Genomic DNA, 470,184 nt, shown 5'->3' with positions numbered 1-470,184 from the left:
GGCTCTCTCCATTTGCCAAACTGTTTCCCGCCAGCTACGAATGCGTGCGCCATCCGATCGGTCGAGATCGCCAACGTCTTCCGCATGTGGTCGTAGGCGATGGCTCTGATGGTGCGAGCGATCACGTCCTCCAGCGTTGACAGGCCCACTGGTGCACGTTTGATGTATAATAGCCAACGCACACCGATACAGCGTATGACCGCATGGCTGCGCACGAAAACTCGACATTTCCGTCTGAGGTCTCGACAAGAATCCAACATGGTCGCACTTCTTGAGCCCGGCATCGTTGGCGTCGACGATCTCGCAGGGAAAGCGTTCATTAACCTCCCCACCACATTTGAGCGAGCTGTCTTCACCGCTCTCCAAACCTGCTCCGAGTTTCTCCCTGGGGAAGTGCATCCATTTATTTTCTTAAGCATTTGGGTCTCATCCACCACGACATAGATAGTGTGTGTATCCCCCCCAAGCCCATCTTACGGCCTCCGCGTACGTAAGACTACAGTCCTCGGGCCGTAGCCGTCTCCGGCACCCCACGTAGCTAGAAATTCACCACCACGTTCATTGCTTCTCGCCTGCTCCCGCTTCCTGTTCACCACTGCGCGACACCCAGCGCTGCCAACGTGGTTTTCCCTGTCTGACGTGGACTCTTCATGAGCACGACGCACTTTCACCCAGTAGATCGATCACTTTGGCCGCCAACGCATCGCGAGCCAGCGCACTCGTACTCGTGCGTAAATTGACGCCTTCAGTCGTGGCGTCGCGTCTCGAACGGTGGGAGCTCCACCAAGACGGGCAGCAGTTCTTCGTACTCCTCACCACTAGACCCGCGCCGTAAGAAGCCCACAAGGTTCTCGTCAGCCTTGAGCCATCCTTCGCCACCAAACCCAGCGTCAGGTGGGTTACCAAATACTCGAAAAACAGAGCTCCCGTACTCGAAAACCAGCCTCTCAAAACTTCAGTTTGCTCTTATGCTCGTAAGCGTGATTATCGGTTTGAAGAGTTTTCGACGCTGATTTTCGTGTGCGCCACATGACTGCCCCATTTGCGTGTGTCGTCACCGAACTCAGCGCGTCCAGCGACCCCCTGCGCTCGCCGCGTGCTCGTGCCGTCCCCCCCCGCGCCCCCCACGCCCTCCGCAGCAGCCATGGCCAAGTCGTCGTCCACCGAGAAGCGCCTGGAGGAGCGACTCATCCAGGAGCTGCGCGACTTCCAACGCAGCAACCCCGCCAACAAGCGCTGCTTCGACTGCAACGAAATGGTGCGCAACGGCTGCAACAGCAGCTCCATAACCGTCGGCAGCTCTGCTTGGCTGGACTAGGACGCTGCATAGTGCTGCGTGTGGGTACTGACGCTGTGGGTCTCTTGTTTTGGCGCCGACAGATGCCCCAGTACGTCTGCCTGGACTTCAACACCTTCGTCTGCACCGCCTGCAGCGGCATCCAGTGAGTGGCCGCGCTGCAATTCAATGCGCAGTCTGGTGGGTGTCTAATGAGTGTGTTGGTGCTGTGGTTGCGGTGTTGCAGCCGAGAGTTCGCGCACCGTGTCAAGTCCATCTCCATGTCCAAGTTCACGGAGAGCGAGGTCAAGAACATGGTCAGCCACGGCGGCAACGAGGTCGGTTGGGTCGGTTTCGGCCATGATGTTGCTGGGAGGTGCATTGTGGGCTGACGGTGTGTATGTTGACGTTGTTTTTGTTGTTTGTTTGGGGGCAGGCGGCGCAGAAGTACTGGCGAGCCAAGCACGACCCCACCTTCCGTCCGAACGGAGGTAATGACGGTGAACGCACGCGGAACTTTATTCGTTTGACGTACATTGATCGAAAGTATGGTGACGCTGTGGGGGATTTTAACTATCACGTGTGATAACTCACTGGGAAAACTGGGTGCTCTGTGCTGTGCGCAGGTGGGTTTATGAATCGCCGCGTCATGCCAAGGATGGAGAATCGGAACGAACGGTTAGTCGTTGAAGCCTTGGTTCTTGGTATTGAATAGCTGGTCTTAACTTGTTTTATTTCGTACTCGGACGCTCTATCCAGAAAAGCAGCAAAAAGAAGGAAAAGAAGGCCGACAGCGATGACGACTTCTTCACTTCCAGCACGAAATCAACAAAGGCTACCAGCAGTGCCGACAGTGGGTTCGCAGACTTCTCCAACTTCGAAGGAAGTTCCAGGACGGCTGCTGCTGTTCAATCATTTGGAGATTTTAGCACCTTTGACACCCCAGCTCCTTCGAAGAAGACTGACGATGGCTTCGCTGATTTTGGCAACTTCGAAGGTTCCAGCAGTACTGCTAGTGTAGCATCGAAGCCAGCCCCTAAAGCAACCCCACCGTCTCCGCCTGTGCCGAAGTTCGGGTCGTTCAAGATTGCGCCGCCACCAGGGTCTCACTTTTCTTCGTCCAGTGTTAATACGCCGCCAGCCACGAATGATCTCATGGGGTTGAGTCCGCCGAAAAAGACCGACGACCTTTTCGGCTTTGATGCACCCGCCCCTGCCCCAGCCCCAGAAGCGAGTCACCCGGCTCCTGCAGCGTCTTCTCCTTTTGACGCGTTTGATGCCCCCACGCCTACAAGTCGCGCAGGTAGCCGTGCCAACTCTGCTGCATCTCTCGACCCGTTCAGCAACGTGTCTACAGCAGCTCCGGTCGCGCCAGCAGCAGCGGTCAAGCAGAATGCTTCACCGTTTGATGCATTTGGTTCTCCGGCAGCATCATCATCATCAACGTTTGATGCTTTTGCTGCCCCATCGCCAGCTTCCACGGCAGGTAGCAACGTGTTTGATGCCTTTGGCGGGGGTGGGGACGCTTTTGGAGACTTTAAGGGATCGAATAGCTCGTCACGAACGAACTCGGCCAACGCCACTATGGACCCTTTCGCCAGTAAGCCTGCACCTCCTGCTGCTGCGGCTGATCCATTTGCAGCTTTTGATGGTGTGCAGTCGGGTGCTCCTGCTGCGCCCGCGTCAGGTAGCAATCAGGCTTCTACACCCGATTTCGGGGCTTCAAGTAATCAAGCTGCGATGAACGATCCGTTCGGTTTTGCGAGCGGGGCGAGCAATGGCAATGAATTTCCGGGGGCCCACCCACAGCAACAGCAGCAGCCGCACCCTGTTGGTACCCCGAACCAGGCGTTTGGCGGTTTTCCTGGTAGCTTTCCACAGCAGCAGCAGCAGTCTCAAAATGCGTTTGGTGGTCACATGCAGCAGCAACAGCCAATGCAGCCATTCCAGCAAGGACAACCTCTCCACGCTCAGCAGCAACAATGGTACGGCCAGCAACAAGGATTCCCTGGACAGCAACAGCCGATACACCCGACAGGACAACAATACCCTGGTCAGTTTCCTCCACGTCCGGCTGGTGGCGCTGCTCCTCCTGCCCCGATTCCAGTAAAGGTAAGCGTGGGTATCGTAACTATCCACAGTGCAGATAGTTGGCTAACGCATGCTGCTTTTTGCTGTTGCGTGTATGAACAGACCCCATCAGTGGCTTCGATCAACGATCCTTTCGCCTCACTCAACCTAGGCAACCTGGGCTTCGGTGGTTCCAGCAACAGCAACACTACTGCAGCACGCACGGGCTCGGGTGGAGCGGTCAGCTCGACACCTGCCAGTCGATCGGGCGCAAGTAATTCTTTCGGCAGCGTTCCAAACGCTCCGGTGTCTGCTGGATCATTCTCCTACGGCCAGTAAGTGTACCCTCATCCTGGTTTCACCTGCAGTCCGACGAAAGTACTGACAATCCGCCGCCGTTCTCGCAGGCCGCAAGCTCGAGCGTCGAATTCGTTTTCGCATCTTCCACAGAATGCCGCTCCGTTTGCCGACCCGAACGCGTACGTTGTGCTGCAATTGCCTTGTTGGTTGACCCTGTTACCACTTGTACACCGTTGACTGTCTACTCATCTTCCTGTTGTCTCGCAGGTTTGGAGACTTTGCAAGTGCGCCAGCTCCGATGCAACCGTCGGCTTCGTCAGCGAACCCTTTTGACTTGTTTTGAGCGATCAATGTGCCACCTCGCGAATGCAGCTTGAAGTGGCACTGTAGTGATGGCAAATACTACTACTACCTCCGTTCGGAAATAGATGACCATTTTTTTTTTTTGCGCAGCGCTCCGCCTCGTTCATTTTCCTGATTATAAAATTGTGGGAGTGCTGGAGAACACCAAGCGAGGCACAGTCCAGAGAGGCGCAGGCGTTTAAAATGTGGGAGGGCTGGAGATCTAGAGTTGACACTAAGCAAGACAGTCCAGAGAGGCGCAGGCGTTCTTGTTCCGCCGCACTACATACACAAAAATGGATCTAAGATCTCACTTCATCCTTGAGGGGCACATGATTTGGCTTCGGGTGCTACGAGGATCCCACTTGTTGGGAGATGTTGCATCGCATGGCAATGACGTTGGAAGACTGTCCGTTCGCATCAGTTTGTACTTAGCAAATGATCGAGCCGGTAATCATTTCCACCATTAGAGTTCATGATATGCTCCATGGGCGCTGGCAGCGGGAAGCGCGAGCCCTCCGTCCAAGCGTCGCTCTCAGCCTTCGCCTCACGCTCATCGTCAGCAACCGAGCCCTCCATCGTCGTCAGATCCCGCATGGCTTCCAGCACACGACGCGCACCAAGTCAAGCGCGGGGCACGTAGCGCATGTACATGCGAGACACGGGGGGAATCGGTCCGGGCACGAAAGGTCGAATCCAGCGTTCCAGGCCTCGGCGCAGCAGTGTCAGCGCGTGGCGTCGGCGAGGGAGGGGGGGGGGGCGAGAGTCCTCCGGGCGGTTGGCAGGGGCAGCGGGGCGGCGGTCCATCTTGCACTCATTCTTGACTTGACCACAGCTGCTACTCGATCTCCCATCGAGTTGATTCCACGCTTCCAATGCGCTCGACAACTTGGCGGCTCACGTGGAAGTACATTGCAACCCGGACGATCTCCCCACGTGTAAGCACGCCTCCTACGCTGCGAAGCAGTAGGGTTTCCAGACGGCCTGGCGTTCACTATCCGTAATCTCCCCCATCCGCCAACTTTCGAAATGAATCCAGAAGCCAGTGTGCGGGGGCCAGCAGTGTGTGGTGGCCAGTGAGCGGGGAAAGCGCGGGAGATTCAGAATTCAAACTCGATTGGTTTAGAAGGGGAATTATGTTGGAGAGGCTGAAATATGATTGGAAATGGTCATCTATTTCCGAACGGAGGTAGTAGGATGAAAAACAATTGAAGTCGTTTCACCTCAATAGGATCTTACGATACGCTACGTGTGGTGCTGTCAATCCACAGCAGGTGCCATATCCTCGTGCTCTCTCCACTTCTTCTCTATCTCTTTGCGCTTCCACTCCATGCACTCGCAAAACACCTTCTTGTTCTGTACGTAGACGGATGTTCGCATCTCCAAGCCATCATCCGACACAACAAAGCCTTCTTTCAAACGCAGCGAGAGAAGTCTTGCGAATCTAGCATTCCACGCGCGCACAACCAAATTGACCTATGGCATCGTAAATAATGTTAGAACAAGTAGTATTCAGCACGTACTCAAAAGACTCGTACCTTGTATCTGTTGCCGATTACAAATCCTTCAGATGTGGACTCGACGGAAATTTTCATCGTCGGCACCGTAAACGACCGAGCATCAAACCACTCGTGCAATTCTGCAGAAAGAGCAAGACGATTGCTTGGGTCGTTGTCATACTTCTTGTAGCTTGGATATTTCAGGCAATGCTCTCTGGACATCACATGGTAGCTCTGTGCCTTCCCCACCGACCCGAACCACTCTTCACTCTCGATACGCTGGTACTTGAATTCGTCAGTCGCCACGTCAACGATCGAGGTGGTAGTTGATAGAGACAACATCGAGGCCTGGGGGGATTCGGTGTCATTTGGATCATAATCCCGACCGTAGATGCGCCGAAGTTGGCTCAACTCCAGAGAAGTACTAGTAGAGGCAACATTTGCTGAAACGGTGTGGCCGTTGAGTGCGGATGCTGGCGTGATACTTTCGTCCTGTAATGCATTGTCAAACAGCAGAGCATTCTCTCCTGTCAAAAAGAGTTAGTCCAACCAAGTAATACAAGCTACATCAACAGGATGAGTGAACTTACTGGTCTCGAACAGACTGTGGATGCGCAACGTTTTGCCTTCATACCAGAGTGCGTTATCCTTATCCTCGGCACGGCGCGCAGGATCGTAGTATCCAAGGTATGACCCCGCCAGTCGGTACAGCCTGCAGCGAATCCCTTTCGTGTTCAGCGCGTTATCAACGGATCCAGTGACAAGCCACAATCCTGTTTGTGCGTGTTCTTGTTCCGGAACCACCACCAGCACGTGAATTTGTTTCGACTGCGGGGTGGGCAGGTGGTTTGCGTCCAGCACGTCCTTAATTGTCCAATTCGCCGTCATCTTGTCCCCGTCAATCAGCGTCTGCACGTAGGGATGAATGATCCCTTCCTCCAACTCGAGCACACCAGGGTCGCCATTTTGCAGCCACGCGCCGCCGTCCGTCTTCGCCAGGAAGAGCTGCTGCTTGTCAGCCTCGCCCGTGATCGTGTCTGGCTTCTCGCCCTTGATCGCCTTCTTCAACTCGCTCACCTTCGCACCATCGTCGATCTTCACATCGAACGAGCTTCCAGCCTGACCCACAATCGCGCACTCTAATGATAGCAACACCATCTTTCCTCAGCTTGAAGAAGGGAGGTAGAATTTCTGGCGTACTTAAGCGGACACGAAGGCGTGTCACATAGACTAAAATAAAAATATCAAAAACATATTTTTATTTTCATTTTTATGAACAAATGGTCATCTATTTCCGAACGGAGGTACTACGTACTACGTAGTACAGTTTTTTGCCTGAATAAAGAACAGGTAGAAGCTGATAACCTTCTGTTTCTGATGTTACTGAAGTTGTAGCCACTTGCACTGCTACAAGAAGGGTTGAACTTGGGATTCCGCCAATTAGATGGTATCTACAACGATTTCGCCAATCACAGACCGCAAACCGAGGACATCGACACCGGTCTGCTTAGTAAGGCTGATATCAGCTTCATTCTCAATTAACATAATTTAGTTTTTTGCTGTTTTCGAGGCTGAAGCATTTTGCCTGTATAGTCTGATCACCTTGGACTATGAATATACATCTGGTGTTCTTTATTCAGGAAAAAGACTGTACTACGTAGTAGTAGAGTTGAGGATACCCATAAACGTAGCAGCCTTGCATAACGAAGCAGGACGCTTTCAAACTTCGACCATGATGATCACGCTAGTTTGATGCACACGACAACTTCGCATTTCAACGTGATTGAATCTCACTGCAAGAAGCGTACAAAACCCCTATCAAATCGGGCTTTGGATACTACTACCTCCGTTCGGAAATAGATGACCATTTCCAATCATATTTCAGCCTCTCCAACATAATTCCCCTTCCAAACAAATCGAGTTTGAATTCTGAATCTCCCGCGCTTTCCCCGCTCACTGGCCACCACACACTGCTGGCCCCCGCACACTGGCTTCTGGATTCATTTCGAAAGTTGGCGGATGGGGGAGATTACGAATAGTGAACGCCAGGCCGTCTGGGAAACCTTACTGCTTCGCAGCGTAGGAGGCGTGCTTACACGTGGGGAGATCGTCCGGGTTGCAATGTACTTCCACGTGAGCCGCCAAGTTGTCGAGCGCATTGGAAGCGTGGAATCAACTCGATGGGAGATCGAGTAGCAGCTGTGGTCAAGTCAAGAAAGAGTGCAAGATGGACCGCCGCCCCGCTGCCCCTGCCAACCGCCCGGACGACTCTCGCCCCCCCCCAACCTCGCCGACGCCACGCGCTGACGCTGCTGCGCCGAGGCCTGGAACGCTGGATTCGACCTTTCGTGCCCGGACCGATTCCCCCCGTGTCTCGCATGTACATGCGCTACGTGCCCCGCGCTTGACTTGGTGCGCGTCGTGTGCTGGAAGCCATGCGGGATCTGACGACGATGGAGGGCTCGGTTGCTGACGATGAGCGTGAGGCGAAGGCTGAGAGCGACGCTTGGACGGAGGGCTCGCGCTTCCCGCTGCCAGCGCCCATGGAGCATATCATGAACTCTAATGGTGGAAATGATTACCGGCTCGATCATTTGCTAAGTACAAACTGATGCGAACGGACAGTCTTCCAACGTCATTGCCATGCGATGCAACATCTCTCAACAAGTGGGATCCTCGTAGCACCCGAAGCCAAATCATGTGCCCCTCAAGGATGAAGTGAGATCTTAGATCCATTTTTGTGTATGTAGTGCGGCGGAACAAGAACGCCTGCGCCTCTCTGGACTGTCTTGCTTAGTGTCAACTCTAGATCTCCAGCCCTCCCACATTTTAAACGCCTGCGCCTCTCTGGACTGTGCCTCGCTTGGTGTTCTCCAGCACTCCCACAATTTTATAATCAGGAAAATGAACGAGGCGGAGCGCTGCGCAAAAAAAAAACAAATGGTCATCTATTTCCGAACGGAGGTAGTAACAACTACAGCACGCAGCAAAAAGACAAGGACAAGAATCGGAGGATTTCGTGCAAGCCGCGAGCCAAAGGAGCAAGCGAGTCGATCGCCGCGCGCTGGAACCTCCCAACGCCACGACGAACAACCCACTGCACTACACCTTCACGCACACTGCGCAACACAAAATCCGCCCGGACAGAAGAACGCAGCAAACTCGCTGCGATCAACCCAGTGACGGCAATGGAGCACGGTCGGTTCTATTCAGATCCGGTTACGAACTCTCCTAGCAGCGGTTTAACCCCATGACAAGAGTCCTTGCAGGTCGAGCAAGCGGACGCTTAGTCCTCCTCGATCTCGATGTTGGTCTTCTCGGACACGTAGATACCGTCGAGGAACTTACGGATATCCTTGCGGCGCACCAGGCAGGCCTGCGTGATGTTGGCGGCGTCCTGCGACACCTTCTGGAGGTCAATGCCGCTGAGCTCGATCTGGTCCTTGACGTCGCCCGTGCGCACGTACGTGACGCCCTCGGACAGAGCCACGCGACGCACGCGCTTCTCGCCCAGGAAGTTGCGGATCTCCACCGTGTTGTTCTCGAACGTCACGTTGATGGGGAAGTGGGCGTACACGAAGCGCATCTTGTACAGGTAGCCCACACGCACGCCCGTGATCATGTTCTCGATCAGCGAGCACACGGTGCGCACGCAGGCGAGCTGCTTGCGGTTGCCGAACCACAGGTCCACGCGGATCTGCTCCTTGTTCACGCGGCGCATGTCGAGCGTCAGGTGGCGGAAGTCGCGCGTGAGCTCGCCGCGCTTGCCGGACACGGTGACCTTGCGGCCGTCCAGGACGACCTTCACGTCCTCGGGGATCTGCACGTAGCGGGTGGCCAAAAGCTGACGGGGCATCTTGCTGGAGTCTGGGAAGGGATGCTAGTTCGCAAGTGACTGGGGCTAGTGGTGCGGCTGCGCGACGATGGAGCGATTGACTGGCCGCGAGGGGTGTGTCATGCTAAGTGCGATGAGGACAAGTGTGATTGGAGGAAACAACGAAGGCTTTTTCGGCCAATGACGAGATGCACCACACAAGTCGCACACCAGATTACAGCTCGCTGCCTGACCGACGAGAGGCTGGGAACCTGAGCAGCATGTTCGAGCGCAGCCCGGAGATGGAGGAGACGCTGGGTGAGTGGGTGGATGCGTGGGTGGACTGTGTGGGTGGAGAGGAAGGCTGACGGTTCTTTTGTTTTGGCGCGTTGGTGCCGTGCAGACAAGGCTAAGGCCGCCGTCAAGCACATGCTGGTGGGCGCCAGCATGGCCGGCGCCACGGGGGCCACCATGGGCGCCGTGCTGGCGGCGCTGCGCAACGAGAGCATCAAGTTTTACGCGGCGTCCATGGGCTCCAACTTCTTCCTGCTGTCGTCGACGTACATCGGTGAGGGCGGCTGGAAGATCGCTGCGTGTTCTGATTGTAGTGCTCTGCTGACCTGCTGGGTGGCGATCTTCTTCTACTACTTGTGTGATTCACTGCAGCATTTGAGGAGGTGATCGCAGACAAGAGAGGAGACAAGAAGGACTGGATCACGGGCGCTGCTGCCGGCACCATCACGGGCGGATTCTACGCCGGACTGGTCGGTGAGTCCTGGATGCAGTTAGTGAGACGACTGTACTCCGAAGTTATGCTTTCATTCTCGGTCGTTTGCAGTTGCAGCGACTGACACGCGGATGCCTGGTTGTGTGATTTTAAATGTATTAGGCGGTCGGTTCCGCGGTCTTCAGGGAGCAGCGGCTGGCGCAGCGGTGGGCGCTGCGGTGGTGTTCGGGCGCGAGGAGTTCCACAAGTGGCGGCTGTCCAAGGGCGTGCAGCGCTACGAGGAGAAATACGGCGAGGCGCCCGCCGTGTACCACCCGACGACTGCTGCGCTCGTGGAGAGCCAGGGTCCTCCGCGCGAGCTGGTGTTCCCTTCTCTGCTGCCGAAAAGCGTCAAGATCTCGGAGGAGGAAATCGAGCGGCGCATCGTCGCCCGCATGGACGAGCTGCGCAAGGAAATGCAGGAGGAGGAGGAGGAAGCACAAGCTGCCGCCAACAACAAGAAAGACGTCACCAAGCAGCAGACAAAGTGAAGTTGCCTTGTTTTTTCAGAATAGAAGTGCTGTTTCATTGGTCCAAAGCAGTTCTACCCAATCCCGAGCCACCACTACCTCGGCCGTCACACGTCGCAGACAGACACAACCATTAGACTGGTGGAGAGCTATTATGACGAAGGCCTGGAAGCCCCGCAAGGTGTCCGAGAAGCGTTCGTACGCGCCGCACAATGACGCGCCCGAGCCCAACGCCGCGGACCTGGCGGCTGGCATCGTGAGCCCGCTGGACGTGCCCGTGGACGGGCGCATCCCGTACCTGCGCTTCAAGAACGTGCGCGGCCGGCGCCACATGCTGGAGGCGATGCGCGCCACGAGGCGCCGCAACAACCGCCTCATCATGGAGCTGGGCGGCTTCCAGTACGAGGTGCACCGCACGGCGGCGCGGCTGGGCAAGAACAAGCGCCGCAAGTCTCACACGGGGCTGCCCGTGAACGACAAGGCGCCGCTGGAGGACGCGCCCAAGCTGCAGGACATGGACGAGGAGCTGCTCGTCAGGCGCAACAAGTCCGTGGTCTGCAAGCTCACATGCTGCGAGTATCTGCGCCGCTACGGCTCCAGCACCTCCGGCCTGCAGCCCTACGGCTGCATCAACCACGAGTGCAAGATGAAGTTCGAGTGCGTCACGGAGCTCTTCGAGCACCAGCTGCAGGTGCACGGCATGCTGATCCCCGCCGCCAGCCGCATCGTGGCCGACGTGTTTCACCAGCAGCGCGGCAAGCTGGCGCACCCGCCGCCGACCGTGTACCTGGGGCAGCAGTACATGCAGCCGGGTCGCCCGCCCACGCCCTGGAAGTCGCTGGACGAGGTGCACGAAGAGGCCAGGGACATGAAACGCAGGCTGAAGACCTACAAGAAAAACCGTGGCGACCACGGATTCATCTGGGGGCTGTTCGATCAGGGCTACCAGAAGGTCAAGCGCCTCGGACAGCCCGAGCTGGAGCGTCAGTATGTTCTGGCGATGGAGCACTTCCATTCGGCCTACAAGTTCCCGACCTTGAGTCGTGGATTCCACGACGGCTGTCCGTCGGTAGGGCACGGCAGGAACTGGCTGGTACGTGGGCTGCAGGTTGGAGGGGTTGGAAAAAGTATCCGAGTGGATTATTTACCTCTCTGTGTGTGCTCTTCTTGCTAATGCAGACATCTACTGAGCGTGAAGACGCCCGGTACCTGCACCCGTTCAGTCTCAATGATAAGGTGGTCCCGGAGCCGGAGTTTGTGCTGATTGACACCCAGCGCGATGAAGAAATGAATGAAGAGTTGAGCGATGGGTCGGATGCTGAGGAGGAGGAGGACGCGTCTGTTAGCGAAGTGAAAGTTTTCAAGCTGGATGACGACGATGACGACGAAGAGATGACATCTGGCGACTTCAAGGAGCGCAAGGTCTTCGAGGTTGACAGCGACGACGACAGCGACGGCGATGCCACTGTGAAATCCGAATCCGTCCAAAGCGACGCCGAATCTAAGCCATCGGTCGCTAATGTCAGCGCCAGCGAAGAGGAAGAGGAGCAGAAGCTAGAGGAGGACAGCGCCTCCAAACGTCCTACAACTCGCGGCGATCGCAAGGACGTTCAGCGCGACAGTGATGGGAGCCGCGACGCTGAAGACGACACGGAGCGAAACTCCTCTGTCAGCGACAGCGACGGCGACGATGAAGCCGACAGCGACGATGACGACGAGATATTTAACCAACTTGAATAGTGCAACGCAGAACGCGGCGCACCATAATACGAACGCAGCTATGTAAACCCTCAATGTCCTCCAGTGTCCTCGTGGACACCCTCTCAAATCTGATTGTTACCAACCTGCCAAAGTCCATGTCAAAACGGGCACAAGAACCATGACCACCGATCAGGAAGTGGACGCCTCCTCGGCCGCCGCGCTGCTGCCGACCGACGCCGACTCGCGCGAGCGCATCCCGGGCAGCCCGTTGGTGCCCGGCGGCGTGGCGTGGTCCGAGGACGGGCGTCTGGCCGTGGTGTCGGACTCGAGCGTCCTGGTAGCCACGTTCCGCAGCCGCGAGCTCGAAATGTTCCAGCCCGAGGGCCCCGCCGTGTCCAAGGACTTCGTGTTCCTGCCGGAGCGCACGCCCAACGAGCACCTGCCGGTGGCCGTGCCGCCCAACTTGGAGGCGCTGGACGCGGGGCTGCCGCGCGCCAGCACCACGTTCTTCCTGCTCAATGAGGCCGACCGCCACCAGCACAACCCCAAGGAGCTGTCCCTGTCCAAGAACACGGGCGCCGCCTTCGTCGCTGCAGTGTGGGGCCCCCGGGGCTCTGCGCCGAGCAACTCCTGCGCCCTACTAGCGCTCACGGCCTCGTCCCGAGTCAGCCTGCACTTCCCTCCGAGCTTCCACATGAACTGGAAGGAGGTCGCGGTGTTCTCCGAGGACCTGTTCAAGTTCTTCGAGCGGAAGGCCTTCCGACTGGGGCCGACGCACGACGAGAGGTGCAACCAGCTGCCGCCGAGTGTGGCGATGGCTGCTCCGAGGAGGGACAAGTCGGGCAAGAACAAGAAGAGGAAGCTGGACCCGGCCCAGAGTCACATGGCCTTGAACTCCGTGGCGGAGTACACGCACAGATGCGCCATGATGTCGACGCTGGCCATGGCCTGGTCGCCGTTTATGATGACGGCGGATAAGCAGAACACCACGTCGCTCATTGCGCTGGCCGGACGCAAAGTGAGCACCATTTGGGCCTACGCGTATCCGTCCTTTGTGGCGGGACAGCAGGTGCTGCCTTTGCTGTCGGCGGCTCCGATTGCGTGGATCGACACGGACAAGTATGGCTGGGTGTTGACCTGCACGTGGCAGCAGATGCACCGACATGGGACAGCGTACATTCCGCAGGAGAACCTTGGGTTGGCGCTGGGGACGTCGGAAGGAAACGTGTTGGTTGCAAGTGTCCCGGTCAGAACGCGTGTGGTTGATGATACGCCGCTGGAGCTGGCAGTGGATCGCGTCATTGTAGCACCGAGCTCTCAGCCAATTTTTGGGCTCTGCATGGGCAGTCGCTGGACGTACTCGAACAGCCCAACGAACGATTTGGTTGTTGCCTCGGGCTCGACGATCTCGGTGTGGAACCTGAAGAAGAAAAAGCAGGCCCAGCCGAACGCCAAGTGGAAGGCTCATGATGGTAATGTAACGGGAATCGACATGAATTACTTCGGAGACATGGTCTTTTCGGCTGCTGTGGATGGGACGATTAAAGCGTGGGAGAAGTCCACCGGTAAAGAGCTGTATTCTAGCGAAGCCGCTCCTAGTAGCGCAGCAGACGGCGACTCTGAAGGCTCAACTGCTGCCTCGTCCAGTGCCAGTAAGTATCCAGTATTTGGGCTCGCAATGTCACCAAGCTCTGCACAGTTGGCATGTGTGTTCATCATCCCTCCTGCGTCTCGACCCAACCGCAAGTCACAAGCCGATGTATCGTACAGTCGAGTGTCGAGCTCACTCGAGTACATTCCATCGCCATGGGTGAGAAGCTCGGATGAGTTCGTGGATGTCGTGTGCCGTATTCTGAACGACAGCCAGTCGGTGAGCAGCTTTATGGATGTGGTGTGGTTTTGCTATAACGACAATGCCGCGGTGATGTCGCTGAATGGCTCCAATGAGTTGGCGATTCCCGACTTGTTGATCAAGATCAAGAACGCTAACGGTGAGGCAAACGACAGCGAAGTGCTCGCGCGCCAGCCGATGTATCTTCATCTCTGTGAGGAACTCGAGAAGCGCTACTACGAAGCTTCCTCCACCGCCAGCGCTGCAGAAAGTGATGCCAGGCTTCTCGTTCCGCTTTTCCTGCAAGCATCATTGTTGTTGCGCAGTGCAATCACGCCCGCACATCACCTGGTAGCAGCCCAGAATGCAGCCCTGGCGAAAAATCGTCGTACGTTGGGTGTCTACTGGGCGGAGCGCTGTTTGACGACGCTGGTAGCGGCATCAAAGAAGTCGGACAAAGCACTTCGCGACTTCCTCGACGGCTCCTCGTCTGAGAAGACCAGTGCGCTAGTGATGGCCGACTTCCTCAGTGTTCAGGAATCTCTGACAGCGCGTAGCGAAGCTCTCGTTACGCATATCTACGACCAGCTGGGCTCACCCGAATGCGTAGCTGCTTGGGTCGCGTACGTAAAAGCAAAATCAGACGCGAGCAGTGAAAACGAGACTGCGGAAGAACCCGCATCCTCTGTAGCGCGTGTCCCGCCACCTCGCGAGACGTGCTTCATTTGCGAGAAGAGTGTTCCGTTTGGAGAACTGGAGATCGTGTGCGAGTCCGGCCACACCCTAGAGAGGTGTTTTCTGTCGTTCCGCTGTATTTCTGCCATGGAAGTGTGGAAGTGCTTGGGTTGCGGGGCGTCAGCTTCCGAAATTGACTTGTCCAGCGGTGCGTCGCCATTTTATTTATTGGACTCGGAGGGACAAGATGAGGATGAGGACACGAGCAGCTCGGCTGCTTCGGGCATGAAGATTATTTGTCGGCTATGCGGCAGCTTCTGCAGCTTCTCCAAGTATTGAGGTGGATATGAATGCAGGTATATATGCAAATACAGCCGAGCTGATTCATTCTGAAACATTGCTGTACGTATCATTCTGATAGTTATTTGTACGGGCTGTTTGTTGCTGCGGCGCGAACACCTTTTACCCGTTATCCTCATCCTGCTCACTTATGAGCACTGCTCGACCTTGCTGGCTCCGAAGTTCTGCGTCCAGTAGTGCTGGTAGGTGGCGTCTTCGTTGTACGCGTATCCGCAGCCGAACATGGTGAACTTTGGGCGCAGGATGTTGTCGCGGTGGTGCTTCGAAGCCATCCACGCCGCCATCACTTGGTCCACCGAGGTTTGGCCGGCCGCGACGTTCTCGCCGCATGCAGTGCGTTTGTACCCCGCAGCCTTGATGCGCTGCGACATCGTCGAGCCATCCGAGCCCGTGTGGCTCATGTAGTTGTTGGCGGCCATATCGTTCGAGTGGCCTTGGGCGGCGTTCTCCAGCTTCTTGTTCATGCACAGCGCGGACAGTCCCCTGGACGTGCGCTCCTTATTGACAGCGTTGAGCATTTCAGCCTGGAAGCCCGTGGGCGTGTACGCTGCCTGCAGGTGCCGAGTAATGTTGGGGATGGTGACGTTGGTGAGGTCCTCGAATAGGGCGTCACCGATGATCGGAGCCGGCGTCGTGATATCCTCAAAGATGGCATCTCCGATAATCGGCGTCGGAATGATGACAACCCCCTTCAGTCCGACCTCGATCGCTACAGTTGAGTATCCGAGTAGCGTCACAAGCAGGACGGCCAGGAGACCCCGAGTGCGACCCGCAAAAGTTGACATGTCAGTGACGACTTGGAACGGAAGGGAGGATCTAGCTTGTCGACTTTGCACGCTGGTGGTCAAAGGGCGAATGGAGGTCTTTCGGAATCGAGACGGACTGGTGGTGGGTTAGAAGTCCCCTGCTTGGGACAGGACCAGCGTCATGCAGCTCCCCAGGCTGGGGAGCCCCAGCGAGCTGGCCAAGGGAGAGCTGTGCAACTGAGCAAAGCTTGGTGAGCGTTATAGGGGAATGACCATTGGAACGGCGACCAGATCCGAATGGAATCGTCAATCGTGCACTTCTGAAGCGAGTTGGGAACACGGCATCAACAACCGCGGCGGATGCAGCGCACCGAAAATTCACGGGCCACGAGTCGTGGCCCACGACTTGCAGTGTCCTAAACTTTACCATGTTGGGACAACATTGCCTGCGTTAGTCGCCTCTACATGCGCAGATTGGTCAAATGGATACGTGAACCTAACAGAGTATGTTGTGCTCCCCCCGAGGCCAGCCTGGTCGCCAGGACCACCTCGAACAGAAAAATCGCTCGTGTGTGACATCGTCCCGATCAAAGCTCCCGCATGGAGTTGACCAGACTCTTGGCCAATAGATTGCAGTGACTGAGGAGATTCTCCTCAGGAGAACGGAGATGGGATCGCCTTCAAACCCGGAACGACACGCCCGCTTACATGTGAGAGCAACACACGACATGCAGTCTCCAAATTTCTTCAGCACCGGAGACCCGCTGGCTGGTAAGAGGCCGTAGGTCTGCTGGCCGTTTTGGGTTTCACGATTGTCGGGCAGCTCTCATAACGCGAGCTGCGAACGGAAGTGAACATACAGAGATGTTTCTTCCAACTTCAGCGCTCACGTTATCCAAACTTGTCCGCGCTCCAGGTGGTGCTGGCATCTGCATGTAAATCGAATCTAACCCACAATTCAGTGTCCCGTCCGCAGTCTCACATGGCGTCCACCTTATTCTCCCGCACATGTTTGTTCAATGACCCCTCTGCCATGCGCCCAACTGCTTGGGGAACTGTTGAAGGCGAGGAAACTTGTCCAGCCTGCGGCCACTTCAGCAATGGCGCTGCTATCGACGGACATGCATCTAATACTCTCGCCCGACCCGTACGACAGCACGCGGAGCTACGGCGAATATCAAGGCACTACATGTGGTATCGATAGCCCCAAGTCCGTTATTGGTTTGTCGATACCCGTCCGAACTGTTCTGAAGCGCCTTGGGAACGATGAAAAACACGTTGCCGACATGAAGGACATCATCGTCGCCATGATGTCGTTCAGCATATTCGTGGCCGCCATGTTCCTGCATATCCCGACCACCAACATGTACTACCAGAGCCACGCAATGTCGACGACATCGGGGAGAGCTTCCATCACGGACGAAAACCCAGTCCAGTTCACCAACATTGAAACCATCTCGGACATCTTCGACTGGCTGAATGACACGTTCGTCCCGCAAGTCTTCGTCACGGAGGATTATAACGGGAAGACTCTACCAGAAGAGGAGTGGGGAGGCGTAGGCTCGTTCAACAAGGTTCTCGGCGCGGTGAGCTTCCAGGTCTCACGAATGAAGCAAGATGTGTGCCATACGCCGGATTTCCTAGTAAAGCTGTACCCGACCTGCTATGATGAGTCCAGCACGACAACCGAAGATCTTCTCATTACTTTCGACACGAATGCAACGAGAGCGAGAAGCATACTAGCGAAGAAGAAAGCGAGTGGAGACTGGCTCAACTTGTCTACGCAGCATTTGTTGATCACAGTCATTACACTCAATGGCCAGCTACCGGGCTACGCCGTCACGACATTGTTGCTGGAACTTAACCCTGGGGGCTTCGTCGAACCGAGTTACTCAACAACTTCTACACTGCCGGACCAGTTTCCAAGTTCAACCACTGTTGCGCTTGATATTCTCGTTATGCTCTGGTTCTTCCCGTGGATGCTTGTGGCCGCGTTGATCTCGGTGGCGATGCGCTACAAGAATATGAGTCGAGAGTCGTCTAGTCGTCATCTCAACGAGCTCTTGAGGCAAGCTGCAATGGCAATACGCTTCTGGGCTTTCCCGGACGGATGGTTCGCCATCGATGCGCTGTGGGGGCCTATTGTATATGCGTTCTACATTACAGTAGTCATCACGCACGCAGCGATGACCAACACTTCTTTTCGTGGTAAGCTCTCAATACTTCGAGATCCCAACCAGAGTCAGAGTGATGTCGAGGCAACGCTGTCGTCGGTCACCGAGTCTTTCGAGCACATAGCGAATCTCACGGTGCTGCTCCGTCTTCTTGCCACAGCGGCAGTATTCATTCTAGGACTACGCGTCCTTAACACTTTTCGGGATCACTTTGGACTAAGCATCCTCACGCGCACCATGGCAAGTGCAGTGCGCTCGTTCCGGACCTTCTCGGTGATTTTTGCTGTGATTTTCACTGCGTTCGCTTCAACTGGGACAGTTTTGTTTGGCAGCAGCGTCGACGAGTTCTCCTCAATGCTCAGATCCACCAAGACGTGCGTCAACATGCTGTTCAACAATTTCGAGATCAGCACCATCGACGAAATCAACTACTCGGTTGCTTTCTACTGGAGCTATATGACGTTCATGACTTTTGTGCTGCTGAATATCGTGTTGGCCATCGTCGTCGACGCGTACAAGGAAGAAAAGGTCAAGAAGGACAAGAGCAAGTGCTGGGTGTTCCGCCGCGTGCTTAATCATGTGGTCCGACACGGGCTGGCACCGATACATCACGTGCTGGTGTTCTTCCTCTGCCGGAATCAACTTCGGCGATCGTCTGTTGTCTTTTGGGGGAGGATTCGGTCGCACGTACTGCAAAATGCTCTCACAGATAGACTAGCCGCAATGCCACTGGAGTGGTCACCACAGACGATGCTCACACCGGCACTACTCCAAACCATTTTCCCCGACGCTACGATTAAGGAATGCGAGGCCACGATCAAACACCTCGCTACCAAGAGTACCAACAAGGACTGCTGCCCAGCCTCGGAAGAAACTGACATTGCCAGTCATCGGAGCGCAGTGCTAGCGGGGATCACACAGAAATCACCAGTTCATGATCTCCGCGACTGGTTTGCTGATAGCAACACGACGTGTCCAGACCTGAAAAAAGTGACTGCTCACCTGGACTTACTGGAGAAGAAGTTGGACTTCATGATCGATAAACTAGCGCACGACAAGGCGTCGTAAAGTTGATGCTACCCGTTTGATTTATGCAAGATCTGCTATCGACGTCCTGGACCGAGCCGTGCTTACTCCTGGCAGAAATTCAAACTTACCCTCACGCTTTGGCGTCTTCGTCAACAAGGAGAAGTTTGTAATCCCGACAAAAAATACTTTGCTCGTGTAGTGCTTCGAGGAAGTCGACAAATCACCATATTGGCAGGCGCTGCTAACGCATACTTCGCGCAGTAAGTAGATCAAACATTGTGGTCGTGAATGTCATGGAGTTGAATTGCCAAGGGTGATCAAGCAACGCCTACAGTGCACTTGTTGGTTTCACATCAAGATGACCGAGCTCATGTCCAGCCTTGCCAACTGGACAAAAGACAGCAATGGCCGATGTAGATCAGACCAAAGCGTGCAGATGCATGCCGTTCCCAACAGAATAACTCCAATTTATGGTAGCTTTAGCTAACTAGCTTATGGCTATCCTATTTGTCTCCTGAAAAAACGTACCTACAGATCTTGCACTTTGGTCTGGTCTTCATGACCGGATCGTGCCACTTGGATGGCGGATCACGGAGCACCACCTCCACTTCCGATCTTTACGTATTTCTCAATCAGATCGAGTTCCTCCAGCACCTCGCGTTGCCTCCTTTTCTGGCTTCTCGACAGTTTACCAAAGGAGTTAAGGGTGTCTAACTACTTTTGTAAGGCTGATTCCTTCTTCTCGAGAAAGAGTTTGAAGGACTTGAAGTCCACATTTCTTTTGAGTTTTGCTCCGGACATCAGCACCATCCTCGGGTAAGTGGACTCCATCATCCCTAAAGTCAATTTAGCGTACTTGGCGGGCCTTCTTGCTCCGACCATGATCAGCGTTCGAGCTGCCATCTCCGTTTCCGTGCCCCCCCCCTACTGAGCATCAGTTTTGGCGGGCCATACCCTGCTTCCATCGTCCTCAGTACATTGGTGTCGAAGTGGTTCACATATCTCTCATAGACCCTGAATTTCTCGGTATTCCAGATCGTGTCCAGCTGGCTCGCATGGGTGACATGTCCGAGACCCTGCTCCTCCCAGATTTGGAACGTGGTGAATTTCTTCCTGTACCACTTGTTCACTCGGTATCGTTCCGCTTTCTTGGCAAAGTTCATGTAAGTATTGTAGTTCTTGTTATTCGTGAGGGCCGCTCCCTCTGGTCCGTCCAGTTTCAGCGCCTTCTTGACTTGTTGGTTAGACTTTTCCCACCCGAGCCACCACCTCACTTTGATGACAACAAGCCTCTGTCTTCATCTCTTTCGACCTCTTGGGCAGTCGATTTGCCAGCCCGAAGGGAGCGCCTCTCAGCACTATCGGTCTCCACAGCTAGAGCCACAATGCAGGTGAAGGAAACGACAATCATGGCGAGAAGCTGCAAACGCATGGCAGGCCGGGGGAGGGAGTCACAGGTTCCTTACTCTCCAACGCGAATCGTGAAGTGACTGTCTGCGAGCATGTTCACCACCATTAACAGCGTGAAGCACGCGTAGATAGCAGGTGCTGCCAAGGAAACAGCAAACGACGGGGTCTCCTCCAGGTTTAATAACACGTTTTCCTATGCAGCGTACCGCTTTCCCAATCGCAGGATTAAAAACACCAGGTTCTTCGTGACACATGAGTGTTTCGCCCTTCATCGATCTTGTAACAGTACACAGCTAGCTATTGCATTGTGAATGCGGCCGTCTCACCTGGTGGTCAACTTCCATGGTATCAACTAAGCTGGTGGGGCCCTAAGAGAGCATGGTCACATTTACGGTTCTAGCTACCGTAACTAAAGGAATTAATGCCAAGTACTCATAACGAACGTATTTTAGAACTAGCTAGCAGCATGCGAAGTGCCCCCCCCCCCATCACGGACTTCCATGAACTTGGTTTATTTAAGTTGTCTGACAAAGGGGCAGTAAAATGCTCGCTGGTTGAATCCTGACCGGCCCGACCATTTCCAAAACTGAATGTATACTCACTACTGTATACTCACAACTCACAACCAGGGTTGGTAGACCCCAGATTAGTAGCGTTAGTAGTAATATATCACTGCTAATTTGTAGTGCTATGCTGTAGTACTGATGGTTTGGTCGATTAGTAGTGCTAATTGAATAGTAGAGAGAAAAAATGCCATTAGTAGTACTAGTTAGCACTACTATAGTTCCCCAAACTTCAACGCATGTGAGATCTTCGAAGGGCGCGAAAATTGGTGACTTCACGGCCTCCCCCTCTCGCTCCGTCGCTCATTTCTCGGTTTACGGTTCAAGCAACACACCCATGAAGTGCACTAAGATTGACTGTCATTGGAGCGACACAGCGGAGACATCTCCCTGCTGTGTTTGCTGCGATCAGGTACAGACAACGACGGATAAATCCGGACTCACTGAATGATATCCTTCATACTATAGGGCAATCTCCGCTCCCGACACAAAAATCCGGAGAGTAAAAATTCTGCGATTGGATTGGTTGATAAACTAACCTATGGTACAGAAAACGAAGTTGAAACCGTATGGAAAAGCAAGAAAAATCCGTCTTTTTAGACAGTTACTTTAGGGTACCTAGGAATTGTTTTTTTGATGCTGCGAATTATCGCCTTTGTCGGTATGGCGTTCCATACAGCAATAGTGGCATGAATAGCACGAAGGTGTTTTTCTTTTGCCGTGCCTCCAGTAGCTTTAGCACTATTTCTTAGCTTCGCTTTTTAGTGGCCCCATGACGCCAGCGCTAAGCGGTTGGCACAACGGTGAGCTGTTCGGTGGCCCGGATATGCGTCGTGCTGACCTCCCACACCTCGGCGCTGCTCGCTCTCGCTCTCCCCCCTTCCGCATGCTCCAGATGCCCCCACCACGTCCCCAAGTCGGCGGCGCTTCAGCTGGTCCGTGCTCTAGTCCTACACGTGAACTGGGTGGCTCATGAGTATGACCTTCCTGGACCCGAGGCGGACCTGCAGAGTGGCGCCTGCACGCGCTACCAGCTGCTCTGCGTAGTTCTAGTCAGCACGTCCTTGGGAGGGCTCTACCAGGTGCTGGCCGCCCGCCTGGGGGCTACCACCGGCCGCCACTTGGCCCAGTTGTGCCGCTCCGTACCCTGTAGCCGTCACGTGCTCGACGCGCTTCATTGCGCAACTGACCTCAAATTACTGTGTCGGCAAAGGAGTTTAGCTTCACACCACTCATTATCTTTAACTTTCTGATCGGCTCTAAAATAATATTTAAGCATTTCATTGGATAAAAACGGGGTTAGATTTTGTATGGGGATCGAATGAGGATCTGTCTCACCCGGATTTTAGTGTCGCCCGGATTTATCCGTCGTTGTCTGTACATCATTTGTGCAGCAATGAGTTCTGCATGAAGCCAGATGTCGACCTCTCAAAACGGCAACAATGCTGTGGTAATATCTTCGCGTACGATCTGTTTCCCTTAACACTATCTGAATGCAGGTTCTGCAGTCGCTTGTGTGTGAGAAAATTCTTCAATAATGACAACGCTTCCCAGGAGCTCAACCAAATCACATCATGCACAAGCCGCTGAAGAAAGGAACTGACTCGTTTTGGAATGTGATACACCGCTTAGAGAACCTACCACCTATGAAGACAAAACGTTCGCACATATTTGCCTGCTGTTTGCGAGGACGAATACATGGCAAGAGTCGTTATGCCATGCTAGCAACGTGTCTAATGCCAAGCCTCACTTGGTATCCAAATACAAACAGCACGAGTTGGCAATCCAAGTTCAGCAGCATCGCCTGAGTCTCACCGATCGCTTCATGGTACAAGTGTCTCGCAAAGCAGAAGCGAAGCGCCAAGCCCCTCCCAAATTAAGTGAACCAGCGGTGCAACCTACCAAGCGGCAAAAAATGTGGTGGAAAGCTCCGGTGGTTCAAGAACAAATTTCGGGTCATATTGCGCGATGGCTGATCCGCGGCGGTGCGTATGCGAATAATTGATAAGCTAAGCAATTGTGGATCTCACCAATATGCTTTGTCTATCAAGGGATGGCGCACAACTTGGCAGCCACTCCGGCCTTTCATGACTTCCTAGTGGGTGTCACGGGAGACTCGAACGTCACCATCCCGTCCAGCAAAAACCTACAACGGGATCCTTCGTTATGAACCCGCTAAGGACAGGGACTGCCAACGAGTAAGTGCAACGGCAGCTAATATTGCGCTGCAATCGTCAGGAACTGAGGTACATGGAGGAAAACAAGCGAAAGCTATTATAGACGTCAATATGGGTACACAGCACTAATTAGTAGTGCTAATTAGTAGTGATACTACTAATGCCAAGCCCGTTCAAATATAGTAGTAGTAGTAATATTGTCTGAGTGTCGGTTAGTAGTAGTAGTATTACTACTAACCCAAAGTTCTCCTGAATCTCACAACTTGATCATATTGACCATACTCTTGTTGAAGTGTAAAATAACTGAAAAGCGAATTGACGACGAATTTTAGCACAACAATTATAATATACTTGTTTATATTATACAACTCAATATCAGTCATTGAGTTTGACTTGATTAAAGTATTACAACAGTAATTTAAAATTTTTATATGTAAATACAATTGTAAAACTTACACTAATTTATTATTGTACTATAACGCATTACTTAGTAAAACAACTATTACAGCATTAGTCCTAGCTGGTGTTTGTTCCTTGGCGACAGGGAGATCTAGCCAGCAAGATTGCCCGGTTTTTACAATCTGATATACTGTATGTTTAACCTGACGTTCAAACCGCGTTCCGATTTAGCGCCGCGAGAAAACATGGGTTGAGCATGCATCACTGGACAGGCCAAACGCTTAAAGTGTATAAGCGAGTCGCAGTCGCGTACAGCAACAAAAACGACCGGTTTGAAAACCTCGACAACGGATTCTCGATGAAAGAGTGCGTCGTGCACTTCTTCGCAGTGCTACCCCGGAAAGAACACCTCACCAAGGAGAAGTTGGTTAATAAATGGAAGAAAGCAGCAAAGACGATTCAAACGGCTCGTGAATCTGCTCGGGCAGGCAATCACAACGGGCGGAGACTTGGGGATGGCACTGCCCTGAGCAAGAAAGCTGAGGGCAAAATCGTCCCGCGGATCAACGGATTGAGACTAGAAGGTATACCAGTTCTACGTTCATGTTGGAGGCAGAAGCTAATCTACCGAATCCCTTGATGAGCTGCCCCCCCCCAAATCTCCTCGAAAAGCTTTCGGGTTTGCCATATATAGTGATGGGTAAGATTTGAAGGGTCTTCCCCGAAAAGCTGTCCCCCCTCTACTGTATTTTCAGCCAATAAGCTCTCATTTCATTTTCTGCAGAAGGCGCTCATGGTCCGTCCTGCTGTCTCGCTCACCACTTCCTCTCCTGTGGCTCTAACTCCTATTTCAAAACACGACGACAGACCAGCACCGTTGATTCGTGGTGTAGATGTTGTCGGCTGTGATGAGGGGGGGGGGTCTGGCCGTAGCTGCACGGTGCATGAAGCCTGTTGCAAGCGAAAAAATCTACGACATCATCGTTTTCAGAGGGGAGGAGGTTGTCGCTGAAGTCGGATGACTCGAGTACGTAGTCAAGGCGTACGTTATCCGCTTGGGGTCGCAAACGTGCTTATAATCATTCTATTTTATCCAATGAGGGGCTAGTAGGATCTGGAGAATTTCCTCGATGAGCTGTCCCCCTTTGGCAATCTATCACAGGGGGACAGCTCATCGACGAATTCGGTAGTTGTAGCCGAGCATAATATCCCTGCCGACAAATTCCCGGGCCGTGTTCGCTGATAACGCGTATCACCACAATTATATGTTATCCCCGATAATATGGTTTCAACATAATATGCATTGAACAGATGTGTGTTTGTTAATAAAATCATTCTGAGATCGAAAGGTCACATTCTTCGCGCCGCCATCGAGGGGAACGACGAAAATGAAGTTGCTGCTGTACCTACGAATTCTCTATAAAATGTTGGTCAGGATGCGGCGAAGTTCATCAGTACTCGCTAGTGATAGAGGTTGTGTCCGAGTCTCTCGTCTCTCAGCGGTGCTCGCTGAGACTGACCACCGATTTGGCGACGCGTTCTCGACTTCGACTACAGCCTCCATTCGATTGATACGTTTCTTAGAGGACTCCTCACTCGCCTTGCACGCTGCAACAAAGCGTTTGTAGCGCGATCAGTGGCAAGCGAATCAGCTGTGGCTATCGCTCTCTCATCTCTTAACAGTTTGATTATGTTGAAACATTGCTGATGGCTTGGAAGTGGTTTCGCATCGTCGTCATCGTTGCTGCTGTCGCCGCTTGGGTGGTTTCGAGTAGGTAAAGCAGGTATCAACGGTGCCTTTTGATTCGCAGTAGTTGCAGCGAAGTCTGCGATTGAACCCCCGTCTTCTCCCGTAGCTGAGTCCTCAGCTCGAGCAAGCGCTTCTCCATATCCAGGGTCCACACAAATTTCATGATGAGTGGCTACTCCTTGGGACCTTTGTCCTGATTCGCTTTTTTTAATGCCGCGACCTTTCGCCACATAATCATAATACGGGTTCTTCAGACCACCAAAAAGCTTTTCTGAGAAAAGGCACATTATGTGCAGCAACTATATCGGGATCGATTCTAACACCGTGGACACCCAAAACGTCGCCCAGACGAGGATTTTCACGACTACAGATTGTGGATTTCGCAAGCTTGAGATACATGTTCCGATCCTGACAACGTTGAACCATGTGACGAAGTTCCCGTCAATTCTAGGCTGGAATCCGTCAGTCAGATCCCCTAACCCTACCTCGTACCATCCACATGGATCTGAACTGTTCGAGATTGACCCTCCAGCGCAAACGCCTTATTTTACGTTATGCTGACGGAGCTCAGGTGTAGCCGCTGCTAATTTGTTTTCGTTTTGTGGTGCTTTTACTCAAGTTACAAGTTGCAACTTCAGTCTATCTATCCCCAGGGAGCGTAATAAACCCTTGAACGACTTGTTCCAGGCTATGTCAGATGGCTGACATACATAACTACATCTCAGGGAGACCTTCGGGAGCACGGTGTTTAGCGAAGCTGCGTAACTTATTACTTATGTTGTCCAATGAGCTCTAAAATCATCCCACAGTAAAAGAACTTTATTACCCCTATATTCATGCTCCGGAAATGATGCTGCAAGAACTTCGAGTTCAGTATTCCACCAGGCCCTTTGTTGTCATAAATTTGGCTTTAATATCGCTTCTGGAGCTTGCTTACTTCACGTACAAGTCGGTTCACCAAAATGATGAACCGCATTGTTTTCCGGTCGATTCACCTCAGTTATGACCGGTGAAGTTTTAAAGATACCGAAGGGACCGCACTTGGTACCACATGAGTCGCCAATGCGTTTTGCGGTTGTATGTTGCTTTTCTTTGTTAGCGCATTTGACCCAAACAGTGCTACCCCTCTTGCATCTACTATTTTTAGGTCCATATTAACAAATACAGCTTTAAATAAAGTTAGCGACGATATCTTTTTGAAAAGAAAAAAAATACATCAGGTCAGAAACTTGTATACTTACCAGTTTGAACAGCATTAAAGATCTGGGAGGAATATGTACATTGACTTTAATTCCTACAGGAAAATTCCTAAAAGGATACTAAAAATACTCCTGGCTGAGCTTCCTATCAGATAATGTTTCCGATCATGGAAATCTTTGGGGAAAGAAGCAGACTAGTTGTTGAGCACGCACGCGCGCTAACCGTCTGTCTGTGGTTTTGTCGTTTAAAGCTTGGGTGGATTCGGACGCTGGGAAGTGTCGGAAGAAGTTTGGGCTTGAGCGGTGAGATCACAGAGAGCCGGCCTCAAAAGTGTATGATCACCTCAAGCATATCCACTCGTGGTGAGGCTACTTTTAGGTAGACGGATTTCCCTGTCCGTGTCGGTAACCGTGAGGAGCCAAGTAGCCGGTGCCGAAAGGCTCTATGAGCGATGAGAAACCAGCAAACCTGCAGGTATCAGTGTGCGCCAGCGTACTCATCGGTGCTTGTGGGGGAGTTGGGGATGAGTCGCGGATTTGCATGAGGAATGGGTTGGCACCAGTTTCGAATGTACGTCTTTCTTGGGATAGTTGATGACCATCATTGAGCGGGCCCTTGAGTTTGTAGACCGGGGTGAAGGGCTTTCTTGAAATTTGAAATGTTGTAGACCGTCTTTTTCGAAGGGGCCCCTCGACAGAGTTTCCTTATTGAGCATGCGGCTTGCCGCTGCTCTACCCCCCCCCCCCAACTTCCACATAGGAATCAATCAGCCGCTCACGAGAGGCTGTAAATCTAAACCGCCTTGGTTTCGCAGGAGTCACGGAGTTTGTCAAGATAGATCCGACATCTCCATGGCGTCCAGTAAGCGGTCCAGAGATGAGGCCCGGAATCGCAGTAGATGTAGCCGAATGTACGCTCGAGCTTGATGCTGAACGAAGCTAGGCGATGTCGAAACTTCAGGGTTGTAATGGCGCTTGTTTCGACGGAGCCAAATGGATCGTAAAACGCAGCACCGGACGATGTTGAAGGTCGCTTGAATTGCATAATCTCCATATCTTTTCACCGTAGTCGTACTTAGCCGAATAGCACTTGCAGGTAACACCAGCTGTAACGGGGTTACACGTACAAGTGGCTACAAGCCACTTGTGAATTTAACAGATAGGATATCTGTTAAAAGTTTTAGATACTTCCTCACCTTGGTGTAAGTCACACCAATGGATACATTGAAGTGGGCCACCACAATGAGTGGTCCACACCTACCCAAAGATCCTATTGGTACAAAGCAGCATCTTTCTACCAATTAGAGACGTGCATATTAGCGGGGCTCTGTCAGCCAGCCGCTGTCAATCCCTTTCATAGATGATAAACAGTTTTAGCAGATTTAGGAGGAAGTTCAATTCACAAACAATACAGTTCTCATTTTACCTAATCTAAGTCACTTGGAGTCTTATCTGATTTAAATTATATTTGTGTATTCAAATATAATTAACTCAAGTAATTACTAAGTACTTACGCTTCCTCATACACGTAGCGCAACGTGTAAGCAAAAATAGTGAGTCAAGTTAGACCCCCTACACCTGGTAGCACATTGTAGTCCGTCCAACGACCGACTGCTTGACGTTCGTACGAGGTGTACGAACGCGGAGCCGAGAACCCCATGAGCACGGAGGTGCCCATGGAGAGCTCCAACACGCCTGCAACGCATGTTGCACGCGCGGACTGCCCCCACCTGTCTGACCCAGAGTGGGAGGCCCTCCAACGACTGTCAACAGTCATTGGAGAAGCGGCGATAGCTACGATGCTGCGTACGCTATCGCCGACGGAGCAACATGGTGTTGCTCTGGGATTCATCATGAAGGAGCAGCGTGATGCTGCTTCCTCAGTGACGGCGTCGTCAGGGACGACATCGCGTGCTCAATCATTAAAATCGAGCGCGAGCAATTACGTGGGAAGGGAGGGCGAGCCTCTCCTCCGATGGCTTGTCGAGCTCGACACAGTCATAGCGGCTCGACGCATCGTCGACCCGCTGTCGAAGGTCGCGTTCGCCATGTCCTGCCTTGGTGGACGCGCAATGAGTTGGGCGTATGGACGCCGACTCTCCGATCCTACGTGCTTTAGCACGTACGAAGTGTTCAAAGAGGCGCTCAGACAAGCGTTTGAGCCCCCGCAAAACGAGTTCCGGTCGAGGGTGGAGTTCCTCGACCTTCAGCAGGGTAAGCATGACGTCCATGCTTACGCGCAGCGCGCACGATATTTGGTCTCAAATATCGTGACCAATCCAACTGACGAGGTGACCAAGGTCGTCACGTTCATGAAAGGACTTAGAGATGGGCCCGTGAAGACCTATCTCTTCCGAGAGTACCCGAGTACTCTCGAAGCTGCGATTACTCTCGCAATGCAAGAAGAGTTTAGCCTGCGGCAGGCTAAACTGCATGCGAATGTGCCGAGGTCGCAACCGTGGCCGGTAGTGAGCACGGGAGGTCCGGAGCCAATGGACCTCTCGAATGCAACGGCTGCTGGTCACCAGCAGCACGGAAGTAATGTGCGATGCTTCCGTTGCGGAAGGGTCGGTCACTTTGCCAGAGAGTGCACGGCTCCCGTGCACTACAATGGTGGCCGTCGTGGCGATGCCGGGCATCGCCGCGAACAAACAAAAAACGTGAACATCCAGTAGGCGCGGGGCGCCCTACTGGTAATGCAGTCACGCGTGCCGACATTGGGCACGCGACACTGAGGACTGCAGTCCCCAGTGAGACCAGATCTCGCTGCAAGAAGCAAGATGACAGGCCGAACCTGGTCATCTTGAAGGTAACGTCGAAGAGAGCGAGCGACTCTCTTCGCGCTCTGGTAGATTCGGGCGCGTCGAACAACTTTGTTCGACTGCGGAGCTTACCGAGACTTGACTTCGAGGAGGTAAATGTACCTCGAAGTCTTCTGGAGGTACGACTGGCAACAGGTGCCATCGTTGAGACTGAGAAACGCGTCGTAAACGTGCGCTTCTCGTACAAACAAAGGGTGTTTGCCGAACACTTTATCGTCCTGGACCTGGACGATAAGTTCGACGTGGTAATGGGCATGCCGTGGCTTGCACGGCATGATCCGGTAATTGACTGGAAGAAGCGCACGCTCGTGCGCTTCGGACGCGACAGCGAAACAGAGAGCGCTGGCCCTGTTACCGCAGCGCACACACCAGCAGGTGCGCGCGGCTCACCAGTCGAGACAGTGCTTTATGCCGCTGTCCCGGAGTGCCCAAGGAGTGCGCGAGGGCGCGCACAAGTGAAACCCGCGTCGGCAAGGCTGCCGACGTCGGAAGAAAAAGATGTGTTGGTTCCCGGAACCAACACCCACGTTCAAGCGTGTAAGGGACAGTCCCTGACCCGAAGAGGTCAGGTCGACAACGGCGCGTCGGCTCCGGGAGCCGACGCACCCTCGGTGATGAGGGGCTCCGCCAATGAATGGCGTCGAGGTGGCGAAGGCGTGTCAACTCCGGGAGTTGACGCTGCAAACAGTGCGGACGGTTGCAAACGCACCGCACTGACGCAAATTGCATGCTGTCGTGCAGCCGGGCTGCACGACGAAGCGCCATGCGATCAAGCCGGGCTTGATACCGCGCGCCCGCGGACAGGGTCCGCCGGCGAACAACTGTCCACGGCCGGGCCTGGACCAGAAGAACAACTGTGCGGAGTCGGGCTCCGCACAACAAGAAGACGGCGCAAGCGGAGAACGCTGCGCAAGTCTCGGTCCGGGACCGAGACGCAACAAGAGCAGTCTGCTGGGCAGACTGAGGCGGTGACGCCGGACGTCGAGACGCTAAGCGTCTTGACGCGCACCGATACTGGATTCCAGTATCGTGAGATGGAATTCGCTAATCCTCCGACGACGGCGTCGGAGTTGACTTCGCTTCCAGCCATGAGTTGGAAGCGCTTCACGCGCGACTTGCACGATAAACGCATCGAGCAAGTCTATGTTTTTTCGGACAGCGAAAGAACGGAGAGCGAGAGCGAAGAGCTGAGGCAGCTCTTCATGGGAAGTACCACTGAGAGTGAAGACGCTCTCAGTGCGAAGACGAAGCGAGAGCGCTTCGAGGAACAAGGTTGGGACTCGCTGAAGTCGAGTCCCTATTATGAATTGTTGAGGGAGTACAAAGACGTACTCCCGGAAGAGATTCCTGCGGAGCTTCCGCAGGATAAGGGTATTCAGCACGAGATTGATCTCGTGCCGGGCACGAAGTACTGTGTCACGCGGCAGTGGCCACTGCCGCGAGAACAAGTAAAATCTATCGACGACTTCTTTGAAAGTCGTCGTAAAGCAAGACAAGTGCGGGAATCAAAGTCCCCGCACAGTGCTCCGACGTTCTGTGTCAAAAAGCCAAAGGGCGGATGGCGCATCGTTCATGCGTATAACAAGCTGAACGATGCGACGGTACCGGCGCAGACGCCGATACCACGAAAAGATGTTATCATCGATTCGATGGCCGGGAGCACCGTTTACAGTGCTCTCGACTTGCGAGATGGATTTTATCAGATCCTAATGCGTGAGAGCGATATCCCTCTCACGGCAGTGAGCACGCCAAGCGGCATGCTCTGGGAATGGCTAGTAATGCCACAAGGGCTTAAGAACGCCCCTGCGACTTTCAACAGGTGCGTGACGCACTTGTTGCGCTCGGTGCGCGACTTCGCACATAGCTACTTCGATGATGTGTTCATCCACAGCCGGCCTGTGGACGGGAAGACCGACATTGAGATGCACCGGGTGCATCTCCGAAGGCTACTTGAGCTAATGCGAAAGCATAAGCTCTACGTGAACCTGAAGAAATGTATCTTCGGGGCGAGCGAGATACCCGTCCTCGGGTGTCTCGTAGGGAAAAATGGTGTTCGCCCTGTCCCGGAAAAGGTCAGAGTGATTAATGAATGGCCAACGCCTTCAAGCGTCAAGGAACTGAGGCAGTTCCTTGGCTTGACCACGTACTTGTGCAAGTACGTGGAGGATTATGCGGGCAAGATCCGCCAGCTGTCACAGCTTCTTAAGAAAGAAGCTGTGTGGAATTGGACACCCGATTGCCAGAAGGCATTCGATGCAGTCAAGCGGGGCTTGCCTGAGGCGCCGATCTTGGCAGTGGCTGACCAAGATCGCCCATTTCACGTAGTGTGTGACGCATCCGATTTCTCGATCGGATGCGCGTTGATGCAGCACGATCACGAGGGCCGTGGTCGTGTCGTCTACTACCAATCGCGTCAGCTGAAGCCAGCTGAGCGCAACTATCCGTTGCATGACAAGGAACTCCTTGCCACGAAATACGCACTCGCAAAGTTCCGAGTGTATTTGCTTGGAAGTAGACCATTTGTGGTCTACACCGACCATGCATCACTGCGCACCGCAGTGAAGTCGCCACACATATCACAAAGAATGGCGAGATGGCTCTCATTCTTTGCGGAGTATAACTTCCGGGTCAAATACAAACCCGGAAGATTGAATGTAGTGGCCGACGCGTTATCACGTCGGCCGGACTACGCAGAAACTGCTGACGTCAATGCCATTGACGTCATGCGATCAAGCAAACCCACATCGTCTCTGTTGGATGATGTGAAGGCCGCGTATGCGCGCGACGCGGACGCGAAACTCTTGCTGGCCTATAGCACAGCGCCTTCTGACAAGTCCCGTCAGAAGCTGCCCAAGCACGTTCGAGCGCGTGCACACCGCTTTCGGGTGCACGACGGACTAGTGCTTCATAATGCAGTCGACGACAACGCGGTCCGCGTTGTCGTGCCGAATGACCATGACCTGCGACTCAGGATCATGTACGAGTATCACGATGCCCCGTCGGCGGGACATCTCGGACGTGAGAAGTCATACGTCCTTCTCACGCGTGATTTCTACTGGCACCACCAGTACAAGTGAGTGCGCAAGTACATCCGTGCTTGCGAGGTATGCCAACGCCTTAAGCCTGCGCCATTCGCACAGGCTCCACTGCAATCACTACCGACTCCGTCGGAGTGTTGGAAGTCCATGTCTTTGGACTTCATCTTTGGTCTTCCCCCGGATAGCGGAGGGAACACCGGTGTTGTGGTCTTCGTCGACCGGTTCAGCAAGATGATACATCTTGCTGCGGTGCCAGCAGAGGTGACCGCGAAGCAGACGGCCCGTCTGCTCGTCGACATGGTGTTCAAACACCATGGCATGCCGTCCGACATCGTGTCGGACAGAGACCCGCGCTTCACAGGGCACCTGTGGCAAGAAGTGTTTACACTTCTTGGGAGCCAGCTTTCCATGTCGACTGCGGATCATCCGCAGACGGACGGTCAAACCGAGCGCGTGAATCGCGTGCTCGTCGATATGTTGAAGAGCTACGCTCACTCGTTCCAATACTGGAGCGAGTGCTTATCGATGGCAGAATTTGCCATCAACAACTCAGTGCATGCCTCGACCGGGCATACACCGTTCTACGTGAATGCCATGCGACATCCACGTCTACCAAGTTTTCCCGGAGTGATGGCTCCCACTTTAAGTGGGGAGGATCTACGACTGCAATACAGCCGCCACAGAAAAGCGCTGACACTTGCACAGTATCAGCCGCGACAACAAGGAACAAGACGCATGAGTCTGTGCAAAGCGCAGACTCCTCCAACAACAAGGACAAAGACCACGGGTCTGCCTAGGGCGCAGACACCGCGAAGAACCACGCAGACACCGGGCCTCTAGCGGAGAGCGAGCTGAATGACTTCAGCTCGGATGCAATCAACTTCATTACCAAAAGACAAGCCGTGATTCGGTTTGTCCAAGATGCAATAGCAGCTTCTGTTGATCAACAGAAGCTGAACGCAGACAATGTGGGCAGAGGCAACACAAATGAATTCAAAGTTAGTTCATTGGTTTTGTTAGCTACTCAAAACCTGCCTAAACATGCAGTTTGCAGCATTCAATCAGATTAGGGGTCAATGTGGTTCATTTGGTTAAGGTCAAAGGCTTGCCTTGCTTGAGAGGCAAGGTTCCGAGTGGCAACCCCTATCAGGGATGGTGGGTAGGTTGAATTCCTACAACTACGCCGATATGGCAGACGTGGTGCTGGACGCAACGCTGGTGAAACGCCCACAGCACTTGTACGGCGGCGCGGTCGTGAGGGCTTGATTCCCGCGTCGACGTAACTCCAAATGAACCACGACAGGAAGGGGGGCCAAGATTCCTGGTCCAGGATCGGCATTGGCCAGCCCACCTACCCATTTTCTGCACAACTAGATGTTGGGTCTTCAATTTGAGGACTTGGTCGTAATGTCTTCATTCTGCTTCAAAACATCGTTTCCCCAGCTTCGTCCGCTTGCTCATTCCGCCTTTCTTCAACACTGCACTCACTTCGCGTGGAAAACTACCTTTCGGATTTCGGAGCAAGCTTGCTCCGCGCTTCATCGGGCCGTTCACTGTGTTGGCACGGCACGGCAACGCCTACACGCTAGACATACCGTCTAGCATGCGCCTTCATCCGACCTTTTACGTCGGACGGCTGAAGCCATACCTGCAGCACGAGCCATCTACCTCGGCTGACCCGAAGCCTCGGCAGGAGCGGAAGCCTTGGCCTCGGCGACGAGCAGCCTCTCCTCCAGCGCGTCCGCGCGCTGGAGTAACCCCTTCATCTGGGTCCCCAACTCGACCTGGATATTCGAGGCGGTCTGCAAGACCGCCGCGACTTGGGCCTTCTGGTTCGCCAGCTCCTGCTTCCGGGCGGCGAACTCAGCGCCCTGCAAACGCTCCACGGTGGTCACCCGGTCGTGGAGAGGCGCATACTGATCAGCCCTTGGCTGATCATACCCGGGGCGTGTTCCCACCCCCGCCACCACCGATCCGTGACGCCCGCGGCTCAACCCGCTGGATTGTTGAGCGGATTGTTGACCATAGTATCCCGAACACGAACCCTCAAGGGGCTCGTTTTCGTATTCGTTGGAGAGGATTTCCTCCCCATCAAGATACATGGGAGCCGCGGAACGTCTTGCTGGAGGACGTTCCGGAAATGGTGAGGGCGTGCGAAGAGCAGTACGCGCTGGCGCAGCGGAAGTAGTGCGAGCGTTGAGGTTATCGCTAGCGCCCGAACCCTCACGTGCTAAGAATTTAGCACGGAGCTCTTTGAGACTCTCGGGCACACGGAACGACGTGTACCCGTTCAGGTCGCGGTCGCTCAAGCGGACCGCGCCTGGGAAGCACTTCGTTCACTGAAAGCCCTCGGGCACAGCGCACGGCACATTAGCCTCCTCCGCAGCAACGTGGAGTTGCTCCAACTTTCCACGCTTCGAGTACGTCTCGAAGCGATCACGCGCTTGCTTAATCCGATCACGGTAAGCACTCGGCTTCTTGTTGAAGTTCTCAACAAAAGCGTTCCAACTTTGACAAAGTGCCTGCCATTCGGGCACTTTGCTGCGAAAGATGTCTTCTTGCTTTGAAACCATCGGAGCTCATGAAAGAGTCCGATGTAGTAATCGCGCCTTTGATGCGTCTCCGCATCAAAGTGCGGCTCGGCAGCCACAGCGTCATCTTTGATGTCTTGATTTTAGCGCGCGCCTTCAGTATCAGTTGGACGAAGTCCTTGTTCATCATGTCAGTCACCAGTTTGCCTTCAAAGCTTCAACCATGGAAGGACGCTTCCAGTCTCGCCGGTCGAGCCGGTCCATATACCGGTCTTGTTGAAGGCGTAATCAAGTTGAAGCGGGCGATGGTATCTTTGACCAGTCGAGTTCGTGACGCGGGTCGTGCAAACGACCCCACGGGCAACAATGCCTGTAGTAGGGCCTTGGTAACGTAGTCACCTTGATGATCCAAGATGTCTTGAAGCGGGTAAAACCGAGTGCTTTGAGCGATCCCATCGTCGTTGTGCTCACGTCGCTGAGGGGTAGCTTCGTCTTTCCAAACGTAATGTGGGTGTTAAACCACAGTGGCATGTCTACGACATTGTCCAGCCAATCCACTGAGCCATGCGAAAGGTGGAGGTCCGCCCATAGCCTTAGTGTACTTCTCCAGTACTTGGGTAGTGGAGACCACTGCTAGCCGCGTAGATTAGCGTAGAGAATGTCGAATCCGGAGCCAAGAGAGCCCAGCGCAGTCGAACAGAGCTCTAACGCAGGTGCAAACCAGCGGGGGCTGTGGTCGCGTAGGTAGCAGCAACAGCGTCGCCTAGACACCTCATGTGCATAGCTTGTGTGAACTCCTTGATAGGCTTAAGGCCCAGTCCACCCTTGGTACTGTCGATGAAGATCCATTCTTTGTCGAACTTGCCTGGTGCAGCTTCTTTGTTGTTTGTGTCCTTCGAATGAACAAAGTTTCGGATGATGATATCCACCGTTTTAAGGTCTGACGGATGGACGCAGGTAACGCTGGCTGTGTACCAGAGTAAGGGTAAGATAATGCTGTGCAGCAAAATCACCTTTCCTCGAAGGGTACGTGCTCGATACTTCCAAATGGCACACCGTGCACGCATCTTGGTAATCACCGCGCTGAGCCTTTGTTGGGCTGTGATGGACGCGCCTTGTAGAACACCAAGCAGCTTCACAGTGTCAGTGATGCCGAGTGCATTGAGTGCGGTTGAAGCGCGTAGTCGATCCAGTTTAGCCTGAGACACCCGATGGGTAAACGGAATAATGCACGTTTTCTTCACGTTGAGTCGGAGGCCAGCTGGATCTGCATATTCTTGAACCAACTCCAGGAATCGTGTAGCGTCTTGTACGTCCTTCAATAACCTAGTGCAGTCATCGGCAATGGTGAGGCAGAGTGATGTCAATTTTTGCTAAACCGCTGGAGGATAACCGAGACCATAGAAAGTTCAACAGTGGTTCCACAAACACCACGAAGATTCCAGGCGACAGTGGGTCCCCTTGCCAAACGCCATCACCCAATAGAAACTGGTCGCCGGGCGAGTTGTTCAGTAAGATGCTCACCGAAGACTGGCAATAGAAGGTCGTCACCCACGCACGGAAGGTTGTCCCAAACCCGAAGTGTCGAAGTTCCATGTCCAGGGCTGGCCACAGCACACTGTCGAAGGCCTTGGCAAAATCCAGGAGAACCACGCACGCGTCTGGATAGCGATCCTTGCGCAGCTCTTGTAAGTCTTGAAATTGTAGTAGATGTCGTATTGATCTGGCAGGTACAAACCCCTTCTGATCCTCGTTTATGATCCCAGGTTGCACCTCCCCAAGCCTCCAAGCCAGCACCTTCGACCCAAGCTTTGCATCATGGTTCAGGAGCGTGAGTGGCCGGTAGTTCCCAGGTAAGGAGCGATCACCTGCTTTGTACAACAGCGATAGGTGTGCCCGTCGCTGAAGCTTTGTTATCTTGCCCTAGCTTAACTGGAAATCATGTATGACTTCGTAGATCCGCGCCCACAAGTCCGGTGCCAACTTGTAGTATTCGATCGGTAGTCCGTCTGGATCGGGTGCCTTATCGTTTGACGAGTTCATGATCGCCATGTAGAAGTCATGCGCCGCGATCGAAGCATCCAGCATTGCTTGTTGCTGAGGCGTGAGCTTGGCAACAGTGTCGCGGAGCAGTCGGGCGAGCTTCAGCGGTCGGTACGTAGCCGTGTGAGTTGACCTGAGATCAGGGGAGATCGACTGGAAAAGCCTCCCCCAGTATTGTCGATGTCCAGCTGCAATCTTCTCTGGATCTTCCGTGACTGATCCGTCGTCTTGTTGCAGTTCGGTGATCGGAGATCGAAGCAGGTCTTGTTTGGGCGCGCGAAAGAAATATTTCGTAGCGCGCTCACTTTGATGTAAGTCTGCCGCGAATTTCTTGGCTTCGTTGCGTTCCTTGATCGCAGCTCGATGTGCCTTTAATGATTCTTGTGCTTGGGCTAACGCTTGTTTATTCTTGTCCGTCGGTATGATGTTGGCGAGATCGACTGCGTTGTTGACTGCTTCCACCTTAGCGGCCATAACACGCGCATCGGCATTCCGGAGTTCCATCCAGCGTAAATACAGTCTGCCCTCTTATGTTCATCCAACAGGCATCCTGGATTTGCGCCTGGGAAAATCTTGATGCGATCTGCAAGGGCCGTTGCAGATGCGATAAGATGTTCCTGCGCCTGGGAGTCGCGGAGGAGCCATGTCGGGCAGCGCCAGGGGGCACGCTTCATCTTCGGTAAGAACTTGGCTTGAAGTCAAACTCCACCGGGAGATGGTCTTCATTATGCCCCTTTGAGGTGAGGCTGGTGAACACCTTTATCGTCCACGTGTACAGTGCGTGGCCCACAGAAGCGGAAAACGGCTTGACCTTTCGGAACGCCCTGTGGGGTCAGTCTCCACAAGCAACACTAGATGTTCCAAGCGGAGTTGGCGTGTGACCTTGTGTAATCCCATTAGGTGTCGTTTACCTTCGGTAAGACGGGGATTCCACCGGGTGAGTTGTCTACACACAATCAATCAAAAATACAAGGTGAGATCGCCCACGTTACTTCAAACACAGTCAATCTGCAGACTATGAGTAAAGTCGCCTCACAAATAACCAATAATACAAACAGAGAGTTATACACAATATGCAGCTGCCCTTATTCTTTCGGACCCTTGAGCAGTGGGTCACTCCTCCGGTTCCACTAGTTTCGCTTGGAAGATCGGTCACTTCCAAACACACTTACACTCTTCAATTACCAAACGCGGACCACTTCCGGATAGACCACTACAGATACAATCCAGAAGACAAATATATCGTTCCAAAGCAAAACACAATCCTATCACACAGTAGTCGATCAAATAGATTCCAGAGGTGACCACTAACAACCTCCCAAAACCACAAGTTAATATGAAATAGAGTTATCGTATGAAACAACACCTCTAACTGGAATATGAAATGAACGGATCACTCCCTGGCGCGCGTCGCCGTGGTCCCCATCCAACTTGGTCTTGATCTAGGGAGAATCCAACGGCGGTCCCTCGCGCTCCCGCTGCGTCGTTTGCGTAAGCTTCCGTCTCCGGGCCCCGGACTTCCGCGGGGCTTGCCGGCCAACTCGTCACTTACAAGGCAAACTGAACTCTCTGTTGAATAAGGTTAGCGCTAGGCGCTCTCAACTATGTGGTGTAGCGGGATCTGCCAAAATCTGGTTAAGGCAAGATCGGGCTTCCCACCAATGTCCAGACACCGACTAACGGAGGGGGTCCCCCAACGATCCGTAATCGGCTGAACTTAGTCTCGCCTTGTGTACCCGTCGGTGGGCTGGATCTGCTCTCTCGGGGCTACGAAGATGCAGCACTTGGTGAAGATCGACTGTCTTGGCGTGACGCGGGGAGATGGGGTGGAGCAGCGCGGTAATCTTCGCTCTGCGTCCGGTTGTGTGTCTCGATCGAGTATCTCCGGCTCCGATCGAGTGGCCCGGAGTTGATCCGGGACCTGTTGCTGCCTTTCCGTAGGCGCTCCTTTCCTTCTTCCTTTCCTTGAGTTGCTTGCCGCCTCCAATAGCGGGATCGAGTTCGGTTGAGAAGTGAAACGATCGCCGGCCGAGCAAATAACTCCGGTCGATCGAGGGCTTGCACACAAACAGTAGATCACTAGCGTAGGGAAAGCTGGTCAATGTATTACTCCAGACATAGCCAGCACTGCTAGATCAACTACCTTCTCCTTGTAAGTTGGTCGGGGCCAATGTGATTCCCCGAGATGTGAAGACTTGTGCCCTTGGATGCAAATTCAGCTCTGATGTATGTTTAACGTGTGTCGCCCTACAGCCTACCATCCCTACTCTGATCCTACAATTAGACGCTAACCGGATCCTTGCCCTGGCTGTGCCTTCTGATGCTTCCCATCCTTCGGCGATCGGCGATCGGCCCCAATCTGTATGCCGATCGCGAAACTTCCCAAACCTGTATGTCGATCAGTGATCTTCCCCGAACCCGAATGGCGATCGACGATCGGCCTCGATCCGTATGCTCGATCGGTAATCCGTCCCGATTGGCCGTCGATCCTGCCCTGTCACGGTCCTACTCCGCCGATCCTGCCGTTTCCCGCGCGTGCGTCCCTCCAGCTCTACACCCACCGGCTGGGTCTGGCTCCAAATCTGGTGGCTTCTACTTGTTCTGATCGATAGTGACCACATCCGATCAGATTCCTTCATCCGCCTGACGCCCGGGCATCACTGAGCCGGATCGTGTGTCCTTACTCGTCTTCCTCCCTCGTCATCTTTCCTAGAACTGGATCCGTCCTGGTCCGGGCCGGTGATTGATGTGCATGGTCCCCTTCGGGAACCTTTCTTGATTGACGCTTTACCACAACCGTCCCCCGTCCGCAAGTCGTGTCGCACAGCGGCTCACTGTGGACGTCCCCGCTTTTATTGCTCACTCTTGGATCTTCTACCTCCGACTCAGACTGGTCTTCGATGAGCTTCCATCAGCCCGGCGGATCGCTTGCTCGACCCTCCACCCCACCCGGGGACGAGGGATCACCTCCAGCTTCGGCTCGATCGGCACACTCCGTCGCCACTCGTCACTCCGCTCGAAGTTCCCGCAATGGACCACGCCGGATCGCCCTCCTGGAGCAAGATCTGTAGGCTGCATGTGCCTCGCGTGCCAATCCGCATATCCACGATCTTTTCCACCTCATACTCATGCTCGTTTCTATCTGGAGCCCAACTATCCTCCGGCAGTAGGGCCTCATCGAAGTCAAATCCATCGGTTTCGTTCAGGGTGAGCTCGATCTGAGGTCGATCGGGGAAGCTACGTACCGGTTTCAGCTTCGACACATGCACGATCGGGAACAAGTGGTAATCTGTCCCGTTGATTTGGAGCTTCATCGTATACTCGTTGACCTTTACCACCACCCGGAAGGGACCGTGCCACAAGTGAGCCAACTTTCGAGCGTAATCTTCCTTCACTCGGTCCAACTAGAGCCACACCTGAGATCCGGTATCGATCGTGTGAGGTCGTGCTTCACCATTGTGTCGATCGGCTCGATCCGCTATCTCTCCTCCCTCAATCGGGCGTTCACCTGGCTCCTGGCCTCATTGTAGTGCTTCTGAATTTAATATCGCCATATCCGCGGATCTCGATCGTGGGTCCGGGTACTTCCCATCGGTATGGTCGCTTCGAGGGGCGATCGTGGATCTCATCCGTGTACCAAATAAAATGGGGTATCCCCGCGAACCCGATCTTGTGCCATGTTGATCGCGAAAGTAAATCGCTCCGCGTATTCGTCCCAATCTCGTTGATCGCGATCTGCCACAAAAATCTTCAAAGATCTGGTGGCGGTCTGTACCATCCGCTTGGCGGTTCCATTAGCCTGATGCCGATAAGCCATCGTCGCCCGCTGACGTTGTCCCTGGATCTTGTTAAACGCGCGGAAGAAGTGTGCCATGATGCCGGGTTCGCGATCGTGCCTAATCGTCTCGCTAGCCCCGAATCTCCGCAAAATGCATTCCTCATAGGATTCGACGATCGTCTGTGTCGTCCGGGAAAAGCTGTCCTTCGCGATCACATATCCCGTGAACAGATCGACCCAAATCAGCAACTCGGTGTTGCCCTTATACGATTTGGGTAGCGAGGGTATGTGATCCCTAGCTATCATCTGGAATGGTTAGGTCGCCTGGATATTCCTGGGCAATTCGCCTCTGATCGTAGGCCTTCCTTTGGCAGTCTCACAATCCACACATTCACCCACGTACTTCTGGACACTCCTGAGCAGGCCTCTTCAGTGGAAATGACCGCGGATCCGTTGAGAAGTGCGTCCGATTCCTTGATGCCCTCCTTCCAAGGTGGCGTGATAATGATGTAGTACATCGTGATACAGCGTTTCCGACACCACTAACCTCATCAGCCCATCCCGGTCCACCTCTGATCACCTTGGAGGTGCGCAGTAGAAGAGCAGATCGTTACCGTCCAACTCATAGTCGGCCGCTATATTGCCGTAGAATCGAGCCTCATCTTGCGTCAGGTCTGCCACCGTACCCCTCAGATACTTCTTCATGCCGGCGATTCACACCTCCTCATCCTGCGCCTGGCGGATCCGATCGACTCGCAACTCTCGGACGACTTCCTCCTGCATCGCGGTGGGCCTCGATCGCGACCTAGTCCTGGATCGGGTGGTCACCAGCGAGACTCGTGCCACTGAATCATCGGACCTGACTACTAAAATATCGTCCAGTCGATTTAACGTGCACAGATCCTGCCCATCGGCCTCTTCCTCGATCACGACGCCCTCTTGACGTTGGAGCGCGGCGCTAGCTAAACTGTCGGCGCTCCCATCCCAATATCGCTTCACATGTAACAGTTCATGATCTGGCCAAGTCCGTAAGCGATCCAGCACCTTCTGCCTCAGCAGTGTCAGCTTGGGTGCTATGCAGTCAATCTCACCGCGGACTTGTCGAACTACCAAGTTGGAATCGCCACATATAACTAACTGGCCCACTTCCATGTCTTCTAAGAGATCGAATCCCAGCAGCAGCCGTGATATCCGCTTCGTTGACAGTGAGTCCATCCGCATAGCCGGATCGGGCCTTCACTACACTCCACTCAGGCAATTTCCTCAAGATCGCGCTATACGCACCCCCACCTCTCTTGACACGGGCCCATCCGTCGAAGCTTATCACCAACAGTTCCACATCGGGGCGCACCGTCGGGATCGGGGTTTCAATTTGGCGTCGCGGTTCCTTTCTCGGGGCGATCGCGATCAACGCATTATCTACCTCAGATCGGGGTGTGATGCTGGCGGCGATCGCCCCCGGTATCTCATCTTCACCCTTGGTGCACTTCACGATCTCGAGCGTCCAGGGCGACAGTAGAGCAGCCCATTGGCCCAGTCGATCTTGCAGACCTGGAGATCCAAACAACCACGCAAGTGTCGAGTGGCGCGTCAAAACTCGGATCGGGCGTCCCACCAGCACGTTATAATTCAGATCCAGTATATGTAATAGCACGAGCACTTCCTTCTCCACCACGTTGTAGTTTAATTCATTCGCCTTCAACGTCCGACTAGCGAACGTGACTGGGTAGTGGATCTGGTCATGTTCCTGAATCAGGGCAGCCGGGATCGCCCAGTCGCTCGCATACACAACCACCACTGGCACCCGATCGCGATCGAAGTGACGTAAGATGGGTGTCTTGGGGATCTTCGTTTTCAGAGCCGAGAACGCGTGATGTGCACGAACCCATCGTTCATTTACCGCCTCGACTTTGAGGCTGGACGCCTCTCGATTTGGGCGATCCGCGCGTGGATCCGCTAAGTCCGCCGCTGGGCGATCCAAGATCGTGCGTAAATCGGGGCACTTCTGCAGCTCCGCGAAGTCCACCTCACATAGCTCATACAAGATCGCCGCGTAGATCGCATAGTCTTCCAGGAAACGGCTATAATAATTCAAGCTTCCCAGGAATGACTGCATAGATCGGAGCGACGTCGGGAACGGCAGATCAGTCAGAGCAGCTAGATCTTTAGGTTTGGCTTTTAATCCATCATATGACACACGATGCCCGAGATAATCCACTTTACGCATCCCCCATGAGCTTTTCTCCACACGGATCGACAGATTCCACTTATCGCACGCCTCCAGCAGCTTATCCACCCGATCGCACAAATTATCACGCGATCCGGCCGTCACCAGGATGTCATCGATGTACATTCTGCGACCCAGCACTGACGGTTGACGTGGATCCTCAGGTTCCCCTGATCCGATCAGATCGGTAGGGCACCCAGAGCCCTCTGCTCGCGAGATTCTGGTGAACCCATACAACGCGTTGTCCAGTAATCGTTGATAGATTTGTGGCGCATTCTTCAGTCCGAATGGCATGCGGTTCCACTCGAACAGGCCCATCGGGGTGATGAAAGCCGAGATCGCACGAGCTCGATCGGTCATTGTCACCACCCAGAATCCACTAATCATATCAAGAGAACAATACCAAAGCACCTTGTCTAGATCTTCCAGCAGATCGTTAATCAAAGGCATCGGGTACACCATTAGCCTGGTTAGACTATTCACCACTCGATAATCGATGCATAACCGGATATCAACACTACTCTTCTTGACAATAACGACGATCGGGGAAGCCCACGGGGACGTCGACGGTTGTATGATCTTAGCCGATAATAGCCCCTTGATCAGATCCGATACCTTCTCCCGAAACTGGGGGGGGGCGATCTTCCTCACGCGCTGTGTGATCGGCTTCGCGTCGCCACATCGATATCACACGTGACTCCTCTCGCCGCTTGGGGAAGCGCGTTGCCCTTGCCTATCAGGAGGTGCTTCTTCTCTCAGATCTTCCTTCGGAGTTTGTCGATTTCAATCGGGGTGTTCAGCTGTTCGTCCCCCACCTTGATATCCTCAATCGTCACTTCTTCCGTAGTTGAGATCGAGATCTCGGGAAGTACGGCCAGCTCCTGCTCCACGCCTTCGGCCAACAGCTCTCCACCCTCATGCTGATAAACTCGATCACTATCTGCGGGCGATCAATTCGGATCCGCCTCCGATGAGTCCTACTCAGCCGGTTCCGAGACTGTCTCCCCACTCGAGTCGCCTTCCCGGTCCACCTCCTGGGTCGGCGTTGGGAGATCTGGCGGAGAATTCGAATGCCGGGGCGAGACTCCAGGCGATCGCTCTAGACCCGATGACTCACCTCCTCGATCGTTGCCCGACGTAGCGCAGCTTCCTTCCAGCACAGCTTGGGCTTCTCCTTGAAGTGTTCCGTCCACCTGGTTGTCCCGATCCGAGGCCATCTGCCCCCACAATTCCCCTGAGACGTGCTGGCTAGTTGATCGCGGTATGATCGAGTCAACCGGACTCCTTCGGAGTATCGACCGAGGCACAACATACTTTAGCCGCTCTACTGCAGGTCCCAGCAAGGCTTCTAAATCTTCATGTCTTCCGGCCCCTCGTCGGTGGTAACCTGAAATGTTAGATTCTGCCACTCCATATATCGTCGGGACCCGATCGATACATACCCGGGCAGTCGGGGTACCTAATCGCCTGCAAGCCATATTCCGATCCGCTCATTTCGCTGTAGGGTAAGCTTCTGGCCGCCGCTGATATTGGTGATCCTGAGGTACTCGTGCGGCCAGGCCTATCCGCTACCTTGGGTACCCATCGATCTCCGCGGGTGAGCCATAACTTCTCTCGATCGGACATCCTCAGACGCGTCGGGAGCTCAGCTGATTCACCGGGATCGATCTGCAGATGTCCTCCCACTTCTAGGTGCCTGGCGTTCCCGGAGTAGAGCTGGCGTCGACCACTTAGCTGGATCTTGATTTCGTCCGGCAGACAGATGGATCCGTCGGCTAGATCGAGGCGGATACCGGCCGGGACCATAAAGCCCATACCTAGAATCCCGTCCTGTCCTGCCAGGTCTCCAACCCAGATGTCGAAAACGTATACCAGCGATCCCGCCAACGTGATCTTGATCTTGGTCCTTCCTTCAGTTGTATACATGTTTGCGCCTATCCCCACGCAGTCTTGGCTCTGACTCGTATCGATATAGCACCCGACCTTACGAGCAAAGGTAGTATCCACTATGGACACCTCGGCACCAGTATCTAAGAGTAAAATCGCCTTATCATTGTCGATCTTGCCGGCGATCTTGGCTTGGCGAAGCCATTTTCCAGGGGAGTGGTATCTCCAGTATCCTCTGGATTCCCCAGGGAGGAGATCAGCTTCCACCATACCTGATCTATAAATCTCCCCGATGCGGGGCAATCTTCGATCAAGCGTTGGCGGGTCGGTCGTAATCTCGCCTTCAGCGGGCTTGAACCACTCTTCAGGCTGAGATCTTTCCCAATATCCTCTGAACTCCCCGGATCCGAGATCCAGAGGTGCGTCGACGTCAGATCGGCAATATTCGTCGATTTGGCAGAGACTCGTAATCTTAGCGGCAGGTTTCACATGCAGACCACATGTATTACCGCATAGATCAGGTCGTTCACCTAGTTGATCTACCGTATTCTTGGGCACACACGCGTAGATGCAGTATCTAGAACGCTCGGCTCGTACCGGATTCCAACCCGGCGAGCGTCCTAGTTCAACATCTTCTCCTCGAACGCGGGCAGCATACCTGCGTGTTTCAATGGGTTGTACCACTGGCGGATCTGGTTTTAGAACTCTTCCATAGTGCATTTGCCCGCATCATGCAGCTTGCCGCACCCGCGACCCACGAATAGGCAGTGATCCACCGGGTGTCCTCTATTACCGCGTGACACGTCTCCAACAGTCGAGATATGTGTGTCGGCGAGATCCGCAGTGCGAACAACGTTCACGATCCGGTCCGTCATATCGGTTCCGAGATCGAGAATCCGATCTGGGCTGATCGGTCTTGTTCCCTTTCTGGCGCGGTGACTCCGCCTCCATCGGCATTCCTCCATCTGCAGTGCTCGATCTTCTGCAGACGCTAGGTAGATTCGACGTAGATCGCCTTCCGAGTCCGATCCGTGTGCTCTAGTGTCCGATCCGGAGCCCGGATTGGCGATCTGGGCTGCATGTACGGCTCGCTTAGCCGGGGCTGCCGGTGCTGCGGTCGGGGCCTTCTGGCGATATTTCGATCCGAAAGCTGATCTCTTCTGTCTGCTCTTGGTTCTCTCACGTGCGCGTAACACCTCTTCTAGGTCATCGGAATCTGCAAGTCTTAATAGCGTGAGCTGATCTGCCAGATCCGGATCGCCTAACGTCTCGATGAAGTGTTCCACGAGCTCGCGACGTTCTTTCGGGTCACCATCCTTGATCTTCACCTTTGCACGGAGCGCGGTCACATTCAGCCGATAGAGATAATCGAGCGGCGATTCATCGGATCGCTTGCGGGAATGATAACATTACCACGCGACCGATATTCCAAGTCCGCAATACTGAGTCTGGAAACTGCGCAGTAGATCGCTCCATTTATTTCGGGTGGATCGGGCAAGCTGTCGGTACCAGTTCTTGGCTGGTCCCGTCAGCAGATCGGCAAAGGTGAGGCACTTCTCTTCGTCCGTTGCCTGATCTCGAAGGAACGCGGACTTGACTTTGCTGACCCATGCCCTGGCCCGCTCTTCATCTTGGTCCTTCCCGCTGAATTCTTTCAGATCGGAGACCACCGAGATCCGAACTATCGGGATGAGGGATGTTCCAGGCGCCCCAGTCGCCGTCGTCGAGATCGCAGCCCGGTTGGGCTAGGGCGCGTCAGCATCGTCGGGATCGTATTACCCGTAAGATCGATCGGGATCGCGCGAACTGGTGGGTTCCATCTCCACATCCTGTGTACCGGGGTTCTCAGCCATCTTCCTCACCGGTCTAGCCGTGTCCACTTGCTGTTCTCTCAGAAACCGACTCATAGCAGCTTGGAAGTACGACTCCAATCGTCCCGTCGATTCGTCTGATCGGGATTGATCCGGTTGGGTCGTCGGCTTCGCGATTGAAGCTCGGTGGCCGACAAGTATGGCGAAGAGGCCCGACATCCAGGCGATCCGCTCTGAGGTAATATGCCTGGATCTTGGGTCACTGCGTCTGGCATGTTCGGGATCGCCGTCATCAGGGGCCCCAGCCTGTCGATCGCTGACCTAATGGAGGATCGGATGACTTCCAGATCCAATTCGAAGACTTCGTTCACATTGAACGCTCCCACCTCGAAGCCGGCCTCCTTCAGTAGGTGCACCAAGCTTTTCACGGCCGATAACTTGTCGATCAGCATCGGAGGGGTAGGGATCGACTCTGCCAGCTCTCCGATCAGCTTCGGTCGGATGACCAGCATCACCGGGTCTTGGCAAAGGAAATCATGAAGCTCCTTCCGGTAGTAGCGTCGTTCCAGATCAGCCTCCGTCCAGCCGGGTGTAGATATCCGAAGGTCTCCGTCGTCTGACTCAGGGGCTTTCATTTGCCTCTGCGCGGGCTTGGCTTCCGTCGAGATCGCGGTACGTCGGGAGGCATGAGGGATGCATGGGTCTGGATCAGGCTTGATCAGCGAATCTGCGAATGCATATCGGTTTGATCCGACCTTGGTATGTTTTGTTAGTGGACCTCGACTTGCGTCGAGATCCACAGGGGTCCCCGAAGGGACCTGGGGAGGATATTGAGGTTTAACTTCTAGACCTGTATCCAGATCGCCCTCGATTCCGCCAACAGAGGTCCTCCCAGCCCTCTGTCGATCCGCGGATCTGGTTTCGTTCAGCAGCGTCTTCGTCGATCCGACTTCCGATGACACCTCTTCCCCTGGTTCTTTCTTCACTTGCACATCTTCGGTGGACTCACTGTGAAATCTCTGGTTCGAATCCGGGCACGCGCACCATTGTGGTGTAGCGGGATCTGCCAAAATCTGGTTAAGGCAAGATCGGGCTTCCCACCAATGTCCAGACACCGACTAACGGAGGGGGTCCCCCAACGATCCGTAATCGGCTGAACTTAGTCTCGCCTTGTGTACCCGTCGGTGGGCTGGATCTGCTCTCTCGGGGCTACGAAGATGCAGCACTTGGTGAAGATCGACTGTCTTGGCGTGACGCGGGGAGATGGGGTGGAGCAGCGCGGTAATCTTCGCTCTGCGTCCGGTTGTGTGTCTCGATCGAGTATCTCCGGCTCCGATCGAGTGGCCCGGAGTTGATCCGGGACCTGTTGCTGCCTTTCCGTAGGCGCTCCTTTCCTTCTTCCTTTCCTTGAGTTGCTTGCCGCCTCCAATAGCGGGATCGAGTTCGGTTGAGAAGTGAAACGATCGCCGGCCGAGCAAATAACTCCGGTCGATCGAGGGCTTGCACACAAACAGTAGATCACTAGCGTAGGGAAAGCTGGTCAATGTATTACTCCAGACATAGCCAGCACTGCTAGATCAACTACCTTCTCCTTGTAAGTTGGTCGGGGCCAATGTGATTCCCCGAGATGTGAAGACTTGTGCCCTTGGATGCAAATTCAGCTCTGATGTATGTTTAACGTGTGTCGCCCTACAGCCTACCATCCCTACTCTGATCCTACAATTAGACGCTAACCGGATCCTTGCCCTGGCTGTGCCTTCTGATGCTTCCCATCCTTCGGCGATCGGCGATCGGCCCCAATCTGTATGCCGATCGCGAAACTTCCCAAACCTGTATGTCGATCAGTGATCTTCCCCGAACCCGAATGGCGATCGACGATCGGCCTCGATCCGTATGCTCGATCGGTAATCCGTCCCGATTGGCCGTCGATCCTGCCCTGTCACGGTCCTACTCCGCCGATCCTGCCGTTTCCCGCGCGTGCGTCCCTCCAGCTCTACACCCGCCGGCTGGGTCTGGCTCCAAATCTGGTGGCTTCTACTTGGTCTGATCGATAGTGACCACATCCGATCAGATTCCTTCATCCGCCTGACGCCCGGGCGTCACTGAGCCGGATCGTGTGTCCTTACTCGTCTTCCTCCCTCGTCATCTTTCCTAGAACTGGATCCGTCCTGATCCGGGCCGGTGATTGATGTGCATCGTCCCCTTCGTGAATCCTTTCTTGATTGACGCTTTATCACAACTACTTGGTCTTCTACGTGCACATCTCTTTGTACTTGGTTTCACTATAAGTGCCTGGCGTAACCAGCTTGCGCATCCGTTGATCGCGTGCCTGGATTCAACCGGCTCTTGGTGCATAACCGATCCGGTCGGTAATCTTGGTCGGTCGTTATTGTATGGGCTGAAGTATACTGGAAATCTGGAAGGGTACATGTCAGGCCTGATTCTGGGTACATCTTGCAACGGGTCGGCGGTCTTCACAGCAATGTCCCCTTGTTTCCTTTTTGAGGTCCCGTTCAGTCTTTTTGGGAGTTCTCATGCCAGCGACGTCAGTAATAATCACAGTGACTCCGAATGTCATTCTGTCACATTGGCTTCTGGGTGTCCCTTGCCTTGGATACATTCTCGTACCACTCCAGTCGCGTTTCCTCGCATTCCATCGTCACAAAATCACTGCTATCCATCGTCTGCTTGGTCTTTTGAACGTCCATCACTCGAACACCAATTCGCCGGGTCCCAGAGAATGGTCTCTTGGGCTGTTCTCCTTCCATGTATCCCAGAGCTAGGCCATAATACCATCCAATCAATAGTCAGATAGACGGCCAACGGTCGGGATGTGGCGGCGATAGGAATTTTCGTAAAGCCGCCTCGCGTCAACTTGCGATCTCTAACATGTGCGATTGTAGCCAGATGATCTTGTAGCAGGTCGACTGTCAGGAAGCAGTAATCCAGCCGGTTTTTACGTGACGGACTGGTGAAATCGCGATCTTCTGGATTCATGAATCGCCATGCGTCCACGAGCCCGAGAGCGTCGAGCCAGTCGCATAGCTCTTCACGGCCTGTGCCCGGGTGGTGCTGGGACGGTGAAGCTTGATCCAGGTAAGTGTCGAGGGTGGTGTTGAAGTCGCCCAACACAATGTGCATTGCGTCGCCATCTTCGTCATCTTCACTAACAGCGTCGTCGTCCAGTTGTGTAGGCAGTGCCCGAAAGAACTCGCCACGATGCATAGGCTCATCCGGTGCGTACACCACATGGATGAACACCCGCTTGTTCCCGAGGGTTGTCTTGAGTAGTAAATAACGATTTTGGAGCTGTTCCTTGTAGGCGCGTGCCGTGATGTCGTCAACTTCACCAAACGGAGAAGCTGACGACAACACGAGGCCGACGCCATGACGCTTGTTGAACACGGGAGTCGTGGTGTCGGACCAGAAGCAGCGCGCCCCAGAATCAGCGGTGTGGATAAAGTGTTCGTTGGTCTGCAGGGAGTCTTCCTTGTTGAACTTCGTCTCTTGAAACGCGACCAGCTGATACGCAGAGAGAAGTCGCTCATACATGCCGAGATTGGGTACGTTCATCCCATTCATGTTGAGCGAAACTCCATTTAACATCCAGTTATCCTTAGAGCTGAGGAGGCACCAAGCGGGATGGGCCAGCAACAGCTGCTGAAGGAATATCTTCGGAGGCGAGATGGGTCAAGGCCTCGAGTACCGGCGACGGTGTACGTCTGTCCATGGTGAACGGGGTGCAGACCGCACTGCGCGCTACACACATCAATGTGAGGTCGCTCCAGAGCAGGAACGGTGTGTGGCGGACGCGTTTCGGTGGGAGGCTTGGAGGTAGCACGACTTGGATCTTGACCGGGTCGACGTACACTCCGGGCGCGAAGATCATCAGGAACAAGTCACAGATGGCACTGTGGAGAGCTGCGTCTTGTCGTGGCTTCTCAGGGAACATCTGCGGGAAGAAAATAGCCGCATCTCCTGACTCGATGTCGTAACGGCTGCGCAGCCGGTCCAGGAAGTCGATTGATTCGTCCTCTTGGATCGGTTCGGCGCAGATCGTACGGTAGACTGCGTGCGCGCGGAACAGCTGCTGCTGGGTATCAGCAGGGAGCTTGAAGATCCGTCGAAAGTACGCTGGTTGAACTTGGATTGCTGCCAACACATCGTCGTGGGACGTGTACTTCAGCACATCGTGTTCCAAGAATTCATCAATCGCTCGTTGAAGATCGTCGACGGAGACTTGGTTCACTTTGAGCTCCAGTTTGCGGACATTCTTGAGTTGACGCATTTCCTCGGCCACGGGAAGGTGAGGAGAGTCGGCAGTAAAGCCAGACACTGGTGTCGACATGCCGTCTTCATCAACAGATGCCGCGGCTAAGTCGACGTCGGCTGGCAATGAGGCATCAAAGCCTTCATCCTGAAGGAGTTCGAAGGAGTTCGGAGAGATCGGGATCGCATAGACCAAAGCATGAGGGTCATCTGCGTCCGGTGCCAGTTCACATGGAACGGCTCCCTCTGGCTCGATGTATTTTCCACCTTCGCGGTTCAAGATACCGTACTGCGAGTGTTGAACCAGCTTCCAGTCTGGCTCTTGCACACTAACGGATCCCAGGATCAAGCGCGGGACATGCGACTCGATGGCTCTCGACCGTGGGCGAGTCGCTGGGATATGCGAAGAATCCTGCGGTGGAGAGACACGCGAAGAATCAAGCGACGCTGGGACACGCGAAGAATCAAGCGACGCTGGGACACGCGAGGAATCAAGCGACGAAGAACCAAGCGATGGTGAGACACCTGGCGAGTCTGGTCGGGATGGAGATGGAGATGGAGCAGCTGCGATCTCCGTGCTACGCATGCTGGCATCCGAGGCTTCCGAAGCTTTGCGAGGCTGCTGACGAAGCGACGGTGGCTTGATGCGGTTGTGGCGATGCAAGCGGTGCTGAACAAAGCATGGCTTGTCGTCGTCCGTGAAGAAAATCTCCCGAAGAGGTTCTCCGTTGGGCTCAAACAGCTCAGCGGGGCACTGTACTTCGTTGAAGTAGACGGTGCGCGCTCTTGAGACAAGTTGACCGACGCCCTGAGTTGGCGTGATCAGGATAGGACGGGCACCACGATTGACGAACCAATCGTAAATCGTGCGATCCGCGGTGTCAGCTGGGAGACGTTTCAGATCGACGTAGTACAGCTTGTCGTAGCTGGAGTAACGCCGGATCGTAACCTTGGTCCCGCAGATCGTGAGCTCGACGCCACCAAGGCGTTGAAGCGCCTGGTCCGAGGTGCACACGAAGGAAATACCGCGTGGAGTTGCGTAGAAGTCACGGAGATGAGGCTTGGCGTCGCGCCAAACCTGGGGTTGGCTGTCGGAATCCAGTGACGCGAGGACTTCGTCCAGGCTGTGGTCAGCGACCACACGTCCAGCTGGGATCCACATTTGCGTGCATTGTTTCGCCTCTACCGGTGTAGGGAGAGGCGCAAGCGCAGCAAAGCGGCGGTCGATGTCGGTCGCCTGATCATCGTCGAGCCGTTGTAAACTGGCTCGAAACAACGAGTCGTCGGGCATGAGGCGTGGCGGCGGCGGCTTCCTGCGGGTAGCGGGATGCGGCGGGGCCTGCCTGGGGGGCGCATGGTCTCGGGGTGTCGGGGCCATGGTGGTCGATGCGGATGTAGCTAACGAGCTGCGATGCAATAGCCTTGTTGGCGGAGGCCTAACCGTGGTGTATGTCCGATCTACTCCACGCAGATCAAGACTTTGCAGTGACTCGCGCCTAGTACGGCCTAGCGTCCCGGTTGGCGAATCACACTACACAGTAGGAGAGGTAACTCCAGTCAATACCTTTCGGTAACGACTTAGCGCGCTAGCTCTTGTCTTCCAGCAGGGATGAGCCCACAGAGAACTGTAGGCGCCTAACTGTCTGGGGACGCGAGCGTAGAGGCAAGGCTGAGGCAACAGCAGCAGGTCGCGGTACTGGCAACGGCGAGGACGGCGAAGGTTGGGCGGCAGCAGCAGTTCCCCGCGAGGAGAGACTGAAGCAGCGGCGGCGGGGTGCTTGGGCGGCGGCAACAGCACTCCGTGAAGAGAGCTGGGCGGCGGCGGTAGCGAGGTCTGCGCGTGCGAAGACGGGGGGTCGAGGTCGATTACAGGGGAAATTCCGGAATGCATTAAAGATCTGGGGGAGCTATTCTGCTCAGCAACTGTCTGAAGAACCAGTTCGCGAAACTTTTCTTGTTGCTTGGGCTGCATCATTGGGAGTCGTTTGACCTTGGTGAGTTAATGTGCGCTGTGAAAGCTTGTGTTGTTTCATCGAAAGCTTTATCCATGTCGGAGAAGCAGAGGCCGTGTTTGTTGTAGAGATAATGCGCATTATTTCCCTCATAATGCACATTATGTCGAAAAAACACGCCCGTCAGTAATAAGCATTATCCTTGATCAAGACTGACCACTACCCAAAATGGTGAAAGCCATCTTTCTTAGTGACGACAGTCTATGTGCCGCGGTTTTGCAACAACTATACAGAAATCAACGCACCACTGTTCAATTTGGTAAATTCAAAGGCCAAGCTCTCATTGAGGACTCCAGGTGCCCAAATCGCATTTGAAGCACTCAAATCAGCAGGAAACAGCACACCCGTCTTAGCCTTACCCGAGTTTTTTCCCGTTCCACCTTCCGGCTAATGTTCACAATTCGCCATTGGTGGCGTGTTGTATAAGACAAAATCTGCTTTCCAGGAGATCGAGCAGCAAGATTCCGGGGGAAATGTAAGTGAAGGCACCGAAAATGTAATTGTGTTCACTATCACTACGAAACCTCATATCGGTGGAATGTAATTATCCTACTCACGAGCAAGAAATGCTTGTCATCATCTACTGTCTTACACATTCGGCGGGTTTAGCTTAGCGATGGAGGGTGCACGGTCGAAACTGATCATCGGTCATGGAAGATACTTACCCCAAAAACGCATCACTAGGAGGTTTGGCGGTGGTGCGACCAGCTTGTAGACTACAATTTGCGGTTTAACTGCATCCTTGGCGAAGTGATCGTCGAGTACTGCGAGACTGCCACCATGCTGGTCGACATCATGACCAAGGGACTTGCCGGACCTTGAAAACCAACGGTGACAGATGCACTAAGCAGGCGCAGCGACGTTTTAGCGTATAAGCCAATCAAGAGTGCTCGGCGAAGCGCGTGCAGTCCGTATCCCTGATAGAACTGTTTCGGAGAGCTCAACAATCACAGGACATGATAGTTCAAAGCTTTACGAAACATATGAAGCCGGAAATAGCACATGTGGATCGCTATCATTACTTGAAGCGCGATGATCTGGTCTACTACAAATTAAGTGGTGCCACGCGCATTTGGATTCCTCATGGCAACGAAGCAGTTCAGAATGCGGTGATGCTACATGACAGCGCACTGCGTGGATACGCGGTGATAACCCTGTTGTGCAGTGCAAGAGAAGTACTACTGGCGTAACATGAGTGGTCAAATCACAAATCACATCAAAACCGGCCAGAGTTGTGAACGGAGTGAGGGTACAATTGGCAAGACATCTGGGTTTTTGCGTCCCTTGGAGATACTGACTTCCCAATGGACATCCATTCGTATGTATTTTATCACTGGTCTCCATTTGAACGACAACAACAATGACGCAATTTTGGTAACTGCCGATCGATTGACTGTCTTGCCCTCAGTGGTTGATTTGCCTTGAGCCTTGCCTATCTGTGTGCTAGGAGGCAAATTGAAAACTGAATTGAATGAAATATGCAAACTACGTGCTCTACTCTCTGCTGTGTAGCACTCTAATGAAACAACTAACGCAGCAACGGACGCACCCATTCGTGCCCATGCGATCGAGGACGGGCGCGCCTTGCTCGATCCTCCAGAATGCAATCTCGTTACATTTCCTCTCTTAGAAGTGACATTGATCGTGTAGCTGGAAGCTTGTCAATGTATTGTCGAAGAAGCTCAATGACATGCGTCAAATTCCCATGACGAACCGAGTGAAGTGTCGAATCACTCCACCTTGAATGGGCAACACCTTTTCGCCGACGATAGCCTGTAATCGATTACACGGGTAATCGATTGGACGAGGTGGTCCTCAGTACTGTCCGTCGTCAGCACAGGTTGAAGACGAGAGATCCGCGTAGGATGATCTCCGCGTTGATATGAACAAAGCCATCACACGCGATACTCGGGATGGAAATGTAGCCCAAGTGGAAGCGCCAAGACTGTACTTGTCAGGTCCAGTTATGTTGGTGGCGAGGTAGGGAGCGCTCAATCTTGGCGCGAACTTGAACATGCCGTACGTGCCGATGTGTGCCAAGTTGAGGTTCTTGGCGCAACAGCACCTCGTCGTCCTCTGCAAATGCCAGATGCGATCGATTCCGATTTTATGTCGCATGTCAACGTTCTTGGGCCGCAGCCATAAAGTCCTGCGCTGCCGCCAAAATTGCCCTCTGGGGCGTGACGAACTTTGATGTGGAGGGCGGGTGGGATGTCGATACCACGCAATCCAACACGGAGCGCGGTTGGTGACTTAAATCGATCGTGAACTGAGACACGCCCGTCGTGCTGTGAACGCGCAAGTTGTATGAAAACTCGCATAGCGGTGGGAGCGTATCCCAGTTATTGTGATGCAGAGCGACAAAGTGGCGAATATACTCGTTCACGAATTTAATTGCGCTGGTAGAAGTTCCTTTTCACATGTAGGTTAGATTAGCTCCGCTTGCGAAAGCTTCCTACTTCCATGTGCGATAATGGGTTCTGCTCCACTATCATTATACTGGAACAAATATCCACCAACCGCTAAATCAGAAACGTCCACGCTCATGCGGAACGGTTTGTCGAAATCTGCAAGGGCGAGAATCGGAGTCGAAGGCAGCTTCTCCTTAAGCGTATAAAACACCGCCGTTAGCACGGGGGAAACGTAATCTAATTCTTCAGGCATTTCGTTTTAACAAGCTCAGTCAGCACGACTACACTCTCATCAAAACCATCACAAGGTCGGCTGCCGTACACACAAGTCCCGATGAAGGACTACAACTCGCGCTGGAAAAAAGGTCAGTCCCGGGTGACTGCAGCTTTCGTGGGATCCATCTGCACGCCGTCCATGCCACCCACACGTGGAATTTCGCGCGCGCAAAAAACACATTTCTCGATTTTCACGTACAACCGCTGCTCCGCATAGCGCGTGGGTACCCTCCTGAAAGTAGCTAAGTCCTCCTCAACAGAGTCGAACGACGTGAAGACGAACAAGTAGCCAAAATGCGTCAGACAAAAGAATCAAAGATCGCGCGGAGTATCTCGTCCTTGTACGGTATTGGGTTCGCCGGTACGCGGACCTTAGCGCTGAGTTCACGAAAATCGTGTACGATCCGCCAATCGCCACTAGTTTTCAGCACACAGAAGGTCCGAGCGCCATATGGCGAACAGGACGGCCGGATCAAATTGGCCTTGAACATCTCACTCAGCCATTGTAGGATTGTTTCGCGCTGCTCCCTTGAAAACCGAAACTGCTTCCGGTGGATGGGCGCCGCGTCTGAGACGACAATGCTCGCATCCATGTTGTCTTGGCTAGCCGGAGGAACCGATGGTAATTCGGATCTGAAAACAACATCACGAAACCCACCAAGACTGGGTACACTTCAGCACCATTGAGAACCTTCCATGATGATGCTGCCATCGGGATCAAAACGTGGCCTCGTTCGCGTAATCAACCAGGAGGCAAATTTCGTTGTCAGCAGTTTAGAATCTTGTGCAGACCACAAGCCGGACCAAACAGGTGCAGCCCACCTCGGACTGGCAGTCATGAGCATAGTAACCACGCAGACGTGCCTCAGCACGCTGCCTCAGGGAAAGTCGCGGCTAACTGCATCGTCACACACCCACGCCAATTTCTCACTAGACGTCCGGCCTTGGCCACGCCGTCCTGGCTGTCCAGTCAATGATCGGGTTCATCTCTTCGATCCACGGTATAGCCAGCATGACGTAGCACTACTCCGAGATCTCCATCACGAACGCTTCAGTTGCGTAAAAAGAAAAATCGGGTAAAGAATAGAGAGAGATGTCACTCGCCGGGAAATGGCAATTCGTTTCCAGCCACCAAGGTGGAATGTCAGCGGCCGGGCATGCTCGCAGACGTTCAGTCCAACACGCGCGGCGAACTACGGGTATACTGCTTGAAGGATGCACCGCTGTCAATAAAGGCAGACACAGGCTGGTCCTTGACGAAACCTAGCTGCTGAAGATGACCATGAGGAGAAGATTTCTGGCGCATCAGCACCACGTCACGTTCGGCTGGGGATAAAATATGTACCGGTTGCCCGATCCAAGAAAACCGCCTATTTGAATGGCATACTAATCCTGCAGGGTCCGAACATCCGCGCGCACCTTGGAGTACTTGCACTTCTCCATCGTGGTTTTATCCTTTCACCGGAAAACATCATTTCCCTACTACGCTAGGAAATACACCCTAACGGGCGTGCGCTGGAAGTGGTTTCGAAATACGCCTCTTTCTCACTCTAATAAAACACATCTACAGAGCATCGTTGACCTTCGTTCCTCACTTTGCTCCTGCATCCGACTAGCTTCTCAACGCAGAAATCGCGGTCCCTGCTATACATGGAATCCGCTTCAGGCGTGAGTAGCCCCATATTGCAACAACATGATATAATATATCATTATATAATATTATTATGTCAAAAGACGGGACATGACAGATTCGGACACTACTAGTATTCCCAGGCCTCTCAAAATTAGGTAGTGTGCGAAGGGAAAGTGCAAAATGCCTAATCCTATTTTTTCAAAATACCTAATTGCGGACATGCCTGAAACCACCCTAGCTCGCAGTCTATTCGCGTCGCTGCCTGTGCATTCCACCTTTCGGCGCTCTCCACCTCCTAGCACGAATGGGGAAGACAAAAGGATCAAGGCGAGGGTCTAAGAAGCGTGCTCGTGGAGACCAACAGACCGCACCACAGCCTAAAGTCACTGGTGGAAACCGCTGTCAACACTGCCCTTGTGCAAACTAAAGTCACCCCTCTGCAGCAGCGACAAAAATGGATCCCCAAATACGAGGCTGAGCTTGGCCTTCAGCCTTTGAGTGCAGTGTTGTTGATGGTGAAATTACCGAGGCATGGTGCAAATTCTGTCAAGCGTTTGGCCGCGAAATTGCACCTGCTGAAGAGCGCACTGCATTTACGAGGCTGACTGAGAAAAAAACGCGCCCCAAGACCACAAATATCAAGTCGTTCTCATCTTTCAGGCGTGACAACATTCTCACACACATATTGCAGATGTGGACTGCGAGGGCAATTACACGTTACTGTTCGCATTCGTCGCTGGAGTGGCGGCGATATCGCCCGGCACTCACTTAGTTGAGAGTGAGTTCAGCGCCTTGAAGCGAGTCAAGAACCCGCAGAGAACAGCTCTAACCAACTATGCAACGGAAGGCCAACTCCAGTCGCTGTAGTACTTCTTTTTGGTCGATCTGGCTGCACGCTTCGCTTGGAGTCCACGTAGCTAATTCACTTGAATAAAGTATACCACCTGCATGCCTAATTTGGATTTTGAGCCATTTGTATCGAACTACTTAAGAACTACCTATTCAGACTTTTCCCAAAATGCCTAATCGAGGTCAAATTAGGTAGGTAAGTATTTCTGCCTAATTTTGAGAGGCCTGAGTATTCCATAAAAGTTCCAAATTGTGCTCCAAATGGGCACTCCAACAAATTTATGGCACTCAGAGAAGTAATAGTTCAGGCACGGTACTACGCGCCACACCACACCCGGCAGTCACCGCGGCTGACGACAGAGTCGTCGTGGTGACCGTTGCCTTGAAGGTGCCCGCTGTCTTGGAGGAGACTGGCATCGTGAAGTATATATATACCGACATCGTTGAGGTGTACGTGGTGGATCATGCCGTTGAGGTCGTCATGCAGAAGTACGCCTTTGAGGAGACGGCGATGGGAGAGACCGCCTAGAGCATGGTGCCGTGGAGCAGGAAGCCGTGATGAACATCTGCAGCAAAAGGTATCGAGTGTTGTGTGCAGCGTGGAGAAGCTGTCCTAGGTGAAGGTCGTAGATAAGATGCCGAAAGATATCGAGGAGAAGCAGCCCGTTGTGTAGGGCACCTTCCTATTCATCACATCCACGTTTGTTATGACCAAGTTTTCCGCAGCGTCCTCATTTGTGTGCTTTCTTCGGACCCTTGCAGGAATCCGTTTCTCCCTCGGTCGCCCTCCTCCTCCGCGATCACCTCCTCCACCATGTTTCTCCTCCATGCCGGATTCTACGACGACTCTATCATCCAGTGCGGTGACTCCGGCTTCACCAACACGCACACCTACATGACGAGCCCCTGGTGCTCCTGGTGCAGCAGGCGCGTGGTCCTCTTTTGCGGCGGCCATGGCAGCGGGTTATGTTGTGGTGTTTCGCGCAGTACCGTGGCTGGTCTATTACTTCTCTGAGTGTGGCCTAAATTTGTTGGAGTGTCCGATTTTGTCATTTGGCGAGCGATTTGATTTTTTTTTTCGGAATAGCACGCGAATCTGTCATTTCCTCTGTCAAAAAGGAAGTATTTCTTGGTGTTTACACAAGAGAACTAGAGGACCCGATCACCTGGGAGCAACTCCGATAACTTCTTCGGAAATATACAGCCCATGTTTTCGGTCGGAGGGGGTGAAACGACACTCAAATCTAGCAGGAGCGCTCAAGCTAAATCGACCCCGTGACATTTGAGAACCATGAACAGCCGCCGAGTCAGCCCCATGGTCCTGGTTGGTGCTACGAATCCCTGCTCGACGCTGGGTCGGTCTTATGCGGGGTTTAACGACCGAGAGATGCACGTTTCGCAGCAGTAGGTCACCTTGGTCCATAGTAGTTGTAGCGGATTTGCAGACGATGACACCCGTCCCACAAGCCAAACATGTTTGGCCATATTTCCCTATGTTTGGGATTTCTTACTTGTTTTCAGTATGCACAGTTACCTAACCCCTTTTGAAAACATGGGCTGTATAAACGGCCTAGGTAAATTCATCACAACGATTAGCTTCACCAAAACTTGCGTGAACGTGCAGGAAACCACGAAGCGATAAACATGTCGCTTTTATTTGCACGTTTAACGCTCCCCGTAACGGTATTTACTCTTGGCGGAACACGACACCAATCTCCAGCTCAAATTTACCCTCCGATTTCGTCGCCTCGATTAGCAAAGGCGAAGCTTTGTAGTCCCAAACGAAGAAGCGCTTGTGCTCCTTATCCGTGTAGTACTTCAGAGGAGCTGACAAGGCGCCATATTCCAAGACCAACTCTCCTTGCTCCTCACGCACTTCAAGCGAACCGAAGTATCCGTTGGATGATTGAGCCACGTATTTCCCGACCATCGCCGACCTCGCCACGAAACTTAGAGAGCGGTACGGCGGGTTTTTCCAGAAGCGCAGGCCGCAAGCTGGGATACCTTCAAAAATCGGTACCAATTTATCGTTCTTGCGCCACTCATGATACGCGAAGTCCAAAATGTCCTGGGGTACATCGAGAAACACCCCCATAACGTACGAGCGGATGTGATCAAGCGGGTATGATAGATGTCCACCCGGCGTCTGCGTGTTGCTCATAAACACCACACCAAGCTGCGCATCGGGGGCGATGCCTGTCCGCGTTACATGTACAGTGGTGTCACCGCTTTTATCAACGTACACGTGGCCCCACTGGCCATGGCCAACGTAATCGAAGCCGTAGCCAGATGCGAGTGTATTGCCGTCGGGATTGTACTGGTGACCTTCGATCAAGAATTCGTCCATGAACTCCTTGTTAACGGTGTATTTTCCCGTGATCATGCTTGTCACCGCGGCTGGATCTTTCAAAATTGTGACTCCATCCACCGTTCCTTTGTTTAGGATCAGTCGAAGCAGCGTCGCTAGGTCATCCGAGCTCGAAAGCGTGGATCCAGAAGCAATTTTGTGGCCCTGCCCGTGTCCAGCAAGCTGCGCTTCTGGAGCCTCGACGAGATCGTAAGGTCCGAGGAGATCCTCTCCGCACTGGAAGTGTCCGTAGCTTGTGTCATTCTCACCCAACGCATCAAAAGCTGAGGCAAACGTACGCGTCATGCCAAGCGGGTCCCAAATACGCTCCTTCAGATAGACATCCCAGGGTTGTCCACTGACGCTCTTGATAACCTGTCCAAGAATGGCGAAGTTCGAATTGGCGTAGTCGTGGCCACCACGAAGGGTGTGGGCAGGCTCAATATTTGCCAGACCTGCCACCAGATCCTCATCGGTCGGATAAACCCCGAAAAATCGCCCCACATCCGGTAGATCATTCAGTCCTGAGTTCATAGCGCACAGGTCGCCAATGGTGACGTACTCCTCGGCGTACTTGTCGAAGAGTTTGAACGACGGGAGGCGCTTCTTGACCGGATCGCCCCAGGACAACTTTCCTTCCTCAACCTGTTACGTGGTTAGATAGATGCCTATTTCATTAAGCATATCGTAGACAATCAATCTCCTACCATGATGGCGATGCCGAAGCTGATGAAAGTCTTGGACACCGACCCGATCTGGAACAGCGTTCTGCTTGTGACCTGGCTGCTGGGATCGTCCGACTGCAATACAACAAAAGTTAGCTGTGACATATGTATCACAGCAAGTATCAGCCTATCCGCCTCACCTCGCTAAGGCCGTATCCCTTGCTCAGCAGCACCTTGTCTTGGTACACGATGGCGCCGCTCACGCCGACGCCTCGCTGCTCCTCGATCGCCAGCTCTCGATCCAGAAACGCGTTGGCTTCGCTGATCTTCTCCTCCAGCGTGCGCCCAGCCTTCGGGAACGCTCCTTCCCATGTATAGCGGGCGATCTGGTCCTCCAGCGACTCCTGTTGGCGCACGACGTCCCTGACGTGGTACCCTGCTCGCCATTCATCGAAGATGTTCGGCGACAAGGGAACCAGTCGGGCGTCCACCAGTGTGGCGACCAAGAACAAGCTTGCGATCCCCCAACGCAGCATTCCTACAGTATCAGATAGCACCCTGCAGGACGGTCGATCTTTCGGAATGAGATTGACAAGCATCGGACTCATCAAAAACGTGCGGTGGACAGCTGCTGTGCATTATCAGATGCTTTTCTGCATCGTTGCTGCATGTTGACTGTAGACCTACGATAGTCAGAGCTTCTTGCAGAACTTGTTCGGTCGAGCGAAGGGCGCCTGCTGGTCAATGAGCTCACCCAGACGCTTGGTGGTAGCCTCGTGGAACTGCACGTCAAAAAGTGTCAGGCTTTGGAGTGAGGGCGAGTTGAGGACGCAGCGCACCTCTGTGAACGTGACGAAGTGGGCGCCTTCGTCGAGCAACTTGCCGAAATGGATCTCCATCTCGCGCTCCATGGCCTCACCGTACTTGAGGTATCTGTGTCAGGCAGGTAGCAGCAGATTAATGCGTTGTGTTCGCCATCGAGGAGGTGGCGACGGCCGCTGCTTACAGTATTCCCATCGCGTCGTCCAAGGAGATCTGACACGATACCGGACAAGCAGCGATGCTTCAGTGATGCATGAATTGCGTGAATATCCTATCGGTCGATGTGAAGATGGTCTTACCCTGCCGCACCCCTCCTTGTCAAACATGAGGAAGCACGTGAGGAAGAAGACCTCGGACGGCTCGAGCCCTGACCGATCATTGCGCGACCTCACGTAGCTGTTCTCGAACTCTTCGAAGCTGATGGCCCCATCCAGATTGTCGTTCACCTGCCAGATCACCTCTTCTAGACGGCTCTTCTCCTGACCGGATAGCGGGTAGCCGAGCTGCTCATAGATCGTCATCAACGCCTTCGTGTCGATCTGGTACTTTGAGCTCACGAGTTCACGGCCCAAGTTCACTTCATCCTGCAGAGTAGCAAGGTATTTGAGCTTCTCCTTCATATAGCGGTCACGCTTTGTGTCGTGCTCCGACAGTGTGTATCGTCTTCGCGAAGACTGGCGCTAACAACGTACGGCATCAATCCAGTTAACCTGAGCAACTCACTAGTATGGGTCCTGTTGTCAGCTTTACTCTACCTCCGGAGACTTAACGCCCTGCACCTTCTCCGATAGTTTCTGCGCGAATCACAGTCAGCACAGTAGCGCAAAATCCTCTATGCCGTATCGCCATACCTCTAGCTTGTGATCTAGACGCTGCAGTGGAGTGTCGAACGCTAGCAATCGAAATACTCGTCGGAGCTGGACTTGCTCTTCTACGCTCGTGTCACTATCGCTGCCCTTGGCGTGCATCTTTGCCGGCCAAAAATGCGTCGTTTATAATTAGTGGCAAAGTCCAAAGGGTTTGCAATTGCATGTCATTCCTAACAAAAGATCTCCAAATGCTGGGGCCCTACTTCAGCTAATCAACTTACGGCTCTTCTGCTTGTCTCCTGAAATATAGCTTGAATCGGGAGTTGAATTGACGTCCATACCCAACCCACGGGACCTCCAACTTCGAAAAACCTCCTCATTGTACGGGCTTTGGCGGTACATATTGCTCAACCAGAGCGAGTTCCTCCGCCACCTCGCTTTTCCTACGTTCCTGATCGCTCGACAGTTTACCAGCGGAGTTAAGCGTGTCTCGCTCCTTTAGTAGGGCCGGTTTCTTCTTCTCGAGAAAGAGTTTGAAGAACTTGGAGTCCGCATTTGACTCGAGTTTTGCTCCGGACATCAGCACCAACCTCGGGTAAGTGGACACCGTCATCCCTAAAGCCAATTTAGCGTACTTGGCGGGCCTTCCTGCTCTGACCATGATCAGCGTTCGAGCTGCCATCTCCGCTTCCGTGGCCCCCCTACTGAGCATCAGTTTTGGCGGGCCATACCCTGCTTTCATCGTCCTGAGTACATTGGTGTCGAAGTAGTTCACGTATCTCTCGTAGACCTTGAACTTCTCGGTATTCCAGATCGTGCCCAGCTGGCTTGCATGGGTGACATGTCCGAGACCCTGCTCCTCCCAGACTTGGAACGTGGTGTATTTCTTCCTGTACCACTTGTTCACTCGGTACCCTACCGCCTTTTTGGCAAACTTCATGTAAGTATTGTAGTTCTTGTGACTCGTGAGGGCCGCTCCCTCTAGTCCGTCCAGCTTCAGCGCCTTCTTGACTTGGTCGTCAGACTTTTCCAACTCGAGCCACCACCTCACTTTTATACTTGACCACAAGCCTCTGTCTTCAGCGCTTTCGTCCCCCGTATCAGTCACTTTACCAACCCGCAGCGAGCGCCCGTTAGTAGCATCGAAGAATGTGGAGGTCGATCGACCCGACGCTGGGAACTCCAACGTTGAGGTTTCGGTCTCCTTAGCCGCCGAAAGTGGGATAGTGCTGACGGAGACAGCGGCAATCACCACGAGTAGAGCTTGCTGTAGACGCATGGCAGACCTAGGAGGGGATTCACAGGTCACTACTTCCAACGTGAATCGTGAAGTGAGCGCCACTCACTGCAAGCAGTCGTCTCTGTCTCTCTCTCGGTTAGAGGCTCTCACGAACTGGTTCATCATCAAAGGATCACCCAGTGGGTGACCAACAGAGCAGGTGCTGCCAAGGAAACGGCAGCGATGAAATTTCCTCCGTACATAATGGCTACGATATACATTTGTCCTATGCAGCGTACCATCACTTCCCGTCTTCCCCGATCGTAGGATTTTACACATGTACTACGGTAAGTATCTACACATTTGAAGATGAATGTAATCATCGGTCATGTATTTTGTACATCTATGTCCAAATAAGTATTTTAAAAAAATCTTACTACTCAGGTAATATGTATATTTATCGATCAGTCAGGCCGCCCCCTGGGATAATGCATTTTATAGGACTCCCAAGCAGAATGCACCTGAAGACTCACGAATTGGAAGCGTTCTCCAGCGGAGAATCCCACCTAAGCAACATACAGTATATTTCCATAAAAGTTATGTTGGTTACAGACCACGACGATGGAATACGCCTGCATCTGAAACGTTTATCCTATTCTGTCGGCGCATACTCCCTGTCGGCGCATACAGCTTCATTTAACCGATCAAAGAGCTATAGTTTGCCTTCGGGAAATTTCGTGTGTGTTTGCCCTCTATACTTGAACTCGTTTTTACCAAAATATTGCGCCAACGCCATAAGCTGGGACACAAAAACCAAGGACTTTAAAACAAACGAGACAATACTCAAATACGATTCAAGAACGACACGAGCCCGCCCTTGAGACCCTCCGATGGAGATGCTCTAAGCGCATACGTACGTACAGTGGACACCATCCGCCGTTATTATACAGGCCCTGGTTTCTCCAAAAGTACGGGTTTTCAAAGACGAAAACTCTAAACTACTGTAATCAAGTGGGATCGGACTGTGCTCGCTGTTATCATAGGAGACTTACCCAAGAACCTTGTAGTTAATACATGTTGCTCCACGCAGAAGTACGTCGCATGCGTGTGTATTTCACTCATAGTTATTAGTACGGGCTAGTGTTGTTCAGGAAGCTACCGCTCCACTTCCACGGAACAGCAAAGTCATTCTACTCTACTAGGTTTCGCCCACCTACGAGCAGCTCTCCGTGCTTCCGTACGCGAAATCCTGTGTCCAGTAGTGCAGATAGGTGGTGCCAGACTTGTAGGCGTATCCGCAGCCGAACATGGTGTACTTGGTGCTAAGGATGTTAGCTCTGTGGCCGCTGGAGGCCATCCACGCTGTCATCACGGCGTCGACCGTTGTCTGGCCGGCCGCGACGTTCTCGGCACAGGCACTCCACTTGTACCCCGCGGCCGTGATGCGCTGCGACATCGTCGAGCCGTCCGAGCCTGTGTGGCTCATGTAGTTTTTGGCGGCCATGTCGGCTGAGTGGCCCTGCGCCGCCGTCTGCAGCTTCTTGTTCATGCACAGCTTGGACAGTCCGTTGGCCGTGCGTTGCTTGTTCACGGCGTTGAGCATCAACGTCTGGAACCCGGTCGACGAGTACGTTTGGAGGTGTCGAGTGGCTGTGGTGTTGGCGAGCTCCTCGGCGACAGCGGAGCCGATGGCTGCCTTCCGCAATGCGGAGGCATGGTTGGCGACCTCCTCGGCGACAGCAGAACCGATAGCAGTTTTTTGGACTGTAGTTGTTGCCGAAAACGAGCACCCAAGTAGCGTGACGACAAGTAGCAGCAGGAGAACGGTCGAGCGGCGGACAAAGGATTCCATCGTGACGACGAGCAGCTGGAGGAGACTGTCGACTTGGACGTTCGTGGTCAAATGCAGAATGAAAAGGCTCGAGGATCGAGAGAAGTCGGGCATCAAGGCCCTGGATGACGTATGAGATCTCCAGACCTTGAGAGAGATAGAGCGCGATGCAGTGCACTGAGCATCTCGGTGACGTCGGGGAACGGCCATTTGGCGAATGGCGGGCAGAGGTACATTCACGTGTTCGAATTCGTCAATCGTGCTCGGCACATCTGAAGCGTATGAGTGCATGGTGTCAGTAAGGTCGCTGCATGACCAGGGAGTGGATCACCGAAAGATCACGGGCACCACTAGAGGATCTGATAATATCATTTGGTCGGGCGCAAGACGACGATGTCCTGAGAGTTTACCAGCTGGAACACAGAGGTCTGTGCGTGTACGTACATGTATAGGAGACCATCGCAACTTCGATCGATCGAGCTACACCAGCTCAGCTCGACCAGATGAACCGCGTCGTCGTCGTGAAGTTGCAGCTGTCGATCACAAGCAATCGACTAAGCTCAAGCGATGTGGAGGGAACTAGCGTCTTGCTTTGGCGAAGAGTAAAGTCTATTTGTCTATGTAAGCTTTATATTCCGAGTCGGGGGAACGTAGAACGCATGATTTAATACACCAGAGCGGCCTAGCTGCACACCTCGCCGCTGCCCGCCGCGAAGTCCTGCGTCCAGTAGTGGTCGTACTTGCTGCTGGCGCGGTACGAGTAGCCGCAGCCAAACATCTTGTACTGGCGGCTAAGGATGTTGGCTCGGTGGTGCTTGGAGCTCATCCAGGACGACATGACGGAGCTCACCGATGCTTGGCCGGCGGCGACGTTCTCCGCCACGTCCGTCCAGTAGTAGCCCTCGTCGTCGATTCGGCTCTCCACGGTGGAGCCGTCCGAGCCTGTGTGACCCAGGTAGTTCCTCTGTGCCATGTCATCCGAGTGCCCCTGAGCTGCCCACTGCAGCTTTTTGCTCCTGCAGAGCTTGGGTAAGCCACGTGAAGCACGCTCCGCATTGACGGCGTTGAGCATTGCCGTGTGATAGTCGGACGCCCCCGCTTCCATCAGATGCCTCGAGGTGCTGTTGCCATCGTCAGCGGCGCTGCTGTCGGTTGAGTTGTCATCGCCTGCGACTTCACGACTGACAGCGATGCTTGAACCGGTCAGGGCAGCCATCGTCGCGACGAGTAGGGAGATGATTTTTAGCGATTGCAAGAGAGACATCGAGAGCGTGGGGGCAGCCGAAGTCGGAAGGTGTTCGGGGAGGGTGGAAGCAAAGAGGTCGGAGTCGAACTGGCAAAATGCGGAGTGAAGAGAGGAATGCTAACGTGAATCCAACACGGAGTGGTTGCAACCGCCTTGGTCACCAGTGGGTGGCATCGAGAACTTTGCCCGGTGGTTTAGCACAAAACGCCCGGGGGTCTAATAGTTGCAGTCATATTTGAGCCTGTCGCCGACGCCAGGAACGGACAGGTCACGGTAACGGAGCTTGAAGTGGCATGCCCCTACGACTTCGCGATTCTCACCTCAATTGGCTGTAGCCATCCGCGAACAGCTAAACTACTGTAGTGCAACGCAGCTCTACCTCTCCCTTGCGGCGGGGATGAAACAAAGTTGCACGGGTGCACTTTGCATCAGCGTGAAAACTCCATGTGCTTTCGTCGTCTTACAGGATCGCCGTATCTTAATCAGATATATGGCCGAAAAAACCGTGGTTTTGGCCTGCAGTCGACAGATGTGCGACGAAGTGAACAGCGAGTAATGCTAATATGGCCGGATCCGACTCGAAGAGGCTCAAATCAAGAAGTTCGTGTTTGCTTGAAGCCAAAGCAGTGCAACTACTCATCCATGTCCTGGCTTTTCGGTTCCTAAATAATGGATCAATAGCAGTTGCAAGAATTGTGTGAGCGCAACCGACTACTAGATCGAGAAACAACCACACCGGATCTTCAGGGGGGAAAGCTGTACCTGAGGCTCCAAGTCGTCGCCATAGTTAATGGCGTGATCCACGTGCATGAGTACGGTCTCGATGCTCTCTTCGCGATTGATGTTCATCGGGACGAAGGCTACCATGCTGAAATCGTTGATCTGAGCACAAAGTATCCCACAAAGACAGGCACACACGACTGAGTCGACCGTCCTTCGTGATAAATTAGCTCGCTGCACAGTATTCGCCACTTACAACGTTGCAGATTGCCGAGCTAAGAGGACGCCACTTCGGGTCAGTAGAGTTCGCCAGGTTTTCGAGAAGGTAGCCCTCCGACGGGTCCAAATACCTACAACGCACAACGAAGTACTGTTAATATCTGAAAGCTTCGGTGCGTTCCCACGATATGGCCAGTCGGCAAGTAAGCGATGCAAACGTACTTGGACATCTCCTTCTCGTCTACCAGGTCGCACTTCGTTAGCACATTGATGTGAGGAAGCTCCATCTGAACCATGGCCGACAGCGAGCAGAGCACTCCGGAGATAAACTTGGTCGGGTCAACGATAAATAATGAGTCGATCTACGCACGTAATTTGCTCAAAGTACGATAAGTCAGATCCACACATCGGGTCAAGCAAGCATTCGCTGCAAAAACTCAGAACCCACCAAGTAAACGCAGCAAATGTTGAATCCCCAGTCCTTCAGCGAGTCACACAGCTGCTTCATCACTGGCAAGTGAGAGTAAAGCTCGATTTGGCCTACAAAACACACGAAACACCTCAACATCAGCATCAACATCACGAACAACCGATCATTCAGTATCCCCACCTGGGCAGTCGAAGATGAAGTAGTCTTCGTCGCTGTACTCGCCCAGCAAGTCCTGCAGCCAGTCGAGGTTCTGGACCAGGTACCTGTCAAGAGCCGCGTGAGGAGTCATCTCTGCCAGAACGTTAACGCCAATGAACTCACTCCATGCAGTAGATGAGGCCGCCATTGGGGCCGTAGCCCAGCTCCTCCATCACGTCCTCAACGCTGATCAGGTCGCGGATGTCTGCGCACCGCACCAAGACATCGTTATCTCCGCAACCACTGCGCCGAATTCAACGGGAAAAGCGGCGTACCGAAGGCCACGGGGTAGTCGAAGTTATCGGCGGCCGGGTCCAAGTTCACGACGTACGTCATGCGCCCAGACGCCGCGCAGAACTCGTGCATGTTGTTGCAGTACGTGGACTGCGCATTACAACCGGAAACCATCAATTAAACCAGCACCCGTGGGTCAAAACTCGCTCAAATTACTGCCACAGGAGCGCAAGACGACGTAGAAACACATTGGGCTATCGCCGCACCTTGCCAGTGCCCGCAGGGCCCATGACCATCTGACAACAGCGCATGATGAACCAGGCTGCGAGTGCTCCGCCGCTTCGGCAATGACGGCCAGCCAGCTCCGTATTCACTAAGTGCGATTTCATTCGCACCAGTCTAGAGACACAAAACCCTACACATAGTGATACAGACATGCATGACCAAGGTGAGTCAGCTACAACTGCATGCATGATTGAAAGCCATCACTGCGAATGCAACGCCAAGGTGACACGACATGTTACTGATACAATTTGCACACTTCCGTCCGAACGACGGCTGCCCTCTGCTAATTTGCCTGACCGCCCGTGACCTCCTCTGCAGGGTCTCTCTCCACTACCACCGATGGAGAGAGAGCTCGGCTTTACGAGTTCAAGCAGTCCTGTTTGCCCTGGTGCCGAGGATGTGTCCCTACGCTGCGAGGGAGCCGCGTTGCGAGCCGAGATTGTTGCTGCTGTCCTTGCGTTCGATCTCGTCCCAGGCGCAGCCGACCACTCGGTCCATGAAGGCGTCCGACCACTTGCGGTTTCCGTCGCCCTGCTTCGCCTCCTTGGCACGCTCGTCGAACACGCTGCTGCACGTCTTGCACACACGCTTGAGGTTCGAGCGTTCGTCCGACGGGTTGCGGTCGATGTGGCCGATGAAGGTGCTCGGGAACGCCTCGCTCTCCACGGACACGTGCGAACAGCGGCCACAGATGAGCCGACCACAGTGGCGGCAGTGGTGGCGGCGCACGCCGACACCCAGGCGGCTGAAGGTTCGCTGGCAGATCATGCAGTCCTTGCGCTCCGTGTTGGGGACCCACACGGGCGGGTACGAGATCTTGGAGCAGAGCTGGCGGAGCACCTTTCGGTCTGCCTTCTCGAACACCATGCGGCCTTGGGCGTCCTTCACGTCGAGACGGGCTCCGTGACGAACGAGGCGGTTGGCGATCTCGAAAAACTTGAGGTCCACCGCCTTGTGCAGCAGCGTGCTGTTGCCCAGCGGGCCGTTCGGGTCCGTCTTGTGCTGCAGCAGCATCTCCGCGATCAGCGGGTCGTCGCGCTTGGACGTGATAATGTGCACGGCCAGCGGCGTCTGGTTGCGGTTGTTCACGCGCGAGGCGTCGGCGCCGTGCTCCAGCAGGTACTTGGTGATGCGGCGCGACTTGGCCGCTGCCAAGTGCAGCGGCGTGTTTTGTCGGTTGTCCACGGCGTCGATGAGCAGACCCCGCGTTTTTTTGCCGCACAACAATTGCACAGCGTGCAGCTGGCCGAAGCGCACTGCAATGTGCATCGCCGACTGGCCGTGTACCGGGTCGCGCTCCGTGAAGTCCGTGTTCCGGTCCTGCAGGCATGCGCGCAGCAGCTGTAGGTTGCCCGTCTTCACGGCGCGGAGGTAGTCCGAGAGGCCCTCCTCCGTCACGCGCGGGCCGAAGTGCATGACCGAGCCGCGTCCACTCATGAGGTCGGTGCTTCGGCCGCTCGCCAGCGGGTCGATGCTGCGACTGCTGTCGAAGGCGGTGCTGCCGCGCGCGCTGCCGTATTGGTCCAAGGAGCGGCTGCTCTCGAGGCCCATGTTGCTGCTGCGGCTGCTCGCGTACAGGTCGATGCTGCGGGTGCTCTCGAAATTCTCGGGCGCCAAACTGTCACGCGCCATCATGGCTGTCGTGAGGTCCTGCGGCTTGAGATCACTGGGACGGTAGCGCATCATGCTGTCGCGGTAGCCGTTGTTGCTGCCACCCACAGCGGTCGTAGCGGGCGTCGTCGGTCGGCTGTTATACTGCGCCGAGGGGCGAGTGGAGTCCACGGGTGACGAAGGGTTGCTCTCGTCCAAGTCCGATTCCGCGGGCTTCTTCTCCACCGACAGGCGGCCGATCTCCGAGTTGCCGCGCGAGTTGCGTGGTACGCCCAAGTTCACCATCAAGTTGGCGTCGGACGGGTTGCCCGGCGCCTGGTTTTTGGTCATGCTCTTGGACTTGCGGAGCTTCACGTCCGCGCTCAGCTTGTCGTCCGACTGGCTGCGCCGAGCGCTGCTGGGCTGCGGGGAGTTCTTGCGCCGCTGCTGCGGCGGGGGCGACTGCATCTTGGGCACGGGGGGAAAGTAGTCGTCGTCCTCGTCGTCGTCGTCCTTCTTGCGCTGCTGCTTGTCCTGCTCGTCCTCCTCCCCGCCGCTCGAGTTGGGCTCCGTGCTGGGCGACACGGGGCTGGAGGCCTGCGTGTCCGTGACCGAGATGCTGGACGCCTTCTTCATGAGGTTGGCGGGCAGCGCCGGCTGCAGGCTGCCACGCGGCGCGTTCATCCAGGCCGGGTCGTCCGACACGTCGTCGTCATCGTCGCTGTCTCCGTAGTACGAGGTCGTAGGCATGGACTGCGAGTGCTGCGGGGGCGGCACGCGCACGGACAGACTGCCGCGCACGGGCGGCGCGTTGTGGTTCATGAGCCCTTCGTGGTACGGCATGTAGGCCAGGTCCAGCTCGTTGCTGCTGCGCGAGTCCAGCATCTTCTGTCTGGCTGCGTAGGTGGAGGGCGAGTGTACTGTACTGGATACTAGACGGACTGCGGTCTAGTTGCTGCACCAAGCGAGCGAGCAGGCGCGGCGAGTGCTCCGAGCTCTGCTCTGCTGCCGAGGAATCCGCGAGTGAGAACGCGGCGGTGACCAGGAACTGGATGCCTGCAGTCGTGCTGTTGCTGTTGCAGCTGGCCGGGCGCGCAGAGAAGGGGCGCGTGATAGTCCCACTCTGGGAGTGCCGTGTAACGCCCTCTGATTGCCCTTGGTCAAGTTGTATCCGACCTGACCTGGCGAGCCCTGAGCCCTGAGCCCTGGCGCCGACGGCTGGCAGGAAGCTATTGACGAGTTCGTGGGCGTTGCGGAAAAGGCTTGGTGGAGGCTTCCTCTGCCGGGCAGCGCCATCGCGCGGTTGCGGTTGTTAGCGCGTGGAGTTGTGCAGTACTTAAAAAAAATTCGCGTGCAGCGTTTGATGCTGTTCACGCGGCAGCTCAAGGAACCGGGCGGCTAGGAGGCCGCCAGCTGGGCGACGCCCTTCCACGGTCTCTCCGTGTTTGCTTGCGGCGCTGCGCCTCGCGTCGAGTAATGCCCGCGCTCATGACCGGAACTCCCACGTACGCGTCCGCCGCACAAGGACCGGGCATGCTGGCCCCGTATACGAGCGCGCTTGTGGCTCCTAGCGCTGTCCGGCGTTCCGCTCGGACGTCTGTGAGCTCGGCTCCGATCGGAGCCGATGGGGTTTTGCGCGGCGGTGACGGCGCGGTTACTTCGCGCGCCACGCTGACGAAGGCGCCATGGCTGCTTGGCCGCTTGCGGCGCTTGTCTCTGCGTGCCAAAATTCGCGGTGACTGCTTCGCACGCGAGCGGCTCCGCTGTCCCTTTCCGGGCTGGCAAAGCAGGAATCGCGCTGCTTGAAACGTAACGACCTGCATGGCGTCGAAGGGCACTGCTATTACATGTATACCTACAGCGTTGCTAACATGGCCAACACGCGCCAGCGCCGCCGCCGACAAAGGCTCGGTCGCATCTGCTGGGCGCTGGGTTGCATGATATCCTATTGAGTGCAGCGTCGATCTGGGATAAGATACTAGACCTCGAGGTCAGAAGCTGCCTACCCTGCACGGTAGGGCCTAGTTGCCCAAGCACAACCTTTGTTCCCTTTTCCGCCTGCTACTGATCGAGAGCACCATGACGATGACACGAGCTCAGCTACTCCTTTTATTCCACTACGGCTAGCACAATACGAAAGATTCCGAGTTGGACGATCGGATTCTGATTAAATGGGCAGATCGTGATTTTCGTGCAGTGAAAGTGACGGTAAAACTTGGTACGCGGTACCCAAGCGCCTGGAAGTTGTCCAAAATGGCGTGGTCCACGTCTTCATCTTCGTCACTATCAGGCAATAATGGACCGAAGTGATGACGGGAGGCTTCCTCGGGGCGCTCGAAGTAGGGCCAGAGCGGGCTGAAGAAAGCGAGGATCGGGTGCTGGGAGTGGAGCGAGCCATGATGATCGGTTGCGAGATGGGATTTTGAAGAATGACATGCAGCGACTGAGTGAAAAGCAGAGAGAATTCGCGCGATTCGTGCACGCACGAAGGAGCCGACCAAGTGAACGACTGATCATATCTTCTCAGCTCTTTCAATATCAATCCCTTGGTCAGCTCTCGGCCGAGAGATGAATACCCTAACATGTCGCACCTTCGTTTTCCCTGATTGCACAGCTCACCGCGTAGTTGTCAAATTCTGATTTGGAGGTCTACTGTGCCTCGCAAGAGATGAGAGAGTTCAGGAGTTCAGCCCGAACTTCAGCCCGCGGTCTCCGTCCGGAGTACATGTAACGGCGCTGCAGCTCCGACTCCTCCCTGCAGAGGAGGCGTCGCGTGCAGTCGATCTGCATCGATCCGGTTGTCGTTGCAGCGCCGACAACACACTCGATCCCTTGGGACACCTGCTGGCGGGCACTTCAAGCTCGGCACCACGCCTCGTCGACCGCACGAGACCTGATCAGGATGCTCTCCATGCCCGCTCACACCGAGTGCCTCTGCTCCTCGGCAGACGCGGATGCCGATCAGCGCCGACGGCCACTTTGCCTAGTCGCCTGCGTGGCAGACGACGGCGATGACCGAGCACCTGTCTTGCACAACCCGACGGCTCAACGACCACGCAGTCCGCACGCTGGCACAGGCAGGCCAGCCTGGAGCTCACGTCCGGCCACCAGAGTTTTCCTCCCTCTCGCATGAAAACACACCCAGCCTGTGGACACAGGGACCGCTTCTCTCTCTATCGTCAACGCGCGGTGTTGTATTTACATATCAAGGCTTAGTACTGGCCGAACTGGACCTCGTCCTGCTGCTGGATCTGCGGCTTCTTGCCTTCCAAGTGCGCCAGCACCTGCGCCAACTGGAACTTGACCTCCTCGTTCATCTGGAGCACAAGAGCGACATCATCAGCCTACCGGTACTGCACAGAGCTGCAAGCCTCTTGCACGCAATCGCAACACGCACCATGAGGTCCGCGTTCTCCTCCTCCTCCTTGCTGTCGACGAACTTCTTGAGCAGCTTGGCCGCCTTCTTCTCGCTGATCACGGTCGTCTTGAGCACCTCCATGTTGGCCAGCAGTCGTAAGTCTATTGTGGCCAGCCAGCGTGAATGACCACGAATGTACCATTACAGTGGTACATACAATAGAAAGTAGCGATATGAAGTAGTTTAACTGAAGTACCCAGTATCTGATTCCGACGATCTGAGTACTGAGTACAACAGTGCGTCCATCGCGGGGTCGATGTTGTCGCCGTCGTGGCTCTCGGGCGCTTTCCAGTGGCCCGTGTGGGCGTCTGCGAGCTGCATCGCGCTGCTTCTGTGTCTGCTGCTCCTCCACGCCGTGGGGAAGTTCCTTGTTGTGCAAAAAAGCAGCCAGAATGCGGCCAAAGAGAAGAGCAGAGCCTCCGAGAACAAGTCCTTTGCGCGCTTCCAGCACCAGTATCTGGTTGTCTTCGGCCTCGTAATGTTCGCCGACTGGCTGCAGGGCACGCACATGTACAGTTTGTACCAGGTTCGTGGATGCAGTGGAGGGCGCTCTGTGATCCGACTGAACTGCGCTGATTGCGATTCTGTTGCTGCTGGGTAGAGCTACGGCGTGAACGTGGGTGCGCTGTTCCTTACGGGCTTCCTGTCTTCCGTAGTGTTTGGCAATTTCGTCGGTCCGCTGGTGGACAAATACGGAAGACGCAGGGCGTGCTTGGTGTACTGCACGTTGGAGGTCGGATTGCTACTGGGTGTTGATGGGGGTAGCTGGCTAACGAAAACGTCGAATGCTTGTTGGTGGTGCGCGGCATTTTGTTAGATAGATCGCCATCAATGTATTAGAGGACATCCCTATTGTGGAAGTTCTCCTGCTTGGAAGAGTGCTTGGCGGTATGTCGACGTCGTTGCTTTTCTCAGCGTTTGAGAGCTGGATGGTTACCGAACATCGAGCACGAGGTGAGAACGACGGGGTCTTACCTATATTTTGGTTTTAGGCGATTTCCACTGACGTGTCACCGTTACATGCATCGTAGGCTTTTCGGAAGATTTGTTGGCGAAGACATTTGCCCTTGGGTCAGAGATCAATGGGGTCGTCGCAGTGATCGCCGGACTTATTGCACAAATTACTGCCGATGTATTCGGAGATATCGGTCCATTTCGCGCTGCCGTTGTGGTGACCGCTATTGCAGCTGTATTCGTGTTATCGTGGGGTGAGAACTATGGGTTGCCGTCCGACCACAATGGTAAAAATTCTGCGAGTTCAGAAAACAGCAAAGTCAAGAGTAACACTAGTCTGCATGCCGATGCATACGCCTTGGGGCTTTGCTACTCGCTTTTCGAAGGAGCGATGTATGTCTTCGGTACATGCCACATGCTGCTTAGATTTTGGTTGGTTGCCACCGATGTGTGCTTACTTTTTTATATTGCAACAGTGTTTTTGTGGTATCCGACACTTGAAAGCATTGTTCCTGATGGCGTACTACCAAGCGGTCTGGTGTTTTCAAGCTTCATGCTCTGCATCGCAATCGGTGGCAAGTTATTCGATCTAATCGAAAGCTCATGGCTTCGTGAAGAGCTCTTGCTAGTGCTTACCACGGTTACTTCAGCTGTCTCGCTACTAACTCCAACGGTTCGGTTTGGTGGGGTCACTGTCCCTGTTAACTGTGCGTGCAGTCAGCTGACAAGCAATGCTCTTTATGGTATTATGTAAAGGTTACAGACGATTACCAGTACATTTTAGCAGGCTTTCTGGTATTCGAGGTGAGACGACAGCATCATCGTGTTGGTGCTGTGTACCTTGTTCTGATCTTTTGCGTTTTATTTTTATTTTCAAGGTGTGCGTCGGCGTGATCTCACCTTGCTGCGCAACTCTCCGTAGTAGATACTTCCCGAAAGATCAACTGAGCACCACGCTATCCCTTTTCCGGCTCCCGACCAACGTGCTGGTGGTTCTAGGAACTGGGGGTGCGAGCTACTTGACCGGCGAACAGTTATACTATGGATGCAGCGCTATCCTTGTCATAGCCACGGGGTGCGCAGAAAAATTGGTTCGGGCTTCGTCTACCCAGCCAACTTCACGAAGAATACTCAAGACGCAATAAGCGTGGCAATGCTTTCTGTCGTTACCTGGTCGGGCTGCGAGCAATGCCGCACCAATAATAGATCTTCACGTTCATTACATCTCTTCCTGGCATTTGCTTCGCCTGCACCATGACCGTCGTCTACCGTTTCTCCTAACTATTTATCTCCGCTCCTAGACACCTTGCTTTTGAAAAACAAGAATATGAGGAGGAGGAAAATCTACACAGAACGCACAAGTGAGTACAATAATAATCATCACAATCTCCACTCCAAACGCTAGCGCTCGTACCACAACTATTGCTCCAATCGCAATGTTCATCTTCACGTTTTCCCACCACAAGCGTCTGCGGAGATTTTTGCTAGACTGTGCAAATGCAGCAGACTGAGAACTGTCAACAACAAACGTTGATTCGTTAGCAACCAAGCACATACACTCCACTACCATCAGCACCAACGTACTTCAGCTGATCCGTCTTGTCCACCAGTAGCTCGATTTTATCTCCGCGTTCCAGGACTTTGCCTGTTCGTCAACAACAAAACCAAATTCCTTCAAGTCAGCACAAAACTCGCGCGGGATAGACAACAACCACCAACCAAGAACGCACCGATGTTCTCCTGGACGTTGTTCTTCACATTGTCTAGGTCCTTCTTCAGAGCCTGCAGCTTCTCCGCCCCTTTATCCGACGAAAAGGTTTCCTACCGGCACAAACAGCACGCACCATCGTCAGCCTCCATCTGAACCCCCTCCTCCTATTCCAACCCTCACCATTTGCTTCTTGAGCGTGGGGGCAAAGTCCCTGTTCATGTCGAGCTTGAGCTTCGTGGCCTTGCCGCGGATGCCGAACTGGCTGTCGAAGAGCTGGTTGATGTGCTTGAGGAACAGCGCCGCCGAGCTGGCAACGCATACACACACAACTCAGTGGTCAAGACATCTAATCCAGCCTCTTCGACGCACGCATGACGCACCTCTTGCCGAACGCCGCGTTGGTGACGCAGACGTAGGCCACCTCGTTGTCCACGCGGTAGCTGTACGTCTTGCCCTCGAAGTCCATGGCCTCGACGGCGTCCTCGGCCAGGTTGAGCTTCTTCAGCAGCTTCTGCGCGAACTCGTTCATGCCCTTGTCGCCGCCGTTGCTGTACTCGGCCAGCGGGCAGTGCGCGTTGGCCACCACGCAGTAGAAGATCGACATGCTGCAGTCGCAGAGGGCGGTCAAGTAGAATGAATTAGGTAAGTGCCTTCTCTATTCGGTGCGGCCTATGAACCGTTTCTTCGCGTTGTCGAACTTTGGGTGAGCCACATGAGTGTACGTGCACCACTTCAACTTTCGCGACCTTTGACGCGGGTGTATCCATTTGCTTGAAGCAGAGAAGCAGAGATGGAGCAAGACCTGTCGTACTCGTACTCGTCCAAGCCGCGGCCCGTGCAGACTAGCCGAGGCAAGCAGCGCGATGGAGGCGCCAAGCAGATCCCGCCCAACATCATGCACGACCCCAGGATCCCGCGCGGTAGCGTCTTCGCCCCGGTAGATCGAGGCTTTTCAAGGTGAATTGTTGACCAGAACAGCATTGCTGACTGTTGGCGTGTGTGGTTGCTTGCAGGTGAATACTGCGCGGTCGGGAGACGGCCGAGAGAAAGCGAAGAAGCGGAGAGGACTCACGACCAAGAAGAGGAGCAACAACAACAACAGCAATAACAGCAATAAGAGCAGCCCCAGCATCTTCGAGACACAAGCGGTGCCGTCGTACGGCTGTACGTAGCAATTTAGTAATGCTGCTGGATGTGTCGCTGGAGCTTGATGCGGTTTGTCGTTACTGCAGTCACTTCGATATCGCTGGACGCGAATCTGATAGAGCAGACGCAGCTGACTCCAGAGCGTGAGTCCTTTAGCCAGACCGACGAGTTCTTGCCCCGCACCATCAACGCACGCAATGCTACGACGAACGATATGTTCATGCGGCCAAAGATTGGGATAGATACATCGACACAGGCACGTTGATTGTTATACGCATAGTTGCCTAATTGCTCACCTGTTGCTAACGTACTCATCAACTTCTGACAGATCGAGGAATCCGATGGGCTGTTCAACTTCGATGTCGAGGTGAAGCCGTTGCTGAACGTTCTCGTCAATAAAACATTATCACAAGCGTTGGTGGAAGTAAAGGAAGAGCAGGAGATACAGATGCTTCACTGTCAGCATGAGATGATGAAAGCCGAAAAGCGTGACGCGAGGCAGGCAGAGCGTGATTTGGAGGAGAAGGCGAAGGAGGCAAACCGCAGGAAAGAGCTCATCAAAAAGAAGAAAGTGGAAAAGCAGATACGCGACCAGATCATGCGCAAAAAGCTGTTCGCTTGGCAATTTGCACGTCCGCTGGTATCTCAAGCCATCGACCAGGCAACCACAACCTTGCAGAAGAAGGGCGTGTTTTACGACCCGATGCTCCGTAACCTCGCTATTTGGCTCGCGGGCGACGTGTACGAAGCTGCCGACGACAGTATTCGATTGCGAGCGCTCTCTACGGAGCTGCTAGATGGTACGTCTGTGTTAGCGCGCTGCAGGATTTATTTTATACTAATGGCAACCGTGGTTATTGCTGCTGCTACAGACCTTATTCTCCATGGACTTCGCCGGCAAGCTCTGTTCGCACAGTTGCTTCCAAACGAGAGCGAGGCTATGGTTCGGCTACTTCTTCGAGACCCACTCGTGCTTCCTCTTCCGGAGGATGTCCCAGAAGGCACGGAACCCATTTCAGTCAGCGTCATAGGCCCTATCGCTCTCTCTCGCTCGGATAGCTTGGAAGCCATAGAGAACAGAATTGAGGTAAGGTAGCCGTGATCTTCCCGCAAAAAGGTTACGGAGCTGATGGTCTTTTGCCGTTTTTCTTCGCACAGGCATGGCTAGTAGAACATGTAGGAACTCCTGTTGACATCCCGAGAGGAGGCTTTCTCTCCCTACTGCAGTTAGCAAAGACAATGTAGCCAGAATGACATCCGCACAATTGTTCCAAGAACCCTGTCGCCTGCTTAAAATCGGTGGTGGTATGGTACACGATGGTCTGCCCTCTCGCGCGCCGTTCACGCTGGAGTGCAAAGGGGACTAGTCTAGCTACTCATGCTCTGTCTCCTTGTACATCATCCACTCCTTGTCCTCCAGTCGCCCTGACATGAGCTTGAGCATCCGGTCGGCTGTGACCTTATCCTCCTCCTCGTCTACCTCAGCGAAGTGCACCTTGTACGTGCCGTCCTCGTTCTTCGAGACCACCTCGGCTTCGTAGTACAGGCGCGAGCCCTGCTCCTTCACCTTAACCCGGTCGCCCACCTCGATTTCGTCCCACTTGGCGATCCGCTTGACGTCGCTGCGCGGGATGCCTTCCAGCACCTCGACGTTGGACACCTGTATGCTGCACGAGTCCTCCTGTACGTCCGTCACGATCTGCAAAAGGTAAAGCGGGTGAAAATTCTAGCGCCACTTATTCTACATTAAGTAATGCATGAGCTCTTACCCCGACGACGCGCTTCGGGTGGTCTTCGACTTGGAACGTCACCACATCCCCCACAACGATCTACTCAACAATGATACACACAGACAACAGCAGAACAGCGACGGTCTCAGCCACGAGGTTCAAGTACTGTAGGAATGGATGGCAATGGCGTGTCAGCCACCTCTCCAGTGTTATCGGTCGAAGCGCCGGCGCCCATGCTTGGTCGGATCTCCGCGGGCTTCTTGGACGCAGCTACGGCCGGCAATAGGTAAGATAAAGTGTCGGGCCGATGGTCGTTATTTATGCTTAGTTTGCTTTACGCCTCTTCAAAAAAAATGAAGCTAAAAACATGATGCTATCTTTAGATTCTGTTCTGACCGACCATTGGTTAAAATAGGAAGCCAATGGGTGACGAACTTCGTTTAAGTGCGATGCGGTAAATCGTAGTGACAAAATGGGCACCTTGGCTGACGAAGCCATCTTAGGGGTGAGCAACACGCGGTGGAATGGGGGAAGATCGCATTGCGCGTCGAGCTGCGCCGTGTGCTACGGCGCTAGAGCCCTACTACCGATGATAACCCAGACTAAACCCGCTCAATAGAGCCACCACTTTGCACTTTAGAGGCGCCGTCTCACTTACACGCGCTGGAATGTACTGGTCCACTCTCCCCATACAAACGCACAGTGCGATTCCCCCTCCCCCTCCCTATATCCTCCGGTTCTGTCCATTTCGCCGCTCTTAACACCCATGTCGCGGCGCTTGTGAGTGGAGTGCGGCACACCGCTCGGCCTTGGCGCAACCTTCGCGCGACCTCGCGCCGCCTGTTTGCCCCTCTCACTCATATCACCAGCAGCTCAGCAGAACGGAGGAGAGACCGAGGCCCGACGCATGAACCGCGTGCTGCAGCTGCCGCTGGGCGCCAGCGCCCCGCCCGTCGTGGAGAGCTACACGCTGGGCGACGTGCTCATCTGCAAGGCCAACCGCGGCAAGCTGCTGGAGGTCGAGCACCTCGTGCAGACGCTGCACGCGGACGTCAACTACCGCAACCAGGCAAGGCTCAAGAAGCACGCGGCCCTGTCAGTTGTACAGCGAGGCTAACGGTACTATCTATATGTGTGTGCCCCCTGTGAGCAGCACGGGTGCTCGGCGCTGCACGGCGCGGCGGCGTCCGGCCAACTGGACGTGGTGCAGTGGATGGGCGCGCACTGCGGCGTGGACTGGAGCGCCACGGACCACGACGACCAGACGGCGCTGCACTACGCGGCGTTCTACGGCCACCTGGAGGTGGTGCAGTTCCTGGTGGAGAACGGCGTGCCGCTGGACGCGCCCGACAAGTTCGGCCGCCTGGCGCACTGCTCGGCGGCGATCAACGGCCACCTGGACGTGGTCGCCTACCTGCTGGAGGAGTGTCCGAGCCCCATCGACATCAACGCCGTGGACGAGGTGCGTGGGCGCAGAGAGAGAGAGCAGGCGGAGGGAGAAGACGGTGCTGACACTGACGCTGGATTGGTCTGTGGTGGTGTGTGCAGTATGGAGGAACGTGTCTGCACTGGGCGGCGTCCAAGGGGCGGAAGGAGGTCATCCAGTATCTCTGCATGAAGGGCATCGACATCCACATCACGAGCTATGTGCGTAGTTGTATTGGCTGAGCTCTGGTGGATGGAAATTGGTAGGCACGTGTTTCTCACTCACGTGGTGGTGCAGGACAACAAGACGGCGTATCAGATCGCCAAGGACAAGCACAAACAGAAGTGCGTGCAGTTCCTGAAGAGCTGGTACGAGACGTCGCAGGTATGATTCACGAGGAGCTGGTGTGCAGAAGCTTGAGTGTTTATGGGGTTTTGACGCGCTGTGCTCGTTGTATTCTTTGTTATTTTTTCGGGCAGAAATTCGTCCATGCGGCTGAAGAAGGTGACGACGAAGAAATCGCAAGGATCATCGCTGAAATTAACGGCGCGTATCCCTTGCGATTTATGCGTGACAAGGTAACGCGTGGAATTGGTCAAGATGTGCGTCGCCTGTCGAGGATTTTTAATCATGCTATTTTTCTTACATGAGCAGAATGGCAAAAACGCGATGCATTGGGCTGCGGAGTTCGGTCATTTGTCAACGTTGAGACTTTTGAGCGAACACTTCGAGGTGTGGACGGATGTTGACAAGGTAATGGAAGCTCGCGTCATATCAAAATAGTGTCAAATGGGACACTAACATTGTGCTCTCTATCGATGCTGTTGTAGTTCGGTCGCAATGCCTTGCACAGCGCTGCTCTAGGCGGCAACAAGGAGTGCGCGTTCTGGCTCATTCGAAAGGCCCGCGATGCATCGGATTTCCTGTCTTTGACGCTGGTACGTGGCTCACATCTTGTCGTGAGATCTGTTGTGCCGCTGCGTTGAAGTGTTCATATGTCTGACTCTTCTGACGTGCTGACTCACGTACATGTAGACGAACAAGAGCCCATCGCGCTGTGCATTTGAGGCGGGTCACAGCTCGCTCGCTAACTATCTCCAAGCGTGGGAGGAGGGTAATGATGATTACTCAACGAATGACGAGACGTCGACATCGCTGTTAGAGTTCGATGGCGGCCGACCCGCGGGAGATGAAGAGGAGAACGTTGCTCCACGCAGAAGTATGTCGAATGCGTGTGCATTGTGGAGGCTTTTTGCTGACTCTCATCTCCGATTGGTCTTGTGTTTTGCTCAGATATTGAAACGGTGTACAACTGGCTCAAGTTCTTCAAAATGGAAGAATACGCGCAGAATTTTGAAAAGGATGGATTTGATACGCTTCGGGGCGTAGCTACGATCGATGAAGAGGACCTTATCGACATGGACGTGAAGAAGGGTCACCGACGGGTGGTGCTTTCTCATATCGAGGAGCTGCGCAATCAGCTTTCAATGCTCGACGAAAATGCGCAAGTTGCTGGAATGGAACCACTTTCATCCCCGACGTTAAGCATGCTCCCGCCAATCACGAAACAGTCGTCATTGTCCAGTCTTGTTAGTGCCGCTAGTGCGCCAGCCGCTCCTGTAGCAGGCGCTGAGGCGATTCCTCATCGAACAGAGCGACGAGGGTCAATTACAGCACCTCCCCTGGCAGCGGATGTGTAGGTAGACAGCTCTCCGGTTGCCGTCTTCGTCTCTTCTCTCCGAAGAAGGTTCCAGTGCCAGAAGACGGGAAGAGCAAGCGCAATGGGGCTGAGGAATTGGAATCTTGTCGACGAGGGAGATGTCGCGGAGGAAGGAGGGCTTTCATATGTCTTCAGTAGTTTTGGGCGTAGCCTTTCTTATCTATCGGCTATAACATCTTCTTCTTCTGTTCTGTGCTCTTCTTCTCTCAGCGAGTCGACTTGTCTGCGAACGGACTGCAGCCTGCCATCGTGCAGTAGGTGTCGGCGAATTTGGTGACATCGCAGCTGTAAGCAGGACAGGGATAATACGAAAGGTAAGCGCTTCATCTTCGTGTTATGATGGTTTGGTTCAAGCTGTGCGTACCTGCCACGGCCCTTGAACATTCGGTTGTGCATGTCCGCTCGCATTCCTTTACTTGCCATGTCGTGCAGCCATCCAACACGCTGGGCTTCGGTCATGGGTAAAGCGTGTTTCTCCATGGGACGCTTGGATACTTCGCGGAGTTTGGCCGCAAGTTCTCGCGTGTCGTGGTCATCTTGCGTCTTGCCAAAGTCTGCTGGATGAGTCTGCGTTGGTTTTAACGTGATGGAGCTCACTGACCAAACAACAGGCGCAATGGATGTGAAAACCAGCATCGTGACATCGATGTGGGATGAATTACAGGCAGATCGTACGTGTTTTCGGGTTGAGCTGGAACGGCGTCAGCGCGCTCTCCATTTCGTACTCGGTCTTGAGCTGTTCGCGCCATATCTGGTTGCGAGCAACCTCGTCGATCTTAGATGCAAGCGATTCACGCTTCTTGTCGGACATGGCCTGAGTCAGTTGTGGAAATTGCACGAGTGGTGATCGAGGACAGAGATCGAAGGCTATGAACACGCGCAACGTCGCATGTGAATGAAGTGTATATTTTGAGAAGCCTATTTGAAGGCCTCGTCTCGAGAATCTGTGTTGGCGAGGCTAGAAGCATTACTGCGATCCTATCCGCGGGAATCCATCGCGACAGCTCACATCTTGTCCATGGTGGACTTCACCGCCTTGATGAAATCGTCACGCTGCTGAACCTCATACGAATTGCGCCGTTCAACAATCTGTCCGTCGTTGGCTTTCCACTTGTAGTAGATACTCACCATGAGAGCGTTCTTCTTGAGGCATGTCATCCTCGTGATGTGTGAAAGCGGGTGGCACGACTTCACGATGAACAAGTCGTCCTCGTTGCGCGTTGCCGACTTGAGCACGACAAGGTGGTTCTCCATCACGACAACTCGGCGTGGGTGCATGCTGGGGTGTGAAGCACCACCACCGTTTCCGGCCGGCACCTTCTTCTTGTAGCATGCGAAGAACGGGCTGCTCACACACGGTAACATTTGTGTGCGGCTCACGCTCATACCTTTCTTCAGGTCACCAACGTGGTCCTTGACCACTTCGTGAATAGGACCGACTCCACCGCCGGCGACAGGGGAGTCTCTCACGAAACTCGATGTGGAGGAAGACGTACGGCTGTTGCTTGCTTCGTCCTGGACGAAATGCCCCTCGTCATCGTCGTCGTCGTCATCAATCGTGAACATCTCTTCAGTCGACTGGTGGAAGAACTTGCAGTGAGCGGGGTCGGACGAAAGAGAAGCCCGTGGTGCTGGTGGCGTGGAAGCACCAGTGATACTGGCGGGTGGTGATTTCGCCGTCGTAGGTGCTGCGGCAGCTCCTGCATCCTTCAACGCGGGCGAAATGGTTGAAGGGAACGGGACCCGGACCTTCGCCGTCGTAGTCGTAGTTGCCACTGCAGCTTGTTCGACTGCGTGCTCCATCGCAGATTCAACCTTCTTGAGTATGTCAAGGCTCTCAGAGCCGATGGCGACGAGCGAGTTTCGAAGCTTGTTGAGGTTTGGCATGGCTGGCTTCGCGTTCATATCCTTTGCAGGAGATATCGGGGTCTTTCCGACGGCTGCAGCGCCTTGCATGCTCCCCGTTCGGTTCTTGTTGCCCATATTACCCATGCTGGCCGCAGCGTTTGCGAATTCTGCGGTGGTCGCTGCGGACTTCTTGAGAAGCCACTTGGTCCCATCCATCGTTGGGCTCAAAAGCGTTTTGCTACCGGTCTTGAAGGCGCCTGCAAAGCTCGAGTAATACGAGCCTCCAGGTGGGCTTTTGGTGTTGGCAGCGGCCGGAGACAAATTAATATCTGTAAAACCGGAATCATCCGTAGCAATGCTCGATTGGTGAGATGAAGCTTCACTGGTCCTCGAGCTTGCAGTCCTCGCATTAGCAGAATACCCAGGGTCACCTTCATGCATAGATTCTTTCTTGTCTTCGGCATTCGGTGCATTGAATACATCGCCACTAGCGGCAGGGTGAACAGCCTCCATGCTTCGATCGTGTTGGCAAAGTTTGCAACTGGGCGTATCATGGTCAGCCAAGTCATCGACTGTGAGACTGTGAGAGCGAAAGAGGTGGCCGTGAGCAGCAGAGTATCCGCCTTCTAGTACACTCACTCGGGGGAACTCATGCTTGAGCAAGAAATCAATGGTGGATTGAACGCGGGATTGATCGTTCGCGTACGTCTCCAGGAACCCTTCACTTAGAGAGAATGGAGAAGCTGATGCCATACCTTGCTTCTGCTGGAATTGACGCAGTTCCTCAGCAATGTGTGCGTAGCCGTGTCCCATGACACAAATGTGCACACCAGCAGTCTTGAGGGGACCAAGTGTCGCGAGAACTTGATCGAGTACAGCGGAGTCCGACACAGCGTCTGGATCGAAGTGGAAAGCAGTGGGCACCTGACCGCCACGCATTTCCTCCATGCCACGACAGTCGATGACGAAGTATCGAAGGGATCCTGTTTCGTGCCCAGTGATTCCTCCAAACACCGACGGGATGACCTCTCTGCATTCTAGCGTAGCTGAGACGGCCGCAACCTCCATGGCCTGCACGTGCAAGTAGAAAAGCTGCTGCGTTTCAGGGGAATCCGTAAGCGAGTTGGAAGTCGGTGATGACAGGGCTGCCATGGGGTTCAAAGGCACCATTGTCAGCAATTTCACAGGCATGTCGATCATCAATTTCACCGGCATATCGATCATCAGGTTTGACACATCCTTCAAGCCCTGCGTGGACGCCGCGAGCAATGTGTTCATGCCAAAACCGTTGTTCGAGGCTGCAGTTGTCTCCGAGGCCGTGGAATCGGTAGACTTTGCAGCATCAGTTTCGGCTGCCGGTGGCGGCGGTACGCCTGCACGTCGGAGTTTTGCGGTAAAACATGGAGGTGTTGCCTCCATCAATTGGCGAATGCCCTTGACGAACACTTGGTTCTTCGTCGCCTCTCCACGCAGTAAAGTTTCTGCAAGTGTCATCACCATGCAATGGCGTAGCTGCTCGCCTTCCATGCGCATCAATGCCTTCTCAGAATTGATGATGGCGTAGAGTGTGATGAAGCAGGATGTAGTGAGCGGTGCGTCGTCATTCGAAGAAAAGGCTTCCAACAGCATGCTGCAGTCCCAAACCCTCAGCAAGAAGTCGAAGTTGGTGGCCTCTTGCACAATCCCTTCACTCTCAAAGAAGGATGCCAACCACGAGTCTGGAATAGCGCCGCTTCCTTTAGTTCCCTCATATTCGCCTGGAATCGCATGATTCCATGTTGGGAAATGGTCGTGCAGGTGGGAGGCAAGTCGCGGCGCGTGGTAGAGTAGCATGCGCTTCAGTAGCGGGCGACGCCCGGTGGATGAGGAGTTGAGTGGCATTTTCTTGCCAATATGAGGCAAAAATCGACGGCACGTAGCGGCCAAAGTCTCCACAGTTTCCGGGTGCAGTGGTTCGCTGCCGCTCGCAATAAGCAGTGGCGCAAAAGTGAACGCCATTCCCGACATGTAGTCGATGTCAAGTTGGGTACAGAGGTGCGTAAGCAGTGTTTCGGCGCTGTCAATGAAGAGTAGGTGCGTACCACGCATGCTGTCCCCCACCTCGCTTAAAACCCGCGCGTGCGCTGCGCTCGAGAAAATGCGCGAACACAACGTCTCCACATCCTTACGCAGCAGGGCCTGGCTTGGTAGAGACCGCGAAGTCGTCTGTACTGCATACATCGATGCCGAGTCTGCTGCTCCAGGCTGCAAAGGGAAAAACAACAGTAGCAAGATGTGTAAGAAGGCTGAGTGCTATGCTGAGTATTCCCCGTCAAAGCCGTACCTGCACAGTGCGTTGCCATACTGCAAGCCGAGAGCCTGCCGGCAGTTCTCCTGTCTCGAGGAATGCCTGACGCACCGCTGCCACATCTGGAAGAACACCAATACTGGCAATGATCAAGACACTGTTTCGAACCCGCTGCGAGCAAGGCTAACGTTTTCGTACCGATCTGCTGCGCTTTGTGCTGAGCCTGGACCTGACTCTTGATCTGCAATGACGAACTACTGTTCTCACGCGAACCGCTCGCATTGGCTTGCTTGTTGGCTTTCTGCACAATTCGCTCGAGGTCATCATCGTCGTCGTCATCCAGAGAAATGTTGCCTACTGCCGACGGCGCCGGAACAAATATACTCGCACCGGAGTGCTTGCCAGCGTTCTGGACAATCTTCTCGAGATCGTCATCGTCGTCAAGCGAGATACTGCCAACCGTATCATCAGCTGGAGGAGGAACGTCAAAGTTTGCTTGAGCATCCGCACCTGCAAGCATCCGGTCGAGATCATCACTTTCATCCTGCGATGTGGCCTGCATGCCAACATTAGCCGGTGGAGCTGACACTTCGGAGGTTGCTTGGGCACTCGAAGCATTTAACATGCGATCAAGGTCATCGTCGTCATTGAGAGCGTTCGCGCTAACCGTAGTGGCCTCCGGCTGAGTATTTCCAGTCTCCAGCATCCGATCGAAGTCGTCATTATCGTCGAGTGAAACATTGTGAAACGTGCTCGTGCTCGTGGGGGCAACCGGAGCTGGCGCCACAGGAGCTGGCGGAGGAGCGATGTCCATCGGTGATGTCGGTTTCTCCGGAATTGAAGCCTCAGTCGCTGGGACTGACTTGGAACCTCCATCGTCCAGCCACGAAAGAAAGTCGTCCTGCTCCCGACTACCGATGTGCTCCCAGTTCGCTCCCTCTCCTTGCTGCTCAGTGGCAGGCTTCGTCACCTTACTGGAGGTGGCATCCCCCCCGAACAGCTCGTCGTCGTCCAGGTTAACGTTCGTCAAGGTGGGCGCTGCGGTCGCATCCATCTTCACATCGTCGCCGAAGATGTCGTCGAAATCCGCCGCCGACATCTTCACTCGCTTCCAACAGGTCACTACTAGCTCAAGCTCTCGCGGGGCCTTGAGCGATTGAGTGCTCAGGAGAAAATGCCTTCGGGCGGTTGCAGTGCTCCCCTGTTCACTGTATTTTGGGAGGGTCGTTCACGCGATGGCACAGCTGAGCTTGACCGCCTGCAATAGGACAAAGCACGAATTCACAGCACGTTAGAACGCCAACCCAACAACCTTGGCAGGATTCATCACACTCCGAGATATAGCTCGCAGCTTCTTCTCCATTGAACCGCGTCCGGGACACACTTTCAAAATATATATTCTCGTTCACTTGGGGTCCACAAACCGAGCCTGAACTATCTGCTTTTCCTCCTTACACCACTTCAGGCAGGTGTACAGGAGGCGCGGCATTCATCGCGGCCGCCGCGAAAGACTGGTTGTAAATGGACACCTCGCGCTGGTGCAGGTACGAGTGGCGGATGGCAATGAGCCACATGACCACGAGCATGATCGTCTGGAAGATGTTCGCCGACACAATGTCGTCCTTCGTGGGGCCCTGTCCGCCGTACGGGTACTGCACGCGCTCCGTGGGGAAGTCCGTCTCGGAGATCTGCACGGTCGTATAAATCTGCTCTGCTACTGTAAGGATGGCGAGCCACACGACACCTCGGCAGTAGAAGCGAATGGGGCGGATGTCCGTGTCGTGCGCCGCCTTGAACCCCACACAGCCCACGTACACGCCGAAGCAGTGCACCAGGAGCTCAATGCCGCCGATCAGCGGGTCGGGCGTGTAGTACTGCGGGTACTCGTCGTATCTGTCCACGGTTCGGTCCGTCTCGCTGGCCCCGGTGCCTTCTCGCTCCTGCTGCGCTGCGCGTTGCTGCTGGTCGTTGGCCAGCAGCGCGAACTGGCCCATGACCTTCATGGTGTAGATGATGAGCAGGAAGGAGCTCCAGAGCTTCACGCGCCGCGCGCAGTTGCCCAGCGGCGAGTCGAGCATGAGCGGGTCGACGCGTCGCGCCGAGTCCGACGGGAACACGGCGGACGACACGATGTCGCTGTTAATGTGCACGACGGTGATGCCGTCGTCGCGCGCGCCGCTCGTGCTGCCGTTGGCGTTGAGCTCGGCGTTGAGGATCTCCGGGTCGGGCGTCGGCGCCGCGCGCACGAACAGGTGGATGGTGTGGCCGTCCTCCACCTTGTAGCTGGCCAGCGACGCCTCGTCCTCCAGCACGCGGCCGCGGTAGATGAGCCGCTGCGAGGCCACGGCCACGTCGGTGCTCTCCAGCACCTTCTGCTTCATCCGGGCCACGCTCCAGTCCAGCCGGCAGGCCACGTCGAAGAACTTGCCGTTCAGGTCCAGGATGCGCACGTGGATGGCGTCCGGGTCGGCGCTGTCCGCGTCCTCGTTGGCCTGCGGCTCCGCGTCCTTCTTCTCTTCCTCTGCGTTGGTCTCGGGGGTGGATTCCTCCTCCTTCTCCTTCTCCTGCTCTGCGGCGGCCACGCCGTCCTGCTGCTGCTCCAGCTCCTGGTGCTGGCGCTGCAGCGTCGGGTGCTGCGCCTCCTCCGCCTGCGCGGCGGCGTCCGCCTCCGTCTCGCTGTCGCTGCGCATGAGCGCCGACCTGCTCGAGGCGCTGGACGGCGCCTCATTCTCCCCCGCCGCCGCCGGCTGCTGCGCCTCCTCGTCGTCGTTGTCCGCGGGCAGCGCTGCGTATCGTCGCGCGCGGTCGCCGCTGGCCGTGGGCGACGCCCCCAAGAACCGCCCCATACTCGCCGCTTGTCCGCAGTGAAGAAACTGAACCCCGATACTTCCACCGATATACAAGTTAGTGCGTAGTGAGGCAAGTTTCCGAGTATAAGTTCCAGTCGGTGGCAGGAGCACGAGACCCGGGTCGGGTTTGGGATGTAGCGTATTGTCCATGCACAAACCGCATTTCGGCTCGGATTTTAAACAGGGGCGACGAGACGGAGGGGTAGGTTTGGACGTTGATCGTGTCACACGATTCGAGTGTAGGCCCGAACGCCTGGTGTCACCGAATGACACACTCTCACCACGGTTTCCGCTATTGACCAGCGCTTTGTATCGGAGTCGACCATGGCGAAGGCGAAGGCGCCCGTGGCCATGCAGTTCAAGCGGCCGGGCGGCGGCCAAACCGCCAAGGCCAAGCAGAAGCGCAAGGCGCGCAGAACGGTGGAGATTGTGCGGCCGTGGACAGCCCCGCAGTTCGAGGAGCTGGCCAAGGAGGACCGCGACATCGTGCTGGACCGGCTGCAGAAGGAGGTGGCGGCCGTGCCGCCCACGCGCAGCCACGCGGTGCTGGGCGTGAACCAAGTGGCGCGTGCCGTGGCGCGGGGCGAGCTGCGCGTGGTGGTGTTCGCCAACAACCCCGAGTCGCTGGCGTTCGGCCACCTGCCGCTGCTCTGCCGACTGCACCAGGTGCCCGTGTGCGTGCTGCACCTGTCGTCGAGGACGTTCGGCAGGCTGTTCCAGCTCAAGAGCGTGGTGGCCGTCGGCATCAGAGCGCCGGCGACGGGCGAGACTGCTGCTGACGGGACCACGGGAGCTGCGGACGACGGCTCTGCGGCAGAAACTTCTGCTGTTGATGGTGCTGCTGTTTCTACGAAGGCCCAGCCAGCAAAGCAGCTCACACAAGCGGAGCAGAAGAAGCTCGAGAGCATCACCGAGTTCCTCATCTCCAAGGCGAGCAAGCGGACGTCGTAGTCGCGGATCATGCGCGTCAGTTTAGAAAATATACTTTAGGATTTAGAAACCATTTTAGATTATGAACTAAACTCTCCCAGATATATTACCGTGGCAAAAATACTTTACGCAAGCCACTCATTAGCAGTATGGCGGTGCTGCGCAAGGTGCTAGTGGTGATCGGCACGACGGGCGCGGGCAAGACGAAGCTGTCGGTGGACCTGGCCAAGGCCGTGGGCGGCGAGATCGTCAACTCGGACGCCATGCAGATGTACCGCGGGCTGGACGTGGCCACGGCCAAGATCACGGAGCAGGAGAAGCAGGGCGTGCCGCACCACCTCTTCGACGTGGTGGAGCCCAGCGCCCGCTGCGACGTGCTGGAGTTCAAGCGCCTGGCGCTGCAGACCATCGACGACATCCTGGCCAGGGGCAAAGTGCCCATCGTCGTGGGCGGCACCATGTACTACACGCAGAGCATCCTCTGGAAGTCGCAGCTGCTGGACGACGTGCCCGTAAAGCCGCAGCCGCCGGAGCAGGAGCAAGAGCAGGAGCAGGAGCAGGTGAAGCAGGAGCAGGTGAAGCAGACGCCCGAGGCGCTCTACGCGCGGCTGCAGGCCGTGGACCCGGCGATGGCTGCCCGGCTGCACGTGAACAACGTGCGCAAGATGCAGCGCAGCCTGCAGGTGTTCGAGCAGACGGGTGTGCCCCACAGCGAGCTGCTGGCCCAGCAGGAGCGCGAGCAGCGGAACGTCGAGAGGTATTTCGACGCCTGTGCCTTCTGGGTGCACGCTAGCAAACCGGTGCTGAGTGACCGTCTGGCTAAAAGGGTGGACACCATGCTGAGCTCCGGCCTGGTGGAGGAGATCCGCGGCCTGCGCGCTCACGTGAAGGAGAACCCGCCGAGGCTGAACCCCGAAAGTGACGACGAGGAAGAGGCGCAGAACTCGGTCGGTATTCTGCAAGCGATCGGATACAAGGAGTTCCAGCCTTACTTCGACGCGTTGGAGGCGACGGACGGCACGGCCGATGACCCCAAGCCACTGGAGACCATCTTGGAGGCGTGCATTGAGCAGCTGAACGTGGCCACACGCCAGTACGCGCGTCGCCAGCTCTCGTGGATCCGCAACAAGTTTGTGACCAAGAACATCCCAGTCTACCAAGTGGACAGCAGTGATGTGGCGAAATGGGACGCGCTCGTGGCCCAGCCTGCCATTGAGATTGCACAGAAGTTCCTCAAGGGCGAAGAGATCACCTCGCACCAGACTGTCCAGCAGCAGAAACCGGAGGCAGCTCAAGCCGCGTCACTAGAGGACAAGTTCCAGAAGAACACGTGCACAGCCTGCAATGGGCGCGAGTTCACGGGTAAGAAGCAGTGGGCAGAGCACTTACGGTCAAAGGGCCACAAATACCATCTCAAACGCATTCAGATCGAGAAGGAGCGAGCTGAGCGAGGAGAGCCTCCTATCCCTCACAAAAAGCGTCGCCAAGAAGCCAAGCAAAGCGTTGACCCACAGCCACAGACACATACAGAACCTCCATCGTCAGGATAGAATGCAAGCGAGAACATTTTGTACGCAACTCCAGGTTTCGTTCTTTTCTCTATCTATTTAATTTTTTAGCAGGTTGATCATTGCTTGCGAGCCTTCCTGCTCCCCAAATTCCGTTCAAGCTGACCGTTCAACACCGAGAACGCTCGCTTCTTGTCAGCACTGGTGACCTCCTCGTCTAAATCCTCAGCCTCAGCTTCATCGTCATTCTTCTCACTCTCGTCCTTAGTTTTGCGGAGGATGGATGTGGCCTGAAGCTTGCCAGCCTTTTCTGCTTCAAGAGTGTCCTTGAGATGCTGAAGAGCCTCAGTGTACCGCGGCACCAGTGTTTTCATGTGTTCCTGTTGCAGCGGGTACGGCTTCAGCTTGTTGTTGTCAGCCTTCTTGAGCATGCGCATCATGCCCTTCATCTGACCCATCTTCACGAGCGTCACACAGCGACCGTGGCGGCCTGCACGAGCCGTACGTCCCACACGGTGAATATACGTCTTGATGAACGACGGCACATCGTAGTTGACGACGTTCGCGACATCCTCGATATCCATACCACGCGCCATAGCGTCAGAACACACCACAGTCTCCACGCGTCCAGCCTTGCAGTCCGCGACCAAGGCCGATCTCTGCTTCTGCGAAAGACTACTGGAGAACTCGCGAATGCGCTCCGGGTGAGTAGAGTACAATTGGAGCAATCTCGCAAGGCGATGCGTGGAGTTCACACTCGCAGTGAAGACAATTGACAGCGCGCCCGCAAACTCGCTCAGCAGCTCCAACAGCACCAGTGGCTTGGAGCCCGTGTCGCACTCGATCCAGTACTCGTCCAGGTTCGTCGGAGTCGAGTACATCTTGGCCGACCCGGAGGCCTCCTCTCCGTCTTCTTCGTCGTCGTTGTCCGAGTCGCCGGCATTGCCCTGCTTGGCATTATCAGCCAGCGGGTCATCGATGCGTCCGATCTTCGTCAACTCTGCATTGCTCATGCCAATGGCCGCCAGCTTGCGCGGGTTGCGCGTGAGCGTAGCAGACAGCAGCACTCTCGTCAGCGGCGTGCGGATGCGGCGCCTGTTGATGGAGTCCTGGCGCCGACAGGTAACGCCGACCCCCAGGGCCAGGCCTTCCTCGTCCACCTCCTGGCCGTTGAAGACACTGGCGTAGACCTTGGGGATCCAGTCCTGGTACGACTGGTTCAGCAGTCTGTCGGCCTCGTCGACGATCATGATCTGCAGGTGCTGCAGCGTGAAGCCCGGCGTCTGCTCCAGGTGGTCCACGAGACGGCCCGGCGTGGCCACCAGGATGTCCACCAAGCTGCGTCCTCCACCTGTGGTCGAGGCCTGTTTGTCACCTGAAATGTCCCCCACCAGAGCGACCTGCTCCGCCGCGAAGTTGCTCTGGCCGATGGCCAGCCCGCACTTGAGCGGCGTGTCCTTGACGAACTGCTGCACGATCTGGTGCACCTGCACGGCCAGGTCGCGACTGGGCAGCACGACGAGCGCGCGCACGCGGCACACGACGCGCGGCAGCAGCCGCTGCACGATGGGCACCACGTAGGTCAGCGTCTTGCCGCTGCCCGTGGGGGCCGAGATGCAGATGTCCGTCACGCGGTCGCTGTCGCTGGCCAGGATCTTGGGGATGGCCACGGCCTGCACGGGGAAGAAGGAGCGGATGTTCAGCGCGGCCAGCGAGCGGCCCACCTCGGGCGCCAGGCCCCACTGCTCGGCCAGCTTGGCCACGCCGTACTTGGCCAGGAAGCGCGCCGTCGCGTCGTCCTCGCCCGCCACCATGATCGCCAATGGTTTTGTGCTGGCACTTGCGTCGCCTGGCCCAATGTTATCATATATCATTAAATTATATTTTACTGAACCTAATTACGGACTTGATGTACTGAAATAGGGCGGTTCGTTTTGCTGGTCAGCAGCGCTCGGCCGCCGGCCATGGCGGCCATAGTGCATCCTGCCCCGCCACCATGACGTCGCACCACCACCGCTCCGGGCCGCTCAAGCAGAAGAACAAGAAGCACAAGACCGGCCGCCATGAGTCCAAGACGCTGCTGGCGCGCCGCACGGGCGGCAAGGTCGAGGGCCGCCGGGCCAGCGTGCGCAGCACGGGCTCGAGCATCGGCAGCATGAGCCTGTCGGGCCAGAAGGCGGCCCGCCTGCAGCGCCAGAAGCAGCTGCGCGGCAACAAGCGCGAGGAGCTGCTGCTGCAGCGCCGCTTCGGGCTGGGCAGCGCGCTCGGCCCGCCCAAGATCGTGGCGCTCGTGGCGCTGAGCGACCTGGCCGACCTGGCCGAGGTGCAGCAGAGCATCCTGGAGGGCGCCTCGAGCGTGGAGGAGCCGGCCCCGGACGCCGTGGGCCTCAAGAACTGCACGGTCGGCGTCTTCAGCCAGCACAAGCAGAAGCTCTGCGTGGTCGACTGCGGCTGCAACCTGCTGGTGGCCCTGGACGCGGCCAAGGTGGCCGACGTCGTGGTGTTCGTGTTGTCCGTGCACAACGGGGCCGACGGCGGCCTGAGCGAGGAGGGCGTCCGCATCGTCTCGGCCGTGCGCGCGCAGGGCCTGCCCACCACGGTGGGCCTCATTCAGGGACTGGAGAAGCACACGCCCAAGGGCCAGGCCGAGCTCAGGAAGCTGGGCAACAAGTTCTTCGCCACCGAGTTCGGCGAGAGCGCCAAGGTGGCCATGGCCAACGTGGCCGGCCAGCTGTCGCGCGTGCTCATCACGCTCTCGCCCAAGGTGATCCACTGGCGCGAGGCGCGCTCGTACATGCTGGCCACGACGGCCACGTTCGCGCCCGACTCGGAGGCGCAGAACGACAAGGGAGAACAGATCGGCGAGCTGCAGGTCAACGGATACTTGCGCGGCAAGCCGCTGTCGGTGAACCAGCTCATTCACATCACGGACGTGGGAACTTTCCAGCTGAGCCGCATCACTCACGCGGCGGCGCGTCAGACGCAACGCGGGAAGATGGACGCGGACATGAGCGCGAAGCCTCCTGTTGCTCCGGTGCCGGCTGGCCACGACGAGGACCTGGTACTTGCGACTGCAGACCCCGCGCTGCAGGAGGACCTGCGCTTCGAGGCTGAGTACGACCCGTTTGCTGCCGAACAGACCTGGCCGACCAACGAGGAACTTGCTGAGGCTGAGCAGGAAGCCAAGAAGCAGCGCCAGGCAGATGCTGCGGCCAACAAGGGCGCGTCTAGTTACCAGGCTGCCTGGCTCGACGGTGAAGACGAAGAGGAGGAGGAGGAGGGAATGAAGGATGACGATGAGGACGATGCGGGTGCGGTAAACCAGGACTTCTGCAAGACTGGCGAGGATGAAGATGATGACGACGATGACGACATGTTCATGGTCGATGACGACTACGTTGATCAGGCTCAAAAACGCAAGGACGAAGAGGAAAACATGTCGTTCCCTGACGAAGTGGACGTGCCCGTTGACCAGCCTGCTCGCGTGCGTTTTGCTCGCTACCGTGGAATGAAGTCGCTACGCACGAGTGCTTGGGACCCGAAGGAATCGCTTCCTGCTGACTACGCTCGCCTTTTCCAGTTTGCGGATTTCGCCATGGTGCAGCGACTTGCTCTTTCTCGTGGTAAGGATGCCGAGCGTGCCATGAAGGAGCAGCTTCGCCGCAAATCCAAGACACAGCAGTCTCGCTCTCGTGCTTCGTCCATGGCCATGGAGGATGTGGAAGACTCTGCTTCCGTCGCTTCTTCTTCTCTGGCCAACGAGGCGCTGCCCGACGAGTTCGGCGAAATGGGCTATGTGCCGTCCGGTGTGTTTGTGACGTTGCATCTCAAGAGCGTGCCCGTGGCTAAGCTGCAGGCTCGCATTCAGGCTGGTCCTCTTGTTATGGGCGCTCTGCTTAAGCACGAGAACCGATTGAGTGTGCTCAACTTCTCCGTGCAGCGCGCTGCATCTTTCGCTGGCGAGACGCTCAAGTCCAAGGAGGAGCTTTCTTTCCACTGCGGCTTCCGCCGCTTCTCCGGCAAGCCCGTTTTCAGCGACCAGAGCCTGAAAAGCGACCAGCATCTCTTCCAGCGATTCCTGCCGCAGAGTGGTTGGAGCGTGGCAACAGTGTACGGCCCTGTGACGTTCCAGCCTGCTTCCCTGCTGCTCTTCAAGCCTGATGGCCAGCTTGTTGCATCCGGTACGCTGAAGAATGTCAACCCAGACCGCGTCGTGCTCAAGCGCGTCATTGTCACGGGCACGCCGGTTAAGGTGAAGAAACGCAAGGCTGTTGTGCGCTACATGTTCCACTCGCCGGAGGACATCCGGTGGTTCAAGCCCGTGGAGCTTGTGACCAAACACGGCTTGACAGGACACATCAAGGAGTCTCTGGGTACGCACGGCGACCTGAAGGCCGTGTTCAACAAGCCCATCAAGCAGCACGACACCGTGTGCCTCCACCTATATAAGCGCGTCTACCCCAAGTTCCCGACGCAAAACCCTCTGTCGAACTAGATCAACAGAGTAGCTTTGCGCCATTAGTTTTGTTCATATGCATTATTCGAACACGAGCAAGCCTTCTTGGCGTTTTACTACAAGCTGCATTGTGTAGATAAGTCCTAGCCTACTATCAATTCAAAGACACTAACACGCAAGTAAAGCGTCGTTCGCTACCGCTAGCTGCATCGACGTCCTACTCACGTCGTCGCTTAGCCGCCGGCGAGTCGGTAGCCACGATCTCGCTGTCGCCCTCCTCGCGTTGACGAGTTCGTCCGCGACGGGCGGTATCGCTATCTCCTTCAGTCCAGCATAGCAAACTGTCAACGGCAAAGCTCGCCACGTGTTCGTGCATGCCCAGCCACAAAAGTAGCCCTCGCAACAAACGCTTCACCCGCTCGTCGCTTTCGTCTTCGGACTCTGTCGAGTCGCCTCGTGCGTAGGAGCGCATCTGGCGAATAACCTGCTGAGCCATCGTGCGCAAGAAAGTTGCGCTGCTCGCACCAAACGCAGCGGCTCGACTAGCAGATGTAGCGCGAACAAGGGAGTCAACGAGATCTGGCACGAACGGCTCCACTACACGAAGCAGCTCGTCTCCCAGCGCCGATCGCCGTTCAACGGGCCCATCTACTTGGTCAACCACGTCGGCAGGCAGCGCGTGCACCCGCAATAAGCGACGGAGTTCACCCACCAAATCCTGCGCCCACGTGCGGATGCTGGGTCTGGTCACTCGCGGTACATCAACCCCACTGAACAGCGCAAAACCAATGTGTGCCAGGATCTGGTGCAGTTGGGTAGCATCACCAGCAATAACTCCATACAAATTCGCGATCGGCAACTCACTCGTCAGCCGACTCACAAAATCTGCTAGATTCCAAGTTGTTGTCGCATGGTTGCCACCGAGACCCGCTGCAAGAGAAAAAGGGAACACTACCGATGACATGAGCGGCAGACCCATTCCAGAGATCGAGATGTGCGCGCCAGTTGGCGGCAGTGGGCCGTTCACGTCGTCTGAGACTCCACCAGCGCGTTGACCTTGGCTACCTGGTTGGCTATTCCGCGTAGATATTGCTGGTTCAACAGGAGGTGGCGGAGCTATGGCACTACCAGGACCCGTGAGGTCAACCGAAAAACTGTGAGACGATCCTGGAGTAGTGCTGGCAGTGTCCGGGGCTGTGGTGCTCGGGGCTGCAGCGTTTCTTTCGCCCGTCAGATCGGTAGCACTGATGCGAGCCACTCTAAACCGCGGTCTAGCGTCACCTTGCGCTGTTGTTCTCCCAGGAGTTGCTCCTTGTAGTGAACCGAGTGTCGCCCGAAACATTCTGTCACCTACTCCTTCTCGCGCAGCTCTAGCTGTCCTTGTTGCAGCTTGCAACGCCTGAAGTGTCGCCTGCATTCTATCACCTGCATTTGTCGCCTCTCCACGTCTAGGAATCGGTTCGCCTAAGTGCATGGACTGCCGAACGAACGCGTGACGCGCCATGCGAGCCAACAAGTCCGTGGATTCCCCGATCGTTTGCAGAGCTTCGATGGCACGAATTACTCGGCGTGCTGTGGCAGTTGTCTCTGTGGTGGCGGCGGTTGCAGCAGCAGCGGCGGCAGGAACAGTAGCAGGCGTGGAAACAGCAGCAGTCGCAGGAACAGCAGCAGCAGGAACAGAAGCGGGAGCAGCAGCAGCGGGGCCAGGAGCAGGAGCAACGGGGGTAGGAGAAGGAACTGCAGCAGGTGCAGGAGTAGGAACAGCAGTACTGCCAGCGTTGGCTGCATCGCCCGCAGTCGGCTCGGTCGTGGTCGCGTCTCCAGCACCTGCTTCAGCCGAACGTCCACTCAAGCGGTCACGCTCTGCGAGCGCAGCAGGGAGAAGTCGAAGTCGTGGTCCGAAACGCTCCAGGAGTGTCAGCAGCATTTCCACCTGCTGCTGCAGCTCCGTCATAGCCGCATTGGCATCTCCTTGCGGCAAAGCAGTAAGCTCGGCTGGGAAATCGAGAGACGCGTCGTCCAGCGTCGCACGCACCGATTCGAGTCGAAGCCCCGTGCGCGACCGCAACGCCGCCTGTCGATCAGCACTTGAAGAAGAACGTCGGCGCTGACGTCCTCCAGCGCCCGAGCCATCGCGATTCCGGTGGTGGTGGCGCTGCGTTCTCGCCGCCGCGGCTTCCATCTCAGCAGTAGCTGGTCCGCCCAGCGCTTCACTGGAGAACGTAACATGGCGGCGTCCGTCCGCCGCCGTTCCCGTTGTCACTCCGTCTCCTGCGTCCACGCCGACGCCACCTTCACTGACCTGCGAGACCAGGTTGGCGATCATCGAGCTGAGAAAAGGCATGGTCACATCAGCGCCTTCAGGCACCGAGATCGTCGCGCCCATGAGCACGCGGCCCGGCAGCGCCGCGCCCGCGCCCGGCCGCCCCATGGTCGGGTCCGGCTCGTCATTATCTCTCGGAGGCGGCGGCGGCGAGCGCGCTCCGCGGCGATGGCGCGATCGGGACCGGAGGCGGCTCCTCCCGATCTCGTCCAGCCGCGCGTCCAGCGCGTCGATCTCGTTCATCCGCACGTCCATTTGTTCCAGCCGCGCGTTCATGTCCACGGCCGAGTAGCGGTACGGGGCCGGCGCGCGCGGGCCCAGGCCTGCGTTCGGGGCCGGCGTCGAGCCGGAAGGGGCCGACGCCTGGCCGGCGTCGCCTTCCACCGGCGGCAACGCGCGCACGACCAAGTGCAGCACGTGGCCGTCCTCGAGCGAGTACGCGGCCAGCATCTGGTCGTTCTTGAGCACTCGGCCGCGGTAGATGAGGCGCTGGCGGGCCAGCGTGACGCCCGTCTCGACGGCCACGAGCTCCTTGAGCTGCGGCACCGACGCGGCCGCGCACACGGTGATCGGGTACGTCTTCTGGTCCAGCGTGCGCACCTTCAGAGACAGCCGCGCGCTCTCGGCGGCCACGGGCGGCTCGGCCGCGGGCTCCGGCACGGCGGCCGGAGGCGTGCTGCTGCTCATGACGCTCCGGCGAGGAGGCTTCAGACGCGCGGCCCGACGGGTTCCCGGGCGAAGTCGGCGGCGGCCGAGGCGGCAGGACACGCGCGGGACTCTTGGCCGATAAGCGCGACGGAGCGCGCGAGCGGAGCACACCCACAGACAGCACGCGCGCGCTCGCAGCACCAGGACGGCGGGCAAGACTGCGGCCAGGTAACGGGAAGTGACGCCCCCGTTGTAATCGTCGTCCCTCTTAGGTACGACCGGTGTACCGTATTCTCTGCCAAGCTGTCTCGATTGTCGATTTTTAGGCTGCAAGTTGAAGGCAACTTGCACATCATGGAGGAATCACCTCGCCCCGTTAACACCACCTCGCTCCGTTAATTTTTAACACCACCTCGCCAATACCGGTATCTACTAGCGACGGCGATGGGGCAAAGCAGGGCAAGATGCTCATGCACAGTGAGTAATCCAAGGCGGTAGACCCCCTTACCGCTCTGATATGCATTCAAGTTGCCGCCGGTCGGCAAGGTTGCCCCCAGAGCCTCTCATTGTCCAATTTGCCTCCTCGAGCGCAAACAGCAGCCGCGCAGTCAGCGCGCAATGCGCCTCCCGGCCATCCGAGCCATGCGTCTGAACAAGCTCGTGCCTGCCGTGGTCTCAACGCGCGCCGACGCGGCCGCCGGCCTCAACAAGGCCGGACTGTTCAGCGCCACGCTGGGCGCGTTGACCTCCGGGTCCTCGCGGGCCGCCACGCTCGAGCTGTCGGATCTGGGGCGGCAACTCGGCGTCAAGGAGGAGGACAAGCGCCTCTGGGAGGGCCTCCAGCTGGGCGTCTGCGGCCTCGCCAGCGCCGACTTCAGAGCGAGCCTGGACGAGATGAAGCAGACGCTGCAGGACGCCGGGCTGTCCCTGGAGAAGCTTAGGATAGTGTTTAACCACGCCATTATCGGCCTGCCAAAGAGCAAGAAGCTGCTGGCCCCTATTAAACGGGATCTGTGGGCCGCTCTGCTTGATGCTGGGCTCGGTGCTGACTGCACACTGGGCGTCGAGTCGGAGACGATCGACTTCATCGCCTTCCAAAGGGAGGAAAGCGTGTGGGACGTTTTCAGTGCGTTCAGTGCTCAGCTGCAGCTGGAGAGAACGCAGACGTACAACACGCCTCAGCTCCGTGAAGAGTACTTGCGGCAGGTGGAGCAGCTTGACCAGCAGGAGAAAGCCCGAACGGAGGAGGCCACGACGTGCACTGACGTCGAGGAGGTCTCGCCGGAGAAAAAGAAGTGCTATCCCGTGACGGGTAGGAAGAGGGGCCGGCAAGAAGGAGACGTATCTGCTGCTCCGACGAAATCGGCAAGAGTTGGTGGGGCCGCCGTGCATCCGATTGACTTGATTAAGTTGTTGGAGAAAGTGGCGTCCAAGTAAGGACGTTAAAGGTGCAGGGGGCATCGGACGAAGTACAAGAAACAACGCTAAGTGGAAGTTTTGGTCAAGCAACACAAGAAAACTACTGTTAAGCGTTTTTTACGATGATGGAATATCACGTGCATTTGTCCATGAGACGGTGGTGTTCGAAACATCGTATCCACGGCATTGGTTTAGTTCATACGAGCTAGGCGAATCTCGCGTCTCGAATCGCTGCTTGCGTCGCTAGAATTTCATCCAGTAAGCGATCCAGTTTTCTCTCGAGCGATGCCAGTCGAGATGCATCCTGGTCGTCGACAAGTTCGTTTCCGGCAACAGAAAAGCTATCTCCACCACTTCGAACCGACGACACAAGCGTGGAATCATGCTCGTCTTCGTCACGGTTGGCTTGGTTAACTCCTCGCTTCTGTGCTTGCTTGATTGCACTCTTGTTGATGACGACACCCTCATGAAGATATTTGAAAGTTGCGTCGAGTTGCTTCGCTGTCAGCTTGGCCCCTGGAAAAGTCTCCACCAATGTTTGGGCTGTCAGCTTGGTGGGAGACCTGGTTCGCCGTCTGGTGGATTGGTACTCTAGTTCCATTTTGGCTTGAAGCACATGAAGGAGCAGCGACGGGTTAACTTTCTTCCGGAGAATGACGTATTCCGTTGGAAGCTTGCGAATGTCCGCCTTGATCCGGTCAAAAATTACTTGAGCCTCGACGTCGTTATCAGGAGGTTTCGAGCTTGCAAGCGCACAGCGTGCGGGATTTCTCCCGTGCAGTTTGTCGAGGCAAAAGTCCGTGATCCTGCCGTTAAGCATCAAGCTGGCTTCTCCTTTGTAGCTCTCTTCTCGCACCACCGTGTACGCGTCGAGCACAATTGCCAACATCATATTCAGAAGCACGAGGCTGACAACAATCATGAAGCACCAGTAGAAGATGTACGCGAACTGCAGATCTTTGATACTGTCGTAGTCAAACGTCCCAAAGAGCATGTTGATACATGCTTGGGTAGTGAGAAGTCTCGTGGAGAACTCCTCAACGTCGGATCCGAACAGGATGCTTCCAACGCAGACAAAAATTAAAAACGCAATGATCCACACCGCAAAGAAGGCCGCAAATTGACGCAGCGCACTCGACATCGTTCGCGTGAAAATGCTCAACTGGGGATGGAAACTCAGCTGGAAAAGGGTGTACAGACCAATTTGAATCGACACGATCGCCCCGACAAGTGCAAGAACGTATGTCCAAGTCGTCATACTATTCAGCAAATCGACAACGGGAAGTAGAGCCTGAAGGGTTTCCGCGTCACTTCCCGTACTGTCAGCAAGTTTTAACAGGTTGGAGCGGAACTCGTCCGTGTTCATCTTGTATTCAATCACCGCCCAAATGGCACCAAAGACTGGAATCGAACCACCGATGACACAGAACTTCCACATATTTCGTAGCAAACGTCGGAATCCAACGCAGTTAGTGTTTCCACGCGTTGAGTGCCTCAATGACCCTCGCATCTCGGCTCCACGGCCAGTCCCCCAATAGAAAATGACAAACAGCCATACCACGTAGCTGAACGCGTACGCAGCATCCCCGACAGCATTTTTCCACTGGTATGGGGTCCCTCTGGCGGAATTCGTTGCCGACGTCGGTTTGATGTAGCCGCTGTCCCCGAAGTCCAACTGCAGACTTGTGACGGAGTACCCCTCGAAGTCTCCGTTGTAAGTCGCGATCGTGACTTCCAGCCTTTTCGTGTAGTAGTTGACTCCTTTGTCACTTCTCTTCAGCGCCGAGATGGCTTGGGTTACCTCAGTAGCATTCAGGTTGATGCTGAAAAACGAGCGCTCGAGCGTTGTGCTATCGGAATCCGAGCAGTTTGGGTATAACTCCGTGACGACATCGTTGGGGTTGCACGTCTTAGCACTTTTGCGCGTCACATCGAAAATTACACCACCTAAAACCTTGTTGAGCGTGGCAATTTGGCCTTGCTGATACTTTGGCAGGATATTTCCGTTGACGTCCTCGGTGATGAACACCGATGGTACCATCGTGTTGACGAGCCAGTCGTACACGTCGTCGATGCTCCCTATGTTGTAAAACTGCATCGGCGTATCGCTCGTGACGATGTTATCGCCGTTGGTTGCTAGGACACTCGACACTGCAAGAACCTGGTCCCATTGCAACGTTGTGCGTGGCCGCCGTGACAGCGCAACGGAAGCGACACACCAGAAAATCACCGTGCTCACCAGCCGAATTAGCGCTCGCCCGATCTTGGCATCCTGGCTAATGGAGTCACACGCATCTTGCATCGAAATCTCGAAAGAGCCCGTAGAGTGACTGGAGTTAGGTTCCGACACCCTGTGCTCGTCTATATGATCGTCGTCGATCTGAATGAACGTGTCGGCTGCAGATTTACCCATTCTCGGAAACTGAGGACGTTTTCTGATCGCTTATGCCCGAGGAAGACGATTTAAAAGTGACGTCGAGGAGCCTCACGCGAACCTAGACGAATGGACCCATGGGGCATGCAGTCTGCATGCGCCATGGGTCCACTCGAAATTGACTGCTGCATGATGTAGCAGTCAATTTCATGTGCGACTCGAAGAGGTGCATCAACGCTTCGATGAACTCCCCGGTCGTGCCAAATGAATCGAAGACAGCCCGTCTGGCAGATGAGCTCAGGTTTGATTAGTTGCCTCAGGCAACTTGCCTGAGCGTAAGGCATATACTATGCAATCACAGCAGAAAAATCGCGAATTGCTGCCGGTGGTTACTACACGATATTATCTAACTAGCGCATTTTGCGCCAGTCGGTCTTGAGGAAACGAAATGGTGGAATTCCTCGGCAAGAATTGGTGGGATAAACGATCTCGAGCTGAGAAGCTTGGAGGTTGAAGTACGCGATACTGACGGCACGGCAGTGTGTAGGTGGTACGGGCTAGTGGGAGGCGGCGAATGCCTGCTTATCCACTCATGCGAAGAATGGCTGCGCGAGTGCCACAATTTCTTGCAACTGTAGACGCTTGCAACTGGTGCCGGTGAGGTGAAAAACTTCAGGCAGGATCTCGTTGTCGCGAACATCTCGGGCCAACCATCGAGCCCATTCGGTTGACGCCAATTTGAAAACTCTTTCGTGTTCAGGGGGATGACCAACGCGAGCTGCTTTTGGTGGGGTGTAAACGGAGAAACTCATCACACCATTGCGATCTGTGGCCATGCAGTAGACGTTTTGCTGGCCTTCACCAAAATCACCGTCGGTAGAAAAGGAATCCTGTGGCCGGTTTGTGAGTGTTGTTTCAGATACTGGGGTTACTCCACTCGAGCTCTCGGTGTTGCCGCTGTCCTCGATATCACCATTGTGGTGAAGAATGTCTTGTTGTTTGGCTTCACTAGTGACAGCGCGAACGACACAGTACGCTTGACCACGTTGGACTAATGCCTGGTGAAGACTGTCGTTGGTGGTGTCAGCGGTGCTGACATTCGTGTCAGAATCGACTTCGTGTTGATAATTACTGATTGACATGACCAGCGCATCTGAGCCACGCTGGCCACGCATCGAGTCTGTGACATTTTTGACTCGTGCTGCCTGAGTATGGCTGCCATTGTCGGAGTCGCTTCCGCCAGTTCCGATGGTACTTGCTGTCTCGTTGCGAGTTCTCCTAACCACTTTGACGCCTCTTTGGAAGGCTTCACGGAGAACTGCAATCCAATGGCCGTAAATCTCAGCGGTGGGCGCGAGGAATCGAATTGTTTTGCCTTTCACGCCGTACCGAACGCCAAAGCGTAGCTTACGACGATCGTTAGCGGATCGGGGAAGAAGATCGATGGGGAAGTCTCGACGACCGATCGGCAGATCGATGCGACCACCGCAAATCGACGGCCGTTCTATACGGAGCACGTACTTGGTATTTCGACCGAATGCGAGTACGTTGACAAGGAGGATTGTGGTCTTGAACCAGAATGGGCCGAATTTGAGTTTCAATACGCCAGAAAACGCCATGGTGCGCGCGTTACGCGTGAAACTTCGAATCCGTAACCTTTGTTGTACTTTTGCTTTGCGGAAAGGGATGAAAATTCTCAAATGAGCGCAATTCAAGGGGAGACCGTAAAGTCCGCCACTTGAAAGCCAGCAATTATCGGAACCGTTCAGCTGTATCGCACCGCACTGCAATCCGGGTGCAAGGGGCACGAACTCCACCATGTGTCTCCGAAACGCCTTTCACACCAATAGCGCTGTGACTGAAACTCTAGAAAGCAATTCAGTTGAACTGGAATGATCTTTCGCTTTGCCTACCATCTGGGAAAGCTTCAACTGTGTGACACGACTGCTACGCTTCTCCTGGTCCCAGCACGTTGGGACCGCCTTTGATAAGGCGACAAAAGGTGTATGATTATTTCGTCTACCAAAGTGTGGCGAACCTGTAAACTCATTTTTCAGCAGCAAACTTCAGGCAAAACTTCGATCATCATGCCGTCGCATGTTCTCTCGGGCAACATTTGCGTTAATGATGGAGGCAGCTAGCGCTTCGTTGTTCGTCGCTGTTCTCTAATACACGCCTAATAAAGCGTGGCATTTTTCTCATTTGATGGTCGTAAGTTGACAATGAGGGTCTACTATTCGAGGCATCACGTCAGCACCGCGTGAAGGACCTGACGAGACGGGAGGCTCTGCTGCACTGCAGATATTGCCAACATGCTGCGCACTCTGGGGCGACAGCGGCGCGGCTGGCGGCTGGCCGCAGAGCGCCGATCTGTATTTTGTATGCGGGGGGCGAGCAGCGCTGCTGGCCCCAATGACCGACAGGTGGGGGGAGAGCATGCGTACCAACTTTTGTCACGAACTTTAACCAATTTTTGCATGGCAGATGTCGGTGGTAGAAATTGGGGGAGTGAAAGCCAACGTCGGGGTTGCAAAGGTGAGAGTACGAACTAATCCCTACAGTATTTTCATTTATATTTAAGAGAAACAATGTATTACGTGAACATTTCGCTGCAGTCGATCGAGTTGGTGCCTCGTGGATACATGACGGAGCAGCAGCAAGGGCGACCGATGTCTCAGGTAACGTTATGGCGAATTGGACGCTGGATTTACTCTTTACCATGATTCATATTTCCTCGTGTAATACATGCTTTCAGGAATTGCTGGGTCACTTGAGATGGATGCTGCAAAAAGACCTCCTAAAGCAAGACATGTTCCTCATTGGGTACGTTGACCCCTGCAGACAAGAGTTGATTTTCTTGCTAAAACAGCTTCTTGATGTGTGCTTTAGCCCTCCGGGGTCGTCTCGACGACTGCTGAGTATGAGGTTCTGCGAGCTTCTGAACAAGGAGGTCGAGTACATCGCCATTTCCCAGGATACGACGGAGTCCGACTTGAAGCAGGTTCGTTAATAGCAAACTTCGCTACTACCGGAAAGTTACAGTATTGCCGTCGATACTTACTATGCACTTACTTGGCCGGCGTATTTATTTTTCTAGCGTCGAGAAATCGTGGATGGAGCGGCCATTTTCACGGACCAGGCTCCAGTTCGAGCAGCTATCAACGGCCGAGTGCTTGTGATCGACGGTTTGTCCCAATTGTCGAGTCCCATTTCCATCAACTCGGCGTAACTGGGTTTGTGTTGCCCAGGACTTGAAAAGGCGGAGCGAAATGTATTGCCAACCCTGAATAACCTGCTTGAGAACCGAGAGATGATGCTTGACGACGGAAGATTTCTCATGAAAGCAGAAAGGTACGGGGTAGTTTAGATTACTGCAGTGGTCTACGCCCGTTTACAGCCAAATGATGTTTTTTCAACGCAATCCTGTGGATAACGCAGCTACGATGCGTTAGTGGAGCAAGGATACTCGTCCGAAGCGTTGAAGGCGCAAAACCTAGTACGAGTCGATCCGGACTTTCGAGTGATTGCATTGGGTCTTCCTGTTCCTCCCTACCCAGGCCGGACGCTAGATCCACCACTACGCTCCAGGTTCCAAGCGAGGAATGTTAAGCCAAGCTCTCCAGGGTCGCAGCTTGAGGAACTGGTTGCTGTTGCCCCATCCGTCCCCTTGCCAACACTTGAAAAGCTAGTGGGCATTCGAGAGGCGGTCAACACGATTGAGGCTACCTACGACATCGGTACCAGTACGGGCCCACGTATGCCACACTTTGACTACCTCTCGCTCTCCCACTGTGCAAAGGTGTTGGAGAAGTTCCCTGGTGCAAGCGTGGCTAACACCGTCGAGCGTGCTTTTCCCGTGCGAACCAATGTTCTCGGCGCAAAAACTAAGTCCAACTCGAAGGCGCTTGATCATATTCTGGCAAAGTATACAGACGGATTGAAAGCCACAAATTATCTGCTCGATAGTGTTGTGAAGGCATCACCTGAAGATGTGAAGGCAACCGTGATATTCCGTACGCCTGATGCTCGTAGCAACGCAGAGCTGGTTCTACATGACGTCCCATGCGGAACAACGCGTATCCAAACGAATGCGATGCCAGGGTTCGTTGAGACGGACACACACTCTGAAATGTTAGCTGAGATGGTTCAAGATCACGCTGTGGGTAGCGACTTATGCGTGCTTGGAGCGAAAGGCAGCGGGAAATCCGCTTTGGTTCGGCTGTTCGCTCATCGAGTGGGATATGCAACCGAGTTGTTCAGTCTTTTCAAGGATATGACAGCACGAGATCTCCTTCAACGGCGTTCGACGGACTCCCATGGTAACACCCGGTGGGAGGATAGTCCACTCATTTATGCTGCTCGAAATGGTCATCTCGCCGTATTGGACGGTGTACACCGGCTCGGAAGTGACAGTCTAGGCGTGCTCCAGAGGTTGATTCAAGATCGAGAGATTGACCTGGCAGATGGTTCGAAGTTGGTGTCGCAGGTGACGTACGATGCTGTCGTAGCTGATGCAAACAAAACTGGAGATGCAAGCGCGCTAAGTCGGGTATCAGCAATCCACCCGTCTTTTCGTATTATTGCGATCGCCGAGGCGGATCCTGCAACACTAAGAGGAACAGCAGCTGCACCAGGCAAGGAATCTACAGCTGCGTGGCTGAGCTCGGATAGCATCTCCATGTTTAGCTTCCATCACCTCCCAATCATTTCCTCTGGGCAAAGTGAAGAGATTGTACGACGTCTCTACCCTGGGCTCCCAGAGGAGACAACGAGGCACGTTCCACTTGGGTACAATTTGATTTGCAGCTGAATAACTAATGTCTCGAATTATGTTCTTCCGCCGTATCGAGCAGCATCCTGCTCTCATTTTCGGAAAAACTGCGGGATGCAAAGGAGACGAGTGCCAATGCAGACTATCTAGCTCTTTCACTGTCCATACGCCAGCTTTTGCGCGCTTGCCGTCGACTAAACGCATTCCCTGAACAATCACTGCGCGATTTGCGCCCGCTGCTTCATGACACGCTGCTCACTCAGTTCCTATCTGCATCTTGCAGCCGACTTGTTGATACTTTGTTGGACGAGTGCAACGTACCAGTCTCACTATCGACATCCGATACCCTAAAGCAGCAAGAACTGGGTACGTAAAGCATAAGCCTTTTCATGTATTTTTCAACTAATGCTTGCGTTATTGCAGATACTATCCGAGAAGAAGGAGGGTATTTGTACATTGGCGATACCTCCTACCCGATTCAATCGCCCAATAACCCCGAGTTGGTCCCTCAACCGCATTATTTTGACATTCCGAAGCATACGCAGTGCATGCAGGCTATGCTCCAGGATGTTGTGGCTGGTCAAAAACACATGCTGCTCATTGGTAATCAAGGCGTGGGCAAGAACAAGCTAGCCGATCGCTTGCTGCAGCTATTGCAGCAAGAGCGCGAGTACATTCAGCTGCATCGCGATGTACGTAATTGTAGGTTGAGGTGTACGAATACCTGTGTATGAAAGCCTAACAGCAGCATGTGTGTCTTTAGACAACCGTGCAAACACTCACTCTGGTGCCGACTCTTATCGATGGGAGGATTGAGTGGGAAGATTCGCCACTGGTTCGCGCTGTCAAAACTGGACGAACACTTATCGTTGACGAAGCTGATAAAGCCCCACTAGAGGTGGTATGTGTCCTCAAGGGACTTATCGAAGATGGTGAAATGCTGCTGGTAAGACGTCCACTTGAAGGGGGGGGGGGTGTTAATCGCTTGATAGCCATGCTCACGGAGAAATTCCTATTTGACGTGTTCTGCTGTATTACAGGGAAATGGCAAGCGTTTGATTGACCCAGCGAAGGTGACGATCGAAGAGTGGCACGATGAAGAAAACATAGTTGAGCTTCACCCCAACTTCCGAATGTGGGTCCTCGCCAATCGTCCAGGGTTCCCTTTCTTGGGAAACAACTTTTTCCGGGAGATTGGTGACATCTTTGCTAGCCAGTACGTCTCCACGCATTGTAACGGCAGAGCTTGCTGCGGTTGATAGTCTCCTCGCCTGTATTTGTGTTAATCTGTAGCGCAATCGACAATCCGGACGAGGAGTCTGAACTGTCTTTGTTGACTGCATACGCACCAAGTGTTCCAGTCGACATTTTGCGCCGGCTTTGCAGAGCCTTTGCTGAGCTACGAGAGCTGGTTGAAAATGGTACCATCACGTACCCGTACTCGACTCGCGAGGCCGTCGCTGTGGCGAAGCATCTTCAACGATTTCCAAATGATGGAGTTGCATCAGCTTTGGTAATGACCTCCTTCTAGTAAGGAGTGAATCTGTGCTGGTATCAGACTAACAGATAACTTGCGATTTGTAACAGGAAAACGTCCTCGCATTTGATGCGTACGATCGTAACATGCGGACTCAGCTGTCGGAGATCTTTTTGAGGTACAAATTACGAGCGTAGTTTTGGTTGTGCACAAACGGTTGATTGTTTGTTTGCATGTGCTAGAAATGGCTTGAAATAGAGCTCGCACACTAGCTCTGCTTTTTGGCATCACGAACAATGGAACTAACATCATTTCATGCGTAAAACTGTTGATTTGCTGGATGTATTTTATTCCCCAGTCATGGAATCCCTCTTTCGGCCTCTGGTGAAACATTGGTACTAAAGATGAACATTGCAGAAACACGAAACCTCCCCGACCTAGTTCCTACGGAATTGTGGCGCTGGTTTCCTGAACAATCGGTACAATTCAGTGCGGCTACCAAGAAACCACAGCAGCTTCATCACTCGACGCTCAATCGGAGACAGATTTGGCTGGATCCCTCGACGACCAGATCATTCACGCTTCAGCATCATCGTTTGCATGAGTTTTCGGAACAACTATCCTCTTTTCAGGTGCCTCTAAAGGGGAATCGAAAGCAACAAGCTCACACAATGACAGTCTTTCCCGACAACTCGGTACATGGTACGTGAATTGTCGGTTTCAATTTCTGTGGCTGTCGTGATGGGAAAACTCATAACTCTCGCTACTACATTTTATCTTTGTTTGGTAGTGCTTACAAGGCGGCCGATGAGTGTACACTCTTTTTCGGATTTCGATGGAAATGAGAGGTACGCTTGCTTGTTTTTGTGGAGAATGCGGAGGTCTAATCATGTTTTGTTGGTCATGCATCTTCGCAGAACGCATAATATATTAGAGCTGGAAAGCGAGTATATGCAATGGGAGCCTAACCCTGTGCTTATCAATTTATCTGACAATAACGAAATCGCAGTCTTCATCCCATCTACAGGTAGGCAGGAATACTGCATTTATGCTCTTGACAGCAATTAACCTTTTTTGTTAGGACTCACTATTTTCCTGAACCCGCTGGGTAACGCTGACGGACGTGCCGATTGCCTCACCCTTCCTGATGGCGCGCTAGATGGTCGGCTCCATGTCGATGCCTCGGTGTTGCAAGGAAAGAAAAAGGCAAAGCAAAACCCGTTCACGAAGTGGTTTGGGGGTGGAGATAACAGTGGGTGGAGGACCGAGGCCGATCGAATCAATTCCGGGTTCATTCTGCGCTACATGCAAGGAGGCTCGCTGCTCCAAGTTCTCGACCTCAACTCGCTTAACTTCTTCTCAATCGACCTGGCCAAAATCAGCGCGTACTTGCCCATGCCAATTGCTGAGCTTCTGGGTGTCCAATCAATTGGTAAACGCGAATGGCTTCTACGGACAACCGACGAAACAGCGGTATACAAACTGAGGCACGAGGCGCGGAAGAACGAGTTTACTTTAAGTGCTGCAACAGTTGATAACAGATCGGCGACAGGTTCATCAGCATTGGATTCTCGACATTCAGTATTTCCCGGGCGAGAGCAAGAACAAGGTGCAGTGGCCCCTGCTACCTTCATGGTTCACCCACAGGCATTTTTACAAGTGCTTGATGGCGACGACAGTAATCTCACTATCCAGAGTTCACCACGAGAGAACACACACAGGGAAGTTCAACAAGCGTGGCAGAGTGAATCGTTCATTCTGAACGCGGTGCAATCGAACACAGGCGATCTCGTTGACATGGAAGTTACATATCCCGAAACCCAGTCGACGAAAAACGTGGTTGTAGGTTCGGCCTCACCTACAGACAACGAGGGTGACGATAGCAGGTTTTTCTCCTTGTCGACCAAATCATCGTACGTTCCACGCGTCGTTGATGTAGCGAGTGTGCACAATGGAAAGCACACGCTCACACTCCAAGAAGATGGTGCTATACGAGTCTGGCAACTAGACCAAGCTGAGCTCGATCGTGAGGCGGAGTTGTGGAAGAAAATGTACGGCAGCGCAGACGAGTTGGCAATCACAAGTGATCTTGACCTAAAGGTTGATGGCGCTAGAGTTGGCGGACCATCGATCCCCAAAACAGGGTTAGATACACCGAAATATGGCAAAGATGACCCAAACAATGATCCACACGTGGGAGGAAACACCTGGGCTGGTGGGACCGGAGGATCCGACACGGCAGGACTGGGTGGTCGCGGTGGGCCATATCGGCTAGACAAGGGCCACCCCGTTCATCAAGTCTCGCAAGAGAAGAAGGACGAGGTTTCAGCTGAAGCTCGTGCGAAAGCTCAAGCTATGGCTCGGGAGGCTCTAGCTGACAAACTTCGAGAGATCGACATGAGTGATCGTGAGTGGGAAACTTACCAGTCCTACTTCAAGCGAGTGGAACGAGAGAGCGCTCAGCTGCGTGCAGTGCTTGCAAACCTCGAGGCTGTTGCTCAGGAGCGCAACTGGTTTCGCCACCAATCCAGCGGTGAGTTGGATGATGGCAAGCTCGTCGATGGTGTTGCTGGTGAACGCCTCGTATTTAAGCGTCGGGGCGTGAGCGACTCGCCTTTTCAAGCGCCAGCAGGCCACCAGCAGGGCCAGAAGCCCAAACGAATGTTGTTCGTGATGGACGTGAGTGGCAGCATGTACCGGTTTAATGGCCAAGACTCCCGACTCGAGCGTATGCTCGAGACTTCTCTAATGATCATGGAGAGTTTTGCCGGCTTTGAACGCGAGCTGGACTACTGCATTATGGGGCACAGTGGCGACTCGCCCGAAATTCCTTTCGTGGAATTCGGAGCACCTCCCAAGGACCGCAAGGAGAGGCTGCGGGTGTTGCAGAAGATGGTAACCCATACTCAGTACTGTCGTAGTGGAGACCATACCGTTGAGGCAGTGGAGAGGGGCGTCCAGCGCGTTGCTGCTCTTGAAGGCGATGACCGCTTCGTGTTCGTAGTGAGCGATGCCAACCTGGAACGCTACGGCATCGAGCCCAGGTATCTCGGTCAGAAGCTCGTTTCAGAGCCTGGCGTTCAAGCTCATGCTCTCTTTATCGCGTCCTTTGCTGACGAGGCCGAGTGCATTCGTCGCGAGCTGCCTGCAGGCCGAGGTCATGTTTGCCTCGATACTTCGGACCTGCCGAGGATGTTCAAGCAGATCTTTACAGCTGCTTTCGGTGGAGCCTAGTTGAATGCTTTGGCGCCAGCATATGGGAGTACTGCTTGAGGTCGCTTCGCAATCTTGTAGCAGTCTCCCCAGTCTGAACACTGAGCGTGAGTGCGCGCTTCACCAAATACTCGAGACAAGGACTTCCGACCTCTACCTGTTCCTAGGATGTGGAGAATTGGTTCTCCAATAGGCACTGCGACTTTTTAGGCTGACAGTGCACCCCCCCCCCCCCCCCCCTTAAATTTCATGAACGCCTTCAACAACTGCTCCGGTGCTTTGACTTCAACATGGTCGTGCAAGCACCGCCGCAGAGATCTTCATCAGTTGCTCCGCGCAGACAAGCAGTGCAACAGCGAGCTCACGCAACCTCTATAATCAAAGCCAAAGCCGGGTTGCATGTGCATGAAACCTTCGATGGCAGAGACTGGCATCGTGAACTCCTCAAAACCGCGTTGACTCAAACCGCGTCCGTTGGGTAACGGCTTCGCAATGCTACAATGCTAAGCTAACACCCGCTCCGGTGCCAACGTGGCAGTGGGGAGCGCAATGCGAGGCAGAGCACTCCTGAGCTCTCTTCGCAGTTGCGAGCGAGCTTGTTTTTTAACGCACTTCCTCCCAAAGGCGGTGCTTGCGGTCGCCAACTTTTTTCGCGTACAGGTGTTTTCTTCGCCTTCAGTAATAACCCCCTCCGGGAGGGGCCCTCCCGAAGCTCCGTTGCGCTTTCATGATACCCCCCTCTCAGAGGTTCCGCCCCGGATGCATCGTAGCATTTCATTTCGTTTTCACTTTGAAAGATGCCAGCGACCTCACACCACCAAGCGCCACCTCCCCTCGTCAACACGACGCACCACCCAAGCCCGTATCTCTCCATCGTCGTGGAACCATGCCCCGAGCCGCCGGTCACCAACCACAAAGTTATAGGCGACAAGCTTAACCGCACCCAATCTCGGGTTGTGCCGGTGGTGCTGCTTTTGGCGGTTGTACTGGCCATCGGTGTGACTTCTCTCAACCCGCTATCCCCGAGCGCCGTCATTATTCGTGAGCAAGAGCCTGACGATGCCCACGACTTCGAGAAGCGAGAGGTGGAGAACTGCATGCCCTACGACATTCGTTCGACCGTTATGGGCAACCGTGCCGTGGTCGAGTGGTCCACTAGGCGCACTTACATCCCCAACGTGAAGCTTCAGAAGCCTGATGACCACAGCCCCGCGCTCGCCAACCCGTGGCGTTCATGCCACGATGTCTCCTCCGATGTCGAAGTGCGCTACCGTCGGCTAGGCGAGAACTACACGATGCTGGTCACTGGAGAAGCTGAAGAACCCTTTGCCAGGAAAGGAACTACAACATACGCTACGGACGAAGCCACGTTCACGACCCACACCGCGATCCTCGACCTCCCGGATCACGAGGACACGCCGTACGAGTTTATTGTCGGCTCGATTTTCCATGGCTGGTCAGCGATACATCGACTTGGTTCTAACCTTCCGTTTCACGGAGAGGAGTCGGAATGCTGCCGTCCTAAGCACGTGCACACGGCATACGGACTCAAGCCGGGTAGCTTGGCTGTGCAGTGGATGACCAAGGAGTTTTGCGGAGAAGGAGCTGCTCAGTTGCAGCTGGTGGAAGGCTACCATGCCAACATCGAGGTGGAAGGACCGAAGGCTACACCCGTCACGGCTTGGGCCAACACCACGCTGTTTGAAGACAATGGCGAGGGACAGTTCAAGCGTTGGATCCACGTTGTGAGACTCGAGGGGCTCAAGCCAGACACGCACTACACCTACGTTGTGGGCAACGCGCACTACTCCTCGTGGTCGATTCCCTATGTCACCAAGACAGGCCCTGGCCTACTGCTCCCTGGAGAGAAGCCGAAGCCTACCAGATTCCTAGTCACGGGAGACATCGGCTACCAGAACGCAGCCACCTTGCCCATGATGCAGTCTGAGGTGGCAGAAGGCCTTGTGGATGGTGTTGTGTCTGTCGGAGACTATGCCTACGACCTGCACATGGTTGACGGTCATGTCGGAGATATCTTCATGCAGGAGATCGAACCGATTGCTGCCAGTGTCCCCTTCATGGTATGTCCGGGTAACCACGAGACTCACAACATGTTCAGCCACTACTCTCAACGCTTCCGCCTCATGCCAAGCAACGAGAACGAAGGCGTGCAGAGTGTGCACATCGGTGGCCACTCGAAGGACGTGGAGCCCAAGAAGGTGCCAAACAACTGGTTTTACTCCTTCGATGTAGGTCTTGTGCACTTCGCGGTTATCTCTACGGAGATCTACTTCAAGAAGACATTTGAAGCGGACGGAGATATCATTGCTCGCCAAGAAGCCTGGCTAGAGCAAGATCTCGCAAAAGTCAACGCAAACCGGGAGCAGACCCCATGGCTCGTGGTAATTGGGCACCGCCCCATGTACTGCACGTCCGACGACACTAACTGCGGTGACAAGGCTGCTATGCTGCGGGACAGACTCGAGGACAAGCTGTTCAATCACGGTGTTGACCTGTACCTGTGCGGTCACCAGCACAACTACGAGCGAGCCTTTGATGTGTACAAGTCCCAAACCTGGAAGCGCACGCACAACATGCGCGCAACAACACACATTTTGACGGGAGTATCAGGGCAATATTTGGCGTCGATTATGCGGAAGTCCTTCGAGAGACCCGCTGAGGAATGGGACGCCTTCCGAAACTCCATATTCGGCTACTCGCGGTTGCAAGTTGTGAATGCCACGCATCTACACTGGCAACAAGTTATGGCAGATCCCGAGAACCCGGCAGCGCGCGGGCACTACGGCGAAGTCATTGATGACGTGTGGCTCGTACAAGAGCACCATGGCAGATTCGAACCCATTGCTTCTGTATCATAAGTATTCGAGATGTATTAATGTGTAGTAATTTATAAATCCGTAGTTTTTGATGATACTAACATGAATATATGGTTTTGGCTTCATAACGAATCAAGTCTCTCATGCTACCGGTTGGAAGTTTGACGTGACGAGGGCCTTTTCAAATACCCGAGATACATCGACAAATTTTCCCAAGATGTCGAGAATTGGTGAAAGCATGTCCGATTGACTTTGGATGACAGCCATTCTGCTTGACGTACCATCCCACTGAAAATACACCGAGCCACGCATCACTATACGCTGCCCCAGCAGTTTGATAGCAAGCGAAGACCACGATTCCTGGCTTTCAGAGCCCGCCTTGCCACCAACCAAGTGGGGGAACGCACGTTGTACTGTCTTGGCAGTAATTGTTAGGCTTGTCGTAGTGGTGGCGACCAATGAGGTTGCTGTAGGCCCCTTCGCCATGTGCTCAAGTTGAACGTGGACATCCTCGAAACAGTGCGAGATCAACATCCAATTCTTCAGTAGCGCCTCGACACCACAAGCCGACGCGCTTATCACGTCCGGTGCCATGACGCTTTCCAGGAAAGCCAAACCCCGCACATGTTCAGGTGCTGGAGGCGGCTTAAAAGCGCGTTGAAAGATATGGAAGTAGTCAGCTACAATACTCCACAATGACTTGTCTGTCGGAGCCCTGAGCACCTTTTTCTTGTTCCACGCAGCAAGTCGCCGGATTTCTTCTTGTAGTTGGGCGTTGGCGTCTTCAAGGTGTTCAATCAACTCGCGCTGCTTTTGTCGGTACTTCGCTTGGTTCAGTCTATGACGTTCCCTAAGCGCGGCAGTGATAGTTAGTACGGGTGTACCTCTTGCTGACCTTGAATCGAGCGAGATGGGGTTTGTACGTGTCTGACACGGCTGGTCAGGCTTTGCGCTGCCTTGAATTCTGGAGAAGACGCGACTACGAGGCAGACAGGTACGCGGCATCACGACAGACATCACCTCTTCGCTGAAAGACTGGCTGTTGGGCGGCTGGAAAGCAGAGGTGACCATTGTTGTAAGCTTCGTTGCAGCAAATTCGATTATGAAGCACGACGTGGCAATCACTTCTTCACTCGCGTCAACTTTCAACATACCATAATGGTTACCATGACTTGTTGATTCCGACAATATGTAAACATATTGTAAGCTCCGATATTACATTTTGACCATTACTCAACCAAACTAATAGATGTTGATTCCGACAATCTCAACCAACAATTTCCGCGTCAACCCGAGTGCAGGCATTCCTGCTTGAATTAGATTAGAGCTCATTTGGCAAGATGCCTTGTGGGTGAAACCGCTTAACGGGACGGGTGGTCGCAAATTACACCACCACAAAAACACTTGGGCGACCTACGAGTTTCGTGTCGCCGTCATCAACTCCAACGAAAGCGTTGGTATTCAAGACTGTTGGAACGCACACCGGTTCCAAGCACCTTAAGCACTTTAGCGCCACGAAGAATAAAATGAAGACCGAATTGATCTGAGCGTTAGTTACTCGCTCTCCGAGTTTCTATCAACACTCACGGGTTCAACCCCGTTCCCATACAATGAGCTGATTTCCTAGCTTCTCAGCTCCCTTCTCAACTTGCCGTTGAATCAGGTCTCAGATGCACATTCCAACAAAGACACGCTCGGCTCGTTCTTTCCGGGGCTACATGGGGCGGCCCTCGACATCAAGCGCGAGAGCGTCCACCTCTGGGTCAAGAAGAAGGACAAGATCATCGCCATGTGGGAAACTGTGGCAGGAGTGAGAATGTCCATAAACCGGTCGATTGAGTCAAATTGGTCCGGGATGCACAGGGCTTGGGGTTCCAACAGAAGAAAGATAGTTCCATCTTAAGAATGAAAGTTCGATGTATCCACTACTGTTCAGGGCCAGAACACACGTGTGAGGTTTAGTGGATGCCAGAGCTCATTCAAGAATCTGCCCTCTCAGAGCAGAATCCCCGCCGTGTGATGAGAAGAGATGCGGAGGCGTTCATGCGGCGTCTGAAGAAGACACGGTGCTGAGCGAGAGCGTCTCGTCCGGGAGCATCGCGAGTACGTCGAAGGCACCGCGGACCGTGACGTCGATTTTGGCGACGGCGGCGAAGCCGCTGCCACCTTGCTTGCGCCGCCCCCTCCCCCCATCTCTGCGAGGCGATCCCGAGCAACTGTTCCTGCGCGCGATACGTCGAAAGCAAGCTATCAAAAGAAAAGAGCCCTGTCTGAGTTCTAAAATAGGCTAGCGAAGACGCCACGGCTGTTAGGGAAAGCACCGGTAGCATCCCTCGATGCTGAGGAACTGGCGGAGAAAGCTGCAGCAGCTGAGTCGGAGGCGGACGATGAAGTTGAAGACTACGTTGATGAAGAAGAGGACATTCCGGACGACGACGTTGAGTACGATCAAGCAACCACGCCACCCGCTACGCCACGAAGCAAACCGTCTACAAAGAAAACGAAGGCTAGGATCACGACGACAGCGGAGAAAGGGAAGCGCAAGCGTCTACCAGTGAAGAAGCGACCTGCCAAGCAGATGCGGACGGAAAGTCCTCACGTCACGCAAAGTGATGGAGGAAGCAGGTACGGAATATTCCGCAGCGTCGATGTTGGATGCATACTTACTTATCCATTACTTGGGGTATTGCAGCCAAGAGTCTGATTTGGAATTCACCGGATTCTCATTACCCACGCAGCAAGCATCAGCGCTTGCGCCACCTCTCGCGCAGGAGACTCTGCTAGCAACACCACCTCGGAGAGTCGCCAGGTTTGTTGCAACATGCTGTATATCGAGCATGTCATGAATCAGTGCACTAACCACATGCTGTATATCTATTATGTCACGTAGGTCACTGGATATGACAACTTCTCCCGATGCAACAGTGGCTTCAGAAACCTACTTCCAGATGTCGACAATGCAGAAGCCGGTGACGCTTTGAATTCCGACTATGAAGGATCTAATGCTGATTCTACCGAATGGTTTCATGAATTGTTTTGCACTTGTGAGCGAAGTTGGGTCACGAGTAGTCAGTGATGATGAAAGTGAACCTACTGATACCAGTGCTGAAGAGCTATCTGCTGAAGATGCACTCCCTGCTGAGGAACCCCATATTGCTGCGAGTCCTGAGCCGTGACCACCATCCGGATCAGTAGCACGGCCGCGATTATCAGCTGCAGAAAAAAAATCGGGCGCGAAGCTTAGAGCTGTTTTTCTTTTTTCTACCCCGACCGTTCTGGGTGGAGGTGGCGTGACAGACGAATCTCTACTACGACCAGGAGTTGGCAGGCCGAATGGAGGCAAAATTTCAAGCACAGACTGGGAATAAAAGGTTGATATTGGAGCGAATTACAGCGAACGAGAGGCGCATGCACTCCGAAATTTTACCTCATGAAATTCTCCAGTGTCTTGGGTTACTGTTGGCACGTATGCTTTGTCCGCACTCGCGCCGCCTTTCGGATCACTGGTCGACCGCATCAGTTGGTGCAATTCCGGCTGGGACATTCAGTCGTTTCAAGCCGCGCGAGCGTTTCGAGCGCGTCATGCGCAACTTGCACTTCTCAGATAATACGGCACCTGCTGCGAGTACGGATAAAGCAAGGAAAGTCCGGCATATTGTCATCACTTTGCATCGGACTTTCCTCAGAGGCTACCGTACTCCGTCCATCATCTCATTCGATGAAGCGATGGTACCCTCGCGGAGTAGGTACAACCCAATACGCCAGTTCATCAAGGACAAACCTCATCGCTGGGGGACCAAGCTTTTCATGTCGTGCTGCGCGAAGACATCTTACTGCCTACGGTAGGTGCATACGTCTGCTCATGAGGCAGGCGTTGTTTTTGTTTGGTTTACAAAGTCTCATATGCTGGATATACTGTTTGTATCTGGTACGCGTATGCTTGATATTATGCATGTGAAGAATGGAAGTTTACTGCGGCAAAAGTGCACAAGGAGGCCCAGAAGAGAATGGTCCAGCTGATGATAGCTCCGGTCCTGCTGCTACTTTGAGAAACCTCAACATGGTACTCACTCCGAAAGAAGAAGGTGTGTATCACGCAGTCGTAATCGACCGCTTTTACACATCTATCCAGAGCCCGCTTGATCTTCTGGAGAGGAATGTGTATTCAGTGGGGACAATCTAGACGAGGAAAAAGGCTTTCCCCCGAGTCTTAAGCAGGAAAAAAAGCAAACGTCCAAGACACGTTGCACGAGATACCACCCAGCTCGTCGTGGCGAGATCGGTGCGCTATTGTGCTGTTCGACAACACCGTCGTCTACATCCTGGGCTGCGGGGCCAATACTGCAATGTCTACTTGTGGTAAGAATTACAAATTCTCCACTAGCTACTAATACGACTAACGTTTATATTTATCAGACCGACGGCTGCCGCGCTCGCAAGTTCAAAGCGAGACGATCCCCTGCCCTGCCGCAATGCGAGCGTACCATTGGTGGATGGGAGGAGTTGATGTGCACGATCAACTCCGCCTACAGCGCTATTCCCTACAGATGTCCTTGCGGTTCCGCAAGTACTACAAGAGGTTAGCGCTAGGACGCATTGACATGGCAATTGTGAACAGCTTTATCGTCTATCGCGAAGCTTTCAAGATGCGAGGCGATCCGCCTGCTGACCATGCAACCTTCATCACACAACCGCACGCGCAGCTTCTAAATCTGGGGGAGGCAGAGTTTGCAGTCGCGATACGTATGCTGAAGGTTGAGTCACGAATTATATTCTGATTCTAATTGCTGCTGCTTTTGAAGGCTTACTCACCTGCCCCCATTGTGCCGACGCAAAGCGCAACAGCGCTGTTACCGGAGGCCACCGACTTGATATGGATAATGAGTGGGTTGAGGTGAACGGGATTCGGAAGCGGCGGCAGCGGCAGTGCAAGATGTGCGCTATCCGCAAACCCGTCAGCACCAAGCGTCAGGTGACACGCTTTTACCGTCCGAAGTGCAGCAGAGGCTTCAAGCGGTAAGTGCATCATGGTTGATATCAAGCATGGAAACGATTGACACATGCTCGATATCGTGCTAGTTTGTATTTGTGTGATAGGGTGCGTAGCGATCACTATCCGACAACAACTTGACTTGCTTTGCAATCTGGCACCAGCTTTGGCGAAACGGGAGCGAGCGACCGCAGCCTCGCTGTGGTCGTGGTATCCAAGTGAAAGTTCCTGGGAAGAAGCCGTCAAGTGCTGGTGAAGACGATGCCGAAGACGAAGAAAGAGGTCCTGCAAGTGATGACGACGGCACCGCCGACGAAGAGAGGGATCCACCTGCTACCGGTGGAGATGCGCAGGCGGGAGGTGATGGTGCGGCTGGCGATGGAGGCGGCGAAGCTCAGGAAGAAGCGAGTACCGCGACTGCTGGTGATGATGACGATGCTCAGGAGGAGACGGCTGAGGAAGGGAATTGCGAGTGGAGACTGATGGTAAAACAGACGAGAATACAAGTAGTAGTGATTCTTTCTACGAACAGAAGCGGGGTAGCTACGTGAGTAATCAGCTGCTAATACTTGCAATTCACGCGATTTCTTATCAACTTCAATACCTATTTACTCAATTGCAGTCGTTATGCAGACGTATATCAACGAAAAATGGCGCTATCAGTAAAAGACCCAAAACGATATCCGCTCTATCAAGCTTATCGTCCTGAAATGTGATTGGAGATGCTTGATATACAGCATGTGGCTTCATAAATGGTACATATGACAAGACTTTGAACCGACATCCGGACGACGTTATTTTTTTGCCCATACAAATTCAAAGTTAAGTCTTTCCTTAACATGCTCGATATCGAGCATGTGAAAAATAATCTATGCATCCAGGATTTGCCTCCGTACCAGGGGGGGGTTAAACATTAAGGTCGAATTCAACATGTTCTATACGGTAATTCTCTGCCCCCACAAAAAGTATGATGATTTACTTTATTTGTGCCCACACAACAACGTTAGAACATTCCATGCAGCAATCACCTCGCCAGGATCTTCTTCAACGCTGAGGTCGGCGTTATGCTTGTTGCGCTAGAACAACGAGCGTTTTTCGTCCTTCGTACGTAAGATAACACACGTTAGTATCGTACATTTTAGAGCTGTAAATAAAATTATACACTGAGCATTTTTGTGACGAGGTCCGAGCCAATTCTAGGCCAGGACCCATCAGTCAGAAGCCCAAACCCTATCACGTACCGGCCACAAATCACTTGAAACGTGGATATTTCTTGACCCAAGTCTGGTTTTTGTACAGACTTGAAGTGGTACTGGCTACATCTGGAAACTGAGCTCTGCGAACGTCGAGTTGCAGCGTCCCCTGATCCCCAGGTCTGAGATTTGAATTCAGTCTGGGGTCTGAGGTCTGAGATTCGCTCTAGAAGCCGCAGATCTGAGTTTCCAGGCCTCGAGTCGGCCTCTGGGCAGAGAGCTGAGCCCTGGCCTTTTGGATCTGTGATTTGGAGCCGGTTGCTTAAGTCTCAGACCCCAGATCCCAGATTGGTGGCCTGACAGTTTGGAGTGCCAGGGGTTCTGAGACCGAGAGTGATGCCAAAAGTCTGAGACTTTGCGATTTGGAGTTCGGTCTGAGGTTTGTCTGTGCATCAGACCCTGAGATGTGCAGTCTGGGGTCTAGGAAGATGGCGTGCCGTGCGGCGTCAGATTTCATCTCGGCTCTGGGGTGCCACAGTTGAGATGTGGAATCAACGTCGTAATTTTGCCCCCAGCTCAGATTCCCAGCCTCAGAGTCCCAGAATCCGAGCCAGAATTGAGACATGTCACAGTGGTTGCACAGCCGGGATATGGAGTCAGCATCGTAAATTTGCTCCCAGCTCAGGTTTTCAGCCGGGCAATCCCTCAACTTGAGCCAAAACTGAGACACGGTGATTGTGGGCGCGAGTTGGTGTCTGGACGCACGATGTTTGTGAGGTTAAAGTTGAGACTGGCGAAAGACTGCTGCTGCTCCGAGCCTAGTATGTGACTAAGAGCCTACGGCGTGATTGCAGGGCCTGAAGTGCGACTTCATGGTCTCGCATATGAAGTGGAGTACACAGTGATGGCTACATTGCCGGTCTGGGAGCTGCGGTAGTTGCTCTTTGAAGCAGGTGGTTGCCGCTTGGAAGGTCGCTCTGAAGGGTGGCCCCGTTGTGGCTTTTCGGCCCCTGGTGTCGGGCACACAAGATTCGGCCTGACCAGTCGCCTATGGATCTGGGCCAACGGGAGCCACAGGATCTTGGCGTCATCCGGATTACACCTGATTTGTACCCAGAGTAATCAGTGTAATCAGGTGATGACAGACCTAGTCCGCCCAATCCCGGCCACGAGATCCTGGCGTAATCAGGATATCACTGATTTGCACCCAGGTGTAATCAGTGTAATCCAGTGATGACTGACACAGACAGGCCAATGGAAGGGCGCCAAGACAGCGACGTGCATTCACGGGCGCCGCCAAGCCAGTAGCTTGGTGGGTGTCTCACCCTTGTTCAAGGTGTACCCAGGAGATGTTTGCACCCTTACTTGATAGGCCATTTGTATGTGCATGTGTATGATAATAATCAGAGTTTTTTGCCACGAAGACCGCAAGCTGCGGAGTTCGTTTTGCGCCAACGGGCGTGTTGCTTCGCAGGGACCAAGTCCCTGCCCCCGGCGACGCGCAAAATGCCAAGTGGAGTCGCTACGAGTGTTCTACGATCAAGCTCAGCTAACTCCAAATAAATTCAAGTTCAACAACCAAGCCTTTTCGTGATTCGACCCGGTTTGCCTTCGTTGTTGTATTTCCACACGCGGGACATTGGTTTTGCTGATTTTTCTTGCTGGTTGGCTGGTTTCCCGGCGGTGCTCATATTTTCCGGCGGAAGGCGCTCCGCTCTGAGGTTTCGGGAGAGCAATACCTGGGATAGTGGTTTCTGGGGTTGCTAGTGGTATCCGTGTGGCGCGAATAGTCTGGGATAGTGGTTCCCAGCTTCGCTGTGTCGCCTACACCAAGGCGTGGTGCGCGGAAGTCCCAGGGTGCAGAGCGAGAACCCCGGATCAAGGCGAACTCAGACCGAGCCAAGTCTCGGGGCAACTCTGGTCTGAGGGACGAGTGAAGACCGCTGTGAGGCTCTCAGTCTGAGCCGCCGGAGGAAGTATCGTGACTGGAAGCTACTCGAAGCCGGAGTCGCTGAGCAAGGAGGTGACTGTTAAGGCCCAGAGTCCAAGGGCCTGAAAAGAGAAGTGGACTGAGTGTGTGTGGAGTGAACGTGTTTATATTCAAGAAAACGGGCCACAGCGGACTCAGCACGTGCGTACAAGGGCCTTCCAAGCAAGGAGCAAGCTTCGTCTGGGGGCATCTGGGAATTGTCGAGTTCGGAGGCAACTGGTGTGGCCGACGCAAGTCTGGGCCCACAGCGTAGCCTTAGGAAGAACCAAGTCAAGGGATTGCAAGAGTGAGGAACACACGCCTCACCCAGCTTGGGATCTGAGATCTAATCTCAGATTCTGAGTTGAGTGGTCTGAGATCGGGGTCTAGCCGCGAGGCTATTCCCTGATTTTGGAGCCCGCATCGCCACAAAAATGGTAGTGTAGCATCTACATGTGGTCTTACATGGCGGGGAGCTGCTCGCGCCACAGAGAAGCGGAAAGCCCAGTGTTGCAGGAGCCGCTCGTGCACTCACAGACGAAGCTGACAAGCCGTTAAACACGTTCAACAGAGCCGTACCGGAGTAGCAGTAGCCGGCGACGTTACCTCGGTCCAACGATGCCCCCGTTATGTTAAGTAGGAAGAGGTGGTGCGACTTACCGACGCCTGGAGGTCGATTTACTACAGTCTCGCATTTTTATGTCTTCGAATTATTTTATCTCAGAGATCGATCTAAGTCCTAAATCCGAGCGACAAAATATCTGCAAACCACAATAATAGTGCAGCCAAAAAAGGCACTTGTTATCTTGACCCGACCTCTAAACTGGCTATTCACAGTACCTCTCCCTCCCAGCCATTCGCAGATAATCGAAAAAGATCTTACACACCTTTCAACCAATCACATCACTAGAAGATCTTTTTCATTTTCGAGGGGGAGGGGAGGATATTTTCCGTTCCAAGCTCCGAACAAGGCGAAGGTGACCGAAGATCCGCCGCTGTATGTGCATGGCTGACAGACCCCGCGCCTCTAACCTAACCTTCTCCTCCTTTGCCTCCTGCGCAGGTCGGTCCAGACACGCACCATGAGCAGCACCGGCGCCGGCTACGACTACTCGGCGGGCACGTTCTCGCCCGAGGGCCGCATCTTCCAGGTCGAGTACGCCAAGAAGGCCGTCGAGAACAGCGGGTGCGACCAATAACAACCTATCTGCTCGAGGTTAATGGCCGAGGTTAACCTATATTGTTCTCGGTGCAGCACCACGATCGGCATCAAGTGCACTGACGGCATCATCATGGGCGTGGAGAAGACGCTGCTGTCCAAGATGCTGGTGCCCGGCACGCACCGCCGCGTCTACGCCATCGACCGCCACGTGGGGCTGTCCATGGCGGGCCTCGTGGCCGACGGCCGCCAGCTCGTCAACCGCGCGCGCGAGGAGGCGCTCAACTACAGGAAGAACTACGGCTGCAGCATCCCGCCGCACCTCCTGGCCGAGCGCATGGGTCAGTTCGTGCACTACTACACGCTGTACGGCTCCATCCGGCCCTTCGGCACGGCCATCATGCTCGCCGGCTACGACCAGGACACCAACAAGTCGAGTCTCTACATGGTGGAGCCGTCGGGAGTTACCTACGTGCGTGCGCAGATCCAGGCGGCGGGTAGCACTATGTCTAGGTATCTTTATGAAGCTGATTGGGTTGCTGTGTGTGTGTTTGGTGCAGAGCTACCGCGGCTGCGCGCTGGGCAAGGGCCAGCAGTCGGCCAAGACAGAGATCGAGAAGTACAAGCTTTTCGACATGACGTGCCGCGAGGCCATGAAATACGTTGCCAAGATGTACGTGCAGGCGTGGCAGAGGAGACGCATTGTGGTTGCAGTGGATCTAACGGGCGGATTATCTTTCTTCTTTTTATCAGTCTAAACACGCTGCACGATGAGGTGCGCCACCCGTTCGAGCTGGAGCTGAGCTGGATCTGCGAGGAGACGAAGTGGCAGCACCACCTGGTGCCGGACAACCTGCGCGACGAGGTGAACGAGTGGGCCGTCCAGTCTATCAAGGAGGACGAGATGGCTGACGACGACGACGATGACGACGAGTAAGCTGCAGGATCTTCCCACCTTTGAAGCATAGCGGTCGTGTAGTGCTCTGGCTGAAAGCAGCGGATCGTCTCCTGACGAGAAGATCGATACGAGCGAAACAGTCTTCGAAATATGCTGCATAGGCGCAATAAAGACGATGAACACTTGACAGAGGCGTCCGTACCGTTTGAAAAGTTGTAAATCTAGCTTGCGTGCTTTGAGCTCGAAGGAAAAAAATCTTCCAGCATTGAAAAGTGGCGTGATATCCGTCGGCGTTGCCCCTTCCACCGCTTGGCCGCAGCTCCGATAACTTCTACCGATGGCATGTCGACACCTGTGTGCGCCTTCCTGCAGCAGGCGGACCTCCGTGTAACGCAGTACGGGATAAAAGAGACGAACGCAGTAAGAGAATGGGGAAATTGATCCTTTTATAAAGTGCTACACTCGACAATAGACTACTACACGCATATAATGGAACTACACACTCCCTCCCCTCGCCGATTCGTACTCGTACTCTCGTCTCACTCTCTCTCTCTCCTCGCAGTGCTGAGGCACCTTAAATAGTAAATACTCCACTGCTGCTGCTGCGTGTCCCTCGCCCCGATCAGCTACAGGACAAGCTGGCGGTCGAGTCGTCGCTGAAGCTCAAGGACGCGAGGCTGTCGCTCTCGCGCTCGTCGTCGTCATCGCTCTCGCCCTCGCCGAAGAAGCTCGAGGACGAGCAAGTGCTTCCGAGCGGCGCGTGGCGGCGCGCGGGCCGGCGCATGGCCAGCATGCGCAGGTCCATCTCGCGGTACATAATGACGCTCCACTTGCACTCGCCCGAGCAGTAGCAGTCCACCTGGTCGTCGGGGATCTGCAGCGAGAAGAAGGACACGCCGCAGTTGCTGCACACGAGCGGCAGCCCCGAGACGCTGGGCCGGCGCTCTCCGCCGGCGCAGCAGTCGTCGTCGTCGGCCTCGTCGTAGGGCTCGGAGGCCGCCATGAGCGCCAGCACCTCGAGGTCCACGGCCTCGTCCATGGTGCGCGCCGAGCCGTCCGAGCGCGCGTCCGCGTCCTGCGCCGGCTTGCGGCACAGCCAGTCGCACGCCAGGTAGCCGAGGCAGTCGCCGCCCGCGCCCGCGCTCGCCTGGGACACCATGTTGAAGCCGGCGGGGGTTTCCGTGGCGGCAGTCTGTCGGGCCGCGGTCGCGCCCTGCTCGCGGCAAATTGCAAAGTGACCGAGTCCTGCTTGGCCCGAGCGATCTTTGTTCCGCTTCGTATAGCGCCGACTATGGGGACTGGGCTTCGGGCGGTTTGCTCGCGTCCAGCGCATCCCGCGTGCCGTGCCGCGCCCTGTCGCCCAGCGCCGTGCGAATGTATGGCGGGATCCGCTGCGTCCGCCAAGGGTCGCCATTTTAACGCGGGCGGGCCAATCGCAGCCCGCGTCTGATAACGTACCGTACGTTCCGCAGCCGGCGCAGAAACGGGCCGCCGCCGCCCATTGGCCCAAAACGCGTTTTTCGAACAAATTGGGGGAAAAACGCGCGCCGCTCCGCCGCGAATTCAAATTCAAAACCAGAGGCTCGGCTCGGCTCGCGGCGGCGATGGCGGTTGCTGCTGCTGCTGCTGCTGCCAGCGGTGCTGCTGGCCTGTTTCCAAGCGCAGCCAGCTACGCGCTGCGCGTAGGCGGCGGCGGCGGCGGCGGATATATGCAGTGCCGCCCGCGAAGATCTTCCAGCCGGTCTTCCAGCCGGGCGTGGACAGCCGGCGCCGGCAAAGCCCTGTTGCGAGCCGTGTCTCGCCGCGGTGGGTTGCTGCGGGGTCGTGCCGCCGGCGTGGTTGAAGTGAACACCCAGCTGGGCCTGGCAAATTGCCAGGCCTGTGGCAATTCGTCAGCGCACTGGGCGGGGCGTCCGCGGTCGGCGGACTCGGTTTCCCCGCCGTTTTGCGCGGTTTCCCGCGCATTTCAGCCCCGGCGCCGAGTAGGCGGAATCAGCTACGGTGACGTCGCGCAAAACGTCTGAGCCAAAGTCGGCTCGTGACGCACAGCGCTGACCCAATCGCGCGCGCTGCTTGGGGCCTCGGTCGGTGCTCATTGGACCGCGCGGCGCCGGCGCAGTTTCGAGCGCCGAACTTGCCGCAACGGCGAGCCAAGCGCTCATGAGGCCGGTCCAGCTTCCATGGTTGCCCTCCAGCGGCGCGCAATGCCGCTTGCACGACCATTATCGAAACCGGGTGAGATAGCGCGATGGCTCGCTTTTTGCCGGCGGTAGACAAACGTGGAAGAATGGTCCCGCGTGGACCGCTAGGCGGACGAGGTCCCACTCGCACAGCCCACGGCTAGGCCTTTGTATTGCCGGCAGTGACGAGAACCAACGCCACAGCGGTCGTGTGCTCATAACAAACGGTGGCATCACCGGCAAGCCATCATAAATCAACCCATGCGTGGGGCAAGTCTTCATTTGACTTGACACGCCTCCTGAAACGCATGCGGGGGCTACTATGTTCGCCCAAACCGTCGGCAATGTGCTCCTCTGACTAAACCGTAGTCGCCGCCGAGCCGCACGGTTGCTACAGCAAAGCTTTCGACACTCGGGAGCGCATGTGGCGCCGCGCTCCGAGCCGAGGAGGCCTGCCCGATGCGCGCCATGTGGCTCGCATTGCTCGACGGCGACCATGAAAGATCGCGCGGGTGTGGTCCACATCTTCAAGATCAGGTTTGGCGGGGGGGTCGACCACCCACAAATCATCTTGGGCGGGCTCTGGCTTCCGATTATAATAGCGCGCATTTTTTCAAACGCGCCATACTGAGCGCAAGAGGATCGAGTATTAGCTCAGACAGAGCCTGCGAACCATGGCGACGCCCAGCGGCATGTCCGCTCCGAGGCCCAAGGCGCGCAGCACCAACCTCACGCACGAGCAGAAGCGGCTAATCTGCCTGCACGCGCGGCAGTTCCCCAAGACCACGCAGGCGCAGCTGGGCCAGTGGGCCAAGGAGCAGTTCAACCTCGAGTATGTGCCGTCGCAGGCGGCCATGAGCTACATGCTCAAGAAGCGCGCGCAGTTCGAGCTCGTGTCGGGCGAGGGCCGCGACTACAAGAAGCTGCGCACCGTCAAGTGCCCCGAGGTGGACTCGGCGCTGGCCAACTGGTTCCTCTACTGCCAGGCGCGGCGCCTCAAGCTGCCAGGCGACCTGGTGCGCCACAAGGCGCGCGTCTTCTACGAGCTGCTGGCCCCGCAGCTGCCCGAGAGCGTCACGAGCGCGCCGCCGCAGTTCTCCAACGGCTGGATGCACTCCTTCATGGGCCGTCACGGCTTCTCGCTGGGAGGCGGCAAGGGCAGCAAGGGCCGGGCGCCGCGTGCGCAGCAGGACGACGTCGACGGCAGGCCCAAGTTCGCGCCGGAGACGTCGGTCATCACCACGCCCGACCACATCAAGACGGCGGTCATGGGCGTGCCGCCCGAGAACGTCTACTGGCTGCACGAGACGCGGCTGTTCTACGCCATGAGTCCCGACAGGCAGGCGCTGCCCACGGGCCACCACCCGGAGAAGAAGCTGACCATGTTGCTGGCGGTCAATGCCGACGGCAGCGACAGACTCAACCCCTTCTTCGTGGGGCCGCACGCGCTTCCCGCAGACGTTGATGTAAACGCGGAGGACCGGCAGTACCAGTTCGCCTGCAACCACAAGGCCTGGGTGCCGCCCACGATGCTGCGCGACTGGCTCATGGCGCTCGACTGGCGCATGCGCGTGACCAACCGCCAGATCGTGCTCATTGTCGACTCGGTGGCGGCGATGAGCGTGCAGAAGGCGACGATGTCCAATGTCAAGATGCATTTCGTGGAGCGCAATCACGCTGGAGAGCTCTGTGTGCGAGCTCTGGAGATGGGGATCGTGGCGGCGGTGAAGCGTCGATACCGCCACCAGCTCTTGGACTTCGCGCTCGATCGACGAGAGGAAGGCCAACTCGATATCTACGATGTTCCGTTGCTGAAGGTGGTGGAGTGGGTCACGCACGGGTGGCAACAGATCCCGCGATCACGGATTATGGCGAGCTTCGCGCATATTGGAGTTATGGTGACTACAGAGACAGGAGCAGAGGTTGTGCCGGACAACCGCATCGATGACAAGCTGGACGCGCAGATCCAAGCGTTGCTGAAGCGTCTGAAGCTCGTCAGCCCCATGCGGCTGATTGAAGTGGTTGCTCCTACTTCCGAGAGGGCATGCGACGAAGACCTCACAGACGCGGACTTTGCCGACTCGGCGCTCCACGCTACACAGGGCACGGTGGGGATGCAAGTTAGTACGGAAGATCTCACTCGCCACACGATCACACAGGTGGGAGCAGGCTCGTCAGCGGAAAACTCCTCGGGCTCCTCGACACCGTTCGACGCGCAGGGAGGATCGCGCTCCGTTGCTCCCCGTCGCAGCAGTAACAGCACTGCTGCCAGCAGTTTTATCAGCGACTATCCTGGCTTTGACCAAGGCTACCCCGGTTCGTTGGACGACACTTGGCTGTCGTGGACTGCAACGCAGCGTACTGCGACGGCCCCCGTCCGCCAGCCTGTGAGCGACTTGGAGGCCGTGCAGACGACGATCCGCCTGGCGACCGAGATGAACTGCGACGCCGTGGTCATGATAGAGCTCAACCGCATCCACGAACAGGTGGCGAGCCGCGACCCGAGCTCCTCCAGCTCCACGGCGCTGACTGCTCCAGCTCAGCCGCCCTCGCGCAACGCTGGCATCTGCCAATTCCGCTTCGGAGCCCCCACTCGGCGGCTGCTGTAAGCCTGGAGTCCAGTTGACCAGCACGGGCTTGTTCGTTATCATTTTGCGTGACACCACAGCAGGATAGTTTCAGTGTAGCCATGTCCGCTTCAACTTGCCTATGATTGGCGGAAAATCCGGAGAAAAGATTTTCTTTTCTTCGAGTCTTCATCCCAATCAAAACATTTAGCGGCGAAGAAGGCACAGGTCTCGCTTCTCCTTGCCTGTGCACTAGCGAGCGACACAGCAGTACACGCAGCCAATATGTCACACCGCAAGAAAGTGCTGCTCAAGCTGATCATCCTGGGCGACAGCGGGTGCGCGCCCTCTTGCTCTCATGCTTGATCTGCAGCCCTCTCTGACCCGTGTATCATATCTGTAAATGCGTTGCCAGCGTGGGCAAGACGTCGCTGATGAACCAGTACGTGAACCAGAAGTTCAGCAACCAGTACAAGGCCACGATCGGCGCCGACTTCCTCACCAAGGAGATCATGCTGGACGACAAGCTGGTGACCATGCAGATCTGGGATACGGCCGGCCAGGAGCGCTTCCAGAGCCTGGGCGTGGCCTTCTACCGCGGCGCTGACGCCTGCGTGCTGGTCTACGACATCACCAACCCCAAGGTGCGGGGGGGGGGGGGGGGGGGGGGGGGGGGGGGGGCTGCAGGGGAGGTGGAGAGGTTTAGACGTCGGGTGTGCTGACTGTGTTGCTGCTTGCTGTGCTGCAGTCATTCGAGAAGTTGGACACGTGGCGGGACGAGTTCCTGGCGCAGGCGGGGCCGAGGGACCCGGACGCCTTCCCGTTCATTGTGCTGGGCAACAAGGTGGACAAGGAGTCGGAGCGGAGGGTGGGTAGATCTGCGGAGGCAGTTGAGAGCAGGGGAGGAGGTTGCTGATAATTGGGTTTTCTTGTTGTGGCGGTGGTGCAGGTCCAGAAAGAGAAGGCACAGGAGTGGTGCCGCTCCAAGAACGTTCAGCAGGTAGGGGTTGAAGAGTTTGCTGTTGGAGGAAGGTGTGTCGGTCGGGATATTGATGCCACGTGATATATTGGTGCAGCCTATTCAGCACTTCGAGACGAGTGCGAAGGAGGCGACAAGTGTGGAAGAGGCCTTCCAGACGATTGCAAGCTCAGCGCTTCAGAAGGGTCAAGAAGATGACATGTACGTACAGCAATGATTCGCTACGCTGAAGTTGGAATACTGTGCGGTGAGATGACTTGATGGTTGTGGGTTGATTTTGTGTTGTTGCTGTAGCTACGTTCCGGAGACGATTGATCTTAGTGGCACATCGTCGAAGCGCGAAAGTTCTTCATGCTGTTAAGCATCATGGGCCGTGGGAACTGGCTCGGCGACAACGTGAGTGACAACAAGGTAACGATGGCGTGGAAGGTGGTGACCAGAGAGCAAATAGTAGAGGAGCTGGCCTGGCTAGACGAATGTAGCTCTGATCTCACTATTGCTGGAGGAATTCATTTGTCAGATTTCTTGGTTTCGTCCTTTGGTGTTGGTTTTTGTTTGCTGTCAGAAGATGCTAGCTTCGCTACTGGCGACGGGTGCTCGATTGCAGTTTTAGTTGAGCCTCTCAAAATTCCTCCAAGAGATAGAGGTGGTACTTGGGTCCGCTTCTTCTTTTGCTTCTTCAGCGCTAGACGCTCTGCTTCCAGCTGCTGGCGCCGAACTTCGATCCGCCTTTGTACTTGAATCCTTCGCCAACGGCAGTAAACCTTGAGCTGCGCTGCAAGTTCCACGGCTTCCTCGATATCTCGAGTTGGCACCGGTTTTGGAGGACCGAACTCATATCGACCCCATTCCTTTGGATCCACCTGCTGTTCTTCATCGGTGGCGATCATGTACTTACGAAGCTGCTTCTTGCTCGTCTCACGAATTGTGATTTCTCGCTTCAGGAACGTCAGCTCTCTGGCAACAACGTTTGGTTCCTGTTCCCGATGGCGACGCAAGAAGTCCTCAAGGGCTAGCTTACTGAATTCATCAGGTAAAGGCAAAAGGTTACGGATGTAGGGTAATGCTTACCTTTCGCGTGATCAACTGGACGAGGCCCCCGATACTTCCTCACGGGTGACGGTGGCGATGTGATAACCTCCTCGTTTTCGGGAACTGTCACCCTGGCCTCCTTGGCCATGTACTTCCGAAGTTCCTCCTGCTGGCGGAGTTCAACCTGGTCGCCATGACAGTCTACACAGAGGTAATCCTGCTCTGGGTCTCCGAGATCGCCGCAGCCTGCGCGGCATTGAGCCCTCACGTGGGCACTCATGCTGATGCCTTCAACGAAAACACGGACCAAATACACGCGAGCCCACCAGCGTTGTAACTGCCGCAATGCAATAAAGCAGCTCTCAATTTGGACACTTCGTCTTAATGCTGCATGGTCCTTTGGCTGCACGTCGTCTCTAATGCGACTCACTGGGGGAAGAAGCTACGGCGCTTTGGGGTCTTGCAAATAGAACGGGTGGAACGAGATCAAGCCGCTGCTCCAGGCAACACTCAGCAGCGCTCCATGCTTGAAATTCGAGGCAAATGCAAGCTTCCGCGGTACGCCGGCGTTAGGAGGCCCGCGCAAAAGGCCACTGTAAACGTATCCATGTTAGTACATGCGCTTCGATAACTGAAATGAAGCAAGAAGCCACAAACCTGCGTGTGAAAATGAGGAAAGGCTCCCAAGCCACACTGAAAATGGCGACCAGTTTCGAAGTACCAGCTTGGTGGGAACCCATGGCCGTGGTCCTATACGTGACTGCTACCCTTGTTCCACTCGGGTCCCAAGCGATGTTCTGAACGTTGCCGCCAACAATGCTGAGATTATGAACAACAAGTAGTCAGCCACTGAGCAACGACATTAAAATCCTAGCGATAACTTACGCTGAGGTGCTTCGGTCGAGCGAAAACAGCTCCTTCTCATCGAAATCAAGAGCCGGTGAACTAATCTGTGCGTCTACATCAACCAAATCATAAGCAAGTAAGTATTTGTTTCCATGCATATGAAGTCAACAGCGTATCATACCTATCGAAGGAGGGCAGTCTTGGAAAATGTACGGGTACAGGAGAGCGCTATTACGAAGCGCCACGAGCATGCACCGACCGTCGCTCGACCATCCGCAGCCCTGCAATATTAAGAGGAAGAACGGCACACTGAGTACAGCAGTAACGAATGTGCTCACACTCACTTCGGTAGCATAACGTACCCCAGCCGCAACCTCCCACGTCTCCCTCTTCCACGTGAGAGTCTCCCACATCAACGACACGCCGCTTCTGAATAACGACAAGCACATACACACAAATCAGCAAACAGCCCGGCTTCGGCAAAACCCACTAACTTTGCACCTCTTACTCTGTGGTCACGAATAAATACTCGCCAGTAGGCGACCAATGCAGCGCCGACAGCTTGTACGGGCTCTGCAGCTCGGTCTTCCTCGAGAAGACAGCGTCGAACACAATCACCGCCTTGGATCCCTTCCCGAACGCCGCCAACAAGCTGCCGTCCGCATTCCAGCACACCTGGCTGAACGGCGCGTTGCTCGGGTGCTTCAAGATCTCCAGCAGCACAGGCTCTGCAAAAAAAAAAAGAAATCAGCAACACGTCACCACCAAAGCTCAGACCCACCCCACCAACGCCGCACCTTTCTCCTTCGGCGGCACCTTCCACAGGAACACGCCGAACCTGCAGGCCACGGCCAGCGTGTCGCCCGTGAACTTGCCCCACTCGACGCTGCCCACGTCCACCTGCTTGGCGTGCTCCAGCACGCGCGCGTCCCACGTCGCGCTCTCCACGTGGTAGAGCGCCACCACGCCGTCCAGCTGCGCCACCGCCAGCAGGTTCCTGGTCGGGTGCCAGCTCAGGTCCACGATGCTCTCGCCGGCGTCCGCCGCCAGCTCCGCAGGCTCCAGAGGCTCCAGCTCCTCGTCCTCCGCGCCCGTCGCGGCGCGCAGCAGGCGGTGCGCGGCGCCGCCCGCAGCCTCCAGCGCCGCGTTCAGCAGCTTCAGCTCGTCGTCCAGCAGGAAGCTGCGCGCGCCGCGCAGCCCGCGCTTGAGCAGGCGCAGCGCGCCCGAGTCCAGCCCGTCCTCGTCCTGCTCGTCGGTCAGCGACTCGCGCTGGCCGAAGGGCCGCGGCCGCGCGCTGGCCACGCGCGCCGGCGGGAACACACGTCCGCCGCGGCGGATGAACTCGTCGCCCGCGTGCGCGTCGTCGCGCTGTGAGACGCTGTAGAGCTCGCCGTGCAGCTCGCCGAGCGTCACGGCGTCCTCCTTGGGCACGACCCAGGTCATTGGCGTGTACTAGTATATGCAAAATGTGTACGGATGGTGTGGCGCGGAGATGTCACTGAAGAGAGGGAGAGAAGGTAGTGACATGATACTTTGGCTTTGGACCCAATGCGGGTGGAGGTGGAGGTGGCGCCGTCCGCCGACATCTCCAGCGCCGCGTACGTGTCGCCGACGACGTTTAGGAGCTTGAATGCTGCGTGGGGGTGCTACGTGTCGTTGCGACGCTGTGGAATGCATCGAATGCGCGTTTTTCGACTGGAAATCGACGAGAAACTTGAGGAATACGGAGCTGTCAAGGTCCGCATCGACCACTGGCCCGAAGGAGACACAGAAGGAAGCTGCAACGCAGTGAAAACAGGAGGTGGAGTGGAGGTGGAGTGTATATCGCCATCGGAAGTAAGAGTGGTGCAGTACTTGGCGCTTGCGCCCGCGGGCGACAGCCAGCCGAAGCTGGCACTCCCGTTCGTGCGGAGCTTGCTGCGTGGACGGATTCTTAGTGGACGAGCTGGCTCCATTGCCCTGCAAAGTGACGGACTGGATTACGGTCGATGGACGTACGAGGCGTTCTTCCGTGGACGCAGAGCGGAGGACGGTGCACTGGAGTTTGATGGCGGAGTTGTGACGGATCAAACGTTGGTGTTGATGTTCCCGTCTGCTTCGACTGCATCGTCGAGAGGGGAACCCAAGTATCAGCCGGTTGGAGCTCATGCGAGAGGGTTTAAAGAACTGGTGGCCATGGCTCTTCGTGGAGTGGAGATGCCGGGCGGTGACGATGCACATGGAGGGGCGAAAACTATCGCTGCTCCTCACTCGTTGCTGCTGCATGCACCGAGTGGCGCCGGAAAGACGACGTTGGTGCATCAGATCGCAAAGGAGCTGCTGGCGAACTTGCTTGTAATTGACGGTGGATTGTTGGCGTCTCCACAACTGAGACTTGAAGATTTCTTCTCGGTTGCCCTGCGGATTCAACCGTGCGTGCTGCTGCTCGAGGACCTGGAGTTGCTTTTCCCGATGACGCTGGATGAAACCAAGTACACGCTTGTATGTCGACTCGTCAGTTGTCTTGAGAGCATTCGTAAGTTTGCTTGTTGTGTTGTGTTCTTCTTGCTATGAACTCACCGCGTTGAGGTATGTTACGCAGAAAAATCGGAGTCTGTGCGGGTCGCTGTAATTGGAACTGTGTCGGTACTCGGCACTCTCCACTCAAAAGTGCGACAGTTGTTCACTGAAGAAGTTTTTCTCGATGTAAGTGGGCTCGCATATGCTATCTGAAGCTCCCAGGCTATCGTCTAATCTAGAGTGTATGTACTTTCATAGGTTCCTGACAAGCAATGGACATTGGATTTGCTAACGTCGTTGCTTCCGTCGTCGAATACACTGCGACCCGAATTCCTGATGTCTTTAGCCGTCCGATACGGCCAGCGGCCAAGCAACATTGCCGCGATCGCCCAACAAATTGGCGTACGTCTTACCCAAAGTGACAACGAAGATATAAGTGTGGCAGCACTTGAATCAGAGATCTCTGCAACTGCGCGCAAGATCTCTTCCACAAGCAATGGGGCGGATACTCTAAGTTCCTCTGTGCCTGACGTGTCGTGGGACGATATTGGCGGCTTAGAGTGCGTCAAGCAAAACTTGATCGAGATGGTGGTGTGGCCACTGGAGAAGCCGCAAGTCTTTCGCCGCATGGGAATCTCGCCGCCATTGGGCATGGTGTTACATGGTCCTCCTGGTACAGGAAAGACTATGCTTGCCAAAGCAACAGCGAAGGCGAGCGGTTGCAATTTCTTGAACCTGGCAGCTAGCGACCTTATGAAGGCTGAGATTGGTGAGAGTGAGAAAGCAATTACACGCGCTTTCGATACAGCCCGGGCGCTAAGTCCGTGCATGATTTTCATCGACGAATTCCAATCACTATTCGGCAATCGCTCAACAGCCGGACAAACAACATCTCGGATGATCTCACAGCTTCTTATGGAGCTTGATGCTGTGAAGGCCGTATCTGACGACAGCGAGATGCATAGCAACACGACTGAACCTCCCGCAATGGGCAGCATTTCAACTGGCCAAATATTTGTTCTTGCAGCAACCAACGCTTTATCTGCAATTGATCCCGCCTTCCTCCAACCAGGTACACATTCGTGATACAAATCTGTCCGTTGACTGATTTTAACTGGCGTGCTTGACTGTATTTGGCGTGCCCAGGCCGCTTTGAGAATGTTGTTTATGTTGGCTTGCCCAACGCCAGCGAGCGCAAATCCATTCTTGAAATTCAGCGCAGTAAAATGCCATGGAGCCAAGATGTTGACTTCGCAAAGCTCGTCGAAGAAACTGATGGCGCTAATGCGGCATCTTTGATCGCGTTGTGCCAGTCTGCAGCAATCCAGGCCATGCAACGGATACCGCCCAACGCCCCAGTGGACGAACAGGTACAAATTTGGCAGCACCATTTTTTACGTGATGCTATCGACTGACACGAAGCTTGTGTTTGGTACAGTGCATCGCAATGGCTGACTTCGTCGCTGCGTTAGCAAAAGGCAACTTTGATTTTCAAAAATCCGCTTAATAGACGAAACAAAGCATTTGAAGAGGAGAACCTCAGCAACGGAAAGCAATGGCGCCGTTCATTTATCGGAACCGTCATCGCCAGACTATTCTCTAAGTAGCAAAGCTCGCGTACGCACGCAGCGCCGTTTTGACGCCTGGGGGGAACTCGAACAAGGATAATTCGCCTTGAAATACCTCCGTGATGCGATAAATACCGCTGTCGATTCCTGTAAAATAAAGGATCGCGGGTTAGCCCACCAACTTTACACTTGCAACCAACAAGCAAGCAAACAAACCTTTTGCTAGAGCAGTGGCTTCTTGGACGTAAACATCATTAGTACTGCTCTCCTTCAGGCACGTCTCCATGTACGCTTCCAGCGCATTGCGGCACTCCATCAGTGATGAAAGCACTGCCGGCACAGTGTGCTGTGGTATACAAAAGTGTGCGAGAATGATTAGTATAACAGAGGGTGGCGTTCACAAAAGCACTTCGACACATACCTGAACATATCCCTGCTTGTCTTCTGCACGCGATGCGCTCACGAGGTGGCACAACAATGACTCGGCAGCGCGAACGACCTTCGCACGCTGGAACACGCGTCGGCGTGCCTCTTCCATCACAAAGCGACGAATAGCAAACTGCAGCTTGGACTCGACGAAAAACCTAATGGGCGACTTAACACTTGCGGCGGAGATCCGAAGGTTCGCTAGGTGCGGGTACTGGTGAAGCAGGAGCAGCGGGTGCGCGTCCTGCTGCGAGTTCAAGAAGCGCACCAAAGAAGCGACGGACTGCTCCAGAGCCAACGCACCCGTGGAAGAGTTGTCTCCAGCAGATCCCTTCCTCTCTGTTAGCGTGTTCAGCAGCTGCACCATGAGCGTAAATGCATCGACCACCGCAGTCGTCGAGTTGAACAGCGCATTCCATCGGCCCCGAGAAGTAAACAGCGATTCTCGTGCAGCTGCATCAAACTTGCAGCCCGTGAGCAGGTTCTCGAACTTGAACAAGCTGTCTAGCGTCTCCACGTCCTCCGCATCCGCAGGGGCCTTGGGTGTCTTCTTCTCCGAGATCTGTCTCACCGCTGCGCTCATGCGCTTGTGCAGACCCTGCAGGTACTGCTCGTTCAGCGGCGTGCTGATCTGAGGGTTGGCAGCAACCTCCGTGGCAAAAAGAGCAGTAGTAACATTGCCCTCCTTGGGTTTCACGACCGCCAGCGAGTCCCACAAGTTGTTGCTGTCGCCAAACGCGCCGCCCAACACCTGGTAGCTCGCGCGGAACAGCAGGATACGGAACACCGACGCCGCGCTGAGGATGGCCAGGTTCTCCAGCACGCTGCTCGTGATCTGGAACGTGACTCTGGACGCGTGCAGCGCGAAGAAGCCGCTCTCTGTCTCCTGCATCTTTACCTCGTCACCACTGCCGAACAGCCAGCTCAGCGCGCGGCCAGCGACGTACACCAGCACTCCGCGCCTCGCTGCGCGCACCACGTCTCTCTGCATGGCCCGCACGAAGGCCGCGCGCGGATCCAGCACGAACGGATCTTGGGCCAAGCTCGTCTCCACCGCCACGAAAGACGCGAAGGCCACGAGGCCGCCAGCCACTGCGAAGGAGCCGAAGTCCGCCGCCACCTGTGCGCTGGACGCCATGCCGTAGTACAGCGCCAGCTTCCACACGTACGAGTGCAGCACGCACAGCAGCAGCAGCACGGGTAACTGCGGCTGCTCACGCGCACGCGTCACAGCGTCCACGGCGGCGCACACGGCCGTCTGCAGCCCTCCGCGCGTGCTGGCGACCGGCTCGGCAGCAGCGCGGCGCGGCGTGGGCAGCAGTGCGAACCGGAGCGTGAGGTGCGCAACTGCAGCAGCCCACAGCACGCCGACGACCAGCAGGAACGCCGTGAAACCGGGAAATTGCAGCGGAGAGAGCAGCGGCAGCGACAGCAACAGCAGTAGCGGGAAGACGACGGCGCCCAGCGTCGTAAGCGCCACCGCGCGCAGCGTCTGCTGCAACCGCTGCTGCAGGTGCGGGTAGGGCAGGTCCGAGACGGCGGGAGACGCCGCCGCGCCGCCCGCGTACAGCCGCAGCAGCGCGTACAGCACCTCGAGCGAGTGCGAGAAGCCCATGATGGTCTTAATGGCGGGGGATCTATGGTGGTGGTACACCGGTACAACACGCTGCAATTGGTGTTTTGTACATGATTAAATGGTGTAGACCACTGTACGGTATGTGCACCACTGTGAGGCACCACATAAAACATGCGTCTGTCGACGCGCGCGACGTCGCCGCTCGAACCTAATTGAAGTGCCTGAGGATACTGAGACCATGCAGCTTTGCGCCATCACTTGGCAATTCGGCCGCAAGCGCACGAGGACTCAGCAGAAGCTTTGGTTCTAGTTGGCATGTGGCGCCGCAGCGGCTCGGCGCTGAGCCAGCGCCTGGCGCTGAGCGAGGAGGTGGCGGAGGCGCTGTACGGGCGCGCGAAACGGCCCGTGGTGGCGCTCGAGTCCACCATCATCTCGCACGGCATGCCGTTCCCGCAGAACCTGCAGATGGCGCAGCACGTGGAGGAGGTCGTGCGCGCGCACGGGGCGTGCCCGGCCACGGTCTGCATTGCCGACGGGGCGCTCAAGGTGGGGCTGGGCGAGCGCGACCTGGCGCAGCTGGCGGAGCTCGGCGCCGGCGCCAAGAAGTGCTCCACGAGGGACATCGCGGCCGCCGTGACGGACAAGAAGGTGGTAGGCGCCACCACCGTCTCCAGCACAATGTACGTCGGCTATTGACGGTATGTAGAGGGGCGAGATGTGGTTACTGACCGTTGTGGTGCGTTGTGGTGCAGGCGCATTGCCCATGCGGCGGGGATCAAGGTGTTTGTGACCGGAGGCATCGGGGGCGTGCACCGCTTCTGCGAGGAGACCATGGGTGGGGTGCACGTGTAGTTGCAGCTCCAGTGATGGGGTTTGTTCGTACTATTGCTGCTGACGGGTGCGTTGTTTGGTGTCAAGACATCTCGACGGACTTGTTGGAGCTCTCGCGGACGCCGGTGGCAGTGGTGTGCGCCGGCATCAAGTCCATTCTCGACATCCCGCGCACGTTGGAATTTCTGGAGACTCACGTGCGGTTTGTGAATGAGTGGCGATGTTGAAGAAAAGCGAGACTGATTTTATCCTGTTGATGTGACTTGGTGCTGCAGAGCGTCCCCGTGATCGGGTACAGGACGGACCAGTTCCCGGCGTTTTTTACGCAGGACAGCGGCGAGAAGGCTCACCTTCGCCGGGATACGCCTCAGGACATTGCGCGGTTGATCTATGAAAGCGAGACGCTGGAGCTCCCGAACGGCCACATCATTGCCGTCCCAAACCCGAAGCCAGTGCCGACTGAGGTCATCAATGAGGCCATTGAGGTTAGTGTCCTCGTCTGATCCGCTTGCGGTGTACCAGTTGCAGCAAGCTAATTGTGTGGGATGTTGTGTATGCATTAGCTCGGTCTTAAGGAGGTCGTGGAAAAGAATATCCATGGCCAGGCTGTGACGCCCTACCTTTTGAAGCGAGTGAATGAGATCACTCAGGGTGTCTCGCTCTCGTCTAACATCGACCTGGTCAACAACAATGCCATTGTCGGCAGTCAGGTCAGTATTGCGGTAATGCGGAGCGATACCATTTCATGACTGACTCCATTGTTGCGATTGGTTGCAGATTGCATGCGCGCTGTTCGACTTGGAAAACGGCGGCGTGGTAGATCCTACTGCCAAAGCGGGCGTTGTATATTCCACTCCAAAGGTTAGTTCATCTTCTTTCTCCGGTCGTATTTGCTAGTATGGTCTAACGAAACACCTCTGCTCATGACAGAAATCATCCTCATCAAGATCCAACGACGGTAAACTCGTGCTGGTTGTCGGCGGCCTAGTCCTAGACATTATCAGCTCGTCTGCGTCACCACTGATCCGTGGCACCTCCAACATCGGAACCATCAAGCAGTCCAGTGGAGGTGCGATTTCAAACCACAACTTGTGTGAGAGTGATCTCGTGGCTGACTGTGTTTGTTATAGGAGTGGGAAGGAATATTGCTGAGTGTCTGCATCGGCTCAGGCTGGATCCTATGCTCGTTTCCTCCGTTGGGAATGATGCACCTGGATCTGTCCTCTTGGAGAACCTCAAGAGACTTGGCTTGGATACCAGTGGCATCACTGTTTCTGACAAGCTGGCTACAGCAGTGTATTCTGCTGTCCTTGATTCAACAGGAGACATGGATGCTGCTATTGCGGATATGAGCGCGTTCGAGTCGATTGTATGTGAGTATTACCGGGAATCGAATGAATGTGTGTCTAACCCCATGTCGTTTTTGGCTCACCAGGAGAGCAGCAGCATTTCCGACAAAACGATTGATAAGGCACAGCTGATCATCGCGGACGGCAACTTGACTCCAAGTACTATCGGAGATCTGTTCAAACGTAGTGCGCGTCTCGGCGTAGATACTTGGTTCGAGCCCACCTCGGTTCAGAAGGCTCTTCGTGTTGTGGAGGGCGACGGAGTGTCTTCCATGAAGTACATGTCTCCGAACGCTGATGAACTACATGCCATAAGTATGGCAATTCGGCAAAAGCTTGAGGACGCAGGTGTGAGCTCGGAGAGCACTGATGAGCGCTTCCCACTAACCAAGGACTCGGACATTATTCCCAAGGAAGATATGACTCGCCTCAAGAATGACCTCATTACAGGTCTGTAACTGCTTGTCATGTTGAAGTTGATAAGCATGCTAGCGCTGCTAACGCCCGCGTATGTTTTTTCAGCTCTGCTCGCTATGGCGAATGGCGATACCAAGCGACCTAAGCATGTTTTGGTCACTCTCGGTAAGCATGGTGTGCTGGTTGCGTCGATCAATGAATCTATTCGTGAGTTGCGGGAGGTCGTGGATGAGTGCGATTTTCCTGTTGAGATTTGGGGAATGCACCACGTCCATGGAGGCCACTCTGTCACGATGGTTCACTTGCCCGGCGTGGAAATCCCCGTCACGAATAGCACTGGCGCAGGTGACAGCATGGTAGGCGGAACGATCTACGGCTTGCTGGAAGGATACGATATATTCCAGAGTTGTCACATGGGCATGATCGCCGCTCGTCAAAGTCTTACCTCTGAGCACGCGATTAGCCCCAACTTGGCCCCTCAAGTGTTGTATTCGGCGTCATGAACTCGAGTGAATACGCATGGAAGTCAAAGGCAAACGATGATGAGTTGTTGTATTTCATGCAGTAAACGTGCCGTATCCCTCACTAGGTCTTGAATATCAACACGGTTTGCCTGTCTTTCATTTCTGTTTGCCATGATGGCACTATCTATTGTTCCTGGAAGTCGCTCGCAAACACACCGATGAGTCGGGCAAGCTCCTTCTGCAGGCCGCTGCCATTCTTCGCGACAAACGCCTGCACGGCACTCTGCTCGGAGGCGCTGCTGGGCTTCTTGGTCAACCTGCACGAGATCTGTAACAACACAAAACGGCGAGATCGACTCAGCACCGAAACAAGAAAGCAACACGATATGCGGCAGAAACATGCAGTAGTCGTACGTCGTAGTCCTCATCGTTCGAGATGTCGTTCATCTCGTACGAGCCCTTGCAGGTGCTTCCGCCGCTGATCGACACTTCGAAGGGTAGCGTGAAGTTGAAGTCGAACAGGTACCGCTTCTTGCCGCGCACGACGCAGATGCTGGCATCGCCCGTTATCTTCTCCGGCTCCTTGAGCGTGGCCTGCAGGTTGCCCTCCGAGTAGGTGGCGCCAGTGAACACCTCCTTCCACTTGTCCTCGGCCCACTTGGTCACCACGCGCTCCTCAAACGTGCCCGCCGTGTTCCACGCCGAGCCGTCATGCTGCGAAGAAGGCGCCTGCAAAAATAAAAATATAACACACGAACACAACAACCCCATCAGTCCACTAACCAAAAACAAAAAGAGAAAAAAAAAATGATTTTACCTCCGCCGGCTTGGTCTCGATCTTCTGAGGTGCGATGTCTCCAATCAGATTCTTCTCCTCCTTGGACAGCTCGCGGTGGAAGTACGGCAGCCCGTTCTTGTAGCCGCGCATGTCCTCCGGCAGGTCCGGCTCGTCCGCCACGACGACGGACGATGCGCCGGAGCTCTTGGGCTTGCTGCTAGAAGTCGACGCTGACGTCGCCTTCTTCGGCGCTGAAGAAGAGGAGGAAGCGGACGAGGTGGGGGCCGACGTGGGCGGGCGACGCGGCGGCTCGGGCTTCTTGGGGGGCTCGGGCTTCTTGCAGATGCGCTTGTGGAACTGCCAGTCGCTGGCCTGGCACTTGCGCGCGCAGTAGACGGCCTTCTTGCACACGCTGCACTTGAGCTTGGCGCCGGGCTTGCTGCAGTTGCGGCAGGCGGCGTCGGCGGCGGGCGCCACCTTGGCGGGCGTCTCGGCCGCCTTGGACTTGTCCTCGTCCTCCAGGTCGGCGCCGATGTCCTTGAAGCGCGAGTAGTCGTTCACGTCCACCTTCACCTCCTGCGTGCGCTCGATGAGCGAGTTGGCGTCGAAGCCGCCGCTGTCGCCGCCCGCAGCCAGCGGCGACGGGTCCCAGCCCACGTTCAGGCTGGCGGCGCTGGTCGGCGGCACGGAGGACGCCATGGTCAACACGTCACGTCGCGTAGCTCCAAGTCGCTTCTTAAGTATTTAACTTAAGTATTGGGCTGTTTGGCTGCAGCGGGTGACGTACCCATCGAACTTTCTCGATATTACAGTTTCAGCCAATCATATGCCAACTCAGTAATGCCGGTACACTGTACCAATCTCTGTGCTCCAGAATGGCGACGTCCTTGCAGGAGGACGACGAGGGCGTCTTCGAGGCGGCGCTGTCCTTCGTGGACGAGTTCGAGTTCGAATCTGGCGACGCCATGTCCTCGCTGAGCGTGTTGTCTCCCCAACGCCGCCAAGAAGTCCCTCCAACGCTCAGTATTGGGCTGGCAATGGACGACGCTGCGCAGCCTCTGTCCAGGGAGGAGAAGCGCCGCCGCCGCGCCGAGAAGAAGCGGCTGCTGCGCCAGGCCGGCGTCTACAGCGACCCGAACCGCGCGCGCAACGAGCAGACGCGCGAGATCGCCTTCCTGCGCGAGCAGATGGAGAAGCTGCAGCTCGACCTGCAGGTGCTGCAGGCTCGGCAGACGCAGAAGGGCGGCGTGAGGGCGCTGGCTCGAGTTACTACAAGGAAACAGAGGCCGAGTGTGTGGCAGGAGCAAGCCGTGAGGCAGCGCCGGAGGAGGGAGCAGGCGGAGTGCGATAACGTGCGGCTGAGGCTGGCGGTGGAGCGCCAGAAGAAGGTGGCGGACAGCTTGGGCGTCTTGATTCGGAAGCGGACGCGGCAACTGGTGAGATATTATGGCTGTGGAGAGCTAGAGGAGTGTGAGCGGCTGCCTAACGGTTGGTGGGGCTTGTATGGTTGGTGGCTGGTAGAATAACGAGTGCGCGTCGCTGATCAACCAGTGCTGCGTCAGCCACCCAGCGATAGCTGTGCTGGACTTCTGCGGCGACGTTGAAGAGTTCCGCGGGCTGTTTTACCTTTTGGACGAGGCGTACCGAGGTATGGACGCCGTTTTTGGGGCGAACGGGTTGGCGACAACGTCCATTCCGATGGGGGACGTACATATGCGTGAAGGCGTGGATGGGAAGTACCTTGAGTTCTCCACGTACAAGGACCTGCCTTTCGGGCTGCAAGACACTGCGCAAGCCTCCTGGGAGTACTTCAAGGGAGCGGAGAAGCACATGGCCTACGGACATCTTTACGAGAAAATGGCAAAGGTGCGTGGCGGCGAGGTTGTGAAGACTGGATTGTGTTGGTTCTAATGTTCACGTTGGTCTGGTGGATCGGTACGACAGAGCTTAGACGAGCCTTACACAGTTATCGAGGAGTTCACAAAGGAAGTCTACTCGAACAGCTCACGAGCAGACGTCAAAATGAGGCAAGTCGTACGGCGGTATGTGGAGGAAGACCGTGACGTCGTAATTCGGGTTTCTCACGCAGCTCCCATCGAAGTCAAGAACAAGATGCTTCGTGGATTAACTCACAACGTCCGAGGTTTTGCAGTTGCAAAGCGTTCGCCGGCTTCGACACCGAAGCAGGAGCTGACTCAACTGCAGCTGTGTACACAGATCGCACTGGAACTAAACGATGGGTATGACCCTCAGAATGTTCGTGCACTCACTAATTTCCTCATCGCTCATGGATTGAAGAACACGGTGGTAAACTGTGAGTACATTGAGAACGCTTTAGCAGACAACGCTTTGAGCCGATAGACTGCTTGAATGATGGATCATAATATTAATGGTGTGTTAATCATTTCTACTGATGGCTGCAAGAAATGCTGAAGAAATTAGTTTTGGCATACGAAGCTACGCGTCGATGTGGTCGCTAATGAACCTCAGCGCGTTGAGGCTTGAAACTCTCAGGTGTTTCAGCTGCATGTCGAGTTAATGGAATGAGCATCGCCTCAAGAGCAAGACCGCAAATATACACGAGTGCCGCCGCAATGAAGCACAGTCGATAGCCGTAGGCGTCGACTATGATACCACCGATAACAGCACTTCCGGCCCAAGAGGCGACCGTCAATCCCTCCAGCGCGTTCCAGCGGGCACGATGTGATTTGGGCACGAAGTCCATGAGAAGAGAACGCCGCAGTGGCTCCGTGCACTGCATAAATGCTCCGTGGAAAACGAACAGCACACTCTGGTCGGCCACATCATGTGAGACTGCCATTATCAGCAAGCTAATCGTTCCCAGTACGCGCGTGACCACAACGATGGACATTCGCCCGGTAGTGCTCGAAGCCATCTGCGATAGGAAAGACAGCAGCGCCATGACCAGCGGCTGCAGTGCAAAGAGCGTCTGCACTCGAACGGGTGATAAGGCGTATTCGTGCAAGAAGAAAAGCGGGAAGAACGCAGTGACGAGCCCCGTTCCGTTGCTCACGAGGAAGTCCGACAGGAACAGCAGATACGGAACATGAGCGGTGTCGAGCATTCCCCAGCAGGCCATCACTGGGCGGCGCACAGAAACATCCTCGCCATCATCGCTCCGTAGTGGTGCGGTTAAATAGTACCCGCTGTTCACGGACGGAACTCTCGATGACCGCAACAATTGAGAAAATTCACTGGTCGAAGGCATCGGCATGCGTGAAAAGCTTGTGCCTTGCTCAGATGCAGAGCTTTCTCTGTCGCTGTACTCGGACGTGAAGTTGCGCTCGATTGAGCTCAGCTCGTGCTCAATAGCCAGCACGTACTGCCGGTTCTCAAACGCCAGGTCGTCATTGAATTGAAACAGAAGCACCATCGACACTGCTGCGATAAACGCACCAAACAGCAGAACCGGCCGCAGCGCTGCCAGTGTCCACACATCACCATGTTTCCACAGCAGCAATATAGCGCTTGTCGGACCTAGCACGAGCGCGACATTGCGCATGACGTACTTCAGCGTGAACGGCGCTGATCGTTGACCAATTGGCACCGAGTCTGCAAACAGAGCCTCCATGGCAGAACTCTGGAAGGCAGTGAAAGCGCCCCACAGTCCGAACGCGACGTAAATGAGTGGCATATCTGCGAGTTCGAAAGCCATCGCCGTCAGTACGGAAGCTACGACTCCAACAATGCCCGCCACTATGAGGATGCGATCTCGACGGCTGCAGTCTGCAGCGTACCCCGCTGGGAATGCACATACTAGCTGGGCTAGGCCTTGAATGCCCTTGACGAACCCTACTGGGGCGTTCGAGGCTGTAAGCACGTAGACGTAGCCCGACAAAACCTGCTGGGAGATGATACTGTGATGGCAACGTTAGCTCGGACACTGGAGCGAATCGTGACTTGCTAGTTGGTCTGCTGCGCACCTGCTAGCTGACCAGTAGATCACCGTGAAGAGGAACACGAGCTGCACGTTGTGCTCCATCAGGTCCCATGATGCCTCGCGCATGCTGCCGCACACACAGTGTTCTGCGTTTTTTGACTGACCCGTGCTACGCTCGACGATCAACTGGGGACAGGTTGGTAGTTACTTGCCTTTATCGCATGCTGATTCAGCATCGTCCGTTTCAGCAATGCTGAAACGGACGATTCATAGAAATCGTCTTATTGCCAAGACACGAGCGGTGATGCACACTTCCAGCAAGAGTAGCGGTTGCATTCCGATCAGGTCAACGCGCTGGTGGTACCTTGGCTCAGTAAACGACTCGGGCTCCCGACTCGCTTCAACATGGGGCCGACATTGAACTGCAACCGGCTGCGGCAGGCACAAATCGACTTTGCACAGACCTCCACCACGACAGAAGCCAGCATTATGCCGAGCGTACGCGCAGTCTGCGGCGCAGAGACCCGGATGTAGGGCACTTTTTAACAGCTCGTAAAAAAAGAAAATTGATAGATTCATTCGGGGATGGTTTTGCCGGATGCTGCGCTTGACAAGCACCGCTTTTGCAGACCGGAACAGGAGAGTTGGCGGCGAAGATCCCACCAAACTTGATTCCTCGGTCCACGCCAGGCAGCTGGTAGATGTCGGCGATCACACCGCCAGAGTGCGCGAGTCAAATTGATGGCACGGGCCGAAAGCGCTGCCGTCCAGTCAGACAATGCTCACTGCAGGGTCATCGTTAGTGATCCTTTTTGGAACGACAGTAAATGATCGAGCCGTGCACGTATTGCACCCCTGACTAATGAAAGCACTGGCAAGATACGTAATGCAGGTACTGCACTATGAGATAGCTCGCTCTGCTGCCTCGATCTTAGTTGTGTCAAGTCCCACAAAAAGGAGTTTGTTTACACGAACACTTCAAGTTGAAGTTTGTCTCTCACACCTAATATCGCACTTAAACGAAGAACCTAATTTTTCCATGTCCCCCAACTCCACATTATTATCTCACCAGTTGGGCAGCAGTATCAGATAGACACGCATCCCGCCACCGGCATCCGAGCAGCAAGCGAGGGCACCGGACACCACACGATCGGCAATGCAGCTTCAACACCAGCAACGCCATCAACGCCCGCGCGCGTACCACGTCTTCCCCTAATACTACAGACAGGCTAGCGTCGACGTTTGCCACCACGGAGGTCAGACGCCCACCAGCCATCGGCGATGCCTGCTCCGTTCGAAGCTCACTTCTCAATCTCCTCGTTGCAGCTCCAGCCTCGCCCTTCGAACTGCAATGCTGACGTCGTGGGCTGCAGTGCTCGGCTGCTTTGCAGCGTTCTCCGCTCTCCCGGTCGACGCACGCGTCATGGGCGACGACGTGTACAACTCGCAAGCCCAGGCCATCGTGGACGGCTTCAGCGTCGCCCAGGTGCTGGGCCAGATGACGCAGATCAACATCGGCCAGGTGCTCAACAGCGACTACTCGCTGAACGAGGACTCGGTGCGCACGTATGCCAAGCTCTACGTCGGGTCGTACCTGAACACGCCCTGGGGCAGCGAGATCGACGGAAAGTGGGGATGGAACGCGACGGAATGGCGCGCCATCGTCTCGCGCATCCAGGAGATCACCATGGAGGAGAACGGCGGTCACCCGATGGTGTACGGAATCGACTCGGTGCATGGCGCCATCTACGTCGCCGGCGCGGTAATCTTCGGCCAGGAGATCAACAGCGGAGCAAGCTTCAACCCCGATCTGGTCTACGAAGTAGGCAAGATCACGGGTCGCGACACTGAGGCAGCAGGGATCCCGTGGATTTTTGGTCCTATTCTCGACCTCGCACAGAACCCGCTGTGGGCTCGCACCTACGAGACTTTCGGCGAGGACCCGTACTTGTGCTCGGTGCTCGGCGACGCGATTATCCGCGGGCTGCAGAGCAACAACCAGACTGCTGCTTGCATGAAGCACTTCGTCGGGTATTCCAAGACCCCTACCGGGCATGACCGAGATGGAGTCACCATGGCGGACTTCGATCTCTTGAATTATTTCGTGAAGCCGTACCAGGCTGGAATTGCCGCTGGCGCACTGTCGACGATGGAGAACTACATCTCCATCAACGGAATTCCCGTGGTGGCGAACACGAAGATTCTCGAGGACCTCGTGCGCAACGATCTAGCCTACGATGGTGTCGTAGTGACGGATTGGGCTGAAATCAATAACCTAAAGGATTGGCACCGCGTCGTGGACACTTACGATGAAGCGGTTCGACTTTCGCTCACTCGTACAGCTTTAGATATGAGCATGGTTCCCTACGACACCGAATTCATCACCTACGCAACCGAGATGCTTACAAACTATCCGGAATACGAACCTCGGCTTCGTGAGTCAGCCAAGCGTGTGATTAAGATGAAGCTCAAGCTCGGATTGTACGAAACCCCAGTGCCTGGTGCTGGCTACGAGTACTTGGTGGGCAATGACGACGACAAGGCGGTCGCTTTGGACTTGGCGCGTGAGTCGATCGTGCTGCTCAAGAACGACAACAACATCCTCCCGCTCGCAAATGGGTCGTCGGTGTTCCTCACGGGCCACTCGGCCGACAATATCGGCTACCAGTGCGGTGGCTGGAGTGTGGCGTGGCAGGGCTACTCTGGTAACGATATGTTCCCGAACGGTGTTTCAGTTCGCCAGGGCCTGGAGAACGTGGTCGGCAATAACTCGTTCACGTTCTTCAATGGGCTAAGCGCGAGTGGGAACTACACTTCGGAGGACTTAGCTACTGCCGTGGCGCTTGCGAGCCAGCACGAGTACACAATTGCTGTCATTGGTGAGAGCACCTACGCCGAGAAGCCCGGTGACATCGACGACTTGGCCTTACCCTCGGGACAGATTGCGTACGTGGAGGCTCTCGCAGCAACAGGAACTAAGGTCATTCTTGTCCTGTTCGAGGGTCGCCCCCGCCTCCTTGATACTCTTCCTGACACCGCTAGCGCGGTCGTCCACGGGTTGCTGGCCTGTGAGCTTGGTGGACAGGCTATGGCAGAAATTTTGTACGGCGAGGTGAATCCGAGTGGCAGACTTCCGCTCACGTACCCTAAGGACTCGGCCAACGTTATGATCCCGTACAACCACCGTGTGACCACCAAGTGCGTAGACGACAGCGGCGCCTACGTTGACTGCGAGATGCAATGGGACTTTGGCACTGGACTCAGCTACACTACATTCACGTACTCGGCACTAACGCTGAGCAAGACAACAGTGTCGGGTCCCGATGACTCCCTGACGGCGTCTGTATTTGTTACCAACTCTGGGTCTGTCGCGGGCAAGGAAACAGTAATGCTGTTCGTCATCCAGCCGTACCGCTTGATCTCCGTGCCCGAGGTCAAGATGCTGCGGAAGTTTAAGAAGATCGACCTCGAGCCTGGTATCACCCAGGAGGTTACTTTCACCCTCACGGCGGACGACTGGAGCGTTTACGACCCTCAGATTGGAAGCGGCTTCAATCAAGTTGCGGAGGACGGTACCTTCGTTGTGGCGATCAAGCCCGAGACCGATTGCGACGTGTACAACACCATCACGAGCGATCTGTGCGCTCAGTTCACGCTCAACACGGGCACTGTCAACTTTGGTATCAACGGCACTACATCGCGTCGGCGCTAGATTCTGCGTGGATATGGGTAAGTATCGGGATCGAGCAGTGCGTACGCTTTTGCTATAACATGCGTCTATCAAAGAAAACGTTGCAAATCTTCATGGCAGTGGTGTCTTATTGTTTTCTGCTATCGAAAAGTGGTCAAGCAATAGCCGAGATCATATACGGTGAGGTGAACCCGAGTGGAAGGCTCCCTATCTCGTACCCCAAGGACCCGTCAAATGTCGCTATCCCTTACTACCACCGCGTGAGCACTCAGTGCGCTTACGATCATTGCTGGATGCAATGGGACTTCGGTACCGGACTTAGTTACACCGATTTCAACTACTCGGCCGTGACCTTGGATACGATGAAGATCACCAGCGCGGACGCGACCATCACTGTAGCAGTGACGGTCACGAACACCGGGACTCGTGCTGGCAAGGAGACGGTCATGCTGTTCATGACGCAGCCGTACCGAACGATTTCCGTCCCTGGCATGAAGATGTTGAAGAAGTTCAAGAACATTCAGCTGCAGGCGGGCGAATCCCAGGAGGTGTCCTTTGCACTGACGGCGGATGACTGGAGCGTGTACGACCCACAGATCGGCAGCGGCTTGAAGAAGGTCACCGAGGACAGCAATTTCGTTGTTGCTATCAAACCTGACACCTGGTGCAATGTGTACAAGAACATCACCAACCCACTTTGTGCTGTGTTCACGATCGAGACCGGACGGGACAACTTCGGTCTCCCTCCCCCAGTTGAGAATGTCACTACAAGTGCCCCTGCCATCGATGTCGCCGGTCTTAGCGCCAAGGAGCCTGCTGCTGCCGATGTTGGAGCTGGAACCGTTGAGGCGGGCAGGTATTTAACCCCCACCAGCCTTGCTGCTCTGCACTAGAAGTTCTAAGATTTGTCCACTCTCAAAGATGGTTTGTGGTGAATGAACATTGATGGCGTTACCTTAATCAGTCCCTGAGTACTTGTGAGATACAGCTCATCGGGAAGCACGCGTGGATGCATCCGTTACGATACCCATGAAAGCCAGAACGTGGCTCGTCGAGGTTTTGCCACACTCATTAAACAAATCGAAATTGCCTAAGACACCGGCCTTGTCTTTGGAGTGGATACGGATACGGACCCGTGAAGGTGTAGGAACCCCAGACTTGTTGGATTCCGAGAAGACTAAGGGCACTACAACGTTGGACAGGCCGAAAGTGTGGGTGCCAACGCACCTGGTAAACATTCGCGGCAGTCCACATCGACACTGCACATGAACCACAATTCAACCCTACGAAGCTGATCTCTCTGATGATCTCTATATTATACTGCGGAGCAGATAAGAAGAAAGATTTCGTTATTTCGAGGGCTACTAACTGAAGTTCAGTCACTACAGGTAACTTTTCAATGTTACGACCGTCTCCTTCGTGCGAGAACTTTAATCTTCAGTTGATTTGTAGTTGCATGGCTCTCTGGGCGCGCCGAGTGTCCTACCCGCTTTTACCTATCGTACGCTTTACATTTTGCGTGCTCTGGTGGATCAGCGGGTGCGGGATCGAAGCATTACAGTGTGCTGCTAGTAGAACCCTTACTTCGTCCAGCCGGCATTGCAGCTCTTTGCGATACAGGCAATTTTCGTGGGCAGCAGAGGCTGTGCTCTACCAAAGCTCTTCGACCCCACAACACCGTAAAATGGCTTGCATTTTGGTGCGCCCACCTCGGCCAGCACCGTACAACGTGGATGGGACATTCACGCCCAAGGAGTTGCTCCCCACGACCAAACATTTGCAATTCGGGCTGTCCGCTGCAGACCCACTTTTTATCTTTCTCACTGCGCCACGCAGGACATTCTCAGCGCACAATCCGGACGTAGCCACGCTACGGCTACGTTAACGCTGAAAAATGGTCAAACTCTTCGCAGCCGCAGTGTGTCTAGCTGCGTTGCTGCCTGACACAACATTGTCATCAACTGCTGCCGAGGATAGCGTGTTGGACACCCGAGCGCAATCTATCGTCGATGGATTCACGACGGCGCAGGTCATCGGCCAAATGACGCAAATCGATATCAGCACCGTCATGAATCCCAAGGACAACACGCTCAACGAGGACTGGGTGCGCCTGTACGCCCAGCGGTATGTCGGGTCGTACCTCAACACGATTTGGGATGAACCCATGCAGAAGAAATTCGGTTGGACTGCCTCCGAGTTCCGCGCTGTTGTTAAGCGCATTCAGGAAATCTCTATGGAGGAAAACGGTGGCCACCCGATCATCTACGGTCTCGACTCAGTTCACGGCGCCAACTACGTCGACGGAGCTGTGATTTTCCCGCAGCAAATTAACGGCGGTGCGAGTTTCAATCCCGATCTCGTGTACGAAATGGGCCGCACCACGGCGCGTGACACCGAAGCTGCAGGCATCCCATGGGTCTTCGGCCCCATCCTCGACATCTCTCAAAATCCGCTGTGGTCTCGCACGTACGAGACGTTCGGCGAGGACCCCTACCTGGGATCCGTGATGGCAGACGCCATTGTTCGTGGACTCCAGAGCTACAACCAAACCGCTGCCTGCATGAAGCATTTCATCGGGTATTCCAAGACCCCAACTGGACATGACCGCGACAACGTTATCATGGCGGACTACGATCTTCTGAATTACTTCTTGCCACCGTTCAAGGCTGCCATTGAGGCCGGCGCCATGTCGACGATGGAAAACTACATCTCGATCAACGGAGACCCGGTGATCGCGAACCCCCGCATCTTGAACGACCTGCTGCGCTCTGACCTTGGATTTGACGGCCTGCTTGTTTCGGACTGGGCTGAGATCAACAACCTCAAAGACTGGCACCGCGTTGTGAACAGCTACGAGGACGCGGTGGCCTTGTCGCTGAAGGAGACTTCTCTTGATATGAGCATGGTGCCCAACGACACGAAGTTTATCGAATACGCGCAAAACATGCTGAAGAAGTATCCCGAGAATGAAGTCCGCCTGCGTAAGTCCGCCAAGCGCATCATTAAGACGAAGCTGAAGCTGGGGCTGTACGAAAATCCCGTGCCTGGCGAGCAGTTTGTCTCAATGGTTGGCAGCGACGACGACAAGACTGCGGCTCTGAACATGGCTCGCGAATCCATCGTGCTTCTGAAGAACGCTGAAGACGTCTTGCCCCTGCCGAAGGATGCCTCCGTCTTCCTTACGGGTCACTCTGCGAACAACGTGGGCTACCAGTGTGGTGGATGGAGCAAGGCGTGGCAAGGCTACTCGGGCAACTCGATGTTCCCGAACGGCGTGAGTGTCCGTCAAGGTTTTGAGAACTTGGTTGGCAACAACTCGTTCACGTACTTCAACGGCCTGCTAGCGAACGGCTCCATTTCGGACGAGGACCTGGCTACGGCTGTGAGTTTCGCGAGCCAGCACGAGTACACGGTTGCTGTGATCGGCGAGTCCCAGTACACTGAGAAGCCTGGCGACATTGATGATCTCGCGCTGCCCGAAGGCCAGGTGAAGTACATCGAGGCGCTTCGTGCGACCAACACGAAGATGATCGTTGTTCTGTTCGAGGGCCGTCCTCGCCTGCTTGGGTCGATCCCTGATCACTCGATGGCCATCATCGACGGCCTCCTGCCGTGCGAGCTCGGCGGTCAGGCTATGGCCGAGATCATTTACGGCGAGGTGAACCCGAGCGGCAGACTGCCGATCACATACCCAAAGGACCCGGCTAATATCGCCATCCCATATAACCACCGCGTCACGACGCGATGCGCCTGGGACAACTGCTGGCAGCAATGGGACTTCGGTTCGGGTCTCAGCTACACGCAGTTCAACTACTCTGCTGTAACGCTGGACACGACGCTGCTCACGAGCGCGGATGAAACGGTGACCGCCACTGTGACCGTGACGAACGTGGGCGCCCGTGCCGGTAAGGAGACCGTCATGCTGTTCTTGATCCAGCCGTACCGCCTAATCTCCGTGCCGGAGGTGAAGCAGCTGAAGAAGTTTAAGAAGATTGAGCTGCAGGCTGGCGAGTCCATAGACGTCTCGTTCACGCTGACCACGAACGATTTGAGCGTGTACGACCCGCAGATCGGCAAGGGCCTGAAGCGAGTATTCGAGGACAGCGACTTCGTGGTGGCCATGAAGCCGGAAACGTGGTGCGACGTGTACAACAACATCACCAACCCTCTGTGCGCCGAGTTCAGCGTCGACACCAGCAGTGGCGCAGGCACCGTCAACGTTGGCAGTGGGCTCGTTTAAGTGAGTCGCAAGACACAATTCCGCTTTGAATGAAGAAGCGGGCTTGGACCATTGGTCGGATCGATATTACAAAATACACTTGATAATAAAAATATACTTCTTCTCCTTCTCGGTTATCACTTGGCTCGGTAGACGATAAACAAGGAGCAACCTTCACCAAACGTAAGCTTATCAAACTTAGATCGTTCGGCGCAATGACTTGATCGATACTGACGTGATCCCATCGATTTGAAGGCAACCCAGCATGGCTTGCACATCGAGCAAAATTTTCTGGATACATGTTGGTACTGTGCATGTACCGCCACCCCGATGTTGCCAACAAACCCGCCGAGAGGACATCGTCTGCTCGTGGGGCTTCGACACTCCATTGTCCTGACGCAGAGTGACCCGAATCCTTCCGTCTACAATTATCCAGCAAGTAGTAGATCTACCTCCGTGCCGTGAGCTCTCAACGGCTGACGAATTCAAATGCGGCGATATGGCGACCCCGTTCTGATCGAACTGACCAAGTCGCTGCAACTGTACGTGTACATATACTCTTGCGCGATCTCCATTACTACCTCGCGATATGAAAGGGCCAAAATGGTACTCGAAGCGCGTCACCTGATCCGAGTGCGCCGGCAGCAATGACAATGCGTCGGCGATGTGCGAGGCACACCGGACCAGCGACCCCAGCCAGCTACCCGAGCAGCGCCCGCGATGACCTTCATCATTCCCCCATTTTCCTCCAGGAAACTACCGTGCACAGGTCTCGATGACCACGAATTGGCTTCTGGTGGCAATTCACGCAGCACTGCTGCACTCGGCGCTCGCCAGCTCCTCCTCTAGCGGCAGCGACAGCTTGGACGCGCAGGCGCAGACGATCGTGAATGACTTCTCGACGGACCAAGTCATCGGCCAAATGTGTCAGCTCGACATCAGCATGGTGCTCAACGACGACAACTCCGTGAACGAGACGCTGGTGCGCCGATACGCCAAACTGGGCGTGGGTTCCTACTTGAACTCACCGTTCGCAGGATGGAACGCCACCGGGTGGCGAAACGCGATCAAGGAGATCCAAACGTACCACATGGACGAAAACGGAGGACACCCGATGGTGTACGGACTCGACTCGGTGCACGGCGCGCAGTATGTGGACCAGGCTGTGATGTTCCCGCAGCAGATCAATGCAGGTGCAAGCTTCAACCCCGAGTTGGCGCGTGCGATGGGCTACATCACAGCGCGTGATACGGCTGCAGCAGGAATTACTTGGGTATTAGGACCCATTCTCGACATTTCGTACAACCCCTTGTGGACGCGTACGTACGAGACATTCGGAGAAGACCCGTATTTGACTTCGGTGCTTGGCGCCGCCTACATCCGAGGAGTGCAGAACAACAGCCAGAGCGGAGCCTGCATGAAACATTTTATCGGGTACTCGCAGACAGCCACGGGTGTGGACCGCGAGAGCACCACCATTTCAGACTACGACCTGCTGAATCACCACGTGCCGTCGTTCAAGGCTGGCATCGAGCACGGCGCCATGTCGACGATGGAGAACTACGTCTCGGTAAATGGGGTCCCCGTCGTCTCAAGCACTAAAATTTTGAAAAATCTACTTCGCAACGACCTCGACTTCAGTGGTGTTGTTGTCACAGATTGGGGTGAGGTGAACAATCTCCAGAGCTGGCACCGCGTTGTAAGCACGCAGCAAGATGCTGTTGAATTGGTGATCGCCAACACCTCGCTAGACATGAGCATGGTACCGTACAGTACGGACTTCATTGACCAAGCAAAGTACGTGCTGTCCAGCAATTCTGACTATGAGGATCGTCTCCGCTCTTCAGCCAAGCGTATCATCAAGATGAAGCTCCAGATGGGTCTCTACGACACCCCAGTCCCCGGCGAGGATAATGTTGACCTGGTTGGGAATGACGACGACTTGGAGGAGGCGCTAAATCTTGCCAGGGAGTCCATCGTGCTACTCAAGAACGACGACAATCTTCTGCCGCTCCGCAACGGTACCTCGTTGTTCCTGACGGGATTTTCTGTTGATGACATCGGCTACCAGTGTGGAGGTTGGAGTATTTATTGGCAAGGAACCTCCGGCAACGACTATTTTGCGCATGGTACATCAGTGCGACAGGGTATCGAGGACTTGGTCGGCACCGACTCAGTTACATATTTCAACGGGCTCAATGCCGACGGAACGTACTCTGACGAAGACCTCTCGACAGCGACAGGATATGCCAGCAGCGCTGACGTGGTCGTTGTCGCCATCGGTGAAGCCCCTTATGCCGAAAAGTGGGGTGATATCGACGAATTGACGCTGCCCTCGGGTCAACTCGAGTATGTTCAGGCCCTCGCGAATACTGGCACCAAGGTAGTGCTAATTCTGTTCGAAGGCCGTCCAAGACTGCTCGGTTCGCTACCTGACTTGGTGAGCGCCGTTGTGTGGGGTGGTCTTCCCTGCGAGCAAGGCGGTCAGGCCATGGCAGAAATCCTGTTTGGTGAGGTAAACCCGAGTGGAAGGTTGCCTATCACGTACCCGAAGTACTCTGGCCACATCATGATCCCATACCGCCACCGGGTCGACACCCAGTGCACCTACGGCGACTGCGAAATGCAATGGGACTTTGGTGCCGGGTTAAGCTACACCAGTTTCTGGTACTCCGACTTGACACTCAGCACCAAGAAGATCACCAGCCAGTCCAACACGCTTACAGCATCGGTGGCGGTGACGAACAACGGCACGATGGCTGGCAAGGAGACCGTCATGCTGTTCATGATTCAGCCCTACCGGTCCATCTCAGTCCCCGAAGTCAAGATGCTGCGGAAGTTCGAGAAGATCGAGCTCGAGGCGGGGGCCTCCACAACCGTCATGTTCACACTCACGGCTGACGACTGGAGCGTGTACAAGCCTAATATCGGCAGCGGCTTCAACCAGGTGGCCGAAAACGGCGAATTCGTCGTGGCCATCCACCCCGACACGGACTGCGACGTGTATAACGACGCCGGTATCACCAACAACCTGTGCGCGACCTTCACGCTGGCGGCGACCTCTGCTACTGTCGGCGACAGCACGAGCTCTTCCGCGTCTATGGCCGAATTTGCATGGTGGGCTGCAGCTCTGAGCCTTGTGGTCGGATTCACGTTTTGCGAGTGATGCGCTGCAACTTGAAGTTGTCACCTAGATGTATGTGGCGCACACAAATCCAGGTCAACCCCGAGTCTACGTTTAAATCTATAGCTGTAGGTTAGATCCTACATTCAGTATTAAACGTGGACCAATCAGCACGTACTATTTGTTCCGGTGATTCGTTTAACTGTATTTTTTAATTGAGCTCCTGATGGCCTTCCTGGAGGACGACGACGCCGTGCGCGCCTTCGAGGCGGCGCTGTCCTTCGTGGAGCAGTACTCCATCGGCACGTCGGTGTTCACGTCGGCCCCCTCGGCGTCGGGAGCCGCCGGTGCCGCCTTCTCGCCGTCGCTGGCGTCCGCGCCAGTCGATGACATCGAGCTGCTGTCGCCCAGTCTCGCGCCGGCTTTCGGAGGCGCGTACGCGTCCCCCGGGGAAGGGAGCGACACGTCCATGACGTCACCGTCTTCGCCCGCGTTCCAGCTCTCGAGCAAGCCCTCCGCGAGGCTGGAACTCGGTCTTCCGGCCACAGGACAGGTGTCGACGAAGCGGAAGACCGTTGCGAGAGGCAGGAAGAAGTCCGCGGGCCCCAAGAAGCCCGTGACCAGAGGAGACCCCAACAGAGCCAGGAACGAACGGAAGATCGAGCTGGCCTACCTCAGAGAGAAGGTGGCGCAGCTGGAGCTGGAGATGAAGGCGCTGAAGCTCCACCCGAGGACGCAGACGCGAGCCATTCGCCAGCATGGAGAGAAGACGAGCGTGCAGACGATAAAGCAAGACGAAGGAGACGACTCCACCGTCTCGCTGTACGACCCGGTGCAGGTGCCGACGGTGTGGAAGGAAGTGGCGTGTCGTCAACGCAGGCGGAGGGAGAAGGCGGAGCGGGAGAACGTGCGACTCAAGCTCATTCTGGAGAACCAGATCAAGATGGCCAAAGGGCTGGAGAGTTTGCTGCAGAAGAGAGCAAAGCAACAGGTCGGTGGAGGCGTGAATGGTGTAGTGGATGGGTGGGTAGTGTTGTTGATGGAGTGGTTTGCTGTCTGCATGGTTGGTTCTTGGCGGTCTAGGTTGTGGAGTGCACGAGTTTATCGCAAACCAAAAAGTCCAAGTACTCGCAGGGACGGACGCTGGATTTCCGTGCTGACGTGAGCGACTTCAAGGACTTGTTGGCCCACCTCGATAGGGCGTACCGTGAGGTGGATGCCGTGTTTGCTGCGAACGGATTGGCGACGATGGAGACCACGCACCGAGACGCTAGAATGCGTGAGGGCGCCGATTGCATGTACCTGGACATTTTTGCGAACAAGGTCATGCCGTTTGGGATGCGTGCAACAGCTCAAGCTGTGTGGAACCACTTTAAGGGGGCTGAGAAGCATCGCGGTAACATGTATGAGGGGAAGGTGGCAAAGGTGAGCAGCGGCCACTGCGCGATCGTTTTTGCATGTAGGATTAACTTTGTGTATGTGGTTGCATAAAGCATTTGGAGACCCCAGACACGCCGGACACGATTATTGAGGACTTTGCGAAGGAATTCTTTGCCGACAGTGCACGAGCAGACTTCCATGCAAAACAGGTACTACGGCGCTACGTGGAAGAAGACCGCGAAATCGTGATCTGGGTTGCAAGTGTCGTTCCGCTAGAATTTGACGACCAGCGCGTCAAAGGCCTTGGTTTTCGCCATCAGGGATACGCGGTCACAAAACGAGCAAAGGCATCCACACCAAATCGAGAATTCTCGCTACTTCAAATATGCTCGCTCGTGTCACCGGAGAAAGAGGATCACACCGTATATGACCCTGCAGCAGTGCGCGCACTAACGGATTTCATGTTGGGCACTGTAGCCGGCAACACCACGGCAAGCCAGGAGCTTATCGAGAATGTTTTGATGGACCAGGCGGTCAAGATGTAGTCATGACGATGGCCTGCCAATTTCTGTGATGCACGTACACTAAAACAAAAATATGCTGTTTCTTGTCTTATTGCATTTTGCACAACTACACTTTACACGTGAGATGCGTTCTACTGACTGAGCGGTCTAGCAGCGTGTTTTCGATGAGCTCGCGATGAGCTCGTTGATTTTGTGCTGCGTGGATGGTCAGGAAATTTGTCAGTGCCCGCAGACTCGATGGGTCATATCGAAGTCGGGCTCCCTGGTCCAGATATATAAGCGAACACTGCTGGAGCACAGAAATCTCCTGGTCTAGGGTGGAGTGCGGGGACCGCTTCACCACCACTTGACCCCGAAGATTGTATGCCAAGCCACGGAGCATTTTGTGCTTGACCTCTGCTGGGGTTAAGCGTGCAACCCAGATTATAATATCACGGTCCGTTTCGATGTAGCGGCGCACCACTTGCCTTACTTGCACATCTGCTCGAGCAGAGTTTGAGAACAGCTCCTTGGTAAAGTCCTCTACGATCGTGTAGGGCTGATCCACGTTCTAAAACAAAACACAAGAAGGTGGATAGCATTTCGTCAGAATTGCCATGCACTATCAAGTCGCGCAGGACTAACGCACCTTAGCAGTTTTCTGGTACAGCCCACCGTTGCCCATAATGTGCTTTTCCATTCCCTTCCAGTGATCCCATGCGACCTCCTGGGTGTCCTGCAACCCGAACGGTAGCTCCTTGAAGGTGAAAAACTCCATGTACTTGCCGTTGAAGCCTTCACGAATATGCACATCGATCGGAGAGATCGTCATGTTTGCTAGACCATTGGCCGCGAGCATGGTATCCAATTCCAAGCGGGCAGAATCAAGGTGTCTGAACAGGCCTTGGAACTCTCCAATATCCCCACGAAAGTCCAACACTCTGTCGACGTAGTGCCCCGAGAAGGCGGGATCTGTGAAGGCTGAGTACTCTTTCTCCAATTGAGCCGCTCGCTTCCGTAGCAAACTGCGCAGACTGTCCGCCACCTTCTGCTGTTGCTCCACCACCACCTTCAGGCGAATGTTCTCGCTCTCTGCCTCCCTCCGTCGCTTTCTCTGGCGACCCGCCATCTCCCGCCACACTCTCGGCACCAACGCCGTTTCCTCTCCACTCTGCCCAGCAGTCTCCTCCTCTTTGTCTGTTTGCTCAGCGGCTTTACTCTGCAGGGCCTGCCGGTCGAGCTGCAGCTTTTGCAGCTGCTCGCGCAAGAACGCGATCTCCTTCTTGCGCTCGTTGCGTGACCGGTTCGGGTCGCCGTAGACGCCCGTCCGACGCAGCATTTTCCTCCTCTCGTTGAACTCCTTCTTGCGTCTCAGCTTGTCTTCCAGCGAGCGCTGCCTCGCTGGTATTTGAGGCGGCGTTGGTGCCGCCTGTCCCTCAAACGACCCGTGCACATCATGTAGCGCGTCGTACTCGTCTAGGAAGGACAGCGCCGCTTCGAATGCATCGTCGTCGTCCAGCAGAGCCATTGTCAATGCTGGACTGTACTGTAGTGTACTGTACTGTAGACTGGTGATTCACGAATGAGTCACTGCTTGCAAAGTGTTCAGTGAGCCTCGATGGACAAAAATTAGGTTTACACGGTGCTACCAGCTGGTGCTGCTCCTGCTGTGAGCGCTTGGTCGACGAGTGCGTTCTCGATGAACTCGCGGTGGGCTCGCATGTTCTGGCCGATGCTGACTATCATGAAGTCGGTGATGGTGCGCAAGTCGTCGAGGCCGAACTTGGTCTCGATGTCGCGGTCGATGGAAATCATGTAGCAGAGCTTCAGAACGGAGAGCTCCCGCTTCGAGGTCGAGTCTGGAGACCGCTGGGTGACAGCGTAGCCCCGCAAGCTGTACGTCAGTCCGCGAAGCAGCTTGTTCTTCACCTCGATCGGCACTACGCGCGAGGTCCAGGCGATGATGTCGCGGTCATCTTCCACGAAGCGTCGGATGGCTTGCTTCACGCGGATGTCTGCTCGAGAGCTGTTGGAGACAATCTCCTTGTTGAAGTCCGAGATGAGTGTGAACGGCTCGCTGAGATCCGTCTGGCAAGCACACAAGACACGGCAATTAGCACAAGACTTTCATCAACTCCAGGAAGGGAAGTAGACCAGTGAATACCTTCTCAGCTTTTTGATAGAGGCTGCCATTGCCAAGATGCTTCTCAACACCCTTGAAGTGTTTCCAGGCCGCCTCCGCGGTGGAACGCACGTCAAAAGGCAGCGTTTTGTAAGTCGACAGTTCAAAGAAGTTGCCATCGACACCCTCCCGAACGTGCACGTCCACCGGCGAGACTCTCATCCCAGCCAGACCATTCGCCATGAAAACGTCGTCAAGCCTCCGATACGAAGCCTCAAGGCGCTGAAAGAGACCGTGGAAGTCCGATAAATCGCCACACAACTGCAACACGTCTACAGCATGGTGCTTTGAGCGAGCCAGAGTCATCAACGACGAGCACTCGTTCATCTGCAGATGAAAACACACACATCAGCAAGTGAGTTTTAGTGCCCCCACAAGTCCATCGAGCTTCGCGGACGTACCAGTTGCGACGCCCGCCTCTGCATCAAGCTGCGCAGACTGTCCGCCATCCTGGTTTGGCGCTCCACAGCGAGTCGCAAGAGCGCATTGTCTCGCTCTGCCTCCTCGCGTCGACGTTTCTGCTGCTCGGCTAGCCCCTGCCACATGCCCGTGATCTCCGTCGTCTTCCTGACCAGTGCAGTCGAACTCGGTTCATTCTCCTCCTTCTCCTCTTGGGCCTGCCGCGTCTTCAAAACCTCCAGGTCGAGCTGGAGCTTCTCCATCTGGTCCCGGAGATAAGCGATCTCACGCGAGCGCTCGTTGCGCGCGCGGTTGGCGTCGCCGTAGACGCCGGCCTTGCGCAGCAGCTTCCTGCGCGCATTGAGCTCTGCCTTGCGCCTCTGCTTCTCCTCCTCGCTCTCCTGTTTCTTCGTCGACGCTCTGTGCCGAGGGCGCTTGGCTTTCGGCGTGAAGCTGGCGGTCGAGTCGGTCGAGTCGTCGTCCTGCCTATCCGTTAGCGGAGACCGTACGTCTTCGAGCCCCGCGGGCCCCGTGCCAGGCACAAGGTCGTCCAGGAACGACAGAGCGGCCTCTAACACGGTGTCGTCGTCTAGTAGCAACGCCATACCAGCGGGGACGTCGACATTCATGCGCTAGTAGCTACTAAGAACTTGATGAACTGATGCGGTAGCGCAAGCAACGATGGTATTGACAGATGTCGCTAGTTATTTGTGATGTGAGAGAGATCGATCGATCAAAGCATTCTCGATCTGTTCCCGATGCGCCAGGATGTTCTGCTTCGTGGTGACCACGAGGAAGTTGATCAGCCCCTGCAGGTTGGCGGCGTCACACCGCACGTCGATGTCTTGGTCGAGAGAGATCAAGTAGCAAAGTTGCAGGACGGAGACCTCTCGATCTGGAGAAGACTCGGACGAGCGCTTGGTCACTGCGTAGCCTCGAAGGTGATACGTCAGTCCTTGTAGAATCTTGTGCTTGATCTCGATGGGGACTGCACGTGAAACCCAGAGCGCGATATCGCGGTCCTCCTCTACGTATCGCCGGATGACTTGCTTCACCTTAATATCCGCCCGAGAGCTGTTGGAGTAGACCTCCTTTTTGAAGTCCGCGATGATCGTGTACGGCTCGTCGAGGCCCTGCAACGTTAGACGCACAACCATGTAAGCAACCGGGGCTGTTAGCTAGAGTCGAGGCAGCACACTAACCTTCTCCGCCTTTTCGTACAGGTTGCCGTAGGCAAGGTGCTTCTCAACGCCTTTGAAGTGGTTCCATGTCGCCTCTGCAGCAGCACGGACGTCGAAAGGCAGCACTTTGTAGCTCGCGAACTTGAGAGATTTACCGTCGTCACCCTTGCGAACATGGACGTCTACTGGGGATATCGTCATACCAGCCAAGCCGTTGGTCATGAACACGTTGTCCACGTTTCGGTAGGCATTGTCAAGACGGCGAAAAAGACCCCGAAAGCCCTCCAGGTCTCCCTTAAAGTCGAGCACATGGAAGGAGTTCTGGTTGGAAGGAGCCGATGTCACCAGAGACGCACACTCATTCGTCTGCAAACACACAAGTCAGCAAACTGCGGACCGAGGACAGCAGAAACACCATAGAACGATGTCCCCCTACCAACTGTGCCGCTCGCCGTTGCATCTGCCTAGTCAAGCTGTTCGCCACCTTCCGTTGGCGCTCTACAGCGAGTCTCAGCAGCACATTGTCACGTTCTGCCTCTTGACGGCGGCGCCGCTGCTGGTCTGCCAGCCCCTGCCAGCCCCTGCCACAGGCTGGTGACCTGAGACCCCGTGTCGCTCATGGCCAACGCACTGCCATCCTCCTCCTTCATGTTCGCTCTCTGGTCATTAGTGTGCTGCCGAGTCTGCAGAATCTGCAGGTCGATCTGCAGCTTCCCCGCCTCCTCCCGCAGAGCCGTGATCGCCCGCGCGCGCTCGTTCCGCGCCTTGTTAGCGTCGCCGTAGACCCCCGCCTTCCGCAGCAGCTTCCTCCTCTCGTTGAACTCCGCTCTTCGCCTCTCTTTGTCGTCACCGCTCAATTCGTGCCTCCCTCCGGCGTCCTGGCGTGTACGCTTGGTCCTCGGCGGTGCGCTGTCGCGGGCTGGGCCCGAGTCATCATCAGTCTCAGGCACCTGCGCGTCCTGGCAGCACGCGCCAGTCGCAAACTCGTCCAGGAACGACAGCGCCGCCTCGAACGCGCCGTCGTCTTCCTGCAGAAACGCCATAGCGTCAATCAGGAATTGTAAAAATGGTATCGGTGATACCATGTACATGCATTACGGTGGTGATGTGAAATCATTGTGTGCGGCGCGCTACAGCCTGGTCTATGAGGATGTTCTCGATGCGCTCGCGGTGTGCGCGGATGTTTTGTGCGCTGTTCACGACCAAGAAGTTGGTCAGAGCATACAGGTCCGTCGTGGTTAGCTTCATGCTGGCGTCGTGGTCGAGAGAGATGAGTGAGCATTGCTGGAGCTCGGAGAGCTCTTGGCTTGGCGTCGAGTCGGGCGACCGCTTCGTGACAGCATAACCACGAAGGTGATACGTTAAACCACGCAGTAGCTTGTGCTTGATCTCTGCAGGCGCCACGCGTGCTACCCAGATCACAGCGTCGCGGTCGGCCCCCACAAACCGGCGCACAACTTGCTTCACTTTGATGTCGGCTCGAGACGTGTTGGCGTACAGCTCCTTGGTGAAGTGTTCGACGATAGTGTACGGCTCGTCGAGGTTCTGCAAGGCAGAAAACAACAACAAAATATGATACCCGATCCGTTAGATCGATGCAAGCGCGCAGGCTCGAGTTCTGCACGTGACACCTACGTTGGCAGCTTTCGCGTAGAGGCTGCCGTTGCCAAAGTGTTTCTCAACGCCCTTGAAGTGCTCCCAAATAGCCTCGGTGGTCGCACAAATATCAAAAGGCAGCAGTTTGTGGCTGAAGCACTCGAGGTATCGGCCGTCGGCGCTTTCGCGCAAGTGCACGTCGCTGGGGGAAAGAGCCGAGCTAGCCAGACCGTTGGCTGTGAACACCGCATCCAAGCCTCGGTACGCCGTCTCGAGGTGCTGAAAGAGCACCCGAAAGTCCTCCATATCCCCGTGGACGTCCAGCACGTTCACGACGTGATGTTCCAGGTATGGCTGTCTCGTCAAAGGTACGCAATCCTTCGTCTGCAGCGAGCATAACACGCCAAACCTCCGTTGGTCAGTGAACACAGCTAAGAAATGACAGCAGTCTAGAACTTAAGAGCAAGAGTAGAGCCTGCCTTACCAAGAGATCAGCTCGCCTTCTCAGCAAGCTGCTGAGCGTCCCCGCCAGCTTCCGTTGGCGCTCCACGCCGAGTCTCAGACGGATGTTCTCCCGCTCCGCCTCATCGCGTCGACTTCTCTGTCGCATCGCTAGTTCCTGCCACACGGAGGGGGCACGAGACGCCAATGTGGTCACGCTGGGAGCATCGCTCCGTCGTCGCAGCGACTCCTTCGCTGGCGTGGCCTCCCGCTCCTGCAAGACCTGGAGGTCAAGTTGAAGCTGCTCCAGCTGCTCGCGGAGGCGCGAGATCTCGGCCCGCTCTCCATTGCGAACGCGGTTCGGGTCTGCATACACGCCAGCTTTACGCATCGACCTCCGCCTCTCGTTCACCTGTCTGCGACGTCTCTCTCTGAGCTCGTTCGGGTCTACTATCACTGCAGCTGAAGGGAGCTGCGTACTGGGAGAGGAACCACCCGCGCCTTCTTCGTCGAGCGCAAACTCGTCCACGAAGGACAGCGCCGCCTTGAAGGCCTCGTCGTCGTCCTCGAGGAAGGCCATGGCACACTTGAACGGGAATACGTAACGGGAATGAGAGGGTTTATTGTTGGGGTTGTACCTCTGCTAACGTTAATAATTCGTGTTGCACGAACGCTTGCTTCGGATACCTACACGCTAAAATGACTTTGTCATCACTGCATACCCTCGGAGGTGGTAAGTCACCTTGATTTGTGCTGATACCGTGCGATGAGTGAAGACAATGACCTCTCGCTGGGCTTCCACATATCGTCGAAGCACTTGTATCACTAGAATGACCGCCCAAGAGCTGTTGAAATACAATTACTTGGCAAAGTCCTCAGCAATAGTTGGAGGTGGCTCGAGATCCGGCAACACAATATTCGGTTTTCAAGCACGACCAGCCAATTCAAATGCTCGCCTTGACCGCCGTCTCGTACAGACCGTCGCCGCCGATACGTTTCTCAACACGTCGGAAGTTTTTCCACGTAGCTTCTGTAGTTGCTTGCAGTCCGAACGGGAGATCTTTGTATCAAAAGAACTCGAGGAATTGGCCGTCAGTTCCTTGGCTGATGTGTGCGTCACTCGGCGTCTTGTCGGCCAGGCCGTTCGCTTTGAAATCAACAGCATGATACCGGGCTGACCAAACGTCGAGGTTACATTGGTGATGAAGCTCTGGAGCGCAGGCCTACAAAAAAACCAAGCTCAGCGCATGTTGTCCTGCATGTAGCGTGCGATGGCTTGGTCTGCTAATGTGTTCTCGATGATTTCCCTGTGTGCTCGTGTATTCTGCGCTGTGTGGGCGATCAGAAAGTCGGTAAATGCCCGGAGGGTGTGTGCCCCGCAAACAGCCTCAACTTCCGCTTGGTCGAAGAAGACTAGTGTGCACAATTGTAGAATGGATAACTCGCGTTCTGAGGTTGAGTTGGGTGCCGGCATTGTCACTGCGTAACCTTGCAAGTAATACGTCAGTTTACCCAGGAGCTTGTGCTTGATCTCTACAGGTACAGCGCGATAAAACCGGATGACGACGTCGCGATCAGACTCGACATAGCGTCGAATGACCTGCTTAATTCGAATATCGGCTCGAGCAGTGTTGGCGTACAACTCCTTGGTGAAGTCTTCGATGATCGTGTACGGTTCGTCCAGATCCTTGTCCATTCCAATACAAACCGCCATCAGATAGATCATCACTCCTTTCACCACCATTGCTCGCCTACCTTTGCCGCTTTTTCATACAGGTTTCCATAGCCGAGGTGCTTTTCGACACCTCGAAAATAATCCCACGTAGCCTCCGTTGTTGCGTGCAGCTCGAAGGGAAGCACATTGTTGCTGAAAAACTCGAGGTAACGGTATTTGTCCTTGGTACTCTCACGCATGTGGACATCGTCCAGCGAAATACCCATACTTGCAAGACCGTTCCCCTCGAATATGGTGTCCATGTCTTGATAGGCAGCAGCGAGGTGTTGGAACAGCTCCAGAAACTCGCTACTCCCTGCGCTGAAGTTCAACGCCCGTACGATATGGTGATTCGGATGTGAGAAGTGGCCAATATCCATTATCCACTCGTACTCGTTCGCCTGTTTGCAGTGCCACCACGTTATTATAGCGTCAACTCCCCCACAAATCAAACCTCGTGAAGAAAAACGCTTTACCAGTTGGAGAGCTCGCTTCCGAGCCAAGTTACAGAGATCGTCTGCAATCTTCCGGTGGCGTTCCAGCGAGAGTCTCAGTCGCAAATTGTTGGCTTCTGCTTCCTCACGGCGAAGACGTTGTCGCTGCGCCAGCTTCTGCCACATGCTTGGAATCTGGGAGGAAGACGCATTCGTAGCCACAATGACCCCTGAACACTGAGACTGCTGGTGCTGCAGGACCTGCAGGTCGAGAGTGAGCTTCTCCAATTGTTCTCGAAGGAAAGCGATCTCTCGCGTTTGAGCGTTGCGAGCTCTGTTGGGGTCGCCGTAGACACCTGCTTTCCGCAGCAGCCTCTTCCTTGCATTTATCTCCGCTCGCTTTTTTGCCTTCTCTTCGGTTATGGGCCATCTTGTTGACGCGCCCTTCCCATCGGTCTCAGCACTGTGCTCGAACTCATCAATGAACGATAGCGCTGCCTCCATGACGCGTTCGTCGTCGTCTCCCAGAATTAACGCCATGCCTCGCTGTCCGGGGAGTTAGAAAATGAGCGGACCTCCAACTCTGCACAGCTGTCTCATCCCTGATGATCGATCACCAGTCCCAGTCCGTCGGTCAAACGCAATAAGAAGATCGCGTTGACAACGGGGCGTATTCGTAGAGTGCCCGTCTTCGATCGCTGGCTCATGACGTTCACGAATAAAAACAATGCTATGACACAATAGTTAGGATTGTGTCAGGTCCTTCTCGCTGCCATTCGCTCACCATTCCTAGGGTTCTCTTTTACTAATGCAACTGCGTTCGAGCTTTATCCACCAACGCATTCTCAATCAACTCGCGATGGACTCGAATATTCTGCGCTGCGTTGACAAGGAGGAAATCGGTGATCGTATCAACGTCTCCAGGTCTGTACTTCGTTTTGACGTCTTGATCAAGAGCGAGCAGCGAGCACTGTTGGAATTCGGACAGTTCTCGGCCAGGCGTTGAGCCAGAAAAGCGCTTTGTAACTGCGTAGCCTCGCAATCGGTAGGTCAACCCACGAAGCATCTTGTGCTTGATCTCTGCTGGTCTCGCTCGAGAGACCCATATGACGATATCGCGGTCATCTTCGACGTAGCGCCGCACGACCTGCTTCACCTGAATATCTGCCCGGGAACTGTCGGCGTAGAGTTCCTTCGTGAAATCTGCAACGATAGTGTACGGCTCGTCGAGATCCTGCCACTCGTAAGCTGAGTTAGAAATGTGTACACTGTGCTGCAGTCCAAGCTCTTACTACCATCGAGACACCCACCTTCTCTGCTTTTCGGTAGACGCTACCATTCCCTAGGTGTTTCTCCATACCCTTGAAGTGAGCCCACGCAGCGTCCGTGGTAGAACCCACGTCGAAAGGAAGTACTTTGTAGCTGCATAGCTCGATATGTTTTCCGTCCACGCCATCGCGTACATGCACGTCAATCGGAGAAATGGTGGAGCTTGCCAAACCGTTGACCGCGAAAACGGTGTCGATTTCTCTGTACGCAGCATCAAGCTCCCGGAGGAGCAACTGAAAGTCTGCGACGCCTTCGTTGTAGTCCAGCACGTCAACCACGTAGTGCTGTGAACTAGTCAAATTCATCAGCGACGAGCATTCGTTTCTCTGAAGAGGACGATAGGATCGTTAGTGAGCTTTCCTGAATCCAATTAGCAGCAACAACGGCACGTACCAGTTGGGTAGACCGCTTTCGCAGCAATCCAAACAAATGCTTCGCCAGGTCCTGCTGGTGCGCCACTGCAAATTTCAACCTAGCATTGTCTCGCTCGGACTCCTTTCGCCGCCGCCTTTGGTTAAGTGCAATTTCCTGCCACTTGTTGGGCAAGAGCGCCAGCGAACTCGCGCTCGTTCGGCATGGCTCAGCTCGTTCCTGCGACTTGTGGCCTTGCCACACCTCCAAATCGATCTGAAGCTTCTCGACTTGCTCACGGAGGTCAGCAACCTCCTTCTTACGAGCGTTGCGCGCGCGATTCGGATCGCTGTACACGCCAGTCTTGCGCAGTAACTTCCTCCGCGCATTATATTCCGATCGCCGCTTCGATTCATTTTTGCTCGATTGGACCTCGTCAGGCGAGTGGATCTGCATCGTTGCGGCCATGTCGGTATCCCAAAGAGTAAAAAGAGCGCCATCCCTCGCTTCGTCGAGCAGGAACTCGTCCACCAGAGAGAGGGTTGCCTCGGAGAGCTCGTCGTCACGGGGGGACCTCATATTCCCGGTGTACCGCGGTAGTCAAGAAAGGGGTTAGTGTGACAAATCCTACTCGATATCATCAAGTCGATGATGTGGCAAAGACTCCAGCGGAGAAGTGCACATGGTTTTCATTTACTATTGCAACCGCTGCCGCAGCACTCGATCAGCTAGGTTGTTCTCGATGCTCTCACGGTGAGCGACGATGTTCTTCGCTTGGTGAACGATTAAAAAGTTGACCAACGTGCGAGCGCTTTCCGAGCTGTAAATCGTGCCAGCCTCTTGATCGAGGGACATCCTCGAGCACAACTGCAGCTGCGTCAGCTCTTGCTCCGCCGTCGAGGCCGATGATCGCTTTGTAATGGTGTAGCCGAGGAAATTGTAGGACAAGCCGCTGAGCAATTTGTGCTTGACCTCAACAGGCGTGGCATGCGAGACCCAGATCACGATGTCTCGATTCGCCTCCACATAGCGCCGAACAACTTGCTTCGTTTTATAGTCTGCACGGGAGCTGTTGGAGTAGATTTCAATCGAAAAGTCCTCGACGATCGTGTAAGGCTCATCGAGATTCTATCTCGTAGCAAGAGATGTTAGTCAGAGCAACACCCTCGACCGATATTGCCAATTTAGCACCTACCTTCGCTGCTTTTGTGTAGATGTTTCCGACGCCCAGGTGCTTTTCCACGCCTTTGAAGTGGTCCCACACAACTTCAGTAGCTGCCATCACTTCGTAGGGCATATCCTTGTACGTCGAAAACTCGAGATACTTGCCGTCCACGCCTTCGCGCATGTGCACGTCGCCCGGAGAAATCGTCGACCTTGCCAGTCCGTTAGCTGCGAACACTGCGTCCACATCCCTGTACGCGTCATCGACGCGTTGAAAGAGTTCTCGGAAGTCTTCAATGTCGCCACAGAAGTCCAGCACGTCGACTGTGTTGCGTCCCGAGCAGCACAAGTTCATCAACGACGCGCATTCGTTCGTCTAGTAGCAGCAGCAGCAGCACACACTCACACACCAGTTAATAAATCCTACTACGCCGTCCGCGATGATGCAAATTTCAGTACCAATTGGTTCGCTCGCTTCTTCATCAAGCTCTGCAGGCTGCTCGCCACTTTCCGCTGTCGCTCCACGGCGAGTCTCAAGCGGACGTTGTCACGTTCCGCTTCTCCCCGACGCCGTTGCTGGCGCAGCGCCTGGTCCTGCCACATGCTGGAGATCTGCGACTTGCAGTTCTTGGAGACCAGCGCGCAGTCCCTCAGCGGCTTGGAGCCATCTCGTCCCTGCAGCGTGTGCAGGTCGATCTGCAGCTTCTCGATCTGCTCGCGCAGGAACGCGATCTCCCGCGTCCGCTCGTTGCGCGCGCGGTTCGGGTCGCTGTAGATGCCAGCCTGGCGCAGCAGCTTCTTCCTCGCGTTGGCCCTCGCCCTCTTGGCCAGCGAGTCTTCCGGCTTTCGGGGGGAATGCACGCCACCTGCCTGGACGTGGGAGCTCTGCGCGGAGGACGAGGGCTCGTCGTCGAGCTTGAACTCCTCCACGAAGGACAGCGCCGCCTCGAGCGCGTGCTCGTCGTCATCGCCCAAGAGGAACGCCATCACCGGCGGCGGAATGCGAACGCTTTGGTGAGTGAGCAGTACAGAGACCTGCAGGTTGTCTGTCCTGTCTCAAGAGATACGATACCACCGCGGCGGCGGTGCCTCCAACCGATGTTGGAAGTGGACATGTGCTACATGCACTCGGCTCGCCTCAATGCTCTGTCGGCTAAGGTGTTTTCAATGCGTTCTCGATGCGCGAGGATGTTCTTTGCGGCGTGGACGACGAGGAAGTTGGTGAGAGCTCGCACGTTGTCGGGTCCGCAGGCTGCGCCTTCCTCTTGGTCGAGCGAGATGAGTGAGCACAATTGCAGCTGGGTCAGCTCGTTGTCTTCCGTGGACGCAGGAGAGCGCCTCGTGATTGCGTAGCCTCGAAAGTTGTAGGCCAAGCCTCGAAGCAGCTTGTGCTTGACCTCGACGGGCGTCGCGTGGGAGACCCAGATCACGATGTCGCGGTCGGCTTCGACGTAGCGGCGCACTACTTGCTTCAGCTTGACGTCGGCGCGGGAATTGTTGGAGTAGACTTCTTTGGAGAAGTCCTCGATAATCGTGTACGGCTCGTCGAGACTCTGTTGGCATCGAAACGTTAGTTCGCTTTGGAGCCGAGCGAGATATTCGTCATGCAAGCTTACCTTTGCTGCTTTTTGGTACAGGTTGCCGTTGCCCTGGTGCTTCTCCACGCCTTTGAAGTGGTCCCAGCAAGCCTGAGCAGCGTCCTGCATCGTGAACGGCAGATCCTTGTACGTGGAGAACTCGAGATATTTGCCCTCGACACCTTCGCGAACATGGACATCAATAGGAGATGTCTCCATGTTTGCCAAGCCATTCGCAGCGAACACCGAGTCAACATCCCTGTAGGCTGCGTCAAGGTGGTAGAAGAGGTTGCGAAAGTCTCCGATATCCCCTCGAAAGTCCAGCACATCGACAGTGTTGCGCTGCGCGCAGCACGAGCTCACCAATGATGCGCACTCGTTTGTCTGGAGTAGCAGCGCACAAGCCAGGACGGAGTTAGTGTTATTGCTAGCAACACAACTCCCCTGAGCCCTTACCAATTGACTCGATCGCTTGTTCATCAAGCTTTTCAGGTTGGTCGCCACCTTCTGCTGGCGCTCAACAGCGAGTCGCAAGCGGACATTGTCCCGCTCGGCCTCCTGGCGACGACGCCGTTGTCTGACAGCCTGCTCTTTCCACATACCCCCTGGGACTGAAGTAGGGTTCCTCGCAACCAACGCAGTAGCGTTTGCTCGCCTCGCTTCTCTCTGCTCCTGGACTTGTCGAGTCTGCAAGACCTTCAGGTCCAGCTGCAGTCGCTCCATCTGCTCGCGCAGGAACGCGATCTCCCTTGTGCGTTCGTTCCGAACGCGGTTCGAGTCGCCGTAGACGCCAACCTTCCGCAGCAGTCTCCTGCGTTCGTTGACTTCATTCTGCCGCTTCCTCTTCTCCTCACTCGACGACAACGAGCGCTTCGCCGCAGCCTTGGACCGGACAGCTCGAGTCGCCTGTGGCCCAGTCTCTTCGTGGATTTGCGGTGCTGCGTTGTCCGGGGGAGCAGGAGGGAGACTCGAGAGCTCTCCGACTACCGCGTCCTCGAACGAGAACTCCTCCACGAAGGACAAGGCCGCCTCGAATGCTTGAGTGTCGTCGGCCTCCTCCATTTTACTCACTTGTCAGTCACCACGTACTAGTACATTGCGCGCGGCGAGCACACCTGAACGGAGCTCCTCAAAACAGCTGTGAATCGCTGTCTCATAACTCGCGTGGGACGCGCAATGCACCAACATGAGGATCAAGCGCCCAGCTCAGCTTCGCTTACCAAAGGACTGCACGCTATGGAATGTGTACTTTAGATTACTAAGAATTGTTCATTGTCATGCTCTTTGCCTCAGAGTCTGCTCGACGAGTGCGTTCTCAATTCGGTCTTGGTGTGCCTGCATCTTGAGGGCTGTGCTGGCGATGAGGAAGTTGGAGAGCACGCGCATGTCCTCCGGGCTGTGCATGGTGGCAGCATCTTGGTCGAGCGAGATCATCGAACAGCACTGCAGCTGCGAGACCTCGTGGTATGGTGTTGACGCGGACGACCTTTTTGTCACGGCGTAACCTCGGAGCTGGTACGTGAGCCCACTGAGCATTTTGTGCTTGATCTCGGCAGGCGACACGCGCGCGACCCAAATGACGATATCTCGGTCAGGCTCCACGTAGCGGCGGAGGACTTGCTTCACCTTGATGTCAGCATGGGAGCGCCGCGAGAAAAGCTCCTTCGTGAACTCCTCGACAATTGTATACGGCTCGTCCAGATCCTGCATCGGAACATACGAACGTAAGAGCGCCGATACCTCCTTGGCAATGTGTCTAGCTTGAAGTCACGTACCCTCGCGGTTTTTTCGTAAATTCTTCCGTTCCCTAAGTGCTTCTCAGAACCTTTGAAGTGGTCCCATGTAGCCTCGGTCGCAGCACGCAGGCGGAAATGGAGAACTTTATTCGAGAATGCTTCGGCGTAGGTGCCGTCGCCACCTTCTCGAATGTGGACGTCGTCCGGGGTATCCACCATGTTGACCAGTCCATTGACAGCAAACACGGCGTCCACTTCCTGGTACGCTGCTTCGAGGTGGCGAAAGAGCTCCTGGAATCCACCCATGTCGCCGCAGTAGGCCAGCACATGAACAAGAGGATGTTGGACGCAGTTTTGCCTGATGAAGCCTGAGCAATCGTTCACCTGCAGCAGCAAGACACCAATTACACGTAAGTGACTTGTCAGCTCTTCGCATACAGCACCACCGCCATCACCACGCCTCACCAATCCAGCCACCCGCTTTTGCAGCGTGCTAGTCATGCTATCCGCCACCTTCCGCTGCCGCTCGATGATGAGCTTCAGCCGGATGTTTTCGCACTCTGCTTCCTCGCACCGTCGCCTCTGGATGTCCAAGACCGCTTGCCACATCTTGGGGTTCTGCGAGGTGTTGGCTGCATTTCGTTCTTGAGACTGTTTTGTATGCGCACTGGAGTGCCTACCCTTCTGCCTCTTCAACGTCTCCAAGTCAATCTGAAGTTTCTCTATTTGCTCGCGCAGGAACGCGATCTCTCTCGTTCGTCCGTTGCGCACACGGTTCGAGTCTGCATACACGCCAGCCTTGCGCAGGATCCTAGTCTTCTCGTTGATTTCCATGCGCCGCTTTATCTTCTCTTCACGCGACGTCAGTCGCACAGGGGCTTTGCATCGAGCGGACTGAACGACGGGCGTCTGGTTGTCGATTGGTGTCTCGGAAGAGCTGCTGTCGTCCTCACTTGCAATCGAAAACTTGGTGCTCGAAGTGGACACCACCTCGTCGAGTGAATACTCATCCACGAAGGACAGCGCTGCCTCGACAACCTGGTCGTCATCTTCGAGAAAGAACACCATGCCTCCCAATAGGGACTCGGAGGGCGTGTGCACGACAAATGCAAAGCATTTGTGCCTAGTTCGCACTCTGCACTGCTGTGTCGCATCCAGAGGGATAGCAATGATGGAGCCCAACCAATGCTTGTTGGCGGTGTGTGAGGCGTCTTTGCTGCCGAAAGTTGGTCTGTCGACGCATGTACCTGTACATGTATTGTGCTTTGCTTTCAGTTTGCCCTGCTATTTCGTGGTTTTACATTATTCGGGCGGGACGACGACGCCCTGCCGCCTTAACTGCTGGTCAACGAGGGCATTTTCGATGCGGTCTTGGTGCGCTATCATTTTTTGGGCGGCGGTGACAATGAGGAAGTTGGTGACAGCTCGCACGGTCTCGGGCCCGTACATGGCCTCCGCCTCCGGTTCGAGGGAGATCAGCGAGACGCACTGCAGCTGCGAAACTTCGTGTTCGGGGGTCGATGCTGGCGATCTCTTGGTCATCGCGTAGCCTCGAAGGTGGTAGGTCAGACCGCGCAGCTTCTTGTGCTTGATCTCGGTTGGTTCAGCGATAGAGACCCAGATGACAATGTCGCGGTCGGGCTCCATGTAGCGGCGGACGAGCTGCTGCACCTGGATATCTGCTCGGGCATTCTTGGAATGCATCTCCTTGGTGAATTCTTCGAGGATCGTGTACGGGTCGTCGAGGTTCTGTCGACCAGACAAGCAAGAGCGAAATCGTTAGAGTACGTAAGACGCACGCATCGTCGGTATCTGCAGCGCGCTTACCTTGGCAGTTTTTTGGTAGATGTTGCCGTTCCCTAAATGCTTCTCGCCCCCCTTGAAGTGGTCCCATGTAGCTTCAGTTGCTGCGCGCAGTCCGAAGGGCAGCACCTTGTTCGAGAAAGCCTCGAGGTATTTGCCATTGACACCCTCGCGGATGTGCACGTCGCTGGGGGTGAGCACCATGTTGGCTAGGCCATTGGAAGCAAATATGGCGTCGACTTCCTGGTGCGCGGTTTCGAGATGACGGAATAGCAGCGGGAAGTCTCCAGCACCTCCGTGAGAACTCAAAACGCGGACAATCTGCTGGTTGGAGAAGTCCACGTTCATGAAGGTAGCGCAGTCGTTCGTCTGCACGCAAGAAAACACCGAAGTGTTAGAACCAAACAACACAGCGTTTCTCTCGTTAAGAGAGGCCTCAGTCACAACAAGAGTCGAGTTACGCACCAAATTACCCGCTCGCTTCCGCACCAAGTTGGTCATGCAGTTCGCCACCTTCTGCTGGTGCTGCACAGCAAGCTTCAAGCGAAAGTTTTCACGCTCCGCTGCCTTCAGCCGACGCTGCTGTCGAATGGCGATGTCCTCCCAGACCTTCGGGATCTGCAGCGCCGAGTCCATTGCATCGTCCGTCGGTTCTTGAGCCTCAGTTTGCAGCGCTGGCTGTCTGGTCTTGCGGCTCTGCAGCACCTGCAGGTCGAGCTGGAGCTTCTCGATCCTCTCGTGCAGGTAGGCGATCTCCAGTCTGCTGTCCTTGCTCATCCAGTTGGCGTCGCCGTAGATGCCAGCTTTACGCAGCAGCTTCTTCCTCTCGTTGGTCTCCGTTCGTCGCCTCAACTTGTCTCTGTTGGACGCTCCAGAGTTTTGAGCTTTGGCAGCGACAGCTGAGACCGTCGGCGTCGTCTCGTAGCTGCCCAGGGCTCCGAATGACGCCTCGACTCCGGTGATGTTAACTGTTGGCGCCAAGCCGCAGGACATCGCGGCCCACTCATCCTCGCGCTGCATCAAGGCGGTGGTCCTGAGCGCTGCTGCGTCCTCCACCTCCTCATCGAGCACGCACTCGTCCACGAACGACAGCGCCGCCTGGAACGCTCGGGCGTCCTCGTCCTCGAGAGACACGGCCATGGCGGCAAACAGCTTTCTGCTTGCGAAGTCGTCTGGCGGTGTTCTTGCCACGCCAGACTCTGGCACGCGCCTGTATTGTCTCTCCGCGTTGCAATGCTGGATGGCAGCCTGAACCTCAAGGAGCCACCGAGCAGCGCTAAAGAAGTACATGGTGTTGATGAACTACACTGTACTGCCCGACAACTTGCACACCTCCATTGCGCGTGTTCGTGGCATTTTTAAGACAAAGCATGCATAACTGCACCAACTAGACAATCGACCATCGTAGACTTTTCACTGTTACGCAATGAACCTAGTTCGCCAATAGTGCGTGGTCCATTAACGCGTTCTCGATGCAGTCCTGATGGCCTTGCATCTTCGCCGCCAAACTCACGATCAGGAAGTTCGTGAGAGAGCGAATAGCATCGGCACCCAGCTTCGCCTCCGTCTCCGCGTCGAACGAAATGAGAGAGCAGCACTGCAGCTGGGACACCTCGCGCTCTGGCGTCGACGCGGAGGATCGCTTCGTCACTGCGTAGCTTCGGACTTGATACCTCAAGCCACCGAGCATCTTGTTTTTTACTTCGGCGGGAGATACGCTTACGACGGCGATCACGACGTCTCGGTCCGGTTCGACGTATCGCCGGACGACTTGCTTCATGTTGGCATCTGCGCGAGCACTGTTCGAGTGCATCTCCTTGGTGAACTGTTCGAGAAGCGTGTAGGGCACGTTGACATCCTGTTGAATACACCAAAGCGTCAGCAAAAACTACGCAGTTCATGCGCGTATTCGCCTGCTACTCACCTTTGCAGTTTTCGTGTACACGGTGCCGTTGCCCATGTGCTTCTCGGAACCTCTGAAGTGCTCCCACGTAGCTTCCGTCGCCTCCTGTAGCTTGAACGGGAGTACCTTGTTGAAGAACAACTCCACATACTTCCCCCCGACACCATCTCGTACGTGGACATCGCTTCGTGTGATCGCCATGCTGCCCAAACCGTTCGCTGTAAACACTGCGCCAAGCTCCTGGTACGCACTATCTAGGTGACGGAAGAGGCCTCCAAACTCGCCGAGATCTCCACGCAGATCCAGCACACTAGGATTCAAGCCATCCACGTCTGTGAAGAACGAGCACTCTGTATTCTGTAGAGTAAAACGTGAAAGTATCACAACGGGAAGCTCGTCAGCCCACGTGATCACCTTCAACGCCCAACACATATGTCGTCCTGTTTCACTTACCAATTGACTCGCTCGCTTCTGCAGCAAGGAGCGCAGGTTATCCGCCACCTTCTGCTGGTGCTCGATCACCAGTTTCAGACGGATGTTCTCGCACTCCGCCTTCTTCCTGCGGCGTCGCTGGCTGTCCGCCATGCTCTCCCACACGGTCGACATCGTCGGTGCGTTCATGGCGACAATGGCCTCTGCAGTCGGCACGTGGGCCTTATTGCACTGCTCTGTCGATGGAGCAGCCCTCGTCTTCGTTCTACGCGTCGATCCCTCCCCCTTCTGCTTCTTGAGCACCTCCAGGTCGATCTGGAGCTTCTCCAGCTGCTCTCGCAGGTACGCGATCTCGATGCGGCGGTTGTTGCGCACGTGGTTGGAGTTGCCGTAGACGCCTGCAGCCCGCAGCATCTTCTTCCTCTCGTTGAGCTTGTCCCTCCGCGCCATCTCGTCTTCGGTCACCGGAGCTCGTCGAGGCGATTGACTCGTCACATGGCCACGGTCTCCGCTCGCTGTCACGGCCAATGGGGACGCGGGAGCCGGAGCGGAGACGCCCTGCGCAGCGCCTGCGAACTCGTCCACGAAGGAGAGCGCCGCGTCAACGACGCTTTGGTCGTCGTCGTCCAGGAAGAACGCCATGGCTTCGGTACAGGGTTTTCGTCCGTCACGCTTACAGTGCTACAGTACTCGATCCAGTGCACAACTGTCTCAATCCGAGATGATGTGCGGCTGAGGCCACGGCTTGCTCCGGTATGGATGTCAATCGTTTTTGGATGCCACCTTCCCGTCGAGCTCAATGCCCGCTCTAGTGCCTTTATTTCACGTTATCAGACTCTCTTTTCAGCGACCAGGACGTCTGCAATGGTCTATTACACCTTATAGTATTATCAATAGCAGCGTTGCTTCCTCCGGCAAGGGGCAACAGAGCTTTCATGGGTGCCATTCAAGTACAGGTACATTGTGCACTTTTGCTGATCCACAGCGCCGCCTTCTTGACGAAGTGTAGACAGCTTCAAGCCCAATGTATGTAGTCACAGACAGACATCCGACACTCTAGCGTGCGGAGTTTGACGCCCTGTCCATCAGAGCGTTCTCGATACAGTCTTGATGGGCTTGCATCTTGGCCACTAAACTCACCACCAAGAAATTCGTGAGCGCGCGAATGGCATCGGGGCCCAGCTTTACCTCCGTGTCTTCATCAAATGAAATGAGCGAGCAGCACTGCAGTTGCGATACCTCGCACTCCGGCGTCGACGCAGAAGATTTCTTCGTCACCGCGTAGCTTCGAACTTGGTACCTTAACCCATTGAGCATTTTGTGCTTGACTTGAGCTGGTGATACGCTTCTTACAGCGATCACGACGTCTCGGTCCGGTTCGACGTATCGCCGGACGACCTGTTTAATGTTCGCATCAGTGCGAGCACTGTTTGAGTGAATCTCTTTCGTGAAGTCCTCGAGAATCGTATCCGCCACGTTCACACCCTACTCGATACAAAAAATGGAAAAAAGTCGTGTACAATCGTTAGGTTGATCACTCTGAAAGCATTAGCCGGCCCTGCCACCAATAGGAGGATTACCTTCGCTGTTTTAGCGTAAACCGTCCCGTTGCCCATGTGCTTCTCAGCTCCTCTGAAATGGTTCCACGTCGCCTCTGCAGCTTCTTTCAGCTTGAACGGCAACACCTTGTTGAAGAACAGCTCCACATACTTTCCCCGCACACCGTTTCGTACTCGGACTTCATTCTTTGTGAACACCATGCTGTTTAAACCGTTCGATGCAAACACAACGTCCACTTCACGATAGGCATTGTCCAAGTGACGGAAGAGACCTTGAAACTCGCCAAGGTTTCCACCCAGATCCGACTTGTGATGCTTCTAGTTGTCAGCAGGCGAAAGGAACGAACACTCTGCACCCAGCAAGCTCGCTCGCTTCTGAATCAAGGTACGCAGGTTGTCTGCCACCTTCTGTTGGTGCTCAACCACTATCTTCAGGCGAATATTCTCGCACTCGGTTTTCTCCCTGCGTCGGCGTTGACTGTCAGCGATGTTCTCCCACACGGTCGACATCGTCGGCGTGGCAGCAGCATCTGCGCTCAGCCTTTTATGCTTCAAAGGAGCAACTCTTGTCTTTGAGCTAGTGTCTCCTCCCTTCTGGCTCTTGAGCACTTCCAGATCAATCTGTAGTTTCTCAAGTTGCTCTCGGAGGTGGACGATCTCGATCCGGCGGTTGCGACGCACTTTCTTCGAGCTGCCGTAGACACCAACAGATCGCATCCTCCTCCTCCTGTCGGGTTTCCGTTCCCATGCCTTCACCACACCGTCCTTCCCACCCTCGATCATGTGCAATGAGATGCTGCTGTTTGTCGATACAGAACTCGGGGAGAAAGTTGCATCAGTGTCCGGGGTTGTTGTTAAAGTGTCTTCATCAGGTCCAAATGTATCCAAGTAGGAAAGTGCAGCCTCCACGACGCTGTCATCGCCCTCATCCAAGAAAAACGCCATAGCAATGTAATCGTTGTCCCGACGAGTCTTGAAATGAGCACGGAAAGATAGTGTTGAGAGGGTGTAGAGCGCGCGCTTGGAATGAATGCTGTGAATACCTAGTGGTGATTAGTATTTGACCAAATGTCAGTTCGCATCCTGCCAGCGATCTGCTACTTGTTTAGAGTACCATCTCCCGACGCAACGCTTGATCAACCAAGGCACTTTCGATTCGATCTTGGTGGCCCTGTGTTTTCATTGCTGAGTTCACGATCAAGAAGTTGGTGAGCGTTCGGATGGTATCAGGGCCGTACAATGCTTCGGCCTCCTGGTCGAACGTGATGAGAGAGCAACATTGGAGTTGGGACAGCTCTCGCTGCGGCGTTGAAGCTGGCGACCGCTTTACCTTCGCGTAGCCACGGAGATGATAGGTAAGCCCCCGCAAAATTTTGTGCCTGATCTCGGCGGGGGCTACTTGAGCAACCCAGATTACGAGATCGTGATCGGCTTCTACATAGCGCCGTACGACCTGCTTCACCTTCACATCTGCACGCGACTTGTTCGAATGCATTTCCTTCGTAAAGGCTTCAATGACAGTGTACGTCTCGCCCAGATCCTTTGCTGCTTTTGAGTAGATGGATCCATTTCCCAAGTGCTTTTCGCTTGATTTGAAGTGGTTCCACGCAGCTTCAGTTGTGTCGCTCAGCTTGAACGGCAGCACCTTGTTCGAAAACGCCTCGAGATATTTGCCCTCGTCTCCTTCGCGGATATGTACATCGCTCGGAGTGATCACCATCTTCTCGAGTCCGTTGGCCGCGAACACGATGTCTACCTCGCGACGAGCAGCTTCGAGCTGTCTAAACAGACCTTGAAAATCACCGATATCTCCGCAGAAGTCCACGACGTGGACGATCTGCTCTCTCGGACTGACATCGGCAAAAGACGAGCACTCAGTCGCCTGCAACGAAAAACAACAGACAACAGACAAGGGTCAGATCACGTCGACAGTAGCGTAAGCGTAGGAAAAGGTCCTCACCAACTGCCTCGCTCGCTTCTGGAGCGTGCTACTCAAGTTATCCGCTACTTTCTGCTGGCGTGCTGCAATCATCTTCAAGCGGACATTCTCACGCTCAGCCTCCTCCCGTCGCTGTCGTTGCTTTCTCGCCACCACCTGCCATAAACCTGGAACCTGCGGTATCGAGTTCATCGCCACCTGTGGCTGCAGAGCCCGCTGTCGGGGCCTCCTAGAGCGAGTCTGCAAATTCTGCAGGTCGATCTGCAGCTTCTCCATTTCCTCTCGGAGGTGGGCGATCTCGCGCCTCCTATCGTTCCGAGCTCGGTTGGGGTCGCTGTAGACGCCGGTCTTGCGCAGAATTCTCTTCTTGGCATTAACCACCGCACGTCTTGTCAGTTCGCTTGCATTCGCAGCCGAAAGCGGCTGTGGTGCAGCAACTTTCGTCCTAGACGACACCGAGTCAAGCTCGAACTTATCCACGAAGGACAGCGCCGCCTCGAGCACGCGGCCGTCGTCTTCGTCGTCCAGGAAGAACGCCATGCCCCTCGGCGTAGTCAGTTGTCGCAATGTGCGCCCCAGCTCTGCAAAGCACCAAGCGATTGGCACAACCGCCGGCATGACGAACTCCGAAGGATTGTGCACCTGTCATTTGGTCACTGCGCAGAACGCAAGCGTCCGGCCTCAGATGAAGTCGACGCGGTTCGCCACCTTCCAGGGGAATGGCGTTGCCTCGCTGCAGTTCGTCGCTCGACGCTGCAAATACTACGCGTTCATCAACACGTTCATCTGCGGCGTGGCCATGAGCAGTTACCTGGTCGTGTCGTGGGCGCAAGGCTTTGACGAGTCTTCAGCGACGTTCGCGGCGGTCTACGGGGCGAATTGGCTGCGCATTCTGGCGATGATCAAGTGGTTCGAGTGGATCGCGACCAAAAAGCAGCAGATCAACGGAGACAAACGCGTACAGCTCACGGGCAAGCAGAGCAGAAGCATCTACCGCCGCATCCTGTGGCTTGTGGTTCCCACCGAGTGCGTCTCTTTCTGGTTCGCACAGCAGACCGCTGCAGCTGTGGAAGGCAGCGTGGACTGGCGGTACTTTGTTGAGTACGCCTGGTTCATCCCCAAGTCGTTGCTGTTCGAGGTCGTGTTCGACTTCTTCCACTTCACCATGCACTGGGTCTGCCACTACTCCACCTGGCTCTACAAGAACGTGCACAAGCGCCACCACCTGCACCTGCACCCGTGCCCGTTGTCGACGTACGAGCAAGATGGAGTTGACCTCTGTCTCACTAATGTGTTGCCATTTTGTTTGGCGTGGGGTTTGAGTTTTCCGTTCTCGGATTTTCAATTGCATCTGCTGTTTGCTTACAAGACGTATGTGGAGGTGGCGGGACACTCCGGCTTGGAGATCAAAGGCTTCTCGTTCCCGCAAATGCCGCTGGTCAATAATTTCACGAGCATTTGTCTGCGAGTGCATGATCACGATCTCCATCACACGCATCCGCGCTGGAACTTTGCCAAACGGTTTTCACTTTGGGACAAGCTCTTTCGGACATTCCGCCCCGGTAAACTTCTCACAGAAAAAACTTCCTGACTCGTTTTAGTACTGTGGTCTACCTTGCAAGTGCAGCAATCACTCAAAACCTGTTCGTATTGCACAGCGTGATGCTTATCTTCGGAGTAATTCCTAGTCTTGCTAGCCCTAGTATTAGTCAATGCTTTGAAGACTGCAGTACCAGCTATTATGCCCAAAACAGTGTTTGTATACACCTTAAAGGAGCATTACGTGTGGATGCGTTTTGGAGTATTTGACTACATGTACATGAAAGAGAATTGTTGATGAAGCATAGAACAACATCCTACTTCGTGTTTGGGTCGTAAAACCGCGCACCGAAAAACCAAAGACTTGAGATAGTTCTAACAAAGCCATACTTCCCCTGCGACAGATTGCGTGGACGTACAAGTAGGTGCGACGTTGATCCGACCATGTGTACAATGCCAGCAAAGAGCACGCGTGCTATCTGGACGAATTAGGACCAATTCGCCACAAAGTAGAATAAAAGCGTATTCAACGATAAAAGTATCTAACGATAAAAAAGCGTACCTGAAACTTTTGTCAGTTTACTCCGCAGAGCTTGGTCGATAAGTCGGTTCTCGATGCCGCTCTGGTGGACGCGCATGTTTTGCGCCGTGTTGACGATGAGGAAGTTGGTGAGAGCTCGCATGTTGTCGACGCCGTACATTGCCTCGATGTCCTGGTCCAGCGAGATGAGGTAGCAGAACTGTAGTTGGGACAGTTCCTGGCCTGGTGTCGATGCTGCGGACCGCTTCGTGAGCGCGTAGCCTCGCAGGTGATATGTCAAGCCTTTGAGCATCTTGTGCTTGATCTCCGTCGGCGCTACGCTCGCCACCCAAATGACGATGTCGCGGCCCGGCTCGACAAAGCGCCGCACCACTTGCTTCATCTTCACGTCTGCTCGAGAGCTGTTCGAAAACACCTCCTTGGTGAACTCCTCAATGACCGTGTACGGCTCGTCCAGATCCCTCTTCGCTTTTGAGTAAAGGGATCCATTGCCTAGGTGCTTGTCGGTTCCTTTGAAGTGGTTCCATGCAGCCTCGGTCGCGTCTCGCAGTCTGAAAGGGAGAACTTTGTTTGAGAACACCTCGAGGTACTTACCACCAACACCTTGGCGGATATGGACATCACTGGGGGTGATCACCATGCTTGATAGACCGTTCGCGGCAAACACAGCGTCGATATCGTGGTATGCCGCTTCGAGGTGTCGGAAGAGGCCTTGGAAGGAGCTGATGTCGCCATGATAGTCGAGTACGTGAACAATTTGGTGCTTTGGACAGTTTAGACTCGAGAAGCACGAACAATCGTTTTCCTACATGAAAACCACGTTAGTCAATACAGCGATTCTTCTGTCGTAACGAGCAAAATATACTTACAAGTTGGCTTGCACGCTTCTGCAGTAAGCTGCTCAGGGTGTTGGCAACCTTCCGCTGGCGCTCCATGACAAGTTTTAAGCGGATATTCTCTCGTTCAGCTTCTTTGCGGCGGCGTTGTTGGCGATCTGCTATCTCCTGCCAGACGCTCGATATGGGCGATATCGAGTTCGTCATCGCCACGACCAGTGTGTTTGTAGGCAGGTACTGCACTTCGAGCTGCTGCGTCAGTCTCGGTGGTTTTGGCTGTCCGTCCTTGTGCGTTTGCAAGGTCTTCAAGTCGATTTGCAGCTTTTCGATTCTGTCGCGCAGGTAGGCGATCTCCAGCTTGCGTTCGTTCCGGACGCGGTTCGAGTCGCCATAGATACCAGCTTTACGCAGCAGCTTCTTCCTCGCATTCCTCGCAACAATCTTCTCCCTTCGAGTCATCCCGGTCGTGTCCAAGCTAAGGATCGACGGAACTTTGCTCGAAGCCGTCGATGTCGCCGCATGGCCGTCGTGGACCCTGAGTAACTCCACTACATCAATCGCACCATTAGGAGCTGGGTTGGGATCCGCGTGAGCTGGCGCCTCTGACGCAGAGGCCTTTGCCGCTAGCGCAGCTTCTGGCTCGGGTTCATCAAACGGGAACTCGTCGATGAAGGACATGGTCGCCTCGAACACTTTGTCGTCGTCGTCTCCCTGGAGTAGCGCCATGCTGCCTCTAAATCCCCGCCAACCTGTCAATGGGCCCAAGGGGCGAAGCCACAAGTTGTCGGCGACAAAGGCATGTTCCAGCCAAACGGCTCGTGAGACGAAGATGAAGATGATGTGATAACAGGATTTGCTGGGCTCAACTCGAAGCAGAAAATGATGTTCGTCTACTGTAGTGTCATTACATGTGCTCCTGTAGTGCTCGATCTACTAACGCGCTCTCAATGCGATCCTGGTGGTTGCGAATGTTTTGAACTGTGTTGGCAATCAAGAAGTTGATGAGGACGCGCGCGTTGGCAGGGTCGTACCTGGTGCCAGGTTCTTGGTCGAGCGAGATCAACGAGCAGAATTGCAACTGCGATAGCTCGCGCCCTGGTGTCGACGCCGGCGAGCGCTTTGTCAGCGCGTAACCCCGGAGATGATACGCTAACCCTCGAAGCATTTTGTGCTTAATTTCTGTCGGCGACACGTGCGACATCCAAATCACGACGTCGCGGTCGCGCTCGACGTAGCGGCGCACGACTTGCTTCACCTTGATGTCAGCACGAGAATTGTTGGAATACAATTCCTTTGTAAAGTCCTCAATGATCGTGTAGGGCTCGTTGAGGTTCTACGTGTTCAGCCAGCGCAAAAACAACAATAAGAATATGTTAGAGACTATCGTTTGCTCTCGCTGTGGCAACCCACCTTCGCCGATTTCGTGTAGACCGAGCCGTTACATGCATGCTTCTTGATTCCTTTGAAGTGATCCCATGCTGCCTCCTTTGCATCGCTCAGTTTAAAAGGCAGGATCTTGTTAGCGAACAACTCCAGGTACTTCCCGCCGACGCCTTCGCGAATGTGAACGTCACTCGGAGACACCACCATGTCGGCCAGACCATTATCCGCGAAAATAGCGTCGAGTTCTCGATACGCAGCCTCGTTGAGTCGGAATAGCGCCTCAAAATCGGCAACGTCCCCACGGAAGTCCAGTACGTGGACGACGTGAGGCTTGGGAGCGCTCGCGTCCATGAAGGACGAGCACTCGTTCGCCTTCATGACAACCACAAACAAGCAAATGAAAAGTTAGCATTTCGCTAAACCTCCTGAATACAGATTCAATGTCTTACCAGTTGACTTGCCCGTTTCTTGATCAGCGCGCGGAGGTTGTCTGCCATCTTCTGGTGCCGATCCAGAATGAGCTTCAATCGAACGTTCTCTAGCTCCGAGTCTTCTCGACGCTTCCTCTGGCTGTTGGCAACAGCCTGCCACATGCTCGGAATCTGTACTGACATCTCTGTGCTCGAGCTCATCAGAGACGCGCTCGTCTCTTTCGAGCGGTCCTTCTGGCCCCGTAAAGCGTGAAGGTCGATCTGCAGTGTCTCGATCTGCTCCTTGAGGTAGGCGATCTCTAGTCTGCGAGCGTTGCGTGCTCGGTTCGGGTCTCCGTAGACTCCAGTCTTGCGCAGCAGCTTCTTCCGTTCGTTGACCGTACGGCGCTTGGTCGCTTCGTCCTCGGTTGACCCCAGCAGCAGCGGAGCCTTGCAACGAGGAGCGCACAGCATCGACCTCGATAACTCTTCTCCAGTTATCACCGCCTCATTAGCCGGTGCGATAGCATTAGTGACGACGTTGGTCGGTCCTCGAGGTACCAACGCCACCTCGTTTCTGTGCAGCCCATGGGTCTTCACCACGGCTATCTGTGCAGCCGGCAGACCCTCACCGTCAAACGTGAACTCGTCGATGAAGGACAGCGCCGCCTCGAGAGCTTGGTCGTCATCGGGGTAAAGCGCCATGGCTCCTCCCTTGGCCTCGGCAGCTCAGCAACGCTCCTCTTCCTCCTCGAATTCCTAAGACAGATGGCCAAGTGTGTGGGAGTCAGCGATTTGCCAGGCTCGAGTTAGTTACCATCAGGTTGCGTCGATTCGAATGTCAGTTAAATATTCGGCAAAGCTCGCGTCCAGGGATTGAGTAGCAGGTATTTGCCAGTCCTTGAAACAGGTATTATCCAGGTACGCAAATTGAAATAAATTTCCGATTTTTTTTTCTTACCACCCTCCAGCCACTCATTCACTCAAATCGGCGGGAGCGGCACGTGGCAACCATGGCACGCACCCACAAGACGGCGCTGATCAAGCAGCGCATGGCTGATGAAGCTAGAGAGGAGCAGGAAGCCAGGGAAGCAGAGGAAGCACGCAGAGAGAGCATAAGGGCGGCACGGACGAGGTCGGAGAAGGCACAAGCGATGAAGAAGGCTGCTGAAGAGCGGAATGCTGGTGGACCAAATGTGCCGCGGTCTAGTAGCACTAGCAATGCCAGCGAAGATGAAGGGATGCAAGACGAAGATGGGAGTGCTGAGGCTGACGAAGAGGAACGAGGTGAGGACGACGAGGAGGAACGAGCGGAGGATGACGAGGAGGATCGCAATGATGATGAATCTGATGTGGAGGAAAGGTTAGACGAAGCAAAAGCTGCAGCAGCAATCACATCCCGTATTAAGAAGAAGCGCACGCTGAGTGATGTCGAAGACGAAGTCATGGTGACAGTTCCTGCATTAGGTGCAGGACAACGCAGCTGGCCTCTTTTCGAGGATGCCCTCAAAGATTACATGAAGAACACCAGCCAGGTTCTCGTCGTCAAGGAGAATATTAACGTCAAAAGACGCAACAATGCACTGCGTGCGCAGCAGCAGTACCAAGGCAAGTAAGACGACGAGATTCCTCTCATTCCAGCTGAGATGAAGTTATACCAGCGCAAATACACATGCACCCATGGGTGGTGCGAGCGCGAGCGATCTACCACCGGTAAACGTAAGGTTCACAAGTTACGACGGGCTGATTGCCCCTTTCAGTTTCTGGCTCAAGTGACGAAGCAGGATGACGAATCGTGGGCTATTGAACTTCGTCGAGAGGACTACAGACACAACCACGACATCAGCGAGAATATCTACAGGTCTTACCCAGGTATTCGCCAGGTTTCACACAATTCTCCACTTATGCCCGGCATTGAATTGCTCATGTAGTCTAATGCAAAACCTTCAAGCATCTACGACTACATCAGAGAGAATTCGTCTCACAGTGTCACTATGAAGGATGTTCAGAATTTGGTGGCGCGTTTACGTCGTTCTGGTGCGTGGTGTTAGCAGAGGCGGTCATGTATGTTGAGCATCTAATGCGGAATAATGTTGGATACTTGTAGGTGATGAACTTTCAGATGACGACGCTGTCACCGAAATGCTAGTTGATTTCAATTTACAATCCGCCAAGAATGTCTCCACCGCTAATCAGAGTGCCAAAGGAAACACAGGGGTTATATCGTTCACAACTGGGCACATGCGAGCAATGTTAGATAGCTTTCCAGAGGTGCTGCAAATGGATTGTACTCACAAAACGAACAGGTGGGCATAGTAACATCCTTTTGCCAGGTATTTAACAGGTTTTATCCGGGTATTGTGCAGGTACAACTACCAACTGCTCTCGATTGTAGCGATGGATCAATTTGGGCATGGTCAGCCGGTTCAGTACTCGTTGCTCGAGACTACATCGGATTGGCACATGGCAAAAGCTCTCGATCATTTTAAACGTGCGAACGAACACTGGCGGTCCATTCGAATCGTTATCGTGGACAAGGATATGCGGGAAGTGGACATCATTCGACGCAAGTTTCCTGAAGCCTGTATTTTTCTGTGTCACTTTCATGTCATAAAGTGGCTGCACGAGGTGGTTCGAAGTGGGAAGTATCAATCATTTTCAAAGGACGTGGTCGAGCAGTTGAAGCATGTTATAACAAACGTGACTTACTCGACAGCCGTTGATGTTTACGAATTTCATCGGGACGAATTTAAGAGTTTGGCTCGCAGAGATGGAAAGCACGCTCTCTGGCAGTATTTTCTCGATAACTGGGATGCTTGCTCGGATATGTGGGTGATGGCACACCGCTCGCAGCTCCCACATTTTAACAATCACACTAATAACCGAGTGGAGAGCTTTTTTGGGAAAGTCAACCAAACGATGAAAAGCCATTTCACCATGCGCGCCAGTCTTGCTGCTCTATTGGCTTGGCAACGCAGACAGGAAGATGAATACAAGTCAGTTGTGGAGATGCCAGGAACTTTACGGAATAAGGAATATTCAGAGGAGATGAATATTGTGCTAAGCATGACTACTCGGTGGGTGGCGGAAGCCATAGAGACGCAGTACAAGATTGCATCGGATCCAACTTTGGCAGCAGGCTACACCTTCACAGACAACGACACTTCGGTTACAGTGCGAGACAAGCATCACGAATACCAAATACAAAAAGATGGACTAGACTGCGACTGTGGTTTTGCGAAAACAATGAAGCTAACTTGCCGTCACGCGATGGTGTACAAGAAGTCAACTGGAAGCGCATTCTTCATCCCATACAATACGATCGAACCAAGGTACGCGCAGATTTTGCCAGGTTTTTACAAGGTATATGTCAGGTATCGAGCAGGTTTTCACTCACATGCCCCGTTTTCTTTGTATAGGTGGTTTGGCCAGAGTCGCAGTACTATGGATCGAGTAAGTGCATTATCTTCGCCGTTTCTTGCCAAAGTTTACAAAGCTGAAAATGAATCTCATGGAGGACCTATGACTGAGCGCGAAAAATACCGGCGCGCTCAGCAAGCATTTGGCCGTATGAGCGGGGAGCTGTACCAGCTTTCCGACGCGATGTTCAACACAGCAATGTCCAAATTTGATGAATGGTGGCACAATGTCAGACGAGGCAGCGTGGAGATTACATCACCCGTCGCTACCAATGATAGCAACGAGCACAGTGGCGAAAGTGATGGTCGTGTGCTGAGCGAAAACTGCGCTGCTGCAGAACCCAAGAGCCTCCAGGATGCAGAGAGCACCGGTAAAGGAGATGATAAAGGTAATCAGAACAATGAAGATTGTGATGACTGTTACGATGTGCCGCCTACGTAAGTTGCATCCGACGATCGTCTTGAAGAAGCGAAGGTTGCTATAAAACTGAATGTCTGTGCTCCTGTGGTGGGCCGGCCTCGCGTTAACCGGGTTCAACGTCGAAACACGGCTCGCTGCGCTTTGAAAGAGTACAATAAAGGCATGAAATGGAGAGCCCTCCTTCGAGACAAGGACGTTTCTGACATTGTGGCCTGCCTCGATGAAATTACTCCTTCTCTCCAGGAAGCACGTTCGTACTTAGCTACACATCATGTGTACCTACACAGCGGAGTTCCTGCCTTTACTTGGGAAGTGGATTCAGATTTTGTGCCTGATACTGTGCGTTACCACCTCCCTGAGGCTACAGTGGATATGGCACTCACGCGACTTTATAAAGAAAAGCTTGTTTTGAATGGCGGAAAGCCGCTACTGAACGAAATTGTGATAGATGGAGAGAGCAATGAAGATAATGTGGTAGTCGTTTTCGAGAAGATATGCAAATTTACACGTGATCAGTTGCAGGCCATGAAATATCTGTGGAATTTGCTGAGTATATGCAACAACGGAAACGAATGTTGCATGTGGCTGAAAGATAGAGTAAAAGTTCTGGTGGACAATGACGGTAATGTGGACGGCGTATCCGAAATGCTCCTGAATGCATGGCCTTACGATTCAGTTCCCGGTGTGCAAATGCTATACTGCGAACTATATCGTTTTCGCGGTGGAACATGGCTAATGACAATACCATATTGGCCTATGCATCCGTTCTCAAAAAGCAATACAAAAACAACGCCTGTGTGCTCTTGCCACAAGCCTCGAGCGACGAAGAAAATGCTGTTTCGGGAGAAAGTATATTGCGCATCCACGAGTGTGTACGTGAAGGATGTGACTATGTGTTTTTGCCGGTAAACTTCGACAAGAGCCACTGGGCCAGTGTTGTCGTCGTTCGGGGCTCAAAAACTCTGCTCGTGTACGATAGTATGCATTCAAGAGCTGTGCAGAAGGTGTTGAAGACAATTGCAAACGAGGTCAATAGTGCAGTGTTGGGTGAAAAATACACCGTGAGTGTCGTGAAGCTACCACGTCAAAAGGATGGAAGTAGTTGTCGTGTCTTCACCTGCATGCATTTTATGCGCCAGGTGGCAACTCGAGTTCCAAAGGACTTCTCGCCATCGGGCATCGTAAAGCTACGCTGGCAGATGATGGATGCGATTTTGGCGATGAAGCATTGCACAGAGTAGCACCTGAAATTGTTATCTGAAGTAATTCATCGTCAATACATGGACTAAACCTGGTAAATACCTGGGTCGAGACAAATGTTAGCGTGATGATTTGCTTGCTCAGATAGGTACCGACGATTAGCGATCTTCGTCATTTGCACTTTTGCCAAAGTTGCACACATATGATTTGTCCAGGTTTTGGACCCGGGCAATACCTGCACAGGTAATATAAACCAAAATTACCGCACTGTTTATGTGTAAATTCGATACCTGGTTTAAACCTGTCGCCAGACCTGGAAAATTCCCGAAGTATACTTGACCTAACCCTTCGAAATACCTGGACGGCAGCTTCGTCCTTAAATATTCTTAGGAGATTCGAGGGCGAATACTTTCAATTAGTTTTTCTACATGCTCTTTCCGCGTCTCAATATCACAGACCAATAGAGGGCAATTTGACGTGTTACGTTCGCGGGAGCGTATCTACCGTGCTGCGACCCGGCCGTGAGGCTGGGCTGAGCCCCCCGTGGATAGGGTGGTAGATTCGTCCCGCTACGTTAGCGTTGCCGTTGCCCCTGATCCACTGACCATTCTAGCCGCGACGCCCGCGACGGATTGTTTGCACAAGCGCGTGTAGAACTTGAAAGTGTCTGAAGCCCAGCGGCCGTGGAACTGGATCGTCAGCGCGTCTACTCCGGCCCGGTACATATTCGTTGCTCCACCGGTTCTCAGGGAGTGGGTGCTGAATCTGGCCGGGTCCTCACCAATGGCGCGCGCAGCGCGTTGAACAGCAGTTGCTACCTGAGCGGCCGTCACACAGCTTGGCCGGCCGTCCTCGATTGTGAATACGGCGGCTGGAATCGAAGCTGGGAGTCCCTCCCTTGCTCGGAGGAGGAGTGCGCCGAGCAAAGCACGGGGCGCCCTGAGCGTGCCAGCATCTGAGTTGTCGGGATCCCGCCCTGGTTCGTCTTGGAGCCGCGTAGGCGAATGCACACCGCTGAGGCCGCGCTCGGGTCCATCGTGGGAGTTCCGGTATGGTCGATGGTTGTGATGTCGGCTGCCTTGAGTGAGAACCATCGGAACGACGTGCTTGTGATTGCGACAATCTCGGAGCGTCGGAGTAGAAAGAAGAAGGCAAGACACAGGACCCCCAAAGCGCTTGGTCTGCGGGAGCGTGGAGATCGAATGCCATGGCGCAATGCTCCAGGAAGATGATGGATACGGGCGCCTTCTGGCGTCTAGGGGGGGGGGTCAAGGCGACCCACGCCCTTCAGGAGCACACGAACCTGTGGGTGGCCGACGGGGAAATCTAGCCCAACAGCCACGAAGGAATGTCGAACGCCGCCCAGGGTTGTCTTCATTGTGGAGCTTTGCACGGAGCGATTGGTGCCCGGTCGGCCTTGGGTGACGTCAAGGATGAACTCAGACACCAGGGCAAATTTCTCTTCCACGGGAACGTCTAGTTGCCATGGGACGCCGTGCCGCCGCTCCCATTGCTTCCACCGGTCGAATAATCGCGCGTACTGCTTGAACGAGGATTTGGCCACGGAGTGCTCTCGGAGAAACTGCGCCGGATGTCGCTGAGTCTGGCGATAGTTGCAGGCGGCGGTGTCAGCTCACAGCCAACGGTTGTGCTGTCGAACAGGCGTGAATGGGTGGGGCTCTCCCACCAGCGGAAACCCGCGTCCGCCGCGATGTTCTCGGCACCGGGGATGTGTGATGCTGAGATCGGCAGTCCGTACTGCTGTTCCACAAGCTGATCAGCCGGATGAGGATCTGGAACCTGGGGTTGCGCGATGCCATTTTCGTTTGCCACGTGACCGCCGACGTGTTGTCGACCGGGAAGTGTACGTGTATCGACCGGGGGAGGTTGCTGGCGGCTCGCCACGACGGGGACCATGCTTAGATTGCGAATGCGCAGGCGTGAACTGGAATGTGAGGGTGAGGTGGAGGGCCGGGGCGAGTGCGCACAGCCCCCGTCCGAAGCGTCCGTGGCTACGACGATGTCGGGTTCGGGGAGTGCACCGAAGTATTTGAGGGGTACTCTGTTCAAAGTCTGGTCTTGGAGAATGTGCCGCCACCATAGGAGGTCGTCGCGCATGGCAGACGTGATGCTGACGCGCGAGGGTCGGTGGAGCCGGCGTTCACGAGTGCGCAGGGGTTGGAGAAATGCCTGGGCGGGTCGGACGCAGGTCGCGACGTGGCGCCGCGACCCGAGGATGGAGCGGAAGTTGCTGCGCGAGAGGCTGGCAGAGCGGAACGCTTCCTCGGCGCGTTGACGCGCCTTAGCTATCTTGGCGGGTGGTACAGCGACCGCGCCGGCCACTGTGTCGAAAATGAGACCGAGCACTTGCTGGTGCGTGCTCCAAGGGGTGAACTTCTTTTCGTTGACGGCAGTAGGTCCCATGACGGACGCCATCGCGAAGCGAAGGAAGCGTTCAATGTCTGCGCAGCGGGACCCTGTGTCTGCCGCCACGTTCACGTGGTCGTCGACCCAGCGGTAGCTGAAGAAACCGACGGGATGCGAGGGGTTGACGCTGCTGCCGTGGACGTACGCGACGGCTCCTCCGAGAACACCGTAGGTACCGGCTGACCCGAGTCATCGGAAGGCGGCGGACATGTCGATCACGATGGCGTTGTCCTCGGGGATGTGGCCGCAGACACGATAAACTGACTTGCTGTGGATGCAGGCGGCCACGTCGCCAGCCATAACTTTAACTTCGCACGAGGGGTCATCGGACTTGCACCGGATAATCTCCCGGGCGATGCTAGAGCAGTGCTCGAAGGTGGCTCTTGGTACTTCGGCTGGGTCAGTGCACTGGATGACTGACTCGTCCTCGGGGAATGAAAGATCGTGGATCGTCCGCCCTGTGAAGTGGGGGTCCGCGTCCCCCTTGTCGACGACACCAAATGGGCTGATGACGATCTCGGGCCATATCTTGATAATGTCGGCGTCGACCACGAAGCATCTCAGCAAGTCCTGTTCTTTCCTGATGGTTTTGCACAGGACGTTAATCCGGGCGATGCGGACGGGTGATTCCGCGGGAAGCGGTCCTGGTGGGGTGGCGGCCGTCGTAGATGGACTCGCACACCCTCGGAAGCGATGCGGACGAAGTCGTGGAGCTGTGGGTATCCGCGGCACGGTGTCCTCAGGCGTTCGGGGAGAAGTGCCTTGTTGGGACGGTAATCGGCTGGAGTTTGGCAGTACAGGAGTTTGATAAACGCTTTGAGCGTCGGGCAGGTGCGGCGAATGTATGCCGACATCACTGCCTGGAAGCGTTTGTTGAGCTCGTAAGCGTCGGGGGCGCTCGGGCTTGGTGTGGCTGGGAGTTCGGCACCGGCTTGGCGGAAGGCAGTCCCTATTGAGGATCGTCGGATGGCGCTCCAGAGCTGGGTGCGGCGGTCAGGGCTTGGAGGCCTTCTTTGGACGGCGTGGGCAGCAGCAATGTGCTGCGCGGCATGGTTGTGACCGGAGCGACGACGCGGTTCCAGGGTATGTTGTGGGAAGATGCCGCTTCAGCAGGGAATCCGTCGGTGGCACGCTCGGTGCTGGGGGCGTTGTGTCTTTCGCCGGTAAGTGTAGCACGTGATGGGATCATATCTTATCTCTCGGCGATATGGCCCGTATGTGTAGGCTTCACGTCGGCAAGTGGACGATGCGAAGGAGAAAGGTTGCACCCATCGACGGCATGGCCCGCGGATGCGGGATTCTCGTCGGCAAGTCCACCGGACATGATATGAAGTTCGTACCCCTCAACGGCATGACCCTCTGATGTGGTTTTCTCGCTGACAGGAACAAGAGACTGCGGGTGGCAATGTGTGTCGCGTGGCTTCCTGTCGCTGAACGCCGATGGTGTCGCGCCAGGATCTGCAGAGCTGGGGCGTGTATCAACAATGGCTTCGAGTTGTATGTCACCGGTGAGTGATCGGGATGTGCATGGGATGGTTGGTCCACTTGGTCTCAGATTCTTGTATGGATTGTGTGTATTCGGATTATGGCTGAGGTGAGTTGAACGAAGTGCAGGTGGACCTGCAGCACCTCGTCCCCCTCAAGCTCGTCGACGCTGGTTGAAGTCGCGGCGGCCGAATCTCTTCTTGGTGTACGCGAGCAACGCGGCGGGAAGCTCGTCGAGCCACGTGTGCAGGCGATTGCGTGCGGCACAGGTGGCTGTGGACCCACCATAGCACGTCGAGCCTGAGAAGAAACGCAGGCATGGCTCCTGGCCTTCGGCGTTGAAGGGTATCATCGCCATTGTGTGGACTGGAAGGCCGCTTGGGTGGGAACTCCGGGGACCTGACTCGCGGATGACGCGGCGGTGCGAGGCATGTGTGACCGTAGTGGGACCGGCGGTGCTGGCGGTGGCGGCGCCGGGTGCTATCGTGGCGCACAGCGCGAGTGCCCACGACGTCGAGTTGAAGGTGATGCGGTGGACTGCGGAGCAATAGTCCCGCCACCACTGCGGCGAGTCATTTGATCGGTGGATTAACGCGTTTCCCAAGAGTTGGTTCACCTCGTGCAGCGAGCGCTCGACGCGCTCCGGAGTAGCCCCGGGGTCTGCATCCATGGTCGCCATCACGAACTCGCGCGGTCGGAAGAGCGCATGCGTCATCGGCTCGTACCATTCGGTGTTGGCGAAAGTGGTGAGCCCTTGAATGGCCCCGAGCAGATATTGGTAGGACGTGCACGCGGGTGGTGTCGGTGGCGCGATGTTCGGTCCGAAGTCAAGGTTATAATTAGCGTCCGTTGAGCCAGCCTGTAGTTGCGCTGCGTGGCTGGCGCGGGCGTAGTGCATAATAGTAACCCCCGTAGCGCCCGATGCGCGCGCTGTGCGTCGCCCCGAGGATTGGCGGCGCGTCCGAGAACCGCAGTGCGTCCAGGCGCTGCATGCGCAGGATGAACTCCATCGGGGAGTAGCCCTGATCCGCCGGTGATAATAGGAATGGGTACAGGCGGTACGCCGCCAGCCGGTGCACTGTGGCCGGAAGGAAGTCATCTCGAGCGCAGTTCTCAATCGGGGGGGGGGGGGATGTCAGCTGCGCGAAAGTTCAGGAGAGCCGCAGGTGGGAGAACGCCACGGTCCTTTGGCAGGGTCCATGAGCTGTAACCTGATGAGCCGGCGAAGGTCGGCGGCCGCTTGAGAGAAACGTCAGTTAATGGTGCGAGAGCTGGCGTACTCGAGCTGGCATGCTGCTGGCAGTATCTGGTGAACTCAGAGAATAATGCGTCGAGTTCCTCGGCGGAGAGTGCCGCCACTGCTGACGAACGGACGGGGCTGTGTAGGTTGAGATCCGGGCGCGCTCAGGAGACAGTTGTGTACGCGGTGAGCGGGGTAGTGCCGGGGCCGCCACTGCGCCCGTATGTAATTGGCTTAGAAAATCCGCCAAGTCGAATGGTCTGTATGGGGAGAGTGTAGGAGCGGCCGGCCCCTTCAATTCTGGCGGCTGTGCATGTTGAAGCCCTGTGCTGGCGGCGCGTGTGTCTGCCTCCCTCGGATGTTGAGGTAGTGTAGATGTGCTCGCTGATCCGGCCGGGGGAGGCGGTCTGAACGCGAGGTACTCGTAGTCGGAGTCGCTGTCGTCGCCGTCAAGGGTCCCAGCCGTGACCGAGCGCGATGTAGGTGCAGAAGACGCTGGCGGTGGAGCTCCAGGGCGTACCGTGCCGGGTGAAATCGCGGACGACAACATCGTCGATCCGCCTCCGATCGGAGAACATGCCGCGCTCGGCTCCAGCTCGCTTGGCCTGTGTGTGTGTGGTGACACTGGACACTGGGGGCCCCGCAGTGGGCGATGAACTCGGCGGCCAGGCCACTGGGGCTGACAGCGCGCGGGGAATAGGCGCGGCTCCAGTAAAAGTACTAAGACGGGGCCGATAGGGTGGGCTGCGCGGTTGGCAGCAGTGCGGGCAACGCTTGCGTCGCGAGGCAAGCAGCCGGTGCGGGAGTCGGAGCTATTGTCAATGCAGGAGCCGTTGCCGGATTTTTAGCCGCTCACGCTCTTGACGCCTGCACCACCTAGGCCGCCTTTGCCGACGCCGATGTGGGCCCTGTCGCCGCCGTGGCCGCCTTCGGCGCCTTAGACGCAGTCGCCATCTCGGACGCCTTCGCAACTTTGGGTGCTTTCGGCACCTTGGGTGCCGTCGCCGCCGAGGGCGCCACCGCAACCGCGGACGCTGATGCCGCTGCGTGCGGAGGGGGCGGAGGTGCTGAGGTCGTCGCTGCACTGCGTGCGTCCGAAGTGGCGGAGGCTTGGACGGACGATGCTGACGGGGCGGTGTGCGTCGGAACGCTGGGCTGCGTGAGCCGCCGTCGCGAGCGTGAGATCCGAGCGGGATCGCGGAGGCGAGGGCCGCTGCGGCTACCACCGCTTCTTTGTGGACGACAAGCCGCCTCTTCTGGCGGCGAACCTCAGCGAGCTCGGCGGCGGTGCGCTTGCGCTCCGCGAGCCGGGTGCTTGCACGGGCGAGTGGGGCAGTCTCGCCAGGCCGAGCCTCCGCGGGTGCTGGCGTGGCTGGGGCCGGTACCGGAGTCGGCGGGGTCTTGGGCGCGGGCACTTCCGTCGTGCTGCTGCCGTCTGCGGCTGCTGCTGCTGCTGGGGGTGGACTGGGCGCCGGAGTTGGGGACGGGGCTGCTCCGGGCGAGAGAGGGGCAGCTGTCGTTGGTGGCGCCGAGGGAGGGGAGGCCATGGTGGTTGCGGGGGCTTCTAAACTTCGGTGGCTGGGGTGCAGAGCGCGAATGGGCGGTATCCTTGGCCTCCGGCTGCCGCCGGTGGTTTCGCCTTCGCGTCTGAGCACCCAAACTTGGAAACCCCCATTTCATTATCCTGAAACCCAGATTAGTGAGATTGACGACCATAGAAGGTGGCATGTCCCCACTAGCACGCTCTCGAGATGGTGCACGCAGTATTGCCCAGCACCAAGTTGCTGGGCGCTCGCATGTAGGCGAGGTCGTACGTTTGGACCTCGTCGTCGAGCCATACCAGCGGCACATGGTCCTCTATAGCGCCGCAGCACTTGCGCAGCGCAAAGGTAAGTCTGCCAGCGTCTTGAGTGCGGTCGAAACGGAGATTTTTATGGATCACGCTCATGCTAGGGCAAAATGAATTTGATGTTCTCGCCACCCAGTTGCTCTCTTGGAAGCCGAGGCCACCGTGGCTTCCTCAAGTTAAGTCCAATTGCTGCCAATGAAGCTGGCTAGTGACGTTTGTCCTGATCTACATCTGCCTGCTTACCAGCGGAGCTATCAGCAATAGAGATATTTCGCAGCCTGCAGCTCCCATCACAACAACAGCAAAGAGCGTGTCACGGGTTCAAAGCAAGATAACGGCAAGCAGCGAGGTGATAGTGTGAATCACCATGGACATCAACTACAAAGTATCGAACCCATGGCGTATGCCTGGGCAGGTATCAGATGGGAGCAAGATTAGGAGTGTAGCCAATCTATAGTGAGCCTAGTAGTTTGATGAGGTTTTAGTATGAGGAAAGTAAGGATGCGAGAGATGAAGTTGAAGTGCTGGCGAAGCACGACAGCTTCACCTCTCTCATTCCGGAATCAACCACAATGGACTCAACTCGGGTTCCTATTAGCTGCTTTGATCAAGCAGCTTCGTGTGGCTCTCCACGACCTCGACAAACTGAGCGAGAGGCCCCACGACTAAATAACTACAACCAACGACCTCACTTACTCTGAAAGTGCTACCAAATCGCACTTTAGTCTGAGCTCGCTGAGAGAGCTCAGCTAAAGTTGTGACATAGTAGACCTTGATGGCGATGACGACGCGAAACACGGTTCGGCGAGTGCTGAGGAGCGACACGGCACCAGCTCGGCGACCCTTGGAGCTCGAGAACGGTGACGAGAGCACCGCAGCCCTCAACACAGCCCTAGAGCAGCAGCTGGATGCAGCGATAGCTGACATGCGTCAAGAGATGACAGCGTTACAGGACAGTTTGAGACTGGAGGGTACGGCATCAATGACAAATGTTAGTGACAGAATCAATGCTGAGATGCACGAAATGCAAGGGCAATTGGCGAATGTGGTCCAGACTATGACGAATATGGTGACTACTTTAAATCGGACGCAAGCAAAGGCCCAGGCTGTTCAACAACTGGCAGCAGAAGCTCGCGATCGAGCAGTGCAGCAAGCGCAGACGACTGTCGCCGAACAGATTCGTGGTGTGCCGAACGTCCGTTCAAGCGATCCCATCAATATGACAAGTCCTGCTACTACTGCTGAATGATTGTCTACGCCGCTACCACGTCTACGCAAAATGGACGTAAATCCTCCGGTCTTTGATGATCTTATTGATGGAATATAACTGAATAGCTTTCTGTTTCAATTTGAATATTACTTCGAGCAGAAACGTTACGATCTCCAGCAACATGACCACCTCCTGATTCGCGAACTTAACCAATGTGTCCGCAAGAATGCTTTGGTGTGGTATGAACGTTACATGACGGAAGAGTGCAGCGTGAAATTATGGAGTGTGGCGCAGGAGGAGATTAAACGTGAGTTCCGCAAACCGAACTTTGAAGGCAAAGTGCGAAATCAACTTTTGACGATGCGTCAAACTGGAGCTTATCCGGGATATGTTTCTAAGTTCCGTGATTTACAGCGTGTTGTCAGACTTGGTGAGTTGACAGCTGTGAACCTTTTCGTCAATGGTTTGACGAACACTGCAATGGGCGTGGGGCGCTACCAATGCTCGTCAAAGTGTTCTGGTGACAGATTCAACTGCCTGTTACATTCAATCGTCGTCATCAATTCACGCAGATGCTGTCAGCCATGAATGCACATAAAATCGACATAGCAAACAGTGCGTTCGAGATGATGCACTACAATTTTGCACGTTTTCACCCACAGCTCGTGAGTTTTGTGAAGGCCCAATCGCTTATGATCATTGTTATAGCAGAGTACCTGTCCTCACCGCAAGATTGCAATAGGATCTCCCCTATATCTCCAGCGAGTGCCAAAGTGTTGAGTGAGGCGTTTAAAACCAACCACGACAGTAGATTCTAAAATAACGTGAGGAATTCACCATTGCTGTTATCGAGCCAATGTTTCATTTTGGCATGGGTACCCTCAGCGCTAGAGGTGTCGTGGCAGCCGAAGTTCGTAAATAGATCGGTTCAGCACCTCTCGAAGTTGTTTTTGTAGGACCATCACACTCAAATCAGGTATCCGCTCATGCTGTTGGGGAAAAATGTACAAGCCATATCTCTCATGCGGCAAAGAGATCGGCAAAGAAGCGAGCTGAGAAGGGCGTTGTCATCGGTGTTGACCCACAAAAGACGGCATATCATGTCTTCATCCCGCGGACTAAGCGCATTATATCTACCACCCCTGTGAAGAACATCGATCGCCTAGATCCACGAGCTGTGGGGTGATACATGGACGCTGGTGCGGCGGACCACGACCGCAACCAAGTCCAATTGGACGCATCGGAGAGTGAGCCAAGCTCTCAAACTAGCAATCCTTCATCGGAACGTGAGGACGTGCAACATGACGATGATGAAGATGGCCTCCGGCAGGACAGCCCGAGAGAGCTGCACAACCTGAACTCCCGTGCTGTCCAGCACATTTTAGCTTTGAACCGCGGAGCACGAGCATTGTCAAACGAGGATTTTCAACTGCCGTAATACTTTCTCGACGAGTTTGCCACTCCAGCAACCGTGCTGCTTACGATTGGGCTACAGCCTTCATAACCTTGCTCGAAAGCGCCAACACCAAAGTGCTGACTTCGGTGAAGGAAGCAACTAACAGGTCCCACTGGCGCGAATGGGTACAAGCGATGCAGAAGGAGCTCCGAGCAATCGCAGGTAATACTACATGGAAAATGTGGACATTCCCCACAACGGAAATTCGATCAGCGCCAAATGGGCTTTTAAGATAAAGTTTGACAGCAAAGGTGCGTTTGAAAGATTCAAAGCCGATTGGTGGCACGTGGGTTCAACCAAAAGTTCGGAGTTGATTTCAGTGAGACCTTCGCACTCGTGCTCAAGATTGCAAGTTTGCGACTGATCGTCGCTCTAGTCGCGTTGTGGCATGCTACCATCCGGCAAGGTGACGTGTCGAATGCATACCCCCGAGCAGACTTAGACCGTCCTATCTATATGCGGGCTCCAGTCGGTCTCTCAGTGCCGAAAGGAAAGTGTCTACGCCTGCAAAACAGTTTATACGGCTTGAAGCAAGCTATGGAACGATACCATTCATAAGTTCTTGTTAGAAATGTGAGGAACAAACTGGACCCACGCCTATACTTCCGGCGCAGTGATGGCAAGCTGATAGTGTTAGAACTCTACGTTGACGACATAGTGGTGGTCAGTTAGCCTGAGCGCAACTCAGACTGGGTGATGCAGAAGTTAGTAGACCAGTTTGAGACCAAGGGCATGGATCCCGCCAAGAAATTCCTCGGTATTAACATTGACCAGACCGATACAGACATATATTTGCACCAGACCGCCAACATAGACAACCTACTGACGAAACTGGACATGGAAAACTGTCGCCCAGTGGTGACGCCGATGGAATCGTCACGAAATTTGAATAGGGAAGACGCTGAGCACTTTTTCGACCCAGATGCCATGAGAGAGACAATTGGTTCCCTACTATAGCTGAGCACGTGAACTCGCCCAGACATTACGATGTCGGTAAATTATCTCGCGCGGTTTGTTTACGCCCCTACAACTACACAATGGACTGCTGCCAAATGAGTCTTGCGATACCTTCGCGGATCTCGAGACCTGAAACTCGTGTACCCCCGGCCTCAAGCCTCACGAGCACACGTGACTACAGTGACGCTGACCGAGCTGGTGAGAAGGATGCGAAGTCGACATCAAGCAACCTGCTGACAATGGCCAGCATGCTCATCTCCTGGTACAGCAAGCAGCAAAGCACCGTAGCACTATCTACTGCGGAGACGGAGTATATCGCCGGGGCCACAGCGGTGTAGGACTGCTTATTGGTCAAGCAGCTCGTCCGTGAGCTTGGCCTTCACAACAACGACGACACTGTCGCCTAGCACATCGACAACCAGAGAGCAATAAAGAATATGGAGAATGACGTGACCACCTCCCGCATGAAACACATCAACATAAAATTTCATTTCGTCCGCGACGAAATCGCAAGGAAGGCATTCAAATCCGCTACTGTCCGACCACAGAAATGAAGGCTGGCATCCTGACTAAGCCACTGGGTGGTATGCTGCACAGCCGTAACGTGGTCATGTTAAAGTTGATCACGTCAAACACGAGCGAGTATAGAAAGTGATCACGACTGCCACTGTCGAGGAGGAGTGTTGGTGACCGCAGCTTGCACCACCTGCGACTGGAGCAGTGGTGCTAGCAACGACTGAAACAGCATGCGATAGCAACATCCTGTATGCTCGCAGATTGAAACCAATGTAGAGAGAGAGAGCGCGCTCAACTCCCATGCACGAAGGACCAGTTTAGGAGCACAGATAGTGGCTCACACCTCAATTTCTCCTAATCTACTCAGTGCGACGCTCCACTACTGGGAGGAATCCTGGCTCCTGTCCCTCTTCTACACCGACCCAAGTCTCCTGTCTCCTGCGTACCATGTCCTCGCTGCCCCACTCGCCTTTTGCTCGAGCACGTGTCCTCGAAAGCTACCAGGCAGAAGGGGGCTGGATGCTTGTTGCGGCGCACAACGACATCTCGCCGACTTCGGCCCGTCGGTTCGTGGCCAGTGGTCGCGAGGAACCTCTGCCCTGTGGCGGCTTACGGGGTGCGTGCGTGAAGTGAATGCCGGAAATTGCATCCCTCGAGAGGTACTTGAACGACGACTGAACCGACACGTTGCAGGCGATGATGGATATGGTGGCGTTCGACGTCGGCGTGTACATCAGCTTGTCGACCAATTCGGGCAAGCTCGTCGGTACGCTATACACTGTGAAACAGGTGCATGTACATCTCCACCTACTCATGCATGAAAAGTCTAAAAGTACTGACCGCTCAAATTGTTTGATACGCAGGTTCGAGTTGAACCAATGACGTGTAACAACGAACAGAATAAGACAACGTGGATGAAGTTCTCGAAGCAACTACGCTCTCACATGAGTGCTGGTGACTTTATCGGTTACTACGACGAAACTAACCCAATGTTCACTGCAAGAGCACTCATAGTCGCGCAAAGATTGGCGGGTGATCGATCCACCGTCTAAAGGTGTCGATCTTCAAATACTTTGTGCAGTCTCGACCGAGGTTGGACTTGTCCACACCGACTCGAACGCGGCAGCATACGGATGGATGTCAATGCCGCATTTGTTGATGCTACTTACGAGAAGGTGAAGGCGTCGCCTACATACCAAGAACACTTCCAGGATAAAAAGGTGATTGTCGTGCTCGACAACGCCCCAGCCCCCAGATCGTGTTGTCGACCACGTCGATCTCGAACTGCTCCGCCTGGCAGCTTATTCGCCTATGTGCAACCCGATAGAGGGATGCTTCAGTGTACTCAAGGCACGCATCAAGGCGGACCTCGCTTCGTCGCGTGAGGGGTTGGTGGAGACCAGATTGCGGAGGGGCACACGAAGACTCTGGAGCGCGCCGCCAAGCGCAACGTCAGTTGCATGGACCTCTGACTCGTGAGTAAGATGATCTTGCACTGTCAGTATGCTGTTGCGGCTGCTGAGCGTATGGAGGAGATGCAGTATGGGACTTAAGGCTCTCCTCTCCGATTTGATCTAGGATTTCACTGCATTGCGTAATGGAATTCCAAATTTCGTTTTTTTGCTAATTAGTCATATTTATTTTTAAAAAATCGTATTGTTCATGACCAGTAAAGGGAGCAATTTTTTATGGGTCAACACTTTTCTTTGGTCAACCATGGATCAGCTTTGACCATATTTGGTCTATAGCAAACCACGTGATTGTATAACTTCGATACCTCTTATAATTATTTAATTATAACGTATAATATATACTACGCTTTTCAAGAATATGTATTAGTAGCACTTGTTTTGTCATGAAAATATCAGTATGCCCATAGGGCGTGCGCATAGATAGACAGATGTCTATCAGGTGTCGTGGGTTCAAGTCCCACACCTGTATAGGAGCTCGATCCTTGAGGTAAATGTCGTTCGGAAAATCTCCGTCAGATCTGAGACATAACCAAGGATTTGGGTCGTCCGGCACGCTCTTCTTCGGAGGAGTAAGTCTCCTATGGATCAGGCTGACTCAAGGATCACGAGTAATAACCCACTGTCTCAAAGTGACATCTCGGACACAAATTTTTCCCGTAACCAGCAACATCTCCTCCTTGCGATCGCGGATAGGTGATGCCGGTCCAATCGGGGTTCGGCGAAAGCCAGGAACACAATCGGACATGTTCTCACGGGTCTGTGTGGTACCAAGGGGCCTCACAAAGATCTTCGTCCTGCACTTGGTGCGCCGGTAGGCGTTGTATCGATGTAGTTGGTGTCCGTTCAGACGTTGACATGGTACCGATCGTAGGAATAGCCTCCAAAATGGACAGTCCCCGTTTCCAATCCGGCGGCGGGGACATCGGCTGAATTGGCACGATTAGCAGAATGGGTATCTTCGAGTAACGTCGGCGCTTCAACTTGGTTACCATCACTCTCTTCGACTTCCGAGTTTGATGATTGACCCAGCAGTATAACCGTTTCCGTGTCACTGAACTCAGATCCTTCGGACAGCAGCGAGTTGGACATCGATTCATCGGAGACGTATCCTGCGTTCATGGGGCTTGATACTTGGGTTCGGTGCGGTGGCGGTGGTGGTATGTTGAACTTGGAAGGTTTCTAAATGACCGCTTGGGCACTGTACGAATAACACCAATTTCAGATCACCCACGTTACTGCGAAACGACTTAGCGAGCGACCAGACTACTGGCAATCGCGATGGAGCAACGACGAAACAGCGAACGAAGTAACAATTCTCAGTAACTCTACGATAGTGGGGTAGATATTAAGTCACAACAACACACGAAAATCCAGCGATTCACAACTTTCTAATTATCCCACAACACTCTAACATACAGTTAACGGCCACGCAAACACACGACATGAGAAACCGCAGGTCTTCCACATTTTTAAATCTGGTAGAATACCCTCTTCATGGTGATAAAATTTGATCCAATTTTGACCATAACAAAAGGTTGCCCCCTTTTGACCAACTTTTGACCCAATGAAAAGAGTTGACCCAATTTTGACCATAACAAAAGGTTGCCCCCTTTTGACCAACTTTTGACCCAATGAAAAGAGTTGACCCAATTTTGACCTGCGCCCATAAAAAAGTTTATCCGCCAAAGGTGTAATGTTTAAAAACCTGGCTTGGGTCTTGAAATGAAGCACTATGCATGCGGAGGAAGGGGGCGATGCTGGGAAACATACGATACTGAATGCGTCGGAGCAACGCCCCCCTTAGCAACCGCGTATAGCATTCGCTGTAAGGGTGCTGCTATATTACATGTAGTTTATACATGCTCGTGATGGATATCGCATGAAGAGTGTGTCCTGTCTTCACGTCTAGCTACCTGGTTGCGCGCGCTGGTTCAGAACTTGCTGCACCAGCACGTTCTCGATGAGCTCCTGGTCGGCTTTAATGTTGCCGGCAGTATTGCCTAGCACGAAGTTGCTGAGCGCGCGCATGTAAGCAGGGTCGTACGTCTGGACCTCGTCGTCGAGCGATGCCAGTGTACACATCTGCAAGAGCGACAGGTCGTGGTCCTCTGTGGCGGCAGCGGCACGCTTGATCAACGCGTAGCACCGGTAGTTAAAGGTGAGTCCAGCCAGCGGCTTGTGTGCGATCGAAACCGGAGACACACTCGCCACGAGGATGACGATCTCGCGGTCAGCTTCCACGTACCGCCGCACGATCTGCTTCACTCGCACATCGGCACGAGCTGTATTTGCGAACAGCTCTTTGGCGTAGTCCTCGATGATCGTGTACGGAGTGTCAAGACTCTGGTAGGTACAGCAGTAGAATGTCAGACCACCTAACCTCCGCAACAAACTTGGTTCCTCTCTAGCCTCACCTTCGCAGCCTTATCGTACAATTTGCCATTCCCACCATGCTTCTTCATCCCCTTGAAGTGGTCCCACGTCGCCTCTGCAGTATCTCGAGCATGGAAAGGCATCGCCTTGTTGGCGAACACTTCTAAGTGCATCCCATTAACGCCCTTGTTCGATCGCAGCTGCACGCCGTGATGGCTCGACTCGGTCATGTTCAAACGGTTGGCAGCGAATACTACATCTACCTCACGACGTGCCTTCTCCAGCTCCCCCAAGAGCCCCCTGAAGTCATTGATATCGGCCTTGAAGTCCAACGTCCTCCCAGTGAAACACCTTCCCAACATCGGGCTCGGTAAAGCCGAAAACTCGGCCATCTGCACACGAAAATCGACGAGAGAATGACTGAGAATCCCCCGACTCATACCTCTCCCCCGCCAAAAAAAATGATGCGCCAAAAACCAACCTGTTGCTTGATCCGCGCCTGCACCAGCGTCTCCAGAGCCTCCGCCAGCTTCTGCTGCCGCTCTATGATGAGCCTGAGCCGGACGTTCTCCTTCTCGGCCTTGTCCCGCTGCTCCCTCTGTCGACATGCCACCTCCTTCCACGCACTCGACACCTCGGGGTTGGCCCGACTCACCACCAGCGCGCCCCGCTGTCTGTTCTGCTCGTCTGCGGCCTGTCGCCGCTGTCGCTGCCGCTGCGGGTGCTGCACCTGCAGCGCCTCGAGCTCCAGCTGCAGCTGCTCCACCTTGCGCTGCAGGAACGTCATCTCGAGCCTTCGCTCCTTGCGCGCGCGGTTCGGGTCGTCGTACAGCCCCGCCTTGCGCAGCAGCCGCTTCTTGGCGTTGGCGCGCGCTCTGCGCTGCGTCTTGTCGTCCGCGGCGTCGGGCGGCTGCGGGCCCATGACCTGCCAACTCTCGGCCGTCATCATCGCGCTGGAATCGGGGTAACTGTGCGCCTCGCCGTCCTGGAATGCGTACTCGTCCACGAATGAGAGCGCCGCCTCAAAGGCGCGCGCCGCGTCCTCGTCCTGCAGAAACGCCATGGCCTGCCGCTTCTCGCCTCTGCTCGGCCGGTGTGCCTTGCTTCCCGTACTGGAGCTCGGGAGAAGGAGGTAAACGCTTGCACTAATGATTGCAGGGCGCACGCTCTGTCCCACCACGCAGCACTGGTTATCGTCATGACTATGGAGAGGCACAATACCAAGCCTCGAAAGGCATAATGTACAGTTATAGATGACAGAGTTTGTGGGTAGCATTGATAACGCATTCTAAGATGTGGTATTGTGCTTTTCAGGGATCAGATTTGAAAAACTACCTTTTACAGCAGCGGGGTAGGTAACCGATACCAATTTAGAAGCACACGAGTGCAAGATTAGAACAACCAACCAAATCTTCATGGTAACAGGTCCGGCGAAGGTGTGGAAGCCTGAATGTCGAGAAAATAGCCGCCAATCGGGCCCTTTCTCCTTCGTAGGACTTTTGCAGGTAGTGCGAAGAATTCAGTTTACGTCGCTTTAGCTAGGACAAAACTGTCCGCATTCATATAATATAGGATATTATCCTATATTATATAAATGCGGATGGTATAATAGATGCATATATACATATTATGTAGATATATGCATTAACTCCCAGCAGAAGAGCAACCTCGCCGATCTCCCATGCAATCGGGAGGCATTATGTCTTCCCTGACATCCTATAGCTGACCTCTGCATTTGCTGCTGTTTAGGAGTTAATCAGTAGGAGCATCGATTCTTACATGGATAGGGTGAAAGCAAACCCGCCAAATCCAGCCAAATTGGCGGCTTCATATCTGTAGATGAGTTTGCTGCTCGTGCTTCCAGGTCCGCTGGACAGATCTCCTCTCTCCCAGCTATTCTATGAGGCTAAACACCTACCGTATTGCCCACTTTCTTCCCCTTCGTAGCGGTCGTTTTGGGGATTTGAGGACTGTGACATCCATCCCCGAGAGCCGGTTTCATTTTCGGTCGCTCTAGCCTTCTCCCCTAACTTCTGTCCTTACATTTTATGCGTTACAAATCCTAAGATTAAAGTCCTGTGATGTTTAAAAAGGATAGATCAAAGTCCCAGCAAAACAACAGAAAAGCACAATACGTGATCTCTATGTTGTGATAGCCGGGGCCATCAACGTCCTCGTGAAAAAAACTGAAAAGTTGACTCTCCTGTCATCTTTTTTTCTTGAGACGCTTCTGGCGTTGCAGTTGGAGTCCAACTTGGACCTGGAGCCACGCGTACTGGCTCAGTGCCACACAACTTTCACCCTCATCACCGACTTGATGTGGTGCAGGGCAACTGCATTGTGCCGCACAATTTGTGCGAGGTACACTGGACGACGAGAGCTGGTATCCCTCGATCTGATCGGTCTTCCGAGTCAGTGGTGCAATTTCTGATCCATGAGCACATTCTCGATGAGCTCCTGATCGGCCTTGATGTTGCCCGCCGCATTGCTCAGCAGAAAGTCGGTGAGCACTCGGATGTATTTGGGGTCGTAGATGGTGCCCTCCTTCGTATCAAGAGTCACGTGCGCAACCAACTGCAAAAGCGACAGCTCTTGCTCGGGCGTAGACGATTTCGCACGCTTAATAACGGCATAGTTGCGGTGGTGAGAAGTCAGCCCAGTAAATGCCTTGCGTTTAATCTCGATTGGCGCGATCGTCGCCACCCAAACCACAACTTCCCGATCGGCTTCGACGTAGCGGCGAATAATCTGCTTCACGCGGACGTCCGTGCTTGAATTGCCTGCAAAGAGCTCTTTAGAGAAATGTTCTATGATCGTGTACGGCGTATCGAGATTCTGCAGATCACATGTTCAACGCTAAACAACATTGCTCCAACAACGAAATATGAAGAAAATGGTCGTACCTGCGCAGCCTTCGCATACAGGTTTCCACGGTGCTTTTCTGAGCCCTTGAAATAGTTCCATGTGGCCTCCGCAGTGGCATGCAGTCCGAAGGGCATTACCTTGTTGGAAAATACCTCAATATACATGCCATTCACGCCTTCGCGCATGTGTAAGTCTTGCTGGGTCATTTCCATCGTGTCAAGGCCATTGCCAGCAAGAACTGCGTCTACTTCGCTATATGTGGCATCGAGATACTCCAAAAGTTCTTGGAAGTCTGCAGCATCTGCACGAAAATCTAGTGTGCGACCAGAGGGGCAAGAAATGTCGCCTGGTCGGCGAATCGACGATGAGCACTCGTCAATCTAGCACGTAAAAAGGTTAGTACCTTAAGAACGCGAACGTGAAAAACGTGGTCGCCACCTACCTGTTGCTGGGCGCGCTTCAGCAGTAAATTTTCTAAGCTCTTGGCCACTTTGATTTGGCCTTCCAAAACGAGCTTCAGTCGCACATTTTCCCGCTCTGCCTTCTCTCTTCGGCCCCTCTGACGAGCGGCAAAGCCCTCCCAAATACTTGAAACTTGAACTTCCTTGGAACTCGTAGAGGTGCGTACGTCGCCGTCGCCACCCGCTTCGCTCCCGTTTTGAGCTGTCGTTATTGCAGAAGTTATCTGGCTCGATCGCTTCTGTAGACTCTGCAACTCCATTTCCAGTTGCCCCACCTTTTCTCGTAAGTACGCAATCTCGAGCTTCCGTTCGTTGCGAGCGCGGTTGGGGTCTGCGTAGACTCCAGCCTTCCGCAGCATCCTCTTCCTGGCATTGTCTGCTGCGCGGCGTCTCGCTTTCACGACCTCGACGACCGGACGCGCTGTCGTTCCGGAGCTTACCGACCTATTTGACACTGCTGAAGCATGCCGGGACCCTCGATCTGTAGCATTCGCCACAGAATTCACGGTAACCACAGCACCAGCTGAATTTGCGTCGCTTTCGTGGTTTGGCGCGCCGTTCGACGGTATTTCCAATCCGTTCACGACCGGGGGTGGCGCTTCCGTTGGATTGTCGAGTTCTCCGACGCCTGATGCGCTGTCGTCCTCTGCAAAGTCGTCTAGGAAGCTCAGTGCGGCCTCGAACGCGCGCATGGCGTCTTCATCTTCAGCGAGGAACGCCATCGGCTACCGCCAAAACTGCGTACTATTTCATTTTGGGTAAAAAAAATATTTGGGTAAATTTGTGTCGAAAACCTTAGGTGGACAGGTTTTATGTCATGGCCGCAGCATCTGGTCCATGAGGACGTTTTCGATGAGCTGCTGGTCGGACTTGATGTTGCGAGCCGCATCGTTCAGCAGGAAGTCCGTGAGTGCTCGGACGTACTTGGGGTCGTAGATGGTGCCAGCCTGCGTGTCGAGCATGCCGTGGGAGACGAGCTGCAGCAAGGACAACTCGTGCTGGGGCGTCGACGTCCTGGCACGCTTGATGACTGCGTAATTACGGTGGCGAGACTTGAATCCACCGAAGGGCTTCTGCGCCATGTCAACAGGCTCAATGGATGCGACCCACACCACGACTTCGCGGTCAGCTTCCACATAGCGCCGCACTATTTGCTTGATGCGAACGTCGGTGCTGGAGTTACCGGCGACCAGCTCCTTGGAGAAGTGCTCGATAATCGTGTACGGCGTGTCGAGATTCTGAATTACAACGCAGAATGGCAGCATGCAACTGTCAGAAACAGCCAAAACAGACAAGTATCGTCGGCAGTTCCATCCGTACCTGTGCAGCTTTCGCGTACAGCGTGCCTCGGTGCTTCTTTGAGCCCTTGAAATAGTTCCACGTTGCCTCTGCAGTGGCATGCAGGCCGAAAGGCATTACCTTGTTCGAAAACACCTCCAGATATAATCCACCCACGCCTTCGCGCATTTCCACATCTTGCTGTGTCGTCTCCATCCAAGCAAGGCCGTTGCTGGCCAGCACCGAGTCGACTTCGCGGTAAGTGGCATTAAGGTACTCTAGAAGCTCCTGGAAGTCTGATGCATCGGCGCGGAAGTCCAATGTACGACCAGAAGGGCAAGTTACATCAACCGATCTCTGGATAGACGCGGAGCACTCGGCAATCTGGACGAGCAATCCAATTCAGCATAGCAAACGTTGGTCTTCCTCATATTCACAAACGAGGTTGTTGGAGAACTGGGCGTTGCCTACCTGCTGCTGAGCTCGCTTTAACAGTATGCTCTCCAAGCCTTTGGCGACTTTGATCTGGCTCGCCAAAATAAGTTTCAGTCGGATATTCTCGCGCTCCGATTCTTCTCGTTGGCTCCGCTCACGAGCAGCACAGTCCTCCCATGTACTAGGATCTGACAATTGCTTCTCACTCAAATCTTCATCCGTGGAGATTCTTCTCGCTTGAGAACCATTCAGTTGTTCGTTGCCTCTAGTACTCGTCGCCAACTCTGTCGGCATCGTCGCTGCGGGGCTTGAGCGCTCCTGCAGAGCATGCAATTTCGTCTCCAGCTGATCCACTTTCTCGTGCAAATAGACAACCTCGAGCCTGCGCTCATTGCGTATACGGTTGGGGTTCCCGTAGACGCCAGCTTTGCGCAGCATTTTCTTCTTGGCGTTGGCGGCTGCTCGGCGACTCGAACGCAGCACCTCAGGATCCGATTCTACTGACACAAGGCTGTCACCATTGGATTTTGCTTTGCTCAGCAGTCTAGACGACCGACGCAATGGTGGGTTGCTCTGCGTTGCAGCAGCAGCAATGGGGTCTGCTTCGGCATCGACTTGAAGCTGAATATCCTCAATTAACGGCAAGTCCAGCTCGTCGCCTTCGAGTTGCTCGCCCACTGGTGCAACGTCGACTGCAGCAGCCTCAATAGAGGAGCCATCGGCACTAAAGTCGTCCACGAAGCTCAGCACCGCCGCGAACGCATCCTCATCTTCGGCCAGGAAGGCCATCGGCGGCAACTTGTCCTGTCGCCACTGAAAAAAAGTGGCGACTCAAGTTCAAGCCCAATTTATGGTCCGACCAGATCAGATTAAAAACAATTGTGTCTGACCAAAATCCGATAACCGTGTGCGCCACACCACTGACGCCGTCGCGCCACGTCGTCACAGCAGAACGAAAGAAGCTAAGATTGCCATGGCTCAACCAGGTACGCGATGTCCTCTCCCCGTGCAGGCAGCGCAGCCCTCGCCTCCCCTCTCACCGCGTGTACGTTGCAGGCTCGTTCCCGAACCCGAACAACCGTCAGCGGCCGCAGTTCAACTCGACGCCAGGCTTCGGCAACGCGTCGCAGTTCCCGTCGCAGCCCGCCATGGGCCAGCAGCGGGCGCCTCAGCGCGGGCCTGCGCACCAGTTCTACCAGAAGCCGGCGGCCGCTCCTCAGGTGCAGGCTCCTGCGCAGGACGCAGGGTTCTACGGCGCGCAGGCCGCGCCCGCCTTCTCCCAGGACGTGAGTGGATAGACAGGTAGTTTGCGCTGGAACAGTTGTGCTGACCTGCTAATTATTGGGCGCTGCGCAGTTCCACCAGCCAGGGATGGACACCATGCCACCGGCGCAGCAGCAGTTCCAGTCGGCGCCCGCGGGCTTCCAGCACCGCCACCCGACGCATGGGAACAACTTCGGCGGCTATGCGCAAAACGTGCCGCAGCAGACTCCGCCGAACAGCAACCCGCGGCCGCACATGCAGCACCCGCAGCAGGCGCAGCAGACAGACTTCATCAACCAGTTCTCCAGGTGACCAGTGAACTTTTGGGGGAAGGATACAAGTGAAGGAATGCATGGCTGATAAGTATGTTGGTGCCGCTTCCAGCAACCCGATGGCAGGATTGGCGATGAACAGTGCACAGGATTTCCTGCAGAAGCAGTCGGAGATGTACCTCCCGGGAGCCTATGGCGTGTGGGGAAGTCTGAAGTACTACTTCACTGTCAACAACTCCTACGTCAAGAGCCGTCTTAAGGTGAGGAGGACGGGCAGCTTGTTTTAGGGAGGCGCTTATCTGATGAAATGGACTGGTACTGTGATGTCGATATTGTAGATCCTGCTCCTCCCGTTCCGACACAAGAACTGGCGCCGTATGGGGAACGGTGAGCAAGACGAGTCCAAGCCGGTGAGTCTGGTTGTGCATGGATCTTGCATTTGGTACTGCTTCTTACGAACTTGCCGACGTGTATACATTCATCAGATGCAATACGCTCCCCCGACTCGCGACTGCAATGCGCCTGATCTGTACATTCCGCTCATGGGTTTCCTCACCTACATCTTGATCGTGGGGTACTCCAAGGGCACTTCGAACCAGTACGTTGTGGAGCCATTTGCATCGAATGATACAAAATGTATCCTTGCTAACAATATTTTTTCTGCCTCAGGTTTAGCCCAGATGTGATCACCAAGGACGCGAGTTACTGCCTCGTGATGCAATTGGTCGAGATCGGTGTGTTGGCCGCCTGCCTCTATGTGCTGAACAGCTCCATATCGTTCCTGGACTTGGTATCCTTCTCCGGCTACAAGTATATCCCGCTGGTGATCAACACGGTCGTCTTTCAGCTGCTCGGATCCATCGCATACTACGTGTCGCTCCTGTACACCGGCGTGGCTGTCTCCTATTTCACGGTGAGTTGTGCTGAACTCTTATCGATTTATCTGTATGTTGCAGCGTTTAACGATTTTTTTCCGACACAGCTCAACTGCATGAAGGGAAGTGTAGCGGAGCCTACTCCTGAAAACCGCCTCTTCCGGAACTACCTGCTCTTCGGGTACGAAAGATCAAATCCGGCTGATCCTATATGCCATGTTCGGTCCTCGTTACTAACTGCGCTCTGTCTGCTTGGAAATTCGCAGCGTGTCTTGCTTACAACTCGTCCTCGTGTGCTGGATTTCCTACACAACCGCGCCCGGCGAGTAGATTTTGCGGCCAAAGGCAGTCGCTGCAGCTTACACCCTTTCGTCAGCGACACGGGTTGCACACGCAAGCAAGCACGCGGTGGATCTTGACGTCGGTTGCTAGCTGCTTCTCATGTGTAAGAGATTCTGATAATGACGGAAGCCGCGTTGTCGCTCGAATTGGCGCGCGGCTATCGATAAACTGCTTGTGGCTCATCCAACTCCCTCGGTTGGAGTTTCGATTGTTTCGTTCGTTCAGCACGACGTGACTTCCTCTCGAAATGGGCGGTGTTAAGAAACACCTAGCTACTAGCCTCCCGTATGCTCTTTCTTCCTCCTCCTTGAGCACTGGGGTGACTAACAACTTTACTATGGTACAAAACTAGAAAACAAAATGCAATATCAACTGACGCCCAAACGGTGAGCGGTCCCGAGTGCGATGAGGGGAGGTGAGCTTATAGGGGGACAGGACACTCGTGCTCCTGCCTTACGGGAGCACGAGGCGCGATAGTAAGCGGTCGCGCAATCCTTGTCAGTCACCTCACCCCTGCAGTGTCAAGCACACTCTTCCGATCCAAGCGTCGACGCCACTCCCCAGTTACGTCACGACGGCCATGATATCCACGGCGTCAAACTGGAACGACCCGAACGGTGACGATCCTGTTGACTGACGAGACGGACTGGGCGACGGACACGTCTCCTCTTCCACGCGCTTCAGCGGCGCTGACGAAGGCCGCGTAAGGATCTGCACCGGGGCCGGGCCCGTAGGGTTAAATAGTGGAGCTGCTGCTCGCGTAGCAGTTGGTCGTGACGTTGGCTTGCCGAAGTCGTGCGGGTTGCCATCATACTCGAACTTCTGCCCCGTGAGGCGCTCGTTCACACTGAACATCTCATCCACGCTGAAGCCCTTCTTCGCGTTGCCGAACGTCTCGCCATTGAGTCCATCGTACGACGTGGCTGTGTCAAACTCCGTGCCGAAGTGGCCGCGATTGGCTTTCTTGGATCCGTTCGAGGTTGGTCTGTCGTTGTGCGGCGTGGAGACTGACCGCTCCTCCTGCCCGGTCTTCTTCTTGCCACAGCTGGCTTCAACGTTCTGCTGTGCCGCGCCGTTCGTGATCAGCGTCAGCGGCCGATTCCGCGGGGCCGAAGCCGCGCGGCCTGTGCTGTTGGCAGCAGCGTTGCTGCTCTTCTTCTTGCTGGCCTTGTGGCCCTTGACCCAGCGTTTCAGCCTCGACATGAACGGCATGACGCTCCACGTCTTCTTGGGCAGCGCGTCGAACGTGAACCACTTGATGGTACTGATCTCCTTGCGGGTCTGCGGCGCGAAGGCGTAGTCCTCGGGCACGTCCGGGCACATGTACATGCGCATGCGTTGGTCGTTGGCCACGAACTCGAGGTACTGCTTGGGCGCGAGGTTGTCGCCCACGTCGTAGCCGCACTCCTCGAACACCTCTCGCCGCGCGCAGTCCATGTCCGACTCGCCCTCGTTCACCTTGCCGCGCGGGAAGGTCCAGCTCGTGCCCTTCCAGTTGCGCACCAGCACCAGCTTGGTGCGCGCTGCGTTGAGCAGGATGCAGCCCACCACGGGCACCTGGCGCTGGTACGTCTTGAAGTCCTGGAACAGCTCGTCGCAGCGGTGCGCGAGCGGCCGCAGCAGCGGGCAGTGCGCGAACATCTGCCGCGCGAAGTCGTTGAGCTTGACGTGCTGCAGGTGCGCGTACTGGTCGGCGTAGAAGTCCTCGTAGAACCAGAAGCACTGCTCGATCTGGAAGAAGAGGCGCTCGCTCGAGGCCAGCTCCGACTCGGGCAGGTTCACCAGGAAGCGGCTCTGCAGCTCGTCCATCACCTCGGCCAGGCTCGGCTTCTTCTTGGACGTCTTGGACGTCATGGGGCTGCGCTGCTGCTTCGAGTCGCTCGTGGCGCGCGCTGACGGATCCGGCTGCGTATTGGGGCGTGCCGTGTGCGGTTTCTTTTCTCTTGTGTGGCTTTATTTGGCGGCGGTCTCGCGCCTCGGCTTCAATATGCGGTTGCGAGAATACATGGAGCATCCAGAAACGATATGCACTGTTGATCGGATTAGAAAGGTTAACGGTGCGAATACTGTTCGGAACAAGACTTTCGGAAACGCATGTATCGCCGAAATAGATTGACAGTTTCGAGCGCACAGCAGGGGGGGGTATCAACTGTTTTCTGCTATGACGTTGGAGAGTGCGCGGTAGTGATCAGGGTTCGGTAGTAGTGGGAAAATCGGGTAGTAGTCATACTACTACTACTATCCAAATTCAGGCAATAGTAGAATGTTATATCTATTTGGTCGTGATGCATCGATGGTACTAATATGACTACTAATATGACTAATAATATCACTGAGTTCAAGCTACCATATCTGGCGCTTACTGGCCTCCATACACCATATCTCCTGCCGGTTGTGGTGAAGTATGAGCTGCCGCTGCTCACGCTCGTTGTCGATTCTCGTCGTTAGAGGAGTCATCACGAAAAATCGGTTGAGAAAACGCGTCCACGGGGCGTGATTCCTATTTCCTCTATGTGCTAACTGGAATGGCAAACACGGCTGCTGCGATCCGCTATCCGCAGACCAACACTCTATGATAAAGTAGAAGCGCGAATATTATTACATACTCAGAGTACTCATAGTATCGTCGATTATTGGCCTACGGCAACGTTCTGGACGATACCCTAGGTCTCGCTGACTTGGAAACGCTACTGGTCTAGTTGCTATCGTTGTGCGCCATGTATTATGTGATGGTTGGTCGTTTTCATCCTCATCTCTTGGTGTGTTTGTGTGTTTATCATCTTAGGTAAACTTACTGTCTTATGCGTGAGTAAAGCGAACTCGGTGAGCTACATCTAGCAGACCTACAATGGGCCTGCAACATATCTAATAGCCACATCTTCACACGTTAGCTAAAGTTGCTTGGTCGTACGAGACTTGTTTTTACTAGAGCCTCGTGGCTTGGTAATTGCTGCAATAACCATTTCCGTTACCTTGTGGGAAACTTACTTATTGAGCGTGGTAGTAATAAAATCATGCCAACATGCTCAACGCCTTCAGAACGCGGGTTACTTCGCAGCCCACTAACGTGTCCTCGGTTTTGCACCTCTATTTCTTTTAGACATAGCATAACAACTTCAGGCTGAGCTGTGTAACTCAACTACTCACGACCTAATCTCTATTACTTCCTCCACCTCTCCTCCCCCTTGCCGTCCTCCTCCACCTCCTACGACTTATCGTCCTTCCATACCTCCTGCCTTTAAAATGCAACGACTACGGCGGTGTTGTATGGTACGACTGAGTACTGGTCGTGCCAAGCACGAAGCTGCAGACGACGTGACGACTAATCGTATGACAGCATCTGTTTGTTGACTATAATCGTCCTACCATCGTGGCACGAAGCGACTGTGGTGAAGCCAGCTTCTAAAAACACCGTATGACGGTCTTCTCAGCTCGCACTTCGACTCACAAACGCGACGTCACTGTTATCGGAAGTAGACGCCACGTAATTCCCAGAACTTGGCTAACGTAATTCCAGGGGACGGTGGTAGCAGTTGTTATCGCAGGTGACAGTCGCGTCACTCAAAAGTCTTATTGTAATTGTTAGCAGGTGCGGGAATGAGCGTCTCACACCGCCTAATTGACTTCTTTTGTCCTTCTTCTCTTCCGTAAGGCCCTATCTTTTGCCTCTACGGTTCGTCCTTTCGATTTTATCCGGTCCGTTCTTCAGGAGAGTTCCGGTCCGTCTTTCAGTGGCCACGGTCCGTTCTCCGCCGGACTTGTACGCGCTCGAGCCCTATCGCTTGCTGCTGCGCGTTGCTGGCTGGTCCGCTCCGGTGACCCGTCTTACGTTCCGTCCTTCGCCGCTCGTCCGGCCCTATCGTTTGCCGTCGTGCGCCTCCTCTCCTTCTCTTCCGTCGGTAGCTCGGCCCTTTCGCTTGCTCCGCCCCTCCGTGACTTATTTAAAGTCCCTTCCTTTCAGACACTGGTTGGTAAGTTGACTATGCGCAGCCGACACGATATAGCGCCCTGCGCACGTTTTAGGCCGAGGTCGATTCTTCTACACTCGAGGGCGTTGACTTCGTAAACAGGCAGACGTAGCAGGAAGCGTGTATTACTCTTAGGCTGTGTTTGCGTACTTGAGTGTAAATTGCGGACTGAGCTATCCTATCTACCACGAACTCTCTCGTTGGGCCTCCACGTGTCTTGTCGAGGCGTCATAGCTGACCGAATTGACGATGCCCATCCGGAGATAGCCCCGTCTTGGTTTCAGTATACCCGATGCGACCCCAGCTTCGGAGTCTGTATTCGCACTTTAGCCGGCGAGACGGTTTGAGATAACCGGTTCTACGGACCGGGATCCGGTTACACCGGTGAATGTTACCAATGGTCGGTATCTATCGGTATCCCCACTGGAATCGGCGGGATGTATCGGCTCCAGGAATAAGATGGGATCTGTGGGAGGTCATAGACCCTTTGGAGCCGCCACTTCGAAACTTTAAGACTCCATCACACGACTGTGAACATTAGTGTTGTTTGACTTTGGTACACTGTTCACGGCTGCCTAATGGTAGCGCAGAATAAGTAGAGGTCTCCGACATGGCACCCTGGTGACGAAATCGAGGGATGAGGGGTCCTAACAGCAGCGGAGGTCACGATCATACATATGGGTACATTAGTAGTGACATTATTATCACTACTATCCACGCTTGTATGGACTACTATTCAATTAGTACTACTAATGGCTCCAACCCCAGTACTATAGTAGTAGTAGTAGTAGTAGTAGTAGTAGTGATACTATCTCTACTAATACTACTATTCTGGAGACTACTACCGAATCCTGGTAGTGATACTTGGCGGGCTTCGGCACCTCGTTCAGACTGTCGTTTAGACTGTCTGAATGACAGTGTCTAGATCTAGAACGCATGCATCGCCGAAATAGATTGACAGTTTCGAGCGAGGGGGGTATGAGCCTCGCGAACTGCATTTACCTACCCATCGAAATAACGTGGCGCACACCAAGCAGAACGTTCTGGTCGGATCCCCCATAGTGAGCGCAAGTCAATTTGTTGGGTTCGCGGAACGTTCGTTTAGACTGTCGAGATCTAGACAGTCTGAGCGTTCCGCGATCGTTTCGGTGGGTAGGGTATTCTGTTGGATAGGTGTTACGCTCTGGCTTTTTTTCGCTGTCTACCTGTGAGATGTGATGCGCTGCGTATCCTTAATACACCCACCATATATTATACCAACCACCTCGACCAAGTGTACCCAAAATTTGAGTCCACCCAATCGACCCAAAAAGCACGTCGCCCGAACCAAGGAGGCAATGGAGCGCCACGCCGAGGCGCCGCGCCGCAAGCGCAGCAGGTTCAGCGATGCCCCAGCGGCCGCCGCCGCCCCCGCCGCCAAGCACGCAGCCGTGGGGTCCGGGTCATCGCCCGCGCTGGACCCTGCGGCCCTTGCGCGCGCTGCAGCGGCCAAGATATCGCGCGCCATCCCCGGTTCCGCCGCGGCTGCCGCTTTCTCCGCTCCGGTGGCCGCTTCGAGCGCTGTAGTGGCGCATCTGGACCCGGAGGAGCTTCGCCGCATCGAGCAGGAAAAGAAGCGCCGCACAGATCAGATCTACAAGTCGGTGCAGAGCCAAATGAGCCACATCAAGGCGCTGCTGCGGAAGCCTAGCGCTGCTACTGGCGCCGCTGCTGCGGCTGCGACTGCTGCAGTGCAGGCCGCGGGCAATGGCACATTCATGCCGGCACCACTGCTGCTGGACGAGCAGGGACGGGAGGTAGACGCCGCGGGAAATGTGGTCGCCGAGAGGCCTACGGTGGCGCCTGTGGCGACGCTCAAGGCCAACCAAGCGGGGGCGAGAGGCGGCGATGCTGCCAAGAAGAACCAAAACCCGTACCTGTCGCATCGGACAGTGGACGAGGACGACAAGCTGGACACGGTGGACCCGAGGCTCAAGGTCACCAAGAGAGAGACGTACGTGACGAGTTGAAGTGCAGAGGCAAAAAGTACCTTCATGGAGGTGGGGGTTGCTGACATGTGCTTTGTATTGTCTTGGTTTATTGCAGGCGAGCGCGTAAGACCTTTAACTTTGTCGCTCAAGGCACGTACGTGAAGCAGGCGGAGCAGGTACGCGCTCGCGATGCCAAGAAAATGATGGCTGGGTTCACGTCGGGACGCAACCCGAGAGGGTACCAAAAGGAGTCGATCGTGGCTATCGATGAATCGGCTGAGCCGATGCCCGAGGACGACGAGAAGGCAAACAAAATGGAGATCGACAGCGTCGAGGTTCCACCTAAGCCGGAGGTGTCTACACCTGACGTAGAGTGGTGGGATGTCGAGTATCTTCCGAAGGACAAGCGAGCTATTGTGGACAAATTCGGATTTATCAAAGCGAAGGTTCGCAAGGAGAACCCGGAAGCGACTGTAGCTTACTCTGACATGAAGCTCAAGTACTGCGGTACTGCTCACGTTATCGAGCATCCGGCTCGGCTCAACCTGATTGTTAAACAAGACGACAAGCCCGTGGCTGTGCCCCTGATGCTCACTGCTGTAGTACGTTATCGCATATTATCCTCGTGTGCCGGTTGCGTGGTAAGTTCAACAGCTAATGCTGATCTACTATTTATCTCGTGAACGATATAGGAGCGCAAGAAGATCCGCCGGCAGAACCGTGCCGATCGCGAAAAGGAGAAACAGGACAAGATCGCGCTAGGTTTGCTGCCGCCTCCAGAGCCCAAGGTGAAGCTGTCAAACATGATGCGCGTGCTGTCGGAGCAGGCTGTGGCGGACCCATCGGCTATTGAGCGCAAGGTTCGAGAGCAGATTGCACAGCGCGAGAAGAACCACGAAATGCGAAACCTTGCGCGCAAGCTCACGCCCGAGGAGCGCCGCGAGAAGAAACTGCGCAAGATCAAGGAGGACGCCGCTGGGGACATTCATGTGGCGCTTTTCAAGTACGTGCTCTGTGCTATCGTTACATTCCTCTGCTGTGACGTATCGTGTCATGTCCGACTGACTCGGTTCAATTTCTACTACTGAAAAGGGTGCCGGATTTCTCGAACCCGCAACATCGTTTCAAGGTGGATGTCAACGCGCAGCAGTACCATCTCACTGGTGGCGTGCTGATCTGCAAGGACAGCAACATCAACATGGTGGTGGTGGAAGGTGGTAGGAAGGCCATCAAGCAGTACACGAAGCTTATGATGCGGCGCATCGACTGGCAGGGGGCTCGCGAGGCTGAGCAGGAGTCAGACAGCGAGGACGAGGACGCTGCCAAGCGCGGCAACGGGTGTCTGCTCGTGTGGCAGGGCGTGGTGGCCCGCAAGGCGTTCAACAACTTTCGTTTCCAAGAGTGCCGGACGACTGTGACGGCTCGGAAGGTCATGGAGGCCAAGAACGTCGTGCACTACTGGGACCTCGTCGAGAAGTCTGCTGAGACCGCGGCGGCGGCGGCCTCGTGATCGGCGCGCTGTAGAGAGCCGTAGCCGACTACATGTAGTCGATATCAGATGCAACGAGCCGGCAGAAATCTACAGACGAACGAGTGTACCGTGCAAACGCGCTTGTACATTTTCCAGTCATTCTTCTCTTACGATTGCATGCGCGGCCCCGGCCGAGCGAGGCAGAAACACGTCGTTCGCCAGTGCTCGGTCGTCCTGGTTCTGCCTGTGTGACGCTTAACCCTTTAAGATGGACGCTTGTCATGTCGTGGCGGCGGTGTCGTCCCTTTGTTTTGCTGCTGTCGCGTTGATTTGTGCGGCACGAAGGTTGCGATCATCGAGGCGAAAGATACCGAACGAGTCGTACGGTACTGTAGCGAGTTGATCCCTTGTGGCATTGCTGCGGCCGTTGAAGATGCAGGCAGGCAGGCTATCCTGCCATGCGGTGCGGTGCGGCCCGGCAGCTGGAGCTAATCCCCTGTCCGCTCATGCCGAGGATCCGGCGCGGAGCTGGCGTACACGCCACCTATAGTAGCGATCGGCGGATGTTCCTAGCGCTAGAGGGAATGCGCTCTTTTACGGCGTAGCGTGGCGGATTTTGCGCGTGTGTGCCGTTGCGATGCCTGCTGAGCTACATGTACGGAGCGCTCTTGACCAGCGCCGCCGGTCGCGATCGTTGCGCTGGTCCTGCTACGCCCGCGTTGCCTCGTCACGCCTATCACGAGCGTGGCGCCTCCGGGATGCAAACGACGGCGAGAGCGAGCGTCTGGCGGCGTGGCCAGCGCGACTAAGACAGCGTTGGTTGAAGCCGGCGGTCAGAGACCGAGGAGCGAGTGTCAACTCAGCGACAGCCGCCGCCAGCGATAGCCAGCTCGACGCAAAAATTCCTCGTCATCCGCTCGTCGCGGTCGCGCTTTCGGTGCAGACAAGTCTCCGCGTGTAGCGGAAAAATACAGCGGCGGCGGCCTCAACGAGCTGGGCGAGAAGCTGTCGGCACCGACGGCTCTTGCGTTCCAGCCGCGGACGTCGGAAAGCAACGGCCAAGTAAGCCTCGCGCCAGCTGTTCGGAGGACGCACGTGCCGCGCTGGCAATCGACACTCCACCCGGCCCCGACAGGCCCCACCCAGCCTGTTCAGCTCCGTCCTCTCTCTCGGGGATCGCGGCGGCGAGCCCGTCGATCGGATCTTGGTGCACGGATGGTGCTTGACATCTTCTGACTGCAGCCGGCTCGGCTCGGCCTGGCTCGGCCCGTCCTCGCTCAACGCGACAGGCGTCAAACTCCTTGCCCTTCTCCTTCTTCCGCTGCTGCTGGCAGCGCCGCAACAGCGACAGCAGCAGGTACAGTATGCTACATACTTTGCATTAGCGGCGGCGCGTTCGTTCACGACGCGGAGAGCTCCGCCGTGTCGATCGGTCGAACTGCAACCAGCAAGAAACGGGCCCAGCCGGCAGCAGAGCGCGAGCTCGGGTGCGCCAGATGGAGGATGGCGCTGGGGCGCCGATCATGGCCGCGGCAGCGTTTGTGCGCCGCTGAGCCCCATCCCTGGCGCCGCGCACCAAGCGCGCCGCGCCGGCGCAACGCGGGGCGAGGCTGTCGCCCGCGTGTGCCTATCCCGGGCGCACACTCGCTGCAGTGGCTAGCTAGAACACTGTAGCTGCATGCACCCGCGCTCTATGTCCTCGACGCCGACAGTACTCGCGCGCGGGCCCCGGGCCTGAGGAAGCTTCGGGTCTCGCCGCGTCCTCACCGCGAACAGCAGCGGAAGAGGGCATACAACCGGAATAAGGTCTCCGCTGCGGCCTGACTCGCTGTTTGTATGCGGGCCACTAATTCGAGTGGGCCGATAAGGCAGAAGGGCCAGGGTTGTGTTGCGCACTTACGCCGTGTAGTCCGTCGTCGATCCTGATACATTGCCGAGCGGATGGCGCCGGCCGCTTCTACCCGAGGTTCAGCGCCGGTGAGAAATTCTATCACTGTCGCTCGCCGGCCGGCCGGCGAGCAGCGAGCAGAGCGCAGCGCCGCACAGCACGGCACGGCACAGGCAGGGCAGCGCCAGCACAACGAGCGCCCGGCACGTCACAACGCAATTCGCTCGTATCGGGGACCGACAGCTCCGCCTCCCCGTCCTCCGCCCCGCCGCTCGCTCGCCCCGCTCCGCCCCGCTCCGCCCGGCAGTGACTGTCGCCTTTGATACGTGCAGTGCGTCGCTCGCTCGTCGTCTTCCCCCCTCTGCGTCTCCCTCTGGACTCCTCTCGCCTCCGCGGACGCGTGCACCGAGTTACTTACTGTTCAACCCAGCCGGCCCCGCTCTACCTTCGGACGCCAGCTCGCCTCGCTCACACCGGCAGGCATAATTTAATAGACTCCTCCACTCACACACACACAAGCCCGACACGCCCCCAGCCACGATGCGGATGACCGACATGGGCCCCATCGAGACCCCGAGCTACGGCAGCCCCAACCGCATGCACGTGCTGGCCAACGGCGACATCGTCGACTGCGGACGCCTGCCGCAGACCGCGCGCAACAACCTCTACAAGACCGAGCTGTGCAAGCACTACACGGAGAACGGCAGCTGCCGCTACGGCTCCAAGTGCCAGTTTGCGCACGGCGAGGAGGAGCTGCGCGGCGTGCTGCGCCACCCCAAGTACAAGACCACTCGCTGCAAGGCCTTTATGTCAACTGGCAAGTGCATGTACGGCTCGCGCTGCCGTTTCATCCACACCCGGCACCCCGGCGATGAGGACCAGCGGTTCGTGGACTACGGCAGCAGCGACCTCCGCGACAATCTGTCGAGCACCGCGAGCGAATCGGACGACCAGGACGCACAATCCAAGGATCTCCTGGTGAACCCTTACGGTAACGTGCTCGAGCCCATCGACCTGTCGGTGCCGTTCGGCGGCTTCAACCAGCAAATGTCACTGGCGCCGCTTGCTGGCTTGTCGCCGCCCAAGCCCGAGTTCGACAGCTACCTCAGCCGCGACCCGTTCATGGACTATTCGTTCCAGAGCAGCGACCTGGGCAGCTTTGGCCTGCGCAGCAGCATCACAAGCAGTTGCAGCGCCGAGGCCCTGAACGCTGTGTCGCCGCGCTCGGCTAGCAGCACCGAATCGGCGACGTCCAAGTTTTCGCGCCTGACGATTTTCCAGCGCATCTGCCGCGAGGACGAGTAAGATGGGCGACGGGAGTGACCACGTCACCAGCCAGCTCCTTTCTCGTCCCGCATCATCATAATTTATCAGACGACCACCTAGTGCACAAAAATGAGAGTGACGTGAAGCGACACAAGCAAGAAGGTCAGGCTTCGACGCCTACGCTGGCTGGCGACGAGAGCCCCAAGTCCCCCCCCAACTGGATGTGAAGAGAGAGGAAATGTGTGTATAACTGCGTCGGTGGATTGACGGCAGCCTCGTTTTCATTTCCCCGCCTCCAGCCTGTAGCATTTTTTACAAAGAAAAACGTTTTTATTGCCCCCATAAACAACTGAGAGTAGAGTGTAGTCTACAGCCATCTTGTGTTGCCTCGGGTTTCGATCGAAGAAGCTCAAATGTGCCGTAGCGCGTGAACCGGATGGTGCGGATGAGCAGAGCGTAGAGTTATCGTCAATAGATTGGATCCTTATCCGGTCCCCGTTGCTGTTCGTTGTGCTTCCTGCCATGTAATGTCGGGCTCAAGTCCGGCATGGCGTTGCAAACTCGAACTGCATTTCGCCAGTACAGTCGACTCAATTGTCGAGAGCGTCGTGTCAAGTCGCTGGTGACGTAGGCGCTTCAATGGTCACCTCGTAACAGCGCCGCGATTGGCGGGAATGGCATTTCCGGCGTTATGATTGGTGGCGGCTGACCGGTGTTGATAGGCGGGCGCCATGTCGGAACGCCGAAGAACCCAACGCCATGGGAAGGAGCGCGCCAGTCTCGCTTTTCGCCGCTGAATTCACCGCACTGCAGGAAGTGTGCTTGCCATTATGCTGACCGAAGCGCTTGTAGTCACGTGGACCAGCATGTGTGCGGCCATGGTGCGTGCGACCTGTGGCACAATAGGCGGCTCTGTCTTGGTCTTTTTGGTGCTGACGAACTCGACCGTTTTGCGCTGGTGGCTGGGGTTAATAGCTGTACACAGATCCGCGGCTGTGGGTCGTCGCGGCCTCCTCGTTGGTACGGCAATTTAATCATTGCTGTGGTTGGTGTTGGTGTTAAAGTTGATGTTGTGCTATCTTTTGCTAGGCTTTCGCGATGGTTCGAGTGGTAATTGTGCCGCTGCTGGCGGCGAGGGTGAAGGTGTTTCCGGCGTTGTCGCCGTTCAGTCAATTGCTATTTTGCAACACAGCAGTGTCGATGCTGCACTCGGTGCTGTCGTCGCTGCTAGCAATCTCGGCGCTGCTCACGGCTCACTCACTGAATGATGACTTTGTAAACACGGTGACGAAAGGCTGATGACGATGAGCAACTACTCGGTGCTGCAGTCTGCGCTTCTGCGGTGGATTTGGCGTGCGCAGTGGGGTTCGTTCGTCGTGGCACACATTGCACCGCATTTGACCGTCGCCGTGCTGACGTATCAAGCCAAAGATTTCTTAGCGCAACAGGTATGCAGCAGTTGTGTGGACTGCAAGTTGTTGTCGCAAGTGAGGTTCTAACAGTACATTGTGTTATCATGGCGCTTTACAGCTGCACTTCGCCTTGGCGTTCGGCGGGATCATCTTCATCAACCTGCTCAACACCCATGTACGACAACATTCCCCAACCAAACAGCACTCAGTTTAACTAACCACGCCGTCGTGCTCGTTTATCCGCCTGTAGCTCCTTTTCGACGTGCGGAAGGCGTATCGGAAGGACTGCGCGCTTCCCAAGGCGCCACCGTCGCCCGCTCCAGCGACTAAAGCCTTCTGACCGTGCAGTCGATCGCGAGTACACATCCACCCAGCAGTAAGCACTTTATGAGGCATTCTCCGCCGCTGCAGCTCGCTAATCAATGCCACTTCAACTTCGATCTGTGACTTGCGACGAGCAATAACGGTCCACCTTTCCGTCGTGTGTGCCACACCACTTTCATCAGCATTGAAGAAACGGGCACAAAGAGAAGCACTTTAGACCCGCCAGGGCGCCAAGCGGAGGGAGGCGCAGGCGGGCGGGCGCCATGACCATGAAGGGCGCCAAGACGGACGCGGAGTGGTTTTCCCCAGAGGAGCTGGCGGCCGCACGCGAGGACTATCTGCAGGAGCAGGAGAAGGAGCAGCCGTCGCCCCAGGTATCAGGCCGGCGGATTCCGATGATCTGAGTCGGATGCCTCAATTGTATTGAGTACCCCTCGGCATTCTGCTCGATTACGTTAACATTTTTTTTATTTTTTGTGTTTCTTTTGTTGCGGGAGGAGTGCAGGTCAAGCTACGATATGCCATTGCGCTGGCGAAAAGCAGGAAACGCGACGACAAGTACCGTGCGATCGGGCTACTCGAAGGTGACAGCAGTACAGTACACGCCTTGAAAAGCAAAACAGTCAAGTTGAAGTGCTAACTACTGTACGATCTGCTTTAACGCACGAGCAGATCTGCTGGAGCAGAGCTACGCCCCCAAGGAAAGCTTGTACTGGATCGCGCTGACGCTGTGCGGGCTGGGCGACTACCGCTCCAGCCGCAGTTACTGCGAGCGCTTGCTCCGGATGGACCCGTCACACATGAAGGCGCAGCTGCTGCACAAGAGGATCAAGGAGGTCGTGGCAAAAGGTCTGTGGGGTGCTGCTGCTTTTGTATTGCTAGTGGGGCAGGCTTATCGAGGCTGTTGCTTGGTGTACCAGAGGACGGCGTGGTGGGAGTGGGCATTGTCGGGGCGGTGGTGGTGGCTGGACTAGCACTTAAGTTTTTGCTCAAGAGATAAGCCGTGGATGTGAGTAGGCAAGTCCAGTAAAGTGATGTAGTCGCCGTTCTCTCCAGCTTCCGACTGAGCAACACGTTAGACGCTGAGAGCTGCACAAATGTTCTGATACACAACCTCTTATACTACTACACTACGCGACCGACAAGGCTGAGGACGGAGGTGCAGGCAAGTAAGTCAACTTCAACTTTGAAAACAGAAAAGGCTATCGTGTTGAAGATACACAAATTGAGAATATCATCTCCGAATTATCTTTCTATTCATTAGCAGGCCACAATACCACCAGCGCAGCAGCCGCAGCCTGCGAACGCGACAAAACTACTTACTACCTATCGTTTCTCGTATCTCTATATGCATGCCCTATGTCGTCAATCAATAACCAAGTTCGTCCCTTACAGCTGAGAGAGCGCCTGCTGCTCGTCGCCGCTGAGCTTGGACCAGGCACCCTGCACCACCGGGCCGGGCAGCTGCGACTGCAGCTTCGCTAGCAGCTCGCGAAGCTGCGGCTTGGTCTCCTCCGAAATGGTCGACATGTCCTCGTCGTCCGCGGCATCCTCCGCGGCCGCCAAGTCGAACACTGCATATTAAGTACACAGAAAACGGAGCATTAGATACTAGTTCACACGGCATCCACAGACAGGGTATGAACTTACGAAGAGCAGACGCGAACACCTTCAGGATCTGGGGGAGGTTGGCGTAGTCAGCGCCGATCACGTTGGCGTTGCCGCTGTTCACCAGCGAAATCAGGCGAGCGTGCACGTCGCGGGCCTCAAGCACGTCCGTGCGGAGCGGCAGCCAGCTGAGCCACATCGGCCACATCTTGGCGGCGTCCACAGCACCCTCGCGAGCCAGGCAGATCTTCGCCACGGCGCTGATAGCGTTGTCGCGCGCGGCACCAACCTCATCATCATCCACGTTGGCCGACACGTTGATCAGGTGCACCATCTTCTCCAGCGCGTTCTGGCAGAACGGGTCGAACGCAGCACCGCACTTCTCAGCGCTGACACCGATGCCGTAGGCGGACGCCTGGATCACGGACGGGCTCTGATCCTCCAGACCCTGCACCAGGTGGTTCAGGAACAGCGGCACCAGCTCCTGAGCGGCAGCACCGCAGTGCTCAATGATGTCGTCGATCATGCAGATAGCCTGGCCGCGCAGCATGGGCACCGTCTTCTGCTCGAGCAGCGGGGTCACGAACGCCAGCAGGTGCGACTGGAACACAGGGAAGAAGGCCTCCTTCTGAATCTTCACGATCCAGCCGATAGAGTCGACCATCGAGCGGAAAACACCCTCCTCGAGCTCGTCGTTCTCCGTCTGCTGCAGAGCAGCCTCGGCGTCGTAGTCCTCGTCCTGCTGGTTCTCGTGGTGCTGCGTCATGAGGCGCTGAGCGCTGTTGGACGCCACCGTCTTGAAAATCTCAACCACACGCGGGACGTGCTCAACAGGAATGCCAACCTGGAAGCCCTTCTCCTGGCTCTCCTTGCACACCTCAAGGACGGCAGACATGGCCTCGGCAAAAGCACCAAGGCACTCCAGGTCCTCCTCCTCCTGCAGGCCCTTCAGCATCGGCTCGAAGAACTTCTCAAACAACTGCTGGGGGAACTGTGGCGCGGTCGCACCGTGGCCGTGGTTGAGCGTGCCGTCCACCGCGCAGTTCAGCAGCTTGGCCATGGTCAGGCTGCTCACAATGCGGATGTCCTCCACGTACTCAAAGTCAATCAGCGGGATCATCACCTGCGCCACCTCAGCGACGTAGGGATAGAACCAGCCCTCCAGGTCCAGGGCCGACTGGTACAGCATGTTGCACGCGTTGGTCTTGTCCTCGAGCGCGCTGGTGTTGATCTCCAGGCGCTTCTTGCCCACACCACGGATCTCGAGTGTCATAGTGTCCTTGCCATCCGCCGTCTGGCCATCCTCCTCGACGTCGTCGTCGGCGACATCGGACAGCTGAATGTCCGGCTGAATCTGCGCCTGCTTGATCAGAGCCGGGATCACGTGAGGCAGGTATGGCACGAAGTCCTCCTTCAGGATGCTGCCAATGCGCACGCACGACTGCGCAACGTACTGCACCTCAGGACCCTCCAGCTCCTCGCTGGACTGCACGCGCACCAGGATCTCCATGATCTCCTTGGCGTCGTTCACGAAGCGCTCCTTGCCGACAGCCTGGCCGATCAGGGCGATCGACTCCATGGACTTGCCACGCAGCAGCGAGTACTCCTTACCGTGAGCGTTCGTCAGAACCTCCTTGGCAAGCGGGATGAAAATGTCGTAGAAGCGCAGGAACTCGTCGCCAATGACCTTCGCGACGCTAGCCACAGCCGTGATGGCCTGCTCCTGGACCTGACGCGGGCAGGAGCGCATCGCGTTGAAAAGAGCCTCGAGCAGAGCCTGGCTGTACGGGGCCACGTACTTGGCCTTGCACACGTTCGTGTTGCAGAAGTTGATGACCACACTGGCGGCCAGAGCACGGGTGCGCAGCACGCCCTGCTCGTTCTGGATTAGCGCCGTAAGGGCCGGCACAACCACGGCGTGGAACTTAGCCTGGAAGTTCTTGCCCTTCTCCACTTCGCCAAAGTCCTCAGCGATCTGGCCGATGCTGTGCAGAGCAGCGTACTGCACGCGCGGGTGCTGGTCGTTCAGGAAGGGCAGCACCATGCCCACCACGTTGTCGAGCTCGCGCGTCATGAGCGACTTGGCGCCCTCGCCCAGCAGGCAGGTAGCGCACAGGCCAGCGCGGCGCTTACGCCAGTCAGCGTCGCCCAGGGAGCCCTTGATGACCGGGATGGCCACCGGCAGCACGGCGTTGCCGCCCAGCGACGAGCTGAGGCGGTCGATTGCAGCGGCACCCGCGTCGCTGATCGAGTTGTCGGCGTCGTTGGCCTCCGTGAAGGTCTCGGGGTCGTCGAACTTCTGCACCCACGTCTCGTCCTCCTCCACCTCGCACATGAGCTGGATGACCAGGGGCACGACGTTGGAGACGATGAACTGCGACTTGCGCACCATGCCGCCGGCGTTCTCGCAGATCGAGATGAGGAACTCGAGCGCGAGCTCGCGGGTCTCCGAGTCCAGCTCCTGGTTCGAGCACACGAAGATCATGGCGCGGGCCACGTCGTCCAGCGAGTTGCGGAAGAACTTGGGGTGCACCTCGGCGGTCTGCACGAGGGCGGACAGCACCTCGCGGAAGGCGACCTCGTCGCCCGAGCTGACCAGCGCCTGGATGATGCGCAGCATGGGGGCGGTGATGATGGCGAAGGCGGACAGCTCCTGCTTGTCCTCGAGCGTGAGCAGGAAGGCCGACGCGGCCTTGAGCGCGGCGATCTGCACCTCGCCGCTGGCGTCGTTGAGCGCGTTGGTGAAGAGCGTGAGGAAGCTCTCCTTGTGCGGGGCCAGCAGCTCACCCACATACTCGGCCAGCTTGGCCAGCAGGTCGAAGGCCGTGACGCGCAGCAGCGCGTCCGCGTGTGTCGTGAGCGCCGAGACGGCGTTCAGCAGCTCGGGCCAGGCCTGCTCGTACTTCTGCGAGATGGCGGCCAGCTCGGCGATCAGGTGGCCGAGCTTGCGGCGGATGTGCGCCACGGGCTCGCTGGCCACGGCCTCCAGCAGCTGCGCCTTGAGCGTGGCCTGCGCGGCCACGTCCAGCTGCGTGTACACGCCGGCCTTGACCTCCAGCAGCGGGCGCAGCAGCACGGGCGCGAAGGCGCGCGCCTCGGGCTCGGGGGCGGCGCGCAGCAGCTGCACCAGGTTGGCCACGAGCGTCTGCGGCTGCTCGGCCTTGAAGGCCTCGTACGAGGCCTCGGCCTGCTTGCGCGTGGCGTTGTCGTTGCTCATGAGAGCGGCCACCAGCGCCGGGAAGTCCATGGTGGGCGGGGCGGGCGGGGGCAGGAGAGGACGAGACCGGGGAGTGCGAACCTGCTGCTCGGCCGGCGACTTTGGGAATGACTCGGGAGCAGCGCAGCCAGCCAGCTCAGCCACTCGATCAGCTGTTTCCTGAAATGGCTACCAAAATGCGCGGGAAGCCGTGCGGCGTATGATAGTACTGTATGAAATTTTCTCGATAGTATTTATCACAATAGTACTTACGGATGATACTGCTATTTGTATTATATAACATTAATAATTCTATCGACTTTTTTAAAAAAGTGACTCACCGACAGGTGTTATTGTAGCACGCGGTGCCCCCCAGCATGTACAGCTGTGGTTGCCAAGTAATGACCTCGACAAGAAGGGTATTTTTCTGTTGCTGACCGAAATATACCTATAGTACTGTATACAGCTTGCTGAAAGTTATTTATGGTCGGACCAATTCCAGCTCTACCACTATACATCAGCAGCTGAGTTCACTGCCAGCGCCCTCGTGAGGCCAATAGCATTCTATTCAAACCAGATTTGAGCTCAGAAGTAGCTGTTTAAATCCGTGGAAATGTGCGGGTTTATTAGGTTCCTGCAGGGAGGTGACGCTCTTCAACTCAGGTCTACCGTTAAGCGTAGGAAACCGTTTGCTGTTGAATGTGTCCGTTCAGATAAACGCTGGCGTGTTGTTTCTGTGTGTTTCAGATAAGAAAGTCCCGCTCTGACTTTGTTGAGAACAGGGCTAAGAACATTCCAATAATACACTGGGCCCCCGTCCTCAATTTGATGCAATAAAATTAAAGCCTACCGCCGAACGTGTGGTTGATTTGAACATTTCAATACATCAATTTGGGCCTTGTTAGAGATAATGTGCAGGCAGCAGGAAATATGTATTACAGACGTACCACACGGAAAGTAGATTATCTCTGTTGCGCAGGCCTTCACTTCAGCAGTTTTATCTCGCCAACACGATGGATACATAGTGGAAAAAAATAAGAAACATTAGTTATTGGCGAAGACTGGAGCACCCAACCATTATCATATTGTATTTTGCGGAGCAATGGCTTAGAAATTCCAGACGCGTATTGTGAGGCTTAGTTCTAACTGCGTGCCATGGTGTCACGCCATGCCGTGGCGCTATCCACCGAGGTTACATGTTCTCCCGCTTCTGAATGAATTGGATGGTAAGATGATATGCGTACATTTTAGCACCACCTCGATGCAAAAAACAACCGGCACAGATTCAGAGCTGGTAATTGTGAGCAGAACGAAGTTTTGCTGTACGGGGCAATTTCGTCACTACTAAGTACTGTGTACTGTGTGCACTTCCATGGCGCCAATAAAAATTGGCATGGCATGGCACGCGGTGAGAACTAGACCTGAAATGAGTGCTGGTCCAATGAATACAGTCAAACCTGTTTATATGATCCTCCCTATTTGAGCCTTGCCATTTATTTGATGCAAGCTTTGTTGCTACCAAATATTTTACTTAGTTTTTGTATAACCGCTGTTTATATGTACAAGGTATATGAGTCACATTTTGGAGGACCAAATTAGGTCTAACCTGTTTATTTGATTCACACTGTTCACGACCACACACTCTTCAAAGTCAACGCCCAACGCCCAACGCAAGCCCCCTTCCCTCGCAATGTCTCCTCGCACCTGTCTGACGCTAGAACAAAAGCTCCAAGTGCACCTAAAGCTCAAGCAGAATCCTGGCATGAACAACCCCATGCTCGCTGAGTGGATTTGACAGCGATTTTATCGAAGTGGGAGGGCGCTGTGAGCGCTAGTGAGTATCTAGCAGTGGACGAGGACGTGCCTGCGCACGAGCCAGATGTGATAGTGGACGAAGCAGCAGGAAGTGATGCAGTTTCGCAGGAGGAGGAGGAGGAGGACCAGGAACCCACAATTCAACCTGCCATCGCTCTGAGACACTGCATGGAGCTGTCTGCATTTCTGCTTCAATGCGGAGAGCAGACTGATAGAGAACGAAGAGCTTTACCGACCGTGACCGCTTTGTTTCGGTGAACAGCGAATTATGCGCGATTTCTTTACGTGCACCACATATTTTTTTTTAACTGAGTCCATTTTATATGAGTCATTGTTGTAGATGGCCACCAACGGGGCCTCATATAGACAGGTTTGACTGTACCTTTTCGATAGTCGTGCTCTGCTCAAGAGCCTCGTGTGGTGCACTTACCGCTGTCTTTCAAGTTTCAAATCAGTGATAAGGCTTGGCGAATTGACAAAAGAAATATAGTATGAAAATCCCGCTCCATGTGCGTTGACAGTGGATGTGTAGCACGGAAGCTCATTTGATAAGATTGTCAGTTGTCTTTCAACGTAAACTTGCGTAGGGATTCGCTGAGCGCCGGAGAGTCTTGGGTCTTTGGCCTGCGGCCGCATTCGTATTGACTGCTGCTATTATTGCCTTTTGGCGGATCAGATTTGAAAAACTACCTTTTACAGCAACGGGGTAGGTATTAACTGATACCGATTTAGAAGCGCATGCTGGTGGTAACCAGCGAAGGTGAGAAAACCTGATTGCGGAGAAAATCGCCGCCAATCGAGCCCTTTCTCCTTCGTAGGACTTTTGTAGGTAGTGCGAAGGATTCAGTTTACGCTGCTTTAGCAAGGACAAAACCACGCATCGCTGTCCGCATTCATATATGCATCAACTCTCAGAAGAAGAGCAACCTCGCCGAACTCTCATGTCATCGGTAGGCATTATGCCTTTCCGACATCCTTTAGCTGGCCATTGCAATTGCTGGTGCTCCAGTGTAGGCACCTAGCCTCTGTCCTGACATGTTATGCGTTATATAATACAAACCCTAAGATTAAAAGTCCGGCGATTTTTAAAAGGTATAGATCAAAGTCCGCTGAAGCTCCGGCAAAACGACAGAAAAGCATACGTAGCATCTACGTTTGCACACAAGTTATTTTAATAAAATAGGGTTGGGCACACAATTAATTCGTGGTTTGATCCGTAAAGAGTGGTGCATAGTGACCGTTACACACTAGCGAATTCGCTTCAAGTCCGTATGGCGAGTATCCAGTGTGTATCCATGTCGCAGTTATTCCGGACCAGAGCTCCATAGCGTTCTGAGTTCTGCTGCGTCCAATCGCGGACAGCGAACAGACGGCCCGCAGAATAGAATCGCCGTCGTAACGGGCTCCGATCTCATGACGCTGCTCAAGGACGCGTCGCCGGCGTCTTCAGACTGCAGCTCCGCCACTTCGTCCTCGGACAGCAACTCGATGGTCGTGGCGGCGGGCTGCAAGCGCGGCGTGATGCCCGAGCCCGCTGCGATGGCGCGCCTCTCGCCCGCGACAGAAGTGGCGATCCGCCTGCTGCCTGGCAACGACGTACGTTTCCCTCGGGGGCCCAATTGACTCTGCATACTTGGTCTAATAGCGTTGGGTGAATTGACGTTGTGTTGACAGCGCTGCGTGGACTGCAAGGCGGTCTGTCCGCAGTGGGCGGGCGTCTCGTTCGGCGTGCTGCTGTGTCTGACGTGCGCCGGGAAGCACCGCTCGCTGGGCGTACAGACTAGCTTCGTCAAGTCGCTGGCCATGGATGCGTGGTCCGCAAGCGAGGTCCGCGCGCTGGAGCTGGGCGGCAACGCTAAGTGGGTCGCGGTGTGCGCTGGAACGGGGATATCCGATCTTCTCCTGGTGGAAAAGTACGCGACCGGCGTGGCCAAAGCGTACAAGAGCCGAGTGCAGCTGGCTGCCGCGAAGGACCCGTCGGTAGAGTGTGCGTTTAGTGCGACGTCGTTTCTGTCGATGCTGGCTGGCATTGCATCCCCGACAGTTGAAGAGTACCCGGCTCAAAGTGTCAAGGAGGACCCTGCTTCGTCCCCGATCGTGGTAGCGAAGTCACCGAGTCGCGATGAAGCTGCGTACGGAACAACCGTCAAGTGCACGACGTGCTGCTCGAGTGTGCCGCTGGATCAGTTGAATTCGCATTCGAAGGCTTGTACCGTCACGGTTTCGGTACGTCCTGATTGTGTTTGCGCTACACGGGGGATTGCTAGGGTAGAAACTAATGCTGTTGTACATGTCTTGTGGTAACAGCAATGCGCTGTGGAATGGAGGAAATACGAGCGCAAGATTGGAACTCCTGGTGAACCGTTAGGCTTCACTTTGGCGAAGGCGAAGAGCGGATATGCGGAGGTGTCGCGGGTTCTTCCGGGTGGTGCCGCTGAACGAGCCAACGTGATCGTTGGCAGCTTACTTATCGGCCTGGACAACGTGAAGAACCTGAAATTCGACGAAATCGTGGATATGCTTCGAACACAGCCGCGGCCGGTGTTGTTTCATTTCGTCTTTCGCTCTCAGATGGCGCCAGAGGGTCCAAAGACGGTCATCGCGTCGGTCCCCGAGCCTCGGACCGTCGAGATAAACGTGACGCTACACGATAAGGAGGAACTCGGTTGTTCATTGTCCGCAAACGAATTCTATTGTGTCGTGCGGAGCGTTGACCAATACTGCATCGCAAGGAGACACGGCATTTTGGTTGGCTCGCGAGTTGTGGCCGTCAATGGACGCAAGTACTTGAAGCCGAAGGAGTTAATCCGAGAAATCTGTACAGCCCAGCGTCCGATCAAGATAACAGTGCATCGTGTGGAGGGGCTAATGAGAGGTTGGAGTAGCTAAGAAGAGCTTATCGAGTCTGGCTGGTCTTGATGGGGCAGGTGCGCGAAACTGGTAACAGCCATATACAGTACCATATTGGTAGAGCACAAAGCGTAGCTGCTATCTGAGGCAGAGCGTTCAGATTCCTCACATCTTCGAAAGTGTTTCGAAGTGACTCAGGAATCTCCTGTTAGATAATCTAGAGCATGTAAATGAGAGAGAAGTTGATTCACAGTATTTACGTTGGCGTGAAGTCACAACCAGTTCGCTGTACGATCTACACATCCGGCACCAGTCGAGCATCCTGGTGCCTGTTCTTATAGTGGGTAACCACATAGTCCGCTGGTGCTTCCTTCTCCCTTGCGGTCGAACGGAGACCAGCAAGCATCGGGTGATACATCACTTGCTTGAGTGTGGGGCGTCTTAACGGATCAAAGTCTACTAGCTTCATCAGCAGGTCCATCGCGCCCGGGATTCTGTTTAATCCTTCACGGCATCGACGAATATTGGCATTGGACCCGCTTGCCAGTGAGAACAACGACTTGTCACTTGCGTATTGATCCGTCGTCGTTTTGGCGTGCTGTTGGGTCCTACTTGTCCCTGCTGTTCGTCTGGACCGTCGCTGGGGGTGGTTAAGGGCCGGGTCTTCTGGTCGTAAATGCTTTAGCAGGACTTGCCACACCCTGTCAATCCCTTTGCTTTCGCTTGGGTTTTGCTGTGGTAGGCCAAAGAGTACAATAAACCTGTACAGTGTATGGCATAGCGTGTTTTCATCGTCGCCGCGCGCCACACTTTTGATCACAGAAAATTCCGAATTCTTGCGCGGACTCTAGCGTCGTGCCGAAAAAAATATAGGCAAAGTTGTTAGAAAGCGCATACATCTACGAGTGAATCATTTGTGAACACACTAACCATCCAGATGAACTTCAGGTCCTTCAGGAGTTCAGCAGGGCATTGGACATCTTCCAAAATCTCTTCATATGGAGCACTATTCGCAACAGTGGCAAGTCAGTAAACGCACAACACATCCAGTGCTAAACGAGTTGGCCTACCTTCCAGTAAACAAATGCAATAGGCAGAGTCCTAATGAAAATGTGTCGGCCGCGTAAGATTGCTCAGCGGCATCTCCTTCCAACAGGAACTCGATAGGCGAGTTTTCCAGAGTAGCGAACTGGTCAATCGTGACGGGCTTCCCCAAATTCTCCGGGTTTGAGTCAGCCGCGCCGTAGTCTGCCAATTTGACCCAATACGAAAAGGACGCGGGCATCTTTAGAACGAAACAGGAGTCTTCCAGCAGATAATGCAAAACAACATCAGCCCCAGGCCCCTTGCTGAGATTGGCACGACCAATGTCCCTCAAAAAGAAATTGAGAAGCTGCACGAACAGGAGAGAGCAGAAGTACACATTAACAGTCAATCCAAAAGCAGTATCTTGCTTGTAACATACCTTGACATCACCATGCCGAAGTTTAAATCTTTCTCGAGCACAAAACAAGCCGAAAACCATTTGGAAGAAAAATGGCACAGCAACTGATTCCAGAGGAAGAATCTTGCCCTTCTGAAGACCAATAAAATCTTCGAGATCGCCACCATCACAAAATTCCATCCGGATGTACTGGAATAAACTATCACTTCTCATGCTTGGAGACGGTGACGAGTTGTCCTGGTTATTCGAGGTTGCTGAATAGGAACTTGCATCCGCCAACAACTCGACCGGCTTGCGATGCGTTTGACTACCCCAACGCTCTTGTCGGGGTTGCTCCTTTGCGAGAAAAACGTCGTAAATTCTGAGGAAGTTCGGGCAAATACCATGCGCTGTTGCGTCCGACAGCAACACCGAGTGTGCAACTTCTTGCCGAATAACACCCTACAGTGACAAAACTCCAAAAAGTGAGATCGGATGGTCTACTCCTTCACCTTCTGAATAGAGAACTTGCGCGGATACCTGATTGCCAGTGTTTTCGATTGCACTGATATTCATTACACTAACGGCCTCCAAACGCTTTTTTTCGGATGAAAATACTTTAAACACCTCCTTGTAGGCACCATTCGCGAGATAATGACCACGCGGGTGCCGATTGTAAACCTGATGCATGGAATAGAAATTGGCTTTCCTGTACGTAAAAAGAGTCAAGTGTCCCCTTAGGTCTTCCATAGTCGACAGGCAATATCGCAGCTCGGAACGTACTTTGAATAGTCCGCGATCGCCCATGCGTATGACCTGTTCGCACCAACAAGCGCCACTCGAATTAGATATCAATTGCGGCAACAAGCAGCAGAAAAACTTACATGATAGCTATCTTCTCCCACACGGTTGAGACCTTACGGAGCACTTCCTTCATGGTCGTCACATCTATCAGCCCTGAATGCAGAACAAGGTACAGCACATTTTCTTCCAGCATAATTGTCTTCTTTGGAGAACTGCTGTCGCCAAGCGAGATATGCCGCTTGACCGGAGTTAGCGACATCTTGCTCATCTCGCGATCCCACTTCCAGTCGTCTTCCACAGGAGGGAGGAAAGAAGACGACGACGGGGCCATAGCGATAGAAGAAAGTCGTCGCCCCGATATCCTCCCTAGTTTCGACAGCCGTCTTGCCAAACGACGATCCCTTCGAACTGAGGGCTGAGCGAGAACGTCTTCCATCGCATCAGCGATCGCCATGTGCTGCGTTGACGACAGCAGTCGGTGATTCTCCGAGTACGACACGACCTCCAACGTCTGCGACTCCAACTTCTGAAAGTATTTTTTCAACCGGATCATGGCAGGATCCGTCGAATAGTCTCCAGCCTGCTCTTTCTCATCCTCATCATCTCCACTTGCCGCCTCACCACCATCTTCACCCTCCACCCCTATTTCTTTCTCGTTCTCACCTCCTCTTCAAACACAATACCACACATATACACGCATTAGCGTGCATACACCCTCGCAGCTCTGCCCTTCCATCCACGTACTCTGCAATCGATGGCACTCGTTGCTTCAGTTCACTCAGAATCACATCCGCCTTCAGACTAGCAACTCGCAGGGCGCTCCGACCCAACGACGCGCCAGACGAGAAACCCAGTGCTTGGATCCACAGCTGCAGTTCGTCCCGCTTCCGCTTCGTCTTCCAGCTGGCCGCCGGTAGCTTCACGATGTATCCCTGGCCCCCGCCGAACTCCGCCTCGAACTTGGCCTGCTGCACTGCGCTCAGCTGCTCCGCCAGGTACTCGATGAACTCCTGTGGCGCGTCGTGTACCAGCTCCTTGGTACTCTTCCGCTCCACCGCAGCGCTGGGCTTGGGCTTCTTGGTGGGCGGGAGCAGCGCCTTCTTGGCCCTACTGGCCTTCCTCTTGGACCCCGCCGCCCGGGACTTCGCGGGCTTCGACGCAGGAGGGGACTGAGACATCTCCGGGAAGGTGGAGGCCGCACCAGCGTCTTCCTCGGTCTCGTCCGCCGACGACAGCGGCGAGCTGCAGATACCGCGCCGCGCCATGATAGACAGATTCAAACTGGAGCCCGCGAAATGCGCACAAGCGTCAGAGTGATGGTCGCCCAAGGCAACTGTTTTTTCGGCCAATGGTCGCGCGGAGAATGACTTCAACATGCGGATTGGCTGAAAGCTCATCTTGGGTGCGCGTGGCTGGGCCCATAGTGGAGCGCCGAGAATCGCACCAAGATGCACGTGAAGCCGAGCTTCTTCCGCGCGCGGCAGGCACACTTGTCTAAGGACGCGCAAACCAAGTGGACGTCGGACCACTCTGGCGCGGGGGGCAAGTCGTCCATGGGCGTGCTGCTGGACTGGCTGGTGACGCAGGGTAACTACGACCGCTGGCGGAGCTGCAGTGAGGCCGGCGAGAGCCTCCGGCCGCTGGCCGGCGAGATCGTGCAACGGCTGCACGCCGAGGGCCTGGTTCACCGCACGGCCAACCAGGTGCAGGCCAAGATGGCGGAACTCGAGCTGGCGTACCGGGAGGCGGCCGAGCGGCTGGCCAGCACCAAGCGCGAGCTCCAGGCGGCCGAAGGGACGCCGGCGGAGCGCAACTTGCGCCGCGTGCTAGAGCGCCACTGCCGCTACTTCGCCTTGCTGCAGCCTATTATGAAGGACATGGACAGGGAGGTGGACTCGCCGCCTTCCAAGAGGCCGAGGCTGAGTACGAAGAGAAAGACGGCGAAGGTAGTGCAGCAGTCTGTAGTGGCTGCCAAAGTTCCTGATCCAATTCCAGCTCCAGCTCCTGCTCCTGCTCCTGCTCCTGCTCCTGCTCGAGCTGCGAGTCCCTCGCCTGCCAGGTTGCGGTCACGCTCGCCGTCACCGGCGAAGAAGCGGTCCCACTACCAATTGAGAGAGCGGCGAGGGATGGAGTCGCTGTCGGAGGGCATGGTCTGGGACTTTGACAACGAGTCGATTGGTGGCATGCGAGGTCCGTTCACCCCTCCGACGCCGCCAACCACGCGATCAGTGAGGAAGAGCAAGAGTTTGGCGATGGAATCCATTTCAGTTATGCAGCTGGAGGAGGAGGAGGAAGAGCGAGGGCATCCACGGCGCCGACGGGACCTACCGGCCGATCCCGTGAAGAAGCGGCAGGCGCTGAGGTCGATTGATGAAATTGACCTGGAAAAAGCCCGCGTGGAGCTCACATTGCGCCAGCTGGAGCTGCAAATGGCCCGCGACAAAGCGCTCGTCACTCGCGCGAAAGCCCGGGCACAATTGCTCGACCAAGGCGTATCGCGGCGAGAGGTCGACCGGCTCATGCCGCTCGACATCTGAACGCATGTCCGACTCGTTCTGCGGCGAAGCACCGCATCGAACAGATCCCTTTGGTTTGCTGCCAGAAATTCTTGCTGGCGTGTTACTACCTGTAGTATGTGGCTGAATCCTGGAACCCGAACGTTGTGGTGATGAAGTGTCGGCATTTATTGCACTTAAATATCGAGTCAATTCTTCCATGACTCTTCTATAGGCTACATGCTGCGGCCCGGGTGGCATGCCAAGGTCCATTGTGTGGACAGCGGCGCCGAGCCCGGTCTTCTAGGTCCACCCTAGCATGAGGTGGGAGAGGGTGATTGTTCAGCGCGGAACGAACTGAGCGGTGCCGAGTTGTGCAGTGCCTGCACTAGAACGCGATGTCGTCGTCCGTTGCCTGGCGTACTACGCGAGTAGTCTGGTTGTCCTGAGCAGGTTGGGTCGCGACGCGCTGCATCGCTTAGGCCTGGACCGGGAAGGTGCGCTGCGAGAGCAGCACAACGAGCTCGAGCTTGGAGATCGGGGACACGTCGATGGGGCTGCGGTCCACGGCGGGGTCGGCGCTGCCGATGATCTCGGGCGCCATGGCGAACGACACGCCCTTGCGCGCGCGGCGCGGGGGCTTGGCCATCATGTCCTTGCTGACCCAGGCGCAGTCGCGCGGGCGCTCCTGCTTGGCGTACAGCGCGCGCAGGCATTCCTGGCGGTAGTACTCGGTGAGGCAGGCCTCCATTTCCGACGCGCAACGCTTGCCGAGCATGACTGTCTGGTGCTTCGGGGGTGGGGGCGGTAAAAGTGCAAATGCGAGGTTGCTGGCAAAAAGCACACTGGGCTGTATTTCGGTCGCTGCTCGCCAGCGCCCGTAGCGACTTGCCAGCAGCAGGTCTCGTCGCTTGTGGCCTGTACGGAGACTTCGCCTTTCCAGCCGCTCGCGCCGAACGCGCCTGGGCGCATTACATATGTCGATAACCGTTGAGGCGGCCGTCTTTCCGGCACGCGTGACTCGCGCCCAGTATGGCGGGGTTTGAACTGGAGTTTAACGCCCGGAGTGGGCCTGCTGCTTCAGAACCAGCATGCACTTTTGCGGGGAGCGCAGGCGAGGCGCGGCAGGTGGGTGCTCTTGGTCATACGTAGCTGCCCACGAGTTGGAGGCCGCATGTTTGTAATAAGACGTTGTCGCCTGGGCGAGGACGGAATGGGCGCGCACGGACACCCGCTGCCCAGGAACCGAGGCCGAGAATCCACTCGCGCCGAGGACGAAAGCCAGAAGGCGGCGGCGCCCTGAGCGGCACGACCGCCAACGTCCGCACGCACTGCGCCATTGGAACGCCTCGGCCGCGTTCCGCTGATTCTCTCGGCGTTCGGTCCCTATTCGCCTTCTTTTTTCGAGCGCAGCGCTATGGTCGACTAGCCCGCGCCCAGCTGGTCCCAAGGCGAAGCTCGGGCTCGAAGGCGGAGCTGCCACGTAACGGATCCGCGCCGGCCGTTGTCGGGCAAGGTTATTCGGCGCAGAGTGTCGGTGCAGTTTCCTCGCCAAGCCTGCGAGCGCCGCGCCAACTGCTTCTGCAGCGGCAGCAGAGACTGGGAGGTGGCTCGGCAAACATTGAGCGAGGCCCCGCGCCCAGATCTCCTGCGGCCTTTGACTTGAGCCTTGACTCAAGGCAAGTCATGATACGACCACGGTTCCTCAATGATAGGAGCATGGCTACGCTGCGGCAGCTCTTCACTGCGATCCTGGTGTCATTTCGCACAGCAAAAACCGCGAGGTTATCCAATTCGTGGACGACAGAGGGGCAACGAAACGTGTTGGGCAGTTCCGTCTCGAAGCTCTCGGCGCTTTGCCGTTGGGCTATTTGTCTCTCAAAAAATCGCAGGAAACTCCCACCATCCTCAGCTTTGCTCCGCGTAAAGGTCTCAGCTCGGTGGGGCGATCAGGAAGCTCCGGTCAACGCTCATGTGACGGAATCCCAGCATCCCACCGCGCTTTAGTTATCTAGGAGAGGAGCGGGCGAAGCCATCTCAACACTGGCAGCAGCAGCTGGTCCATAAGCACGCGTAGGAGCTCAGCGGTGCGCGTGTACGGGAGCAACCTGAACACCGCGCGGTGCGGCGCGAACAGCTTGAAGGCTACCGAATCCCGCAGTTGTTGACCTGGTAGGGTGGGGTAGTAGTCGCCAAAATTACTGCAGAGCACCCCCGCCACAAACAGGTTGCCCGTCATCGTGTAAACCGTCTTGGCGCCGCGGCGACTGGCGCGCGTCAACCTGGTGACCCTGACAAGGGTGGGGCCAGCTGGAGGCTCCTCTTGACATGGCAGCGCCCCATGCTTGCCATCCGGACAGCTCCAGCAGGTCGACCTTGACGCATTTCTGGGCGGTGGATCGTTTTCGGTGTTACTTGCCGCGCAAGATGGCGATGAAGATTGGGATGAGGGCAACATCAATAGCAGGTCGTTCACTTGCAGCTCACTTGCTGGTTTCTGCGCCAAACTTGCCGTCCACGGCTCTCGGAGCCGAGTTTTCCAGGCGCTCCGATAAAAATTCGCTTCAAATACCTCGCTCTCTTGAAGATAGTACACGAGGTGGTCCGGGGTAAGCTGCAGCGCTTCAATAAAGTCCTGCTCGAAACGAAAGTTACACACGTCACACATGGCCGTCACAAGTCACACATTTCAACAATGGGGGCAGGTGATCCAATCTGCAGTAGAGGGAGGGCTGGTCATGATGACCATGCAGACACACGACCGTAGGTACGGTATCTGGTCGGCACGTACATTGTCCTGCTCGTGCGTCAAGCCTTCGTGCTCTACGCTGATGAAATCCGTCGCGCCGTCCACAAAGCTTTCGTGTGGGATGTAGTAGACGGTGGAGAACACGGGCTCTCCTGCCGGATTGAGCGCCAGCACCGAGTCTCCGATCTTTACGTCACCCAAACGCTTTGTCTTACCACCCAAAACGATGACTGGTGCCGATTCGGGGAAGCAACTCGCTGCACGAGGTGCCAGTAAAACGATTCATTAGCACCAAACCCCATGAAGAGGTCACCACAAAACATGTAGGCACGTACTTGAGTCGACGATGGTGTAGGGAAGCTCGCTATCACAGAGAGCTCCGGTCTTCCCGTTGCTGCAAAGGCAAGTGCCGCCTTGAACACACACGCCTTCGCCCGAGCAGATCGTGCCCTCCTGCTCACACAGCACTACACGCAAGACATGCAGAGCAAGATACAGCAACGTTAGTTCAACTCATTCGCGCACTTTACTCTGGTAATCGTCGCTTCGGTGCAGCACGCACTTCCGTCGCTGCTCCGAAACACGTCGTTCACTTTCTGGACGCCAACATTTCCAGCAAGAAGGAAAAGTGTAGGCACGCTTGTACTGTTCTCATATCGTGCATTGGGGTCCGTCACACACAGTCCACACCCGTCTGGGTAAAGTGTCGTGGTGATCAAGGAGTTATTCAAAAGAATTTTGTGCAAGGCGGGGATCTCCGGCAAAGTTGTACTCGGATTGCACACTGGTATGAGCTGGTTTGCGAGGCTGATGGTGCCTTCTTCATTCATGCACGACTCGTGGCAATAGTATGCCCGATCGACGGTGCGGTAAAAGGGAACAACGGTATGGCCCCATTTGCCCATGCACACTTCTTCATTGCTTTGGGTCAACATGCTCCATTCGGCCGTTGAAATACCCGATGAATTGGAGCTAGCCTCCACCCACTCGACCCCGTCACGCGTGTACCAAACGTCCGAGAACGGATACATTTTATCGATGCCGTTCCCTACGATACCGCCCCCAAGAACCCAAAGTCTTGGTCCGAGTTGTACATCACCGTTTGTCCTGGAGTCGAACGACACGGTTGAAAACCACGCTCGTGGTTCCCAAGGTGCAGACTCCACCATCAAGTCCCAGCTACCAGAAGAATCCATGCGCCATACATCGCGCAGACTTGTGTCTCGCCACCCACCCATGAGAAAAAGGAACTTTTCCCTTGTTGAATCCCCCACAGTCGCGTTCATTATTTCGTGAGTGGCACACGCGTGAGCAGCTCGCGGTGACCAAGGCACTCCTGTTTGTTGCTTCCACGGCCCCTTCAAAACCGACGATGTGGACCAAACCTCGTTGTTGATTGGACTGCCCCCAAGCACCCAAAGATTGCTGTTGAATAACACCGAGCAGTGATAACCCCGACCTGTCCAAGGAACTGTAATAGTTGTTTCTGTCCAAGACGCTGTCACATGCGTACTCAATCAGCCTGCGAGGCAATTTAGCCAGATTCATGTGGTGTCACCTACCTCCATCAGTAGTCACCCAGATATCGGTTGCTGGCTCAGGTGAGAAGCCTCCTAGCAGTGTAAGCCGCTCCACGTTATCGCTCGAGTCAGTGAAGGCAATTAATGAATGACCATAACGTCGACGGAACGGAGCTTCCTCCAGCACTTCAGTCCATTCAACGCCATCCGGAGAGGACACCACGTCCGAGCGCGTCGTGGTGTACTCCAACCGCTTGGTGTAGTAGGATGCCGAAACTCCACCGACGATCCAGATTTGGTCTGCGAAAGCTGCCGCTGCGTGAGCTGCACAAATGTACACGAATCAGGTTTAGATAATGAGTGAGCGATCCTTTGGAACTGCAAACCGTACAATCTCGAGAAAAAGTTAGCTCGGATAGCAATGACCATCGCGCGATTGTCTCCTGCCCAGCCACAGTTGCGTTGCACTCCAACGTAGTGGTGGTGGTGGCTGATGTTGCGCAGACGATAAATGCTGCAAGCAGAACTAAACGCGATAGCGATGACCATCGCTTTGCATTGCATCTAATGCTCATGACGTGCTGGATATCCAAATCATGCGAGAAGACGCGCCGGTTGATTTACCTGCAATTAAATTGCGAATGAATATTTCAATTTCTAGCGTCCCGCACAATAATATCTTGGCCGCGTGGTAAAAGCAGCCTGCTCTACTAGTAACGCCTGTGTAAACTTGAGTCTTGAAGCGCAGTACCGAAAGTCGTCTTGGGTTCCGACAAGAGAGGATCTTCGTCCGAGTAAACTGGATCGGAGGAAGATGAATGTTGTCAGCACTTAGAGCGAGTCACGGCGAGAGCTGGCGGGTGGAAGCAAGACGATGGCGGAGGATAGGAACTCACCCCCGTCGAAGTAGCCAATTTTGTCGGTGCAGTTTTCGCGCTCTTTCCTAGCTTCGGGTGAGTCGGTCTCGTCAATAATCTTGGATTGCAGGATCTCTTCTACAATGTCCTCCAGCGTCACTAACCCTTTCAGCTCATAGAACGGGTCGCCCTGTCCAACATGGCGAGTACACTCAGAAACCTGTCTCCTTCCAATCGATGTAACACGACCAACGTACCGGTCCAGAGTTGTTGACGTCGTACACGAGTGCCATGTGGGTGCTGCCCATTTTGAAGACGCTGAGCACCTCGCCAAGCTGTGCGTCAAGCCAAATTCGGTGTGCAGCGACCGCAAATACCCGCGCAAATGCTATAAGCGGCACGTCTTGGCCTGGATCCACGTAGATCAAGTCTTTTGTGAAGATGATGCCGACTATGTCGTTCGGGTCTTTATTCCACACGGGGATGCGACTGTAGCCGTTGTTGTAGATCATCTTGAGTGTCTCCAGGTTGAGTATTGTACCGGCGTGCTGAAGGGAAAACAATCGACAGATAATAGATTCCAGGGCTACAGGTTAAGGAAACCAAAAGCAGACACAAGACATACAACACGCATCACGATCAGCAAATTGTAACGCGGTGAAGGATATCGGAAGCGAGAAAAGCTTCTCCGCCGGGATCATGATGTCGCTGACAGCTTTGCGTTTGTAGCTCATGGCGCCACGCACGATATAACCCTCCTCCGGGTGCATGATCTTCTGCCTCACATGGATCTCCATCAGCTTCTGCAGCTCTCTCTTGGTGAACATGGTGCCCACATCCTCGCCCACGGTTTTGTCCAGCACGAAGCTCACCGGTTTGGCGAAGATATACAACCCCAGCCTGAGAACTTTCACAACCGGCACGAGCGCCGAGCCAATGGACAGCGCGTGCCTCGAGCAGAGCGACTGCGGCACGATCTCGCCACAGATGAGGATGACGATCGTCGACACAAAGAAGCCCACGAGGCCACTGGTCAAGTCGGCCATCAGAATCGACAGCAAGCTGTTCACCGCCACAGTGGTCAGCACCAGTGTCGTGAGCAGCAAGTTGCTGTCGGCTCGGACCGGCAGGATGCGTCTTGCTGCCTTGGCCTTCCTCATCTCGTCCGCGGTGGCTCCGGAGCGGTCTCCCGCGCGGATGATCACGTCGAGACTCACTTTGTCCAGGGACATGAGGCCCAGCGTGAGCCCCGACGAGATGGCCGACATGACGATGAGCAGCACGATGGCTCCGTAGTGGATGGCCTGCATGAGCTCCGAGGTTTCGGCGCCTGAGCCGGAGCCTGAGCTGGAGCCTGCACTTGCCTCTTGGTACCCCTCGACGTCCGCCGTGCGGCGCGCCACGAGTGTTGCAGACGCTGCGCGGATAAGCATTGAGGTCATAGAGGACGCCGCGGCCGGCGGTAGTAGCGTCGAGCAGGCGAAGCCCAGCAACGCAGCGCGACTTCGCCTCATTGTTGTCGCAGGGAAGTTGAAGACTGAACAGAAGGAAGCTACTATGTTGCCTTTTTGGTTCTATTTTCGCCATTTAGATGATACCCAAAGATACTTTGGGTCGGAATAGGCTTCTGAAACTGACACGGGGCGGGTGAGGGGACACTGAAATGAGTTTTTATGAATAGAGCTTATGCTCAACACGCTGTGCTCGATGCAGACTACGCGTACCAGTAGCCCGCCTGCACCATGATCTCCGGGTAGAGGTTGTGCCACTCCTGCACCAGCGGGGCGTACAGCTCCGGGTGCGAGCGCTGGAACGCGGCGGGGTCTTCGGCGAAGCAGACGAAGATCGTGGCCACGGAGCTGTCGATGACGGCGAGCGGCGTGACAGCAACGCCGATGCCGATCACGAAGCCGAGGATCGCCAGGAACGCGGTGCTGTTCTGGAAAGTGACCGCGTTGGTCGTCTCCGCAATCAGCGCACCGACGCCAGCGCAGATAAGTCCTGTCGTCGCAAATGATTAGTGTTTGCCCCCACATTTTAAACCTGGAAGCAAGGAGACAGAACGTACCAACTCCCAGCGCAGCGAAACCAAGAACGTTGCCGATGAGATCATCGTTGATGATAGCATCGAAGCCACGCTGCTTGAAGAGCTGGAACACAGCCTTGCCGGCCTGCGTGAACTTGTAGCCGTAGATGCCCACGTACACGTAGGCCCAGCGGTTGAAGTACTCCATGAGCGACTGCAGGCAGCCCAGAATGCACTCGGCAAAGCAGGCTAACGCACTTCCGTCCTGACGACCGCTCTCCGCCAGCTGAAGGGGAGAATATAAGCTTCGGTTAGTACAACGCAACAATCACAATTCCGACTTGAATGCAGGAGACCGTACCGCACGAAGTGCTTGCAGGAAAGCCACAATGAGCGAGCCAAAGCAGATAGAGCCAAACGAAGTCGTCATGCTGCGCTTCAACGAGGCACCTGTAGCCCCACTCGACTCGGAGTTGTACCAGAATGTCGCGACGGTGCCGGCAACAGTCGTGTGGGCCACGTTCTTGAAAACCTGGAGGCCCCAGTAGAACGACAGCAACAGGAAAAAGAACGCCGCGTAGGATCCTCCGGACTGCTTGTACGTAGACTTCGTAGAGTTCGTCGTCGTCGAGCTCGAATCGCTCGGGTTGTCCTTCGCGATCTTGTTGGCGACGCCCAACAGCGCGATGGCCCAGACGACCACCCACGCGATCTGCACGACGGTGAGCACAACCGAAACAATGTACGTGGACCAGTGCTTGGCGATAGCTCCCTCCGCCACGCGCAAGTTGGCGACCGCGAACGGGATGCGGTGCTGCACGGCGCGCGCGTAGCACAGGTTCAACACGGCAATAAGGGCGCCGATGATGGCGATGAAGATGTTGCCGATGACGAATCCGTAGGCCGCCAGGGCGAACGAAATGCCGACATTGAACCACAGCACGAACAGGATCATGACCCGCGCGTAGGCCACGATGAGCTTGACCATGAGCAGCGCCAGCACCATGGACACGACGGCCATGCCCACGGAGATAGCCACCACGACCTTCGTGTCGTCGCCCGAGAGCAGATCGCTCGAGTTGTTGTCCGGGTCCGTGACCGTCTTGACGCCCCACACCACCATCAAGGCGATGATGACGCCGACATTGACCACGAACAGCAGCGCGAACGGCCAGTCCTGGCAGCCGGCCGACTTGGCCTCCACGGTCTTCTGGTCGCTGCAGCGGCAAGGCGATTAGATAGTCTGGTCATTATTCCTCACTATTACATAGGCATGGAGACGTACGGCTTGATGGGGTCCACGTCCGGGGCGCTCTGGACGTGAGGCTCGCCCATGTACCTGTTGCAAGACAAGACACGATCAGTTGGCTGGCTGGCGCTTAGCTGGGAGGGCGCAGGGAGGAGCAGGAGACGCACGGCTGGTTGAACATGGCGCTACGAGTTCCTGCGCTGCGTTCCTGGCTCTCTTCCTCCCTGCTTCCTTCCTTCTCTGAGTCTGGCCTCCGCTGACGCTTCGCCCGTGTGCGCTCGCTCGACGTTTTGCGAATGGTGAGTGAAGTGTGCGGGACAAAAGGGGATGTACAACTGCCTTCTCGCAATTATGGTCCCTGTTTTGGGTACAGAAAATCCAGAAAATGAGCTCTTGGCGAGCCGAGTGCCCAGCGACTGGCGACGCTACCACTAACAGCGAAAACGAGCTAGATTCACTTTCGTGACGCTATACCTAGGTAAGTTGCATCGCCAACACTGCGGAACAAGGCTTGCAGGCGGATCTCCTTCAATGAAGGACCTTCAGCCACGCCTCCAAAAGCCAGGAATCAACATTTGCTCGTTGTCGAGCGGATTGCTCACGGCCAACGCTATGCTCGTCCCGATATCAGGAGGGTTCTAGGCAAGCACGAGTCGACGCAACCGAACTTGACGTCGCTGTCGCTGTTCGAGCGGCTACCAAACAACCTGCGACTTATGTAGCGAAGTGAAGCCGAGCGGCGGCTAAACAGCACGGCCGAGTTGACAAGTTGCAGCCGTCCTAAATAACTGCCGCCACAAATTCCACGAATTTTGAGTCCATGATACAAGTTGTACATGCACCGGCACCAACTCTTTTCAATCTGATCTCGCCCATTTCTCACTTTTGCATCTCGTGGCGCGACATGTTCCAGATCCGCGTGGAAGCCGCCGACATGGCCGAGGAAGAGGAGGCCAAGGAGGAGGAGGAGGAGACCGTCGACGAGGACTCGCAGGAGATGCAGGGCGCGCCCTTCCTGGCCGGCAACCCGCAGGTGCGCGTGACCACGGGCAAGCTGCGCTTCTACCGGGCGGACAAGCCCTACGCGGCCGCCGCGTCCTCCGCCGCCGGCCAGCAGCTGCCCAGCGAACGCAGCACGCTCGTGTGCGTGGTGACGGTGCCGTCGCACATGTCGCCCGTGGAGATCCTGGAGTTCCTGGCCAGCTTCCGCGAGGACATCGCGCTCGTGCGCATCCTCAAGGACCCGGAGCGCAGCAACTGCATGGTGCTTATGCAGTTCAACTCGCAGGAGCGAGCGGACCAATTCTTCCAGGTCCGTTCGTCTGCACCCAAAAATTGTGCACTACTAGGCTTGATATGCGTTTGTTTTTCTAACATTTTTGTGGTTCGTATTTGTGCAGGACCATAACGGCAAGTACTTCAACTCGATCGAGCAGGAGCGCTGCAAGATTGTGTTTGTGCGCAGCATCGAGTTCGACCCCGTGGTGAGCGAGGACCAGACGGATAGTGACGCGCTGGAGGAGAAGCATGCAGATGATGAGGCCGTCGATACAACGCCGCTGAGTCCGCGGTCCGAGAGAAGAGCGAGCAGTGCGCAGATGCGGAAGCTGTTCCCGCCCCCACCCGCGGGCATGACGGAGATCCCGACGTGTGCTGTTTGTCTGGATAGGCTGGACGCGTCGGCGTCGGGTATTCTGACGACGCTATGCAACCATTCCTTCCATTGCGACTGCTTGTTTCGGTGGGAGGGGTCGAGCTGCCCCGTATGCAGATACAGCCACGGAGATATCGGTTCCTCGTGTGAGGTGTGCGGCACGACCGAGCACCTTTGGATTTGTTTGATCTGTGGACATGTGGGATGCGGACGCTACTCTGGAGAACATGCCAAGCAGCATTACCAGGAGACGCTGCACACGTACTCGCTGGAGTTGGAGACGCAGCGCGTGTGGGACTATGCTGGCGATGGATACGTACACAGATTGATTTTGAACAAAGGGGATGGCAAGTTTGTCGAGTTTCCGAGCCCGAATAATGTGAGTGATGAGCGCTCGCAAACCCCACCTACCACCGCCGCCGAAGAAGAAGAGGGTGAGCACCGCAAACTCGAGAAACTGGCGGTCGAGTACAACTTCCTTCTGAAGAGGTAAGTATTTGTTTATTCTTCCGTAAGGATTCGTAGGACTGACACTCACTTGGGGTACTCGCGCTTGTTGGCATATACCAGCCAATTAGAAGAGCAGCGCTTGTACTACGAGCGGCTGCTTGCTCAAGTGGAAGAAGGCGAAAGCCGTCAGCTTTTGAATGCACACGAACACGAGCGAAAACACCTTAAGAAGGCTAATGCCGCGTTAGCAGAAAAGGCCAAGAAGCTGGAGGAGGAGCTGACATTCGTCAGGTGGGTGTTTTGGATGTAGCTGCATACCACTGCCTATGGCTAATTCATTTGTTTGCTCTACATAGGGAATTGAACAAGTCCCTGATCCAAAACCAGACGCAGTGGAAGGAGCAAATTCGAACTCTGGAGGAGAAAAATGCTCGTGTTGAACAGGAAACGGCGCTGCGCATCGGTGATCTGGAGGGCCAGGTCCGCGACCTTATGTTTTATCTAGACACACAGAATAAGGTCGAGCAGAGTGCGCACCGCGAAGACATTATGGTGAGTCTGCTGTAAAGTACTATTTTTTTCATATATTGCTGTTAGTTTGACACTGTGCTCTTCACTATAGGGTGGTACAATCGAAATCGAATCCAAGCCGACCGCTAAGGAAACCTCCTCGACCACTTCGTCCTCTAGACGCAAGGGCAAAAGCAAAAAGAGATAACGGATAATGCCGAATAAAGTACTTTTCGAAAAATTGTACATGGTGCAAATAAAATACCTTGGTGAAGAGACTATACCAATATAATACCGTACACATTACTGTACCATTTCTTACGTAAATACTGACAAGAGGATTTGTATTTAGTACTTCGAAGTACAATATAAAGGAAAATGTTGACGTACTTTGTAGTGTGTTTGATAACTCTTCTTCAGTATTACGACACGAAAGTCTTGTTTTCTTCTTTGAAAGCTAAAATAGAATTGTGATTGACTATAAAAACGCTTTACTCGTTTTCATTTAAAAGCACGAACAAACACGTAGACGATAACAATTACAAAACGTGTTTTTAGATAAACGTCGCAGTTTTGATTAAATGCACACGAAAAACGTCAACGAAAAAAATGCAATGAAATGTTTTAAGATGCATTTTCGTTTTTGAATTTTTTTTTAAATGTTTTAAAATAATTTCCTTTATGACGAAGTAGGGCAAAATGTCTTGAATTTATTTCTAGTCGTGTACGTCGCCTTTTTCAAAACGGAAACCTGCCCCCAAGATCTACAGGCCCGGCGCATCCTCCAGTATTATTTTATAGACGCTAATGGGCTCAACGTAGAGAGATAGTGAGCGCTAAGTTAGAGCCCCACGGCCCCAAGTTTAGTTTTTATCGTAATTCATCAGTTTATTTTAGCGATATTACACTAAACAATTATGGCGGCATTCCCTGATATTCGCGCGGGCTTTAGCAGCTGCAAAACGACCAAAGCGGCTGTTTTAGAGACACAATAGCATTCTTTTGAAACGTTTATTTTCAATTCGAGCAATGCTTATTATGGTCAATCAACATCACGGTAAAAATTTGACGTTGTTTTATTTAACAAATGGGCCGGATTTATTCAAACTCATATTTATTCGCTGGTCAGATCGTTCGTCGCACACTTTAAAGCCGCGTCCAACTAAGCTAAGAGAGAATTTTGTTGAGGCCTTGTATAAGTTAAATCACTTTTCGTCAATGTGAACAACGTCATACATGTGCTGCACGCGATACACACTTGCGCCATCGACATACATTATAAATTAATCAGAAACGTTTCATGTAATAAATTAACGCCACAAAATTATTACCTATAGGTCGTTGTACATGCGCGAAGCAGCAGGTACAACGCCTATGGCGGTGGATATCAGTGAGCGTTGGCTCGATGCGCCGCACCACGCGCCGAAGTGCACCGTCCTTTAGATGGAGCCGTAGTGTAATTTGTAGAATCCCCGTCGACATGACCAATGCCGCTAGTGTTTGCCGCTGGCACCGCGGCATGTCATGCATCCGCTTTGCAACCTCGTCCCGTGATTGCTTCCACGGTGTATGGAGTTTGCTGCTTCACGGCGGCGCTAACAGGGTTAAACGTCACCACGAAGCTTACAGGCTTTCTTCGAGGAGGAACAACACATGTCCGACGTTGTTCACATCGCAATTGGCTAGGCCCTATTGCTCCCGTCGGGCTTCGCGACCAACAACAGCATCCCGTCCGAAGTGATGAACACAGTGACATGGCTTATAGCTGACACTGTGCTACTCTCAACAGCTGTGAAGTGCGGACGAGAGTTGCGAAATGCCCCTCCGTAGCGTCGAATGGCGATTTGTCATCAAGTATATGTACGAGTTGGGCTGTGTTTGGATTCACTACAAGGATTCCACTAACTCGCTTCTTGGGACCCCAACTCAGCCATCCCGCAAGGTGTAGTTGTGTTGTGTAGGTTGCACCGTAAAGCAAGCGTACCACGAACTTGGCGCGAGCTCCATCGAGCACCCCTCTCAGCAGGCGGCCGCCTCCACTATGATGCGTCAAGAATAGCAGCGACTTGACGCTCGTGGTTGGACGAATGTCTTTGGCGGCGGTTCTGCTCGGCATTGTTGGCGCGAGAGTGCGAATGGCACTGGTGAACGATAGCCCACCCAACAAGCGAGTTAGTGTTTGCATAGCCCAACCCCTCTTCGACATTCGTGCCAATTATTTTTTAGGTTTGATACACAATAAACTAAAACACCATAAAATAGCATAATATCTTGAATATTTTTCAAGTGAACGGAGAATTATGCTGCGTTAGTGACCCCTGTTAGAATGGGGTGCTATTAAAGGGTGGGATATTATTAAATGTATGGCTGTTCGACTACATAATATGTAGTTGAACAGCCGTAGTGCCCCATACCTTTAATAATTTGCAAGTTTTACATTTGACTTGAAGTTATAAACGGAATGGTGAAATAGTTCAATTGACTTCTCTATTGTGACATTTTACCATTCCGTATATAAACATCAAGTCAAATGTAAATACTTGTAAATTGACATGATTCGTTTCTCGTAATAAAATTTTATAATTTACAAATTAAAGGGTAGTCGTTGACGCTACTTTTTAGGGGGGTGGGATACTATTGGAGGGAGGGTGCCCTAATACATTTTGTAATGAAAGTTGAAGTTGGCTATGTGCTGCACAATATTTCGTGTCGACAACTCTTTTCTTCACTTTAGTGCGATGCCCTCATCTTAGTGACACCACGTCACCAGTACGCTCACTGCCCAGACAACAGAAAATGGAGGAGAAGCGAGAGGACGCTCGCAGCGCCAGCGCCCGCGTGGAGCGTCCGTCGCGCGGCGTGGGGCCGGCGAGCGCAGCGTCCGCAGGATCGGGGCGCAACAACGTGGTGGTGAAGGTGGGCATGGTGGGGGACGCGCAGGTGGGCAAGACGAGCCTCATGGTCAAGTACGTGGAGGGCAAGTTCGACGAGGACTACATCCACACGCTGGGCGTCAACTTCATGGAGAAGACCATCGCGCTGCGCAACACAGAGATCACCTTCAGCATCTGGGACCTGGGCGGCCACCGCGAGTTCATCAGCATGCTACCGCTCGTGTGCAATGACGCCGTGGCCATCCTCTTCATGTTCGACCTGTCGCGCAAGGCCACGCTCACGAGCATCAAAGAGTGGTATCGCCAAGTGCGCTCCATCAACAAGGTGGGGCTATCGTTGCGCCGGGGTCTAGAGGCGACGATGGCTTTATTGTTAACGTGTTGGTGCTGGTTGGTGCTGCAGAACGCGTTCCCGTTCCTGGTGGGGATGAAGTACGACCACTTCGCCAATTTCGCCGTGGAGGAGCAGGAGGACATCACAAAGCAGGTGGGTGCTGCTGCTCGTTCATGGTAGATTGACGAGTTGTGGTTCTCATGTCTTGTTGCTTTGCAGGCCCGCAAGTTCGCCAAGGCGATGAAGGCGCCGTTGATTTTTACGTCAGCATCGCACTCGATCAACGTGCAGAAAGTGTTTAAGGTAGTGCTGAGCAAGGTGTTCGACTTGAAGTGCACCGTGCCCATCATCGATCGTGTTGGCGACCCGATTCTCCAGTACTAAGTCGGCATCGCCCCAACAATCTTGACCACTTCGAGACTATTCTCCTACCCAAGACTCGGCTCTCTGCGCCCACGTTCTGTGGCATGCGTAAGCTTCGACGTTTAGTACGTTACAGTATGTTTGCGTGCGCTGTTTCGTACTCGCGCTGTGTACCGGTGCGTCATGATGATAACCCTTTCCAAGGTGAGAGAGCTAGAGTAATGCGTCTTTCCTGTCGATCACTAGCAGCAAATCGTACGTACCTCGAGTGCTTGCTGTCAGTCTAAAACCCAGGCGTGCTCCGTAGCGAAAGAAAACCGGGTGCACTGTTATACACGTTCTGCTCTGCGTGTTTCGCCTAGTTTCATTGTTACATTTTGGCAGGCTGCAAGCACGAGATCAAAACAGAATGAGCAAAGGGCGAAAATGAGGGGTCAAAAGACGCTCTACTGAAGGTCAATACCGGCGTACTCGTCGATGCCAAGGGCTACGTTAATGTTCTGCACCGCCTGCGTAGCTGCTCCCTTGAGCAGGTTGTCGATGGTGGCAATCACCACAAGACGGCCCGTGTCCGGGTCCAGCTGGAAACCGCCCACGGTCGCGTGCGGGTGGTACGCATTGTTCTTCACGAACGGAATGTCGGGCTGAACCTTCACCAAAGCCTCGTTAGCGAAAAACTCCTGGTAAAGCTCCTCAGCTTGCTTCGCCGAGGTGATGACGCCGTTGTCCGCGAGCTGCGCGGACAGCGTAAGGTGGATGCCCTGGAAGTACGGCGCAACGTGAGGCATGAATCGAACCGACGTGCCTAGCTGGTGGCTAATCTCGTGCTCGTGGATGTGGTTGACGGACTTGTACGCAATGACGTTGTCTTTCAGCACATTCAGGTCGTTGGCCGCCGACGGGTTTGTGCCAGCGCCACTATATCCCGAGAGGCCAAACACGTGCGGCGGGACAGTCTCGTCCAGAAGCTTGCCGCTTACCTCAGGCTTGCCGCCGAGTAGAGGCATCAAACCGAGCTGAGCGCCAGTGGCGTAGCAGCCAGGGTTGGCAATGTGCGTAGCACCCTGCAGGCGCGTGCGGCCTCCCGGGGCCTCCGGCAAGCCGTACGTCCACTCCGAGTTGAAGCGCTGGTCGGCGCTCAAGTCGATAATGATCTTGTCCTGGCGGCGAAGGGCATCCAGGGCCGTGGCGTACTTCTCGCAGTAGCCGTTAGGCAGGGCCAACACCCACACGTCGACGCTCTCTCCAAATGGCGAGGTAGCAATGTCGTCAAGTCCGAGCTCGCAGAACTCCAGTTCAGGGTCGATGCTAAGCTTCACGTCCTCGACCGGCTTGGCCGGGAGCTTCGTGTGCGGGTTAAGGGGAGCAGCAGCAGCGACCTTTACAACCTTCTCACCTCCCAGGGCACGCGAGCTGGCGCACACCAACTCCAGCTCCGGGTGGCGGCCGATCACGCGAATAAGCTCGCGGCCGACGTATCCACGCGCGCCAAGCAGACCCACACGGAACTTTCCGTTAGGACCACGAGGGACAGCCGAAACGTTGGCGCCGCTCTTGGAACTGGCAGCCGCGGGCTTCTCACCCCTGACGCACGTCGTGCCTGCGCTCTTCTTGCTGACGATTTCGCGCATGAGCTGCGAGGCAGACGTAAGCACCACCGACGAGGTGGACGGCAGACCCTGCAGGAGCGTGTTGATCTCGTTCAGCTTGAGGAGCGTACCCTGTCGACCAGTGTAGTCGCGGGCGGCCATGCGCGCGTAGTCCTTGGCCATGTTGATAGTCTTGAGTTTGGTACCGTCGTCCTCAATCCAGCCTCCTTTGGCGTTGACGAAAATGGTCTTGAGCGGCTGCAGGTTGAGCGCCAACTGGCGGGCAGCCACGTCGGCGTTGATGTTGAGCGCCTGGCCGTTGGCGCTCTCGCCCAGGCAGGACAGCACGGGGATCTCGCCGGCGTCGATGGCCGCCTGCACGGGGTCGCCGTGGATCTTGTTGACCTCGCCCACGAAGCCGTAGACGTCCTTGTCCTTGAAGTCGGCCTGGATGACGCCGCTGGTGATGCCCTTGGCGGGCACGCCGGCTTTGTTGAGCGCGGCCACGAGCTTGGCGTTGGTGTCGATGAAGATGGTCTTGGCGACGTCCAGCGTCTTCTGGTCCGTGACGCGGTTGCCGCCCACGTACTGGGGCTCCACGCCCTGCTTGTCCAGCTCGGCGTTCATCTGCGGGCCGGCGCCGTGCACCAGGATGGGGAACAGGCCCGTGTCCCGCATGAAGCGCAGCGACTCGATGAGCGTCTCCAGCTCGTTGATGATCACCTCGCCGCCGATCTTGATCACCGTCGTGTGCTTCACGCCGGGCGTGCGGTACAGCTGCTTGAACTCCTCCAGCGTCTGCTCCGGGGCCAGCACCTTGGCCAGGTTCAGCGTGTAGTCGTCGCTGGCGCTGGACGAGAGCGCGCGCGCCTGCACCTTGGCGGCCTGGGCGGCCAGCCGGGGGGCGGCCGCCACCTGCGAGCTGCGCACCGCGGCGCGGGTCAGCGCCGGCATCTTCTTGGCCACGGAGCGCCACATGCTTGCGGAGGAGGACGGGAAGATCGCGCTGCAAGAGGACTCTTGAGTAATGCCGCCAGCCGTTGGCGTACGTGTAACCCGCCGCAACGGCTCCCGTTGAAGTCCGAAATCCTATCTTATGCGATAGCATGCTGGACGGTAGGCTGATGCTAGGCTGCATCGATATGGACGATTACTAACGTTCTGGAAAAAGATAATGTGCGATATCACATATTTCGAGATCCTTATCAATAGTGGCCATTCAGCTCGGATGTTTGAGGTGACTCGAGCTCTATTCCGGAAACGCTCACCACTAACCTCGTTATGTGATACCAACGGCAAATACATACTTAGCCGCAGCAAAACAGGAGACATGATCAAGCAACATTTTCAAGAACAATTCGCTGACCCAACCCGAACACCCGTCGCTCCCGACGGACTCGCCCGACCCCTGGACAACCCGATCTCAGCCGACGAACTCGAACGCGCTTTCAAGCGTCTACACAACAGACGCGCGCTCGGTCCCGACGATATACCCGCCGAACTCCTCAAATATGGAGCAACAACACTGGCGCAACCTCTTGCCGACATACTCAACCATGGATTCAGCACTGGAAACAACATCCATCTGGGCGACGGGATTCTACTCGGACTCCCAAAGCCAAACAAGCCGGTTGGCCAATGCGCCAGCCTTCGACCTATTGTTCTACTCACCAGCATCCGAAAAGCGATCTCGCTCGTGGTGCTCCGACGAATATCACCCAAGGTTGAACGCTTCCTATCCCCGCACCAAAGCGGATTCAGGCCCTGTCGCAGTACTGCGGACGCAGTATGGGCCCACAGATGGATTGCAGCACGCGCAATGAGATACAAAGAGCGATTCCATATCCTCGGAATCGACCTCTCCCGTGCTTTTGACACCGTCAACCGCGACAAACTCCTATCCGTGCTGGAAGACATTGTCGACAACGATGAACTCCGCCTGATCCGACTCCTGCTCCAAGATACAAGCCTCGCTCTACGTTTCGGCAACACACTGCTCTCACCATTTGAGAGCAACACAGGTACCCCCAAGGCGACTCACTTTCCCCTGTTCTTTTCGTTGTATACCTTGAAGCAGCTCTCCGCGACCTAGCCAGCAAAATCGACGTCCCCATGATCTCCTCGCAGACATGATCGTATACGCCGACGACGCCGACTTTATCTGCCAGCACGCTGACATCGCCAAGCTGATCGAAGACCAAGCTCCGGCCGTCCTAGCAAATTGGTCCCTCCAGATGAACACCTCCAAGACAGAACACACGATCGTCAATAGATGCCCGACGGCCTGCTCCACCAGGGTCGCCCACAAGACTCACGAAGACTGGCGCAACACGCGCAAACTCGGAAGTCTCCTCGGAGACGCAGAAGATCTCTCGCGACGAAAGACCCTCGCCACAGCTGCCCTACATCGCATGTGGAAGGTTTGGCTCCGGCCATCGAAAACCTCCGAAGCAACTCGAGTACGCATGTACAACTGCTACATCCTCCCGATTCTCCTGTACAACTGCGGCACCTGGGCGCTCACCAAAGCAGAGCTCCATGGCCTCGAAAGTTTTCATCGGCAGCAACTCCGCAAAGTGATCGGTATTCGCTTCCCCGACTGGATATCCACAGACAAACTCTACCGCCGAACCAAGACTGAACCGCTCCGATACACGTTACTACGTAGCCGCTGGAGGCTCTTTGGCCACATCCTACGCCGCCCCGCCAACATACCGGCGTACCGCTTCATGGACGCATACTTCAGGCTAAGCACCGCCGGCAAATGGCTCGGACGACGACGTCTCACGCTTCCTATGGTACTTGATGCCGACCTCCAAACGCTTTCCATCGGACACAGACTGCAACGAACACCGGACCTCTACCTACTTCGGCTATGCGCGCAAGATCGCAAGGGCTGGAAACACCTCGTCGAGGGACTACTAGCGCACGCTCCGACGGACGGACATTGACCGAGAGAGACGGATAAGTAGAAGAGAGAGATAACCCGACGCATGCGGAAGTTGAACCACCCCGGTGGCTAGACGGCTCGCGAAACGCGTTTCCAATACAATATCAATAGTGCTAAATTACCTCCTGTATTAGTTGTGACTCGGACATTGAATATACTTTGCAATACTACCGGAAAAATGTTAAACAAGAGTCGCTGTACTACTATTGGTGATGCTGCCCCAAATACTATGTATAGTACTACTCTAAGTCCAACAACAGATTCCCAGCTAAAAGAATACCAAGACAATCTGGAGGCGCTTCTGGCACGGCTGGTTAAATGATCGGCGCTGTCAATGTAATATTGGTCGACCGAGAGTCCTGCGACCACGGGATGCGCGGCTCCACTGATCGATGCCGAGTTACGGCACTCCAGGTCACTTTCACAACCCGAACAAGGTGGATCGTGTTGATTGCTAGGAGCTATGCTGCCACGTGCGATGCACGTCATGCAGTGAGGTGTCTATCCGTACGCCTCTTCACAGTTCGAAACCCAGCGGTTGCTCAATCAGAGCATACTCGTTGAAGTTCGTCGCCGATGTACTCAATGCGCAAAATATTAGCGAACGACGTCGATCGAACCGCTAGACCATCCAGCACGTAGATGTGATGAGCTAGACTGCTTCTAGCTTATTGTCGCTGCTTTTTTCGCTCAGAGAGCATGTTAAATCGTCGCTGCGAGTTCTACGGTTACGTTTCAAAGAGACTTCGCACGAAATTATTACTGCTGAATAGTACTATCGTAGCGATCCTCCCAGGCCACAAGAACTGCAAGCCGAGCGTAGCAAAACCCTCGACTTGAGCTCTTCGCGACAGCGAAGCTCGCCAGATGATAGGTTCGGTTCGCCGGTGTCAGACGCTGCCGAACTTAGGTCGGAAGCCGGGTCGCGATGTCGCGACAGGTGGGATGCTTGGCTTCTAAAAATTCCATTGGCTGAGAGCAGCCCGCTAGGTACGCGGGCTGTTTCCGCGTGGTCCCGTCCGCGTACTTTGGACCAGCTGCCGATCCCACTTTCGGCTCAGCAATTCCTCGAATTGACTGGCGTGGAGGCCATTCTTGGCCGCCTCTCAACATCATGATGATGGAGCGGCGGGCTGGGCACGGGCTCTGGCGCGCAGGTGAACGTTCTCCTGGCGGCCAGAGCGCGGCGGAACTTGCGCTTCGGAGCTGAATGCCCGGTCGGGTTATCAGGCTCGGAGCGTGTCGCGTGCATTGGCGCCAGTCCGGGAATGGCGAAGAAGCGTGCCGTCGCGCCGCCGGGAGCGCTCCTCCGCGGCCTTGTCAGCGCGAGCTCACCGATGTGCGCCGGCCCAGCTCAGCTCGCTCGCTCGACCTCGCTGGTCGCCCGAGTGGCGCCGTTCTCTATCGACTGGGTCGCGGCGTTAAACCAGAAACACGGCGCGTTGCCAACATGTGTGGGGCGGCGGCTTCTATCCGCCATCTTGAAGTGCTTGCGTGCAATGGAGCCATGCCTGTGGGGCCCGCAGTGCAGAAACAGCGGTCTGTCTTGAGATTTTGCCGCGTCGCATTATTCGCGCTGGCCGTTGCATGATGTTGCACTTTGCCGCCAGTGGATCGAGGACCAATACCTACATGTAGGTACAGTACTTACGGTTGTCAAAGTTGCCTTTTTGCTCGTCAGCGAAGCCCGTGGCTCTTCTTTGTGTGCGTACATAAAGTCTGCCTGGTGCGCGGATTTATCGCTGGCGAGCTTCCGCGCGACTCCGCAGCTGGCGGATTCTATGCTCGGCGGCCACGTACACTGCGATCTTGGCTGGCCGCCGCGGTCGAGTCTCTTGGGCGCGATCCTGCGTGGTTGGAGTGCCATTTCCCAACTGGAAGCGCCGCGGACAAGAGCCCGAAGAGGCCCCCGCCCTCCGCCTTCCTCCGCTTCTCCCCCTTCCTTCGAGTGACTGCGCCGAGGACAGGATGCTCCGCCTGTCGCACTCGGTGAAGCGCCGCGTGCCGCTGTACAAGGCCAGCGGCAACCGCCTGCTGGTGGCCGCGCGCGAGAAGGTGGACCGCCGCAACGCGCCGCGCTTCGAGACGCCCGCCGTGCTCGAGTTCGAGGACGGCTCGCGCTTCCACGGCGTGTCGTTCGGCGCCAAGAAGTCCATGGCCGGCGAGGTGGTCTTCACCACGGGCATGGTGGGCTACCCGGAGGCGCTCACGGACCCGTCGTTCAAGGGCCAGATCCTCAACATGACCTTCCCCATGATCGGCAACTACGGCGTGCCCGACACTAAGGCGCTGGACGAGTTCGGCCTCAACGAGAACATCGAGTCGGACCGTATCCACGCCGCCGGCATGATCGTGCAGGACTACTCGAGCCACCACAGCCACTGGAACGCCGCGCAGTCGCTCTCCGACTGGCTCGAGAGCGAGGGCATCCCCGGCATCGCCGGCGTCGACACGCGCGCCATCACCAAGAAGATCCGCGCGCACGGCGCCATGGCCGGCCGCATCATCGTCGAGGGCAGCGACAAGCCCGAGCTCGTGGACGTCAACGAGGCCAACCTCGCCTCGCTCGTGTCCACCAAGGACGTCATCACGTACGGCAAGGGCAACCCGCTCAAGATCCTGGCCGTGGACTGCGGCATCAAGTACAACATCATCCGCGAGCTCGTCAAGCGCGGCGCCGAGGTCAAGCGCGTGCCCTGGAACCACGACATCTCGTCTGAGATCGGCTGGTACGACGGCCTCTTCATCTCCAACGGCCCCGGTGACCCGGCCATCATGAAGGAGACCACGGCCCAGCTCCAGAAGGCCTTGGCCCTGCAGGGCGACGACGTCAAGCCCATCTTCGGCATCTGTCTGGGCAACCAGCTGCTCAGTCTGGCCGCCGGCGCCAACACGTACAAGCTGCCGTTCGGCAACCGTGGCCAGAACCAGCCCGTGCACAACCTCAAGACCGGCCAGAGCTACATCACCGCCCAGAACCACGGCTATGCTGTGGACGGCAAGACCCTCCCCAGCGACTGGGAGGAGCTGTTCGTGAACCTCAACGACGGCACCAACGAGGGTATCATCCACAAGTCCAAGCCGTACTTCACGGCGCAGTTCCACCCGGAGCACGCCGGCGGCCCCACGGACACGGAGTTCCTGTTCGACACGTTCCTCGACGCCGTGCGCACCAATGAGAAGGGCCCGATCAAGAGCCTGGTGCAGCGCCCGCACATCGAGCGCCCGAATGTGAAGAAGGTGCTGGTGCTCGGATCTGGCGGTCTGTCCATTGGCCAGGCTGGCGAGTTCGACTACTCTGGCTCGCAGGCCATCAAGGCTCTGAAAGAGGAGAACATCGAGACGATCCTGATCAACCCCAACATCGCCTCTGTCCAGACCAACATTGACCGCTCGAGCGAGGCTCAGGCTAGCAACGTGTACTACCTGCCGGTGAACCCCGAGTTCGTGGAGCAGGTGATCAAGCGCGAGCGCCCCGACGGTATCCTTATCTCGATGGGTGGCCAGACGGCCTTGAACTGCGGTGTCGAGCTTGACAAGCGTGGCATCTTCAAGAAGTACGGCGTGCAGGTGCTGGGCACGCAGATCGATGTGATCAACTACACGGAGGACCGTGAGCTGTTCAACGACAAGCTTGCGGAGATCAACGAGAAGATCGCTCAGAGTGAGGCTGTCGAGTCCGTGGACGACGCCGTGAGGGCTGCGTACAACATTGGATTCCCTGTGATGATCCGTTCCGCGTTTGCGCTTGGCGGTCTGGGCTCGGGTATCTGCGAGGACGAGGCTCAGCTGCGCAAGATGGCCAAGCAGGCCTTCTCGGGAAGCCCTCAGATTCTGGTGGAGCGCTCCATGAAGGGCTGGAAGGAAGTTGAGTACGAGGTCGTGCGTGATGCCGCCAACAACTGTCTGACGGTGTGCAACATGGAGAACTTCGACCCGCTGGGTATCCACACGGGTGAGTCGATCGTTATCGCTCCTTCGCAGACTCTGTCGAACCGCGAGTACCACATGCTGCGTGAGACTGCCGTGAAGGTGGTGCGTCACCTTGGCATTGTCGGCGAGTGCAACATCCAGTACGCGCTGAACCCCGAGTCCGAGGAGTACTGCATTATTGAGGTGAACGCGCGTCTGTCGCGTTCGAGTGCTCTCGCGTCGAAGGCTACGGGCTACCCGCTTGCCTTCGTGGCTGCCAAGCTTGCTCTGGGTATCAACCTCCCGGACCTGAAGAACTCGGTGACCAAGAGCACCACTGCTTGCTTCGAGCCCTCACTCGACTACTGTGTTGCCAAAATGCCTCGTTGGGATCTTGCCAAGTTCGACAACGTGAGCACGGAGATCGGTTCGTCGATGAAGAGTGTTGGCGAAGTGATGTCAATTGCTCGTACCTTCGAAGAGGCCATTCAGAAGGCTATCCGTATGGTGGAGCCCTCGAACGAGGGTTTCGAGCCGCGCTACGAGGAAATGCCGCACGACGAGCTTGTGAAGGCTCTCAGCAAGCCCACGGACCGTCGTATCTACCAAATCGCGCAGGCGTTGAAGACCGGCCAGCTGTCCATCGAGCAGGTGCACGAGATCACCAAGATTGACACTTGGTTCCTGAGCCGTCTGCAGGCCATTTGCGACTGCGACGTGAACCTGTCTGGCAAGAACGTGAACGAGGTGACCGCTGCTGAGCTCGTCGAGGCCAAGAAGTTCGGTTTCTCGGACCGTCAGCTTGCTCGCATGTTCAGCTGCACGGATGACGAGGTGCGTGCCAAGCGTAAGGAGCTTGGCATCGTGCCGGCAGTGAAGCAGATCGATACGCTTGCTGCTGAGTACCCTGCCCAGACGAACTACCTGTATATGACGTACAACGGTACGGAGCACGACGTGCCTGCGCAGGACCCGAACGACGGTGTGATGGTTCTGGGCAGCGGCGCCTACCGTATTGGTAGCTCTGTCGAGTTCGACTGGTGCGCTGTGAGCTGCATCCGCACGCTGCGCAAGCTTGGCCATCGCGCTGTCATGCTCAACTACAACCCCGAGACGGTGAGCACGGACTACGACGAGTGTGACCAGCTGTACTTCGAGGAGCTGTCGAAGGAGCGTGTGATGGACGTCAACGACCGTGAGGGCGTTCAGGGCGTAGTGGTGTCCGTCGGTGGACAGATCCCTAACAACCTCGCGCTTCCGCTGCACAAGGCCGGCGTGAAGGTTCTGGGCACGCACCCAACGATGATTGACAGCGCTGAGGACCGTTACAAGTTCTCGAAGCTGATGGACGAGGCTGGTGTGCCTCAGCCGGCGTGGAAAGAGCTGACGAGCCACGCTGCCGCTCGCGAGTTTGCCGAGCGTGTTGGCTACCCCGTGCTGGTGCGTCCCTCGTACGTGCTGAGCGGTGCTGCCATGAACGTTGCGTACAACTTCGAGGAGCTGGACAACGTCCTGAACCAGGCCGTTGCTGTGTCTTCGGACCACCCCGTCGTGATCACCAAGTTCGTGGAGGGTGCCAAGGAGCTGGAGCTAGATGCTGTGGCCAAGGACGGCAAGGTGATCGCCGCTGCCATCTCGGAGCACGTCGAGAACGCCGGTGTGCACAGTGGTGACGCCACGCTGGTGCTGCCGCCTGTGGAGGCCAGCTCGTTCTACACGAACCAGATCAAGCGCAATGCCGAGAAGATCGCCAAGGCGCTGAACATTTCGGGTCCGTTCAACGCTCAGTTCCTGGCCAAGGGCGCTGACGTGAGCGTAATTGAGTGCAACCTGCGTGCCTCGCGTTCGTTCCCGTTCGTGTCGAAGACGACGGGCGCTGACTTCATCAACGCTGCCACCAAGGTGATGGTTGGTGAGTCGACGGAGAACGACAACCTGCCTCCTCTCGACGGCCCCAAGCGTCCCGAGGGCTACGTCGGCATTAAGTCGCCGATGTTCTCGTACACTCGTCTGGGTGGCGCTGACCCGCTGCTCGGCGTCGAGATGGCTTCGACGGGCGAGGTGGCTTGCTTCGGCAAGAACCGCCACGAGGCGTTCCTGAAGGCGCTGATCTCGTCGAACTTCAAGCTGCCGGAGAAGAACATCCTGCTGTCCATGCAGGACAAATTCTCGGAGGAGTTCGTGCACGCTGCCTACAAGATGCACGAGCTGGGCTACAACCTGTACACGACGGAGAAGACGCACGCGTACCTGAAGAAGTACGACATCCCGTCGACCAAGGTGGACTTCCCGTCGGACGGTGACAGCGAGAACAACGCGCTGAATCTGATCAAGGACGGCAAGATCGATCTGGTGGTGAACCTGCCCAACAACCAGAGCCAGCAGACGGAGAACAACTACCTGATCCGTCGTACCGCGGTGGACTTCTCCATTCCGCTGCTCACGAACATCAGCCTGGTGCAGCTCTTCGTGGAGGCCATGGCCGTCCACAAGAGTAAGCCGATGCTTGGCCTCGAGCCGGACAGCCTGTTCGACTACTACAAGCGCGAGAAGGAGGAGGACGCGTGGACGGACGTGCACGAGTTCCACTAAGCGCATTAGCAAGAGAGATGAAGCTCATATGAGTTGAGTATTTCGTGGAGACGGCCTATGAAGCAAGCCATCAACACGATTATTTTTTATCTATCGATGCTCGTGTTGTTGCAGCATGAAGCACGTGTTGTGCTCTTTGAACCAGTTGTCAATTCCAAACGCAAACAGGTCGCGGGTGTACGCGAGCTTCTCCCGTTCATTCATAGCGTTCAACGCCTCCACTTCCGGCGAGTTCTTTCTTGTCTTCGCTGCTGCTTCGTGCGTCAACTCCAAATACCTCGTCGAGAAGAGCTCGACAAGTTGGGGCTGCTGCTCCTGCAGCTGCTGCTGGAAGTGTGCACATCGAGTATACGCCGCGATCACGTAGGCGTCTGCGATGTCGAAGGCCGAGTCTGCCAATGCACCGGTTCGCATCCGCTCGAAGCTCGGCAGTGCAGTTGACGCCTCTGCGCCGTCACCCGCAGCTTTCGTGAGCTCGGGCTCCTGTTGCTCCAGGAAGCCCATGACCTGCTGCTTGATGCTGCTCTTCTTGCTGCTCGCAGTCGTCGACGACGGCGCACTGAGACCGAAGAACCCTCGGGCTGCAGATGGATGCGTGTGCACCGGCAGCACCTCGAAGCGCCTCCAGCAGGCGTAGGACACGATGCCGTTGAGCTGCGCCAACTGGAAGATGCCGGCGTTGTGGAAGCGGCCGGAGCGGAACATGCGCATGAACGCCTCGATGCCCACGACCCACTGGGCGTCTGGCTGCTGCTGCGTCTCGGCGGCTTGGACTGTTGCTAAGAACTCGTCGATGGCGCCCCCGATGTGCAGCACGTCGGCGCTGGCGAACTGCGCCGTGGGGATGCAGCCCCAGCGACACACGCGGCCTCGCTCCGTCACGATGGCGAACCCCGAGCTGTTGGTGTTGACGTCGAGTCCGAGCACGCGCAGAGGAGGCGAACGCCGCACCAATTGCTGCGAGTGCTCGGCGAGGCCGCAGACTTCCAGCGCCTTGCGGATGCGCGCCCCGTTGCGGCGCAGAGCGGGCGAAGCCGTCGTCACCGCCGCCTTCCGCCCCATAGTCTGCAAGGGGAAGTGTGTGGATGGAAGTGTGTCAATTTGTACAGAGATGGGTACGCCAATTGAGCTGCATGGTCAATGCGGCACTATCATGTATGTCTTGGTCCAAGCCTCTTGGAACCCCAAAGACAACGGGCCGCACGCATATATTTATTGAAACCCTTCGTCTACCAGTAGTCGAAGTTAAAGCTACCAAGGAATACTGTGCGTTTGATTCATATTTACGAACTTTCAGCTAAAGGCTCGCCTTGTTTTTTCTTTTTCTTTTGCATTAAGGCTTAGTTGCTGACGCCTTATAATCCTCGTTAGCAGGTGGTTCGTCTTCGTCTTGCTTTGCCGACACTGGTGCGTTCTCCATGTTGGTGTCCTCCAAAACTGCCGTTGTCGTTTCGACCTCTTTCTCCACGTCCGACTCGAACTCCAGTTGCCCTTTCACCGTGTTCTTCTGCACTTCGCCGAACGGCGTCTGCTGCCATAGTACCTCGAACTCCTCCGGACTACAGCTCGAGCAGATGGACTCGTGACGACCCTCGTCCTGCTTGTTCTGCCTGCTCCACGTCGCGCTCAGCTTCTTGCCGTCGATCTCTCGCTCGTGCACGGCTTTGAGGCGACCCGTCGAGTCTTCGTAGCGGCGGCGCGTGGTCGTCACACGACGGCCCTTGTCGTCCACCACGGACGAGTTACTGAACGAGTAGGACGAGAAGGTGTGGCAATCAGCGTAGTCGGGCGTGGCGGCGGACGTGGTCTTGCGCTCGGTACTGGGTGTGACCTTGTAGGAGTGTTGGCGGAGCTGCTTGTTGTATTTGTTGTTCTTGTTGTGGCGTTTGGTTTTAACGTTGGCTTTGACTTGAACTTTGGCGTGGGAATTGCACGCGGTGGCTTCGGCCTTGCTAGTGGTGGTGTTGCTTTGGGTCTCGTTCTGCCGGTCGGCACCTTCGTCGTCGACCTCCATATTCGTGCTGGTGTCCGTGTCGGACATGGAGTTGGCAGCAGCAGGCAAGAGCCGATTCGGCTTTTCCTCGTCTTCCTCCGGAGCAGCCTCCGGAACGACCTCCAGCTGGAACGCCGTCGGCATGCGCTTGTGCGCCACCGCAGGCAGATCCACGAAGAAATCATCGTCGTCCGAGTCTGAGTCCGAGTCGCCTCCGTTCTCGATGAAGGCGGTCATTGTTGGTACCTCGAGCTGCACACCAAGCGGGTAATGCGGACGCATCATCAAGTCGTTCGTCTGCTCGAGCTCCATCATGGACTGCTCCAGCGACGACATGGGGTACCAGAAGCGCGGTCGCACTAGATCCCACGAGCTGAACATGGTTGGTGGTAGCAGGCTGGGTGCGGTTGACTTGGGTGTGTGGCTTGGCCAGTTACTGGACAAGTTGCTTGCTGTGTGTTGTTTGTAGCAAATTCATTAATGGTGTCGCGAACGGATCACTTCGCGTGGGGCTCCGTTTTGAGCGGCAAGGATGTTGAAGTGGACCTGGCCAATGGAATGTTGTCGAACGGGGGTGCTTCAACATGTCCCATACAAATTTGTATATAATCGCGCGAATGAGTTTCTAGAAAGGAGGTAAAGTCTCGAAGCAATTTTCTAGAAACGACAGCACTCTACAGTCTAGAGTTTAGAAGACAATAGGATTCTAGAAGACGGAGCCATCGTGTGAAGGCCGACACATTGGTGATAACCACGGCTCAAGCGTACCTGGCACCTGAAGCTGCTCTTTGCACCCCACAAAAAGCGAACACAGTGTACCGTTTGGTCTACAACCACCGGGGCTCTAAATCGCAACCCCTTGCACTGCAAGGGGTTGCGATTTAGAGCAAGTTGCAGTTCCTTTATGTCGCCAATCCGTGCACCGCGATGAGCGCGCAGTATTATAGCATCTGTAGTGTTGCAGCTGAGCTTGAACGCAGACCATCCATCACAGCTGTGAGATGCGCACTTCAACATTAGCCATGGATGACTCCACAGCAGCCAAGATGCATCGGCCGAACTCACCAGCACGAGCCTCGTGCCAGGAGGATGCAGCGGTGCCAAGATGGTCAATACACGCGCCAGTACTTAGTGATTGCTGCGCTTTGCTGGGAATCCCTGGTGGAAACTGTAACTACTACCACTACTACGTTACACAAAGCGCATTGTTCGATGCGCTTTGGCGTCCAATTTGTGTTGCCGCCAGCACAAACCTGGTGAGTCCTCGTTGTGCGGCGGTTGATTGAACCAATCGCCCATGGGAATTTTGAGTAGAACCTACAATACCATCAATCGGTTGGGCTGCCCACCCCTCGTTCTGATCTTGAGGCGTCAATAAACGCCCCATATTGGTAGGGGTGGGGCTCTCGCATAGTGAACCTAAAAGAACCTCTGGCCGATGTGGCGCACACCACTCCTAATTTTTTGCACTCTGGACGCCACATTGCCCGTCGCCCATCCGCTCTGCCATCGTCTAGAGTGGACCGGCGCCAGTCGCGCGCGATGGTAGAGCCTGCGGCTATCGCTATTGCACAGCAGCAGCAGCAGCGTCGCCACCGAGGTCGGAACTGAAGGAAAAATCCAGCCGTCGCGCGAGCGGGGCAAGCAGGCAACTTGCGGATGTCAGCCTCTACAAACCGCGCGCAGAGCCAGGGCGCATCTCATTGGCTGAAATCCCAGCGCCTCCTCGTGGTGCAACTGCGATCGCATCAGGTCTCGAAGGTCGAACTGTGCCTTTACGTCGATATCTATTGGAACCGGAAAACAAATTCGATCCAATTGCGCGGGGTATGCTGTATCAGCAGGCGATTCCCAGTCGCCCTCTCGTCAGCGGCACGCCATTTTGTGCCTGTAGGGCAGTTGACTTGGTTTCAGTATGTCGCACGGCTGCCGAAAAAACTGGCGAGCGTTTGTGCCGCCCCATTCTCTCTCTCCCTCTGAAGCTCGCAGGCCGACGAAGAAGTGAATTCCCCACTCGCCCCCTGCTGCCGCTAGGGTCGAGTACACACACACACTCACAGCTAGCTCTCAGGTCTAGGCTAGGCAGGCAGCATGAACGCGCGACTGCTGGCGCTGCTGGGCGCCGCCGCCGTCGCGGCCGTGTCGGCCACCACCACGTGCCCCGTGTACGTGCAGTCGGAGACGGCGTCGACGCTCACGGACCCCATCACGAAGATCGTGTCGTCCACCTCGAGCAGCACCGGCAGCGGCGGCACCACGTCCTCGTCCTCCGGATCGGGCGGCAACTTCTCGAACGCCGGCAGCCACGACGGCACGCACAACGCCGACGTGGGCACCAGCTCGTCCTCGTCGTCCACCACCGCCGGCTCCAGCGGCACGTCCACCTCCACGACCACGGGCAGCGCCGACACGACGGGCAGCGCCGGCGTCTCCACGACGACGACCCCCTCGTCCACCACCAAGACGCCGTCGTCCACCACGGCCACGCCGTCCACCACCACGGCGGCCAGCACCACCACGACCAGTGCGTCCACCACAGGAACGACGACGTCCACTGCGACGAGAGCTCCGTCCACAGCGACAACTACGACCACCACCACGTCCTCGGGATCCTCCGGCACTGCGGCGGGCACGACGACTGCTGGTGCGCGTAACCTGCAGGCGACGACGACTGCTACAACTACAACAACTACTACCACAGGTTCGGCCACAGGAACGACAGGAACGGTGGGTACTTCCGGTACGGCGACGAACGGAACGACGTCTACGACTGGCACAACCACCTCAACCACCACGGCAGGCTCCAGCTCGACGACGGCCTCGGTGGGCTCGGGATCGTCCAGCTCGGACGTGCTGTCGTGCGACAGCACCTTCTACTCCAAGTGGGACACGCTGGGCCTCAAGTGCGGCGGCTCCAGCATCGACGTGAGCTCGGCTGTGTCGGCGTCCAGCTGTGTCATCTACAGCGGCACGGTGGGCACCACCTCGGGCTCCACGTGCGTCTCCATCTGCTCCTTCCCAGCGTGCACGAACAGCGCCTGGGTGTACGGCGCGGACAACGGCATCTCGTCGTCGGTCTACGACGGCCTGACCATCGAGTCGTTCCTCACGAGCGAAGTGATCGCGGCTCTGAAAGAGCGTTCCTCCACGGTGTCGACCTTCCTGTCGAATTCGACAATGTCGGACTCGGAGCAGTGCACGTACTCGTCCGAGTCCTCGTTCTCCTCGTGCACGTGCTCGGCCATGCTTGTGGACAGCTCGGCCTCGGGAAGTGTGGCTGACGCTGCCAAGAAACAGCAGCGCGAGAAGGACGAAGCGGACGGTATTATTACGAAGGACAACACGACCACCACGGGTGCGGTTGTGGCTGCTACGTCGAAGAGCGTTGCTGGCGTGACCGTCGCTGTGACAGGCATTGCCGCTATCGCCAGTACTGCTGTGGGAGGAGTCAGCTCTGCCGGTGCATCGCTTTCGGCCGCCGGATCTACCATGGCTATTACTACCATCGAGATTTGCCAGTTTGGCGTGCTCGTCAACCAGCTACAGCTGGACGGCAAGTCGTCGGCTCTGTCGCAGTTCGGCAAGTCCATGGCCCCCGCGGCCTTCACGTTCCTGCCGTTCGGAAAGCTCAACAAAACTGAGTCGGGTAGCAGCAGCAGCAGTAGCACTTCCGGTCGTCGACTTGCAAGCTCCACCTCCGGCTCCAGCGGCAGCTCCAGCTCAAGCAGTTCGAGCCAGCTTACTGGTATTGCGAAGTACTCTCGCCAGCTGAACGTCAAGGAAGACATGCTGTTCATCGTGACACTGGCCGGTGTCTTCTGCGTGATGGCGTGCGTGGTGGGTCTGTTTGGTGTCGGCTACTTGATCGCTGGCCTGTTCATGCCTCGAGAGGAGTACCTGACCAAGTTCTTCGACAAAATGATCGGTTTGGAGGTTCTCGTGGCTATCCTGTCCCAGTACACTATTGGTGTGACCGCTACGTTCCAGATCTACTACTCGGTGAAGTACGAGAGCATTACGGACCCCAAGTGTCTGCTGGCTATTGCCGCAATTATTTTTCTGGCTGCGGGAATCCTCGTGTACGGTTACATCGTTATCAAGAAGCACGAGGCTGAGATTGCGGATGTGGGTACGGTCCAGCATTTGAAGAAGACCGTGAACATGCGTTACGGTCCGTTGTATGAGGAGTACAAGTTCAAGAACCGCTACTTCTTCGCTGCCAAGATGATGCTTGCCCTGACGACTGGTGTCATCACGGGCTGTGCGGGCATGTCAGGCAAGATGCAGGTCTCTCTCATTCTTGGACTGAACGTGCTGTTCTTCTTCTACCTGGAGATCCAGTCGCCACACCACTCGAAGTTCGTGCAGACTACCACAAGCTTCGTGTCCATTATGAAGATTGCCGTGCTGGTGCTGACGTTTTTCCTTGTCAGCGCCGCTGCCAGCGACGGCTTCCCGACTAGCCTGCAGAATGGCATCTCTGTGGCCATTGTGGGCCTCAACCTGTTCGTGCTGGCTCTGCTCATGATCCGTTCGCTATACACGTTCTGGCAGAAGTTCAAGCTACAGCGTGATGCAGCGTACGACCAGGAGGAGCAGACCGCGCAGGACTACTTCAAGGATGAGACGCCTGCTGGACACAAGGAGCGCGCCCCGAGCAACGCTCAGCAACCCTCGGGCCAGCCGGTTCTCCAGCCCCAGACCTCAAACGTGAACAACAACAGCAACCCGTATGTCCAGGGCAACGCCACCGTGGACTACAACAGCGCTGACGAGATCCGTCTGCGTTCAGCCACACACGAGAATGACGGTCGTCAGCAGCAGACGTACGATGCCAGCCGCCGCTCGGCTGCGAACCACTACATCCAGGAAGACCGCAACACATACGGCCAGCGCCGCAACGACGTTGTGGAGCTGTAGACTTATGAGTGAAAGCTGCGCCGTATCCCTCGGTGTCGTAGAGGAGGAAGAGTCATCCAGTGTCGAGGTGCCACTGCGTTCGTCGTCATGGTTAGCGGGGACGCAAGTGGGCCTCGCTTGTAATTAAGACGGGAGGTTAGCATGTTGTTTTCTTTTCTTTTTACGTGACGCTAGTGAAGTTTTGCTTTCCATCATCATGTATTCCTCTTACCGCTCACCAAGACGAACATGGGACGCGGCTCGCTGCTTGTGTTTTGGTGATCGATAGACACAGCCGTCGGAAGTGGATTTTGATTGCAGCGCGGATCTGTCTTGTCGATTACGACGGGACTATCCTTGCGGACTTCGCCGTTCATTTCAGCTTTGCCCTCCAGTCTACACAACTCGAAGAACATGTCAGGAGGATCCCTGTTGACACAAGGCCTGGAGTCGCTGGGCAGCAAGTCCAAGGCGATTAGCAACAAGCTCAGCGAGCTATACGCTCTGGACGACGAGTTGCAGGCGGCGCACCAGCAGGCCAAGCGCGACGACGACTTCGGCGAGGAAGTGGTCACCAAGTACAAAGCCTTCCTGTCCTGCCGCCAGCAACTTATCGCAGAGCTGGAGAAGCAGAGGATTCAAGTGCCCTGGCAGCTGCGCATGACCATCGACGACCTGGAGCTCACGGTAGGACACGCCACGAACAAAACCACTTTGACTAGACTTTCATTTTATTAATCTTTGCTGCTCTGTGCTCGTGATGTTTTGTCTGTTGCAGTTGAAGCAACGCCGCGAGAAAAAGGAGGGCAAGACTGATCCAGCTGCAAACTCCAAGAAGGAGAAGAAGAAGGGGGAGAAGGAGGAGAAGAAGGGCATTTCTCCTTCCGAGCAGAGCCAGCAACCAGCAGTGGAGCCGACTCCCTCTGCGCAGTCTGGGCGAGTCGCGGTGGCGTTTGTTGTTCCCACGCTCATTGCCCTCATCATTGCCATGTTGTGGTACCACTACAACGCTTGAGTTCCTCCCGGGAGATGCACACAGCGGCGAAGAAGAGCATGGTTCTTGTGATCCCCCTAGGAACGTTAACTAACACTTTTTTTGCAATCATATCAGTTACGTGTTACGTAGACGTGTTCACGCCGCTCCATTGATCATCATCAGTCGATGTCCATTGTCGCTCGTGTTGGCACCTCCTTCCTGCGCGCTCGAGCTCTCCACAGGAGCATTTTGTCCATGGCGGCCACAGTACCAACACCTCACGATAACAGCAATTCCACCGGCGATCTGACGTCGCTAGGGCCTCTGAAGCGTGGCGCGCAGGTGCTCGTGGTCGGGGATGGCAACTTTTCCTACTCGCGCGCGTTCCTGCGGGCCAACAGCGCGCGGATTGCAGCCGGAGAGGTCAACGTGACGGTCACGTCGCTGGACACGGAGAGCCAATTGCTGGAGATGTACCCGAAGTCGCGCTCCATCTTGGACGAGCTGCACAGCGGCGGAGTTCGCGTTCGACACGGCGTGAACGCCACGAAGCTGCAGAGCTACCGGTTCCAGCAGGACGGGGAAGCTGGCGACTCGTTCAGGTTCGATCGGATCGTGTTCAACTTCCCGCACTACGCGGCGGACGGCGGAGTGGGCAACAAGAACAAGCGCAACAAGATCCACCGCCACCGCCAACTGCTCGTCGACTTCTTCGCCAGCGCGAGTCGAGTGCTCGCGAGCGACGGGCAGATTTGGGTCACGCTCTGTGCAGGCCAAGGAGGCACTCAGCTGGAGAGGAAGAAGCGGGCAGTGGGCGATACATGGCAGATCGTTCACTGCGCTGCGACGGCCGGACTGCTGCTGCAGGACGCGCACTTTTGCCCCGTGGACGCACTGGCTGAGCTGGGCTACTACAGCGTTGGTTATCAGTCTCGAGAGAAGGCGTTCTGGACGGACGACGGCATCTCGCACGTGTTCTGCCACGAGGCTCCGGGTCTCCAGTCCTGCTTCCCCATCGAGTGGGCGCGCGACGTCAGTTTCTGGGTCACCGACGAGCAGCTCTTCAGCGAGAAACTCCTGGACAACGTCGTCCGCGAGCATTTTCCATCTGGGACGATGAGCGTGTCCATCTCGCTGCTGGACGAGTATCGCTGCGAGAAGAGCGGCCGCAAATCCGTCACCTACCGCCTCGACATTTCGTCTTCCAGCTTAGCACTGTCCCGAGACCGCGTGAACGCACTAGCTCAAGCCGCATTGGCAGCCATTGAGAGCTCCTCCTTTGGCGCCTCACGCGCAACATAACAAGTCTCTCTTAATGTCATTAGATATGTAGTATTCACTTCACTCTTTAGATGCTGTCATCATCAATACACCCGACAGATCTGCTCTGCCTTATAGACTCTCTCTTCTCTGTGTGCGGCTCTCTCTTCTACACGGAGATGCCGAGGTACAGCAGCACGTTGGCCGCATTGCCCAGCAGGTGCAGGCCGCAGTGCCAGGCCGACGACACGTCCTGGTTGGGCGCCTTGCGCGCCTGCAGGTAGCAGAAGCCCGAGTTGGCCACCACGAGCGCGTAGAGCACCTGCACCAGCGGGTCCTGGCACTGCGCCACGCAGCAGTAGGCGTGATACACGGCGGCCAGGAAGACGGCCGTCATGTCGGCCGTGCGGCGCCAGCCCTTGACCGGGTTGCGCCAGTAGTTGAGCGACGTGAGCAGCACCACGAGCGCCACGAACGCGCAGCCCCAGAGCTCGCTGCGCACGGCGCCCACCACGGAGAAGCACGTGGCGAACGAGGACCGGAACAGGCGCGACGAGTAGCACGGCGGCAGCACGGGCGCCCCGAGCGGCGACGAGAAGGAGGAGGACGACGGCGTCTTGCTGGGCATCGCTGCGCTGGGACTTGGCGTCTCGATTCTCCTTTGTCAAATGACCGCCGTGCGAAACCCCACGTGATCAGATGGAGATGGATACAGCGCCAGAAAACCGACGGCGGCTTGCTCGAGTCATACGCGGCGTTGGAGTGACGACTGCGTTCCGACTTAACACAAGTGTGGACACAATATGGCGATCGAAGCAGTGTTGTCTTCGACCTCGGCATGCAAGCCGTTATGCTAGAGGCTGGAGGCAGCAGCGATCGCAGCGCTGGGTTCGACCATCGAATTGAGGATAGAAGGGTGCGCTCACGAGCTGCGAGGATGACGAAAACTGGATGCTGCAGACAGCGTACATACTTGAGCAGTTGTGGGCTCCTCACTGGGGGCGATGCAGTACTAGCCGGGAGTTATAGATGGGAATTCGAGGATCCAGCGTGCTGGAAGTCGCGACGTAGCCCATGGTCGATATGGAGCAGCCAGCTACTAGCAGGGCGGCTTGACGGTTTGCTGTGAAGCTATGATCAAGATGCATAGAGCCTATGCTTGTTGCTTTCTTCTAGAGTGGCGCTGCCTTCTAGACTGATGACGGCACTCTCGAAGACGTCGACGACGACGGTGTCGAACTTTCGCCTCCTTTCTAGAAACCCTGTCGCGCCACTTATATGAGAATTTGTATGGGACATGTTGAAGCACCCCCGTTCAACAACATTCCATTGGCCAGGTCCACTTCAACATCCTTGCCACTCAAAACGCAGCCCCACGCGAAGTGATCCGTTCGCGACACCATTAATGAATTTGCTACAAACAACACACAGCAAGCAACTAGTCAAGTAACTGGCCAAGCCACACACCCAAGTCAACCGCACCCAGCCTGCTACCACCAACCATGTTCAGCTCGTGGGATCTAGTGCGACCGCGCTTCTGGTACCCCATGTCGTCGCTGGAGCAGTCCATGATGGAGCTCGAGCAGACGAACGACTTGATGATGCGTCCGCATTACCCGCTTGGTGTGCAGCTCGAGGTACCAACAATGACCGCCTTCATCGAGAACGGAGGCGACTCGGACTCAGACTCGGACGACGATGATTTCTTCGTGGATCTGCCTGCGGTGGCGCACAAGCGCATGCCGACGGCGTTCCAGCTGGAGGTCGTTCCGGAGGCTGCTCCGGAGGAAGACGAGGAAAAGCCGAATCGGCTCTTGCCTGCTGCTGCCAACTCCATGTCCGACACGGACACCAGCACGAATATGGAGGTCGACGACGAAGGTGCCGACCGGCAGAACGAGACCCAAAGCAACACCACCACTAGCAAGGCCGAAGCCACCGCGTGCAATTCCCACGCCAAAGTTCAAGTCAAAGCCAACGTTAAAACCAAACGCCACAACAAGAACAACAAATACAACAAGCAGCTCCGCCAACACTCCTACAAGGTCACACCCAGTACCGAGCGCAAGACCACGTCCGCCGCCACGCCCGACTACGCTGATTGCCACACCTTCTCGTCCTGCTCGTTCAGTAACTCGTCCGTGGTGGACGACAAGGGCCGTCGTGTGACGACCACGCGCCGCCGCTACGAAGACTCGACGGGTCGCCTCAAAGCCGTGCACGAGCGAGAGATCGACGGCAAGAAGTTGCGCGCGACGTGGAGCAGGCAGAACAAGCAGGACGAGGGTCGTCACGAGTCCATCTGCTCGAGCTGTAGTCCGGAGGAGTTCGAGGTACTATGGCAGCAGACGCCGTTCGGCGAAGAGCAGAAGAAAACGGTGGAGAAAGAAGTGGAGCCGACGGCGGCTGCGTTGGAGGACAGCAGCATAAAAGAAGTAGCGGCGAAAGCGAAGTCAGCGAAAGGAAGCGAGAAATCTTCTCAATTGTCCTCGACCTAGAAAACCAGCAACTCGTCGTCGAATTAGGGTAAATAGGCGCGTGATACCAAAGTAGGGGAGTAAAAAATTGATTGAAGCTGTTTTGAAAATTGTGTATCCAAACCGCGTAGTCAGCGCCCATCATTCGACTTGTGTGGGGTTTTCCCATTTGCTGTTTTGCAGGTTACGAATGGCGAAGAAGCGACAAGGTCCGGCAAAAGGTGCCTTGAACAAACAGCAGAAAGTTTCTGCCACTCTGTCTCCAAGTGACTGTGCTCTGGCTCGCTTGTCCTACGTTTTGGAGCTCGGGTCTGCGTCGACGTGGGAGTATCTTTCCGCAGAGGAAGTCTCTAATTTGCTTCAGGTGTGCACTGGTACATTCTCTCAAGGTTTTGCCGATACAGCGGCGCTGAAGGCAATTGACAACTTTGCCGTGGAAAACAAAACGCATCTAGGCCGCCAATGCGGTTGTGACTGGTTAAGAAGTCTCGAGTTTGTGTGTCGGTCGAACGATGAGTGCGACGATGCAGTACCATTTAGTGTCGACAAGACACTACCGATTTTTGAAATGACTGGGGGTGCCCAAGCTTTTTTGGATGCACTAATTATGACAAAGACGCTGATGCATCCGTTTGCGTCTGCTGACAAGTTCAATGACGCTACATTCGTGCCGATAGTTTGTCCACTCGCATCGAAAGAAGCCCCGATCCTGCAAACGAAAGCTGCAATCACTCGAGCAATGAACGACGTTTCCCCAAAAGCTGGAGCGCGCTACTTTTACAAGTTTAAGCTGCGCAGTGGGTCCAGGATCGACTATCTCGAGCACCACTGGGGAGGAATTGACGGCTCGACGTGTCAGTATTGCGACCAACTTTCGCTTGACAAGTGGTGTTCCCGGCAGACCAAGCTACTTCGGGCGAACTGTGAAAAGCTCTATCGACCGCTGAAGGCAACGATGGAGCAGAATCTTCAGCACGTGAAGTTCATCCGCCGTCGTCACTGGAGTAGGCAGCAGCGCCTGCATGTGCTTTCCAAAGAGTATGCAGGTCTAGCAGCGGGTATAACCAAGGGCGGAGTGCTGTGTGGCCTCTACCTCACGGGTGGATACTGGCCTCGGTAGTAATGCAGTACTACAGCATCACCTTTAAAGAAAAACAGGTGAAGAAGAAAAGCAAGTGAAGAAGAAACAAAAAGGTTTTATTATTTTTCAAAAAGTGGCACACACCAAAAAGCTCAATAGTGAACAGTATCATATCCGCCGAGCCGAAGATGGAGAACCCTTCGCTGGAGCGCACGTTCCGCGGGCACAAGTCGGCCGTGACGGGCGTGAGCTTCCACCCGAGCGCGCAGCAGGTGGCGTCGTCGTCGCTGGACGGTTTAGTGATGGTGTGGAACTTCAAGCCGCAGCTGCGCGCCTTCCGCTTCAAGGGGCACGCGGGGCCCGTGCACGCCGTGAGCTTCTCGCCCACGGGGGACGTGCTGGCCTCGGCCTCGCAGGACCGCACGGTGCGGCTCTGGACGCCCACGGTGCGCGGCGACTCGGTCACCATCAAGGCGCACGCGGGCGCCGTACGCAGCGTGAGCTTCTCAGCCTCGGGGCGCGAGCTGCTGACTGCGTCCGACGACATGTCGCTCAAGGTCTGGGCGCTGCCCACGCGGCGCTTCCGCTGCAGCCTCACGGGCCACAGCAACTGGGTCAGGAGCGCGCGCTTCAGCGCCGACGCCAGGCGCGTCGCCTCGGGCAGCGATGACAAGACGGTGAAGCTCTGGGACACGGAGACCAAGCGCTGCCTGCACACGTTCTACGAGCACGCGGGCATCGTCAACAGCGTGGCCTTCCACCCGGCGGACAACAGCAACACGCTAGCGTCGGGCAGCTACGACCGCAGCGTCAACCTGTGGGACACAAGGTCGGGCAGGCTGATGCACCACTACAAAGCCCACGAGGCCAGCGTGACGTGGGTGGCGTTCCACCCGACGGGGAACTACCTGCTCTCGACGTCTCATGACAACTCCATCAGGTTGTGGGACGTGAGAGAAGGACAGGTGCTGTACACGATGCAGGGACACGACGGAGCCGTGAACTGCGCCGAGTTCTCGCAGGATTGCAAGCTGCTGGCGTCAGGAGCCGTGGATTCCAGCGTGCTGGTGTGGGATGCGGATTTGGACAAGTGTCTGCAGGTGGAACGCCCGGCGCCGCGTGTGGAGGCGACGGCGGCTGTGGACGAACGGCGTAGGAGTGACCTGAGTGGAGCGAGTAGTGCTACTGGCGAGGCGGCTCGACCGGTGGAAGTGCCTGTAAGCTCTCCTCCCCCCACGCCTACATCCACGCCGGTGCCAGCACCGCAATTGAAGCCAAGACACCCGTACGCAGCTTCTAAATATGAAGTACGACCGACGAGTTCACCGTTGATGTCTCCATTATCCAGTGCATCAGCGACGTCGATACCTCCGCCCCCACCTTCAACGCCTCTGCAGATGCCCAAGTCCCCTGGGAGCGATGCAAGGTCCCCGACAAGCCGAGGCGGAACTCCGACGAACCGTGTGGGGGGAGGAAGCCAATATTCGGTGGACATGAATAACACCCTGCAACACATCGTGGGTCAGCTAGAGATTATCACACGAACTCTGTCAGTGCTCGAGAAGCGGATCTCCATCAACGAGGACCGGATCTGCGAGATGGCTAGGGTACAGAAGGAGCTGCTAGAGCGCCAGAAACAAGCGGCACGGCGAGCCGGGTCGTGAGTTACCATCTGATAAAACTTATAAATCGGAGATTGCTTTTACGTACTACTGAAGTACATGTACAAACGTGCCAAGTTGACAACTTCGTCTTCAACATGACCACGGTACACACCACTGTACTGTGAAAGGAAAGTTCGGGTCGTTCTGAGCCTACGTACACTCACTCCTTCCTGCTGGAAGCCTCTGGCTAAGCTCCTGTTCCTTGCTTTAAGCTTTCCCTCCTCCCCATGAACCTTCAAAGGAGGAGGAGAAGACACTAACATCCACACCACTAAAACAGTCCGTAAATCATTCTCTTTTTTACTGTTGTTTCCCAGTACTTCTTCTCCTGCAGTTCCTTCCCGTGCAGGAGGGGTTATACTCACTTGGTCCCCGGCGCTTACTTCTTGGCCACGAGGTAGCGCTCCTCCACGTTCTTCCAGTTCACCACGTCCCAGATGGCCTTCAGGTAGTCCGGGCGCACGTTCTTGTACTGCAGGTAGTAGGCGTGCTCCCACACATCGATGCCCAGCAACGGCACGTAGCCCGTGGTGCTGCACGGGTCCTGGTTGGGGGTTGTGACCACGCCCACGCGCTTGGTCTCGGGCGAGTAGCCTAGCCAGCCCCAGCCCGAGCCCTGCACGCCCGTCGACTTGGCGGCCATGGTCTTCTTGAAGTTGTCGAAGCTGCCGAACTCCTGGTCAATGGCCTTGCGCAGCTCGCCCTCGGGCTCGCCGCCGCCGTTCTGGCTGGCCGGGGACAGGTTGGTCCAGAAGATGGAGTGGTTCACGTGGCCGCCGCCGTTGAACTTGAGCGCCGGCAGCAGGCTCAGCAGCTTGGCGTGGTCGCCCTTGGCCTCGGCCTCGGCGTACTGCTCCAGCGCGGCGTTGTAGTTGTTGACGTACGTCTGGTGGTGCTTCTGGTGGTGGATCTCCATGATCTGGCCCGAGATGGACGGCTCCAGAGCGCCGAAGTCGTAGGCCAGGTCGGGCAGCTTGACGGTCGCGATGGAGCGCGTGCCGGCGGCGCGGCGGGCGGTCGAGAGAGCGCGGGAGGCCAGCATTGTCTGTCTAATCGAGCGAGGTTTGCGGCTGAGAGGTCAGAAGCTCAAATGACGTGGTGGATGGGATCTTCGACGTGTTAAACGAGGGGTGGGGAGCGTCGGGGAGGGGCGACGTCTATGCTTGTATACAGGCTGGGGCGTGAAGGTGTTGACTCCATGGTACCGGAGACCACGAGATATTTGTCCGATCGTAAAAACATAAATTACAACGTAAAAAGTATGGTAAAAACTGTCATTCAGCGCGCGGGAGCACTGCATTGTCGCCACTAATTCGTTACTGGCCACGCGGCCACCATTCAGTTATTTGCAGGATGGTGAGAGGCCCCCACCATAAGAACAGCGTTAAGGCGAAGGTGAGTTCACCCGCGAAACGAAATGCATGCACCACGTCTAATCATCTACTCTACTGTATGCAGGCCATCGCCGCGAGCGAAGATGCCGTTGCGAACGACAGCAGCCTCGCCGACGTGGCGGCTGAGTACAAGGTGACGCCACGCACGCTGTTGCGCTGGCGAAAAGCAGCGTCTGCGATCACGGCTGCTCCGCCCTCGCGGAAATTCGTCCGCAGCGCCGCACGACGAGGGCCGCCGATACTGTATCCTGATATGGAGAGGAGGCAAGTTCGTCACATCCTACTGTACGGCTTTGAGTTGACTGACCTTTGATCTGTTTATTGTAGGTTGCTAGAATGGATGCATCAAATGAGAAAAAATAGAGCAAGATGCGTGACAAGCCAGTGTTTGCTAGTCATGGGCGCGCGGTTTGAGCCGCGGCTGTTAGGTGAGCGCACTCACCGCGCTGCCTACGAGTACTTGCGGCGGTTTCGAGACCGCAACAAGCTGTCCATTCGCCGCATCACCCACCGCGGCGTCAAGCAGCGCGAGGAGCTACAGGTACTGTGCCAGCGTGTGCTCGATTTTATTTACAGTACTGATATTTTATATTGATATTTGTATGAACCAGTTGGTGGCCGACGCGTTCGCGTGCGCCATGCGCTACGCGTTTGAGATAAACAGTGTCGTGTCCATCACGGCTGGTGACGATAAGTACAACTATGTATACAATATGGACCAAACGTCGATTTACATCGACATGAACCCGAGCACCACGATCTCTTTTCGGGGCGAACGTCATGTTGACGTTGTCCTGTGTAAGTCTCTAACCATTTCAATGCGCACTGTACTACTTTAAATTAATTTTTGTATTGATTAGCTATGTCAGCGAACTCGTTCCGAGCCTCCGTGTTTCTGTGTGCGTCGGCTACGGGGCGTAAGCTGCCCCCGTTAGTCGTGTTCAAGGGCGAGCCTGGCTACCACGTCCAAGCCGAGCTCGAGCGTCATCCTGCCCACCGCTCGGACAAGGTAGTGCTCACGGTGCAGGCGAACGCGTATTGCGACCAGCACGTCATGGAGGAGTGGATCCAAGAGGTTCGTGATTTTATTTCAGTGTCGGTGCCTACTGTATGACTTACAATTTGTATGATAGGTGTGGAGGCCATCGGTCTGTGGCCCATCAGTGCTTCTACTCGACAGCTTGAAGGTCCACAAAATGGTTTCAACGCGAGCATCGCTCGCAGCCTGCTGTACGGAACCTGAGTTCATCCCTCCTGGCATCACAGGCCTTTCCCAGCCGATGGATGTCGCGGTAATGCGTGTGTTCAAGCACTTTACTAGGGAAATGTATGTGAGGTACCATGTAGATAACGATTTTTGCACCAATCCCACGCAGCGACGCAGTCTTATCACAGACATCGTGGTTGCTGCGTGGGAATCTGTGCCAGTCGATGTGATTCGACGTGGTTTCGTCAAGGCTGGGCTCATTCCAGTCGGCCCACGCTCGGACACCGGTGCATTTGTCATTAACAAGACGGAATAAAAATTAGCTTTTTCGTGCAAGTTTTAGCATAAAGTTATAGTTGTACCTTTGAAAATCTATGGTATTCGACTTTTTACACGTCGGACAAAAATTGTGGGTCGGACAAATATCTTGTGGTCTCCGGTAGGTCACCGGTTGGCGTGTCCGACCCAACCCACTAAAGTCCGAATATGAGACGGTGTACTACCTTCTGTCCGAAGAATTTGTCTCGTTCTGGGCCATCTGAGAGGTGATTAGAGACTTTTATTGCAGGACAGATGATGTTGAAGTGAGCGCCAACGATGGCACATGATTGGTCGACGGCCAACCCCCTCAACTCGTATATCCGTCATACGGATATAGCCGAGGTTCTTGTTGGGCGCAATCTGCGTTTGCCCGCCGAGTGCTAGCGAGGACGATATGGTGGTGAGCCCGAAGTTGAAGTGGCCCCATGGAGCAGAAGCGCTCAGCGATGATGTCTCCTAGCTGCCGTGGCCTTCAAATTGCAATGCAGGTAAAGACCACCGATGTTATGACAAAGAACGCTATCCTACCTATATGTCAACCAGGTCGGCCCCCATTACAAAGAACATGTTTGCTGTCTTTCATTGCCATTCTGTTAGAGCAATGGAATCGGCAAATGAAGTGCAGGACGCGAGAGCAACGCTCGCGTGGATGATGCCATGGACAATACTCCAAGCACCAAGAAGCAGAAAAGGGTGGCCTGTGAATCAACTGGGCTTGCTCCGAATGAGCCTGTTACCAGTCGCTTGTGCTACGTATTGGAACTACGGTTAACGCCACTGTGGGAATATCTGACCTTTGAGGGTGTCTCCAATCTGCTTCGTGCGTGTCCAGAAGGGCTCTCGGAAGAACTTGCGGATACTCTGGCGCTGAAGGGAATCGACGACTTTCTTGCAGAAACCCAAACACACTTTGGGAGATATTGCGGTTGCGATTGGATGCGCAAACTTAATTTCCTTCCTCAATCCGATGATCAGTGCAGAGTGGAGCTGCCGTTCACTGATTGGATGTTCTTCAAGCAATAGGTGGCGCCAAAGCTGTGCTGCATGCGCTAGTTGTGACCGAGGAACTTCTGCACATTCTTCGTGCGTCGTACCACAGGGCTGCCGTGTGTGTTCCATTGATCTGTCCTCTCTTAACGCAAGACAAAACACGCCTGAGTTCGTGCACAGAGGAAGCACTACGAAATGCGATGAATCGCGTTCACCGTGGGCCTTGAGCACGTTTTTTTCTACGAGTTCCAAGAGAAGAGGGTGCAGGACTATTCGGATCATCATTGGGACAAAATCGAGGGAGCATCGTGCCAGTACTGTGATAGGTTGATGGGGCTGAATCTCGTGGGGAAGCAGCTCATTGCACTTTACTGCAAGAGCGTCTACAGGCCGCTAAAATCAGGCATGCTGAAGAACTTCAAGTTCGTGCGCTTTATCCCCCACCCTCGAGGTTCAAGCACCGCAGTGTCGTATGAACGTCTATTCGCGGGGATTACGAAAGATGGAGTTCTATGAGGCTTTTACCTTGTCAAGCGATTTGATTGGTGCCGGTTACTCACAGAACGATTGTTTGGCAATCTTGACAAAAACGAAAGAAGAATCAATGGCAATAGCAGATGCTATATCGATAGTGTCCCCTCTGAATGCTCGGATAATTGGTTGAGCCGCTCAGCTTGAGCGTATTGTACTTACCGTGATCTCGTGGGGGATTTGAAATCAAAGTATTTTCTAATAAGTTAACGGTTTTTGCGCCTTGTTGTTCATATTGCTTCACCTGGTAGCGACATAGAATTCTAACCTTGTGACACTTGAGGCCGAATCCTGATTTTGCCGCAACTCGAACAGCTCGTGCGGTGTGATATACCACATTGCAATGGTTGAGTTGATGCACCCATGTTTTCAGGGGACTCTTCAAGCCCTCGTCATTTCTACAATGGACAAACAGCGCCGAGGTCCCTCGAAAGTTACTAAAGCAGAAGCCAAAAGGCACAAACAGCTCGCCAATTCTCTACATGGTATACGAAGAACTTCTACCGGTAACTCTCTCCACTCCGTCTTAGAGTTGGGCACAGCGTCAGTGTGGAGTTTCCTATCACCAGAAGACGTCTCCAACGCTATTCACGTGTGCTCAAATGCGATTTCCCGAGACTTCGTCGACACAGTGGCAACGCAGGCGACTCGTTTGCAGTCGAAAATAAGACACACGTAGGCCGTCACTGCAGCTGCGACTGGATGCGACGCCTGAACTTCGTCTTTGACGACAAGAGCAAATACGACGAATCGATACCGTTCAGTGTGGACAAGTCGCTACCAATTCTCCAGTCTCTGGGTGGACCTAGCACCATCCTGCACGCACTCGTGCTAACGAAGAAGATGATGCAGCCGTTCCTATCCACCGACAGACCCAAAGGCCTCACATTTGCTCCGGTGATATGCCCGCTCGAGGATCAAACTAGCCGGAAGTTGCGCACCAAAGCTGGCCTCACTCAGGCAATGAACGCCATTTCTCCGGGAACTGGTTCACACTTCTTTTATCCGATTAAGACGAAGAACAATTCGCTTGATCTAGATCACTTTGACAAGCACTGGGAAGTTACCGATGGTTCATCGTGTAAGCTTTGTGCTAACTTGAAAATCTCCAGAAAGGGAACCAAGGCGAAGATGAAGAACCGATGGAGTCGTCCCAAGATCGCCACTGCTCGTGCGAATTGCATGGATCTCTATCAGCCGTTGAAGGCTATGATGGAGAAAGAGTCCACTTCGTGCGGTTTATTTGCCGGCCCCGTCGGCCTCCAGATACTGGGTGGATTTATGGGCGATACAGAGGCTTGGTAGCAGGCATAACGGAGGGTGGTGTCCTTTGTGGACTTTACATTCTGGGTGAGCACCGGCACCGGCCGCCCATTTGATGTTCCTCTCAACTCTAGCATCTAACTTTCAAGGTGGAAATGTTGGAATCTCACTCGGGTATTTTGTCCGCCTCGATAGTAGAGCTAGTGAATTTGGCGCAATGGGATGATGTGTACTTTTATACAAATGCGCCCAATAGTTTGGAATTGGATGCGTTTTATTCTTCATACTTTTTATTCTTCACTCGCATCCGCGTGCTTCGAACTTTCTGACAGCTTGACTGAGGTGGTTAATGGCCCTCAGATATGCGACCCTCACCCTCTCTTGAAGGTTAGTATATCGTGTATCGCGCAATCAGCGCCGGATAATTGGTTTTACGTGGATTACCATTGTCAACCATACTGATCCACGAGACAATTCTATAGACTGGTGATTACTTGAATTATTGACGTCTACAATAGACCGCCAGCCTGCGATAACGATAATGCATCCCTTCACTGCAGTAGTGCGTTGTTTGCTTGCAACTCCTCCGGCGCTTTCACAGACGACCTGGAACCATATCTGCGTTCTGGCATTTCTCATTTCGCTTCCGACACCCCCAACATGCAGTTCGTCAAGATCCTCGTCACGGTCGCCATCGCCACGGCTGTTAGCTTCGATTCAGCCGATGCCACTACGAACATCGGTGTAAACGAGAACGCGCCTGCAGCTCGTCAGCTTCGCACCCCGACACCTAGTCCCAAGGTTCGCCATCCCGAATGGCCGGATGAGGGTCTCTGAGGAGCGAAAAGTCAAGAGGAAATCCAAAGCTTCAGCCGTTAGTCATCTCGCTTCAGTTTGGGTTCTGCTCTCACTCGGATTTTAGATTGCAATATGACCCGAGCGGAAATATCAAACACCACTCATTGACAAGTCTTCTAATCAGAAAAAAGAAACAAAGGCAACAAGCCGGTGACCATAACAATTCTGTTGCTCGCCTTAGTTTCGTTTTTGAGTTGGAGACTTCCTCCGTTTGCGATTATCTCTTCACTGCGGATATTGCAGCTCTCTTTGAAGCTAGCTTGAGTGCATTCTCCCAGGAATTCGTGGAAATATTGACGCTAGAAGGTGTTAACCGGTTTGCCAAGGAGAACAAGACGCACGTTGGGCGTCGATGTGCTTGCGACTGGATGCGACACCTTTACGGTACTAACAGCCATACAAATTGTGGTGGCGAAGAGCCTTTCAACGTGAATTTTTCGGGCACCTGTAGGTACTCGAGCTCTACTAAATGCGCTTGGGCTCGCCGAGAGATGATTGAAACCATTTTGCGTGGACAACGGTCGAAGCGGAGACGTCACTAAGACATGAATCGCTGTGCAATGGAGCCGGGACGCGATTCTTCTACGACTTCAAAATTAAACGAGGATACACGAGGGCAGATTTCATCGACGAACGCTGGGACAACATCGAAGGCTTGTCGTACAATCAGTTTGATAATATTCCAAGCTACCAAAGCGAGCTTTGCGGTCGGGCTTCTAGAAACATGAAATGGAAAGACAAATCCGTGGAGCGCATTTGCAATAACTGCAAAAGCGTGTATCGTCCGCTGAAGGCTGCCATGGAGAAGGAACTTCAGCTCGTGCTGGTTATTCCGAAGCCGCACAAATTCGTGCCGTACAATTGGTGGCGGGGATATCAGCTAGCGGGGTATTCTGTGGTATGTCACTAATGGTTAGTGGCCCTACGATCGATGAGGAACCAATTTAACTGTGTGCTCGGTGTAGTTGTTTATCGACACGAGGAAACAAATTGCTACAATCAATCGTTTCATAAGCTTTGATAACTCTGCTTGCACCCACCGAGGCGGGTATTAACATGTAGTGTATTACAATTGAGGACGAAGTCCCCCTTTTACATTGATGTACTCACAATTGATGGCGAACAGGAAAAACTGCATGCAATATGAAGCACCTCTGCAACCTAGTCATAGTCGCTGCGCGGCTTGTTCCAGACCCACTTGTTGCCCGACATCTTGATGCCTTCTTCGACGGGACAGCCCGCGTGCAGGCTCATCGGGTCGCCCTCGCCATTCGGCAGCATGCTGTAGAAAACGACCACCTTGCGTTTCTTCGGCGCGACACTGAGGCCCTGCGTGCAGCCCTTGTTCGATGGCGGGTGCGGCAGGCCCCCAGCACGCGCAAAGTTCGTGTGGCCGCCCTTGGCCACGTCCGACATGTACCAGAAGACTGTGATCATGCGATTCTTGTAACCGTGCTCGATCTTCTTCAGCACACTGGGGGAGTTGCGGTGGCGCTCGACCGAGAAGTAGTCAAGGTGCTGGTCGTAGTGCTGCGTGTGCTCATATCGGAGCACTTGGACGGACTCCTGATGGCTGATCGGCACTTTGACGAGGTCTGCCGTGCGCTTGTCGATGTCTTGCACCAGTGGGTGCTTCGATGACTCCAACCAGTACGTCGTGCTCGTGCGCCAGTCCGTGGCCGGGCGGTTCTCGTGGCCGTCCTGCAGCGTCACACCCGAGGGCGCCAAGTGTGGCATCGACAGCTCCAAGACGATGTCGATCTCGTCGTCCCGCAGGAACTCCTCAACACTGAACACTAGCGGGGTCATGCTGACCGTCTCCATCACCAGATCTCCACGGTTGAACGTGTTCTTCACCAGCGCTGCAGCAATAGCACCACCACCACCAGTTAGTGACGATCTCCACTACAAATTCAGGTACCGGCCATCAACACGTACTCTTGTGGCCGACGCGGACGCCTGGCCAGATGAACTGGCCGCCCTCGAACAGGAACACGATGCGGTTCTGCAGCACCGTGGTGTTCTTGTCCAGCCTCTCTCCGTCGGGGGAGAAGTACGCCGACGGCTGCTTGTACTTGAGCGCGAACTCGTCGCTGGGCCTGGGGAACTGCAGCAGCTCGTCCTCCACGGCGCGCGCGAACGCGTCGAAGCTTCTGGTCGTCTCCACGGAGCTGTTGGCGTGCATGCCGTCCTTGAAGCCCGTCACCTTGAGCGTGTCGGTCGTCGGCGCCTCGATGCACAGCACGTGGAAGCCCTTGACGGGCATGACGTCTGTCAGGTATTGGTGCGCGGCGGCGCAGTCCACCGCGTCGTCCGCTTGGCCGAAGAGCGCGGCCGTCAGGTGGGTCTCCAGCAGAACGCGGCGCGCTGCCTGCTGCAGAGCCGTCGGGTCGCGCGCGAGCGTGGCCACCGCGACGGCCAGCAGGGCGACGAGCGCCCAGGAGCTGCTGCTGCGGAGGTGCCAGGAGGAGGAGGAGGGCGACGGCTGCGCCATCGTGGACGGAGGAGCCGGTGTGCGTCGTGGTCAGTCCGACGGTGTCAACGGCGAGGACAGCTGTTGATGCGCGTGTCAACGTTGTTGCAAATCGATGACGGGATCATCTAAATGTAGTGTAGCAGTTATGCATATGGGTACATCGATCGTATTAGAAAGGGAATATTGATGGGATTGGAAAGGAACAGTGATTTATCGAGGAGGTAGCATTTGGATCAGCAGATATGGAAGGGAACGCGAAAGAAGAGGTACACTAAACGGGGGGGGCTGTACTCTTGTTGAAGGACGCCTGTTGTGTCAAATTGACACATTCGGGGCGTTCGCCGTTCATCACGGACAAAACGACCATGGTGTCATGGACAGTTCCGACAGCCCGACAGTTGCAGAGCGTTGTTGACGTGTGGCCGCTCCTCTGACTTGCTGAGTCTGGAATTTCGATCTTGTTTTGTCCGTTTTCTCGCATTACGCTGAACAAAACACTTTAAAGCACTCGTTTTCCTTACTTAACGATACATGTACTGCGCCGTAAACTGTAGAAAAACCTTGCTTCAAGTTCCCGAGGGCCTTCGTTATCTGCTGCGTGATCAAAACGCACAATATGGCACTTTGTTTGGTCTGGAATCGCTCTACGTCTGCGTCGGTGGCTTGTTCTCGTGACGAGAGAAGCTCGTTGATAAGCCGGATTTATAGCAGTTCTTTGGTTATTCGCAAGTTTCACACAGCTGTGTCGATCTCGAGGCTTCCGCACGGTGCCACGTGCTTTAACTCCAGGCTGTTATGTTACTGTCTACCATAAATGAATGATTGGCGCGATGCATCTCGAGGGAAGTTCTACGCGTGGATTCAAAGTTCGTAAGGCAATGCGAATATTTCAACTGGGGTGATCAACCACCTTTCTGATTGGCTAGCTAGGCAGTACTCCGAGCCTTGCTTTCCAAACACTTCGAGCTGCATCGTGTTGCCCCCTCAACACTAACTCAACGTGCACGCAAACCTTCAGCACATCATTATCCTTGTAGTTGAGGCTTGAGGAATCGCTTACTTGTATTCTTGTGGCCAGAACCCACTCACGAGAAAGAGCCCACAAAGAACATCCCCCTGCGATATGCCCGCCACAAGTCCTTTGTACTTGCCAGTAAAACTCCATTCTTGACGCGAACGGCGTCGAGGACGGCGAACAAATTTCACGAATCGGAGGTTTTTCTCCATGGCTGCTTTGAGCGGCTGATACAGCTTGGTGCAGTTTGCACGGACGTGTCTGATCTCCGTGGTGGTAAATCCGGTGGACTTCTTGGTTTTCCGAGCGTCGGCGTCTGTCAGACTGTCACAATACTGACACACCGAGCCGCTCATGCCATTCCAGTGCTCCTCAATGTAGTCGATGAACGTTGGCTGCGCGTTGAGCTTGAACTTGTAAAAGAATCTCGTACCAGCTCCCGGGCTGATGTTATCCATTGCTCGAGTGACTGCAGCTTTGGTTGGTAAGCTGGGGTTCTCCTTGGTGACCAACGGACAGACCATCGGAACAAAAGATGCGTCCCGGGACCTCTCCGGTTCCTGGAACGGCTGCATCAGCCGCTTTGTCAGCAGCAGCGCGTCCAAAAGAGCCTTCGCACCTCCTGGCATTGCAAGGATTGGTAGCGTCTTGTCTACCGTGAAGGGTGGCTCGCCCTTGCAGCTGGCGTCAAACTGGTAGTTGAAGTCGAGCCGTCGCATCCAGTTGCACCCGCAATGCCGACCCAAGTGCGTCCTGTTTTCCACTGCGAAGTACTCCACTGCTCGAAGCGACACGGTATCAATGAAATCCTTCGAGAAGACGTCGGGACATGCCTGGAGCGTGTTGGAGACGCTCTGCGGGTCCAGATACTCCCAAACGGATGCTGACCCCAAATCGAGGACGTAGCTGAAGCGACTAACTGCAGAGTTATCGGGCACCAAGCAAGAAACGGCCGCGTAAATCTCTCGTTTTTGCTGCTTTCGCTAGGTGATCCTCGCCGGGTTCCGCCGCGGCTTCTCCATGGGGGAACCTATAGCGTACACTGTGCGGCACAGAGGTTGGACTAAGCAGATCGCTACAGTATTGCGAGCTCTATTATTGGCAAATTCAATCTTCGGCGAATTCACTCGAGATCACTATGAACGCATTTAAGTACGAAATAAGTTTTCACATGGCTTGAAATTTCCTACTAGTACAAACTTCAAGTGGTCTCATAATATGCAATAATTTTATTATGCATACATGAATTAGGTGGATACGAACTGCCGAGATACGCTTTGTTACCGTTTAGTGTAAAGCGTTGAATCCATCCACAAGATAAACTCCACATAAAACTCCGTCCTTCCCGCCAACCCTTGATACGGACCATAATAAGCGCCTGGATGTAATGTACTTTCCATAGCGTGAAGGCCTCGGGGTCGAGGGACGAAGCGTACCAACTGAAGATCCTTCATCATAGCAGCTTTGAGTGGTCGATACACCTTCGTGCAGTTTGTACGAAGTTTCGCAACTCTTTGAAGAGTGTGGTTCCGGAAACCTCTTTGTGGCCTTGTCAGACTTTCGCAATACTCGCATGAGGATCGCACGATCCCCTGCCAGTGGTGATCCAGGTAATCCAACAATGAACGTCCTCGCTTCTTTTGATACTCGTGGAAGAAGCGTGATCCAGTCTTTGGGCAAATTCGGCTCATCACACGCTTGACGTCCTTCGCAGCACAGGGGCACAAGCTAAGCTTATATTCCGTCACGAGAGGACAAACCACTGGAACAAACATCGAGCGGCTAGAACGCCGAGATCTTGCGCGCTTAATTAGTTTCTTCATCTGAATCAGTGCGCTCAGTAGAGCACGAGTGCCACCGGGAACCTGGAGTATCGGCAAACTCTTCTCCACAGCATACGGCGCGTTGTCCGTACGCGTATCATCTGAGAGTGGAATAAAGGCAAGACTTCGCATCCAGTCGCAGCCGCATTGTCGGCCCAGATGCGTCCTGTTATTCACACAGAATGCATCGATCGCCTTCAGTGATATAATGTTGGCAAATTCGTTTGACAGTACGCCAGAACACACCTCGAGCAAGACGCACACGTCGGCATCGTTCAAATAGTTCCAGATTGAAGCAAAATCTAGCTCCAATATCAATCCAAAGCGATCACTTTTAGGGGAATCCGCAGAGAAGTTCACTCTGGGTATACTGGACAATGTCTTCAGCTTCTTCTTGCTGTTTCCTGTCATCGAGGCTCGCTTCTTCTTAATTATCTGCGTTTCAATGAAAAAATGAAGAAAGCATGACAAAGTATGACCTAATCACAAATTGTCTTTCATATTTACCAAAACCAAATGTTTTTTTTGATAGAGCCCTCAAAGAACACCAGTCACCCATTATTCCTGCTACAAGTCTTTTGTATGGAGCGAACACTTGGCACGAGGTCTGCGAACACAGCGTACGAATCGCTGGCTCTGTTGCATTTGCGCCTTCACCGGTCTGTACAACTTCTTGCAATTTGCACGAATGCTCTCAATTGCTTTCATCGACCGTTTACTTCTGTGCCTCAACGAGATTACCACAGTACTGACACGACATTCTAGTGATTCCATCCCAGTGCTCGTACAGGAAATCCGGCGACCGGGTGGATCCCATAGGTTTAGTGACCGTGTAGTAGAAATGCGAGCCCGATCCTGGGAAGACGGCGTTCATCACTCGCGTGACGGCTGCCTTAGTCTGCAAGTTTTGATCTCCTCCAGCTAGAAGTGGGCAGACCACGGGATAATAGGGCGAATCGGTTGGCCCACGAGACTGTTTCCAGCAGCTTCTTGGTCAGATGTAGAGCATCCATAAGAACCGCGGTGTCCTAGAATATCCTATGATAGATGGTGAACATGAAGCACGAAGAGTCCATTGTTGTGATAAAATCAATACATGTCCATGCACTTACGTTGTATTGTGAGCTCTCGAAGCCTACGAAGTGCAACGATACGTTCTGGCTTCGTCTTCTCAACGACCCCCGCTACCAGCGTTATTGCTTGGATTGGCGTCCTCGACGATTGTAGGGCCAGTACCCGTTCACGACATACATCCCACAGAAGACCCCGCTAGTCGATACCCCCGCCACCAATCCATTACATTTCACCCCGCTTCCAGATTTGTGTGGCTTCGGGATATACCGCACAAATTGGAGCTCTTTCTCCATGGCAGCTTTCAGCGACTGGTACACTGCTCTGCAATTGGCGCGGATGCTCTCGATGTTGTTGTCCTTCCACTTGATTCTGGAATGACCTCTGTTTGGCTCAGCTCGGTAGCTTGGAAGTTTATCGCACTGACGGCACGACGAGCCTTCGATGTCGCCCCAGTGATCGTCGATGAAGTCGGCCCTCGAGTATCTTCGTTTCGTGCTTTTCGAGTTGAACTTTTCGAAAAATCTGGTGCCAGCTCCGTCGCAAACGAGATTCATCGCCTTCTTGACATCTAGTTTGGTGAAGAGGCTTTTATCTCCCTCTGTGAGCAAGCACACGACCGGAGCGAACATAGCCTGACCGCGACCGTCTTCCACACGAAATGGTTTCAATAATCTCTCCGCGAGTCCCAGCGCGTTAAACAGAGCACGAGTCCCTCTAGGTGTCTGAAAAATCGGCATGGACATATTCACGTTGAAAGGCTTTTCACCACACTTCGTGTCATATAAAAAGCCGTCAAGGCGTCGCATCCAGTCACAAGCACATCGACGCCCAACATGCGTCTTATTCTCCGTAGCAAACCAGTTAACACCTTCTAGCGTCAATATATCCACGAATCCCTGGGAGAATACACCGGGACAAGCTTCAAAGAGAGCTGAAATGTCAGCAGTAGACAGATAGTCGGAGACAGAGGAAGCATCCAACTCCATGATGAAACAAAGCTGAGCAGCAGTATTGCGTTGGTTACCCGGTTGCTTCAGCTTCTTTTTCTGCTTGGAAAGCCTGGTCGACGAGCGGCGCTTGATCATTCCCACCTGCAAGTTTCTCAACAAGTAATGCACATCCGAGTGAAAGGCAAATGTGAATGAAGGAAGGTGACCTTTAACGGTTGAGGATTTCAGATTTTTCGAGAACCATTTTGCATATAATAGGTTAGTTCGATTGGGACTGACTGCACGAGTGAGAAGCCAGCATACGGCCAACATCAAAAGCCTTCGCGCCTAGACAGCTAAAACATACCAACAAGAAGTTATGAAGCGCGCAGTCCCCATGCGAGCTACGAAGGAACGAAGTAGCAAGAAGAAGCTGAAAACGTCACGCAGCCAATCTACGGTACCTCCGCCAACGGATTCGCCTGCGGAGCGCTTTTGTTTGATTTTGGAGCTCGGGTCTGCTCCAATCTGGGACTATTTGCCCTCACATGACGCGTACACCATGTGTGAGATGTACCCTGGCGCATTCTCGGACGAATTCATCAACGTTATATCACTGAAGGCAATTGACTCGTTTTGCGTGGAGAACAAGACGCACCTGGGTCGGCAATGCGGTTGCGACTGGATGCGAAGTCTCGCCTTCATTCCCATTCGGATGACAAGTGTATTGACAACGCGCCGTACACGGTGAAGACAAACTTGCCAATACTGCAAATTCCTGGTGGCGCTCGTGCTCTGCTGAAGGCGCTGATCCTGACGAAAAGGTTTACTGCATCGATTGTACAGCGATGTAGTCGTTACCAGCGCTCTACATTTGTTCCGGTCGTTTGTCCTCTCGTAACGAAGGATAAGCTCAACCTGTGCTCCTGCACTGAGAAGGACGTGAAACAAGCTATGAACCAAATTTGCCGTAATAGTGGATCGCGCTTCTTTCACGAGTACAAAAAGAAGCGGGGACGTGCACTGTTGGATTACTTGGATCATCACTGGCATGGGATCGAGGGATCTTCGTGCGACTACTGCGATAAGCTGACAGAGCCTCAAGTGAAGTTCACAAAAGATACACTCGAAATGTTCAAGCAACTTCGCAGTAACTGCGCTGAGGTGTATCGACCGCTTAAAGCTGCTATGATGAAGGATTTTGCGTTGGTACATTTTGTTTCTCGACCCCGCGGCTTACATGCGATACCAAGTACATTGTGGACGTGCGTCTATTATGGCCCATACGAAGGATTCGTGGCGGGAATTACGAACGACGGGGTTCTATGTGGGCTCGTGGATGGATTCCAGCCATCAGTCTAAATGTGAAGACAACAGCAGATGCCCCCAGGTTGGGATCCCCAGCTTATCCTGTCAGCGATGGTGGAACATGAGGCCGCGATGCTTACTTGGCCTTGACACGCCGCAGCACCAGTTAATAAGTTTTAATGGACAATGAACAGACTGACAAGCTGCAAACTCAGCTATTTACTTCCTTTTAAGTTGCTTTGCTACGCACAAATACCTCCTCGATGCGCTTGAGCACTACATCATGAAGATGGTCAAGCGTGGCGTGGAACGAATGCAGGTTAATACGGATCTCGGTGAACGGAAGCATGCCTTCCTCTTGGCTGTGCGCAACCAAGTAGTTCTGCACGTCGTGCAAGTTGCGGAAGCCCACCGCGTTTTGATCACCACGGTATCGAGGATCCGGCGAGTTTGTCATGAAGTTGCGGTGGTCGGCTTCATCGAGAGTCAGCAAGAATGGCACCACAATACCCGAGCAACTGGCGTTGCTACCCTTTTCAGGAGCGCCAATAGTCTTCTGGTATAGACGGGGATCGATGTGGAAACCTTCGATGATAAGTGACTTGCCATCCTTGAGGCACTTATCGATGTCGGACTTCACGCCCTTGCGCACAACTTCGCACTCCTTCTCGTACTCGTCGATAAGATCTTTCGTCGACGGAAAACTCGTCGTGATGTAGGAAGTCTTTTCTTGGCTGCGAATATGACGCATACGTTAACACCATCGTAGATTGATTCATGCAACGGCCTTGTACGTACCCCGAGAAATTGCACATGAGCTCAAAGATGAGGTCGGTTTGCAGAACACTCGAGAGGTTTAGACGGTCCGCCAACTGCAAAACACGCGAAGCGTTACAATAACCGCCGCAGTTGCAGTCAACATGCTGCAATACACACCACACCTTAGTTGCCAGAGTGGACTTGCCGATGCAGGCGGTTCCTGCCAGCATAATGAGCAGCGGGACTCGGTTGCGATGGAAGCTTCAGTACAAATCATCAGTACAATAGCACCTCCCAATCACCGTAAAAATGACCGCCTACCTCGACATCATCCTGTAGCACGAAATTTGCGGCTCACCATAGCCAAACACCAGCATCGTCTTGTACAGAAAGTCCTCGAATTGCTCCTGCAACACGAGAGTTCCTCTCAGTCAGCAACTAAACCGACTGCCTCCACGGCCACCAACATCTCCCCCACCTGCACGATATCCGTCAAATTCAAGTCCACCAGCGTCTGCCACCAGCCACAAAAGTGACCGCAATAGTCAGTCACCCTCCCATTATCCTCTCCCTACTCGACCGCCTCACCCGCTTCAAGTCCAGCGAAATCTGCACCGCGTCCCTGGAATTGATCTGCCAACAGGTTCACACCCTCAATAAGCAGAGCAGCCACCCCGAATTCGCTATTTCGGACTCACCTTGGCGCTCACCAGCGCGCGGCACAGCAGGTAGCGCGACAGCACGTAGACGTGGTCCTCCACCCACACGCGCACCTTGACGAAGTCGTACTTAGACTGGTTGCGCTTCACCACGACCTCGGCCTGCTGCGGGCCCAGCGCCTTGACCAGCGGCGCGGGTGGGGGCGTCTCCTCCACGCCCATGAGCCCGGACAGGGCCGCGTCGTGCTCGTTGAGGCTCATGCGCGTGAGCAATCGAGCAGGTGGACGCCCCGACACTTCAATATTGAGTCCGTGTAACGGCCGTCGCAATAGTTTCACGAACTCTGATTCGCTGTAAATGTGGCGGATACTTTTTCGACCAATCACGAGGTCGTCATGGGCTCGCAACCGCATTTACACCGACCAGCAGCATGAAGCGCAAGCTGGAGGAGCGCGACGCGGGGACGGAGGACGAGGAGGACTCCAGCTCCTCGTCCGAGGCGGAGCAGATGCAGTTGGACGTCCGGCATGATGCAGCAGCATCGTCCGAGTCCGAGGAGGAGCCGCAGCAGCAGAAGGAAAGCGAAGAGGAAGAAGAGAGCGAGGAGGGGAGTGAAGACGAAGCAGAGGAGGTGGAGCTGGAGAGCCAATCAGAAGCAGAAGAAGAGGAGGAGGAGAAGGAAGTGGAGAAGGTGGAGAAGATGAGCAGCAGCTCCGACAGCGAAGAGGATGCCGTGCCAGCGGTGCAAAGCAAGCAGCAGAGCTCCGACAGCTGTGATAGTGAACAGGAAGACGAGGACGAGGAAGAGGAGGAGGAGGAGGGAGCTACTCTGGTGGTGCAGAAGCAAGAAGAAAGCATGGAGAGCTCTGATAGTGACGGAGAAGAGACACAGATGGCTACATCAGTGCTACAGAGCTCGCAGGACGGCTCGGACAGCTCGGACAGCTCGGACAGTGAGGATAGTGACGAGGAGCAGGAGGATCAACCGAAAAAGAAGTTTATTGAGAAAAGAAAGCCGGTGAAGGTGCTCGCACCGGTGGATGAGGGACCTCCGAAGAAGAAGGCAAGGATTGAGAAGGTGCAACGGAACACGATGGACGATCGCGTCGAGGAGTTGCGCCGTATCTTGGAGCCTCTCTCGAGGGAGCAGCTGGTGGAGACAATGGCGAACGCGTACGTTGGTGCTCGTTATTCCTATGACTTTGATGAACTGGATCCTAACATATTTTGTTGCTCTCTCTCTCTCTCCCTCTCTCTCTCTCTCTCTCTCTCTGAAGTGCTGCGAAATATGATCACCTGTTCGCAGATCTGAAGGTCGCTGGAGAATATGCTCTTTCACTTAGGAAGGTGGTCGTTCATGGGTTAGCGTTGGAGACGAAGACTGACAAGTTGAAGCTGCGGTTTGGGACATTCGGCAAGATAGAAGATGCCGCCATTATCTGTGATGAGTCATCGGGCAAGTCTCAAGGCGTCGGATATGTTACATTTATCGACGAGAAGGCGGCTCAGCGGGCCGTCCAGAAATTGAAGAGGCCCATCAAAGTTGATGTGAGTGACTGCCGTTGTTGATTCTGGGTTTAATCGCCACCTAAACGTCGTTGTGCAGGACCGCGAAGTGTCGTGCAGATTAGCAACCATCCGGGACAGCGCTAAGAACTACCAGCCACCAACTGCTGTTTTGCCTCTGCAGACTGCGGCACCGCAGCAGCTCCGAGAAGTACCACAAGCCAGCAAAAGCGGAGACGACGATCGAAAACTTATTATCCGGTTGCTCGCGAAAAAGACAACAAGGGATGCACTTCGCAAAGCGTTCGAGAAGTTCGGTGCAGTGGAGAATGCACATGTGGTACGGGATAAAGGTACAGGCGACAGCAAATGCTTTGGTTTTGTCACGTTTCGTGAGGAGGAAGGAGCCAACAATGCGTTGAAGACCCCGACGATCAAGCTGGATGTGCGTCCTGTGCTGTCGTTTTGCTCAGGGTTTTGGATCGCTGACGTTTTTACTATGACTTCGTTATTAGGGCAATACTATTGTGTACGCTCTCGCTGCTGAAAGTAAGAGGATAGTTCCCAGCGAAGCTCCTGATCGGACATTGTATGTGGCTTCCCTCTCGAAGAAGACAACGAGGGATACTCTTCGCAAGGAGTTCGGAAAGTTCGGGGACGTTGAGAGTGCTTATGTGAAGTGGAATCGCGAAACGAACGAGAGCAAAGGCTGCGGCTATGTTAAATTTCGCGAGAAGACTGGAGCTGACAGTGCTTTGAAGGCTCCGACGATAAAGATCGACGTACGTCCTGTTATATTGTGTTCGCGCTTTGCTATCCTAACGTGTGAAAATGGTCTTTTTGTTAGGGTAACGATATCGTACTCGTTATCGCTTCCACACAAAAGAAGCACAGAACGAGCGATGACTTGGCTCGCTCACTGTTTGTTGGTAACATCTCAAAATCAAAAACAACTGCGAATACTCTTCGCGAAACGTTTGAACAGTTCGGTGATGTGGAGAGTACGATTGTGGTGCGGGATAAAAACACAGACGAGAGCAAAGGTTTCGGTTTCGTTACGTTTCGCGAGAAAGCAGGAGTTGACAACGCAATGAAGACTCCGACGATCATGCTCCATGTGCGTCCTTTGTTACTTAAGCACCCCAAAGCATGTTTTTACTCATTTGTTTGAACTAATGCGTCTTGTTGTTGTTGTTGTTGTTGTTGTTGTTTATAGGGAAATAAACTTGTGTATCGCCCCAAGACGGAGAGACCCCCCAAGAATCAAAAGACAGGGTAGTGGTAAGCTCATGTGCTATGGCCAAGACATTACTGGTTTGGGTACCCGGTATGTCTATGGGGCCCGAGGTTCCACCTTCTATGGCTACATGTCAACTTGCAAGATGGCATTCACAAGTGTTGAAGATGTGCATTTTTACCCGTCTTGTTAGGCTGAGTAATGTATGTATATCTTCGCTTTCAATTAGTGAGATTCGGTCGACGAGGCTCGATGGTAGGCAGCAGCCAGTGAGCATTTGTTTTCGCGGCACAGGTCTACCTTTTTGAAGCCATCAAGCTGTGCATCGATTGCGTTAGTTAATTTCATGAGAAAGAAACAACCAGCTAAGCTTACCCTATCGAAGAAGATCAGTCCCGCCTGTTTTTCTATCACGTCTAGCGGTGCCTGAAAGTCGCGGAGGTCCTTGTTCTCGGGGATGGCCTTGTTCGGCAAAATGAAGCCTGCCGTGGCAAAACCGTCCCCACCACGCTTTTCGCCTAACACTGCTTTGAAAAAGTGCGTTGGGACAGCAATGGCATCCGGTGGCGTGCCTAGCACAGGATAGGACACCTCGTACTCCCCAGTCCGCTTGTTTTTCTGCGACAGTAGCACATTAGCAGGAGAATACTATGGAGACGCTAGCTAGTTGCTTACTTTGGGTAGGAACAGCGGCCCAGTGATGACGTAGATGGCGTTGTACTGGCCAGCCAAGTGGCGCATGAAGCCCTCAAGGCGCGCCCAGTAGCCTCGGTTGAAACCAACTCCAACTTGTGGCGACATGTTAGTCATCAGGAAGCTCTCGTCCATGGCTTCCTGCGAGTGACTCATGTCCCCTGCATATTGCCAAATTGCAACCAAGCCGCGTCAGCATCACTCGATTTCACAGCACGATAGCGTCTACGTACGAGCTGGAGCGAGGTGGCCCTTGTCGTAGCCGCTCTTGAGGTATCGGTTTGGGTGCACCCTGAACTGCTCAGGAATGTCCTTATCCACTGCGAACTTTGAGTTCGCTCGGTCCGTCTCTTGCTCCACGCGCAGCGAGCCTTTCGTCAGGTACTCCATCACCCACGACGCGTTGCGCGTGCTGTCACGGCACAAATACATACACAGACAACTTCAAATCAACAACCGCCAACAGTATCGCCGTAGACCCTAGACAACCCACGTCGCACCGGTAGTCATAGGCGACGACGTATCCCGAGCGCACGTGCACGTTGGCGTCCGACGGCATTCCGTATCGCAGCGCTGCATGCTTGGGCAGCGTCTTGGGCTCCAGCGGCTTGCGGTCAATTGGGATCGGCACGCGACTACCGCTGCTCCCACTTGTCTTGAGGTCTTGCTCCTCGATGCCCAGCAGCACGAGCGTGCCTGCGACTCCGATGGTGATGCCGAGTGATACTCCGGCCAGCGTCCGCCTGCGCGTCCACCAGTCAGTCCACTCGTCCTATCGGCCTCAAAAAGGGACGGAAAGCGTTGCAAACTGTTGCAAAATGAGTAAGCTTAGTGCTGCGTACCGCAGACTCGCGGGCAGCAGGTTGTAGAGCGAGCGCGCCGCCTGGGCGTTCTGGCGTCGGCCCTTGGCCATCCCCACCGCACAAAATGACACGCCAAGCGGACAGTGGTGGATCCACTCACAAAATCTGAGTCTAGTGGATACGCGGCCGGTGATTCGAGGAAAGTCAACAATAAAACCTGCTATTGGTCAAAATTGCTACGCTCGACGATCGGTGGTCTCGGGCGAAGCGACACACTCTGCTAGTTGACTCGGTAGTGCGTCCACTGTAGCAGCAGCAGTAGATCAGGAGCCATGTCGAGGAAGAACAACCGCAACAAGATCAAGGCGCAGTACGAGCTGGAGGTGGAGAAGGAGCGGCTGCGCAAGGAGAAGCTGCAGAAGAAGCGCGAGCGCAAGGCCAGCGCGCAGAAGGGCAAGGAGACGGTCAAGAAGGTCTCGGCCAAGGTGCTGCGGCGGATGCGCATGCGCCAGCTGGAGAAGGAGGCGCGCGGCGAGATGGACGTGGACGAGGACGACAAGAAGAAGGCCAAGAAGGCCACGAAGGCCGAGAAGGCCGAGAAGGAGGCGCAGCAGATGGAGGAATAGACTTGCCAGCGGTTTTTGCGTGTCAATTTGGGTCTTTAGTGGCGTCAAAACTGGTGGAGGAGGGTGGTGGTGGAGCTCGTAGCGCTGGCCGTAGCTGATAGTGCGGCTAGAGGTTGTCGAGGCAGCCGGACATGAAGCTGTCCCGGCGCTCGATGTCTTGCAGCGTTTCCTGGTCAGTAGCACGAGGTGTTAGGACCAACAGAGCAGCGAGTTCCAGTTGGCTGGTGGGACGGACCTTGACAATGGACAGGAGCATGCCCTTCCACGCCTGGTCCAGAGCCTGATGGGGATGGAGAATAGAGGAGTGAGAGGGTGAGCAGGTTGTAGGGCGGACGAGGGTGCACTCACGGCAGTCTTCTTGTCGATGTCGGAGGCGGTGTCGAAGATGTCGGTGGCTGCGGAGGAAACGGGGTTGCCGTGCAGTGCTGATGCACACCGGGAGGGCTTCATTTCCTTGACTTCCTTGACTCGCGCCTTGGACGGCAGTAAGGAGCTCAATTCGGAAGGATCGACGACAGACCGCGTGCGAGGGACGATGGGCTTTGGGAAGAGCTGCTTGCCCATATGCCGGTCGTTCGGAGTGATCTCTTCACCGTTGAGTCTCAACGTGTTCTACCGCATCGAGAATTGGTTTGAACTAATTAATTCGTGCAAGAGATCAATACTCTCAGCTGCATGACGTACGCTGATTCGGGCACCGATGTAGCGTTTGAGAAGCGTCTTGGTACACACGGGGTTGTTGGAAATAAATACCTGCACGCAAGAAAAAAATATCAAGTGAATCGAGGATTCGCATGGTTTTGACTCGCACGTGAACAAACCTCTTCGGCTTTCGAGCCCATGCCGCTCAGCCAGAGTAGCTCATCAAATGACTGCAGGTCGTTGTGCGCGAAAATCATCCTCCTCAGCCGCGAGAACAACTTCAGATTGGAGCTCGTAGCACTTGCGACAGCAGACATAATCTTGCTCATCCCGATGTAGCGGAAAGATACAGCATTGACTAGACTGTGTGCTTTAGTCAGCTCGATCACTTCAAGGGCATTGCCGTAAATGACCAGGACACGATAATCCCCGTACACCTCCACCTCGGAGAAGCCGTTGTTGTTGTTGCAAACCGTCAACTCTTCCCTGCTCGTAGGTGACACGTCGCGCTCCTCGTAGCCTACATGTGACACCACCTCTTCTTTTCCAGGAAGCCCCCACGACGAAAGCAATGCCAACTCTCGAGACTCTTTAGCATTTGTCGGGGAGTGTGCAACTTCCGTGCGCCGTTCCCAAGCAGACTTTACGCACATAATAGCATGTGCTCGCGCCGCTGTTTCAGCGTCATCATCACCCTTGCTTGGCGAGTTGACATGTAGCAGTGCCTCTCTTCGGTCTGCATCACTCAACGGCTTCAGATCCAAATGTTTTAGCAACGGAAATCCCCGTATCATCCGTCCGCGGTATTCAATTTGATTCGACGCGCAAACTCCGTTTGAGTCTAACCGCAGCTCGCTGATTGAGGTGACCTACAAGTACAACGTAGTAACATCGGAGTGGTAAGTTACTTTGGCGTGCTTCGAGAATAAAGAGAAATAGTGTAGTCGCGCACCTGAAAGAGCGGTTCGATCGACTCGAACGTCTCCAGCTTGTTATTCGACAGGAAAAGCCGCAACAAAGATGGTAGCTTGCCGATCGAGGCGACGCGTGTAATTCGATTTCGACGAAGATTTAACTCGGTAAGTAGCATCAACCTGTCGATGTTCTCCACAGTAGATATCATGTTTCCGCCCAGGTTGAGCACACGCAATTCTTTCAGCTCGTTCAGATTCTGCATCTGCTCAATTTCATTACTTTGTTTGAAGCAGACAAGAACGCAAAAAGCTGTGTTAGAGCTTTTGTTGAGCAGTAACCGCACCGCGTTCAAATAGAGTTTACCTATGCAAGTCCAGAACATCAAGCTTTTTCAGACATTCCAGGTTTTCAATCGTCCGCAGTCGATTTTTCCCCATCATGAGCACGCGCAAGTTGGGTACCAGATGTAAATTCTCCAGTTTCTGGACAGGATACAAAGATCAGAATTAGCTCAACTACTGTGGGGTCACTCATGCTCAATTAGGAAAAATGGTTGTGAGTACCTCTATCCGGTTGTTGTAGAGGTCGAGGAAAATAAGATTGGGTAGACCCAACAAATTTTCGATCCGCCTAATGACATTGTTTTGAAGATTAAGCAATCGCAGAATTTGCTCACCCTCGAGGAGAGGAATGACGGGCAGATTGCGCCGGTCAAGATTCAGTCGCTCTGGGTTCGACGCTTTTGTCTGGGAATGAAGGCAATGTCAGTATCACGTAGACTTGGAATGAGTGCAGGAACGTAGTCATAGTCACCTTCTGATTCCTGTAAACAATAGGCACGCCCGGAATTTCCGCAGTCACTGCAAAGTGCACCTACCCTTCGTCAGGTCAGCGGCCATAAGATATCTCGCTCTGACGGAGGAATTTACAATTGCTCAGTCTTGCTTGTAGTTCTTACCTCTTGATTTGGTGCACTGACGGGATGCTCGCCAGACCCAGGGTCCCCTGAAACTATTCCACCTGCTTGAGACTTATTTGAGTGAAGACGGCTATCTGCACCACTCATTCGTCCATCCACCGCACTTGCTTGTAGCGTGTGCGGTAGCTCTCCATGGCGATGCCACAGGGCCTGGGAGTCATTGGTGCAGTTTTTAGCCTCGTTGTCCAACACTAAAACTACGAATCATCACGTACAGAATCTGACGAATCCAGCGAACTCGACAAAGCTTCAGGCGGCCTCCTAAGGTGCACCGAATTTGATTAGCATTGCTTGGATAGGATAAAAATCATTTCTCCTTACCTCACGTAGCCCCTAACATTATCCTGATATGCTGAATACCGTGTGTCCAGGATCTAGATTTTATCGAAAATGTATTAGATCTTGCAGTAGTTGTGTCAGCAATAAGTTCACCCAACAGGAGCAAGTACCTACTTCACTAGCCGTAGCAGGTCGTATTGGCGTTTCCTTGATAGAAATCTCTTGCTCATCTTTTAGTGATTCTCGCGAGGTGCTAGACTGAATAAAGAGTGAGAATGCCACCATCACCTTTCACCCGACCGTCGCTCAATTTACGTACTGTGGAACGCCGTTGTTGATAAAGTTGCTGTTGCGGAGGCAGAAGATGCCGCCTTCGACTAGCTGGGGTGGCCAAACCAACAGGAATCGAGCGCTGGGAAGCGGCAGAAACAGCCCGGTTGGCTCCTGGGGCGTTGTAAATGGAGCCGCTTAGAGTAGCTGAGGAACCCACTGCCCCTAATGGATCTTCAGGCACGCTTTGCTTCGTCCACCGGAGATTCTGAGAGTGTGACCGAGCGTGTGGTTTTCGTTCACTTATCACTGGTGTCCTCAGGGCTGGGTTGCGCGCTAAATGCACTGTAATCCGCAAGGTCAGTGAACTACAAGCTTCAGACGGCAAAATTGTCATAGCTCTTACTGCTGGGGTCACTGAGCTCTGGGAAGTGGCTAGTTCCCGCTGCACCAGGCCTCTTTTCCAAGCTTCTGCCGGGGGGTCCTAGATCTCCCGTGGCTGCCTTTGTCTGGAAAATTAAACGAGTTAATTGCAGCGCCCGCGCATGTGCACACGCGGTTAAACGTACGAAGCTCGAGAGGTTTTCCTTGCGCGCTGCAGCGATCTTGCTGAAGAGTCCAAGCGCTACATTTCCCTCCGCGCGCCTAGGGACGGCAGGGACTCCTGTTGTGGCTGAAGCGGACATCATAGCCGAGGAGGGCCCAGACAGGTACGCCGTCTCCATTCCGTATTCTCGGGGCTAAGCCAAAGCGGAAAGCGTGGGCTGCAGACGAAGAGCCACAGCGAAACAGTCAATGCGACCCACTAATGCCCGAAAAGTTCGACCACCAAAGAGTTTCGCTGTATCAGCACGCAGATCACAAAACGTTAGGACAGGTGAGGCATCCCAACAACAAGCAGGGGCTATATGCGTTAAAAGTATTTTGTGTGTTGGCTTGGTTATCGCTAGTGAGAGGAGACAGAGCTGCAGAACAACAGCGCCCTCTTTCTTTTGGCCCAGCCGCTCCCTGCTCCTCTTCGCCCCCCACTTAAGTCTCCGGCTCGTAGTCCGGGTTCTTTCGGAGGATAACAACGCCTTCTAGCACGTTCGTCAGCGGGAGGTACTCTTCAGTCGCGAGCTCCGCGCGGTCCTTCACATTCAGCAGCACAGGCGTAGTGTGCGTCTGGAAGCCAGTGATGGACTTGGGGCGACCAGCCTGACCCACGATCTCAACCTGCAGCGTCAAAGTAGGACACAAGAAACGTGAGTTTTGGTATTCAACGAGTAGAGAGCAAGAACAAAAGACGTACCGCCTGGCCGACTCGGACGGATACAGGAAGCGGGTTAAGCTCCTCGTCCAGCGTGATCAGCATACGGGGCTGCATTGCTGTGGCGATGCAGTAGAGAATGTAGTGGGAAGTGTCCAGGATAGTGTGTTCCATGTCTAGCGAAGCGTGCAGGATCGTCAGCAGACCGCTCACCGCCACGCGTGACATGATCAACCGGTCCGAGTGGAACGGGTGCAGGGTCATCAGACCCTTGCCCATGTGCAGCAAACCCTGTGCGATACGAACAACGAAGAGGTGGTTTGCCTCGCGGCTATAGAACTCCGACAACTGACGAAGCAATCCAGCCACGCGAGAGTTGTTCGTGCCAGCTGCAACCAGACCAAGCGCGAGAATAGCGTTTTGAGCGACTCCCGAATCCACATCGTGTGTAAGGCGCGACAGTGTGTCAATCAGTGCGTACTCTGGGTTCGACACGCTGAGCAGAGCAAACGCCAAAGGCACAGCGCGACGCACGGCCACTTCACCGTACTGCAGCAAGTGATCAAACGACCGCATCGCCATTTCACTGCCAATGTTTTCACCCATCGTGATCAAAGCAATGCCAAGTACAGCGACGCTCTGGTGCTGTGCCTCAATAGGGTCCTCAATGTGTTCGGCGCATGTGCGCAGGAGCTGCTGCACCTTCAGCACGTTACCCGATCCGGCGTACGCGCACGTCTCCAGCGTGATGGCCAAGTACTTGGACATCTTGTGCTCGATAGTCTTAGCAGCTTCCAGCATGGCTTCCACACGCTCCTGGCGGCTGTGCAAAACAACACAATTCGGTGTCAGACTCCCTACTCCCCACTCGCCCCAGCGAGTATCTGACTCGATACGTACCCGAGATACAGCAGTCCAAGACCAAGAGCAAGGAAGCGAGCACAGGAAGAGTCCAACTCAGCATCCGAGCTCTCCATCAGCCGCTGCATCAGCACGCTGCCAGCCTCGTCGTCGCACGTGCCCACCTCCACCATACCGAGTGCCAACGCAGCGTAGGACACTTCCTGGATGTCAGCGTTCTCGTCGGCATGCGAAACAACCGGAATAAGCAGCTCCGACACATCTTCACGCGCCGAGCCCGCGTACGCAATACCCAGGCCCAGGCAGGAAGCGCAGCGGATGGAGCAGTTGCCCGAGTCGATGTGCTCCGACAGCAGCGCAAGGGCAGGATCGCAATCGTTGCGAATACCAGCACTAACGACACCCACACCCAGGATAGCGCCGGCCTTGACGTACTCGTCACCAGAGTAAAGGTACTTATCAATCTGCGTGATGCCCTCCTCCACGTTCCACAGCATGATCATACCGAGCGACGCCGCCGCGCTCATCATGCCGTGCTTCTTGTTCTTGTACAGCCACGTGTTGCCCTCGGGGGTCATGAGCTTGTCCGTGCCGTAGCCAGCATTCACCAGGGCGTTCACAAAGGTCGAAGCCAAGTTGGCACGAGCAGAGTCCGCCGGCTGCGAGCCCGAGTCGCGTCCTCGGCCCACGCTGGCCGTCTCCGACAGGTGCGACTTGTAGATGTCCTCGGGGGTCTTCGCCTCCATGACGTCCAGGTCGCGCGCCAGCGACAGGAACTTGTCGCTCAGGTCCGAGTTGCCGATGATCTCGTTGGCCGAGGTCTCGCTCTCGTCCTCGTAGAAGCAGCGCTGGCGGCCCAGGATGTAGCCCATCTGGCTGCGCACCACGTCGTCCTTGCACTTCTGGAAGACCTCGGCCACGAAGTCGTCGTTGCCCACGCGCAGCGCCACGCGCAGCGCGTCCGGGAACTGCTCGAGCCGCAGGAACAGCGCGTAGGCCGTGTTGAGCAGGTTCACGAGGTCGTCCGCGTCCGACATGAAGTCGGCGCAGGCCAGCAGGTAGAGGCACACGCGCTGGTAGTTCTTCTCGTCGATGTCGGGGCTCTGCAGCAGCTTGGCCAGCTGCTGCACCTCGATGAGGATGTCGATGGCCTCGGGCTCCGCGTTGTGCTGCATGTGGAACGGCACGATGGCGTCCACGACCTCCAGCAGGTCGCGCACGTCCGGCTCCACGGCGTCCTCGGCCGTGATGCGGGCGTTGTACTCCTCGCCCACCTCTCCGGCCAGCGAGCGCACGAACTCGTGGCCCCACGAGCCCAGGTCCGTGCTGTGGCCCAGCAGCTTGAAGCGGAGGCTCTCGCGGCTGCCCTCCTTGGCCATGGTCATGGCCAGCACGGCCAGCACGTCGGCCATGAGCTGCTGCGTGTCCCCGGCGGGCAGCGCCTCGTACGCGGCCTTCAGGGCGTCGTACGAGGGCCGCAGGAACTTGAGCGGCTTGGGCACGGACGTCATGGACGACGTGGCCGTGCGGATCTCGCGGCGCAGCAGCTCCAGCGCCAGCTGCTTCACGCCCAGCTCCTCCTGGCGGTCGCACACGCGCGCCACGGCCGTCTCCAGGTCTTCTTTTAGCTTGCGGTCCTCCTCCGACTGCGCAACAGGGAGCAGATTAGCGGGTCAAGAGGGGGGGAGATCTTCAGCTCCAGGCTACGTACGAGCTCCTCCTCGGCGGGGACGTCCTCCGCCGGGTTGGCGGCCTTGGCGGCGGGCTTCTGCTGCTCGTCCGTGGCCGCCGGGTCCTTGCTGGGCACGGGGATCTGCGCCGTCTCCTTCATGCTGCTCTGCTTCCTTTGCGTTGTGTGCGCGTTCCCCCTTCAAAGGATCTTTCCTGCTCTGCGCGCGCGGATTGGCGGTAACTGGATGCAGTTTCAACCTATCAGATGGAGGGAAAGTTGACGATGGCGAACTTTATCCAGTATACACATTTTTTGTCCCCAACAAGAGTTTCGTTTTTTATGACATGAAAAGTTGGTGAAGTTTGACAAACTTGAGTTTTTTTTTTTATTGCTGCTTGCTTCACACGCGCTGCATCACCTGGTCCAGTTCCCGTCGCTGCGGGACGGTGGGGCGAACTTTTGGGTCCACGTGAACTCGGCTGCCCTCGTAGAACGACTCGCAGCAATCGCTCTCGCCGTGCTTCTCACTGAAACACAGGCACTTGCTTTCGTCGAGGAGCACCTGGCAGCAGTCGCAGCAACACCACTGTCGCCTGCTGTAGCGATCGCAAAGACAGTCGTACCAGAGCTCGCAGTCCAACCACGTGCATTGGCTGCCGAAGCAGCTCCAGATGCAGGTGAAGCACGGGATGTACTCATCGCAGATACCGCAGTCACGGAGCTCTTCTGCAACGTGAGATGTCGCTAGGCCCACGCAAATTGTAGCCGTGATGGCGAAGACCATTAGGGTCATCACTGCGTACCCAACCATGACCACCGCATCGAGATAGACGTAAATCACCCCCTCGCTCGCTTCGTTGAGGTCAAGATGGCGGTCCAGTCGGCGCAGGTCGAGAGTGAACCAGCTTGCCAGCACAAACTGGAAAATAAGAGACAACCCAAAGTCCGTCGCCGATAGAAACTTAGTCAAGTACACTGCATAGACCACACTTGACGTGGTGACAGTGATGATGAACGCAACCGGGCCATCCTTATGAATTACCAAGAAATCGCTAGTCCCAGCAAAGTACTGGCGGGCATGGCCAAATATTGTTTGCTGTTTAACGTGCCCAGTGCTTGCACCCGTACCACCAGAAGCCGTAGGTCCACCAACGTTCACCAGGCTAGCGTCGTGAACTTTTGTCTGCTTTATACCTCGAACTGCATCAAACAGCACCACTATTACCGCCCAGACCACTGTGAAGCAGCAGTTGAATAGTCTAACGTTGGTGCCGAAAAGCTTATCCAGCTCCATCCACATCACCGCCTCTGCAAGACTGAATAATAGGAGAAAGAACCACTTCGCAGTTTTCGCCTCCCGGGCCAGGAAGGCGCATCCGAGCAGCACTAGCAAAAACACTGCAGCTCCAATGAACAGGTTCGGGCTATAGGAGTTGAAAGCCGATAGGACAGGATTGCAAAATGTGGAGATCGCCACGGTCACCGTCACAACCAGTCGTTGAAGTGCGAGACAACCGAGAAGCTTTCGACGAAATATGGAGGATGCAGCCGCTGATGTATTCATTGCGGTTAGTGGTGTCCTCCTAGTTTTGTAGCCTGGGTTGTATTAGTCCTCTTGTCAGTGAAGGAGAAATTGGGCGGTGGTTTACATATAGCCCCAGAAACTGAAGAGACAACAGTCTGAAGACTCACGAGAAAGCTAAATAGAGGTCTCGTTATGAGCGATTTTTGGCATTCTGATCCGTGACGTTACTCTTGTCTACGACTATTATATCTCGACAAAACGATGAGCGTACTCCCCCCCCCCCCCCCCCCTCCCTCCCTCATACACGCACACACCCGAATCAGAACCTGTTGGAGGGACAAACAGATCTCGCTGACCCCTCCCTCTAACTTCATTTGTTTAGAAAAAGAAACCAATGTGCAATACTCCTGGGCAACAACAGAAGACCCCGAAACTATAACAAACGTGTAGTTTCTACGAAATGTTCATTACAGCTGACGTGCAATTCCCAGTGCCAAATTTGACAGAACTCTACTGAGCTGCTGGGCTCTTCGAATTACATTGTTCTGTCATGGTTGCTGTTGAGTTTTCATGCTCCATGATTTCTACTTGCTCCGCGAGGCTGCTGATCGAAGTTTCTAGCTGTGCGATGATTTGCGCTTCGATAGGCGAGATACCAGGTGATGGAGCTGATGCATCGCGTGCGTCCAGTTCAGCGCGAAGCTGTATATTATCGGACTAGAAGCGACATCCACGTAAGCGACACTTTTAAGGCGCAAAATCGTTTCGTGATCAACACTACGTACCTCAAGCTTGCTCACATACGCTTGCGTTTTCCTTTTCTCTGATTCTAGCGCGCTCAACCTCTCGATGAGATACTCGATCTACACGGGAGCGTATCGGTCAGTGGTGCTCACGCTATGAGGGTGTTCAGAATATTGTTTGCAGGACCCACCGTTTTGACGTGACTATCTGCTGCCGAGGTAGCTACTTCATCATCACCGACATCGCTGTCGCCATTTTCACTGTCGCCTTGATTGTTGTTGTTGTTGCTGGTGCTGCTTCTGCCGCCGTTGTCATCTTCATTGTTGTTATTTCGATGCACCCTTAGGTTGGTAACATTGTTGTTCAGCACGCGAGGGTGTATGCTGCTACTTCGCTTCCTTGGTGACACTAACGCAGATTTCATTGACTCCATTGATAGCCTTGCAGTGCCCGTACCTTTTGCGATTTTTTTTCCGAGCGTTTCCAGGTAACAGATCTCGACGATAGTGTCTTTATCGACACCCCAGTCCAGGAGCAAACTACCAAGCGCCATGCGCTTCTCTCGTGACTCGGTTGCTACTTGCTGGAGAAAACGATTTCTGACGCGAAGTAGGGAATCCAATACATCCAACGTGCTTGTTGCCACTGCAAATTTAAAGGTACGTCAGTTTTCGCTGGAGAGCAGCAAGCTTTGTCACTGCTGACCAAGAGGAGGATGGTACTTACCTGGTTCTTTCATGTTTGCGAGGCCAAGAACTGCGAGAGTCTTATTGTTGTTTGTGAATGTATCGATGAACATCTCAGCTCCTTGCTGTGAGATTTTGTTTTCCCCTAGATTGAGACCTAAGTACAAGGATTATCAGTATCGAATGTGAATACAGGATGGAAGTAGTGTTGATCTCACATATATCACCTACCAAGCAACCATTTGTCGTTGTAAAGTGCGTCGCAAATCGTTTCAGCAGTCACGTCACCGAGCTTATTGCAGGATAGATTGATCAAAAGCTCCGGCATCGACGCCCCACTCGGAGCGACTTCGCCTCGCAAGCTCGAACTCCACACCGATTCGTCCTTGATCACACCGTGAAGCTGCGTGCCACATAATCCGAGGCTCTGGTTATGACGCTGACATCGACTGCATGAAGCTAAGATGGCGTCGCTTACGGTGATGATTTTGGCGATATGATCCCTCGCGTTGTCAGTGAGATTGCAACGAGCCAAGGAGAGCAAGTGAAGCTTGGGGCACTTTCCCAGAGCCATCGCTATAGCTGAAGAATGAACGGCGTGTAAGTGGGCGTTACTGTTTTGAACGTAGCAAGCGGCTAGTATCCTGAAGTTCGGTACCTTCAAGCCCTTCATCGCCCAGGTTGGTGCCGTTGAGACTAACGTCTTCAAGGTGCTGACAGTGAAAGAAAGACTGCTCCGGTAGAACAGAAGAATTGAAAGAGATTGGTCGTCAGTACCCTGCCACCAAGTCCAAGACTCATTGACGAACCTTGGAGAGAAGAGGTACCACCTCAGGGAGTATCTTCACTCCAATGAGGTGAAAGCGTAGCAAGTCGGGCGTCTTGTACGCGGACGAACACGCCGATCTAGCAGTTGGGCAATATTCGTTTAGTACTGTTATGCGAAGATCAGAAGCGTGAAACCAGCTCCATACCAACCTCACGACGGCCGACGCGCCTTGGTTTTCGTAGGCGTACGCCCTCTTCAAGCCCAGGCGGTCGAATTTGGTGCGCAAATCTAGGAAAACGAGTTGGAGGTGAGCGCTGAGCAAGGTGTTTTCAAAACTTTGCGTATTGATCGCTGGCTAGCGCATACAAACCTCGGTTTATCGCTACAGACCCCAGCGAGAGACTGATGTGGTTGCAGTGTTTCGTCTTTTGGAGATAGTCCACGTGAAACCTAAGCTACCTCGATATGAACGCGTAAAGGTTATTGACTGCAGGCGATTCAACGCAAACATAACGCTACCCAGCTCAATCCCACCTCTCCCTCCCCGAACCGGTCGAGTTTAAGCATGAATCGTGCTTCACGCAGTGCCATCAGCAGTCTCGCATCAGGGTCGGCGTGCTTCTCGACGCAAGCATTCAGGTATCGGCGTTGCTGCGCAGTATAGGCTTCTTTCGATCTGGGGCGAGGCTGGTTGGGAGTTGCGCTGATTCGCCGTGCGTGGGCCTTGGCTGCCAGCACGTTCTGCTTGCGCTTATAGGCGTCGATCGAGAGCGGTGTGGTCATCAGGTGCGCGGGTCGAAGGAAGTCGATCTGACAGCCACGTCCCTTCACGGCGCCTAGCTCAGTCGTTTCATATTCGACGACAATCAGGAAATACTAGCCCAAGCGTGAGGGTCGGTGTTGAAGTTCTTGGCCGCGCTCGATCCCCTCTTACTTCGACGCTAGAGAATGCAAAGGATATCCAGCATATTATCGATCAATAAACTACCTGCCGAATCAAAACAAAACCACCCACTCACTCTCTCACTCCACCGGCAGCAACGATGTCCGAACACTACTCTCGATGCATGGGCTGCGGCGTCGACCCGCCTCGATGACTGCACGACGACCCGGAACTCGTCGAAATATACCGCCACCACGTCGTCTGCCTCCGCACCTCGAAGCCTTTTAATACTACCAGTAGCATCCTGCTACTGAGCGCCGTGCTGCAGCTGGAACTCGCGCTGCACCTCCTCGGGCGACTTGCCGTACGTCTCTGGGACGAGCTTGAGCGACAGCGCGTAGAAGATGGCGAGCAGCACCACGAACGGCACGTAGCTGTAGTCGTCGAAGGCATCGGCGATGTACGGGTAGGAGACACCGACGATGAGGTTGCACAGCCAGTTGACGCCGATGCCGATGGACGTGGCGGTGGCGCGCACCGAGTCCGGGAACAGGTCGGCCGTGATGACCCACACGAGCGGGCCAAGCGTGGCGCCGAAGGCGACCACGTACAACGCCATGAACACGACAGACAGCGCCGCCACGTCCACGAGGAAGGCCACGGTCATGAGCACGGCCATGACGAACATGCCAGCGATGCCCCAGAGGATGAGGTTCCGGTTGCCGAAGCGCTTGGCCAGGAAGCCCGTGGAGAAGGCCGGCCAAATGTTGACGAAGTCGATGATGAGCGTGCCGACACGCGGGTCCGAGATGCCGGCGTCCTCGAAGATGGAGTTGGAGTAGTAGAAGACGGCGTTGATGCCCGAGAGCTGTTGCGTGCACGAGAGCAGAACGGCGCAGGCCAACGGCAGGCGGTACTTGGGCGAGAAGAGAGACTCCTCCTGCGCCGAGTTGTTGACGAGCGCTTGCTCCGGGTCGGGCTTGCTGGACGACTCGAGCCACGATAGCGCCAGGTACACGTTCTCCTCGCCGTAAAGCCGAGTGATCACCTGCTTGGCCTCCTCGCGCCGGCCCTTCATGAGCAACCACGCGGGGCTCTCGACGCACATGGACGGCGCCAGCAGCAGGAAGAGCACGGCGAGCACAACCGGGAAGCCCGCCAAGTAGCGCCAGCCGCTGCTCGTGTTGGCGAAGAAGAAGCAGATAGCAGGGAACAGGATGCCGATGGTCACCGAGATCTGCAGACCCATGCCGAGCATGTTGCGCAGGTGCGGTGGCGACAGCTCGTTCGTGTAGGCGCCGAGCGTGCCGGTGGCGGTGCCCGAGGCAATGCCCGAGATCATTCGCCCGACAGCGAAGGCCCAGACGTTCGAAACGGGCGTCTGGATGGCGGCGCCCGCGATCATGAAGATGCAGTTGACGAAGAGCAGCTTCCTGCGGCCCCACAGGTCACTGAAGTGGCCGCAGCAGAGCGAGCCGATCATGCCGCCGAAAATCCACGCGTTCACGGCGAACGTCCACTCGAGCTTCGAGTGACCCGGGAACATCAGACAGGTGTCCTCGGCCACGGGACGCGCATTGCAGTCGTCGGTGTTGCTGTACTGCGAGAGGTTCGTCTGGGACGACGACCATCCGCTCTGGAACGGCTGCAACAGCGCCACGAGCAGGCTGGAGTACAGGATCCAGTTGGGCTTGACGTTGCGCTCGGCAGCTTCGTCGTACGGTAGGGGGACGTCGGCGCCCTTGGGCGTCGTGGCCTCGGAGTAGACCGGGTCCGTTAGTGCTTCGGACGGCATACTTGAGTGACTGGTTGGTTCACGACTTGGTTCTTCTGGTTGAGTGATAACAGCTACCCGTCGAGGGGGAGCTTGTCACGGCTGCGCGTTGGTTTTGGTTGAGCTTTGGATGGCCAAACGGAAAGTGAGGTGAGGGTAATGGAGGCTTGGTTGGCTGTTCATACATATATGCACGCTCGAGGTGCATGGGTCGTGCAGCAGGAAGCAAAGGCGGGCAGGCAGGTCTTACTGCAAGGACGGTGGTCTTGCTTGGGCGGTAACTTCAGCACTAGGGATACCGGCCACTTGATTTATATCGCGATGATGGCAAGGTGTGCATGCACCACATCGCTCGCGGGGTCGTTTGTTTTTGCTAGTTTTGCTACATGTATTAGTCGTGACTCGGTCGGTCAATGATCTATATCGATTTGGCACTTCAACTTGGCGTCTGCGGTGGAGTAATCGCTGGCTAGCTTTGCATGGAAACGCTTACAGATCTACATCCTTTTGGTTCGCAGTGCAAGAAACAGAATGAATGCGACTGCCGTGCACATTGTGGGAAGTCTTTGGCTGAGAACCGGCAGTACTTAGCTCGTTGAAATGAAGGAAGTAATATAGTATGTTGTGTAACATAGAGTATATTCCATCTACTGAAACGTATTTCCTGCGCCTGCCCACGCTACGTTCACGCAAATAGATTACTTCGAATCACCGTAAGTTACCGATGGTGTTGCACTTGACCGCCACAAGCAACATCCATCTTGTTTGCATCATTCGCTCAGCGGTTATTAAGTATTGAGATCTCGTACAATAGCGAACGGGATAGAAATATATTTTCGATAACGAACGGATATCGCGAGTATGCAATACCAAGGAGAAAAAGCCGCTGGTTCGAATATTCAGTTGTGCTCTTATAAAACAGGTGTATCAAGTTTTCAAGTTAATATACCATAGTTTTAACTTCGATTTCCGAATACAGTTCAAACCGCGTAGAAACTGAAACAACTAGCATTTTATTTCATTTTTATTGTAGATCCAGAGTTAGCGGTGGAGTCACTCGACCCCAAACGACTCCATTTTTTTATACTCAGAACCTCGGATACTATCGAAGTGTATTTCCTGCATGATATTCGCACAGATAATAATCGGTGCACCTTGTTGAAGGCGAGCAAGCGATGTGTAGGTGCTTACACCTGCCCGCTTGATTTATCGCTCTAATGCTAGGTTGCTTCCGCTTTGATGTCCGAGCAGCTCACTTGACCATTCACTTGACCACTTCAACTTGGCAGGTCTCACCTGACATAAAAGGTCCGTCACTGGCGACGACCAGCGAATTGATACTTTCGCGTTGAAGCGAAGCTGCAGCGGCAATTTCGTCTTGAAACTCTGAAGCAGTGCTGGATGCCCCCCAATTGATGCGAAGAACACGAGTTCATAGCGCAGAATGACAGGTACAAACAAGCAAAGGGATCGACGAACCGATCTCTTCGTCGATTACGCCGAGGCGGCCGCAGTGTTGCCTATCAGTCAGCCCGATAATAATCGCGGAAGATACTTCAACATCTGTCCTGCACGGTCCCATAATTGTATCCTGTTTCCCATTGCAGGCGAGCGACATCATGCCCCTTGTAATTTCAAGTAAAAGCACCATGGGCATAATAATGGTTTGTTCCCAGCATTTTCGTCAAGAGCATTCAGCTTGCTCGAGCACCCATGAGAGAGTTCATCAGGATGAGCTCGCATTTACTGTTCTCGACGGTTATCAGTCTTGAAGCGGCCATTGACAGGCACCTGCTTCTTGTAACTTTATGCTGCCGAGCTTTCGCAATCTTCTTATTTCACAGAGCGTACTATTTGGAGAAAAAAATCAATTAGCCTATTTACTGCAGTTGCCCCACAAATTGTTATCCGATACCTATGCGTTTTGTCAAAGTCGAGCATTTCCGACGTGCTGATGCTTTGCAGGAAAAGATGGGACTCACTCACGCACATATATATACATTAAAATAGTTGCAGATTATCTTCTCCACCAGGGGCCACCAGTCCTCTCTCCGTCTTTTTACTGCTAATACACCAGCACCCCCAGACATTCTTCCTCCTCCAATACCTCTTCCTTCGGCACCTTCACGCTGTGCTGCGCTGCTCTATTCCTCTGCTATTCGTTTCTCTAACATGTCCGATCCAAAACCTTAACACGTTTCCATGCAAATCTGACCAGCGATTACTCCACCGCAGACGCCAAGTTGAAGTGCCAAATCGATATAGATCATTGACCGACCGAGTCACGACTAATACATGTAGCAAAACTAGCAAAAACAAACGACCCTGCGAGTGATGTGGTGCATGCACACCTTGCCATCATCGCGATATAAATCAAGTGGCCGGTATCCCTAGTGCTGAAGTTACCGCCCAAGCAAGACCACCGTCCTTGCAGTAAGACCTGCCTGCCCGCCTTTGCTTCCTGCTGCACGACCCATGCACCTCGAGCGTGCATATATGTATGAACAGCCAACCAAGCCTCCATTACCCTCACCTCACTTTCCGTTTGGCCATCCAAAGCTCAACCAAAACCAACGCGCAGCCGTGACAAGCTCCCCCTCGACGGGTAGCTGTTACCACTCAACCAGAAGAACCAAGTCGTGAACCAACCAGTCGCTCAAGTATGCCGTCCGAAGCACTAACGGACCCGGTCTACTCCGAGGCCACGACGCCCAAGGGCGCCGACGTCCCCCTACCGTACGACGAAGCTGCCGAGCGCAACGTCAAGCCCAACTGGATCCTGTACTCCAGCCTGCTCGTGGCGCTGTTGCAGCCGTTCCAGAGCGGATGGTCGTCGTCCCAGACGAACCTCTCGCAGTACAGCAACACCGACGACTGCAATGCGCGTCCCGTGGCCGAGGACACCTGTCTGATGTTCCCGGGTCACTCGAAGCTCGAGTGGACGTTCGCCGTGAACGCGTGGATTTTCGGCGGCATGATCGGCTCGCTCTGCTGCGGCCACTTCAGTGACCTGTGGGGCCGCAGGAAGCTGCTCTTCGTCAACTGCATCTTCATGATCGCGGGCGCCGCCATCCAGACGCCCGTTTCGAACGTCTGGGCCTTCGCTGTCGGGCGAATGATCTCGGGCATTGCCTCGGGCACCGCCACCGCACCTGCGCAACATGCTCGGCATGGGTCTGCAGATCTCGGTGACCATCGGCATCCTGTTCCCTGCTATCTGCTTCTTCTTCGCCAACACGAGCAGCGGCTGGCGCTACTTGGCGGGCTTCCCGGTTGTGCTCGCCGTGCTCTTCCTGCTGCTGGCGCCGTCCATGTGCGTCGAGAGCCCCGCGTGGTTGCTCATGAAGGGCCGGCGCGAGGAGGCCAAGCAGGTGATCACTCGGCTTTACGGCGAGGAGAACGTGTACCTGGCGCTATCGTGGCTCGAGTCGTCCAGCAAGCCCGACCCGGAGCAAGCGCTCGTCAACAACTCGGCGCAGGAGGAGTCTCTCTTCTCGCCCAAGTACCGCCTGCCGTTGGCCTGCGCCGTTCTGCTCTCGTGCACGCAACAGCTCTCGGGCATCAACGCCGTCTTCTACTACTCCAACTCCATCTTCGAGGACGCCGGCATCTCGGACCCGCGTGTCGGCACGCTCATCATCGACTTCGTCAACATTTGGCCGGCCTTCTCCACGGGCTTCCTGGCCAAGCGCTTCGGCAACCGGAACCTCATCCTCTGGGGCATCGCTGGCATGTTCGTCATGGCCGTGCTCATGACCGTGGCCTTCCTCGTGGACGTGGCGGCGCTGTCTGTCGTGTTCATGGCGTTGTACGTGGTCGCCTTCGGCGCCACGCTTGGCCCGCTCGTGTGGGTCATCACGGCCGACCTGTTCCCGGACTCGGTGCGCGCCACCGCCACGTCCATCGGCATCGGCGTCAACTGGCTGTGCAACCTCATCGTCGGTGTCTCCTACCCGTACATCGCCGATGCCTTCGACGACTACAGCTACGTGCCGTTCGTGGTGCTGCTCGCCATCTTCTACGCGCTGTCGCTCAAGCTCGTCCCAGAGACGTACGGCAAGTCGCCCGAGGAGGTGCAGCGCGAGTTCCAGCTGCAGCACGGCGCTCAGTAGCAGGATGCTACTGGTAGTATTAAAAGGCTTCGAGGTGCGGAGGCAGACGACGTGGTGGCGGTATATTTCGACGAGTTCCGGGTCGTCGTGCAGTCATCGAGGCGGGTCGACGCCGCAGCCCATGCATCGAGAGTAGTGTTCGGACATCGTTGCTGCCGGTGGAGTGAGAGAGTGAGTGGGTGGTTTTGTTTTGATTCGGCAGGTAGTTTATTGATCGATAATATGCTGGATATCCTTTGCATTCTCTAGCGTCGAAGTAAGAGGGGATCGAGCACGGCCAAGAACTTCAACGCCGACCCTCACGCTTGGGCTAGTATTTCCTGATTGTCGTCGAATATGAAACGACCGAGCTAGGCGCCGTGAAGGGACGTGGTTATCGACTTCCTTGAAAATGACCGGAACTACACCACGCCACTCTCGCTGAAAGCTAAGATTTCTGGGGTTTCTTTTCAGCAAGATGGCGTGCATTTTGGCTACTACTGTAGTAATTAGGAGAGACAAACTCTAAAGCACGTTGATCTCATTGCTGGCTATTCAACGGTTCATAAGATGAACGTAAATGCCTAGCGCAGGATTATCTTATCACAGCCCCAACAAACCAAAACACATCCATTCTTAGCTTTCTATGCCGCTTAAACCAGCGTTGGCACACTGAAACTCCGGCATTATCATGCTGGCTGTAAATCGCAGCGTCATTTCGGCATCCTTGACACGAGGACCGCAGTCTACAACATCCCTGCCAGGGACACTGCGATGAATACACCTACACCCGTTTCCACAAAATTTAGGCGTACCCTTCTGGGCTGCCTCGCACTTCAACGACTGATTGTGACGATAGGCGTGGCGCTCTCCACGTTATTCATCCCCGCTCACTTGGCTTCTGATTTGGATAGTCTGGGTCTTCTCCTAGGAGATGTCGCGGTTCTACTTGTCTTGCTGGGTTGCACCTTCCTGGCGCGGGGTGCAAGTGTTGTTAAGTGGTTCTTCCTTCTGTTGCTGAGTCTTGCAGAGGTGGCAATATGGATTGGGTTCGATACGCTACTGCACACAAACATTCGACTTTTTAACTGCAGCTTCACGGTGGTCTGGGTGTTGATATTGATGCTGTTCGATGCGATTCGTGGCAGGAAGCGAACAAAAGTTCACGATGCCATAATGATTAAACTTGGTGACTCTACAGAGGCTGGGTGGGTTGATCCTCATCACAAGGAAAATGCATCCGATACGTGCTTGCAAGCATACTTTGACGGAAGCAGCGATTTCTTGGCGATTCATAAGGATGGCCCGGTCTCATTTATTATCACGACTACCGTCTCAAGCGTGGTTTATGGGGTCTACATGTCGAAGTTTCTGTCGTGGATGGACTTCGGTTTATCGCTCCTTTTCCAGTTTGTACTGCTAAGCTGGTATACTCTCGACCTGCGCAGACTGGATCGACATCTTGATATTAACGAAGCCAGTCTAGGGGTCATGTACGTCTACGTCGATGTTGTACTAGTCTTGGGGTATACAACGATGATTTTAGCCGTAATAGGGATTGTAGCAGCACTCTGCGTAGGATTCATGATGAGCGGGCCAATCGTGTGCAGTGGGAGTGGTGGATGCAGCGGATGGGGAAATTGCTGTGAGCGCAATCGTTGTTCGGATCGTTGCTACAGGCAGTGCTATAGCTGGACCTGCTGCGGTTACTATTGGTTTTGCGACGACGGGCTCTCGTGCGATGACAGCAAGTGCCTATTTTACAGCAAGCACCACAGCGAGTGCGATTGCTGTGCTTCGTTTCCCAGTGAAAAGAGGGGAATCCCCAGGGAGCAACGGGGACAGCAACAGGGACTGGAGGAGGTGATGCAGCGAGTGTAAGACGCACTTCAAAAATACAGCAATTTATTTGTGGCTATTGCCACGTTCAACTACAATAACATTCACATACAAACACCAAGTTAACCCCATCCACACACTTCAACATCAACCGCTGACGTCAACACCCAACGTGATGCAGCGACGGTATCACAATCGCTTTCGCATTCTACCTGCCCCACCCACACTCAATGCCTCGCAAGTACCTCATCGGCGGCAACTGGAAATGCGTACGCCACCCCCTCATCACCAATGCAACCATAGATACACGACGCTAACATCCATGGCCTCCCCTGTGTAGAACGGCACCAGGAGCTCCGTTCGTGACCTGGTGGCCATCCTCAACAAGACTGCGGTGGACCCCTCCCAGGTGGACGTGGTGGTGGCGCCTCCATCGCTGCACCTGGAGCTGGTCCAGCAGCTGCTGCAGCGCAACATTGCTGTCTGCGCGCAGAACGTGAGTCTCACGGGTCTGGGCGCCTTCACCGGGGAGATCGCGGCTGAGCAGCTCGTGGACTTCGGGCTCTCGTGGACCATCACGGGCCACTCGGAGCGACGCGCGTACTACGGCGAGTCGGACGAGGTCGTGGCCAAGAAGACCAAGCGCGCGCTGGACCTCGGCCTGCAGGTCATCTTCTGCATTGGGGAGACGCTGGAGCAGCGCAAGGCCGGCCAGACGCTCGAGGTGCTCACGCGCCAGACCAAGGCACTGGCTGCCATCATTGGCGAAAAGGAGTGGGCGCGCGTGGTGATCGCCTACGAACCAGTGTGGGCCATCGGCACGGGGGTGGTGGCCACGCCCGCGCAGGCGCAGGAGGCGCACCAGAAGCTACGCCAGTGGGTCGCCAGCAACGTGTCGCCTGCGGTGGCGAGCAGCGTGCGCATCATCTACGGAGGGTCCGTGAACAGCAAGAACTGCGGCGAACTCATCGCACTAGAGGACGTGGACGGGTTCCTGGTGGGCGGAGCTTCGCTTAAGCCGGAGTTCGACACCATTATCCGCAGTGCTCTCTAGGGGGTGGGTGAAGGGTGTTGCAATGATTCTAGGCAATAAACCTGCATTCCACGCTGTGCTGGCGCTAGTGTTATGTGTTATGCAGACAGAGCGATATGCGAAATCGTATTGTATTTATAGGGGTACAATGCGCGTAGGTAGCACAAATTGTGGTTTCTCTCTGCAAATAGACTCACAGGCGTGATGCCTTGGGCACCTCAGAGTCCAAGTTCAAAGTCGACTTGGACTCTGCACTGCCAAGTGGTATCGCATCGCGCAGACTCGTCGAGATCATGGAGAATAAACGAACATCAAAGCGGAATACCAGACGAGTGCGGATAAATGTGACTCTGTGCAGGTACGAAGTGGTGCGTCGAGTGGCGCGAGCTCGTGGCTGGAAGCTCGTGACGGACGAGAAACCGGAAGCCAAGCCGTCAGTCTGCAATCTGCATTGGATCGATGTGCCCGACATTCTACCGACGTTCAAGGCGCTTCTACCCTACCAGAAAGTGAATCATTTCCCAGGGATGGCTAACCTTGCATGCAAGTCCAAACTTGCCCGAAACCTCGAGCGCATGAAGAAGCTCTTTCCTCGTGAATACGACTTTGTCCCGCGGACGTGGATTCTGCCGTTTGACCAGTACGAGTTCCAGCAGAACTTCAACTCCGAAGGTGAAAGCCAACGCACGTTCATCGTGAAACCCGATCACATGTGCCAAGGAAGAGGCGTCTTCCTCACCCGTAAGCTCTCGCAGATTCCTAAAGGTGATGTCCTGGTTGCTCAGCAATACGTGGCTCGCCCACTACTGATTGACGGGAAGAAGTTCGACTTGCGAATTTACGTGCTCGTGACTTCTTGCTCGCCACTGCGCGTTTATATCTTCAAGGACGGCCTGGTGCGAATGTGCACAGCTGACTATGTGACCCCAAGCGCAGACAACCTCGAACAGCGATTCATGCACCTCACCAACTACGCTGTGAATAAGCACTCCAACAACTTTGAAGTTAACAAGGGAAATGGCACTGAAGGCACAGGCAGCAAACGGTCTCTGAAATGGTTCTTTGGGTGGCTGAAGGAGGTATTCCCCGCTGAGCGTATTGACACATTATGGGAGCAAATTGGTGACATTTGCCTCAAGTCGATCCTATCTGTGCAGCCTACGCTCGCTCAAGAATATAAATCCACCTTTGCGAAGTACATGCGCCGCACCAATTCGGCGTCCAGATCGGGTCCTCAGGCAAGTGATATGAGTATCGGATCAGACAACAATGGCGACAAAAGCGCGCGTCCGGCTAGTGCAAGTGAAAGCATTAGTGGTAACAGCGAGGGAGGAAGTACAGACGATGAGGCGAATACGAATTTCTCAACTCCTACTTCGACCTCGTCGACTCCGCCATCTTGCTCTTTTGCGTTGTTGGGCATGGATGTGCTAGTGGATGAACAACTCAAACCGTGGTTACTGGAAGTAAACCACTTGCCTAGTTTTGGCTGCGACTCACCGCTAGATTGGAGTGTGAAGGAACCCCTCATCTCCCAAACGTTCGACTTGTTGAACATCTCGACAAATGATAAAGAGCAGTATGAAACCGAGCAGGCTCGCGCTCTCCAGCGAAGGCTATACGGAGGTTCCGCATTGTCAACGGCAAACTATACCGAATCGAGCTCAAGTGTTAGCGATAATCAGCGAAGTGAACTGCCACCACTGATTCCTCCAACGCCAAGAATTGGTGCCCCAGAAGACAGTAATGAAGATGACAAGGGGGCGCGATTACCGTTAAATCCAGACCAACTTCGTGCAGCTCTCGCCAACTACTACGCCCACTTCAACTCGGATCGATTGCGACACCTCGAAAAAATTGTTGTGAAGTACGCTGACAATCAGGACGAACTCAGCCGCAGTCTCCAACAAAAATACGGCAAGAGTATCGCTGAGTTTGCACCTCGCGAGGCTATCGCAGCTAATTCTCAACAGCAAGACGAGGGCCCCGAACAAAATGAAGGTGACGAACATCTGATTGACTTTATTCGCATATATCCTCCTCCTTCGAACTCACAACAAGAGTCAAGGTATCGAAAGATGCTGGAGGCATCGCAGCAGTATATCGATGAGCTACAGCTGCGATTTTCAGCACCACTGCAGCACCGACGTCCAGAAACTGACAGCAACGGCGTCGTACTTCCACCACTGAAAGGTGCCCAGAAGAAGGAGCAACTCGGTCGAGACTGCTTCGGATTTTCCGGAACTGACAAGGCGCAGTGGTTAGCAGCAGCAGGAGATAAAAAGCCGCTAGTCGTTCCGGGCCCGATGCAGGTTGCAGCTGCGCACCGTCTGATGCTTGGGCACTCGAGCCAGAAGCATTCTATTAAACCTCCTGCCCCGCCAGAGCCACTTCCTTCCCGGTCTGGCACTCCAGTGAGCTACGGACTGCAATATCGAGAGCGGCTTGCAACACACAAGAACAAACCAACGCTTGCAGTCTCCCAAGTTTCCTTCAGCTTCAATGGATCATTTTGAGCAGCGCTTAGAAAGAAATCGCAAATGAATTATGCCTTGTTCGTACCTCCTGTGCGCAGGTTAGTTGTTTTGATAACATCGCCACCACATTTTTTTATTGTACAAATTGGCTTGTTTCGTAAAATACCCACTTCTGTTTCTCGGGTCTTTCTCACGAAGTCTTGAGACCCACCAAACAAGTTTCAGGAAAATCAATGAAGAAGTGGAATTTTGCTTGCGGCACATTCGACAATGACTGCGTTGTGCTTTGTGGTGAAGAGAGACACCTCTGCGAAAATAAACGATAGTTGAAGCCCAAAATGAAGCGCTGGGGTTCCTTGTTCTGTGTTGAGCTGCCCTTCATGCCTGGCTACATTACCCGCGGGAAATACATCGAGCTGTATGCTATCCGTCGGGAAAGCGAGTGGGGTAGTGTTTTAGATTCAGAGACACTAGTTGAAGGGTGTCGTGGAGATTCGCGATCAATTGCTTTCGACCCTCGAGCGACCACAATTGGTGACCGCGGCGAGCGTACTGTAAATCAGCTAGGGTGCTGTTAGTTATGCGGATGGTATACTTCATGTTGGACCAGGTTCTAACATATTTTGAGTAAACATTACTGCGTATTGAGATGGTCACGTCTAGTCCAAATACGAAAAACGAATTTTCAATCTACTTAGTCTTTAATTTCCGCGTTATGCGCACGCAACCTTGGGATGTCGATATGACTGACACTCAAGATAAGTGGATACATTTCGGTAGACGTCGTGGATTCGCGCGGCCAATCCATTAGCACCTGCTGGTCACGATTTTCGCTCAGCTGGACATAGTAACAGCATCGACCAAAGTCTTGAATACGAGTGAATCAACAGCAGCGCCCGAGTGGGCTACAAGCTTCAACACTGAAAGTGAATCTTCAGTATTGAAACTTGTACAAGTAGATCACTGGGGCGCTGCTGTTGATTCACTAGGGAACAAACTGCAAACGAATGGTATCCGTGACGTTCATATTATGCGGTGCGCATCTTTGAGTCCCAAAAAATGTGTGATTGATTAGTCGATCTCGATGATTTCGGGCGACCGTTTTCTTTTCTTCGGTGGCTTCGAAGCAGTTGCATCTTCTGAGTTCTCTGTTTTATCGAGCAGGCATCGTGAAAGTTGAATTTTTAAACAATCCCTTTTAAGATGTTGAGCTCGTGGTCCAGGAACCAGATAGCATATCGTATTATACGCAGTGTAGCTGATCTCGGGCTGAAGGACATTGCTGTCAATGCAAAAAAAAAATTAGGGTCAGTATCCATTGCAGTAATATTTGTGGCCTGTTTAACACCCTACCTCAGCAGAAGGTTGATCACGAGACTATCACACACGCTTCGGCTCATAGAAGCTGTCGTTGGGTCGAGCGCTGTCCATTGCTGGGCGAACTTCCTTGATTTGAACTCGTCGATCAGCTGTTTGAGCGTGAGACGCCTCTCTCTGCAAGAAATGAACGATGTGAGTTGCGGTGTACGAACTCGGTCAACAAGTGCTAAATTTACAGTTGTTTGGCATCCTCGGTTATTGAAACCAGGGCTCTAGAATGCTCCGACAGATCGATCGTATCGTCCGTGTCAACATTACGCTTGCAGTTGTCACATGCTCCTTCACATATTGCTGTTGATTCGGAGGTCTCCCTGGAACGCATACAAGCTGTCAATAACTCACCGCAACATCTAGCGTCAATATGATACCAAATACGCACCCAAAGTATGCAGCCATCATGGACTGCCGACAATCAGAAAGCTCCTCACAGTACTTGATCATCGAGCGCATATTCTGCATACCACCGACTTCAGCTTGGACGATGTTACAGACACGGATCACATCCGAGGGTTTATACATCAAAACACAACGTGCTGTCTTGCCATCACGACCTGCTCGTCCAGATTCCTGGTAGTATCCTTCAACAGACTGCAGCACAATAGAAAAACAAAACCGTTAGCACGTTATAAAATACCTGTAAGTGCTTTGTTTTTGCAGGAATGCATACCTTTGACAGTGTGAAGTGGATGACGAAACGAACATCGGGCTTATTGATTCCAAGGCCAAACGCAATCGTTGCCACTACAACTTGAAGCTTATTGCGAAACCAAGCCATGTGGGTCTCTTCCTTACCCTCCATGTACGCGTGATAACATGCTGCTCGAACGTTTGCTCGGCGAAGATGCTGCGTCACCTGCTCGGTTTCTTTTCTCGTAAGGCAATACACGATCCCCGTGTCTGATGCTGAAAAAGATTTGACCAGGCGAGCCAGCATATCCATCGCTGCAGCGTCTTTAGTTGGCTTCTCCACGACCTACGGGGGGAAGGATGAAAGATAATGCTTAGTTAGGGAAAGAGCCGGGCTATCAGTAATGTTCAAGCCCGCGAGCGTACCTCGTAGTGCAGGTTACTCCTGAGGAAAGAGGTTCGAAATGACACGCAATTCTGAATCTCGAGAATCGCCTTTACATCCTTCGTCAGACGTGGGGTGGCGGTCGCTGTCAGTGCCAATATGGGCACTGTGGGGAACTGCCGTTTGAGAATACCTAGCTTCGAGTAGTCCTGCAACCATGAGTATATGCACGCAAATTGTGAACAACTCATAGATTTCCAGACCGACACGCATTCGACGCCACCAACTCACGCTCCGGAAATCGTGCCCCCACTGACTGCAGCAGTGGGCTTCGTCGATGACGAACCGCTTCAGCCTCCCACTCTGGTAGGCCTTCTCCAACCTCGACATCAAGAGCTTGCTCTTGACCAGCTTCTCTGGGGTAATCAGCAGAATCTTCAGCGTGCTATCCGCTGCCAGCAGCGACTTGTATATTGCGGACGCCTCTGCCCGCGACTGCTCGCCAGACAATTGGCACGCCGCTCCTTCGCCCGCAATTTCATTAAACAGCATCACCTGCAGCGCGCACCAGTCAACAAATACCAGCCAACGTCGAGCAGCAGCTCTAAGCAGCTCGTGCAATCATCGCACCTGGTCCTGGATGAGCGAGATCAGCGGCGAAACAACAACCGTGAAGCCTGAATGCTGCGACGGCAACCCATCAGACGTCCGTTAGAGCAACGTCCAGCTTCTCGAGCACACAGCCATGTATCCTACCCCGTCGAGCAGCGCCGGCAGCTGGTAGCAGAGGCTCTTGCCTCCCCCGGAGCGCATGACCACGAACACATCTCGCTGGGACAGCGTCGCGTTGATCACCTGCTCCTGCACCGAGCGGAAGCCTGGCAGGCGGAACTGCACGAGTCCTTGGGCGTCAGACTAACTGCTTACAACCACGAGTAGAGCTCTTCTCCTTACTGTGTCGACCAGCAGCGCGTGGATCTGCTGCGTCCAGGCGAAGGCCGCCGTCCAGTCGGGCGCGGCCTCTGCTGCGGCTGCGGCTTCGTCTCCGCGCGGCTCGCTCTGCAGTTGCTGCTGCAGCTCCCTCTTGCGCTCCAGTAGCTCGCTCTGGCGCAGCAGCAGCACGTTCAGGTCCTCCTCCACCTCGTGCAGCTCCTGCTCCACCTGCGCCAGCTCCGCCTCGGCGTCCATCATTGCGGAACCCCCGAATAGTGGGCGGTATTTGGCTACAGTACCCGAATATGGGTACACCAACTCCACGAAACGGTTGCGCACTGAGTAGTCGCCGTGACTAGGAGTTTGTATCGGATCTTGAAGAGGAAGTGCGTACTCGGGATCCACGCGGCCTCCAGACGCAGCAGCAGCAGCAGCAGAAGAAGAAGAAGAAGGAGAGAAGTGAGCAGCAGCAAGGAGAGATGTCGCTGCTGAAGGCGTCGACGGTAGGCAGCGCGCGCTCTCTTACCTTCCGGCAGCGGCCGTCGTCTGATCGCCTCGCCTCGTCGACTCTTGCTGGTTGCGCGCAGGTGAACTTCGAGAACGAGTGGCGGGAGATGCAGCCGCCGTTGGCGTCGCTGGTCACAGGCTCGCCGCAGACACTGACGAACGAGAAGTGGCTCAAGATGTACTCGTACGTGGCTGCGGTTCGAAGTGAAGCGGCGTTGGGGTTCTCACCCTTGTCTTCTCTCTCTCTCTCTCTCTCTCTCTCTCTCTCTCTCTCTCTCTCTTTGCGTGCTGCAGCGGCATCTACAAGATCTGCACGAACCCGGGCGCCCCGCAGGCGGAGATGTTGTTCTTCCGGCTGCGAGGGCTGCTGGTGAAGCACGTGGAGGCCATCCTGAAGGAGCTGAACGCCATCGACGGCGAGCCGGAGTTCCTAAGCCACTACTGCGCCTCATTCGAGGCCTTCGCGACGGGCACGAGCTACATCTCGGAGCTCTTCCGCTACCTGGTCAGTGTGCAGAGAGGTTTTTAGTGCCGGCTTTGGCAGTGTACTCACAAGCGTTGCTCTCACTCGGAGCAGAACCGCTACTGGATCTCGTACTCGCACTGCGAGACTGGACAGGCCCCCGTTCCCGGGGTGTACCCCGTCACAGAAGTAAGAAGTGCCGTCGCCTGTTGTCCTAATTGGCTGCGAGTGTGGCGGTGACGGTGTGTGTTGGTTGCTCCCTTGCGCAGCTTGCGCTCCACATTTGGCACGACATCGCGTTCTCCAAGCTCAAGAAGCGGCTGGTGAAGGCAATCATCCACATCTTCCATGCAGCACGACGTGACAGAAGCGAGTGCTTCGAAGACGGAGACTGCATCGCTAGCACAGTGCAGGTTGGACTGCGGATGTGTCTCGATGTTGACGTGTGCTGTTCTGACTAAATTGAGTGCCTCTGCAGACGTACTTCAGCCTAGGACTATGCCGACAGGACCAAATGAGCCTCTATCGAGAAGAGCTGGAGCAGCCGTTCTTAGAGGTGCGATTTACCAGGTCTACCCAGTTCGAGGGCAACAATCTAACCAGCTGCATGTCTGCAGGATGCTGCGAGGTATTACTCCGCGAAGGCGATGGAGTTACTGTCGAAAGTGACGATCTCAGAATACTTGCGAGAGGCTGAGCTGCTCTGTGATCAAGAACAAAAGCGCTGCGAGGCGCGGTTGCATCGAACGTGAGTCATGCCTGCGTTTAAGCATCTTTGCTGATTCTTCCAACTAACGTGAGCAATATATGTATGGCAGCACTGTCATTCAAGTTAGACAAGCTTGTTGCCGCGTCTTGGTGGATGAACACGCTGATCAGATCTGCGAAGACGCGGAAAGTTTCTTGATCAACAACCAGAAGGAGGATCTGCACCGACTGTTCTCTCTCTTCTCGGAGTTGACGAACGAGAACGCGTTGATGTCATTCAAGGTGGTGGCTATTTCCGCGTTAATCGTAACGTGTTGGATACCCGTATTGATTGACAATTTGCTTTGAATGCTCTGAACACAGAATATCTTGAAGAAGTATATCGAACGAAGCGGCCTAGAGGTTGTCCAGAAGTTCCAACAAGAAGATACGACGAAGAACCCGGAGGGCTATATCGAAGCCTTGGTGCAAGTTCGCAACAAATACTTTGAGCTGATTAAAGATGCGTTTGGCTACCACCCGCTGATGCGATCAGCCCTTGACCAGGTTAGTTGTCCTAACAGGATGACCACTAAACCAAATGCTTACTGTCGTATGAACTACTTTCGCGTGTAAGGCTTGCAGGGCGTTTGCCAACTCCCACCCACGGCTTCCTGAGCTACTAGCAAAGTATACACACTACTTGATGTCACGCGACAAGAAGCATGGAGGTAGTCGGGCGCTATTTTTGCCTGGATCACCGAGATCCATGCTGCCTCCTCTTCTGGACGATATGTTGGAGCAGAAAATCGAGAACATTAGTGTGGTGTTTTGCCTCATCGATGACAAAGACATCTTCAAGAAGTATTACTCGAAGTTTTTGGCAAAGCGGCTCATCAAAGGTAATCAGTCGGTGATACATTCGGTGATAAATTTGCGGAAGATAGACGTTGGATTTAATCACTGTTTCCCTCCTCGCATTTGAGTAGGCACTTCTGCTTCAAACGACATGGAGATCTTGCTCATTCAGAAGCTACGCGAAATTTGCGGGTGTGATTTTGTATCCAAGCTGCAGAAAATGCTCAAGGACAAAATGCTTAGCAAGGTAAGTCAGTACTGGTGTGTCGTTGCAAATACGTACAACTAACATAGCACTGCTATCGCCATAGGAGTTGATGGACTCGTTCACCGCTTGGCTGGAGGAGAAGGACATTGAATTGCGGTCAGAAGATGCAGCCAACACTTCTGCGATTGACCTGCACCATGCTGTAGCATATCACTGCGATGTTCTTACTGCCGGAGCCTGGCCAATATCGAGCGTTGCAGCAGAGCACAAAATCTTTTTGCCACCCGCTCTGGAAGCTCACGCCAATCTGTTCACAAAATTCTACACCGGAAGGAGCACCGGACGAAAACTGCTATGGATTCACCACTTGTCGTTTGGGATGATCCAAAGCCACTGTTTTGACAAACGCTACGAGTTCCTACTCAGCTTTTACCAAATGCTGATTCTCGTTCAGGTACAGCAACTCGTATGGTGAGCAGCATCTGCTTTCGGTTACTGACGTTTTTCTTTGTGTATCACCCTGCACAGTTCAATACGGCAAAAGAGATTACACGATCCGATCTTGTTCAACTAACAAATATCCCTGATCAAGAATGCACTCACCATTTGGCAAGCCTCGTCAAGGTTTGCCAACCATTATCGCTTCGAACCGGAGGATCCATGCGTGTTCTGACATGATGTGCTGCTGTCCATGTAGGCGAAAATCCTTACAATTGATGGTGACGCCGCAAACCCAACGTACGCGATCAATTTCGGATTCTCAAGCCGGAAATTACGAATCTCGGTGCGTCACCACCTATTTAATGACTCCGACTTCTCTATAGACTGACATTTTCTTGCTTGAGCAGGCCGTTCCGAACAGTCCAGTGGAATCCCCGAAGGTGGTCAAAGCTCCGACACGCGAAGTTGAGGAGGACCGCAAAATGTCGTTGCAGGCTGCAATCGTGCGCGTACTGAAGACACGCCGTGACATCCACCAGGCACAGCTAATGCACGAAGTCGCTGAAATGCTTGCGAACCAGTTTGTTCCGACGACCACAGCCATCAAGCAGAACGTGGAAATTCTCATTCAGAAGGAGTATCTCCGACGACACGAGGATGACCAGACACGGTTTTTATACGTGGCTTAAACCTCGTTGGGGAAAGAGTGAAATTTGAGGATGAATGCACTATTCAGCAAGGAAACGGGCCCCTATACAAAAGGCATGACATTCTAGCGCACGTGCAGCGTACAGTTTCCGTACCCGTACTTCTCTTTGTACTTGTCGAAAATGCGGGTGAGTTCTCTCTCGTATTGATCATGCAGTTTCTCGATCTCTTCAGCGCTTGGGTCTGCCTTCTTCTCAACGGGAATAGGTTTGCCGAAAACTTGGTTGACAGGCACTCCCTTGTGCGGCAGCCAAAACAGCCACTTGGAGTATCCGTAGCCAAGAAGCAACGCCACCGAGAACTTCTTCGCAATCATTTGGCGGAATGAAAGCAGTACGCTAGAGGAAGATCGAAGTTAGCACCAAATCCCACCGCCGACTACCACGTATCGATCAATGTATCGTACCTGGAATGCGTGAACAAGTCTGTCTCTCCGAAGGCGTAGCCCGGGATAATTGGCACGCCATATTTCAGTGCCAGGCGGATGTGACCCTTGCGCTTCTTGACGTAGATCGTGTGGTCTCCCCGCTGAGACAGCATCTGCTCGGCGATTCCGCCCACCAGAATCACCAAACTCTTGCCGTCCCGAAGCACCTAAACACAACAAGCACAACAAAGTCGTCAGGAACCAGCAACACAAAGCACCACAGCCTATATCCACCAACTTTCTCCGCAACACTGCGTCGGGCATCCACACAGCCAGACCACAGCACGTATTCACGGTAAAACGGCACCCGAAAGCAAACCGAGGCCGCCAAGTGACGGCGTGTGGACAGCGGGGCCGTCTCGTAGAATGCTGAAGCAAAGCACAAGAATACCGTTAGTTGGGGGTATCTGTCAGTCAGTTCATCTTCAGGTTAGCGCACGTGGAACTGTTTGGCCCGACATCAACAGCCCGTGGTGGGTGGACAGCAGTCCGTGTGGGTGGGAGCAGAAGATGTGTTGCTTGGTGGCGTCAATGGGCTCTTCGAACTCTAGCGTCCCGGGAATGTGCGCCATACCGCGCCCGATGAACGTCGCGAACCATGGCCAGTAGCGCTCTCCCGTGTATTCCGAGCCGTCCAAATACGAGGGTAGGTATGCAGCGACGCACGCCGACGATATAGTCACTGCCACGCTCGTGTGGAGGGATACGCACACAGACACAACTGCCACTGCCAGAGCGGCGCCAAGCAGCCACGTGCGCTGCTGTCCTGTCATGCTCGACTCCGATTCCGCAGATCGTGACATGATGAAGTTCTCTGGATTTTATCCAGAGTAGTTGGGGCGATACAAGTGCGCGTACTAGTCCCTATATAAACACAGATCCCTGAATTTCGTATAAGACGACAAAAACATAATATACCGGAACGAACCTGTTAGGTTTGATACATGGGCAGATAGTATATTATCCAGTGCGTGTTGCCTGAGTCTTTTAGGGGCGACATTCGCGTGACAAGATAATCTGGACGGTGTTTGTAGTCATTGGGGGGGGGGGGTTCCCACCGGTAACTCTTGAGTAGGCGGTTTTGAGAACCTAACCTGATTCATTACTTTCCTACTCAATAACCCGTCAGAAGGTGCGGATTTTTGCAGTAGGATTTCTGCTACTGCAAAAAATCTTGAGTAGGGGGCGGGGGAGAAGGTCTCATGGCGAAGATAAAGCAGCAGAAGCAGCAGGGCGAATCTCGTGCTCGAGGGCCTAACTGGACTACAACGGAGATCCTGAAGCTCATCGAGGCATGGCGAGTTGAGCTGGATACCCCAGCAGAGAAGGGGGAGCCGACTAGTCCCCCCAACGTTAATTTCAACCTCGCGGTTGAGCCGAACGTCAAGAATCAGAGGTTGAGGTTAAAGCCTACGTCTGTACACTTTCATTGCACACTTTATACTCATTATTGGAGGGAAGGCAGTTGTGCCGCAGATGGTGGACTTGCGCTTCGTGCTGCGGCAAGTGCTGGGCCTCGCGCATTAAAAGTGCGTGGCCTGCCAGCGTCTGTGTGAGATGCTGGAACATGACGGCCGCGTGCGTCTCGTGCAGACACCAATGACCACGGGCCTGCAGCTATCCTTCGGCGCCGCGGCCACCGACACGGACAGCTTGGCCACGACGGACAACAACCTGCTATATAACACAATCGGTACGCAGCCGATGAAGGCCGGCGGTGCGCAGTGTGAGGCGTTAAAAGCGCAAGCAAAGATATCATCAATTAGCAAGTAAAATACTTACGAATTAGTTTCACACAACTTGTTTTTGCGGTCGGCATTTTCAGCCATGAACACTATATCACGCACTAGGCTAGGATCCATTTGACAGCGCTTCGCTGTCACTGTGTTGCCTGCCGTGGAAAACGCCCGTTCTGATGGCACTGATGTAGCGACGCATCCTAACCACTTTCGTGCCAAAAGCTTAAGAGAAGGGTATTGTTGACCGTTCACAGACCACCATACAAGGGGATCCTGCTTACGGGGGACAATCTTCGCAGCATCGAGATAAGAAACAAATTCCTGAGCGCACGTGAGCCGAATATTTTGAAGCAACAGACCATCACCAGAAGGCAAATTTTCTTCTTCGTCACCAGAGCCCAACACGTCGTCTCAAACACCAGCTGAATCATCACTTGGAGATCGCTGCAAAGAGCTTCTGCGTGATTGTTGGGCCGGTGTACGTGATTGTTCTGCAAAATCAAAGGTGGCTAATGCAGCAGCGTCAACTAATGCGTGTTTTGCTGCCTCAACTTCATCAGGTCGTACCCAATTCATTTTGTGGAAACGCGGATCCAGAAACGTGATCCAAACCAGCTCAAACTTCAGCCCTTGAAAACGCTCTATGAAAAGCGAAAGAATGGCTTTACGAACCACGTGCATTTTTGAAAGCGTATCAGCTTGAAAGTCATGGCGGGCCACAAGTCGCACCTGCTTATCAAGATAGTTGAGCTACTAAGCACTTTTTTGATCCTGCGGAGCATGGGGAAGGCCAATGCTAATGTAGTATAGTAATTACCTCCAAGAACCTTGGTAACAGCGGCGATAGGGTCCAGCAGCGCTACCATACACTTAATCATAAACCAATCCCTAGGCACTGGGTACTTGTCTTGACTGAGATCCCTAAATTCCGCCTACCCCTCTGGCTTCTCAAGATAAGTAAAAAAAAGGTATCTAGAGGTGCTTCGAGCTCAATAAGTCGCTCCAGCATATCACGACACGAATTCCATCTTGTCGGACAATCTGTGATTAAATGCAGCGGTGGTCTTTTCCATTCCTCGCTCTGTATAGCGTCCAAGCGATTTGTCGCTTTTGGCCACTTGCGAAAATACGTTGCGAGGGTGCGAAATCGCTGGACAACGTCACGAATGGCGGCTAACGCACGTTTTCCAGCTGTGTCGTTCTTTAGTGACTTAAGTAGATTTGTTTCGATCTCACTCAGCACCTCTTGTTGCTTCTCCTCGGAGGCAACAACAATTTCATCTTCTTGTAGAGTTCCGCCATGAACAGGTACATCGATTGCAGCTGTCGTAATGGAATTAGCCACCATAGTTTCACCAATAGATCCTTTCTGTCGCGCCAAGGCGCTACCCAAAACTAGATGCAGCGAGTGGGCGATGCATGAGATGTTATTTACACCTAATATATTGCTAGCGAGAACGGCATTTGAAGCGCCGTCGCGAATCAATAATGTGCACATCGCCAAGTTAGCTCCCACCGTTCCAGCATTTTCTCCAACCCGGTCGCTATAGCAACACCAGTATCCATACCGGGAAATACCTCGACTTCAAGCGTCCAACTACACATTGTGAAGTCTTCTTCGAGGTAATGCAGGGTTAGCGCCATATAACTTTGGGCCGGGCGACTTGTCCAAATGTCCGTTGTAATGCAAACGTACTGACAACTCGTGTGGATACGAGCTTTTAATGAAGCTCTCAACTCAGTCTCAACTCGCTCAATATCAGCTCGTAACTGTGTAGCACCCGGTACATCTAACACTACACCACCCAGTTCCTGCGTAATAAAAACAATAAATTCGAGGAGACCGGGATCCTCAATGATGGCTAGCGGCCGCATGCTTTGTGCCACCCATTTAGCAAGTAGTCCGTTGGCATAGCTCTGTTGAGCCTTTGTCACCACCGTAAGCTGTCGCTTGGTCGATTCTGGAACCAAGTCAAATGCATTCTGCAACTGCCGTTTCACCGTACGAGCCCTGATCTCTTGGCGATCTTGTTCAGCTCTTAGAAGCACATCCATATGATACTTCTGCATATGCAGCTTAACCGCATTGGTCGAGCCATGTGAATACTTCACGAGAGAGTGGTATTTTGTGCAGTGTGCTGAAGATGCCATTTTTGAGTTAAGCTTATCGATCGGTAGTGATGCCCACTGGTCACCGGGAACAAGGCGGATAAACTCCCACCTTTCGGGGTACTTTGGGCGCCACATTTTGAACAGGTTGCTCGGTTCAGGCGCTCTGGGCAGGAGAGGCTCAGCATGAACTTGTGAGGGGCTTGGCGCACTCAATCTTGGCGACCGTCTGACGGCGATAGGTTGGCGAGAAGACCTCGCGGACGACTGGCTTCTGGGAGTTGGCGCTCGGTTTCGAGCTCGAGAAGGAATCGGCGAAGTGAACGATAGAGTCGACGCAGAACGAATAGCCGCAGGTATGACAGGAGAACTATGAGGGCCTTCGTTCATGGTATTCGCAGCTGGAGCTTCTATTGCGTTCCGCAGGTAGATGACGGAGTTTGTCAGATTTTCTAGGCTAGGCAATGTGAGGCTGACAGCGCTTTACCAACCTCTCAACCTCAACCGACAACGTTTCGGTTAAGTTCGTTGACCGAACGTTGAGCCAATCAACGTTGAGAGGCCTAGAGTCGACGGCCCTTCTTAACACGCGAGTATTCGAGCAATTCAAGACGCTGTGTGGTGGCACCACGTCTCGCAGTGAGAAAGCAGTAATCGACAAGAAGAACAACTTGCCTGTTGCATACAAGTTCATAGTCGCATTTAACAACAACCGTGTGGTCGGATCAACCGGCCAGCCTTGTTGGTTTGAACTGTCACGTGAGCAAAAGAAAGCCATCAAGGCTGCTAACAAGATGGACGCTCGCAATGCCGACATGGATATAGCCGTATTCAATGCTTTGAAGAACATCTTAGGCGGTGATGACTCTGTCGAGCCTTCCGCTTTAGTTTCCTCTACGCCTATCTTTGAGAGAGAGGATAGTAGTGCTCCTCGTCAGACATATATTGCGGACTTCGCTGACAACAACCAAAACACGGATGCAGCGCAATCTTCGTACAGTGGTGGAGACAATCCACTGGTACAGGCATTGCCACTGAGCAAGTACTGCACTGCTTCATCAGTGTCGTCACTGTCCTCGCCGCCGCTAGATGATGCGTAGCCTCGAGACAGAAACCTATGCAGAACTACTAGCGTTCCGCTAGCCAGCTCTTCCATCGTCAAGCAGCTCTTTGGAATGGACGAAAGGCCGCGCCTTCTCAAAATATGCCGGTGGAAACACAACTCATGATTTCGCTGGATTTATTGAGTCGCCAATCTTGAGTAGCCTACTAAAAATTTGCCTGGTGGGAACCCCCCCCCCCCATTTAGCCCTAACTTTCATGAGGGGCTCAAGTTACGAGACCTGGCAGTAGATATTCGCCCGACTACAAATAGATCGATGCCATTCTCAGTTAGTACAATCCTACGATTCCATGCTCCCTAACCGAGGCTACGTTGTTGGTCGTATATGATCTCCCGTGCACCCGTAGCTGCAAGCTCGTCTCCGGTCTCAGCTATCTATGTTTTTGTTGCCCAGTTCCAGCAACGCCAGAATTGCGTGGCCATGAACAGGCGTCTCAGGACCCAGCTAGCTATACAGGCTGTATCGCCAAGTCCCAGCAACGCGTATCAGGACTCAGCTATGTAGGCTTTCTTGCCACGTCCCAGCAACGCCACGCTGCTTCTCGCCGCAGAAGAACTGGACGGTGAACGGCGGTGTGGACAAGATCATCTCCGCGCTGGAGTCTATGAAGGAGTCGTACCCAACGCTGTCGACGGCCGACCTGGTCGTGCTGGCGGGCCAGGTGGCGCTCGAGGACGCCGGCAACGTGACAATCGACTTCCTGGGCGGACGCACGGACGCCAACAACGGAAACGCACGGAGCAGAAGGCGATGGGCTACAGCGGCTCGTACAGCAACGGCTCGCTCACGCTGTCGAACGAGTAATTCCAGGTGCTCCTGAACGAGGCGTGGGCGGAGGTGTCGGAGAAGGAGTACAAAGTTGAGGGAAAGGGCGTGTACACGATGGACACGGGCCTAGCGCTGCTGGCGGCGCCCGAGCTGAAGGAGGCGGTGCAACTGTTCGCTTCGGAGGAGGGCGTCTTCAAGCACTTGTTAAATTCGGCGTGAGCCAAGGTCACGGCACTCGACCACTTCAACGTGACCAGCTACTAAGCAGGGCGGCGGCGCGTGTAAGGTATACTAGTCGATAAATACAGTTAACCCTGCACACCACAGTGCAAGCGCGGTAGCATAATTAAAGCGAAGTTTATATGACCGACTGGTTGCTTGCCTTTATTTCATTTATCAGCGTGATGGCTCTCTTCTCACTCGCAGGCGCCGTGGCCAGGCGCAATGTGAGTCAAACTTACTCTCTTTTGCGCTTGCTGAGTAAGGTAGGCGGCTCTTTTGGGGTCAGCATCGATGTTCGCGACCACAACCACCAACTTCGGAATCCCATTCACACCAACACAAGAGGCACTGGCAGAAGCAGAGAGGCTGAGCAGAGCTTTTCATGATAAAATCCAGAGAAACATTACTTCTCCGTGCTTTAGCACGGCTTAGTTTCGTACCAGTTAACACGGTACTGTGCTTAGTCAGTTTAGGGCAGCGTGATGATAAGATCTGGGAAGGCGATGCCAAAGCCCCGCTCTAATATGGAGAATACGCCATCCATGCAGTTTGCTAGTGATGAACCCGAATCTAGTATCGACAACACGCTCTTGGCGACCACTTGTGGCTAGTTGGTGGGGTGTACTACTGGCATTCCGCAGAGGGGGAGAGTCGTCGTCATGACTTGTTCAACGTGAAATTCACTAGACCAAGTTCGACTCCAGATCAGCTGTTTTCGTCCCTCAAGGGGTCCGGCATGACATCTCCAAGTTGGTAAGCCAGAAAATGCGATCGGAGTGCATGCCAATGCTTCAAAATGTCGCCTACCAACCTCGCGTCCAGGCAGCCGGCAAAATCCCATCGGCCAACAATTCGACGGAAAACAGATCTGTTTCAACTTGGGGGTTAGCAGTGATAACTTATCACCGGAAGAATCTCATACAGAGGCCTAGGTGGGCGGTGGGTAAAAGATGCGCATTAAGCGATGTACCAGCATTTGTTTGAAGCGTGTAAAATTTCTTTAAAATAAACACTCCCAATCTTCTGCAAATACTTCAACACGGATAAGCTTGACCAATATCTGCAGTGTAGATTCAGTGATCCTCCTAACACCCACAAACAAGAAAGTATGCTTCACAGAACTTATCCAACGACCGCTGCAATGCGAAGCACCGCATCGTCGTCTCTGCTAATGAGATGATACTTCTCTTCCTATCGTGCAACGTTGCCGTGGACGCGCGAGAGTCGGCGACGAGTGAGCAAAACGCAGCACGACACGTATCGATGTCATCGCTTTCATGGTCATCGATCTGCCCACGAACGTGCTCAAGGTTTTCCCACAATGTAGCGTACTGCAGGATCATGGCATCGGATTGATCTACGTCGCATTGGATGGAAGCCAGCAGCCCTTGCGTATTCGCAACGATTTCGGGGATAAATTCCCAGTTCGCCGCACTTGGTATCGAAATGTCTCTAACCTCGATCGCTTGGCTGGTGGTGGTCAGGTTGGCCAGCCTTGCCAGCTCGTCAACCACCGTAGAGATCTTGACCCGCTTCTCTGGATCCAGCACACACATCTTTCTCACTAGCCTCCACTGATCGTCATCGCAGATCGTAGGCCGTGACGGCGGTATGCCACGTGTAGCGTGATATTTTACTGCGGTTCTATCAGCAACACGCCACGGCAGACAACGACTCGAGTCTTTGCCTGTTTTCACTGCCTCCACAACTCGCAGTGCCTCTACAATACACATATCCAGAGAATACACATCCGACGCAAATGTCGGCCGCTTGTTGGTATCGAGCAGCTCTGGGGCCACCCAGTTCCACGCACCAGACACCAAGGTCTCCTCTTCCCCACTTGCGACCGAACTCAGACCGAAATCTGTCACCTTCGCCTTCATGTCGCTTCCGACAACAAATTTGTTCCCTTTCAGGTCTCCGTGGACTACGCCTCGAGCGTGTAGATACTGAACGCCCAGCGCGGCTTCATACAATTTCGACCACAATTCGTCAGGGTGTTTTCGCAAGTAGCTGACCAGGGTTCCGATTGCGGCGTATTCGCAGACGAAGAACGGTCTGCCAATATGACAGGCGCCAAAGAGTCGAACGACGTGGGGGTGACTGAAGCCAAACCAAATGCCAACTTCGCGGCGGAATATTGATAGAGCCTCAGCCCTTTTGCCAGCGATTACTTCGGCTTGAATAGCTGACGGATCGTTCGATGTTAACCAACTGGACTCGACGGTGGACGATGCATTTGCTTTACCATCCGATCCAGCCAACGTCACGCGCTTCACCACCACATCCGAGTCTAACCATTTGGCTCGATACACGCTCCCGAAACCACCTTCTCCCAAACAATTCCACTCGTCGACGACCAACTCGTACCAGGGGATGAACCATTCCGGTGTAAACTGCGATAAACCATCGGCTTCTAGCTTGCTGGTCATCTCATCGAACGTGTGCTTCATCACCTCAAGTTGATTGCTTGTGTATTTGCCAATGGGATTTTTCATTTCAGTTTCCAACGACCTCAGAAATGCTGAGCGTTCTTCGGTCGACTTCAACTCCTGTAGCACAAGAAAGGTGTCGGATACGCCTGACACGAACCGTTCGGTATGCCCACCTTGTCGCTGCTTCCATCGCGCTTCTCTCTCTGTCGAATCACCCGGATCTTGTAAGCCTAGTGATGCCATGAGCGATTCCATTCGCCACTGAAATGCGTAAGAGCTGGTGGCGGTGGCTCGAGTTGACGACAACCGCATCATGCGAGCTTGTTCAGGAGACAACTTGACCGTCTCATAAAACTCTGCGAGCAGCGTATGAAATCGACAGGAGAGGGTGGCATTGTGCGTTGATTCTAGCAGGCACTCGTATATTCTCTTGAGTTCGGCGAAGGCTTGGCGATTTTGCGCGATGTCACATTTGTCCATGTACGTTTGGAGTTTTAACCACAGTTCGTGAATTTTGCCGTACGCATAGTCTGCGGGTTCATGCTCTGACTGGGAGTGTTCAGAACTCGCTTTGATTGCCAAACGCTCGAGTTCGCGGACAACAGAAGAGGGACTGGCGCGTTTGTGAGGGTTTTGGCAGCACATGCGCCACACGAGATCGCGTGCATCTCCCGGGGGGCAGGCTGGAGCGCACCAAAAGAGGCCTCTTGATTGGTCTGTATCTGTCTCTGGCGTCCAGTGCTCTTTACGGAACTGCGCCGACCAATGCATGGCCGAATCATTATCACCTCCCCACGGTGTCGTTCCGGTCACAGCCTCCAAAATGGACATTCCCAAGGAATACATATCCGACTCGTACGATGGAATCTCACCTCTTAAAACTTCAGGTGCCTGCCAGCGTCTGGATCCAACCACTCGCGATGATACTTGACTGGACTTCTCCATTGAACCACTCAACCCGAAATTCGATAGCTTTGCCAAACCATCGCTACCGATTAATATGTTACTGCAACGAAGATCACCATGGACGACACCTCGTTCGTGGAGGTACTCCAGTCCCAAAGCTGCGTCATGGAAATATTTCCACAATTTTGGGCTTTCCACGGAAGAAGCGCGGACCCGTTCAAGAAGGGATCCGTGGCTGGCATATTCACATACGAAAAATCGGATGTGGGGATTAGCCTCACACGCGCCATACATTCTAATCACGTTGGGATGGCGGAGTCGCTGCCACAGGAGAATTTCATCCTCAAATGGCGAATGCGATGCATCTGAAATGAACAACTTCACGACTACGTCGGCATCGAGCCACTTGGCGTGGAACTCATCCCCAGTATTTCCCTTCCGATGAAGAGGGTCAACTCGATTTCAGAGGGAGGGATTCTAAACGCTGAACGACGGGAACACGGAGTTACAGTGTTAGAAATTCCGGCTAAGTCACTAGTACACGGCAGCATAGCAGGCGAAAGAAATGGCGTGAGAATACGCTGAATCTCATGGTATCCATAATCCGCGGCAATTCGGAGAGCTGTACGTCCGTCGTCGGTCTTGGTGTTCACATGTGCGTTGCACTGCTCAACGAGATATCGAACGACCTCAACTTCGCCACCCTGTGCTGCCCACATCAGCACTGTTTTCCCCTTTTCATTCCTGGTATTCACATGAGCACCGCATTCTTCGACGAAGTACCGCACAAGTTCGTGGTAGCCGTGTCTAGCGGCCCACATCAAAACTGTATTTCCGCCTTCATTCGTAGCATTTACGTCGGCATCACATTGTTCAGTGAGATACCGAGCAAGTTGAATGTGTTCCTTCTCAACAGCCAGTATTAGTGCGGTGTCTCCCTTTTCGTTCTTGACATTCACGTCTGCGCCACAGTGCTCAACAAGGTGCTGGACAACTTCTACGTAGCCTTTTGCAGCAGCTTTCGTCACTGCAGTGTTGCCTTCACCGTTAGCAATGGCGATATCAGCATTACATTGCGCAGCAAGGTACTGAACGACTTGGATTTTATCGTTTTCAGCCGCCAGCATCAAAGCTGTATCTCCGTTCCCATTCTTGGCATTTATATCGACTCCGCAATTCTCAACAAGGTACGAAACAACTTCAATCCTCCCGTCTTCAGCAGCCCACATCAGCGCCGCATCACCAGTGTTGCATTTGGTATTGACATTCGCGCGACAACGTTCAGCGAGATACCGCACGGTCTGGATGTTACCTTGTGCGGCGGCCCTCATGATTGCAGTGGCTCCGCCTTCACTTTTGGCATTAACATCTGCGCCACTCTTTTCAACGAGGTACTGTACCACCGCCCTCATGTCGTTATGTGCAGCCCACATCAGCGCTGTGTTTCCATCGCACTTGTCCTTGACATTCACGTCCGCCCCGCACTGTTCCACGAGGTATCGGACAATCTCCATATTGCCATGTGAAGATGCAAATATGATAGCTCTGGCGCCGTCCTCACTCATGACGTCGGCACCGCAGTGTTCGACGAGATACTGCACAATTTCGATACTCGCGCTTGTAGCACTCCACATGAGCACTTCATTGACGACGTTGGGATTCTCTCCACTTACCTCAGCAAGGTACCGGACGAGTTCAAGCTTTCCGTCTCGAGCCGCCAGCATCAAGGCCGTGAATCCGTCATTACTCTTGACACTAATGTCTGCAGCACGCTGTTCCACAAGGTACCGGACGATTTCAATGCGGTCGTTCTTACTAGCCACCATCAGCACAGTGTTCCCGTCGTGATTCTTCGCATTGACGTCCGCGCCGCATTCCTCAGCAAGACACCGAACAACTTCAGTCCTCCCTGTGGCAGCAGCCCACATGAGCGCCGTCGCTCCAGCTTCGTTCCTGGCATCCACGTCAGCGCCACACTGGCTAACGAGGTGTCGAACGACTTGTACGTTGCCGTGTGCAGCGGCCACCGCCAGTGCTGCGTCCCCCCATTATTCCTAGCTTCGACAGCAGCGCCACACTGGCCAACGAGGTACGACACCATTTCGAGGTGGTTCTCTCGAGCGGCCCCCATGAGTGCTGTGTACCCGCTGGTGTTCTTGACATCCACGTCGAGCCCACAGTGTTCCACGAGGTACCGAGCCACCTCCATGTGCCCGTTTGCAGCAGCTAGCAGCAGCGCCGAGGACCCATCTTCATCCGTAGCACTTCCATCGGCGTCACACTGTTCAGCGAGGTAGCGCACGACCTCCGTGCAGCCAAATCGAGCGGCCACCACGAGCGCTGTGAATCCATTCGCGGTCCTGGCGTTGACGTCGGCGCCGCCTTGTTCTGCGAGATACCGGACGACGGCGAGCTCACCGCTCATAGCGGCACACACGAGCGCCGACGCGCGGTTTTCAGTCGCGAATTCCACGTCGACGGCGCATTGTTCGACGAGGAACCGCACGACTGGAAGGTGGCCGCCTACAGCAGCCCACAGCAGAGCATGCCCCCCGTTGAGGTCGGTGCATTGAGGCGCCAACTCCTGCACCTTAGCGAGGTCGCCCACCTTCGCAGCCTCTACGAACACCGACGCCTCCATCTCGGACGTATCTGTAGCGGAGGGGGGACTGATTCAAGAAGCAGAAAATACGGCCAACCACCGGCCCGAAGCAGCGCCACAGCGAACTCGTGCTTGGTTTGCCTAGCACAGGGGATGCAGCAGAGAGCACAGGGTGTTGGTGTTGGATACTATCCGACACCAACATCCGCCGGACCTAGCACTTCGCACGCTCGTCGCCCGTCTGAGAGATCGCTGGGCTCTCGGTGGCCGATAGGCTCTTGGTGACAGGCGCGCGGTTGCTTCAACGCTGATTTCGGCTCGGTAGAGTAGGATACCTTTGACCGTGTACGCATAGCACTTCGTCGGAAGAAGCGGAGGGTGACGCTGGCCACTCCGACCCTAGCAGTGCAGTGCAGGGGTGTGGGGCAGAGAGCACCAGCGGTGCCGTGCCCAGGATGCTCAGTCTCCATTCCGACACCGACCGCGAAGACGAAAACAGAGCGATGCTGGCTGCGAACAACCAACGCGGATACCATGGCCAGGCTGACTTGGAGCATGCCCTCGAAGGCTTTCGCAGCACAGACGAGAACGTCAAGGACGACAACAGAGACAACGCGTTAACTACGGCCGCTGGATATGGCCAGATTGAAATGGTGCAGTTCTTCGTCGAAAATTGTGGCGCGGACGTGAATTGGAGAGACCAAGAGGGAAACACAGCTCTGATGAAGGCTGCGGAAACAGGCCGCTTGGATGTTGTGCGGTACCTCGCTCAAGAACGCGGAGCACAGGTGAATATCAAGAACAAGGATGGGAACACGGCTATGCGACTCGCTAAGGATCACGGGCACAATGACATTGTGCAGGTACTTATGCCATTTATTGGTGTACTGCATGAGACTCGACCCCGCAGAGGCTATGGTAGCACCCGGAAACGACTATATCGATGGGCAGTCAGCCTCAGGGCAAAAATGATCAGCGCCAGGGTGTTGATTCGGTGGCGAACGTTTGTTCTATGCATTGGGGATGAAGCAGATATGGCCAACAGTGTTGTATCACCTTCCGCCCACTCGCTCAGCTGCACTATTCCTCCGATTGAAGTCGAGCTGACCCTTTTTAACCTGAAAGGTGATACCGGAGGTGACTTCCAAGCCATGTGGCTTGATGCCGATGCTGTCGTGAAACTGTTCATTCCAGATGCTTCGCACTCGTCATTTGACGATGAGGTGTGTCTGTGGCAACGGCTTCGACACCCTAACGTGATCAAGATGTACGGCGCATGCGACGCTGGTTCATACCTGAAGTTTTTCGTATGCGAGTACGCCAGCAAGGGTTCTCTTCTTGAGCATGTGGCGATATCCTCTGCAGTGACGGAGAACGCAATGTGGAAATATTTGTACGAAGCGGCGTTAGGTCTCGAGTATCTCCACGAGCGCGGTATCTTCCACGGCAATGTCCGTTGCAGCAATATACTGATCGGCAACGATGGTATAGCGAAGTTGTCGAATTTTGGTCTGAGTGGCTCGAAGAAAAGGTCAATTGGTGGTCCCGCGCGTGTCATTGGATCGATGCGTTGGCAGGCTCCTGAGGTTTTGGAAGGTGGTTCGCCGTCAAACATGTCGGATGTGTATTCATTGGGTATGTGCATATTGGAGGCTGCGACCGGGAACAAACCATGGGGCGATAGAGACGATGGTTGGGTCAGGTTTTGTAAAGAACAATGGACCCCAGAGATGAGTATCGATCCTAAATTTGCCCCGAAGTGTCCCCAGGCTACCATACGCGCGCTGGTGTGGCGCATGTGCTCTAGGAATTATCGAAAGCGTGCCAACCTCTCGTCTGTCATCGGCGAACTGGAAGGTTTAGCCTCAGAGGAGAGTTCCGAGCTTCAATATCGCCCCGCAGACACATTCGATAAATACGAGAACAGCCGCATGACAGAAAAGTGGTTGAGACTACCAGCGATTGTGGGGAAATCTGACAACATTCACTATTGCCGAGCATTCAATGCGCTCAAGACAATATATGAATGCCTGCAAGTGGCTACCCACCGCCACACGCTACTCGCGCGTTTCGACGCTCTTCTTACCGAGTTTACCCAGATGGTCACAATGCCACCGGAAGAAGCTGAAGTGATGCGGTTATCATCAACGCGCGCCACTTCCAACAGCTACTACTCGATCCAATGGCGCATCGAGTCACTGATGGCATCATTAGGCCTAAAAGACCCAGTGGACGCAACAGCACCGCGATGGCAGGCGTACGAGGACAAATCCACCAAAGTTGGCACGAAAGATGCTACGGATCTTACACCAGAATGGTTCATTCCCTGGTTCGAGCTGATTATTGACGACTGGTGTTGCGTAGGTGAAGGTGGGTTTGGGAGCGTATTTCGAGCCAAGTGGCTGGAGTCAGATGTGGTGGTGAAACGAGTTACGTTGGCTAGTTCGCATGGTACGACAGATTCTTCAGCTTCGACGTATTATTCGAGTGTATCGGCGTCCGATGAACCATCAGCTACTCAAGCTGAAGCGAACGTTACGAAAAGAGCAGAAGCCGTAGGAATTTTCCGCTGTGAAGTCGGCATTTGGTTTCGTTTTAACCATCCTCACGTTGTTCGACTCTTCGGCGCTTGCCACGTTGGAAGACCATTCTTCGTCTGCGAATATGCCCCACACGGAACCTTGGTTAACTATTTGCGAAAAAATCCTGATGAGCTGTGGGCGAAGTTATACGAGGCAGCACTAGGAGTCCAATACCTCCATGCTCGATGCATTGTCCATGGTGATCTGAAAGGGAACAACATTGTGATCGGGAGCGATCTGAAATCAAAGGTGACGGACTTTGGCCTCAGTTCCGTCGCAAGCAGTGGGGATAAGGTTTTGATTTCAAGTGCGGTGCATTGGGTGGCCCCCGAGTTACTCGAAGGCAACAACAAAGTGCCAACTTTCGCGTCGGATGTATATTCTTTTGGTATGTGTGTTGTGGAGGCACTGCGAGTGGTGGAAGCAGTGACATCCAACGAAGGCCCGCGTGTATGTACGCCGTGGCGTGTTGGTGACAGAACTGCGGTAAAGTATCACGCCACACACGGCAAGTTACCATCTCGACCCACGATTTGCGAGGACAATCAGTGGGAACTGATCACGCAGATGTGTGTGCAGCAGCCCGAGAAACGGATCAAGATGTCAACGGTGGTTGACAAGCTGGCTGGACTGGCCAGCATTAACCCCGCCAGCCAACTGAACACAGCTATGGGTTCTCCGCATACTGCCGATGTGAAGTGGGAATCTATCCCCGAGTCGGTTGCCGCGGCAAGACAACTGTTGACTACGCTGCAAGGGACCATCACCCAACCTGATGCCCCGATTTCGCTTTACGTTTCCTTGTGGGAAAAACTTGACAAGGTTCATAGGCGGATTGATGTCGGTCAGAGTAGTGCGTGCTGTTCTGCATTTTGCTCACTCGTTACCGCCGCGCGTGAGTCCACGAAGCAGCTACAACACACAAATGGCAGTGTCGTCTCGCTAGCCACCTCTACGATGCGGTGTTATGCGTTGCTGCGGTCGTTGGATAAATTTTGCGACGCGTATTTCATTGTCTGACGGAACTTTTAAGCTAGCGCCGGCCTCAGTTAAAAGCGAAGTTGCCTCATGGTCACCATTATCAATTATTGATACCGTATTGTGATCGAACGAACAATTTCCCAACCAGTCCGCCGGTGTCTCGTAGCGCCGAGGGGCTACAGACAAGTACAAGTGTTGACTTCGTCAAGTGGTCTTCGGAGTCCCCCCCGCCTCTGAATCAGTGGCCATGCGCATCCGCAACCTGATTCAATCTCCATCCTAACGGGAACGAAGACAGTCGTGTGTGAAGGCCCGGCAAAGATGCTTCAGACGCAATAGTGTTCTCACTACTGGGAGGGCGTGAGAAAAGAAATTGCTTACAAGAGCACATTCCTGGACATTTGCATCGGCATCGCCATTGGCCAGCCAGGACCCGCACGACTTTTCTAGCCTTGTCATTCACGTCTGTGCCGCATTCCTCCACGAGGAAGTGCACGATATCCTTGTGTGCTCCAACGAAAAGACGATAGGATTGTGTCGGTATCGCAACCCCCTTAGTTAGCTAAACGAGTTGATCGGTAAAACCGAATCATTTGCGACCACTTCGACTGTGATCAGGGGTTAGCACCATCGTTTTCTTCATCGTCAGATACCACTTCGAAGTCGTCCATGAACATAGCGTGTCGCCTGAGAAAAAGGTCGTGGTGGTCGATAGGACCATCATCAAACTCCTCCCCATCTTCATCACTTCCACCACCATCGCTGTCAGCATGGCCAACGTACTCATCTTCGATAAACACGTCGCCATCCTGGAATCCAGGGCCCCAGTCTAACTCGATGTTATCGATACGACGAAAACTTTCTTCGTTGTCCCGACAGAGCACGATATGCAAGTCCAACAATGGATGCGCGTCCGCAACCTTTTCCAGTAGTGGTTTGAGCTCATCGCGAACGTACGATATGCTCCATTCCTTGTCCACGGACGAACTGTGCGGGTTAAATACATTCAAAGATATTTTGTGGTCGCATGATGCAACACCTAACTCTTCTTGATTTGTTTCTGCCAGACTTGTCAGCAGATCTAGCAACTCAAGGTAAAAGGGATGGGGCAGCACAGTGTCGTGGCCATTTGGACCCGCAAGACTGATGTCAAGGCTGCGATTTCCGCCACCGCCTCCAACTGTCTTGAAAACACGCCGCACAAACTCAATTACACCGTTCCCAGAGCAGCAAACGGGCGAAAGCTCAATCGAAGCCAAGCGCGGCTGGTCCGCCAGCGCAAGTAGTGCGCAGTCTGTAAAGGTTCGAATTGGTCTGACCGAACGATTGCCTCCATACGAAGAGCAGTCATGCACGTAAACGGATTGTAAAAGCGGACAGCGTTCAACTACCGCTTCCCAAAACTTGTCTCCAAATACGTCAGCGTCCAGAAGCGGCTCGCTAGCTGCTTCATTTTTTTCCTGATCAATAGCGATCTCCAGTTCTGCTAACGAGGGGCAGCCTTTTAGTAAAGCCGCCACATCGTTAGCCAGCAATCCGTAGCCGGGTCTCCTCTTACCAGGCACACCCGCTGTGCTGTCCATTTTGAAATAATCCCCCCAGTTCCACGACAGATTCGACGTGAGCGCCAGCTTCTTCAGCCTCGGCTTGACGTGCTGTCCAAACACCCTAAAAAACGGGTCCGCAAAGGGCACGACCGCCCAGTTAAAATCCCGCAGGTTGGTGCACGTCCTGTTGAAGTGCTCCCACGTGTCGAGCGAGATCATCCACTTCTCCTCACACGTGACGTCGTTCATCTCGTCGATAGCATGGGTGTACCCGTCCAGGTACTCGACATTGGGGCAGAACTGGATCACGTCCTCGATGAACGCCGTGCTGGTGCGCCACCTGTCCTCCTCCTCCCTCGTGGGCACCGCGAGCTGCTTGAGCCCGCCGCGCTTGCCCTTGAGGTGCCACCTCTCCAGCGCCTCCCGGAGCACCTCCATGACCCTCCGCGCGGCCGCGCAGTCGACCATGGCCGCCATGTCCTGCTTGCGGGGCAGCACCAGCATCTCCAGCTGCAGACAGTGCCTGGCCGCCGTCTGCAGCAGCAGCGGCACGTGGCGGCTCTCGAGCGGCATTTGGCGCAGGTCCAGGCGCTTGAGCGCGGGCATTTGCGCGAACAGCACGTCCCACGGGACCTCGCGGTCCTCCATCCACCACCACACGCCCGTGACGAAGCGCGCGCCGTCCGAGCGGCCCATGCGCACGCGCAGGTCGCGCACCGAGCGGCCCCGAAGCTGCACCTGTCGGCGGATGGCCAGCACCTCGGCCCGCGAGCCGAACTTGAGCGTCAGCTGCATGGTGTCGCGTCGGAAGCGCGCCGCCAGCTCGTCCACCGCCTGGTACCAGCCTCTGGCCACGAGCGCCACGTCCTTCAGGTCCTTGGCGTGCAGCGAGCGGCGCGCCGGCCCCAGCTCCTGCGTGAAGTAGAACATGGCGAACTCCAGCACCAGCGAGAAGAGCGACAGCGGCAGCGACGGCAGCGACTTGCAGCTGCTCGGCGGCGGCCGCACCGGAGACCCGGGCCCGGACGAGCTCGCCGGGCGCTTGGCCGCCATGCGTCGATTCTGTCCACCTCAAAATCTAGCAGCGGCTGCCCTGCCGACAATGGTGTTTGTACATATCGCAGGTTGCACGTGGGGGTGGCTACAGACTGTGTCTAACTTCGATTTTTGTATCGCTATCTTCTTGTAGTTATTTTGCTTACAATAGTCACTAAATCGAGGGTTGATATTTTCGCACATGAATAAAAACAACTATTATTATGCTTTGCAATGCGTTTGTCGTTTTCACCTACTGTTTTGCCCGAGTTATAATATCTGGCGCCCGATATAAAAACAGATGGCCATTAAATCCTCCAAGTTATAATCGCCAGCCTCGATATCGATCTCGATTTACGCTATCTGTGGTCGAATTGCCGATCCAAAACGAAATTCGGGCCGATTTAATTTAAATCGCGATGTCTGTGTACGGATTATAATGCTGCGCTTTATATATATGTATAAAATATGCAATTGGACACTTACATCTGGACACTTGACGAGTGGTCGGCAGATCGCGCTGCTGATCTGTCGAAGCACCGCAGTTTCCGAAAACCTTCACCTTGGACAAGTGGAGCATGTACTCTCTCGACTACCGTTGGCGAGCCGTTTTTCTTATGCATGTGTATGGAATATGTATGCAGTATGTTATCGATATATTTGGGCCTAACGTGCGAACACTGCAACGTTGGTACAAGTTGTTTTGACCGATGGTGTGGTTGATGAAGGAGATCGAACTAACCGCTCGTCGCGTTGGCCGAACGACGTGGTAACCCGTGTTCGAAAGTACGTGAAAGCCCACCCTACGTTTTATTTAGAGGAGCCACAGCAGTTCATACGAAACGCTTTTCCTAAAGTAAAATGGTAGCGTAGTATCAACATGTGGTCTTACATGGCGGGGAACTGCTTGCGCGACAGACAAGCGGAAAGCCCAGTGTTGCAGGGGCCGCTCGTGCACTCACAGGCGAAGCTAACGAGCCGTTAAACACGTCCAACAGAGCCGTACCGGAGCAGCAGTAGCCGGCGACGTTACCTCGGTGTCCTGAGAACCAACGATGCGCCCGTTATGTTAAGTAGGAAGAGGTGGTGCGACTTACCTACGCCTGGAGGTCGATTTACTACCGTCTCGCATTTTTATGTCTTCGAATTATTTTATCTCAGAGATCGATCTAAGCCCTAAATCCGAGCGACAAAATATCTGCAAACCACAATAATAACACCTTTTATCCTGGTACGGGTTGGGGTGACGCCCTCCCGGGAAATCGAGCTGGCATGATGCTAGCTCAGCGCTTCCGGCAGACGCTTCGCGGTGTCTGTCAGTCTTTCACGGGTCTCTCTCTACAACACTCCCTCTAAACACTCTCACCCCCACTCCCATCCACGCAACCACAGCGCCTCCGCCCCAAGCGTCGAACTCGGACTCTCCGTTTAGGTACGTTTAATGTCCAATCCATTGGTTCACAACGCAGGCAACATGAAACGCTCCCGAAGGACCTATTGGCCTACAAGGTTGACATGCTTGCTATCCAGGAAACTCGCATTACATACCAAAGCGAGCAGAAGACAGGTACGTATCACCTACTGGCACTACCAGCGAAAGACCACAGTCTTGGCATCGGATTTGCCGTTGCACTCCACCTCCGCAGATTTCTTCACAAATATTGGGCCCAGTCGGACCGAGTTGGAATCCTCCAACTACGCCTCCCAAAGTGCCAGCGAGTCAACGTCATCAACGCATACTCGCCACACAGCGGCTACGACATCACGTCCGTCGACAAATTCTATGCAGATCTCAAGATGGCCGCGGACAAACTCCCCCAACGGGACACCACATTCCTCCTCGGGGACTTCAATGCGAAAATCGGACGACGTCGTGACAACGAACAATTCCTAGGGGACTGGGGCCGTGGTCGACGCAATCGCAACGGCCACATCCTAGCCTCATTTTGCGACACTAACGACTTGTTTATCACAAACACTGCTTTTAGGAAACACGCCCGCAACATCACGACATGGACACACCGACGCAAGGATAACAGCATCTTCAACCAAATCGACTACATCATCTGCAGCCAAGTCAACAAGTCCCTGTGCACGAACGCCCAGTCATGGGGGGGCACCACCACCCCGTCTGATCACAAGCTTGTCACGCTGGACTTCAACCTTCAAGCTCTCCGTGGACTACGACGCAAACAAGGACTTCAGCGTGTCAACAACGCCGAAACCCGCCTAGCAACACACCTACTCGTCCACGATCCAGGACTACGCCATCAGTACCAAAAGGATCTCCAAGACCGGCTTGACGATATGCAGCACTACAACGAGGACGCCAACACGCGATGGACAACGACGCTGAATCTGACTATCCAACCTGCAGCAGACTCGGTCGGCTACATGCCGCGAGTCAGCCGTGCCAAAATCGTCGACCCCGAGCTTGCTCGACTCTCACAAGAACAACGGCAGCTCCGCCTCCAGATCTACAATGACCACTCAAAAATGTCACGACCCTACGCAAGCAACGCAACGATATCCTGCACCAAATCCGAGACCGCAGCAAAGCACTCGCAAGCGCCAACATTGACGAACAACTCGCCACCATCGAAAATTCGAGTCATTCAGCTCGGATGTTTGAGGTGACTTGAGCTCTATTCCGGAAACGCTCACCACTAACCTCGTTATGTGATACCAACGGCAAATACATACTCAGCCGCAGCAAAACAGGAGACATGATCAAGCAACATTTTCAAGAACAATTCGCTGACCCAACCCGAACACCCGTCGCTCCCGACGGACTCGCTCGACCCTGGACAACCCGATCTCAGCCGACGAACTCGAACGCGCTTTCAAGCGTCTACACAACAGACGCGCGCTCGGTCCCGACGACATACCCGCCGAACTCCTCAAATATGGAGCAACAACTCTGGCGCAACCTCTTGCCGACATACTCAACCACGGATTCAGCACTGGAAACAACATCAATCTGGGCGACGGGATTCTACTCGGACTCCCAAAGCCAAACAAGCCGGTTGGCCAATGCGCCAGCCTTCGACCCATCGTTCTACTCACCAGCTTCCGAAAAGCGATCTCGCTCGTGGTGCTCCGACGAATATCACCCAAGGTTGAACGCTTCCTATCCCCGCACCAAAGCGGATTCAGGCCCTGTCGCAGTACTGCGGACGCAGTATGGGCCCACTGATGGATCGCAGCGCGCTCAATGAGATACAAAGAGCGATTCCATATCCTTGGAATCGACCTCTCCCGTGCTTTTGACACCGTCAACCGCGACAAACTCCTATCCGTGCTGGAAGACATTGTCGACAACGATGAACTCCGCCTGATCCGACTCCTGCTCCAAGATACAAGCCTCGCTCTACGTTTCGGCAACACACTGCTCTCACCATTTGAGAGCAACACAGGTACTCCCCAAGGCGACTCACTTTCCCCTGTTCTCTTCGTTGTATATCTTGAAGCAGCTCTCCGCGACCTAGCCAGCAAAATCGACGTCCCCATGATCTCCTCGCAGACATGATCGTATACGCCGACGACGCCGTCTTTATCTGCCAGCATGCTGACATCGCCAAGCTGATCGAAGATCAAGCTCCGGCCGTCCTAGCAAATTGGTCCCTCCAGATGAACACCTCCAAGACAGAACACACGATCGTCAATAGATGCCCGCCACAAGGATCGCCCGCAAGACTCACGAAGACTGGCGCAACACGCGCAAACTCGGAAGTCTCCTCGGAGACGCAGAAGATCTCTCACGACGAAAGACCCTCGCCACAGCTGCCCTACATCGCATGTGGAAGGTTTGGCTCCGACCATCGAAAACCTCCGAAGCAATTCGAGTACGCCTGTACAATTGCTACATCCTCCCGATTATCCTGTACAACTGCGGCACTTGGGCGCTCACCAAAGCAGAGCTCCATGTGTAACGGGGTTACACGTACAAGTGGCTGCAAGCCACTTGTGAATTTAACAGATAGGTTATCTGTTAAACGTTTTGGATACTTCCTCACATTGGTGTAAGACACACCAATGGATACATTGAAGTGGACCACCACAATGAGTGATCCACAGATCCTATTGGTAGAAAGCAGCATCTTTCTACCAATCAGAGTCATGCATATTAGCGGGGCTCTGACAGCCAGCCGCTGCCAACCCTTTCATAGATGATAAACAGTTTTTAGCAGATTTTAGAGGAAGATCAATTTACAAACAATACAGTTCTCATTTTACCTTCAACTAGCTACTTGGAGTCTTGTCTAAGTTAACTTATATTTGTGTATTCAAATATAATTAACCTAAGTAATTACTAAGTACTTACGCTTCCTCATACACGTTGCGCAACGTGTAAGCTAAAGTAGTGAGTCCAGTTAGACCCACTACACCTGGTAGCACTTTGTAGTCCGTCCAACGACCGACTGCTTGACGTTCGTACGCGGTGTACGATCGCGGAGCCGAGAACCACATGAGCACGGATGTGCCCATGGAGAGCTCCAACACGCCTGCAACGCATATTGCACGCGCCGACTGCCCCCACCTGTCTGACCCAGAGTGGGAGGCCCTCCAACGACTGTCAACAGTCATTGGAGAAGCGGCGATAGCCACGATGCTGCGTACGCTATCGCCGACGGAGCAACATGGTGTTGCTCTGGGCTTCATCATGAAGGAGCAGCGTGATGCTGCTTCCTCAGTGACGGCGTCGTCAGGGACGACACCGCGTGCTCAACCATTAAAGTTGAGCGTAAGCAATTACGTGGGAAGAGAGGGCGAGCCTCTCCTCCGATGGCTTGTCGAGCTCGACACAGCCATAGCGGCTCGACGCATCGTCGACCCGCTGTCAAAGGTCGCGTTCGCCATGTCCTGCCTTGGCGGACGCGCAAGGAGTTGGGCGTATGGACGCCGACTCTCCGATCCTACGTGCTTCAGCACGTACGAAGTATTCAAAGAGGAGCTCAGACAAGCGTTTGAGCCCCCGCAAAGCGAGTTCCGGTCGAGGGCGGAGTTCTTCGACCTTCAGCAGGGTAGGCATGACGTTCATGCTTACGCGCAGCGCGCACGACACTTGGTCTCAAATATCGTGACCAATCCAATTGACGAGGCGACTAAGGTCGTCACGTTCATGAAAGGACTTAGAGATGGGCCCGTGAAGACCTATCTCTTCCGAGAGTACCCGAGTACTCTCGAAGCTGCAATCACCCTTGCCGTGCAAGAGGAGTTTAGCCTGCGGCAGGCTAAACTCCATGCAAACGTGCCGAGGCCGCAACCGCGCAGGGTAGCGAGGACGGGAGGTCCAGAACCAATGGACCTCTCGAGCGCAACAACTGCTGGTTACCAGCAGCAGGGAGGTAACGTGTGATGCTTCCGTTGCGGAAGGATCGGTCACTTTGCACGGAAGTGAACAGCTCCCATGCCCCCTGGAGGTGGCCGTCGTGGCGATGCTAGGCATCGCCGCGGACCAACAAAAAACGCGAACATCCAGTAGGCGCGGGGCGCCCTACTGGTAATGCAGTCACGCGTGCCGACATCGGGCACGCGACACTGAGGACTGCAGCCCCAGTGAGACTAGCTCTCGCTGCAAGAAGCGAGATAACAGGCCGAACCTAGTCATCTTGAAGGTTTACTCGAAGAGAGCGAGTGACTCTCTTCGAGCATTGGTAGACTCAGGCGCGTCGAACAACTTTGTTCGACTACGGAGCCTACCGAGACTTGACTTCGAGGAGGTAAATGTACCTCGAAGTCTTCTGGAGGTACGACTGGCAACAGGTGCCATCGTGAAGACCGAGAAGCTCGTCGTGAACGTGCGCTTCTCGTACAAACAACGAGTGTTTGTCGAACACTTTATCGTCCTGGACCTGGACGATAAGTTCGACGTAGTAATGGGCATGCCGTGGCTTGCACGGCATGATCCGGTGATAGACTGGAAGAAGCGCACGCTCGTGCGCTTCGGACGCGACAGCGGAACAGAGAGCGATGGCCCTATTACCGCAGCGCACGCACCAGTCGGTGCGCGCGGCTCACCAGTCGGGACAGCGCTTAATGCTACTGCCCCGGAGTGCCCAAGAAGTGCGCGAGGGCGCGCACAAGTGAGGCCCACGTCGGCAATGCTGCCGACGTCGGAAGAAAAAGATGTGTTGGTTCCGGGAACCAACACCCACGTTCAAGCGTGTAAGGGACAGTCCCTGACCCGAAGTGGTCAGGTCGACAACGACGCGTCGGCTCCGGGAGCCGACGCACCCTCGGTCATGAGGGGCTCCGCCAATGAATGGCGTCGAGGTGACGAAGGCGTGTCAACTCCGGGAGTTGACGCTGCAAACAGTGCGGACGGTTGCAAACGTACCGCACTGACGCAATTTGTATGCTGCCGGGCTGCACGAAGGAAAATGCGGTCAAGCCGGGCTTGATACCGCGCGCCCGCGGACAAGGCTCGCCGGCGAACAACTGTCCACGGCCGGGCCTGGACCAGAAGAACAACTGTGCGGAACCGGGCTCCGCACAACAAGAAGACGGCGCATGAGAAGAACGCTGCGCAAATCTCGGTCCGGGGCCGAGACGCTACAAGAACTGTCTGCCGGGCAGACAGAAGCGGTGACGCCGGGCGTCGAGATGCTGAACGTCTTGACGCGCACCGATACTGGATACCAGTATCAGGAACTGGAACTCGCTAATCCTCCGACGAGGGCGTCGGAGTTGACTTCGCTTCCAGCCATGAGCTGGAAGCGCTTCACGCGCGACTTGCACGATGGACGCATCGAGCAAGTCTGCGTTCTTTCGGACAGCGAAAGAACGGAGGGCGAGAGCGAAGAGCTGAGGCAGCTCTTCATGGGAAGCACCACTGAGAGTGAAGACACTCTCAGTGCGAAGACGAAGCGAGAGCACTTCGAGGAACAAGGTTGGGACTCGCTGAAGTCGAGTCCCTATTACGAATTGTTGAGGGAGTACAAAGACGTACTCCCGGAAGAGATTCCTGCGGAGCTTCCGCAGGATAAGGGCATTCAGCACGAGATCAATCTCGTGCCGGGCACGAAGTACTGTGTCACGCGGCAGTGGCCACTGCCGCGAGAGCAAGTCAAGGCGATCGACGACTTCTTTGAAAGTCGTCGCAAAGCTGGACAAGTGCGGGAATCGAAGTCCCCGCACAGTGCTCCGACGTTCTGTGTCAAAAAGCCACAGGGCGGATGGCGCATCGTTCGTGCCTACAACCAGCTGAACGATGCGACGGTACCGGCGCAGACGCCGATACCACGAAAAGATGTTATCATCGATTCGATGGCCGGAAGCACCGTTTACAGTGCTCTCGACTTGCGAGATGGATTTTATCAAATCCTAATGCGTGAGAGCGATATCCCTCTCACGGCAGTGAGCACGCCAAGCGGCATGCTCTGGGAATGGCTAGTGATGCCGCAGGGTCTCAAGAACTCCCCTGCGACCTTCAACAAGTGTGTGACGCACTTGTTGCGCTCGGTGCGCGACTTCGCACCGAGCTACTTCGATGATGTGTTCATCCACAGCCGGGCTGTGGACGGGAAGACCGACGTAGAGATGCACAGGGTGCATCTCCGGAAGCTACTTGAGCTTATGCGAAAGCATAAGCTCTACGCGAACCTGAAGAAGTGTATCTTCGGGGCGAGCGAGATACCCGTCCTCGGGTGTCTCGTAGGAAAGAATGGTGTTCGCCCTGACCCAGAAAAGGTCAGAGTGATTAACGAATGGCCAACGCCTTCAAGTGTCAAGGAACGGAGGCAGTTCCTTGGCTTGGCCACGTACTTGTGCAAGCACGTGAAGGATTACGCGGGCAAAATCCGCCCGCTGTGTGGAATTGGACACTCGATTGCCAAAATGCATTCGATGCAGTTAAGCGAGGCTTGACTGAGGCGCCGATCTTGGCAGTGGCTGACCAAGATCGCCCATTCCACGTCGTATGTGACGCATTCGACTTCGCGATCGGATGCGCGTTGATGCAGCACGATCACGAGGGCCGTGATCGTGTCGTCTACTACCAATCGCGTCAGCTGAAGCCAGCTGAGCGCAACTATCCGGTGCATGACAAGGAATTCCTTGCCATGAAATACGCACTCGCAAAGTTTCGAGTGTATTGCTTGGAAGTAGACCGTTTGTGGTCTACACCGACCATGCATCACTGCGCACTGCTGTGAAGTCACCACACATATCACAAAGAATGGCGAGATGGCTCTCATTCTTTGTGGAGTATAACTTCCGGGTCGAATACAAACCCGGAAGATTGAATGTAGTGGCCAACGCGTTATCACGTCGGCCGGACTACGCGGAAGCTGCTGACGTCAATGCCATTGACGTCATGCGATGGAGCAAACCCACATCGTCTCTGTTGGACGATGCGAAGGTCGCGTACGTGCACGACGCGGACACGAAGCTCTTGCTGGCCTATGGCACAGCGCCTTCTGACAGCTCCCGTCAGAAGCTGCCAAAGCACCTTCGTGCGCGTGCACACCGATATCGGGTGCACGACGGAATACAGCTTTACAATACAGTCGACGACAACGCGATCCGCGTTGTCGTGCCAAATGACCATGACCTGCGACTCAGGATCATGTACGAGTATCATGATGCCCCGACTGCGGGACATCTCGGACGTGAGAAGACATACGTCCTTCTCACGCGCGACTTCTACTGGCACCACCAGTATAAGTGGGTGCGCAAGTACATCCGTGCTTGCGAGGTATGCCAACGCGTAAAGCCTGCGCCATTCGCGCAGGCTCCACTGCAATCACTACCGACTCCGTCGGAGTGTTGGAAGTCCATGTCTTTGGACTTCATCTTTGGTCTTCCCCCGGATAGCGGAGGGAACACCGGTGTTGTGGTCTTTGTAGACCGCTTCAGCAAGATGGTACATCTTGCTGCGGTGCCAGCAGAGGTGGCCGCGAAGCAGACGGCCCGTCTGCTCGTCGACATGGTGTTCAAACACCATGGCATGCCGTCCGACATCGTGTCGGACAGAGACCCGCGCTTCACAGCGCACCTGTGGCAAGAAGTGCTTACACTTCTTGGGAGCCAGCTTTCCATGTCGACTGCGGATCATCCGCAGACGGACGGTCAAACCGAGCGCGTGAACCGCGTACTCGTCGATATGTTGAAGAGCTACGCTCACTCGTTCCAATACTGGAGCGAGTGCTTATCGATGGCAGAGTTTGCCATCAATAACTCAGTGCATGCCTCGACCGGGCATACACCGTTCTACGTGAATGCCATGCGACATCCACGTCTACCGAGTTTACTCGGAGTGATGGCTCCACTTTAAGTGGGGAGGATCTACGACTGCAATACAGCAGCCGCAGAAAACCGCTGACATTTGCACAGTGTCAGCTGCAACAATGGACAAACCACATGAGTCTGCGCAGGGCGCGACTCCTCCTAACAAGGACAGGACCACGGGTCTGCGCAGGGCGCAGACACCGCAAAGAACCACGCAGAGGCCGGGCCTCTAGCGGAGAGCGAGCTGAATGACTTCAGCTCGGATGCAACCAACTTCCTTACCAAAAAGACAAGCCGTAATCCGGCTTGTCCGGGATGTAATAGCAGCTTCTGTTGATCAACAGAAGCTGAACGCGGAACAATGCGGACAGAGGCAACACAAATGAATTCAAAGTTAATTCATTGGTTTTGTTAGCTACTCAAAACCTGCCTAAACATGCAGTTTCGGATTTCGGAGCAAGCAAGCTTGCTCCGCGCTTCATCGGGTCGTTCACTATGTTGGCACGGCACGGCAACGCATACACGCTAGGCATACCGTCTAGCATGCGCCTCCATCCGACCTTTTACGTCGGACGGCTGAAGCCATACCTGCAGCACGAGCCATCTAGCTCGGCTGACCCGAAGCCTCGGCAGGAGCCGAGGCAGAAGCGGAAGCCTTGGCCTCGGCGACGAGCAGCCTCTCCTCCAGCGCGCGGACGTGCTGGAGCAACCCCTTCATCTGGGTCCCCAGCTAGTCCTGGATATTCGAGGCGGTCTGCGAGACCGCCGCGACTTGGGCCTTCTGGTTCACCAGCTCCTGTTTCAGGGCGGCGAACTCAGCGCCCTGCAGACGCTCCACGGCTCGTGGAGAGGCGCATACTGATCAGCCCGGGGCTGATCATACCCGGGGCGTGTTCCCACCCCCGCCACCGCCGATCCGTGACGCCCGCGGCTCAACCCGCTGGATGGTTGAGCGGATTGTTGACCATAGTATCCCGGAAACGAACCCTCAAGGGGCTCGTTTTCGTATTCGTTGGAGAGGATTTCCTCCCCATCAAGATACATGGGAGCCGCGGAACGTCTTGCTGGAGGACGTTCCGGAAATGGTGAGGGCGTACGAGGAGCAGTACGCGCTGGCGCAGCGGAAGTAGTGCGAGCACTGCGGTCATCGCTAGCGCCCGAACCCTCACGTGCTAAGAATTTAGCACGGAGCGCTTTGAGACTTTCGGGCACACCGAATGACGTGTACCCGTTCAGGTCGCGGTCGCTCAAGCGGACCGCGCCTGGAAAGCACTTCGTGCACTGAAAGCCCTCGGGCACAGCTCACGGCACATTTGCCTCCTCCGCGGCAACATGGAGTTGCCCCAACTTTCCACGCTTCGAGTACGTCTCGAAGCGATCACGCTGCTGCTTAATCCGATCACGCCGCACTTTGATGCGTTTCCGCATCAAAGTGCGGCTCAGCCTACAGCGTCATCTTTGATGGCGCTGCATACGTACAGCGGCACCTCATTCGGAAGTACCGAGTTCCCATACCGGTCCGCGATCTCGGACGCGGACGGCATCCATGGATCGCGCGCTGCAGGCGCAGCGCGCGGAGTACTGAGAGCCCCAGCGGAAGCGAATGGGGTATCGCTCTCAGTTCGCGAACGCTTCGAGCTCGAAGCGTCCTATTCGTCCCCTTCACGCGGGCGAATGTTCTTCGCATGAGGGTCGAGCGATTCGCTCGACACTGAGTCTTTACGCTTTGAGGGCAAGTCCTCCTCGCCCTCCATGGCTTCATCATCGTCGTCGAAGTCGACGACGTCGCCATACTTCGCCTTCTGGCGTTCGAAGTAGTCGTCGATGGAGAGATGACTCCCCACCGACTTTGCGGACTTCTTCTGAGGCGCGCTCATCGTTGAATGAGCGCGGGTTTCTTCTCCAAACGCGGAGAATTGACGATTGATCAATTCCGAAGATTGACGTGCGGAGACCCCGCGCGTCCAACCTTAAGGGGGGGGGTGGTGTAACGGGGTTACACGCACAAGTGGCTGCAAGCCACTTGTGAATTTAACAGATAGGTTATCTGTTAAAAGTTTTAGATACTTCCTCACCTTGGTGTAAGTCACACCAATGGATACATTGAAGTGGGCCACCACAATGAGTGGTCGACACCTACTCAAAGATCCTATTGGTAGAAAGCAGAATCTTTCTACCAATTAGAGATGTGCATATTGGCGGGGCTCTGACAGCCAGCCGCTGTCAACCCCTTTCATAGATGATGAACAGTTTTAGCAGATTTAGGAGGAAGATCAATTCACAAATAATACAGTTTTCATTTTACCTAATCTAAGTCACTTGGAGTCTTATCTGATTTAAATTATATCTGTGTATTCAAATATCATTAACTCAATTAATTACTAAGTACTTACGCTTCCTCATACACGTAGCGCAACGTAAGCTAAAGTAGTGAGTCAAGTTAGACCCACTACACAAGTTGGATGCGGCGATGCAAGGACTGAGTCGTCGTAAGCGTCAAGCTGCTAGCGTGGTGATTTCGTGGAGTGATGATGAGATTGAGCAGTACAAGGCGTTTCTGAAGCGGCTTGCGAGCTCAGCAACGCTTTCGTTTCCTGATGACGATGCCATAGTGTGCCTCAGCTCGGATGTTTCAGCCGGCGGATGGGCTATCCTGACCCAAGTGAAGAATTGGAAGGATGACATCCCGATGCATGAACAGAGTCACGAGTTGCTTGTTTGCAAAGGCGGTTGTTTCAGGGTATCACAATTGCATTGGTCTGGGGTGAAAAAAAGAAGTCTATCCAGTTGTCTACGCAGTAACAAAGCTCGAGTGCTTACTTCATCGACCACTCGGATACCAGATATTTTGCCCAAGCAGCGATCTAAAGAAACATGTTCGGGGTAAATTGCAGCGCTGGTCATTAAAGCTCGCTAGAACTCGCTATGAGATTGAACACTTGCCTGGCGAAGACAATCACTGGGCTGATTTGGTGTCGAGGTGGCCAGTGCGCGAGGACGTAGAGGTTGTCGTGAAGGCTAAGGCTGTGAGGACTCGGAGTCAGGCATCACCAAGTCAGTTGCGTCCTCTGCAAGAAGATGATTTTGAGTGGCCATCCCCAGAAGGGTGTCCGTGAAGCTCAGCAACGTTATCACCGTGCACTACCAGCTTCGTCGGAAGAACAAGAAGGTCTTCAGTATGTCGACGGCAAGGTGTGGATTCCTTGCCAGGCGAAGGATTTGCTGACTCGAGTGCTGGTTGTGGCTCATTGTGGTATTCAAGCTCGTCGAGGTGTCCAGGTGATGTTGAATCATCTTCAGGGCTCGTATGCCATTGACAACGTTCGCGATGTGGTGACACGATTTGTCAACGGATGTCTTCTCTGCAAACCAATCAAGGGAGGAAGCTGATCCAGCCGCCATGGTCAGAGACAGCAACTGCTACCAAGCGGAATGAGGTGTTGCACATGGACTATATCTCAATGGGAGATAGCTATGGGAGCACGAAGTATATACTCGTTCTCAAAGACGAGCTAACTCATTTCTGTGAGCTGATTGGTTGCGATTCTCAACCTGTGACGTCGCTATCACTGCCATTTTGGACTGGCATAAGCGGTATGGTCTCCCAGCCAAGTGGGTCTCGGATAATGGAAGCCATTTCAAGAGTCTAGTGATGGTTGAGCTGGCCACACGGCTTCGTGGGATGCAAAGTTTCGTGCCAGTGTATTCACCCTGGATCAATGGCACCGTTAAGTGGATCAACCGAGACTTGCTGCTGCCCGTGCGTTGCTGCTGTAATTGAAGCTGGACACACACAGTTGGGTGTTCCTGTTGCCGATTGTACATGTAAATTTGAACCAGAGTGCTGTTGCTTCACTGGGTAATACGGCGCTGATGGAGTTGTTCACGGGTCGTCCGGTCACGACACCGTTAGATACCTGCTTGCTTCCTAATAGCGAACCGCCGTTGCTGTAAGTGGACCTGAGCAATGTGGATGCATTCCTGAACAAGCTCCGTGCAAGTCTACACTCAATGCACATGGACGCAGTTGATCGCAAGGAGAGGCGCCGACTGTATCAGCAGGCTCAAAGAAAGGGGACATCTGCAATTTTTCTGCCGGCGATTTCGTCCTCTGGTCTCGCGTGGACGCGCGGCTGGAGAGCAGCAAGCTACTAGTCCGGTGGGTCGGACCTTTTCAAGTGGAGGAGGTCAAGTCACACTCGTTCCTGATACGTCACTTGCTGACGCGAGCGGTTCATGAAGGCCATGGATCGCGTCTGAAATTCTATCATGACCCCAGTCTGGAGCTCCCGGAGGAACTGGTGGAACATATTGCCAAGCAGGGCATTGTGCCTGGAGTTGAAGATATTCTCCAGCACCGGTACAACGAGATTTCCGTCGACACGAGCTGCTGGTTTCGTGGGTTGGGCTCGAGCCCATGGGAGCCGCTCGACGTTATGTTGGCAGACATCCCCACTAAGGTGAAGGGTATGCTGCGAGCCAGGATGACGCAGAGCTACAGAGTCTGTGCGGTCTGCAAGTTGTGTCGCCGCAGTAGACGAATTCGTCTACATGTGTTGACAATTGTGCTGGACTGTGTTTGGTGGGCGGTGTGGCGCTGTGAATCCATCAAGCTCCAGGCAGCCAAGAATCTACTCAGAATGCTAGCAAGTTAAAGATGAATCTGGCCGAATCTCAAGACTCAGCCAGTATCAAGTGAGAATCTCCGGTGCCCAGCACGAAGACTGGACTTCAAGGTGCGTGGCTGGATCGCAAGACGTCAAGGTACCCAATAGGACGTCAAGGTATCCAAAGGGCGTCAAGAAGGACTAGCAGCAGAGAACGGAGGGACAGCTAGCGACGCTTTCATGTTGTGCATTGCTCTCAGAATTCAATTTGCTTTATCAAGTGCGTTGGTCGTCATATCAGACTACGGAGGTGGATGAAGCTACTCCCGCGGAATTTGACAACCTTACTCAAGCAAAATCGCCTCCCAAATTATTAATATTACTTAATGGGCGAAATCGATATTACTATCAATCCCAGCTTCCCATACGTCATACCCATCTTTCACCTATCTGCGTGCGCAGGCAAAGGGCCTCCAGAAGCTGCGCTGGACGTGGGGACATGATTCCAGGGCTCGTTCGAGATAGCGAAAGTCTACCAGTGTATATTACTTACGACAGCTTCTTATTTGTTTTTTGAAATGCCCGTCTCTTCGACTCACCAACTCCAAATATAATGCCGTGCTTCGCCCGAACAGCTCTGGATTTTAACTTGTAGACCATTAAGCATGCAGCTGAGGTAGATTTCATATTTTATTTTTACTTGTTCACTCTGAGAGCATTCCATGAAACAAATTTTGATTTGGGAATCACGGCCAAATTTGCCGAAATCGGTAACCAATGGACCAGAGAAATTTCGATTAGATACAACTTTGTCAAGTAAGCCTGGAACACCTAGTGTCATGCATACTTGCACTAAGTATGTACTTCGTAGTACTAAGTATGGGTTTGCTATTGCAATAATACGGATGAGTTGGCTCGCGCGAGCTGCACGATGATCCATTTTGTCCGAGTTATTCGTCACATAAATTTATTCTACACCCAAAAACAGCTATGGTTGCACTTTCAATGCCTGCGTTGCGGGTTTTGATCACGTTTAATGGTTTAGTTTGGCAAATTGCCAATCCTCTTCACAAAGAATTTATTTGCTCGTAAATTACGCGAATTGCTGAACCAAAATTAAGGCTTACACCGTTTCCTACTAGTTTTCGAACCACAAGAGAAGGTGCGAGTTGCATAGAGTTAAATGTTGGAATTATTGATCATTTCTTCGACACTCATTGGCCACAAAACGTTGTGCGCATATATAAAATCATGGGCTAATGGATGAACACTGCATAAACGATAGTGGGCTCCTAACATATGCCTAGACTAACCGAAAGTAATTGTTGGGCACGCGTTTGTTGCCGTTCGTAGCATCACGGCACGGATACATTGCTCAAGCACTGCCTGCGAGCGCTACAATCGATCGAGCCCACTATGATGCCGTTCCTGGAGTGTTAGCACCAGAAACTCCGCCAGTATTGGAAGAAACTCGAATGGAGGCTCCGATGTACTGCCTTACGAGTATCTATAGAAGCCACTTCACGATAATGTCGGTCAACTGTGTCCAATGCCATATGGTACTCCAGTCTGCAGTCAAGCAACCGAGGCCTCTTTGGCAAGGGGTGCGCCATTGATGATAACCACACCATTTCACGGTCAAATTGAGAATTTGTAGGATCAAAACGAGAAAACCTACATTCAAACGAGAAACTACCAACACGGGATTTGCTGTCCTGGGTATTGTCTTCGATCGGTGTTGCATAGAGACTCCAAATGCAACATAACTTTAATTTACTGGTTACTGCTCGCTCTCTGGCTTGAACTTCACGTAGTCATAAGAGATTTTCTCGTTTTGATCGTAAGACGGTGTCCACCGGTCATAGTGCATGCACCTATTGGTAGAATGTGTACGGATGCTTTCTAGGCTACGACAACTGGTTGGTAAGGTATGAACTCGTGCTTGAAAATGTAGTTTGAAGAGTGCGTGGTAATGACAACCAGAAATTGCCGAGGATAACTAACATGTACTAAATATCCCTCATTTTCTAATCTAACATTTGTTTGATTACTTCTGTTCGCTAACGTTTAGGCACTACTGTAGTACAGACTTCGGAAATAGGGAATGTGGCGGTCAATTGTGTCGCTTTTCTCGCCTGAGGGTAGACATGGAATCTTCCTCAACGTTCATGTACAGTTAATAATGTCCATGAACCTAGACCATAAAAAAAATATTGAGATCAATTTTCGCCTTCAAGTCGCATCATAATGCCAACACAAACGAGCTCCTTGATAATGCCAGGTGAACGTAGTGATCATCAATATTTCCGGGGGGCATAGATAAGAGCAAGTAGCGCAAGTTGATTTCTTTGCTTGGTGGAATCAGCGTTTCCGACGCCAAGTTTGTCAATTTCGGCACGTGGTTTACGACTGTCAGTCCTCCAACGAAATTCGCTATTTCTCATGTACGAGAATATCTCGAATGCCAGCACTTCGCAGCGGGAATTTAATTACGAGCTAGACTAAGGTAAATTTGGTTTGTTTTTTGTTTGTTTTTCCAGGTTTCAGTTCAATGCATTTGCTACGTGTCACGTGCAGTCATTTTCACTTGACCGTGACTTACATTCTCTTATCTTTCATTTTATTTTGCCGTGGTTAACGCCGTCTGCGCTCAGGGTGGCCCCTGATATTTTAACCCGCCTACCGAATTTCTCTATCCTCCGTATCGACACCTACGGCTGTAGGATCTTATTTATGTAGTAAGGGTTTGCGTGTTGTTCCAGTAAAGAAAAATTTGGTGAATGTCGCTCGAGTAAACAGATAAATCATTTGTCATAGGTATTATCGTTGCTTAGAGGCTATGGAAAAGAGTAGGTATTTTATTTCAATCTCTGGATGGGTCAACATAGCAGCATAGTTTGTACAACAAGCAGACTATTCAAAATAACAGGCATTAATTAAACACGAAGAGTTCTTCAACATCGCAGATCATAGTCAACAGGGTATGTGATTAGTCAATAATGGCACTGGAGTGGCATCCGCCTATGGACTCTGGATAAAATCCAGAGAATACCGTCCTGTTTCGCTTTAACCAGCCTACGCAAAGCTCTCGTTTCGGGTTAACTTACTGGGACCCCGTCCCAACTTGGTGGTTTCCACTTATGTATCCATCACGTTGACGAGATAAAACTGCTGAAGTGAAGGCTTGATATGCGCAACAGAGACAAGTTCACACTTCCGTGGTATGTATGTACTATATTTCGTACTACTTACTCATTATCTCCAGCAAGTCCAAAGTGATGAAGCGAAATGTCCATACCAACCAAACGTAGTATGGAGTTCGGCGGCAGGCTTTAATTTTTATTGCAATAAGAAAATACTTCGAAGTAATATCATTATGAATTGGCGAAGACCAAGCCATAGTGTGGGCGTCTCGGTATCGACTCCTGAGTGTTCTGCCGTGCGCGTTCGAAATGAAGAATCGCCTGGTGGCCGCAGTCACCCACCCATACGTCATCGCCGCTCGAGTCTGCATGTTCGCTATTACTGCGTAACCCTAAAGCTCATGCAGGTTGGGGTGGTACGTGAATTCAGGCGCATTAGCCGATTCGACTCAAACATACAGACCCTTCGAGGCTGCGACGAGCGCGCGTTGGCTGCTTGGCGACCGCAACACCGTGGTGGAGGTGCAGTACCCAACGGCCCGCTGGGCGTGCTGCTGGACGGCGACGACCTGTACCTGCCTGCTCGTGCTCGAGGGCTTCGCGGCCATGTCGCCGTATCGCCCGGAGCAGCGTGGCGCCGTGGAGGCCAGCGGCCGCATGCCAGTAGGCAGCCTGCTGCTGGCCGTGAACGAGTACGACTTCGCGACTGAGGATCTAGGCTTCCAGCATGTGCTGCGTGAATCGCTTTTATGAAAAGGTTCACATAAAGTACATGTATTTGGACAGTCGATCAGCAGTTTTCGATAGTACAGTAATACAGTACTACTACTACTGTATTACTACTGTAGTACGGGACAGTTCTGTATGAATCGTTGATTGAAGCACCTCATTTTGCTCGCTGCGAGTCCTTGATTGGCTGGATGGTGTTGAACCTTGTTATTAATAGCACCGTACTTCAGTCCCACTCGAAATGTACCATGATCATGTAAATTTCATAAAAAGGTAATGATTTCGACAGCCGGTAGTGAGCCAGTGAAAACCGGTTTGTGACATTGGCCTCCAAACCAGGACAATCACCAGCAGCGAATTGCCGTCCGCAATTCGCAGCTGTTAGTGTGAGATTCTCCTCGCACGATCCGGGATCTGTTGGCGTGCCGCTTCTTGCTTTGATGATCGTTCGTTCGAACACCGTGCATGTACTGTACTAGTATTTTTATGTGTGTACGGTACAGTGCGAAACCTGTTCAGTGCAGCAGTGACATGACATGTTCCGGAGAACCCGCCAGTTCGTGACACGCGTCGACTTCTTTCTCACTGCATTCGATTCACTAACAGTTTTGCGTTGTGCAGACAAATTGATGATGTGCCAAGTTGGCTCCTTATTACAACGTATGGCAATTAGTGGGTACAAGTACAGTCGTTTACAGTACCGTACTTACTATTACATTATGTACAATACAATACTGAGTTGCTTACCCCACCATACACATGTACGAACCTGTAACAAAACCTTGCCCTCTCTGGCAGCGAAAGTTGGCTCTTGCTGCTGATACCGAAAAAAAACACCCACAACGAAAAAAAAAACAGTGGGGTCATGTACAGCCGGGCGGGGATGGATGTCACGCCCCTCAAATTGTGATAACCACATTGTGCTCCAGAGAAATGAATACCATGAATCCTCCGCGGAAGGAGTGAATCTGGGACTGGCCTCAATGGAAACTTTCCATTGGAAAGAAGGAGGAATGGCCTACCTTTGGCCTGGCTTAAAGTTCCCTCTGCGTAGTTTCTTCGCAGGCACCAAAAGGAAGTTTTGGGGATCTCGTTTCATCTCCCTTCTACCGTCTCTACACCCGCCCTGGGTATACAAAAACACACTTTGTGACACATGTACCGAAAACACACTTAGACTCTACAACTTTTCGGTATAGTAGAACTTTTCGCGAAAGTTTCCCTTGACACGAACGAGCGTCAAAGCGGTTGCGAAGTTGTATTGTGGTGTGGCAATCTTGAAGATAGGATCGTGTGCTATTCGTACCGTTACACAGGCAATCGACGGCCTGCCGATCTTCGTTCTGCGCTACCCCCGCGCAGCGAGGGTCTCGCTCAAGCTGCTTGAAGTGCTCATTCAGCAATTTGCCGAGCCAAGCATACCGCCCTCGACCCAGCCGGAAGCAGTCCAATACTACCAACCTCCAACTCAAGCACCATGAAGCTTTCCACGTCATCGCTTTCGCCGCCGTGGTCGTCGCCTCGACCACAGTCCCCGCCAGTGCCGCCACGGGCCTGGCGACCCGCAACTCGCTGAGGAGCTGCAAGTCGGCCGTCAGCTCGGTGCCGGTGGCCTCCGCGGTGCGAGCCAGCAGGAGACCATACCCAGAACACGCCCGCCCCGGGCAACACCAGCCAGGACGATGGCAAGCAGCAGAGCCAGGATGACGGCAAGCAGCGAAGCCAGGATGACGGCAAGCAGCAGGACAAGAAGGCCGAGAAGGAGAAGAAGCAGCAGGAGAAGAAGGAGAAGCAAGAGAAGAAGGACCAGGAGAAGAAGGAAAAGCAGGAGAAGAAGAAGAGCGACAACAAGGACTCGGGCAAGCAGTCCGAGCAGCAGGGCGAGCAGTCCGAGAAGCAGGGTGACAAGTCCGAGAAGCAGGGCGACAAGTCCGAGAAGCAGGGCGAGCAGTCCGAGAAGCAGGGGTCGACTGAGCACCCCAGAACCAGTCGCGGAAGTAGGGCCTGCAGTAAGCAGCGGCAATTGACTCCAACGAGTAGACCATGAATGCTGGCGATGCCGCACTTCCTTCTAGGTGCTTGTCTTGCTAACAATTCAATCAATGTGCCCGTTTAATGCTTCCATCACATATTTCCGTTGGCAGACGCGAACAAACTGGCAAGTCTAATTTTTTTCAATTTTAACGTATTGTATATTGTCGGAAATCTCGTGTAAATAGCAATCGAATTAGAGTTGTTTTCGTTTTCTGCGAGTGTTCTTAGCTTTTTTAATTTTTGATGTCCGGTTATGTACGAATTTTGATTGGTCAACTTTTTAAAAACGCGGTTAAAGTGCCTCACTAATGAAATGGTTTGACGAAATCATGAATTGCATTTTTCTAAATGTTAAGAGGTGCTCTCAGATTGCCAGTATGATTCTTCCTGTTAAGATTCAGCTACGAAATTTAAATGTAAATGTGCAGATTCCCTCCCTATTCGAGCGATTCAGCCATTTGATTCTGGAGATGAGAGCTGCTCGGACAAGTCAATGAGTGAGGTAAACTCAGTCGGAATCGATGGCAAGACGGAGCGCACAGTCATGTTCTCCAGAAAAGGGATCCATTTGGATAGTACGAGGGGTATGTAGTCCAGTTTGAGAATGTTGTATAGTGACGCCAAATACACGACAGGTGGCTTCTGTGTCCATAGTCTCAAGCAAAGGGTGGAGGTAGTATACCTAAAATAGCAGCCAAGGGCTCCTTCGAGGTGAAAGTACGGTGATATTAGGCGGAAGCACGAGTTGATCGAGATGGCTTTCCATCGTCGACATCTATCGTCGGGAGGACAACATACGATAACACCCTTGACGACATCACCACAAAGCCTGTAGAGCTATTTCTGCTTGATCCTGCTTTGAGATCAATGGTATCTAGCGGTTTCTGCGATAGTTCTGATAATGCTTGGCGTCGAATCTGATCAATCAAAGTGTTTTTCTTAGCGCGTGCTTCTTGCACCTTGACTCAGCTCGCGTTCGAGCTGTAACGGGGTTACACGTACAAGTGGCTTGTGATTTTAACAGATAGGTTATCTGTTAAACGTTTTAGATACTTCCTCACCTTGGTGTAAGTCACATCAATGGATACATTGAAGTGGGCCACCACAATGAGTGGTCCACACCTACCCAAGATCCTATTGGTAGAAAGCAGAATCTTTCTACCAATTAGAGATGTGCATATTGGCGGGGCTCTGACAGCCAGCCGCTGTCAACCCCTTTCATAGATGATGAACAGTTTTAGCAGATTTAGGAGGAAGATCAATTTACAAATAATACAGTTCTCATTTTACCTATTCAAAGTCACTTGGAGTCTTATCTGATTTAAATTATATTTGTGTATTCAAATATCATTAACTCAAGCAATTACTAAGTACTTACGCTTCCTCATACACGTAGCGCAACGTGTAAGCAAAAGTAGTGAGTCAAGTTAAACACACTACACCTGGTAGCACTTTGTAGTCCGTCCAACGATCGACTGCTTGACGTTCGTACGAGGTGTACGAACGCGGAGCCGAGAACCACATGAGCACGAATGTGCCCATGGAAACTCAACACGCCTGCAACGCATGTTGCACGCGCCGACTGCCCCACCTGTCTGACCCAGAGTGGGAGGCCCTCCAACGACTGTCAACAGTCATTGGAGAAGCGGCGATAGCCACGATGCTGCGTACGCTATCGCCGACGGAGCAACATGGTGTTGCTCTGGGCTTCATCATGAAGGAGCAGCGTGATGCTGCTTCCTCAGTGACGGCGTCGTCAGGGACGACACCGCGTGCTCAACCATTAAAGTTGAGCGTAAGCAATTACGTGGGAAGAGAGGGCGAGCCTCTCCTCCGATGGCTTGTCGAGCTCGACACAGCCATAGCGGCTCGACGCATCGTCGACCCGCTGTCAAAGGTCGCGTTCGCCATGTCCTGCCTTGGCGGACGCGCAGAAATGGGCGTATGGACGCCGACTCTCCGATCCTACGTGCTTCAGCACGTACGAAGTATTCAAAGAGGAGCTCAGACAAGCGTTTGAGCCCCGCAAAGCGAGTTCCGGTCGAGGGCGGAGTTCTTCGACCTTCAGCAGGGTAGGCATGACGTTCATGCTTACGCGCAGCGCGCACGACACTTGGTCTCAAATATCGTGACCAATCCAATTGACGAGGCGACTAAGGTCGTCACGTTCATGAAAGGACTTAGAGATGGGCCCGTGAAGACCTATCTCTTCCGAGAGTACCCGAGTACTCTCGAAGCTGCAATCACCCTTGCCATGCAAGAGGAGTTTAGCCTGCGGCAGGCTAAATTGCATGCGAACGTGCCGAGGCCGCAACCGCGCAGGGTAGCGAGGACGGGAGGTCCAGAACCAATGGACCTCTCGAGCGCAACAACTGCTGGTTACCAGCAGCAGGGAGGTAACGTGTGATGCTTCCGTTGCGGAAGGATCGGTCACTTTGCACGGAAGTGAACAGCTCCCATGCCCCTGGAGATGGCCGTCGTGGCGATGCTAGGCATCGCCGCGGACCAACAAAAAACGCGAACATCCAGTAGGCGCGGGGCGCCCTACTGGTAATGCAGTCACGCGTGCCGACATCGGGCACGCGACACTGAGGACTGCAGCCCCAGTGAGACTAGCTCTCGCTGCAAGAAGCGAGATAACAGGCCGAACCTAGTCATCTTGAAGGTTTACTCGAAGAGCGAGTGACTCTCTTCGAGCATTGGTAGACTCAGGCGCGTCGAACAACTTTGTTCGACTACGAAGCCTACCGAGACTTGACTTCGAGGAGGTAAATGTACCTCGAAGTCTTCTGGAGGTACGACTGGCAACAGGTGCCATCGTGAAGACCGAGAAGCTCGTCGTGAACGTGCGCTTCTCGTACAAACAACGAGTGTTTGTCGAACACTTTATCGTCCTGGACCTGGACGATAAGTTCGACGTAGTAATGGGCATGCCGTGGCTTGCACGGCATGATCCGGTGATAGACTGGAAGAAGCGCACGCTCGTGCGCTTCGGACGCGACAGCGGAACAGAGAGCGATGGCCCTATTACCGCAGCGCACGCACCAGTCGGTGCGCGCGGCTCACCAGTCGGGACAGCGCTTAATGCTACTGCCCCGGAGTGCCCAAGAAGTGCGCGAGGGCGCGCACAAGTGAGGCCCACGTCGGCAATGCTGCCGACGTCGGAAGAAAAAGATGTGTTGGTTCCGGGAACCAACACCCACGTTCAAGCGTGTAGGGACAGTCCCTGACCCGAAGTGGTCAGGTCGACAACGACGCGTCGGCTCCGGGAGCCGACGCACCCTCGGTCATGAGGGGCTCCGCCAATGAATGGCGTCGAGGTGACGAAGGCGTGTCAACTCCGGGAGTTGACGCTGCAAACAGTGCGGACGGTTGCAAACGTACCGCACTGACGCAATTTGCATGCTGTCGTGCAGTCGGGCTGCACGACGAAGCGCTCATGCGATCAAGCCGGGACTGATATCGCGCGCCCGCAGACAGGGTCTGCCGGCGAAGGAACACATTTCCGTGCAGCCGGGCTGCACGAAGGAACATGCGGTCAAGCCGGGTTTGATACCGCGCGCCCGCGGACAGGGTCCGCCGGCGAACAACTGTCCACGGCCGGGCCTGGACCAGAAGAACCACCGTGCGGAGCCGGGCTCCGCACAACAAGAAGACGGCGTATGCGAAGAACGCTGCGCAAGTCTCGGTCCGGGACCGAGATACTACAAGAACTGTCTGCCGGGCAGACAGAGGCGGTGACGCCGGGCGTCGAGACGCTAAACGTCTTGACGCGCACCGATACTGGATTCCAGTATCGTGAGATGGAACTCGCTAGTCCTCTGACGACGGCGTCGGAGTTGACTTCGCTTCCAGTCATGAGCTGGAAGCGCTTCACACGCGACTTGCACGATGGACGCATCGAGCAAGTCTGCGTTCTTTCGGACAGCGAAAGAACGGAGAGCGAGAGCGAAGAGCTGAGGCAGCTCTTCATGGGAAGTACCACTGAGAGTGAAGACTCTCAGTGCGAAGACGAAGCGAGAGCGCTTCGAGGAACAAGGCTGGGACTCGTTAAAGTCGAGTCCCTATTACGAATCGTTGAGGGAGTACAAAGACGTACTCCCGGAAGAGATTCCTGCGGAGCTTCCGCAGTATAAGGGCATTCAGCACGAGATTGATCTCGTGCCGGGCACGAAGTATTGTGTTACGCGGCAGTGGCCACTGCCGCGAGATTAAGTGGAGGCGATCGACGACTTCTTTGAAAGTCGTCGCAAATGCGGGAACCAAAGTCCCCGCACAGTGCTCCCACGTTCTGTGTCAAGAAGCCATAGGGCGGATGGCGCATCGTTCATGCCTACAACAAGCTGATCGATGCGACGGTACCGGCGCAGACGTCGATACCGCGAAAAAGATGTTATCATCGATTCGATGGCCGGAAGCACCGTTTACAGTGCTCTCGACTTGCGAGATGGATTTTATCAAATCCTAATGCATGAGAGCGATATCCCTCTCACGGCAGTGAGCACGCCAAGCGGCATGCTCTGGGAATGGCTAGTGATGCCACAGGGGCTTAAGAACTCCCCTGCGACCTTCAACAAGTGTGTGACGCACTTGTTGCGCTCGGTGCGCGACTTCGCACCGAGCTACTTCGATGATGTGTTCATCCACAGCCGGGCTGTGGACGGGAAGACCGACGTAGAGATGCACAGGGTGCATCTCCGGAAGCTACTTGAGCTTATGCGAAAGCATAAGCTCTACGCGAACCTGAAGAAGTGCATCTTCGGGGCGAGCGAGATACCCGTCCTCGGGTGTCTCGTAGGAAAGAATGGTGTTCGCCCTGACCCAGAAAAGGTCAGAGTGATTAACGAATGGCCAACGCCTTCAAGTGTCAGGAACGGAGACAGTTCCTTGGCTTGGCCACGTACTTGTGCAAGCACGTGGAGGATTACGCGGGCAAAATCCGCCCGCTGTCACAGCTTCTTAAGAAGGAAGCTGTGTGGAATTGGACAACCGATTGCCAAAGGCATTCGATGCAGTCAAGCGAGGCTTGACTGAGGCGCCGATCTTGGCAGTGGCTGACCAAGATCGCCCATTTCACGTCGTATGTGACGCATTCGACTTCGCGATCGGATGCGCGTTGATGCAGCACGATCACGAGGGCCGTGATCGTGTCGTCTACTACCAATCGCGTCAGCTGAAGCCAGCTGAGCGCAACTATCCGGTGCATGACAAGGAATTCCTTGCCATGAAATACGCACTCGCAAAGTTTCGAGTGTATTGCTTGGAAGTAGACCGTTTGTGGTCTACACCGACCATGCATCACTGCGCACTGCTGTGAAGTCACCACACATATCACAAAGAATGGCGAGATGTCTCTCATTCTTTGTGGAGTATAACTTCCGGGTCGAATACAAACCCGGAAGATTGAATGTAGTGGCCAACGCGTTATCACGTCGGCCGGACTACGCGGAAGCTGCTGACGTCAATGCCATTGACGTCATGCGATGGAGCAAACCCACATCGTCTCTGTTGGACGATGTGAAGGCCGCGTACGTGCACGACGCGGACACGAAGCTCTTGCTGGCCTATGGCACAGCGCCTTCTGACAGGTCCCGTCAGAAGCTGCCAAAGCACCTTCGTGCGCGTGCACACCGATATCGGGTGCACGACGGAATACAGCTTTACAATACAGTCGACGACAACGCGGATCGCGTTGTCGTGCCAAATGACCATGACCTGCGACTCAGAATCATGTACGAGTATCATGATGCCCCGACTGCGGGACATCTCGGACGTGAGAAGACATACGTCCTTCTCACGCGCGACTTCTACTGGCACCACCAGTATAAGTGGGTGCGCAAGTACATCCGTGCTTGCGAGGTATGCCAACGCGTAAAGCCTGCGCCATTCGCGCAGGCTCCACTGCAATCACTACCGACTCCGTCGGAGTGTTGGAAGTCCATGTCTTTGGACTTCATCTTTGGTCTTCCCCCGGATAGCGGAGAGAACACCGGTGTTGTGGTCTTTGTAGACCGCTTCAGCAAGATGGTACATCTTGCTGCGGTGCCAGCAGAGGTGACCGCGAAGCAGACGGCCCGTCTGCTCGTCGACATGGTGTTCAAACACCATGGCATGCCGTCCGACATCGTGTCGGACAGAGACCCGCGCTTCACAGCGCACCTGTGGCAAGAAGTGTTTACACTTCTTGGGAGCCAGCTTTCCATGTCGACTGCGGATCATCCGCAGACGGACGGTCAAACCGAGCGCGTGAACCGCGTGCTCGTCGATATGTTGAAGAGCTACGCTCACTCGTTCCAATACTGGAGCGAGTGCTTATCGATGGCAGAGTTTGCCATCAATAACTCAGTGCATGCCTCGACAGGGCATACACCGTTCTACGTGAATGCCATGCGGCATCCACGTCTACCGAGTTTACTCGGAGTGATGGCTCCCACTTTAAGTGGGGGAGGATCTACGACTGCAATACAGCAGCCGCAGAAAACCGCTGACACTTGCACAGTGTCAGCTGCAACAATGGACAAACCACATGAGTCTGCGCAGGGCGCAGACTCTCCCAACAATAAGGCCAACGACCACGGGTCTGCGCAGGGCGCAGACACCGCAAAGAACCACGCAGAGGCCGGGCCTCTAGCGGAGAGCGAGCTGAATGACTTCAGCTCGGATGCAACCAACTTCCTTACCAAAAGACAAGCCGTAATCCGGCTTGTCCGGGATGCAATAGCAGCTTCTGTTGATCAACAGAAGATGAACGCAGCCAATGCGGGCAGAAGCAACACAAATGAGTTTAAAGTTAATTCATTGGTTTTGTTAGCTACTCAAAACCTGCCTAAACATGCAGTTTCGGATTTCGGAGCAAGCAAGCTTGCTCCGCGCTTCATCGGGCCGTTCACTGTGTTGGCACGGCACGGCAACGCATACACGCTAGACATTCCGTCTAGCATGCGCCTCCATCCGACCTTTTACGTCGGACGGCTGAAGCCATAGCTGCAGCACGAGCCATCTAGCTCGGCTGACCCGAAGCCTCGGCAGGAGCCGAGGCAGAAGCGGAAGCCTTGGCCTCGGCGACGAGCAGCCTCTCCTCCAGCGCGCGGACGTGCTGGAGCAACTCCTTCATCCGGGTCCCCAACTCAACCTAGATATTCGAGGCGGTCTGCGAGACCGCCGCGACTTGGGCCTTCTGGTTCGCCAGCTCCTGTTTCAGGGCGGCGAACTCAGCGCCCTGCAGACGCTCCACGGCGGTCACCCGGTCGTGGAGAGGCGCATACGGATCAGCCCGGGGCTGATCATACCCGGGGCGTGTTCCCACCCCCGCCACCGCCGATCCGTGACGCCCGCGGCTCAACCCGCTGGATTGTTGAGCGGATTGTTGACCATAGTATCCCGAAAACGAACCCTCAAGGGGCTCGTTTTCGTATTCGTTGGAGAGGATTTCCTCCCCATCAAGATACATGGGAGCCGCGGAACGTCTTGCTGGAGGACGTTCCGGAAATGGTGAGGGCGTACGAGGAGCAGTACGCGCTGGCGCAGCGGAAGTAGTGCGAGCGCTGCGGTCATCGCTAGCGCCCGAACCCTCACGTGCTAAGAATTTAGCACGGAGCGCTTTGAGACTTTCGGGCACACGGAACGACGTGCACCCGTTCAGGTCGCAGTCGCTCAAGCGGACCGCGCCTGGAAAGCACTTCATGCACTGAAAGCCCTCGGGCACAGCGCACGGCACATTTGCCTCCTCCGCGGCAACGTGGAGTTGCCCCAACATTCCACGCTTCGAGTACGTCTCGAAGCGATCACGCGCTTGCTTAATCCGATCACGGTAAGCACTCGGCTTCTTGTTGAAGTTCTCAACAAAAGCATTCCAACTTTGACAAAGTGCCTGTCACTCGGGCGCTTTGCTGCGAGAAGATGTCTTCTTGCTTTGAAACCATCGGTGCTCATGGAAGAGTCCGATGTAGTAATCGCACCTTTTATGCGTCTCCGCAGCAAAATGCGGCTCGGCAGCCACAGCGTCATCTTTGATGGCGCTGCACACGTACAGCGGCACCTCATTCGGAGGTACCGAGTTCCCATACCGATCCGAGATCTCGGACGCGGACGGCATCCACGGATCACGCGCTGCCGCCGCAGCGCGCGGAGTACTGAGAGCCCCAGCGGAAGCGAATGGGGTATCGCTCTCAGTTCGCGAACGCTTCGAGCCCGAAGCGTCCGATTCGTCCCCTTCACGCGGGCGAATGTTCTTCGCATGAGGGTCGAGCGATTCGCTCGACACTGAGTCTTTACGCTTTGAGGGCGAGTCCTCCTCGCCCTCCATGTCTTCATCGTCGTCGTCGAAGTCGACGACGTCGCCATACTTCGCCTTCTGGCGTTCGAAGTAGTCGTCGATGGAGAGATGACTCCCCACCGACTTTGCGGACTTCTTCTGAGGCGCGCTCATCGTTGAATGAGCGCGGATTTCTTCTCCAAACGCGGAGAATTGACGATTGATCAACTCAGAGATTGACGTGCGGGGACCCCGCGCGTCTAACCTTAAGGGGGGGGGGTGTAACGGGGTTACAGGCACAAGTGGCTACAAGCCACTTGTGATTTTAACAGATAAGATATCTGTTAAAGGTTTTAGATACTTCCTCACCTTGGTGTAAGTCACACCAATGGATACACTGAAGTGGGCCACCACAATGGGTGGTCCACACCTACCCAAAGATCCTATTGGTAGAAAGCAGAATCTTTCTACCAATTAGAGACGTACATATTGGCGGACCAGCCGCTGTCAACCCCTTTTATAGATGATAAACAGTTTTAGCAGATTGAGGAGGAAGATCAATTTACAAACAATACAGTTCTCATTTTACCTAAATAAAGTCACTTGGAGTCTTTATTTGATTCATATTATACTTGTGTACTCAAGTATAATTAACTCAAGTTATTACTAAGTACTTACGCTTCCTCATACACATAGCGCAACGTGTAAGCAAAAGTAGTGAGTCAAGTTGGACCCACTACACCCTTGTTACCCTATGTAATTATATGCATTTCACTATACTAAATTCTCCGTGGTCCTTGAAGTTGAATCTTGAAGGTAGGCGAGGACTGCGGTTCACTTGAACCGGTCCGAGGTCTTACTTGAACCGTGTATAGTAATTCCAAGCAAAAAGAATGAATGTAGATGTTGTGCACTCTTTAGTTATGTTCGTCCAAACACGTAGATTACCTGTGTCCAGGCGTGTGCCTGTACGGTAACCTAGTGGTTGAAATTAGAACGAGTGGCACTCGATGCCTGAGCGTCTTGGCCGAGGGCCATGACGCTGATGCGTCGTTACACAATTTAGTTATACAGCATTTCATTTGTGAAGTACGGTATCTCGGAACTCCAAATAGCGGCTACCATCTTTTTGTTTACCGCGGTCTCATTTGTTACAGGAAACACAGATGGGCGTGCTCTCTGCGCTGGACCTTTACAGACTGCAATCGGCCGTCTAATACAGTGCAGGTTTGGGCAGCACAGCGTCGTCGCAGCAACGACAGAAATATTTAGGGATATTTATCACGAGGGTATCACAACGAAGAGCACATATATCGCAAGAGGGCACAACAAATGAGACCACGCAAAACAAAATCATAATTTCTAATTTTATTACGGTGGAGATGTTAAAATACATCGTAGACACCATAAAAGCAAAAAAAATTTTTTTCATTTTGAACATGCTCGCTTCGCGCCAAACGGCACACTGCCCGCCACACTGGTAGTCTGGGGTCTGTTGATAGCTCAAAATGAAGCTAAGACATAGGGCTAGGTGGCTACCAGGTACATGTAAGTAAGAAGCAGGAATCCGTACTTAAGCGTTAAGACCGAAAATGTTCTGCGTTGTCTCAAATGTGATTGGTCACAATAGAAGTCATTATGTAAATATAAAAGGGAAAGCATTTTAATGAAGCAGCTCGAGTTGTCCTCGCAGAAGGCCGTCAGAGTCTCCTCCTAGATAAGCTCCTTGATGCGCAACCCACCGTCCATCACATCCAACGCTGCGAGACCGAATTCTGTGATGGCAGCGGCAGCATTCATCGGCATCGGACGGGCCTATGGCGTTGGGGCCGAACCCGTTGATGGTCGGGAACCCTTCGACGCCGTATTACTGCGCCGTGTGGTGGGTGGTCTCAATTGTGTCGCTTCCTCCGCGGCAGCAATCCGTCTCGTTACGTTCCGGCGTCCTGTGGTGTGACACACTCGCGGCCATACGGACAATCATAGAGACTGCAATGCAACCACAGACACGGACAGGAAAAACGATGAGCGTAACCCCATATCGCAACCGTTCCGACACACCGACACTTTCCGACAGTTTGGATGCCGGTAGATAGACAGGGCGAAATCGGAAATAGTAGAGTAATTAGGAAATTAAAGGATATATTCGGTAAATTAGGTCTAGGGGCCGCCTTTGGAGGTTCCGGTCAGCTTTCATACCGGGTTCACATGCGCAAGGAAATCGCCTCTAGAGGCCTGTGGGCCGAGAAAAACGGAATTTTGTGTATACAAAGTATTTCGGCCCCGGAGCAATGTGCACCGGAGCCGGCAAATTCATTGATGAGGCCCGCACGCAGGCAGAGGGGCCACAATTAAAAGCAGTTCAGTGCCACCTATCTTATACACGACCTCTCATTTGCTCAATTATTAACCAATCTGCAACATACACACAATGATTGGCGCAGTCATCAGCCAATAAAAACTCACCAGCTGTCCTAAATAATGGCTGTCGATACAAAGAGCCTGCCTGCCCCTCCGTCTGCGGTTTTTGGAGCTACAGGTCAAGTCCCGCAGCCCCCGGTGCTCTCGAATCGTCCGCAGCCGCCCCCACTCTTCCCCCAACACCATAGCTCAATGGCTAGAGCGCGGGGCTTCGGCCCCAAGGTGCCTGTTCAATTCAGGCCGGTGTTATAGATCAATATCCTGATACGGCAAACGGCCTCCACGTGCTGCTGCTCTCGCTGCTCGTGTGTGTGTCGATGCTATCGGCACGCTCCACGCGAAGATCCTGCGGGCATGTGCTGCGAGAGCGTGGGTCCCTGGAGGTGCCATGGTTTGTTGTTGTGTGCGTGTTGTTCGTGAATACAGAAACCGGAGCGCGCTCATGGTTTGGCGACGAGTATTTAATCTTTGTGGATTTTGGGGGTTGTTGTTGTTTGTTCCGTGTGCTAGCGTTGCGTGTTCTAAGAGGATAAACCCGAGGTAAGGCGAAATTGAACGTGCATGTATTAAACTTTATTATCGAAAACGCTATAAGCGTAATACAACTACAGACTTCCTGACGCGATAAGCTTGATGACTTCCTTTCGAAACATGGAGGGGTTGAATTGCGTAGACCTGGACACAGTGTATATCTTGTCGATGTCCAAAAGCAGCAGCACATTTTCACGCAGGAAGGCTTCGACCACGCGCTTCATAAGAAGAGAACGAAAACGCCACAGTCGTCTGAGTTCGTCTGTTCGGGTTTGGTTTGGATGCTCCTCACTACGAATGCTTTCACGGGCATGTCAGTAAACTTCGCTCGCAGTTCCTCATCGAAGTACCCTCCAACAACCCGCTTGATTGTTTCAATCTTTGAAATTCAAAGCGAGTCTACTTGAACAATGCATCGACGTAGATTGTCGACTGCAAGTACCGGGTTCTGAACCACAGCAAATGTCCAGTGGTTGCCCATGCTAACTGGAATAATCACACAATCATACTTATCATAGGGGAACGAAGTAGTAATTCCACGGCAGCTTTTGTACGCCGACTTCATTTTCCGCCCGGAAGCTTTGAACTTGGCAAAGACGAGCGCAAACAAATTCGCGTCCATGATGTATGTCCGTCCGTACGATGGGATGTGGTAGCGGATGTAGTAAGTGATGACAACATCATTTAGCCAGTTTTGGCATTCCAGCGTCCCGAGATCCGATTTTTGGACAACCAAGCGGACGCTGGTTTTCCCGGGGGCGAAATTTAGCGTTTGGGTCTCGCAAACAATATCGGCTACCTCCACTTCTAGGTTTTCATCACATTCGTTTCCAGAGTCCACACCTTCTTCAGTGTCGTCGACCAATGATATCATGGCTGGTGGTGGCGACGCAGGTGCATCTACCTCCGTGGTTGGGTCGAGAGGAGGTGGCGATGGAGATTGGACTTGAGGCGTTTTGATTGGCGAATCGGCCACCACACCACTATCTTGCGATGGCGCTTCCACGTGTACTGTAGCTTCGCTAGATACGGTCGAAACATCAGAACGAAAGACCTTGATCTTCTTCTTGCTTGGTTACGCGCTGAAATTGTAGGCAGCAATATATCCCTGTAGCTCATGCCGCTTGATAAATCGTTTTAACCACGACAATTGAGCTCCACTTGGCCGCTCCTTGAACCCAGAAATCTTGTCTCTGCAGTAGTCGATGATGGCACCCCTCGTCATTTTGCGTCGATGTCACTTGATAGTTTGATCGTGTTTACGAGGTCACCTTCATAAACCTGCGTTGGCGGTTCAGGCCCGCGTCGAATCTTGGTGCCAATTCTGACTCGCTCATCGATCTGTGCTTTAGCTGCACGCCACCCCAGCAGCGTGGTCCGACAAACACCCATCGTTTTGGACGCTTCAGTTGTATTCCACCCATAGAGCTCCCACAGCGCGAGGGCCTCTTGTTTTTTCATCGGAGAACGTCTCTTGCTTCGGCATCACAAGCCAGTTTTCAAAATGACCTGACACGGGTTACTCGACACTTGTACGGGTTACCCGACACTATGTACGGGTTACTCGACACTTCTACGGGTTATCCGACACTACTATACGGATGTCTTGTACGGGTTACTCGACACTTGTACGGGTTATTTGATATCACAGAACTGAGTTTGATGTTTATTGTAGGTTTGCTCACTTTCGATCTCACCGCACACTTGACCGTTCCCTTTCGCTTGTTACACGAGGCCAGCAACTGATAATATGTTTTGTGTATCTGCGGAAGCTGGGTCTTGAATACGTTCGATGGCAAGAAGGTGTCTGTATCTGATGATACGCTGGTCGAGTTCGCCCGCCCGAAGCAACTTTCACATTTCACGGAGCACAGTTCCAGCTCCTTTTGTCTTGACGCCACGATCCCGCATGTACGCAAGCACATTACTTTCGGCAGTACTGCCAGTTTCAAGCACGCGGTCCTTAAAGTCGTTGTCGTTCTCATCGAGCTGAAATCCGTCCTTGAGGAACGGCTTCATGAACGCCACGATGTAGCGGAGATCCGACTTCTTCTTTCGGTCAGCTGACTCCCATACGCGTGGCACCCTCGTGTACCATTCAAACCACGCTGATGACAGGTTCGTGGCTTGCTTTTTCCTGCGCTTCGGTTTGGGCTCCTGATCTGATGTGTCGTGTGCCCGCTCTGGACCAGTCGTTTCTTGGGTACTGTTTCCTCTAGTTGTGCTGTCTCCACAATGGACAAGCGTGCCGCCAAGACTTTGTTTGAAGCGATAAGCTGTTCAATAACAGCTAAAAGGTGATCAATTCGTGGGCATACATGCTTGATTTCGTCTCGTGTTTGGCCTTGAACAGGTGGAGAGGCTTCGTTGCTCAGCGTGACCGACAACCCAAGTAAATCAGCGATCGGGATGTCAGCCGCTTCCAAACACCCATCTACTCGTATCACGATTGGCGCAGTTGGTGCTAGTTATTTCAGCGATGGGTAGTATCGAATGAGGTATGCCGTGAGAACGTTGAGGACCTGAATCGGCCAAGTCGTTCCTGGGTTGTGTGATCTAGTTTTGCGATGTCGATGGTCGCAGGCTTGTCGTCAGCATCCCATCCACTTAGGACTCAAGCCACCTTCCTGTCTTCACATGCTGTATTAGTGATGTATGCGAAGGCTTTGTTGGTCTTGGACATGTCCCAGGCGCCGCGGTCGAAGATCCATTGGGCTGCAAGGCGGTCATTTCCATTTGCGTGCTGAGCTCCACCGCGTCGAAACAAGTGTGAAGTCAAATCAGCAGTCGCACCAGCGGGATCACCAACACGCTTGAGCAACCGGTTTACGTACGCCTGAATTCCATCTTCACCACGCTTGACACCTCGCGCTCGTGATTTCGTTTGGATAGGTACTACTGGGGACTGGGTGTCTTGACTTACGGTTACAGTTCTCTTATCAGCGAAAAACATTGGGGCGGGGGGTCCTGCCACTGGAGTTACCGCCGGTGGTGGTACCACCGATACTTAAAGTGTAGTGGGTCTAACTGGACTCACTACTTTAGCTTACACGTTGCGCAACGTGTATGAGGAAGCGTAAGTACTTAGTAATTACTTGAGTTAATTATACTTGAGTACACAAGTATAATATGAATCAAATAAAGACTCCAAGTGACTTTATTTAGGTAAAATGAGAACTGTATTGTTTGTAAATTGATCTTCCTCCTCAATCTGCTAAAACTGTTTATCATCTATAAAAGGGGTTGACAGCGGCTGGTCCGCCAATATGTACGTCTCTAATTGGTAGAAAGATTCTGCTTTCTACCAATAGGATCTTTGGGTAGGTGTGGACCACCCATTGTGGTGGCCCACTTCAATGTATCCATTGGTGTGACTTACACCAAGGTGAGGAAGTATCTAAAACCTTTAACAGATATCTTATCTGTTAAAATCACAAGTGGCTACAAGCCACTTGTGCCTGTAACCCCGTTACACCCCCCCCCTTAAGGTTAGACGCGCGGGGTCCCCGCACGTCAATCTCTGAGTTGATCAATCGTCAATTCTCCGCGTTTGGAGAAGAAATCCGCGCTCATTCAACGATGAGCGCGCCTCAGAAGAAGTCCGCAAAGTCGGTGGGGAGTCATCTCTCCATCGACGACTACTTCGAACGCCAGAAGGCGAAGTATGGCGACGTCGTCGACTTCGACGACGACGATGAAGACATGGAGGGCGAGGTGGACTCGCCCTCAAAGCGTAAAGACTCAGTGTCGAGCGAATCGCTCGACCCTCACGCCAAGAACGTTCGCCCGCGTGAAGGGGACGAATCGGACGCTTCGAGTTCGAAGCGTTCGCGTACTGAGAGCGATACCCCACTCGCTTCCGCTGGGGCTCTCAGTACTCCGCGCGCTGCTGCTGCAGCGCGTGATGTCAAAGCTCAAGGCTCTCCGCGCGCTGCGCCTGCAGCGCGATCCATGGATGCCGTCCGCGTCCGAGATCTCGTACCGGTATGGGAACCCGGTACCTCCGAATGAGGTGCCGCTGTACGTGTGCAGCGCCATCAAAGATGACGCTGTGGCTGCCGAGCTGCACTTTGATACGGAAACGCATAAAAGGTGCGATTACTACATCGGACTCTTCCATGAGCACCGATGGTTTCAAAGCAAGAAGACATCTTCTCGCAGCAAAGCGCCCGAGTGACAGGCACTTTGTCAAAGTTGGAATGCTTTTGTTGAGAACTTCAACAAGAAGCCGAGTGCTTACCGTGATCGGATTAAGCAAGCGCGTGATCGCTTCGAGACGTACTCGAAGCGTGGAATGTTGGGGCAACTCCACGTTGCCGCGGAGGAGGCAAATGTGCCGTGCGCTGTGCCCGAGGGCTTTCAGTGCATGAAGTGCTTTCCAGGCGCGGTCCGCTTGAGCGACTGCGACCTGAACGGGTGCACGTCGTTCCGTGTGCCCGAAAGTCTCAAAGCGCTCCGTGCTAAATTCTTAGCACGTGAGGGTTCGGGCGCTAGCGATGACCGCAGCGCTCGCACTACTTCCGCTGCGCCAGCGCGTACTGCTCCTCGTACGCCCTCACCATTTCCGGAACGTCCTCCAGCAAGACGTTCCGCGGCTCCCATGTATCTCGATGAGGAGGAAATCCTCTCCAACGAATACGAAAACGAGCCCCTTGAGGGTTCGTTTTCGGGATACTATGGTCAACAATCCGCTCAACCGTCCAGCGGGTTGAGCCGCGGGCGTCACGGATCGGCGGTGGCGGGGGTGGGAACACGCCCCGGGTATGATCAGCCCCGGGCTGATCAGTATGCGCCTCTCCACGAGCCGTGGAGCGTCTGCAGGGCGCTGCGTTCGCCGCTCTGAAACAGGAGCTGGCGAACCAGAAGGCCCAGGTCGCGGCGCTCTCGCAGACCGCCTCGAATATCTAGGTTGAGTTGGGGACCCGGATGAAGGAGTTGCTCCAGCACGTCCGCGCGCTGGAGGAGAGGCTGCTCGTCGCCGAGGCCAAGGCTTCCGCTTCTGCCTCGGCTCCTGCCGAGGCTTCGGGTCAGCCGAGCTAGATGGCTCGTGCTGCAGCTATGGCTTCAGCCGTCCGACGTAAAAGGTCGGATGGAGGCGCATGCTAGACGGAATGTCTAGCGTGTATGCGTTGCCGTGCCGTGCCAACACAGTGAACGGCCCGATGAAGCGCGGAGCAAGCTTGCTTGCTCCGAAATCCGAAACTGCATGTTTAGGCAGGTTTTGAGTAGCTAACAAAACCAATGAATTAACTTTAAACTCATTTGTGTTGCTTCTGCCCGCATTGGCTGCGTTCATCTTCTGTTGATCAACAGAAGCTGCTATTGCATCCCGGACAAGCCGGATTACGGCTTGTCTTTTGGTAAGGAAGTTGGTTGCATCCGAGCTGAAGTCATTCAGCTCGCTCTCCGCTAGAGGCCCGGCCTCTGCGTGGTTCTTTGCGGTGTCTGCGCCCTGCGCAGACCCGTGGTCCTTGTCCTTGTTGGAGGAGGAGTCTGCGCCCTGCGCAGACTCATGTGGTTTGTCCATTGTTGCAGCTGACACTGTGCAAGTGTCAGCGGTTTTCTGCGGCTGCTGTATTGCAGTCGTAGATCCTCCCCCACTTAAAGTGGGAGCCATCACTCCGAGTAAACTCGGTAGACGTGGATGTCGCATGGCATTCACTTAGAACGGTGTATGCCCGGTCGAGGCATGCACTGAGTTATTGATGGCAAACTCTGCCATCGATAAGCACTCGCTCCAGTATTGGAACGAGTGAGCGTAGCTCTTCAACATATCGACGAGTACGCGGTTCACGCGCTCGGTTTGACCGTCCGTCTGCGGATGATCCGCAGTCGACATGGAAAGCTGGCTCCCAAGAAGTGTAAGCACTTCTTGCCACAGGTGCGCTGTGAAGCGCGGGTCTCTGTCCGACACGATGTCGGACGGCATGCCATGGTGTTTGAACACCATGTCGACGAGCAGACGGGCCGTCTGCTTCGCGGTCACCTCTGCTGGCACCGCAGCAAGATGTACCATCTTGCTGAAGCGGTCTACAAAGACCACAACACCGGTGTTCTCTCCGCTATCCGGGGGAAGACCAAAGATGAAGTCCAAAGACATGGACTTCCAACACTCCGACGGAGTCGGTAGTGATTGCAGTGGAGCCTGCGCGAATGGCGCAGGCTTTACGCGTTGGCATACCTCGCAAGCACGGATGTACTTGCGCACCCACTTATACTGGTGGTGCCAGTAGAAGTCGCGCGTGAGAAGGACGTATGTCTTCTCACGTCCGAGATGTCCCGCAGTCGGGGCATCATGATACTCGTACATGATCCTGAGTCGCAGGTCATGGTCATTTGGCACGACAACGCGATCCGCGTTGTCGTCGACTGTATTGTAAAGCTGTATTCCGTCGTGCACCCGATATCGGTGTGCACGCGCACGAAGGTGCTTTGGCAGCTTCTGACGGGACCTGTCAGAAGGCGCTGTGCCATAGGCCAGCAAGAGCTTCGTGTCCGCGTCGTGCACGTACGCGGCCTTCACATCGTCCAACAGAGACGATGTGGGTTTGCTTGATCGCATGACGTCAATGGCATTGACGTCAGCAGCTTCCGCGTAGTCCGGCCGACGTGATAACGCGTTGGCCACTACATTCAATCTTCCGGGTTTGTATTCGACCCGGAAGTTATACTCCACAAAGAATGAGAGCCATCTCGCCATTCTTTGTGATATGTGTGGTGACTTCACAGCAGTGCGCAGTGATGCATGGTCGGTGTAGACCACAAACGGTCTACTTCCAAGCAATACACTCGAAACTTTGCGAGTGCGTATTTCATGGCAAGGAATTCCTTGTCATGCACCGGATAGTTGCGCTCAGCTGGCTTCAGCTGACGCGATTGGTAGTAGACGACACGATCACGGCCCTCGTGATCGTGCTGCATCAACGCGCATCCGATCGCGAAGTCGAATGCGTCCCACACTACGTGAAATGGGCGATCTTGGTCAGCCACTACCAAGATCGGCGCCTCAGTCAAGCCTCGCTTAACTGCATCGAATGCCTTTTGGCAATCGAGTGTCCAATTCCACACAGCGGGCGGATTTTGCCCGCGTAATCCTTCACGTGCTTGCACAAGTACGTGGCCAAGCCAAGGAACTGCCTCCGTTCCTTGACACTTGAAGGCGTTGGCCATTCGTTAATCACTCTGACATTTTCTGGGTCAGGGCGAACACCATTCTTTCCTACGAGACACCCGAGGACGGGTATCTCGCTCGCCCCGAAGATACACTTCTTCAGGTTCGCGTAGAGCTTATGCTTTCGCATAAGCTCAAGTAGCTTCCGGAGATGCACCCTGTGCATCTCTACGTCGGTCTTCCCGTCCACAGCCCGGCTGTGGATGAACACATCATCGAAGTAGCTCGGTGCGAAGTCGCGCACCGAGCGCAACAAGTGCGTCACACACTTGTTGAAGGTCGCAGGGGAGTTCTTGAGACCCTGCGGCATCACTAGCCATTCCCAGAGCATGCCGCTTGGCGTGCTCACTGCCGTGAGAGGGATATCGCTCTCACGCATTAGGATTTGATAAAATCCATCTCGCAAGTCGAGAGCACTGTAAACGGTGCTTCCGGCCATCGAATCGATGATAACATCTTTTCGTGGTATCGGCGTCTGCGCCGGTACCGTCGCATCGATCAGCTTGTTGTAGGCATGAACGATGCGCCATCCGCCCTATGGCTTCTTGACACAGAACGTGGGAGCACTGTGCGGGGACTTTGGTTCCCGCATTTGCGACGACTTTCAAAGAAGTCGTCGATCGCCTCCACTTGATCTCGCGGCAGTGGCCACTGCCGCGTAACACAATACTTCGTGCCCGGCACGAGATCAATCTCGTGCTGAATGCCCTTATACTGCGGAAGCTCCGCAGGAATCTCTTCCGGGAGTACGTCTTTGTACTCCCTCAACGATTCGTAATAGGGACTCGACTTTAACGAGTCCCAGCCTTGTTCCTCGAAGCGCTCTCGCTTCGTCTTCGCACTGAGAGTCTTCACTCTCAGTGGTACTTCCCATGAAGAGCTGCCTCAGCTCTTCGCTCTCGCTCTCCGTTCTTTCGCTGTCCGAAAGAACGCAGACTTGCTCGATGCGTCCATCGTGCAAGTCGCGTGTGAAGCGCTTCCAGCTCATGACTGGAAGCGAAGTCAACTCCGACGCCGTCGTCAGAGGACTAGCGAGTTCCATCTCACGATACTGGAATCCAGTATCGGTGCGCGTCAAGACGTTTAGCGTCTCGACGCCCGGCGTCACCGCCGCAGTCTGCCCAGCAGACTGTTCTTGTTGCGTCTCGGTCCCGGACCGAGACTTGCGCAGCGTTCTCCGCTTGCGCCGTCTTCTTGTTGTGCGGAGCCCGGCTCCGCACAGTTGTTCTTCTTGTCCAGGCCCGGTCGTGGACAGTCGTTCGCCGGCGGACCCTGTCCGCGGGCGCGCGGTATCAAGCCCGGCTTGATCGCATGGCGCTTCGTCGTGCAGCCCGACTGCACGACAGCATGCAAATTGCGTCAGTGCGGTACGTTTGCAACCGTCCGCACTGTTTGCAGCGTCAACTCCCGGAGTTGACACGCCTTCGTCACCTCGACGCCATTCATTGGCGGAGCCCCTCATGACCGAGGGTGCGTCGGCTCCCGGAGCCGACGCGTCGTTGTCGACCTGACCACTTCGGGTCAGGGACTGTCCCTTACACGCTTGAACGTGGGTGTTGGTTCCCGGAACCAACACATCTTTTTCTTCCGACGTCGGCAGCATTGCCGACGTGGGCCTCACTTGTGCGTGCCCTCGCGCACTTCTTGGGCACTCCGGGGCAGTAGCATTAAGCGCTGTCCCGACTGGTGAGCCGCGCGCACCGACTGGTGCGTGCGCTGCGGTAATAGGGCCATCGCTCTCTGTTCCGCTGTCGCGTCCGAAGCGCACGAGCGTGCGCTTCTTCCAGTCTATCACCGGATCATGCCGTGCAAGCCACGGCATGCCCATTACGTCGAACTTATCGTCCAGGTCCAGGACGATAAAGTGTTCGACAAACACTCGTTGTTTGTACGAGAAGCGCACGTTCACGACGAGCTTCTCGGTCTTCACGATGGCACCTGTTGCCAGTCGTACCTCCAGAAGACTTCGAGGTACATTTACCTCCTCGAAGTCAAGTCTCGGTAGGCTCCGTAGTCGAACAAAGTTGTTCGACGCGCCTGAGTCTACCAATGCTCGAAGAGAGTCACTCGCTCTCTTCGAGTAAACCTTCAAGATGACTAGGTTCGGCCTGTTATCTCGCTTCTTGCAGCGAGAGCTAGTCTCACTGGGGCTGCAGTCCTCAGTGTCGCGTGCCCGATGTCGGCACGCGTGACTGCATTACCAGTAGGGCGCCCCGCGCCTACTGGATGTTCGCGTTTTTTGTTGGTCCGCGGCGATGCCTAGCATCGCCACGACGGCCACCTCCAGGGGGCATGGGAGCTGTTCACTTCCGTGCAAAGTGACCGATCCTTCCGCAACGGAAGCATCACACGTTACCTCCCTGCTGCTGGTAACCAGCAGTTGTTGCGCTCGAGAGGTCCATTGGTTCTGGACCTCCCGTCCTCGCTACCCTGCGCGGTTGCGGCCTCGGCACGTTCGCATGGAGTTTAGCCTGCCGCAGGCTAAACTCCTCTTGCACGGCAAGGGTGATTGCAGCTTCGAGAGTACTCGGGTACTCTCGGAAGAGATAGGTCTTCACGGGCCCATCTCTAAGTCCCTTCATGAACGTGACGACCTTGGTCGCCTCGTCAATCGGGTTAGTTACGATACTTGATACCAAATATCGTGCGCGCTGCGCGTAAGCATGGACGTCATGCCTACCCTGCTGAAGGTCGAGGAACTCCGCCCTCGACCGGAACTCGTTTTGCAGGGGCTCAAACGCTTGTTTGAGCTCCTCTTTGAACACTTCGTACGTGCTGAAGCACGTAGGATCGGAGAGTCGGCGTCCATACGCCCAACTCCTTGCGCGTCCGCCAAGGCAGGACATGGCGAACGCGACCTTTGACAGCGGGTCGACGATGCGTCGAGCCGCTATGGCTGTGTCGAGCTCGACAAGCCATCGGAGGAGAGGCTCGCCCTCTCTTCCCACGTAATTGCTTACGCTCAACTTTAATGGTTGAGCACGCGGTGTCGTCCCTGACGACGCCGTCACTGAGGAAGCAGCATCACGCTGCTCCTTCATGATGAAGCCCAGAGCAACACCATGTTGCTCCGTCGGCGATAGCGTACGCAGCATCGTGGCTATCGCCGCTTCTCCAATGACTGTTGACAGTCGTTGGAGGGCCTCCCACTCTGGGTCAGACAGGTGGGGGCAGTCGGCGCGTGCAATATGCGTTGCAGGCGTGTTGGAGCTCTCCATGGGCACATCCGTGCTCATGTGGTTCTCGGCTCCGCGATCGTACACCGCGTACGAACGTCAAGCAGTCGGTCGTTGGACGGACTACAAAGTGCTACCAGGTGTAGTGGGTCTAACTGGACTCACTACTTTAGCTTACACGTTGCGCAACGTGTATGAGGAAGCGTAAGTACTTAGTAATTACTTAGGTTAATTATATTTGAATACACAAATATAAGTTAAGTAAGAAAGGATTCCAAGTGACTTAGATTAGGTAAAATGAGAACTGAATTGCTTGTAAATTGATCTTCCTCTAAAATCTGCTAAAAACTGTTTATCATCTATGAAAGGGTTGACAGCGGCTGGCTGTCAGAGCCCCGCTAATATGCATGACTCTGATTGGTAGAAAGATGCTGCTTTCTACCCATAGGATCTTTGGGTAGGTGTGGACCACTCATTGTGGTGGTCCACTTCAATGTATCCATTGGTGTGTCTTACACCAATGTGAGGAAGTATCCAAAACGTTTAACAGATAACCTATCTGTTAAATTCACAAGTGGCTTGCAGCCACTTGTACGTGTAACCCCGTTACATGAAGTGCGTCGGGTTCGACAGCAAGTATGTCGTGTAATGGAGCTCCTGTGATGACAGGAGCTGCGTCGTACGACACGAGATCGGGTAGTTGGTCGAGTAGTACTGCACATGGAGAATCCTGCATGGTTATTGCGACGGCAAGCGCATGCGGTGGGCACGTGAGGAAGTCAATTTTGTCTGGAATCAAAGTGATCCCCTGCTCTTCTGACGTCTTGACGCGTAACAACCGAAGGTAGAAGGTTCCGTCCGCTGACAGTGAGATGTGCTCCTTCTGACTGTAGCCCAAATCCGATGAACGCCCAAAACAATGTCAAATTAGGCATGCAAGCGCAGCGTCTTGATAGTCAGTATTGACTTGTGCTGTGCTGCACACGTAACATATCAAACACCTTAAATCATCCTTGGTACAAGGAGGTGCTTTGTTAGTCATGCCACCATTCTCTCGCTTCAAATAATGTTTATCTAGAGTCCTCCCCTGTTTTAGTAGGATCAACTCGGTAGGCACACGCAAATGTGGATACTTGTCGAACAACCACAGCTTTACATTCTTATGATACGAAGTCGTCGTATTGCGAGCGAGTTTACCTTTCTTACCTTCGTTCGTAGCAAGATAAAAACCAAAACGGTCCATAGTTGCAGCTAAACGCTTGCCAGATGTGTCCAGGAGTAGGTTAGCCTGAAGGAACTCCATACTAACATTTTCCCCTCTAACATTCGCTCAAACGCTGCAATCGCGGTAGCACGCGCATTTTGCGTGTTCGTAGGAACAAAGGCGCTAAGACTCATCACACCTCTTTTCTTTTTCGGGACTGTTCGTGCTGACCTCACAAATGATGTGTAACTCGTACAAGTGTCTAGCAGCCCGTTCCATCAAAACACGTAGCTGACACAATTTTCCTATACTATGATTATGTGAAACGGAAGATATATTTCTAAAATATGTCTTACACTTGATGTTTGTAGAGACATATTCATATTTAGGGTTGAGTTCCGTCAAATATGTGTGGAATCTGTCGGAATCGTACCCCTAACCGTACGTCTTCCTATCCGCCAAAATGAAACGATACGATGACTGGATTGACTAGTTTTGGTTTTAAATTGCCTTAATCACAATCTTGCATAACGCTCTGTCGGAAAGACGTGTATATTCGTCCATATAAACCCACATCCCTCACCAGACAAGTTTAACGTGCGCGGGATCCTCTTCTTGGATCCTTCAGTGAAGGCTTCACCGAAGCTCTGAGCCTTAGCTTGTCACCGCGCCTAATCCCGTGAGGAACGGGAACTTCCCATCAAACTTCGTGCACAGCAAGCGCAACGAACGCGGCGCTTTTAGATTTGGACTACCAGTAAAAGCGATCGCGGGAAGAAGAAAAAAACTGCATTTTAGAGCCATTCATGGGTCGTTTAAAAAGTGTTATTGTATTGTATTGTATTGGAAACGCGTTTCGCGAGCCGTCTAACCACCGTGGTGATTCAACTTCCGCATGCGTCGGGTTATCTCTCTCTTCTACTTATCCGTCTCTCTCAGTCAATGTCCGCCCGTCGGAGCGTGCGCTAGTAGTCCCTCGACGAGGTGTTTCCAGTCCTTGTGATCTTGCGCGCATAGCCGAAGTAGGTAGAGGTCTGGTGTTCGTTGCAGTCTGTGTCCGATGGAAAGCGTTTGGAGGTCGGCATCAAGTACCATAGGAAGCGTGAGACGTCGTCGTCCGAGCCATTTGCCGGCGGTGCTTAGCCTGAAGTATGCGTCCATAAAGCGGTACGCCGGTATGTTGGCGGGGCGGCGTAGGATGTGGCCAAAAAACCTCCAGCGGCTGCGTAGTAACGTGTATCGGAGCGGTTCAGTCTTGGTTCGGCGGTAGAGTTTGTCGGTGGATATCCAGTCGGGGTAGCGAATACCGATCGCTTTGCGGAGTTGCTGCCGATGAAAACTTTCGAGGCCATGGTGTAGTGGGTCTAACTTGACTCACTACTTTAGCTTACACGTTGCGCAACGTGTATGAGGAAGCGTAAGTACTTAGTAATTACTTAGGTTAATTATATTTGAATACACAGATATAAGTTAACTTAGACAAGACTCCAAGTAGCTAGTTGAAGGTAAAATGAGAACTGTATTGTTTGTAAATTGATCTTCCTCTAAAATCTGCTAAAAACTGTTTATCATCTATGAAAGGGTTGGCAGCGGCTGGCTGTCAGAGCCCCGCTAATATGCATGACTCTGATTGGTAGAAAGATGCTGCTTTCTACCCATAGGATCTTTGGGTAGGTGTGGACCACTCATTGTGGTGGTCCACTTCAATGTATCCATTGGTGTGTCTTACACCAATGTGAGGAAGTATCCAAAACGTTTAACAGATAACCTATCTGTTAAATTCACCAGTGGCTTGCAGCCACTTGTACATGTAACCCCGTTACACATGGAGCTCTGCTTTGGTGAGCGCCCAAGTGCCGCAGTTGTACAGGATAATCGGGAGGATGTAGCAATTGTACAGGCGTACTCGAATTGCTTCGGAGGTTTTCGATGGTCGGAGCCAAACCTTCCACATGCGATGTAGGGCAGCTGTGGCGAGGGTCTTTCGTCGTGAGAGATCTTCTGCGTCTCCGAGGAGACTTCCGAGTTTGCGCGTGTTGCGCCAGTCTTCGTGAGTCTTGCGGGCGATCCTTGTGGCGGGCATCTATTGACGATCGTGTGTTCTGTCTTGGAGGTGTTCATCTGGAGGGACCAATTTGCTAGGACGGCCGGAGCTTGATCTTCGATCAGCTTGGCGATGTCAGCATGCTGGCAGATAAAGACGGCGTCGTCGGCGTATACGATCATGTCTGCGAGGAGATCATGGGGGACGTCGATTTTGCTGGCTAGGTCGCGGAGAGCTGCTTCAAGATATACAACGAAGAGAACAGGGGAAAGTGAGTCGCCTTGGGGAGTACCTGTGTTGCTCTCAAATGGTGAGAGCAGTGTGTTGCCGAAACGTAGAGCGAGGCTTGTATCTTGGAGCAGGAGTCGGATCAGGCGGAGTTCATCGTTGTCGACAATGTCTTCCAGCACGGATAGGAGTTTGTCGCGGTTGACGGTGTCAAAAGCACGGGAGAGGTCGATTCCAAGGATATGGAATCGCTCTTTGTATCTCATTGAGCGCGCTGCGATCCATCAGTGGGCCCATACTGCGTCCGCAGTACTGCGACAGGGCCTGAATCCGCTTTGGTGCGGGGATAGGAAGCGTTCAACCTTGGGTGATATTCGTCGGAGCACCACGAGCGAGATCGCTTTTCGGAAGCTGGTGAGTAGAACGATGGGTCGAAGGCTGGCGCATTGGCCAACCGGCTTGTTTGGCTTTGGGAGTCCGAGTAGAATCCCGTCGCCCAGATTGATGTTGTTTCCAGTGCTGAATCCGTGGTTGAGTATGTCGGCAAGAGGTTGCGCCAGAGTTGTTGCTCCATATTTGAGGAGTTCGGCGGGTATGTCGTCGGGACCGAGCGCGCGTCTGTTGTGTAGACGCTTGAAAGCGCGTTCGAGTTCGTCGGCTGAGATCGGGTTGTCCAGGGGTCGAGCGAGTCCGTCGGGAGCGACGGGTGTTCGGGTTGGGTCAGCGAATTGTTCTTGAAAATGTTGCTTGATCATGTCTCCTGTTTTGCTGCGGCTGAGTATGTATTTGCCGTTGGTATCACATAACGAGGTTAGTGGTGAGCGTTTCCGGAATAGAGCTCAAGTCACCTCAAACATCCGAGCTGAATGACTCGAATTTTCGATGGTGGCGAGTTGTTCGTCAATGTTGGCGCTTGCGAGTGCTTTGCTGCGGTCTCGGATTTGGTGCAGGATATCGTTGCGTTGCTTGCGTAGGGTCGTGACATTTTTGAGTGGTCATTGTAGATCTGGAGGCGGAGCTGCCGATGCTCTTGTGAGAGTCGAGCAAGCTCGGGGTCGACGATTTTGGTACGGCTGACTCGCGGCATGTAGCCGACCGAGTCTGCTGCAGCTTGGATAGTCAGATTCAGCGTCGTTGTCCATCGCGTGTTAGCGTCCTCGTTGTAGTGCTGCATATCGTCAAGCCGGTCTTGAAGATCCTTTTGGTACTGATGGCGTAGTCCTGGATCGTGGACGAGTGGGTGTGTTGCTAGGCGGGTTTCGGCGTTGTTGAGACGCTGAAGTCCTTGTTTGCGTCGTAGTCCACGGAGAGCGTGAAGGTTGAAGTCCAGCGTGACAAGCTTGTGATCAGACGGGGTGGTGGTGACCCCCATGACTGGGCGTTCGTGCACAGGGACTTGTTGACTTGCTGCAGATGATGTAGTCAATTTGGTTGAAGATGCTGTTATCCTTGCGTCGGTGTGTCCATGTCGTGATGTTGCGGGCGTGTTTCCTAGAAGCAGTGTTTGTGACAAACAAGTCGTTAGCGTCGCAAAATGAGGCTAGGATGTGGCCGTTGCGTCGGCCACGGCCCCAGTCCCCTAGGAATTGTTCGTTGTCACAACGTCGTTCGATTTTCGCATTGAAGTCCCCGAGGAGGAATGTGGTGTCCCGTTGGGGGAGTTTGTCCGCGGCCATCTTGAGATCTGCATAGAATTTGTCGACAGACGTGATGTCGTAGCCGCTGTGTGGCGAGTATGCGTTGATGACGTTGACTCGCTGGCACTTTGGGAGGCGTAGTTGGAGGATTCCAACTCGGTCCGACTGGGCCCAATATTTGTGAAGAAATCTGCGGAGGTGGAGTGCAACGGCAAATCCGATGCCAAGACTGTGGTCTTTCGCTGGTAGTGCCAGTAGGTGATACGTACCTGTCTTCTGCTCGCTTTGGTATGTAATGCGAGTTTCCTGGATAGCAAGGATGTCAACCTTGTAGGCCAATAGGTCCTTCGGGAGCGTTTCATGTTGCCTGCGTTGTGAACCAATGGATTGGACATTAAACGTACCTAAACGGAGAGTCCGAGTTCGACGCTTGGGGCGGAGGCGCTGTGGTTGCGTGGATGGGAGTGGGGGGTGAGAGTGTTTAGAGGGAGTGTTGTAGAGAGAGAGAGACCCGTGAAAGACTGACAGACACCGCGAAGCGTCTGCCGGAAGCGCTGAGCTAGCATCATGCCAGCTCGATTTCCCGGGAGGGCGTCACCCCAACCCGTACCAGGATAAAAGGTGTTATTATTGTGGTTTGCAGATATTTTGTCGCTCGGATTTAGGGCTTAGATCGATCTCTGAGATAAAATAATTCGAAGACATAAAAATGCGAGACGGTAGTAAATCGACCTCCAGGCGTAGGTAAGTCGCACCACCTCTTCCTACTTAACATAACGGGCGCATCGTTGGTTCTCAGGACACCGAGGTAACGTCGCCGGCTACTGCTGCTCCGGTACGGCTCTGTTGGACGTGTTTAACGGCTCGTTAGCTTCGCCTGTGAGTGCACGAGCGGCCCCTGCAACACTGGGCTTTCCGCTTGTCTGTCGCGCAAGCAGTTCCCCGCCATGTAAGACCACATGTTGATACTACGCTACCATTTTACTTTAGGAAAAGCGTTTCGTATGAACTGCTGTGGCTCCTCTAAATAAAATGTAGGGTGGGCTTTCACGTACTTTCGAACACGGGTTACCACGTCGTTCGGCCAACGCGACGAGCGGTTAGTTCGATCTCCTTCATCAACCACACCATCGGTCAAAAACAACTTGTACCAACGTTGCAGTGTTCGCACGTTAGGCCCAAATATATCGATAACATACTGCATACATATTCCATACACATGCATAAGAAAAACGGCTCGCCAACGGTAGTCGAGAGAGTACATGCTCCACTTGTCCAAGGTGAAGGTTTTCGGAAACTGCGGTGCTTCGACAGATCAGCAGCGCGATCTGCCGACCACTCGTCAAGTGTCCAGATGTAAGTGTCCAATTGCATATTTTATACATATATATAAAGCGCAGCATTATAATCCGTACACAGACATCGCGATTTAAATTAAATCGGCCCGAATTTCGTTTTTGGATCGGCAATTCGACCACAGATAGCGTAAATCGAGATCGATATCGAGGCTGGCGATTATAACTTGGAGGATTTAATGGCCATCTGTTTTTATATCGGGCGCCAGATATTATAACTCGGGCAAAACAGTAGGTGAAAACGACAAACGCATTGCAAAGCATAATAATAGTTGTTTTTATTCATGTGCGAAAATATCAACCCTCGATTTAGTGACTATTGTAAGCAAAATAACTACAAGAAGATAGCGATACAAAAATCGAAGTTAGACACAGTCTGTAGCCACCCCCACGTGCAACCTGCGATATGTACAAACACCATTGTCGGCAGGGCAGCCACTGCTAGATTTTGAGGTGGACAGAATCGACGCATGGCGGCCAAGCGCCCGGCGAGCTCGTCCGGGGCCGGGTCTCCGGTGCGGCCGCCGCCGAGCAGCTGCAAGTCGCTGCCGCTGTCGCTCTTCTCGCTGGTGCTGGAGTTCGCCATGTTCTACTTCACGCAGGAGCTGGGGCCGGCGCGCCGCTCGCTGCACGCCAAGGACCTGAAGGACGTGGCGCTCGTGGCCAGAGGCTGGTACCAGGCGGTGGACGAGCTGGCGGCGCGCTTCCGACGCGACACCATGCAGCTGACGCTCAAGTTCGGCTCGCGGGCCGAGGTGCTGGCCATCCGCCGACAGGTGCAGCTTCGGGGCCGCTCGGTGCGCGACCTGCGCGTGCGCATGGGCCGCTCGGACGGCGCGCGCTTCGTCACGGGCGTGTGGTGGTGGATGGAGGACCGCGAGGTCCCGTGGGACGTGCTGTTCGCGCAAATGCCCGCGCTCAAGCGCCTGGACCTGCGCCAAATGCCGCTCGAGAGCCGCCACGTGCCGCTGCTGCTGCAGACGGCGGCCAGGCACTGTCTGCAGCTGGAGATGCTGGTGCTGCCCCGCAAGCAGGACATGGCGGCCATGGTCGACTGCGCGGCCGCGCGGAGGGTCATGGAGGTGCTCCGGGAGGCGCTGGAGAGGTGGCACCTCAAGGGCAAGCGCGGCGGGCTCAAGCAGCTCGCGGTGCCCACGAGGGAGGAGGAGGACAGGTGGCGCACCAGCACGGCGTTCATCGAGGACGTGATCCAGTTCTGCCCCAATGTCGAGTACCTGGACGGGTACACCCATGCTATCGACGAGATGAACGACGTCACGTGTGAGGAGAAGTGGATGATCTCGCTCGACACGTGGGAGCACTTCAACAGGACGTGCACCAACCTGCGGGATTTTAACTGGGCGGTCGTGCCCTTTGCGGACCCGTTTTTTAGGGTGTTTGGACAGCACGTCAAGCCGAGGCTGAAGAAGCTGGCGCTCACGTCGAATCTGTCGTGGAACTGGGGGGATTATTTCAAAATGGACAGCACAGCGGGTGTGCCTGGTAAGAGGAGACCCGGCTACGGATTGCTGGCTAACGATGTGGCGGCTTTACTAAAAGGCTGCCCCTCGTTAGCAGAACTGGAGATCGCTATTGATCAGGAAAAAAATGAAGCAGCTAGCGAGCCGCTTCTGGACGCTGACGTATTTGGAGACAAGTTTTGGGAAGCGGTAGTTGAACGCTGTCCGCTTTTACAATCCGTTTACGTGCATGACTGCTCTTCGTATGGAGGCAATCGTTCGGTCAGACCAATTCGAACCTTTACAGACTGCGCACTACTTGCGCTGGGGGACCAGCCGCGCTTGGCTTCGATTGAGCTTTCGCCCGTTTGCTGCTCTGGGAACGGTGTAATTGAGTTTGTGCGGCGTGTTTTCAAGACAGTTGGAGGCGGTGGCGGAAATCGCAGCCTTGACATCAGTCTTGCGGGTCCAAATGGCCACGACACTGTGCTGCCCCATCCCTTTTACCTTGAGTTGCTAGATCTGCTGACAAGTCTGGCAGAAACAAATCAGAGTTAGGTGTTGCATCATGCGACCACAAAATATCTTTGAATGTATTTAACCCGCACAGTTCGTCCGTGGACAAGGAATGGAGCATATCGTACGTTCGCGATGAGCTCAAACCACTACTGGAAAAGGTTGCGGACGCGCATCCATTGTTGGACTTGCATATCGTGCTCTGTCGGGACAACGAAGAAAGTTTTCGTCGTATCGATAACATCGAGTTAGACTGGGGCCCTGGATTCCAGGATGGCGACGTGTTTATCGAAGATGAGTACGTTGGCCATGCTGACAGCGATGGTGGTGGAAGTGATGAAGATGGGGAGGAGTTTGATGATGGTCCTATCGACCACCACGACCTTTTTCTCAGGCGACACGCTATGTTCATGGACGACTTCGAAGTGGTATCTGACGATGAAGAAAACGATGGTGCTAACCCCTGATCACAGTCGAAGTGGTCGCAAATGATTCGGTTTTACCGATCAACTCGTTTAGCTAACTAAGGGGGTTGCGATACCGACACAATCCTATCGTCTTTTCGTTGGAGCACACAAGGATATCGTGCACTTCCTCGTGGAGGAATGCGGCACAGACGTGAATGACAAGGCTAGAAAAGTCGTGCGGGTCCTGGCTGGCCAATGGCGATGCCGATGCAAATGTCCAGGAATGTGCTCTTGTAAGCAATTTCTTTTCTCACGCCCTCCCAGTAGTGAGAACACTATTGCGTCTGAAGCATCTTTGCCGGGCCTTCACACACGACTGTCTTCGTTCCCGTTAGGATGGAGATTGAATCAGGTTGCGGATGCGCATGGCCACTGATTCAGAGGCGGGGGGGGGGACTCCGAAGACCACTTGACGAAGTCAACACTTGTACTTGTCTGTAGCCCCTCGGCGCTACGAGACACCGGCGGACTGGTTGGGAAATTGTTCGTTCGATCACAATACGGTATCAATAATTGATAATGGTGACCATGAGGCAACTTCGCTTTTAACTGAGGCCGGCGCTAGCTTAAAAGTTCCGTCAGACAATGAAATACGCGTCGCAAAATTTATCCAACGACCGCAGCAACGCATAACACCGCATCGTAGAGGTGGCTAGCGAGACGACACTGCCATTTGTGTGTTGTAGCTGCTTCGTGGACTCACGCGCGGCGGTAACGAGTGAGCAAAATGCAGAACAGCACGCACTACTCTGACCGACATCAATCCGCCTATGAACCTTGTCAAGTTTTTCCCACAAGGAAACGTAAAGCGAAATCGGGGCATCAGGTTGGGTGATGGTCCCTTGCAGCGTAGTCAACAGTTGTCTTGCCGCGGCAACCGACTCGGGGATAGATTCCCACTTCACATCGGCAGTATGCGGAGAACCCATAGCTGTGTTCAGTTGGCTGGCGGGGTTAATGCTGGCCAGTCCAGCCAGCTTGTCAACCACCGTTGACATCTTGATCCGTTTCTCGGGCTGCTGCACACACATCTGCGTGATCAGTTCCCACTGATTGTCCTCGCAAATCGTGGGTCGAGATGGTAACTTGCCGTGTGTGGCGTGATACTTTACCGCAGTTCTGTCACCAACACGCCACGGCGTACATACACGCGGGCCTTCGTTGGATGTCACTGCTTCCACCACTCGCAGTGCCTCCACAACACACATACCAAAAGAATATACATCCGACGCGAAAGTTGGCACTTTGTTGTTGCCTTCGAGTAACTCGGGGGCCACCCAATGCACCGCACTTGAAATCAAAACCTTATCCCCACTGCTTGCGACGGAACTGAGGCCAAAGTCCGTCACCTTTGATTTCAGATCGCTCCCGATCACAATGTTGTTCCCTTTCAGATCACCATGGACAATGCATCGAGCATGGAGGTATTGGACTCCTAGTGCTGCCTCGTATAACTTCGCCCACAGCTCATCAGGATTTTTTCGCAAATAGTTAACCAAGGTTCCGTGTGGGGCATATTCGCAGACGAAGAATGGTCTTCCAACGTGGCAAGCGCCGAAGAGTCGAACAACGTGAGGATGGTTAAAACGAAACCAAATGCCGACTTCACAGCGGAAAATTCCTACGGCTTCTGCTCTTTTCGTAACGTTCGCTTCAGCTTGAGTAGCTGATGGTTCATCGGACGCCGATACACTCGAATAATACGTCGAAGCTGAAGAATCTGTCGTACCATGCGAACTAGCCAACGTAACTCGTTTCACCACCACATCTGACTCCAGCCACTTGGCTCGAAATACGCTCCCAAACCCACCTTCACCTACGCAACACCAGTCGTCAATAATCAGCTCGAACCAGGGAATGAACCATTCTGGTGTAAGATCCGTAGCATCTTTCGTGCCAACTTTGGTGGATTTGTCCTCGTACGCCTGCCATCGCGGTGCTGTTGCGTCCACTGGGTCTTTTAGGCCTAATGATGCCATCAGTGACTCGATGCGCCATTGGATCGAGTAGTAGCTGTTGGAAGTGGCGCGCGTTGATGATAACCGCATCACTTCAGCTTCTTCCGGTGGCATTGTGACCATCTGGGTAAACTCGGTAAGAAGAGCGTCGAAACGCGCGAGTAGCGTGTGGCGGTGGGTAGCCACTTGCAGGCATTCATATATTGTCTTGAGCGCATTGAATGCTCGGCAATAGTGAATGTTGTCAGATTTCCCCACAATCGCTGGTAGTCTCAACCACTTTTCTGTCATGCGGCTGTTCTCGTATTTATCGAATGTGTCTGCGGGGCGATATTGAAGCTCGGAACTCTCCTCTGAGGCTAAACCTTCCAGTTCGCCGATGACAGACGAGAGGTTGGCACGCTTTCGATAATTCCTAGAGCACATGCGCCACACCAGCGCGCGTATGGTAGCCTGGGGACACTTCGGGGCAAATTTAGGATCGATACTCATCTCTGGGGTCCATTGTTCTTTACAAAACCTGACCCAACCATCGTCTCTATCGCCCCATGGTTTGTTCCCGGTCGCAGCCTCCAATATGCACATACCCAATGAATACACATCCGACATGTTTGACGGCGAACCACCTTCCAAAACCTCAGGAGCCTGCCAACGCATCGATCCAATGACACGCGCGGGACCACCAATTGACCTTTTCTTCGAGCCACTCAGACCAAAATTCGACAACTTCGCTATACCATCGTTGCCGATCAGTATATTGCTGCAACGGACATTGCCGTGGAAGATACCGCGCTCGTGGAGATACTCGAGACCTAACGCCGCTTCGTACAAATATTTCCACATTGCGTTCTCCGTCACTGCAGAGGATATCGCCACATGCTCAAGAAGAGAACCCTTGCTGGCGTACTCGCATACGAAAACTTCAGGTATGAACCAGCGTCGCATGCGCCGTACATCTTGATCACGTTAGGGTGTCGAAGCCGTTGCCACAGACACACCTCATCGTCAAATGACGAGTGCGAAGCATCTGGAATGAACAGTTTCACGACAGCATCGGCATCAAGCCACATGGCTTGGAAGTCACCTCCGGTATCACCTTTCAGGTTAAAAGGGTCAGCTCGACTTCAATCGGAGGAATAGTGCAGCTGAGCGAGTGGGCGGAAGGTGATACAACACTGTTGGCCATATCTGCTTCATCCCCAATGCATAGAACAAACGTTCGCCACCGAATCAACACCCTGGCGCTGATCATTTTTTGCCCTGAGGCTGACTGCCCATCGATATAGTCGTTTCCGGGTGCTACCATAGCCTCTGCGGGGTCGAGTCTCATGCAGTACACCAATAAATGGCATAAGTACCTGCACAATGTCATTGTGCCCGTGATCCTTAGCGAGTCGCATAGCCGTGTTCCCATCCTTGTTCTTGATATTCACCTGTGCTCCGCGTTCTTGAGCGAGGTACCGCACAACATCCAAGCGGCCTGTTTCCGCAGCCTTCATCAGAGCTGTGTTTCCCTCTTGGTCTCTCCAATTCACGTCCGCGCCACAATTTTCGACGAAGAACTGCACCATTTCAATCTGGCCATATCCAGCGGCCGTAGTTAACGCGTTGTCTCTGTTGTCGTCCTTGACGTTCTCGTCTGTGCTGCGAAAGCCTTCGAGGGCATGCTCCAAGTCAGCCTGGCCATGGTATCCGCGTTGGTTGTTCGCAGCCAGCATCGCTCTGTTTTCGTCTTCGCGGTCGGTGTCGGAATGGAGACTGAGCATCCTGGGCACGGCACCGCTGGTGCTCTCTGCCCCACACCCTGCACTGCACTGCTAGGGTCGGAGTGGCCAGCGTCACCCTCCGCTTCTTCCGACGAAGTGCTATGCGTACACGGTCAAAGGTATCCTACTCTACCGAGCCGAAATCAGCGTTGAAGCAACCGCGCGCCTGTCACCAAGAGCCTATCGGCCACCGAGAGCCCAGCGATCTCTCAGACGGGCGACGAGCGTGCGAAGTGCTAGGTCCGGCGGATGTTGGTGTCGGATAGTATCCAACACCAACACCCTGTGCTCTCTGCTGCATCCCCTGTGCTAGGCAAACCAAGCACGAGTTCGCTGTGGCGCTGCTTCGGGCCGGTGGTTGGCCGTATTTTCTGCTTCTTGAATCAGTCCCCCCTCCGCTACAGATACGTCCGAGATGGAGGCGTCGGTGTTCGTAGAGGCTGCGAAGGTGGGCGACCTCGCTAAGGTGCAGGAGTTGGCGCCTCAATGCACCGACCTCAACGGGGGGCATGCTCTGCTGTGGGCTGCTGTAGGCGGCCACCTTCCAGTCGTGCGGTTCCTCGTCGAACAATGCGCCGTCGACGTGGAATTCGCGACTGAAAACCGCGCGTCGGCGCTCGTGTGTGCCGCTATGAGCGGTGAGCTCGCCGTCGTCCGGTATCTCGCAGAACAAGGCGGCGCCGACGTCAACGCCAGGACCGCGAATGGATTCACAGCGCTCGTGGTGGCCGCTCGATTTGGCTGCACGGAGGTCGTGCGCTACCTCGCTGAACAGTGTGACGCCGATGGAAGTGCTACGGATGAAGATGGGTCCTCGGCGCTGCTGCTAGCTGCTGCAAACGGGCACATGGAGGTGGCTCGGTACCTCGTGGAACACTGTGGGCTCGACGTGGATGTCAAGAACACCAGCGGGTACACAGCACTCATGGGGGCCGCTCGAGAGAACCACCTCGAAATGGTGTCGTACCTCGTTGGCCAGTGTGGCGCTGCTGTCGAAGCTAGGAATAATGGGGGGGACGCAGCACTGGCGGTGGCCGCTGCACACGGCAACGTACAAGTCGTTCGACACCTCGTTAGCCAGTGTGGCGCTGACGTGGATGCCAGGAACGAAGCTGGAGCGACGGCGCTCATGTGGGCTGCTGCCACAGGGAGGACTGAAGTTGTTCGGTGTCTTGCTGAGGAATGCGGCGCGGACGTCAATGCGAAGAATCACGACGGGAACACTGTGCTGATGGTGGCTAGTAAGAACGACCGCATTGAAATCGTCCGGTACCTTGTGGAACAGCGTGCTGCAGACATTAGTGTCAAGAGTAATGACGGATTCACGGCCTTGATGCTGGCGGCTCGAGACGGAAAGCTTGAACTCGTCCGGTACCTTGCTGAGGTAAGTGGAGAGAATCCCAACGTCGTCAATGAAGTGCTCATGTGGAGTGCTACAAGCGCGAGTATCGAAATTGTGCAGTATCTCGTCGAACACTGCGGTGCCGACGTCATGAGTGAGGACGGCGCCAGAGCTATCATATTTGCATCTTCACATGGCAATATGGAGATTGTCCGATACCTCGTGGAACAGTGCGGGGCGGACGTGAATGTCAAGGACAAGTGCGATGGAAACACAGCGCTGATGTGGGCTGCACATAACGACATGAGGGCGGTGGTACAGTACCTCGTTGAAAAGAGTGGCGCAGATGTTAATGCCAAAGTGAAGGCGGAGCCACTGCAATCATGAGGGCCGCCGCACAAGGTAACATCCAGACCGTGCGGTATCTCGCTGAACGTTGTCGCGCGAATGTCAATACCAAATGCAACACTGGTGATGCGGCGCTGATGTGGGCTGCTGAAGACGGGAGGATTGAAGTTGTTTCGTACCTTGTTGAGAATTGCGGAGTCGATATAAATGCCAAGAATGGGAACGGAGATACAGCTTTGATGCTGGCGGCTGAAAACGATAAAATCCAAGTCGTTCAGTACCTTGCTGCGCAATGTAATGCTGATATCGCCATTGCTAACGGTGAAGGCAACACTGCAGTGACGAAAGCTGCTGCAAAGGCTACGTAGAAGTTGTCCAGCACCTTGTTGAGCACTGTGGCGCAGACGTGAATGTCAAGAACGAAAAGGGAGACACCGCACTAATACTGGCTGTTGAGAAGGAACACATTCAACTTGCTCGGTATCTCACTGAACAATGTGATGCCGACGTAAATGCTACGAATGAAGGCGGAAATACAGTTTTGATGTGGGCCGCTAGACACGGCTACCACGAACTTGTGCGGTACTTCGTCGAAGAATGCGGTGCTCATGTGAATACCAGGAATGAAAAGGGGAAAACAGTGCTGATGTGGGCAGCACAGGGTGGCGAAGTTGAGGTCGTTCGATATCTCGTTGAGCAGTGCAACGCACATGTGAACACCAAGACCGACGACGGACGTACAGCTCTCCGAATTGCCGCGGATTATGGATACCATGAGATTCAGCGTATTCTCACGCCATTTCTTTCGCCTGCTATGCTGCCGTGTACTAGTGACTTAGCAGGAATTTCTAACACTGTAACTCCGTGTTCCCGTCGTTCAGCGTTTAGAATCCCTCCCTCTGAAATCGAGTTGACCCTCTTCATCGGAAGGGAAATACTGGGGATGAGTTCCACGCCAAGTGGCTCGATGCCGACGTAGTCGTGAAGTTGTTCATTTCAGATGCATCGCATTCGCCATTTGAGGATGAAATTCTCCTGTGGCAGCGACTCCGCCATCCCAACGTGATTAGAATGTATGGCGCGTGTGAGGCTAATCCCCACATCCGATTTTTCGTATGTGAATATGCCAGCCACGGATCCCTTCTTGAACGGGTCCGCGCTTCTTCCGTGGAAAGCCCAAAATTGTGGAAATATTTCCATGACGCAGCTTTGGGACTGGAGTACCTCCACGAACGAGGTGTCGTCCATGGTGATCTTCGTTGCAGTAACATATTAATCGGTAGCGATGGTTTGGCAAAGCTATCGAATTTCGGGTTGAGTGGTTCAATGGAGAAGTCCAGTCAAGTATCATCGCGAGTGGTTGGATCCAGACGCTGGCAGGCACCTGAAGTTTTAAGAGGTGAGATTCCATCGTACGAGTCGGATATGTATTCCTTGGGAATGTCCATTTTGGAGGCTGTGACCGGAACGACACCGTGGGGAGGTGATAATGATTCGGCCATGCATTGGTCGGCGCAGTTCCGTAAAGAGCACTGGACGCCAGAGACAGATACAGACCAATCAAGAGGCCTCTTTTGGTGCGCTCCAGCCTGCCCCCGGGAGATGCACGCGATCTCGTGTGGCGCATGTGCTGCCAAAACCCTCACAAACGCGCCAGTCCCTCTTCTGTTGTCCGCGAACTCGAGCGTTTGGCAATCAAAGCGAGTTCTGAACACTCCCAGTCAGAGCATGAACCCGCAGACTATGCGTACGGCAAAATTCACGAACTGTGGTTAAAACTCCAAACGTACATGGACAAATGTGACATCGCGCAAAATCGCCAAGCCTTCGCCGAACTCAAGAGAATATACGAGTGCCTGCTAGAATCAACGCACAATGCCACCCTCTCCTGTCGATTTCATACGCTGCTCGCAGAGTTTTATGAGACGGTCAAGTTGTCTCCTGAACAAGCTCGCATGATGCGGTTGTCGTCAACTCGAGCCACCGCCACCAGCTCTTACGCATTTCAGTGGCGAATGGAATCGCTCATGGCATCACTAGGCTTACAAGATCCGGGTGATTCGACAGAGAGAAGCGCGATGGAAGCAGCGACAAGGTGGGCATACCGAACGGTTCGTGTCAGGCGTATCCGACACCTTTCTTGTGCTACAGGAGTTGAAGTCGACCGAAGAACGCTCAGCATTTCTGAGGTCGTTGGAAACTGAAATGAAAAATCCCATTGGCAAATACACAAGCAATCAACTTGAGGTGATGAAGCACACGTTCGATGAGATGACCAGCAAGCTAGAAGCCGATGGTTTATCGCAGTTTACACCGGAATGGTTCATCCCCTGGTACGAGTTGGTCGTCGACGAGTGGAATTGTTTGGGAGAAGGTGGTTTCGGGAGCGTGTATCGAGCCAAATGGTTAGACTCGGATGTGGTGGTGAAGCGCGTGACGTTGGCTGGATCGGATGGTAAAGCAAATGCATCGTCCACCGTCGAGTCCAGTTGGTTAACATCGAACGATCCGTCAGCTATTCAAGCCGAAGTAATCGCTGGCAAAAGGGCTGAGGCTCTATCAATATTCCGCCGCGAAGTTGGCATTTGGTTTGGCTTCAGTCACCCCACGTCGTTCGACTCTTTGGCGCCTGTCATATTGGCAGACCGTTCTTCGTCTGCGAATACGCCGCAATCGGAACCCTGGTCAGCTACTTGCGAAAACACCCTGACGAATTGTGGTCGAAATTGTATGAAGCCGCGCTGGGCGTTCAGTATCTACACGCTCGAGGCGTAGTCCACGGAGACCTGAAAGGGAACAAATTTGTTGTCGGAAGCGACATGAAGGCGAAGGTGACAGATTTCGGTCTGAGTTCGGTCGCAAGTGGGGAAGAGGAGACCTTGGTGTCTGGTGCGTGGAACTGGGTGGCCCCAGAGCTGCTCGATACCAACAAGCGGCCGACATTTGCGTCGGATGTGTATTCTCTGGATATGTGTATTGTAGAGGCACTGCGAGTTGTGGAGGCAGTGAAAACAGGCAAAGACTCGAGTCGTTGTCTGCCGTGGCGTGTTGCTGATAGAACCGCAGTAAAATATCACGCTACACGTGGCATACCGCCGTCACGGCCTACGATCTGCGATGACGATCAGTGGAGGCTAGTGAGAAAGATGTGTGTGCTGGATCCAGAGAAGCGGGTCAAGATCTCTACGGTGGTTGACGAGCTGGCAAGGCTGGCCAACCTGACCACCACCAGCCAAGCGATCGAGGTTAGAGACATTTCGATACCAAGTGCGGCGAACTGGGAATTTATCCCCGAAATCGTTGCGAATACGCAAGGGCTGCTGGCTTCCATCCAATGCGACGTAGATCAATCCGATGCCATGATCCTGCAGTACGCTACATTGTGGGAAAACCTTGAGCACGTTCGTGGGCAGATCGATGACCATGAAAGCGATGACATCGATACGTGTCGTGCTGCGTTTTGCTCACTCGTCGCCGACTCTCGCGCGTCCACGGCAACGTTGCACGATAGGAAGAGAAGTATCATCTCATTAGCAGAGACGACGATGCGGTGCTTCGCATTGCAGCGGTCGTTGGATAAGTTCTGTGAAGCATACTTTCTTGTTTGTGGGTGTTAGGAGGATCACTGAATCTACACTGCAGATATTGGTCAAGCTTATCCGTGTTGAAGTATTTGCAGAAGATTGGGAGTGTTTATTTTAAAGAAATTTTACACGCTTCAAACAAATGCTGGTACATCGCTTAATGCGCATCTTTTACCCACCGCCCACCTAGGCCTCTGTATGAGATTCTTCCGGTGATAAGTTATCACTGCTAACCCCCAAGTTGAAACAGATCTGTTTTCCGTCGAATTGTTGGCCGATGGGATTTTGCCGGCTGCCTGGACGCGAGGTTGGTAGGCGACATTTTGAAGCATTGGCATGCACTCCGATCGCATTTTCTGGCTTACCAACTTGGAGATGTCATGCCGGACCCCTTGAGGGACGAAAACAGCTGATCTGGAGTCGAACTTGGTCTAGTGAATTTCACGTTGAACAAGTCATGACGACGACTCTCCCCTCTGCGGAATGCCAGTAGTACACCCCACCAACTAGCCACAAGTGGTCGCCAAGAGCGTGTTGTCGATACTAGATTCGGGTTCATCACTAGCAAACTGCATGGATGGCGTATTCTCCATATTAGAGCGGGGCTTTGGCATCGCCTTCCCAGATCTTATCATCACGCTGCCCTAAACTGACTAAGCACAGTACCGTGTTAACTGGTACGAAACTAAGCCGTGCTAAAGCACGGAGAAGTAATGTTTCTCTGGATTTTATCATGAAAAGCTCTGCTCAGCCTCTCTGCTTCTGCCAGTGCCTCTTGTGTTGGTGTGAATGGGATTCCGAAGTTGGTGGTTGTGGTCGCGAACATCGATGCTGACCCCAAAGAGCCGCCTACCTTACTCAGCAAGCGCAAAGAGAGTAAGTTTGACTCACATTGCGCCTGGCCACGGCGCCTGCGAGTGAGAAGAGAGCCATCACGCTGATAAATGAAATAAAGGCAAGCAACCAGTCGGTCATATAAACTTCGCTTTAATTATGCTACCGCGCTTGCACTGTGGTGTGCAGGGTTAACTGTATTTATCGACTAGTATACCTTACACGCGCCGCCGCCCTGCTTAGTAGCTGGTCACGTTGAAGTGGTCGAGTGCCGTGACCTTGGCTCACGCCGAATTTAACAAGTGCTTGAAGACGCCCTCCTCCGAAGCGAACAGTTGCACCGCCTCCTTCAGCTCGGGCGCCGCCAGCAGCGCTAGGCCCGTGTCCATCGTGTACACGCCCTTTCCCTCAACTTTGTACTCCTTCTCCGACACCTCCGCCCACGCCTCGTTCAGGAGCACCTGGAATTACTCGTTCGACAGCGTGAGCGAGCCGTTGCTGTACGAGCCGCTGTAGCCCATCGCCTTCTGCTCCGTGCGTTTCCGTTGTTGGCGTCCGTGCGTCCGCCCAGGAAGTCGATTGTCACGTTGCCGGCGTCCTCGAGCGCCACCTGGCCCGCCAGCACGACCAGGTCGGCCGTCGACAGCGTTGGGTACGACTCCTTCATAGACTCCAGCGCGGAGATGATCTTGTCCACACCGCCGTTCACCGTCCAGTTCTTCTGCGGCGAGAAGCAGCGTGGCGTTGCTGGGACGTGGCAAGAAAGCCTACATAGCTGAGTCCTGATACGCGTTGCTGGGACTTGGCGATACAGCCTGTATAGCTAGCTGGGTCCTGAGACGCCTGTTCATGGCCACGCAATTCTGGCGTTGCTGGAACTGGGCAACAAAAACATAGATAGCTGAGACCGGAGACGAGCTTGCAGCTACGGGTGCACGGGAGATCATATACGACCAACAACGTAGCCTCGGTTAGGGAGCATGGAATCGTAGGATTGTACTAACTGAGACTGGCATCGATCTATTTGTAGTCGGGCGAATATCTACTGCCAGGTCTCGTAACTTGAGCCCCTCATGAAAGTTAGGGCTAAATGGGGACCAGGCAAATTTTTAGTAGGCTACTCAAGATTGGCGACTCAATAAATCCAGCGAAATCATGAGTTGTGTTTCCACCGGCATATTTTGAGAAGGCGCGGCCTTTCGTCCATTCCAAAGAGCTGCTTGACGATGGAAGAGCTGGCTAGCGGAACGCTAGTAGTTCTGCATAGGTTTCTGTCTCGAGGCTACGCATCATCTAGCGGCGGCGAGGACAGTGACGACACTGATGAAGCAGTGCAGTACTTGCTCAGTGGCAATGCCTGTACCAGTGGATTGTCTCCACCACTGTACGAAGATTGCGCTGCATCCGTGTTTTGGTTGTTGTCAGCGAAGTCCGCAATATATGTCTGACGAGGAGCACTACTATCCTCTCTCTCAAAGATAGGCGTAGAGGAAACTAAAGCGGAAGGCTCGACAGAGTCATCACCGCCTAAGATGTTCTTCAAAGCATTGAATACGGCTATATCCATGTCGGCATTGCGAGCGTCCATCTTGTTAGCAGCCTTGATGGCTTTCTTTTGCTCACGTGACAGTTCAAACCAACAAGGCTGGCCGGTTGATCCGACCACACGGTTGTTGTTAAATGCGACTATGAACTTGTATGCAACAGGCAAGTTGTTCTTCTTGTCGATTACTGCTTTCTCACTGCGAGACGTGGTGCCACCACACAGCGTCTTGAATTGCTCGAATACTCGCGTGTTAAGAAGGGCCGTCGACTCTAGGCCTCTCAACGTTGATTGGCTCAACGTTCGGTCAACGAACTTAACCGAAACGTTGTCGGTTGAGGTTGAGAGGTTGGTAAAGCGCTGTCAGCCTCACATTGCCTAGCCTAGAAAATCTGACAAACTCCGTCATCTACCTGCGGAACGCAATAGAAGCTCCAGCTGCGAATACCATGAACGAAGGCCCTCATAGTTCTCCTGTCATACCTGCGGCTATTCGTTCTGCGTCGACTCTATCGTTCACTTCGCCGATTCCTTCTCGAGCTCGAAACCGAGCGCCAACTCCCAGAAGCCAGTCGTCCGCGAGGTCTTCTCGCCAACCTATCGCCGTCAGACGGTCGCCAAGATTGAGTGCGCCAAGCCCCTCACAAGTTCATGCTGAGCCTCTCCTGCCCAGAGCGCCTGAACCGAGCAACCTGTTCAAAATGTGGCGCCCAAAGTACCCCGAAAGGTGGGAGTTTATCCGCCTTGTTCCCGGTGACCAGTGGGCATCACTACCGATCGATAAGCTTAACTCAAAAATGGCATCTTCAGCACACTGCACAAAATACCACTCTCTCGTGAAGTATTCACATGGCTCGACCAATGCGGTTAAGCTGCATATGCAGAAGTATCATATGGATGTGCTTCTAAGAGCTGAACAAGATCGCCAAGAGATCAGGGCTCGTACGGTGAAACGGCAGTTGCAGAATGCATTTGACTTGGTTCCAGAATCGACCAAGCGACAGCTTACGGTGGTGACAAAGGCTCAACAGAGCTATGCCAACGGACTACTTGCTAAATGGGTGGCACAAAGCATGCGGCCGCTAGCCATCATTGAGGATCCCGGTCTCCTCGAATTTATTGTTTTATTACGCAGGAACTGGGTGGTGTAGTGTTAGATGTACCGGGTGCTACACAGTTACGAGCTGATATTGAGCGAGTTGAGACTGAGTTGAGAGCTTCATTAAAAGCTCGTATCCACACGAGTTGTCAGTACGTTTGCATTACAACGGACATTTGGACAAGTCGCCCGGCCCAAAGTTATATGGCGCTAACCCTGCATTACCTCGAAGAAGACTTCACAATGTGTAGTTGGACGCTTGAAGTCGAGGTATTTCCCGGTATGGATACTGGTGTTGCTATAGCGACCGGGTTGGAGAAAATGCTGGAACGGTGGGAGCTAACTTGGCGATGTGCACATTATTGATTCGCGACGGCGCTTCAAATGCCGTTCTCGCTAGCAATATATTAGGTGTAAATAACATCATGCATCGCCCACTCGCTGCATCTAGTTTTGGGTAGCGCCTTGGCGCGACAGAAAGGATCTATTGGTGAAACTATGGTGGCTAATTCCATTACGACAGCTGCAATCGATGTACCTGTTCATGGCGGAACTCTACAAGAAGATGAAATTGTTGTTGCCTCCGAGGAGAAGCAACAAGAGGTGCTGAGTGAGATCGAAACAAATCTACTTAAGTCACTAAAGAACGACACAGCTGGAAAACGTGCGTTAGCCGCCATTCGTGACGTTGTCCAGCGATTTCGCACCCTCGCAACGTATTTTCGCAAGTGGCCAAAAGCGACAAATCGCTTGGACGCTATACAGAGCGAGGAATGGAAAAGACCACCGCTGCATTTAATCACAGATTGTCCGACAAGATGGAATTCGTGTCGTGATATGCTGGAGCGACTTATTGAGCTCGAAGCACCTCTAGATACCTTTTTTTACTTATCTTGAGAAGCCAGAGGGGTAGGCGGAATTTAGGGATCTCAGTCAAGACAAGTACCCAGTGCCTAGGGATTGGTTTATGATTAAGTGTATGGTAGCGCTGCTGGACCCTATCGCCGCTGTTACCAAGGTTCTTGGAGGTAATTACTATACTACATTAGCATTGGCCTTCCCCATGCTCCGCAGGATCAAAAAAAGTGCTTAGTAGCTCAACTATCTTGATAAGCAGGTGCGACTTGTGGCCCGCCATGACTTTCAAGCTGATACGCTTTCAAAATGCACGTGGTTCGTAAAGCCATTCTTTCGCTTTTCATAGAGCGTTTTCAAGGGCTGAAGTTTGAGCTGGTTTGGATCACGTTTCTGGATCCGCGTTTCCACAAAATGAATTGGGTACGACCTGATGAAGTTGAGGCAGCAAAACACGCATTAGTTGACGCTGCTGCATTAGCCACCTTTGATTTTGCAGAACAATCACGTACACCGGCCCAACAATCACGCAGAAGCTCTTTGCAGCGATCTCCAAGTGATGATTCAGCTGGTGTTTGAGACGACGTGTTGGGCTCTGGTGACGAAGAAGAAAATTTGCCTTCTGGTGATGGTCTGTTGCTTCAAAATATTCGGCTCACGTGCGCTCAGGAATTTGTTTCTTATCTCGATGCTGCGAAGATTGTCCCCGTAAGCAGGATCCTTGTATGGTGGTCTGTGAACGGTCAACAATACCCTTCTCTTAAGCTTTTGGCACGAAAGTGGTTAGGATGCGTCGCTACATCAGTGCCATCAGAACGGGCGTTTTCCACGGCAGGCAACACAGTGACAGCGAAGCGCTGTCAAATGGATCCTAGCCTAGTGCGTGATATAGTGTTCATGGCTGAAAATGCCGACCGCAAAACAAGTTGTGTGAAACTAATTCGTAAGTATTTTACTTGCTAATTGATGATATCTTTGCTTGCGCTTTTAACGCCTCACACTGCGCACCGCCGGCCTTCATCGGCTGCGTACCGATTGTGTTATATAGCAGGTTGTTGTCCGTCGTGGCCAAGCTGTCCGTGTCGGTGGCCGCGGCGCCGAAGGATAGCTGCAGGCCCGTGGTCATTGGTGTCTGCACGAGACGCACGCGGCCGTCATGTTCCAGCATCTCACACAGACGCTGGCAGGCCACGCACTTTTAATGCGCGAGGCCCAGCACTTGCCGCAGCACGAAGCGCAAGTCCACCATCTGCGGCACAACTGCCTTCCCTCCAATAATGAGTATAAAGTGTGCAATGAAAGTGTACAGACGTAGGCTTTAACCTCAACCTCTGATTCTTGACGTTCGGCTCAACCGCGAGGTTGAAATTAACGTTAGGGGGGACTAGTCGGCTCCCCTTCTCTGCTGGGGTATCCAGCTCAACTCGCCATGCCTCGATGAGCTTCAGGATCTCCGTTGTAGTCCAGTTAGGCCCTCGAGCACGAGATTCGCCCTGCTGCTTCTGCTGCTTTATCTTCGCCATGAGACCTTCTCCCCGCCCCCTACTCAATAAATTTTGCAGTAGCAGAAATCCTACTGCAAAAATCCGCACCTTCTGACGGGTTATTGAGTAGGAAAGTAATGAATCAGGTTAGGTTCTCAAAAACGCCTACTCAAGAGTTACCGGTGGGAACCCCCCCAATGACTACAAACACCGTCCAGATTATCTTGTCACGCGAATGTCGCCCCTAAAAGACTCAGGCAACACGCACTGGATAATATACTATCTGCCCATGTATCAAACCTAACAGGTTCGTTCCGGTATATTATGTTTTGTCGTCTTATACGAAATTCAGGGATCTGTGTTTATATAGGGACTAGTACGCGCACTTGTATCGCCCCAACTACTCTGGATAAAATCCAGAGAACTTCATCATGTCACGATCTGCGGAATCGGAGTCGAGCATGACAGGACAGCAGCGCACGTGGCTGCTTGGCGCCGCTCTGGCAGTGGCAGTTGTGTCTGTGTGCGTATCCCTCCACACGAGCGTGGCAGTGACTATATCGTCGGCGTGCGTCGCTGCATACCTACCCTCGTATTTGGACGGCTCGGAATACACGGGAGAGCGCTACTGGCCATGGTTCGCGACGTTCATCGGGCGCGGTATGGCGCACATTCAGGACGCTAGAGTTCGAAGAGCCCATTGACGCCACCAAGCAACACATCTTCTGCTCCCACCCACACGGACTGCTGTCCACCCACCACGGGCTGTTGATGTCGGGCCAAACAGTTCCACGTGCGCTAACCTGAAGATGAACTGACTGACAGATACCCCAACTAACGGTATTCTTGTGCTTTGCTTCAGCATTCTACGAGACGGCCCCGCTGTCCACACGCCGTCACTTGGCGGCCTCGGTTTGCTTTCGGGTGCCGTTTTACCGTGAATACGTGCTGTGGTCTGGCTGTGTGGATGCCCGACGCAGTGTTGCGGAGAAAGTTGGTGGATATAGGCTGTGGTGCTTTGTGTTGCTGGTTCCTGACGACTTTGTTGTGCTTGTTGTGTTTAGGTGCTTCGGGACGGCAAGAGTTTGGTGATTCTGGTGGGCGGAATCGCCGAGCAGATGCTGTCTCAGCGGGGAGACCACACGATCTACGTCAAGAAGCGCAAGGGTCACATCCGCCTGGCACTGAAATATGGCGTGCCAATTATCCCGGGCTACGCCTTCGGAGAGACAGACTTGTTCACGCATTCCAGGTACGATACATTGATCGATACGTGGTAGTCGGCGGTGGGATTTGGTGCTAACTTCGATCTTCCTCTAGCGTACTGCTTTCATTCCGCCAAATGATTGCGAAGAAGTTCTCGGTGGCGTTGCTTCTTGGCTACGGATACTCAAGTGGCTGTTTGGCTGCCGCACAGAGAGTGCCTGTCAACCAAGTTTTCGGCAAACCTATTCCCGTTGAGAAGAAGGCAGACCAAGCGCTGAAGAGATCGAGAAACTGCATGATCAATACGAGAGAACTCACCCGCATTTTCGACAAGTACAAAGAGAAGTACGGGTACGGAAACTGTACGCTGCACGTGCGCTAGAATGTCATGCCTTTTGTATAGGGGCCCGTTTCCTTGCTGAATAGTGCATTCATCCTCAAATTTCACTCTTTCCCCAACGAGGTTTAAGCCACGTATAAAACCGTGTCTGGTCATCCTCGTGTCGTCGGAGATACTCCTTCTGAATGAGAATTTCCACGTTCTGCTTGATGGCTGTGGTCGTCGGAACAAACTGGTTCGCAAGCATTTCAGCGACTTCGTGCATTAGCTGTGCCTGGTGGATGTCACGGCGTGTCTTCAGTACGCGCACGATTGCAGCCTGCAACGACATTTTGCGGTCCTCCTCAACTTCGCGTGTCGGAGCTTTGACCACCTTCGGGGATTCCACTGGACTGTTCGGAACGGCCTGCTCAAGCAAGAAAATGTCAGTCTATAGAGAAGTCGGAGTCATTAAATAGGTGGTGACGCACCGAGATTCGTAATTTCCGGCGAGAATCCGAAATTGATCGCGTACGTTGGGTTTGCGGCGTCACCATCAATTGTAAGGATTTTCGCCTACATGGACAGCAGCACATCATGTCAGAACACGCATGGATCCTCCGGTTCGAAGCGATAATGGTTGGCAAACCTTGACGAGGCTTGCCAAATGGTGAGTGCATTCTTGATCAGGGATATTTGTTAGTTGAACAAGATCGGATCGTGTAATCTCTTTTGCCGTATTGAACTGTGCAGGGTGATACACAAAGAAAAACGTCAGTAACCGAAAGCAGATGCTGCTCACCATACGAGTTGCTGTACCTGAACGAGAATCAGCATTTGGTAAAGCTGAGTAGGAACTCGTAGCGTTTGTCAAAACAGTGGCTTTGGATCATCCCAAACGACAAGTGGTGAATCCATAGCAGTTTTCGTCCGGTGCTCCTTCCGGTGTAGAATTTTGTGAACAGATTGGCGTGAGCTTCCAGAGCGGGTGGCAAAAAGATTTTGTGCTCTGCTGCAACGCTCGATATTGGCCAGGCTCCGGCAGTAAGAACATCGCAGTGATATGCTACAGCATGGTGCAGGTCAATCGCAGAAGTGTTGGCTGCATCTTCTGACCGCAATTCAATGTCCTTCTCCTCCAGCCAAGCGGTGAACGAGTCCATCAACTCCTATGGCGATAGCAGTGCTATGTTAGTTGTACGTATTTGCAACGACACACCAGTACTGACTTACCTTGCTAAGCATTTTGTCCTTGAGCATTTTCTGCAGCTTGGATACAAAATCACACCCGCAAATTTCGCGTAGCTTCTGAATGAGCAAGATCTCCATGTCGTTTGAAGCAGAAGTGCCTACTCAAATGCGAGGAGGGCAGTGATTAAATCAACGTCTATCTTCCGCAAATTTATCACCGAATGTATCACCGACTGATTACCTTTGATGAGCCGCTTTGCCAAAACTTCGAGTAATACTTCTTGAAGATGTCTTTGTCATCGATGAGGCAAAACACCACACTAATGTTCTCGATTTTCTGCTCCAACATATCGTCCAGAAGAGGAGGCAGCATGGATCTCGGTGATCCAGGCAAAATAGCGCCCGACTACCTCCATGCTTCTTGTCGCGTGACATCAAGTAGTGTGTATACTTTGCTAGTAGCTCAGGAAGCCGTGGGTGGGAGTTGGCAAACGCCTACAAGCCTTACACGCGAAAGTAGTTCATACGACAGTAAGCATTTGGTTTAGTGGTGATCCTGTTAGGACAACTAACCTGGTCAAGGGCTGATCGCATCAGCGGGTGGTAGCCAAACGCATCTTTAATCAGCTCAAAGTATTTGCGAACTTGCACCAAGGCTTCGATATAGCCCTCCGGGTTCTTCGTCGTATCTTCTTGTTGGAACTTCTGGACAACCTCTAGGCCGCTTCGTTCGATATACTTCTTCAAGATATTCTGTGTTCAGAGCATTCAAAGCAAATTGTCAATCAATACGGGTATCCAACACGTTACGATTAACGCGGAAATAGCCACCACCTTGAATGACATCAACGCGTTCTCGTTCGTCAACTCCGAAGACAGTCGGTGCAGATCCTCCTTCTGGTTGTTGATCAAGAAACTTTCCGCGTCTTCGCAGATCTGATCAGCGTGTTCATCCACCAAGACGCGGCAACAAGCTTGTCTAACTTGAATGACAGTGCTGCCATATATTGCTCACGTTAGTTGGAAGAATCAGCAAAGATGCTTAAACGCAGGCATGACTCACGTTCGATGCAACCGCGCCTCGCAGCGCTTTTGTTCTTGATCACAGAGCAGCTCAGCCTCTCGCAAATTCTGAGATCGTCACTTTCGACAGTAACTCCATCGCCTTCGCGGAGTAATACCTCGCAGCATCCTGCAGACATGCAGCTGGTTAGATTGTTGCCCTCGAACTGGGTAGACCTGGTAAATCGCACCTCTAAGAACGGCTGCTCCAGCTCTTCTCGATAGAGGCTCATTTGGTCCTGTCGGCATAGTCCTAGGCTGAAGTACGTCTGAGGCACTCAATTTAGTCAGAACAGCACACGTCAACATCGAGACACATCCGCAGTCCAACCTGCACTGTGCTAGCGATGCAGTCTCCGTCTGAAGCACTCGCTTCTGTCACGTCGTGCTGCATGGAAGATGGATGATTGCCTTCACCAGCCGCTTCTTGAGCTTTGAACGCGATGTCGTGCCGAAATGTGGAGCGCAAAAGCTGCGCAAGAACAACCAACACACCGTCACCGCCACACTCGCAGCCAATTAGGACCAACGACGGCACTTCTACTTCTGTGACGGGTACACCCGGGAACGGGAAGCCTGTCCAGTCTCGCAGTGCAGGCCGAGATCCAGTAGCGGTTCTGCTCCGAGTGAGAGCAACGCTTGTGAGTACACTGCCAAAGCCGGCACTAAAACCTCTCTGCACACTGACCAGGTAGCGGAAGAGCTCCGAGATGTAGCTCGTGCCCGTCGCGAAGGCCTCGAACGAGGCGCAGTAGTGGCTTAGGAACTCCGGCTCGCCGTCGATGGCGTTCAGCTCCTTCAGGATGGCCTCCACGTGCTTCACCAGCAGCCCTCGCAGCCGGAAGAACAACATCTCCGCCTGCGGGCTGAAGTGCGTCGGTCGACAGCAAGTATGTCGTGTCAATGGAGCTCCTGTGATGACAGGTAGCTGCGTACTGACATGCGAGATCGGGTAGTTGGTCGAGGTAACTGCACATGGAGAATCCTTGCATGTTTGTGCAGGACGGCAAGCGCATGCGGTGGGCAAACGTGCTTAATCAATTTTGTCTGGAATCAAAGTGATCCCCTGCTCTGATCGTGCATTGACGCGTAACAACCGAAGGTAGAAGGTTCCGTCCGCTGACAGTGAGATGTGCTCTATCGATGATAGCCCCAAATCCGATGAACGCCCAAAACAATGTCAAATTAGGACATGCAAGCGCAGCGTCTTGATAGCGCTATTGACTTGATGCGTGTGCACGTACGTAACATATCAAACACCTTAAATCATCCTTGGTACAAGGAGGTGCTTTGTTAGTCATGCCACCATTCTCTCGCTTCAAGAATAATGTTTATCTAGAGTCCATCCCCTGTTTTGGTAGGATCAACTCGTGTAGGCACACGCAAATGTGGATAATTGTCGAACAACCAAGCTTTACATTTCCTCTATGATACGAAGTCGTCGTATTTGCGAGCGAGTTTACCTCTTACCTTCGTTCGTATGCAAGATAAAAAACCAAAACGGTCCATAGTTGCAGCTAAACGCTTGCCAGATGTCCAGGAGAGGTTGCCAGCCCTGAAGCGAACCCATACTAACATTTTCCCCTCTAACATTCGCTCAACGCGCAATCGCGGTAGCAGCATTTTGCGTGTTCGTAGATACGGAAACAAGGCGCTAAGACTCATCACACCTCTTTTCTTTTCGACTGTTCATTGCTGACCTACACAAATGATGTGAGAACGTCATAAGCGATGTCCAGCAGCCTGTCTCCATCAAAAAACACGTAGTTATTGAACAATTTTCCTATACTCATGATTATGTGAAACGGAAGATATATTTCAAATTGTCTTACACTTGATGTTTGTAGAGACATATTCATATTTAGGCGTTGAGTTCCAATCAAAATATGTGTGGAATCTGTCGGAATCGTACCCTAACCGTCATACGTCTTCCTATCCGCCAAATGAAACGATACGATGACTGGATTGACTAGTTTGGTTTTAAATTGCCTTAATCACAATCTGCAAACGCTCTGTCGGAAAGACGTGTATGATCCGTCCATAAACCCACATCCCTCACCAGACAAGTTTAACGTGCGCGGGATCCTCTTCTTGGATCCTTCAGTGAAGAACTTCACGAAGCTCACAGACCCTAACTGTCACCGCGCCTAATCCCGTGAGGAACGGAACTTCCCATCAAACTCTCGTGCACACAAGCGCAGCGAACGCGGCGCTTTAGATTTGGACTACCAGTAAGGGATCGCGGAAGAAGAAAAACATGCATTTTGTTTGCATTCATGGGTCGTTTAAAAGTGTTATTGTATTGTATTGTATTGGAAACGCGTTTCGCGAGCCGTCTAACCACACCGTGTTGATTCAACTCCGCATGCGTCGGGTTATCTCTCCTTCTACTTATCCGTCTCTCATCAATGTCCGCCCGTCGGAGCGTGCGCTATAGTCCCTCGACGAGGGTTGTGAATGATCCTGGATCTTGCGCGATAGCCGAAGTAGGTAGAGGGTCTGGTGTTCGTTCACGTCTGTGTCCGATGGAAAGCGTCTGAGGTCGGCATCAAGTACCATAAAGCGATGAGACGTCGTCGTCGAGCCATTTGCCGGCGGTGCTTAGCCTGAAGCTATGCGTCCATAAAAGCGGTACGCCGGTATGCTGGCGGGCGGCGTGGATGTGGCTAAAACCTCCAGCGGCTGCGTAGTAACGTATGCAGGCGGTTCAGTCTTGGTTCGGCGGTAGAGTTTGTCGGTGGATACAGTCGGGGTAAGCGAATACCGATCGCTTGCGGAGTTGCTGCTCGATGAAAACTTTCGAGGCTAGTTGTAGTGGGTCTAACTGACTCACTACTCTTACACGTTGCGCAACTGTATGAGGAAGCTAAGTACTTAAGTAATTACTTGGTTAATTATATTTGAATACACAATATAGTTACAGACAAGACTCCAAGAGCTAGTTAAGGTAAAATGAGAACTGTATTGTTTGTAAATTGATCTTCCTCTAAAATCTGCTAAAACTGTTTATCATCTATGAAAGGGTTGGCAGCGGCTGCTCAGAGCCCCGCTAATATGCATGTCTGATTGGTGAAAGATGCTGCTTTCTACCAATAGGATCTTGGTAGGTGTGGACCACTCACTGTGGTGGTCCACTTCAATGTATCCATTGGTGTCTTACACCAATGTGAGGAAGATTCCAAAACGTTTAACAGATACCTATCTGTTAAATTCACACAGTGGCTTGCAGCCACTTGTACTGTAACCCCGTTACACATGGAGCTCTGCTTTGGTGAGCGCCAAGTGCCGCAGTTGTACAGGATAATCAGGAGGATGTAGCAATTGTACAGGCGTACTCAATTGCTTCGGAGTTTTCGATGGTCGAAGCCAAACACTACATGCGATGTAGACTGGCGTGGCGAGGGTCTTTCGTCGTGAGAGATCTTCTGCGTCTCCGAGGGAGACTTCGAGTTGCGCGTGTTGCGCCAGTCTTCGTGAGTCTTGCGGGCGATCCTTGTGTCGGGCATCTATTGACGATCGTGTGTTCTGTCTTGGAGTGTTCATCTGGAGGGACCAATTTGCTAGGACGGCCGGAGCTTGATCTTCGATCAGCTTGGCGATGTCAGCATGCTGGCGAGATAAAGACGGCGTCGTCGGCGTATACGATCATGTCTGCGAGGAGATCATGGGGGACGTCGATTTTGCAGCTGGATCGCGAGAGCTGCTTCAAGATATACAACAGAAGAACAGGGAAAGTGAGTCGCCTTAGAGGGTACCTGTGTTCTCTCAAATGGTAAGGAAGCAGTGTGTTGCCGAAACGTAGAGCAGGCTTGTATCTTCTGGAGCAGGAGTCGGATCAGGCGAGGAGTTCATCGTTGTCGACAATGTCCAGCACGGATAGGGTTTGTCGCGGTTGACGGGTGTCAAAGCATCGGGAGAGTCGATTCCAAGGATATGGAATCGCTCTTTGTATCTCATTGAGCGCGCTGCGATCCATCATTGGGCCTACGCGTCCGCAGTACCTGCGACAGGGCCTGAATCCGCTTTGGTGCGGGGATGAAGCGTTCAACCTGGTGATATTCGTCGGGCACCACGAGCGAGATCGCTTTTCGGAAGCTGGTGAGTAGAACGATGGGTCGAAGGCTGGCGCATTGGCCAACCGCTTGTTTGGCTTTGGGAGTCCAGTAGAATCCGTCGCCCAGATTGATGTTGTTTCCAGTGCTGAATCCGTGGTTGAGTATGTCGGCAAGAGGTTGCGCCAGAGTTGTTGCTCCATATTTGAGGAGTTCGGCGGGTATGTCGTCGGACCGAGCGCGTCTGTTGTGTAGAGCGCGAAAGCGCGTTCGAGTTCGTCGGCTGAGATCAGGTTGTCCAGGGTCGAGCGAGTCCGTCGGGGCGACGGCAGTGTCGGGTTGTCAGCGAATGTTCTTGAAAATGTTGCTTGATCATAGTCTCCTGTTTTGCTGCGGCTGAGTATGTATCTGCCGTTGGTATCACATAACGAGGTTAGTGGTGAGCGTTTCGGAATAGAGCTCGTCACTCAAACATCCGAGCTGAATGAGCTCGAATTTTCGATGGTGCGGAGTTGTTCGTCAATGTTGGCGCTTGCGAGTGCTTTGCTGCGGTCTCGGATTTGGTGCAGGATATCGTTGCGTTGCTTGGCGAGGGTCGTGACATTTTGAGTGGTCATTGTAGATCTGGGCGGAGCTGCCGTTGTTCTTGAGAGTCGAAAGCTCGGTCGACGATTTTGGCCGGCTGACTCTGGCATGTAGCCGACCGAGTCTGCTGCAGGTTGGATAGTCAGATTCAGCGTCGTTGTCCATCGCGTTTGGCGTCCTCGTTGTAGTGCTGCATATCGTCAGCCGGTCTTGGAGATCCTTTTGGTACTGATGCGTAGTCCTGGATCGTGGACAGATAGGTGTGTTGCTAGGCAGCGGGTTTCGGCGTTGTTGACACGCTGAAGTCCTTGTTTGCGTCGTAGTCCACGGAGCGAAGGTTGAAGTCCAGCGTGACAACGTGTGATCAGACGGGGTGGTGCCCCGCATGACTGGCGTTCGTGCACAGGGGACTTGTTGACTTGGCTGCAGATGATGTAGCTCGATTTGGTTGAAGATGCTGTTATCCTTGCGTCGGTGTCATGTCGTGATGTTGCGGCGTGTTTCCTAAAAGCAGTGTTTTGATAAACAAGTCGTTAGTGTCGCAAAATGAGGCTAGGATGGAGCCGTGCGATTGCGTCGACCACGGCCCCAGTCCCCTAGAATTGTTCGTTGTCACGACGTCGTCCGATTTTCGCATTGAAGTCCCCGAGGAGGAATGTGGTGTCCCGTTGGGGAGTTTGTCCGCGGCCATCTTGAGATCTGCATAGAATTTGTCGACAGACGTGATGTCAGTAGCGCTGTGTGGCGAGTATGCGTTGATGACGTTGACTCGCTGGCACTCGGGAGGCATGGTTGGAGGATTCCAACTCGGTCCGACTGGAGCCCAATATTTGTGAAGAAATCTGCGGAGGTGGAGTGGGCAAATCCGATGCCAAGACTGTGGTCTTTCGCTGTAGTAGTGCCAGTAGGTGATACGTACCTGTCTTCTGCTCGCTTTGGTATGTAATGCAGAGTTTCCTGGATAACAGGATGTCACCTTGTAGGCCAATAGGTCGCTGGGAGCGTTTCATGTTGCCTGCGTTGTGAACCAATGGATTGGACATTGAAACGTACCTAAACGGAGAGTCAGAGTTCGACGCTTGGGGCGGAGGCGCTGTGGTTGCGATTGGATGGGGTGGTGAGAGTGTTTAGAGGGAGTGTTGTAGAGACCCGTGAAAGACGGCAGACACCGCGAAGCGTCTGCCGGAAGCGCTGAGCTAGCATCATGCCAGCTCGATTTCCGGGAGGGCATCACCCCAACCCGGCCACCAGGATAAAGGTGTTATTATTGTGGTTTGCAGATATTTTGTCGCTCGGATTTAGGGCTTCAGATCGATCTCGAGATAAAATAATTCCGAACATAAAAATGCGAGAGACGAGTAAATCGACCTCAGGCGAGTAAGTCGCACCACCTCTTCCTACTTAACAAACGGGCGCATCGTTGGTTCTCAGGACACCGAGGTAACGTCGCGGCTACTGCTCCGGTACGGCTCTGTTGGACGTGTTTGGCTCGTTAGCTTCGCCGGAGTGCACGAGCGGCCCCTGCAACACTGGGCTTTCCGCTTGTCTGTCGCGCAAACATTCCCGCCATTAAGACCACATGTTGATTACGCTACCATTTTACTTCAGGAAAAGCGTTTCATGAACTGCTGTGGCTCCTCTAAATAAAATGTATTGGGCTTTCACGTACTTTCGAACACGGGTTACCGTCGTTCGGCCAACGCGACAAGCGGTTAGTTCGATCTCTTCATCAACCACACCATCGGTCAAAACAACGCACCAACGTTGCAGTGTTCGCACGTTAGGCCCAAATATATCGATAACATACCTGCTATTCCATACATGCATAAGAAAAACGGCTGCCAACGGTAGTCGAGTACATGCTCCACTTGTCCAAGGTGAAGGTTTTCGGAAACTGCGGTGCTTCGACAGATCAGAGCGCGATCTGCCGACCACTCGTCAGTGTCCAGATGTAAGTGTCCAATTGCATATTTTATACATATATAAAAAAAGCGCAGCATTATAATCCCGTACACAGACATCGCGATTTAAATTAAATCGGCCGAATTTCGTTTTGGATCGGCAATTCGACCCGAGTAGCTAAATCGAGATCGATATCGAGGCGCGATTATAACTTGGAGGATTTAATGGCCATCTGTTTTATATCGGGCGCCAGATATGTATAACTCGGGCAAAACGGTAGGTGAAAACGACAAACGCATTGCAAAGCATAATAAGTGTTTTTATTCATGTGCGAAAATATCAACCCTCGATTTAGTGACTATTGTAAGCAAAATAACTACAAAGAAGATAGCGATACAAAAATCGAAGTTAGACACAGTCTGTAGCCACCCCACGTGCAACCTGCGATATGTACAAACACCATTGTCGCAGGGACAGCCACTGCTTAGATTTTGAGGTGGACAGAATCGACGCATGGCGGCCAGAGCGCCCGGCGAGCTCGTCCGGGGCCGGGTCTCCGGTGCGGCCGCCGCCGAGCAGCCTGCAAGTCGCTGCATGTCGCTCTTCTCGCTGGTGCTGGAGTTCGCCATGTTCTACTTCACGCAGGGGCTGGGCCGGCGCGCCGCTCATCTCACGCCAAGGACCTGAAGGACGTGGCGCTCGTGGCCAGAGGCTGGTACCAGGCGGTGGACGACTGGCGGCGCGCTTCCGACGCGACACATACGGCTGACGCTCAAGTTCGGCTGCGGCCGAGGTGCTGGAATCCGCCGACAGGTGCAGCTTCGGGCCGCTCGGTGCGCTGCGCGTGCGCATGGGCCGCTCGGACGGCGCGCGCTTCGTCACAGGCGTGTGGTGGTGGATGGAGGACCGCGAGGTCCCCGTGGGACGTGCTGTTCGCGCAAATGCCCGCGCTCAAGCTCTGGACCTGCGCCAAATGCCGCTCGAGGCCGCCACGTGCCGCTGCTGCTGCAGACGGCAGCCCAGGCACTATCTGCAGCTGGAGATGCTGGTGCTGCCCCGCAAACGGAACATGCGGCCATGGTCGACTGCGCGGCCGCGCGGAGGTCATGGAGGTGCTCCGGGAGGCGCTGGAGAGGTGGCACCTCAGGGCAAGCGCGGCGGGCTCAAGCATCGCGGTGCCACGAGGAGGAAGGAGGAGGACAGGTGGCGCACCAGCACGGCGTTCATCGAGGACGTGATCAGTTCTGCCCCAATGTCAGTACCTGGACGTTACACCCAGCTACTATCGACGAGATGAACGGCGTCACGTGTGAGGAGAAGTGGATGATCTCGCTCGACACTTGGAACGCTTCACAGGACGTGCACCAACCTGCGGGATTTTAACTGGGCGTCGTGCCCTTTGCGGACCCGTTTTTTTGGGTGTTTGGACAGCACGTCAAGCCGAGGGCTGAAGAACATCGTCGAATCTGTCGTGGAACTGGGGGATTATTTCAAAATGGACAGCACAGCGGGTGTGCCTGTGGGGAGGGGCCACTGAGTTGCTGGCTAACGATGTGGCGGCTTTACCAAAGGCTGCCCCTCGTTAAGAACTGAAGATCGCTATTGATCGGGAAAAAAAATGAAGCAGCTGGCAGAGCCGCTCGGACGCTGACGTATTTGGAGACAAGTTTTGGGAAGCGGTAGTTGAACGCTTTCCGCTTTTTTACAATAATCCGTTTACGTGCATGATCTGCTCTTCGTATGGAGGCAATCGTTCGGTCAGACCAATTCGAACCTTTACAGACTGCGCACTACTTGCGCTGGGGATAGCCGCGCTTGGCTTCATTGAGCTTTCGCCCGTTTGCTGCTCTGGGAACGGTGTAATTGAGTTTGTGCGTGCGTTTTCAAGACGGTTGGAGGCGGTGGCGGAAATCGCAGCCTTGACATCAGTCTTGCGGGTAAAATGGCGACACTGTGCTGCCCATCCCGCTTTTACCTTGAGTTGCTAGATCTGCTGGACAAGTCGCAGAAACAAATCGAGTTAGGTGTTGCATCATACGACAAATATCTTTGAATGTATTTAACGCACAGTTCGTCCGTGGACAAAGGAATGGAGCATATCGTACGTTCGCGATGACAAACCACTACTGGAAAAGGTTGCGGACGCGCATCCATTGTTGGACTTGCATATCGTGCTCTGTCGGGGACAACGAAGAAAGTTTTCGTCGTATCGATAACATCGAGTTAGACTGGCCCTGGATTCAGGATGGCGACCGTTTATCGAAGATGAGTACGTTGCCATGCTGACAGCGATGGTGGTGGAAGTGATGAAGATGGGGAGGAGTTTGATGATGGTCCATCGACCACGACTTTTCTCAGGCGACACGCTATGTTCATGGACGACTTCGAAGTGGTATCTGACGTGAAGAAAACGATGGTGCTAACCCTGATCACAATGTAAGTGTGCAAATGTTCGGTTTTACCGATCAGCTCTTTAACTAACTAAGGTTGTTGATACCGACACAATCCTATCGTCTTTCGTTAGACACACAGGATATCTACGCTTCCTCGTGGAGGAATGCGGCACAGACGTGAATAACAAGCTAGAAAAGTCGTGCGGGTCCTGGCTGGCCAATGGCGATGCCGATGCAAATGTCCAGGATGTGCTCTTGTAAAGCAATTTCTTTCTACGCCCTCCCCAGTGGTAGAAGCACTATTGCGTCTGAAGCATCTTGCCGGGCCTTCACACGACTGTCTTCGTTCCCGTTAGGATGGAGATTGAATCAGGTTGCGGATGCGCATGGCCACTGATTCAGAGGGCGGGGGGGGACTCGAAGACCACTTGACGAAGTCACCACTTGTCTGCTTGTGCCCCTCGGCGCTACGAGACACCGCGGACTGGTTGGGAAATTGTTCGTTCGATCACAATACGGTATCAATAATTGATAATGGTGACCATGAGGCAACTTCGCTTTTAACTGAGGCCGGCGCTAGCAAAGTTCGTCAGACAATGAAATACGCGTCGCAAAATTTATCAACGACCGCAGCATACCAACACCGCATCGTAAGAGGTGGCTAGCGAGACGACACTGCCATTTTGTGTGTTGTAGCTGCTCGTGACTCCGCGCGGCGGTAACGAGTGAAGCAAAATGCAGAACCAGCACGCACTACTCTGACCGACATCAATCCGCCTATGAACCTTGTCAAGTTTTTCCCACAAGGAAACGTAAAAGCGAAATCAGGGCATCAGGTTGGGTGATGGTCCCTCTTGCAGCGTAGTCAACAGTTGTCTTGCCGCGGCACCGACTCGGGATGAGTTCCCTTCATCGGCGGTATCGCGGGAGCCCATAGCTGTGTTCAGTTGGCTGGCGGGGTTATAATCGGCCAGTCAGCCAGCTTGTCAACCACCGTTGACATCTTGATCCGTTTCTCGGCTGCTGCACGCATCTGCGTGATCAGTTCCCGAGTTGTCCTCGCAAATCGTGGGTCGAGATGGTAACTTGCCGTGTAGTGGCGTGATCTTTACCGCAGTTCTGTCACCAACACGCCACGGCGTACATCACGCGGGCCTTCGTTGGATGTCACTGCTTCCACCACTCGCATTGCCTCCACAACACACATACCAAAGAATATACATCCGACGCGAAAGTTGGCACTTTGTTGTTGCCTTCCAGGTAACTCGGAGCCCGCAATGCCACTTGAAATCAAAACCTTATCCCCACTGCTTGCGGAACTGGGCCAAAGTCCGTCACCTTTGATTTCAGATCGCTCCCGATCACAATGTTGTTCCCTTTCAGATCACCATGGACAATGCATCGAGCATGGAGGTATTGGACTCCTGGTGCTCCTCTTATAACTTCGCCCACAGCTCATCAGGATTTTTTCGCAAATAGTTAACCAAGGTTCCGTGTGGGGCATATTCGCAGACGAAGAATGGTCTTCCAACGTGCAAGCGCCGAAGAGTCGAACAACGTGAGGATGGTTAAAAACGAAACCAAATGCCGACTTCACGGCGGAAAATTCCTACGGCTACCTCTTTTCGTAACGTTCGCTTCGGCTGGTAGCTGATGGTTCATCGGACGCCGATACACTCCGAATAATACGTCGAAGCTGAAGAATCTGTCTTACCATAAGGCTCAGCCAACGTACTCGTTTCACACCACCATCTGACTCCAGCCACTTGGCTCGAAATGCGCTCCCAAACCCCACCTTCACCTACGCAGCACCGGTCGTCTAATCGGCTCGAACCGGAATGAACCATTCTGGTGTAAGATCCGTAGCATCTTTCGTGCCAACTTTGGTGGATTTGTCCTCAGCGCCTGCCATCGCGGTGCTGTTGCGTCACTGGGTCTTTTTTAGGCTAATGATGCCATCAGTGACTCGATGCGCCATTGGATCGAGTAGTAGCTTTGTTGGAAGTGGCGCGCGTTGATGATAACCGCATCACTTCAGCTTCTTCCGGTGGCATTGTGACCATCTGGGTAAACTCGGTAAGAAGACGTCGAACGCGCGAGTAGCGTGTGGCGGTGGGTAACCACTTGCAGGCATTCATATATTGTCTTGAGCGCATTGAATGCTCGGCAATGAGTGAATGTTGTCAGATTTCCCACAATCGCTGTTAGTCTCAACCCTTTTCTGTCATGCGGCTGTTCTCGTATTTATCGAATGTCTGCGGGGCGATATTGAAGTCGGAACTCTCCTCTGAGGCTAAACTCTTCCAGTTCGCGATGACAGACGAGAGGTTGGCACGCTGATAATTCCTAGAGCACTGCGCCACACCAGCGCGCGTATGGTAGCCTGGGGACACTTCGGGCAAATTTAGGATCGATACTCATCTCTGGGGTCCATTGTTCTTTACAAACCTGTAACCATCGTCTCTATCGCCCCATGGTTTGTTCCCGGTCGCAGCCTCCAATATGCACATACCCAATGAATACACATCCGACATGTTTGACGGCGAACCACCTCCCAAAACCTCAGGAGCCTGCCAACGCATCGATCCAATGACACGCGCGGGACCACCAATTGACCTTTCTTCGGAGCCTCAGACCAAAATTCGACCTTCGCTATACCATCGTTGCCGATCGGTATATTGCTGCAACGGACATTGCCGTGGAAGATACCGCGTCGTGGAGATACTGAGACCTAACGCCGCTTCGTACAAATATTTCCACATTGCGTTCTCCGTCACTGCAGAGGATATCGCCACATGCTCAAGAAGAGCCTTGCTGGCGTGCTCGCATACGAAAAACTTCGGTATGAACCAGCGTCGCATGCGCCGTACATCTTGATCACGTTAAGGGTGTCGAAGCCGTTGCCGAGCCACCTCATCGTCAAATGACGAGGCGAAGCATCTGGAATGAACGTTTTACGCAGCATCGGCATCAAGCCACATGGCTTAGAGTCACCTCCGGTATCACCTTTCCAGGTTAAAGGGTCAGCTGACTTCAATCGGAGGAATAGTGCAGCTGAGCGTGGTGGGCGGAAGGTGATACACACATGGCATATCTGCTTCATCCCCAATGCATAGAACAAACGTTCGCCACCGAATCAACACCTGGCGCTGATCATTTTTGCCCTGAGGCTGACTGCCCATCGATATAGTCGTTTCCGAGTGCTACCATAGCCTCTGCGGTCGAGTCTCATGCAGTACACCAATAAATGGCATAAGTACCGCACAATGTCATTGTGCCCGTGATCCTGCTGAGTCATTTAGCCGTGTTCCATCCTTGTTCGATATTCACCTGTGCTCCGCGTTCTGGCGGTACGCCACAACATCCAAGCGGCCTGTTTCCGCAGCCTTCTCAGGCTGTGTTTCCCTCTGGTCTCTCCAATTCACGTCCGCCACAATTTTCGACGAAGAACTGCACCATCTGGCCATATCCAGCGGCCGTAGTTAACGCGTTGTCTCTGTTGTCGTCCTAGCGTTCTCGTCTGTGCTGCGAAAGCCTTCGAGGGCATGCTCCAAGTCCAGCCTGGCCATGGTATCCCGCGTTTGGTTGTTCGCAGCCAGCATCCTCTGTTTCGTCTTCGCGGTCGGTGTCGGAATGGAGCTGAGCATCCTGGGCACGGCACGCTGGTGCTCTGCCCAGCCCTCTGCACTGCTTAGGGTCGGCGTGGCCAGCGTCACCTCCGCTTCTCGACGAAGTGCTATGCGTACACGGTCAAAGGTATCCTACTCTACCGAGCCGAAATCAGCGTTGAAGCAACCGCGCCCTGTCACCAAGAGCCTATCGCCACCGAGGCCCAGCGATCTCTCAGACGGGCGGAAGGCGTGCGAGGTGTAGGTCGGCGGATTTGGTGTCGGATGGTATCCAACACCAACACCGTGCTCTCTGCTGCATCCTGTGCTGAGCAAACCAAGCACGAGTTCGCTGTTGCTTCGGGCCGGTGGTTGGCCGTATTTTCTGCTTCTGGTCGTCCTACCTGGCAGATACGTCCGAGATGGAGGCGTCGGTGTTCGTAGAGGCTGCGAAGGTGGGCGACCTCGCTAAGGTGCGGGAGTTGGCGCCTCTGCAGCCGACCTCAAGCGGGGCATGCTCTGCTGCGTATGGGCTGCTGAGGCGGCCACCTTCAGTCGTGCGGTTCCTCGTCGAACAATGCGCCGTCGACGTGGAATTCGCGACTGAAAACCGCTGCGTCGCGCTCGTGTACGCTATGAGCGGTGACTCGCCAATCGTCGGTATCTCGCAGAACAAGGCAGCGCTCGACGTCAACGCCAGGACCGCGAATGGATTCAGCGCTCGTGGTGGCCGCTCCGATTTGGCTAGCAGCGGAGGTGCGTGCGCTACCTCGCTGAACAGTGTGACGCCGATGGAAGTGCTACGGATGAAGATGGGTCCTCGGCTGCTGCTAGCTGCTGCAAACGGGCACATGGAGGTGGCTCGGTACCTCGTGGAACACTGTGGGCTCGACGTGGATGTCAAGAACACCAGCGGGTACACAGCACTCATGAGGGGCCTCGAGAGAACCACCTCGAAATGGTGTCGTACCTCGTTGGCCAGTGTGGCTGCTGTCGAAGCTAGAATAGGGGGACCGCAGCACTGGCGGTGGCCGCTGCACGGCACGTACAAGTCGTTCGACACCTCGTTAGCCAGTGTGGCGCTGACGTGGATGCCAGGAACGAAGCTGGAGCGACGGCGCTCATGTGGGTGCTGCCAGGGGAGGACAGAGTTGCGGTGTCTTGCTGGGAATGCGGCGCGGACGTCAATGCGAAAAGAATCACGACGGAGACACTGTGCTGATGTGGTGGCTGAAATAAGAACGACCGTGAAATCGTCCGGTACCTTGTGGAACAGCGTGCTGCAGACATTATTGTCAGAGTAATGACGGATTCACGGCCTTGATGCTGGCGGCTCGAGACGGAAAGCTTGAACTCGTCCGGTACCTTGCTGAGGGTAAGTGGAGAGAATCCCAAACGTCGTCAATAAGTGCTCGTATGAATCTACAAGCGCGAGTATCAATTGTGAGTATCTCGTCGAACACTGCGGTGCCGACGTCATGGTGAGGACGGCGCCAGAGCTATCATATTTGCATCTTCACCTGGCAATATGGAGATTGTCAGTACCTCGTGGAACAGTGGTGGGACGTGAATGTCAGGACAAGTGCGATGGAAACACAGCGCTGATGTGAACATAACGACATGAGGGCGGTGGTACAGACCTCGTTGAAAAGAGTTAGCGCAGATGTTAATGCCAAAAGTGAAGGCGGAGCCACTGCAATCATGAGGGCCGCCGCACAAGTAACATCAGACCGTGCGGTATCCTCGCTGAACGTTGTCGCGAATGTCAATACCAAATGCAACACTGGTGATGCGGCGCTGATGTGGGCTGCTGAAGACGGGAGGATTGAAGTTGTTCTACCTTGTTGAGAATTGCGGAGTCGATATAAAGAGCCAGAATGGGAACGGAGATACAGCTTTGATGCCTGGCGGCTGAAACGATAAAATCAAGTCGTTCAGTGCTGCGCAATGTAATGCTGATATCGCCATTGCTAACGGTGAAGGCAACACTGCAGTGACGAAAGCTGCGCAAAAGCACAGCTAAGTTGTCCAGCACCCTTGTTGAGCACATGTGGCGCAGACGTGAATGTCAAGAAGAAAGGGGAGACACCGCACTAATCTGGCTGTTGAGAAGGAACACATTCAACTTGCTCGGTATCTCACTGAACAATGGATGCCGACGTAAATGCTACGAATGAAGGCGGAAATACAGTTTGATGTGGGCCAGGAGCACGGCTACCACGAACTTGTGCGGTATTCGTCGAAGAATGCAGTGCTCATGGAATACCAGGAATGAAAACAGTGCTGATGTGGGCGCTGGGGAATTGTAGTTGAGGTCGTTCGATATCTCGTTGAGCAGTGCAACGCGCATGTGAACACCAAGACCGACGACGGACGTACAGCTCTCGAATTGCCGCGGATTATGGATACCATGAGATTCAGCGTATTCTCACGCCATTTCTTTCGCCTGCTATGCTGCCGTGTACTAGTGACTTAGCAGGAATTTCTAACACTGTAACTCCGTGTTCCGTCGTTCAGTCGTTTAGAGTCCCTCCCTCTGAAATCGGAGTTGACCCTCTTCATCGGAGGAAATACTGGGATGAGTTCCACGCCAAGTGTCGATGCCGACGTAGTCGTGAAGTTGTTCATTTCAGATGCATCGCATTGCCATTTGAGGATGAAGTTTCCCTGGCAGCGATCCGCCATCCCAACGTGATTAGAATGTATGGCGCGTGTGGGCTAATCACATCCGATTTTTCGTATGTGAATATGCCAACCACGGATCCCTTGAACGGTCCGCGCTTCTTCGTGGAAAGCCCAAAATTGTGGGAAATATTTCCATGCTGCGCAGCTTTGGGACTGGAATACCTCCACGAACGAGGTGTCGTCCATGGTGATCTTCGTTGCAGTAACATATTAATCGGTAGCGATGGTTTGGCAAAGCTATCGAATTTCGGGTTAGTGGTTCAATGGAGAGTCCGGTAAATTCATCGCAGTGGTTGGATCAGACGCTGGCAGGCACCTGAAGTTTAAAGAGGTGAATTCCATCGTACGGAAGTCGGATATGTATTCCTGGGAATGTCCATTTTGGAGGCTGTGACCGGAACGACACGCCGTGGGGAGGTGATAATGATTCGGCCAATGCATTGGTCCGGCAGTTCCGCAAAGAGCACTGGACGCCAGGAACGATACAGACCAATCAAGAGGCCTCTTTGGTGCGCTCCAGCCTGCCCCGGGATGCACGCGATCTCGTGATGGCGCATGTGCTGCCAAAACCCTCACAAACGCGCCAGTCCCTCTCTGTTGTCGAACTCAGGCGTTTGGCAATCAAAGCGAGTTCTGAACACTCCCAGTCAGAGCATGAACCCGCAGACTATGCGTACGGCAAAATTCACGACTGTGGTTAAAATCAAACGTACATGGACCGTGACATCGCGCAAAATCGCCAGAGCCGCCGAACTCAGAGAATATGCAGGTGCCTGCTAGAATCACGCACAATGCCACCCTCTCCTGTCGATTTCATCACGCTGCTCGCAGAGTTTTATGAGACGGTCAAGTTTCTCCTGAACAAGCTCGCATGATGCGGTTGAATGTAATCTCGAGCCACCGCCACCAGCCTACTCTTTCAGGTGGCGAATGGAATCGCATCATGGCATCACTAAGGCTTACAAGATCCGGGTGATTCGACAGAGAGAAGCGCGATGGAAGCAACGACAAGGTGGGCATACCAGACGGTTCGTGTCAGGCGTATCCGACACCTTTCTTGTGCTACAGGGGTTGAAGTCGACCGAAGGGCCTCAGCTTTCTGAGGTCGTTGGAAACGAATATAATCCCATTGGCAAATACGGCAATCACGAGGTGATGAAGCACACGTTCGATGAGATGACCAGCAAGCTGAAGCCGATGGTTTATCTGCGGTTTACACCCGGAATGGTTCATCCCTGGTACGAGTTGGTCGTCGACAGTGGAATTGTTTAGGAGAAGGTGGTTTCAGGAGCGTGTATCGAGCCAAATGGTTAGACTCGGATGTGGTGGTGAAGCGCGTGACGTTGGCTGGATCGGATGGTAAAATGCATCGTCACGTCGAGTCAGTTGGTTAACATCGAACGATCCGTCAGCTATTCAAGCCGAAGGTAATCGCTGGCAGGGCGAGGCTCTATCAATATTCCGCCGCGAAGTTGGCATTTGGTTTGCTTCAGTCACCCCACGCTCGTTCGACTCTTTGGCGCCTATCGTATTGGCAGACCGTTCTTCGTCTGCGAATACGCCGCAATCGGAACCCTGGTCAGCTAGCGCTTACCCTGACGTATTGGTCGAAATTGATGGAATACGCGCTGGGCTTCGAGTATCTACACGCATGGCGTGTCACGGAGACCTGAATGGGAAATTTGTTGTCGGAAGCGACATGAAGGCGAAGGTGACAGATTTCGGTCCTGAGTTCGGTCGAAGTGGGAAGAGGAGACCTGGTGTCTGGTGCGTGGAACGGTGGCCCCAGAGCTGCTCGATACCAACAAGCGGCCGACATTTGCGTCGGATGTATTCCTCTGGATATGTGTATTGTAGAGGCACTGCGAGTGTGGAGGCAGTGAAAACAGGCAAAGACTCGAGTCGTTTGCCGTGGCGTGTTCTGATAGAACCGCAGTAAAATATCACGCGTGGCATACCGCCGTCACGTACCGATCTGCGATGAGCGATCAGTGGAGGCTAGTGAGAAAGATGTGTGTGCTGGATCCAGAGAAGCGGTCAAGATCTCTACGGTGGTTGACGAGCCTGGTAGCCAACCCTGACCACCACCAACCGCGATCGAGGTTAGAGACATTTCGATACCAAGTGCGGCGAACTGGGAATTTATCCCGAAATCGTTGCAATACGCAAAGACTGCTGGCTTCATCCGTACGACGTAGATCAACTCGATGCCATGATGTCCTGCAGTACGCTAATTGTGGGAAAACCGGAGCACGTTCGTGGGCAGATCGATGACCATGAAAGCGATGACATCGATACGTGTCGTGCTGCGTTTTAGCTCACTCGTCGCCGACTCTCGCGCGTCCACGAGCGATTGCACGATAGGAAGAAAGTATCATCTCATTAGAGAGACGACGATGACGGTGCTTCGCATTAGCGGCAGTCGTTGATAAGTTAATGAAACGCCTTTGCTTGTTTGTGGTGTTAGGAGGATCACTGATCTACACGCAAGATGGTCAAGCTTATCCGTGTTGAAGTATTTGCAGAAGATTGGGAGTGTTTATTTTAAAAAGTTTTACACGCTTCAAACAAATGCTGGTACATCGCTTAATGCGCAGTCTTTACCCACCGCCCACCTAGGCCTCTGTAGAGATTCTTCCGGTGATAAGTTATCCTGCTAACCCCAGAGTTGAAAGAGATCTGTTTTCCGTCAGATTGTGGCCGATGGTTTGCCGGCTGCCTGGACGCGAGGTTGGTAGGCGACATTTTGAAGCATTGGCGCACTCCGATCGCATTTTTCCAACACCAACTTGGAGATGTCATGCCGGACCCCTTCCAGAGGGACGAAAACAGCCTGATCTGGAGTCGCGGTCTAGTGAATTTCACGCTTGAACAAGTCATGACGACGACTCTCCCCTCTGCGGAATGCCAGTAGTACACCCCACCAACTAGCACAGAGTGGTCGCCAGGCGTGTTGTCGATACTAGTCGGGTTCATCACTAGCAAACTGCATGGATGGCGTATTCTCCATATTAGGCGGGGCTTTGGCATCGCCTTCCCAGATCTTATCATCACGCTGCCCTAAACTGACTAAGCACAGTACCGTGTTAACGGTACGAAACTAAGCCGTGTACAAGCTGCGGAGAAGTAATGTTTCTCTGGATTTTATCATGAAGCTCTGCTCAGCCTCCTGCTTCTGCCAGTGCTCTCTTGTGTTGGTGTGAATGGGATTCGAAGTTGGTGGTTGTGGTCGCGAACATCGATGCTGACCCCAAAAGAGCCGCCTACCTTCTCAGCAAGCGCAAAGAGTAAGTTTGACTCACATTGCGCCTGGCCGGCGCCTGCGAGTGAGAAGAGCCATCACGCTGATAAATGAAATAAAGGCAAAGCAACCAGTCGGTCATATAAACTTCGCTTCTTTAATTATGCTTCGCGCCTTGCACTGTGGTGTACGGGTTAACTGTTTTATCGACTAGTATCTTACACGCGCCGCCGCTGTAGAGCTGGTCACGTTGGAGTCGAGTGCCGTGACGAGCTCACGCCGAATTTACAGAGAATTGGAAGACGCCCTCCTCCGAAGCGAACAGTTACCGCCTCCTTCAGCTCGGGCGCCGCCACTAGCGACCCGTGTCCATCGATGTCAACGCCCTTTCCCTCAGCATACTCCTTCCGACACCTCCGCCCACGCCTCGTTCAGGAGCACCTGGAATTACTCGTTCGACGCGTGAGCGAGCCGTTGCTGTACGAGCCGCTGTGCATCGCCTTCTGCTCCGTGCGTTTCCGTTGTTGGCGTCCGTGCGTCCGCCCAGAAGTCGATTGTCGTTGCCGGCGTCCTCGAGCCACCTGGCACCGCCAACACGACCGGATCGGCCGTCGACAGCGTTGGGTACTGACTCCTTCATAGACTCCAGCGCGGAGATGATCTTGTCCACGCCGCCGTTCACCGTCAGTTCTTCTGCGGCGAAGCAGCGTGGCGTTGCTGGGACGTGGCAAGAAAGCCTACATGCGCTGAGTCTGATACGCGGTGCATGGGACGGCGATACAGCCTGTATAGCTAGCTGGGTCCTGAAGACGCCTGTTCATAACGCAATTCTGGCGTTGCTGGAACGGGCAACAAAAACATAGATAGCTGAGACCGGAGACCAGGCTTGCAGCTACGGGTGCACGGAGATCATATACGACCAACAGCAGTAGCCTCGGTTAGGGCATGGAATCGTAGGACTTGTACTAACTGGGACTGGCATCGATCTATTTGAGTCGGGCGAATATCTCTGCCAGGTCTCATGGCAGGCCTCATGAAGAAGTTAGGCTAAATGGGACCAGGCAAATTTAATTAGGCTACTCCAAGATTGGCGACTCAATAAATCCAGCGAAATCAGGGTTTGTTTCCACCGGCATATTTTGAGAAGGCGCGGCCTTTCGTCCATTCAGAGCTGCTTGACGATGGAAGAGCTGGCTGGCGGAACGCTAGTAGTTCTCGCATAGGTTTCTGTCTCGAGGCTACGCATCATCTAGCGGCGGCGAGGACGGTGACACTGATGAAGCAGTGCAGTACTGCTCAGTGGCAGACTGTACCAGTGGATTGTCTCCACCGCCTGCGAAGATTGCGCTGCATCCGTGTTTTGGTTGTTGTCAGTCCGCAATATATGTCGACGAGGAGAACTACTATCCTCTCTCAAAGATAGGTATGGGAACTAAAGCGGAAGGCTGACAGAGTCATCACCGCCTAAGATGTTCTTCAAAGCATTGAATACGGCTATATCCATGTCGGCATTGCGAGCGTCCATCAGCCTTGATGGCTTTCTTTTGCTCACGTGACAGTTCAAACCAACGGCCGGTTGATCCGACCACTGGTTGTTGTTAAATGCGACCTAGAACTTGTATGCAACAGGCAAGTTGTTCTTCTTGTCGATTATGCTTTCTCACTGCGAGACGTGGTGCCACCACACAGCGTCTTGAATTGCTCGAATACGTCGCGTGAAGAAGGGCCGTCGACTCTAGGCCTCTAACGTTGATTGCAACGTTCGGTCAACGAACCGCCGACGTTGTCGGTTGAGGTTGAGAGGTTGGTAAAGCGCTGTCAGCCTCATTGCCTAGCCTAGAAAATCTGACAAACTCCGTCATCTACCTGCGGAACGCAATAGAGCTCAGCTGCAGACCTGAAGACGAGGCCCTCATGTTCTCTGTCATCCTGCGGCTATTCGTTCGCGTCGACTCTATCACTTCACTTCGCCGATTCCTTCTCGAGCTCGAAAGCCCAGCGCCAACTCCCAGAACCAGTCGTCCGCGAGGTCTTCGCCAACCTATCGCCGTCAGACGGTCGCCAAGATTGAGTGCGAAGCCCTCACAGAAGTTCATGCTGAGCCTCTCCTGCCCAGAGCGCCTGAACCGCAACTTGTTCAAAATGTGCGCCCAAAGTACCCGAAAGGTGGGAGTTGTCCGCCTTCGTTCCCGGTGACCAGGGCATCACTACCGATCGATAAGCAACTCAAAATGAATCTTCAGCACCCTGCACAAATACCACTCTCTCGTGAAGTATTTCAATGGCTCGACCAATGCGGTTAAGCTGCATTGCAGAAGTATCATATGGATGTGCTAAGAGCTGAACAAGATCGCCAAGAGATCAGTCACGGTGGAAACGGCAGTTGCAGAATGCATTTGACTGGTTCAGAATCGACCAAGCGACGCTTACGGTGGTGACAAAGGCTCAACAGAGCTATGCCAACGGACTACTTGCTAAATGGGTGGCAAAAGCTGCGGGCTAGCCATCGTGAGGATCGTCTCCTCGAATTTATTGTTTTATTACGCAGGAACTGGGTGGTGTAGTGTTAGATGTACCGGGTGCTCACAGCGGTTACGAGCTGATATTGGCGAGTTGAGACTGAGTTGAGAGCTTCATTAAAAGCTCGTATCCACACGAGTTAATCCGTCGTTTGCATTACAACGGACATTTGGACAAGTCGGCTCCAAAGTTATATGGCGCTAACCCTGCATTACCTCGAAGAAGACTTCACAATGTGTAGTTGGACGCGAGTCGAAGGTATTTCCCGTATGGATACTGGTTTGCTATAGCGACCGGGTTGGAGAAAATGCTGGAACGGTGGGAGCTAACTTGGCGATGTGCACATTATTGATTCAGCGACGGCGCTTCAAATGCCGTTCTCGCTAGCAATATATTAGGTGTAAATAACATCTGATCAGCCACTCGCTGCATCTAGTTTTGGGTGCGCCTTTGCGCGACAAAGGATCTATTGGTGAAACTATGGTGGCTAATTCCATTACGACAGCTGCAATCGATGTACCTGTTCATGGCGGAACTCTACAAGAAGATGAAATTGTTGTTGCCTCCGAGGAGAAGCAACAAGAGGTGCTGAGTGAGATCGAAACAAATCTAGGCAGTCACTAAAGAACGACACAGCTGGAAAACGTGCGTTAGCCGCCATTCGTGACGTTGTCCAGCGATTCGCACCCTCGCAGATATTTCTCGCAGAGTGACAGCGATAACCTTCGAGCTATACAGAGCGAGGAATGGAAAAGACCACCGCTGCATTTAATCACAGATTGTCCGAAGATGGAATGTCGTGTCGTGATATGCTGGAGCGACTATTGACTCGAAGCACCCTCTAGATACCTTTTTTACTTATCTTGAGAAGCCAGAGGGGTAGGCGGAATTTAGGATCTCAGTCAAGACAAGTACCCAGTGCCTAGAAGTTGGTTTATGATTAATGTATGTGCGCTGCTGGACCCTATCCCGCTGTTACCAAGGTTCTTGGAGGTAATTACTATACTACATTAGCATTGGCCTTCCCCATGCTCCGCGGATCAAAAAAAAGTGCTTAGTAGCTCAACTATCTTGATAAGCAGGTGCGACTTGTGGCCCGCCATGACTTTCAAGCTGATACGCTTCAAAAAATGCACGTGGTTCGTAAAGCCATTCTTTCGCTTTTTTCATACGGCGTTTTCAAGGGCTGAAGTTTGACTGGTTTGATCACGTTTCTGGATCCGCGTTTCCACAAAATGAATTGGGTACGACCTGATGAAGTTGAGGCAGCAAAACGCATTAGTTGGCTCTGCATTAGCTTCTGCTTGATTTTGCAGAACAATCCGTACACCGGCCCAACAATCACGCAAGCTCTTTGCAGCGATCTCCAAGTGATGATTCAGCTGGTGTTTGAGACGACGTGTTGGGCTCTGGTGACGAAGAAGAAATTTGCCTTCTGGTGATGGTCTGTTGCTCAAAATATTCGGCTCGTGCGCTCAGGAATTTGTTTCTTATCTCGATGCTGCGAAGTGTCCCCGTAAGCAGGATCCTGTAGGTGGTCTGTGAACGGTCAACAATACCCTTCTCTTAAGCTTTTGGCACGAAAGTGTTAGGATGCGTCGCTACATCAGTGCCATCAGAACGGGCGTTTTCCACGGCAGGCAACACAGTGACGAAGCGCTGTCAAATGGATCCTAACCTGGTGTGATAGTATTCATGGCTGAAAATGCCGACCGCAAAACAAGTTGTGTGAAACTAATTCGTAAGTATTTTACTTGCTAATTGATGATATCTTGCTGCGCTTACGCCTCACACTGCGCACCGCCGGCTTCATCGCTGCGTACCGATTGTGTTATATAGCGGTTGTTGTCCGTCGTGGCCAAACTGTCCGTGTCATGGCGCGGCGCCGAAGAGACTCTGCAGGCCCGTGGTCAGTGGTGTCTGCACGAGACGCACGCGGCCTCATGTTCCAGCATCTCACACAGACGCTGGCAGGCCACGCACTTTTAATGCGCGAGGCCCAACGCCGCAGCACGAAGCGCAAGTCCACCATCTGCGTCATGCCTTCCCACTCAATAATGAGTATAAAGTGTGCAGCAGAAGTGTACGACGTAGGCTTTAACCTCAACCTCTGATTCTTGACGTTCGGCTCAACCGCGAGGTTGAAATTAACGTTAGGGGACTAGTCGGCTCCCCTTCTCTGCTGGGTATCCAGCTCACTCGCCATGCCTCGATGAGCTTCAGGATCTCCGTTGAGTCAGTTAGGCCCTCGAGCACGAGATTCGCCCTGCTGCTTCTGCTGCTTTATCTTCGCCATGAGACCTTCTCCCCCGCCCCCTACTCAAGATTTTTTTGCAGTAGCAGAAATCCTCGCAAAATCCACTTCTGACGGGTTATTGAGTAGGAAAGTAATGAATCATAGTTAGGTTCTCAAGCCGCCTATAAATTCGGGGCCTAATGACTACAAACACCGTCCAGATTATCTTGTCACGAATGTCGCCCCTAAAGACTCAGGCAGCCGCTGGATAATATACCTATCTTCATGTATCAAACCCTACAGGTTCGTTCCGGTATATTATGTTTTGTCGTCTTATACGAAATTCAGGGATCTGTGTTTATATAGGGACTATGCGCGCACTTGTATCAGCTTCCCTGGAAAATCCAGAGAACTTCATCATGTCACGATCTGCGGAATCGGAGTCAGGCATGACAGGACAGCAGCGCACGTGGCTGCTTGGCGCCGCTCTGGCGGTGGCAGTTGTGTCTGTGTGCGTATCCCTCCCACACGAGCGTGGCAGTGACTATATCGTCGGCGTGCGTCGCTGCACCTACCCTCGATTTGGACGGCTCGGAATACACGGGAAGCCACTGGCCATGGTTCGGCGATTCATCGGGCGCGGTATGGCGCCACATTCGGACGCTACAAAGTTCGAAGAGCCCATTGACACCAAGCAAACACATCTTCTGCTCCCACCACACGGACTGCTGTCCCCCACCACAGGCTGTTGATGTCAGGCCAAACAGTTCCACGATGCGTAACCTGAAAGATGAACTGACGCAGATACCCAACTAACGGTATTCTTGTGCTTTGCTTCAGCATTCTACGAGACGGCCCGCTGTCCACACGCCGTCATAGCGGCCGTCGGTTTCTTTCGGTGCCGTTTTACCGTGAATACGTGCTGGTCTGCTGTGGATGCCCGACGCAGTGTTGCGGAGAAAGTTGGTGGATATAGGTCATGGTGCTTTGTGTTTGCGGTTCCTGACGACTTTGTTGTGCTTGTGTTTAGGTGCTTCCGGGACGGCAGAGTTTGGTGATTCTGGTGGGCGGAATCGCCGACGATGCTGTCTCAGCGGGAGACGATCTACGTCAAGAGCGCAAGTCATCCGCCTGGCACTGAAATATGGCGTGCACAATTATCCCGGCTACGCCTTCGGAGAGACAGACTTGTTCACGCATTCCAGGTACGATACATTGATCGATACGTGGTGGTCGGCGGTGGATTGGTGCTACTTCGATCTTCCTCTGCGTACTGCTTTCATTCCGCCAAATGATTGCGAAGAAGTTCTCGGTGGCGTTGCTTTTGGCTACGGATACTCAAGTGGCTGTTTTGCTGCCGCACAAGAGAGTGCCTGTCAACCAGTTTTCGGCAAACCTATTCCGTTGAGAGAGGCAGACCGCGCTGAAGAAGTCGAGAAACTGCATGATCAATACGAGAGAACTCACCCGCATTTTCGACAAGTACAAAGAAGTACGGGTACGGAACTTACGCTGCACGGACGCTAGAATGTCATGCCTTTTGTATAGGGCCCGTTTCGCCGAATAGTGCATTCATCCTCAAATTCCTCTTTCCCCAACGAGGTTTAAGCCCGCATAAAACCGTGTCTGGTCATCCTCATTGTCGTCGGAGATACTCCTTCTGAATGAGAATTTCCACGTTCTGCTTGATGGCTGTGGTCGTCGGAACAAACTGGTTCGCAAGCATTTCAGCGGCTTCGTGCTGTGTCGCCTGGTGGATGTCGGCGTGTCTTCAGTACGCGCACGATTGCAGCCTGCAACGACATTTTGCGGTCCTCCTCAACTTCGCGTGTCGGAGCTTTGACCACCTTCAGAGTTCACTGGACTGTTCGAACGGCCTTCAAGCAGAAAATGTCAGTCTAGTCTGAAGTCAGATCTCATTAAATAGGTGGTGACGCACCGAGATTCGTAATTTCCGGCTTGAGAATCCAGAAATTGATCGCGTACGTTGGGTTCCGCGTCACCATTGTAAAGGATTTTCGCTCCACCGATGGACAACGGCGCATCTATTCAGAACCAGCATGGATCGGGGTCTAACTTGACTCACTATTTTAGCTTACACGTTGCGCAACGTGTATGAGGAAGCGTAAGTACTTAGTAATTACTTAGGTTAATTATATTTGAATACACAAATATAAGCAAGAAAAGGATTCCGCGACTTAGATTAGGTAAAATGAGAACTGTATTGTTTGTAAATTGATCTTCCCAAAGCTGCTAAAACTGTTTATCATCTATGAAAGGGTTGGCAGCGGCTGGCTGTCAGAGCCCCGCTAATATGTACAGTTCTGATTGGTAGAAAGATGCTGCCACCAATAGGATCTTTTAGTATGTGTGGACCACTCACTGTGGTGGTCCACTTCAATGTATCCATCGGTGTGTCTTACACCAATGTGAGGAAGTATCCAAAACGTTTAACAGATAACCTATCTGTTAGTTCACAAGTGGCTTGCAGCCACTTGTACGTAACCCCGTTACACCATCCCCTAAGGTTAGACGCGGGTCCCCGCACGTCAATCTTTGAATTGACCATTCGTCAATTCTCCGCGTTTGAGAAGAAATCCGCGCTCATTCAACGATGAGCGCGCCTCAGAAGAAGTCCGCAAAGTCGATGGGGAGTCATCTCCATCGACGACTACTCGAACGCCAAAGGCGAAGTATATGACGTCGTCGACTTCGACGACGACGATGAAGATATGGAGGGCGAGGAGGACTGCCCTCAAAGCGTAAAGACTCAGTGTCGAGCGAATCGCTCGACCCTCACGCCAAGAACGTTCGCCCGCGTGAAGGGATGAATCGGACGCTTCGAGTTCGAAGCGTTCGCGTACTGAGAGCGATACCCCACTCGCTTCCGCTGGGGCTCAGTTCGCGCGCTGCTGCTGCAGCGCGTGAGCTGCGCTGCAGCGCGATCCATGGATGCCGTCCGCGTCCGAGATCGCGGACCGGTTTGGGAACTCGGTACCCGAATGAGGTGCCGTTGTATGCAGCGCCATCAAAGATGACGCTGGTTGCCGCTGCACTTTGATGCGGAGACGCATCAAAGGCGCGATTACTACATCGGACTCTTTCATGAGCTCCGATGGTTTCAAAGCAAGAAGACCTCGCAGCAAAGTGCCCGAATGGCAGGCACTTTGTCGTTGGAACGCCTTTGTTAACTTCAACAAGAGGCCGAGTGCTTACCGTGATCGGATTAGCAGCGTGATCGCTTCGAGACGTACTCGAAGCGTGGAAAGCTGGAGCAACTTCATGTTGCTGCTGAGAGGCAATGCCGTGCGCTGTGCCCGAGGGCTTCAGTGCACGAAGTTTCAGGCGCGGTCCGCTTGAGCGACTGCGACCTGAACGGGTACACGTCGTTCCGTGCCCGAGAGTCTGAAGAGCTCCGTGCTAAGTTCTTAGCACGTGAGGGTTCGGGCGCTGGCGATGATCGCAGCGCTCGTGTTACTCCGCTGCGCCAGCGTACTGCCTCGTACGCTCACCATTTCCGGAACGTCTCCAGCAAGACGTTCCGCGGCTCCCATGTATCTCGATGGGGAGGAAATCCTCCATGAATACGAAAACGAGCCCCTTGAGGGTTCGTTTCGGGATACTATGGTCAACAATCCGCTCAACAATCCAGCGGGCTGAGCCGCGGGCGTCACGGATCGGCGGTGGCGGGGTGGAACACGCCCGGGTATGATCAGCCCCGTTGATCAGTAGCTCTCCACGACCGGGTGACCGTCGTGGAGCGTCTGTAGGCGCTGAGTTCGCCGCCCTGAAACAGGAGCTGGCGAACCAGGTTAAGTCGCGGCGGTCTCGCAGACCGCCTCGAATATCCAGGTCGAGCTGGGGACCCAGATGAAGTTGTCTAGCGTCCGCGCGCTGGAGGAGTTGTTCGTCGCCGAGGCCAAGTCTCTTCTGCCTCGGCTCCTGCCGAGGTTTCGGGTCAGCCGAGCTAGATGGCTCGTGCTGCAGGTATGGCTTCAGCCGTCCGACGTAAAGGTCGGATGAGGCGCATGCTAGACGGTATGTCTAGCGTGTATGTTGCCGTGCCGTGCCAACACAGTGAACGGCCCGATGAAGCGGAGCAAGCTTGCTTGCCCGAACCGAAACTGCATGTCTAGGCAGGTTTTGTGTAGCTAACAAAACTAATGAACCAACTTTAAATTCATTTGTGTTGCCTCTGCCCGCATTAGCCTGCGTTCAGCTTCGCTGATCAACAGAAGCTGCTATATGTCTGGACAAACCGAATCACGGCTTGTCTTTTGGTGATGAAACTGATTGCATCCGAGCTGAAGTCATTCAGTTGCTCTCCGCTAGAGGCCCGGCCTCTGCGTGTTTGCGGTGTCTGCGCCCTGCGCAGACCCGTGGTCGTTGTCCTTGTTGTTGGGGAGTTCGCGCCCTGCGAGACTCATGTGGTTTGTCCATTGTTGCAGCTGACACTGTGCAAGTGTCATGGTTTCGCGGCTGCTGTATTGCAGTCGTAGATCCTCCACTTAAAGTGAGGCCATCACCCGAGTAAACTCGGTAGACGTGGATGCCGCATGGCATTCACGTAGAACGGTGTATGCCCGGTCGAGGCATGCACTGAGTTATTGATGGCAAACTCTGCCATCGATAAGCACTCGCTCCAGTATTGGAACGAGTGAGCGTAGCTCTTCAACATATCGACGAGCACGCGATTCACGCGCTCGGTTTGACCGTCCGTCTGCGGATGATCCGCAGTCGACATAGAAGTTGGCTCCGAAGAAGTGTAAACACTTGCCACAGGTGCGCTGTGAAGTGGGTCTCGTCCGACACGATGTCGGACGGCATGCCATGGTGTTTGAACACCATGTCGACGAGCAGACGGGCCGTCTGCTTCGCGGTCACCTCTGTTGGCACCGCAGCAAGATGTACCATCTTGCTGGAAACGGTCTACAAAGACCACAACACCGGTGTTCCTCCGCTATCCGGGGAAGACCAAAGATGAAGTCCAAAGACATGGATCTCCAACACTGACGGAGTCGGTAGTGATTGCAGTGGAGCCTGCGCGAATGGCGCAGGCTGTACGCGTTATATACCTCGCAAGCACGGATGTACTTGCGCACCCACTTATACTGGTGGTGCCAGTAGAAGTCGCGTGAGAAGGACGTATGTCTTCACGTCCGAGATGTCCCGCAGTCGGGGCATCATGATACCGTACATGATCCTGAGTCGCAGGTCATGGTTGGCACGACAACGCGATCCGCGTTGTCGTCGACTGCATTGTAAAGTAGTAGTCCGTCGTGCACACGAAAGCGGTGTGCACGCGCTCGAAGGTGCTTGGCAGTTTCGACGGACTTGTCAGAAGGCGCTGTGCCATAGGCCGCAGAGCTTCGCGTCCGCGTCGTGCGCGTACGCGGCCTTCACATCATCCAACAGGGATGATGGGTTTGCTCGATCGCATGGCGTCAATGGCATTGACGTCAACAGCTTCTGCATAGTCCGGCCGACGTGATAACGCGTCGGCCACGTTCAATCTTCCGGGTTTGTATTCGACCCGAAGTTATACTCCGCAAAGAATGAGAGCCATCTCGCCATTCTTTGTAATGTGCGACTTCACTGCGGTGCAGTGAAGCATGGTCGGTGTAGACCACAAATGGTCTACTCCCAAGCAAGTACACTCGGAACTTTGCGAGTGCATACTTCATGGCAAGGAGTTCCTTGTCATGCACCGGATAGTTGCGCTCAGCTGGCTTCAGCTGACGCGATTGGTAGACGACACGATCACGGCCCTCGTGATCGTGCTGCTAACGCGCATCCGATCGCGAAATCGGATGCGTCACACTACGTGAAATGGGCGATCTTGGTCAGCCACCGCCAAGATCGGCGCCTCAGTCAAGCCCCGCTTGACTGCATCGAATGCCTTTTGGCAATCGGGTGTCCAATTCCACAGCTTCTTTCATGTTGTGACAGCGGGCGGATCTTGCCCGTATAGTCCTCCACGTACTTGCACAAGTATGGCTGCCAAGGAACTGCCTCAGTTCCTGACACTTGAAGGCGTTGGCCATTCGTTAATCACTCTGACCTTTCGGGTCAGGGCGGACACTATTCTTCCCTACGAGACACCCGAGGACGGGTATCTCGCTCGCCCCGAAGATACACTTCAGGTTCGCGTAGAGCTTATGCTTCGCATAAGCTCGCGAAGCCCGGAGATGCACCCTGTGCATCTCTACGTCGGTCTTCCCGTCCACAGCCCGGCTGTGGATGAATATCGAAGTAGCTCGGTGCGAAGTCGCGCACTGAGCGCAACAAGTGCGTCACGCACCTGTTGAAAGTCGCAGGGCATTCTTAAGCCCCTGTGGCATTACTAGCCATTCCCAGAGCATGCCGCTTGGCGTGCTACCGTGAGAGGGATATCGCTCTCACACATTAGGATTTGATAGAATCCATCTCGCAAGTCGAGAGCACTGTAAACGGTGCTCCCGGCCATCGAGTCGATGATAACATCCTTCGCGGTATCGGCGTCTGCGCCGGTACCGTCGCATCGTTCAGCTTGTTATACGCATGAACGATGCGCCATCCGCCCTGTGGCTTTTGACACAGAACGTCGGAGCACTGTGCGGGGACTTTGATTCCCGCACTTGTCCTGCTTTACGACGACTTTCAAAGAAGTCGTCGATCGCTTTACTTGCTCGCGGCAGTGGCCACTGCCGCGTGACACAGTACTTCGTGCCCGGCACGAGATCAATCTCGTGCTGAATGCCCTTATCCTGCGGAAGCTCCGCAGGAATTCTCCGGAGTACGTCTTTGTACTCCTCAACACGTAATAGGGACTCGACTTCAGCGAGTCCCAACCTTGTTCCTCGAAGCGCTCGCTGTCTTCGCACTGAGAGTGTTCACTCTCAGTGGTATTTCCCATGAAGAGCTGCCTCAGCTCTTCGCTCGCTCCGTTCTTTCGCTGTCCGAGAACGCAGACTTGCTCGATGCGTCCATCGTGCAAGTCGCGCGTGAAGCGCTTCCAGCTCATGGCTGGAAGCGAAGTCAACTCCGACGCCGTCGTCGGAGGACTAGCGAGTTCCATGTCACGATACTGGAATCCAGTATTGTGCGCGTCAAGACGCTTAGCGTCTTGACATTCGGCGTCACCGCCGCAGTCTGCCCAGCAGACTGTTTGTTGCGTCTCGGTCCTGACCGAGACTTGCGCAGCGTTTTCGCTTGTTGTGCGGAGCCCGGCTCCGCACAGTTGTTCTTCTGTCCAGGCCCGGCCGTGGACAGTCGTTCGCCGGCGGACCCTGTCCGCGGGCGCGCGGTATCAAGCCCGGCTTGACCGCATTTTCCTTCGTGCAGCCCGGCTGCACGGTAATGTGTCCTTCGCCGGCAGACCCTGTCTGCGGGCGCGCGATATCAAGCCCGGCTTGATCGTATGAGCTTCGTCGTGCAGCCCGGCTGCACGACAGCATGCAATTGCGTCAGTGCGGTACGTTTGCAACCGTCCGCACTGTTTGCAGCGTCAACTCCCGGAGTTGACACGCCTTCGTCACCTCGACGCCATTCATTGGCGGAGCCCTCATGATTGAGGGTGCGTCGGCTCCCGGAGCCGACGCGTCGTTGTCGACCTGACCGCTTCGGGTCAGGGACTGTCCCTACACGCTTAACGTGGGTGTTGGTTCCCGGAACCAACATTTTTTCCGACGTCGGCAGCATTGCCGACGTGGGTCCACTTGTGCGCGCCCTCGCGCACTTCTGGCACTCCGGCAGCATAAAGCGCTGTCTCGACTGAGAGCCGCGCGCACCTGCTGGTGCGCGCTGCGGTAACAGGGCCATCGCTCTCTGTTCCGCTACGTCCGAAGCGCACGAGCGTGCGCTTCTTCCAGTCTATCACCGGATCATGCCGTGCAAGCCACGGCATGCCCATTACCATGTCGAACTTATCGTCCAGGTCCAGGACGATAAAGTGTTCGACAAACACTGTTGTTTGTACGAGAAGCGCACGTTCACGACGCGCTTCTCGGTCTTCACGATGGCACCTGTTGCCAGTCGGCCCAGAAGACTTCGAGGTATCTACCTCCTCGAAGTCAAGTCTGACAGCTTCGTAGTCGAACAAAGTTGTTCGACGCGCCTGATCTACCAAAGCTCGAAGAGAGTCACTCGCTCTTCGAGTAACCTCAAGATGACTAGGTTCGGCCTGTCATCTTGTTTCTGCAGTGAGCTGGTCTCACTGGGGCTGCAGTCTCAGTGTCGCGTGCCCGATGTCGGCACGCGCGACTGCATTACCAGTAGGGCGCCCCGCGCCTACTGGATGTTCGCGTTTTTGTTATCCGCGGCGATGCCTAGCATCGCCACGACGGCCACCTCCAGGGGCATGGGAGCTGTGCACTCCCGTGCAGTGACCGATCCTTCCGCAACGGAAGCATCGCACGTTACTCCCTGCTGCTGGTAACCAGCAGTTGTTGCGCTCGAGAGGTCCATTGGCTCCGGACCTCCCGTCTCGCTACCGGGCGCGGTTGCGGCCTCGGTACGTTTACATGGAGTTTAGCCTGCCGCAGGCTAAACTCTTCTTGCATGGCAAGAGTGATTGCAGCTTCGAGAGTACTCGGTACTCTCGGAAGAGATAGGTCTTCACAGGCCCATCTCTAAGCCCTTTCATGAACGTGACGACCTTGGTCGCCTCGTCATCGGTTAGTCACGATATTTGATACCAAATATCGTGCGTTGCGCGTAAGCATGGACGTCATGCTTACCTGCTGAAGGTCGAGGAACTCCGCCCTCGACCGGAACTCGTTTGCGGGGCTCAAACGCTTGTTTGAGCTCCTCTTGAATATTTCCTACGTGCTGAAGCACGTAGGATCGGAGAGTCGGCGTCCATACGCCCAACTCCTTGCGCGTCCGCCAAGGCAGGACATGGCGAACGCGACCTTCGACAGCGGGTCGACGATGCGTCGAGCCGCTATGGCTGTGTCGAGTTCGACAAGCCATCGGAGGAGAGGCTCGCCCTCTTCCCACGTAATTGCTTACGCTCAACTTTAATGGTTGAGCACGCGGTGTCGTCCCTGACGACGCCGTCACTGAGGAAGCAGCGTCACGCTGCTCCTTCATGATGAAGCCCAGAGCAACACCATGTTGCTCCGTCGGCGATAGCGTACGCAGCATTGTAGCTATCGCCGCTTCTCCAATGACTGTTGACAGTCGTTGGAGGCCTCACCTGGGTCAGACAGGTGGGGCAGTCCGCGCGTGCAACATGCGTTGCAGGCGTGTTGAGCTTCCGGGCACCTCCGTGCTCATGTGGTTTCGGCTCCGCGTTCGTACACCGCGTACGAACGTCAAGCAGTCGGTCGTTGGACGGACTACAAAGTGCTACCAGGTGTAGTGGGTCTAACTTGACTCACTACTTTAGCTTACACGTTGCGCAACGTGTATGAGGAAGCGTAAGTACTTAGTAATTACTTAGGTTAATTATATTTGAATACACAAATATAAGTTAAGTAAGAAAAGGATTCCAAGTGACTTAGATTAGGTAAAATGAGAACTGTATTGTTTGTAAATTGATCTTCCCAAAATCTGCTAAAACTGTTTATCATCTATGAAAGGGTTGGCAGCGGCTGGCTGTCAGAGCCCCGCTAATATGCATGTCTGATTGGTGAAAGATGCTGCTTTCACCAATAGGATCTTTGGTATGTGGACCACTCACTGTGGTGGTCCACTTCAATGTATCCATCGGTGTGTCTTACACCAATGTGAGGAAGTATCCAAAACGTTTAACAGATAACCTATCTGTTAAATTCACAAGTGGCTTGCAGCCACTTGTACGTGTAACCCCGTTACAGCAATGCTGCCGACGTCGGAAGGAAAAGATGTGTCGGTTCCGGGAACCAACACTCGCGTTCAAGTGCGCATGGGACAGTCCCTGACCCGAAGAGGTCAGGTCGACGACGACGCGTCGACTCCGGGAGTCGACGCACCCTCGGTGATGAGGGGCTCCGCCAATGAATGGCGTCGAGGTGACAAAGGCGTGTCAACTCCGGGAGTTGACGCTGCAAACCGTGCGGACGGTTGCAAACGTACCGCACTGACGCAATTTTGCATGCTGTCGTGCAGCCGGGCTGCACGACGAAGCGCCATGCGATCAAGCCGGGCTTGATATCGCGCGCCCGCAGACAGGGTCTGCCGGCGAAGGGATTACCGTGCAGCCGGGCTGCACGAAGGAAAATGCGGTCAAGCCGGGCTTGATACCGCGCGCCCGCGGACAGGGTCCGCCGGCGAACGACTGTCCACGGCCGGGCCTGGACAAGAAGAACAACTGTGCGGAGCCGGGCTCCGCACAACAAGAAGACGGCGCAAGGAGAACGCTGCGCAAGTCTCGGTCCGGGACCGAGACGTATCAAGAGCAGTCTGGTTGGGCAGACTGCGGCGGTGACGCCGGATGTCGAGACGTTAAGCGTCTTGACGCGTACCGATACTGGATTCCAGTATCGTGAGATGGAACTCGCTAGTCCTCCGACGACGGCGTCGGAGTTGACTTCGCTTCCAGCCATGAGCTGGAAGCGCTTCACGCGCGACTTGCACGATGGACGCATCGAGTGGGTCTGCGTTCTTTCGGACAGCGAAAGAACGGAAAGCGAGAGCGAAGAGCTGAGGCAGCTCTTCATGGGAAGTACCACTGAGAGTGAAGACACTCTAGTGCGAAGACGAAGCGAGCGCTTCGAGGAATAAGGTTGGGACTCGCTGGTCGAGTCCCTAGCTGAATATTATTGAGGAGTACAAAGACGTACTCCCGGAAGAGATTCTCGCGGAGCTTCCGCAGGATAAGGGCATTCAGCACGAGATTGATCTCGTGCCGGGCACGAAGTACTGTGTCACGCGGCAGTGGCCACTGCCGCGAGAGCAAAGTCAAAGCGATCGACGACTTTGAAAGTCGTCGCAAAGTTGGACAAGTGCGGGAATCGAAGTCCCCGCACAAAGCGACATTCTGTGTCAAAAAGCCACAGGGCGGATGGCGTATCGTTTATGCTTACAACAAGCTGAACGATGCGACGGTACCGGCGCAGACGCCGATACCGCGAAAAGATGTTATCATCGATTCGATGGCCGGGAGCACCGTTTACAGTGCTCGACTTGCGAGATGGATTTTATCGTCCTAATGCGTGAGAGCGATATCCTCTCACGGCAGTGAGCACGCCAAGCGGCATGCTCTGGGAATGGCTAGTGATGCTACAGGGGCTTGAGAATGCCCTGCGACTTTCAACAGGTGCGTGACGCACTTTGTTGCGCTCGGTGCGCGACTTCGCACCGAGCTACTTCGATGATGTATTCATCCACAGCCGGGCTGTGGACGGGAAGACTGACATTGAGATGCACCGGGTGCATCTCCGGAAGCTACTTGAGCTTATGCGAAAGCATAAGCTCTACGCGAACCTGAAGAAGTGTATCATCTTCGGGCGAGCGAGATACCCGTCCTCGGGTGTCTCGTAGGGAAGAATAGTGTTCGCCCTGACCCGGAAAAGGTCAGAGTGATTAACGAATGGCCAACGCCATCAAGTGTCAAGGAACTGAGGGTTCCTTATTTGGCCACGTACTTGTGCAAGTACGTGGAGGACTACGCGGGCAAGATCCGCCCGCTGTCACAGCTTCTTAAGAAGGAAGCTGTGTGGAATTGGACAGCCGATTGCCAAAAGGCATTCGATGCAGTCAAGCGGGGCTTGATTGAGGCACCGATCTTGGCAGTGGCTGACCAAGATCGTCCATTTCACGTCGTGTGACGCATCCGACTTCGCGATCGGATGTGCGTTGATGCAGCACGATCACGAGGGCCGTGATCGTGTCGTCTACTACTTCAATCGCGTCAGCTGAAGCCAGCTGAGCATAATTATCCGGTACATGACAAGGAACTCCTTGCCATGAAATATATGCACTCGCAAAGTTCCGAGGTATCTGCCGGAGATGGCATGCGTTATTTCACAAAGAATGGCGAGATGGCTCTCATTCTTTGCGGAGTATAACTTCCGGGTCGAATACAAACCCGGAAGACTGAACGTGGTGGCCGACGCGTTATCACGTCGGCCGGACTATGAAGCTGTTGACGTCAATGCCATTGACGCCATGCGAACGAGCAAAGCCACATCATCTCTGTTGGATGATGTGAAGGCCGCGTACGCGCACGACGCGGACGCGAAGCTCTTTGCTGGCCTATGGCACAGCGCCTTCTGACAAGTCCCGTCAGAAACTGCCCAAGCACCTTCGAGCGCGTGCACACCGCTTTCGTGTGCACGACGGACTACTACTTTACAATGCAGTCGACGACAACGCGGATCGCGTTGTCGTGCTTAAATGACCATGACCTGCGACTCAGGATCATGTACGAGTATCACGATGCCCCAACTGCGGGATTATCTCGGACGTGAGAAGACATACGTCCTTCACGCGCGACTTCTACTGGCACCACCAGTATAGTGGGTGCGCAAGTACATCCGTGCTTGCGAGGTATGCTACCAACGCGTACAGCCTGCGCCATTCGCGCAGGCTCCACTAATCACTACCGACTCCGTCGGAGTGTTGGAAGTCCATGTCTTTGGACTTCATCTTTGGTCTTCCCCCCCGGATAGCGGAGGGAACACCGGTGTTGTGGTCTTCGTCGACCGTTTCAGCAAGATGGTACATCTTGCTGCGGTGCCAGCAGAGGTGACCGCGAAGCAGACGGCCCGTCTGCTCGTCGACATGGTGTTCAAACACCATGGCATGCCGTCCGACATCGTGTCGGACAGAGGCCCGCGCTTCACAGCGTACCTGTGGCAAGAAGTGTTTACACTTCTTGGGAGCCAGCTTTCCATGTCGACTGCGGATCATCCGCAGACGGACGGTCAAACTCGAGCGCGTGAATCGCGTGCTCGTCGATATGTTGAAGAGCTACGCTCACTCGTTCCAATACTGGAGTGAGGTGCTATCGATGGCAGAGTTTGCCATCAACAACTCGGTGCATGCCTCGACCGGGCATACACCGTTTATGTGAATGCCATGCGGCATCCCCGTCTGCCGAGTTTACTCGAGGGTGGCTCCCCACTTTAAGTGGGGAGGATCTACGACTGCAACACAGCAGTCGCAAAATGCCGCTGACACCTGCACAGTGTCAGCCGCGACAACAAGGAACAAGACAACCAGGTCTGCGCGGGGCGCAGACCTTGGCAGGAAGAACCAAGGGTCAGCGCACTGTGTAACGGGGTTACACGCACAAGTGGCTGCAAGCCACTTGTGAATTTAACAGATAGGTTATCTGTTAAAAGTTTTGGATACTTCCTCACCTTGGTGTAAGACACACCAATGGATACATTGAAGTGGACCACCACAGTGAGTAGTCCACACATACCCAAAAGATCCTATTGGTAGAAAGCAGCATCTTTCTACCAATCAGAGACATGCATATTAGCGGGGCTCTGACAGCCAGCCGCTGCCAACCCTTTCATAGATGATAAACAGTTATTAGCAGATTTTAGAGGAAGATCAATTTACAAACAATACAGTTCTCATTTTTACCCAATCAAAGTCACTTGGAATCCTTTTCTTACTTAACTTATATTTGTGTATTCAAATATAATTAACCTAAGTAATTACTAAGTACTTACGCTTCCTCATACACGTTGCGCAACGTGTAAGCTAAAGTAGTGAGTCAAGTTAGACCCACTACACCTGGTAGCACTTTGTAGTCCGTCCAACGACCGACTGCTTGACGTTCGTACGCGGTGTACGAACGCGGAGCCGAGAACCCCATGAGCACGGAGGTGCCCATGGAGAGCTCCAATACGCCTGCAACGCATGTTGCACGCGCGGACTGCCCCCACCTGTCTGACCCAGAGTGCAGGCCCTCCAACGACTGTCAACAGTCATTGGAGAAGCGGCGATAGCTACAATGCTGCGTACGCTATCGCCGACGGAGCAACATGGTGTTGCTCTGGGCTTCATCATCAAGGAGCAGCGTGATGCTGCTTCCTCAGTGACGGCGTCGTCAGGGACGACATCGCGTGCTCAACCATTAAAGTTGAGCGTAAGCAATTATGCGGGAAGAGAGGGCGAGCCTCTCCTCCGATGGCTTGTCGAACTCGACACAGCCATAGCGGCTCGACGCATCGTCGACCCGCTGTCGAAGGTCGCGTTCGCCATGTCCTGCCTTGGCGGACGCGCAAGGAGTTGGGCGTATGGACGCCGACTCTCCGATCCTACGTGCTTCAGCACGTACGAAGTGTTAAAGAGGAGCTCAAACAAGCGTTTGAGCCCCCGCAAACGAGTTCCGGTCGAGGGCGGAGTTCCTCGACCTTCAGCAGGGTAAGCATGACGTCCATGCTTACGCGCAGCGCGCACGATATTTGGTATCAAATATCGTGACTAACCCGATTGACGAGGCGACCAAGGTCGTCACGTTCATGAAGGGCTTAGAGATGGGCCTGTGAAGACCTATCTCTTCCGAGAGTACCCGAGTACTCTCGAAGCTGCAATCACTCTTGCCATGCAAGAAGAGTTTAGCCTGCGGCAGACTAAACTCCATGTAAACGTACCGAGGCCGCAACCGCGCCCGGTAGCGAGGACGAGAGGTCCGGAGCCAATGGACCTCTCGAGCGCAACAACTGCTGGTTACCAGCAACAGGGGAGGTAACGTGCGATGCTTCCGCTGCGGAAGGATCGGTCACTTTGCACGGGAGTGCACAGCCCCATGCCCCTGGAGGTGGTTATCGCGGCGATGCTAGGCATCGCCGCGGACCAACAAAACGCGAACATCCAGTAGGCGCGGGCGCCCTACTGGTATTGCAGTCGCGCGTGCCGACATCGGGCACGCGACACTGAGGACTGCAGCCCCAGTGAGACCAGCTCACTGTAAGAAACAAGATGACAGGCCAAACCTAGTCATCTTGAGGTTTACTCGAAGAGAGCGAGTGACTCTCTTCGAGCATTGGTAGACTCAGGCGCGTCGAACAACTTTGTTCGACTACGAAGCCTGTCGAGACTTGACTTCGAGGAGGTAAATACACCTCGAAGTCTTCTGAGGTACGACTGGCAACAGGTGCCATCGTGAAGACCGAGAAGCGCGTCGTGAACGTGCGCTTCTCGTACAAACAACGAGTGTTTGTCGAACACTTTATCGTCCTGGACCTGGACGATAAGTTCGACATGGTAATGGGCATGCCGTGGCTTGATCGGCATGATCCGGTGATAGACTGGAAGAAGCGCACGCTCGTGCGCTTCGGACGCGACAGCGGAACAGAGAGCGATGGCCCTGTTACCGCAGCGCGCGCACCAGCAGGTGCGCGCGGCTCACCAGTCGAGACAGCGCTTCATGCTGCTGTCCCGGAGTGCCAGGAAGTGCGCGAGGGCGCGCACAGTGAGACCCACGTCGGCAATGCTGCCGACGTCGGAGCAAAGATGTGTTGGTTCCGGGAACCAACACCCACGTTCAAGCGTGTAAGGGACAGTCCCTGACCCGAAGCGGTCAGGTCGACGACGACGCGTCGGCTCCGGGAGTCGACGCACCCTCGTTCATGAGGGGCTCCGCCAATGATTGGCGTCGAGGTGACGAAGGCGTGTCAACTCCGGAGTTGACGCTGCAAACAGTGCGGGCGGTTGCAAACGTACCGCACTGACGCATTTAGATGCTGTCGCAGCCAGGCTGCACGACGAAGCGCTCATGCGATCAAGCCGGGCTTGATATCACGCGCCCGCAGACAGGGTCTGCCGGCGAAGGGACACTTTACCGTGCAGCCGGGCTGCACGAAGGAAAATGCGGTCAAGCCGGGCTTGATACCGCGCGCCCGCGGACAGGGTCCGCCGAGCGAACGACCGTCCACGGCCGGGCCTGGACAAGAAGACAACTGTGCGGAGCCGGGCTCCGCACAACAAGAAGACGGCGCAAGCGGAGAACGTTGCGCAAGTCTCGGTCCGGGACCGAGACGCAACAAGAGCAGTCTGTTGGCAGACTGCGGCGGTGACGCCGAATGTCAAGACGCTAAGCGTCTTGACGCGCACCGATACTGGATTCCAGTATCGTGACATGGAACTCGCTAGTCCTCCGACGACGGCGTCGGAGTTGACTTCGCTTCCAGCCATGAGCTGGAAGCGCTTCACGCGCGACTTGCACGATGGACGCATCGAGTAAGTCTGCGTTCTTCGGACAGCGAAAGAACGGAGAGCGAGAGCGAAGAGCTGAGGCAGCTCTTCATAAGGTACCACTGAGAGCGAAGACGCTCTTAGTGCGAAGACGAAGCGAGAGCGCTTCGAGGAATAAGGTTGGGACTCGCTGAAGTCGAGTCCCTATTACGAATTGCTGAGGGAGTACAAAGACGTACTCCCGGAAGAGATTTCTGCGGAGCTTCCGCAGGATAAGGGCATTCAGCACGAGATTGATCTCGTGCCGGGCACGAAGTACTGTGTCACGCGGCAGTGGCCACTGCCGCGAGAGCAAGTCAAAGCGATCGACGACTTCTTTGAAAGTCGTCGCAAAGCTGGACAAGTGCGGGAATCGAAGTCCCCGCACAGTGCTCCGACATTCTGTGTCAAAAGCCACAGGGCGGATGGCGTATCGTTCATGCTTACAACAAGCTGAACGATGCGACGGTACCGGCGCAGACGCCGATACCGCGAAAAGATGTTATCATCGATTCGATGGCCGGGAGCACCGTTTACAGTGCTCGACTTGCGAGATGGATTTTATCAAATCCTAATGCGTGAGAGCGATATCCCTCTCACGGCAGTGAGCACGCCAAGCGGCATGCTCTGGGAATGGCTAGTAATGCCACAGGGCTTAAGAATGCCCCTGCGACTTTCAACAGGTGCGTGACGCACTTGTTGCGCTCGGTGCGCGACTTCGCACCGAGCTACTTCGATGATGTATTCATCCACAGCCGGGCTGTGGACGGAAGACGACGTAGAGATGGACCGGGTGCATCTCCGGAGGCTACTTGAGCTTATGCGAAAGCATAAGCTCTACGCGAACCTGAAGAAGTGTATCTTCGGGCGAGCGAGATACCCGTCCTCGGGTGTCTCGTAGGGAAGAATGGTGTTCGCCCTGACCCGGAAAAGGTCAGAGTGATCAATGAATGGCCAATGCCTTTCATGTCAAGGAACTGAGGTAGTTCCTTATTTGGCCACGTACTTGTGCAAGTACGTGGAGGACTACGCGGGCAAGATCCGCCGCTGTCACAGCTTCTTAAGAAGGAAGCTGTGTGGGATTGGACAGCCGATTGCCAAAAGGCATTCGGTGCAGTCAAGGGGCTTGATTGAGGCACCGATCTTGGCAGTGGCTGACCAAGATCGTCCATTTCACGTCGTGTGTGACGCATCCGACTTCGCGATCGGATGCGTTGATGCAGCACGATCACGAGGGCCGTGATCGTGTCGTCTACTACCAATCGCGTCAGCTGAAGCCAGCTGAGCACAATTATCCGGTACATGACAAGGAACCCTTGCCATGAAATATGCACTCGCAAAGTTCCGAGTGTATCTACTTGGAAGTAGACCATTTGTGGTCTACACCGACCATGCTTCACTGCGTACCGCAGTGAAGTCGCCACACATTTCACAAAGAATGGCGAGATGGCTCTCATTCTTTGCGGAGTATAACTTCCGGGTCGAATACAAACCCGGAAGACTGAACGTGGTGGCCGACGCGTTATCACGTCGGCCGGACTATGCAGAAGCTGACGTCAATGCCATTGACGCCATGCGAATCGAGCAAAGCCACATCATCTCTGTTGGATGATGTGAAGGCCGCGTACGCGCACGACGCGGACGCGAAGCTCTTGCTGGCCTATGGCACAGCGCCTTCTGACAAGTCCCGTCAGAAACTGCCCAAGCACCTTCGAGCGCGTGCACACCGCTTTCGTGTGCACGACGGACTACTACTTTAATAGTCGACGACAACGCGGATCGCGTTGTCGTGCCAAATGACCATGACCTGCGACTCAGGATCATGTACGAGTATCACGATGCCCCAACTGCGGGACATCTCGGACGTGAGAAGACATACGTCCTTCACGCGCGACTTCTACTGGCACCACCAGTATAGTGGGTGCGCAAGTACATCCGTGCTTGCGAGGTATGCCACGCGTAAAGCCTGCGCCATTCGCGCAGGCTCCACTGCAATCACTACCGACTCCGTCGGAGTGTTGGAAGTCCATGTCTTTGGACTTCATCTTTGGTCTTCCCCCGGATAGCGGAGGGAACACCGGTGTTGTGGTCTTCGTCGACCGTTTCAGCAAGATGGTACATCTTGCTGCGGTGCCAGCAGAGGTGACCGCGAAGCAGACAGCCCGTCTGTTCGTCGACATGGTGTTCAAACACCATGGCATGCCGTCCGACATCGTGTCGGACAGAGACCCGCGCTTCACAGCGCATCTATGGCAAGAAGTGTTTACACTTCTTGGGAGCCAGCTTTCCATGTCGACTGCGGATCATCCGCAGACGGACGGTCAAACCGAGCGCGTGAATCGCGTGCTCGTCGATATGTTGAAGAGCTACGCTCACTCGTTCCAATACTGGAGCGAGTGCTTATCGATGGCAGAGTTTGCCATCAACAACTCAGTGCATGCCTCGACCGGGCATACACCGTTCTACGTGAATGCCATGCGGCATCCACGCCTACCGAGTTTACTCGGAGTGATGGCTCCCACTTTGTTGGAGGATCTACGACTGCAATACAGCAGCCGAGAAAACCGCTGACACTTGCACAGTGTCAGCTGCAACAATGAATAACCATACATGAGTCTGCGCAGGGCGCAGACTCCCCCAACAACAAGGCTTAACGATCACGGTCTGCGCAGGGCGCAGACACCGCAAAGAACCACGCAGAGGCCGGGCCTCTAGCGGAGAGCGAGCTGAATAACTTCAGCTCGGATGCAATCAACTTCCTTACAAAAAGACAAGCCGTGATTCGGTTTGTCCAAGACACTATAGCAGCTTCTGTTGATCAACAGAAGCTGAACGCAGACAATGCGGGCAGAAGCAACACAAATGAATTCAAAGTTGGTTCATTAGTTTTGTTAGCTACACAAAACCTGCCTAGACATGAAGTTTCGGATTTCGGGAGCAAGCAAGTTTGCTCCGCGCTTCATCGGGCCGTTCACTGTGTTGGCACGGCACGGCAACGCATACACGCTAGACATACCGTCTAGCATGCGCCTCCATCCGACCTTTACGTCGGACGGCTGAAGCCATACCTGCAGCACGAGCCATCTAGCTCGGTTGACCCGAAGCCTCGGCAGGAGCCGAGGCAGAAGCGGAGGACTTGGCCTCGGCGACGAACAATCTCTCTCCAGCGCGCGGACGCGCTGGAGCAACCCTTCATCTGGGTCCCCAGCTCGACCTGGATGTTCGAGGCGGTCTGCGAGACCGCCGCGACTTGGGCCTTCTGGTTCGCCAGCTCCTGTTTCAGGGCGGCGAACTCAGCGCCCTGCAGACGCTCCACGGCGGTCATCCGGTCGTGGAGAGGCGCATACTGATCAGCCCGGGGCTGATCATACCCGGGCGTGTTCCCACCCCGCCACCGCCGATCCGTGACGCCCACGGCTCAACCCGCTGGATTGTTGAGCGGATTGTTGACCATAGTATCCCGAAAACGAACCCTCAAGGGCTCGTTTTCGTATTCGTTGGAGAGGATTTCCTCCCCATCGAGATACATAGAGCCGCGGAACGTCTTGCTGGAGGACGTTCCGGAAATGGTGAGGGCGTACGAGGAACAGTACGCGCTGGCGCAGCGGAAGTAGTGCGAGCGCTGCGATCATCGCTAGCGCCCGAACCCTCACGTGCTAAGAACTTAGCACGGAGCTCTTTGAGACTCTCGGGCACACGGAACGACGTGTACCCGTTCAGGTCGCGGTCGCTCAAGCGGACCGCGCCTGGGAAACACTTCGTGCACTGAAAGCCCTCGCGCACAGCTCACGGCACATTTGCCTCCTCAGCAGCAACATGAAGTTGCTCCAGCTTTCCACGCTTCGAGTATGTCTCGAAGCGATCACGCGCTTGCTTAATCCGATCACGGTAAGCACTCGGCCTCTTGTTGAAGTTCTCAACAAAGGCGTTCCAGCTTTGACAAAGTGCCTGCCATTCGGGCACTTTGCTGCGAGAAGAGGTCTTCTTGTTTGAAACCATCGGAGCTCATGAAAGAGTCCGATGTATCGCGCCTTTGATGCGTTTCCGCATCAAAGTGCAGCTCGGCAGCCACAGCGTCATCCTTGATGGCGCTGCACACGTACAGCGGCACCTCATTCGGAGGTACCGAGTTCCCATACCGGTCCGCAATCTCGGATGCGGACGGCATCCACGGATCGCGCGCTGCAGGCGCAGCGCGCGGAGAGCCTTGAGCATTGACATCACGCGCTGCAGCAGCAGCGCGGAGTACTGAGAGCCCCAGCGGAAGCGAGTGGGGTATCGCTTCAGTACGCGAACGCTTCGAACTCGAAGCGTCCGATTCGTCCCCTTCACGCGGACGAACGTTCTGGCGTGAGGGTCGAGTGATTCGCTCGACACTGAGTCTTTACGCTTTGAGGGCGAGTCCTCCTCGCCCTCCATGTCTTCATCGTCGTCGTCGAAGTCGACGACGTCACCATACTTCGCCTTCTGGCGTTCGAGTAGTCGTCGATGGAGAGATGACTCCCATCGACTTTGCGGACTTCTTCTGAGGCGCGCTCATCGTTGAATGAGCGCGGATTTTCTCCTACGCGGAGAATTGACGAATGGTCAATTCCAAAGATTGACGTGCGGGGACCCCGCGCGTCTAACCTTATGGGGGGATGGTGTAACGGTTACACGCACAAGTGGCTGCAAGCCACTTGTGAATTTAACAGATAGGTTATCTGTTAAAAGTTTTGGATACTTCCTCGCATTGGTGTAAGACACACCAATGGATACATTGAAGTGGACCACCACAGTGAGTGGTCCACACATACCAAAGATCCTATTGGTAGAAAGCAGCATCTTTCTACCAATCAGAGACATGCATATTAGCGGGCTCTGACAGCCAGCCGCTGCCAACCCTTCATAGATGATAAACAGTTTTTAGCAGATTTTAGAGGAAGATCAATTTACAAACAATACAGTTCTCATTTTACCTAATCTAAGTCACTCGGAATCCTTTTGTTACTTAACTTATATTTGTGTATTCAAATATAATTAACCTAAGTAATTACTAAGTACTTACGCTTCCTCATACACGTTGCGCAACGTGTAAGCTAAAGTAGTGAGTCAAGTTAGACCCACTACACACTGCGCTGACCCCAGAACAAGGAAAACGAGTCTATGCAGAACACAGACTCCACAAGGAACAAGGACCACGGGTCTGCGCAGGGCGCAGACACCGCGAAGAACCACGCAGAGGCCGGGCCACTAGCGGAGAGCGAGCTGAACGAGTTCAGCTCGGATGCGATTGACTTTATCAATAAAAGACAAGCCGTAATTCGGTTTGTCCAGGACACGATTGCAGCTTCTGTGGATAAACAGAAGCTGAACGCCGATAATACTGGCAGGGGCAACACAAATGAATTCAACGTGGATTCATTGGTTTTGTTATCTACTCAAAACCTGCCTAAACATGCGGTCTCGGATTTCGGAGCAAGCAAGCTTGCTCCGCGTTTCATCGGGCCATTCACGGTGATGGCACGCCACGGTAACGCGTACACGCTAGACATACCGTCTAGCATGCGGCTCCACCCGACATTTTATGTCGGGCGGTTAAAGCCATACCTCCAGCACGAGCCAAGTGGCTCGTCTGACCCGAAGAGACAGACTCGACAGGGGAAACCCTCCTCTCCAGCGCGTAGTCGCGCTGGAGCAGTTAATACAGTCGGGCCTACAGCCCGACCGGCACGTTCAAGGCGGTCTGGGAGACCGCCAGAGCCGGGACACGAAGGAACAGAGCGGCAACCGCCGCGCTCTGGAAGTACTCCACGACCGTCACTTGGTCGTGGAGCAACACGAGATGAAGGTCAACACGGCGTTGACCATCGGGGCGTGTTTCCACCACCTCCGCCACCGCTGCGAGACGCACGCGGAGAAATTCGCTGGATCGTCCAGCGGATTGTTGATCATAGGAAAACAATCCGAGGTCCGGATTGTTTTCGCATTCACTGGAGAGGTTTCCCTCCCCAACACGACACGTGGGAACCACGGAACGTCCTGATGGAAGACGTTCCGGACATGGTGAAGGAGTACGAAACCCAACACGCACTACCAGCAAGAAGGTAGTGCGAGCGCTGTAGTAATCTACAACGCCTGACGACTCGCGTGCTAGATAATTAGCACGGAGATCATTGAAGCTCTCAGGTATACATACAGTATACCTGTTGTGGTCGCGGTTGCTAATACGCACCGCCGCCTGGACGGACACCAGCCTCCACCGCAACAGCGTGGAGTTGTTAACACTTGCCTCACTTCGAGAAGGACTCGAAGTGCTTTGGCGCTTGTTTACCCGATCACGGTAAGCAACAGAAATTTGCTTAGAGATGTCGACACGTAGACGTGGTCGACATCGAAGAATCATACACAGACACTGTGTTGTCTGTCCCCGTGGTAGCGGCGCACCTCGCGCTACCGCGCATTGTACTCAGCAACAGAGAGTTTACACTCTGTTGCAATGGTGGTCTTCAGCCTGATCGTGCTCATTGCGGATGAGCACGGAAATCCCCAGCACAAACAATTGACAAGCAGTCAATATTAATTGACGTGTCGAGACCGACACGTCTAAGCTTAACGGGGGGATGGTGTAACGGGGTTACACACACAAGTGACAACAGTCACTTGTGCATGACAACGGTCACAAGTGACAACTGTCACTTGTGCATGGCAATTGCCGCTTATAGTTTAACAGATAAATATCTGTTAAAGGTTTTAGATACTTCCTCACATTGGTGTAAGTCACACCAAGGGAACATTGAAGTGGGCCACCACAATGAGTGGTCCACACATACCCAAAGATCCTATTGGTAGAAAGCAGCATCTTTCTACCAATCAGAGACATGCATATTAGCGGGGCTCTGACAGCCAGCCGCTGCCAACCCTTTCATAGATGATAAACAGTTTTTAGCAGATTTTAGAGGAAGATCAATTTACAAACAATACAGTTCTCATTTTACCTTAAATTAGCTACTTGTTGTTTTATTTGATTTATATTATACTTGTGGACTCAAGTATAATTAATTCAAATTATTAATAAACTCCTACGCTTCCTCATACACGTAGCGCGACGTGTAAGCTAAAGTAGTGAGCCGAAGTAGGCCCACTACAAAGAAGGCATGGAAGATTAGCATGAGGAAACCAGCGAAGCTTCGAGACACCACATAGCTTACCCTGAGAGCGCGGCCGAGAGCTTCCGACGTGAAGAGCTGCCGCCCTTGCCGAGGGCTCGGTGGAGCAGACATGCTGGCAGCGATGACGTACACCACGACGCTCACCACCTGACAGGCTCGAGTCGAGGTGGGGGCCGTTGTGAGATTGGGTTTTGACTGCGGAGTGGAGCCGCCAGATCGAGGTCTCACGGCGTTGAGAGTTTGAGAGAAGATGACCGAGGTCTCCTATTGGCTACTCACATTTACCGCGCCAGAGTGACAGGAAGCTAGTTAGTGACTGTGAGGCTCGGCGGGTCCTAATAAATTCTCGCCGAGCTCTCCGGATAGTCATAGTGGATACACCTTTTGCATCCTATTAGGAATCCGGACTTGAGACGAAGGCTCGTCCGGTTGTAGGATTAGACCGAAAGCTCGGTCTATATTAGATATTTGTATAGACATTAGGGATTAGCTATAGTCGAGGCCTCACCGCCTCTAACTATTAAATCAGAGCAGAATATTCCCCCCAACCCATCAGGGTCAAGTCCGTCTACGGTAAGTCTAGCTAGCTTAGCTGTAGGGTCTGGATACGCTCGGCCGACGCGGGGTATGTCTGCCGGTGAGCTTAAGGTACATTGACCGAGAGTTCGCCCTGGTAAGGCCAAGAGTGGACAGTGGCCGAGTGTTGGGAGGTAGAGAGTCCTCCCTGTACGTTTGTACGTTGTCCTGGGTGCGTGGCGTGGCCCCCCAGTGTATTTGACCCTTTGGCCGAGGTTTCACCTCGGCGCCCCTGTCAAAGGCCTTGACCGGCCCGGTACCCTACCTTTCTGAGGGACCACAGTGAGTTTAGCGCGAAAGCGCTTATATTTACGCACCCCAGCCGTTGCTCGTGGCTGGCGGTGCCTGTGTGTGGGCTCTACCTACCTGACCGATACTTCAACACAAGGCATATTTCCAGCCCGGTGTAAGGGATCGGACCTGGTCTTCAGGTTTAAGCCCAACAATCTTCGCCGACCTTCCGAGGGAAGCGTGTGTTGTTGGTAGGACTTGTCCCATTTGTCGAGGCTGAGGGACGAGGACTCGTAAAATCGTGAATTCCTACACGACAGCTGAGTCGGCGGCCTGGTCAGAACAAGTTCTGAGCGTTGGCTTCAATCTAAGAATGCGATGGATATGGGTGTGATGAACGCCACGTTTTGGCCTTCGATAGCTGTGGTCTCACCTTTGAATTTAACAGCTCAGTCCCCAGTCAAGGTCTTGGTTCATCCGCCATGTATCAGCAAAACACTAGCAGTCCCAACCCGGTTCAGCGTCCGATCTTTGACAGCACCGTCCAGCTTCCGATACTGCCATCGCTCGTTGTCTCTGGGGAATTCAACGGAAGGGCGGACCAGGATAGCGGTCTGGCGACCAACAATTCAGTGTTTACCTCACCTAGTTTATCCGGTGATGTCCGGCTGCATCAAGACAGGGAGAGCAGCGAGGTTGCCAGTGTAGCTGGGAAACGCAAGGCTCATGAGAGGTCGGGCAAGACAGGCAAGGGCAAGAAGAAGAAAACGAAGTCGTCTGAAACATGTGCTGCGAAAATGTTTGTATGGACGAACGAAATGATCACAGCTCTACTTGACATGCGCTTCAAGGAGCTGGATTTCAAGAATCGCATCGAAAATGCTGACACCAACCGGAAGAAAGCGTTGGCATGGCAATTTTTTGCGAGCCGCCTCTCCGAAAAGCTCGACGTAGTTCTTACCAGTGATCAAGTACGTATTTATCGTGTTGTTTAACTACTTTCTTGCACCTATTGTCTAACAAATACTGTGAAAAGGTGTCAAACAAGTACAAGAAACGCAAGTGCGAGTACAGGAAGGGAAGACCTGTCCGTACCCAAACCGGAAACGATGGCCGTGAAGATGACGGCGCATTCTGGAGCATTCTGAACAGTGCATTCGGAGGGCGAACCGGTATCGGAGGAACGACGTTGGCAGACGCAGACTGCGCCTCCAATTCAGAAGAAGAAGAGTTGTCGTTTTCCTCACCTGAGAACCGACAAAAAGCGGCAACACCCATCAAAACACTTGCAGACACTATGAAGGGCGGAATGACGGCTATTGCGGCATCTATGGGATCAGACGACAAACTCGTGAGTGTAATCAGAGAACTACAAGCTTCGCAAGAAGTCTCCCGAGAACTGCAAAAACGACAACTAGATTTGCTGGAGCGGTTAGTTGCTAAGCTGGCATCCAACAATTAAGTAGGATCGTGCTGGCCCTATTTACATTTGCGCGATTTTCATCAAATTACAAGAGGGCATTCAAATGCAAGGTGTTGATTTCATGGAAACATTAATCATACACTACAAACAGGAAATGCAATGCTATGGTGTCATGTAGATAAACAGGCACAATAATCACAAACGAAAAAGGTATTCCATGATTTCCTTTTGCTTTGAAAGACCGTGCTCGTGACTGAGCTCATCTTCGACGTCCAAACGAGATAGAGCCGTCGCGGGTACCGGGTCTGGATCGCTACCGGTAACTTGGTATGAGTCGTTCAAATCAATCACCAAATTATGTAAAACCAGACAGCTAATGATACGTTTTGAAACGTTACCCGGTGTCTTTTGTTCAAGTTTCCCGAGCAGAATGCGATACCGATTCTTGAGAATTCCAAACGCTCGCTCGACAGTAATTCGTGTTTGAGACTGTAGTGGGCCTACTTTGGCTCACTACTTTAGCTTACACGTCGCGCTACGTGTATGAGGAAGCGTAGGAGTTTATTAATAATTTGAATTAATTATACTTGAGTCCACAAGTATAATATAAATCAAATAAAACAACAAGTAGCTAATTTAAGGTAAAATGAGAACTGTATTGTTTGTAAATTGATCTTCCTCTAAAATCTGCTAAAAACTGTTTATCATCTATGAAAGGGTTGGCAGCGGCTGGCTGTCAGAGCCCCGCTAATATGCACGTCTCTAATTGGTAGAAAGATGTTGCTTTCTACCAATAGGATCTTTGGGTATGTGTGGACCACTCATTGTGGTGGCCCACTTCAATGTTCCCTTGGTGTGACTTACACCAATGTGAGGAAGTATCTAAAACCTTTAACAGATATTTATCTGATACACCATAAGAGACAATTGTCACGCACAAGTGACTTGTCACTTGTGACCGTTGTCATGCACAAGTGACTGTTGTCACTTGTGTGTGTAACCCCGTTACAGAGACAGCTTGTAGTTGTATCTTTCTTCTTAGGATCTAGATGCGCCTCTTCTTCGTCAAAGGGAGTTAAAAGATGACGGAATATCTTGTATCCAGCATCACCGAGTATATGCATGCCACTAGGAATTGAGAATGTGTTACGAAGACCAGACTGGTTCCACAATGCTTGGTCATTTATCGATCCAGCACGAATGCAATATGAACGAAAGCGTGCCTGGTGATCGACGACCGCTTGCATATTCATGGCAGGGAATGTTTTACGGCAATACCAACCTTCATGCTCAGACGGCCGGCTAATCCGTATCAAAGACCCATCTACGGCTCCAATAACATTAGTGAAATCGGCGATGCGTTCAAAACCTGCCTGCATGCACTCGATATCGGCTCGCGTTGAGGGCATCACTATGGTTTTCTTCGCCATTTTCGTCAATACCGTCATTACTTGATTGATATACGAAACAGCACCCGATTTTGACATTCCCATCAATGATGCGGCGCTACCGATAGTTCCACCAGTGGAGAGATACAACAACGTCACTGCAACACGCTTCGTATTGCTGAACTTTATATTATGACGCAGCCGATAAACCCAATTCAGCTTAACCAGCGCCACAACTGCGAGAAATGTACGCTTGTCACAGCGCATCTTGTTGTGGAACCACTTCGTTCTCTTACTTTTCATGGCCCTCTCGAATGCAGTAGACGGAAATGTGTCGGTGTGTGTTCGAGGCAGCCCCCCTCCCCCCCCC

At 54.3% G+C, this 470,184-nt stretch overlaps 116 protein-coding genes across 124 annotated transcripts; 53 read left to right on the top strand and 63 right to left on the bottom strand.

Annotated features, from left to right (window-relative positions):
* Window positions 1–1,144: 1,144 nt before the first annotated feature.
* Window positions 1,145–3,989, top strand: IUM83_00315 (putative GTPase-activating protein; the record flags this gene model as incomplete). Its single annotated transcript, XM_067924077.1, has 9 exons — window positions 1,145–1,258; window positions 1,381–1,442; window positions 1,524–1,614; window positions 1,713–1,822; window positions 1,903–1,954; window positions 2,036–3,388; window positions 3,470–3,681; window positions 3,754–3,825; window positions 3,914–3,989. The coding sequence occupies 9 exons, from the start codon at window positions 1,145–1,147 to the stop codon at window positions 3,987–3,989; spliced, it is 2,142 nt and encodes a 713-aa protein (XP_067789466.1).
* Window positions 3,990–5,248: 1,259 nt separating this feature from the next.
* IUM83_00314 (CRN-like protein) lies at window positions 5,249–6,645 on the bottom strand (the record flags this gene model as incomplete). Its single annotated transcript, XM_067924076.1, has 3 exons — window positions 5,249–5,464; window positions 5,527–6,014; window positions 6,078–6,645. The coding sequence occupies 3 exons, from the start codon at window positions 6,643–6,645 to the stop codon at window positions 5,249–5,251; spliced, it is 1,272 nt and encodes a 423-aa protein (XP_067789327.1).
* Window positions 6,646–8,773: 2,128 nt separating this feature from the next.
* On the bottom strand, window positions 8,774–9,343 carry IUM83_00313 (60S ribosomal protein L9; the record flags this gene model as incomplete). Its single annotated transcript, XM_067924075.1, has 1 exon — window positions 8,774–9,343. The coding sequence occupies one exon, from the start codon at window positions 9,341–9,343 to the stop codon at window positions 8,774–8,776; it is 570 nt and encodes a 189-aa protein (XP_067789468.1).
* A 239-nt stretch (window positions 9,344–9,582) lies between these two features.
* IUM83_00312 (uncharacterized protein) lies at window positions 9,583–10,558 on the top strand (the record flags this gene model as incomplete). Its single annotated transcript, XM_067924074.1, has 4 exons — window positions 9,583–9,619; window positions 9,705–9,869; window positions 9,968–10,069; window positions 10,191–10,558. The coding sequence occupies 4 exons, from the start codon at window positions 9,583–9,585 to the stop codon at window positions 10,556–10,558; spliced, it is 672 nt and encodes a 223-aa protein (XP_067789467.1).
* Window positions 10,559–10,691: 133 nt separating this feature from the next.
* Window positions 10,692–12,277, top strand: IUM83_00311 (Zinc finger, C2H2; the record flags this gene model as incomplete). The annotated part of the gene is made up of 2 exons (XM_067924073.1): window positions 10,692–11,630; window positions 11,717–12,277. 2 exons carry the CDS (start codon window positions 10,692–10,694, stop codon window positions 12,275–12,277), a joined length of 1,500 nt encoding a protein of 499 aa, XP_067789470.1.
* A 139-nt stretch (window positions 12,278–12,416) lies between these two features.
* IUM83_00310 (Zinc finger, C2H2) lies at window positions 12,417–15,083 on the top strand (the record flags this gene model as incomplete). Its single annotated transcript, XM_067924072.1, has 1 exon — window positions 12,417–15,083. The coding sequence occupies one exon, from the start codon at window positions 12,417–12,419 to the stop codon at window positions 15,081–15,083; it is 2,667 nt and encodes an 888-aa protein (XP_067789122.1).
* A 149-nt stretch (window positions 15,084–15,232) lies between these two features.
* IUM83_00309 (SCP-like extracellular protein) lies at window positions 15,233–15,889 on the bottom strand (the record flags this gene model as incomplete). Its single annotated transcript, XM_067924071.1, has 1 exon — window positions 15,233–15,889. The coding sequence occupies one exon, from the start codon at window positions 15,887–15,889 to the stop codon at window positions 15,233–15,235; it is 657 nt and encodes a 218-aa protein (XP_067788526.1).
* A 1,061-nt stretch (window positions 15,890–16,950) lies between these two features.
* IUM83_00308 (Ca2-modulated nonselective cation channel polycystin) lies at window positions 16,951–19,092 on the top strand (the record flags this gene model as incomplete). Its single annotated transcript, XM_067924070.1, has 1 exon — window positions 16,951–19,092. The coding sequence occupies one exon, from the start codon at window positions 16,951–16,953 to the stop codon at window positions 19,090–19,092; it is 2,142 nt and encodes a 713-aa protein (XP_067788527.1).
* Window positions 19,093–36,865: 17,773 nt separating this feature from the next.
* On the bottom strand, window positions 36,866–47,323 carry IUM83_00307 (pollike protein; the record flags this gene model as incomplete). Its single annotated transcript, XM_067924069.1, has 2 exons — window positions 36,866–37,447; window positions 47,075–47,323. The coding sequence occupies 2 exons, from the start codon at window positions 47,321–47,323 to the stop codon at window positions 36,866–36,868; spliced, it is 831 nt and encodes a 276-aa protein (XP_067788536.1).
* A 1,947-nt stretch (window positions 47,324–49,270) lies between these two features.
* IUM83_00306 (putative pollike protein) lies at window positions 49,271–50,240 on the bottom strand (the record flags this gene model as incomplete). The annotated part of the gene is made up of 2 exons (XM_067924068.1): window positions 49,271–49,467; window positions 49,658–50,240. 2 exons carry the CDS (start codon window positions 50,238–50,240, stop codon window positions 49,271–49,273), a joined length of 780 nt encoding a protein of 259 aa, XP_067789349.1.
* Window positions 50,241–50,304: 64 nt separating this feature from the next.
* Window positions 50,305–52,335, bottom strand: IUM83_00305 (uncharacterized protein; the record flags this gene model as incomplete). The annotated part of the gene is made up of 1 exon (XM_067924067.1): window positions 50,305–52,335. The coding sequence occupies one exon, from the start codon at window positions 52,333–52,335 to the stop codon at window positions 50,305–50,307; it is 2,031 nt and encodes a 676-aa protein (XP_067789346.1).
* Window positions 52,336–59,825: 7,490 nt separating this feature from the next.
* Window positions 59,826–61,662, bottom strand: IUM83_00304 (Enoyl-CoA hydratase; the record flags this gene model as incomplete). Its single annotated transcript, XM_067924066.1, has 3 exons — window positions 59,826–61,130; window positions 61,193–61,285; window positions 61,351–61,662. 3 exons carry the CDS (start codon window positions 61,660–61,662, stop codon window positions 59,826–59,828), a joined length of 1,710 nt encoding a protein of 569 aa, XP_067788535.1.
* A 180-nt stretch (window positions 61,663–61,842) lies between these two features.
* Window positions 61,843–62,940, bottom strand: IUM83_00303 (outer dynein arm docking complex 3; the record flags this gene model as incomplete). The annotated part of the gene is made up of 6 exons (XM_067924065.1): window positions 61,843–61,932; window positions 61,990–62,083; window positions 62,157–62,185; window positions 62,272–62,652; window positions 62,728–62,766; window positions 62,824–62,940. 6 exons carry the CDS (start codon window positions 62,938–62,940, stop codon window positions 61,843–61,845), a joined length of 750 nt encoding a protein of 249 aa, XP_067788774.1.
* A 217-nt stretch (window positions 62,941–63,157) lies between these two features.
* On the bottom strand, window positions 63,158–64,060 carry IUM83_00302 (putative secreted RxLR effector protein; the record flags this gene model as incomplete). Its single annotated transcript, XM_067924064.1, has 1 exon — window positions 63,158–64,060. The coding sequence occupies one exon, from the start codon at window positions 64,058–64,060 to the stop codon at window positions 63,158–63,160; it is 903 nt and encodes a 300-aa protein (XP_067788775.1).
* Window positions 64,061–67,709: 3,649 nt separating this feature from the next.
* On the bottom strand, window positions 67,710–69,189 carry IUM83_00301 (GPN-loop GTPase; the record flags this gene model as incomplete). The annotated part of the gene is made up of 9 exons (XM_067924063.1): window positions 67,710–67,739; window positions 67,840–67,959; window positions 68,054–68,147; window positions 68,239–68,378; window positions 68,465–68,556; window positions 68,627–68,709; window positions 68,768–68,849; window positions 68,920–69,028; window positions 69,145–69,189. 9 exons carry the CDS (start codon window positions 69,187–69,189, stop codon window positions 67,710–67,712), a joined length of 795 nt encoding a protein of 264 aa, XP_067788531.1.
* A 379-nt stretch (window positions 69,190–69,568) lies between these two features.
* Window positions 69,569–71,638, bottom strand: IUM83_00300 (GPN-loop GTPase; the record flags this gene model as incomplete). The annotated part of the gene is made up of 1 exon (XM_067924062.1): window positions 69,569–71,638. One exon carries the CDS (start codon window positions 71,636–71,638, stop codon window positions 69,569–69,571), a length of 2,070 nt encoding a protein of 689 aa, XP_067789334.1.
* Window positions 71,639–73,965: 2,327 nt separating this feature from the next.
* IUM83_00299 (uncharacterized protein) lies at window positions 73,966–74,252 on the bottom strand (the record flags this gene model as incomplete). Its single annotated transcript, XM_067924061.1, has 2 exons — window positions 73,966–74,070; window positions 74,151–74,252. 2 exons carry the CDS (start codon window positions 74,250–74,252, stop codon window positions 73,966–73,968), a joined length of 207 nt encoding a protein of 68 aa, XP_067789185.1.
* Window positions 74,253–74,427: 175 nt separating this feature from the next.
* IUM83_00298 (Major Facilitator Superfamily (MFS)) lies at window positions 74,428–74,944 on the top strand (the record flags this gene model as incomplete). Its single annotated transcript, XM_067924060.1, has 3 exons — window positions 74,428–74,697; window positions 74,773–74,845; window positions 74,937–74,944. The coding sequence occupies 3 exons, from the start codon at window positions 74,428–74,430 to the stop codon at window positions 74,942–74,944; spliced, it is 351 nt and encodes a 116-aa protein (XP_067789186.1).
* A 522-nt stretch (window positions 74,945–75,466) lies between these two features.
* On the top strand, window positions 75,467–76,270 carry IUM83_00297 (Major Facilitator Superfamily (MFS); the record flags this gene model as incomplete). Its single annotated transcript, XM_067924059.1, has 4 exons — window positions 75,467–75,518; window positions 75,602–75,798; window positions 75,882–75,929; window positions 76,004–76,270. The coding sequence occupies 4 exons, from the start codon at window positions 75,467–75,469 to the stop codon at window positions 76,268–76,270; spliced, it is 564 nt and encodes a 187-aa protein (XP_067789191.1).
* A 136-nt stretch (window positions 76,271–76,406) lies between these two features.
* On the bottom strand, window positions 76,407–77,440 carry IUM83_00296 (Vesicle-associated membrane protein; the record flags this gene model as incomplete). Its single annotated transcript, XM_067924058.1, has 6 exons — window positions 76,407–76,469; window positions 76,540–76,639; window positions 76,710–76,770; window positions 76,856–76,946; window positions 77,017–77,143; window positions 77,217–77,440. The coding sequence occupies 6 exons, from the start codon at window positions 77,438–77,440 to the stop codon at window positions 76,407–76,409; spliced, it is 666 nt and encodes a 221-aa protein (XP_067789192.1).
* Window positions 77,441–77,626: 186 nt separating this feature from the next.
* On the top strand, window positions 77,627–79,227 carry IUM83_00295 (Radial spoke 3; the record flags this gene model as incomplete). The annotated part of the gene is made up of 6 exons (XM_067924057.1): window positions 77,627–77,773; window positions 77,850–78,000; window positions 78,069–78,238; window positions 78,311–78,782; window positions 78,855–79,069; window positions 79,141–79,227. The coding sequence occupies 6 exons, from the start codon at window positions 77,627–77,629 to the stop codon at window positions 79,225–79,227; spliced, it is 1,242 nt and encodes a 413-aa protein (XP_067789193.1).
* A 127-nt stretch (window positions 79,228–79,354) lies between these two features.
* Window positions 79,355–79,947, bottom strand: IUM83_00294 (uncharacterized protein; the record flags this gene model as incomplete). The annotated part of the gene is made up of 3 exons (XM_067924056.1): window positions 79,355–79,681; window positions 79,752–79,811; window positions 79,912–79,947. The coding sequence occupies 3 exons, from the start codon at window positions 79,945–79,947 to the stop codon at window positions 79,355–79,357; spliced, it is 423 nt and encodes a 140-aa protein (XP_067789194.1).
* A 672-nt stretch (window positions 79,948–80,619) lies between these two features.
* On the top strand, window positions 80,620–82,838 carry IUM83_00293 (Ankyrin repeat protein; the record flags this gene model as incomplete). Its single annotated transcript, XM_067924055.1, has 9 exons — window positions 80,620–80,781; window positions 80,866–81,174; window positions 81,261–81,359; window positions 81,436–81,522; window positions 81,618–81,716; window positions 81,793–81,891; window positions 81,969–82,076; window positions 82,174–82,357; window positions 82,432–82,838. 9 exons carry the CDS (start codon window positions 80,620–80,622, stop codon window positions 82,836–82,838), a joined length of 1,554 nt encoding a protein of 517 aa, XP_067789187.1.
* A 226-nt stretch (window positions 82,839–83,064) lies between these two features.
* On the bottom strand, window positions 83,065–83,669 carry IUM83_00292 (uncharacterized protein; the record flags this gene model as incomplete). The annotated part of the gene is made up of 3 exons (XM_067924054.1): window positions 83,065–83,143; window positions 83,223–83,454; window positions 83,534–83,669. 3 exons carry the CDS (start codon window positions 83,667–83,669, stop codon window positions 83,065–83,067), a joined length of 447 nt encoding a protein of 148 aa, XP_067789188.1.
* A 194-nt stretch (window positions 83,670–83,863) lies between these two features.
* Window positions 83,864–88,092, bottom strand: IUM83_00291 (uncharacterized protein; the record flags this gene model as incomplete). Its single annotated transcript, XM_067924053.1, has 3 exons — window positions 83,864–86,950; window positions 87,030–87,115; window positions 87,192–88,092. 3 exons carry the CDS (start codon window positions 88,090–88,092, stop codon window positions 83,864–83,866), a joined length of 4,074 nt encoding a protein of 1,357 aa, XP_067789189.1.
* Window positions 88,093–88,444: 352 nt separating this feature from the next.
* IUM83_00290 (Ubiquitin family protein) lies at window positions 88,445–89,839 on the bottom strand (the record flags this gene model as incomplete). Its single annotated transcript, XM_067924052.1, has 1 exon — window positions 88,445–89,839. One exon carries the CDS (start codon window positions 89,837–89,839, stop codon window positions 88,445–88,447), a length of 1,395 nt encoding a protein of 464 aa, XP_067789190.1.
* Window positions 89,840–90,166: 327 nt separating this feature from the next.
* IUM83_00289 (Ribosomal protein L7Ae/L30e/S12e/Gadd45) lies at window positions 90,167–90,793 on the top strand (the record flags this gene model as incomplete). The annotated part of the gene is made up of 1 exon (XM_067924051.1): window positions 90,167–90,793. One exon carries the CDS (start codon window positions 90,167–90,169, stop codon window positions 90,791–90,793), a length of 627 nt encoding a protein of 208 aa, XP_067788662.1.
* Window positions 90,794–90,921: 128 nt separating this feature from the next.
* On the top strand, window positions 90,922–92,322 carry IUM83_00288 (tRNA dimethylallyltransferase; the record flags this gene model as incomplete). Its single annotated transcript, XM_067924050.1, has 1 exon — window positions 90,922–92,322. The coding sequence occupies one exon, from the start codon at window positions 90,922–90,924 to the stop codon at window positions 92,320–92,322; it is 1,401 nt and encodes a 466-aa protein (XP_067788817.1).
* A 77-nt stretch (window positions 92,323–92,399) lies between these two features.
* IUM83_00287 (DEAD/DEAH box RNA helicase) lies at window positions 92,400–94,094 on the bottom strand (the record flags this gene model as incomplete). Its single annotated transcript, XM_067924049.1, has 1 exon — window positions 92,400–94,094. The coding sequence occupies one exon, from the start codon at window positions 94,092–94,094 to the stop codon at window positions 92,400–92,402; it is 1,695 nt and encodes a 564-aa protein (XP_067788669.1).
* A 182-nt stretch (window positions 94,095–94,276) lies between these two features.
* On the top strand, window positions 94,277–96,775 carry IUM83_00286 (pre-rRNA-processing protein TSR1; the record flags this gene model as incomplete). Of its 2 annotated transcripts, XM_067924048.1 has the most annotated exons (2): window positions 94,277–96,390; window positions 96,449–96,470. In XM_067924048.1, the coding sequence occupies 2 exons, from the start codon at window positions 94,277–94,279 to the stop codon at window positions 96,468–96,470; spliced, it is 2,136 nt and encodes a 711-aa protein (XP_067788667.1). The 2 variants fall into 2 exon arrangements, with proteins under 2 accessions (XP_067788667.1, XP_067788668.1); XM_067924047.1 differs by having other exon boundaries at window positions 94,277–96,775.
* Window positions 96,776–96,953: 178 nt separating this feature from the next.
* IUM83_00285 (Ubiquitin-like protein, regulator of apoptosis) lies at window positions 96,954–99,746 on the bottom strand (the record flags this gene model as incomplete). Its single annotated transcript, XM_067924046.1, has 2 exons — window positions 96,954–97,057; window positions 98,564–99,746. The coding sequence occupies 2 exons, from the start codon at window positions 99,744–99,746 to the stop codon at window positions 96,954–96,956; spliced, it is 1,287 nt and encodes a 428-aa protein (XP_067788666.1).
* A 579-nt stretch (window positions 99,747–100,325) lies between these two features.
* On the top strand, window positions 100,326–100,660 carry IUM83_00284 (uncharacterized protein; the record flags this gene model as incomplete). Its single annotated transcript, XM_067924045.1, has 2 exons — window positions 100,326–100,556; window positions 100,649–100,660. 2 exons carry the CDS (start codon window positions 100,326–100,328, stop codon window positions 100,658–100,660), a joined length of 243 nt encoding a protein of 80 aa, XP_067788887.1.
* Window positions 100,661–101,331: 671 nt separating this feature from the next.
* IUM83_00283 (Polycystic kidney disease 2 1 protein) lies at window positions 101,332–103,539 on the bottom strand (the record flags this gene model as incomplete). Its single annotated transcript, XM_067924044.1, has 1 exon — window positions 101,332–103,539. The coding sequence occupies one exon, from the start codon at window positions 103,537–103,539 to the stop codon at window positions 101,332–101,334; it is 2,208 nt and encodes a 735-aa protein (XP_067788665.1).
* Window positions 103,540–105,812: 2,273 nt separating this feature from the next.
* Window positions 105,813–106,729, top strand: IUM83_00282 (von Willebrand factor A domain-containing protein 8; the record flags this gene model as incomplete). Its single annotated transcript, XM_067924043.1, has 6 exons — window positions 105,813–105,923; window positions 105,985–106,035; window positions 106,116–106,178; window positions 106,256–106,323; window positions 106,390–106,501; window positions 106,598–106,729. 6 exons carry the CDS (start codon window positions 105,813–105,815, stop codon window positions 106,727–106,729), a joined length of 537 nt encoding a protein of 178 aa, XP_067788664.1.
* A 2,090-nt stretch (window positions 106,730–108,819) lies between these two features.
* Window positions 108,820–109,945, top strand: IUM83_00281 (von Willebrand factor A domain-containing protein 8; the record flags this gene model as incomplete). The annotated part of the gene is made up of 4 exons (XM_067924042.1): window positions 108,820–108,963; window positions 109,312–109,487; window positions 109,565–109,784; window positions 109,859–109,945. 4 exons carry the CDS (start codon window positions 108,820–108,822, stop codon window positions 109,943–109,945), a joined length of 627 nt encoding a protein of 208 aa, XP_067788663.1.
* Window positions 109,946–111,797: 1,852 nt separating this feature from the next.
* Window positions 111,798–112,982, top strand: IUM83_00280 (von Willebrand factor A domain-containing protein 8; the record flags this gene model as incomplete). The annotated part of the gene is made up of 1 exon (XM_067924041.1): window positions 111,798–112,982. One exon carries the CDS (start codon window positions 111,798–111,800, stop codon window positions 112,980–112,982), a length of 1,185 nt encoding a protein of 394 aa, XP_067788523.1.
* Window positions 112,983–113,758: 776 nt separating this feature from the next.
* Window positions 113,759–115,840, top strand: IUM83_00279 (Calcineurin-like phosphoesterase; the record flags this gene model as incomplete). The annotated part of the gene is made up of 1 exon (XM_067924040.1): window positions 113,759–115,840. The coding sequence occupies one exon, from the start codon at window positions 113,759–113,761 to the stop codon at window positions 115,838–115,840; it is 2,082 nt and encodes a 693-aa protein (XP_067789498.1).
* A 2,263-nt stretch (window positions 115,841–118,103) lies between these two features.
* Window positions 118,104–118,779, top strand: IUM83_00278 (uncharacterized protein; the record flags this gene model as incomplete). Its single annotated transcript, XM_067924039.1, has 3 exons — window positions 118,104–118,423; window positions 118,491–118,607; window positions 118,689–118,779. The coding sequence occupies 3 exons, from the start codon at window positions 118,104–118,106 to the stop codon at window positions 118,777–118,779; spliced, it is 528 nt and encodes a 175-aa protein (XP_067789216.1).
* Window positions 118,780–125,032: 6,253 nt separating this feature from the next.
* IUM83_00277 (Proteasome subunit alpha type-3) lies at window positions 125,033–126,046 on the top strand (the record flags this gene model as incomplete). Of its 2 annotated transcripts, none has more annotated exons than XM_067924037.1 (4): window positions 125,033–125,136; window positions 125,206–125,557; window positions 125,670–125,782; window positions 125,863–126,046. In XM_067924037.1, the coding sequence occupies 4 exons, from the start codon at window positions 125,033–125,035 to the stop codon at window positions 126,044–126,046; spliced, it is 753 nt and encodes a 250-aa protein (XP_067789214.1). The 2 variants fall into 2 exon arrangements, with proteins under 2 accessions (XP_067789214.1, XP_067789215.1); XM_067924038.1 differs by having other exon boundaries at window positions 125,206–125,581.
* Window positions 126,047–126,629: 583 nt separating this feature from the next.
* Window positions 126,630–127,166, bottom strand: IUM83_00276 (uncharacterized protein; the record flags this gene model as incomplete). Its single annotated transcript, XM_067924036.1, has 1 exon — window positions 126,630–127,166. The coding sequence occupies one exon, from the start codon at window positions 127,164–127,166 to the stop codon at window positions 126,630–126,632; it is 537 nt and encodes a 178-aa protein (XP_067789497.1).
* Window positions 127,167–128,861: 1,695 nt separating this feature from the next.
* On the top strand, window positions 128,862–130,796 carry IUM83_00275 (ars binding protein 1; the record flags this gene model as incomplete). Its single annotated transcript, XM_067924035.1, has 1 exon — window positions 128,862–130,796. The coding sequence occupies one exon, from the start codon at window positions 128,862–128,864 to the stop codon at window positions 130,794–130,796; it is 1,935 nt and encodes a 644-aa protein (XP_067789130.1).
* A 243-nt stretch (window positions 130,797–131,039) lies between these two features.
* On the top strand, window positions 131,040–132,094 carry IUM83_00274 (Rab7 family GTPase; the record flags this gene model as incomplete). The annotated part of the gene is made up of 6 exons (XM_067924034.1): window positions 131,040–131,092; window positions 131,170–131,398; window positions 131,503–131,622; window positions 131,704–131,754; window positions 131,831–131,934; window positions 132,028–132,094. 6 exons carry the CDS (start codon window positions 131,040–131,042, stop codon window positions 132,092–132,094), a joined length of 624 nt encoding a protein of 207 aa, XP_067789212.1.
* Window positions 132,095–133,207: 1,113 nt separating this feature from the next.
* IUM83_00273 (aladin) lies at window positions 133,208–135,054 on the bottom strand (the record flags this gene model as incomplete). Its single annotated transcript, XM_067924033.1, has 7 exons — window positions 133,208–133,358; window positions 133,423–133,584; window positions 133,651–133,723; window positions 133,793–133,892; window positions 133,974–134,040; window positions 134,120–134,339; window positions 134,409–135,054. 7 exons carry the CDS (start codon window positions 135,052–135,054, stop codon window positions 133,208–133,210), a joined length of 1,419 nt encoding a protein of 472 aa, XP_067789127.1.
* A 105-nt stretch (window positions 135,055–135,159) lies between these two features.
* On the top strand, window positions 135,160–137,617 carry IUM83_00272 (atpase aaa; the record flags this gene model as incomplete). The annotated part of the gene is made up of 6 exons (XM_067924032.1): window positions 135,160–136,126; window positions 136,193–136,296; window positions 136,369–136,512; window positions 137,047–137,182; window positions 137,257–137,480; window positions 137,549–137,617. 6 exons carry the CDS (start codon window positions 135,160–135,162, stop codon window positions 137,615–137,617), a joined length of 1,644 nt encoding a protein of 547 aa, XP_067789489.1.
* A 92-nt stretch (window positions 137,618–137,709) lies between these two features.
* IUM83_00271 (uncharacterized protein) lies at window positions 137,710–139,719 on the bottom strand (the record flags this gene model as incomplete). Its single annotated transcript, XM_067924031.1, has 4 exons — window positions 137,710–137,825; window positions 137,895–138,024; window positions 138,100–138,122; window positions 138,408–139,719. 4 exons carry the CDS (start codon window positions 139,717–139,719, stop codon window positions 137,710–137,712), a joined length of 1,581 nt encoding a protein of 526 aa, XP_067789207.1.
* Window positions 139,720–139,995: 276 nt separating this feature from the next.
* On the top strand, window positions 139,996–142,780 carry IUM83_00270 (putative indigoidine synthase A family protein; the record flags this gene model as incomplete). The annotated part of the gene is made up of 10 exons (XM_067924030.1): window positions 139,996–140,360; window positions 140,433–140,515; window positions 140,599–140,708; window positions 140,787–140,996; window positions 141,075–141,221; window positions 141,289–141,372; window positions 141,442–141,580; window positions 141,642–141,880; window positions 141,947–142,310; window positions 142,383–142,780. 10 exons carry the CDS (start codon window positions 139,996–139,998, stop codon window positions 142,778–142,780), a joined length of 2,139 nt encoding a protein of 712 aa, XP_067788950.1.
* Window positions 142,781–142,925: 145 nt separating this feature from the next.
* Window positions 142,926–144,218, bottom strand: IUM83_00269 (hsp90-like protein; the record flags this gene model as incomplete). Its single annotated transcript, XM_067924029.1, has 3 exons — window positions 142,926–143,069; window positions 143,156–143,470; window positions 143,559–144,218. 3 exons carry the CDS (start codon window positions 144,216–144,218, stop codon window positions 142,926–142,928), a joined length of 1,119 nt encoding a protein of 372 aa, XP_067788558.1.
* A 176-nt stretch (window positions 144,219–144,394) lies between these two features.
* Window positions 144,395–145,880, top strand: IUM83_00268 (putative lysosomal beta glucosidase; the record flags this gene model as incomplete). The annotated part of the gene is made up of 3 exons (XM_067924028.1): window positions 144,395–144,955; window positions 145,041–145,385; window positions 145,464–145,880. 3 exons carry the CDS (start codon window positions 144,395–144,397, stop codon window positions 145,878–145,880), a joined length of 1,323 nt encoding a protein of 440 aa, XP_067788703.1.
* Window positions 145,881–145,995: 115 nt separating this feature from the next.
* IUM83_00267 (Major Facilitator Superfamily (MFS)) lies at window positions 145,996–147,546 on the bottom strand (the record flags this gene model as incomplete). Its single annotated transcript, XM_067924027.1, has 2 exons — window positions 145,996–147,397; window positions 147,464–147,546. The coding sequence occupies 2 exons, from the start codon at window positions 147,544–147,546 to the stop codon at window positions 145,996–145,998; spliced, it is 1,485 nt and encodes a 494-aa protein (XP_067788538.1).
* A 1,225-nt stretch (window positions 147,547–148,771) lies between these two features.
* Window positions 148,772–151,132, top strand: IUM83_00266 (Lysosomal beta glucosidase; the record flags this gene model as incomplete). The annotated part of the gene is made up of 2 exons (XM_067924026.1): window positions 148,772–149,660; window positions 149,865–151,132. 2 exons carry the CDS (start codon window positions 148,772–148,774, stop codon window positions 151,130–151,132), a joined length of 2,157 nt encoding a protein of 718 aa, XP_067789361.1.
* A 341-nt stretch (window positions 151,133–151,473) lies between these two features.
* Window positions 151,474–152,004, top strand: IUM83_00265 (Lysosomal beta glucosidase; the record flags this gene model as incomplete). The annotated part of the gene is made up of 1 exon (XM_067924025.1): window positions 151,474–152,004. One exon carries the CDS (start codon window positions 151,474–151,476, stop codon window positions 152,002–152,004), a length of 531 nt encoding a protein of 176 aa, XP_067788921.1.
* Window positions 152,005–153,005: 1,001 nt separating this feature from the next.
* IUM83_00264 (Lysosomal beta glucosidase) lies at window positions 153,006–155,351 on the top strand (the record flags this gene model as incomplete). Its single annotated transcript, XM_067924024.1, has 1 exon — window positions 153,006–155,351. One exon carries the CDS (start codon window positions 153,006–153,008, stop codon window positions 155,349–155,351), a length of 2,346 nt encoding a protein of 781 aa, XP_067789362.1.
* Window positions 155,352–156,105: 754 nt separating this feature from the next.
* Window positions 156,106–158,496, top strand: IUM83_00263 (Lysosomal beta glucosidase; the record flags this gene model as incomplete). 2 transcript variants are annotated; one of them, XM_067924023.1, is made up of 1 exon in its annotated part: window positions 156,106–158,496. In XM_067924023.1, the coding sequence occupies one exon, from the start codon at window positions 156,106–156,108 to the stop codon at window positions 158,494–158,496; it is 2,391 nt and encodes a 796-aa protein (XP_067788924.1). The 2 variants fall into 2 exon arrangements, with proteins under 2 accessions (XP_067788924.1, XP_067788923.1); XM_067924022.1 differs by having other exon boundaries at window positions 157,084–158,496.
* Window positions 158,497–158,680: 184 nt separating this feature from the next.
* IUM83_00262 (M96 mating-specific protein family) lies at window positions 158,681–160,379 on the top strand (the record flags this gene model as incomplete). The annotated part of the gene is made up of 4 exons (XM_067924021.1): window positions 158,681–159,445; window positions 159,538–159,615; window positions 159,844–159,879; window positions 159,948–160,379. 4 exons carry the CDS (start codon window positions 158,681–158,683, stop codon window positions 160,377–160,379), a joined length of 1,311 nt encoding a protein of 436 aa, XP_067789364.1.
* Window positions 160,380–160,694: 315 nt separating this feature from the next.
* On the bottom strand, window positions 160,695–161,865 carry IUM83_00261 (M96 mating-specific protein family; the record flags this gene model as incomplete). The annotated part of the gene is made up of 3 exons (XM_067924020.1): window positions 160,695–160,754; window positions 160,831–160,908; window positions 160,987–161,865. The coding sequence occupies 3 exons, from the start codon at window positions 161,863–161,865 to the stop codon at window positions 160,695–160,697; spliced, it is 1,017 nt and encodes a 338-aa protein (XP_067789366.1).
* Window positions 161,866–161,972: 107 nt separating this feature from the next.
* On the bottom strand, window positions 161,973–163,547 carry IUM83_00260 (Dynein heavy chain 1; the record flags this gene model as incomplete). The annotated part of the gene is made up of 3 exons (XM_067924019.1): window positions 161,973–162,425; window positions 162,502–162,846; window positions 162,921–163,547. The coding sequence occupies 3 exons, from the start codon at window positions 163,545–163,547 to the stop codon at window positions 161,973–161,975; spliced, it is 1,425 nt and encodes a 474-aa protein (XP_067789365.1).
* A 75-nt stretch (window positions 163,548–163,622) lies between these two features.
* Window positions 163,623–166,716, bottom strand: IUM83_00259 (M96 mating-specific protein family; the record flags this gene model as incomplete). Its single annotated transcript, XM_067924018.1, has 7 exons — window positions 163,623–164,051; window positions 164,121–164,465; window positions 164,536–164,597; window positions 164,731–165,127; window positions 165,234–165,644; window positions 165,735–166,079; window positions 166,180–166,716. The coding sequence occupies 7 exons, from the start codon at window positions 166,714–166,716 to the stop codon at window positions 163,623–163,625; spliced, it is 2,526 nt and encodes an 841-aa protein (XP_067789457.1).
* A 928-nt stretch (window positions 166,717–167,644) lies between these two features.
* Window positions 167,645–168,824, bottom strand: IUM83_00258 (M96 mating-specific protein family; the record flags this gene model as incomplete). Its single annotated transcript, XM_067924017.1, has 4 exons — window positions 167,645–167,669; window positions 167,777–167,823; window positions 167,892–168,251; window positions 168,327–168,824. 4 exons carry the CDS (start codon window positions 168,822–168,824, stop codon window positions 167,645–167,647), a joined length of 930 nt encoding a protein of 309 aa, XP_067789458.1.
* A 265-nt stretch (window positions 168,825–169,089) lies between these two features.
* IUM83_00257 (Dynein heavy chain 1) lies at window positions 169,090–170,543 on the bottom strand (the record flags this gene model as incomplete). Its single annotated transcript, XM_067924016.1, has 3 exons — window positions 169,090–169,518; window positions 169,595–169,939; window positions 170,007–170,543. 3 exons carry the CDS (start codon window positions 170,541–170,543, stop codon window positions 169,090–169,092), a joined length of 1,311 nt encoding a protein of 436 aa, XP_067789459.1.
* A 117-nt stretch (window positions 170,544–170,660) lies between these two features.
* IUM83_00256 (M96 mating-specific protein family) lies at window positions 170,661–173,767 on the bottom strand (the record flags this gene model as incomplete). Its single annotated transcript, XM_067924015.1, has 6 exons — window positions 170,661–171,092; window positions 171,160–171,504; window positions 171,588–172,179; window positions 172,257–172,681; window positions 172,745–173,089; window positions 173,162–173,767. 6 exons carry the CDS (start codon window positions 173,765–173,767, stop codon window positions 170,661–170,663), a joined length of 2,745 nt encoding a protein of 914 aa, XP_067789460.1.
* A 213-nt stretch (window positions 173,768–173,980) lies between these two features.
* IUM83_00255 (M96 mating-specific protein family) lies at window positions 173,981–175,509 on the bottom strand (the record flags this gene model as incomplete). The annotated part of the gene is made up of 3 exons (XM_067924014.1): window positions 173,981–174,409; window positions 174,481–174,825; window positions 174,907–175,509. 3 exons carry the CDS (start codon window positions 175,507–175,509, stop codon window positions 173,981–173,983), a joined length of 1,377 nt encoding a protein of 458 aa, XP_067789174.1.
* A 234-nt stretch (window positions 175,510–175,743) lies between these two features.
* Window positions 175,744–177,384, bottom strand: IUM83_00254 (M96 mating-specific protein family; the record flags this gene model as incomplete). Its single annotated transcript, XM_067924013.1, has 4 exons — window positions 175,744–176,190; window positions 176,269–176,348; window positions 176,538–176,613; window positions 176,710–177,384. The coding sequence occupies 4 exons, from the start codon at window positions 177,382–177,384 to the stop codon at window positions 175,744–175,746; spliced, it is 1,278 nt and encodes a 425-aa protein (XP_067789461.1).
* Window positions 177,385–177,676: 292 nt separating this feature from the next.
* Window positions 177,677–179,221, bottom strand: IUM83_00253 (ribonuclease P protein component; the record flags this gene model as incomplete). Its single annotated transcript, XM_067924012.1, has 3 exons — window positions 177,677–178,102; window positions 178,169–178,504; window positions 178,601–179,221. The coding sequence occupies 3 exons, from the start codon at window positions 179,219–179,221 to the stop codon at window positions 177,677–177,679; spliced, it is 1,383 nt and encodes a 460-aa protein (XP_067789462.1).
* A 414-nt stretch (window positions 179,222–179,635) lies between these two features.
* IUM83_00252 (ribonuclease P protein component) lies at window positions 179,636–182,617 on the bottom strand (the record flags this gene model as incomplete). The annotated part of the gene is made up of 6 exons (XM_067924011.1): window positions 179,636–180,064; window positions 180,160–180,456; window positions 180,544–181,181; window positions 181,253–181,269; window positions 181,377–182,020; window positions 182,099–182,617. The coding sequence occupies 6 exons, from the start codon at window positions 182,615–182,617 to the stop codon at window positions 179,636–179,638; spliced, it is 2,544 nt and encodes an 847-aa protein (XP_067789463.1).
* Window positions 182,618–182,762: 145 nt separating this feature from the next.
* Window positions 182,763–183,668, top strand: IUM83_00251 (fatty acid hydroxylase; the record flags this gene model as incomplete). Its single annotated transcript, XM_067924010.1, has 1 exon — window positions 182,763–183,668. One exon carries the CDS (start codon window positions 182,763–182,765, stop codon window positions 183,666–183,668), a length of 906 nt encoding a protein of 301 aa, XP_067789464.1.
* Window positions 183,669–183,782: 114 nt separating this feature from the next.
* On the bottom strand, window positions 183,783–185,719 carry IUM83_00250 (Dynein heavy chain 1; the record flags this gene model as incomplete). Of its 2 annotated transcripts, none has more annotated exons than XM_067924009.1 (6): window positions 183,783–183,813; window positions 183,966–183,979; window positions 184,036–184,091; window positions 184,179–184,667; window positions 184,752–184,962; window positions 185,027–185,719. In XM_067924009.1, 6 exons carry the CDS (start codon window positions 185,717–185,719, stop codon window positions 183,783–183,785), a joined length of 1,494 nt encoding a protein of 497 aa, XP_067788949.1. The 2 variants fall into 2 exon arrangements, with proteins under 2 accessions (XP_067788949.1, XP_067788948.1); XM_067924008.1 differs by lacking the exon at window positions 183,783–183,813 and adding an exon at window positions 183,857–183,886 and having other exon boundaries at window positions 184,036–184,095.
* A 178-nt stretch (window positions 185,720–185,897) lies between these two features.
* On the bottom strand, window positions 185,898–187,491 carry IUM83_00249 (M96 mating-specific protein family; the record flags this gene model as incomplete). The annotated part of the gene is made up of 3 exons (XM_067924007.1): window positions 185,898–186,326; window positions 186,404–186,748; window positions 186,826–187,491. The coding sequence occupies 3 exons, from the start codon at window positions 187,489–187,491 to the stop codon at window positions 185,898–185,900; spliced, it is 1,440 nt and encodes a 479-aa protein (XP_067788873.1).
* Window positions 187,492–206,343: 18,852 nt separating this feature from the next.
* IUM83_00248 (uncharacterized protein) lies at window positions 206,344–207,874 on the bottom strand (the record flags this gene model as incomplete). The annotated part of the gene is made up of 4 exons (XM_067924006.1): window positions 206,344–206,781; window positions 206,853–206,957; window positions 207,075–207,203; window positions 207,293–207,874. The coding sequence occupies 4 exons, from the start codon at window positions 207,872–207,874 to the stop codon at window positions 206,344–206,346; spliced, it is 1,254 nt and encodes a 417-aa protein (XP_067788872.1).
* A 1,349-nt stretch (window positions 207,875–209,223) lies between these two features.
* IUM83_00247 (uncharacterized protein) lies at window positions 209,224–210,859 on the bottom strand (the record flags this gene model as incomplete). Its single annotated transcript, XM_067924005.1, has 3 exons — window positions 209,224–209,646; window positions 209,715–210,056; window positions 210,119–210,859. 3 exons carry the CDS (start codon window positions 210,857–210,859, stop codon window positions 209,224–209,226), a joined length of 1,506 nt encoding a protein of 501 aa, XP_067788876.1.
* Window positions 210,860–210,952: 93 nt separating this feature from the next.
* IUM83_00246 (uncharacterized protein) lies at window positions 210,953–212,639 on the bottom strand (the record flags this gene model as incomplete). The annotated part of the gene is made up of 3 exons (XM_067924004.1): window positions 210,953–211,375; window positions 211,458–211,799; window positions 211,887–212,639. The coding sequence occupies 3 exons, from the start codon at window positions 212,637–212,639 to the stop codon at window positions 210,953–210,955; spliced, it is 1,518 nt and encodes a 505-aa protein (XP_067788875.1).
* A 184-nt stretch (window positions 212,640–212,823) lies between these two features.
* Window positions 212,824–214,590, top strand: IUM83_00245 (YIF1B protein; the record flags this gene model as incomplete). Its single annotated transcript, XM_067924003.1, has 9 exons — window positions 212,824–212,836; window positions 212,907–213,136; window positions 213,207–213,421; window positions 213,498–213,645; window positions 213,724–213,795; window positions 213,871–213,983; window positions 214,055–214,298; window positions 214,368–214,441; window positions 214,527–214,590. The coding sequence occupies 9 exons, from the start codon at window positions 212,824–212,826 to the stop codon at window positions 214,588–214,590; spliced, it is 1,173 nt and encodes a 390-aa protein (XP_067788874.1).
* A 576-nt stretch (window positions 214,591–215,166) lies between these two features.
* IUM83_00244 (MRNA decapping enzyme) lies at window positions 215,167–216,456 on the bottom strand (the record flags this gene model as incomplete). The annotated part of the gene is made up of 1 exon (XM_067924002.1): window positions 215,167–216,456. One exon carries the CDS (start codon window positions 216,454–216,456, stop codon window positions 215,167–215,169), a length of 1,290 nt encoding a protein of 429 aa, XP_067788593.1.
* A 3,451-nt stretch (window positions 216,457–219,907) lies between these two features.
* IUM83_00243 (U4/U6 small nuclear ribonucleoprotein Prp3) lies at window positions 219,908–222,050 on the top strand (the record flags this gene model as incomplete). The annotated part of the gene is made up of 4 exons (XM_067924001.1): window positions 219,908–220,563; window positions 220,656–221,142; window positions 221,233–221,543; window positions 221,633–222,050. The coding sequence occupies 4 exons, from the start codon at window positions 219,908–219,910 to the stop codon at window positions 222,048–222,050; spliced, it is 1,872 nt and encodes a 623-aa protein (XP_067788880.1).
* Window positions 222,051–224,439: 2,389 nt separating this feature from the next.
* On the top strand, window positions 224,440–225,204 carry IUM83_00242 (zinc finger domain containing protein; the record flags this gene model as incomplete). The annotated part of the gene is made up of 1 exon (XM_067924000.1): window positions 224,440–225,204. One exon carries the CDS (start codon window positions 224,440–224,442, stop codon window positions 225,202–225,204), a length of 765 nt encoding a protein of 254 aa, XP_067788879.1.
* Window positions 225,205–226,031: 827 nt separating this feature from the next.
* On the top strand, window positions 226,032–226,917 carry IUM83_00241 (uncharacterized protein; the record flags this gene model as incomplete). Its single annotated transcript, XM_067923999.1, has 6 exons — window positions 226,032–226,046; window positions 226,141–226,185; window positions 226,255–226,449; window positions 226,527–226,613; window positions 226,696–226,752; window positions 226,828–226,917. 6 exons carry the CDS (start codon window positions 226,032–226,034, stop codon window positions 226,915–226,917), a joined length of 489 nt encoding a protein of 162 aa, XP_067788878.1.
* Window positions 226,918–227,170: 253 nt separating this feature from the next.
* On the top strand, window positions 227,171–227,901 carry IUM83_00240 (Mitochondria fission 1 protein; the record flags this gene model as incomplete). The annotated part of the gene is made up of 4 exons (XM_067923998.1): window positions 227,171–227,275; window positions 227,407–227,485; window positions 227,574–227,750; window positions 227,822–227,901. 4 exons carry the CDS (start codon window positions 227,171–227,173, stop codon window positions 227,899–227,901), a joined length of 441 nt encoding a protein of 146 aa, XP_067788877.1.
* Window positions 227,902–228,290: 389 nt separating this feature from the next.
* Window positions 228,291–231,756, bottom strand: IUM83_00239 (importin-like protein; the record flags this gene model as incomplete). Its single annotated transcript, XM_067923997.1, has 2 exons — window positions 228,291–228,475; window positions 228,552–231,756. The coding sequence occupies 2 exons, from the start codon at window positions 231,754–231,756 to the stop codon at window positions 228,291–228,293; spliced, it is 3,390 nt and encodes a 1,129-aa protein (XP_067788870.1).
* A 3,177-nt stretch (window positions 231,757–234,933) lies between these two features.
* On the top strand, window positions 234,934–236,409 carry IUM83_00238 (Zinc finger protein gcs1; the record flags this gene model as incomplete). The annotated part of the gene is made up of 3 exons (XM_067923996.1): window positions 234,934–235,116; window positions 235,195–235,746; window positions 235,828–236,409. 3 exons carry the CDS (start codon window positions 234,934–234,936, stop codon window positions 236,407–236,409), a joined length of 1,317 nt encoding a protein of 438 aa, XP_067789435.1.
* Window positions 236,410–237,074: 665 nt separating this feature from the next.
* Window positions 237,075–239,862, bottom strand: IUM83_00237 (serine/threonine protein kinase; the record flags this gene model as incomplete). Its single annotated transcript, XM_067923995.1, has 9 exons — window positions 237,075–237,103; window positions 237,181–237,217; window positions 237,301–237,376; window positions 237,441–237,763; window positions 237,836–238,255; window positions 238,334–238,502; window positions 238,577–238,609; window positions 238,678–239,265; window positions 239,342–239,862. The coding sequence occupies 9 exons, from the start codon at window positions 239,860–239,862 to the stop codon at window positions 237,075–237,077; spliced, it is 2,196 nt and encodes a 731-aa protein (XP_067789430.1).
* Window positions 239,863–240,045: 183 nt separating this feature from the next.
* IUM83_00236 (uncharacterized protein) lies at window positions 240,046–241,134 on the top strand (the record flags this gene model as incomplete). The annotated part of the gene is made up of 1 exon (XM_067923994.1): window positions 240,046–241,134. One exon carries the CDS (start codon window positions 240,046–240,048, stop codon window positions 241,132–241,134), a length of 1,089 nt encoding a protein of 362 aa, XP_067789431.1.
* Window positions 241,135–241,570: 436 nt separating this feature from the next.
* On the bottom strand, window positions 241,571–241,870 carry IUM83_00235 (uncharacterized protein; the record flags this gene model as incomplete). The annotated part of the gene is made up of 1 exon (XM_067923993.1): window positions 241,571–241,870. The coding sequence occupies one exon, from the start codon at window positions 241,868–241,870 to the stop codon at window positions 241,571–241,573; it is 300 nt and encodes a 99-aa protein (XP_067789427.1).
* A 1,233-nt stretch (window positions 241,871–243,103) lies between these two features.
* Window positions 243,104–247,732, bottom strand: IUM83_00234 (the record flags this gene model as incomplete). 2 transcript variants are annotated; one of them, XM_067923991.1, is made up of 12 exons in its annotated part: window positions 243,104–243,727; window positions 243,884–244,098; window positions 244,177–244,308; window positions 244,404–244,535; window positions 245,301–245,339; window positions 245,404–245,685; window positions 245,753–245,851; window positions 246,113–246,160; window positions 246,258–246,408; window positions 246,476–246,553; window positions 246,760–246,804; window positions 246,932–247,732. In XM_067923991.1, the coding sequence occupies 12 exons, from the start codon at window positions 247,730–247,732 to the stop codon at window positions 243,104–243,106; spliced, it is 2,646 nt and encodes an 881-aa protein (XP_067789429.1). The 2 variants fall into 2 exon arrangements, with proteins under 2 accessions (XP_067789429.1, XP_067789428.1); XM_067923992.1 differs by having other exon boundaries at window positions 246,476–246,763; window positions 246,887–247,732.
* Window positions 247,733–247,932: 200 nt separating this feature from the next.
* On the bottom strand, window positions 247,933–249,674 carry IUM83_00233 (Metal transporter CNNM4; the record flags this gene model as incomplete). The annotated part of the gene is made up of 5 exons (XM_067923990.1): window positions 247,933–248,219; window positions 248,287–248,530; window positions 248,606–249,461; window positions 249,530–249,583; window positions 249,661–249,674. The coding sequence occupies 5 exons, from the start codon at window positions 249,672–249,674 to the stop codon at window positions 247,933–247,935; spliced, it is 1,455 nt and encodes a 484-aa protein (XP_067788761.1).
* A 723-nt stretch (window positions 249,675–250,397) lies between these two features.
* IUM83_00232 (BRCA1-associated protein) lies at window positions 250,398–252,315 on the top strand (the record flags this gene model as incomplete). Its single annotated transcript, XM_067923989.1, has 5 exons — window positions 250,398–250,805; window positions 250,894–251,636; window positions 251,718–251,888; window positions 251,954–252,149; window positions 252,220–252,315. 5 exons carry the CDS (start codon window positions 250,398–250,400, stop codon window positions 252,313–252,315), a joined length of 1,614 nt encoding a protein of 537 aa, XP_067789434.1.
* Window positions 252,316–254,903: 2,588 nt separating this feature from the next.
* Window positions 254,904–255,719, top strand: IUM83_00231 (septum-promoting GTP-binding protein 1; the record flags this gene model as incomplete). Its single annotated transcript, XM_067923988.1, has 3 exons — window positions 254,904–255,326; window positions 255,405–255,488; window positions 255,555–255,719. 3 exons carry the CDS (start codon window positions 254,904–254,906, stop codon window positions 255,717–255,719), a joined length of 672 nt encoding a protein of 223 aa, XP_067789432.1.
* A 425-nt stretch (window positions 255,720–256,144) lies between these two features.
* On the bottom strand, window positions 256,145–258,265 carry IUM83_00230 (N-acetyl-gamma-glutamyl-phosphate reductase; the record flags this gene model as incomplete). Its single annotated transcript, XM_067923987.1, has 1 exon — window positions 256,145–258,265. The coding sequence occupies one exon, from the start codon at window positions 258,263–258,265 to the stop codon at window positions 256,145–256,147; it is 2,121 nt and encodes a 706-aa protein (XP_067789433.1).
* Window positions 258,266–262,205: 3,940 nt separating this feature from the next.
* Window positions 262,206–266,741, top strand: IUM83_00229 (carbamoyl-phosphate synthase, large subunit; the record flags this gene model as incomplete). The annotated part of the gene is made up of 1 exon (XM_067923986.1): window positions 262,206–266,741. The coding sequence occupies one exon, from the start codon at window positions 262,206–262,208 to the stop codon at window positions 266,739–266,741; it is 4,536 nt and encodes a 1,511-aa protein (XP_067788845.1).
* A 90-nt stretch (window positions 266,742–266,831) lies between these two features.
* On the bottom strand, window positions 266,832–267,803 carry IUM83_00228 (uncharacterized protein; the record flags this gene model as incomplete). The annotated part of the gene is made up of 1 exon (XM_067923985.1): window positions 266,832–267,803. One exon carries the CDS (start codon window positions 267,801–267,803, stop codon window positions 266,832–266,834), a length of 972 nt encoding a protein of 323 aa, XP_067788856.1.
* Window positions 267,804–268,074: 271 nt separating this feature from the next.
* Window positions 268,075–269,115, bottom strand: IUM83_00227 (uncharacterized protein; the record flags this gene model as incomplete). Its single annotated transcript, XM_067923984.1, has 1 exon — window positions 268,075–269,115. The coding sequence occupies one exon, from the start codon at window positions 269,113–269,115 to the stop codon at window positions 268,075–268,077; it is 1,041 nt and encodes a 346-aa protein (XP_067788851.1).
* Window positions 269,116–270,825: 1,710 nt separating this feature from the next.
* Window positions 270,826–273,654, top strand: IUM83_00226 (the record flags this gene model as incomplete). Of its 2 annotated transcripts, XM_067923983.1 has the most annotated exons (2): window positions 270,826–273,265; window positions 273,325–273,359. In XM_067923983.1, 2 exons carry the CDS (start codon window positions 270,826–270,828, stop codon window positions 273,357–273,359), a joined length of 2,475 nt encoding a protein of 824 aa, XP_067788850.1. The 2 variants fall into 2 exon arrangements, with proteins under 2 accessions (XP_067788850.1, XP_067788849.1); XM_067923982.1 differs by having other exon boundaries at window positions 270,826–273,654.
* Window positions 273,655–274,047: 393 nt separating this feature from the next.
* IUM83_00225 (Carbohydrate-binding protein) lies at window positions 274,048–274,648 on the top strand (the record flags this gene model as incomplete). Its single annotated transcript, XM_067923981.1, has 2 exons — window positions 274,048–274,320; window positions 274,412–274,648. 2 exons carry the CDS (start codon window positions 274,048–274,050, stop codon window positions 274,646–274,648), a joined length of 510 nt encoding a protein of 169 aa, XP_067788854.1.
* A 147-nt stretch (window positions 274,649–274,795) lies between these two features.
* Window positions 274,796–275,911, top strand: IUM83_00224 (Ferredoxin-fold anticodon-binding domain-containing protein 1; the record flags this gene model as incomplete). 2 transcript variants are annotated; one of them, XM_067923980.1, is made up of 2 exons in its annotated part: window positions 274,796–275,610; window positions 275,669–275,729. In XM_067923980.1, the coding sequence occupies 2 exons, from the start codon at window positions 274,796–274,798 to the stop codon at window positions 275,727–275,729; spliced, it is 876 nt and encodes a 291-aa protein (XP_067788852.1). The 2 variants fall into 2 exon arrangements, with proteins under 2 accessions (XP_067788852.1, XP_067788853.1); XM_067923979.1 differs by having other exon boundaries at window positions 274,796–275,911.
* A 127-nt stretch (window positions 275,912–276,038) lies between these two features.
* IUM83_00223 (uncharacterized protein) lies at window positions 276,039–276,497 on the bottom strand (the record flags this gene model as incomplete). Its single annotated transcript, XM_067923978.1, has 1 exon — window positions 276,039–276,497. The coding sequence occupies one exon, from the start codon at window positions 276,495–276,497 to the stop codon at window positions 276,039–276,041; it is 459 nt and encodes a 152-aa protein (XP_067788847.1).
* An 874-nt stretch (window positions 276,498–277,371) lies between these two features.
* IUM83_00222 (uncharacterized protein) lies at window positions 277,372–278,367 on the top strand (the record flags this gene model as incomplete). The annotated part of the gene is made up of 1 exon (XM_067923977.1): window positions 277,372–278,367. One exon carries the CDS (start codon window positions 277,372–277,374, stop codon window positions 278,365–278,367), a length of 996 nt encoding a protein of 331 aa, XP_067788846.1.
* A 1,248-nt stretch (window positions 278,368–279,615) lies between these two features.
* IUM83_00221 (WD domain-containing protein) lies at window positions 279,616–281,091 on the top strand (the record flags this gene model as incomplete). Its single annotated transcript, XM_067923976.1, has 2 exons — window positions 279,616–280,712; window positions 280,776–281,091. 2 exons carry the CDS (start codon window positions 279,616–279,618, stop codon window positions 281,089–281,091), a joined length of 1,413 nt encoding a protein of 470 aa, XP_067788650.1.
* A 379-nt stretch (window positions 281,092–281,470) lies between these two features.
* On the bottom strand, window positions 281,471–282,133 carry IUM83_00220 (superoxide disumtase; the record flags this gene model as incomplete). Its single annotated transcript, XM_067923975.1, has 1 exon — window positions 281,471–282,133. One exon carries the CDS (start codon window positions 282,131–282,133, stop codon window positions 281,471–281,473), a length of 663 nt encoding a protein of 220 aa, XP_067788848.1.
* A 6,683-nt stretch (window positions 282,134–288,816) lies between these two features.
* Window positions 288,817–290,149, bottom strand: IUM83_00219 (Prolyl 4-hydroxylase subunit alpha-1; the record flags this gene model as incomplete). Its single annotated transcript, XM_067923974.1, has 2 exons — window positions 288,817–289,517; window positions 289,594–290,149. 2 exons carry the CDS (start codon window positions 290,147–290,149, stop codon window positions 288,817–288,819), a joined length of 1,257 nt encoding a protein of 418 aa, XP_067788624.1.
* A 1,038-nt stretch (window positions 290,150–291,187) lies between these two features.
* IUM83_00218 (uncharacterized protein) lies at window positions 291,188–292,039 on the bottom strand (the record flags this gene model as incomplete). The annotated part of the gene is made up of 1 exon (XM_067923973.1): window positions 291,188–292,039. The coding sequence occupies one exon, from the start codon at window positions 292,037–292,039 to the stop codon at window positions 291,188–291,190; it is 852 nt and encodes a 283-aa protein (XP_067789390.1).
* A 4,470-nt stretch (window positions 292,040–296,509) lies between these two features.
* On the bottom strand, window positions 296,510–297,959 carry IUM83_00217 (atp gtp nucleotidebinding protein; the record flags this gene model as incomplete). The annotated part of the gene is made up of 7 exons (XM_067923972.1): window positions 296,510–297,014; window positions 297,079–297,152; window positions 297,222–297,300; window positions 297,361–297,446; window positions 297,518–297,553; window positions 297,628–297,672; window positions 297,738–297,959. The coding sequence occupies 7 exons, from the start codon at window positions 297,957–297,959 to the stop codon at window positions 296,510–296,512; spliced, it is 1,047 nt and encodes a 348-aa protein (XP_067789386.1).
* Window positions 297,960–298,129: 170 nt separating this feature from the next.
* On the top strand, window positions 298,130–300,484 carry IUM83_00216 (UBP1-associated protein 2C; the record flags this gene model as incomplete). Its single annotated transcript, XM_067923971.1, has 6 exons — window positions 298,130–298,872; window positions 298,977–299,247; window positions 299,306–299,650; window positions 299,721–299,987; window positions 300,053–300,322; window positions 300,422–300,484. 6 exons carry the CDS (start codon window positions 298,130–298,132, stop codon window positions 300,482–300,484), a joined length of 1,959 nt encoding a protein of 652 aa, XP_067789387.1.
* A 183-nt stretch (window positions 300,485–300,667) lies between these two features.
* IUM83_00215 (putative Mitochondrial nuclease) lies at window positions 300,668–302,048 on the bottom strand (the record flags this gene model as incomplete). The annotated part of the gene is made up of 6 exons (XM_067923970.1): window positions 300,668–300,760; window positions 300,818–301,060; window positions 301,118–301,296; window positions 301,369–301,547; window positions 301,636–301,878; window positions 301,978–302,048. The coding sequence occupies 6 exons, from the start codon at window positions 302,046–302,048 to the stop codon at window positions 300,668–300,670; spliced, it is 1,008 nt and encodes a 335-aa protein (XP_067789388.1).
* Window positions 302,049–302,270: 222 nt separating this feature from the next.
* IUM83_00214 (Microtubule-associated protein EB1) lies at window positions 302,271–302,564 on the top strand (the record flags this gene model as incomplete). The annotated part of the gene is made up of 1 exon (XM_067923969.1): window positions 302,271–302,564. One exon carries the CDS (start codon window positions 302,271–302,273, stop codon window positions 302,562–302,564), a length of 294 nt encoding a protein of 97 aa, XP_067789389.1.
* Window positions 302,565–302,670: 106 nt separating this feature from the next.
* IUM83_00213 (Outer Dynein Arm Light Chain 1) lies at window positions 302,671–306,374 on the bottom strand (the record flags this gene model as incomplete). The annotated part of the gene is made up of 16 exons (XM_067923968.1): window positions 302,671–302,733; window positions 302,800–302,844; window positions 302,913–303,176; window positions 303,249–303,317; window positions 303,386–304,075; window positions 304,159–304,399; window positions 304,485–304,603; window positions 304,685–304,867; window positions 304,935–304,994; window positions 305,080–305,250; window positions 305,316–305,361; window positions 305,422–305,474; window positions 305,554–305,637; window positions 305,699–305,994; window positions 306,056–306,158; window positions 306,219–306,374. The coding sequence occupies 16 exons, from the start codon at window positions 306,372–306,374 to the stop codon at window positions 302,671–302,673; spliced, it is 2,643 nt and encodes an 880-aa protein (XP_067789382.1).
* A 304-nt stretch (window positions 306,375–306,678) lies between these two features.
* On the bottom strand, window positions 306,679–309,590 carry IUM83_00212 (26S proteasome non-ATPase regulatory subunit 2; the record flags this gene model as incomplete). The annotated part of the gene is made up of 4 exons (XM_067923967.1): window positions 306,679–306,864; window positions 306,941–307,721; window positions 307,799–309,405; window positions 309,471–309,590. The coding sequence occupies 4 exons, from the start codon at window positions 309,588–309,590 to the stop codon at window positions 306,679–306,681; spliced, it is 2,694 nt and encodes an 897-aa protein (XP_067789383.1).
* Window positions 309,591–311,466: 1,876 nt separating this feature from the next.
* On the bottom strand, window positions 311,467–313,938 carry IUM83_00211 (LRR-containing protein; the record flags this gene model as incomplete). Its single annotated transcript, XM_067923966.1, has 12 exons — window positions 311,467–311,673; window positions 311,742–311,819; window positions 311,891–312,015; window positions 312,157–312,345; window positions 312,427–312,543; window positions 312,618–312,789; window positions 312,865–312,968; window positions 313,045–313,117; window positions 313,196–313,292; window positions 313,365–313,443; window positions 313,526–313,610; window positions 313,690–313,938. 12 exons carry the CDS (start codon window positions 313,936–313,938, stop codon window positions 311,467–311,469), a joined length of 1,575 nt encoding a protein of 524 aa, XP_067789384.1.
* An 83-nt stretch (window positions 313,939–314,021) lies between these two features.
* On the bottom strand, window positions 314,022–315,296 carry IUM83_00210 (Solute carrier family 2; the record flags this gene model as incomplete). Its single annotated transcript, XM_067923965.1, has 3 exons — window positions 314,022–314,096; window positions 314,175–314,270; window positions 314,385–315,296. The coding sequence occupies 3 exons, from the start codon at window positions 315,294–315,296 to the stop codon at window positions 314,022–314,024; spliced, it is 1,083 nt and encodes a 360-aa protein (XP_067789385.1).
* Window positions 315,297–318,474: 3,178 nt separating this feature from the next.
* On the top strand, window positions 318,475–319,924 carry IUM83_00209 (Solute carrier family 2; the record flags this gene model as incomplete). Its single annotated transcript, XM_067923964.1, has 2 exons — window positions 318,475–318,918; window positions 318,995–319,924. 2 exons carry the CDS (start codon window positions 318,475–318,477, stop codon window positions 319,922–319,924), a joined length of 1,374 nt encoding a protein of 457 aa, XP_067788827.1.
* Window positions 319,925–321,972: 2,048 nt separating this feature from the next.
* IUM83_00208 (triose-phosphate isomerase) lies at window positions 321,973–322,796 on the top strand (the record flags this gene model as incomplete). Its single annotated transcript, XM_067923963.1, has 2 exons — window positions 321,973–322,011; window positions 322,236–322,796. 2 exons carry the CDS (start codon window positions 321,973–321,975, stop codon window positions 322,794–322,796), a joined length of 600 nt encoding a protein of 199 aa, XP_067788579.1.
* A 554-nt stretch (window positions 322,797–323,350) lies between these two features.
* Window positions 323,351–325,291, top strand: IUM83_00207 (Tubulin polyglutamylase; the record flags this gene model as incomplete). The annotated part of the gene is made up of 1 exon (XM_067923962.1): window positions 323,351–325,291. One exon carries the CDS (start codon window positions 323,351–323,353, stop codon window positions 325,289–325,291), a length of 1,941 nt encoding a protein of 646 aa, XP_067788826.1.
* A 1,032-nt stretch (window positions 325,292–326,323) lies between these two features.
* IUM83_00206 (ATP-dependent helicase, RECQ family protein) lies at window positions 326,324–328,835 on the bottom strand (the record flags this gene model as incomplete). The annotated part of the gene is made up of 10 exons (XM_067923961.1): window positions 326,324–326,534; window positions 326,606–326,746; window positions 326,809–326,943; window positions 327,012–327,220; window positions 327,300–327,605; window positions 327,686–327,853; window positions 327,936–328,199; window positions 328,275–328,328; window positions 328,401–328,535; window positions 328,599–328,835. The coding sequence occupies 10 exons, from the start codon at window positions 328,833–328,835 to the stop codon at window positions 326,324–326,326; spliced, it is 1,860 nt and encodes a 619-aa protein (XP_067788825.1).
* A 221-nt stretch (window positions 328,836–329,056) lies between these two features.
* Window positions 329,057–332,430, top strand: IUM83_00205 (putative Cullin family protein; the record flags this gene model as incomplete). Of its 2 annotated transcripts, none has more annotated exons than XM_067923960.1 (16): window positions 329,057–329,080; window positions 329,165–329,268; window positions 329,379–329,589; window positions 329,662–329,736; window positions 329,817–329,960; window positions 330,026–330,103; window positions 330,165–330,295; window positions 330,366–330,537; window positions 330,619–330,801; window positions 330,872–331,136; window positions 331,224–331,339; window positions 331,404–331,754; window positions 331,829–331,924; window positions 331,998–332,084; window positions 332,149–332,244; window positions 332,323–332,430. In XM_067923960.1, the coding sequence occupies 16 exons, from the start codon at window positions 329,057–329,059 to the stop codon at window positions 332,428–332,430; spliced, it is 2,241 nt and encodes a 746-aa protein (XP_067788823.1). The 2 variants fall into 2 exon arrangements, with proteins under 2 accessions (XP_067788823.1, XP_067788824.1); XM_067923959.1 differs by having other exon boundaries at window positions 330,366–330,540.
* An 83-nt stretch (window positions 332,431–332,513) lies between these two features.
* IUM83_00204 (Diacylglycerol acyltransferase) lies at window positions 332,514–333,649 on the bottom strand (the record flags this gene model as incomplete). Its single annotated transcript, XM_067923958.1, has 4 exons — window positions 332,514–332,787; window positions 332,856–333,043; window positions 333,115–333,245; window positions 333,316–333,649. The coding sequence occupies 4 exons, from the start codon at window positions 333,647–333,649 to the stop codon at window positions 332,514–332,516; spliced, it is 927 nt and encodes a 308-aa protein (XP_067788822.1).
* A 784-nt stretch (window positions 333,650–334,433) lies between these two features.
* On the top strand, window positions 334,434–338,835 carry IUM83_00203 (Catalase/peroxidase HPI; the record flags this gene model as incomplete). Its single annotated transcript, XM_067923957.1, has 3 exons — window positions 334,434–334,569; window positions 338,373–338,533; window positions 338,659–338,835. The coding sequence occupies 3 exons, from the start codon at window positions 334,434–334,436 to the stop codon at window positions 338,833–338,835; spliced, it is 474 nt and encodes a 157-aa protein (XP_067789129.1).
* Window positions 338,836–339,307: 472 nt separating this feature from the next.
* IUM83_00202 (serine/threonine protein kinase) lies at window positions 339,308–344,820 on the bottom strand (the record flags this gene model as incomplete). The annotated part of the gene is made up of 3 exons (XM_067923956.1): window positions 339,308–339,357; window positions 343,492–344,132; window positions 344,207–344,820. 3 exons carry the CDS (start codon window positions 344,818–344,820, stop codon window positions 339,308–339,310), a joined length of 1,305 nt encoding a protein of 434 aa, XP_067789124.1.
* A 54,341-nt stretch (window positions 344,821–399,161) lies between these two features.
* On the top strand, window positions 399,162–417,293 carry IUM83_00201 (uncharacterized protein; the record flags this gene model as incomplete). The annotated part of the gene is made up of 7 exons (XM_067923955.1): window positions 399,162–399,796; window positions 416,625–416,740; window positions 416,810–416,831; window positions 416,928–416,940; window positions 417,012–417,044; window positions 417,181–417,199; window positions 417,268–417,293. The coding sequence occupies 7 exons, from the start codon at window positions 399,162–399,164 to the stop codon at window positions 417,291–417,293; spliced, it is 864 nt and encodes a 287-aa protein (XP_067788821.1).
* Window positions 417,294–417,837: 544 nt separating this feature from the next.
* IUM83_00200 (cullin family) lies at window positions 417,838–420,578 on the bottom strand (the record flags this gene model as incomplete). Its single annotated transcript, XM_067923954.1, has 14 exons — window positions 417,838–417,899; window positions 417,964–418,048; window positions 418,122–418,217; window positions 418,292–418,318; window positions 418,543–418,641; window positions 418,706–418,821; window positions 418,905–418,954; window positions 419,172–419,416; window positions 419,498–419,660; window positions 419,727–419,752; window positions 419,808–419,855; window positions 419,917–419,994; window positions 420,057–420,197; window positions 420,414–420,578. 14 exons carry the CDS (start codon window positions 420,576–420,578, stop codon window positions 417,838–417,840), a joined length of 1,401 nt encoding a protein of 466 aa, XP_067788623.1.
* Between the last annotated feature and the right edge of the window lie 49,606 nt (window positions 420,579–470,184).

Source organism: Phytophthora cinnamomi (assembly GCF_018691715.1).
Source record: "Phytophthora cinnamomi strain GKB4 chromosome Unknown Contig53, whole genome shotgun sequence".
NCBI classification, from domain to species: Eukaryota; Oomycota; class Peronosporomycetes; order Peronosporales; family Peronosporaceae; genus Phytophthora; species Phytophthora cinnamomi.
Note: the sequence above shows the minus strand (reverse complement) of the source record. Positions and strands in the feature narration are given on the sequence as shown.